A 516,521-nucleotide genomic window follows, 5' to 3' on the forward strand; every position below is an offset into this window, starting at 1 on the left:
CTGGTTGCTTGGTTCCTGCTCTGACCTCATAGGCTGAAACCGGCGCCCGTTTCCCGATCTCCAACAACATTCTTTCGTTCGTGTTCCGATTTTTCCGCATTGCCAGCAGAAGATTAGTTGGTTATTGTTGCACTCGCCGGCCCAGTGTCCTGCCTCACCGCACCTCTGGCATTCCTGGTTTGGATTCATGACTCTTCCTTCTCGTATGTTGTTATGTGCTCGATTCTGGTTTTGCGTACTGGTATCCTGACATCTTCTGCATTGTGTTTCTTGGGGTCCGTAATTGTTTATCCCCCTGTGATTTACTTGGCTGCTGTGATCTCTACGTGAGTTATTTCTGTGGTGAAATTCGGCTCTTTCCTGCTCCTGCATTTCATGTTCCTCCGCTAGTTGCATCAGTGCCTCCAGATTTGTGATGTTGTGTGGCCGAACGAATATTCGCAAGTCTGGTGTGCAATTTTCAAGGATTACTTCGAGTTGCTCAAATTGTGGAATCTTTAGAGGCCTCATCATTGTCTGCATTTCTACCATGTAGTCCTTAAAGCATTCATTGTTGCCCTGTTTGCGTGCCTTGACCTGATCGGCTAGTTTGGTAAAAAATCCCTTTGGCAAAAAGTATCTCTTGAAGCATTCTGCGAATTCTTTCCATGACGGCCATTGTTTATTGTTCGCAACATACCATTTTAGAGCTCTGTCTTTTAGCAATTCTGGCATCGCCCTTGGTATCATATCCAGTTCTATGCCGTACATGTCCGCTGACCACACTATTTGTTCCAGAAATTCTAGTGGTTTCGAATTTCCATCGAACTTAAACTTCCACTCTCTTACTTGTTTAGCCACCTTGGCATACTCGGTAGTCCTGCTTGCTGTGTTTTGTGCCATTTTTGTGGGTTCAATTGTTTGTCTTCTTTGGTTACTCTTCTCTCCAGTTTTGTCCAGTGCTCCTTCACTTACCCATCTTGGTGGTACGAATGAGGGAATCGTCAGAGTAGCCATGTTTATTTTATAGAATGCCTCGGCCTCCTTGCTCTCACCATTCTCGCCTGTCTGTGCTGCGCTTGTTCCTGGTTTTTGCTTGGACATTTTTGTGAACTTGTTTTCCAATCGGCTTATCTCTTCTTTCCATTCTGGATCAGATTCGTTGTTGTTTACCCATTCGACAAGTTGTTTTCTCATCTCTTCTACCGTGCCGTTTATGCTGATTCCGATTCTTTGGCCTGTCTGTAGCAGATCCTCCTTTTTCATGTGATAGATCCAATTTCTACCCATTTTGAATTTATTACATACTTTTTATTTATTTTCGTTTTAATTTTTACTAGTATAGCACGTTCTTAAGGTTACTCGTAAGGCCAAAAGATATTTTGTTGCTTCGCTTGCTGATCAGGACTCGATGACTTGATTGTTTGATCTTGACTCGACGACTTGATGATGTCCTGACTAACGAGGACGCCTTATATAGGCAACCTGGGCCTCCAGAATCACTTGGTGATACCGCTATACAGCCGGTAAATTTCCATCGGCCCATCCTTTCATCCATGCTGTTGCCATGCGTGGTGAAAGTCCCGTAATAGTCCTCGACGCAGCGGCATCCACTTTCTTGACTGCTGTGCGCCCATTGACTCTTGTCCTTGTTGCTCTGCTTTGCCCACATAGCGTGTCTGTTGCTATGCAGGCCTCCATCCTTTTCTAGTTTATGGGCTTGTTCTCTCGAATTTGTTTGCATGTTTGCTCTTCTATATGGCCGTTCACATTATGTGAGCAACATATTGATTTTATGTTTATTTGGCCGTTTACTTTATGTGAGCAGCCTCGTAGAGCGCGCTCCATCCACCGGTACCTGCTCTCAATTATCACACGCATAGTGTCGGTGTGCTGCGACTGTATTGCTGCATTCTCAGCTCTCCATGCATGCCCTCTCTTAATCGGTCCCTGCCCTCTTGTGATTGGAGCATCGAGGCCCTCTCTTTTGTGCCTATGCTCTCCCGCCGTTGGTTTTTGTGCTTTCTGCCTCCCACGCATCTTCCCGCTGTGACGAAATTGCTGTTGGTCGTATGTGTTCCGATCGAACATGTTGCGTCGTATCGAAATGTTGCGTGTTTTAATTGCAGCAACATGTTGCTAAACATGATTTTTGGCAACATGTTGCCGGGCATCATGCATCCTTCTTTTTACATTGTATTGGTTTTACATGTTGTTGTGTGGGACATTATTGTCAAATATATGTTCCTCACAATGTTTTGTTGACAAGACATTTTAACTTGTGTTTGATTTTAGTTCATGTTTGGCAGAGTAAGACGGAAACACAAAGCTCTAAACGAGGTATGCTTTGTGATTAGGTGAGCGCAACTCTCGATCTCGAAATGAACAATGAAGTTACATATTTTCACTATTGTCAATATTGAGATTATATTCATAATCTGTTGGTGCCCAACTAAAATTCCACTTTGTCAATTCTAAGCCTGCCTTGGAGAGCAATTTGGTAATTTCATTCGTCTTAGCATTGAGTTCGTCGACGTACATATCCTCAGCTAATACAGCAGATCCAAATGGAAACAACTCCTTATACATCTCTGATAAAAACTTTAAGGACCTGATTGCGAGAAATGGAGCGCACGACATCCCATAGGTAACAGTATTCAATTGAAATAATTGAATAGGTTCTTGCGGTGACTTTCTCCACAAGATTTGTTGGAAACTTCTATCCTCAGGTGCGACGAGAAATTGTCTGTACATTTTTGTTATGTCAGCGGTAATGGCATGGCGATACAAACGAAACGAGAGTAATGTTAGGATTAGATCTTGTTGAATAGTAGGACCAACCATGGGAATATCATTAAATGATATATTTGATGATGATTTAGACGAAGCGTCAAATACTACGCGAAGTTTAGTTGATGAGCTCTGCGGTCTACGGACAGAATGGTGAGGAATAATGTAATGATTTCCCGATTGCAAATTATCTAACGAAGCTTCAACTTAAGATATTCATCTAAAAAATCGATGTACATTTCCTTTAATTGGTGTTGAGATGCAAGCCGTCTTTCGAGTTGAAGAAAACGTCTTTTTGCACAAGACAACGAGTCTCCAAGTTGTTCAGGCGATTCGTTGAAAGGCAACCGAACTTGTATGCGCCCTGAATCCAGGAATTGTGTGTGCACCTGAAAGTGAGTTTCACATGAGGGTAACGAAATATCTTTATTTTGAATTCCATGTATTTCATCCATTTTCCAAAACCTTTCTAATAATATGTTAAGGTCTTGCTGTTGCTTTAAATTACAAGTGTAGTGTTGAGTTGATTGAGGTTCAGCAATCTTACCCCCGACGATCCATCCTAATGCAGTTTCCACTAGATGAGGAAGACCAATTCCTAAACTAATTTTAGCAGTCTTGAGTAGATCATAAAACTCCTTTACGCTAAGCAATAAATCTACCTTTCCGGGCTTATAAAAGAATGGGTCGGCTAACTCAATTTCTCAGGGAATGGCCCAATTTGACACATCTAGTCTCTTTTTAGGCTGAGTTAGAGATATAGATTTAGTCACGATAAACTCCATATACCATTCATCTGGAGATATTCTTGAACGAATTTTGGTAGATACGGAATGTTTCAAATGTGTACGTATTTCACCGATTCCAGCAATCTCATAATGATCGTAACGAAACGGAAGCTGAAGCCTTTTGGTTAATTCTTCAGTTATAAAGGTAAGCTCAGAGCACGAATCAAGTAATGCTCTTGCGAGCTGAAACCCACCAAGTTTGTCTTGAATAAGAACTATTGCTGTTGGAAGTAGTCCCCGCCGAGCGTGGCTAGTCAACATTGATGTTGCAAATGTTTTACTTTCGTCATGTGTATTATGAATGATTTGTTGCGATTGATGATGAATAGAAGGTCCATCTAGTTGATAATTTCCCTGGACATTTGAATCCTTATGCATGTTTGTGTGATGTAAACCTCCACAATGACGACATCTATTCAATGAAGGACACTTTGAGGCTGGATGACCCTTATTGAGGCAATTCAAACAAAGTGACGCTGTTTTAACAATCTTAAATCGCTCAATAAAAGGTAGCGAAATAAAAACTGGACAGAATGCTAACCTATGCTCAGTTGACTGACATTGACTGCATCTACTTTGGGCTGCAACAAATACTTTTAAAGTACTATGAATTTTGTCTCTGACGGGTCTTTCATTCAAGTACAGTCTGGCAATTTATCGTATTCTTGAACCTGATCGTATGCTTGTTTGGATTCAAGATCTATTTTTGACATAACAAAGTGAATAAGTACTGCGTTTAATACATCAGCTTCACACCCAAGAGACAACAATGATCCGCGTAGAGCTGAAACCGTATCCAAAATTGTATGTAGGGTAACAGCGTCTGCCTTTTTCATGCTAGCAATCTTAAATAAACTTAAAATATGTTCTACGAAAATAAGAACTTTCTTGTCAAATCGCTCGTTGAGGCGATCTAGGGCCTTGGGATAATTTTCGAATGATACTTGAAATGGCGAGACTACGCTTAGAGCTTGGCCAGACAGACAACTTATTAGATAGTTAAATTTGTCCACATTGAACAATGAGTTGTCTTCATGTACCATATTTGTAAATGAAGTAATAAATTTTTTGAATTCCCCATATTTGCCGTCGAATTTAAGTAATTTGAGGGATGGAAGCCGATTATGATGTCCCCCATGATAAGTCGATGAATTAAAGAAACTAAGTTCTTCTGGTTTTTCCGTTTTACTTGCGCCAATGCGCCGTAATATGATTGCCTTTGTTTCGATAAAAAGATTTTCTATCTCTGCCCGATTCGCGTCTGCTGGATCTAACTTCTCAATATTGGTTAGAACTTGTAATGCCTGTTTAAAATACGACTCAACAATTTGAGACTGACAATCTAATAATAGGGTCATTTTTAAGATCGATTCTAGCTCTTAAACTTTGAATATTAGATTGCAGTTGATTCCGTTGTTGTCTAAGAGGTAAAAGCTGCGTTTTATTTGGTGGAGACATTTTGGGCCCTTAACGAAAGAAATGTAGCAAGTTAGAAATGAATTAAACGTGAGCTAAACGAGTTTTAGTTAAAAAAAAAACACTCAAATGCATTAAGTTTCACTCAAGAGCTTAATAAGTGAGCTTTAATATGTAGATCGTTTCTCTATATAACAGTTTGAGTACTTACTCCGCTGTGCTTAATACTTAGCACGTGTTAAAGCTTACGAGTGTTTTATATGTGAGTGTAAAGCATGTAAAAGCTTTACGATCGGTAATGAGTGGCAATTGAGTCAAAACTTGAGTGGAAATTAATAATGTAAATTTACATACTGAAGTTGACTTAGGTTATGATAGGGCTTCAATGTAAATGTCTCACGATGATATGTCTTGCAAAAGCCAATGATGAAGAAGTCCGATGACGACTACCCAAGATGATTATGTAATGATGAAAAGGTCCAATGACGGATGTCCAAGATGATGATGTAAGCTAAAAAGTCCAACGATGACTGTCCAAGATGATGTAACGATGAATGCAATATAATGAACGAATAAACGACTTTATATAGTTTTTAAGTTTTTATGTTTGGACTTGCGAAGTGCAAGATCCTGTCACGGTCGCCAATGTTTGATCTGTTAACGATGTTAACGATGACGTTTCCTCTAACAAACAGTTTGATAAAATCCGAAAGAACGAGGTCGGATACAATGTTGGAGATCTGGTGGCCATTCGTAGAACCCAACTTGTAGCAGGCAAAAAGTTGGCAAGCGAGTTTTTAGGACCGTACGAGATAGTGATAGATGTTCGAAAAGCAGCAACAGACACCGAGGGAGCAAAAAATACGACCACTAGCAATGACAACATGAAATTGTGGAGTTTTGTAGCAGAGAACGAGGATGCGTGGTCATCAGTGGTCATCATGACTAATCAGGAAGGCCAAATGTGAGATGGGATAAGGTAGTTGCAGCGTGGTGGCAACTCCCTTATGCAGATTGGCAACGCAGCAGTAGTCGTGAGGTGTCGTGGGAAGTCGATAGTCGATGTTCAGCAGTCAGCAGTCGATGTTCAGCAGTCAGAAGTAACAGCAGTCAGCAGTAAGAAGCCGATAAATCAGCAGTATACAGAACCCGAGATTTAATTTGGATATTGTAATCATTATTCGCCCGTCCACGATTTATAATACTGTTAATAAACTATAATATAATACATTTGGGGACTCAATTGAGGACTCCATCTTACATGCAAACAGTGAATGTCATGTCTGGTTTTTAAACCACAGAATCGGTTTATATTTGACCATACTTTGGAGGTGGAAGAGTTTAGATTTATTTTGGATGTAAAGTTTGATACTCTAATACTCGCTTTGCGACCTTTATTTCGCGTTTAAGTAGGGCATTAGCTTTCTTGTAGATAAAAATGTTTGTAGTATTAATGTTTCTTTTTAAAGGTTTTCCATGATTTGAGTTTTTGGTCTTTTAATTGCTGGAGTTTTCAGTCCCACCAAGGTACAGTTTTTTTTCTTATGGTTTCGATGCGATTGGGGGGATAGATTGGTCAGCCGCGTGAGTGAATATTTTGATTAAGTTGGCTGTTTCTTTGTTTGTATTTAAGCTGGGGGGTGGAAAAATTTCTCTGTAAGTGTTTCGAAAAGTGCCCAGTTGACTTTATCTAATTTAAACATGGGTTTAGCTATAGCATTATTGTTACGGTCGAAAAGATTTATATTGATTGAATAGTGGTCGCTGCCCGATAGGGAGTTGCTCTTTCGGCCATATCATTTACCACAAGAAGATCACGACACTATGTTAAACCTTCCTCAAATTTAAATGTTTTCTTCCAGTTCGACAGTTGAAAAAATGTTTGTGGTAGGAGTATTTTTGAAAGTCCACCATTAGAGTAATGCCTATTATTTTTCAGTTGAACATTTGGTTCCATTGAGTTAAAATTGCTAACCATTCGTTTTTTTTTTTTTTTCGGAGGAGATATTGGAATCAAAAATCGTCAGAGCTTTTAAATCTTCGGCAAGGTACCATAAATGATTGCTCATTTGAAATGGAATGAGCTTCAATAGCGTTTGTACACTTAAACCATGCTTTAATGTACATTTTCACCAACAAAATGCAAATATCACGCAAACCATTTTCTTCCTTTCTTATCAGCCAAAATTGATGTCTAAATAAAAATATCTTAAAAATATCATATATGGCTTTTGACATCCAGCGGAAATGGCTAATTGGTCCAGGAGTACGAAAAGTATATTGCTTTACACCAACAAAGATTAATGCTAGCTGAAGCGATTCTTTATGATCTTCTCGGCTGTGACACTGCAAAATTTCGTGAATTCGTCTCGTTCTGCTCCACAAGCATAGCTTTAGTTCGCAATATGATTTCGTACATATGGTGGCGGCACGGTAGATTTATTAGATCCAAACTTTTAGGTCCAAACTTTTTTCCTAATAGAACTCCCTGTATTTGCAGCCGTGGTGTCATATAACAAACCATTGACTTGGTTAACTACATTCCATTAAACTATCCTATCAAAAACTGCCTCAGCAAAATTTTTGCAAGTTGAAGACGCCACTTTTAGTGCACCTAGGAACTTTGAAGTACCATTGTAGCTAACTAGAACTGCCTTGCGTTCAACCTTACTAGAACCGATCTGTCATAAACTTTCCGTCAAAATGTACCTACTACCAGGCCACCAGTTTAATCCATCTGTAAGTTATGATAAGATTATTAGTTTAAAATGACCCACAAAATTTGTAAACCACTCTATTACATTGTCCCTAAATTCAGGACTGTAAATTGTTTTATACAGTTTGCCTGACGGATCCGGTGAATAGTTGATTGATGATAAGTTTCTCTGCACGATGTCCTAGTGCTTCAGCGGCTGCTATTAGTATATGACAGTACATACAGTCATTCCATCAGAGCTGCGACTAATCGAAATTGCATACACTTTTTGAAACCTCGTTTTGCATCCGATTTGGAGTCTTAACTTATGTTTTGTTCATCCATAACAGGTTTAGCAATTGGCTGACTGATAGCATTGTCATCACTGTTAATGTCTGAGGAATATTAAACAAAGAATCTATTAAAACCTGGATTTTATTACTTTAATAATTATTTTACCTTTTTGGGCTGATGTTTCAACTTCGTGTTTTCTTTTCCGGCTAGCTTGTTTTTCTTGTCGCTCTTGAGATCTTTTTTTCCGTGAATATAATGTCATATTCCAACCATACAACTAGGACGTCCTTTCTGTCGTTGCAGTTATACAAACTGCTTATCTTTCTTAGTCGTAATTTTGTCTACTGCATCTACTTTTGCAATGTCGAATAAGTCGTCCAGACATTACACAAATGTGTCGACATTTTTTTTCTGAGATTCAGATCTTTTCTCGAACATTGTTTTTTATACCCTTGCAAAAAGGGTATATTAATTTTGGTCAGAAGTGTGCAACGCATAGAACGAAGCATCTCCGACCATACAAAGTATATATATTCTTGATCAGCACGACGAGTTCAAATAGTCACGCAAACTCCTCGTAGACTATTAGAGCTACAGAGTTGATGAGTTGCAGGCTTGTATATTTTGCAGGGGTTGTATATCTCGGATTCAGCCGGATCGGACCACTATATCATATATGTAGCTCCCATACAAACGGCAGTCACGAACAGTGACTTTTCTCAATAACTTTGTTATTTTCAAAACTATTGTCGTGACATGTAACATTGGTGAGTTTATTGCACCTATAAAAGACTGTGCCAAATTTGATTACGATCGTGTAATTATATCCTATAGAATTTTGTCAATAAATTCGTTACTTTTTACGCAAATGTCATAGAATATTTTCTTTTAACTTTATAGTCATTGGCGGCGTAAAAACTTCAAAAATTGTAAGCAAAAGCCTACCATTTAAGTGCCTTAGCAATGAAAAATCGATGTTTCTTAGCGATAACTTGGAACTTAATACGAATCAAAGATCGGTATAACGTAAGAGTTTTTTTATAATCCAAAACACAGATATGTTTAGTTTTTTGTTAATATCTTTTGATATTACGCGGCATAGACAAAAGAAAAAACCAGAGGGCCGAGGCTAACTTTGACCGCGTCAAAGTTTGTATACCCTTAGCAACTTTTTTGGTAACTCATTCCTTACCTATTAGCCATCAATGTGGAAGAACGTTTTATCTAAAATGGCTTATGTTTGCGAAAGAATGGCCTACAATCATAGGAAATAACGAAGATATTGATCAAAGTCACTGTTTTCCACCGATCGTTCCTATGGGAGCTATATGATATACTCATCCGATCTTGATTAAATTTGGCACAGTAGTTTATAGGCGTAAGAAACTCTTTAATGTTAAGTTTCACGATAATAGCACAGAAAATAACGAAGTTATTGAGAAAAGTCACTGTTCGTGACTTTGGGGTTTGTATGGGAGCTATATGATATAGTGGTCCGATCCGGCTGAATCCGAGATATACAACCCCTGCAGTATATACAAGCCTACGTGCAAATTTCAGCTTTGTAGCTCTTACGGTCTAGGAGGAGTTTTTGTTGATCCAGACGGACAGACGGACGGACGGACGGACATGACTATTTGAACTCGTCTCGTCGTGCTGATCAAGAATATATACATTTTGTATGGTCGGAGATGCTTCGTTCTATGCGTTGCACACTTCTGACCAAAATGAATATACCCTTTTTGCAAGGGTATAAAAACAACTATTTTTAGATATTTGCCTAATAAACAGCCAGGCTAAAAAAATTCTAGATAAAAGCAGCGAGTAAGAAGAAAAAAGTGCTTAAAGTATCATGCAACGAAGTAATGCTGCTAGTAGCTTTGGTAGAAGTTCGAATCTTTGAAAACTGTTCAAAATGAATTTCTTCATTCATATTTATCGAAATAGGTACTTTTGAGTAAAATATACGCAAATGTTTTTAAAGGGCTCACTTGGGAGATTTTTACGCATTAAGCAATAAATCGGTGCTGCATCATATCTCTCTCTCCCTGACACCCTCACTTTGTGTGATCGTGCCCGAGAGAAATAGAGTTACACACACGCCTACTGTCTCTCTAGCAAAATTAGTAAGCGTTAAATTGTCTTACGTTACGGTTTGATCATTCGAGCCCCCTGCTCTATAAGGATCTTATATTAAGTTCTTACTAAAGTGCAAAGAAACACATTTATTCCCAGTTTATTCAAGAAGCTTCAAGGCATAAGCATAAATACATACATACATACATACAGACATCATGAAAGACCAAATACCAAAACATGAAAAACGTTTAATAGACAAACATGCCTAATTTTTTAAGACAAATAAATGAACATACAAAACTTAAACATGACCAATATAAAGAACAATTTAAAAAGCTGACCAATATCGAATAGTATATCTGCGAGCATAAAATCACATAAAACCAAGACAGAATGGAAGCAAGAGAAATGCAAAATTAAATTGACAACAAGAATTCACCAAGATAGTTCAAAAACATAACTTTAATTTATTAGCTGGGGGAGGTGCATTAGTGCAGAGCAACAAGGACAAAGAAATACAAGAAGCGGCAAGAACTAAACTCGAGTTGGTTATAAATGACTCAATTACAAGACTTCAGCTGAAAACAGGGGACATGCATCTATAAACATGCATGCATAAATATGTACATATGAACATACATACATATGCCGACGGGCAAGCACCTTCTGATTGCTTTTGATTGAATTTCTATGCAAGACTAATACAACGAAAACAGTTAAAATAGTTAAACGTAAGTCAGGTCTTTTAGGGAATTTTAAGCAAAATGATATACATACATACATAAGTAAGAACTTTAAACGAATTTTGCACCCAAGCCTTCCGTAAAAACGATGTACTACGAGAGTAGTAGAGATTACTTAAATTAAAAAGAGGCGTGTGCATGCATAAATATTTTGATATAACACATACATACATATGTATGTATATATGTACATATGTACATACATACATGTATGTATGTGTCTATTTAAAAGTGAAATGTTTGGTGGTTGCCCAAAATTAAACTTTAATTTGGTTATTTACGCTATTGCTGGTAATGTCAGTTTTCTTTCTTCCCTTTTTTTCGGTACAATATACGAGAAAATACATATGTATGTATGTATGTACATACAACCAAGACAATTTCAACACAACCTTTAATACTTAAATGTAAACATTCCATTTCATATATTAATTTATAAAAAAAAAAAACAAAAAAAAAACTTTTAATTTTACAATAATTAAAAACGGAGTAACAGAATTTATGCAAACAAACGATATCTTTATTTGAGACCTCATCTCTGACTAAGATACTTTCCATCTACAGATAACGAAATGCCATTGGTCGATATATAATTCAAAGATAATTTTTAATAGTAGATAAGCAAACGCCATTGGTTCATCCTTGTAGCTCTAGTGTTTTTGGAAATTACTTTTGGGGTGGCTATTTTTAAGATATTATTTTGACATTTAGCTTGAAAACAGAATCAGTTTCTAGTTGGTTGTGTGTGGAAGAGTGAAGAAATCATTTTGGACTTATGAACTATATTCAAATTAATTAAGTACTCCAAAGAAAATTTAAAAATTTATTTGCTTTACATAATAAAAAAAGGCAGTTTGAAATGTCAAAAAATATGAATCATGTTTGCCAAGAGTCGAATTCAATTTATTACGGAGACGCCTGTGCAAGCAATTTTGTAATGAGTATAAAATGTAATTTTCTGTAATAAAAACGTGAGACATGTTTATACATGCAAATTCGTACATACATACATATGCATCATAAGTACGTACATATGTACATATGTTTGAATAACACCGTTACCAGATTTATGTACATACATACATTTGTACATACATATGTAGATGTAATCAACATTTAGATACCGATAAGTGGTTGAAGAAAATGATCGCTGTTATATTACATATGTACATACATACATATGTACATATGTAGATGTAAAATTTTTTTAAAAAATTCTTCCAAACGCTTTTTATACTATACACCCATAGGGTGAAATGGTATGTACATATGTATGTATATTAAAATCGCCAAAATGTCTGTAGCAGGCAGAAAGAAGCTTCTCCGACCCTATAAAGTATATATTCTTGATCAGGATCAACAGACGAGTCGATCTAGCCATGTCCGTCTGTCTGTCCGTCCGTCTGTCCGTCCATCCATCCGTCTATGAACCAGCAGATCTCGAAGGCTATAAGAGCTAGAGCCACCAAATTTGGTATGTATAGTAGCTTAATATAAGCGCAGATATTGGCTGTTTATATACTCGTTTAGTTAGCGCGCAGAAACTAATTGGTCAAACTTTTTACCACTCCCCCATCCGCCCTCGCAAATAAAACAAAACTGATTTTATCAAAAACTAACAAAAAGTCACTACATTTAGTATGTACACTGGCTTAGTATGCGCGCAGAGTATATATATTTTTATATTTTGCCACGCCCACTTCTGCCTCCATAATTTAGAAAACACCTATTTCCTCCTGTAGTTTTTTGACTATCGCAATCAAATTTGGCAGACTAATTAATCTTAAACTATTTGTACTATTTCTACCAAACTATCAAATTATTGAAATCGGACTAGAAACATGCAAAATATGCGTATGAGCGTATTTTACTAAGCTGTCCACAAGGCCAGAATTGGCCGTTGGCTAGTGGCGGCGCTAGAGTGCTCGTGTGTTTGTAGAGTGAACGAGATAGCACATAGTAGCATGTAAAAACAATTTAATAGACATATGTACATATTTGGTTTTCGAAATTTTAAAAATTTCTTTTACCTGTTGTATGATATACCCAAGTCGGCGAGTCGACTTACATCACTTATACATACACGTATGTCTGTTTATGTAAATTGAAACATTTAATAAGTGTACTATTGCCGAAAATTGCTGTTTTACTTCATAATACACAAACACTTTGCGTAGATTAAATAAGGCTTTACAAAGACAATCTACAATTAAACCAGAGGGCCGGGGCTAACTTCGACCGCGTCAAAGTTTGTATACCCTTGCAACTTTTTTGGTAACTCTTTCCTTACCTATTAGCCATCAATGTGGAAGAACGTTTTATCTAAAAAGGCTTATGTTTGCGAAAGAATGGCCTACAATCATAGGAAATAACGAAGATATTGATCAAAGTCACTGTTTTCCACCGATCGTTCCTATGGGAGCTATATGATATAGTCACCCGATCTTTATTAAATTCGGCACAGTCATTAACAGATATATTAAACTAACAAATGTTTAATTTGAAAGCAATCGCGTTAAAAGTAACGAAGTTACTTACAAAAGTCACTGTTTCGACCGATCGTTCCTATGGGAGCTATATGATATAGTCGTCAGATCTTGATTAAATTTAGCACAGTCATTAAGATATATATTAAACCAACAAATGTTGATTTTGAAAGCAATCGCGTTAAAAGTAACGAAGTTATTTACAAAAGTCACTGTTTGCGACCGATCGTTCCTATGGGAGCTATATGATATAGTCATCCGATCTTGATCAAATTTGACACAGTAGTTTACAGGCGTAATAAACTCTCTAATATTAAGTATCACGATAATAGCACAGAAATTAACAAAGTTATTGAGAAAAGTCACTGTTCGTGACTTTGGGGTTTGTATGGGAGCTATATGATATAGTGGTCCGATCCGGCTGAAAGGGTATAAAAATCGAGTACAGTTAAGTAAAATTTGCATTACATTTCGATGAAACAGACAATTTATTAAATATCTGACTGTGTTAGCGCGTGAAAAATACATCGTTGACAACCATTTTTTATACCCTTGCAAAAAGGGTATATCAATTTTGGTCAGAAGTGTGCAACGCATAGAACGAAGCATCTCCGACCATACAAAGTATATATATTCTTGATCAGCACGACGAGACGAGTTCAACTAGCCATGTCCGTCCGTCCGTCCGTCTGGATCAACGCAAACTCCTCCTAGACCGTAAGAGCTACAGAGCTGAAATTTTGCACGTAGGTTTGTATATACTGCAGGGGTTGTATATCTCGGATTCAGCCGGATTGGACCACTATATCATATAGCTCCCATACAAACCCCAAAGTCACAAACAGTGACTTTTCTTAATAACTTCGTTATTTTCTGTGCTATTATAGTGAAACTTAATATTAGAGAGTTGATAAACTACTGTGCCAAATTTGATCGAGATCGGGCGACTATATCATATAGCTCTTATAGGAACAATCGGTCGAAAACAGTGACTTTTGTAAATAACTACTTTACTTTTAACGCGATTGCTTTCAAATTTAATATTTGTTAATTTAATATATCTGTTAGTGACTGTAACAAATTTGATCAAGATCGGGCGACTATACCATATAGCTCCCATAGGAACGATCGGTGGAAAACAATGACTTTGATCAATATCTTCGTTATTTCCTATGATTGTAGGCCATTCTTTCGCAAACATAAGCCTTTTTATTGTGGTAGTTTTTGCGACCTTTGTGTTGTTATATGAAAATTTGATCAGGCTTTAGGTCATTTTATTTTTCCAAATAAAAATGAAACATTGTTTTTATGTTTATTTTTATTTATTTTCCGATATATTTCTGAAAAGTAGTTTAAAATTTCTGTTAAAATGTAGAAAATCTAAATTAATTCCCAATTTTATCAAAAATACCACACGATGTGATAATATTTTTAAGTTTGACAATAACACATTTCCAGACATTAACAAAACATTGGACAGATATACATATTTCTTTCACACAAAAATATTAAACCTTCTTATAAAACATAAACATACCACTCTCATAAGAATCAACAACAAATTAGCTGAGACAACAAAAACTCTTGGAAAACAGCTGGACGAACAGAGCATGAACGCATTTTTGGAGAGAGAACAAAACGCAGTAAAAAGACTAACAAAAACATTGCGGGAACATCATGAAATGAAACATGAGAATGAGACATGAGACAGAATTGGAATTCCCGCCGGATATAAAATCATTACTCTCAAAGGGTCCAAAGTTTGCTCTTCCCATAGAACACGAGAAGCTCCCTCTCATTAAATACATTGCCGATGGAGAAGAAATAGGATGGAAAAAGAGAAACAAGAGGCAGCGCGTACTGCATTCTCTTTAACGGTTAAAGAGCATAGAGCGATGAAATACATAAATGCAACAGATCGTGCAATATTAAATATAACTCAACGGTCATACAAATTTCTTAAACAACATGACGATATTTTGATATTAACATCTGACAAAGGAAATAATACGGTAGCAATGAAAAAGATTGATTATGACCATAGAATGATGGACATTTTGTCGGATCTTAACACCTATAGAATCCTCAGGAAAGACGCAAAAACACGATTACAGACAAAGAACAACAATCTGGTGGACAAACTACATAAGATGGGGGTTATCTCAAAGATTGAAAAGAACAGAATGACGACAACTACGGCGATCTCTCCAAGAATATATGGACTACCAAAAATACACAAAGAAGGGACACCATTCAGACCAATTTGTTTATCAATTGGCTCACCATCCTATGGACTTTGTAAATACATTATACAAATTTTAAGGAATTTAACATTGGACTCGAAATATAACATAAAAAACACAACTGAATTCAAACAACGCATAAATAACACATACATTTGTGACGATGAACAATTAATTTCGTTTGACGTGGCATCATAATTTCCAAGCATACCAACGGATTTAGCATTAGACACAGCTGTATCCAACGGATGCTGAACATTTCGGATAAAATATACCATAAAGAAACGAAGATGGAAATAATAAATATTTTAAAGGACAACGATTTTCCGGATAACGTAATCAGGACATTATTTAAAAAACATAAATCCACCATTGACAGAACTAAGAATGAAAAAACATATATATCGGGCACTTATGTACCCAAATTATCGGAAAGACTATCACATTCGGATTGTTATGACAAAGATGGAATAAAAATAGCACATAAACCGGACAATACCCTCAAACATGTATTCAACAAAACAAAATCCAAGATAGAGATGACTAAGACTAGAAGCAATGTGATATACAAAATCCCATGCAATACACAAGGAAACATACCGTGCAATAAGATATACATAGGGACGACAAAATCAAAATTAAAAACTAGGATTTCCCAACACAAATCGGACTATAAAATGAGGCATTACACAGACACACCAAAAACAGCACTAATGACACACTGTGCAACTAGTGGCCATTTAAAAGAGACGACAATATTAGATGAAGAGCGGCACTACAACAAAAGGTTCACCATGGAGATGTTACATATCATCAATACATCGAGCGCCACACGACTTAACTTTAAGACTGACACTGACAACTGCGCTCACATATACAGACATTTACTTCACAAGAATTACTTCGTAACTCCACGTCAAACGGTGCTGACGTGTTAAATAATGTATGTTACAAAAAAAAAAAAATTTTGTTAAATGTCACATAATTGTTAAATGTTCTTGTATTTTATTGTAGTTGCCCTGAAGACGGTTGCCGCTGCGCAACCGAAATATATCGGAAAATAAATAAAAATAAACATAAAAACAATGTTTAATTTTTATTTGGAAAAATAAAATGACCTAAAGCCTGATCAAATTTTTATATAAGCCTTTTTAGATAAAACGTTCTTCCACATTGATGGCTAATAGGTAAGGAAAGAGTTACCAAAAAAGTTGCAAAGGTATACAAATTTTGACGCGGTCGAAGTTAGCCCCCGGCCTCTGTTTTTTTTTTTTAAATGGGTTTAAAAATAAATTCTCAATATATTTCCTGAGTGACACCACAGATTGGACAACATTGAGTGGATTTAGTTGCAGTTAAAACGTTTAGCACTTTGCCATCAAAAGGTGTCATGTGCATTTCATAGGTAAATGTTATATCACGAAATTCGTTCAATTTGTAAACAAAAGGTTTAAGTTTATTAATTTGAGAATCCAAACTGTCTTTTTCCATCATTATGTGGGCCGTAGTTTCTTTTACTTCTTCTATTTTCAGAAGTATGCAAAATCGTATGGCCTGCGGTGCTCTATTGTTCCATATGTTGTGAGTAAAAGTTTCTATAATTCTTATCGGTATAACAGAAGTTACAAAAATGGAGTGATCTAAAAGCTGTTTGCCAGGTGAATAACTAGTTCAACCATCAAATCCATAGCTGCATTTTAGTTTGATTTCAGAACTGTTTGGAAACTGATTTAAAACATCAGCTTGTATTTAAATTATTCTGTGCGAGTGTGATCCAAAAGGTTTTGTAATGATACTGCCCTTTCCGTCCTACCACAAGACGACATTGTAATTTAGATTCCATTACTTCACTATAGGTTGGATAAATGTTACTGTGGCGACTTTTATTCATAAGTCTATTGTTCACGTACTGCTGTTTTGTTAGTGAATTTTCAGGAGGTAAGCCAAAGCTTTATCGGGTGTTAGTGGAACGGGTTTTTGTATATCAAACAGCTTTCTCGATTCAGTTGGGAATTTTGGTGTCGTTATTGTTTCTAAATGAGTGGACTGTATTAATCTTTTATTCGGTTAGAGTTTAATTATTTAGTTACAATTAATCCGACTGTCCCTGGTCGCTGTTAAAATGTAAGTGATTTAGTTACGCATGCATTTGAAGCTAAGCAGCGTGGTTTGTGCAAATATCGAATAACGGATATACCAACGTTGCGTTCACAAACAAATGCGTACTTAAAAAAGAATAGAAGTGGTTCAATTACATGAATATTGAATTAAACTATGTAAAGTCGTTTAATTCCCAAACATACCGCCCGTTCTGAATAATTGTTCAGAATAACGGGAGAACGGCCACCTGTACTATTGGGCGCTTGATTATTCCGAGAGCTGTCTGAACGCTGACGACTCTAACTTTTTCGTCTTGTCCAGGATGAACTTCGGTTATGCGGCCCAGCAAGCATTTGGTGGCAAATGCGGCTCTTTAATGACTACTAGTGTCCCGGGTTGCAAATTGAGGGTTTCGCGTTGCCATTTATTCCTGGGTTGCAGGCTAGACATATATTCGTTGTGCCATCTTTTCCAAAATCCTTGGACCATAGCTTGCAACTGTTTGTATCGTTGCAGTCGATTGAGGTTAACATCTAGCAGATTAGGTTGTGGTATAGATGTATACGATTCACCCGTCAGAAAGTGTGAAGGCGTGAGGGGATCCAAACTTGTGTCACCAGCTGAACACAATGGTCTAGAATTCAGTATGCCCTCTATTTGGGCTAGAACTGTGAAATATTCTTCAAAAGTTAGTACATGAGCACCAACGACTCGTCGAAGGTGTAATTTGATTGATCTTACGCAAGACTGCCAAAGTCCGCCAAAATGCGGTGAAAAAGGAGGTGAGATAACTCACCAGCTCGAGATGAATTGCCTTTGTAGATAGGCAAACAAATACTGCAAACCATGCCTTTCCAAATTGTAGTGTGCGTCCTGTAGATATCTTGATAGCGACAGGCCCAGCATAGTCTACTCCTGTATGAAGAAAACATCGTTGGGGTTGGACCCTAGGTACCGGTAGGTTCGCCATAATTTGCGAACTGCTAGTTCGTCTTTGCATGAAACTAATCTTGCGTGCTCCAATAATCCAATATTGTTGTCAAACACTGTTGAAGGTCCCATCTATTCAAGCATACAGACATTTCTTGTGATGATGTCGAACAAGTAGAACAGCTATAGGCGTAGATTTCGGTATTAAGATGGGATGTTTAGCGTTGTAGCTCAATGATGAATGATCGATGCGTCGTCCAACTCGCATAACTCCATCTTCATCCAAGAATGGTGTTAATCGAATAAATTTTGATTTAAGCAAATGTTGACATCCTTTTTTTAGAGTTTCATATTCCTTGTCAAAGACTGTACGTTGAACATATTGAATTAGTTGATTATGGGCGTGTTGAATTTCTTTTGCTGTGATGTCTCTAGGATTATATTGATCTTGAGGTATGGCATCTGGAGTGCAACGTAAATAATAAACAAATCGATAGCAATAACAGAAAAATTTTAAAAACTCGACTCCAATCCGAGATTTTGCTTGCAAGCTTTTGAAACCAATCGTCTTCCTCTAATGAATGTAGTGTGACTTGTGGGATTGCCCGTTGTGGTTCGACTGCTGACCATGTTGATTTGAGATTTGACAGCCAACTCGGTCCTGTCCACCACAACTGATGCGCTACAAGTTTTGATGGTAGCATTCCTCTTGAGATGCAATCAGCAGGATTTCGCTCTGACCGTACATGTTGCCAACAGCTGCGTGGACACTCTTCTAAAATTTCAGCTGTTCTATTGCAAACAAATGTGTTTCAGCTGCGAGGCGAGGCAGATAGCCAATGCAGAACTATCTCCGAATCTGTCCAACAAGAACTGCTAGAAATAGAAATTGTTAGCGATTGTTTTATAATTGTCATCAGTTTACTCAGTAAATGTGCAGCATTTAGGTCTAGTCGTGGGATCGATATTGGTTTCAGTGGTGCTACTCGTGTTCGGGAGGTACTAAGCGTCACCTGGTAACGGCTCCATAGGCTTGCGCCGAAGCATCCGCAAACCCATGCAATTCGACTTCCGTATTTGGTATTGCAATATAACGTGGAATGCAACAGGTCTCAAGTAGGAAAAGCTCGTCTCGTACTACGTGGCAGCGCGCACATAGTTTATCTGGTAGAGGTTCATCCCACGGCAACGAAGTTATCCAACGTTCTTGAAATAGGATTTTTGGCAGAACTGTAATGCCAAGTGGATCATAAAACTTTGCAATGTTTGATAACAAAGTCCGATTGCATGGAACTTACTCCTCCCTTTGGTTACTGAAATTGGCTGATAAATCATCTTTGCAGGGGTTCCAGTGTAGACCTAGAATTTTTACAATGGTTAATGTTTCGTTCGAAGGGTGATGTTCACAGATTTCTTTTGGGATTGTTTGCAGAGGTGCTTCACAATTTGAACTCCATTTGTGATGTTTGAAATTCGCTTCGTTCAGTAACGAAATAAGATCATCTTTAAGTGCGATAAGCTCGTTCACTGAATCACATCCGGTGGGAATATCATCAACGTATGCGTCTCTTGCCAACGCGATTGATGCTAAAGGGTAATTCTCTTGATAATCATCGGCGAGTTGCTTATTTAAGCACTCGTACAGCTAGAAATGGCGATGGGCCTAACCCATAAGTAACTGTTAACAAACGATAATGTTGAAATGGTTTGTCTTCTTCCTTGCGCCATATAATTCTTTGATAATTAGTGTGCTTGGATGACGCTAAAGTCCTACGAAACATCTTCTCTATATCAGCGCAAAATACATAGCGATGCTGTCGAAAGCGTAGACATACTCCCAATAAATCCCGTTGTAGAGATGGTAATATGTGAAGCCGGTCATTTAGCGAGAAACCCTTCTCATCCTTTCTAGATCCGTCAAATACAACGCGACATTTTGTAGTCGAGCTGCCTGGTTTAAGTACATCGTGATGAGCTAAATATACACAAGGATCAGGGTTTTCGTCTATTTGCATCTGTGATAGAAATTCCATGTGTCCTTGGTTTTCGTAGTCGTTTATAAACTTTACATATTGCTGCTTAAGTTGAGGATCCTTACGAAATTGTCGTTCCAATGAACTAAATCGTTGCTTAGCCTGAGACAATGTAGGGTAGTTGGTGGAGCTTCATCTTTAAATGGGTAATTGACGATGTACGTTCCATCTTGTGTGCGGGTATGTGTACTTCGAAAGTGTTGCTCTACTGGATCGGTGGCTTCAATTGTGGCTTTTGATGCTTGAACGTTGTCTATCTCCAAAAAAGTCCGAACCAGTGTGTCGATGTCTTCATGAGCATGGTAGGAAAATACTGGCATTACGTGTCACCTGCAGCGCTATATGAATCTGCGTAGTGACTTCAATAGAGTTGGAATTGGTCCGCGAATATAGTTGTATTGTTGAGCGCCCCCTAGTGACTCCAGCACTATTGTATGTGTTCGTGTAACACCAATACGTTGAACAAATGCTGCAGTCGCCAACGTGATTGACGACCCTGTATCGAGGAGGAGTAGGTAGAGTAGGTAGAATTGCTTGCTTAGCTTCCGCAGGAATAGTTTCCAAAGTGTGATGAGCAATAGCCGGACCAGAATGCGCCAATCCAGAATTATGTGACTCTGCGTTACGATTTACCGGCTGTGTTGACTCTCCTTGTGCATTAGAGGCATCTGATTGCTCTACATGTATATTCATACATTTCTTGACTTGATGGTCTTTACAAAGACAATTGTAACAAAACATGGTTTTATGTACAAACTGGCGACGCGAATTCAAATCAAGTTCTTTTAATTTCATGCAATTTGAAATAAAATGAGACTCAGTGCAGTATGAGCAATATGGAGTAACTGTTCCTTGCACAGTGGCATGATGCACGACAGTGTGCCGTCGATTTTGAGCACTGGGTGAAATCTTAAGCTGACACGTTTTCAACGCGTTGCACCGAATTTTAAGAAATTCCAAAAAATCATCAATGCTCACCCTGTCACGATTTGAATTACTATGTTCCGCCCAGACTTGACGTGTGTCGACATCTAACTTTATCAGCAAAATATGTATAAGCCATGGGTTACGAGAATCACAACAAAGAGCGCTTAGCGCTTATTTACAGCAAGTTCAGTATAGCCGGCAAATTTAAGAATTTCGTGATAAAGGAACGAACGATTAGCGGTTTTTTGTTGTACCTTTGCTCTAACTTCTCCCATGATTTTTCATAGATATCATTGGTGCCCGTTATGTGGTTCACAAGTGTCAATGCATCACCTTCCAAATATGATTTCAGGTAGTGGAATTTTTGGCACTTACTGAGACTTTGTTTTTTATCTATAAAGCCTTTGACCATTTCACTGAATTGCGGCCAATCATCATAGTTTCCCGAAAACGTAGGAATTTTGATTCTTTCGCACTGTAATTCCGATTTTATTCCAGTTTCGTTTAGTGTATGAAGTAGCTGAGAAGTAATCTCAATGGTTGAATTGTCTGGTTTCCGTAACACGCTAGTAGCCTCTGTTAGCCCATCATATGCCTTATAGTACTTCTCTTCACATTCTTCAAGCTCCGTATTAGGGTCGATGTAACTTTCTTCCCCTTGAAATTGGCAATAATCCTCGCTAAGATCCATCAAATTATCGTAAATGTTGAGTCTTAGTAAGCGATGGTCCGAAACATCTACAGATTCTCCTGAATCAACTGCCTGATATGCGTTGTTGCATGCACGTGTGAGTTGCGGAATAGTAAATTCACGTTGCTTCATTATGCGATTCATCGTTTGACTGTGATAGTTCTACAACTAGTTAATCAAACTCTAATTAGACTGTGAGAATTGTTAACTCCAAAAATACTTAACCGTTGTCTTTGTTTCCAATCCGGCTCGAAGGACCAAATATCTTGTATGTTTCGAAATGAGTGGGCTGTATTAATCTTTTATTCGGTTAGAGTTTAATTATTTAGTTACAATTAATCCGACTGTCCCTGGTCGCTGTCAAAATGTAAGTGATTTAGTTACGCATGCATTTGAAGCTAAGCAGCGTGGTTTGTGCAAATATCGAATAACCGATGTACCAACTTTGCGTTCACAAACAAATGCGTACTTAAAATAGAATAGAAGATATACAGTGGTTCAAATACATGAATGTTTACTTAAACTATGTAAAGTAGTTTAATTCTCAAACAGTTATTGAAGAGGATTTCAGCTCCGCAAAACTAAAACACCATCTTCATCTGTTGAATTCAAAATATGAACTGATTTTATTAACAAAAGTCCTGTGTATATAAATGAAATCTTAAAATCTATGAGACGACAATTGTTCTTATAAATGCTTATTCTAATGTTTATATTTTTAAGCGCTTTTCCACAGAGTGTGGATGCATGTTTTGTTTGGTTTTTGAGCCCTACTTGATATATGAATCAGTATCAGCTATTTTTGTTTTTTTGTTTTGTGACGTTTTAGTTATTGATTTAAATAGTTAGTTTTTGATTTAAATAGTTAGTTGTCTTATACAAATTAATTTTAATATTGTCATTAGTAAGATAACTCTTGTTAAAGAAGCATGACGAGCTACATGAGAGAAGTTAACCCTATCAAATCAATGTTATCCTTCTTATAAACTGACTTCCTATTAATTTGTATGATTTACCAAATTGGTTTACTAATATCGCCCGATGCTTAACAATTTTTGTTTCGGGATATCTACCCACTCCTGATGGGTATTACTGTGTTGACTTCTAGCCTTTTTATATGGTGGAGACTTTGAAGACCAACTACTTCTACCTCTCGGCTTTTGCTCCACTGTTTTGACATTTCGCTGATAGCTGAACTTTGAGCGTTTATTCTGTTTAAATGTTGCCCCTTTATGAATATTTTGCAATATCTGCCTTTTTATACCATACACCCATAGGGTGAAATGGTATATTAAAGTCGCCAAAATGTATGTAACAGGCAGAAGGAAGCTTCTCCGACCCTATAAAGTATATATATTCTTGATCAGGATCAACAGCCGAGTTGATCTAGCCATGTCCGTCCGCCCGTCCGTCCGTCCGTCTGTATGAACATGCAGATCTCGGAGGCTATAAGAGCTAGAGCCACCAAATTTGGTATGTATACTCGTGTATTATGTACATATATAGAGTTAATTGGAATTTCGGCCACGCCCCCTACGCCCCAAGGAATCACATAAAACTGTTTTTCTTAAAAAGTTTGACAGCTAGAGACATCAAATTTAGTTTGTATACCCGATTAGTTAGCGCGCAGAAATTAATTGCTCAAACTTTTTGCCACGCCCCCTTACGCCCCCTGGAATCACACAAAACTGTTTTTCTTAAAAAGTATAATAGCTAGAGACATCAAATTTGGTTTATATGCTCGTTTAGTTAGCGCGCAGAAACTAATTGTTTAAACTTTTTGCCACGCCCCCTTCTGCCCCCGGAATTTACATAAAACTGATTTCCTTAAAAACTATGATAGCTACCGACATTAAATTTGGTATGTAGACTAGCTTAATAGACGCGCAGATATTGGCTATTTAAACATTTTGCCACGCCCACTTCCGCCCCCGCAAATTAAACAGAACTGATTTTATCAAAAACTAACAAAGCTAAAGTCACCAAATTTAGTATGTATACCGGCATAGTATGCGCGGAGAATTTATATATTTTCACATTTTGCCACGCCCACTTCCGCCTCCATAATTTAGAAAAAACCGATTTCCTCCTGTATTTTTTTGACTATCGCATTCAAATTCGGCAGACTAATTATTCTTATGTATTTCTATCAAACTACTATTTTATTGAAATCGGACTAGAACATGCAAAATATGAGTAAAACATTTGGTTTTCGAAATTTGAAATATTTGTTTCACCTGGTGTATGGTATACCCAAGTCGACTTACTTGCTTTATTTTATTTGTACTATAGTCTCGGACAATTTGTTACCGGAATCTATTTTATCACTTTTTTTAAGATGATCATTATTTAATTTAACCATTGCCATCTGAATATTTTCATTTTGTACTGGTTGTGGGATATATGGGCATTTCCGGAAAAAGGTCAACCCCAGGACCCAAACATAAAGTACCAAATATACGTCTTTTTTTTCATTATATTTTATTAAGAAATGTTCCAAATGTACATTTTTGAATAGTAATAGTGAAAAAAGTTCAAATGTACAAAATATTTGTGAAAAAAGTTGAGTTTGTGTTTTTAGTAAACTTGCTACATTTTTAAAAGATTACTCTTTAAATTATTTACGGCATTAGAGGTTCTGTTACCGTAAATGTTCTGCTCTTAAATGAAACTTAGATACGTAAACTTATTGTTATAATAAAAACAGAATGCGTGTGGTTGGTTGTGCAGTTCATTCGCGACTGACTTCTATTTGTCTCTCATCGAGTCATTGTTCTCTTTAACGCATCTCGTGAGAGATCATACAAAGTTACATATACATATTCATATGTGTGTGATCATGCATGCATTGAGTTGAGAGAGAATTATTTCAACACCCTTCCTCAATGCAAGTATGTCCACAAATTTATCTTATACTTAACAAATTCGTAAACTCTACATGCTTCTTCTTTGCAAGATTCTTGGTTAGGATATCAGCTATCATTTCATTAGTAGACTTATACTTTAACATAATCTGACCATCTTTAACTACTTGTCTAACAAAATGATATCTAATGTCCACGTGCTTCGTCCTTGAATGGTGTACCGGGTTCTTAGCCAATTGCTGCGCGCTGAGGTTATCGCCATACAAAACGGTAGATGTATCTTCCTCTCCGCAACCAATCTCGATGGTTAATCGACGCAATACAATGGCTTCTTTGCACGCTGTTGATAACGCCATGTATTCTGCTTCGGTGCTGCTAAGAGCAACACTCCGCTGCTTCTCCGATTTCCATGATATCGGTCCGCCAGCCAGAAAATATACATATCCTGTATAAGACTTGCGATCAATCCTATCGCCTGCCCAATCTGCGTCCACGAAACCAGTAAACGCCGCATCCGACTGCTTGTAATGAATCTTGAAGCCAACTGTCGAAGCCAAATATCTTAAAACATGCTTTATGGCTGCAAGGTGTTCATTATGGGGGTCCTTGTTACGTTGAGCCAACTTCGATACTGAGTGGAGAATATCTGGTCTAGTAGTCAACGCAAGCCACATTAGCTCGCCTATCATTGACTGATAAAGAGTTGCATCAACCCTTTTACACTCCATTTTATCGCAGGCTACCTGATACCCTGCTTCTAACGGTGTTGCGGCTCTTCTGCACTGAGCATAGCCATATCGTTCCAGTAGATCATTGATGTACTGTGAATGACCCAATGATATTTCGCCAAGCTCCCCATCACGGTGAACATCCATGCCAAGGAACAAACGCACAGGTCCCTTGTCAACACATTCAAACGCTGCCATAATAGCTGACTTAATCCTGTCAAGATCCGATTTCTCCTGGCATCCGATGAGAAGATCGTCTACATAGACAAGGATTAGAGATAGGTTACTTTTTGCTTGCTGACATGGTTCATTGTCGCAAGGTATGAAACCATTAGCTCGCAAAACACTATCGAGTTTGGAGTTCCACTCCCGTCCCGACTGTTTGAGTCCATATAACGCCTTTTTTAAGAGAAGTACCTTGCTTTTGTCTTCAGTTGCGTATCCTTCGCGCTGCCTCATGTATACGGTATCGCCCAAAACACTGTTTAAGTAAGCCGTGCATACATCCATCTGGTGTAGATACAATTTTAACTGCGCTGCTAGGGCCAAGATGAATCGAACACTCTCCAAGCGACATACAGGCGAGTATGTTTCATTGTAGTTCACTCCATCCTTTTGCTACTAGTCTCGCCTTAAAACGCTCGACTTCTCCCTTTGCATCACGCTTTACACTGTAGACCCACTTGCAGCCAACAGGTTCATACCCTTCCGGTAGCGTACTAAGCTGCCAAGTGTGATTTGACATCAAGGAGTCATACTCCTTTTGCATAGCCTCACGCCAATACGAAGCAAACGGACTACTAACCGCCTCATCATAGGTCTCTGGTATGATCACCTCACTTGTAATCAATGCGCTTAAAATGTTGAACTGTTTCTTTGGTCTACCAGGCCTTCCAGTTCGAATCAGCTTCGGCCTACCGGGTCCAACCCGTTGTTCAACCACAGGTTCTGCCACTTCTTGTTCAACTGCCATGTCGAAATCTTCGCTACTGCTGCCCTTCTCGGTGACCTCTGCATCAGACTCGTCTGTACTACTCAAGTGATCTGCTGCATCAACAAATACTGCATCCTGATCATCCGTATATGGAAAATCAAACTTGACGATATCACCATTCGAATCACCATTGCCGAAACGCTCGTCGAACAAAACGTCTCGCTTCTCAACAACTTGCCTGGTTTCGGCGTCGTACAACCGATACCCTTTCGCATTTCGAGAATAACCAACCATTCGGTATTCTTTGCCCTTTGGATCAAACTTGCCCTTATGATGTCCTTTGTCCAGTGCCACTGCAATAGACCCAAAAACTTTTAAATGACTTATTGATGGTTTCTTACCATTCCATGCTTCCATTGGAGTCATGTTAACCAGGGCTCGACCTATTCCGCAGATAAGCAGCTGTATAAACTGCCTCAGCCCAAAGAGATTGATGTAGACCAGACTGGATGAGCAAGCATCTTGACATCTCCACAAGAGTTCTGTTAACTCTCTCTGCTACACCGTTCTGCTGCGGCGTGTATGGTACCGTGAGCTGCAGCAATATTCCATTGCCCTTGAGAAACTCGTCAAACGATTTATTGACGTACTCGCGACCATTGTCGCTCCGAATGCACTTTAGCTTCTTTCCAGTTTGCCGCTCTGCCATGTTTTTAAACTCGACAAACTTTCCAAACACTTCATCCTTTCCCTTCAGGAAATATACAAATATGCGACGAGACCTGTCATCGATAAATGTCAAAAAGTATCTGCTGCCTCCAAGGCTTTTTGTATCAAACGGACCGCAAACATCTGAATGCACCAGCTCCAAGATATCCTTAGCTCTGTTCTTGGTCGAATCTGGAAATGGCTGTACTGTGATCTTGCTTACCATGCAGATCTTGCAGAGTTCCAACGACGTTGAGTCAAACGTTCCCATGCCACAGGCCAAATCCTTTCGTGCAATTTCAGCTAAACTGCCATAGTTGAGATGTCCGTACCTTTTATGCCACAAATCTTCGTAAGTCTGTTCAATGGCATAGCATTCGCTCGGTGCTGTTCCAAAAATATACAAACGGCCAACTTTGTCCGCTTTCAAAATGCATTCGCCCTTTTGGATCACTCGTGCATACTTTAGTCCAAATTCAACGATGCTTCCATGTTCAACTGCTTTGCTCACCGACACGAAATTACCTCTCATTTTGGGTACATACAATACATTCTTTAATGTAAGTATACGTGAAACCATATTCAGCTTTACCTCGCCCTTTCCTTCAGCCTGAAGAAAGTTATTATCAGACAAAACAATTTTTTCCGAATGTTTCTCAAATTTTGAAAACAAATTTCTGTTACAACACATATGGCTGGTGGCGCCACTGTCCAGACACCAGTTCGATCGTTCCAAACATTTCGCGTCCAACGCGTTCAGCAAACCTAACGATGACTGTACTGCCTTATTCGGGTTCGATGCAACCTTCCGACCGTTTACACTGGGACAATTTGCTTTAAAATGGCCTTTGCCGCCACACGCAAAACAGTTCCAAACTTTTTGCTTTTTCTTTGCTTCTCCACCACTGTAAATGCTTTTGCGCTCTCGATCGGTTTTTCGCTCTCTCTTTTGCGTCCTCCTTCTTCTCTCAGCTTTATGCATAACATGTCGAAACACGGTAAACTGTCGCGTGTCTCTATGGCGACAACGAAATTGTCGAATTCGTCTGGAAGACTGGAAAGCAAAATAATCGTCGTGAGCTCGTCCAATATTTCGATTCCAACGCCAGCAAGTTTGTCCAAGATTTCCTTGAAATCCGACAAATAACTCGATATGGCTTGACCCTCCTGAATGCGTTTACTTAGCAATTTCTTGAAAAGTGCTACTTTTCTAACGGGTCCTCTGGGTTGATGAGCTTCCTGAAGCTTCTTCCAAGCCTCATGTGCACTTGCACAGTGCTTCACATGTCCCAACTGTGAAGTCTTGACGCTTAAGGTGATCATTGCCAATGCCTTCTGATCCAGCGTCGTCCATTCGGTGTTCTCCCCCGTAGTTGGCCTTGCCAATACGCCTGACGCCACATTCCACAAATCCGCATGCACCAGCACACTTTTCATCTGGATGCACCACGAGTCATAATTACTGTCCTCGAGTTTATCAATCTGATATAACGCCGACATTATACTTGTTCATATATACTTTGTGAAAAAACCGTCTAGAACACAGCGCGAAAACTAATTTCTTCTAAAAATTACCACAGCAACCACATAGGCACGTTGCCTGGGGCCATAACCTATTGTTATAATAAAAACAGAATGCGTGTGGTTGGTTGTGCAGTTCATTCGCGACTGACTTCTATTTGTCTCTCATCGAGTCATTGTTCTCTTTAACGCATCTCGTGAGAGATCATACAAAGTTACATATACATATTCATATGTGTGTGATCATGCATGCATTGAGTTGAGAGAGAATTATTTCAACAAAACTAACCGTAAAAAATATAAAGAGAGCCGTAAGAGTACGAGTTTACCGTAATTTTGCTTATTTGTGAAGTCATCTTTTTTAGTCGTGTGAGTGACCGAATAACAGAAAAAGTTTTCTTGGCACTTACATTTTTCCAGAAGAATAGATGAAAATATATTTTTTGCGTCAAATTAGTTAAACAATCTTAAAAAAAAAAAAATTTTGGTCAAAGTGCATTGAAAACTGTACTGGAAAAAATGTCCTGTGAGTGATGTCGGGTGAGTGACTCAGAAAAATAATTTTTAAAAAAAGGTCGAGCCCAATATGGAAAAATCTTAAGTCTACAAATAAAGCTTAACATTTCTAATATATGCAAAAAAGATTCAAAGTTTAAAATTCTCATACAGTTCGCAGAGTTTGACGGTTCTTAGCAATGATGTATAATCTCATGTATATTTGATGTCGTGTGAGTGACCGCTCTTTTGGAGCTTTTTTCTCAACAAATAAAAACAGGAGGCCCAAAATATTTTTTACGATTGATAGTACCCTAAAAGTACTTTAAAAAATTATTAGTGATTAATTGTAAAATATTTGATTTTCTTTGATTTCTTTCACTTATAAAGTTTTATTCTGCTTCCGAAAGTCGTGTGAGTGATTTCGGCAACACAATTGCCTCAACCTTAAGAAGTGTATCCCGTGGATTCCGCGTCTTCACATCTATTTTTACTTTATATTTTGATTTTGTGGATTTTATTGAAGACACGCCACCTATTTCTGTATATTGTTTTATTTTAGGTAAATTTAGTATTTGAGCCGCCTCTTCAGACAAAATGGTACTCTGTGAACCACTATAATAATAATAAGGGCTCTTAGAGTTTTATATCCTCCATTTACATTTTTTACTTGTATTAGAGCTGTAGCCAACAGCTGATTGTGCCGTTACACAAGTATTAACTTTCTCCTGTTTTTCGTCAAAATGGAGTAAGGTATGGTGTCCCTTACTACACAATGAACAGACCATTTCATTTGTGTATACTTTATTGCAACTTTGCAAATCGGACAGTTATCTTCGAACACCGAACTCGACGTTTTTTGTACTGTTTTTTCTCTTCTTTGCTCATGGCACTTAGCGAACAATATCTTTGCTCCAAGTATTCCATGACATCAGCAAGCAATTGTATCTGCATTGTTTTTCTAATTTGACTCTCAAATAATTGTAGAGTATCTCTGTAAAATTCAATATTCAAATAAATAAGTAAATAAATAATAAATAAATAAATAAATAAATAAAATAAATAAATAAATTTTCCATCTGAAAAATAGAGATGTTCGGTTACTCCACTCTCTAGCATTTGGTTATTGTAACTAATCCATTGTTTTTGTATGTCCCTTACTTCATTAAGAATTTTGCTAGTGAACTTACTAGCCTCTATTTCTTCTATCTTCTTCAACCTTTTATGCAACTCGTACTGCTTCGCTAACAATTTTTCAGTTTTGGTAGGGAACATTTTATATGGTGTATGTCACATATACAGGTATGTGACAATATATTTATTTATTTTTGTTAATATGTATGTATTTACTTATACGGAAAATGTTCACTTTTTATACCCTTGCAAAAAGGGTATATTAATTTTGGTCAGAAGTGTGCAACGCATAGAACGAAGCATCTCCGACCATACAAAGTATATATATTCTTGATCAGCACGACGAGACGAGTTCAAATAGCCATGTCCGTCCGTCCGTCCGTCTGGATCAACGCAAACTCCTCCTAGACCGTAAGAGCTACAGAGCTGACATTTTGCACCTAGGCTTGTTTATACTGCAGGGGTTGTATATCTCGGATTCAGCCGGATCGGACCACTATATCATATACCTCCCATACAAACCCCAAAGTCACGAACAGTGACTTTTCTCAATAGCTTCGTTATTTTCTATGCTATTATCGTGAAACTTAATATTAGAGAGTTTATTATGCTTATAAGCGACTATGCCAAATTTGATCAAGATCGGGTGACTATATCATATAGCTCCCATACAAACGGCCAATTCACGAACAGTGACTTTCTCAATAACTTCGTTATTTTCTGAGCTATTGTCGTGAAACTTAATATTAGAGAGTTTATTACGCCTATAAGCCTATGCCAATTTGATCAAGATCGGGTGACTATATCATATAGCTCCCATAGGAACGATTGGTCGAAAACAGTGACTTTGATCAATATCTTCGTTATTTCCTATGATTGTAGGCCATTCTTTCGCAAACATAAGCCTTTTTAGATAAAACGTTCTTCCACATTGATGGCTAATAGGTAACGAAAGAGTTACCAAAAAAGTTGCAAGGGTATACAAACTTTGACGCGGTCGAAGTTAGCCCCGGCCCTCTGTTTTTTTTTTACTTTCCATATTAGGGCTTCGAATACGCCACAGACAATATTCTTGTTATATTTTTAAACGCTATTCCACAGAGTGTGGATGCATGTTTTGTTTGGTTTTTGAGCCCTACTTGATATATGAATCAGTATCAGCTATTTTTGTTTTTTTGTTTTGTATATTTCTTTGTTCAATCTGATTTGGTGAAGCCATTTCAGATGAACACTATGTTTATTCTTAAACAGTTATTGTTTTTTTAAGAACAAAAGCCGCGTCCTTCCTGCATTCTTTCTTTGCAGAGACTACTGCAGCATGTGCAAGGAGATTTGTGTCTCAATTATTTTCATTTGCAAGCTCAGTTGCCAATTTCCGTTTTAATCTTGTACCTGCATTCGTGTAAGATAAAGTTGGACGTCCCATTTTCTGTGGTGTCTTGCAGGTGTGATTGCAGTTGACATTTTAGACGCCAGAAATACAGTATGCTTAGACACGTACCGTTAAAGCTTATAGTTACATGTGGGTACATATCCATGGATGTAAATATTAAAATTACTGATTTTTTTGTCTATTTCCCCTTTATCTTGGATTTTTGTTAATACAGGTTAACAAAAAAACGATACAGGTTGAATTTTTTATTTAATTTTGTTGCTCCGCCGTACATCTAGAAGTTCGCTGTGACTAAACTCGAACGTGCCTATATATTAGCAAATTGTGCGAAAAGGGAGACGAACGGGGATGACTGGACCAATTAGTTGGTTTCAGCATGGAACAGCTTATTTGTTACGGAGAACTCATGTTAATTTTCTAAAAAAAATACACATAAATTGGACATTACCCGACACTAAATCCGCTAACATCGGCTATGCCGAAGTTTATCTACCCTTGCAGTCCTAGGCAATAATATTTTTACATTTTGAAATTTTTTTCCCTGCAACTCAATACATCAATATTCCGATTCAAATTTTGGGATCTGGGGTTTTATAGCTAATATTATCACATATGTAAATTTCATAGCGATACTCCAATTTTTATGAAAATGTTTGTTCTGGAGCTATATGATATAGTAGTCCGATCCTGATAATTCTCATACTTGATCAGCGCCAGATAAAAACAAGCACAGAAAAAATTCCGATTTCAGCCGGATATATTTTAAGGTGGCTGAGTAAAACGCTTACGCATGGACGGACAGACGGACATGGCTATATCGACTCAGCTTCTCATGCTGATCAAGAAAATATATACTTTATGGCGTCGGAAACGTCTTCTTCTGTGCGTTACAAACATCTGACCAATTTTATAATACCCTCTGCAAGGGTAAAAATTTACCCTCCTTTAGCATTTATTACTTTTTGTAGACGTCTCGGGACCGAATCTACCAAATTAGGGATATAATCCAACGAAATGTGTCTCCAGAGCTCTCCAACATCAGAAATAGTGTCCTGTCGTGTCCTTTCGAGATCAACACAACGCTGACGCTTAATATAAGCCCATAAGTTCTTAATGATGTTCACATCAGGACTTTGCGGTGGCCAATCCAGCACATTTACTTCATTTTCATTACAAAAACTTGTTAATATTTTTGCCTTATGGCATGGCGCATTGTCCTGCTGGAAAACAAAGGACTCTCCGATAAGTTTATCCCCTGAAGGCAAAGTATGATCTTAAATGACGGTCAAATATTTATCTTTCGTCATGGTTCCATCGAGGGGAACCAAATCTCTTACGCCGTTATAAACAACGCATTCCTAAAACATAACTTACCCACCTCAATGGCTTACTTTTTCACAAAGCGGTCTTCTTTTTTCATGTGTGATTTTTGGCATTCTCATATAAACTTTTTCTTTTGAAGCAGTGGAAGCTAAAGGAGCTTTCATCACTCTATTAAACTTGACGCCAAACCGATTGGGGCTTAGCAATATATTTTTTGGCAATTTCGAGATGTTTCAGTTTGTTTTTGGCAGTAATCTGGGGAATATCTCTGGCAACATACGTTCCAGACTCTGCTTCCTTGAGGCGCCTACGAATTGACCTTTCGCTAATTATAATATCGGTCGTATCAGCGAGCTCCCGGGCAACTGTTTTGGGCATTTCTAAAGGGTTTTCTTTAAATTCACTCAAAATATAACGATCCGCCGTCTCAGTTGTCTTGCGAGATGTACCACTTTGCGGCAGGTTTTTGACGTATTGGTGTTTTTTAAACTTGTTTATTTGATAATAATCAGTTTGGCGAGAAACATTGTATGTATAAGTTACTGATATAGTCTACAGAAATACCAGAGTTATACTTCGCCAGCATTTCACACTTGACCATGTCAGTTAATTCAATTGCTTTACCTATAATGTCGCAAAACAAATAAGTAAAATTGATTTTGATTTCATTGATAATTGTTTACTCTTAAGGAGACTAACAAAGACTAAATACTGGGAATGTCAAAATACTTTTGTCCACCTCTCATCAGCTAACGAAAGACAATGAGGCAAAAATTAAGAAAATTAAGAAAAACTTTTTCATTCTGCTTTATTATTAACTGTTGTACGCATTTCTTATAAAGTAAGAACTGTATTTCTTCAAAATAAATCGCTTAAGAGAGCAACAATTTTTATCAAAATACTTATGCCGTCGACTGTAGGTTTTTATGCAATTTTAGTTGTAATCGGTATCTTATGTTGTGCAATCCGACTCGCCGACTTGAGTATACCATACACCAGGGGAAACAAATATTTCAAATTTCGAAAACCAAATGTATGTCTATTAAATTGTTTTAACATGCTTCATACTATGCGCTATCTCGCTCACTCTAGCTCCGCCACTAGCCAACGGCCAATCCTGGCCTTATGGACCGCGTAGCATGTATTTTGCATGTTTCTAGTCCGATTTCTATCTAAAAATTTATTAGTTTGGTAGAAGTAGATAAGATTAATTAGTCTGCCGACTTTGAATGCGATAGTGCAAAAACTACAGGAGGAAATCGGTTTTTTCTAAATTATGGAGGCAGATGAGGGCGTGGCAAAATATGAAAAGAAGTATACTCTGCGCGCATACTAAGCCAGTGTACGTACTAAATTTGGTGAGTTTAGCTGTTATTTTTTGATAAAATCAGTTTTGTTTAATTTGCGGTGGCGGAAGTGGGCGTGGCAAAATTTTTAAATAGCCAATATCTCCGCGTCTATTAAGCTAGTAGTCTACATACCAAATTAAATGTTGGTAGCTGTCATAGTTTTCAAGAAAATTAGTTTTATGTAAATTCCGGGTTCGGAAGGGGGCGTGGCAAAAAGTTTAAACAATTAGTTTCTGCGCGCTAACTAAACGAGTATATAAACCAAATTTGATGTCTATAGCTGTTATACTTTTTACGAAAAAAAGTTTTATGTGATTCCTGGGGGCGTGGCCGAAATTTCAACTAACTCTATACATTTACATACCACAGGAGTATACATACATACCAAATTTGGTGGCTCTAGCTCTTATAGTCTCCGAAATCTGTGTGTTCATACAGACGGACGGACGGACGGACAGATCGACTCGGCTGTTGATCCTGATCAAGAATATACAGGGGTGGCCAAAGTACTTACACAATGAACTTTGTTCTGAAACTTTTATTTACAAAGTTATTTTGTAAGTTGTAAGTAAATTGCAACTCGAAAACATTTTAATCTTTGCTCTCAGAGCGTATTGCAATATTCAACTCTCTTGTTTTCACCATTTTAATAGTTGGTTCTCGAATTATCAATCTTAATATTTTCATTGAAGCTTTTTAGTCCCAATGAAAGCAAAACCAACTTATTTTTAGAAACTGAAGTCAAATAATAAGAGTATATTTTCATTATGAAAATACTTTTGTCGCAAACAATAACTGTGTAATGTAAGATGTCAGTTATTTAGGCATTCTGTTAAATGTTCACACATATATCGAAGCCGACAAATGTGATTCAAGAGGCACTCTTACGAAATATTAAATTTACAAGATTGTTAAGCTAAAATACAATTTAAACTGTATTACACCCTTTTTGATTAAAAAAGAATTTGTGTTGTGTACTTTTGAACGCTTCACCATACACTAAATCATAATATTAGCATAGTGCACATACACCTTTTTAATAAGAAACCGACGATCTGGCACGCAAAATTTGATATAACGATACTAAAAATGAAGTCTAATGAAAGTATTGTAATAGTACATATGTATATGTATGTATGCAAAAATGTGAAGACTCCAAAGCAATAAGCGTGAAGATTTAATAAAATAAAAGTAAAAGAAAAAAATGCACATATATTTCTTTCACTGAGGTATTAAATTAAACTACAAAATGGATACAGAGAACTGTGCTTACATTTAAAGACATTTACTTGACCTCCAATGATAGTTCAATACTCCTCGTCGCACAAAACGTACGTCAACTTGTAAAAACAATGTATGAAACAATCATAAGCCTGGGCAGTCACCTGAAGCAGCTGTAGAAGTACAGACCAACTAGTCTGATAGACACAGTTGGCAAAGTGCTGTCAATGCATGACTAAATTATTGGATGAGCAGAAGCAGCGGTCTTTCGGAAAACCGAAAAACGGCATTTTGCACATTCCTCTACCACAATAATGTGAAACGGCAATGCAGATGACGAGGCGTTGGTGATTTTCGCCTAGGACATCGTGTTGGTTGAAGCGACGGCATCTTGCGTAATTATTAGATTAGTCCATAAGACTGGTTCCAGTTAGTCGGTCTCTCACTGGCTATGCATTAACCGGTGGGATTGCTTTTCAGCAGTAGTAAGGCAGTAGGACGCACGACTAGTCATATTCGAAAGCGTCAGATTTCATAACGAGTGACAAAGCCTAGCAGACTTCACCAACACAACTCCGACCCCCGATAGCCTGGTCACAGCGAAACGGCAATCTGGGATGCAGTATCCAGCTTCGCAGGCGTGGCTAGCCAAGTTCTTAGTCATGAGAAATGCGTGAGAAACGGCTAAGTATAACAGGCTAACGGTTCTACGAAGCGACTCTCTCTGTCAAGTTGAAAAAACTTGTAAATTCTATATAATCACCCAAGTTTATGTTATAAAGGTTATGTATGAGGTCCTTGGCAATAAGATGTGTACATGTTCAAACATTGTTTTGTGTAACTTAATTCAATAATACTAAAAAAAACCAAACAATATTACTCTTCTTATACCATATACCCATAGGGTGAGATGGTATATTAAAGTCGCCAAAATATATGTATTAGGCTGAAGGAAGCATCTCCGACCCTATAAAGTATATAAATTCTTGATCAGGATCAACAACCGACTCGATCTAGCCATGTCCGTCTGTCCGTCTGTATGAACCAGCAGATCTCGGAGGCTATAAGAGCTAGGGCCACCAAATTTGGTATGTATACTCGTGTAGTATGTAAATGTACCTATCATCTGGTCTGATAACAATACCTGTCTCAAGTACTATCGAATTTATATGTGTTAAGGTATCTTTTACTCGTTTTTCCATTTTTTTACCTGTTCTTACATTCCGCCCCAATCGGAATGGCCAACCTATTTACTACACTTAGATTCTATTAAATTTATACTTGAACTACTTTCTGACAGAGACTTATTAATTGTCCTTGGGGACTTTAACCTGCCCACTATGACTTGGTCAACAGTTAATGGTAGCAAAACGTTGCTGCCCTCTAGGTGTCATGATTTTATTGATGACAGATTTCTGGATCTGATTTTTACTTTTGATCCTAGCTTTTGTGAAGTATCTAGAACTAGTCCAATGGTGTTACCAGAGGATAGTTATCATCGAACTTTAGAGTTATCTATTGAGTTTCCCAGCCGCGAGCCCATCTCCGAGTGTGATCCTACGGTACGCACCCGATGTTTTCGGAAGACTGACTTTGTCGCACTAAACAATGCCTTTCATAATACCGATTGGACTAATTTATACACTTGTACGGATATGAATTCCGCCATTTCTTTATTTTATACCACTGTTGACTCGATCTTTAATGACTGTGTTCCCCTAGTGTCTCCTGTGGTGACGCAAAAATCACCATGGTTTACGCGGAAACTGTTAAAAGTGCAGAATCTTTAGTCTAGGTATTACAAAAAATATAAAGTCACGGGTCTATCATCGGATCTGTCTCGTTACTTGGTTGCTAAATCGAATTTTATTGTTTATAATTCTAAATGCTATAATAATTACTTACAACGTTGCAAGTTGCAATTCTCCGAAAATCCTAAAGAGTTCTATAGTTTCGTTAACTCAAAGCGAAATTCTATCTCCCTTCCATCGTTTGCAGTTTTTAATAATGATTCGGCCTCTTCTGATCAATCTATTTCTAATTTATTTGCTAACTTCTTCTCGACTACGTACATATCAACTAAGTACAACTCTAGTCAGATATATCCATATATAGTCAGATATATCCATATCCTATAACGAAATCCAACTGTATTCTTAATCCTATTATAACGCAAAGTTCGGTAGATAAGGAACTAATGACGATTAAGCCGGTACACTCACCGGGTCCAGACGGTATTCCCGCTTGTGTCCTGAGGTTCTGTGCGGAGTCATTCTGCTCGCCTTTACTTAAGCTTTTTGAGTTGTCCGTTACACTGTCCGAGTTTCCAACTATATGGAACTATATGGCAATAAATCCGACGTCACTAATTACAGAGGAATTTCTAAATTGTCAGCGATACATAAACTGTTTGAGAAAATTATGACGTCTTAAATACAGCATTTATGTAAATCTATTTTTTTCGCCATACCAGCATGGGTTTGTCAAGAATAGGTCTACCACAACTAACCTTTTACAGTTTACATCTTTTGTAATCCAAGGTTTTAAGAAACAAAAGCAATCTGATGTTATATATACGGATTTCAGTAAGGCTTTCGATTCGGTAAACCATGCCTTACTATTACATAAGCTGAATTTAGTTGGCTTTCCGGATGCTCTGCTTGCTTGGATTTCACAATATCTAAGCAATAGGAGGCAGAGGGTTCTTTTTATGTCCTCTCTTTCTAAGATCATTTGTGTTGAATCGGGAGTCCCACAGGGCAGTCACCTTGGCCCATTATTATTTACCATTTTTATTAATGATCTCCACACCGTTCTTTTAAATTCCAGAGTTCTTATGTATGTACGCCGATGATGTAAAAATCGCTAATCGTATCGTAGACTCTCTCTCATATCATACCTTGCAAGCTGACCTGAATGCTTTTTAGGGGTGGTGTAGGACTAACTTGTTATCTCTAAACTGTTCTAAGTGCAAAGTTATGTCTTTTTATAGAGGTTCTCCCCAACTAACGAGTTACTTTTTAAATAATTTCCCGTTAGAAAAAATTAATAATACTTCCTTGGTTGTAAAAGATTTAGGGATCTTAATCGACCACAAACTTAGTTTTAATCAGCATATATCGACTACTGTAAGTAGGGCTAAGAGTGTTCTTGGCTTTATAAAGCGCTGGTCGAAGGAGTTCAAGGATCCATATACTACCAAAATACTTTTTACTTCTTTAGTCCGCCCCATATTAGAATATGGATCTTGTGTTTGGTCTCCTCAATATGAGTTTTATCAAAACAAATTAGAATCTGTACAAAAACAGTTTTTACTCTTTGCCTTTCGTGATTTGCGCTGGGATCCAACTGTACGACTTCCATCTTATTCTAGTCGACTTCAGTTAATTAACCTTCCTTCTTTAGCTAATCGTAGAACAATGCGTGGTAGAACTTTTCTTTACAAACTTTTGAATGGTGAGATTGACTCTTCCGAGCTGTTGACCAAATTAACATTTCTGTTCCATCTAGAAGGACCCGCAATTTCACACCGCTTATACTTCCCACTTGCACAACTAACTTTTCTCTGCATGAACCTTTTCGTATACTATGTAGTGACTAAAACAGACTTTGGCACGTTATCGGTTCCGAAACATCGCTTCCGGGTATAAAAACTGCGATTTTGTCCTTCCTCGCTCGTAATTAGTTGTAATCATTTTTATTTTAACCTATCCTGTTTTCTTTTTTTATGTAACCTATTATCTCATTACATTTAATATTTTCTTTTTTCTTAGTTAAATTTATGTTTATATATGTAATACGCCTAAGCCCTTAGGTCGGAGTGGGTAGAGGTTGTAACATTAACATTACTTAGGTTCATTAGTAACAGGCCCGGGCCTGGGCCACTTGTTCGTACTGAGCGTTGTACGACTACGTCTATAAAAAAAAAAAAAAAAATAGAGTTAATTGGAATTTTGGCCACGCACTCTTACGCCTCTAGTATTTACATAAAACTGTTTTTCTTAAAAAGTATAACAGCCAGAGACATAAAATTTGGTTTATATACTCGTTTAGTTAGTGCGCAGAAACTAATTGTTCAAACTTTTTGCCACGCCCCCGGAATTTACAAAAAACTGATTTTCTTAAAAACTATCACAGCTACCGACATTACATTTTGACACGCCCACTTGCGCCCCCGAAAATAATATAAAAATGATTTTCTCGAAAACTAACACAGTTAAATTTAAAATGTAGATTTTTTTAGTATGCGCGCAGGCTTTGTATACTTTACTATTTTGCCACGCCCATTTTCAAATCCATAATTTAGAAAAAATCGATTGCCAGCTGCCATTTTGCCTATCGCAACCAAATTCTGCAGACTAATTTATCTTATCTATTTCTACCAAACTACCAAATTTTATTGAAATCGGTCTATAAACATGCAAAATATGCGTATGAACATATTTTACTACGCGATCCATAAGCGCAGAATTGGCCGTTGGCTAGTGGCGGCGCTAGGGTGCTCGTGTGTTCGTAGAGTAAGCGAGATAGCATTTGGTATGAGGGCATGTTAAAACAATTTAATAGACATACATTTGGTTTTCGAAATTGGAAATATTTGTTTCACCTGGTGTATGGTATACCCAAGTCGACGACTCGACTCACTTACTTTATTACTACAATGTTTTCCTATTCTTCCCTCAGCAAAGCACGGCACGCATACACATACAGGTGATGTAGCGTTGCGTCTGTGTGTTAATGCATGTACTCTGTTGATGACTAATGACGTATCAGGCAGCTGACAGCGCTGCCGGCAGAGCTGGAAGCAGAGGAGAATTATATTGACTCCAACTTGTGTTCTATTCATCCGATCAGATTCAAATTTTGGGATCTGATATTTTATATCTAATATTATAACGTTCGTATAATTTCATAGCGATATTCCAACTGCTTCACCTACTTTTCTTATAAAACTATATTATATAGTGGTCCGATCCTGATGATTTTAAGATGGCTGAGTAAATCTTAAGAGCTGTCGGGATAAAACTTGATTTTTGAGCTACTTATAACCCGTACGAAAAATCAATCAACGCATAAGAATAAGTGATTATTGCAAAAAAAATTACAATTATTACAATTAATTAAAATTATTTTATAAAAGTAGTTTCCCAAGCAGCTGCCTGCCATTAGGTACTTCTAATTTACCTTGGGATTCCGACAACTATTACAGAGATTTCTCTTTTGGTCAATGCGGTTGTTGCTATTTTTGTGGCGTTGTCTAATACTATATTCAGTATTGTTGTTGGCGTTGTGGTCCATAATGTTATGCTCGGTTTCATTTTGAGTCGAGATATCGTCAATGAAGCGAAATTCGCCGGTGTTCAATTACAGCAGGAAACTGAGTTTAGCGCTTATGTTTCCATCATTATCTAACATGCACCCGAACGAGTTCGAACGTAATTTACTCGGTGATCTTTTTGAAATTAATTCTTTTTTTTCATTAAAGATGATTTCAATAGGCCGGGAAAACAAACAATGCTTGCGTAGTGGTTGTCCTAGTTATGTGGGTGAGTTGATCACATTTGTTATAAGTTTGTGTACCAAATCTCTCACCAGGAATTTGAACTAGCTCCCTCTTATGAGTCATATTACTGTAGCTCACAGTTTCAGTACTAAGTGTTGGACTTGCAGGTGGATCTCTGGACTGAGAGATGTAATTTTATAGGTGAGTACACTTGTGCATAGCTTTGGCAAAGGGGATCGTGATTTTTCTTGTGGACTTAAAAATGGTTGTTGTGTTGTATTTGTTAACACTGCTTCCACTTGTGCTAGTTTCATTTAGTCCAAAGAATGTAATATCATCTATAACTATACAATGAGGAAAACGAATTAGTAATGCTTGGTCGGTTTATTAAAACCTTTTAAACAAAAGACTTCGAAATACTAATTTTTATAAAAGCAATTCATTTGTTTTGTTTTTTATGATACCCTTGCAGAGGGTATTATAAAATTGGTCAGATGTTTGTAACGCATATAAGGAGATGTTTCCGACCCCATAAAGTATTTATATTCTTGGTCAGCTTGAGAAGCTTAGTCCATATAGCCATGTCCGTCTGTCTGTCCGTCCGTCAGTCTATGCAAATCAACTTCACGCCGCTATCTTAAAAGCTATCGAAATGAAACTCAATATGAAAATTATCAGGATCGGACCACTATATCATATAAATATAGAAGAAACATAAATGCATAAATTGGAGCATCTCTATGAAATTTATTTATATGATTGTTTTGAATATAAAATATCAGATTCCGTAATTTTAATTAGAGCGGATAAATAGAACTCAAGAAACATACATTTTTTGGCCTTAAACTCTGATTGTATTCGATTTTTATATAACATTAGTGAAGAGGATTTCAGCACCGCAAACTAAAACACCATCTTCATCTGTTGAATTCAAAATATGAACTGATTTTATTCACAAAGGTATAGAGTTTATATAGGGAATCTTCGGCTCTAGGAGGTAACAATTGTTCTTAAAATATCTTATTCTAATGACCCACGTTTTTCGGGGGTTGAAAATTGTTTATATTTCATGCACAGCGTTGACGACTTGATATTGCGCCGTTGTTATAATCTTAAGTGCTTTTCCACAGTGTGGATGCATGTTTTGTTTTTGGAATTAAGCAATAATTGTCATATGAATCTTTTTGACTTATTTTTGTTTAATGTTTTGTATATTTCTTTGTTCAATCTGATTGGGTAAAGCCATTTCAGATGAACACGATGTTTATTCTTAAACAATTAGTGAAAAGTTTTGATTTGGTAATTTATAGCGTTGGTCATTTTATTGAGATGATGTACCGTAAATTTTGTGCTCGTATATCTAACGGTGTTTTTAAAATTAATTTTGCTATAAATCCACAAAAATCCACCTGGCAAATAAGAGTATACTTTTTAAAATTGATCGTACACCTTCGGACCCTAGGAAAAAGTTTTAGGTCTAGTAAACCTTATTTAAACTGCATACCACAAATTTTGCCACAGGATCCAATTCAGGGCCAATTGAAAAAGTCAATTTTGTATGTATTTTTTTCAAAAGTATAACTATACTTAAACAATGAATGATAGTTAATTAAAATTCCCGACGAATGAGATATTGGTCATCAAAATCGGATAAAAATTAAGTAAACTTCTTACAAAAACAGGTATGTTTAAGTAAAACAGCCGAACTATTTCCCTCTCTTTCCACCGCATGGTAAAAAGTTGTATCTGTGTTGAAAATACCATATGCTTCTGTTTGCAGCCCTGTATTTATCCCTGGTTATATCGATTGTACTAAGCTTGTAGGTTATCGATATAAGATGCTTTCTAACTCTGTACATGCTTCTTCTTCCTTTTACGCCCTTGAAAGTGTATGGACACTTAATAAAGATAAACTTATAATTTAACGCAATCCACTCGATCCTCAACAAGTTATGGGCTCAGATACACGCGAGTGTCGGCAGGAGGATTTGTGTTAAAAGTTTAAGTAGATATTTCGCGGCTGGCGAAAAGTAATTGTGCGGAAAGACACACGCCATAAGGCGCGTGGTAAAATATTAGTTCTTTTTACCAAATAGAAAAGTTGGAGGAGGGGAATTATGATTCCTGGTCCGTTCAAATGCGCAGCGTGTTGATTCATGCAGAATTATGGAACTCCATAGGCAAGACGAGGCCTACGGAAGCGAATGCGGTTGCTGCGTGGGATGCACAGAATCAAAAAACGTTGGATACGATAACGCTGAGTGTAAGACCGTCTCAATTCGTTTATCTCAAGCTACAGCAAAGGAAGCATGGGATAAGCTCAAGGACCCGTCCGGAGGGTGTCGCTATATAAAAAGTTGCTTGGGTTACAGCTGAGAGAGGACAATATGAGCGACTATCTCAATATGTTCTTCTCTACAAAGGACAAACTTGCTGAAGTGAATATTAAGCTAGAAGACGAACTAGCGGTGATCATATTACTTTCAAGTTTGCCAAAGGAATACGAAAACTTTGTTATTGCGATGGAGACTCGTGATAGTCTTCCTTCTTTAGACAGTCTAAGGATTAAGTTGCTGGAAGAAGGAGATCGCAGGACTAACAAGAGAGTGTCAACCCCAGAAGAGTAACGGGCATACCAGGCAAATGTGCGAAAAAATCCAACTCGTAAGAAAAGGTCTCTGGTGGATATAGAATGCTACATTTGTCGGCAGTGAGTTCACTGAAAAAGGACTTTCCCAAAGTTTCAAGAAAAGCCAAAGGAAAATTGGCAATCACAACACCGATCCTACACTATTCTAACTGCGGCACAGGCAGGAAATCTAGATGCTTCGCGCTGGTGTGTGTATTCGGGAGCAATGGCTCATTTATGTGGCAGGCTCAGTATATTTGCGAATTATCTTGCGCATGTTGTATTGGACAACAACCACGTCATAAAAGCAGTTGGCAGAGGTGACGTGCTTGTACAAACAGGACTTTGTGAACTGAAACTGGAAAATGTTTTGCACGCTAGTCGGGTTGAAGACGAATTTTATATCGGTTGATGAGCAGTCGATAAGCGATGCACTGTGACTTTCGACAAAAATTCAGCGACGGTTCGCCAAGACGACGAGATGGTACTAATAGCAGAAGGGCAAGGAAAGCTCTTAGTGTTTAAGGAGACAGGCAATCGATGCTTTGGAGCGAAACAGATAAGTGCGGAAGATTGGCACAATAGGTATGCTCATTGGATGTTGGTCATTTCATGTTTATTGAATATTGTTAAACGCAGGATGGTGACTGGCATAGAAAATGTGGATTTTTCCGAGAAGATGCCATGTGTGACTTGTATGAGAAGCAAGATTCATACTCAACCTTTCCCGTCAGCGTCTGAACATAGAGCTCAGCATCTTTTGGAATTGGTACATACCGATGTATGTGGGCCTTTTAAGCAAAGTTCTCTAGGCGGCTCTTCATATTTCTTGACATTCATAGACGACATGTTGAGACGAATATTTGCTTATTGTCTAAAATCGAAGGATGAAGTATTCGAGAAATTCGTGGAATTTAAAGAGATGGCTGAAAGACAGACTGCCCAAAAATTGAAGGCAATAAGAAGTTACAACGGCCGAGAATTCATCAACAGGCGTTTTGATGGGTTCTTAAAGGATCATGGAGTTGTGCGTCAGTTGACGGTTCCATATAGCCCTCAACAGAATGGAGTGGCTGAACGAGCAAACCGGACGCTAGTCGAGATGGCTAGATGTTTGCTTGTACACGCGGATACGCAGGAGTTTCTCTGGGCAGAGGCAATAATGACAGCGTGTTACATTCGAAACAGATCACCAACAGCAGCTTTAGTTGGTATGACACCTTATGAGGTATGGACTGGAAGGAAACCCAATGCGCAGGGTATGCGCATTTTTGGATCAATAGCAGTTGCATTAGAACCGAAACAAGCGATACGGCAGGAAGAACATATCGGTCCTGGAAGGCCACGTTTGATTCGCACCGGTAAGCCAGGACGTCCCAAGAAAATATACAATCGTGTAAACAAGTTACATGTAAAGGAACTGGATTTGCCACAGACATTTGATGATGCCATGCAAGGTAAGCAATCTTCATTCTGGAAGACTGAAGGGACAAGGGACAAAAAGCGATTGGTTCAAAGTGGGTATATACTGTCAAACGGAGTGGCGATGGATGCATGGAGCGGTGTAAGTCTCGGTTGGTGGCTAAAGGGTGCTCACAGATATACGCCGTCGAACATGTTGCAGCAGTTAAGCATGTTATGAGGTATTTTGCGGCAACGAATCCTAAGTTGGATGTGAAGACGCTGGGACATCTAAGAAATTGTTCGGAGACAATTTGAGTGCTCAATCTCTGGCCAAGAATCCCACAGGATGAAACACATTTCATGCTCGATCGAAACACATTGACATCAGACTTAATTTCGTTTGAGAAGTTGTTACAAGCGGCGAGATTGATCTGGACTATATATCAACTAAGGACATGGTAGCTGATATATTAACGAAAAATTTGTCTAAGCAAAAGCATAATTATTGTGTCAAGTTATTGAACTTAAACTAAGAAAGAAATTGTAATTGGCACACAGAATCATATTGAGGAAGGGTGTTGAAAAAACCATACGTTTTTGTTTACATCTCATTATTATTTATTACCCCTGGTAATATCGATTGTACTAAGCTTGTAGGTTATCGATATAAGATGCTTTCTAACTCTGTATATGCTTCTTCTTCTTTTTCTGCCCTGGAAAGTGTATGGACACTCAATAAAGATAACTTATAATTTAACGCAATCCACTTGATCCTCAACAAGTGAGTTGATAGCGAAATGGTGTCGAAATACACGCAATTGAGCAGTGACAAGAAAGACGTTATCAGCACATTGGGGGAGAAGGGCTGACTCATAGGCAAATTGCTTATTTATGATGGAATAGGATGCTCTCATTCGACCGCAGTGCGTTTTATGAAAAAAAATTCTGTTGTCCTAGATCATAATGAAGGAAGTAAGTCAACTCGCCCACTTTCAAATTTCGAAAACCAAATGTATGTCTATTAGATTTTTTACAAGCTTCATACTATGCGCTATCTCGCTCACTCTCACTAGTCAACGGACAATCCTGGCCTTCTGCACCGCGTAGTAAAATACGTTCATACGCATATTTTGCATGTTTCTAGTCCGATTTCAATAAAATTTGGTAGTTTGGTAGAAATAGATAAAATTTAATTAGTCTGTCGAATTTGCGATGGTCAAAAACTACAGGAGGAAGTCGGTTTTTTTTCAAAATTATAAAGGCGGAGGTGGCCGTGGCAAAATATGAAAAGATGTATACTCTGCGCGCATACTAAGCCAGTGTACATACTAAATATGGTGACTTTAGCTTTGTTAGTCTTTGATAAAATTATTTTTGTTTAATTTGCGGGGGCGGAAGTGGGCGTGGGAAAATGAATAAAGAGCCAATATCTGCGCGTCTGTTAAGCTAGTCTACATACTAAATTTGATGTCGGTAGCTATCATAGTTTTTAAGGAAATCACTTTTATGTAAATTCCGGGGGCGGAAGGGGGCGTGACAAAAAGTTTGAACAATTAGTTTCTGCGCGCTAACTAAACGGGTATATAAACCAAATTTGATTTCTCTAGCTGTTATACTTTTTAAGAAAAACAGTTTTATGTGAATGCTGAGGGAGTAAGGGGGCGTGGACAAAATTCCAATTAACTCTATACATTTACATACTACACGAGTTTACATATGTACCAAGTTTGGTGGCTCTAGCTCTTATAGCTCTTAATTTGAAAAAACTCGATTATCTCCCGTATTTTTCTACCTAATGCAATCAAACACTTAAATTTTATTCTAATATCCAGCAAAATACAAATTTTGATCTAAATCGAACCGATTCTGCTTAGTAGATCCTCTAGGTACAGATTCTCCTTTACTGCCTCAGACATTGCCAAGTATTCTGATTCAGTACTAGACAATGCAACAGTATGCTGCTTTCGTGCCTCCCAGCTTATGTACTTGATGATGACACTTGAAGATGACACCATCACCTTCTGTACTAAGGCGGAAATTTTATAGCAAATTCGACGTGTGTAACTTAAGAAAGCGCCGTATCACGATCTCATCGATGGAAGAGTGCTTAAGGCACTACCTGACAAAGCCATAGACTTTCTTGTGGTCCTGCGTAATGCTATATTCGACATTCGGCACTTTCTAGCGGTCTGGAAGCGTGTAATGTAATGTAATGATTTCAAACCTGGCAAACCTGAGGGTGTAATTGGTTACTATCGGCCAATTAGCCTGCTCCCTATGTTCTCCAAAGTATTCAAAAGACACCTGGGTAGCCATGAAGCCATTTCACCAATGTGACTTCAAGAGTCAGCATGGTACGCCTAAACAAGTACACAGGGTTGTTCATCATATCCTAAGTGCTTTTGGGTAAATGTTTACTACTACTACTCGAGATTTTAGTGTTGAAAAGTGGAAAAATCGGCTAAAGCTAGATTTCAGTGTTGTCAAACGCTATTTTTTATTTGGCACGCTGTTTGACCGCCCTGGTAGCCAAATATTTTAATCTAAACTCTAAAGTCGAGGAATATTCGGAAATATTGTAAACTCAACAATATTTTCGTTTGTTGAGAATAGTGCGAAGAAAAGATTCAAAAAGCCCGCGTATTCGAGTGTCCAAATTTCGGCATTTGGCAACACCATCTCAAATTTGAACAGCTTTTCTTAGCCGGAAACAGCTTCTTTTAGCTATAGTCCCGCTAAAAATATTAATTTTCTTTTGTTTATTACTCAAAAACTACGAAATAAATCGCCAAGGCGCACCTGAGGTCGTGCTCGTGGGATTTTTCTCTGTCGTTTGATACCAAAATTATGTAGTTTAAGCGCGTTTTGGGCCCAAGTAGTAGGAGTAAACATTTACCAGAACATTTAACATGGTTATTAGAGGCGCATTCTCATCTTTAAAACCGATCTGGACAGGAGTTCCACAAGGTAGCGTACTCGGCCCTGTTTTATTACACACTGTTCACAGGTGATTTGCGAACTCCCACAACCAACGGTTTGTTGACTACGACTTATGCTGATGACACGGCTTTTCTTTCCAATGCATACGAACAACAAGATGCGACGGAAGCCCTCTAAACATATCTACACGACTTCTATGCATGGACCAAACAATGGTGCATCTCTATAAATAGCACCAAGTCAATTCAAAGCACATTTGCCCTCAGAAGATTTACCTGCCCTGCACTAACATTACACAATGAAACAATTCCGACTGCCAGCAATGCCAAATTCTTGGGCGTCACGATAGACAAAAGATTAAATTGGAAAAAACATGTTCAAAATACAATAGGCAAATGCCCAGAGGGTCCAGCACGTTGTCCCTCGCAAATAAAGTAAACATTTACACGGCGATAGTGGTACCAAAATTCACATATGCCCTTACATCGTCGCATTACAGGAGCAGAATGGTACGTGCGAAATTCAATTCTCCACCACGACCGCCTCGAAGTTGCAGAAGCGTCTGCATCCTTTGGACAGACAACCAACACCGATTGCTCGATAACATTGACTTAATTTACAAACCTCAAATTTGTTGTAAAAGCTGTCTTTAGACAGCTCAGCTTTAGCTGAGGCAACACAAATAAAATATTCACAAAAAAAAAAAAAAAAAACAGAGGGCCGGGTCTAACTTCGACAGCGCCAAAGTTTGTAAACAACTTTTTTTTGCAACTTTTTTTGTAACTCTTTGCTTAACTATAGCTATCAAACTGGAAAAAAAATTTTCTAAAAAGACTAAAGTTTGCGAAAGAACGGCCTACAATCTTAGCAAAAGATATAACTAAGATATTGATAAAAGTCACTGTTTTCGACCGATCGTTCCTATGGGAGCTATATGATATAGTCATCCGATATTGATCAAATTTGGTACAGCCATTAACAGATATATTAAACTGACAAATGTTTAATTTGAAAGCAATCGCGTTAAAAGTAACGAAGGTATTTACAGAAGTCACTGTTTTCGACCGATCGTTCCTATGGGAGCTATATGATATAGTCACGCGATCTTAATAAAATTGGGCACAGTCGTTTATAGGCGTAATAAATTAATAATATTAAGTTTCACGACAATAGCTCAGAAAATAACGAAATTATTGAGAAAAGTCACTGTTCGTGACTATGGCGTTTGTATGGGAGCTATATAATATAGTGGCCCGATCCGGCTGAATCCGAGATATACAACCCCTGCAGTATATACAAGGCTACATTTCAACTCTGTAGCTCAAATAGTCTAGGAGGAGTTTGCGTTGATCCAGACGGACGGACATGGCTATATGAACTCGTTTCGTCGTGCTGATCAAGAATATATATATCTTGTATGGTCGGAGATGCTTCCTTCGATGCGTGGCACACTTCTGACCAAAATTAAAATACCCTTTTTGCAAGAGTATAAAAATGCCCGGCACTTAAAAAAATATTAATATAAAAATATTAAACAGTGAATGTCATGTCTGGTTTTTAAACCACAGAATCGGTTTATATTTGACCATACTTTGGAGGTGGAAGAGTTTGGACTTATTTCGGATGTAAAGTTTGATACTGCGACCTTTATTTCGCGTTTAAGTGGGGCATTATCTTTCTTGTCGATAAGAATGTTTGTCGTATTAATGTTTCTTTTTAAGGTATTCCATGCTGTGAGTTTTTGGCCTTTTAATTGCTGGAGTTTTCAGTCCCACCAAGGTACAGTTTTTATACCATACACCCATAGTCGCCAAAATGTATGTAACAGGCAGAAGGAAGCTTCGTCGACCCCATAAAGGATATATATTCTTGATCAGGATCAACAGCCGAGTCGATCTAGCCATGTCCGTCCTCCCGTCCGTCCGTCCGTCTGTATGAACATGCAGATCTCGGAGGCTATAAGAGCTAGAGCCACCAAATTTGGTATGTTTATTCGTGTAGTATGTAAATGTATAGAGGTAATTGGAATTTTGGCCGCGCCCACTTATGCCCACAGGAATCACATAAAACTATTTTTCTTTGAAAGTATAATAGCTAGAGACATCAATTTTGGTTATTAGCTAAAGTCACCAAATTTAGTACGTACACTGGCATAGTATGCGCGCAGAGTAAACATCTTTTCATATTTTGCCACGGCCACCTCCGCCTCCATAATTTAGAAAAGACCGATTTCCTCCTGTAGTTTTTATACCAAAGGGCATAGGGTGAAATGGTATATTAAAGTCGCCAAAATGTATGTAACAGGCAGAAGGAAGCTTCTCCGACCCTATAAAGTTTATATATTCTTGATCAGGATCAACAGCCGAGTCGATGTAGCCATGTCCGTCTGTCCGTCCGTCCGTCTGTATGAACACGCAGATCTCGGAGACTATTAGAGCTAGAGCCACCAAATTTGGTATGTATACTCGTGTGTTATGTGAATGTATAGAGGTAATTGGAATTTCGGCCACGATTCCTTACGCCCCCAGGAATCACTTAAAACAATTTTTCTTAAAAAGTATGACAGCTAGAGACATCAAATTTAGTTTCTATAACCGTTTAGTTAGCGCGCAGAAACTAATTGTCTAAACTTTTTGTCACGCCCCTTTCCGCCCCCGAAATTTACATAAAACTGATTTCCTTAAAAACTATGACAGCTACCTACAATAAATTTGGTATGCAGACTAGCTTAGTAGACGCGCAGATATTGGCTCTTTATTCATTTTCCCACGCCCACTTCCGCCCCCGCAAATTAAACAAAACTAATTTTATCAAAAACAAACAAAGCTAAAGTCACCAAATTTAGTATGGCCTAGTATGCGCGCAGAGTATTTATATTTTCATATTTTGTCACGCCCACTTCCGCCTCCATAATTTAGAAAAAACCGATTTCCTCTTGTAGTTTTTTGACTATCGCATTTATTCGGCGGACTAATTAATCTTATCTATTTCTACCAAACTACCAAATTTTATTGGAATCGGACTAGAAACATGCAAAATATGCGTATAAACGTATTTTACAAAGCGGTTCACAAGGCCAGAATTGGCCGTTGGCTTTGTAGAGTGAGCGAGATAGCATATGGTATGAAGCATGTAAAAACCATTTAATAAACATATGTACATTTGGTTTTCGAAATTGAAAATATTTGTTTCACCTGGTGTATGGTATACCCCAGTCGACGAGTCGACTTACTTGCTTCATTTGACTATCGCATTCAAACTCGGCAGACTAATTAATCTTATCTATTTCTACCAAACTACAAAATTTTATTAAAATCGGAATAGAAACATGCAAAATATGCGTATGAACGTATTTTACTACGCGGTCCATAGTCCAAGTCGGCGAGTCGACTTATTTACTTCATTTTCCTATGGCTAAGTTGGCTGTTTCTTTGTTTATATTTAAGCTGGGGTTTTTTTGGTGGAAAATCTCTTTGTAAGTGTTTGCAAAAGTGCCCAGTTGACTTTATCTAATTTAAACATGTTTTTAGCTATTGATGAACAATAAACCACTGTGTTTAATTTCTCATAAGAACTTAACTTTATTTTGACTTTAACTTCACTGAACTGTGTCTGCCACTGCAAGAACACGTCTTGATCGTTCGTTTGCTTGCTTATTACTAAATTTAGTTCATTTAGGTTTATAAAGAGTGACAGAGACAGAGAGCACCAGACTGACGCTAGTATATTCCAGAAAACTTCAGAAAATTCAAAAACAAAATTGTGAGATGTGCAAGATCATTCATTAGACTTTACTTTGCTGCATATAGCAGTGTATGACAATTGGTTATATTGATTGAATAGTGGTCGCTGCCCGATAGGGAGTTGCATGTCTACCAGTCTGCATTGAGTGATGGGATAGGTGAAACGATAGAGAGGTCTATGTGTGTGAATTATGGGTGTTCTTATTTCCAAAGATTCGAATTTTACCAAGTGGCGGGCATTTTTTTTTGTACTTTTACTCTAAAAACAGTAAATCTGGGGCCGATCGGATAAGGTTTAATGGGCGCTTAAATTTTACACTGTGATGCTCCCATATAAGCATACATAGCAACATACAAATATCATAAGAGTGAGCGAGATGGCATGCTATGAAGTAAAATGTTAGTACCTTGGTAACACTATTTATGTTATTTTACAAAAAGAAATAAAGAATAGAAACAAATGTTCCTTAATTAATATTTTTAACTTAAATTTTTATTATTATCACTGACCATATCACTTTTTTTGCAGTGGGGTATTTTTTTTTTATAAGTTTTAACAACTTTAAGCAATAATTGCTTTTCTTCCTGGGTGTTGGAATCAAAAAATGGTCAGAGCTTTTAAATCTTCGGCAAGGTACCATAAATGATTGCTCATTTGAAATGGAAATGAGCTTCAATAGCGTTTGTACACTTAAACCATGCTTTAATGTACATTTTCACCAAGAAAATGCAAATATCACGCAAACCATTTTCTTCCTTTCTTATCAGCCAAAATTGATGTCTAAATAAAAATATCTTAAAAATATCATATATGGCTTTTGACATCCAGCGGAAATGGCTAATTGGTCCAGGAGTACGAAAAGTATATTGCTTTACACCAAGAAAGATTAATGCTAGCTGAAGCAATTCTTTATTATCTTCTCAGCTCTGACACGGCAAAATTTCATGAATTCCTCTCGTTCTGCTCCACAAATTTGGACTCGAATGGTTTTATCTGCAGTGCCACTTTCAAATTTCTCCTTCTTCAAATTTGGCCATGATTTTGAAAACCTTTCAAATATCGGAACTTTTGCTGCAGATGCGGAGCATAGCTTTAGTTCGCAATATGATTTCGCACATATGGTGGCGGCACGGTAGATTTATAAGACTGGGTCCAAACTTTTTTCCTAATAGAACTCCCTGTATTTGCAGCTGTGGTGTCATATGACAAACCATTGACTTGGTTAACTACATTCCATTTAACTGTCCTATCAAAAACTGCCTCAGCAAAATTTTTGCAAGTTGAAGACACCACTTTTAGTGCACCTAGGAACTTTGAAGTACCATTGTAGCTAACTAGAACTGCCTTGCGTTCAACCTTACTAGAACCGATCTGTCATAAACTTTCCGTCAAAATGTACCTAATACCAGGTCACCAGTTTAATCCATCTGTAAGTTATAATAAGATTATTAGTTTAAAATGACCCAAAAAATTTGTAAACCACTCTATTACATTGTCCCTAAATTCAGGACTGTAAATTGTTTTATACAGTTTGCCTGACGGATCCGGTGAATAGTTGAACGATTGATGATAAGTTTCTCTGCACGATGTCCTAGTGCTTCAGCGGCTGCTATTAGTATATGACATTACATACAGTCATTCCATCAGAGCTGCGACTAATCGAAATTGCATACACTTTTTGAAACCTCGTTTTGCATCCGATTTGGAGTCATAACTTATGTTTTGTTGATCCATAACAGGTTTAGCAATTGGCTGACTGATAGCATTGTCATCACTGTTATCCATGAATTAAGGAATGTCTGAGGAATATTAAGCAATGAATCTATTAAAACCTGGATTTTATTACTTTAATAATTATTTTACCTTTTTGGGCTGATGTTCCAACTTCGTGTTTTCTTTTCCGGCTAGCTTGTTTTTCTTGTCGCTCTTGAGATCTTTTTTTCCGTGAACATAATGTCACATTCCAATCATACAACTAGGACGTCCTTTCTGTCGTCGCAGTTATACAAACTGCTTATCTTTCTTAGTCGTAATTTTGTCTACTGCATCTACTCTTGCAATGTCGAATAAGTCGTCCAGACACTCCACAAATGCGGGGACATTTTTTTTCTGAGATTCAGATCTTTTCTCGGGCATTGTTTTTTTTTTAATATGATTCCAATCTTCATATAATTTCAATAATTTGGCTGCAGCTTTATTAAGATCCCTGTTGTTGCCAAAATACTATCATTGCATGGATTGTTGGATTGTTAGTCTGGAAGTTTTTTTTGCCGAGAGCTTCACAAAGCGCATGTTGCAGAATAAAACTTGGAGACCCTGACGGTTTGATGGGAGTTTTGCGCCAATTCGATGCTTAGTAAATTCAATCAAATCCACTTTTCTTAATCTTTCTGCGGCTTGACGCGTTTAAACATTTGATGCACTTGACACTATTTCCATTTTTAATAAATGTTTTCTCGCACGATACCACTTAAAATGCAAAATGTACTCTTAGTAACAAATGTCAAGTAAAAATAACAGATGCTCAAAACATGTCCCCTTGCACATGTGCACACCCGTGTGCACTCTAATTTTTTAAAAGTATTTGTACGATTATAACTTTTCAGAAGAACAGAACATCTGACCAGCTCTTATTTTTTAAGATTTAGTAAAAAAGATCACTTGCAGCACTAATTGTAAACTGCGCGAAACACATGCCATCTCGCTCACTCTTATTATATTTGTCTGGTGCTATGTATGCTTACATAGGAACATACCACTGAAAACTTTAGATGGGTTCCCATTAAACATTATCCGATCGGCCCCGAATTTTTTTGAGATTTGTTTAGACTAAAAGGAAAAAAAACCAGAGGGCTGGGGCTAACTTCGACCGCGTCAAAGTTTGTAAGTTTTTTTTTACTCTTTCCTTACCTTTGGTCTTCAAAGTGGAATAAACGTTTTAAAGGGTTTCTGTAAAGTCAAATATTTGCGAAACGGCTTACATAGGAAAACACGAAGTTAATAATCAGTGTCACTGTTTTCCGCCGGTTGTTCCTATGGGAACTATAAGATATAGTCGGCCGATCTTGATCAAATTTGGCACAGTCATTAACATTATACAAAGAACTGACAAAAGTTTAATTTGAAAGCAATCGCGTAGAAAGTAACGAAGTTATTGACAAAAGTCACTGTTTTCGATGGATCGTTCCTATGAGAGCTATATCATATAGTCACCCGATTTTGATCAATTTGGGCAGAGTCGTTTATAAGTGTAATAATAGCTCTGAAAATAACGAAGTTATTAAGAAAAGTCACTGTTCGTCACTTTGGCGTTTGTATGGGAGCTATATGATATAGTGGTCCGGTCCGACTGAATCCAAGATATACAACCCCTGTAGTATATACAAGCCTACATGCAAAATTTCAGCTCTGTAGCTCTTACGGTCTGGGAGGAGTTTGCGTTCTAGCGGTCCTATTTTCTACGGCTGGGCACACTAAAAACGGCGCCACAGGGAGGGATAGTGTTTTTTTTTTTTAACTAGCGCGGCCAACTTAAGAAGACGAGAGAGAGAAGAGGCAGAGAGAAAAAGAAGGAGGGCTGAAGAAGGGCTTTCCGCCGCCACGAAAAATTGAATGGAATTGAATAAACGAATTTTTCTTTGCGATTCTGCTAATTTAACTGGGGCCTGACGATCGGACGCCAGACCGTAAACCAACCACTCGGCCACGGGTGGCGTCATTTTGTCCGCAAAAGGCAAAACACGTTACATTGGTGTCAGGTGTGCGGTTATGTTCGGTTACTGTGAAGAACATCACCACGTGTAAAAATGCCTAAGAAATCGATGCAGGCTCGGAACAGCAGAATGGCAGAGGACAGCGGCGATTCCATTAACGCGTTAGCACAATCAGTGGAGGCGGTGACTAAAAAGATTGACCAAATGTGCGAGGCCTTACAAGGCTCATTTATAAGTTCCCAGCCCACAGCAGTGCCGGGGCCCATTTCGCCACCGGAACACATCGCGTGGGATGAATTACCCCAACAAAGGCAGGATGCACTGCCACGGGCCGCTTCCACCACCTACGGATCGGCGTGGACGCAAGGATCCCCGTGCCGCAATTTAATCCAGGTTTTTTGCCGTTGTTCGATGGAACTGGATCTTGAGGCGAATTTGAGCGACTGGTAGACAAGGTGGCGATTTACTATCAGTGGGCAGAGGATGAGAAATGTTTGGCAGTGGTATTAAATCTGCGCGGCCGCTCCTCAATATTTTATGGCACCTTGCCTACACAACCTACACTTACCTACTCAGCACTGTGTGCCGCCATGCGTCAACGGTTTATGCTAGATTGCCGGTCGAGTTATCACGTGTTGCGTCATCGGATACAAGGGCCCAGGGAATCATTGCCTGATTCGCATTGGAATTAGAACAACTGGCTAAGGCGCTTTTAGCGGAATGCCCAGACATATGTATGCCCAGATTCTGGTGCAACAATTTATTGACTGTATGCGCGAAACTCCGCTACAGGGTTTAGTAATCTCCAGTCGACCGATTCAGTTACAAGAGGCATTGGACGTAGCGATGCGAGTGCAAGCCCAGTTTGGATGCACACACGGAAAGCCGGCTCTGCACAGTCGTCGCAGGCGGAGACGCCGTCGCGGCCAGCTCACAAAAGAGGCGCCGCTATTAGCAAGTCACCCTTCGGAAAACAGCAGCATGCCAATGTCGCGGGACGAACATTGGCAGTAGTAGATAACGCCCCAACAACGATACAGCTACTCTAGCTCCAACACCAGCGAATGACCGGCGGCTCTGAGGCTCAATTCAGTGAAAAACGCATCAGTCGCTCACTGACGCCGAGTCCCCAAGCATTACGTAGTGAGGCGCTAGATGAGGGTGAAAGCGAGGAACCGAATACGCTAGTAGCTGTTCGAGATGACGAGGATATTCTGGCCCCTACCGAGCGTCGAGAGACCCGATATCCAACCACCAGTACCAGGAACGTTTGCCATTCTAACGTGTCCACCGTTAATGGAGTTAAACGGTCTGCCTCACAGAGCTCTCGGTTGGAAACGAAAACACTGACTTGAACGAAGAAACCGTACTGGCGAGATTGTTTCGTAAACCTAAGGCCTCTGTGCAAACAAACATATGCGCCAAATGCTGGGGTACCATGCCCTTATTCCGCGCCTCCGAAGCGCAACGAAATCCGATATACTTTAGGGCTCCCGTCTGTTTGGCGCCACGCTCCGACACGCATGTCAGGTTGCAATGTGCGACGATAAAGCCGGCGGTACCAAGCTTGCTGAAGGAAGACGGTTACATAGAGTTGCCCGAAGATATCGTCCTAAGCCCCGGCGTCCTCCACCCAGTGTCTGGCCAATTCTCTGCCAGGATACCGAATTTAAGCGCACACAAGAGAACGCTGCTATCCACACTAGTTTTGGGCGACGGTAGAAACGGTAGAAGTGGTATTACCCTACAGATGCGAGGGCAGCTTTTATCGAATGGGACCGATTCGGAGAAGTGGACCTGCCGCCTACAAAACAACTACCAAAATTCCGCTACGTCGCGGTCGTTATGGATTATTTGCCATACCGGACCAGACAGCTGAAACTGTAGATCGAGCCTTGGTACAAGAAGTCTTCTGTCGATTCGGCGTTCCATTCGTCTTACACTCTGATCAAGGACTCAACTTCGAGGCAGGTGTCTTCCATGCCTGCTTGCGGCTGATGACTGTTGAAAAGACACGTACCACACCGCTGCACCCGCAATCGGTCGGCATGGTGGAACGCTTTAATCGCACGTTGCTAGATTACTTGGCGAAGTTTGTATCTACCAGCCAGCATGATTGGGATGAGCTGCTACCCATGGCTTTATTGGCCTACAACCGCCCAGACTAACAAATCCGCTACGACCTACGGTCACACCCTCCGCCCCGGCGATGATGTATAGCTCTATTCACCTAGCCGAAGAGTAGGCCGTTGCCCAAAGCTACAATCCGATTGGATTGGGCCCGCTACCATGGTTCTTCGGATCATGTCTACCAAATTAGACCACCTGGAAGATAGTTACCCGAACCATACATGTGAACCGTTTGGCTGTTTACCGTCCCGATCCTCGTAACGACTTGGTACTCAGGCAGGAGTCTCGAGTCTAAGGAGGGGGTAATGTAACGTAGACGGCCCGGGTTCAACTCAGATAGTAGGCCAACTGTCTCCATCAAGTAGCGGTCCTATTTTCTACGGCTGGGCACACTAAAAACGGCGCCACAGGGAGGGATAGTGTTTTTTTTTTTTGAGCTAGCGCGGCCATCTTAAGAAGACGAGAGAGAGAAAAAGAAGGAGGGCTAAAGAAGAGCTTTCCGCCGCCACGAAAAATTGAATGGAATTGAATAAGCAAAAGAAACTAACCATCTCTGTTTTCTTTGCGATTCTGCTAGTTTAACTGGGGCCTGACGATCGGACGCCACACCGTAAACCAACCGCTCGGCCACGGGTGGCGACATTTTGTCCGCAAAAGGCAAGACACGTTACAATACTTTATATGGTCGGCAATGATTCCTTCTATGCGTTGCACACTTCTGACCAAAATTAATATCCCCTTTTTCCAAGGGTATAAAAATATAGTAGTAAAAAATTTTAAGCAGATTACAGGGAATAGAAGGTTGTAATCAGAGCAGAGGACCCTAAAAGGTATAATAAGGTGTCAGGTCCGTCTACTTGGTACCGGCAGATTAACCTCAGCCAATAATTCGGCGAATCAATATCACCAATTAGGAGCTTGTGCATAAAAGTTGATTGAAAGATTGAAAGTTTTTAAGATCAGCTTGTAGCAGACTAAATAAATCTGTGTCCTTATAAGTAAGACAAAGCTTGTCATCGTCAGTATACATAAACACCCGCGAATGAATAATGAGTAATGGAAGATCGCTAATGAATAGTGTGAAAAGCAGAGGGCCAAGATGACTACCTTGAGCTACACCCGATGTCACAGGAATAAAATTGAAACAAAAAGACTCAAAAAGTATCTTCTGTTTCAATTTAGTGTTGGGTAAACGTTGCTCAATTAGGTGAACATGTTCACTTGTTCTTTTTTTCGAAGTGAGTCGACTCGCTCACTTTGCTTTCACATTGCTCACTCACATTGCTCAGTTGCTCACTGTTCATGAACAGCTCAAAGCTACAAAATTCTTCACACAACAGACAATGAAATATGTTATGTTCCATTTTAAATCTTTTTTTTTATGATTTTTATAACTCTTGTACTTAAAACTAATTTAACAAAACAAACCAAAACCTTTTTCATAGATTTCATTCCCTTCATTGGGAGTATTTATGTTCTATAAAACTTGTACTTAAAACTAAATTAGAAAATAAAAAACAAAAAGTTAAAGTTGAAGAAATTCCCTTCATTGGGAATATTAGTCTTCTCGTTAAATAAAAATACTATTATTTAGGAACATACATAAAATTTACATGTTATTATGTAAAATCATAAGATTTTCCACATTGGTCGGCTTCAACAGGGACCGTCTTTTGGTTACTGTTTCACCAGCACTGGAAAATATGCGCTCGCATGGCACAGATGTTGCAACTATGCATAGGCGACTTAGCATATATGTATATATATGCGGGTATTGCATTTTTCGCTGATTCCACCATTCCAATGGATCAGCCTTCCGAGATATATACTCTTCAGCTAAATATTTATCCATTTCTCGAATACCAGCAGCAATTGTATTTGTGGGGTGGCTTACTTGTTGGAACTTATTGTCGTACTCGTTCCAGATGTCGTCTTTGTCAGTAGAACCCAATTCTTTAGCTGGGACACCTTCATTCAGTGCGACAACGGTGCGCATTTTTGTCAGTTTTTTTTTATGTCAGAAACCGCGTTTTAAAAGGCTTCTGTTGATTTAAATACTCGTCCCTTAAATCTTGGATCCAGAATGGTGCTTTCTGCGTACAAAACATTTGTTTCCACCTCTCTGAATCTGCCATCCATTTCAAAAATGAGCGTCTCGACAACCTCCTGCAAAGTATGGCTTGCAACAGACGCATTTATTGTCACCATTTTTTTTTGCAGCAACCCAACTAAGACAATTATCTTTGATAGCGTCACGTTTTTTTCCGCGCAGATCTCTTCCGTTAGTTGATAGAAGGGCTGTAAAATTGGAAGTACACCTTCTATCAAACTCCAGTCTTCTGGGGACAAAATAAGGTCCGTCCGTGTGGAGAGGGCTGCCACAACTGCCTGCAACATCGACAGTCTTTGAAACATTTTGAAGGTGGAATTCCACCTTGTGGCCACATCCTGCGTGAGTTTTAGTTGTGGCAAGTTAAACATAGCTTGCATGTCCTTTTACTTTTTTAGCTCTGATGAGCTACGGTTAAAGTACTCTGCGATAGCTTTTACTTTCGTGAGCACACTGCTGATTTTCTCCAAAGCCTTTTGAACAATGATGTTTAGAGAGTGCGCAAAACACCTCACCTGTTTCCAATTGCCCAATTTTATAGCACCAAAAATGTTGTGGGCATTGTCCGAAGCTATAGCCATTACTTTATTTTGTAACTCCCACTTGCCAACAATTTTTTTGAGAAAAGCAAAAAGGTTTACTGAAGTGTGTGACTCTTCAAAGGCCTCGCAAGCAATGGTGTGTGATTGTAGCACTGTTGTATCCTGATTTATGTAGTGCACAGTTACTGCTATATAGCTCTCATTGCTGAGTGATGTCCAGCCGTCTGTTGTTAGACATACTGCAGTGGCCATTCGTAAATTGTCCAAAATTTGTCCCAAGTGTTCATCACGAACTTTGGGTATCAAAGAGGTGGTTAACGTTTTTCTTGTGGGAAGCTTATACCCTGGAGCGTGCGAGACAAAAATTGGCGCTAACACGAAGACAATAAAAAACGGAAGAACGCAAAATGAGCTAACAGTACGTAAAAATGAGCAAAGCCAACAAAAGTGAGTGTTGAAAAACAGTTGAGCAAAAGAGCATGTGAGCAAAAGGAGCAAGTGAGCAAAAAGGAACAAGTGAGCAAGAAAGAACAAGTGAGCAATAAAGAACAAGTGAGCAAGAAAGAACAAGTGAGCTAAAAATAACAAGTGAGCAATAAAGAACAAGTGAGCAAAAAAGAGCAAGTGAGTAATAAAGAACAATTCGAGAGGAACATGTTCAGTTGCTCAGTTTAGTGAACAACTCTTTTTTGTTCACTCACTCATGAGCAACCCAACACTATTTCAATTTGTTAAATATTCTCGAGTCCAAGAAGAGAAAAGAGTTGCAAACTCGATGTAGTTCAGATCAATCAACCCTTGACAATCAGAGAGGTAAAATCTAAAAGGTTAGTGGTTGTAGATCTACGTTTCACAAACCCATGTTGGGATGGCAAAATAATAGAGCTGCAAAAATGTTGCAATTGCAAAGTTATAAATTTCTCAAAAGCTTTCGGAATAGCGGAAAATACCCCTACAGTTAGATTTGTGCAGAGCAGTTATATACGACTCCTTCCAAATAAATGGAAAAGCGGAAGATTCGACAGATTATGAAATCAATTTTAAAATGGGTTTCCATAAATCATTCGCACAGAACTAAAGTATACATTCAAGTAAACCATCTGGGACCGAAGAATAAATAGGTTTAACTAGTTAAACTTCGTGAAGAAGAGAACTTTCATCAATCACTGGATTCAACATACAAGTAGCCTTTCTTAAATGATAAGGATACGGACTTGCCCGATACTCCGTTAAGGAATAAGTTGTTTTGAAAAAACTTGCAAACATATCGGCAATTGCCTGATCAGGGCCAGCTTTTTTATTTTGAAAGGACAAAAAAGATAGGTGCACAGAGGTCTTATGTTTAGAATTAACAAAATTATAAAATTGTTTAGGGTCAGAAGAAAACTGAAGCTTACACCGCTGAAGATAATTCTTATAGCATTGTGTATTAAGCATCATGAATTTTGAACGAGCGACTGTATACAGAGCATAATCTGATTAACGACGTGTTTTTTGAAACTTCTTATAATATCGAGTCTTCACATTTTTCAAATTGGATAACTTTCGAGAGAACCAGGGAGGTTTATTAAGCCGCTCCTGCCTACCAAGAGGCACACAAATATCTAAGAGTGAATTCAGAGTATCATAAAAGATGAGAAAAGTTGAGTTCATATCTCTACAATTGTACAGATAAGGTCAAACGTTAGTAATAATGTTTTCAGTGAGTCAGCTAAAGTCAGTCTTACGAAGGCACGTAAAAGAAAGAGCAAATCGATTTTTAAATTTAATGTGGGCTTAAATTTGTCTTCGGAAAGAACATGATTCGATCCTGGAAACATCATAATAAGAAGAATCTGATACAAAAATAAGATCTATCAATTTTCCATTAGAATTTAAGACAGAATTGACTGGAGATAAAGATAAGACAAGACGGCCATCAACAAAGTGACCTTGCTAAAGCTGGTAATTCAAAATCACCTAAAACTGTGCGCATGTCTTGACTTGATGTGTTAGAGGAGATAAACTGAGTAACAAGTAATAAAAGCATTACAAGATTTAAAATTTAATTTAACACCGTAAAACATAATCTCCAGGGTATTCGTAAGTTTAATTATTTCAGATAATACAGCAGCATCAACAGATATCAAAAATCTTCTCGACACATAATGTCAAAGATATTGGCAGAAACACTAATTTTAAAGGAAGAAATGTCCCGAGAATAAAAAAATGTAAGACACAAACGTAAAAGAGATAAGCAAAACAACAACACCGCTAATGCAAGTTTTGTTATAAGTTTTAATTTATGTTGAAATTGTTTAAGATTTTATTTTGTAAATGTACAAAAACGAGTGAAAGCAATCGTGAAATGAAAATGGATGAACATATTTTTAATTAAACCGATGGTGAGTTTAAGTGTTTTTTTATTAGTCGCGAGAAAAAAATAAAATTTCATGAGAGCAAGACAATAGTCTTGTTAAGATGGGCCTTCGTTTGCTGCAACCATTCCGGATGACTTGATGCTATTAGCAAATCATCATCAAATTTTGTTTCCGATTTCTTGATTTTAAACACGGGGTCACTCATCTCAGTTACACCTATGCACCATTGATTCGCCGCCCTCGTATACTCTGCGTCGGGTCATTGTTATTTCGATCTTATAGAAGCTCTAGAGTTTACCTTTTAAATAAACTCGTTAAACTTTTCTGGAATATCCATGTATTTCTTTTCTTTCAGTTCAGGCACGCTGTGACCACATCCATTTTGTTTCCTCATCACTTTTCGACCCTTAGGTCTGTTTGAATCTGATGAATATCCCAGCAATCTTGACACAAAACCGCCTTGTTTTTGTCCTCGATTATTGCATAAGCTTTTGTGCCAAAAGTTCGCATGTTTCACAGTTTCACAAAAACACACATTTTTCGATTCGTGTTTTTCGGCATTAACGTAATACAGATTTCTGTATTTTTGAGCTCGAAACCAAATTTGTTTATGATTTTTCATATTAACTGCTTCATCCTTACGAAATATAATTTCGTGTTCCTTGTCGGTAATTCGAGAAACCGATAGCAGATTTTGTCGTAGGTCAGACACATACAAAACTTCTTTTAAAACTATTTCATTTGTATGCTGCTTTTCTTTCACATCGATGTTAACCTCGCCGACTCCTTTCACTTTTGCGGTGTTATTGACAAAATGGTACTCTGTGAACCACTATCAATAAGGGCTCTTAGGGTCTTATATCCTCCATTTACATTTTTTATTTGTATTAGAGCTGTAGCCAACAGCTGCCTGTGCCGTTACACAAGTATTAACTTTCTCCTGTTTTTCGTCAAAATGGAGTAAGGTATGGTGTCCCTAACTACACAATGAACAGAACATTTCATTTGTGCATACTTTATTGCTTGAATGGTTCAAGCATCTTGTGCAAATCTGTACTTTCTTGGTCATTTTATACCTTTCCATAGGTGTTAAGCCTTTAAATTTCTAGCACTTATACGCCTTATGCCCTGCAACTTTGCAAATCGGACAATTCTCTTCGAACACCGAATTCGACGTTTTCTGTACCGGTTTTTTTCTCTTCTTTGCTCATGGCACTTAGCGAACAATATCTTTGCTCCAAGTATTCCATGACATCAGATAGCAATTGTATCTGCCTTGTTTTTCTAATTTGACTCCTATACAATTGTAGAGTCTCTCTGTCAAATTTTTGAAGTATGTGTTGAGCGATTATCACGTCAACTTCATCATACAAGTTTGCTTTAATTTTAATTAAGTGTATTGACTCATTAATTATGTCAATCACTCCTTTTACACTTTTTGCGGATTCATTGTTGATCGTCGGTAAATCAACGATCCGATTTAACTGCTCGGAAAATACCCTCCGATTATTTTCATACCGCTTGGTTAACAGTTCCCAAGTGGCACTATAATTGTCATCTGAACCTGACAATAGATGAGCTACCATGCTCCTTGCTTCGCCCTTTAACGCGGATTTTAAATAATTAAACTTAAGAGCAAGACTTTAATCTTCTCTTTTTTCAATCAATTCCGTAAATAATTCTACAAACAGGTCCCATTCTCTAGGTTCTCCAGAAAATGTGGATACCTGTATTTTTGGCAACACCGGTAATTCGCCCCTCTCGGTAACATTCTCACTCTTACAATTTTCCTTATTGTTCATTTTCATTTCTAACGCTGATAGCGAATTCCGGACATCGAATTCTAAATCATCCATAGTATTCTTAAATCTTGCATTACTTGTCAGTACCTGGCACGCCTGAACTTTCTCCCATAAATAATTGATCTTATTAACACACACTATGCATGTCTCATTGCCTGTTGAATTGTCTAAAGTGTGTAAATCTTTGACTATTCTATCCAAATAGTCCTGGAGCTGTCGGACTCTATCCATAATTATCTCCTGGTTAGCCTTAGCGTTTTCATTACTGGAAGTCGCATTCCCGCGCAACTCTCCTATGCTATCATCAACTATCTCTGACATGTTTGCCTCCGCTTCAACGCACACCGACTTACTAGTGCCTGGTTTTTCTGACTCCCCTGTGGCTATAATTTTGGCAACTATCGTTAACGCTTCTTCATGTATTTTATTTCTGAAATAATCATGATCGAAATTTGGAGCAGTCTGGATCAATTTTTTGTTATTAGGTATCCATTGATTTCTTATCTCTTTTACTTCCTCTACAACTTTGCTAGTTATGTTTGTAGGATCTAGTGCTTCTAACTGCCTTTACCTGGTGTGTAACTCTGCCTGCTTCTCCAACACTTTTGCAGCCTTATTGGTGAACATTTTAACTTATGCGTATATTTGGATATCGAAACAATTATATAATGATAATAATAAAATATGTAGGTTGATGTAAGTACTTTTAACTATTTTAATTTATATCTTATCTGATGATCCTGTTCGCTGCTGCTTGTACGCCAATGGGTAGAGTTCGCCGTTTTATTTTTTACTGTGTCGTCGCTCAGCTGCTGTTGTCCAGGGCCTATGGGCTCAGGCGGTACCGGTGTCGGACATCGCACCAGATTTCCTTATTCTGGCACTGCACGTTCTTCAGCCTCTTCTTTGCAACTATCTTGTTGCTCTGCTGCTGTTGGTAGTTGCCGACTTGCAACTACATATATGTAGTATATATACATACATAAACACTAGTTAACCTTTTTTTTCGATATTAGGCTTCGAACGAACTTTATATAGTTCTTTTTTTTTTACCTCCTCCGAAATTATTGCAGTTGCTCGATTAGGCAAACTGCTCTTTTAATTAGACGCACGCACTTTTTTTCTTATTAATCAATATTTTGCTTTTATATTATACTCTGTCTCTTTCCACTGGTGGGGGAAAACAAGAGTTTTTTATTTTGCTACCTTTAGCTGATCTTATCATAAGAATTCAGACTTTAAGGAGCTGATTCATTCTCTGAGTCTCTTACCACTGGTGGGGGAAAACTACAGAGTTCCTTTTTTCTCAAAGGACCATAATGAAGAGGATTTCAGCACCGCAAAACTAAAACACCATCTTCATCTCTTGAATTCAAATTATGAATTGATTTTATTAACAAAGGTCTTGCGTATATCAAAGAATTCTTATACTCTAGGAGGCGACAATTGTTCCTAAAAATGCTTACTCTAATGTTTATATTCATGCTTGTTTATATCATGCACAGCGTTGGCGACTTGATATTGCGCCGTTGTTAAAATCTTAAGTGCTTTTCCACAGAGTGTGGACGCATGTTGTGTTTGGTCTTTGAGCCATACTTGATATATGAATCTGTATCAGCTATTTTTGTTTTATGTTTTGTATATTTCTTTGTTCAATCTGATTTGGTGAAGCCATTTCAGATGAACACGATGTTTATTCTTAAACAAGTAGTATGTTCGTTAATCTCATATCAACGATGATTCTGATGATTCAATTTTATTTATGACGTTTGCATTGGAGTCCACTGATTTTGTTTCGATTAACCCCATTGTGGGTATAACGGATATATCATCAAATTTACTTATGCTATTATCGAACATACGTATGGAATTTTTTTTTTTTTGCCTATTAATAGTTTTTTGGTTTGCAATTCTTATTACGGCCCCACTGGCATAGTTGTTTTTGTTGTTTCTCCTCCTTTTTTTTTAAATATTATTAGAAAAGTTTTCTTTTGTATTTTTGTAATTATAATTATGATTTTTCTTTCTATACCATGTGGAAGGTTAATATATATTTAATATATTCAAGACTATACTGAAAACCAGATAAAATAATTGCCCAGCGTTGAATTCGCGCTGATGTCTTTATAGGAAATATATATTCGCCAAGAATTTCTAATAGTGATTATCACGTCTAGTTTCCCTAGCTATCTGTTTGAAGCTAATTCTAAATGTAGATTTTCATGTAGCCATGTAGCAATTTAATTCGATGTGCCATGTAGAAATTTAAAAGATTTTATGTAGAAATTAAAAATGTAGAAATTAAAATGTTTTGTTTATTTTATTTTCATTATATTATGTATATCATTATTATTTCATTAGACTAATATATATACATATATACATATATATAGTATTTAATTTTTTTAAATTTTATTTTACTCAATTTCGTGTTTTTTTTTCTTTTCCTTTTTTTTTTGTATAAAAAAAAAAATTATATCTTTTTCTAGTCGATCAACACAGTGATCTCCAAGCTATTATAATTCACTCGCATGTGAAAATACAAAATTTCTTCGTATAATTTGTACAGCCTCCCAGCACATACTCTAATCGGGCGAGTTCTCGCTCAATTTTTACAATAAGTATGTATGCTCAATTTTTACAATAAGTATGTATGTATATGCGCTCTTTGTAGCGCTGCCGGTCCATTGTTGAGACGCGTTTAAGTTGCCGGTGCTGGTCCACGCACAGGCCAAGAATTCACGCAAGTTAGTGCGCAGCAAACGTTGTAGAATGGAACTTCACAGTCCTCGGGACATTGCCTCTTATATTCAGGGATAGCTGTTATATTGATTAAGATCGGGTGAATATACCATATAGCTCCCATAGGAACAATCGGTGGAAAACAGTGACTTTAATCAATATATTCGTGATTTCCTATGCTAAGCACTATGGTCCAAAATCCAGATTTTGTAGCATTAACTAGAAGGAATGCAGTTACAGAGTTGAAACTTTGCACATATAACCATGTTAGGATGCATAATAAAAAAAAAAAAAAAATTGGAGTGATTTGACCACGCCCTCTTGACCTCCCATACTGGCCCACGCGGCGTATACGTAATGTGATTTAAAATAATTTGGGATCAACTACTTAAATTTGAATATTTTATTTTGAGCTCTTATTATTAAATAAAAAAATTTTGTTTCTTGGTTAAGCAATATAAACTATAAATAAACAACTTTGGTTTTATTTTAAATAAGATATTTTCGACAATCGCTTCTAAAATAGATGATAATATAAATTTATATAAATTTAAATTTATATAAATTTAAATTTATATAAATTAAATTATGTTTATATTAATTTAAATTTATATAAATTTAAATTTATATAAACATAATTTAATACATACTTTGCGCTGTATTTTCTATAATTACAATTTCGCAGAAATTCACAGAAAGTTAGTTTCTACTCCACAATAGACGCACATATGGGTTAACTTTTCTTTATTTTAGGACATAAACAATCATTACACAAAAAAAATAACATAAACAAATTAAAATTTCGTGTAGTAATTACATTGAACATATCTTGATTAATATTATCCATTACAAAAGTTATTTTAAAGTTTGTTTATTAATTTTTTACACTGGCTCAAAGTTTGACTTCAACTTCCCGTTTTTTTTTGTCAGAGTGAACAGCTGACTAAAGACCTGACTTTAAAAGTGTTCCATAATTTCAGGGGTGCAGTAAAAACAAAAATATTTGTATATTCTATATATTCAAAGTATTCTGGCCAACAAGAAATTGTTTAAATACGATTTTGTTTCAACAAATTTTTGAGATGATGCCACAAAATCTGGATTTTGGACCAGGGCCCTGAAGGGTGGACTGTAGGCCAATCTTTCGCACACATTAGACTTATTGGTTAAAAGTTTTCACTTTGATGGTTTTTGTCTTAGCCAATTTAGATAAAACGTTTTTCCACATTGATGGCTATAGGTAAGGAAAGAGTTACCAAAAAAATGCAGGGGTATACAAACATTGACGCGGTCAAAGTTATCCGCGGCCTTCTGCTTTATCTTTCGGCATTTTACATTGCAAAAATCCTAGCTTCTAAACCGATAAAGCGATTTAAAAAGCGTATGATAAAAAATTCCTCAACCTTCATTAAGATTAATATTTGATAAAAGTGCTGGGTGTCCGTGGTACTGGAATATTCAAGGTCAAAGTCAAAAAATTCCAAGCATGTTTTTCATCTAAAGTTTAAATGAAAACCTTATTTTTTTTATTCCAAATTAAATGTTTTATTGTGTTAAACGGCAATATAACGCTTTTAAATGTTTTAATTAGATTTTTATACCCTTGTTAAACATAAATTTAAAAAATTAAAAATAATGAATGCGTTTTTTCCGGATAATTTCAATTATTTGCTATTGATGGCTGATAAAAAAAATAATAAGGAGCTGTAAGCAACTAAAGCCCAAAGCCCCGAAAATATTTTTTCGTTTTATCCACAAAAGAACCTTTCGTGCAGTCAAAAGCGCGACATCGAGTCTTGAAGCTCTAAATATGTTCTAATCCAAGATGACACTGGAACTATCAGAAACACATCTGAACCAGGCACTTACCATGCTTAGACAGTTGCCCAATTTCGATGGTAACGCTTTGACCCTGAGCACGTTCATACGGAGAGTTGACTACATTCTACAACTCTACCCGACGTGGGACATCCGTCAACATAGCTTGATGTATGGTAATAAGCACGAAGACCCAATTTACAAACACTCATACAAATACCCACAAATCTTTGGCGAAGAAGTCAATAAACAAATTAAACAAATTAGACGATATTATTGTTTATTCCACCCATTAGAAGAACATTAAACATCACTAAAAAAGGTCTTTGCTAAATTGCGCAAAGCTAATCCAAAACTACAATTAGATAAATGCGAGTTCTTGAAATAGGAAACAGAATTTTTAGGTCACGTCATAACCACAGAAGAAACCATACCAAACCCAGACAAAGTCAAAACAATTCCAAAATTTCCAATCCCGAAAACCTAGAATAAAATAAAATCATTCTTAGGCTTATGCGGATTTTTTTGTAAATTCATTGCCTCCTTATGAACGATCCCATACTTGCATATCCCTATTTTAAAAAAACATTTTTTCTAACCGCTGATGCTAGCAATATAGCTTTAGGTGCTTTCCTCTCACAGGACCATAGACCTATTTCTTATGGTAGTAGAACACTAAACCAACATGAACTTAATTATTCAGCCATAGAAAAGGAACTACTATCTATCGTATGGGCAACCAACTATTTTAGGCCATACCTCTTCGGTAGACATTTTGAAATCCTAAGTGATCATAAACCCCTTGTCTGGTTGGACAATATTAAAGAACCTAACATGAAATTACAGAGATGGAAAATAAAATTGAACGAATTTGATTACAAAATAAAATACTTACCAGGAAAAGAGAATTATGTGGCAGACGCCCTTTCCAGAATAAAAATAGATGAAAATCTTTGAGGTGAAAAAATAAGTAGTTTTAGAGCTACAGTACATAGTGCTCAAGAAGATAACAAAAACCTAATAGCCATTTCAGAAAAACCTCTGAATTTTTACAATCGTCAAATAGAATTCAATAAATGCAACGAAAATAAAGTCAACGTTACTCACTATTTTCACAAAACGAAGATAGAAATATCATATGTAGAAGAAATTGTTAAGGTATATTTATTCTCAAAAAATAACGCACTTTACATTCAAAGCGACACAGATTTTCAAATATCCAAGAAGCCTATCTTGAAATTAGGAATTAGGAACCACCTACAAATTAAAAGACAATCCCACTTATGTGGAGTTCAAAGAAATTATTCTACAAACCCATCAAGGTATCACTAAAACTCAAAACTGCTTTAAAGAAAAAAACTATTACCCAGACTATCAAAAATTAATTCAAAACTTCATTAATGAATGCCATATATGCAATTTATCAAAATCGAAAAATCGAAATACTAAATTAACTTTTGAAACCACCCCAGAAATATTTTACGCTAGAGAAAAATACGTGATCTATTTCTATTTAATCGACAATCAACAATTTTTATCTTGCATAGATATTTGTTCAAAGTACGCGTCTTTAATCGAAGTTAAAAGTCGAGATTGGCTTGAAACAAAAAGGGCAATCACAAAAATCTTTAACGACATTTACATTTTTTATTTGTATTAGAGCTGTAGCCAACAGCTGCCTGTGCCGTTACACAAGTATTAACTTTCTCCTGTTTTTCGTCAAAATGGAGTAAGGTATGGTGTCCCTAACTACACAATGAACAGAACATTTCATTTGTGCATACTTTATTGCTTGAATGGTTCAAGCATCTTGTGCAAATCTGTACTTTCTTGGTCATTTTATACCTTTCCATAGGTGTTAAGCCTTTAAATTTCTAGCACTTATACGCCTTATGCCCTGCAACTTTGCAAATCGGACAATTCTCTTCGAACACCGAATTCGACGTTTTCTGTACCGGTTTTTTTCTCTTCTTTGCTCATGGCACTTAGCGAACAATATCTTTGCTCCAAGTATTCCATGACATCAGATAGCAATTGTATCTGCCTTGTTTTTCTAATTTGACTCCTATACAATTGTAGAGTCTCTCTGTCAAATTTTTGAAGTATGTGTTGAGCGATTATCACGTCAACTTCATCATACAAGTTTGCTTTAATTTTAATTAAGTGTATTGACTCATTAATTATGTCAATCACTCCTTTTACACTTTTTGCGGATTCATTGTTGATCGTCGGTAAATCAACGATCCGATTTAACTGCTCGGAAAATACCCTCCGATTATTTTCATACCGCTTGGTTAACAGTTCCCAAGTGGCACTATAATTGTCATCTGAACCTGACAATAGATGAGCTACCATGCTCCTTGCTTCGCCCTTTAACGCGGATTTTAAATAATTAAACTTAAGAGCAAGACTTTAATCTTCTCTTTTTTCAATCAATTCCGTAAATAATTCTACAAACAGGTCCCATTCTCTAGGTTCTCCAGAAAATGTGGATACCTGTATTTTTGGCAACACCGGTAATTCGCCCCTCTCGGTAACATTCTCACTCTTACAATTTTCCTTATTGTTCATTTTCATTTCTAACGCTGATAGCGAATTCCGGACATCGAATTCTAAATCATCCATAGTATTCTTAAATCTTGCATTACTTGTCAGTACCTGGCACGCCTGAACTTTCTCCCATAAATAATTGATCTTATTAACATACACTATGCATGTCTCATTGCCTGTTGAATTGTCTAAAGTGTGTAAATCTTTGACTATTCTATCCAAATAGTCCTGGAGCTGTCGGACTCTATCCATAATTATCTCCTGGTTAGCCTTAGCGTTTTCATTACTGGAAGTCGCATTCCCGCGCAACTCTCCTATGCTATCATCAACTATCTCTGACATGTTTGCCTCCGCTTCAACGCACACCGACTTACTAGTGCCTGGTTTTTCTGACTCCCCTGTGGCTATAATTTTGGCAACTATCGTTAACGCTTCTTCATGTATTTTATTTCTGAAATAATCATGATCGAAATTTGGAGCAGTCTGGATCAATTTTTTGTTATTAGGTATCCATTGATTTCTTATCTCTTTTACTTCCTCTACAACTTTGCTAGTTATGTTTGTAGGATCTAGTGCTTCTAACTGCCTTTACCTGGTATGTAACTCTGCCTGCTTCTCCAACACTTTTGCAGCCTTATTGGTGAACATTTTAACTTATGCGTATATTTGGATATCGAAACAATTATATAATGATAATAATAAAATATGTAGGTTGATGTAAGTACTTTTAACTATTTTAATTTATATCTTATCTGATGATCCTGTTCGCTGCTGCTTGTACGCCAATGGGTAGAGTTCGCCGTTTTATTTTTTACTGTGTCGTCGCTCAGCTGCTGTTGTCCAGGGCCTATGGGCTCAGGCGGTACCGGTGTCGGACATCGCACCAGATTTCCTTATTCTGGCACTGCACGTTCTTCAGCCTCTTCTTTGCAACTATCTTGTTGCTCTGCTGCTGTTGGTAGTTGCCGACTTGCAACTACATATATGTAGTATATATACATACATAAACACTAGTTAACCTTTTTTTTCGATATTAGGCTTCGAACGAACTTTATATAGTTCTTTTTTTTTTACCTCCTCCGAAATTATTGCAGTTGCTCGATTAGGCAAACTGCTCTTTTAATTAGACGCACGCACTTTTTTTCTTATTAATCAATATTTTGCTTTTATATTATACTCTGTCTCTTTCCACTGGTGGGGGAAAACAAGAGTTTTTTATTTTGCTACCTTTAGCTGATCTTATCATAAGAATTCAGACTTTAAGGAGCTGATTCATTCTCTGAGTCTCTTACCACTGGTGGGGGAAAACTACAGAGTTCCTTTTTTCTCAAAGGACCATAATGAAGAGGATTTCAGCACCGCAAAACTAAAACACCATCTTCATCTCTTGAATTCAAATTATGAATTGATTTTATTAACAAAGGTCTTGCGTATATCAAAGAATTCTTATACTCTAGGAGGCGACAATTGTTCCTAAAAATGCTTACTCTAATGTTTATATTCATGCTTGTTTATATCATGCACAGCGTTGGCGACTTGATATTGCGCCGTTGTTAAAATCTTAAGTGCTTTTCCACAGAGTGTGGACGCATGTTGTGTTTGGTCTTTGAGCCGTACTTGATATATGAATCTGTATCAGCTATTTTTGTTTTATGTTTTGTATATTTCTTTGTTCCATCTGATTTGGTGAAGCCATTTCAGATGAACACGATGTTTATTCTTAAACAAGTAGTATGTTCGTTAATCTCATATCAACGATGATTCTGATGATTCAATTTTATTTATGACGTTTGCATTGGAGTCCACTGATTTTGTTTCGATTAACCCCATTGTGGGTATAACGGATATATCATCAAATTTACTTATGCTATTATCGAACATACGTATGGAATTTTTCTTTTTTTGCCTATTAATAGTTTTTTGGTTTGCAATTCTTATTACGGCCCCACTGGCATAGTTGTTTTTGTTGTTTCTCCCTCTTTTTTTTTAAATATTATTAGAAAAGTTTTCTTTTGTATTTTTGTAATTATAATTATGATTTTTCTTTCTATACCATGTGGAAGGTTAATATATATTTAATATATTCAAGACTATACTGAAAACCAGATAAAATAATTGCCCAGCGTTGAATTCGCGCTGATGTCTTTATAGGAAATATATATTCTCCAAGAATTTCTAATAGTGATTATCACGTCTAGTTTCCCTAGCTATCTGTTTGAAGCTAATTCTAAATGTAGATTTTCATGTAGCCATGTAGCAATTTAATTCGATGTGCCATGTAGAAATTAAAAAGATTTTATGTAGAAATTAAAAATGTAGAAATTAAAATGTTTTGTTTATTTTATTTTCATTATATTATGTGTATCATTATTATTTCATTAGACTAATATATATACATATATACATATATATAGTATTTAATTTTTTTAAATTTTTTTTTACTCAATTTCGTGTTTTTTTTCTTTTCCCTTTTTTTTTTGTATAAAAAAAAAAATTATATCTTTTCTAGTCGATCAACACAGTGATCTCCAAGCTATTATAATTCACTCGCATGTGAAAATACAAAATTTCTTCGTATAATTTGTACAGCCTCCCAGCACATACTCTAATCGGGCGAGTTCTCGCTCAATTTTTACAATAAGTATGTATGCTCAATTTTTACAATAAGTATGTATGTATATGCGCTCTTTGTAGCGCTGCCGGTCCATTGTTGAGACGCGTTTAAGTTGCCGGTGCTGGTCCACGCACAGGCCAAGAATTCACGCAAGTTAGTGCGCAGCAAACGTTGTAGAATGGAACTTCACAGTCCTCGGGACATTGCCTCTTATATTCAGGGATAGCTGTTATATTGATTAAGATCGGGTGAATATACCATATAGCTCCCATAGGAACAATCGGTGGAAAACAGTGACTTTAATCAATATATTCGTGATTTCCTATGCTAAGCACTATGGTCCAAAATCCAGATTTTGTAGCATTAACTAGAAGGAATGCAGTTACAGAGTTGAAACTTTGCACATATAACCATGTTAGGATGCATAATAAAAAAAAAAAAATTGGAGTGATTTGACCACGCCCTCTTGACCTCCCATACTGGCCCACGCGGCGTATACGTAATGTGATTTAAAATAATTTGGGATCAACTACTTAAATTTGAATATTTTATTTTGAGCTCTTATTATTAAATAAAAAATTTTTGTTTCTTGGTTAAGCAATATAAACTATAAATAAACAACTTTGGTTTTATTTTAAATAAGATATTTTCGACAATCGCTTCTAAAATAGATGATAATATAAATTTATATAAATTTAAATTTATATAAATTTAAATTTATATAAATTTAAATTTATATAAACATAATTTAATACATACTTTGCGCTGTATATTCTATAATTACAATTTCGCAGAAATTCACAGAAAGTTAGTTTCTACTCCACAATAGACGCACATATGGGTTAACTTTTCTTTATTTTAGGACATAAACAATCATTACACAAAAAAAATAACATAAACAAATTAAAATTTCGTGTAGTAATTACATTGAACATATCTTGATTAATATTATCCATTACAAAAGTTATTTTAAAGTTTGTTTATTAATTTTTTACACTGGCTCAAAGTTTGACTTCAACTTCCCGTTTTTTTTTGTCAGAGTGAACAGCTGACTAAAGACCTGACTTTAAAAGTGTTCCATAATTTCAGGGGTGCAGTAAAAACAAAAATATTTGTATATTCTATATATTCAAAGTATTCTGGCCAACAAGAAATTGTTTAAATACGATTTTGTTTCAACAAATTTTTGAGATGATGCCACAAAATCTGGATTTTGGACCAGGCCCCTGAAGGGTGGACTGTAGGCCAATCTTTCGCACACATTAGACTTATTGGTTAAAAGTTTTCACTTTGATGGTTTTTGTCTTAGCCAATTTAGATAAAACGTTTTTCCACATTGATGGCTATAGGTAAGGAAAGAGTTACCAAAAAAATGCAGGGGTATACAAACATTGACGCGGTCAAAGTTATCCGCGGCCTTCTGCTTTATCTTTCGGCATTTTACATTGCAAAAATCCTAGCTTCTAAACCGATAAAGCGATTTAAAAAGCGTATGATAAAAAATTCCTCAACCTTCATTAAGATTAATATTTGATAAAAGTGCTGGGTGTCCGTGGTACTGGAATATTCAAGGTCAAAGTCAAAAAATTCCAAGCATGTTTTTCATCTAAAGTTTAAATGAAAACCTTATTTTTTTTATTCCAAATTAAATGTTTTATTGTGTTAAACGGCAATATAACGCTTTTAAATGTTTTAATTAGATTTTTATACCCTTGTTAAACATAAATTTAAAAAATTAAAAATAATGAATGCGTTTTTTCCGGATAATTTCAATTATTTGCTATTGATGGCTGATAAAAAAAATAATAAGGAGCTGTAAGCAACTAAAGCCCAAAGCCCCGAAAATATTTTTTCGTTTTATCCACAAAAGAACCTTTCGTGCAGTCAAAAGCGCGACATCGAGTCTTGAAGCTCTAAATATGTTCTAATCCAAGATGACACTGGAACTATCAGAAACACATCTGAACCAGGCACTTACCATGCTTAGACAGTTGCCCAATTTCGATGGTAACGCTTTGACTCTGAGCACGTTCATACGGAGAGTTGACTACATTCTACAACTCTACCCGACGTGGGACATCCGTCAACATAGCTTGATGTATGGTAATAAGCACGAAGACCCAATTTACAAACACTCATACAAATACCCACAAATCTTTGGCGAAGAAGTCAATAAACAAATTAAACAAATTAGACGATATTATTGTTTATTCCACCCATTAGAAGAACATTAAACATCACTAAAAAAGGTCTTTGCTAAATTGCGCAAAGCTAATCCAAAACTACAATTAGATAAATGCGAGTTCTTGAAATAGGAAACAGAATTTTTAGGTCACGTCATAACCACAGAAGAAACCATACCAAACCCAGACAAAGTCAAAACAATTCCAAAATTTCCAATCCCGAAAACCTAGAATAAAATAAAATCATTCTTAGGCTTATGCGGATTTTTTTTGTAAATTCATTGCCTCCTTATGAACGATCCCATACTTGCATATCCCTATTTTAAAAAAACATTTTTTCTAACCGCTGATGCTAGCAATATAGCTTTAGGTGCTTTCCTCTCACAGGACCATAGACCTATTTCTTATGGTAGTAGAACACTAAACCAACATGAACTTAATTATTCAGCCATAGAAAAGGAACTACTATCTATCGTATGGGCAACCAACTATTTTAGGCCATACCTCTTCGGTAGACATTTTGAAATCCTAAGTGATCATAAACCCCTTGTCTGGTTGGACAATATTAAAGAACCTAACATGAAATTACAGAGATGGAAAATAAAATTGAACGAATTTGATTACAAAATAAAATACTTACCAGGAAAAGAGAATTATGTGGCAGACGCCCTTTCCAGAATAAAAATAGATGAAAATCTTTGAGGTGAAAAAATAAGTAGTTTTAGAGCTACAGTACATAGTGCTCAAGAAGATAACAAAAACCTAATAGCCATTTCAGAAAAACCTCTGAATTTTTACAATCGTCAAATAGAATTCAATAAATGCAACGAAAATAAAGTCAACGTTACTCACTATTTTCACAAAACGAAGATAGAAATATCATATGTAGAAGAAATTGTTAAGGTATATTTATTCTCAAAAAATAACGCACTTTACATTCAAAGCGACACAGATTTTCAAATATCCAAGAAGCCTATCTTGAAATTAGGAATTAGGAACCACCTACAAATTAAAAGACATTCCCACTTATGTGGAGTTCAAAGAAATTATTCTACAAACCCATCAAGGTATCACTAAAACTCAAAACTGCTTTAAAGAAAAAAACTATTACCCAGACTATCAAAAATTAATTCAAAACTTCATTAATGAATGCCATATATGCAATTTATCAAAATCGAAAAATCGAAATACTAAATTAACTTTTGAAACCACCCCAGAAATATTTTACGCTAGAGAAAAATACGTGATCTATTTCTATTTAATCGACAATCAACAATTTTTATCTTGCATAGATATTTGTTCAAAGTACGCGTCTTTAATCGAAGTTAAAAGTCGAGATTGGCTTGAAACAAAAAGGGCAATCACAAAAATCTTTAACGATATGGGTAAACCCTTAGAAATCAAAGCAGATAAGGACTCAGCTTTCATTTGCATAGCTCTTCAAAATTGGCTACAATCAGAAAACGTTAATATAAGTATAACATCGAGCAAAAATGGTGTTTCAGACGTGGAAAGATTCCACAGGACTGTAAACGAAAAGCTAAGAGTTATTAATGCAGAATCTAGTATAGAAGACAAACAAACTAAATTTGAAACTATACTTTCCTTTACACATATAACCATAAAACTAAATATTACGCAGGCACACCTCTTTATAATACACAAGCTAACAAAGCAAAACAAATAGATAAATTAAATGAAAACAGGAACGATTTTGAAATAAATACACAGTATAAACAAGCCCCTTTAGTTAGATCGAAAACGACAACACCCCGTAAGAAAATAAGTGAAATTACGCAAGTTGACGACAAACATTATATTGAGACAGACCGAGGTAGACAAACAACACACTTCAACTCGAAATTCAAAAAGAAAACTCATCAAAGTAAATATACTAATTAATTTCAGAGATACCAACATTACTATTTCTACTCTTATCAATGGTGCACTCGACGCATAATCAAAGCATTGAAATTAATCCCATAAAGGCACCTAATGGATACTTGTATTCAAAACAGGAACCATGGATTTACCCTCAGATTTCGAATATCAATATTTAACTGTAAATTTAACCAACTTTAACCACTTACAACAACTTGGTTGAGCAGTCAGAACCATATAAGAACAAAGTCCACATTCAGTATTTAGTCGAAAAATTAAATCGCGAAATGAACGGCATAAAAATTATAAAGAGAAATAAGCGAGGACTTATTAACATAATAGGCACAGCACATAAATATCTTTTTGGCACCTTAGACCAATACGATAAGAAGAACTTGAACAAAAAATTTATAGTCTATCAGCAAATAGCGCCCAAAATAATGAACTTAATCATATCATTGAAGCACCTTACTATTCAACAGGATGCAGACAAAAAATTAAATATACTAATGTTCAACTTAGAGCATTTTACAGAATACATAGAAGACATAGAGTTAGGAATGCAGTTGACAAGACTAGGGAAAATCAGACACACATGAAATATACATAATTTCACATATGTATACCTTATCAACTTTTATTTTTTTCTCGCGAACAAATACTTTTACATAACTTTTAAATTCATTATCGGTTTAATTAATAATAATTTCAACATCCGAATTTTATTTTCATTTCGCGAATTCTTGCTGTCGCTTTTGTTTAAATTTAAATAAAATCAAAACTTACAACAATACTTGCATTAGCGGTGTTGTTGTTTTGCTTATCTCTTTCGCTTTTGTGTCTTTACCGTTTTAACTAACTCTCGCGCTCTTGCGTACAAATTGTTGTTGCATGTGTTCATTTTGACGCGTTCTACCGCTCTTTCCTATTATACACAGATTTTGTACCTTTAGAATTTTTTTTTTTTTTTTTTGTATTTACTTTTTTAATTACATTAAACTTATTGATAAAATAGTTGTCTGCTCAAAAAATAATTGCATAGTTGCCACTAATGCGGTTGACTCCCATGAATATATTCTTTGTTGGTTGTGTGACAATGCGGTTCACGTTAAGTGTTCAGGTTACACAGGCAGAATCAAGGAGTCTATTGCTAAAATATGGATGTGATGCTTGCCGTGTGGTCGAGAATGAGATGCGCTCTTTCATGAGGCGGACTAAAGATAGTTTTGACACTTTAAGGGCAGGTTTTAATAAACTCCAAGCGGAGTTTACTGCAGTGGAGACTCAGTTCAGAAGTTAATCGCTTATGAATGAGTCTCCGAAACGTAAAAGGACCAGTCCTTGGGGTGTTTCTGTATCTGTAGATCCGCCAGCGTCTCTTATCGTCCCCGACCGGTCTCATGCACCGTCCACTCCTAATGTACAGCAATTGATATAGTTTAAGAGCCCGGTTTTGAATGTGATTAGTAAGGAATTACCGGTATCACCTGGGAATGATCTCTTAAAAACGATGCCTATTGTAGTGTCCGATGTGTAAGGGCAATTACCCATTCCAATGGAAATTGCCGATAGTTCTAAAAGTATCGAGGGCCCCGTAAACAAGTTGACTGCTGCAGTGGGTGACTTGTCCAACGTTACTGCTGCGGCTGACGCTTCGGGACCGCGGCCTCTCGTTGGCATACCACCAAAGAAACATATATTTGTTCCTAGGCTAGACCCTGTTGTCACATCTGTTGATGTAATAGCCTATATTCGGAAGAAAGTTAACGTCTCGAATATTGCGGTGGAGAAGTTTAAATTTTCTTATTCTCGGGACATTTTGTACTTTAAAATTAGTGTTTCTGCCAATATCTTCTTAGTTAAGGAATATACTGTAAAAAAGAAAAAAACGAAAACCGATTCGCTTGCCAACAACAACAACTAATACTATTCCAGCCACATCAGCATCTGCTGGTGTGTCAAAAAACTAGCTTCGTCCCTTAACCTGGGTTACCAGAACGTTAGAGGACTGAAATCTAAACTTCCTAATCTCTATGTAGATAGTCTTTCTTTTGAACATAACATTCTAGCTTTTACAGAGACGTGGCTAAAACCTGATATTGCTGATGCATCGGTTTTTTCCACAAACTTTTCTATATTCAGACGTGACCGGATTTCTCGCATAGGTGGTGGCGTTCTGATAGCTGTTGATGCTGCTTTATCATCTGAAATGATTCAATTTTCTAGTACCCAGAAGATTAAGTTTGTCGGTGTTAAAGTAAATTTTAAATCTTTTAATGCTATCATTACTTGTTCCTATATTCCACCATTGTCAGACATGGTGGTATATTTAAATCATTTAGAGCAATTCAGTTTGTCTCCTCTTTAGTTTCCAGTCAAGACTTGCTCATAGTTGTAGGTAATTTTAATTTACCCGCTTTAGCATGGTCACTAACAGATGAATCTACCACGTTGCTGCCCTCTTTGTCACATGACTTTATTGATGGCCTTCTAGGCTTATCTTTATCCCAAGTCAATCCTGTCTTAAATTCTAATAGAAAATCGTTAGATCTTATTTTTGTATTAGATTCTTCTTATTGTGAGGTTTCTAGGATCGAACCATTTGTTCTTCCAGAAGACAAATTTCATCCTACATTAAATTTAAAAATTGATTTGCCCTTGCTTTCACCATAACTTGTTTCAAATGAGTTACCTCTAACTAGGTCCTTTCGTAGGGCTGACTTTGCCAGCCTTAATGAAAACATTACCACCACCGATTGGTCTTATCTGTACAATTGTAGAGATATGAACTCAGCTGTTCGTTTTTTCTATGATACTCTGAATTCACTCTTTGATATTTGTGTGACTCTTGGTAGGCTGGAGCGGCTTAACAAACCTCCCTGGTTCTCTCGTGAGTTATCCAATTTGAAAAATGTGAAGACACGATATTATAAGAAGCTTAAAAAAACACGTCGTTCATCAGATTATGCTCTGTATACAGTCGCTCGTTCAAAATTCATGATGCTTAATACTCAATGCTATAAGAATTATCTTCAGCGGTGTAAGCTTCAGTTTTCTTCTGACACTAAACAATTTTATAACTTTGTTAATTCTAAACGTAAGACCTCTGTGCACCCATCTTTTTTGTCTTTTCAAAATAAAATACCCTTGAAGACACGATATTATAAGAAGTTTCAAAAAACACGTCGTTCATCAGATTATGCTCTGTATACAGTCGCTCGTTCAAAATTCATGATGCTTAATACTCAATGCTAAAAGAATTATCTTCAGCGGTGTAAGCTTCAGTTTTCTTCTGACACTAAAAAATTTTATAACTTTGTTAATTCTAAACGTAAGACCTCTGTGCACCCATCTTTTTTGTCTTTTCAAAATAAAATACCCTTGCAACTCAAAGTGGAAAGTTTGATATATTGGTCCGATCCGGCTGAATTCGAGATATACAACCCCTGCAGTATAAACAAGCCTACATTCAAAATTTCAGCTCTGTAGCTCTTACGGTCTAGGAGGAGTTTGCGTTGATCCAGACGGACGGACGGACGGACGGACATGGCTATTTGAACTCGTCTCGTCGTGCTGATCAAGAATATATATACTTTGTATGGTCGTAAATGATTCGTTCTGTGTGTTGCACACTTCTGACCAAAATTAATATATCCTTTTTGCAAGGGTATAAATATACGACTGTTCTATGCAGTTAAATGAATTATCAATAGTAAATATATTACAAAGTTATACCCAAAATATTTATGTAACCAACAATGTAACGAAACTAGAACCAAGCTAAGCAAATCATTTCCGAAAAAACTGCGTATAACAAAATATTTAACATCATAACTACCACAACATTAATAATTACACTAATAAGTTTTACCCTATATCTTATCTATAAATTTAAGTCAATATCAAAAAAAAAAATAATTATTCACAAATTAAGAATGAAACTTTTTTTTTTCATGAATTGTCACCATACCAAGAAATTTCACTTGCAACACAGCAAGCACTTCCAACTCTATACCCTGTATTTCCCGCCTGAGCACAGGTTATTTTCTACGTGTTGGAAGAGTACTATATCTGCCACTCCATCCACCTAAAGTTAGTTCTTAAGACGCTTTGTTTCAATGAAGATCGTTTTTGAGTCTCACCAATCCATATTTTTTTAATTAATAAAAGAAGTGGGTTTATACCTATAAATACATTTGGACTTACAATGCCCTAAATTGCGAGATGACTTATTTATTTCATTTATTAAACAATATATTTATATTGTTTAAATATAATAAAATAGAACATACATTATGCGTCATTTATACATACAAGTACTTAAGAACGAATTGTGCAAACAAACTATATTTTTGATAAATTAGGAAATTTTTCCATGTATTACGAAAAGATATAGATAAAGATAAACTTTAAAAAGCATATATGTATGCAAGTACAAACTTGTACGGTTCTGAAAATATAAGTTAAGCACTTATATCATTACAAGGAGTTAAGTACTTATATCATAGCATGGAAGACATAAACCCAAGTCCGTCAACACATGCCTATTAACCGCATGCCCATTGGCCGACCCTAATTTATCATCACATGCAATACAAATTGCCCATTTGTCGCATGATTGCCTATCCCAAGTAACAGTCCGATCGCTACGATAAGCAACAAGCCTGCACCCCACTTTCCCAGGCCCTCGAAAAATGGTGTCGGGTTCGGTGCATACCCAGAATCACTCCACAAATTTCGGCAATAAATAAAGAATGGTCCTGCACACTTGTGTAAACAAAGAATGGTCCCACGCACTTAGTGGACTATTGGACTCAGCCAACGCCGCCGCCTGCGACGACGTCAATTACCCAAGCCTTCATCTAACATAATCGAATCATAGCAAATCAGTCTGTTTCAAAGCATCAGGTAACTTCGCTGTAGCTCCGCGAAATTCAATCATAAGTCAGAATCTTTCAGTAATCTTTATATATACTGTAATTGTAATAAAGTGAAAATAAATAAAAACTTAATTTTTTTGTACCGTCAGTGAAGTGTTTAATTTACATAATATTATTTTTCAAAAAATTAATTCGAAGGGACAGTGCTCATTCACTGTTGATGGCGTGCTATTGTAGCAATAAGTATAACATTTAATCCGTTTTATATGAAGAAATGTACATTCTAAGACACTCATCAAATATTCTATGATTTCGCTCGATGGTTCCTAAAGTTTGATGGTGAAGTTATATAGTTCTGATATATATTCTATGCCCAAGTCAGTAACTATTTTTTTAATAGGACCATACGTCAAAAGTTAAAATATTGCTTTGGCTATGTCTTTTGCACTTTTAGTTTGTACAGAAATGCTTACTAAGTATTTTGTTAAGTCGCAGATGGCTGTCACCGCATGTTCGTACCCGTCTTCCTTTTTTTGAAGTGGTCCTATTGTGTCAATTAACACAACATCAAACGCATTTTGAGGTGTTGGCGTTATAACCATAGGTTGCTTTATGTATTGTTGTGATTTATTTAGCTGGCAATGTTTGCAATTTTTTACTTGCAATTCTTGAAATTCAAGCACGTTTCTCGACTTCTCACGCTATTTGAAGCTGGGTGCTTGCTTTGTTTTTATACCCTTGCAAACAGGGTATATTAATTTAATCTCCCACCATACAAAGTATATATAAGTTACGAGTTTTCATTTCCTTTATAAGTGGATTCTTACCATTTCCTTCTTTGGGAATAAGGATTTTGACTTGGGAACTCTGGTTTTTAATAGTGACGCACAACACAACACTTATTTTAGAACGTTATAAGGTTTTTATTCAGTTGTATTTGGTGTATCTAGTTCTATGTCTAAACTAAGACTGCCCGCTCTGTGGAGCGTGGTCCCTTAAATATACGCTGAGATGCCCTAAAGGCGCTGGCCGCGCCGTCAGGCCGTCGGCAGCAACGTTGGGATCGTGTTCAAAGTGGGTCGCCTCTTCCGGCGAATTTCGCTTATCGGCAATGTTCAAAGAATGGCCAGGCTAATGATACAAAAGTGCTTATGCTAGAAAAGGGAAGTGAAGTGTCTAGTGTGACCCAACATGAGTCGTCTTGGGTCACATATCTGCTTGGGTTGCATAAACACTAGGAAATATAAGTTGCTTACTTGGCTAAGTGTTTAAAGGAAATGAAAGATGTGGGTTTCTTAGTCGACTAAAAGTGACAAGTGATATAGGTCGCGATGCTTAGGTTTTTTTTTTTTTTTTAATTCATTTATTTAAGAAAGGATAGAAAGAAAAATTTACAAAATATTTAGGAAGATATGAAGTTGCGGAGAGGAAATTATTGCTTCACACGATATTGCCTCCACCGCACATCCTCTTATCAGGTTCTGTTTGCCAGTTGTTCTTCGCTGCGCAGTTCGGCCATGGTGACCATGGTGATGGCTGCGAATTTGTTGAAGGCATCCCAATTTGCCTTCCGCAGTATGATTAGCGGTACCAGATTTGTTGCTGACGCATGCACCCCGAGTACCACTTGCAGATTTCTTCTGTGAGTGTCGAAGAGGCCACAACTGAACAGAATGTGTTCAGCAGTCTCTTCCTCACCGTTGTTGCACCACGAACAATCTGTGAAGGTAACTCCGAAAGCAACCGTGTCCGCTCAGTAGCTATGTCAAGCTGAAGTTGACTTCACCGTGTCCCCTATTCAGCCATGCTTCGAGATTTGGGATAAGTCTGTGAGTCCATCTGCCTTTTTCAGACTCGTCCCACATCGCCTGCCATCTAGAAATACTTATGCTCCGCTCCCTCTTGCAACCCTTTCAGTTTGAGTAATGCTCGGGTCTTTTAGTTTGCTGAACAGTTGCTTGGTTTCGTCTGCTAGGAGTCGGATAGGAATTGTGCCTGCTAGCACCATAGCAGCCATTCCAGAAATCGTGCGGAAACCGGGGCGGACTCTGAGCGCACTGAGTCTATAGACGGATTCCATCTCCCGTGCATAAGATTTTGTGGCCATGGCCTCGGCCCAGACCGGAGCGCCGTAAAGCATTATGGCCTTTGTGACCCCGTGGAGCAGCAGTCTGCGGCTCTGTGTGGGACCCTTTGTGTTGCACATTAGGGGCGATAAGGCGGCGCTGGTAGCTCCCGCTTTCTTTGCTGATTCATTAAGGTGGTCTTTGAACGTTAACCTGGAATCGATAAGTATGCCAAGGTACTTTTTTGAGCTTTCGCTGGTTATTTGCGCGGTGCCGGCCTGTATTGTTGCAGTCTCTACTTTCTTCCGACTGCTGACGAGCACTGCCTCAGTTTTATGTTCGGCCAAGCGAAGGCCCATTGTGGCCAACCACTGCTGAACTCGAAATATCGCGTTCGAGCAAACAGCTTCCACTTCGTTTAGATGTTTCGCCACGCAAACTAAGGCGATGTCGTCGGAAAAGCCAATGATCTCAACTCCTTCAAGCATATTCAGGTTTAGCACTCCGTTGTATATTGCACTCCAGAGTAGCGGCCCCATGACAGAGCCCTGTGGAACTCCACCGGTAATGCTATAATCTTTTCCTCCATCGTAGGTGTCCACATGCAACCATCTGTTGTTGAGCTAGCTGCTAACTACCTTCAACAGGTACGCCGGAACTCTATAGTTATGCAGAGCCTCCAATATGCAGGACCATCTTGCCGAGTTGAAGGCATTTTTAAAGTCTAGTGTGGCTATTAGGCAGTATTCTTTTGATCCGCCTTTCCATCTATCGCCGGTGATTGCGTTTCGAGCTATTTTAACCACTTTCCGAATTGCATCTAGTGTAGATCTTCCCTTGCGAAAACCAAACTGGTTTTCGGAAATTGCTTGGTTGGCCTGCAAGGCTTGGTCTAGCCTGTCCACTACTATTCTTTCTAGGAGTTTTCCCGTCGAGTCTAGTAGGCAGATGGGTCTGTAGGCAGAGGGCTATCCCCTTTGTTTTCCTGGTTCAGGTAAGATCACTAGGTTCTGCTGCTTATATAGGTCGGGGAATATGCCATCGTTGAGACAATTGGTAAAGGCGAATGCAAAATTTTCAGGGTACTGGACGGCAGCAATCTTTAATGCCTCGTTCGGGATACAGTCGGGGCCAGGGGACGAGTTGATTTTAATGCGTGCTACAGCTGTTAGTACTTCTTGTGATGTGACCGGCGGTATGCCTGCTACATCATAGGTAACTGTGGCAAAATTGCTAGGTGCCTGGGGGGAAATAGTTCCCTTACTATTGCATCCATTTCGATGCTAGATGGTGGTTCTATGCGCTGGAAAGATTTTAGCCTCTTCATAACAATTTTATATGGACTGCCCCATAAATAATTTGCTGCTTCTGTGAGTAGTGCGTCGAAACAAGCCTTTTTGCTACGACTAATAGCCATCTTAAGCTCTCTGCGCTTTGCCTCAAATTCTAGACTGTGAGACTCAGAGTCTTCACTACCCCGAGTGCGCTGTGATCTCCTTCTGGATCGATGACACAACTTACGGAGTTTGGCAATCTCTTCATTTCACCAATATGCTGGTCTGTGGTTCTTGGGACAGGCATTTTTCCGGGGCATGCAGGCGTTGCACGCGTCGGTTAGCCAGGCGTTAAGCTCGTCTGCTGTATATGCCTCAATATTGTGCTGCTCAAGAGTTTTAGTGAAGACTTGGACATCTAACGAAAGAATTGAATATTTGGGGTCTTGTTATCTGCCGTTCCGAACGCCGCTGATTATCAATTGTGCAGATAATTGCATTGTGGTCGCTAGCTGTGTAATGGGGACTCAATACCCACCGTGCATGTGTGCAGAGTGCACTGGTGACGAATGTTAGATCAATTATAGATCCTATGTTGCCCCGTTGGAATGTGAAGCCGTTGCCTGTGATTAGGAGCGCCAAGTCTCTTCTATTACACCGTAAAATTCTCCGAGGCTATATGAGGGGGGGTAGATAGTAGCTAAAAATCCAGTACTCTCTTATTTTGGCTCTAACAAAACCGTTGAAGGATGCAGAGAATTTTATCTGACACGGTGTGGTCCCACATGCCCAGATCGCAGCTTTTCCCGTATTGTTTTGTTCCCAAGTCGTGGAGGTAAACTTTTTATAAGGCTCGCTGATAATAGCAACGTCTGTGCCGAGCTCTCTGACAGTCTGTGACAGCAAGTCTTGTGCTGCCGTGATTGAGATTTATTTGAATAAATCTCATTATTGTTTTGTTGTAGACATCCCTTTCGGCCCGTGAGGGCACCTCTGGCTACCTGCCGTGTGTGCATAATCAGCGTTTCCACTGGCAACACAGAGGCAACATGAAGGGCTATTATTGCACTCTTTTATCTTGTGACCCGATTTGCCACATCTTAGATAGAGGCCAGTTCGATCGGTTTCGGTGGTGCATTTGGACGCGATATGGCCGTATTTTAGGCATTTTAGGCACCTTCTCGGGGTATTATCTAGGCGTATGGGGCAGACATTCCAGCGAACCTTTATTGTTCCAGCTTGAAGGATGTCGCTAACTGACATAGTTGGGACGCTTACTGTAGCTCTTTGGCTTTCCCATTTCAAGCAAAAGGTCTCCCTTGGCTGTCCTTCTTGTTTTCTTGACATTTTCCTCAAGCGATTTTAGGGCTTCGTTTTCACTGCATGTGACTAATTTGAGCATCTCGCTGTATGACAGGTTGCCTTTGTTTGCTATCAAATTAGCGTCCGGCCTCTGTTTTGGCAGCCTTTGCTTTTGAGCCGCCGCCCTGTTTCTCCTTTTGTTTGCGACTTTCTGCCACTCATCTTGGTTATGATGCCTGTCTATACGATCAGTGCGCAATGGGCTTGTCGGTGTAGATGGCTTTGTGATTGGCGCATTATTTTTTTTTTTTTTAGGCGGTGTTTAGCGCTGGGCCGGCGAATGCTCTCTTGGGCGTTTGGGAGAGTCACTGGTGTTTGTCGCTGCGAGGACTCTGTCGCGGCCATTTGCCTTTGGAGTCATCTGTGTGGCACCGTCTTGCCTTTGCGGAACTTTTTGAAATTCTACAGCTAGAACTCTGCGGCAGAGAAACTAGTACAGCTCTTTCATTTTGACTATAGACTGTTTCGTGTTCAGATTTATATGCCTCACTGGCTTTTTATTATCGTCTCTGTTGTTGAACGTGTGGTCTAACTGCCATACTAGAGAGCCTAGTTCATCCAGTTCAGCGATGTGCGACTTCACTGGAGGGCTTGACGCAGTTGCCGACACATCTGGGCTGTTTAGAATAGCCCGCGTTGCAACTGACACTGGGTTTGCAATAACTGCTGCAGGGGGGGAATTTCCGATTAACGGTCGCCTTGCAAAAATTAAATCTTAGCGATCCCGCTAAAAACGTTTTATTTGCGGGTTTCCCAGAGGCGCCACCTGCCCGATATTGGCTAGGGGCTCCCCTTATTACTGTCGTTTCCCAACACTGGCTCGATCAGCTGTTCCGTAGCGGTGTGAAAACGAGGAAGACTTGCTGGTAGCAACAAGTGAAAAATTTTTGAGGGAAAGTGGATAAAATTTCTCAACCACACCAATGCAGGAGCCGAAGAAGAGAGGCGGGAAAAAATAAGGAGAGAGGCAACTCCCTTCTCACACCGCAGCCTTCACCAGTAGCCCAGCCGGCCTTGGCCAAAAAATTAAAGCCGTTTCTGGTTTTAGGAGCATCTTCTTCAGAATCCAACCTATGGAGATGGCGAGGAGTACAAAAATTAACGTCGCGCAACTGGCCGTGATGAGTGTCCAGGCGGCGTAAATTGTTTATATGCAAATTGTGAACGTATTCTACGTTTAACCTGTGCCCTTCGTTAATGACTTCTGACAAAGTGGAAGGTATTGCTACCATTCTTGTGATCGTCTGGCTTTTGAAGGTTTTATTACCAATTGTCACAGATTCGTTTGAGAATTGAATCACAAAGGTACCGTTTAGGTCCGATTCTACAACGCCGTTTGTTATCTTTCCTTTAAAGTTGGTACTGAATTTAGTGCCATCTTCCAGCAATTCGATGGGGCTCGCCGTGTTGGTTATTGAATGGCATTTTGCGGTCCTCCCTTTATCAGTCTTGGCAGGCAAGAATCCTCATCCAGGTGGGTAAGGTCCGATTCCTTACATATCGTGATATTGCCCATGGTTTGGCAATTCCTCGATATAATGAAGGTATCTCGTGGTCCCACCATGGGACCGAATGCTTCTTGAATACCGGACAAGAATTGTTTATTTATGGTAAACTGTTGGTTATTCTCCCTAATCAGGGAATCATGAGATTGTAAAATCTGGTCCCAGTCAGCTGCATCTGGTGATCCTGCTACCCATTTCCAAGCCGAACCTAACCATTTGAGTGATCGTCTAGCCCTCCTGTTGGAGATCGTGAGTTCCTCAATTTTTGTGTTTAAATCTTTAATTTTGAGAGAGGCCAGTGTTTTCAGGTCGCATGATGGGTATTGGTCCCGGGCTATTGATAGGTTCTCCGCAAGGCCCGCAAAAGAGTCAAAAGGAATTACGTGTACCAAGTTTGTGTGTCCTTCTATTCTCCATCCTTTTCCTTGCTGTAACGTCACGATTGGGGACTTGGATTTAAAAACTTGGTAGCTCTCCACCGATGAGAGACACAAAATGAGTGGGCTTGTAGTGGAAGTAGAAGGGTGTTTTAAGTGTGATATTAAATTTAACTTAGCTTCTAGTTGTTTAAGTGCTTTGTGTTTAGGTGTGTTTCTACTTAGTGTGTGACTTGTGTAGCTTCTTCCCTGTTTGTGTGATTACTGTAACTCTTTTGTCTTGAGCAACTTTTTCCTGAAAAAATCTCTTTGCGTGTTTTCCTTTAATTTGTTTGTTGGCCACGAGAATTTCTTGGTCAACCTCATATGACAAAGGGTTGTCCCTTTTCAGATTCTTGGCCCTATTTGTAATCGCTTGTTGATGCTCGAGCAGCCCTCTAACGTTCTCCAGGAGTGTTTCTTTGGGATTGGCGGTTTCGCCCACGCCTTGTGCCGATGTTCGATTAAAAAAAGATCGACGGGTTTCCTTTTAGTTACGGAGTGTATGGATTGATTGTATCTTAAGACCGTCAACTTTGCCAACTGCGCAGCGCTCAACTTCAGGTGCTCCATGCGTAAACATCGGTATATTTCTAGGAACGTTGAGTGGAACCGCTCTACTTGTCCATTTACCTCACTTTTTTGCGAAGGGGTCCGGTAAATCCCAATTTGTAGTTCGTGCAGATGGTTGACGATGATGGGACATAACAATCCTCGCTCGTTGTCCATTACTATTAATTTAGGCTCTGAGAAATATGCTAGAACGTCCATAAGTTTTTCTTTGAGGTGTATACACGATCTGTTCTCGATAGGGAACAACATTGCGTATTTCGAGAATTTGTCAATGCAGAACAGGTCGATGTGTAGAATTTCGCATGGCATACAAGGTATTGGTGTCGGCTGCAGGTGAGGTTTCTTTGGTCGTCGGTTGTATTTTTGTGTTCCACATATAGTGCATTTCGACACATAACTCCTGGTTTTGGCCGCCAGTTTTGGGAAATAATACCTCAAGAGAATTTGCTGTTTGTTCTCCAGGTAATTCTTATGGGCTCTTCGGTGTTCTTTTTGGATTATGTCCTGGATTTGATCCTTTGCAGTTAAATCCTCTACGATTTCTTGTGCTAGGCGGATTTTATAGCCGTTAAAATATTCCCAGATTATGGATTGTATGTCGGAAATGGCGATTTCCGGGACCTTGTTTCCATTTGGATGAGTTTTGGAAAGTGCTCCTTCAAGAGCAGTTCTAGATAGGGCAATGTCTTTGTGCAGTGCTCGAAATTTAACGTAGTTGGCTTCTACTGTGTCACGTTTTCGTTGCAGGTTCCGCATGGCAGACAGGATGGCCTTCGGGGGGCGTTGATCGGAGAAGTGAATTCTCAGCACGCGTTTAATGGCTTCCCATAACGTGTTGTCCCCCTCTTCTTCGTAGTAAATATCAGCGGCTTCGGTCAATTTCAGCCGCACACGCTTTAACATCATTTTATACGCGGTTTGGTTCCCATTTGCCGCGATTTCAGCCAGTACTTCCTCAATCGAATTAATCCACCGGCCGAGTTCGGCATGACCTCCAGAATAGGACGCCAGTCCGTTGCACAAGTTGTCTACATATGCATTCAAATTGGTAATATAGTTGGGGTACTGGTTCATATTTTCGCAGCTCCTTATGAAAGAACGGTTTGGGTTTTCAACCAAATAAACCTTTTCCGCAGCTCCTTGAAGGAGGGCTTGGCTTTTCACCCAGTCATACGCTTTTACTTTCAGCAGCTCCTTGCTCAGAAGAAGGGCTTGGGTTTTCAACCAAATGTGAACGCATAAATTTTTTTCAGCAGCTCCTTATGGAAAAAGGGCTGGGTTTTCAACCAAATAAACTTTTTCCGCAGCTCCTTGAAGGAGGGCTTGGCTTTTCAACCAGTCATACGCTTTTACTTTCAGCATCTCCTTGCTCAGAAGAAAGGCTTGGGTTTTCAACCAAATGAACTTTTTCCGCAGCTCCTTGAAGGAGGGCTTGGCTTTTCAACCAGTCATACGCTTTTACTTTCAGCAGCTCCTTGCTCAGAAGAAGGGCTTGGGTTTTCAACCAAATGAACTTTTTCCGCAGCTCCTTGAAGGAGGGCTTGGCTTTTCAACCAGTCATTTACTGTAGCAAGACACCGGAAGAGGGGGTTTGAGAAGCATATCCACTCATAGGGACATTGGAGCCTTGCCACTGCATGTGGCTAGATTTTCTTTCTTTTTACTTTATTTAGGGCCCCGCTGTCAAACTCGGAAGCGCGACGCTCCCCTTCCGGTTTCTTCAATTTATATGTTAACGCCCAAAATGCAAGAGGCGAAAAATTTCCCTTCGTTTTGCTAATTCCACCTTGCCTGATTCTGCTGCATCGAGAATGCAGTGGTTAGCAAAACGCGTTCGGGATTGTTAATTGAAGAGTCAGCAGTTTTATGCAAGCCGAGGCACGAGTTAGTTTTAAGTATCACCATAATCAGGTGAAGCATTTCCCGCTGGCAGTGGCCTACATTATATTTTTTTTTTTTAATTGGGATAGGTCAGGTTTGTGCCTGAGCAATTAATTATTTTATTTTACCACTCTTCCTACTGTTGTCTAGACCCGTAATATTTCTAGATTCCATTTGACAGGTGAGTAGCGCTATTATGGCTTCTAAAAAAATTACGGGTCCCTGCTCGGGCGCCAGTTACGAGTTCTCATTTCCTTTATAAGTGGATTCTTACCATTTCCTTCCTTGGGAATAAGGATTTGGACTTGGGAACTCTGGTTTTTAATAGTGACACACAACACAACAATTGTTAGAACGCTATAAGGTTTTTATTCAGTTGTATTTGGTCTAAACTAAGACTGCCCGCTCTGTGGAGGGTGGTCCCTTAAATATACGCTGAGATGCCCTAAAGGCGCTGGCCGCGCCGTCAGGCCGTCGGCAGCAACGTTGGGATCGTGTTCAAAGTGGGTCGCCTCTTCCGGCGAATTTCGCTTATCGGCAATGTTCAAAGAATGGCCAGGCTAATGATACAAAAGTGCTTATGCTAGAAAAGGGAAGTGAAGTGTCTAGTGTGACCCAACATGAGTCGTCTTGGGTCACATATCTGCTTGGGTTGCATAAACACTAGGAAATATAAGTTGCTTACTTGGCTAAGTATTTAAAGGAAATGAAAGATGTGGGTTTCTTAGTCGACTAAAAGTGACAAGTGATATAGGTCGCGATGCACTTAGGTCATACGCGTGTGTGTGTGGTCTGTTTAGTGTCCCTAGAATGTTTGGTGGTGTGTGTGTGGTCAGGGGTTAGTATTACTTAGATAGATGGAGGGTATTTTACCCGATCCTCGTTCAGGCGTTTATGGTAGAGTGTGCCGATCGAGTCCCTTTGTAATGTAAGAGGCCGGGGTGCGGGGCATGGTCCGGCTTGTAAAGGAAGAGGCGTCCCAGGGGTGCTTGTTGTGTGAGAGGAGGAGAAAGAGGCCTCGTGTGAGGTGAACAGAAAATTGTTAAAATTGCATGCATTAACGTGTAATATATATACAAAGTCAAGGTTGTTGGCGAACGAATTTTACAAGAAGAAACCACTACAAGTTCAAAAAGTAGTAGAAGTTGGTGTGACTGTAAGAGAGGTGACGAGTGGACGGTGAGCGGTCGGACGACGCAAGAAGAGCGTCACTGAGAATTTTGGCGCCGTTTAGGCAAAAGTCGGCGGCTGAAGTTGAGAGCAGCTCGAAAAGGGTGGTGACTCGAGAGGAAAAGAGAGAGCAGACAGCGGACACGAAGTTGACGATAACCAGTGTTCACTGTGGAAGCAGACAGCGGACACGAATTTGATGATAATTAGTGGTCACTGTGGAAGCAGACAGACGGAGAGAGTAGACAGAGGGCACGAAGTTGATAATAACCAGTGTTCACTGTCGAAGCAGACAGACGGAGAGAGCAGACTGAGAGCACGAAGTTGGTGATAACTAGTGTTCACTGTGGAAACGGAAAACCAAAAGAGAACAGAAAGCGGACAACACAAACCGTTACAAAAGCAGACGACGCCGACAAGACCAACGAAGTTGAGACAATTGGTGTGGAAGCAGACAAAGAGAGATCACGAGAACGAGTGGAAAACAGCCGAGTGACTAGCGACAGCAGAGTGAGTGGCAACAGAGAGCGAACCGAACATCTATAAGAAGGCTGAGTGAGTTGTTACAGAGATATTGAGTGGCTCCATAGAGCAGGACGACTATAGTTGGGTGAGCTGTTTAATTATTGTCTTGAGTGTGAGTTACTTTGCTTGCACATCGAAACCAGACCGGTAGCAAAAATACTGACGAAATTGATGCGAGCTGCAGAGAGCACATTTCTAAGAATCGTCTAAATTAAACCATAACCTAACACAATTTGACTTACATTAACATAGTGTGTAAATCTTGTTAAGTCGTAACAAATTTGATTGATTGATACTAACTACATATTAATATACCAATCTTGTTAAGCAATATAACAAGTGAAATGGATCGAGGTGAGATTCTAATTTGCGTATTGAGGAGTTGCGCACTAAATTGAGAGAGTTAGGGTTAGAGACTACAGGCCTTAAAGCCGAGCTGCAAACGCGTCTACTCGCTCACTACGATCTAATAGAAACTGAGAATGACGGGCAGGAGGCAGATTTCGCCTCAGCTAGAACAATTCGAGAAGTCCCGAACACAAATGGACAAAGGTCATGGTTCACACTAAAAGATGTGGAGGGAAGCGTTCCAGAGTTTTGCGGTTTAGGTTCGATTGATGTTGTACAATGGATTAGGGAGCTAGAAAAGAAGAGCTAGACTCCGTACAGCGGAGTCAGTTACAGCTTTTTGTGTATGCAAAACAATTGTTAAAGGGAGCTGCATTATCGTTTATACGTAGTAAGAGATATATTTGTGGTTGGGAATCCCTGAAAGTAGTAGTAGTAGTAGTAGTAGTAGTTTAATCGAGTATTTCGTAGAAGGTATACCAGACATGTGGATGCGTTGAAAGTTCAGATACAGACCTACTTAAAATCCTATGATCCTAGAAAGTCGTCAAAGAAAACAACATTCGAGTCATCTTTTCACAAGCAAGGTAGAGATAATAGAGAGAAAAATTCGATAACAAAAGGTGATCGCAAATGTTTGAAGTGTGGTGATCCTTCACACATGATGAGAGACTGTAACAAGAAAACGTTTACTTGTTTTAAATGTGGCAAAACAGGCCATCGTTCGTTTGAATGTAAAGAAAAAGATACCACCAAAGTTGAAAGCACCAATGTTGTAGATGATAAATTAATAAAAGCATCAGGTAAATTTACTGATTCGGGTTTGGAGTTGAAAGAAGTAACTTATAAGTCGATTAAGTTCAACGGTCTAATTGATACAGGAGCAAATTTTAGTCTCATACGTAAAAGCGTCTAGCAGAGTCCGATCAGAAAATCGTTGATAGTACAGTACAAGAATGGTTGGAGGAGAAGATAATAAGGCCAAGTTTTTCCGAATATGCTTCGCCTGTTGTACTTGTAACAAAGAAGAATGGGAAAAAGCGTCTGTGCTGCGATTACAGAAGGCTAAATGAGAAAGTGGTCAGAGATAATTTTCCTATGCCACAGATGGACACCGTATTAGAAAAACTTCAAAATGCGTTGGTTTACACTACTCTAGATCTAGCAAACGGGGTTTTCCATGTTCCTGTTGAGAAAAAGTCTCAGAAGTACACAGCATTCGTAACTCAGAATGGTCAGTATGAATTCCTATACGTACCATTCGGAATTTCCAACTCTCCAGCAGTTTTTACCAGATTTATAATGGCAGTAATGAGAGAGTCAGTAAAGAATGGAGATGCAGTGGTGTATATGGACGATATAATTATACCAAGTGTTAGCGTGAATGATGGTCTAATTAAACTTAAAAGGGTGTTGAAGATAGCTGCGGAAAATGGGTTAAGAATAAACTGGGAGAAATGTCAGATACTGCAGAGTAAAGTAAATTTTTTGGGCTATATAGTTGAAAATGGAAGTATCAAGCCAAGTAAGGAAAAGACTGTTGCCGTTTCAAGATTCCCGATCCCACATGACAAGAAGTCAGTTCAACGATTTTTGGGGTTAACATCGTATTTCCGCAAAATTTATCGAAGAATGCGCAGTAACAGCTAAGCCCTCTACTGACATTTTGCGAAAGGACAACAAGTTTGAGTTTAAAGAATTGCAAATGGTAGCGTTTGAGCAATTGAAGTTAGCACTGATCAAAGGTCCTGTTTTAAAGTCATACAATCCTAAGCTAGAGACTGAGATTCACACTGATGCCTCGGAACACGGTTTCGGAGCTGCGCTTTTACAGAAAGATTTAGAAGAGGGTTTATTTCATCCGGTTCAATATATGAGTCCAAAAACTAAACCTTGCGAAGAGAAGTATGATTCATATGAACTTGAGGTTTTAGCGGTTATTGGAGCATTAATAAAGTGGCGTACATATGTGTTAGGATTGAGATTTAAGATTGTCACGGATTGTAATGCGTTCACGATGACAATGAAAAAGAAAGAGGTTCCGTTGCGTGTAGCATGTTGGGCAATGTACCTACAAGATTTCGATTATCAGATTGAACATCGTTCAGGTTCAAAGATGCGGTATGTGGATGCCTTGAGCCGTTTATCTTGTTTTCTGCTAACTGACACTATAACCCATAAATTAAGGGAACCACAGTCGTCAGATGATTGGACTAAACTGATTAGGAGCTTAGTTCAGGAGAAGGGATATAAAGATTTTTACATCGAAAATGAACTATTGTTAAAGGACCCCAATCGAGAACTTATTGTCGTTCCCTCGCAGATGGAAAAGGAAATAATACAGATTGCACATAAACAAGGACATTTTGGAGCTAGAAAGACTCAGGATATCGTAGAAAAATCGTATTATATTCAAAAGTTAAAAGAAAAGGTAGCCCGTGTTGTTGAGTGTTCCGTGGAATGTCTTATTGTTAATGCCAAGACCGGCAAAAAGGAAGGATATTTGATGCCAATAAGTAAAGGAGATCAGCCATTGATGACATATCACATTGATCACGTTGGCCCGATGGAGGTCACAACAAAGCGTTACAATCATATACTTGTTATTGTTGATGGGTTCTCTAAGTTTGTATGGTTGTATCCGACTCGTGAAACAGGAGTCGATGAAGTACTTGTTGTCTTGAAAGGCAGGCCATAATTTTTGGTAACCCGATGAGAATAATTTCTGACAGGGGAGCAGCATTCACGTCCAATGCGTTTAAGGAATATTGTAACAGACTGGATATACAGCATTTACTGATAGCAACAGGTGTACCATATAAAGTCACGAAGGTGAATAGGCACGGTCGATACGACGTTGAGAAGGTTGGCGACGGTGAAGGACCTTGTAAGACGTCAACAGTGGCTGAGCTCATGAAGCCTTGATTAGGATCATTCGGGTCGAATGACTGGTCAGGACAGCCGATTGTAGGAAATTAAGTGTCAAGCAGGCATAATCATTGCAATCGTTTAGTATCTGGTGATCGAGACAGAACGACACGCAGCGGCCGTACCTATCTGGTCGACTTGCAGGGGTTGTATATCTCGGATTCAGCCGGATCGGACCAATATATCATATAGCTCCCATACAAACGCCAATGTCACGAACAGTGACTTTTCTCAATAATTTCTTTGCTTTTCAGAGCTATTGCCGTGAAACTATATAATATTAGAGAGTTTATTACGCCTAAAAACAACTGTGCCAAATCAAGAACGGATGTCTAAATCATATAGCTCCCATAGGAACGATCGGACGAAAGCAGTGACTTTTGTAAACAAGTGACTTTTGTAAATTAAACAGTTGTTTGTTTAATATATCTGGTAATGACTATGCCTTATAAAGTTCAGGTCACTATATCATATAGATCCCATAGGAATGAACGGTCGACAACAGTGACTTTGTAAATAACTTCGTTACTTTTAACGCGATTGCTTTCAAATTAAACATTTCGTAATTTAATATATATGTTAATGACTGTGCTGAATTTGTTAAAGATCGGGTGACTATATCATATAGCTCCCATAGGAACGATCGTTGGAATACAGTGACTTTGATCAATATCTTCGTTATTTTCAAACTGCTCGCTTTATATGATGCGGCCTTCGGATGATTTCCACCGAGGCGGCTTCGAGGCACTTGCGATTTTGAAGGAATGAGATGACCAGGATGACTTCAATCCAGATGCTTTATTTTCTTAACCTAAAATATAGTACAATTGTCGGCGGGCACAGAAGGTGCAACCTCATCGAACGATATTAATTTCAAGAGTAAAATTACAAGTACAGCAAACCACGCTGTCTTTTCCAAAATTCAAAGTTCTGGAAATTTCCATAGAAGAAATAAGAAAGAAAAGAATTGAAGTAACGGATCTCCAAGTTTGTCTCTTCAAAGTAACTTGTTCTGTTCTTAATCTCTCTCTCTCCCCTCTCTCTCTTCGGTCGTTTTCTCTTTTCAGCAAAGAGAGTCTTGCTTCAGTTGCAGCCCAAACATTCTCCCCCCTTTGATGATGAAGATCTTCATTATCAAATTCACGTCCGGAAGCCTCCTGCGAAAAGAAAACTGAAACGAGAAAGTAACAATTTAACGCTTAAGTGTAGGGCTGGTGTCATTATCCATCCAATTCTCCTGAATAGGCAATGGACAGAGTTTGGATACCGGTCGTTTCATGAGTCCCTTGACTGTCTTCAAAGTCACCACTCTCACTAGACCATCGGGTCCTGCATGTGTCTCTATAACCCGACCTAGAGGCCATTGATGAGAAGGGAATCGCTCGTCCCTGATGAGCATTATGCATCCAACTGTTAGATTTTCCTCAGTCTGTAGCCATTTTGGTCTCCTTTGTAATCGTGATAAATATTCCGAATTCCATCTTCTCCAAAACTGTTGTGCATAATATTGACAATTCTTTCATCGATCAATCAGAGTAACTTTAGCCGATTCCGGAGCAGGAGGTGCTAAAGGCGCTTCACCCATCAGAAAGTGACCGGGTGTTAATACCATCAAATCGTCAGGATCATTTGATAGGGGACATAACGGTCTTGTTCTCCGAGAGTTCTCTTCAGATGATACTTCATGGACTTCACTCCAGCCTCACACAATCCACCAAAGTGTGGCGCTGATGGTGGGTTGAAATGCCAGGTGATTCCCTTGCTCAATAATGTGGGCGCAATATGTTTTGTAATGTACGAACAATATGCCAGTTTGTCCACTTGCAATTTTTTGTTGGCTCCAACAAAATTAGTACCGCAGTCACTATAAACGTCTGTGCATAGGCCACGTCTGCCAATGAAACGGTTAAATGCTCCTATAAACGGATGAGAATGCTCTAGAAGGGCGTACCCGTATTGCTGGTAACATTTCCATTTTCTGACCTGCAAATTGAGGCTTCATCTTAAAACATGTGATACATTTATGAATTCCATACCGATCTGCATTGCGTCCATTAACAATCCAGAATTTCTTCCTTATAAAATTCAGCATTAGTGAGGTTCCATCATGCAAGGTGCAAATAGGACTGTAAGATATGACCAGATCTGTGAAAGGATGTTTATACGGTAATATATAAGGATATTTTTCATTAATGGGTAACAGGGAATCTCGGAGCCTGCCTCCGAGACGTAAAACACGTTCGTGCGAATCAAAATACGGATTAAGAGACAGTAGTATTCTGTCCTTTGCTATTACCCTTCCTTCCGATAGCGCCTTCCATTCAAAGTCAAAACAATCCTTCTGCACCATCCTAATCAATTCACGAAGGCCCTCTTCTAATTCCACAATTGAGAGTCCTAATCTTCTTCGTTCTGCCACAGATGTACGACAATTATATACCAACATGATATAATCCAGACGAGTCGTGTGTACGATGAATTCTTTCTGATAAATGCTACACTTGGCATTTCTTCCAATGATATCTTATGGCAGGTCACCCTTTTGACTTCAGTGTCAACAACCGACAGCGAATCCTGATCAATAGCATTACAAGGCCATTCGATGTCCGATCCTTGTAACCATGAGGGCCCATGCCACCATAATTCACACGATGCCATCTTGGTTGCACTCATGCCACGGCTTAGATAATCTGCAGGGTTATCTTTCGAGGCGACGTGTCTCCATTGCCTTTCGTCTGAGATTTCCAGGATTTTGTTTATTCGATTGGACACAAATACTTTCCAGTTGCCAGCTCCAACTGATGGTTATCATAGAATCTGACCAAAAAAAATGTTCGAATAATTAATGTTAATTCTTAGATTCTCCTTTAGATACTTATACATTTTGGCTGCTTCAAGCGCAGCACAAAACTTTACCCTAGGTATGGTTAGTTTTTGTTTAGTTGGCGATACTCTCCCCTTTGAAAATAGCAACTCTGTGTGATACTTATCCTCTCCAATTGGGAAGCGCAAGTAAGCCGCAGCTCCATATGCTCGTGACGAGGCATCGCAAAACAGGTGCAATTCAGCCACACCACCCGGTAGCCCCCATGTAACATGCCGTGGTATTCGTATAGTTACTATATTTGGTAACTCTTTCACGAATTTCTCCCATTCTCTCTTAATAGTGTCCGGTAGTGTGCTATCCCAGCCAAGTTTCTCCTTCCACAGTTGCTGCATGAGAATTTTGGCAGTAATCATTATCGGACTAAGCCATCCCATGGGATCAAACAGTCGTGCAATTGCTGATAGTATTGTCCTCTTTGTAGGTGAGCTTATTGGCGGAACGACATGCAAAGCAAAACGGAACTCGTCTTCTTTGGGAAGTACAGACCTAAAGTGCGAATAATATCATTACTTTCCATGTGTAACAATCCGCTTGATTCTCGATACTCAACTGGTATGTTCTCGCAATTACTCGCCCACTTCCGTAGTTCGAATGTACCACTACGAAGCATTCCAATCACTTGGTTCTTGATATTCTCCGTTTCTGCAATACTGTCGCCACCAGACAGTATGTCATCTACATACATTTGATGATTTATAACATCCACCGCCAGTGGATACTTCTCGCATTCATCCATAGCTAATTGTTTCATAACTCTCATGGGTAAATAAGGTGCGGAGCTCGTTCCAAACATCACCGTTGTGCAGGCATATTCTGCCACATAATCACTAGTGTCCGGATTCCATAGAATACGTTGGTACTGCGTCGGATATTAATACATCTGTACATTTTTTCAACATCCGCCATAAATACCAATTTTAGCCCTCGCCAATTGAGAATGATTCCTTGAAGATGTACGTGCAATTTTGGACCTATTGCTAGAATATCATTAAGTGATTTTCCGTTACTCGTCTTGCTCGATCCATCGAAGACAACTCGTACCTTCGTAGTTGATGACGATTTCTTTATGACTGTGTGATGCGGTAGGTAACAATGAGCGACTCCACCCAATGCAGGATTGCCCGTCTTACTAGCCCGTCACGTGACACGTTCCATTTGACCCAGCTCCAGATACTCATTTATCGTGCTAACATAAGCGTTCTTCAAAATCGCATCGGTACGCAACCGTCTGTCCAGAGAATGTAAACGTTTTAGCGCGCCCTTATATGACTCTCCAATTACCATTGATTCGTCCAAGTAAGTAAGAAAAGGAAGAGGAACAACATATTTCCCAGACGGAATTCGGCTATGTGTCTTAACGAAGAAATCTTCGCTCCAATTATCCTCTACTGAAACCCCACGTGGCTCCTCGTCGAATTGTTGTAGCTCCCAAAACTTACATAACAATTGTTCAAGGATCTCATCAGCTTCCTTCTTTCGTACCGTTATGGTGTAGGACGATCTCCTACCAGCTTCTTGATTCGTTTTTCCTGATACAATGTATCCCAAATGCGTATTTTGCGCCAGAGACATACCACGTATTCCTCGATGCACTTCTCCTAACATCAGCTCATCTTAAATGTCATTTCCCAGCAAAATATCAACTCCTTGTGGACTGAAGAAGTTAGGGTCGGCCAACGGTAAGCCCTTCAGATGAGTCCACTCTTCAAACGGCAGTCGTTTGATTGGCATGCGCTTACTCACTAGAGGTATTACTGACGCGAGCAGTTTGTATTTCGCATGTGGGTTGTAGATTGTTTTTATGACTAGCTTCACCTCTGCTGCCGCATCTGTAATTTTTGTATCTGCTAATCCAGTAATCGTTATGTGAGCCTGTTTGCGCCGTAAACGTAGCTGCTGAGCTGCATTCTCTGAAATGAACGAAACTTGTGAACCTTGATCCAAAAACGCTTTAAACTGTAAGGGACAGCCTTCTATCGACTCTACCCACACCATTGCTGTTGGTAATAAAACCTCGTCTTTATGTCTTACCGCAGTTTCTGTTGTACTCTTTCCAATTAAAGCATTCGCAGATGCTGTTGGGATAACTCCCTTCCTTAGTGTGCCAAACGACCTCTCGCATCCTGACTTGTCTACATGGAGTAGTGTATGATGCCGTCCTTGACATTTTTCACAATTTACCGCACTGTCACATGCATCTATTCGGTGATTTGGTCTAAGGCATCTAAAACACAGTCGATGCCTCACTACACATGCCTTTTGTTCCGATAGCCTCATCTCCTGGAATATCCTACATACTCCGATAAGGTGTGCATCCCCTTGACACACAAAGCCCTTGTGTAGTTCTGGTTAACTCGTAACCCATTTACACCTGACCTTGCATTCCGATGTCTATCCCGTGATAGAGTTCCCTCGATATTACCTGCTGACGCCGTAATCATTGTTCTGTACTGTGTTTCAAGATACTGACTGAGCTCGCCAGATTCTGCGTTGAAGATATTGACCGCTCCCAATCCACTCTTAATTGATTCGGTAATCTCTTCATCACGTAGTACACTAATATTTCAGACTGTTGTCGCACATCCACACCAGTCTTCTCCAATGAATTCACACATGAGCGGGAAGTTTGCATAAATCTTCTCAAACTTTCCGCATCTCCATATTTTATTGGTAATTGCTGATCGAACACATCCATGTAATGCAAAAATAACACTCGCTTGTTATCATACAAATTCATCAGCATTCTCCAAGCCACTTCATAGTTCGCCGCTATTAGCGTTAGATGTTCAATATCCTTAGCTGCGTCTCCGACCAATGAATCCTTCAAATAATGAAAACGATGTAAGTCCGTCAGCTTGTCACAGTGGTGTTCTCTTGTTAAAAACACCTCCTTAAACGCCGGCCATTCAATAAATTTCCCGCTGAAAGTAGGCAGTTTAACTGTTGGGAGTTTCACTTCCTGCAAACTTGGTCCCATTTGTTCATGCACCGTCTGATGCAAACAAGACTCATCAAATGCAGTCGACGCCGGGATTCTCCGATCCTTATGTCTCTGCAACTCATTTCGAATCTCAGCTAATCCCATTATGTAGGTTTTTTCGAAACAGTCTCTGATGTCTTTGTCAAAATATCTGCCCTTTATTTCCTCATTATCTCGTTCTTGCACCAGTTGGTGATGATTGCGCTGAAAATCTGCGTGAAGGTGGGCAATCGAGTCCGATCTGGCTTCCAGATGACTCTCCGTATGTCCCGACTCCTCCGATTTATACCGCGCCAATGACTTCTCCAGCGAAGTGAGCAATGTGATTTGCTCCGTAGTCAACGGTAACAGTTTTTCAGCCATAATGAACACCTACCCAGACACATCCACTGGCAATCACACTCCAAATCCAATCGCCAAGATCATTCCTCCCGGGTTTCGGCACCAAATATATGTTGGCTAACGGCTGCGCCCTTGCTCGCTTTATATGATGCGGCCTTCGGATGATTTCCACCGAGGCGGCTTCGAGGCACTTGCGATTTGGAGGGAATGAGATGACCAGGATGACTTCAATCCAGATGCTTTATTTTCTAAGCCTAAAATATAGGACAATTGTCGGCGGGCACAAAAGGTGCAACCGCATCGAACGATATTAATTTCAAGAGTAAAATTCAAGTACAGCAAACCACGCTGTCTTTTACAAAATTCAAAGTTCTGGAAATTTCCATAGAAGAAATAAGAAAGAAAAGAATTGAAGTAACGGATCTCCAAGTTTGTCTCTTCAAAGTAACTTGTTCTGTTCTTGGTCTCTTGGGAGAGAGCTCCCTCTCTCTCTTCGGTCGTTTTCTCTTTTCAGCAAAAAAGTCTTGCTTCAGTTGCAGCCCAAACAATGATTGTGGGCCATTATTTAGCAAACATAAGCCCTTTTAGATAAAACGTTCTTGGTGGCTAATAGGTAAGGAGAGAGTTACCAAAAAAGTTGCAAGGGTACATAAACGCGGTCGAAGTTAGCCCCGACTCTCTGGTTTTTATTTTATTTGTAGAGTCGATAGGCGTGTTGAGAATCTGTGAGGCTTTAAGAATTTATATGTCGGCTCCTGTGTCTATGAGTAGTGTACTTGTGAGGTGGCTACAACTGATTTTACATTATATGAAAAAGCTAAGATTAAAATTTATTATTAAAATTTCGCTTCAAGGGTGTATTTCTTGTTTCTTAAGAATTCTGAAAGGTATTGGGGTTTTCCAGCTCTGTTAGGGTTCGTACGTCTCTGGTATTGTTATTTTGGTTATTTGAGTTCTTTCTGTCATTGTGATATCCACCTCTACGACCGCCTCTTTAGTGGCGTGAATAATTTCTGCCTCGTTGGGCTCTGTGGGTATTGTTGTTGTTCCAGTTTGAATTGTTTCTGCAGTTACCATTGTTGTTATTGTGCCCTCATAAAGCTGGCCATAACAAATAGTTTTATTTTGGAAATTGCCTGTGACCCTGATTCTACCCAAAGAATGGTGAATCTTGCAATGGCTTCATTAGCTGAATCAAAGTTTCCTGATTCCGTTAATATCTGGAATCTTTGACTTTTAGTATGACTTATCATAGCATTTACTGCAACTTTTGTCATGTATTTTATGGCTTGGTCGTTTGGAAGACCATCCGATATATGCGTAGTTATTAAAGGCCAGCCGCACAATACTAGATTTAACACTGAGGGTGCATAGATGGTGGGCGTTTTTACAGGCATTTGATTTAGGAATAAAGCGAGCCGATGTCACATGTTGACTTACTCTCTCAGAATCGGAATCGGAATAAAGATACCCGAATTACCCGTGTATTGAGCACGCGATGCGCTCCATAAAATCCCTGTAGATTTTTGATGTCAACATCAAAGAATGATAAAAGCCTTGTGGCTTTTGTTCTTATTCGAGTAGAGGTTTATTAGAGACTAAATTCATATATAAGAATGAATATTCGAATGATGCAGCGCAGGCAGCGAGAAAATGAATGTAAAGCTGAAATGAAAGAATGTCCGTTACAATTCACAGATCGGATCATTCGAGAATAATAAGAAAGAGATAGACATACAGCGGTGGATACATATATATTTTAACACTTCTTCTTAACGTGAAGTCTATCGTATAAAAAAGAATTATTTTAATCCTAAAATTTCAGTAAACTTTACATGTTTGACCTTACATAAGTTCTTTGTTAAAATATCTGAGGTCATACTATCTGTGGGAATGTATTTAATATCTATTACATTATCTTTATACATTTCCCTTAGAAAATGATATTTTATTTCAATATGCTTGCTACGTGAATGAAATTTACCATCTTTAATCATTGTGCGCTCTGGTTGTCGCTATAAATAAGCAGCTTCGCCATCGCACAGTGGTCGGTACCGTATGAATTTAGCGACAAAAAATGTTTCCACTGACTATACCAAAGTAAAATTTTTATATTAGCTTTATAAAATTATAATAAGTGGTAAACAATTGTATTGTCATAAATAAAGCACTTCAAACCCCTCTCATTGCACTTCTGGGCTATAAAAAAAAATATTAGTAGTGTCTTTTTTTTTATTTTTCATATATTCATTAAAGCATCAAAACTAAATAGAAAAATATAATAGTTTAATAATAATTAATTTAATTATGAAATTACAAAAATAGTAAATAAAAGAATAATGAATTAAGCCAAAAAAATTATTGCGGTCTATTCGTCCTTATTTCTTGCCCCAGCAGCTTCTTCTGAGAGCTCTCCAATAGATACTAATGCGTGCTTAATAAAATATGGCGCATGAATTAAAATTTTGTGAACAGAGGGAGGAATATAGTACCAGTAATACTTAGTTGTTAGTTCTCGAGCAGTAGCTAGAGCCAATTCTCGAAATTTTTCTACATTAATTTTATAGCCTGATGATAAGGTTTGTAGTAAAATTGCACAATTTTCAATAAGGTGTTTTTTTATGCCATTTATTTCAGCAGACACTTGGGCTTCATTGAAAAATCTTCTTGCTGTGTTCCCATCAAATGAGGATCCACTTCCACCTGTTCTTGGCTTGTCGACAATTAAACCCATTTTGTTACGAAATTTGCACTGAATAATTTGTTTCCTTCGTAGTAATTGTTGTTTATTTTCTGCGCCCCTTACTTGCCACTGTTTTATTTCGAGTCTATATGAAACGTGAAGCATATATTCAAAACATACATTTTGGCGACTTTAATATACCATTTCACCCCATGAGTGCATGGTATAAAAATCGAATGTAGGCATGTAATGGAGACAATACAAATTCGTAGCGATCTGTTTGAACTTGTTTTTGTAAGCAGTTGTCGATATCATTCATCTCTGTCGGCTTAGCTTGGCATATGTAGCATTTTGCAGATGAGGTTTCAGTAAGGGCATTGCACACTTTGCCAACTACCATAGTTAGCATAAGAATGTGATCGACAACAAATTTGCGGTTGGTAACTGTTTGGAATTCAGTAGGAGCCAGTTCGTGAATTTTGTTTTTAATGTAAAGTTCTTAATTTTTTGTTAAAAGAACTGATTCCTTTTGAAATTGAATCCGTATAGGGCGGCAATAGCGGGTGGAGGAATGTCGAGGGTTTTTCCAAATTATTTTGTGCTCCTCATCATCCTTTGATTTGGTAATTAATTGAAGAGGGACATATGATGTGATAAACAAATTGCTGTCTTCTGCATTATTATTTTCGAATGTTTGTTTATATTCGCTCTGCCCAGAGCTGCCATCAAAGCCCCATTTTCCTATTAATTTAAGATTATTTAAGCAATCACTGAATTCATTAATAACCTCACTCTGCAATTCTAAAATCCGAGATGCAGTGTGGTCCAATCATTTTTGCTATTTAACTTCAGCAACAGATTCTGAAACTGTTATTTCCTCCGGATAGCTTTTCTGTTTGTCCTTCAAAATACTATCATAACAGGGTAAGAAGTTAATATCCAGTTTATTATTAACAAAGCTTTTAATAAGCAGATACTGATGTTTTGTTAAATTTGCATCAGTTATAAGTGATATTGCTTCACACGTCTTTGCAGGAAAGATCGAGGAATTCGGTTGTCTACAAGCATTTCGCAAATTATCAGCTGCGGATTCATCAAGTTCTGCTATATCTGCTATCCGTCGCCGCTTAGTTCTTTCTGAGCACTCAAAAAGACTGAAACCACACTATTGCCACTGAATTCATAACCATCAGATTCAAATGTATGTTTCAGGTTTCCAAATACTTGTTTAGCTTTATCAGCAAATGAACCTTTTTCCAAACATATCAAAAATATAAATGCGTGGGAGCTGACATTGATAAGATGTTCCTGTGTATACATATGTATGTATGTATGTATAAATTAAACGAATGCTTGATTAAAATTAAGAAAATAAAAATATTGAAACCAAAGAACAATTAAATATGACGATAAAAACAAAAACAAAATACACACTTACGAAAGTGCAGTGCGAAGACAACACAAAAGAATAACACAGATAACAACAACACAGTAGTGTACGCGTACAGAGACAACACAATAGAATAACACGAATAACACAGAAAGTTGGAAAAAGCAGCTGAAAAAAAGAACATAAACTAAGAAAAACATGAATAAAAAAAGCAACTAAGATTTATTTGTGGGTGAGACAGGGATCACAACATTTCTTTAATTAAAGTCACAAAAGTAAAATACACCTTTCACACAGGTCACTTATAAAACGTTAGTTATAAAACATTAGGTCAATATAATTTTACACAAAAATCTTTAAATATATACTATTAACCTTTTTTTCGCAATTATATATTAAATATTAATTTTTTCCCTCAGATCTAACTTTTAAGCTCCGTTCACTGCACAGCTTGCGTGTTTTTTCCTCTCTTTTCAAGCTGTTCTTAGCGCGTACCACCAGAAGAACGAAAAAACTATTTCTCCAATTGTTTTGTTGTTTTATTTTGAATTAGTTTTCATACACAGAGTTGCAAATTTCAGTGTTTTTTTTTTTTTTTTGGCCCATGAAACCGACCACTGTGCATCGTCCCGAATCCCATCTCGTTGATCAGCTTTCTAATGTATGTGAGGTTAACATTATATTTGTAGTAGTTTATTGTACATAATAATATTAACTGAAATGTTTAAATTGAGGTGTAGTACATATTTCTTTTAGAATAATAATTGATTTCATAACTGCCGAACGCTCTCGTAACCCGTTTATCTCTTGCCCGTTCTCGACGACGACTTCCCTTCGACTCACTCTCTTCGATGCCTCTGCCTCTCAGCTGCTACACGACTCGAAAATAGGGGCAATCTCAGATCAGTGTGCCCATCTCGTCTTTACACTCGGCCCTCCTGATAATCGTCTTCTGACTCAGAAGACAGCAACTCGTCGTTCTCAGCCACATATCGCCAAAGTCTCATATAGTCCACGCACGTAGTTGTCATCCTTGGCCCTTCACCATTGGTCGCTTTCTTTACATCGTACCGGCCGTTGCGCTTAGCTTTGATCACTTCATAGGGTCCCAAAAACTGACTTGCCAATTTACGGCCCGCTACAAACTGCGTTCTCTTTATAGCTACCAAATCGCCAACTTGGTAGATAGCTTCGCCTTTCCTGTTCTTTTCATAGTTCCTCTTGTAAGTCGCCTGCGCCTTCTCTATATTAATCTTAGCCTCTTGTCTTAGCTTTTGACGCTCGTCGTTGAACTGATCTACTTGTTCCTCCTGTAATATATCCAGCAAACGGTCATCTATATGGTTACGCATTCTCGTTCCAAACAGGACTTCAAAAGGTGACATTTTCGTTGAAGAATGCATCGTTGTATTAATAGCCTTCTGTACTTGAGAAACCGCTTTATACCATTTCGTGGGTTCATCTGCTGATATTTTTGCGATAATAGACAGGATACAACGGTTAACTCGTTCGATTTGGCCATTGCCCCTTGCTACTCCTGTGGTTGACAGTACATGCTCTACATCGTTTGATCGAAGGAATTCTTTAAAAGCGTTTGATGTGAAGGCCACCCCTCTGTCACTTATGATCCTCTCGGGAAATCCAAAAATGTCTGTCCATTCGTTGAGTCTTTTAATTACTTCTTCCTGACCTGTGGACTTCGTTGGAAACAACCATACAAATTTCGAAAAACCATCTACCATTGCCAAAATGAATTTGTACTGCTTGGAGGTGCTGTCCATGGGTCCTAGATGATCCAAATGTAAAGTATGTAGCGGTGTGTCTCCTTTGGTTATACAATGCAAATATCCTTCTTTTTTACCCAGCTGTTTATTATGAACTATACATTTTATGCAGTTTGCAACCAATCTTGATACTTTACTTTCTAAATGCGGTATCCAGTACTGTTGGTCGATAGCGTGCATTGTCTTGCGCGTCGAAAAATGTCCAACCTCGTGCGATCGTTGTATTATCTCACGTTCCATTAGCTTTGGAACAACCAATAACTCATTACCTTCAACTTCTTTGAATAGCAAACCACCTTTCACGTTGAAGCTTTTGTATGGTTGCTGCTTTAGTAACTCTATAATCGCGATAATATGATCATCTGTCTGCTGTGCCTTCTTTAAACGCGCTGTTATTTCATCTTTTACTACTAAGCACGACTGCGGGTAACGGCTTAAACAGTCCACGTGCTGCATCTTAACTGCTGATCGGTGCTCCACGTTCAAATTGAAATCTTGTAAATACAATATCCATTGCGCAACCTCCCTTGGGATGTCCAGCTTTGACGTAGTTTGCTTAAATGCAATGCAGTCTGTCACCAATTTCACCGGGATCCCTAGCAAATAATGTCGAAATTTTTTTAACGCCATATATGCTGCCTTGACTTCAAGAATGTAGCTATGCCTCTTCGAATCTGCTTCAGATGCTTTCTTACTCCAAAAATAAATCGGATGTAAATTGTTGTCAAATAGCTGAAGTAGTACTGCTCCAAATCCGTCTTTTGAAGCATCCGTGTGCAACTCGGTTGGTGCCTCGCGAGAATAGAGGTGTAACACTGGTTCGTTTATTATCGCCGTCTTCAATTGCTGCAACGCCTGAAGCTGGCTTGGACCCATAATAAACTTAACATCTTTTTTCAGCAACTTGGTAAGAGGTCTTGCTATCTGCGCATACTGAGGAATAAACTTTCTGAAGAATCCGGTTAAACCAAGAAATGCCTGAATCGATTTGACGTTTGTGGGAATTCCGAAACGACTGATCGCCATCGTCTTATCTTTACCGGGCCAAATCTTTCCATCTTCAATTTCGTGACCTAGAAAGCTTATGCGTTTTTGCAAAAAACTACATTTTCCCCATTTTATTTTTAAATCATACTTTGCTGCAGTTTTTAATACCAATTTGGTTTTGTTTAGACACTCGTTTGCTGACTTAGCATATACTATAATGTCATCCATATATAATTGCATTATATTCTTGTTAATAAACGCTGTATATGATTTGCTAGATTCCTCTATGGGCACATGGAAGAATCCATTTTCCAAATCCATAATCGTATAAAAGCTTGCAGTCTGCAATTTCTCAAGCACTTCATCCATTAAAGGAACTGGAAAGCAGTCTTCCAAGACCATGCTATTTAGCTTCCTGTAATCTACACAAACCCGCAAAGTATTGTCTTTCTTCTTTACGACTACAACTCTGCTAGCAACATTCGAAGTGGATTTGCGCACTATTCCGTTTTCTTCCCACTCATCAACTTGATTTTTAACCGCTTCCGCTTCTGGTGCCGACAAACGACTGGGTGACTGCCTAAATGGGATTATTGCGCCATCTGGTACAATTTTCAACTCAATAGGACAATTTACCTTCTCTGCATCATTCAGCTCAAAGCTATCCTGTATCAACGCTTCGACTTGCTTTTGATATTGCGGTGGGGCCGAATAACTACATGAGATGTCAAACACATTGTACCAATTGTCAGCATATTCTTCTTGCGATTTGGTGTCTTCAACCAGGCTCATAAATGTATATCCACGCTCATCGATCGATGCTCTAAACTTCTCCACAAAGTCGTATCCCAAAATAACGTCACAGTCCATAGTGTTGCTCTCCACTACCAAGAATTTTTGCTGCGTCTTTAGGTTATCCACGATGACTTCTGTCTCGAAAAAGCTTTTTGCTTTTGTTTGGCTTTTGCCTAGGCCGCAGAGCATTAAGAAACTTTCTTTTAAATCAATCTTACCCAAGTATTTTAGAAAAGAGTTCTTTACAATAGTGACATCTGAGCCCGTATCGATCAAACCGTCAACATTTACGCCATTCAACGACACCGACTTGACGCGTTTTTGTATATTTATTTTACGAACAGCTGATAACTTTCTGGGGCAATTAGTTGAAATATGTCCACTTTCATTACAACTAAAACATTTTCTATCCGCGCTATTACAGTCTTTACGCTTGTGCTCACTGGAACCGCAATTAAAACAATATTCTTTCTTTTTAATGTTTTCCACTTTTGCAATAGACGTGATTTTTCGATTGTTTTTCTCAATATTATCAAATTTTTTTACATGCTCGAATACACCATATTGCTCTTTTAATTCTTTTAGCGATTTGCAATTGTACATTGAGAACTTGAACTCGCTTTTAATATTAAGCCCATCAACTATGTACCGTATAACCGCCGCGTCTTCGATTTTTCCAGCACTAGCAATTTTTCTCATATTCAGCATATATTCGTGAAACGATTCACCACTGTGCATTTTACGATCGCGTAGCTGTTGATGTAGGTCAGCGCTACTCAAATTTGACTCGAACTCACAACACAACATTTGTCTCAAACTCTGAAAATCACTCACTGTTTCTGACTCGAGATATAACTGTGCCGCACCACTCATTTTATTTCTCGCTTGCACATACATCTGCTTGTCTGTGAGCTCGTAAGCTTCGGCATTCTGTTCAAAGTCCTCAAACCATTTCTCTACCGGTACATTGTAACCGTCAAACACACATACAACTTTTTCGAAATGCTCAGGGTTTATTTTGACTTCTGCATACTTTCTCTCATCTGCTTCGATTTTAAGAGAAAACATTTGTATTAACTGTTGCATCTTTATATCTAGATCTCTGGGATCACTTTTTTCTACGTCACTAACTTCTTTCACTTCCATATTATTTTTTATCGATTCTTCATCTTCCACTAAACCGAACGTTTCGTTCAAGGTCTTCTTTTCAACAATCTTCTTTTCGTTCTTCTTTTCGTTTTTCGACTTCGCTGGTGTGCGCAATGGTGGCGACATTTCGGTTTTTCGCGACTTCGTGGCTCCGACTGATCGACTATTCGAGCACGATTTCTTAGAAAAGCTACCGCGCACTACTGGAATTTTCACAACTGTACAACTTTTATTTGGATGTTTTGTACCAACTTTTACAAAATCAACCGCAACTTTACAACTTTATTGTTTTTTTTTTTTTTAAATTCCAGCACAACCGCATTTACATTTTTCTAAGAACTTTCTCCACATTACACATGCACTAACACACACAAAACCGGCGAGCCCCCAAATGTGAGGTTAACATTATATTTGTAGTAGTTTATTGTACATAATAATATTAACTGAAATGTTTAAATTGAGGTGTAGTACATATTTCTTTTAGAATAATAATTGATTTCATAACTGCCGAACGCTCTCGTAACCCGTTTATCTCTTGCCCGTTCTCGACGACGACTTCCCTTCGACTCACTCTCTTCGATGCCTCTGCCTCTCAGCTGCTACACGACTCGAAAATAGGGGCAATCTCAGATCAGTGTGCCCATCTCGTCTTTACATGTATATCTTCTTCTTTGGCTGCTACTGAGTGCAACCAGATTTTACTTCTTTGATTCCCATGACACCGCCGCAACAGCAATAAGGAATGACCAACCGGTAAACGACTTCCGATTGTTGCAATCGCCAGCCCAGTCCGCATCAACAAAACAGTGGATAGGAACACCAGTTTTGCTATAATGAAGTCTCACATCTGAGGTACCTCTTAGATATCTTAATACCCTCTTGGTTACAACTGCATGTTCCTTGTGCGGATCTGCCACAGAGTGTATTATATCTGGCCGTGTAGTCAACGCCAAATACAAAAACGAGCCAATGAGTGATTGATAGCGTGTCTTGTCCACCTGACCGCAATCATTTAATTCGCACTTCGTCTGGAACACAACCTCTAGAGGAGTTGCGTTCGGCTTGCAGTCCTGCATACCATGTTCATGCAACAAGCCTTTGATGTACTGCTTGTGGCCTATGGCGACATTGCCAGTCTTGCCATCTCGCTCGATTTCCATCCCCAAAAAAAAGCGGAGTTCACCGCCGTCAACCACATCAAATAGGCCACGTCGTCTTTTCTGGTACATGCAAGTATAAAATCGTTAACATATACATCAATAATAGATAAATACCCATTGACTTTGCTCGTGTATATACACGGCTCGCTTGCACACGGAACGAAACCAATCTTCAAAAGAATGCTCTCCAGCTTTTGGACCTGCCTCAAGCCGTCAACGACAAGTCGCCCAGAGTCAGCCACAATAGTAAACCCAACGACTTCTGTCCAAACTGGAATGGATAGATATATTAAAATAACTAAGCGGAAGCTAAGCCCGCAAAAGAAAAAAAGTGGCAATACGCCGAAAATAACCAAACCAAATGAGCGAGTAATGCTAACATCAACTTCTATACTTATCAACTAAAAATCAGTAAAGGGCTCCATGTTGTGTTGAAGGGGATTGAGCCATCGCATAGACGCTCTTTAACATCGAGCTCCAACCAGATGCAAAGCTGTCGAAGCCAAATGAAGTGCACCCAATCTACAACCTACAGCTCCTATTGCACAGAAGAATCACCGTAGAGGAGCCCCATAAGAGACACCAACCACCGCAGTGTAAAAACTGCCAGGAATACAACCACACCTCTAACAACTGCAGTCTCAGGTCAGTGTGTGTTGGCTGCGGCGAACATCATAAAGATGGCATTTGCACCAAGGCCAGAAACAATGTCGCACTTAGACTATGCAGTAACTGTGGAGTGAACCACACGGCCATCTACAGAGGATGTCCTGTCTTCAAGGAGCTTAAGTCTCATCTAAACGGGCGCAAACCCCCAGCTGGACCAAAATTCACCGTCAACGCCTCTAAAACTACACCGGAGGTATTCTTCGCCAAGGCTGTTAGATCATCTAAAATGCCTGCTACATACAGTCCTAGTGTATCCTTCGCTAGTGTGCTCCTAACTGTACAGACAGAGCCCGCGAAAGAGACCCCGTCACTCCACCATCTACAGAATCCGCAACCTAGCCCACCAGAACTTGGCCAGCAAACAACAAGTGGCTTAGAGGCCCTATTGATCTCAATTAACAAAACATGACCTCTTTTATGACGTTGCGGAAACAAAACCTGCTTATCCAGAAGCTTATCGATAAGAAATAATGGCTTCCCTACATGGGAAGGATTGCTAATGGCTTTGGATTGCTAATGGCATCTCAAAGAGCAAAAGTGAACTGCTACAATTTCTAGACTCAACACATTTAACATCAAAAAATAATTTTCAAATATTAAAGTATACCTTCTACGCAACAAACCATCCAGACGGAAAAGCTCATGGTGGGACCAATATCCTAATCAAAAACCATATAAAACACTCGTTTCTCGACATATTTGAAACACAGCACCTCGACATATTTGCAGCCGTATAACGCACAGCACGAATCGCGTGGACAAATACACTATAGAAAAAACAGAAAAACAAATAATACTATAACTATCTATTAATTAAATGGGATGGGATAGATGTTTTAAGTATATTAATAGAAAACTCTGAGCCGATTACAGGGAATAGAAGGTTGTAATCAACGCAGAGGACCCTAAAAGGTTCATGCATGGCATAGTTAGAAGAACAACGACTAAGGGATAAAGGTATCAAAGGATGTCTACTCCGTCTACATGGTACCGACAGATTTACCTGAGCTAATAACTCGGGCGAGTCGATATCACCAATTAGGAGCTTGTGCATAAAAATGGCAACAAGCATAATTCTACGGTTAGTTAGGGAAGGAAGGTTAATCAAGAGAAGTCTACTAGAATACCAAGGCAAATTGGCATTGCGATCCCAGCTTAAGCCACGAAGAGCAAATAGCAAGAACTGCTTTTGAACGGATTCAAGTCTAATCTGGTGCGACTCATATTGAGGTGACCAAATGCAAGATCCATACTCTAAAATAGGACGGACAAGCGAAGTAAAAAGAACTTTAGTTGTATTGGGGTCATCAAATTTTTTTGACCATCTTTTAATGAAACCAGAACACTCATGGCCTTTGCGACCGTGGTGGAAATGTGGGTGTTAAAATTTAACTTATGGTCCATAAGTACGCCCAAATCATTTATATTATTTAAACGTTCAAAAGGGCTATTTTTTAGAAAATAAGTGACCAGTTGGGGAGAGTTACGGAAAAAAAGTCATCACCTTACATTTGGTAGTGTTAAGATTTAGTAGATTTAAATGGCACCAGGATTGAAAGTTTTTAAGATCAGCTTGTAGCCGATGGAAGATCGTTAATAAATAATGTGAAAAGCAGAGGGCCAAGATGACTACCTTGAGGTACACCAGAAGTCACAGGAATGGAATTGGAAAAAGAAGACTTAAAAAGTACCTTCTGTTTTCTATTTGTTAAATATTCTCGAACCCAAGAAAGATAAAGGGGTGTAAACCCAATGTCGCTCAGTTTAGGAAGTAATAAAGTATGATTAACAGAATCAAAGGCTTTGCTGAAGTCAGTGTATATGACATCAGTTTGTTTAGCATTTTTGAACCCCTTGATAATTATAGATGTAAATTCTAAAAGGTTAGTGGTTGCAGATCTACGTTTCACAAACCCATGTTGGGATGGCGAAATAATAGAGCTGCAAAAATGTTGCATTTGAGAAGTTATAATTTTCTCAAAAGCTTTCGGAATAGCGGACAATTTTGAGATACCCCTATAGTTAGAGGCTCCTTCCAAAAGAGGAAGATTCGACAGACAATAAAAACAACTTTAAAATGGGTTACATAATGCTTTTGCACAGAACCTGAGTACACGTCCAGGTAGACCATCAGGCCCCGGGGAATAAACAGGTTTAACTAGTTTGAGTTTACTAAGAAGAGAACTTTTATCAATCACTGGATTGAAAATGCAATTAGCCTTTTTTAAATGATAAGGATACGGACTTGCTCGATATTCCGTTGAGGAATAAGTTGTTTTGAAAAAACTCGCAGACATATCGGCAATTGCCTGATCATTGCTCGCTTTTTTATTTTGAAAAGACAAAAAAGATGGGTGCACAAAGGTCTTACGTTTCGAATTAACAAAATTATAAAATTGTTTAGGGTCAGAAGAAAACTGAAGCTTACACCGCTGAAGATAATTCTTATAGCATTGAGTATTAAGCATCATGAATTTTGAACGAGCAGCTGTATACAGAGCGTAATCTGATGAACGACGTGTTTTTTGAAACTTCTTATAATATCGAGTCTTCACGTTTTTCAAATTGGATAACTCTCGAGAGAACCAGGGAGGTTTGTTCAGCCGCTCCAGCCTACCAAGAGGCACACAAATATCAAAGAGTGAATTCAGAGTATCATAGAAAAAACGAACAGCTGATTTCATATCTCTACAAGTGTACAGATAAGACCAATCGGTAGTAGTAATGTTTTCATTAAGGCTGGCAAAGTCAGTCTTACGAAAGCACCTAGGTAGAGGTGAACTGGTGAGAGCAAGGGCAGATCAATTTTTAAATTTAATGTAGGATGAAATTTGCCTTCGGGAAGAACAAATGGTTCAATTCTAGAAACATCACAATAAGAAGAATCCAATACAAAAATAAGATCTAACGATTTTCCATTAGAATTCAAGACAGGATTGACTTGGGATAAAGATAAACCTGAAAGGCCATCAATAAAGTCATGTGACATAGAGGGCAGCAACATGATAGATTCATCTGTTGGTGACCATGCTAAAGCTGGTAAATTAAAATCATCTGCAACAATGAGCATGTCTTGACTGGAAACTAAAGAGGAGACAAACTGAATTGCTCTAAATGATTTAAATATACCACCATGTCTGACAATGGTGGAATATAGGCACAAGTAATAAAAGCATTAAAAGATTCAAAATTTACTTAAATACCGACAAATTCAATCTCCTGGGTACTAGAAAATTGAATCATTTCAAAAGATAAAGCAGCATCAACAGCTATCAGAACGCCACCGCCTATGCGAGAAATCCGGTCACGTCTGAATATAGAAAAGTTTGTGGAAAAAACCGATGCATCAGTAATGTCAGGTTTTAGCCACGTCTCTGTAAAAGCTAGAATGTTATGTTCAAAAGAAAAACTATCTACATAGAGATTAGAAAGTTTAGATTTCAGTCCTCTAACGTTCTGGTAACCCAGGTTAAGGGACGAAGCTAGTTTTTTGACACACCAGCAGATGCTGATGTGGCTGGAATAGTGTTAGTTGTGTTGGCAGGCGAATCGGTTGCCGATTTTTATTTTTTACAGTATATTCCTTAACTATTATATGTTTCGGCCAAAAGTCTTCTCGACATATAGTGTCGAAGATATTGGCAGAAACACTGATTTTGAAGGACGAAATGTCTCGAGAATAAGAAAATTTAAACTTCTCCACCGCAATATTCGAGACGTTAACTTTTTTCCGAATATAGGCTATTACATCATCAGATGTGACAACAGGGTCTAGCCTAGAAACAAATATATGTTTCTTTGGTGGTATGCCAACGAGAGGGCGCCGTCCCGAAGCGTCAGCCGCAGAAGTAACGTTGGACAAGTCACCCACTGCAGCAGTCAACTTGTTTTCCGGGCCCTCGATACTTTTTGAACTATCGGCAATATCCATTGGAATGGGTAATTGCCCAGACACATCGGACACTACAATAGGCATCGTTTTTAAGAGATCATTCCCAGGTAATACCGGTAATTCCTTACTAATGACATTCAAAACCGGGCTCTTAAACGATATCAATTGCTGTACATTAGGGGTGGACGGTGCATGAGGCCGGTCGGGAACGATAAGAGATGCTGTCGGATCAACAGATAAAGAAACAGCCCAAGGACTGGTTCTTTTACGTTTCGGAGACTCATCTGAACTGAGTCTCCACCGCAGTAAACTCCGCTTGGAGTTTGTTAAAACCTGCCCTTAATGTGTCAAAACTATCTCTAGTCCGCCTCATGAAAGAGCGCATCTCAATCTCGACCTCACGGCAAGCATCACATCCATATTTTAAGCCACCACCTTTAGCAATATACTCCTTGATTCTGCCTGTGTAACCTGCACACTTAACGTGAACCGCATTGTCACACAACCAACAAAGAATATAATCATGGGAGTCAACCGCAACTATGCAATTATTTTTTGAGAAGACAACCATTTTATCAAAAAGTCAATTTATTTTAAAAAGGAATAAAAAAATAAAAATTGCAAAGGTAAAAAATCTGTGTATAAGAATATACTGACCAGTACTGACACAAGGGTTAATTTGCAGAGTAAGCCTTCACAACTAAAAAAAATTAATAAGCAAGAATACACAAAAACAAAAAACACGTATCACAGAGTCGCGGGTAGGCAAAAGACGAGAGCGCAAATCAAGCCAAAATAGGAAAGAGCGGGAGAGCGCGTCAAATTGAACACATGCAACAACAATTTGTACGCAAGAGCGCGAGAGCTAGTTACAACGGTAAAGACAAAAGGCAAATGAAATAAGCAAAACAACAACACCGCTAATGCAAGTATTGTTGTAAGTTTTGATTTATGTATATTTAAAGTTTAAACAAAGGCGACTGCGAGAAGTCGCGAAGTGAAAATAAAATTCGGATGCAGAAATTATTATAGGCCGATAATGACGCATCAAATCTGTTGCAGTGACGACATATTTTAAAATGGTAAACCACATAAAGCCGAAAAAAGCCACTGGCCATGACCTAATCCTACCAATACATCTGCAAACTACTTCCAAAGAGCATGGAAAAGGTCCACTATCATCATGATTCCTAAAGAGGGAAAGGACAAAACACAGCCATTATCCTATAGGCCAATTAGTTTGATGCCATGTCTTTTGAAGCTTTTTGAAAAGGTCCTGCAGATCCGATTAAACTCATTTCTGGCATCGGAGAACACAATCCCTTCACACCAGTTCGGCTTCCGCGAAAAACATGTGACAATTGAACAAGTCAATCGCATAACATCCGAAATACGAATAGCATTCGAACTAAAAGAATACTGTGCGGCTGTCTTTCTCGAGGATCATCATCGAGGATCAGCTCGGTCCCCTCTACGTCTGGAGTATAAAGTCCTCCTATACAACTCCGTACTGAAACCCATCTGGACTTACAGAGCCGTACTATGGGGAAATGCAAGTACCAGCAATGTCGATATTATACAAAGGGCGCAGTCGAAGATTTTAAGATCAATCACGGGGGCCGCGTGGTATATACGGAACGACAACATTCCAAATGATCTAAATATACCTAGCGTAAAATCTGAAATAGGTAGTCAACAACTGAAGTATTCTGCGAAACTGGATGCACAGCCTAATGTTCTTGCCAATTCCCTTACGCGAACTAATAATAGAACTCGTCTTAAAAGAAATGACAGACCAGCCCAATAATAAGTTATTAGGGCCGCCTGCAGTATCCCCAGGATTTATCTTAAGTACTAGACTAAGAAAAATATCTCAAACTTGTTGTAAGGCTCTAATTTAAGAGTAGATTTAACAAAAACATTAAACGTTAAAAAAAAGGAAATATGACAGCAAAACCGTTATAGCTAGAATTTAGCTATTTCAGAAACTTTACTTAGCTACGAAATCCTTCTTGAAAACTTTGATGTCTCTACGCTTGATCAGGTTTGTCCTCGTGGCGGTAGTGTTCTCATCGCCGTTAACTCTAATCTCTGTTCGGTTGTTGTGCCGATTTATTTGCCTTTCGGTGTTGAGTTTATTTAAGTTGAGAAATTACTTATAACAATTTGAACTTATATGTTTATGGCTCTTAAATACAAATATTCGATATAGTCTTAGGTAATTTTAACGTACCTAACATTTCTAAGATTTTCTTTATAGTTTACTTGAGTACCCTCTCTATGTTTATTTTCTATTTTCTTTTGTGATTGGCTATTTTAATTAAATTGTTGTGGATTGTGCAGTTGATTTTTTGTACTCTGCTCTTTCTTTTTTTCTACTTCTTTATTTAATTATTTAATTTATCTAATAAAAACCGTATCGTGCGTTGTAAGGTTGAGTTCTACCAGAATCGCAAAAGATTTTGCAACTTTGTAAGCTTTAAACGGCGCCCAAATCACTTGCCTTCCACCTTTACACTCAATGGCACCTAATAATAATTCGGAAATTTGAGATATGTTTGCTAATTTCTTTCAGTCTAATTATTTCATTATTGTTTCCCCTCCCACATAGTATTCCTTCTCTATATAACTGAAGACTATATTATTTCCACCTTTTTTTTATGAAATCCTTTGTACCTGTTCCTAATAATATTCCAAGCTGTATGATACAAATTTGTTTATTTTCCCTTCATCTTTGTTATTCTGCATATCTATCGACACTCGAAGTTTTCTTAATCTTTGGAAAGAGTCTTATTTTATTCCACTTTTTAAAAAGGGTAATAAATCAGACATTTCTAACTTTCGTGGCATTTCCAATCTTACTGCCAATAACTTAGATTTTTGAGAAAATATAACTTCACTCCTTCAACGTTTATGTAGATCCACTAAGTGTTTCTACTTGTCCATTACCAACCATGTAAATATGTAATTCACTTTAATGCCTGAAAGTGCTTAATTATTACATTCAGTCGTATATCTCCGTTCCTTGCTCAGTGCTTTATTAAATCTGATTTTTTTTTTTTTAATTCGAAACTGTCCTGTAATCTTTACGTATGTTTAATTGCCAACAGATTATCTCGTATTGTAGGCTTCATAATTTATTTATTTATTTTTTTTTTTTTACGTCAACTAACACCTAACTACTAACACCAACTAACTAACAGTCGAAGAAAAATCTTAAGCTATTTGCACAAGGTGCCAGCTATGCCCCGATTCACAGCCAATGTGGTCAGGGATGAGTTGCAGCCAATCCGAGTCCAGAATATTTTCAGTGGTTTCGCTGTATATGATTAAAAAGTATAGCGCGAAGAGAAGTGACAGAAACATGAGGAGAAATTAGGTGAGAAAGGTTGTTAAAAGATAGGCAAAGAACACGAAAAATAGTTTCTGGTCCGACGTGAGGGAACACAAAAATATAGCGTATCTAGTAAATTGGTAGAAATGACTTCGCCGTTGACTAGTTTATGGAGAAAGACAATGCCAAATACGAGCCTACGGTTGTAAAGTGAAGAAGGATTAATAAGAAGAAGTCTGTCAGAATAAGAAGGTAGGCGAAGACTCGGGTCCCAATTTAGACCGCGTAACGCGAACTTAAGGAATTGCTTCTGTACCGATTCAATACTATGCTGGTGAACATTATTATTATTATTATTATTAATAATTAATCTTTTTTTTTTTAAGGACGGGCAATTTTTTTTTCCTTTTAGTTTAAAAAAAACCGCAAACAAATTTGGAACCGATCGGATAATGTTTGATGGGCGCGGAACTCACCTAAATTTTTCAGTGCGATGCTCCCATATAAGCATACATAGCACCATACAAATGTCATAGAGTGAGCGAGATCGCATGCTATGAAATAAACTGTGAACATTATTCATGCTTTATTACAAGCAGAAGTTCCGACATTTGATAGGTTTTCAAAATCATGGCCAAATTTGAAGAAAGAGAAATTCGAAAGTGGCGCTGCAGATGAAACAATTCGTGTCCAAATTTGTGGAGCAGAACGCCAGAACTTCAGAACAGAATTTTGCCTTGGTGAACTACAGAAATGTCAGAGCCAAGAAGATTATAAAGAATTGCTTCAGCTAGCTTTAATCTTTCTTGGTGTAAAGCCAGAGCCCGAGTGGGTTTTTTACGGTACCATGATTATAATATGCAGTCTGTTAAAGTTGGAAATAGAAGAGTTCATAACATAAATCAATAACTAGTATATATGTATAGGTTAAAATTTTTTTTTGCTTTTTTACAGGCCATACTATATACAAGCATCATTACATAGCAAAAACAGCAGTTCGTTTTGAATTGCAACTAAAAAACTCATTCATCAAATTATCCAAATTGAGCTTATCAACTGCTTCTGAATACGAATGTTATTTTGCCACATGATTTAGTTTATTTTGCGCAGCTGATGATCGTAGATAATTTTTGATTCGACGCAAAACCGAGAAGCTCCTTTCATTAGAGCACGTTGATCCAGGAATCGTAATTATCAATCGAATGAATCGCACGAATTTCGGAATAAGGTCCATATAACATTTGTTTTCTCTCAAAAAATTAACTATTTCACGCGCTTTTTGGATTTTCTGATTTATTCCAAGTTGTCGTTTATGATTTTGTTCGCCATAATTTCTAAAATTTCATTTTTTACCGTATGATGCTACCACTTGTCTTGTGTTTTTTTCAGCCATGATTCCAACTGTGACACATCTTCGGCCCGTGCTCGTAGAGTTGTCATAAAATTTGAATCCTCGACATTTGCAGCCCCACGAATCGCTAAGCCTTGCCTACCCAACAACTTCAACGTGTTAAAATCTTCTTTAACGCTGTACGATGGTCCATCATTTGTTTATGCGTAGCGGTGGAAAGTTGCTGAACAACGTTTACTGAATTTAGAGATTCAGTGCACTTAAAATGCAAATTACACGTAGAATGTTTTTTAAGTCGATCGGCTGCATGTTTCCAGTAAGAGAATCCAGTCTGAACCCACGTTTCTTTAGATTTACCAAGTTTTTATTACAGGCTTCAGTGCACTTTGTACAAATCGCCCAATTTTCTTTTATTATGGTCTAACCAAGGATTTTATTTTTTCCAACGTGGAAAAGCAGCTGGTAATGCCGTGAGTGTAGGATCCGCTTCTAAAAATAAATATGTACGTATTGTTACTCAGCAGACAGCAGAATAAAGAAACAGGCAAAAAATTCACGTATAATCAAACGGGGCTTTTGTATAAACCCTCTGCTGTGCTGTGATATCGTATGAAATTCGAAAAATCTAGCATTCGTTCTACGACAAAATTAACAATATTTTTTCCCAAATTACCAATAAAAAAGTAGATTCGCTATTTCCTTCCAACCGCGGCTTTTTACCATACAAACGGTCACATGTCGATTGCACGATAGGTTTACTGGTCGAAGTTGTCGCACTCTCCTCCTCTTGCCCTCAAGCACTTTCACTGTTCAGCTTTATATTCCGAATGAGAAACCGGTCCATGCTCTTCTATTAAGCTCCAAATCACTCCTACAAAAAAAAACACTTTGGTATTGTACAAAAATCGTCTGCACGGGCGCGACTCGCAATGCTTATACACTCATACATTGACATGTATTGTGTGTATCGGTTCCGTATCGATTATGTATCGATTAAGGCGCGCTTAATCACTTCGCAAGCGCGCCAAAGAGCGCGCATTTTTTAAATAATGTATCTGATAAAATTTGTTGCTGCAACGGAACAATTTTATTTACTCCACATCCGTTCTTTTGTCAGTTTGTAAAGAACGATTTTAAGCAACTTTTGGTTAAGTTTGAAGATGCTTTACCGTGAGAACTTCAATAAACATACTACCATAAAATACATGATTTACAGAGAATTTCCGAGTTGGTAATTACCCACTCGGCAATTTTCCGAGTGGGTAGTACCATCCATGCTCCCATAGGCTGCCGCCGGCCCTGTATAAAGCAATACACTTTTCGTACTCCTGGACCAACTAGCCATGCCCGCTGAATGTCAAAAGCCATATATTCTTTTAAGATATTTATATTTAGACATCAGTTTTGGCTGACAAAAAAGGTAGAAAATGGTTTGCGTGATATTTGCATTTTCTTGGTAAGAATGTACATTAAAGTATGGTTTAAGTGTACAAACGCTATTGAGGCTCCTTTCCATGACCTTAACCATGTAAAAAATTGTCTAAAATATACAAGTACTGACGCCGAAACCTCGTCTATAGTATTAAACTAACTTAAAATTAGCAATCATTTATGGTACCTTGCCGCTCTGGCGTTTTTTGATTCGATTGTCTTAACTCAAAGGAACCAAATTTTCAACTGAAAAATAATAGACATCACTCTAATTTGGTGGACTTTCAAAAATACTCCTTGTCTGACTTTGTGTCATTAAAAACAAAGGATTTTTTGAGAAAGCTAAGCTACCACAAACATTTCTTGGACTGGATCCATCGAAGTGGAAGCAAACAGTTGAATTTGATTAAGGTTTAACATACTGACGTGATCTTCATGTGGTAAATGATATGGCCGAAAGAAAGAAGAAAAGAAACATTTGATTCTATTCTTCTTTTCTTTTTGTAATATAACATCAATAGTGTTCACAATGTAATGACATTTTATTTTATAGCATGCCATGTCGCTCACTCTTATGACATTTGTATGGTGCTATGTATGCTTAGCATTACACTGAAAACTTTAGGTGGGTTTCGCGGCCATCAAACAATGTCCGATCGGCCCCAAATTTGTTTGTGATTTTTTTTAGACTAAAAGGAAAAAAAATGCCCGGCACTTGGGGAATTTCGAATTTTTGAAAATAAGAACACCCCCTAGTGCACAGCACAAGAGAGAGTGCAAGAAGTTATAAGCCGATCTTACAAAACTGTTTAATTTGGCGAATTATGGAAATAAAACACAAGGGTGTCAAGCAAACAACACCAGCGAAAGCATAAACAAACAAAGCACAATTAAAAGTTGAGAGAAAACAATAAATATTAATAAAAACTCAGGAGCTTAGCAAAAACACGACCGTCACGTCAGAGAGCAGAAGCTTTTTTTTGATACTGTCACTCATAGAAGTCGGTCGTGTTTTTTTTGCGCTCTCGCTCAACTACTTTTTTTCGTTCTTTTGTGTACTTAACTTATAACATTCACATTAAATTAAATTATCTCAACCAATTTTTATCATCGCAATATTCATCGCGAAGTTTCAAGTTAAATTTACATTTACATTTTGATTATCATCAAAACATTAACAAACGTACTTATTATTTTGTTGTTGCGCTGCTTAGTTTTTGATTTGTTTCTACTCTTTGCACCCATCCGCTCTCTCAATTTACAGTTCCCATTTTGTTTTTGTTCATATGGTGTTGGTGCTCTATATTCTTTTGCTTTCTCTTTTGATCGCGCTCGAGGCCGTTAACTTCGCGCTTGCGACAAGTTTTTGTTGTTATGTGTTTTAATACAAATGAAGTAAGTAAGTCGTCTCGCCATGCATAATGTGCGAATTTAGTAACCAAATATACATACATACCAAATAAGGTGTCTCTAGCTAGAATAGTTTTTCAGATAAACGCTATTTTTAAACTGCAAGCGCGGAAAGGGGCGTGGCAAAAATATTAACTAAATTCGACCAATTAACATACTACACGAGTCTATATTCCAAATTTGGTGGCTGTAGCTTTTACAGTCTCCGAGATCTAGGTGTTCATACGGACAGACGGACGGACAGACGGGCAAAGCTAGATCGACTCGGCTGTTGATCCTAATCAAGAATATATGTACCTTATGGGGTCGGAGAAGCTTTCTTCTGCCTGTTACATACATTTTGGCGACTTTAATATACCATTTCACCCTATGGGTGTATGGTATAAAAATATTTTTTTGTCTCTTTTTCATTTGCATATTGCAGTTAGTTTTTGCTTTGGTTTGTAAACGCCTCTCTTAAAATGTACATCTTTACATTTTATTTACATATTGTTTATTGAATGGGGCTGTGATTTGTGTCGTGTCTAGGAGCTCTAGTTGCGAGGTTAAATGAAACGGACTGGGGATGCATTTAAAACCCTGTCAGCTGGCGTTCATAAGCTCCAAGAGGAATTTTTGGCGATGGAGGTTTAATTCAGAAGTTCAAAACTTTTGATTGAATCTCCGACGCGTAAGAGGACCAGGTGTCAGGTCGCGTCCCTCAGTCCGTCAGCACATTATCTCTACCAGTTCCGGCTTCCGACTATGACCCTATGTCACCAAATGTACACCAGCTGATATCGTTTAGGAGTCTGGCTTTGGCAGGTGTGGAGTCTCTTCTTCCCATTTTCCCTGGAGACAGTATCCCACCTACTAACACGATATCTGTTATATTTTCCGAGCCGTCCAGGAAGGTGGATAGCTCTCTGCTTGTGCTAGCGCGAAACAGGCCATGTTCTGGTGTCGTATGGGCCACAGATTTTTTAATGCTAATAAAAATCCGTTTCGTTAGAAATACTTTTTTTAATGCACATGAAAAAAATTTAATTAGCTAAATTGTTTTTCAATGCTAATAAAATGAAAATGCATTAGAAACGACTCTGCCTGGCATTATCTTTGGAATAATATGCTAATTATGCATTAGTGTCTAAGTAATATTGCTTAAGAGCTACCGACATGTCACCAGTCTTATTCAAAATATTGTTTCTAATTTAAGTTGACCACGTTTTTATTTTCAGATTCTGACAACCAACATATGTATTCACAAGCAAGTAAAGTAAACTTCGTTTCAACACCAAATGTTCGATCTGTTAGGAAGAGAAACACAGCTAATAAGAAGGAGCGTAGGCGAACGCAAAGCATTAATAATGCATTTTCTTACCTGCGCGAAAAAATTCCAAATGTACCGTCTGATACAAAACTATCAAAGGTAATTTTAATATATAGTTATATAACTTAAATCAATGTGTTCGGTAATAAATCACAAACCAAAAAAAATTTGGTGAACAGGTCGAACGAATGCATCCGTTCATTGACTTCTCTCACACGTAAATGTGAACTTTTTATAAAAAATGAAGTAAGTCGACTAGCCGACTTGGGTATACCATACACCAGGTGAAACAAATATTTCAAATTTCGAAACCCAAATGTACCTATGTCTATTAAATTGTTTTTACATAATTCATAGTATGTGCTATCTCGCTCACTCTACAAACACACGAGCACTCTAGCGCCACCACTAGCCAACGGCCAATTCTGGCCTTGTGGACTGCTCTGTAAAATACGTTCATACGCATATTTTGCATGTTTCTAGTCCGATTTCAATAATAATCAATTTGGTAGTTTGGTAGAAGTTTTTTTCCAAATTATGGAGGCGGAAGTGGGCGTGGCAAAATACTAAAAGATGTATACTCTGCGCGCATACTAAGCCAGTGTACATACTAAATTTGGTGACTTTAGCTTTGTTAGTTTTTGATAAAATCAGTTTTGTTTAATTGGCGGGGCGGAAGTGGGCGTGGCAAAATTTTTAAATATCCAATGTCTGCGCGTCTATTAAGCTAGTCTGCATACCAAATTTAATGTCGTTAGCTATCATAGTTTTTAAGAAAATCAGTTTTACGTAAATTCCATGGGCGGAAGGGGGTGTGGCAAAAAGTTTAAACTGTTAATTTCTGCGCGGCAACTAATTGAGTAAATAAACAAAATTTGATGTCTCTAGTTGTTATACTTTTTAAGAAAAACAGTTTGATGTGATTCCTGGGGGCGTAAGGGGGCGTCGCAAAAAGTTTGAACAATTAATTTCTGCGCGCTAACTAAGTTGAAGTGGGTTAATCTATAACAATAATAATAAATACCTATATTTAAAGTTTCTACAATCTTTTATCTCATAAAAATAAGTCTCTGCAATAAACCCTTTGAATTCTTCTTCAACATGCAAGACTATTTACATGTGTTAAATTTATTATAGTGATTTTTAAAGTTCCATTATGATCGGTTATTACCACTGAAAAGCTGTAAGGGGCTGCTTGCTGCTCCGAAAACAAAAGTAGAGAAACAGCATGCAAATAAATCCACAACTCCCGAAATGGCACAAATGCGAGGAAAGCGAAAAGACAGACTTCGCGAGAGACCGACCCTTTTCGCTCACTCGACCCAAAAAAGGTCGTTTATGACCCGCCATAAAACTCGAGACACAAATTTTTGTGTGTGTCGAGTCCAAAAAATTATTTCTCTGCCTTTGCTGGTAAAGAGCCACGGGAGCGAAACGTGCCCATCCTTGGTCTAAAGAAATATGTGCTTTCTTGGCCTTCTACAGTTCCGTTTGGCGGAGTCCATCCCTTTGCCTCATTATTATAAGAACTCGGGAAGTGGACATAGGCCGACGATAAACATTGTGCAGACCGACACTTGTATTCAGGCGATTTTGACAAAATGTGAAAAATGAGTTCTAACATCCACATGTAGATCATCTTAGATGATTACAGCTGTGCTAGGTATGTTTTAGAATATGTAAAAAAATAAACTCATGGAATAGGCATCCTAAGTCATAGTACTAAATAGTATATACGTCTTTTTAATGCCGGCATAATAATCGATGGGAATGCGATACAACCCAGCTGGTGGAGTTGCAATTTTTATCAAATTATCATCAACATTTTTGCCTAAAATTCTAAAAAGTTGCCTAAAGTGCATCAATTTTTTCTTTATATGTTAACCACAGTCAGCGACGACTTCAATTTGAATGTATAATATCAAAGAAGCGAACTTCAGCTGTGCCGAAGTTTATATACCCTTGCAGTTCTTGGCCATAATATTTTTACATGTTCTCAACTCTTTTTCTGTAATTTCTCAATTCACCAATGCACAGACAAAACCATCTAAATATCATTTCCATTTATTTTTTCTTCTTCCTCATCTAATATAACACACATGCCGCGATTGGCACTCATACACATACAGCTTATTTATCATTGCGTCTGTGTGTGAATACCTGTGCTCTGTTGGTTCGAGCAATGGCGTAGTATTCTGCTCGCAGCGCTGCCGGCAATGTTTGAGCAGAGCCGATTTATATTGACTGTAACTTGTATTCTATTTATACGATCTGATTAGAGTTTCGGGTTCTAATGTTTTATATATACTCCAAATACTCAAAATTCCTAACTTCCCTTCTTCTATAACTATATGATGTAGTGTCCGATCCTGATGATTTTCATGTTAAAATAACTTGAAATACGGAAATTTCCATCATTTTGAAATTGCTTTCAAAAGAGAGTGGCACACAGAAATACAACAAAAGAAACGCGGTCGGACGGACTGACATGAATATTAGAACTCGTCTCGTCGTGCTAATTAAGAATATAAATGTCTGTGTGAAAATCACCCAAGTGAGCCGCCTAAAAAAACATTTGCGTATTTTCACTCAAAAGTACCTATTTTAATTCATATGTCACTGGAGAGATTTTCACACATACCCTTTTAGATTGTCAAAAATACTCCCCTCTATGAGTTCCACACTTCTGACCAAAACTAATATTTCATTCACGAAAGTAAGACCATACGAATACTTATAAGATGTTATGTAGGTCACCCACGTCAAAATATCATTCAAATTTTCTGCAAGTGTCCAGTCCAAGCTTCAAGATTTTCCATGCAAGCGATATCAAGCGTTATCTAAGCTTACCACAGACATAAATTCACGTTGGCTTTAATTTAATCTACACGAATTTTCTGTATTGGTGCCAGCAAAATACATTAAAATTTGATGCCATTAAGGGCGTGCTGGAGTTTCGTTTTAACATGACATGTATGTATTTAATATAAGGGTGAAATGGTACCCTCTGGGTGCATGTTACTTGACTTACAATATTAAAGCACCACGGATACCGAGAATTTTATTAGTTTAGAAGCCATGATTTTTGCAATATTAAAGTCGCCAAAATGTACGTAAAAGGCAGCAGAAGGCTTTTTCGACCCCATAAAGTATATATGTATATTCTTGATTACGATCAACACCAGAGTCAATCTAGCCATGTCCGTTTGTCTGTATAAACCAGTAGATCTCGGAGACCATAAGAGATAGAGCCATCAAATTTGGTATGTATGTACTTTGGTACGTCCGATAAATTTCATTTAGATTATTGTAGATGACCAAAACAAGTCTTTATGTCTTGAGGTTCCTTTATTTTATGATTCCTAATTCTCTAACAATGGTCAAGTACAGCTAAGACCGCGTAGCTGCGCTGCCATTGACGCCGGTAGAGGAGCGGTCTGCGGTCATTTATGTATAAATGTGTACGTGTATGAATGTATAAATCTTTAGATAAAAGTGTACGTGTATGAATGTATAAATGCTTAAATAAAAGTATGTATCTATATATGCGCGTCATCAGGTTAGCGCCCCCCTTTAAGCTCTCTGACAATGTTCAATCAAATCGAAACCATCAGAGCTCCAGCTTTAAGATTTTTTTTATATTGTGCTACAATCATTTTTTTTTTTTAAATAAAACAACAATGGCAATTGTAGCAATAAGGAATTTTTTTTAATGAATGTTTTTGAGAAAGGTACAAAAAAAAATGTAACAAAAAATTGGTCATCAGGTTAGCGCCCCCCGCGTTAAATTCAATTTAATTAAGTTAATAACCAATAATATTAGTTTAGGACACCTGTACATAAAATTTCTATAATTTTAAAGTAATATTAGCAGTGCGTAGTCCCGCCTTTGTTTGAAATTACTTCAAAAATTCGATTGGGAATTGAATTATACAGTTTTTCGATATAATTCAATGATATGGTTGACCAAGCGTCTTTAATACCTTCGATCAACTCTGTCTTTGTAGTATACTGCTTTCCGGACTCATACACTTTCCTGACCAACCATCCCCAGACGTTTTCAATGATGTTAAGGTCGGGTGAGTATGGTGGCCACTCCATGAGATCAACTTTTTGGCCCTGAATCCATGACTTCACGGATCGGGCGGTGTGAATTGGCGCATTATCATGCTGGAAAGTCCACTGCAGGTTTTGAAAAACGTTTTGAAAATGCGGAAAAGCCGTTTTCAACACGGTGTTGTAGTCCTGTGCGTTCATGCGCGATGTCAAAAATTGAAGCTCGCAAGTGCCGTAGTACGATATTGCTCCCATTTTTCCATAGCTTTCCTTATTTTTAAGATAATTGGCAATTGTTTTTCTGTGTCTTCCCGTCTTTTCAGCAATTTTATGGTAGGATAGTCCAGATTCAAAGTATGCCTCAATCTTTGATTTTTCAACCAATGATAAAACTGTTCCTTTACCCATAGTGTACTTTTTTCGAAAGAGATTGATTACTTTGAGGTTCACAAAAATTTGGTGACTGCAATTGCCAAATTAAGCGAGATAACTAAAATTGCATTTGGGGGCGCTAATCTGATGACGCATAATAAGGGCAAGCTTTTTCGTCGAGAATGAAGCAAAACGCGAAAAAATATATAACGCTTCTTCTAAGAAGCTTTCTTCTCTTGTCATAAAGATCATAAATGGGTATTGTAACAACAACAACAAAATTTTACGAAAAACAGTGGAATAGAAAAGTAAAAATTAGAAAAAACATGTAGAGAGAGGGGGTGCGCTAACCTGATGACGCGCAGTATGTCGCCGCAGCGGAAGAGTGAGGATGTATCATATTCCATATTAAGACAGAGTGGCCGCGCGTATTATATTTGCCGACTCAGCAATGTCCAGCACGATGCACACATGGGTGGTCATGTTACTTAAGAGGCATGTCACTTGAATGTTGTATACATAAATATTGTAACAAAGTAATACAATATGTTTATAATATTAATGTATGTTTTGCCGGCTCGAGGTCAAATTTTTTCTTTTTAGAATAAAACAAAATAATAATATTTTGTGTTGTTCTTTTCCGATATATTTCGACCACTCATCGGTGGTCGTCTTCAGGGCAACTATAAAAACATTTAATTGTGATTAACTTTAACATAACATAATATAACAACAAGAAACACCTACTTATTTTTACACGTCCGCACACTGTGACGTGGAGCTATACACTGACTTGTCCCTAATAAATGCCTGTATAAATGCGCGCAGTTGTCTGTATCTACCTTATAATTAAGTCTTATATTTGTCGGTGTATTTATTATGTGCAGCATCTCCAAAGTATAACGTTTGTTGTAATGTTGTTCTTGGTCTATTATGTTTACTTCGTCAAAATTTGGGGAATGTCCACTGGCAGCACAGTGGGCCATAAGTGCTGTTTTTTGTATATTGGAGTGTTGCCGAAGTTTATAGTCAGATCTATGTTGTGATAGTCTAGTTTTTAGCCTCGATTTGGTTGTCCCTATATACATTTTATCACAGCTTTCTTCGTTTGTCCCGTTGCACGGTATTTTATATACTACGTTACTCTTGTCCATTGTATCAATCTTGCTTTTTGTCCTGTTGAAAATACTCCGTAGCGTGTTGTTGGGTTTATGTGCTATCTGTATTTGTTCTGTGTCATAGCAATCCGAGTTTGCCAATCTTTCCGACAGTTGTGGGACATATGTGACAGACATAAAGCGTTTTGTCGAAACCTCTTTATTGGTTTTCTTATTGTTGGATTTTAGTAAAGTCCTTATGGTGTAGTTTGGAAAGTCATTAGCCTTTAAAATTCGTCGTATTTCTTTCTTCGTGTCTTCGTGAAAAATTGGGTCCGATATGTTGAGCATCCGTTGTATACAACCTCTTGCTGTATTCATTATCATCGACTTCGGATGTTTGGAGTTGAAGTTGATGATTCGTCCTGATGATGTTGGCTTTTTGTACCATTTTAATTTTAGCTCGTTTCCTCGTCTGTGTATTGATGCGTCTAGATATGTCAATTTGTTGTCATTTTCTAACTCTATTGTAAACTTTATGTTTCTGTCAAATGAATTTAGGTTGTCAAGTGTGTTTTGGATCTCGTCTTCTTTAATTATGGCAAAAAGGTCATCTACATATTTCGTCATAACTCTAGGTGGTCGCTGCAGTGTTCTCATCATTTTGTCTAAGAGTTCTTCCATAATTATATCGGCTATTATTGGTGATGCTGGTGAGCCCATAGGCATTCCTTTTAGTTGTGTGTATATTTTGTCCTTGTATTTAAAATATCTGTTCTCTTGTATACAAAAACGTACTATTTCCATGAATGTTGATTTTGGAATGTTAGTGTGCGCTTTTATTTTTATCCACTTTTCCCTAATATTGTCAAGTGCCAATTCTATCGGAATACTTGGAAAAAGGGAGACTACGTCAAATGATATCAATCGTTCATCATCGCAAATATATGTGTCATTGATCCTTGTCTTAAATTCTGAGGCGTTCTTTACGTTGTATGTTGAGTCTGCTGTTATATTTTTTAATATGTTGACTATGTATTTACATAGTCCGTATGATGGAGAACCAATTGATGAGCAGATTGGTCTCAATGGCGTACCTTCTTTATGAATTTTAGGTAATCCATATATTCTTGGTGGAATTGATGTGTTTATTATAAGCTTATTTCGTTCGGTCCGTGAAATAAGTTCTTGTTTGTATAATTTTTCCACCAATTCGTTGTTTCTGGTCTGTAGTCTTGTGGTCGGGTCCTTCCTTAAAGTTCTATATGTATTTAAATCGTTAAGTATATTATCCATTTTATTGTCATACTCAGTCTTATCCATTGCAACTGTCTTATTCCCTTTATCAGAAGTTAAAATTAATATGTCGTCATTCTGTCTAAGAAATTTCCTTGTTTGTTCCACTGTGTCAAGTATTGCAAGATCAGCTGCGTCTTCTTTGTTAGATGTTTTGTGGTCTTTTATTAATAAAGAGAATTTTGTGCGTGCTTCCTCTTGTTTCTCTTTGTCTTTTAGAGTCTGTACTAGCTCCTCTCCGTCTGCTATATATTTAAAGAGAGGGAATTTTCTCTTCTCCACTGGGATTGCGAACTTAGGGCCTTTCGCCAGTAACGCTTTTACGTCGGTCGGAAATTCTATATTCGTCTTATTTACAAACCAATCGTCTGTGTTGTTGTTGTTCTTGTTCAAGAGAACGCTGTTCCGTTGTTTTCGTAGTCTCTCATATTTGGATTCGTGATGTCTCTTCAAAGTTGTTGATAATTTTTCGGCTATCGTTCTCTCACTCTTCATGAATGTTTTAAAATCATTTTCGTCCAGCTGTTCTTGTAACTTTTTTGTTGCTTTTTCCTTCTCTTTGTTTTGTCTGGCTAGTATGTTATGTTTATGTTTTATTAATAAGCTTAATATCTTCGTGTTAAAATTATGAGTATGTCTTTCTAATATTTTGTTAATGTCCGAATATGTGTCAGTATCTTTTGTGAAAATCCTATCGTATTTTGAGTTATTGCTAATAAATTTTGGGACTAATTTTGATTTCCTACATTTTAAGAGAAATTTTATGCTAGACTTAAGTTTTACTGATTTTTTTGTTGTTGATTGGTACTTGTTAATCTCCGTCTTATATTTGTTATAGTTGGACTTAATTTCTGCATAAGCCATGGTGTTGGAATATGCTTTCGGCGTGCCTTCCGTTCAAGTTAATTGTTGATTTTTTGCGACCTTTTATTGTTTAATGTATGTTTTGCCGGCTCGAGGTCAAATTTTTTCTTTTGTGAATAAAACAAAATAATAATATTTTGTGTTGTTCTTTTCCGATATATTTCGACCACTCATCGGTGGTCGTCTTCAGGGCAACTATAAAAACATTTAATTGTGATTAACTTTAACATAACATAATATAACAACAAGAAACACCTACTTATTTTTACACGTCCGCACACTGTGACGTGGAGCTATACACTGACTTGTCCCTAATAAATGCCTGTATAAATGCGCGCAGTTGTCTGTATCTACCTTATAATTAAGTCTTATATTTGTCGGTGTATTTATTATGTGCAGCATCTCCAAAGTATAACGTTTGTTGTAATGTTGTTCTTGGTCTATTATGTTTACTTCGTCAAAATTTGGGGAATGTCCACTGGCAGCACAGTGGGCCATAAGTGCTGTTTTTTGTATATTGGAGTGTTGCCGAAGTTTATAGTCAGATCTATGTTGTGATAGTCTAGTTTTTAGCCTCGATTTGGTTGTCCCTATATACATTTTATCACAGCTTTCTTCGTTTGTCCCGTTGCACGGTATTTTATATACTACGTTACTCTTGTCCATTGTATCAATCTTGCTTTTTGTCCTGTTGAAAATACTCCGTAGCGTGTTGTTGGGTTTATGTGCTATCTGTATTTGTTCTGTGTCATAGCAATCCGAGTTTATAATATTATTAATTTATTTCACTGAGTACTGTAATCATTTGATATTACAGAACATGCTACATCCTACTCCTTTAGAAAAATAACTTAATTCTATGGAGTTATTAATTCTTTTATTGTATAAAAACTTTGATGATGTATTTAAGTTTGATGATATATATGGTATTTTTTAATTTTTATTCATTAGCGTAATCTTCTCTATTATAATGTGGGCTTATCCTATCAATGCTATTAAATTGTTTAGGTAAATTTTAGATTTTACAAAATACCAACTCATATGGACAATAATCATGTGCCATTGAGGGTGTTGTATCGTAACAATATGCGAAGTATCGTATCCGTACATCCCAGTCAGATTTGTCAAGTGAAATGTATGAAAGTAAGAACTCATTAAATGTTCCATGGCTTCGCTCCACAGTGCCTACAGTCTGGTGATGATGTGCAGTAGAAGTTATGTTTTTAATTTGCAGATTTTTGCGTAAATCTTAAATCTATGATCTATGATCGAGTTTATTTAAAATTTTGCCACGCAAGGCCGGGGCTAACTTCGACCGCGTCAAAGTTTGTATACCCTTGCAACTTTTTTGGTACCTATAGCCATCAAAGTGGAAAAACGTTTTTTTTAAAAAGGCTAAAGTTTGCAAAAGTACGGCCTACAATCTTGGCATACGAAATAACTAAGATATTGATCAAAGTCACTGTTTGTGATCGTTCCTATGGGAGCTATATGATATAGTCACCCGATCTTGATGAAATTTGGAACAGTCGTTAGAAAGTATAAAAGACTCATTAATATATAGTTTCACGACAATAGCTCAGAAAATAACGAAGTTATTGACAAAAGTCGCTGTTCGTGGTACGATCCGGATGAATCCGAGATATACAACCCCTGCAGTATATACAAGCCTACATTTCAACTCTGTAGCTCTAATAGTCTAGGAGGAGTTTGCGTTGATCCAGACGGACGGACGGACGGACATGACTATTTGAACTCGGCTCGTCGTGCTGATCAAGAATATATATACTTTGTATGGTCGGAGATGCTTCGTTCTATGCGTTGCAGACTTCTGACCAAAATTAATATACCCTTTTTGCAAGGGTATAAAAATAATCTTGAAAGCAATAGCATACAAGCAAACGAACTAAGTTACGTAATAGACATTGTTAATAAAGGTTTAGAAGTAATAACCAACCTCAGGGAAGAAAAAGAAAAATCAGTAAGATTAGAAGTTGAAATGGGCATGCAGCTCACTAGACTAGGAATTTTCAACCCAAAACTATTAAAACATATTCACTTAAGTCACGTTAATTCGGAAAAACTATTGAATACAAAAACTTCCACCTGGCTTTAACCAAATTCAAAAGAGATATTTATCATTTCAAACATTCCTCCAGATGAAAATAAAAATATTTTGACAGAGAATTCATACGAAAAATACTATTTTGACAACAACACTTTGTTCAATAAAAATACAAAACAAATAGAAACTAACGAATGTATAATAGGCATTTTAAATCGAATTCCAACCACTTGTAAATACACTAAAACATATAAGAATTTTCAAACTAATTACTTTGAACCAAACATAATTGTAACATGGAACTTACCAAAAACTAAACTTAATCAAAATTGCGTAAAAAACGACTTAATAATAGAAGGCAATAACATAATAAAAATTTACGATTGTGCCTTACAATTAAACGAAATATCAATAATAAATTCATTGCTTGACTATAGCCAAAGCATTTATGTAACAAACAATATAACCAGGCTAGAACCTATTTCCTTTATCCAAACAAAAGAGATAATTAACGAACACAACCAAAAATTATACTGTACTTTCAAACTATTACATTAACCACTTTTGTACTTACTATAATAAGTTTGATTACATACTTAATCTATAAGTTTAAGACAATGCCACAAAAATTAATAGTTAAGCATTTTCGATCAAATGACAATCGAGCTCCCACAGAAAAAATTGAAACCCCAATTATTAAAAAAAATTAAATCCCAAATTATAAACAAAATTGAATCCCAAATTATAAACAAAATTGATACTCTCTCGCTATATCCCAGTGTATCCGCCTGAGGACAGGCTATTTTCTTTAGGATGGGGGAGTCATATATCCAACTCAAATACCCAAAAACATATACCTAACTTTTTCGCCCCCTAAAATTCATAACGTTAAAGTAAACATCCGTTTTTATAAACAATTGTCCCCCTCAAAATCAAAGCGTGTAAACGCTAACTCATAATTAACATAAACAACTAAACACTTGCAATAATAATTGTCCCCCTAACAACCAAAAGCGTGAGAACGCTAATTCATTCAAATAATAAAGTACGTTGCTTTTAACTCACAATATCTTTTTTTTCCTCTTTGGGAAAACCAGATATTTAATTATATATATTTTAAATGGTCGAAAATGCTTCCTTCTATGCGTTGCACACTTCTGCACAAAATTAATATTCATATAATTAAATTTCAGTTTGATGTATCTGTTAATGACTGTGCCAAGTTTGATCAAGATCGGGTGACTATATCATATCTGTAGCTCTAACGGTCTAGGAGGAGTTTGCGTTGATCCAGACGGACGGACGGACGGACGGACATGGCTATTTGAACTCGTCTCGTCGCACAGTGGGCGATTTGGCTGATCTAGCGTAACGAAATACCAATTTTCAACATTTAAAATTATGCGAAATTTGATTTCCCTCCGATAGTAATATGCTCATTTAGCAAATCGATAGCATTTATATCGATAATATGTATATCGTTAATCAGACCTGAGCTCACAAAGACAAAATATCGAAACACAGATTTTCGTTGCACCCACGTGTTTACACAGATCTTAGATTGTTGAAAAAAACGTTGTTTTATTCATTTTTAATCCAGTTTTTTTGTATTTTACAAATTGAAGGTATGCATTTTAAGAATCTAAATGTTTTGTGACCTGTGAATATATGCTGTGTTGTTTAATTGTACTTTTAACCTGTCTGTCTCTCTAATACCCTATTGTTAACCAATTTCATCTTCTGAAAAATAAAAAATTATGAGGCCGGTATTGGCCGGTAAAAATTTAATTTTTGTGATATTATATTGTTCGTCCACTATGTGAATTGTCCAACATTAGCTGCCCTGAGCTGCCCATTCTAACAATGTAGCTTTTTTTTAGAAACCATGTCGGTCTGCAAGCGGCAACTTTTTATAGTATGGCATGAGGAAAAATGCGCTTTAAATAAGTATTCTGCACTTGTCGACTACATTTTTTCTAATGTTCTCAAGAAATCAGACGGTAGTGAGCAGGACTACCATTCAATTATGGATAAGCTAAAAATTTTCCACAAAAGATTGTCTGAAAAGTGGAAGAAAAGCAACAGAGATAAGAATCGATTGGAGAACAACAACGCAGCCTGGCTCAACGATGATTTTTTTCTTCTGAGTCCTGGAAAAAAATTGGCTCCAGGGCGAAAAACAAAAGACATTGAAAATTGCCACAACAACCGTCAGTGCACAAAATTATCACATCTTGTGGAAAACAATTCTTGCAATGACCTTATAAGAGCAACACGTATAAGCCTGTATAAATGTGGTAAACGGAGTGCATCGGAAATTGTTTCAATGGTAGAAGCAAAACCCGACACATCTAAAAAAATAAAAAAAGTTTGGGTGCAGAACAACAATTACCCATTAAATATTCTCCAGAAGAAGCATTGGCGCTTTATATTGATGGCGATTACACGAAAAACTCAAACGAACGGAAGAAAGTTGGGCTGAAGTTCCTTTACAAGAAATGCTGGACCACACCATTTCGAGAATTGTTGGTGCGCATCCCGAAGTTTTTAGCCAACTCTCGGATAATGGCGATAAATATAAGTCTTTGAGACTCATTTCTAAATGGGTTTGCGATGGGAGTTCGGGACACGTGACATATCGGCAGAGCTTCAGTAATTCGGATCTTAAGATGGCAGATGAGCACATATTTTTCATATGCATAGTGCCGCTACAATTACAATTGGAAACCAGCGTACTTTGGCAAAATCCTCGCCCGGCATCGACTCGGTATTGTAGACCATTAAAAATAATGTTTGCCAAAGAGTCTACAGAATTGGTTAGAGCGGAAATTGAAAAAATGAATTCACAGATATTGAAAATTGAGCCTACGCGCTTAAGTAGCTTTCAAGTTTACCACAAATTGCAACTTACCATGATCAATGGCAAAGTTTTTAGCGTGATTGCCGAAACATCATCGCAAACATGTGGTATTTGTAAAGCAACGCCCAAGGCTATGAACGATTTAAATGCAATTAAGAACTTGGCAAGAAATGAGGACTTGCTGAAGTTTGGATTATCGACTTTGCATTGTTGGATTCGCTGCTTTGAATGTATGCTACATATCGGCTATCGTCTACCAATTGAAAAGTGGCAAGTTCGTGCCTCTGTCTGGCAGCACGAATAGTGGAAATACAGCTCGAAGGTTTTTTGAAAAGTCAGAACTGTCCGCTCAAATTACTGGAGTAAAAAGACTTGGTGTTATTTTGCGTTCCATGTCTTCAGGTTGTGCAATAAATGCCGATAGCTTTAGAAAATATACGATAGAAACTGCGAAGATATTTGTGCAAGAGTATTCTTGGTTTTACATGCCCAGCTCATTGCACAAAATATTAATTCAATAATAGTTAAAAATGCAGACAATAAAAATGTTAAAAACATGTAAATAAAAAAAAAGCATAACAAAAAGTTATTAAATATTGTGCCTTGAAGGGTCCAAATAATATAAACATTACCATTATTGCAAAATTGTTTTTATTTTTTGATAATTTCGTTACGCTAGATCAGCCAAATCGCCCACTGTGCGTCGTGCTGAATAAGAATATATATACTTTGTATGGTCGGAGATGCTTCGTTCTATGCGTTGCACACTTCTGACCAAAATTAGTATACCCTTTTTGCAAGGGTATAAAAATACGAGTAATTATATAAGAATTTCCATTTCCAAAGAGTTAAGGCAATGTCACAAAAAAAATGAAGTAAGTAAGTCGTCTCGCCGACTTAGGTATATGTACCATACATCAGTAAAGCAAATATTTCAATTTTATTAAACAAATACATTTTCACATGCTTTTCACATGTATCAAGCATATGAGCGCCCTAGCGCCTCCACCAGCCAACGGCCAACTCCGGCTTTATGGAAAAACGTTTCTGTGCATAACTCGTCTATTTTTTGTCCGATTTTGGTATTTTTCTGGATATTATTATTTAATTTAAGTGTGCCAAATTTGATTGCATAAGGCAGAAAAATACGGGAGATAATTGAGGTTTTTCAAGTTACGGGGCGAAAAGCGGCGTGGCATAATCTTTACAGATACATAATGTGCGCATTTACAAAGCAAATATATATACCAAATATGGTGTCTCTAGCTAAAATAGTTTTTGAGATATACGCTTATTTTAAACTCCGGGGCGGAAAGGGGCGTGGCAAAAAATTTGAAATAAACTTGATCACTTTACATACTACACGAGTCTTCATACCAAATTTGGTGGCTCTAGTTTTTACAGTCTCCGAAATCTAGGTGTTCATACGGACAGACGGACGGACAGACGGATAAGGGTAGATCGACTCGGCTGTTGATCCTAATCAAGAAGCTTCCTTCTACCTTTACCTTTCATGGGTGTATGATATAATCAGCAACGGATCGAGCAACGAGCAACACGAAGCTGCTAGAGCCTAGGGTAGGCGAAATAAATGCCAGCGTTCCAGAGAGAGCAGCATGAATGTGACTTTAATTCAGGGCCCGGCACAAAGAGAGCGCTAGAAAAATGTAGTTGTATGTGTGCACTTGCTTGTCTGCGTGTGTTGCTTTACACTGCGCAAAATGAAAGTTGACAAAATTTTGCCTCAAATCAAGAAAACGAGTACAGCAGCTAAACTGATGCAAGAGAAAGATAGAAAAACAAAGTAGCGATCAATTTTTTCATGTGTCATCTCTCAACAAAGCGACATAGACCTGCTTGCGTCGAAATGCTGAGGAAAACTAAATCCATCTTGATTTTTTTGTGTGAGGACTTCGGCAGCCGTTCGGTTACACGCATACGACGAGCCGAACGTGTTCGTCCCCCGGGGGATATGAGTGCCTGGCTCTGCTTTAATTTATTATACCCGAGACACTCACCAACGAAGAAACAGCTATGCCAGACCAATGTTTAAACAAAGGAGTATTACAGCAACACTAACACCCCATATATGTATAAGGAAGCCCAGCCAACAACGACCAACATAAATCTTGTCAGCCCACGTATACAACGTCATAACGCCACCAAGAATTTAGCACTATTTTTTTTTTATTTTTATATATATATGTATAGTTTCTTAAAGTATGGTTTTTAATAAAAAAATGAAGCAAGTAAGTCGACTCGTCGACTTGGGTATAACCAGGTGAAACAAATATTTCAAATTTCGAGAATCAAATGTACATGTTTTTAAATGTTTTTACATGTTTCATAGTATGTGCTATCTCGCTCACTCTACAAACACACGAGCACTCTAGCGCTGCCACTAGCCAACGGCCAATTCTGGCCTTGTGGACAGCGTAGTAAAATACGTTCATACGCATATTTTGCATGTTTCTAGTCCGATTTCAATCAAATTTGGTAGTTTGGTAGAAATAGATAAGATTAATTAGACTGCCGAATTTAAATGCGATAGTCAAAAAACTACAGGAGGAAATCGGTTTTTCTAAATTACGGAGGCGGAAGTTGGCGTGAAAATATATATACTATGAAAATATATATACTCTGCGCGCATACTAAGCCAGTATATATACTAAATTTGTTGACTTTAGCTTTGTTTGTTTTTGATAAAATCAGTTTTGTTTAATTTGCGGGGGCGGAAGTGGGCGTGACAAAATTTTTTAATAGCCAATATCTGCGCGTCTATTAAACTAGTCTGCATACCAAATTTGATGTCTTGGTATGCAGACTAGTTTAATAGACGCGCAGAAACTGGCTATTTAAAAATTTTGCCACGCCCACTTCCGCCCCCCGCAAATTAAACAAAACTGATTTTATCCAAAACAAACAAAGCTAAAGTCACAAAATTTAGTATGTATACTGGCTTAGTATGCGCGCAGAGTATATATTTTCATATTTTGCCACGCCCATTTCCGCCTCCATAATTAAGAAAAAACCGATTTCCTCCTGTATTTTTTTGACTATCGCATTCAAATTCGGCAGTGTAATTATTCTTATCTATTTCTACCAAACTACCAAATTTTATTGAAATCGGATAAGCGGTCCACAAGGCCAGGATTGGCCGTTGGCTAGTGGCGGCGCTAGAGTGCTCGTGTGTTTGTAGAGTGAGCGAGATAGCACATACTATGAACCATTTAAAAACAATTCAATAGACATATGTACATTTGGTTTTCGAAATTTGAAATATTTGTTTCACCTGGTGTATGGTATACCCAAGTCGACGAGTCGACTTACTTGCTTCATTTAATCTATCTTTATGTACCACTTGTTTTTTATTCTTTCTGTCCTTATTTATTTATTTATTTATTTATTTACGTCATTTAACACAGCAGTCGACGAAAAAGCTTAAGCTAAAGACAGATAGTAATTTAATGAAGAAGGTAGCTTAGCTTTATACACAATTAAACATCCCCGACCCGGTGGAGGTGTTTTATTTGCACAAGGTGCCAGCCATGGCCCGATTCACCAATCGGTCAGGGATGAGTTGCAGCCAATCCAAGTTCAGAATATTTTCATTGGTTTCGCTGTAGATGATTAAAAAGTATAGCGCGAAGAGAAGTGACAGAAAGATGAGGAGAGATAAGGTGAGAAAGGTTGTTAAAATAATAACACGAAAAGGTTCGTGAAGAGAGTAGTTAGTCAGACATCTACTAAGGTGAATAGGAAAATTGTTTCTGCTCCGACGTGAGGGAACACAAAAATATAGCGTATCCAGTAAATTGGTAGTAATGACTTCGCCGTTGACTAGTTTATGGAGAAAGAGAATGCCAAAAACAAGCCTACGGTTATAAAGTGAAGGAAGATTAATAAGAAGAAGTCTGTCAGAATAAAAAGGTAGGCGAAGACCCGGGTCCCAATTTAGACCGCGTAGCGCAAACTTAAGGAATTGCTTCTGTACCGATTTAATACTACGCTGGTGAACATCATATTGAGAGTTCCACACTGGCGAACAATATTTTAGAGTAGGGCGAACTAACGAAGTGTATAAAACCTTTGTTACATAGGGATCATCAAATTCTTTGGCCCAACGTTTAATGAAGCCAAGAAGGCTGCATGCTCTATTGACAATTGAAGAAATATGAACATTGAATAAAAGTTTAGGGTCAAACATAACGCCTAAGTCTTTGAATGATGGTACACAATCCAACAGAACAGACTTAATAGAGTAATGAGCTAGGAGACAAACGACTGAAAGTCATAAAGGAACACTTAAAGGCATTAAGGTGTAATTTATTAACGTGGCACCAATCGCAGAACGCATCGAGATCTGATTGCAATTACTGTTGGAAAGAAGGATCATTATAGGAATAACAAATCTTGACGTCATCCGCAAACATGAGCACGCGTGAATGAGACAAGGCCAAAGGCAAATCATTTATAAAAAATGTAAATAATAGTGGGCCCAGATGACTGCCTTGGGGTACACCTGACGTAACTCGCACAGTTTTAGATATCGAGGAACGAAAAGACACCTTTTGGGTTCTGCCAATAAGATACGACATTAACCAAGCCAATAGTTTTGGGGAAAAACCCATGATGTTAAGTTTCGCGAGAAGCATAGATTGATCAACCGTATCAAAAGCCTTACTAAAGTCAGTATAAATAACATCAGTTTGACACTTTTTACGGAAGCCATGTTGTACACCATGGCTTACGTAAAAAGTGTCAAACTGATGTTAGTCAATTCTAAAAGGTTGGTAAGCGACGAACGACCTTTCATGAAGCCATGTTGACAAGGAGAAATAGTGGATCTGGATAGGTGTTGAAGGTTTTCATTGCCAAAAGTTTGGCAATACCACGGTAGTTAGAAATATCCGATTTGCTACCCTTTTAAAAAGCGGAATAATAAACGACTCCTTCCAAATATCAGGAAAGCTACAAGTCTCACTCGATATAAAGAATAACCGAACACATTTTAAGGATGCAACTAGGTATATTATCAGGCCCAGGTACGAAGGAAGACGTCATAGATGACAAGCTAGAAATAATACAGTCTTCATTGGGATTGAGAAGGGATAGGGTGTTGGATCCGAAACAGTAGTAGAATAAGTCGACTGAAAGAATTTACCAAACAGATCTGCAATATCTGAATCATTACTAGCAGTCTGGTCATTAAGTCTGAAGGTGGAAGGTAGTAAATTATAGCGTCTTTTGGAAAGATTGAGTATATAAAAGACAAAATTGAGATTTGGCTATACAATAATTTGCATAGTCAAGTCGCGAAACAGTTTTTTTTAAATCTTTAAAAATATCTCGATTTAATGTTACGAAGATTAGAGAGCCTACGTGTGAACCAGACTGGCGAGCTGGAGACGATAGAGACATTCACATAAGGAACGCATTTATCAATTAGAGAATTAAGAGCAGAGTAGAAAAACTTCACTTTACAATCTATATCGCAGCACTCAAATAGAAATGACCAATCAAAAGAGAAAATAAGGCTGTTAAGAAGATTGAAATTTGTTTTACGAAAACATCTACGACGAGAATTTGAGATGTTATTAAATGAATCAGTAACGGAATTGTAAGAAATAGTAACTTCAATGGTAGGATGATAAGGATCTTCAGGTTTCACTAGTGGCTGTGTTTGTGATACAGCACTAACAGTGGGATCAGAGACAAAAACAAGATCAAGGATTCTTTTAGAAGAGTTAAGGAAAGAATTCAACTGATAAAGTGGACATTCAAGTAGGCTATCAAGAAAAACATGTTGAGATGAAGGAATTAAGAAAAATAGATTATCATCAACAAGCCAAGAAATATAAGGCAAGTTAAAATCACCTAAAACTATAAGAAAATCACGATCTTTAAAATAAAAATTGTTCGTAAAGCATCAGCATGGTGTACGTAGATCATGATACCAGAAGCTGGATGAATATATGAACACGAGATATATAGGCTAAAGTTAGAACATGTAACTTCGACGCAAATAAACTCAACACCTAAGGGGAGATCAATCGGCACCACACTTGAAGACAGATTCGAGTTGACAGCAATGAGTACTCCACCGCCACGACGACCATCACGATCAAGCCTATAAGAAATAAAGTTATTAGAAAAAATTTCATTATCCAAAAAAGAGGAGTTAAGCCAAATTTCAGAAAAAGCTAATATGTCAGCCGAAAAGGTTTGGCTATCACAGAACAGGTTCGAGAGCTTGGTAAGAAGTCCTCTTACATTTTGATAATGAATGCAAAGACTAGACGTTATTAGTTTTTTGAAGCAGAAGATAAATTAGGAAGGTGGACAGGCAACGGACGAGCGCACACTCGTGTAGAACTAGTCCCTCTGGCCAAAAATTAGGGTCAACCATAGCTGAGAAGTACTCATTTGGTACTGTAATTTTAAAAGAGGAGATTTCGCGAGGCCTAGAAAACGTAAACTTTTGAATAAAAAATTTAGCAAATATTACCAATGTAAGCTGCCACAGACGACTCAGAAGTATCTGGAGCAAGCCTAGAGATAAATAATTGTTTGCGATGAGGCACTACAGTTAGTGGAGGCGGAGGAGCATTGGGATCCGCAAGTGCATCAAGAGCATAAAGAGGGACAAGAAGATGGTGTAGGCGAAAGTAAAATGGGAGACGAAGTAATAGAGAGAGCTGGCGACTGCTTACGAGGCAACTCAAGTGCACATTTCTTGTGCAATTTCTCAGAACAAACAAATTTCTCAGTGGAACAAACTTGAATTGCGACAATAATTGAACGCTAGAGTCACACTCGTTAGACAGCTGTTCGGCCAGTTTGTTCAAAGAAAGAAACTTTAAACGAAGATCTCTATACATACGGCTAAAATCAAGCTGCTGGCTGGCACAAGATGGGAAAGTCCAGCGCATTAAGCCAAGCTCAGTCTTAGACAGAGACAAACCAGAAAATTTGTCGTAGTCGCGGCCATTGAGGCCAGCACATTTTAAGTGAATAAGATTATCGCAGAGCCAACAAGATATTGCTCTATACTGATCATAAAAATGCTTGCAAGTAGGCAGACAACAAGCCATTGAAAAGCCGAAAGAAACACAAAGCAAAAAAAAAAAAAAATATATAAGAATATATAGAAAAATTAAATACACAGCACAAAGATAATTATTGATAAAAAATCAATAATTACAAATAAAACAAAGAGACAGCTAGAGTGCACAGCACAACAGATAGCGCAAGGACAGTTATAAGCCGAGCTTTGAGAAGCGGCCTTACAATAGTGATTACGCGGGAGAGAAGCTGAGCACAAGCACAAAGCAGAGAGAACAACAAAGCCACTAGCACTGATGGTGAGATGGGGGCGATGAGGGGAGCAACTGCAGAAGCAATGACGAAAGAAAAAAATAAAAAAAATATGTAAAAAAAAATAAAAATAAATGCACCAAACACTGATCACGAAAAAGAAAAAACTGTTTAAACTGATTAATTTTGCGAATTATGGAAATAAAACACAAGGGAGTCAAGCGAACAACAATTTCCATAATTCGCCAAATTAAAAAACACGACCGTCACGTCAGAGAGCAAAAGCTTTTATTTTGCTAGAGCAGTAAGATATTTTCAATGAATTAATTTTTCTTGTGGAGCATAAATTTACTTTTTAATTTCATAGTTTCCCTGCTGTGTGTAAGTCTATAAATGTTTTGGGTTTGTCAAAAGAATTTGACTATCCGTACATAACCAAAATTCTGTATACTACTGATCTTGCTTATGATCACCACATGAGACGCACCAAAGAAAAATTGAATCTGTATAAGAGCAATTTCTGCTTTTTGCTCTTCGCGGCAGAAATTTGGATCGCAATGTCAAATCGCCATTGTACTCCAGCTTGGTTCTATTTTTATCCACAAACAAATAATACTGGAAATAGATTCTCCTAAGCTATTAAACCACTTAAACCTATCTGTACCCCGTAGACCTACCAGAAATTCCTCTGTCACTCAAATACTGCATTTATAAATATGCTTTGCACGAACCATTTCGAGTCTTATGCTTTGATTACAATCTTGTTTATCCCGTAATTAGATTAAAAGCGTCCCTTTCTTTTCTAAAAATTTCTATTCTATTACATTTAGCTCGTAGTTAGCTGTATTTGATAATAAAATCAAACTTAAGAAGAAAAGAAGATTATTTCAAAGGTAACACACAAAAAGGTGAGCAGGTTGTCTGTATAGCTATTTCAAGAACTACCAAGTTCTATCATCAGCAGACTGCCAAAGAACTCCAGAATTGCAATAGCCATACCATGTCTTCAACGCTAAAACTATTTGGGAATTACATGGCCAACTAAATGAAGCGAAAAAAGCTGGCAAAGCCTACAATACCGAAGACCACCTTTTGTGCATACCCTTAGGCGCTATGAAATATTAGTGTAAGAGCTTCGCCCTTAACAAACTAAATTCACGATCTGTTGTTTTATACACGGTATATTGTACCATATAGAAAAAGGGTTTTTTTGGAATAAAATTCCAAAGTAACGGCGTGCCTTCCGTTAGTGTTATCTGGTTAGAGATTACGACCTATTGAAATTTAAATCGAACTTAGCCGGCTCGAGGTCAATCTTACAAACAAAAAGGTGAGCAGGTTGTCTGTATAGCTATTTCAAGAACTACCAAGTTCTATCATCAGCAGACTGCCAAAGAACTCCAGAATCGCAATAGCCATACCATGTCTTTAACGCTAAAACTATTTAATAATATTATAATTATTTGTCCGTTTCATTTGTATTTGGCCACGTGATGGGTCCGCCCTATATACGGCTGCGCCCGACGGTCGGTCGGGCGGGAGGTGCGCGAAACAAGATATGTCCTGATGTCATATTGGCCCACTTGAACGTACTTCGCATAGTGCGTGTCAAAGTGTGGCTGCTGCAGAGTGGGTGACAGAAAGTTAGAAAATTAGAGTGCTCCATTCCGCTTAAACTCGACTCGTAGCTTCTTTAGCAGAGCCTATGATTTTCGATCGGATTTAGAACTGGGCTTTGAGCCGGCCACTGCATCTTCAGAAAACTTTGATTTTCAAGCCATTAGTTTACAATTTTGGCCATGTGACTCGGATCACCGCCCTGTTGGAAAGTGACTTCGCTCTCTTGATACGCACTCTAATCTATAAAATCAGGAAGATTGGATTCCACAACATGTATATGATCTTTCTTTTTTATAATGCCATTTATTCGGACAAATGCGCCAACGTTCCAATAGAATCACCCCCCCCAAATCATCAATAGAAGCAATAGAAAATATCAAAGAAGCTAATCTCGGCTATGCCGAAGTTTTTATACCCTTGCAGTCGTTAGCAATAATATTTTTACTTTTTGAAATTTATTTTTTTGGAACTCAATTTATCAATACACAAACAAAACATTATTACTCTTTTTACTAAAATTTTTCTTTCCTTTACATCTTTCACTAAGCAACGCACGCATACACATACAGTTCATGTAGCGTTGCTTCTGTGTGTATGTATGCATGTACTCTTTTGTTTTGATGATGACGTAGTAGGCAGCAAGCAGCGCTACCGGCAGCTATTTAACCGATTTATATTAACTGTAACTTGTGCTCTATTTATCCGATTAGGTTGAAATTTTGGAATATGAGTTTTCATACCCAATACTATCATCGTAGTAAATTTCATGGGGATACTCTAATTTTTATAAAAATGTTTCTTCTAGAGCTATATGATATAGTAGTCCGATCCTGACAGTTTTCATACTTTATCTGCTCCGGGGTATAAGGAGCTCAAATACCAAGTTTCATCTCGATAGCTCTTAGGATGGCGGCGTGAAGTTCATTTGCACAGACGGACGGACAGACGGACATGGATATATCGACTTAGCTTCTCATGCTGATCAAGAATATATATACTTTATGGGGTCGGAAACGCCTCCTTCTGTGCGTTACAAACATCTGACCAATTTTATAATACCCTCTGCAAGGGTATAAAAAGCAATAACATTTGAATTTGAATTTTATTTCAAATAAAGCTTTCTGCTCTCTGACGTGACAGTTGTGTTTTTGCATATCTCCTGAGTTTTTATTAATATTTATTGTTTTTTCTCAATTTTTAATTGTGCTTAGTTTGTTTACGCTTTCGCTGGTGTTGTTCGCTTGACTCCCTTGTGTCTTATTTCCATAATTCGCCAAATTAATCAGTTTAAACAGTTTTTTCTTTTTCGTGATTAGTGTTTGGTGCATTTACATATTTTTTTTTATTTTTTTCTTTCGACATTGCTTCTGCAGTTGCTCCCCTCATCGCCCCCATCTTACCATCAGTGCTAGTGGCTTTGTTGTTCTCTCTGCTTTGTGCTTGTGCTCAGCTTCTCTCCCGCGTAATCATTTTTGTAAGGCCGCCTCTCAAAGCTCGGCTTATAACTGTTCTTGCGCTCTCTGTTGTGCTGTGCACTCTAGCTGTCTCTTTGTTTTATTTGTAATTATTGATTTTTTATCGATAATTATCTTAGTGCTGTGTATTTAAATTTTCTATATATTCTTATATTTTTTTGAATTTTGTTTCTTTTGGCTTTTCAATGGCTTGTTGTCTGCCTACTTGCAAGCTTTCTGATAGTTTTGATGATCACTAATGAGCAATATCTTGTTGGCTCTGCGATAATCTTATTCACTTAAAATGTGCTGGCCTCAATGGCCGCGACTACGACAAATTTTCTGGTTTGTCTCTGTCTAAGACTGAGCTTGGCTTAATGCGCTGGACTTTCCCATCTTGTGCCAGCCAGCAGCTTGATTTTAGCCGTATGTATAGAGATCTTCGTTTAAAGTTTCTTTCTTTGAACAAACTGGCCGAACAGCTGTCTAACGAGTGTGACTCTAGCGTTCAATTATTGTCGCAATTCAAGTTTGTTCCACTGAGAAATTTGTTTGTTCTGAGAAATTGCACAAGAAATGTGCACTTGAGTTGCCTCGTAAGCAGTCGCCAGCTCTCTCTATTACTTCGTCTCCCATTTTACTTTCGCCTACACCATCTTCTTGTCCCTCTTTATGCTCTTGATGCACTTGCGGATCCCAATGCTCCTCCGCCTCCACTAACTGTAGTGCCTCATCGCAAACAATTATTTATCTCTAGGCTTGCTCCAGATACTTCTGAGTCGTCTGTGGCAGCTTACATTGGTAATATTTGCTAAAGTTTTAATTCAAAAGTTTAAGTTTTCAAGGCCTCGCGAAATTTCCCTTTTTTTATGATTACAGTACCAAATGAGTATTTCTCAGCTATGGTTGACTCTAATTTTTGGCTAGAGGGCCTAGTTATACACGAGTTCGCGCCCAATAAGCTATCCCTTCCGTTGCCTGTCCACCTTCCTAATTTATCTTCTGCTTCAAAAAACTAATAACGTCTAGTCTTTGCCTTCATTATCAAAATATAAGAGGACTTCTTACCAAGCTCTCGAAACTGTTCTGTGATAGACAAACCTTTTCGGTTGACTTATTAGCTTTCTCTAAAACTTGGCTTAACTCCTCTGTTTTGGATAATGGCTTGATCGTGTTGGTCGTCGTGGCGGTGGGGTACTCATTGCTCATTGCGAATCTGTGTTCAAGTGTTGTGCCGATTGATCTCCCCTTAGGTGTTGAGTTTATTTGCGTCGAAATTACATGTTCTAACTTTAGCCTATATATCTCTTGTTCATATATTCCTCCAGCTTCTGATATCATGATCTACGTGCAACATGCTGATGCTTTGCGAACCAATTTTAATCGTCTTTAAGGTCGTGATTTTCTTATAGTTTTCGGTGATTTTAACTTGCCCAATATTGATGATAATCTTTCCCTCCTAATTCCTTGATCTCAACAGGTTTTTCTTGATAGCCTACTTGAATGTCCGCTTTATCAGTTGAATTCTTTCCCTAACTCTTCTAAAAGAATCCTTGATCTTGTTTTTGTGTCGGATACCACTGTTAGTGCTGTATCAAAAACACAGCCCCTAGTGTTTAAGAATAAACATCGTGTTCATCTGAAATGGATTCACCAAATCAGATTGAACGAAGAAATATACAAAACAAAAAAAAAAATTAAGCAAGCAAGGTTTAGTGAGAAGTTTAATAGGTGATAAGTGTTGAAAAACTCGGGCTCTGATACTATTATAGTTGGGGCATTCGATGATGACGTGTTTGATTGAGGTGATAATGCCAAAGGGACAGATTGGCATATTAGACGTTGTCAGAAGATGTTCGTGGGTTAATTTTGTATGGCCAATACGAAGTCGGATAAATGCGGACCATTTTTGTTTTGTTCGGGGGAATCCTTAAGCCTTTGCGATCGGGATTAAACGTCTTGTACCAGTGATGAAAAGTTGTCCAAACCCTTTCTTTTTGTGAGCCCATGTGTTTGGCGATTTGTCGTTTTAGGGAGGATCCTTCTGTAGGTGGTGTTATAAATAGGGGTGCGTGAACTGCGTATTGGGCAGCCTCGTCGGCATTTACGTTTCCTGCTATGCCCATATGAGTAGGTACCCAGAAAAGTGTTATGCGGTTAGTGTTTTTGGTTAGCAGAATGCGTATCTGCAAGATAAGTTCGTTTTTTGAATTTATGTGTTTCACTGCCTGGATGGTGGAGAGGCTGTCGGTGCAGATCACATGCCGATCTTTGTAGGATTCTGCAGCCTTGCACGCATTAAGAATGGCGATAGTGAGTGGCATATCGACAGAGCTAATGTTCTTAGCGAAATCTGCGATTCGACGAATAGTCGATTTCACTTTGTACCTTCTTTTGGCGTTCAAAGAGCTCCTGTAAAGTTTACTGAACATTTTGTTAGGCGAGTGTTTGAGTTTGGGAATGAGATTATATGTAGCCTCTTCCAGTCTTTCACTAATAGAGGGGAGTCCCGATTCGGCGAGTATGCATTTAATGGGAGATGTTGGAAAAGCGTTTAAGCTGCGTCGAATCGCTGCGTGATAAGGTGCCTCGAGTTTCTTCAGATTTGCGTTTGCGCTCCAGCCATAGATAGGTAGCCCATAGTCGATTCGAGACAGCAGAGCCCGAGTAACGTTTATTAGAGAGTTTGGATGTATTTGTGAAAAATTTTATGTGAGAAATCTAATTATATTTAGTCTATTGCTTAAGCTATTTCTGAGGTATTCACATTGAGATCTAAAGTTAAATTTTTGGTCGAATATAATGACAAGAATTTTTAGGCTGTCAACATTGTTTATTGTCTTATTTTCAATAGTTAAAATGGGCAATACACATCTGTGTTTTCTGCAAATGTGCAACATTTTGCATTTTTCTAGAGCTAATGTGGCACCCGACAGGTCACCCCATTTTTGAATGTCGCTTAATATTCTAGAAAATAGTAATATTACTTGGTTTTGGTCTTTTAGGTTTGTATACATTATTGCATCGTCGGCATATACAGAGAGCCGAATCTGTTTGTGAGATAGTTTTATGGTGTTTAGTTTTTCAAATGCTATTGTAAATAGGACCACCGATAATGGGAAGCCTTGTGGGATGCCATTATGAAGTTTGAAAGAATTAGAGAACGAGTTGAACCCGAACTCGGAATAGGCGTCGAGTCATAAAGGCCAGAGCTCAAGTTGCTCTAAAACAGCATGAATGCCCACGCGATCAAATGCTCTCTCGAAGTCAGTACCCAGAAGGCTGACGTGATTTCTAGACGAGAGGGAATCCGTCGCGAAACTTTGAATTTGCAGTAATGCATCAGTAGTGCTTTGTTTTCGTTTGAAAGCAACTTGGCAGAGAAGCCGGTTAGCTAGTATTTTTTCAAAGGTTTTGCTCATGCAGGAGATTAGGGATATCGGACGATAGCTATTGATATGGTTTGCGTTGGGTTTAGGGATGGGTATGATAATGGCTGTGCACCAAGTGTGTGGATAGACACCTTTAGCAAGTATATCATTAAATATTTCGATGATTCTGCCTTTTGCTTCTGAAGGAAGATTACGAAACATGGGGTATGATATCCGTAGGGTTCAATAGATGTAATGCGTTGCTCTAGATGTTTGGCAGCTAATTTAAGCCGAGTGGGCGCGAATGAATAGTTTAACCATTGTGACTTTTTAAGCACGTATTCATTTGTGAAATTACGATCCTCTGACAATTCGGACCATTGGTTTCCGAAGGCTTCAGCTATATTTTTACGATCAGAGAGTAGCGTTTGACCTACAATAAGGTGGTTAAGTGGAATGGTGGGAACACCGGTGAGACTTTTTATATCGGACCAAACCTTTTTAGTTGTGGAAAGTGGAGTTATGCGAGCAGTAAAATTTCCGATTGAATCTTTTTTAGCTTGCTTAGCGGCTCTTTTAAACTGTGCGTTTGCTTTTTTGTAAGCTAGAAGCAGATTAAGCGTTATATTGCGTTTATAAGCTTGCCAGGACTGTTGCTTTAACTCACGTAACAGGCTAAGATCGGCGTTCCACCAATAAATTTTTTTCTTGTGGGGAATGCGTTTGGTTTGTGGTGTACAATTATTTGCTGCTCTACGGATTACACGGGTGATTTGGCGACATTGTGCTTTATATTACTGGATTGAGTTGGTAGTAAATTGGCTACAATCTGAGATTGGAACTTTTTCCAATCAGCGCAATCTGTTATATATTTAGCAATGGGGGTGATGTTTTCTGGTCTAAAACTGGTTGTCACACTAGTAAAGATAGGATAGTGATCGCTGTTGTGTAAATCTGTGGAGAAAGACCATCTGCACCTGTGGCAAATTTGAGGGGAGACCATAGTAATATCAGTGTGGGTGAATGAGCTATGAGCGTCGTTTAAAATAATTAAATTTGTTTGAAATATTGCTTTTTCTATATTTCTTCCACGGGAGTTAACAGAATGGGCCCCCCAAAGGGGACTCCAAGCGTTCGCGTCAGTTGTAAGCAGTACTGGGTTTTGCGAGGTTTTTACTATTGAAACTATATCATTGGATGAAAATCTTTGGGATGGTGGAATATAGACATTGATTATTGTAAACTTTGGGTTCGTATTGATTAAGATAGAGTCGGATAGTATGGAAGAACACAACAGTTTAACAAGAAAGCCAATTCCTTGTTTACTTGTAGTGTTTTCAGGTAGGTTTTTGATGTAGCCTATGTAGGACTTTGGGGGTTTGATGTTAGGGTGCTGGTAGGAGAGGTGGGTTTCTTGGAGACATATAACATCTGGATTCTGTAAATTAATTAAGATAAGTATATGTAAATTAATTAAGATGTTATATGTTTTCAGGTTATGAAGTAGGAAATCTTGATTAGGAATCACGTTTTCCCATATCATTATCTGATATGCTGGAAGTAGAGGGATTTTTGTTTTATATTGTTTTTGTGTTTTAGAATTTTTGTGCAGTGTGTTGATGGTTCGGTGATGTCTTCGAGAGAAGACGAATATTGGGTAATTGTGTTTGGTGTAGTCGCGGAGCGCGTAATTGTAGATGAGCTTCGACTTGAACCGGCCGAAAAGTTTTACTCGTTTTTGTTTTGATTTGAGTTCGTTGTAGATTTTGTGTTATTGGTTGAGCGCGACGAAGCGGTCTCGTTGTGAGTTGTGGGTTCTAAGCTGACAGCAGTAGCGGCGACGTTTACAAAGCTAAGGTCTGCGTGGGTACGGGTCTGTCGAAATAGAGTTTTTGCTTCTTTGTAACTGCACTTGCTTTTTGTTTTGATACGCAAAACTTTCTTTTTGTTGTTTGTACTGTGGGCAAAGGGGGGAGGAGGCCGGATGGTCAGCTCCACAATTTGCGCAGAGCGTGCGTGAGCAAGAATTGGGAGGGTGTGGTGGTAAATTGCATGTGACACAAGTCGTCGGGTTGTTGCATTTCTTGATGGTGTGACCTAGGCGCTGGCAGTTTTTGCAACGCATTGGACTTGGGACATATTCTCTAACTTTGACAGAGTGCCATGAAATGTCTAACTTTCTTGGAAGGTTGTACAGATCGAAAGTAACAAGAATAACTCCAGTTGGTTTGGGGTGTTCTTCAACAAGTCGGTTAAATTTAAATATGCTTTGCACATTTTGGGACTTAAGTTCCTCTATTATTTCCATGTCGGGAATATTGTTTAAGTATGGAGCATATATAGTGCCTTCAACGACGTTGAGACCCTCATGCAGTTTGCATGTGATTTCGCAAATACCTGGAAGCTGAACGGTTTTAAGTAGCTTGTCGGCAATTTCTTTTGTTTTTACAAGTAAAAGAAGGTTCCCGTCACGGAGGGTCGAGATGGAGAGAATGTCATTGCTGACTTTTTTAAGCTCCCTATGGACTGCAAAGCAAGAGAACTCGGCTAGTGGTTTTTGGGGTTTTTGGATGCTACTATTAAATATTTTGGGTAGTCTTAATTGATTTCTGGGAGATCAGGAAAATCTATTGGAAGCTGTTGAAAAGGTCGTTTCTTTTTCTTAACGGGGCTATCGCTGAGAAGGTCAAAACGATTGCCCCTAAGGTTAGATGGCCCAGTGGCCATGAAAGAAGTTTTATAAAGTTAGTCGCGGACCAGTGAAAAGAAATCAGAAACTCGGTGAGAAACAGAAGACGATTAGCGAAAAGGAGTATTACTAATGAGCGTGCGCACTCGTTGAGAGATAGTCGACGACTGTGCGATTTCAATATAATTTGGTAGTTTGGTAGAAATAGATAAGATTAATTAGTCTGCCGAATTTAAATGCGATAGTCAAAAAACTACAGGAGGAAATCGGTTTTTTCTAAATTACGGAGGCGGAAGTGGGCGTAGCAAAATATGAAAATATATATACTCTGCGCGCATACTAAGCCAGTATACATAGTAAATTCGGTGACTTTAGCTTTGTTAGTTTCTGATAAAATCAGTTTTGTTTGATTTGCGGGGGCGGAAGTGGTCGTGGAAAAATGTTAAAATATCCAATATCTGCGCGTCTATTAAGTTAGTCTGCATACCAAATGTAATGTCGGTAGCTATCATAGTTTTTAAGGAAATCAGTTTTATGTGAATTCCGGGGGCGGAAGTGGGCGTGGCAAAAACTTTAAACAATTAGTTTCTGCGCGCTAACTAAACGAGTATATAAACCAAATTTGATGTCTCTGGCTGTTATACTTTTTACCAAAAACAGTTTTATGTGATTCCTGGGGGCGTAAGGGGGCGTCGCAAAAAGTTTGAACAATTAATTTCTGCGCGCCAACTAAACGGGTATACAAACTAAATTTGATGTCTCTAGCTGTTATACCTTTTAAGAAAAACAGTTTTACGTGATTTCTGGGGGTGTAAGAGGGCTTGGCCAAAATTCCAATTAACTCTATACATTTACATAATACACGAGTATACATACCAAATTTGGTGGCTCCACCTCTTATTGTCTCCGAGATCTGCGTGTTCATACAGACGGACGGACGGACAGATGGACATGGCTAGATCGACTCGGCTGTTGATCCTGATCAAGAATATACTTTATAGGGTCGCAGAAGCTTCCTTCTGCCTGTTACATACATTTTGGCGACTTTAATATACCATATATATTTTATATATGGTATAAAAAGCTGATACAGATTCATATATCAAGTAGGGCTCAAAAAACCAAACAAAACATTCATCCACACTCTGTGGAAAAGCACTTAAGATTATAACAACGGCGTAATATTAAGTCGCCAATGCTGTGCCTGAAATAGAAACATTAGAATAAGCATTTTTAAGAACAATTGTCGCCGCCTAGAGTCTAATTCATTTATATACACAAGACGTTTGTTAATAAAATCAGTTCATATTTTGAATTCAACAGATGAAGATGGTGTTTTAGTTTGCGGTTTAGTTGAAATCCCCTTCACCTAGTGAAGCCTGAAGTTCCTTATCACCCTACCATTAAAGGTACTATTTCATACAATTGTATGAATTCCGTTACTAATTCATTTAATAACATCTCGAATTCTCGTCGTAGATGTTTGTGTAAAACAAATTTCAATCTTCTTAACAGCCTTATTTTCTCTTTTGATTGGTCATTTCTATTTGAGTGCTGCGATATAGATTGTGCAGTGAATTTTTTCTACTCTGCTCTTAATTCTCTAGTTGTTAAATGCTGTTCTTATGTAAATGTCTCCACCGTCTCCAAAGCGCCAGTCTGGTTCACACTCCGTAGTTCTCCGTAGCATTAAATCGAGATATTTTAAAAGATGTAAAAAAAACTAGTTCGCGACTTGACTATGCAAATTATTGTATAGCCAAATCTCAATTTTGTCTTTTATATACTCAATCTTTCCAAAAGACGCTATAATTTACTACCTTCCACCTTCAGACTTAATGACCAGACTGCTAGTAATGATTCAGATATTGCAGATCTGTTTGGTAAATTCTTTCAGTCGACTTATTCTACTACGAGCCCCGACCACTATTAATTCGTACGGCAAGCTTTTTTTACCCAAATGCAATGTTTAACTGACGATATTTTCAATACTGTAGAAGATAGCACATGCAAACCACTTTTTTCTGAAAGATCCTTTTATTCTCTATTATATAACATAAAATGTTTGAGGTACTTCAATAACAACAACAACAACAATAATTTCATTAAATGCTCTGCTGAACTTGTAAAAAAAAATTGACCAGTATTAATTCGTACGGTGCATTAGCTTAGCTTAGAATTGAAAGAAGATCAAAATAAAAACAAACAGTGTAACATAATCACTACCTAGTCATAATCTGGAAACAGTTATACCATGTGGAATGTGTGAAATGTTTTACCGCTTCATATTATTCAAAGTTTAGCAATAATGGTACGTGGTAAGCCGATTTCCAAAGAAATTAACAGTTTAGCTGTAGATTTTTATAAATCTGGGAAGTCATTTTGTGAATTAGCCAAACAATTAAATCTGGCTAAATCGTCCGTTCAAGGAATAATAAAAATGTTTATGAAAAATGGCAGTATTGACAATAAAGTCGCAAATAGAGGCCGAAAAACAGTAATATCAGATCGTGATAAAAGAGCCCTAGCCACAATTGTGAAAGCTGATCGTCGCCAAAATTTAAGAAATTTGGCATTAGAGTGGTGTGAGAAAATCGGGAACAGCGTTAAGCGTGAGTGGACTCGCCTGCAGTTGCGTAATATTGGATACAAGTTCTATAAAGTATGTATAGGGATTATCTATGCTACAAACTTAATATCTTAAATTACTCTTAGGCCAAGGAAAAACCATTGCTTACGCTTCGCCAAAAGAAGAAGCGTTTGCAATGGTGTCGGGAACGGATGAGTTGGACTCAAAGGCAATGGAATTCCATCATATTTAGCGATGAAGCTAAATTTGATGTGAGTGTCGGTGATGCGCGAAGAAGAGTCATTCGCAACAAAAGTGAAGCATACCATAAAGACTGCCTTAAAAGGACAGTTAAGTTCCCAGCGAGCGTAATGGTCTGGGGTTGTATGTCTGCCAAAGGCGTAGGCCAATTGCACTTTATTGATGGGATGGTCAACGCAGAAAAATACATCACCATATTAGAAGAAAGTCTGCTGCCATCAATACCAAAACTGGGTGACTGTGATGAATACACCTTTCAACAGGATGGAGCATCATCTCATACTGCCAAAAAAACAAAAGCATGGTTGCAGAATAAGGAAATTGGGGTTTTAGATTGGCCATCAAATAGTCCGGACCTAAGCCCAATCGAAAATATATGGGGAATAATGAAAATAAATCAAAAAAATGAGCCGCAAAGAACCCTCTCTGACTTAAAAACAAAATTGCAGGAGATGTGGGACTCTATATCAACCGAACAATGCCAGAATTTATTAAAATCTATGCCAAAGCGTTGTAAATGTGTTGTAAAGGCAAAAGGCGATGTTACCCAATATTAATTCTTAAAAAATCATATTGTATATACTTATTTCAAGCACCGTACGAATTAATACTGGTCAATTTTTTTTTATCAGTTCAGCAGAGCATTTAATGAAATTATTGTTGTTGTTGTTGTTATTGAAGTACCTCAAACATTTTATGTTATATAATAGAGAATAAAAGGATCTTTCAGAAAAAAGTGGTTTGCATGTGCTATCTTCTACAGTATTGAAAATATCGTCAGTTAAACATTGCATTTGGGTAAAAAAGCTTGCCGTACGAATTAATAGTGGTCGGGGCTCGTACTGTTTCGGATCCAACACCCTATCCCTTCTCAATCCCACTGAAGACTGTATTATTTCTAGCTTGTCATCTATGACGTCTTCCTTCGTACCTGGGCCTGATAATATACCTAGTTGCATCCTTAAAATGTGTTCGGTTATTCTTTATATCGAGTGAGACTTGTAGCTTTCCTGATATTTGGAAGGAGTCTTTTATTATTCCGCTTTTTAAAAGGGTAGCAAATCGGATATTTCTAACTACCGTGGTATTGCCAAACTTTTGGCAATGAAAACCTTCAACACCTATCCAGATCCACTATTTCTCCTTGTCAACATGGCTTCATGAAAGGTCGTTCGTCGCTTACCAACCTTTTAGAATTGACTAACATCAGTTTGACACTTTTTACGTAAGCCATGGTGTACAACATGGCTTCCGTAAAAAGTGTCAAACTGATGTTATTTATACTGACTTTAGTAAGGCTTTTGATACGGTTGATCAATCTATGCTTCTCGCGAAACTTAACATCATGGGTTTTTCCCCAAAACTATTGGCTTGGTTAATGTCGTATCTTATTGGCAGAACCCAAAAGGTGTCTTTTCGTTCCTCGATATTTAAAACTGTTCGAGTTACATCAGGTGTAACCGAAGGCAGTCATCTGGGCCCACTGTTATTTACCTTGTTTATAAATGATTTGCCTTTGGCCTTGGCTCATTCACGCGTGCTCATGTTTGCGGATGACGTCAAGATTTGTTATTCCTATAATGATTCTTCTTTCCAACAGTACTTGCAATCAGATCTCGATGTGTTTTGTGATTGGTGTCACGTTAATAAATTACACCTTAATGCCTCTAAGTGATCTTTTCTGACTTTCAGTCGTGTGCCTCCGTTCCTACCTCATTACTCTATTAAGTCTGTTCTGTTAGATTGTGTACCATCATTCAAAGACTTAGGCGTTATGTTTGACACAAAATTTTCTTTTAATGTTCATATATATTCTTCATGCAGTCTTCTTGTCTTCATTAAACGTTGGTCCAAAGAATTTGTTGATCCCTATGTAACAAAGGTTTTATACACTTTGTTATTTCGCCCTACTCTAGAATATTGTTCGCCAGTGTGGAACCCTCAATATGATGTTCACCAACATCGTATTGAATCGGTACAGAAGCAATTCCTTAAGTTCGCGTTACGCGGTCTTCATTGGGACTCGAGTCTTCGCCTACCTTCTTATTCTGACAGACTTCTTCTTATTAATCTTCCTTCACTTTACAACCGTAGGCTCGTATTTGGCATTGTCTTTCTCCATAAACTAGTCAACGGCGAAGTCATTTCTACCAATTTACTAGATACGCTATATTTTTGTGTTTCCTCACGTCGGACCAGAAACTATTTTCCTATTCATCTTAGTAGATGTCTGACTAACTACTCTCTTCACGAACCTTTTCGTGTTCTTTGCCAATCTTTTAACAACCTTTCTCACCTAATTTCTCCTCATGTTTCTGTCACTTCTCTTCGCGCTATACTTTTTAATCATATACAGCAAAACCACTGAAAAAATTCTGGACTCGGAATGGCTGCAACTCATCCTTAACATTGGCTGTGAATCGGGGCATAGCTGGCACCTCGTGCAAATAAAACACCTCCACCGGGTCGGGGATTAATTTAATTACTATCTGTCTTTTAGCTTAAGATTTTTCGCCGACTGCTGTGTTAGTTGACGTAAATAAATAAATAAATAACTTAAAGAGGAAGGTCAATGGTTAAGTCCAGAGTTGGATGAATGTTGTCTTCAGGAATAACTAAGGGATCAAACTGTAAACTGTAAATTGAAAGCGCGGGAGGGAGCAAAAAACAAAAATAATAAAAGCAGCGCAAGAATGAAACAAAATTTAACCTTCAAGGAATATAACGCCCATAAAAACTTGTGAATTCACTTAATTTTGAAATTAACACCACAAAAAATAGAAAAAGATAGATTAGTAGAAATGACTTCAGCGTTGATTAGTTTGTGGAGAACGAGAATGCCAAATCTGAGCCTATGGTTGTGAAGTGAAGGAAGATTAATAAGAAGAAGTCTGCCAGAATAAGAAAGCAGGCGAAGACTCAGGTCCCAATTGAGACCGCAAACACGAACTTAAGGAGTTGCTTCTGAACCGATTCAATAGTACGCTGGTAAACATCAATTGAGGGTTCCACACTGGCGAGCAATATTCGAGACTTGGGCAATATTCATAGCTTATATAGGGAAATCGAAAACATTTTAAGGATGCAACTATTTAAACGTGGGATTGAGAACGGATAGGACGTGGGATGTAAAGTTTTAGTAGGATATGTCGACTGAAAAAATTTAGCAAACAGATCTGCAATTCCTGAATCATTATTACGTCGTTTAGAATTAACAAAGTTGTAAAATCTCTTAATGTTTTGATAGAATTCAAGCCCACAGCGAGCTATATAATTATTGTAGCATTTGATAAGACAAAATTGAGATTTCGCTACACAGTAATTTGCATAGCCAAGTCGCGAACCAGTTTTTTTAAACATTTTAAAATGTTTCCATTTAATGTTACGGATATCAGATAGCCTACGGGTCTCCATTTAATGTTACGGATATCATATAGCCCACGGGTGAACCAGACCGGCGTACTGTAGACGCTAGAGGCATTAATATACGCACGCATTTGTCGATTAGAGAATTAAGAGCAGAGTAGAAAAAATTCACTGCACAATCTATATCGCAGCACTCAAATAAAAATGACAAATCAAAAGAGGAAATAAGATTGTTAAGAAGATTGAAATTTGTTTTACGAAAACATCTACGAAAAGAAACTAAGATGTTTTTTTTTGCAAAAAGGGTGCATTAATTTTGTTCAGAAGTGTGCAACACATTGATTGAAGCATCCCCGATAATATAAAGTATATATATTTCGTTAATCAGTATGAAGAGACGAGTTCAAATAGCCATGTCCGTCTGTCCGTCCGTCCGTCTGGATCAATGAAAACTCCGTATTATAGTATATAGTATTTTAACCAAGCCAATAGTATTGTGGAAAACCCATAATGTTAAGTTTTGTTAGGAGCATAGAATGATTAACCGTATCGAAAGCTTACTTAAGTAGGTATAAATAACATCAGTATTTTACGCAAGTCATAGTGAACAGGGGTAGTCAACGCAAACTCCTACTAAACAGTTCGAGCTACAGAGTTGAAATTTTACATGAAGGCTTGTACATACTTCAGGAGTTGTATATCTGGGATTCAGTCGGATCGGACCAATATATTATATAGCTGCCATACAAACGGCAAAGTCACGAACAGTGACTTCTCAAAACCTGTGCGAAATTTGATCAAGATCGAGTTACTATATTTTATTGCTCCAATAGAAAAGATAGGTCGAAAACTGTGACTTGTATCAATAACTTCGTTACTTTTTACCCAAATGTCATAAAATTGTATACTTCTTAGTTTAACATTAAAGACTGTGCTAAATTTGATCAGGATCGGGTAACTATATCATCCAACTCCCATGGGAACGATTGGTCGAAACACTGACTTTTATGAATAACTTCGTTTTTTTTTAAACGAAGAATCATTGTCCGCTTTAATGAGTTGTGGTCTTCCTATATCGTTAAAAATTCATTATAACGCTCTCTTAGTTTCTAACCAGTCATTGCCTTTAACTTCTACATCAATAAACGAAAGACAGGTTCATTTTTTTAATAATGTAGAAGTCAATAACATATACTTTACCCTAATCTTGAGTAGGTCTGGTGTCTCTAAGGGTAATCCTGTGTTACGATTTGCTTAAATTGCAAATATCACAAACATTTATTATGTTTTGTATAATTTCTGCCTATTTTGGGTAATAGTGTTAGTTGTATAAAAGTTAATTCAACCTTATTGATCCCTGAGTGCAGAGTTTCCAAGTGAATTTTCAGTTTAATCTCATTTAGTTCAGCATATGTCAAAATGTCGCGCAGGATGGTTAAAGTTTTTGTAACCTTGACATTAGAAGTTATGAGATGAATGAATTCTCTTTGAAATATACCAAAATGCTTTTCATCGCATTTTTTTGCATGGAATAATTAAATCCTTTATACTTAACAGTAATTTTGATTTTTGAAAAATACATAGCTACGCTCTCATTATTTCGGTTTGCCTTAACAAATTTTATTTGCTTGTTAAAATAATTCAATGGTCTTTCTGTTATTTAAATACATCTTTGGCTTTCCTCTACCATAGATGTAGGGTTATCGGTTACCCTCTCCATTAGGTAATTGTATTCTTGTCAGGGCGTGCACATGATTCTCCTTGCCTTGGATACATTTAATTTTGAAATTATATTCGCTAAGAACCTCGAAACTTCTTCCGTAGAGACACGGTCTGATGGTTCGCGCCCAGACGATTGCCAATAACTCTTTTTCAATAGTACTATAATTTTCTTCGTGACTATTTAGGGTTTAGCTATCAAAACAAATGGGTATACTTTCTTGAGATATGACGGCACCTAGTGCGATATTACATGCATCGTTAATAACTTTTAATTCTTTTGTAAAATCACTCATAATATGAGGAATTATTGAAATTTGTTTTACCAATTTTCTTAAATTTTAAGGTTATACGCTATAACTTGCACAATTTGCAAGCCATTCAACTTGTTTCCTCACATACATATCTCTGAGAGATTTTAATTTAAGTCCTCGTCACGTTGTTCTAAAGATGGTCGCCTTGAGTTGGGCCTAACTAAAGGAAAACCTGTCCGGAATAGTCGTGACAGATCACTTGGTATTAGTAGTTGTGTTGGATTTTATTTTATGATAAACAACACAATTATACCGCAATTAAGTATACATATATTTAATGTATATTGTAACGTGTCTTGCCTTTTGCGTACAAAATGACGCCACCCGTGGCCGAGCGGTTGGTTTACGGTCTGGCTTCCGATCGTCAGGCCCCAGTTAAATTAGCAGAATGGCAAAGAAAACAGAGATGGTTCGTTTATTCAATTCCATTCAATTTGTGGTGGCGGAAAGCTTTTCTTCAGCCCTCCTTCTTTTTCTCTCTGCTTCTTCTCTCTCTCTTTTTCTTAAGTTGGCCGCGATAACTCAAAATAAATAAAAACACTACCCCTACCTGTGTCGCCGTTTTTAGTGTGCCCAGCCGTAGAAAATAGGACCGCTATTTGATGGAGACAGTTGGCATACAATCTGAGTTGCCCCCCACGCCGTCTACGTTACAATATATATATAAAGTTATAAATCCTATTCTTTCATTAATTAAAAAAAATATGGATTGGTGAGACTCAAAAACGATCTTTATTGAAACAAAGCGACTTAAGAACTAACTTATGATTATTCATACATATATGATTAAAGTTCGGTTAAAAAGCTTTTGATATTAGAACTGGGAGCTTTTGATCTGGATTTTGATTGGCTTATTGATTTTTGCTTACTAAGCGTTCTCACGCTTGGAAGATTTTTTGGGGACATTTGTTTATAGGATTTTTGTTTAGTCTCGGTTGCAGTAAACATCCGCTCTTTTCTAGACTAAAGGGGGGTCAAGTTATGTGGGTGATTGGAGTGGGAAATTGAATGGTGTGAGTGGATGGAGTGGCGGATATATTACTCCTCCAACACGTAGAAAATAGCCTGTGCTCAGGCGGGAAATACAGGGTATAGAGTTGGAAGTGCTTGCTGTGTTGCAAGTGAAATTTCTTGGGATGGAGACAACTCATGTAAAACGGGAATGTCAAAAGCTGAGTCACTTGATTGTACAAAAGTTTCATTCTTAATTTGTGTAATAATTATTTTTTTTTGATATTGACTTAAATTTATAGATAAGATATAGGGTTAAACTTATTAGTGTAATTATAAATGTTGTGGTAGTTATGATGTTAAATATTTTGTTATACGCAGTTTTTTCGGAAATGATTTGTTTAGCTTGGATATAAGAGATTGGTTCTAGTTTTGTTACATTGTTGGTTACATAAATATTTTGGGTATAATCTTGTAATGTATTTACTATTGATATTTCATTTAACTGCATAGCACAGACGTATATTTTTATTATATTATTTCCTTCTATGAATATTTTATTTTGGTTACAATTTTGTTTTAAATTTGTTTTGGGCAAGTTCCAAGTTACGATAATATTGGGTATACATAACTAATTAAAGTGGTTTTGAACATCTTTGTGTATTTGCATTCTGCTGGTTTTTGTGTAATAATGCCAACTATACACTCATTTATTTCTTGTTTTTTTGGTTGATTTTGCATAAATTTTATTATTTTGAATATGGTAAGTTTCTTGAATATTTTCTGTTAAAGTGTTATTATTTTCATCTGGATAGGATATAATTTTGAATAGCGATGTTTTAGATATTTGTCTAGGTATATGCGAAACTATTAATATTTCATTTGTGTCTGATTTTAACTAAGTAGATGTTTTTATGTTTAAAAGTTTTTCTGTATTTATGTTAAATTTTTCTTGATGGTTTATAAGTTTTGGATTAAATATTCCTAGTCTTGTCAACTGCATTCCTAACTCTATGTCTTCTATGTATTCTGTAAAATGCTCTAAGTTGAACATTAGTATATTTAATTTTTTGTCTGCATCCTGTTGAATAGTAAGGTGCTTCAATGATATGATTAAGTTCATTATTTTGGGCGCTATTTGCTGATAGACTATAAATTTTTTGTTCAAGTTCTTCTTATCGTATTGGTCTAAGGTGCCAAAAAGATATTTATGTGCTGTGCCTATTATGTTAATAAGTCCTCGCTTATTTCTCTTTATAATTTTTATGCCGTTCATTTCGCGATTTAATTTTTCGACTAAATACTGAATGTGGACTATGTTCTTATATGGTTCTGACTGCTCAACCAAGTTGTTGTAAGTGGTTAAAGTTGGTTAAATTTACAGTTAAATATTGATATTCGAAATCTGAGGGTAAATCCATGGTTCCTGTTTTGAATACAAGTATCCATTAGGTGCCTTTATGGGATTAATTTCAATGCTTTGATTATGCGTCGAGTGCACCATTGATAAGAGTAGAAATAGTAATGTTGGTATCTCTGAAATTAATTAGTATATTTACTTTGATGAGTTTTCTTTTTGAATTTCGAGTTGTAGTGTGTTGTTTGTCTACCTCGGTTTGTTTCAATATAATATTTGTCGTCAACTTGCGTAATTTCACTTATTTTCTTACGGGGTGTTGTCGTTTTCGATCTAACTAAAGGGGCTTGTTTATACTGTGTATTTATTTCAAAATCGTTCCTGTTTTCATTTAATTTATCTATTTGTTTTGCTTTGTTAGCTTGTGTATTATAAAGAGGTGTGCCTGCGTAATATTTAGTTTTATGGTTATATGTGTAAAGGAAAGTATAGTTTCAAATTTAATTTGTTTGTCTTCTATACTAGATTCTGCATTAATAACTCTTAGCTTTTCGTTTACAGTCCTGTGGAATCTTTCCACGTCTGAAACACCATTTTTGCTCGATGTTATACTTATATTAACGTTTTCTGATTGTAGCCAATTTTGAAGAGCTATGCAAATGAAAGCTGAGTCCTTATCTGCTTTGATTTCTAAGGGTTTACCCATATCGTTAAAGATTTTTGTGATTGCCCTTTTTGTTTCAAGCCAATCTCGACTTTTAACTTCGATTAAAGTCGCGTACTTTGAATAAATATCTATATAAGATAAAAATTGTTGATTGTCGATTAAATATAAATCCATCACGTATTTTTCTCTAGCGTTAAATATCTCTGGGGTGGTTTCAAAAAAAAATTTGGTATTTCGGTTTTCTGATTTTGATAAATTACAAAAATGGCATTTTGAAATTTTGAATTAATTTTTGATAGTCTGGATAATAGTATTTTTCTTTAAAGCAGTTTTGAGTTTTAGTGATACCTGGATGAAGTAATGATTTATGGTTTTTAGGAATAATTTCTTTGAATTCTGCATAAGTTGGAATGTCTTTTAATTTGCAAGTGGTTCTCAATGTTTTTGTTTGGCTGTCTGGATTAATTATTTCAAGATAAGCTTCTTAAAGTATTTGAAAATCTGTGTCGTTTTGAATATAAAGTGCGTTATTTTTTGAGCATAAATATTCCTTAATAATTTCTTTTGCAAACTGATTGGTCATTTCTACATATGATATTTCTATCTTTGTTTTGTGAAAATAGTGAGTAACGTTGACTTTATTTTCGTTGCATTTATTGAATTCTATTTGACGATTGTAGAAATTCAGGGGTTTTTCTGAAATGGCTATTAGGTTTTTGTTATCTTCTTGAGCACTATGTACTGTAGCTCTAGAACTACTTATTTTTTCACCTCAAAGATTTTCATCTATTTTTATTCTGGAAAGGGCGTCTGCCACATAATTCTCTTTTCCTGGTAAGTATTTTATTTTGTAATCGAATTCGTTCAATTTTATTTTCCATCTCTGTAATTTCATGTTAGGTTCTTTGATATTGTCCAACCAGACAAGGGGTTTATAATCACTTAGGATTTCAAAATGTCTACCGAAGAGGTATGGCCTAAAATAGTTGGTTGCCCATACGATAGATAGTAGTTCCTTTTCTATGGCTGAATAATTAAGTTCATGTTGTTAAGTTCATGTTGTTTCATAGTTAATTTAACTGCCGCCGTGTACAGACGTGTTTCTTAATGCACTCCGCAAAAATTGACTGTAAAAAAAGACCGCGTTTGCAAAAATTTGTGTAGGGCTCTCAGTCGCCCCAGAGACGCCTATTTACAATCATATTGCTATTAGATTGCTAAAATAGCAATTGCTAATAGCAATAAATACTAAGTTGCAACAACAAAGTGCGTAATCTTTACAAAAGACATGTCCACCAATTCGGGCCCAAGCTCTCTCGATCCCCAACAGCAACAGCTACAAGAACTAATTCTACAACAACAACGTGAGCGTCGACTCTCGGTCCAACGCAACAACGCGTACTTTTCGGTGGTGTCGCCGACCCCACTGAATGCTAGCGTAAGCAATAACACCGAAAGTGCCAGCCACTCAGCAATCAAAAGCAACTTACCGTGGAGAGAGCAGTGTGCTTCTCCATCAATAACGATAACTGGGTCACCGATTGCACCGACCAGCACCGTCAGCTCGTTGACAGCAACTACTGCAGCGTGTGCCGAAGTATTGACCTGCCTCAAGCCGTCAACGACAAGTCGCCCTGAGTCAGCCACAATAGTAAACCCAACGACTTCTGTCCAAACTGGAATGGATAGATATATTAAAATAACTAAGCGGAAGCTAAGCCCGCAAAAGAAAAAAAGTGGCAACACGCCGAAAATAACCAAACCAAATGAACGAGTAGCACCCCTTAGCGGGAATCGTTTTAAAATTCTTGCCGATCAGCAAGATGATCAAGCCGGCGCTGTAGATAAAGTTAAATCGGCTAGACCACCCCCCTTATACATCCGTGGAGCCAACTGCAGCGCCCTGATTTCGAAGCTAGTAGAAATAGTAGGGGCAAATAACTTTGTTGTAACCCCTCTCAATAGGGGTAACATTAAAGAAATTAAATGCCAAACCCAAACTGAGGACAATTTCCGCATCATCGAAAAGTACCTCCGTAATGCTAACATCAACTTCTATACCTACCAACTAAAAAGCAGTAAAGGGCTCCAGGTTGTGTTGAAGGGGATTGAGCCATCGGTCCCTACTCAAGAAATAGCAGACGCGTTGGTCGAAAAAGGGTTTGCGGTCAAATCCGTTGTCAACATCATCAACAGGAACAAAGTCGCACAGCCGCTTTTTAAAATCGAGCTCCAACCAGATGCAAAGCGGTCGAAGCCAAATGAAGTGCACCCAATCTACAACCTACAGCTCCTATTGCACAGAAGAATCACCGTAGAGGAGCCCCATAAGAGACACCAACCACCGCAGTGTAAAAACTGCCAGGAATACAACCACACCTCTAACAACTGCAATCTCAGGTCAGTGTGTGTTGGCTGTGGCGAACATCATAAAGATGGCATTTGCACCAAGGACAGAAACAATGTCGCACTAAGATTATGCAGTAACTGTGGAGGGAACCACACGGCCAACTACAGAGGATGTCCTGTCTTCAAGGATCTTAAATCTCACCTAAACGGGCGCAAACCCCCAGCTGGACCAAAAATCACCGTCAACGCCTCTAAAACTACACCGGAGGTATTCTTTGCCAAGGCTGTTAGATCATCTAACTTGCCTGCTACATACAGTCCTAGTGTATCCTTCGCTAGTGTGCTCCGAACTGGACAGACGGAGCCCGCAAAAGAGACCCCGTCACTCCACCATCTACAGAATCCGCAACCTAGCGCACCAGAGCTTGGCCAGCAAATTCCAAGTGGCTTAGAAGCCCTATTGATCTCACTCAATCAAAACATGACCACTTTTATGACGTTCATGCAAAACTGTATGCAAGAACTGATGCGGAATCAAAACCTGCTTATCCAGAAGCTTATCGAGAATAAATAATGGCTTCCCTACGTCTATGTCTTTGGAATGCTAACGGCATCTCCAAGCACAAAAATGAACTGCAACTATTCCTAGACTCAAGTGAAATCGACGTTTTGCTGATTTCGGAAACACATTTAACATCAAAAAATAATTTTCAAATACCAAAATATACCTTCTATGCAACAAACCATCCAGACGGAAAAGCTCATGGCGGGGCTGGTATCCTAATCAAAAACCGTATAAAACACTCGTTCCTCAACAGATTTGAAACACAGCACCTACAAGCAACTGCTATAACCGTCCAAACCAGCTGCGGCAACACTACATTGGTTGCCCTGTACTGCCCACCACGCTTCTCAATCTCTGAAAAGGAATTTACCGATTTCTTTAACACACTCGGAGATCGCTTCATTGCAGCAGGGGACTATAACGCCAAACATACGCACTGGGGATCTCGCCTGGTAAATCCTAAAGGCAAGCAGTTGTACAACACAATAGTCAACCCTCTCAATAAGATGGATTGCGTCTCACCGGGTAGGCCTACTTATTGGCCCACAGATCCACAGAAAGTGCCTGACTTGATTGATTTCGCAGTAACCAAGAGGATTCCACGTAATCGGATCACTGCGGATACACTGCTAGATCTAACTTCCGATCACTCTCCAGTACTATTCACACTATTAACAAGACCTCAAGTACTTGATCGCCCATATAGGCTTACAAACAACAAAACAAATTGGCTTAAATTTAAAATGTACATGAGTGCCCACATTGACTGTTCGCCGAAACTGAATGCTGCAGAGGACATTGATATGTGCGTCTCTGCACTTGAGTCTATGATGGCAGCTGCAGCAAAAAGTATCTACTCCACCTGCCTCTTCTTACACTAAACCTGTTGACAGGCCTACGAACCGGCGGATAGAACAATTAGTAACGGAAAAACGACGTCTAAGAAGAGAATGGCAGATTACTCGCTCACCAGCAGCAAAACTTCGCCTAAGGCATGCTAATCGCAACCTCTCCAAGGCGTTAAGACAAGAGGAAAGCTGGGCTCAAAGAAAATACATAGAAAAGCTCAGCCCAACCAGCACTAAACATCTTCTGTGGAAAGCCCACCCAACTTTAAGCGCTCCTGCAGAGACAATTTCACCGATAAGGAGTCCAACCGGTGGATGGGCCCGCAGCGACGAAGAGAGGGCATCCGTATTTGCCACACATCTTAAAATGGTTTTCCAGCCAAATCCAACATCAAACTCATCTGTACTTCCCCCTTCGAGCACACTAACGGATAGTGAGTACTCGGAACTCCAATCGGACGAGATCACTGCAGTTATTAAAAACCACATAAAGCCAAAAAAAGCCCCTGGCCATGACCTAATCACACCGAAAATGATCCTGGAACTCCCTATCATTGCCATACAATACATCTGCAAACTGTTCAACGCTATAATAAGAACATGGAAAAGGTCCACTATCATCATGATTCCTAAAGTGGGAAAGGACAAAACCCAGCCATCATCCTATAGGCCAATTAGTTTGCTGCCATGTCTCTCGAAGCTTTTTGAAAAGGTCCTGCAGATCCGACTAAACTCATTTCTGGCATCGGAGAACACAATCCCTTCACACCAGTTCGGCTTCCGCGAAAAACATGGTACAATTGAACAAGTCAATCGCATAACATCCGAAATACGAACAGCATTCGAACTAAAAGAATACTGTGCGGCTGTCTTTCTCGACGTTGCCCAGGCTTTCGATAGAGTTTGGCTGGAGGGTCTGATGTTCAAAATCCGGCAAAAACTGCCACAGTACACCCACAAACTCATGGAATCTTACCTTTACAATAGGCAATTCGCTGTAAGATGTAATGGCTCCGTCTCGGCTGATTTTGAAATCAAAGCTGGTGTACCGCAAGGCAGTGTACTCGGCCCATTGCTCTACCTACTGTACACTGCAGACTTACCAACGAGTTTAGGACTTACAACGTCCACTTTTGCCGATGACACGGCAATCCTCAGCAGATCCAAATGCCCAATACAAGCCTCTGCAAAATTAGAGGAACACCTCAAGGTGGTAGAGGAATGGCTAGCAACCTGGCGTATCCGGGTCAACGAGCAGAAATGCAAACATGTTACATTTACGCTTAACAAAAGAATCTGTCCAGCTCTAATGCTAAACAACGTACCAGTTCCTCAAGCCGAGGATGTCACTTATCTTGGCATCCACCTAGACAGTAGACTAACTTGGCGCAAGCACATCGAAGCAAAAAAGTCACAGCTTAAACTGAAAGCAAGTAGCCTACATTGGATCATCAATGCTCGGTCCCCTCTACGTCTGGAATATAAAGTCCTCCTATACAACACCGTACTGAAACCCATCTGGACTTACGGAGCCGTACTATGGGGGAAGGCAAGTACCAGCAATGTCGATATTATACAAAGAGCGCAGTCGAAAATTTTAAGATCAATCACGGGGGCCCCGTGGTACATACGGAACGACAACATTCAAAATGATCTAAATATACCTAGCGTAAAATCTGAAATAGGTAGTCAACAACTAAAGTATTCTGCGAAACTGGATGCACACCCAAATGTTCTTGCCAATTCCCTTACGCGAACTAATAATAGAACTCGTCTTAAAAGAAATGACAGACCAACCCAATAACAAGTGATTCGGGCCGCCTGCAATATCCCCAGGATTTATCTTAAGTACTAGATTAAGAAAAATATCTCAAACTTGTTGTTAGGCTCTAATTTAAGAGTAGATTCAACAAATATATATTAAACGTTAAAAAAAAAAAAAAAAAAAAAAAATGTTGGTTTAGTGTTCTACTACCATAAGAAATAGGTCTATGGTCCTGTGAGAGGAAAGCACCTAAAGCTATATTGCTAGCATCAGCGGTTAGAAAAAATGGTTTTTTAAAATCGGGATATGCAAGTATGGGATCGTTCATAAGGAGGCATTTTAATTTTTCAAAGGATGAAATATAATGTGGGTCGTTTATATTAATCTTAGCTCCTTTCTTTAATCCTAGGGTTAAAGGCTTTGCAATGTGTGCAAAATTTGGAATAAATTTACGGAAGAATCCGCATAAGCCTAAGAAGGATTTTATTTCATTCGGGGTTTTGGGGATTGGAAATTTTAGAATAGCTTTGACTTTGGCTGGGTTTGGTTTGATTCCTTCTGTAGTTATGACGTGACCTAAAAATTCTGTTTCCTTTTTCAAGAACTCGCACTTATCTAATTGTAGTTTTAGATTAGCATTGCGCAATTTAGCAAAGACCTTTTTTAGTGATGCCAAATGTTCTTCTAATGAGGTGGAATAAACAATAATATCGTCTAAGTAGACTAAACAATCTTTGTAGATTAAATCTTCTAATAAATTATTCATACATCTTTGGAATATTGCTGGTGCATTTTTAGCCCAAATGGCATTCGTGTGTACTCGTAATGACCATGTTTAGTTGAAAAGGCGGTTTTTTCGATTGTTTTAGGGTCCATTTGGATTTGATGGAATCCCTTGGCGAGGTCAATGGTTGTAAAATATTGACATTTTCCAAGTTTGTCTAATATTTCATCCATTACTGGTATTGGGAACTTGTCATCGACAGTAATCTCATTTAGACTACGATAGCCGATTACTAGGCGGAACTTTTGTTCCTTGGATGCGTCCACTTTTTTAGGTACGATCCAGATTGGTGAACAATAGGGCGATTTCGATTTTCGAATGATTCCCTGTTCTATCATTTCACTAATTTGTTTATTGACTTCTTCGTCAAAGATTTGTGGGTATTTGTATGGGTTTTTGTAAATTGGGTCTTCGTGTTTAGTTCTGATGTTGTGTTTTATTGTACTGGTAAAGGTCAAATTTTCATCTTTCCTATACTGGATATCGCTAAATACATGCAATATTTTCTTTAACCTTTCTATTTCTTCTGAATTTAAATGATCAAGTCTAAATTCGTTTCTTTCCTCGATACCGTTATTTATTTCATGTGCGAATGCTTCATATTCGAACTCTGGGGAGGATAAGGTATTGATTCTTCTTTTTCTTCTTTATTGGTGTATTGGTATTTGAAATAGAATTTGTGATTTGATAATGTTACACTATTGTCTTTGAGATATTTTCTACTGATGAAAATTTATGGCAATAAAATTTTTGATGGTTGGGGCAAAGTTTGCTTGGTGCAAAAGATACGCTTTTATTAAGCTCAATTAAACCTTTTATCGTTTTCACATTCAAATTGTCTGATGTTTCTGGAAAATTGAAATAATTTTTTTTTTTTGATAATATTTATTGAAGAGCCTGTATCTATAACGCACTTTAAAGTATTGTTATTGATTTTTAGTTGGACTTAAGGATTTGATTGGAGGTATTCGGTTGATCTATTTGATCCAACTGTTCTGTCTGAGCTATCTGATCCGAGGCTGATTGATGAAAATTTTCGGACCATTCCATTTTACTCTGACCACTGGTACTTTCCCTTTCCCTTTAAGTGGGTTGATTTATCACAGGGTTTTGCTTCTGATGTTAATTCTGAAAATTTAGGGGATTTTCTTGCCTGCCATGATTAAAATTTTATTGAAATTCTTCTCGAAGCTGTTGGTTATTTTGGCAATTGGTATGATTTGAATTATTGTATTGGTTGTTTTGCTTATAATAGTGCTGGTATAGCCGTCGTAGTAACTCTTCATAAGGCGTTTGCACCTTATATTCGCTAATGAGGGCGGCCCGCAACTCGCTCCAATTGTTGGCGTGCGCTAGTTGTGATATCCGTTGTGCATCTCCAGTGAGCTGCATCTCTATAGTACCATACATCAAGCTATGTTGACGGATGTCCCACGTCGGATAGAGTTGTAGAATGTAGTCAACTCTCCGTATGAACGTGCTCAGGGTCAAAGCGTTACCATCGAAATTGGGCAACTGTCTAAGCATGGTAAGTGCCTGGTTCAGACGTGTTTCTGATAGTTCCAGTGTCATCTTGGATTAGAATATATTTAGAACTTCAAGATTTGATGTCGCGCTTTTGACTGCACGAAAGGTTGTTTTGCGGATAAAACGAAAAACAAATTTTCGAGGGCTTTGGGCTTTAGTTGCTTACAGCTCCTTTACTTGTTTTTGGCACAAAAAGTCTTGATCACGGGCCAACCTTAGATTTGATATCTGTAGCGGTGGCTTGACACAAGTTTCGCACAATATAGCGAATTTGCAATCTGTCCGGGGACAAGCAGCAAGTTTTCGTGGTTGGACATTGGCGGTTATAATGTTTGTGTGTTATTGCAATAGGGTGTTGTGTGGTTGTATAAGGGGGAATGCTGGTTAAATAGTAATATTATTCTCAATGTCGTGGCAGGTCCAGCGTGTGAAGTCTTTTAAGACGCCTGGTGGTGCTGCTGTTGTCCAGCAAATTGATGGCGTACGGGTTTACGTGCATGTCAAGGCGCTATAAACTGCCCACTTAGGCACATAGTAAGCGAGACTATGTTCCACAGCCTACTAGACAGCCTTGGTAGTCCATTTCTAGCTGGAGGAGACTACAACGCTAAGCATATCTGCTGGGGATCACGTATTAACAATCCCAAAGGTACAGCGCTATACAGATGTATCACTGACAGCGGCATGTCCTATCACTCAACTGGGGAGCCCACCTACTGGCCCACCGATCCTAACAAAATCCCAGACGTCTTGGACATTCTGGTCTCGAAGGGAATCCCAAGTCACATAATAGACATCAGCAATTCACTCGAATTGTGCTCTGACCACTGCGCTCTTAGGATTCTACTCAACCTACCAGCCAACACTAACTCCAAGAGAAATCGGCTGTTTAGGAAAAACACCAACATCGAGCGTTATCAGAATTGGCTGGATAACAACCTGGACTTGACGACCGAGATCTCCACCGGCGAAGACCTGGACAATGCTGTTGATCACCTCAACGCGAGCATACACCAGGCTGCCGTCTATGCAACACCTCCCGCTAGGAGCTCCTCGAGTAACAGCGTCCCTCATAGAGACATCCACCTCTGGTCACCCGATGTAGCTGCATTGGTAGCAGAGAATGTCTAAGTAGCATTTTTGGTGATTCAAGCTGTTATAGTCTCTGAGATCTAGGTATTCATACGGACTGGTGGAATTGCGGACAGACGGATCTTTCGGCCTATTACATACATTGTGGCGACTTTAATGTATCATTTCACCTCACGAGGGCTGTCAATATGATACGAATTCCCGTCAGTGCCTACAATACCTGCATTTCTGTAATATCTTAAAAAGAGCATGGCTATGTTTTTATCAATCCTTACAAAACCTTCATCAACGGTTACAAAACTGACAGCAGAGCTGGGCCATTACAATATAGACTGGGTATTTTGCCAGTTTCTTTTCGCTTTGATAGATTCGCCACAAAATTGAAGTAGCAAATACATATTTCTTCATTGCGAGAACATTGGCTCTGCCGCAGCGTATAAAACTACACTTGGCCCCTTGTCTGAAACAAAGTTATTGCTGTTTTTATGTTGTAGTGATCCGACAACTATTGTTTATGACAATGAATATTTGTCTGTTTAATATACCTGAAGAGGATTTCAGCACCGCAAACTAAAACACCATCTTCATTCGTTGAATTCAAAATATGAACTGATTTTATTAACAAACGTCTTGTGTACATCAAAGAATTCTTAGACTCTAAGAGGCGACAATTGTTCTTAAAAATGCTTACTCTAATGTTTATATTTCATGCTCAGCGTCGGTTACTTGATACCGCGCCGCTGTTACAATCTTAAGTGTTTTCCACAGAGTGTGGATGCATGTTTTGTTTGGTTTTTGAGCCATACTTGAAATATGAATTTGTATCAGCTATTTTTGTTTTTGGAATTAAGCAATAATTGTCATAGGAATCTTTATGACTTATTTTTCTTGTATGTTTTGTGTATTTCGTTGTTCAATCTGATTTGGTGAAGCCATTTCAGATGAACGCGATGTTTATTCTTAAACATTCTGCCAAAGGGCCGCCAAATGTGACGTTTTGGTTTTTGATTTAAATAGTTAGTTGTCTTATACAAATTTATTTTAATATTGTCATTAGTAAGATAACTCTTGTTAAAGAAGCATGACGAGCTACATGAGAGAAGTTAACCCTAGCAAATCAATGTTATCCTTCTTATAAACTGACTTCCTATTATTTTGTATGATTTACCGAATTTGTTTACTAATATCGCCCGATGCTTAACAATTTTTGTTTCGGGATATCTACCCACTCCTGATGTGTATTACTGTGTTGACTTCTAGCCTTTTTATACGGTGGAGACTTTAAAGACCAACAACTTCTACCTCTCGGCTTTTGCTCCACCGTTTTGACATTTCGCTGATAGCTGAACTTTGAGCGTTTATTCTGTTTAAATGTTGCCCCTTTATAAACATTTTGCAATATCTGCCTTTTTTGTACTATAGACTCTGACAATTTGTTACCTGAATTTATTATGACACTATTTTTTAAATGATCATTATTTAATTTACCGTTTGCCATCTGAAGATTTTCTGCCGGGGGACATAAACTTATTTCTTTTTTACTTTCAAAAATTATTTCTTTTACCTCAGCTTTTATGTTACCTCTAAGGTGAGGTCCTGCCGGGGGAGTCAAGTGCGGATCTTGAGTTTTGTGGTTGAGTTTGTTTTGAAATGTCTTGTATTTATCCTCACTATTACCATTCTTCTTCTTTTTTCCAACGCTTTTTTAAACCTGTGACATCTATTGTTGTTGCGACTACAGATTTATTACTTTTTGATTTGTTGCATCCCGAGACGATCCAACCAAATTGAGTATTTTGACCTAGTAGGCCATCAATCTTTGTAACTCCTTATTTTATGATTTGGGTGTATACGTTTACCCCCATTATTTTTTTTATTTTTACAAAGTTAGCTATAATACAGAAGAATATTAAAGCTAAGTATATAATAAGAGCGCTAGCGACCAGGCCTTCGGCTCTATGTAGGACTATATCTTATTTGTTAAATTACAGTCTTGTAAATATTTGTATATTTTATTTATATTTATTGTTGTGACGTAGGGTAGAATGGATGAGGGTAGTATATTTGGAAAATGGGCTTTTCTAATGCTAACTAATTTTTTGCAGGTGTCCAGCAGGTGTACGGTAGAGAGTTCTAGACCACATAAGTGGCAGTCCGGTTTTGGGTCTCCTGACAATACATGGCTGTGGGTGCCACTGCAGTGTCCTATCCGGAGGCGGGTGAAAATAGTGTTTTTGGCTCGGGATGTGTTGATAGGGAACTTGACTTTCTCCAAGTTTGGGTTGCAGTTCCTGTATCTGTGATGAAAGTTAGCCCAGATTTCGATTTTTTGAGAGTGGAGCTGTTTGAGAATAACTTTTCGCAGATCTTTTTCCGCTGAGGGTAGTATCATGATTGTGGGATACTTTGACATTGCTTTTGCTGCATTGTCAGCCAACTCATTGCCCCTAATGCCCCTGTGGCTGGGGACCCAGAATATGTTAAGTTTTAGAGGGGTTTTTATTAAACTCTCCCGTATCTGCACGATTGTTGGGTTTGTGTTAGATATATTCTTAACAGATTCTACAGTCGATAGGCTATCGGTACATATAGTAAACTTTCCGGTTTTGCCTTGTGCGTAAACGATGGCTTTCAGAATAGCTTCTGCTTCTGCTGAAAATACAGTAGTGATTTTTTTTTTTCTGGTAGTGATCCTGCTGATAAAATTTTCCCATTGATGTCAACGCATGCGAATGCAGTGAGTTCAGATGATTTTGTTGCGTCAGTGAATATCCACGTTCGATTATCGTAAAATTTCTTGGCTGTTTCATTATAAAATAGTTGGCGGAAAGTTTCCCCGTTCGTGTGATTTTTTGGAAATTCCTGTAGCGCGCAGTTAATGGAGGATTGTCTAAGAGACGCTGGAGATTTTCGGTGTTGTTGGAGTTGCGATGTTCCATTCTTTGGAGAGAGCGGCGCATCGGCGTATTGTGGAGAGGTATCGGTAAGTTCTCCGTTGTTTTATAGCTTTCCGTACCACAGTTTGAAGGAGCTGGTTGGGTGAGCAGAACATTTTCGGGATAAGCAGGGCTGTAGTTTCTGCAACTCTGTCCTCTATTGTTGACAAACCCGCTTCTGCTAGGACGCATTTTATTGGAGATGTTGGAAAGGCGTTGATACTGCGACGAACCGCTGTGTGGTAGGCTGGTTTAAACAGGCGAACATGTGACTTTGCGCACCAGCCGAATATTGGCAACGCGTAATCTATTTTTGCCAGTATAAGAGCCTTGGCGACATTTATAAGACTATTTGTATTTATTAAGGAATGTTTGGAGCTAAGATATTTTATAATGTTTAGTTTTTTTTCAAGGTTATCTCTGAGATACAGACAGTGATTTTTAAATGTCATTCTCTTGTCGAAATATAGGCCTAATATCTTAAGAGCCTGGACGCATTCTATAGTAAAGTTATTAAAGCTTAAACTAGAGTATGTACATCTTTTTTTTACAAATGTGCAAAATTTTACATTTACTGGGAGATAGGGTTGCACCAGAGCCCAGACCCCAGTTGTATATTTCCTTAAGTATATCTTTTAAAATATTGTTAAGTTTTGTTAAGTCCTTGATTTTACTAAAGATTATGGCATCATCTGCGTACATGATTGATTGAATTTTTTTATGATTAGATACAATTTTGTTGATTTCTTCAAATGCTATAATGAATAGAATAACCGATAATGGCGATCCTTGGGGAATGCCAGTATATAAATTGTGATAGTTTGAAAGTACGTTGTTGATCCTGACTCGAAATGAGCGGCGGGACATAAAAGCTTTCACTATATTGAAGACTTTCGTACCCACCCCCCATTGTTCGAGTTGCTGAAGAACAGTATGGGCTCCCACGCGATCAAATGCCTTTTCGAAATCAGTTGCCAACAGCGTGACATGATTTCTTGAGGAAAGGGCGTCTGACACGAAGTGCTGCAAGTGCAGCAGAGAGTCCATCGTACTGTGTTTGGGTTTGAAGCCTACTTGGTTCGAGCTGATCAGTTTATTTTTGGTAGCGTACCATAAGAGTCTACGGGCGATCATTTTTTCGAATGTTTTGGCGATACATGGAAGTAATGAGATGGGTCGATAGCTAGCAACTTCATCAGATGGTTTGTTTGGTTTTGGGATAGGTACAATGATGGCAGATTTCCACACGTGGGGGTACTGACCAACCGAAAATATATTGTTGTATAGGTTTAAAAGGTCTGCTTTGCCTGTGGCGGGCAGTTGTTTAAGCATTGGATACGAGATTCTGTCGTGACCTGGTGTTTTGTCTTTAGCCTTTGTTAGGGCAGTTTCTAGTTCTAATTCTGTGAAATCGTATTCGAGTTGTTTAGCAGATAGACTAAGGGATGCTGCCTTTTGTTGCCTGTATTGAATGTTGAAGTTGAGGTCCTCGGAATACTTTGACCAAGTTGTGGCAAATATGTTCGATATTTCTAAGGGTGCCGTTATTAATGTATTATTAGCTCTGATACACTTAAGCTGGGGAGGGGGACTCCCACCAGGGATTTAATGTCGCGCCAGACTTTTTTGGAGGAGGATTGGGGAGAAATATTGGATGTGAAGGCACCGAGGCTCTCACGTTTGGCTTCTTTAACTGCACGCTTAAAGAACGCATTTGCTCTTTTGTAAGCTATGAGGTTAACATCTGTCATTTTGTATTTATAGGTTTGCCACGATTTCTGCTTTTTATCCCGAAGATCTCCCAGATTTTTATTCCACCAAATTATTTTTCTTTTAAATGTGTGGGGTTTGGTCTGTGGAATTGCCTTATTTGCCGCCATCCGCATTGATTTGGTAATTTGGGAGACTTGCAGTTGAATGTCTGCATTTTGTGTGAAAGAGGTGTGGGTATTATAGTTTAAACGGAACAATTCCCAATTGGCTAAATCAATTTTGAATTTTGGGGAGAATTTAGACTTTTCAAAATGAAACTGATTTAGTATTTCAGTTTTGACTGGGAAGTGATCGCTGCTGTATAAGTCGGGTAAAACTTCCCAATTGCAGTGTGGATGCAGATTAGAGGAGATAAACGTGAGGTCTATGTGTGTGTAAGTTTTATGTGTGGAAAAATGTGTTGGACTGCCATTATTCAAAAGAGATAGGTTAGTTTTTGATACGGCTTCGATAATATTTTTTCCTCTAGACGTGGTGCGTGGAGAGCCCCAAGCAAAACCCCAGGCATTGAAATCTCCAGTAAACAATAGTGGAGCGGAGAAGCTGTTTATTATTGTAAGTATTTCGTTCCCAGAAAAATATTGATCAGGGGGGATATAGCTGTTGAGAATAGTAAATTTTTCGTTAAGTTTTAATTGAATGGCCAAGTGAAGTATACTTGAGCTGGTCAGAGAAGGGAGCAGAGAGTGCGGTAGGTGCCTTTTAACAAGAATTCCTATTCCTTGTTTGGCATTAAGGTTGTGTGGTAGGTTAGTGAAGTAACCTATGTATTGTTTGTTGCAGATTATGTTTTTTGAGTTAAAAGGTAAGTTAGTTTCCTGAAGACATATTATATCTGGATTTATTTTATTTATTAGAATCGTTAATTCATCAAAATTATTTATATATCCTTTTAGGTTCCATTGAACAACTTTAATGGTCATAGATAAATGAAGTAATAATTGATATATGTATGTATTCAGGGAACATAGTATTTTTTTTTATTTATTATTATTATTATTGTATCAGTCGGACATTGACTCTGTTGGGTCAAGATCGATGGTGTTATTTGGTGTTGAATCAGATAATGACTCATTTGAGTCACAATCGATGGTGTTGTTTTGTGTTAAGTGTGAGTGAGTAGGTGATTTTGGTTTTGTTCGGTTATTGAGTGTTTTTTTTTAAGAATTGAGATAGAGAAGGGGACAGTTGGGATGAAGAGGGAAGTGATGAGGAGAGAGTAGAAGGAGATTGAGTGTTATTTCGTGGAAGCGAGTCGGGCGAAGAGAGGCGATCGTTAGAGCCAACAATATTGCTCTTATCAGTGTGACGGTTTATGTTGTGCTTTGCTTTTTGTGCTGTGCTATTTTCGTTTTCTATGTTTGCTGTGACTGCGGCGTAGCTGTCGGGCTTGGATTGTTTAGGCAAGGCAGCTTTGTAATAAAGCTTTGCCTCTCTCATTGTACACTTCTTCGTGGTTTTTATTTTCAGTATTTCTTTTTGCTGTATGAATGCACTACATTTTTTGTCTGAGGCAGCATGGTTCTGTGAGCAATTCACGCATTTTGGAGAGCAGGAACCAGAGTGCGGGGTGAGTCCACAGTTACTACACGTTGGATCGTTCTTGCAGTGTTTTTGGGTATGGCCGAGTTTTTGGAAAGATTTGCACCGCATGGGATTAGGAACATATATTTATATAATATAATATTTTGTACAAGTAACGGTTGATAGAAAGAGTCTGAGGAGAGAAGAGAACTGATAACAGCACGATTGGTTAGCAACTGACGTCTGCTCGCGATGAGTGTTAGTCGGCGACTGACCCCCATTATTATATCAACCTTACCAGGTTTATTAAAGGTAGGATCAGCAAGTACGTAGGATTGCCATTTTGACATATCCACGCTTACCCTTTTTAATGGAAGAGCTTTCATTAACTTTGGCAATACAATTGCCTCAACCTTAAGAAGTTTATTCCGTGGATTCCGCGTCCTCACATCTATTTTTACCTTATATGTATTTTGATTTTTTGGATTTTATTGATGACACGCCACTTATTTCTGTATATTGTTTAATTTTATGTAAATTTAGTAATTGAGCCGCCTTTTCAGACAAAATGGTACTCTGTGAACCACTATCAATAAGGGCTCTTAGAGTCTTATATCCTCCATTTACATTTTTTACTTGTATTAGAGCTGTAGCCAACAGTGTTGATTGTGCCGTTACACAAGTATTAACTCTCTCCTGTTTTTCTTCAAAATGGAGTAAGGTATGGTGTCCATTACTACACAATGAACAGACCATTTCATTTGTGCATACTTTATTGCTTGAATGGTTCAAGCATCTTGTGCAAATCTGTACTTCTTTGGCCATTTCATACCTTTCCATTGGTGTCAAACCTTTAAATTTATAGCACTTATACGCCTTATGCCCTGCAACTTTGCAAATCGGACAATTGTCTTGGAACACCGAACCCGACGTTTTCTGTAACGGTTTTTTCTCTTCTTTGCTCATGGCACTTAGCGAACAATATCTTTGCTCCAAGTATTCCATGACATCAGATAGCAATTGTATCTGCCTTGTTTTTCTAATTTGACTCTCATATAATTGTAGAGTATCTCTGTCAAATTTCCTAAGTAGTATTTGTGCAAATATTATGTCCACTTCATCGGACAAATTTGTTTTAATTTTAATTAAGTGCACTGACTCATTAACTATGTCAATCACTCCCTTTATACTTTTTGCGGACTCATTGTCGATCATCGGTAAATCAACGATCCGATTTAACTGTTCGGAAAATACCCTCCGATTATTTTCATACCGCTTGGTTAACAGTTCCCAAGCGGCACTATAATTGTCAGCTGAACCTGACAATAGATGAGCTACCATGCTCTTAGCTTCGCCTTTTAACGCGGATTTTAAATAATTAAACTTAAGAGCAAGACTTAAATCTTCTCTTTTTTCAATTAACTCCGTAAATAATTCTACAAACAGGTCCCACTCTCTAGGTTCTCCAGAAAATGTGGGTACCTGAATCTTTGGCAACACCGGTAGTTCGCCTCTCACGGTAACATTCTCAACTTTCAAACTTTTCTGATCGTCTATTTTTTCTTCTAATGCTACCAAGGTATTCTGAAGGTCGAACTCTAATTCTTCTATGACCTCTTTAAACGTATCATTACCTATAAACTCAACTGTATAAGCCTGACACATCTGTACCTTCCTGAACAAGAATTTTATTTTTTTAACATACATTTCGCCTGTTCTATTATCTATCGTACGTAAATCTTTGCTCACCATGTCTAAATATTCCTGCAGCTGACGAACCTTTTCTTGCAATTTCTCCTGGCTAACCTTAGCATTCTCATTACTGGAGGTCGCGTTTCCCCGCGACTCTCCGCTGCTGTCTTCAAAATTCTCTAACATCGTTGCATCTGCTTCAATGTTCTCCGAATCAACAGTGCCCTGCCTGATTGCTTCTCCTTTGGCTATTAATCTATTAATCATATTTAAGCCTTCCTCATATTTTCCATCTTGAAAATAGATATGTTCGGTTGCTCCACTCTCTAGCATTTGGTTATTGTAACTAATCCATTGCTTCTGTATGTCTCTTACTTCATTAAGAATTTTGCTAGTGAACTTACTAGCGTCTATTTCTTCTATCTTCTTCACCCTTTTATGCAACTCGTGCTGCTTCGCTAACAATTTTTCAATTTTGGTAGGGAACATTTTATATGGTGTCTGTATATGTATGCGACAATATATTTATTTATTTTTGTTAATATGTATTTACTTAAGTATATGGAAAATTTTCATTTTTTTTTTTTTTTTTTTGTATATTTACTTTTTGGTCTTGACTTTTTAACGGGCAACTTTCTTAAAAATGTTGTTATATATCTGTTATCACCAATTTTGGGTATTATTTTTTTTACTTCCCTACTTTGTCTCTTAGAATATATGAATGTATATTACTTTTTTTTTTTTTTTACATATATCCCTGCCTAGTTTTGCGTGTGGTTTTCAGGCCACACTCTAATTGAACAGCTTTAATGCCGCACAATTGTACATAGTTTGTTTTATAATTTATATAAAAAAAATATGCATCGCAGTGCATTAAAAAAATTATGCGACGCAGCGCACAGTTTTATTATTAATTTTTGTTGGGCGCTCTTTGTAGCGCTATCGGTTCACTTCAATCTCGGTTGCTGCAACTGCTTTTTTTTTTTTGTTTTTCCTGCATCAGCTGGTCGTCGCCGGTTGGCTGCACTGACGCTCCCTCGCAGGCGAAAGTGGCGGTTTGCCCCTCTCGCTGTTGATCTGCTGCTGTTGTCCTGGGCCTATGGGCTCAGGCGGTACCGGTGCCGGTCAGTGCACCAGATTTCCTTGTTCTTCAGTAGCCTCTTCTTTGCAACTATCCTGTTGCCTTGCAAATGCGTCGTTCATCTGCTTCTTGTTGCCGACTTGCAACTGCCTCGTTAATCTGCTTCTTGTTGCCAGTCGACTTGTAACCGCCTATAGTGTATATATAGGCGAGGATGTTTTTTTTTTAACTTTCGATATTAGGGCTTCGAATACGCCACACAACTGCAAACTGCTTTTAAATTCGAACGCACGCACTTTTTATTTATTAAGCAATAATATTTTGCTTTTATTTTATACTCTGTCTCTTACCACTGGTGGGGGAAAACAAGAGTTAGTTTATTTTGCTACCTTTAGCTGATCTTATCAGAAGAATTCAGACTTTAAGGAGCTGATTCATTCTCTGAGTCTCTTACCACTGGTGGGGGAAAACTACAGAGTTCCTTTTTTCTCGAAGGACCAAAATGAAGAGGATTTCAGCACCGCAAACTAAAACACCATCTTCATTCGTTGAATTCAAAATATGAACTGATTTTATTAACAAACGTCTTGTGTACATCAAAGAATTCCTAGACTCTAAGAGGCGACAATTGTTCTTAAAAATGCTTACTCTAATGTTTATATTTCATGCTCAGCGTCGGTTACTTGATACCGCGCCGCTGTTACAATCTTAAGTGTTTTCCACAGAGTGTGGATGCATGTTTTGTTTGGTTTTTGAGCCATACTTGAAATATGAATTTGTATCAGCTATTTTTGTTTTTGGAATTAAGCAATAATTGTCATAGGAATCTTTATGACTTATTTTTCTTGTATGTTTTGTGTATTTCGTTGTTCAATCTGATTTGGTGAAGCCATTTCAGATGAACGCGATGTTTATTCTTAAACAATACCTATTAATGGTTTGATGAAATACTATTTAATATTAGCTATTAAACCTCTGGTTTAATTTATATCAACTTGATCCGTTTTTTTCGAACCCAAACAGAACTGAACAAAAACAGTATTAGTGCCAAACAATCAAAATACAAATATTTACATTTTTTCCAGATAAAAACATTGAAGTTGGCTATCTTGTATATAAATTATCTTGTAGATGTAATTGATGGTGATCGTGACCCAAATGGTGGATTTCGTGCGGAACTTAAAGAGCTAAATCGCAATCCTTGTTACGACAAAGTGCCATACTCTAAAAATGAAGTTAAGGTGAGTGAAAAATGTTAAAAATACGTCATGGAGCCACCGTTGAACCACCATAATTTGTCATTTGAAAATCTTGGTACATAAAAATCATAGATATGTGTACACATATGTCCGTTCGCCGGAGTAAACACTTAAATCTCTCAAAATAAAAGAGCTAAGGGCATATTTTTTGTAAGCTTTTTAAACTTTTATTACAGTTTTTTTTGAAGACTCTAAGATTTAAAAACACAAATTTTGGTATAAAGAGTCGTCCGAATATTTAATACGTTGTGGATATGACAGAAACATGAAAAATGACACATTTCGGGTAGCCGCTTAAAAAATAAACCTTCTTGTCGAATCAGTTTTTCTCACTATACTCTAAAAAAGATAATATTGTTCAGCTAACAATATTCCTCAATGTGATATAAAATATTATAATTCAGAATACAATATTTGACTGCCTGAACAGCAGAATGATTTCCTCTATTTTATGAAACCTAATACTGGATAAAAATAAACTAGGTTACCAACAGTTAAGCCGCTTTTTCGTCGTTTACCATTTACCTAAAATTCAAAAAACATAAAATTCTGTTTCAGACCTTACATGACAAAATCCAACATTGAATAATTGGAGTCTTATTCTTATTCATTGTTTTTGATATTTCCAGGAGTCTGAATACTCTTTTTCTGAATGGACTTGCGTGGACAGACCGGATTATTGCTTTTGACATCACATTTATAAACTTTTTTTATTATTTTGTTTATATTGTGGGAAGAAGGTTTCATAGCTTGCTTGGAACTGATTGTAGTTTTTTACCATTAATCTGTTTAGACAACTTCCATTTAATTCTTTTGAACTCCTAGAGTCTGAGAGTTTATTTATATACACAACACTTTTGTAAATAAAATCAGTTCATATTTTGAATTTAAAGAATGAAGATCGTGTTTTTAGTTGTGGTACTAAATTCCTCTTCATTTTTGGTCCTTCGAGCCGGATAGATCATGTTTGGTCCTTCGATAAAAAGAACTCTGTAGTTCTCCCCCACCAGTGGTAAGAGATTTAGAGAGTGAATCAGCTCTTTGAGGTCTGAATTCTTACGCAAGTGTTAATGCTAAGACCAGCTAAAGGAAACAAAATAAATAACTTTTGTTTTCCCCCACCAGTGGTAACAGACAGAGTATAAAATAAAAGCAAAATATTGCTTAATAAAAGTGCGTGCGTTCGAACCTTCGGGACCTAAACATCAGCAGCTGACAACGAGCGTGAAAGGCAGGCCGTCTTTTACGCCTTCGAGGGAGCCAAACGGCGACGACCTGCTGTTGCGAAAAAAGGAGTTTCAGATTATAAATAAGAAATACTAGGTATATATATAATCTAAGATATAAATATTGTGAAACTGAGCGGAACCTTATCTGCCCGATAGCAGTATAGCCTGTAAAGCTATACGAAACTCTATGTAGGAAGATCACTGCGATGATCGAGTAGAGAAACTGAAAAAAAATACTTATATGGATAACCTAATAGACGCATTAGACAAAGTGTTCACTAAGTGTTCTCTAAAGGTGTTAGAGAAGCAGGTAGAGTTACATACCAGGTTAATGCTGTTAGAAGCACTAGATTCTATAAGGAATCAATGGATGGCTCCAGTTTTCGATCATCATTATTTCAGAGATAAAATACGAGAAAGGGTGTTAAAGATAATTGCCAAAATTATAGACATACAAGAGGCAGAAAAACCAGGCACTAGTAAGCCGGTGTGCGTTGAAGAAGAAGCGAACATTACAGAGATGTTTGAAGATAGCAAAGGAGAGTCGCGCGGGGATGCGACCTCTAACGCTAATGTTACCCAGGATATATTTAAGGATAGAATCCGACAACTCTAGGAATATTTAGAGGTAGTTGAGTTGAAATGTACAGGCAATGGGACATGGATAAAATATGTTAATAAGATCATTTATTTATTGGAGAAAGTTCATGCGTGCCAGGTATTCACAAATGATGCAAGATTTAAGAATACTATGGATGATTTAGAATTCGATAAAAATAAGAAATAAAAATAAACAATAAGGAAAATTGTAAGAGTGAGAATGTAACCGTGAGAGGTGAACTACCAGTGTTGCCAAGGATTCAGGTACCCACATTTTCTGGAGAGGCTTGAGAATGGGACCTGTTTGTGGAGTCATTTACGGAATTAATTGAAAAAAGAGAAGAGAGAGAGAGAGTCTTGCTCTCTTAAGTTCAATTATTTAAAATCCACGTTAAAATCCACGTCAGGTACCCACATTTTTTGGAGAGGCTAGAGAATGGGAATGTTTGTGGAGTCATCCAATCTTGCTCTTAAGTTCAAATATTTAAGATCCGCATTAAATGGCGAACCCAGGAGCATGGTAGCTCATCTATTGCCAGGTTCAGCTGACAATTATAGTGCCGCTTGGGAACTGTTAACCAAGCGGTATGAAACTAAACGGAGGGTATTTTTCGAACAATTAAGTCGGATCGTTGATTTACTGATGATCAACAATGAATCCGCAAAAAGTATAAAGGAAGTTATTGACATAGCTTATGAGTCAGTGCACTTAATTAAAATTAAAACAAACTTGTCCGATGAAATTGCCGTGATATTCGCTTAACACATACTGCGAAAATTTGACAGAGAGTCTGATGTCATGGAATACTTGGAGCAAAGATATTGTTCGCTCAGTGCCATGAGCAAAGAAGAGAAAAAACGGTTACAAAAAACGTCGGTTTCGGGGTTCGAATATAATTGTCCGGCTTGCAAAGTTGCAGGGCTTAAGGCGTATATGCCAAAAAAGTACAGATTTGCACAAGATGCTTGAACCATTCAAGCAATAAAGTATGCACAAATGAAATGGTCTGTTCATTGTGGACACCATACCTTACTCCATTTTGAATAAAAAACCTAAACCTGGTAATGTTGATATAATAACACTATGCAACAAATTTAAGGATACTAAAATCAAACCGCACCGGACCTTTTTTTTCTGAAAGTTCATGTATTGAATAGCAAAACCCTATTTGGGTTTTTCCTAGTTAGCTCGTTTTTATACCCTTGCAAAAAGGGTATATTAATTTTGGTCAGAAGTGTGAAACGCATAGAACGAAGCATCTCCGACCATACAAAGTATATATATTGTTGATCAGCACGACGAGACGAGTTCAAATAGCCATGTCCGTCCGTCCGTCTGGATCAACGCAAACTCCTCCTAGACCGTAAGAGCCACAGAGCTGAAATTTTGCACATAGGCTTGTATGTAATGCAGTGGTTGTATATCTCGGATTCAGCCGGATCGGACCACTATATCATATAGCTCCCATACAAACCCCAAAGTCACGAACAGTGACTTTTCTCAATAACTTCGTTATATTCTGTGCTATTATTGTGAAACTTTTTATTAGAGAGTTTATTACGCCTATAAACGACTGTGCCAAATTTGATCAAGATCGGATGACAATATCATATAGCTCCCATAGGAACGATCGGTCGAAAACAGTGACTTTTGTAAATAACTTCGTTACTTTTATTGCGATTGCTTTCAAATTAAATATTTGTTAGTTTAATATATCTGTTAATGACTGTGACAAACTTGATCAAGATCGGGTGACTATATCATATAGATCCCATAGGAACGATCGGTCGAAAACAGTGACTATTATCAATATGTTCGTTTTTTCCTATGTTTGTAGGCCATTATTTCGCAAACATAATGCTTTTTGGATTTTCTGTGCTATTATCGTGAAACTAATATTAGAGAGTGTATTACGCCTAAAAACGACTGTGCCAAATTTGATCAAGATCGGATGACTATATCATATAGCCCCCATAGGAACGATCGGTCGAAAACAGTGACTTTTGTAAATAACTTCGTTATTTTTAACGCGATTGCTTTCAAATTAAACATTTGTTAGTTTAATATATCTGTTAATGACTGTGCGGAATTTTATTAAGATCGGGTGACTATATCATATAGATCCAATTGGAACGATCGGTGGAAAACACTGACTTGTAAATAATTTCGTTACTTTTACCGCGATTGCTTTCAAATTAAACATTTCTTAATTTAATATATCTGTTAATGACTGTGCCGAATTTGATAAAGATCGGGTGACTATATCATATAGCTCCCATAGGAACGATCGGGCGATTGCAATTCTGGAGTTCTTTAGCAAAGTCTGCTGATAATAGAACTTGGTAGTTCTTGAAATAGCTATACAGACAACCTGCTCACCTTTTGGTGTATTTTGCTGTTTACGGCAAATCTTTCCAAAGATTAGTGATGCAAAATTAAAAAATTTAAAGTCATTTTTTTATATCTACACGAATACTTTTGACTTATATCAAATGTTTTAGGCGTTTTGAATGGACCTGATATTCGGAGATTGGTAAAGTCTGAAGATTTCAACAAAGTTTTAACTGGCGACAAGTTCATTGCGTGGACATCAATAAAGGAGACCATCGTTGGGCTTTTAGGCAAAAATCGTTCGCCTAATTGTGCATGTCTACATTTTTTGTTTTTAAGAATAAATTTTGATACTATTCTCACAAAAAAATACTTATAAATTAAAAATAATTCCAAAATATTATTTTCACAAAAAAATTGTTATAAATTAAAAATTACTCTAAAAAAGGGCTTAATTGAAATTTTTTCTGGAACTGTAGCTGAAAAAGTCATTTTGGAATATATAACATTAATAAAATGAATTTATTTAAACATTAACAATTTTTCTACAATAAATAAGGATGAATTAGGTCGAATGCATGAAGAAGAAATCGATATATAAGTCATATTTACCTCATATGACAAACTAAAAAATACCCCCAAAATGAAAAATTTCAACTCGCTATAAAAAAAAAACGAGCTAACTTTGAAAAACCCAAATAGGGGTTCGCTATTCAATACATGTACTTTCAGAAAAAAAAGGTCCGGTGCGGTTTGATTTTTGGTGTTGCACAGTGTAATGGGTGTTAGCGTGTATACCGAAATCATAAATGAAGGACTTACAAAGATTGATGGCCTACTCGGCCAAAATACTTAATTTGGTTGGATCGACTCGGGATGCAACAAATCAAAAAGTAATAAATCTGTAGATTTACAATAGATGTCACATGTTTTAAAAAGTGTTGGGAAAAGAAAAAAGGTGGATGAAAAATACAACACAATTCAAAACAAACTCAACCACAAAACTCAAGATTCGCAATCGACTCCTCCGGCAGAGTCCTTAGAAATAAGATAAAAGCTAATGTAAAAGAAATAGTTTTTCAAAGTAAAAAAAAAAAAATAAGTTTATGTCCCTCGGCAGGACCTCACTTTGGAGGTAAAGTTGAAGAAAAAGTATATATCCCAGAGCCAGTACAAAATAAGAATATTCAGATGGCAATGGTTAAATTAAATAATGATCATCTTAAAAATAGTGTCAAAATAGATTCAGGTATCAAATTGTCAGAGGCTGTATTACAAAAAGGGCAGATAGTGCAAAATCTTTACAAAAGGACAACTATTAAACCGAATGACCACTCAAATTTCAGCTATCAGCGAAATGTCAAAACAGTGAAGCAAAAGCCACATTGGCTTACGCCGAGAGGTAGAAGTAGTTGGTCTTCAAAAATTCCACCATATAAAAAGGCTAGTCAACACAGTAATACTCATCAGGAGTGGGTAGATAATCCGAAACAAAAAATGTAAAGCATTGGGCAATATTAGTATACCAATTTAATACAATACAACAGAATAGGAAGTGAGTTTAAGCAACATTGATTTGCTAGGGTTAACTTCCCTCATGTAGCTGGTCATGCTTCTTTAAGAACAGTTATTTTACTAATGAAAATGTTAATTTTAATTTGTATAAGACAACTAACTATAACTAAATGAAGTAAGTAAGTCGATTCGGCGAATTGGGTATACCATACACCAGGTGAAACAAATATTTCGAATTTCAAAAAACAAATGTATGTCTATTGTTTTTACATGCTTCATATTATATGCTATCTAGCTCACTCTAGAAACACACGAGCACTCTAGCCAACGGCCAATTTTAGCCTTATGAATCGCGTAGTAAAATACGTTCATACTCATATTTTCTAGTCCGAATTCAATAAAATTTGGTAGTTTGGTAGAAGTAGTTAAGATTAATTGGTTTGCCGGATTTGATATATGATATAGTGGTCCGATCCAGCTGAATCCGAGTCATACCTGTGCAGTACCTATATACAAGCCTACGTGCAAAATTTCAAGTAGCTCTGTGCTCTAGAAATCTATGAGAAGTTTGCTTTGATCCAGACGGATGGTCAGAGGGACGGACAGTTGGATGATATGAGGTAGTCTTGTCGTGCTAATCAAAAATATATTTACTTTATATGGTCTGAGATGCTTCTTTCTATGCGTTGCACACTTATGACCGGACTACGTCTTTCGATTTTCAAGTAAGCTGCTTTGAGTTTTCGACTGCTATCATCATCTTTCTCTGCTTCCTACTACCTCTATCGAACTAAGAGTTTATAAACTCTTTGCTTGAGATGTTGATGCACTTGATGTTGACTTTTTGATGGTGTAATGACCGGGTTCCACTTCGTTTAGAGTTTGGGAAACAAACACGTCAGTTCCGTCTGGTGGTAATATTAAGATTGATTTTTATTCCAAAAATATTCTTTTGCTTAACCTATTGTTACATATACATATATTCATATGCTGCGACATACATACTTATTATTTGGAGCGCTTGCATCAAAGTGCTTGGTCAGCGTAACACGCTGGCCTTGCTCTAGCTCATGTTACGCCTGTGCATTGTTGCTTATGTGAATTTTTAATCTATCCTTATGTACTGTTTGTATCTTATTTTCATTGTTCCTAATTTTTATGTTGTTATTTTTAGATGTTTCTACATCTTCGAATGGTCCTAAATAAGCTGAATCAAGAAGAAGAAACTTTATCTCCTATTTCTATTTTCAAATCATATCATAAAAGTTTTTCTGGTTTTCTTTTTATTTTTCTAACATTATTCTAGCTCTATTGTATGCTAGTTATACCCTTGCAGAGGGTATTATAAAATTGGGCAGATGTTTGTAACGCACAGAAGGAGACGTTTTCGACCCCATAAAGTATATATATTCTTGATCAGCACGAGAAGCTGAGTCGATATAGCCATATCCGTCTGACCGTCTGTCCGTCTAAGCCTATGCGTTTTACTCAGCCATCCTAGGAGCTATCAGGCTGAAATTTTTTTTGTGTGCCTTCTGGAACAGATCAAGTATGAAAATTGTCAGGATCGGACCACTATATTATACATATAGAGTAAACATTTCAAACAAATTTCATAAAAATTTGAGTATCCCCATGAAATATGCTAATGTGATAGAATCGGATATAAAACATAAGATCCCAAAACTACCGATCGGATAAATAGAACACAAGTTACAGTCAATGTAAATCGGTTCAATCGCTGCCGCAGCGCTGCTTGCTGTCTACTACGTCATTCGTCACCAACAGAGTACAGAGTATATTTCTAATCTAAACTTAACTTCTTTAGCATAATCATCTATGTTATATAATGGTTCTATTCTATTTATGCTATTAAAATGGATTGGTAAATTATTTTGATTACCAAATACAAGTTCATGGGGACAGTATTTGTGTGTTACTGATAGGGTTGTGTTAAAACAGTACACAAAATATTGTAACCATATGTCCCAATCAGTTTTATATACTGATATATATGATCTAATGTACTCATTGAATGTCCTATGACTTCCTTTAACGGTACCCAAGGTCTGGTGGTGGTGTGCAGTTGACGGAATGTTGTCTATTTTTAAATATTTGCACAAGTCATTTATTATTGAATTATTTTATTGAATTTTTTTATTGGGAATTCTGTTCCCATGTCCGTAATGAACGTCTTCATTCGACCGTAGTTCAGAATGAAGGATTCAAAAATAGCTTTTGAGATTGTTGTAGCGCTTTTATTGGGAACTGGTACTAAGTATTTTGTCAAGTCACATATTAGAGTGACAGCAAATTCATTACCATTTTCAGATTTTGGTAGTGGACCAATGGGGTCTACTATTACCCTATCAAAAGCATGTATGGGGGTTTCTGTAATAACTAAGAGTGTTTTTATGTGCTTTGTCGTTTTTGAATTTAAGCATTTTTCACATTTATTAATGTAGTCATGTCATGTTTTTCCAATAATAATATCTTTTTACTTTGGCCAAAGTTTTTGTGATGCCTGTATGGCCACCCTGTATCGGATCATCATGGTATGTAGACAATATGGTCTGTAACAATGGTCACCGGTTGGAGTAGCGCTACTCTTAATGTTTTCAATATTTTATTGCCCATTTCTTTAAAAGATTCTATTGAAAATGTTACAAAGATCTTTTCACTCGATGCCAATTTGAGTTGTTTGATGTTGAGTATACCGGAATGTTTTTCAAGCCTTTGAAAAAACTGACCTAAGTCGAGATTTCCATTGGAGTACAGATCTCTAATCTAAATTCTTGCTATAACTTTTTTCCTTGTTTGAGAAAACAAAAATTATGTGTTATGCGCAAGGTCACTACTTTTCGTACTTCATCATTGCAGAGTACTTCATGTATTTTGTTTCATTTTTATCATCTGGCTACAGATTATTTTGTCTACTTTGTTGCCTGGTAGTGACTTTCAGGACACTTGCTTTTGTATTTTTTAGATCCTGTATTGTAATGCGGGAAAATGCATCTACAACAAAATTATCTTTTCCCTTCAGATATTCTACTGTAAGTTCATATTCCTCTAGATCAAGTCTCATTCTTGTTAATTTTGAACTCGGATTTATCATAGAAAATAAATACGCTAAGGGTCTATGGTCTGTTTAGACTCGGAAGTGTCTGCCATATATATATGGGCGAAAGTGTGTAATAGCCCAGTGTATCGCAGCTAGTTCTTGCTTAGTAGTACTTTTATTACTTTCACCTTTAGTGAACGAACGGGACGCGTATGCTACTGGCAACTGCTTATCGCCATAAGTTTGAGTTAGTGCTGCTCCACATGCATATTTGCTAGCATCTGTTATTATACAAAATTCTTTGCTAAAATCTGGATACTGCAGCAGTGTGGGTTAAGGCTTTTTTCAGATATTCAAATCCTTTTTGGCATTCTTCAGACCAAACCAATTCTACGTTTTTCTTACATAGTTGTATTATCGGACGTGCATGTTCTGCGAAGTTTTTAATAAAACGTCTGTAATAGTTGCAAAAGGCTACGAATCTTCTAGCACTATCAGCATCTGTTGGTACTGGGTATTTTTCAATGACTTCATATTTGGTGTCATCTGGCAATATTCCTTTATCGGTTCACTTGTGACCCAAGAATGTCATTTCGTGCATGAAGAATGAACATTTCTCTTGATGCAGTTTTAGATTGTGTTTTCTGCATATGTCGAAAATATCCTTTAGGTTTTTGAGCATGTGTTTCTCAGAACAGCCACTGACTATTATCATCTATTCTTGGTAATGGAAATCTATCGGACAACAATTTTTTGTTTATTTGACGATAGTCTATTACCAATCGCCATCGTTTTTTTTCTGATCCTGGTAAACCCTTTTTCGGTACCAGTATTTTATCTGTAATGAGTTTATCGACTTGTCTAGTTATATCTTCTTTATGCATGTGTGGTATTCTGTAATTTTTTGTGTATACTGGCTGGTTGTCATTCAATCTTAGTTCTTTCTTATAAAAGTTGTTCGTAGTAGTTGGTTCGTTTTCTAAACCAAATACATCTGTATACTTGGTGCAGAGCTCTTCTAGTACGACTTCTTGATTTAAGATGACTTTATTTGTATTTTCGTTTGTAATATTTATTTGTCGGATTACTTCAGATCTTGCTGGGGGGATTGTGGTATTGCTATCACAAGTGTGTATTATTGGGATATTTATTGCAAAATTTAAATTATTTGGTCTTGATATTAGTGAATCGTTTGGTTCACTGAAATCTAATTGGCAATTAAAAGTTTTGAAGAAATCTAGTCCTAAAATTCCATCAAATGAAATCGGGAAACTTTAATCTACTATGTGGAATTTGTGTGGAATTATGAATTCATTCATTCGTAGTTCTATGAGGGTTAGACCTTTGGAAATATGTTCTATATGTTCAAAAGTATCTGTTTTTATATCCTTCAGAGGGTATAAAAAATTGGTCAGATGTTTGCTTTCCTTAGGGGATAAGGGAAGAAGAAGAACAAATTGTAGTATGAAGAGTGAAATTGTTTTGCTTGTAAACTATTATTGTCAAGGACTACAAGGGTATATAAACTTCGGCATAGCCAAATTTAACTTCTGTGATATTTTCTTTTATTATTGTGTTGTATGTATTTTCATTTTTGACTTTGATGAAAATACTAAGGCTAAGGTTGAATGTGTTAACATTTACAGTTTCTTCTGAATATCTGAAGGGATCTATCGGTTTTCCAAATAACTTTGGGTAACTCGTACACTCCCATTACCGTTATTGGAATTACCTCGGTTGGAATTACCTCGGTTCGAGCTGTTTCGGTGGGCATTACTTTTTCCTCGGTTGTTGTATTGTGAGTTACGAAGATATCCACCTGTATTATTATTTTTCCTATAACCGTTATTTTGGTAATTAGCTCTACCTCGGTAATTATTTTGTCCATTTTTATTTATCAAATTCAATGCGTCCATGAAGCTCTGAAGATTTTCTATTCTGCCAGTTTAATAACTGTGGCCATTTTCAAAAAATCAGTGACTGTTTGAGTCAATTATGTGTTTTCTGATGAAATGGCTGGTTTTTTTTTTTTGTATCAAGTATGGCTCAAAAACCAAACAAAACATGCGTCCACACTCTGTGCAAAAGCACCTAAGATAACAGCGGCGCGGTATCAAGTAGCTGACGCTGTGCATGAAATATAAACATTAGAATAAGCGTTTTTAAGAACAATTGTCGCGTCCTAGAGCCTAAGAATTTTTTTACATAGACAAGACGTTTGTTAATAAAATCAGTTCATATTTTGAATTCAACAAATGAAGATGGTGTTTTAGTCTGCGGTGCTGAAATCCTCTTCAGTCTTTTTATACAGGCCATGCATTTATCTTACTATAGTGTTCTATTAATACTGCTTTAATATTTTCTAGGCTTTCTATTATTATTTTTGAGTGTTTTTGTACTGTACCTTGGGATGTTTCCCTATTCTGCGGAGGCACTTAAAAGATTTATTTAATTCTTGCGCATATATTCTAGCTTTTGTTATTATGTCATCCCAATTAATCATAGTTTGTTGAAAAGAATTTACACTCTCTTTTTTTTTTTTAATTCCCTGAGCGATCAATTGTCTCCATGGGTTGGCCGAATAGGTTATGTACCCAGGCGGGTAGAATTCTGTTTTTCCGTTTTAAGCGGTTGTATGCTTTTACTATGGATCTTTCTATCAAATAGGCTATCCTTGATTTATATTTTCTAGCAGTCCTCGGTAGATGACTTGTCTAAGTGACCCAGTTATTTGGGCAACTGAACAACGAGGATCCGGGTTCGAATCCCAGGCTAGTGTATGCATGTAGTTTTCGTCTAATTGTAAGCCGAAGGCCTTAGCTGCCAGTGCTTGTAAAATATAGTTAGGTTTATAGTTTACAACTATATCCTATACTTATAACAATAACAATAACAATTTTCTATTATGTACAATCCAGTATTTGATTTCTTTATATTTTGAATTGCTTTCACCTCCGATAAAGAGGAAGTCTAGAAATGGAACGTATTTGTTCAAATATTTAAGTTCTACTCGACCCATTTTTATACTGTATTTAGGCCATCTGCTCTACTCTGATATTTTTTCTTATTTATCTTAATATGCATTGCATATAATTTCAAAGCCAGATTTATGGCTACCAATATTAGTATAGCTAACAATAATATTCCTATTTCTTCTAAATTTTCCCTATGATCTCCTATTTTTATGCTGTTACCGACATTAGAGGTTGGATGATCTATTTTGGATTTTTGGGAACCCATCTTACTAAAAAAAATTCCTTTTTGGTCGTTTCCTTCACGCCTTAGCCTGGCGTATTTTCCACCTCTCGACTTCGTGAGGTCTTCCTTTACGTGCTTTTTTTTTTTTTTTTTTTTTCAATTATTAATTTATTTATTTGTGTGTGTTTCTTTTTTTTTTTTTTATTTCGTTTATTAATTTTTATAATTTACTACAAAAAAAATACATATATACATAGCGTTTCACAATATAGACTGCGAAGATGGCGAGTGATCCGGGACAGCACATGCGGTACCGACTCTTTGTCCAACCTCAAAGAAATGCAACATGGTGCGCGTCTTCGACTATTCCACTACCACACCATGTACATTCGTCTGCTGTATAGTGCCTAAACCGCTGCAGGTAGCTTCTAAAACAGCCATGGCCACTCAAGAGCTGAGTTAGGTAAAAATTTACCTCGCCATGCGTTCTGTTCAACCAGGGGTCGAGCTTCGAAATTAGCCGGTGCGTCTTCATCCGTGTGACCCATCTTCCCTTAGGCGATAGGTCCCAGCGCCTCTGCCATCGGCATATGCTTTGTAGCCGCTGGTGCTGCCGGTTGCCCGTCTCTGAAGAAGAGCCGCTGGATGCGTCCGTTCTCTTGTCGTAGTACATGGCCTTGGACTCTCTGACTAGTTCGTCAACTGGCACCATGCTTGCTAGAACCAGTGCCGCCTCGTCCGACACCGTCCTAAAGGCGCTGCACACCCTGATTGCGCTCAGCCTGTAAGTCGCCTCAAGGTCGCGGCGGTAGCTTTTTTGTCCATTGCATCGGCCCAGATAGGAGAGGCGTAAAGGGCTATCGACCTTGTGACACTCGTCAGCAGTCTTCTACGTCCCTCCTTGGGGCCTCGCGTGTTCATCATTATCCTTGAAAGTGACCTTAAAGAGACAAGGGCCCTTTGATTCGCGTACTCTTAGTCCAGCAGAGCTTAGCCATCGGTCCACACTGGCGACTGCACACCACGCCTCTGCATCCTTCAACTCCTTCGCTACCACCACCAGTGCTACGTCGTCAGCAAACCCGACGATTTGTGTGTGCGACGGCAGCTGCAAAGTAGCTCCTTACTAGTTGCACCAAGCCCCTTGATACGCCAAACGACTCCAGACCTTCCAGGATTTTGCCCCATCTCGCCGTGTTGAAAGCATTGCGCACATCCAATGTAACCACTAGGCAGTATTTCTTGGATCCGCCCCTTCATCTGGTTTCAGAAATGGCGTCCGCCGCAATATTGACCACCCTGTTTATGGCGTCAGTATTGGACCGTGCTTTCCTGAAGCCGAACTGCATTTCGGATAAGTCGCCATGTCGTTCGATTTCTTGCTGTATCCGAGTTAGTTTCGCTTGCGAATGTCAGGTCTGTTATGGAACCATTTCCCGCTCTGCTGAAGGTATTCCTGCCCCCTGTATTCAGCGTCTCAAGGTTGAGCGATGCCAAAGCCTCTAACAGGATACGTCCCCTTGCATCAGTTCTTGGACAGCCCCAGTCAATAGCCCAGGCATTGAAATCGCCCGCAATAACGACTCGTGGCCGGCCTCTGGCGTCTTCTACGAGGTCATCCAAGACCTCACCAAAGCGAGCAATTGGTAAACTGGGTGGCAAGTAGCAGCTATACAATACCAGATCATTCACCTTGGCTCTGCTGAAATGTTGAAAGGACCTTGTGTCTTGCAGCGGGCTTGATGCCCCACAAGACCATATTGCGGATCTCCTGTCGGCATCAGTCACCCACTTGGATGACTCTCCAGTAGAGTAGGGCTCGCTTAGAAGAGCTACATCGATTGACTGCTCTCTGATCGTCTGTTGCAGTAGGTCCTGCGCCGCGATGCAGTGGTTTAGGTTCAGCTGCAGGATCTTCATTGCTGACGAAGTCATTTGCGCAGCTTTGGGGTCCTCGAGTCGCCCCTTGCTGTGCATAGGCGGCTGACAGCTCGGTGTTTTTTTTTTTTTTTTAATTCATTTATTGATATATGGGTAAATATAAATAGGAAAAGAAAGTTATATACAAAAAGCAGAAGTATAGACAAGAGAAATAAAGGGAAGGAAAAGAATTTTACTATAGGGATCCTGCGGGACTGCCTTGTGGTATTGCTTCGCAGGTCTATAGTGGGCTGTCGATGCCCCTCAGGTATTGCGCTCTCTCTCCAGCTCTCGTAGCTTCCTTATCGTTGCTGCAGCATATGTGCATACCGCCGACCACGCCGATTGCGATGTGATCATAATGTTTACCAGGTTGAAAGGTGTGGGCTCTTCTCCAAGGTCTGCCGTTAGCCTTTGCCTCTCGTTGGTAAACCTCATGCAGTAAAAAATCACATGTTCAGGGCTTTCTTGTTTGCCTTGTTTACACAGGGTGCATTCCGCACTGGACTCGTCTCCAAATCGGAACAGGTATGACCTGAAACATCCATGGCCGCTAAGGAGCTGGGTCAGTTCGAAGGTGACTTGTCGCCTGTTTACCCATGTATGTAAATCCGGGATAAGCTTGAATGTCCATCTGCCCTTCTGCGATGCTGCCCAGCGTGATTGCCATTCTGCTAGGCTTGATCGCCTGGCATCTGCAGTTGCCTCCCTTCTGGCTGGTGGTAACCATTCCGCACTCTGCCGACGGTATGTTGCCTCTAATCCTCGTCTGTATGACTTCGTCTCCATCGCATCCGCCCATACTGGCGCGCCGTAAAGCATGGTCGACCTGACGACGTTCATCAATAATAATCGTTGAGATTGTCCCGGGCCTCTTGTGTTGAGCATGATTCGGCTCAGGGATCTTCCCAGTTCAGCCGCTCTTGCACTCGCGTGCCCCAAGTGTTCTCGGAAACAGAGGCGTGTATCCAAGAAAACACCTAAGTACCGGATTGCTCTAGCTGAGCCGATTGTGCATGTGTCTAGCACAATTTTTGCCTGCTCCACCGTTTTCCTGCTGCTGATAAGAACTGCTTCCGTTTTTTGATATGCGAGTTCTAGTCCTGCGTTCGCAAGCCACTGTTTTGCTATGGCAATCGATGTGACCGTCTTTTCTTCTGCTTCTGAAAGCTACTTTGCCACGACTACGAGAGCCACGTCATCTGCAAAACCGATGATATGGCAGTCAGTCAGGAGGCTTACTCGTAAAATGCCGTCATACATAGCATTCCACAGTATCGGGCCAAGTACCGAGCCCTGTGGAACATCGCCTCGTACTTCATGAATTCGATCGCCACTCCTTGTGCTATATCGTAGCTTGCGATTTCGGAAGTAATCCTTTATTAAGGCAATAAGCGGGACCGGCACATGGAACATGCTTAGCACCTCGATGATGCGGCTCCAGTTAGCTGTGTTGAACGCGTTCTTCACATCAAGTGTGGTTACTAAGCAGTATTTTTTATTACCGTTTTTCCATCGCTGTCCCTCAATTGATTTTCTCGCTATTTCAACAACTGTTGCCAATGCGTGTATTGTTGATTTGGCCTTGCGAAAACCGAATTGCATCGGCGAGAGATTACCAGCTACAGCAATCGCACTCTCCAGTCTCGTGCAGATTAGTTTTTTTAGCAGTTTGGCTGCAGAGTCTAGCATGCAAAGTGGTCTGTATGCAGACGGGTCATCTTGCGGCTGGTTTGGCTTTGGTATTAGCACTAAATCTTGTTCTTTCCAAATGTCTGGGAAAATGCATTCCTCAAAGCATTTGGAGTACACTTGGGTAAACTTTTCAGGCTGGAGTCGCACTGCCAGTTTGAGCGCTTTGTTGGGAATCGCGTTCGGACCGGGCGCTTTTTGGTCATGCATTTGTGCAACAGCCGCTAGCAGCTCATCTGTGCTGACACTTATATGATCAGTGTGATCCATTTGCAACATTTCCCTGGGAGCCATATATGAGGTATCGGGAAAGAGCGTTTGCACTATGTTCACCATGTGGCCCTCGCTTGGTGCAGCGGGTCTGACTGCTTTCAGCTTTTTAACGGTCATTTTATACGCCATGCCCCAAATGTCGCTCGACGCTTTATCGCATAGCTGTTGGAAACAACGGCGTTTTGCTCTCTTTTATAGCGCGTTTTAGTTCGCGGCGTCTGCTTGCAAATTCATCCCCGGGATGTGAAGAGGTGATGCTGCCCCGCTCTCTTTGGTAGGCGCGCCTTGCGCGCAGGCTTTTTTTCCGGGCCTCGGCGATACTGTTGGTCCACCAGTATACATGGGGATGGTGTCTGCTATGAGCCCTGCGGATGGGCATGCTGCAATCGCAAGCTGCAACTACAGATTCCATAATCATTTCTGCCTGCTTGTTGGCATCTCCAGTTAGTTCTGGGATCGCTAGTGATGATGCGTTTCAGAGTTAAGTCTCCAGCAATAACGACTTTTCTTTTACCCCTTGCGTGCGCAGCGAGGTTGTCGAGTCTACTTTCAAACTCTTCCAAACGGAGGCTAGGTGGTAGGTAGCAGCTGTATAGCCAAATATCACTTAGTTTTGCGCACACATAACCGTCAGAGGAGTATACAGCCTCTGCGGCCGGCGCTCTGTTACTGCAGGCCCATATGGCAGCCTTATACGTTCTATCCGCAGCCCAAAAACATCCAGTTTGAGTCTTGTAAGGCTCGCTTAGTACTGCTACATCTACGTTTAGCTCGCGTATAGTTTGCGCCAGTAGATCTTGCGCCGCCCCGCAGTGATTTAGATTTAGTTGTAGGATCTTCATCATTTCTTGCTGGCGTCTTGCTCACCTGTGGTTGCCAGCGGGCAACGACAACTACCAGTGTAGTGGCTCACATCCGTTCGTTTTGCGTCTACGCAGTTAAAGCAAACTGGCTTATTGTTGCATGTGGCTGCTTTGTGCTCAGTCTGTCCGCATCTAAGGCACCAGTTTGTGCGGTCTTTGGTACTAGTGCAATTTTCTGCTTTGTGCCCGAAGCATAGACACTTGTAGCATCTTTTTTGGGCATGCCTCTCGCGGAGGACACATGTCCCAGCCAACTTCTATAAAGCCTTCTTTTAGTAGTTTGGCTGCTATAGTACGCGGCATACTTAAAATGACCATCTGTTTGCCTCTAAAGGGCTTGCGCAAGCCCCTTTTATTCACTTGCTCGACGTCATCGCCAATTTTCAGTTGCATTGACTTTTTTATTTCCTCTTCTGTCGCTAAGGTTGCGCATTTCATGCCACGCCTCTGCTCCAGCTGCTCGAACTGACGCTTGTTGGCCCAGGACCTGGCTCAATTCCTCGGTCAATTTTTTGCTGTTGGCCTTTCCACCACCCTTGAGTTCGAGAAGTAAATCGACTGTAGCCGTTTTTCTAGTCCTCTTGACGTTATTTTTTACGTCGTCGAGCTTGCCGTCTGGCCTTTTGGTGACTAGGCTCAGGATTTCGGCATATGTGCAGCCCTCATTTGCTTTGATTAGGATCCCCTCCGGTCTGGCTTTCCTCAGAGATGGCTTGTTCACTCTCTTTCGTGATACAGTTTGCCATTCCGCAGCTCCATGGGCTGCCTGCGGCTCTGGCGTGCTGACTTTCTGCAGAGTACCTGGCTCCGGATCGCGACGTGCGGTGTTCTGCGCCATTGCTCGCTGTCGCTTTGGTGGGGTATTGCGCTGGACAATCGCGTCCTCTCTCTGGCGTTTGGGGGTGTTTCCTGCGAAATCTATCTTTTTCGCATCATTTCTGGGCTGTCTAGCATTCAGAGGCGAAGTTTGGGTGGCGATTTCGCTCCTTGCCGCCTTTACCACCGATTTGCTGCCCATCATTATGTGGTATATCGCTTCGTGTAGCTCCTTCATTCGTACTATTGCGTTCTTGGTGCCGAGATTTATGTGGCGTACTGGTTTTTTGCCATCATCTTCTTTATTGAACATCGTGTCAATTTCCCAGATGAGCGATCCCAGCTCATCTAGCTCTGCCACATTAGATACAACTTCTGGAAAAACGGAAGTCTCCGGGCTGCTGGGAGCTATTGCCGGTATTCCAGCCGTTCCAGATCGATTAGCGTGAATCGCCAACTTCTCAGTCTCCACGTGAATGGCCTTGCCAGGCGGTGACCGCATAATTTTTGGCCGCTTAGCAAATGCCGCATCCAAACTTTGCGTCATCGCAGCGGGCTTGGTGGTCCATTGACAGGACATAACGCTCCATCTCTCAAACAATAATTTTGGCTCCAGCGCCTCGGTTGTATTTGAATTTTGGAAATTCGCGGGAAAAAAGAGTGGATCTTTTTCCCGGTTCAAGCGAGGCTGCAGAGTGGCGCCACCTGCCAGGGCGGCTCCGACTGAGCTTTTGGCGCTGATCAACACTGCGATCACAGCTGTTGGAATTTGTTGCTGCAACGCGGTGGAAGGAAAGTGGAGAAATTTGGCACGTTTTTCTCACCCACACAAGTAAAAGTTGCGAGAGGCGGAAAAAAAGGTGGCTAGCTACCCCCTCGCCGCTCCCCCTTATTCCTAGGGTTGGTTCGGACCTTTGGCCCACCCAAAAGGTGAAATTGGGACTTCTAGCTGGAGCACTGGGAATCCGTGTAATGGTAAGCCTTCCCAGTCCAATTGGAACAATGTTTTTATACTTTGTTTTATTTAAGAGCCGCGGAAACAACCGAAAAGGAAACAATTTTACGGAGAAGTCTCAATGTTCTGACGCACTGGTATGTTGATCTGCTAGGTGGTTTGTGTGTGTGTGTGTTCTCCTTTTTTGATTCTGGTTGTTTGTTTTTTTTTTTTTTTTTTTTTTGTTTGTCCATTAAGTAAAATGGAATGTACCTGCGTTTGTGTAGCAGCATATGTTTGGTACACTTAACAAGAAGTAATCTTGTGTCTCCTCTCACTGGGAATGGCTTTGTTCACTTCTAAACACCTGAATTATGTTGCCTCTTATGCTTGGGATTCGTATGGTAACTCTTTGAAAGTAGTTATCCATCGTTGCCATTTCTCATTTTCGTGCTTATTTTTTTCTTCTTTTTATTTGATATATTTTTTTTTTTTTTTCTTATTTTACGCACACAAAATTTTTTATCCTTGGTCCTTCCGACGTCCTTAGGTCTAACTTTGACCTATTGTCACGGTCGCCATGTAATGAACGGGTTCCATTTGGCTTGGAGTTTTAGAAACAAACACGTCAATTCCGTTTGGTGGTAATATTTAGATTGATTTTTATTCCAAAAATATTCTTTTGCTTAACCTATTGTTACATATATATTTATATGCTGCGACTTAGGCGACAGTTACAACAGAGAAGGAGAGGGTCAGTACATACATACATATTATTTGGAGCGTTTGCATCAAAGTGCTTGGTCAGCGTTCACACGCTGGCCTGGCTCTAGCTCATGTTACGCCTGTGTATTGTTGCTTATGTGAATATATGTATGTGCATATAAAAATGTACATACATATATGAACAGGCTTAGCTGTATATTTATGTGAATATGTTTATGTGAATATATAAATGTATACACATTAACATATTCAAGTGCACACTTATATTTTATTGCGTACATATTTTAATGTTTAACATTAAAGTGTTACAAGTTGAGCTCTTTGTGTTGAATGATTATACCATACACCCATAGGGTGAATGGGTATTTTAAAGTCGCCAAAATGTATCTAACAGGCAGAAGGAAGCTTCTCCGACCCTATAAAGTATATATATTCTTGATCAGGATCAACAGCCGAGTCGATCTAGCCATGTCCGTCTGTCACCAAATTTCAAATGTAGATTTTTTTAGTATGCGCGCAGGATTTGTATACTTTGCCACGCCCATTTTCGCTTCCATAACCAACCAAATTCTGCAGACCAATTAATCTTATATATTTCAATCAAACTACCAAATTTTATTGAAATCGGACAAGAAACATGCAAAATATGCGTATGAACGTATTTTCCTAAGCGATCCATAAGGAAAAAATTGGCCGTTGGCTAGTGGCGGCTTAGAGTGCTCGTGTGTCTGTAGAGTGAGCGAAATAGCACATAGTATGAACCATGTAAAAACAATAGACATACATTTGGTTTTCGAAATTTGAAATATTTGTTTCACCTGGTGTATGGTATACCCAAGTCGGCGAGTCGACTTACTTACTTTATTTTTGGTATGAATATACTACATTGGTTTGAGCATGGTGTTCTAAATAATGTCATTTTAACTATGTGGATAATAAATTCTTATAATTAGTTTTCGAAGATGTATCCCAGAAGCAATACCCTTCTAATTTTAGGATGCTGCTTTTAACAACAGTGGATATAAATAATCCGATTTTGATCTTGCTGTATAGCATATCAAAAGAATACGAAACATTTCCATGAAACCAGCATTCTAATAACCTTATCCTTTCAAGCCCATCTAAAATAAAGCCCGAGTAAGAATTCACCGAAATACTAACACAAAAGGAAAAGGGTAAAATATGTAAGTGGAAGTAAGCTTTGCATTTTAAAATATAGTGGACGCAAATTGTATAAAAAACTAGATCATAAATTTATGGAAATGAACTTAAAGCCACTTAAAACCACTGTTGGGGTTCAATAAAAAAAAAAAACGAAAGTAAGTAAGTCGTCTCGCCGACTAAAGTATATCATGCACCTGTAAAACAAATATATTTTATATTTATAATAACAAATGATTTTATGGATTTAAAAAAAATTCTGTACACATCAGGATTTCTCAGTATCTCGCTAACTCAAGCAAATAACAACCTAGCGACGCGCAGTGGGGCCTTTTGGCATTTTACATTGCAAAAATCATAGCTTCTAAACCAATAAAGCGATTTTAAAAATTTAACCAGGGGGCCGGGGCTAACTTCGACCGCGTCAAAGTTTGAATACCCTTGCAAATTTTTTGGTAACTCTTTCCTTACCTTTTAGCCATCAATGTGGAAGAACGTTTTATATAAAAAGGCTTATGTTTGCGAAAGAATGGCCTACAATCATAGGAAATAACGAAGATATTAATCAAAGTCACTGTTTTCCACCGATCGTTCCTATTAGAGCTATATGATATAGTCACCCGATCTTGATCAAATTTGGTACAGTCACTAACAGATATATTAAACTAACAAATATTAAATTTGAAAGCAATCGCGTTAAAAGTAAAGTAGTTATTTACAAAAGTCACTGTTTTCGACCGATCGTTCCTTTAAGAGCTATATGATATAGTCGCCCGATCTTAATCAAATTTGGCACAGTAGTTTATAGGCGTAATAATCTCTCTAATATTAAGTTTCACGATAATAGCATAGAAAATAACGAAGATATTTAGAAAAGTCACTGTTCGTGACTTTGGGGTTTATAAGGGAGCTATATGATATAGTGGTCCGATCTGGCTGAATCCGAAACTTAATATTAGAGAGTTTATTACGCTTATAAACGACTGTGCCAAATTTGATTAAGATCGGATGACTATATCATATAGCTCCCATAGGAACGATCGGTCGAAAACAGTGACTTTTGTAAATAACTTCGTTACTTTTACCGCGATTGCTTTCAAATTAAACATTTGTTAGTTTAAGATATCTGTTAATGACTGTGCCAAATTTGATCAAGATCGGGCGACTATATCATATAGCACCCATAGGAACGATCGGTGGAAAACAGTGACTTTGATCAATATCTTCGTTATTTCCTATGATTGTAGGCCATTCTTTCGCAAACATAAGCCTTTTTATATAAAACGTTCTTCCACGTTGACGGCTAATAGGTAAGGAAAGAGTTACCAAAAAAGTTGCAAGGGTATACAAACTTTGACGCGGTCGAAGTTAGCCCCGGCCCTCTGGTTTTAGGTTAATTTGGAAAATTTGCTATTGATGGCTGATTTTCTTCAAAATAATTTTCAATAAATACATCAATATCTAATAAACTCAACATTTCGGGACTATAGTTGCTATTTTCCAAATCCTTTCGTGATCGCACGTGTCTCAGTGATGCAATAGGTGGGTCCGAAGAGGCTGCCAGCATGTTAAAAAGGTCTTCATTTTGTCAAACACGAGAAGTTTTTAATGTATTAGTATATCTGAACCTTTTGTAGTCATTGTCTCTACATACCTGTGCTTCTTCGGATAGCTCTCCAATTGGTAAACACTGAAATTCTACTAAAGGTAAGTTGTTTTTGCGGATACAATTCAGACAAAAGTGGAGCAGTCCTTGAAGTATATTCGGAAAATTTTTCACCATTTACCAGTTGCTTGCAATTTATAACATTCAAGATAACAGCCAACCTTTTAATGATCTCTTGACTAACACCTGTTATAAAAGATGTCTTTTCATCATTTTCAAAAAATCTCTTTGAAGTATTTCCATCATTCGTGTTTCCGTATCCGTACTTTGGGCAGTCAACTTTCAGTCTCTATCCTCACGAGATGTTTTATCCGTTTTTGTTTCTTCTGGCCGAGGAAGTGTGTAAGCTTGCTTCAAAATAAAATCCATATACTTTATTCTACAATGCAAAGGAGAAATTCCATATTCGTAGCAGTTCTCCTCACTCGTTGAATCGTCTAAGTCCTGAAATTCTTTTTGAGTTTTTTTTGCAATTCGGACACCTTAACGTTGAGGAAGTGTTTGTAATTTCTTTTAACACTTTTCCATCAATCATTGTCAAGAAAAAATCAAACATCGACGTGATGACTTTTTAAAGAACTCCTTAAAATTTGGTACTTCTCCTCCGTCAATCCCAGGTCCATAAATAAGGAAAACGCTTCTTCCTCAGTGTACTTAGTGGCAACTAAGTTTGGTGGGGTTGGAATACTTTCCTTAACCCTATTTAGTCGAATAGGACTGGCGATCTGCACAGCTATCGTAATGCTCGGCTTTGCCCTCTCTTGTTCCTTTGTATACTTTGAAGAAAGTGCTTCTGAAAGATGCTCCGTTGTAATGCTTTCAGTAGCACACTGAAGCTTTCGTTTCCTTGTAAACGTTGAACAATCCTCCACATCTTTATGCGACCTTCCTCTTCCTCGGCTAGTTGATGGTTGAACATCTTCGTCCCCCGAATCACCGAATTCAGTATACTCCTCAAGCCAAACTTCATATTTTTTCACGAAATTTGCCAGATTTCTGCCGCTTGCGATCCATTTTTGCCTTAAGTTACAATGTGTATATTTGATTTTTACTTTAAGCTCCGTACTAGCGTTTTCGAACGAAATGCGCATCTCCTTCAGCAATCCCATTTCAAAATCACTTAAGTTTTCACACTCGTGGAAAACTTTCCAAATTCTTTCATTCTTTAACAACATTTTTGCACAAACAAATAAAACTGTCTTGAATTATATTGACAAATACTATTCAGTTCGGATCTAAGGTGTTTCCACTTATGAAGTTAAAAGTAAACTGTCGCAAACGAGAGGAACAATTAACTCTTTATGTTATATTTTCTTAATTAACTAGGTAGAACGGAAAATCGGTATTACCCTTTTTGTATTAATTACGTAAAAAACATAATATTTACATCCAATTAGGTAAACGGAAATAAAAATGACCACCCTACAACTAGGACCAATTTTTCATCATCTTAAAATAACATTTACCTGCGTTGTCAGTTTTTCCAAAGCAGGTAATTAGCAATCTAACATTGTAGAAAGGCATATATATAAATAGGTAGTATTTGCAAAACAGCATTACACAATGTTATCAGTTGATAACAAACAAGACACAGGCAAATATGAATGCGCTCTTCTTCTTCCTCATACCTGCAGCGCATTTTTTAGGCGAGGTTGCCTTAGTTTTATGGCTTACGCATCGGTTTCACAGGTCTCCGCATATTGGGACCATATACATCTGATAGGTAAATATTTCACCTACCTAGTGTATGTAGGTAGTGTATCCGGTAGTGATACTAGGTGATACTTGTTAGTTGTATTCCACCAAAGTTCAAAAATGCCAATATTTAGTACATTTTTTAAACGCTTCTAGTTCAATAACATTTTAAGTAATTAAATTATATAATATTAAAATTTATGAAACATGCTATTAATAAAGAACATACTTGTCAGATAAAACCAAAAAATCCAAGATCGATTGTTGAAATCGCCCAATATTCAGTTTTAAAGTTGCGATTTTTTTTTAAATTATCATTTTTTCCTATTTACTAAAAATGTCTCAACTTTGGGCGCCTCTAGCACCCACGAATCTCAACCGATTTTGCCAAACGCGATTATGAAAAAACTGATTTTTGCAACGCTATCCGAGCAGAGGCCCAACTGTGCGACGCCAACAACCAACAGCCATCTCCGGCCTTATGAAAAAACGTTTTTATGCATAACTTAACTATTTTTTGTTCGATTTAAAAACAATTTGGTATGTTGCTGGATATTAACATGCAAAATTGCATAAGGCAAAATGGTACGGGTGAAAGATTTGAGATCTCTGAGATCTAATGTTCAGACGGACATACGGACGTACGGACGGCTGGACAGGCAGATAAGGGTAGATCGACATTAGACATTTCATCCCATGGCAGTATGGTATAAATATTTATTTATTTATTTATTTATTTATTTACGTCAACTAACACAGCAGTCGACGAAAAAGCTTAAGATAAAGACAGATAGTAATTAAATGAAGAAGGTAGCTTAGCTTTATACATAACTAAACATCCCCGGCCCGGTGGAGGTGTTTTATTTGCACAAGGTGCCAGCTATGCCCCGATTCACAGCCAATGTGGCCAGGGATGAGTTGCAGCCAATCCAAGTCCAGAATATTTTCATTGGTTTCGCTGTAGATGATTAAAAAGTATAGCGCGAAGAGAAGTGACAGAAAGATGAGGAGAGATAAGGTGAGAAAGGTTGTTAAAAGATTGGCAAAGAACACGAAGAGGTTCGTGAAGAGAGTAGTTAGTCAGACATCTACTAAGGTGAATAGGAAAAAAGTTTCTGGTCCGACGTGAGGGAACACAAAAATACAGCGTATCTAGTAAATTGGTAGAAATGACTTCGCCGTTGACTACTTTATGGAGAAAGAGAATGCCAAAAACAAGCCTACGGTTATAAAGTGAAGGAAGATTAATAAGAAGAAGTCTGTCAGAATAAGAAGGTAGGCGAAGACCCGGGTCCCAATTTAGACCGCGTAGCGCAAACTTAAGGAATTGCTTCTGTACCGATTCAATACTGCGCTGGTGAACATCATATTGCGGGTTCCACACTGGCGAGCAATATTCTAGAGTAGGGCGAACTAACGAAGTGTACAAAACCTTTGTTACATAGGGTTCATCAAATTCTTTGGCCCAACGTTTAATGAAGCCAAGAAGGCTGCATGCTCTGTTGACAATTGAAGAAATATGAACATTAAATGAAAGTTTAGGGTCAAACATAACGACTAAGTCTTTGAATGATGGAACACAATCTAACAGAACAGACTTAATAGAGTAATGAGCTAGGAGCGGAGACAAACGACTGAAAGTCATAAAGGAACACTTAAAGGCATTAAGGTGTAATTTATTAACGTGGCACCAATCACAGAACGCATCGAGATCTAATTGCAAGTACTGTTGGAAAGAAGGATCATTATAGGAATTACAAATCTTGACATCATCCGCAAACATGAGCACGCGTGAATGAGCCAAGGCCAAGGCAAATCATTTATAAACAATGTAAATAATAGTGGGCCCAGATGACTGCCTTAGGGTACACCTGACGTAACTCGAACAGTTTTAGATATCGAGAAACGAAAAGACACCTTTTGGGTTCTTCCAATAAGATACGACTTTAACCAACCCAATAATTTTGGTGAAAAACCCATGATGTTAAGTTTCGCGAGAAGCAAAGAATGATCAACCGTATCAAAAGCCTTACTAAATTCAGTATAAATAACATCAGTTTGACACTTTTTACGGAAGCCATGGTGTACAAGGGTAGTCAATTCTAAAAGGTTGCTAAGCGTCGAGCGACCTTTCATGAAGCCATGTTGACAAGGAGAAATAGTGGATTTGGATAGGTGTTGAAGGTTTTGATTGCCAAAAGTTTGGCAATACCACGGTAGTTAGAAATATCCGATTTGCTACCCTTTTTAAAAAGCGGAATAATAAAAGACTCCTTCCAAATATCAGGAAAGCTACAAGTCTCACTCGATATAAAGAATAACCGAGCTAAAGGCTTAGATAGGGAAATAGAACACATTTTAAGGATGCAACTAGGCCCAATCAGGCCCGGGAACGAAGGAAGACTTCATAGATGACAAGCTAGAGAGAATACAGTCTTCAGTAATACTAGGAAAAAACATACAATTAAATGTGGGATTGAAAAGGGATAGGGTGTGGGATCCGAAACAGTAGTAGAATATGTCGACTCAAAAAATTTAGCAAACAGATCTGCAATATCTAAATCATTATTAGCAGACTGGTCGTTAAGTCTGAAGGTGGAAGGTAGTACATTAGAGCGTCTTTTGGAATTGACAAAGTTGTAAAATCTTTTGGGGTTATTATGAAATTCAGCCTTACAGCGAACGAGATAATTGTTGTAGCATTGAGTATTTAAAAGACAAAATTGAGATTTGGCTATACAATAATTTGCATAGTCAAGTCGCGAACCAGTTTTTTTAAATCTTTTAAAATATCTCGATTTAATGTTACGAAGATTAGAGAGCCTACGTCTGAACCAGACTGGCGAGCTGGAGACGGTAGAGACATTCACATAAGGATCGCATTTATCAATTAGAGAATTAAGAGCAGAATAGAAAAACTTCACTGCACAATCTATATCGCGGCACTCAAATAGAAACGACCAATCAAAAGAAAAAATAAGGCTGTTAAGAAGATTGAAATTTGTTTTACGAAAACATCTACGACGAGAATTTGAGATGTTTTTAAATAAATTAGTAACGGAATTGTAAGAAATAGTAACTTCAATGGTAGGATGATAAGGATCTTCAGGTTTCACTAGTGGCTGTGTTTGCGATACAGCACTAACAGTAGGATCAGAGACAAAAACAATATCAAGGATTCTTTTAGAACAGTTAAGGAAAGAATTCAACTGATATAGTGGACATTCAAGTAGGCTATCAAGAAAAACATGTTGAGATGAAGGAATTAAGAAAGATAGATTATCATCAACAAGCCAAGAAATATTAGGCAAATTAAAATCACCTAAAACTATAAGAACATCATGATCTTTAAGACGACCAAAAATAGTTCGTAAAGCATCAGCATGGTGCACGTAGATCATGATATCAGAAGCTGGAGGAATATATGAACAAGAGATATATAGGCTACAGTTAGAACATGTAACTTCGACGCAAATAAACTCAACACCTAAGGGAAGATCAATCGGCACCACACTTGAAGACAGATTCGAGTTTACAGCAATGAGTACTCCACCGCCACGACGACCAACACGATCAAGCCTATAAGAAATAAAATTATTAGAAAGAATTTCATTATCTAAAACAGAGGAGTTAAGCCAAGTTTCAGAGAAAGCTAATATGTCAGCTGAAAAGGTTTGGCTATCACAGAAAAGGTTCGACAGCTTGGTAAGAAGTCCTCTTACATTTTGATAATGAATGCAAAGACTAGACGTTATTAGTTTTTTGAAGCAGAAGATAAAGTAGGAAGGTGGACAGGCAACGGACGAGAGCGCTTATTGGGCGCAAACTCGTGTACAACTAGGCCCTCTGGCCAAAAATTAGGGTCAACCATAGCTGAGAAGTACTCATTTGGTACTGTAATTTTAAAAGAGGAGATTTCGCGAGGCCTAGAAAACTTAAACTTTTGAATTAAAACCTTAGCAGGGCAAATATTACCAATGTAAGCTGCCACAGACGACTCAGAAGTATCTGGAGCAAGCCTAGAAATAAATAATTGTTTGCGATGAGGTACTACAGTTAGTGGAGGCGGAGGAGCATTGGGATCCGCAAGTGATTGAGAGCCGGCATGATCCTGTGATTGATCAGAGTTCCCGTGAGGGATAGATTGAGGTACACCAGGGCTTGTAATGGGTACTTCAATCTGAAAAGAAGAGCATAAAGAGGGACAAGAAGATGGTGTAGGCGAAAGTAAAATCGGAGATTAAGTAATAGAGAGAGCTGGCGACTGCTTACGAGGCAACTCAAGGGTACATTTCTTGTGCAATTTCTCAGAAGGTGGAACAAATTTGAATTGCGACAATAATTGATTGCTAGAGTCACACTCGTTTGACAGCTGTTTGGCCAGTTTGTTTAAAGAAAGAAACCTTAAACGAAGATCCCTTTACATACGGCTAAAATCAAGCTGCTGGCTGGCACAAGATGGGCAAGTCCAGCGCATTAAGCCAAGCTCAGGCTTAGACACAGACAAACCCGAAAATTTGTCGTAGTCGCGGCCATTGAGGCCAGCACATTTTAAGTGAATAAGATTATCGCAGAGCCAACAAGATATTGCTCTATACTGATCATCAAAACGATCAGAATGTTTGCAAGCCATTGAAAAGCCGAAAGAAAGGCAAAAAAATTAAATATATATAAGAAAATATAGAAAAATTAAATTCACAGCACAAAGATAATTATTGATAAATAATCAATAATTACAAATAAAACAAAGAGACAGCTAGAGTGCACAGCACAACAGAGAGTGCAAGAACAGTTATAAGCCGAGCTTTGAGAGGCGGCCTTACAAAAGTGATTACGCGGGAGAGAAGCTAAGCACAAGCACAAAGCAGAGAGAACAACAAAGCCACTAGCACTGATGGTATGATGGGGGCGATGAGGGGAGCAACTGCAGAAGCAATGACGAAAGGAAAAAAAAATAAAAAAAAATATGTAAATGCACCAAACACTAATCACGAAAAAGAAAAAACTGTTTAAACTGATTAATTTGGCGAATTATGGAAATAAAACACAAGGGAGTCAAGCGAACAACACCAGCGGAAGTGTAAACAAACTAAGCACAATTAAAAATTGAGAAAAAACAATAAATATTAATAAAAACTCAGGAGCTATGCAAAAACACGACCGTCACGTCAGAGAGCAGAAAGCTTTTTTGACTAACTTCGGCTGTGCCGAACTTATATAACTTTGCAGTCCTTGGCATTAATATTTCTACATTTGCTTTCTAAAACTCAATTCATTTATACACTAACACAACATTATTACTCTTTAAACTACAATTTTTCTTCTTCTTTCTCTTCGCTCATTCCCTAAGCAAAGCCCGGAACGCATACACATACCGTTAATGTAGCTGTTGCTCGTTCGACTAGTTAATCTAGCTCCGCCAGTGCCTTTGAAATAAATTTAATCCATTTAATCCTCAAGTTAGGTCAGCGTAAGCTTTTTAATTCTGCAAGTAATTTCAGGTTATTTTACAAATTTCTTATAACTAATAATTATACAGTCTCATTCCACTTACTCTAGTCTTGGCCTCTTGGCTACGAAAAAACAACTGAACACGCGGTTCTTATGTATGTACTTAGATCAATGCAGCTGCGTATTTGCGCGCTTATGTGTCTACTTATGTATAATAAAGTACCGCAAGAGTAGAATGAGAGAGAGAGAGTTTTAAAGTTTTTAAAGAGCGTCATTCTGTTTGTTCGGACAGAGTTCCGTTTTGTGTTACAGTGGTACGAAGTTTATTCGCAGGCCCGAATTTCGGCAACATTCCCCTCCCAGCAAGCGAGCCACTGGAGCTTGCTTCATTTTTCCCGACATCGAGGACTGCTAACTTTACTGCTGGTCTGGAGAGGACACCTAGTTGTGTCTGTACCTTCGCCTGCCGGACTTGACCATCTTCTGCGGTGGTCACTTCGACCACTCGACCCTTTGACCGTCATTTCCACCTCTGTCATTGCGGTAAGAAGACTTTCATCTGAGAATTTTTGATTTGGTGTTATACGGTATAACACGGTTTTAACAGAACGCACTAAGCGCTCTCAGGCTCCTCCCATGTGAGGAGCTGACGGTGGGTTGAAGTACCACGATATTTCCTGCTGCGACAATTCTCGGTGCATTTTTGCATCTTCCAGTTGAAGTTTGTCTCTAAGAAAGGCATCGGTCCCTCGAAAATTAGTCCCGTTATCGCTATATATTTCCTTTGGTATGCCTCGGCGCGATATATGGCGTCTTAAGCCCATTAGGCATGAGTTTGTGGTTAGACTATGCACGATCTCAATGCTTATTGCTCGCATTGTGAGGCAGGTTATCAGCATGCCCCACCTTTTCAATGACTTTCTTCCATCGATAACTGTTAGTGGCCCAAAATAATCAACTCCTACATACGTAAACGCTGGCTTGAATGCACCCAGTCTAGCCCTCGGTAGGGGCGCCATTAAGGGTGCCATGGGTCGAGCACTACTCAGCTTACATTGTTGGCAATTTCGACGAATCCCTTTAAGGAGAGGTCTTAGTTTTGGAATAAAATATTTTTGCCTCACCTCATTTACTGTTGTCTCATGATTCATGTGATAATATTTTTCATGGTAGTGCCGGACTATCAGCTTTGTAACCCAGTGTTGGGTGGGTAGAGCGATTCGTCCTTCAGGGATGCCAGCGAAGCGACTGGCTCTATCGCGTACACACAATACCCCATGGTCATTTAGAAAGAGTTGTAACCTCCATAGTGGACTGCTCCGGCAAACGTGGTGGTCGTTTTCGATGGCTGTGTACTCTTCGTTGTAACATTCTTGTTGTATGTTCCGGTAAAGAAACATTCTGGCTTCAATAATTTGGGATGCCGGTCGGTTTGTATTCTCATTTGATATACGTATTTTCTTGATCAATTTCCTCTTATAGGCAAGCCAACATGCAATTGCCCTTGTCAATCGATTCCATTTTGAAAAGTACTCGTAATTGATTCTTACTGATTCCCTTCGCATGTGAAGGAAACGAGGACGCAGTTCCTCAGTGGCTGTCCTTTCATTGGTAGTTTCCGTCGGCCAATCAGCCGGCGGTAGTTTTAGGAATTAGGGTCCTTCGAACCATTGTGTATATGTTTCAAGCCTATGTTGTTGTTTGGTGGCGATGTCCGCAACATTTAGTTTGCTTGGTACCCATCTCCAGTTTCTGGCATCTGTGAGCTCACATATCTCGGCTATCCTAAACATAACATATTGTTGATATCGTCGTGGAGCTCCAATGAGCCACGCTAGAACCGTTTTCGAGTCGGTCCATAAGTAACATTCCTCAAAGTCGATTTCATGTTGTGCTATTATATTTTTCATCAGTCGCGCTCCAGTTACTGCTGCCTGTAGCTCCAAGCGGGGTATCGAAAGCGGCTGCAACGGAGCTACCTTGGATTTGGCTGAAACGAGACTCAAAAGTATTTGGTTATTTTGTTCGATACGGAAACACGCAACGGCAGAGTAGGCGTCTTCTCCCGCATCCACGAATACGTGAATTTGAACTCGGCAGTCTTTTGCATGCCAATTTTTAAAATAGCATCTCGGAATTCGCACGTTCTCTATCAAGGGTAAGAAGGACAGCCATGATTGCCACATATCCTGCAGATTGGGTGGTATTTCCTCATCCCAATCAATCTTCGATCGCCAAACTTGTTGAAGCAGTATTTTGAGATACATCATTATACAGGATACAAAACCCATGGGGTCAAAAACTGACATCAAAACTTGTAAAATTTCCCTTTTGGTTGGTGCGACTTTTGTCGCTATTATGTTGCGCTTCAGGCGTACAAACTTTAGTGCATAGGTGAAGGCATCTTGATGTGGGCTCCACCGCATGCCCAATATTTTCTCATAAGAGTGTATCTCTTCACTGTTAAAGAACTGTTGCTCGTCGTAGGTTGTTGTGTCGCAAAGTGCAGCGAGTACCCGTTTGGAGTTCGAACACCACTTGCGCATATGGAAGCCCCCGCGTGCGTGGACTTCTCTAACTTCCTTCGCTAATGTAATGGCTTCTTCTTCTGAATGGCATGAATCGATGTAGTCGTCTACATAGTGACTTGACTGAATAGCTTTAGCTGCCGCAGGAAACTCGTCCGCGTGTTTCTTAGCGTTCAAGTCGCGCACATAGTGCGCTATACATAGTGGCTCCAAATGTCAACACATTTAATTGGAAAGTTTCTACGACTCCGGTTGTCTGATTTTGCCATAGGAATCGTTGTGCTTTAGCGTCTTCTTCTCGTACTGCTATTCGATGGAACATTTCGGCGATGTCACCGCTCACGCCGATTGCTCTCATCCTAAAGTTGTACATAATCTGCAGCAAGGGCACGAGCAAATCGGGCCCCTTTAGAAGAAAGTCATTTAGGGCTACTCCTGATGATTGAGCTGCCGCGTCCCACACCAATCTGACCCTGTCAGGTTTATGTGGATTTCGTACAGTAAAAATGGGTAAGTACCATGCGTTTTCGGGTTTCTCCCTGATTGCTTCCTCTGGCAACTTTCTGGCATAGCCTTTGGCTATCAAGTTTTGTATTTGATTATGTAGCTCATTCGCAAAAGGAGGGTCTGCTGCCATTTTCTTTTGCATGCATAAGAGTCGTCGTTTTGCTACCGGCAGGCTATTTGGAAATACACGGGGGCCATCTTTCCAAAGCAATCCCGTGGTGTACGTCCGCGAGCTGTAACTAACAGTGTCCTCCAGAATCTGTAGAGATCGCTCTTCATCAGGGGACTTGGTAAATATCGGCGGTGATTTTTCCTCCGTTAGCAAATGTTTTTTAACCATCTCATGCAAATCCAGATCGCATTGACAGCGATGTAGGTTGAGTCCTCCCCCAGATCGTCCCGATCCGCCATATATAGTCCATCCTAGTCTCGTTTTTGCAGCTATTGGTTGCTGCCATTTTCCTTCGCGCACCTTTAGCGAAGCTATGAGATCCGGATTATTACTGCCGATTATCATTTGAGGCATTGCGTTAATGAAGCTCGGGATAGGCAGGTTTTTTAAATGCGGATATCTCTGTTTTATCCTATCTGCTATCATCGTCTCGGCTGAAAGACCAATGGACTTAACCGTACAGACTTCATTTACTTTAAACAATTTATTGCCCAGTCCTTGTTTTGAGATTTTCAAGTTCAGCTGCTTGGATTCCGGCTCCTGCCGACTAACATCGCCGGTCCATCTAATGCATAGTGGATTGGCGAAACCTTTCACTTCGAGCGCATCAGCCAATTTTTCTTCTACAAGTGTTAGAGTTGATCCGTCATCCATAAATGCGTAGATATCGACGGATTTCGAATTGGAGTGCAAAGTGACTGGAACGATTCGAACATAGCATTCTGGCTGGTTGGTTAGTGACCCACGATGATTGTGCAGAACGCTTTCCGTCACGTCCTTATGAAGGAGACGGTGATGTTTTGCTTTGCAGCCATTTATGTCGCAAGCTACGCGACTCCAACAGGATCCCTTGTGGTTTTTGAGGCACTGAGCACATAGGTGATGGTTATTTATCGCGTTCCACCTGTCTTCGACTGACATCCGCAACAACTTTTCGCAAGACACTGGTTTGTGGTGTCCTTTGCATATCGCACAGACTGTGTTTTTAGGGCTATCTGTAGGCGCTGCGGTATGTGTATGCATCACTCCTCTGTTGATTCTCTTCTTGTCGCTTTCTAGTAATATGTTGGGCGTAGATACGCGACTCGCCGCTTCCGCCAATTCAAACAACCAATCCGCTAGGTGCTGTATGTTCGGGTAGGGTATGGATTTTGAATGTAGAGCCCAGTTAAGCATCATATCAGGTCCCGTCTTCTCGATAAGCTCTTGTAATAACGTAGGGTTGTTCAGGTGCGCATCTAGCTTGCTTGCCCTAATGGTAGCGCACATATTTTTCACCGCAAATGCAAACTCGATCAGCGGTTCTAGCTTGCCCTTTGGAGGAGGCAAATTTCGCACATTCTCCATCAACAGTTTTATTATGTGTTCCGGGCGTCCAAAGTACATTCTCAAAGTACTTATAACGCTCGGCAGCATTTCTGGGAACAGTAGGCTGTCTCGCACGGCTTCAAGGGCCCTACCTTTCAGACATCTCTGCAGACGCATAGCGTTCTCCTCGTTGCTGTATCCACCGATCCGGGTGGTAGTTTCATAGGTGCTTATGCAAAGTGGCCATTCTCTTGGATCTCCTTTGAAAACTGGTAATTCCCTCGGCATTGATTGTCGAGCAGCTACCTGTTGTGGTGATATGCCGTTGGTTTTGCACGGCATGCTCTGCGCTCTGGTACTCGTCGCCTGTGGAGTATTGGTTGCACTATCATTTGTCATCATTATGTATCGATGTATTCCAGCAGCATGTTGTGGATGATCCTTCGCTTCTCCGTTTGACTGTACTCTCGGGTTGAGTAGGGCGTACTTACGGCGCAGATATTCCCTTTCGAGGTACATTTCGTCCTCTAATTGTTGCAAAAGTATTTGCTGATCTTCCGGCATTGCTTCATCTTCCACGTGTTGATCTTTGTTGCCTGGGTGGTTAACCTTGAAATGGGATTCAGTTTCGAGGTTATGTGCACCTTCATCACACACGTGGCGACATGTCTCGCACATCCAGGAACTCGAGGTGGCACTGTTTTTCGATCCGCAGCAGGTGCAGTGGAATTGAGATGCACACCTGGAGCATGTGAGCATTTCCTGGTTGGCCGGCTCCTGGCACAGACCACAGTTTCCAGTCGTTGCCATGTCTATATGTACGTAATTTTACGCGTGGTAAAATTGAAATTTGTTCTTTCCTTGGGATTTGTATTAGTCCCTCCTCTTTAGGTCTCCGTAGCTCTACTACACCGTAGGAATTAAAGAATTTGCTCAGAATTCTTTACGAAAGAGTGCATTTAATTTCACGTAGAAATTAAAAGAATTTCACCATAGAAATTAAAAAGAATTGTTGCTCGTTCGACTAGTTAATCTAGCTCCGCCAGTGCCTTTGAAATAAATTTAATCCATTTAATCCTCAAGTTAGGTCAGCGTAAGCTTTTTAATTCTGCAAGTAATTTCAGGTTATTTTACAAATTTCTTATAACTAATAATTATACAGTCTCATTCCACTTACTCTAGTCTTGGCCTCTTGGCTACGAAAAAACAACTGAACACGCGGTTCTTATGTATGTACTTAGATCAATGCAGCTGCGTATTTTCGCGCTTATGTATAATAAAGTACCGCAAGAGTAGAATGAGAGAGAGAGAGTTTTTAAGTTTTTAAAGAGCGTCATTCTGTTTGTTCGGACAGAGTTCCGTTTTGTGTTACAGTGGTACGAAGTTTATTCGCAGGCCCGAATTTCGCCAACAGTAGCGTTGCCTGTGTGTGTATGCATGTGCTCTGTTAATTTGAGCAATGACGTAGTAGCCAGCGCTTGATCAGAGCTGATTTGACGATTGACTGTAACTTATGTTCTATTTCTATTTTTTTCCGATCAGACTCAAATTTTGGGATCTGAGGTTTTAGATTCTATATGATCTCATTAGTAAATTTCATAGCGATTCGCCAACTGTTGCACTTTTCGTATATAACTATATGATATAGTGGTCCGATCCTAGAGATTTTCACGATAGATCTCACGTAGGTAATACAATTTAAAAAAAAAATTCATCCCGATAGCTCTTAAGATGGCTGAGTGAAACGCATTCGCACCCACGGACGGACAGACGGACATGGCTATATCGACTTAGCTTCTCATGCTGATCATATATATAAATATATATATACTTAACGGGGTCGGAAACGTTTCCTTTAGTGAGTTACAAACATCTGACCAATTTTATAAAACCCTCTTCAAGGGTATAAAAACGGCATTTTGTTGGTGGTTACGAGATCAAACTTATTTTTTTTTTCGCTAATTCTTCAGTTACATTGTTCAACTGATCTTCATATTTGGATTCATATTGGACACGAGATTTCCCGTAAAAACTTTATTGCATATCTTGCACTCCAAAATATTTTTCTCCACGTTGTTTGTGAAAAAACTGTGTAAAAGACAATTACGGTTTCGACCGATATTCAGTAAGGCTATAATGCGGGGGTTCATTTAGATCGTATGAGTCAGAATATGAATATGAGAATTTACAAACAATTAGCTTAGACAAAAGATGTGTAAAATATATAGCTCAACGGATTTTTATCGGGTTTGAACTCTCTGTGAAAAAACAAGAAAATCATGTTTAGTTTTATTTTTGAGCAAATAAAACTTAAGAAATAATCGTTTTTTTATCTCTAATTGTGAGATTTACTTATTATTATTATTATTTTTTTTTAGCTCAAAATCGATAATCGATAATTAATTAATTAAATCACTTGGGTATAAAATGCAGATTTTTAAATCATAGTGAAAATTCATAATTTATGCATAGACGCGTATATTTTCCCATTCTTGGTTTTCTAAAACGTCCACATTTGTCTCTTGCAAAACATTTGGTACTTTAGATTTTTGATTTTGATGCAGAAAAAAATTTATATACACACAATTTATTCATTACACAAATGACCCTTAACAAACAGACTGAAAACATTTTTATTGCCCCATTAAGTGGTTTTAATATTTCTGGTCTGTAGGGGTAGGTTTCTGATGAGCATGATTTCTCAATTATGTTAGCGAACGTCTACAGCTGGGGTAGGCACAAGGAGAACCAGCTCAAACTGTAACTGTATATATGTGCTTTACACTGCGAAAAATGAAAAGTGGATAAAATATGGCTTAATCGCTCAAACCAGCAAAATCGATGATCTGCTGCAGGAAAATAAATGAGAAAACAACCCCCAAATTAATTGTTTCATGTGCATTTATCCAACAACGCGACATAGATGCGCTCGAGTCGAAATGCTGCAATTCTGTTTTTACACTCTCAGGGGCACTTCGTGTTGACTTCGGCATGCACACAGATGGTAAAACGATCATATGCCGAAGAAAAGTACCCGCACGGGCTATGGGTGCCTACCCCTGGTCCACAGTTTTCCAATCGTTTCACTGAACATACATTAAGGCTTGTCGTGTAAACAAATAATTGTATTCACTTACGTTTAAAAATGGATATGTTCATAAATTTTCATCGCAATTGTGCACACAAATAAATTTTGAGCAAAAGAAAATGCTTTTAAACACTTGTAATCTATTTGTTTATCCCCTCCCCGCGCCACAACCACATAATTTTATACACAGTCAAACCAATCTGTATGAGTCTATAAATGTGTACGCTCATAAGTGCACATTGTTTATACATATAAATACATATGTATGTATGTATGAACAAACATTTGTACATGTCAAAAAGTCCTCCTCTTATATAGGACCTCACCTGACAACTGTTCTCAACATTTGTAACCTAAACATGTTGCGAAAATGTAAATTCCACCTCACCTGTCAATCAATTGAAACTAACCAGTATGCCTCGTCTCATTAGTCACTTAATCAACACTATCTTACTCGGTCATCCTGACCTCAGCACGTTCACGTGTAACCCAGGCCGTCAATGGACTGATGTTATTTAAATGTTGTCTTTTTTACAATTCGTCATTCAATTGCCATTTATTACATCAATCTTTTTATTCAGACCTAAATTTAACATCAATTCTTTCTTAATTTTAACATAATATTTTTTTTTTCGAAGTGAACATTTTATCAAATGACAGTTTGGCAGAATACTTTATTTATCGCGTTCCACCTGTCTTCGACTGACATCCGCAACAACTTTTCGCAAGACACTGGTTTGTGGTGTCCTTTGCATATCGCACAGACTGTGTTTTTAGGGCTATCTGTAGGCGCTGCGGTATGTGTATGCATCACTCCTCTGTTGATTCTCTTCTTGTCGCTTTCTAGTAATATGTTGGGCGTAGATACGCGACTCGCCGCTTCCGCCAATTCAAACAACCAATCCGCTAGGTGCTGTATGTTCGGGTAGGGTATGGATTTTGAATGTAGAGCCCAGTTAAGCATCATATCAGGTCCCGTCTTCTCGATAAGCTCTTGTAATAACGTAGGGTTGTTCAGGTGCGCATCTAGCTTGCTTGCCCTAATGGTAGCGCACATATTTTTCACCGCAAATGCAAACTCGATCAGCGGTTCTAGCTTGCCCTTTGGAGGAGGCAAATTTCGCACATTCTCCATCAACAGTTTTATTATGTGTTCCGGGCGTCCAAAGTACATTCTCAAAGTACTTATAACGCTCGGCAGCATTTCTGGGAACAGTAGGCTGTCTCGCACGGCTTCAAGGGCCCTACCTTTCAGACATCTCTGCAGACGCATAGCGTTCTCCTCGTTGCTGTATCCACCGATCCGGGTGGTAGTTTCATAGGTGCTTATGCAAAGTGGCCATTCTCTTGGATCTCCTTTGAAAACTGGTAATTCCCTCGGCATTGATTGTCGAGCAGCTACCTGTTGTGGTGATATGCCGTTGGTTTTGCACGGCATGCTCTGCGCTCTGGTACTCGTCGCCTGTGGAGTATTGGTTGCACTATCATTTGTCATCATTATGTATCGATGTATTCCAGCAGCATGTTGTGGATGATCCTTCGCTTCTCCGTTTGACTGTACTCTCGGGTTGAGTAGGGCGTACTTACGGCGCAGATATTCCCTTTCGAGGCACATTTCGTCCTCTAATTGTTGCAAAAGTATTTGCTGATCTTCCGGCATTGCTTCATCTTCCACGTGTTGATCTTTGTTGCCTGGGTGGTTAACCTTGAAATGGGATTCAGTTTCGAGGTTATGTGCACCTTCATCACACACGTGGCGACATGTCTCGCACATCCAGGAACTCGAGGTGGCACTGTTTTTCGATCCGCAGCAGGTGCAGTGGAATTGAGATGCACACCTGGAGCATGTGAGCATTTCCTGGTTGGCCGGCTCCTGGCACAGACCACAGTTTCCAGTCGTTGCCATGTCTATATGTACGTAATTTTACGCGTGGTAAAATTGAAATTTGTTCTTTCCTTGGGATTTGTATTAGTCCCTCCTCTTTAGGTCTCCGTAGCTCTACTACACCGTAGGAATTAAAGAATTTGCTCAGAATTCTTTACGAAAGAGTGCATTTAATTTCACGTAGAAATTAAAAGAATTTCACCATAGAAATTAAAAAGAATTGTTGCTCGTTCGACTAGTTAATCTAGCTCCGCCAGTGCCTTTGAAATAAATTTAATCCATTTAATCCTCAAGTTAGGTCAGCGTAAGCTTTTTAATTCTGCAAGTAATTTCAGGTTATTTTACAAATTTCTTATAACTAATAATTATACAGTCTCATTCCACTTACTCTAGTCTTGGCCTCTTGGCTACGAAAAAACAACTGAACACGCGGTTCTTATGTATGTACTTAGATCAATGCAGCTGCGTATTTTCGCGCTTATGTATAATAAAGTACCGCAAGAGTAGAATGAGAGAGAGAGAGTTTTTAAGTTTTTAAAGAGCGTCATTCTGTTTGTTCGGACAGAGTTCCGTTTTGTGTTACAGTGGTACGAAGTTTATTCGCAGGCCCGAATTTCGCCAACAGTAGCGTTGCCTGTGTGTGTATGCATGTGCTCTGTTAATTTGAGCAATGACGTAGTAGCCAGCGCTTGATCAGAGCTGATTTGACGATTGACTGTAACTTATGTTCTATTTCTATTTTTTTCCGATCAGACTCAAATTTTGGGATCTGAGGTTTTAGATTCTATATGATCTCATTAGTAAATTTCATAGCGATTCGCCAACTGTTGCACTTTTCGTATATAACTATATGATATAGTGGTCCGATCCTAGAGATTTTCACGATAGATCTCACGTAGGTAATACAATTTAAAAAAAAATTCATCCCGATAGCTCTTAAGATGGCTGAGTGAAACGCATTCGCACCCACGGACGGACAGACGGACATGGCTATATCGACTTAGCTTCTCATGCTGATCATATATATAAATATATATATACTTAACGGGGTCGGAAACGTTTCCTTTAGTGAGTTACAAACATCTGACCAATTTTATAAAACCCTCTTCAAGGGTATAAAAACGGCATTTTGTTGGTGGTTACGAGATCAAACTTATTTTTTTTCGCTAATTCTTCAGTTACATTGTTCAACTGATCTTCATATTTGGATTCATATTGGACACGAGATTTCCCGTAAAAACTTTATTGCATATCTTGCACTCCAAAATATTTTTCTCCACGTTGTTTGTGAAAAAACTGTGTAAAAGACAATTACGGTTTCGACCGATATTCAGTAAGGCTATAATGCGGGGGGTTCATTTAGATCGTATGAGTCAGAATATGAATATGAGAATTTACAAACAATTAGCTTAGACAAAAGATGTGTAAAATATATAGCTCAACGGATTTTTATCGGGTTTGAACTCTCTGTGAAAAAACAAGAAAATCATGTTTAGTTTTATTTTTGAGCAAATAAAACTTAAGAAATAATCTTTTTTTATCTCTAATTGTGAGATTTACTTATTATTATTATTATTTTTTTTAGCTCAAAATCGATAATCGATAATTAATTAATTAAATCACTTGGGTATAAAATGCAGATTTTTAAATCATAGTGAAAATTCATAATTTATGCATAGACGCGTATATTTTCCCATTCTTGGTTTTCTAAAACGTCCACATTTGTCTCTTGCAAAACATTTGGTACTTTAGATTTTTGATTTTGATGCAGAAAAAAATTTATATACACACAATTTATTCATTACACAAATGACCCTTAACAAACAGACTGAAAACATTTTTATTGCCCCATTAAGTGGTTTTAATATTTCTGGTCTGTAGGGGTAGGTTTCTGATGAGCATGATTTCTCAATTATGTTAGCGAACGTCTACAGCTGGGGTAGGCACAAGGAGAACCAGCTCAAACTGTAACTGTATATATGTGCTTTACACTGCGAAAAATGAAAAGTGGATAAAATATGGCTTAATCGCTCAAACCAGCAAAATCGATGATCTGCTGCAGGAAAATAAATGAGAAAACAACCCCCAAATTAATTGTTTCATGTGCATTTATCCAACAACGCGACATAGATGCGCTCGAGTCGAAATGCTGCAATTCTGTTTTTACACTCTCAGGGGCACTTCGTGTTGACTTCGGCATGCACACAGATGGTAAAACGATCATATGCCGAAGAAAAGTACCCGCACGGGCTATGGGTGCCTACCCCTGGTCCACAGTTTTCCAATCGTTTCACTGAACATACATTAAGGCTTGTCGTGTAAACAAATAATTGTATTCACTTACGTTTAAAAATGGATATGTTCATAAATTTTCATCGCAATTGTGCACACAAATAAATTTTGAGCAAAAGAAAATGCTTTTAAACACTTGTAATCTATTTGTTTATCCCCTCCCCGCGCCACAACCACATAATTTTATACACAGTCAAACCAATCTGTATGAGTCTATAAATGTGTACGCTCATAAGTGCACATTGTTTATACATATAAATACATATGTATGTATGTATGAACATACATTTGTACATGTCAAAAAGTCCTCCTCTTATATAGGACCTCACCTGACAACTGTTCTCAACATTTGTAACCTAAACATGTTGCGAAAATGTAAATTCCACCTCACCTGTCAATCAATTGAAACTAACCAGTATGCCTCGTCTCATTAGTCACTTAATCAACACTATCTTACTCGGTCATCCTGACCTCAGCACGTTCACGTGTAACCCAGGCCGTCAATGGACTGATGTTATTTAAATGTTGTCTTTTTTACAATTCGTCATTCAATTGCCATTTATTACATCAATCTTTTTATTCAGACCTAAATTTAACATCAATTCTTTCTTAATTTTAACATAATATTTTTTTTTTCGAAGTGAACATTTTATCAAATGACAGTTTGGCAGAATACTTTTCAGCGCAAACCTGACCATTTGGCTCTAAATTTTATCATTTCATAGCTCTCGTGTTCTTGCCACCAGTTTGTGTTGATTTTACACCAGATTAAACATCCATTACAGGCAATTTCATTCATTGCTGACATGTCAATTGCTGCATTTTTTAGTGTTCCATTCACCCTAGGTGGTAGAGATCGACCGATGATTTACGTCTTTTTCACCGTAATCATCCTCTTTGTAGTATAGCTAGTGCACGTGAATCTTTTTACTTTGCTAACAATAATACAAGTGTATGCCAAGGATCGGATCGTGCACTTCTAGCGATGCTCTAGCTTAGGTAGTCGATATTTCGATATTTTTACTTAATTCTAATTTAATATGACCTTAGTTTTCAATGATTCACTAATTTAATTCACTAATTCAAAGTATCAAATCAAAATGAAAAAGCCTGTACCAAAAATTCTGTTTCTAAACTAACTCAACTCATTTGTGTTTGCTAAGTCTTCTTGCATCTCCCCACTTCTTAATTGTGTTACAATGTCGTTTATCTGTCGTTCTGTCGTTATTTTTTTTCAAGAATTCCGAAAAGTTGATAGAAAATCTACGTGAGCCACCTGACTTCCCTTCCTGTACTCCACTTTAAAATCAAAAGGTTGTTGGTAGGTCCACCAATTGTATTTTTGTTTGGCTATCTTTTAATGAATTACAATCAGTGTACACTATACATATTTGATCATGCAGGTAATGGCAGAAATGTTTCACACAGCACAAATAGCTAGAGCTCCCAATTCGTAATAATGATATTTTAATTATGGTGCTTGAAATTTTTTTATATAAAAATTATATATTATAATATGTAAATTTTTTTTACATTTTATACATTTAATATTGATTTTCATCCCGTTTCAAGACCTTTTATACAGAAAAAAAAAGTAAACAACTAGGATTGCGTGAGAACCTCTAATGGTATCAGAATGCCGATAAAGATAGTGACTTGATATACATAAGTCGGTTCTTTTGTTTGATAAATAAATAAATATAATAAGATAAGATACATTAAAGTGAATTGGTGTCAAGTTTATATTATTTTGGTCCAGCCTCTTACATTTTGGGGGCTCAACCGAGACGCGGACAGAAAGTAATAAAGAGCGAGTGAGAGAGTAAATGTTACAAGGAAATCGCGCGTATTTCGAACAGAAGAGCAAGCGAGACGAAAAAAATGTCTGCTTAATTTTTAACGAGAAAAGACGAACACAAGAAAAAGAGTAGCAAAATAGACAAAAAGATGAAAAAGACGAGCAACATCCAAAGGACGACAATTTTGTTCAGAGAGAAACACAAAAGATATACATACATAAAAGACGAGCAACATCGAAAAGACTGCAAAAATTTTTTCAGAGAGGAACAAAATGCGAAGAGCAACAAAAGACGAAAAAAATTCTTCAGAGAGGGACAAAACGACGACCACATAAGACATAAACATTAGAAAAATTGAACTTGCTTGGATTCGGCGCTATCCAATCATTCATGCAAGTCAAGAAGAAACCTGGAGCAGAGATCGAGACCTGTGTGTGTATGTGAGAAGCAGCTAAAGCATTAAGAAGTTAAGGCGTAAAGAAGACGACAACTTAGAAGACAACTACGTAAAAAAGATGACCTGAAACGGAAAACAAAGGCGTAGAATAACCAAGGCTGCAGCGCAAGTACATTTATTTTTTAATACTGACATTATTTAAAGAATTTAGATAAGCAAGAAAAAAAATTGAACAAAGAGGATTCAAAATATTTGTAATCATCAATTATTTTGTAATTGTAATACGCTAATTATTCAACTCAACGATATTTATTTAACGATATTGCTGTAATATTCAAGGTCAAAGTCAGAAAATATTTCCAAGCATGTTTTTCCTTTAAAAATGGAGCGAAACCCGGTTTTTTTCAATCACAAATGGAATTTTTCATTGTTTTAAAGGACTATGTAACATTTTTTAATGTTTTAATGTGTGATGTATTAACATAATTACGAAAAAAAACAATTTTTTTTTGAAATTTTTTTTAGGTTAATTTGGAAAATTTGCTATTGATGGCTGATTTTCTTCAAAAAAATTTTTAATAAATACATCAATATCTAATAAACTCAACATTTCGGGACTATAGTTGCTATTTTCCAAATCCTTTCGTGATCGCACGTGTCTCAGTGATGCAATAAGTGGGTCCGAAGAGGCTGCCAGCATGTTAAAAAGGTCTTCATTTTGTCTAACACGAGAAGTTTTTGGTGTATTAGTGTATCTGAATCTTTTGTAGTCCTTGTTTTTACATTCCTGTGCTTCTTCGGATAGCTCTCCAATTGGTAAACACTGATATTCTATTAAATCCTTTCCTGCTCCTTATCTTTGAATCTCGTATACTCCTCAAGACAAACTTTATTTTTTTTCACGAAATTTTCCAGATTTCTGCCGCTTGCGATCCCTTTTCGCCTTAAGTTACATTGTGTATATTTGATTTTTACCTTAAGCTCCGTACTAGCGTTTTCGAATGAAACGCCCATCTCCTTCAGCAAACCCATTTCAAATGCGCTCTTTTTCTTCCTTATACCTGCAGCGCATTTTTTAGGCGAGGTTGCCTTAGTTTTATGGCTTACGCATCGGTTTCACAGGTCTCCGCATATTGGGACCATATACATCTGATAGGTAAATGTTTCACCTACCTAGTGTATGTGGTCTATCCGGCAGTGATACTAGATGATACTTGTTAGTTTTATTCCACCAAAGTTAAAAAAATGCCAATATTTGGTACATTTTTTAAACGCTTCTAGTTCAATAAATATTTGAGTAATTAAATTATATAATATTAAAATTTATGACTTTTCAGATAAAACCAAAAAATCCAAGATCGATTGTTGAAATCGCCCAATATTCAGTTTTAAAGTTGCGATTTTTTTTTTAAATTATCATTTTTTCCTTTTTACTAAAAATGTCTCAACTTTAGGTGCCTCTAGCACCCACGAATCTCAACCGATTTCCAAAATTTTTTGGATTCATAATCTCTGAAGTATTCCCTATCGAAAAACAGATTTTTGCAACGCTATCCGAGCAGAGGCTTAACTGTGCGTCGCCGGAAGAAGAACGAGACAACTTCCAGTGTGGCCTTAGGCCGCATACCGATATTTCCCATAGACGGGCTTAATACTAACAATCGATACTTAAAATACTGACTTAAAATACTTCCGACATTGATATATGTGTAAACATTTAACGGAATTCATAAATAACTGACATCTTACAACTTGGCCGTCCTGACAAGGAATCGACCTCGATTCTAGTTGCTAACAAAAAGAGGTAAATAATAACATTAAGAGGCTAGTGTCGCCTTTGTTTGAATATCGGAAGTGCAATCTTTATCAGGGGCTGCCCATAGCTTAAGTTTGGAGGCTTCTAGTATCCCATCATATGGCAGTTGGGTGATCTGGGAGCCCTCCACATCCCGGATAACATATCGATCATTCGGAATCTCTATGAACAACGTAAGCGCCACGATACCGTCTGATAAGTTTTTTATTTGTACCTGCCGAAGTATCCACATTCTTAATAACTACGAAATCCCCCTCGTCAAAAATAACGGCAGGGAGGTGATGCTTCGAATAGTACTCAGCATTATATTCTTGAGACTTAACAATGTTACGGAAGGCTATTCTCCTGACGTCCACCTCATCGACCTCCGCCGTCCTCTCACCCAACCGTTCGGTTAGTTCATCCACTACAACGCTTCGTTGTTCAACCCCGAATAGGAGTACGGAAGCGACAAATTATGTTGTGGAGTGGAAATTCTGCAAATTCGGAAGTAAAAAAGCAGGTACCTCGGTCGCTGATAGTTCGGCGTGGTCTACTATAATTTGCAAAATACTGAGATTAAGTAGTAACAGCAGGGTACAGCTTCACAAATTTAGTGAAAGCGTCAATGACAACCAGAAGATACTTTTTCTTAGAGCGTATGGACGGAAGGGAACCTATATGATCAATATGAATGGTATCAAACGGCAGGGGCACTTTGGCAATACTGTGTAGCGTGACACGTTTGTCTTGAGCGGAAACGGAATAGTAAATACCTTTGAGGCAGTTTTTAATGTAATTGTTGACGTAAGACTTCATACACGGAAACCAGTAGTACTTCTTGATTTGTGTACAACATTTCTCCGTGGCCATATGGCCAAGCTTCTCATGCACTTTTCGTATGACGTGATTTATCATTTCGAAAGGGACATAAAATTGGAGTACACTCGTCGGGGACAGACGGTACACTACTCCGTCACGCATTTCGAAATCTGCTATTTCATGTTTCTCTAAATCATCTCGGTGTTTGACAATCTCAGGGTCACGGTTCTGAGTTAACTGCAGTTGGAAGTCGAGGTTTGAATCGTCAACGTATGCGCCAGTTTCTATTTGGCTCAGAGCATCGGCATGGGACATACTAACCCCTGAGCGGTGTACAATCGTGTAGTTGTAATTTTCTAACAGCAGGGCCCAGCGAGAAATTTTTGCGGAATGTCCCCCGTTTCTCAGTGTCAACGCCAGGGAATTACAATCCGTAACGATTTTGAACGGGATGAACTTAAGGTACGTCTCAAAGCGTTTCAAGGTATATACGATCGCTAACGTCTTTAATTCATAACTATGTAGTTTCAAATCGGCGGCGGAGACTATCTTAGAGAAGTAGACTGGGTGCAATTTAGCGCCGGTTTGTTTTTGGAGGAGGACTGCTCCGAAACCAGTTGAACTAGCATCGCAGTGTAATTCTGTTTCAAACTTCGGGTTGTATATGGATAACACGGGGGATTCGATCAGTTTCGACTTCAGGGTTCGGAAAGATTCGAGGCATTCCTCGGAGAAGACGTAAGGGGTATTTTTTACCGGCAGAATTGACTAAGTAACCCAAATACTCTAGTTCCCTATACGCAAAACGGCATTAAGCCAGCTTCAGGCACAGCCTGTTCACTCTTAACGTATACAGTGTTTCCTTCAGTACCTCGAGATGGGTTTCAAAGTCATGCGATGTGACTAGTATATCGTCCAGTTGACCTTGGTTTATGAATTTCTTAAGGACATAATAGGGCCATTACAAAGTCCGGAGGGCATGCATACATATTCAAACTGGCCATCAGGATGCATTTTCACATGGTGGAACCCATTCTTCAAGTCCAAGACAGTGAAGAATGATTTACCACCCAGATGTTCGATGCAATCATCTAACAGAGGAATCGGAAAATGATCTCGAACCGTAATTTTGTTCAACGACCGGTAATCTACACACTTTCTCATGGTGTTCTCCTTTTTACGTACAGGTACAATACGCTGCCGCGATTGATTGGGGAACTACTGTGGCGAATAAAAATATTAAAATTAAAATAAAAAATATTAAAATAAATAAAATATTAAAAAAAATTTTTTTTTTGTCGTAATTATGTTAAAAAATCAAATTAAGACATTTAAAAATGTTACATAGTCCTTTAAAACAATGAAAAATTCCATTTGTGATTGAAAAAACCGCGTTTCGCTCCATTTTTAAAGGAAAAACATGCTTGGAAATATTTTCTGTCTTTGACCTTGAATATTACAGCACCACGAACACCCAGCACTTAAGGTATTCTTTATCATATGCTTTTTATACCCTTGCAAAAAGGGTATATTAATTTTGGTCAGAAGTGTGCAACGCATAGAACGAAGCATCTCCGACCATACAAAGTATATATATTCTTGATCAGCACGACGAGACGAGTTCAAATAGCCATGTCCGTCCGTCCGTCTGGATCAACGCAAACTCCTCCTAGACCGTAATAGGGGTTGTATATCTCGGATTCAGCCAGATCGGACCACTATATCATATAGCTCCCATATAAACCCCAAAGTCACGAACAGTGACTTTTCTCAATATCTTCGTTATTTTCTATGCTATTATCGTGACACTTAATATTAGAGAGTTTATTACGCTTATAAACGACTGTGCCAAATTTGATTAAGATCGGATGACTATATCATATAGCTCCCATAGGAACGATCGGTCGAAAACAGTGACTTTTGTAAATAACTTCGTTACTTTTACCGCGATTGGTTTCAAATTAAACATTTGTTAGTTTAAAATATCTGTTAATGACTGTGCCAAATTTGATCAAGATCGGGCGACTATATCATATAGCACCCATAGAAACGATCGGTGGAAAACAGTGACTTTGATCAATATCTTCGTTATTTCCTATGATTGTAGGCCATTCTTTCGCAAACATAAGCCTTTTTATATAAAACGTTCTTCCACGTTGACGGCTAATAGGTAAGGAAAGAGTTACCAAAAAAGTTGCAAGGGTATACAAACTTTGACGCGGTCGAAGTTAGCCCCGGCCCTCTGGTTTTAGGTTAATTTGGAAAATTTGCTATTGATGGCTGATTTTCTTCAAAATAATTTTCAATAAATACATCAATATCTAATAAACTCAACATTTCGGGACTATAGTTGCTATTTTCCAAATCCTTTCGTGATCGCACGTGTCTCAGTGATGCAATAGGTGGGTCCGAAGAGGCTGCCAGCATGTTAAAAAGGTCTTCATTTTGTCAAACACGAGAAGTTTTTAATGTATTAGTATATCTGAACCTTTTGTAGTCATTGTCTCTACATTCCTGTGCTTCTTCGGATAGCTCTCCAATTGGTAAACACTGAAATTCTACTAAAGGTAAGTTGTTTTTGCGGATACAATTCAGACAAAAGTGGAGCAGTCCTTGAAGTATATTCGGAAAATTTTTCACCATTTACCATTTGCTTGCAATTTATAACATTCAAGATAACAGCCAACCTTTTAATGATCTCTTGACTAACACTTGTTATAAAAGATGTCTTTTCATCATTTTCAAAAAATCTCTTTGAAGTATTTCCATCATTCGTGTTTCCGTATCCGTACTTTGGGCAGTCAACTTTCAGTCTCTATCCTCACGAGATGTTTTATCCGTTATTGTTTCTTCTGGCCGAGGAAGTGTGTAAGCTTGCTTCAAAATAAAATCCATACACTTTATTCTACAATGCAACGGAGAAATTCCATATTCGTAGCAGTTGTCCTCACTCGTTGAATCGTCTAAGTCCTGAAATTCTTTTTGAGTTTTTTTGCAATTCGGACACCTTAACGTTGAGGAAGTGTTTGTAATTTCTTTTAACACTTTTCCATCAATCATTGTCAAGAAAAAATCAAACATCGACGTGATGACTTTTTAAAGAACTCCTTAAAATTTGGTACTTCTCCTTCGTCAATCCCAGGTCCATAAATAAGGAAAACGCTTCTTCCTCAGTGTACTTAGTGGCACCTAAGTTTGGTGGGGTTGGAATACTTTCCTTAACCCTATTTAGTCGAATAGGACTGGCGATCTGCACAGCTATCGTAATGCTCGGCTTTGCCCTCTTTTTTCCTTTGTATACTTTGAAGAAGAAGAAGTGCTTCTGAAAGATGCTCCGTTGTAATGCTTTCAGTAGCACACTGAAGCTTTCGTTTCCTTGTAAACGTTGAACAATCCTCCACATCTTTATGCGACCTTCCTCTTCCTCGGCTAGTTGATGGTTGAACATCTTCGTCCCCCTGAATCACCGATTCATTATACCCCCCCACCCAATCAATATTTTGATGGTTGAACATCTTCGTCCCCCGAATCACCGAATTCAGTATACTCCTCAAGCCAAACTTCATTTTGTCCATCAATTCAGTATACCCCCCCCACAAACTTTATTTATGAAATTTGCCAGATCCATTTTTCCTTAGTTAAAAAAAATAAATTTAATTTTTTCCTTAAATCCCGTACTAACTATTTCTAAAAACGAAAACCCCCTCCACAACAACATTCCAAAACAAAAAAAATTTAAATCACCAAAATTTCAAAATCCTTTCATTCTTTAACAACATTATAAATAAAACTGTCTTGAATTATATTGACAAATACTATTCAGTCCGGGTTTAAGGTGTCGCAAACGAGAGGAATAATTAGCACTTTATATTATATGTTTTGAACTTTTTGTATTAATTAGTTTAAAAAACGTAATATTAGCATACAATTAGGTAAGCGGAAATAAAAACGACCAACCTGCAACTAGGACCAATTTTTCATCATCTTAAAATAACATTTACCTGCCTTGTCAGTTTTTCCAAAGAGGGTAATTAGCAATCTAACATTGTAGAAAGGCATATATATAAATAGGTAGTATTTGCAAAACAGCATTACTCAATGTTATCAGTTGATAACAAACAAGCCACAGACAAATATGAATGCTCTCCTCTTTTTCCTTATACCAGCAGCGCATTTTTTAGGCGAGGTTGCCTTAGTTTTATGGCTTACGCATCGGTTTCGCAGGTCTCCGCATATTTGGACCATATACATCTGATAGGTAAATATTTCACCTACCTAGTGTATGTGGTCCGGTAGTGATACTAGGTGATACTTGTTAGTTGTATTCCACCAAAGTTCAAAAAATGCCAATATCTGGTACATTTTTTAAACGCTTCTAGTTCAATAACAATTTAAGTAATTAAATTATATAATATTAAAATTTATGACACATGCTATTAATAAATAACATACTTTTCAGATAAAACCAAAAAATCCAAGATCGATTGTTGAAATCGCCTAATATTCAGTCTTTAAGTTGCGATTTTTTTTTTTAAATTATCCTTTTTTTCCCATTTACTAAAAATGTCTCAACTTTGGGCGCCTCTAGCATCCACGAATCTCAACCGATTTCCAAAATTTTCAAATTTTCAAATTTCCAAAATGGATTCATAATCTCTGAAGTATTTCCTATCGATTGCATATATCATTTTTGCCAAACGCGATTATGAAAAAACTGTTTTTTGCAACGCTATCCGAGCAGAGGCCCAACTGTGCGTCGCCGGAAGAAGAACGAGACAACTTCCAGTGTGGCCTTAGGCCGCATACCGATATTTCCCATAGACGGGCTTAATACTAACAATCGATACTTAAAATACTGACTTAAAATACTACCGACATTGATATATGTGTAAACATTTAACGGAATTCAGAAATAACTGATATCTGACAAGGAATGACCTCGATTTGTTGCTAACAAAAAGGGGAAAATAACATTAAGTGGCTAGTGTGCTTTGTTTGATATGGAAATAACATTTAACGGAATTCATAAATAACTGACTTCTTACAACGGGGCCGCCCACGATGACCGTCTGATTTTTTTTTGTACCTGCCGAAGTATCCACATTCTTAACAACTACGAAACCCCCCTCATCAAAACTAACGGCAGGGAGGTGATGCTTCGGATAATACTCAGCATTATATTCTTGAGACTTAACAATGTTACGGAAGGCTATTCTCCTGACGTCCACCTCTGAGTCATCGACCTCCGCCGTCCTCTCACCCAACCGTTCGGTTAGTTCATCCACTACAACGCCTCGTTGTTCAACCCCCGAATAGGAGTACGGAAGCTCCAAATTATGTTGTGGAGTGGACGGAGTTATTCAATGCAAACTCTATGTTCGGCAGTTGTTGGACCCAAGCCGCGTGGTCCGTGGGTTCTCACAGTTTACCCAGCATAGGGCCCAAGACACGGTTACCCGCTCGACTTGGCCGTTGGCCCGGGTTAAGGCAGTGGCATTCTGCACATGAATTATATTATTTGCCCTCAGAAATTCTGCAAGTTCGGAAGAAGTAAAGCAAGTACCTCGGTCACTGATAGTTCGGCGGGGTCTACTATAATTTGCAAAATACTGAGATTTAGTAGTGACAGCAGGGTACAGCTTCACAAATTTAGTGAAAGCGTCAATGACAACCAGAAGATAATTAGAGATAATTAGAGCGTATGGACGGAAGGGGACCTACATATATGATCAATATGAATGGTATCAAACGGTAGGGGCACTTTGGGAATACTGTGTTTTTTTTTTTTTTTTATTCAAATTTTAACGGCTAACTAATACATAAAAACAAAACATATAAGAACAAAATTTGATTCGTTGGATGAAAAGCAGGGGCTGACTTCTCCGGACTGCTAGTGTGCATTCGAAGCCTCACCTACTATCTGACCTAATCCGTTCTTGCCTCCGTTGCTCTCTCATGATCTTTGCTGCAAAGTCGTTTACTGCCGTCTAAATTTCCGCGTCACCTAGCATCTTTCTCACCAGGTTGGAGGGTGTGGCCCCCTCACCTAGCATGGTGTTTAGGGATCTCCTTTCAGCGTCGTATCTCGGGCAGTAGAAAACAACGTGTTCAGCGGTTCCGATGCCACCCCACAACAGCTGCACTCGTCTGTGGTGTCGTGCCCGACACGTTTTAGGTAACTTCTGAAGCAGCCGTGTCCGCTCAGTATTTGCGTCAAGTAAAAGTTTACTTGACCATGACGCATCTTAATCCACGCCTCATTGTTCGGGATCGGAGTCCAGGTCCACCTGCCCTTAGTGGAGGCATCCCAGCGACTCTGCCACCTATCGAGGCATCCATGCCATTGCGAACTGCGCTCCACCGCTTCATCCGGGAGGTTAGTGTGATGAGGGCACTGTAGCGTCTACTAAAAGTCATACCTTTGGCCATTGACAGGTGCTTATGCATACAGACCCGCAAGAACGAAGGAGCTTATGAAATAGTGCGAAAGGCACTGTAGCTCTTAACAGTATCCTTTGGCGGGGTGTAGCAGTTTGAACCCTTGTTAGCAGTATCCTCCCCCCTTATTTCGGTCCCCTCGTGTTGAGTAGTATGCGCGACAGGGCACGACACCGTCATCTGTATGGTACCGGATTCGCCTGTCTGCGAAGTGGCTACGTACACAATTGACCAGGTATTGAGGGACTCCAAAACCCAGTAAGCCACTCAATTATCCGGCCCCATCTAGCGGAATTAAACGCATTTTTTATATCCAGTGTCACCACCAGACAGTATTTTTTGGAGGCGCCCCTCCATCTGCTACCCGCTATTGCCTCAGCGGCGATGTCTACCACTTTGTGGATGGCATCTATCGTGGATCTGGCTCTCCTAAATCCACATTGCTGATCTGATAGGTCACCACCGGCAACTATTGCTTTGTTGAGACGCACGCTGATGATATACTCGAGAACTTTGCCGGCTGTGTCTAGGAGACAGATTGGCCTATACGAAGACGCCCTTCCGGGAGGTTTTCCTGGCTTCGTAAGTAGCAGGAAAAATGCCCTCGGCGTAAACAGGTACTGTACATCTTATAGAAAGTGGCTGGGTGAAGTTCGGCGGCCAGCTTTATCGCTTTGTTCGGAATACTGTCCGGTCCTGGGGCTTTGTTCATCTTAAGTCTGCTTATGGCTTGAGTTAATTCTGAGGTTGAACACTCGCCGTACATCAGGAAAGGCTCGTTAGATTGCTGCGAATGATTGGCTATCTCCATGATGTTGGGAAATAGGGCATCGACTATATTCCACACCAGAATTGTGTCTGTTGGGGGCGGTGTTCTGTTCGCATGCAGGCGCTTCACAATAGTCTGGTATGCTTTACCCCATGGGTCCTGTTCGGCAGTATCGCATAGCGACAAAAAACATTCACGCTTACTGCGTCTGATCTGATTTTTTAGCTCCTTTCTCCGTTGCTTGTATGCGAGCTGCAAGCAGAGGAAGTCCGCTGATCCTCTAGCCCGCTGGTACAGCCTCCGCGGGCCAGGTGACATGCGCGACGTGATTCGGCGATTTGGTCATTCCAGCAGCACACTGGGGCATGGTGGCGTTTGTACGGCTTCCTGGTTGACATACTTGCCTCGCACGCCTGTTCAACCGTTGACATAATAAAGTGAACAGTCTCTTCGGCGCTACTTGTCCTGGCTGTGTTCACTCGACTTAACACACTACAGAAACTGCTCACGTCTAGACTCTCCGTCTTATAGGCCTTTTTTAGAGTGGGCTGATTATGCGGGGCTTGACCGGGGCCACCCACATCATATACTAAAGCTTCATGGTCGCTTGCGGTATATTTCTCCAGTTGGCTGTTCTGGCGATAGATGTGCTCACGAAGGTCAAGTCGACAATTGACCCAACTCCGGCTCTCCTAAATGTATGTTCTGTTCCCACGTTGAGCAACTCGATGTCTAGCGATGCAAAGCACTCTAGAAGCATATGGCCGCGCGAGTCAGTGCGACTACTGCCCCAATCTATGGCCCATGCATTGAAGTCGCCTCCGATGACCATTTGCCGGCGATCTCTGATATCGCATACTATGTTGCTTAATGTGCGACAGAAGCTTTCTATAGGCAGGCTGGGAGCTAGGTAGCAGCTACACAGCCAGCTGTTACCTACCCTTGCTCTGACAAAGCCCTCAGAGGAATAGATATCGTCTAGACGCGTGTGATGTCCATGTTGCCTGTTCCTTATGCTTGTAGGGTTCGCTGAGTAGTGCGACGTCAACAAGCTCTTCTCTCACCGTCTGGTTTAGGAAATCCTGAGCTGCGATGCAGTGATTCAGGTTGAGCTGGATAAACCTAAGTTTCGTCATTTTTGTTTGTTCTGCATTCTCCTTCCCCATCTCAGTGGACCCTTTTTGAACTGCCAGCATGGTGTCTGGTGTCGCTCTCCCCGTTAGATCAGCAGAGGTAACATGACGGGGCTTCGCCATAGTCCGCTGCTCTGTGCCCAGGTTCTCCGCATCTAAAACAACAGTTCGATCTATCAACTGTGTTGCTACAGTTGGCTGCTATGTGACCAAACTCCAGACAACGATGGCATTTCATGGGAGGGTCTTCGATGTGGTAAGGCTCCACCAGATCGTCCAAGTCCCGGACTATCGCCGATTTCATGGGCGATACAACCTTAACCACCGGCGGCGTCCTCTTTAACATTGCCTCGGCCGTGTATTATTGGAGGCAATTCCCCTCGTAGGGCAAGTATTTCCCTCTTGCCGCAACGCGGGGAGTTATGCCGCTCCAACTCGGCGGCGACGACAAACAATTGAATGAACAATTAGATAGGGTGGAAGCGTGGAAAATTTGAAATTGCCAAATTTAGGTAGAACTTGGCAGAAATTATATGGAAAATAAAAAAAATATAGAAAATATAGCAAATACTCTATGGGCGAATTTAATTTAGCACACCGTTTGCCGCCGCGCGCTTAGAACTCTGCTACTACCAGAGTGTCTGCTAACACGGTCAGCAGAAACAGCCTGAAAATACTTTCAACAACAGTTCGATCTATCGACTGTGTTGCTACAGTTGGCTGCTATGTGACCAAACTCCAGACAACGATGGCATTTCATTGGAAGGGTCTTCGATAGCCTTAACTCTGCAGCTGTTCCAGCCGACTAGTAGCTTATTCAACTGTAGGACTTTCGTCATCATTCTTTCGGGCGCCCTGATGATCGCTGTGAAGGTTCCGTTATAGCTAGGCTTCAGGCTTCTAACAGAACACGACCCAGCCTCGATTTCGGCTTGTTTTTCGATGGCCTCCAGGATGTGGTGAGGCTCCACCAGATCGTCCAAATCCCGGACTATCGCAAAAAATCCTTAGCAGCAGAGGCTTGAATTTCGGGCAGCTGTTTTGGGGGTAAGGGTGCTCCAGACAGGTGCTGTTAACGCATCTGTTTAATTCATTTCGATGTATGGCAAACCTGGTAGCAGCTGGTATTTTTCTGCGCGTGCCAAAGGAAGCACAGCACAACTGGTGAAAGTGAAAGTGAGAAAGTCCACCCCAAGTGCATTTGTCTTGGTTTAGCGTCGCACAGTGGGGCCTTTTGACATTTTTCATTGCAAAAATCATAGCTTCTAAACCGATGAAGCGATTTAAAAAATTTAAAAGCTTATGATAAAGAATACCTTAAGCTTCAAAATGAGTGCTGGGTATTCGTGGTGCTGTAATATTCAAGGTCAAAGTCAGAAAATATTTCCAAGCATGTTTTTCCTTTAAAAATGGAGCGAAATCCGGTTTTGTTCAATCACAAATGGAATGTTTCATTGTTTTAAACGACTATGTAACGTTTTTTAATGTTTTAAATATATTTTCTAACATAATTACAAAAAGTAAAAAATAAAAATTTTAAAAATTTTTTTTAGGTTAATTTTCAAATTTTGCTATTGATGGCTCATTTTCTTCAAAATAATTTTCAATATTTACACCAGTATCTAATAAACTCAAGATTTTGGGACTATAGTTGCTATTTTCCAAATCCTTTTGTGATTGCACAGGTCTCAGTGTTGCAAAAGTGGGTCCGAAAAAGCTGCAGCATGTTAAAAAGGTCTTCATTTTGTCTAACATATCTTAATCTTTTGTAGTCCTTGTTTTTACATTCCTGTGCTTCTTCGGATAGCTCTCCAATTGGTAAACACTGATATTCTATTAAATCCTTTCCTGTTCCGTATCTTTGAATCTCGTATACTCCTCAAGACAAACTTTATTTTTTTTACGAAATTTTCCAGATTTCAGCCGCTTGCGATCCGTTTTCGCCTTAAGTTACATTGTGTATATTTGATTTTTACCTTAAGCTCCGTACTAGCGTTTTCGAATGAAACGACCATCTCCTTCAGCAAACCCATTTCAAAACCATTTCACAATCGTGGAAAACTTTCAAAATCCTTTCATTCTTTAACAACATTATAAATAAAACTGTCTTGAATTATATTGACAAATACTATTCAGTCCGGGTTTAAGGTGTCGCAAACGAGAGGAATAATTAGCACTTTATATTATATGTTTTGAACTTTTTGTATTAATTAGTTTAAAAAACGTAATATTAGCATACAATTAGGTAAGCGGAAATAAAAACGACCAACCTGCAACTAGGAGCAATTTTTCATCATCTTAAAATAACATTTACCTGCCTTGTCAGTTTTTCCAAAGCGGGTAATTAGTAATCTAACATTGTAGAAAGGCATATATATAAATAGGTAGTATTTGCAAAACAGCATTACTCAATGTTATCAGTTGATAACAAACAAGCCACAGGCAAATATGAATGCGCTCTTCTTTTTCCTTATACCTGCAGCGCATTTTTTAGGCGAGGTTGCTTTAGTTTTATGGCTTACGCATCGGTTTCGCAGGTCTCCGCATATTGGGACCATATACATCTGATAGGTAAATATTTCACCTACCTAGTGTATGTGGTCCGGTAGTGATACTAGGTGATACTTGTTAGTTGTATTCCACCAAAGTTCAAAAAATGCCAATATTTGGTACATTTTTTAAACGCTTCTAGTTCAATAACAATTTAAGTAATTAAATTATATAATATTAAAATTTATGACACATGCTATTAATAAATAACATACTTTTCAGATAAAACCAAAAAATCCAAGATCGATTGTTGAAATCGCCTAATATTCAGTCTTTAAGTTGCGATTTTTTTTTTTAAATTATCATTTTTTCCTATTTACTAAAAATGTCTCAACTTTGGGCGCCTCTAGCATCCACGAATCTCAACCGATTTCCAAAATTTTCAAATTTTCAAATTTCCAAAATGGATTCATAATCTCTGAAGTATTTCCTATCGATTGCATATATCATTTTTGCCAAAGGCGATTATGAAAAAACTGTTTTTTGCAACGCTATCCGAGCAGAGGCCCAACTGTGCGTCGCCGGAAGAAGAACGAGACAACTTCCAGTGTGGCCTTAGGCCGCATACCGATATTTCCCATAGACGGGCTTAATACTAACAATCGATACTTAAAATACTGACTTAAAATACTACCGACATTGATATATGTGTAAACATTTAACGGAATTCATAAATAACTGACATCTTACAACTTGGCCGTCCTGACAAGGAATCGACCTCGATTCTAGTTGCTAACAAAAAGGGGTAAATAATAACATTAAGTGGCTAGTGTCGCCTTTGTTTGGATATCGGAAGTGCAATCTTTATCAGGGGCTGCCCATCTTAGTTTGGCTTCTTTCCCATTATGGCGTTGGGTGATCTGGGCCCTTGTAACTTATCTTAGTTTCTTGAAACGTCCACGATACCGTCTGATAAGTTTTTTATTTGTACCTGCCGAAGTATCCACATTCTTAATAACTACGAAATCCCCCTCATCAAAACTAACGGCAGGGAGGTGATGCTTCGGATAATACTCAGCATTATATTCTTGAGACTTAACAATGTTACGGAAGGCTATTCTCCTGACGTCCACCTCTGAGTCATCGACCTCCGCCGTCCTCTCACCCAACCGTTCGGTTAGTTCATCCACTACAACGCCTCGTTGTTCAACCCCGAATAGGAGTACGGAAGCGCCAAATTATGTTGTGGAGTGGACGGAGTTATTCAATGCAAACTCTATGTTCGGCAGTTGTTGGACCCAAGCCGCGTGGTCCGTGGGTTCTCACAGTTTACCCAGCATAGGGCCCAAGACACGGTTAACCCGCTCGACTTGGCCGTTGGCCCGGGTTGAGGCAGTGGCATTCTGCACATGAATTATATTATTTGCCCTCAGAAATTCTGCAAGTTCGGAAGAAGTAAAGCAAGTACCTCGGTCACTGATAGTTCGGCGGGGTCTACTATAATTTGCAAAATACTGAGATTTAGTAGTGACAGCAGGGTACAGCTTCACAAATTTAGTGAAAGCGTCAATGACAACCAGAAGATAATTAGAGATAATTAGAGCGTATGGACGGAAGGGGACCTACATATATGATCAATATGAATGGTATCAAACGGTAGGGGCACTTTGGGAATACGGAATAGTAAATACCTTTGAGGCAGTTTTTAATGTAATTGTTGACGTAAGACTTCATACACGGAAACCAGTAGTACTTCTTGATCTTTTTGTGTACAACATTTCTCCGTGGCCATATGGCCAAGCTTCTCATGCACTTTTTTTATGACGTGATTTATCATTTCGAAAGGACATAAAATTGACATAAAATTGAGAATACACTCGTCGGGGACTACACGGTACACTACTCCGTCACGCAGTTCGAAATCTGCTATTTCATGTTTCTCTAAATCATCTCGGTGTTTGACAATCTCAGGGTCACGGTTCTGAGTTAACTGCAGTTGGAAGTCGAGGTTTGAATCGTCAACGTATGCGCCAGTTTCTATTTGGCTCAGAGCATCGGCATGGGACATACTAACCCCTGAGCGGTGTACAATCGTGTAGTTGTAATTTTCTAACAGCAGGGCCCAGCGAGAAATTTTTGCGGAATTGTCCCCCGTTTCTCAGTGTCAACGCCAGGGAATTACAATCCGTAACGATTTTGAATGGGATGAACTTAAGGTACGTCTCAAAGCGTTTCAAGGTATATACGATCGCTAACGTCTCTAATTCATAACTATGTAGTTTCAAATCGGCGGCGGAGACTATCTTAGAGAAGTAGACTGGGTGCAATTTACCGCCGGTTTGTTTTTGGAGGAGGACTGCTCCGAAACCAGTTGAACTAGCATCGCAGTGTAATTCTGTTTCAAACTTCGGGTTGTATATGGATAACACGGGGGGATTCGATCAGTTTCGACTTCAGGGTTCGGAAAGATTCGAGGCATTCCTCGGAGAAGACGTAAGGGGTATTTTTTACCGGCAGAATTGACTAAGTAACCCAAATACTCTAGTTCCCTATACGCAAAACGGCATTAAGCCAGCTTCAGGCACAGCCTGTTCACTCTTAACGTATACAGTGTTTCCTTCAGTACCTCGAGATGGGTTTCAAAGTCATGCGATGTGACTAGTATATCGTCCAGTTGACCTTGGTTTATGAATTTCTTAAGGACATAATAGGGCCATTACAAAGTCCGGAGGGCATGCATACATATTCAAACTGGCCATCAGGATGCATTTTCACATGGTGGAACCCATTCTTCAAGTCCAAGACAGTGAAGAATGATTTACCACTTGCAATCATCTAACAGAGGAATCGGAAAATGATCTCGAACCGTAATTTTGTTCAACGACCGGTAATCTACACACTTTCTCATGGTGTTCTCCTTTTTACGTACAGGTACAATACGCTGCCGCGATTGATTGGGGAACTACTGTGGCGAATAAAAATATTAAAATTAAAATAAAAAATATTAAAAAGGTACAATACGCTGCCGCGATTGATTGGGGAACTACTGTGGCGAATAAAAATATTAAAATTAAAATAAAAAATATTAAAATAAATAAAATATTAAAAAAATTTTTTTTTTGTCGTAATTATGTTAAAAAATCAAATTAAGACATTTAAAAATGTTACATAGTCCTTTAAAACAATGAAAAATTCCATTTGTGATTGAAAAAACCGCGTTTCGCTCCATTTTTAAAGGAAAAACATGCTTGGAAATATTTTCTGTCTTTGACCTTGAATATTACAGCACCACGAACACCCAGCACTTAAGGTATTCTTTATCATATGCTTTTTATACCCTTGCAAAAAGGGTATATTAATTTTGGTCAGAAGTGTGCAACGCATAGAACGAAGCATCTCCGACCATACAAAGTATATATATTCTTGATCAGCACGACGAGACGAGTTCAAATAGCCATGTCCGTCCGTCCGTCTGGATCAACGCAAACTCCTCCTAGACCGTAATAGGGGTTGTATATCTCGGATTCAGCCAGATCGGACCACTATATCATATAGCTCCCATATAAACCCCAAAGTCACGAACAGTGACTTTTCTCAATATCTTCGTTATTTTCTATGCTATTATCGTGACACTTAATATTAGAGAGTTTATTACGCTTATAAACGACTGTGCCAAATTTGATTAAGATCGGATGACTATATCATATAGCTCCCATAGGAACGATCGGTCGAGAACAGTGACTTTTGTAAATAACTTCGTTACTTTTACCGCGATTGCTTTCAAATTAAACATTTGTTAGTTTAAAATATCTGTTAATGACTGTGCCAAATTTGATCAAGATCGGGCGACTATATCATATAGCACCCATAGAAACGATCGGTGGAAAACAGTGACTTTGATCAATATCTTCGTTATTTCCTATGATTGTAGGCCATTCTTTCGCAAACATAAGCCTTTTTATATAAAACGTTCTTCCACGTTGACGGCTAATAGGTAAGGAAAGAGTTACCAAAAAAGTTGCAAGGGTATACAAACTTTGACGCGGTCGAAGTTAGCCCCGGCCCTCTGGTTTTAGGTTAATTTGGAAAATTTGCTATTGATGGCTGATTTTCTTCAAAATAATTTTCAATAAATACATCAATATCTAATAAACTCAACATTTCGGGACTATAGTTGCTATTTTCCAAATCCTTTCGTGATCGCACGTGTCTCAGTGATGCAATAGGTGGGTCCGAAGAGGCTGCCAGCATGTTAAAAAGGTCTTCATTTTGTCAAACACGAGAAGTTTTTAATGTATTAGTATATCTGAACCTTTTGTAGTCATTGTCTCTACATTCCTGTGCTTCTTCGGATAGCTCTCCAATTGGTAAACACTGAAATTCTACTAAAGGTAAGTTGTTTTTGCGGATACAATTCAGACAAAAGTGGAGCAGTCCTTGAAGTATATTCGGAAAATTTTTCACCATTTACCATTTGCTTGCAATTTATAACATTCAAGATAACAGCCAACCTTTTAATGATCTCTTGACTAACACTTGTTATAAAAGATGTCTTTTCATCATTTTCAAAAAATCTCTTTGAAGTATTTCCATCATTCGTGTTTCCGTATCCGTACTTTGGGCAGTCAACTTTCAGTCTCTATCCTCACGAGATGTTTTATCCGTTATTGTTTCTTCTGGCCGAGGAAGTGTGTAAGCTTGCTTCAAAATAAAATCCATACACTTTATTCTACAATGCAACGGAGAAATTCCATATTCGTAGCAGTTGTCCTCACTCGTTGAATCGTCTAAGTCCTGAAATTCTTTTTGAGTTTTTTTGCAATTCGGACACCTTAACGTTGAGGAAGTGTTTGTAATTTCTTTTAACACTTTTCCATCAATCATTGTCAAGAAAAAATCAAACATCGACGTGATGACTTTTTAAAGAACTCCTTAAAATTTGGTACTTCTCCTTCGTCAATCCCAGGTCCATAAATAAGGAAAACGCTTCTTCCTCAGTGTACTTAGTGGCACCTAAGTTTGGTGGGGTTGGAATACTTTCCCCTTAACCCTATTTAGTCGAATAGGACTGGCGATCTGCACAGCTATCGTAATGCTCGGCTTTGCCCTCTCTTGTTCCTTTGTATACTTTGAAGAAAGTGCTTCTGAAAGATGCTCCGTTGTAATGCTTTCAGTAGCACACTGAAGCATTTCGTTTCCTTGTAAACGTTGAACAATCCTCCACATCTTTATGCGACCTTCCTCTTCCTCGGCTAGTTGATGGTTGAACATCTTCGTCCCCCGAATCACCGAATTCAGTATACTCCTCAAGCCAAACTTCATATTTTGATGGTTGAACATCTTCGTCCCCCGAATCACCGAATTCAGTATACTCCTCAAGCCAAACTTCATATTTTTCACGAAATTTGCCAGATTTCTGCCGCTTGCGATCCATTTTTGCCTTAAGTTACAATGTGTATATTTGATTTTTACCTTAAGCTCCGTACTAGCGTTTTCGAACGAAATGCGCATCTCCTTCAGCAATCCCATTTCAAAATCACTTAAGTTTTCACACTCGTGGAAAACTTTCCCAAATCCTTTTTATTCTTTAACAACATTTTTGCACAAACAAATAAAACTGTCTTGAATTATATTGACAAATACTATTCAGTTCGGATCTAAGGTGTTTCCACTTATGGAGTTAAAAGTAAACTGTCGCAAACGAGAGGAACAATTAACTCTTTATGTTATATTTTCTTAATTAACTAGGTAGAATGAAAAATCGGTATTACCCTTTTTGTATTAATCACGTAAAAAACATAATATTTACATCCAATTAGGTAAACGGAAATAAAAATGACCACCCTACAACTAGGACCAATTTTTCATCATCTTAAAATAACATTTACCTGCGTTGTCAGTTTTTCCAAAGCAGGTAATTAGCAATCTAACATTGTAGAAAGGCATATATAAAAATAGGTAGTATTTGCAAAACAGCATTACACAATGTTATCAGTTGATAACAAACAAGACACAGGCAAATATGAATGCGCTCTTCTTCTTCCTCATACCTGCAGCGCATTTTTTAGGCGAGGTTGCCTTAGTTTTATGGCTTACGCATCGGTTTCACAGGTCTCCGCATATTGGGACCATATACATCTGATAGGTAAATATTTCACCTACCTAGTGTATGTAGGTAGTGTATCCGGTAGTGATACTAGGTGATACTTGTTAGTTGTATTCCACCAAAGTTCAAAAATGCCAATATTTAGTACATTTTTTAAACGCTTCTAGTTCAATAACATTTTAAGTAATTAAATTATATAATATTAAAATTTATGAAACATGCTATTAATAAAGAACATACTTGTCAGATAAAACCAAAAAATCCAAGATCGATTGTTGAAATCGCCCAATATTCAGTTTTAAAGTTGCGATTTTTTTTTAAATTATCATTTTTTCCTATTTACTAAAAATGTCTCAACTTTGGGCGCCTCTAGCACCCACGAATCTCAACCGATTTTGCCAAACGCGATTATGAAAAAACTGATTTTTGCAACGCTATCCGAGCAGAGGGCCAACTGTGCGACGCCAACAACCAACAGCCATCTCCGGCCTTATGAAAAAACGTTTTTATGCATAACTTAACTATTTTTTGTTCGATTTAAAAACAATTTGGTATGTTGCTGGATATTAATATGCAAAATTGCATAAGGCAAAATGGTACGGGTGAAAGATTTGAGATCTCTGAGATCTAATGTTCAGACGGACATACGGACGTACGGACGGCTGGACAGGCAGATAAGGGTAGATCGACATTAGACATTTCATCCCATGGCAGCATGGTATAAATATCAAAGACTAACTTCGGCTGTGCCGAACTTATATAACTTTGCAGTCCTTGGCATTAATATTTTTACATTTGCTTTCTAAAACTCAATTCATTTATACACTAACACAACATTTTTACTCTTTAAACTACAATTTTTCTTCTTCTTTCTCTTCGCTCATTCCCTAAGCAAAGCCCGGCACGCATACACATACCGTTAATGTAGCGTTGCCTGTGTGTGTATGCATGAACTCTGTTAATTTGAGCAATGACGTAGTAGCCAGCGCTTGATCAGAGCGATTTGACGATTGACTGTAACTTATGTTCTATTTCTATTTTTTTCCGATCAGATTCAAATTTTGGGATCTGAGGTTTTAGATTCTATATGATCTCATTAGTAAATTTCATAGCGATTCGCCAACTGTTGCACTTTTCGTATATAACTATATGATATAGTGGTCCGATCCTAGAGATTTTCACGATAGATCTCACGTAGGTAATACAATTTAAAAAAAAAATTCATCCCGATAGCTTAAGATGGCTGAGTCAAACGCATTCGCACCCACGGACGGACAGACGGACATGGCTATATCGACTTAGCTTCTCATGCTGATCATATATATAAATATATATATACTTAACGGGGTCGGAAACGTTTCCTTTAGTGAGTTACAAACATCTGACCAATTTTATAAAACCCTCTTCAAGGGTATAAAAACGGCATTTTGTTGGTGGTTACGAGATCAAACTTATTTTTTTTCGCTAATTCTTCAGTTACATTGTTCAACTGATCTTCATATTTGGATTCATATTGGACACGAGATTTCCCGTAAAAACTTTATTGCATATCTTGCACTCCAAAATATTTTTCTCCACGTTGTTTGTGAAAAAACTGTGTAAAAGACAATTACGGTTTCGACCGATATTCAGTAAGGCTATAATGCGGGGGGTTCATTTAGATCGTATGAGTCAGAATATGAATATGAGAATTTACAAACAATTAGCTTAGACAAAAGATGTGTAAAATATATAGCTCAACGGATTTTTATCGGGTTTGAACTCTCTGTGAAAAAACAAGAAAATCATGTTTAGTTTTATTTTTGAGCAAATAAAACTTAAGAAATAATCTTTTTTTTATCTCTAATTGTGAGATTTACTTATTATTATTATTATTTTTTTAGCTCAAAATCGATAATCGATAATTAATTAATTAAATCACTTGGGTATAAAATGCAGATTTTTAAATCATAGTGAAAATTCATAATTTATGCATAGACGCGTATATTTTCCCATTCTTGGTTTTCTAAAACGTCCACATTTGTCTCTTGCAAAACATTTGGTACTTTAGATTTTTGATTTTGATGCAGAAAAAAATTTATATACACACAATTTATTCATTACACAAATGACCCTTAACAAACAGACTGAAAACATTTTTATTGCCCCAGTAAGTGGTTTTAATATTTCTGGTCTGTAGGGGTAGGTTTCTGATGAGCATGATTTCTCAATTATGTTAGCGAACGTCTACAGCTGGGGTAGGCACAAGGAGAACCAGCTCAAACTGTAACTGTATATGTGTGCTTTACACTGCGAAAAATGAAAAGTGGATAAAATATGGCTTAATCGCTCAAACCAGCAAAATCGATGATCTGCTGCAGGAAAATAAATGAGAAAACAACCCCCAAATTAATTGTTTCATGTGCATTTATCCAACAACGCGACATAGATGCGCTCGAGTCGAAATGCTGCAATTCTGTTTTTACACTCTCAGGGGCACTTCGTGTTGACTTCGGCATGCACACAGGTGGTAAAACGATCATATGCCGAAGAAAAGTACCCGCACGGGCTATGGGTGCCTACCCCTGGTCCACAGTTTTCCACTTGTTTCACTGAACATACATTAAGGCTTGTCGTGTAAACAAATAATTGTATTCACTTACGTTTAAAAATGGATATGTTCATAAATTTTCATCGCAATTGTGCACACAAATAAATTTTGAGCAAAAGAAAATGCTTTTAAACACTTGTAATCTATTTGTTTATCCCCCCTGTAAATTCCACCTCACCTGTCAATCAATTGAAACTAACCAGTATGCCTCGTCTCATTAGTCACTTAATCAACACTATCTTACTCGGTCATCCTGACCTCAGCACGTTCACGTGTAACCCAGGCCGTCAATGGACTGATGTTATTTAAATGTTGTCTTTTTTACAATTCGTCATTCAATTGCTATTTATTACATCAATCTTTTTATTCAGACCTAAATTTAACATCAATTCTTTCTTAATTTTAACATAATATTTTTTTTTTCGAAGTGAACATTTTATCAAATGACAGTTTGGCAGAATACTTTTCAGCGCAAACCTGACCATTTGGCTCTAAATTTTATCATTTCATAGCTCTCGTGTTCTTGCCGCCAGTTGGTGTTGATCTTACACCAGATTAAACATCCATTACAGGCAATTTCATTCATTGCTGACATGTCAATTGCTGAGAGATCGACCGATGATTTACGTCTTTCTACTTTGCTAACAATAATACAAGTGTATGCCAAGGATCGGGGTCGTGCACTTCTAGCGATGCTCTAGCTTAGGTAGTCGGGTAAGGGGGGGTTCTTTTCTACTCTAGGCATACGCAGGGATCATACAGAAAAAAAAAATAAGTGCACTATCGGAAACTAAAGCGATATGAAAAGCGAAATATTTAACCAGATCGGGATACTACGTACTAATTGTGCGGACGACTTTTCTCCAGATCTTGATCAAACTTGGCATAGTCGTTTATAGGTGTAATAAACTAACCAATATTCATTTCAACGGCAACACTGTTTGAGACTTTGCCGTTTGTATGGGAGCTATATGATATATCTGAAATATGACGGGGTTTAGTTTTTAATATTTTTACTAAATTCTAATTTAATATGACCTTAGTTTTCAATGATTCACTAATTTAATTCACTAATTCAAAGTATCAAATCAAAATGAAAAAGCCTGTACCAAGAATTCTGTTTCTAAGCTAACTTAACTCATTTGTGTTTGCTAAGTCTTCTTGCATCTCCCCACTTCTTAATTGTGTTACAATGTCGTTTATGCCCTGTCGTTCTGCTATTAGCCAATTTTTTTTCAAGAATTCCGAAAAGTTGATAGAAAATCTACGTGAGCCACCTGACTTCCCTTCCTGTACTCCACTTTAAAATCAAAAGGTTGTTGGTAGGTCCACCAATTGTATTTTTGTTTGGCTATCTTTTAATGAATTACAATCAGTGTACACTATACATACATATTTGATCATGCAGGTAATGGCAGAAATGTTTCACACAGCACAAAAAGCTAGAGTTCCCAATTCGTAATAATGATATTTGAATTATGTTGCTTGAAATTTATTTATATAAAAATTATATATTATAATATGTAATTTTTTTTACATTTTATACATTTAATATTGATTTTCATCCCGTTTCAAGACCTTTTATACAGAAAAAAAAAGTAAACATGTAGGATTGCGTGAGAACCTCTAATGGTATCAGAATGCCGATAAAGATAGTGACTTGATATACATAAGTCGGTTCATTTGTTTGATAAATAAATAAATATAATAAGATAAGATACATTAAAGTGAATTGGTGTCAAGTTTATATTATTTTGGTCCAGCCTCTTACATTTTGGGGGCTCAACCGAGACGCGGACAGAAAGTAATAAAGAGCGAGTGAGAGAGTAAATGTTACAAGGAAATCGCGCGTATTTCGAACAGAAGAGCAAGCGAGACGAAAAAAATGTCTGCTTAATTTTTAACGAGAAAAGACGAACACAAGAAAAAGAGTAGCAAAATAGACAAAAAGATGAAAAAGACGAGCAACATCCAAAGGACGACAATTTTGTTCAGAGAGAAACACAAAAGATATACATACATAAAAGACGAGCAACATCGAAAAGACTGCAAAAATTTTTTCAGAGAGGAACAAAATGCGAAGAGCAACAAAAGACGAAAAAAATTCTTCAGAGAGGGACAAAACGACGACCACATAAGACATAAACATTAGAAAAATTGAACTTGCTTGGATTCGGCGCTATCCAATCATTCATGCAAGTCAAGAAGAAACCTGGAGCAGAGATCGAGACCTGTGTGTGTATGTGAGAAGCAGCTAAAGCATTAAGAAGTTAAGGCGTAAAGAAGACGACAACTTAGAAGACAACTACGTAAAAAAGATGACCTGAAACGGAAAACAAAGGCGTAGAATAACCAAGGCTGCAGCGCAAGTACATTTATTTTTTAATACTGACATTATTTAAAGAATTTAGATAAGCAAGAAAAAAAATTTAACAAAGAGGATTCAAAATATTTGTAATCATATAAACTAACATCTAATTTAAACATTATTTTAAATTATTTTGTAATTGTAATACGCTAATTATTCAACTCAACGATATTTAATGTCGGGATGGCAATCGATTTATATTTTTCATCGCAGCTAGTGCATTTCTCTTGGTTTAGCGTCGCACAGTGGGGCCTTTTGACATTTTACATTGCAAAAATCATAGCTTCTAAACCGATGAAGCGATTTTTAAAAAATACCTTAAGCTTCAAAATGAGTGCTGGGTATTCGTGGTGCTGTAATATTCAAGGTCAAAGTCAGAAAATATTTCCAAGCATGTTTTTCCTTTAAAAATGGAGCGAAACCCGGTTTTTTTCAAACACAAATGGAATTTTTCATTGTTTTAAAGGACTATGTAACATTTTTTAATGTATTAATGTTTGATTTATTAACATAATTACGAAAAGAAAAAAACCACTTTTTTTAAATTTTTTTTAGGTTAATTTGGAAAATTTGCTATTGATGGCTGATTTTCTTCAAAATAATTTTTAATAATTACATCAATATCTAATAAACTCAACATTTCGGGACTATAGTTGCTATTTTCCAAGTCCTTTCGTGATCGCACGTGTCTCAGTGATGCAATAAGTGGGTCCGAAGAGGCTGCCAGCATGTTAAAAAGGTCTTCATTTTGTCTAACACGAAAAGTTTTTGGTGTATTAGTGTATCTGAATCTTTTGTAGTCCTTGTTTTTACATTCCTGTGCTTCTTCGGATAGCTCTCCAATTGGTAAACACTGATATTCTATTAAATCCTTTCCTGCTATCTTTGAATCTCGTATACTCCTCAAGACAAACTTTATTTTTTTTTACGAAATTTTCCAGATTTCTGCCGCTTGCGATCCCTTTTCGCCTTAAGTTACATTGTGTATATTTGATATTTACCTTAAGCTCCGTACTAGCGTTTTCGAATGAAACGCCATCTCCTTCAGCAAACCAATTTCAAAACCATTTCACAATCGTGGAAAACTTTCAAAATCCTTTCATTCTTTAACAACATTATAAATAAAACTGTCTTGAATTATATTGACAAATACTATTCAGTCCGGATTTAAGATGTCGAAAACGAGAGGAATAATTAGCACTTTATATTATATTTTTTGAACTTTTTGTATTAATTAGTTTAAAAAACTTAATATTTGCATACAATTAGGTAAACGGAAATAAAAACGACCACCCTACAACTAGGACCAATTTTTCATCATCTTAAAATAACATTTACCTGCGTTGTCAGTTTTTCTAAAGCAGGTTTATTAGCAATCTAACATTGTAGAAAGGCATATATATCAGTTGATAACAAACAAGACACAGGCAAATATGAATGCGCTCTTCTTCTTCCTTATACCTGCAGCGCATTTTTTAGGCGAGGTTGCCTTAGTTTTATGGCTTACGCATCGGTTTCGCAGGTCTCCGCATATTGGGACCATATACATCTGATAGGTAAATGTTTCACCTACCTAGTGTATGTGGTGTATAAGGTAGTGATACTAGCTGATACTTGTTAGTTTTATTCCACCAAAGTTAAAAAATGCCAATATTTGGTACATTTTTTAAACGCTTCTAGTTCAATAACAATTTAAGTAATTAAATTATATAATATTAAAATTTATGACACATGCTATTAATAAAAAACATACTTTTCAGATAAAACCAAAAAATCTAAGATCGATTGTTGAAATCGCCCAATATTCAGTTTTAAAGTTGCGATTTTTTTTTTTAAATTATCATTTTTTCCTTTTTACTAAAAATGTCTCAACTTTAGGTGCATCTAGCACCAACGAATCTCAACCAAAATTTTATGGATTCATAATCTCTGAAGTATTCCCTATCGATTGCATATATAATTTTTGCCAAACGGGATTATGAAAAAACAGATTTTTGCAACGCTATCCGAGCAGAGGCTTAACTGTGCGTCGCCGGAAGAAGAACGAGACAACTTCCAGTGTGGCCTTAGGCCGCATACCGATATTTCCCATAGACGGGCTTAATACTAACAACGGATACTTAAAATATTGACTTACTACTAACAATCGATACTTAAAAATACCGACATCGATATATGTGTAAACATTTAACGGAATTCATAAATAACTTACATCTTACAACTCGGCCGTCCTGACAAGGAATCGACCTCGATTCTAATTGCTAACAAAAAGGGGTAAATAATAACATTAAGTGGCTAGTGTCGCCTTTGTTTGGATATCGGAAGTGCAATCTTTATCAGGGGCTGCCCATAGCTTAAGTTTGGAGGCTTCTAGTATCCCATCATATGGCAGTTGGGTGATCTGGGAGCCCTCCACATCCCGGATAACATATCGATCATTCGGAATCTCTATGAACAACGTAAGGGCCACGATACCGTCTTATAAGTTTTTTATTTGTACCTGCTAACGGCAGGGAGGTGATGCTTCGAATAGTACTCAACATTATATTCTTGAGACTTAACAATGTTACGGAAGGCTATTCTCCTGACGTCCACCTCTGAGTCATCGACCTCCACCGTCCTCTCACCCAACCGTTCGGTTAGTTCATCCACTACAACGCCTCGTTGTTCAACCCCGAATAGGAGTACGGAAGCGCCAAAATATGTTGTGGAGTGGACGGAACTATTCAATGCAAACTATATGTTCGGCAGTTGTTGGACCCAATCCGCGTGGTCCGTGGGTTCTGTCAGTTTACCCATCATAGAGCCCAAGACACGGTTAACCCGCTCCACTTGGCCGTTGGTCCGGGTTGAGGCAGTGGCATTCTGCACATGAATTATATTATTGGAAGAAAAAAGCAGGTACCTCGATCGCTGATAGTTCGGCGGGGTCTACTATAATTTGCAAAATACTGAGATTTAGTAGTAACAGCAGTAACAGCTTCACAAATTTAGTGAAAGCGTCAATGACAACCAGAAGATACTTTTTCTTAGAGCGTATGGACGGAAGGGAACCTATATGATCAATATGAATGGTATCAAACGGCAGGGGCACTTTGGCAATACTGTGTAGCGTGACACGTTTGTCTTGAGCGGAAACGGAATAGTAAATACCTTTGAGGCAGTTTTTAATGTAATTGTTGACGTAAGACTTCATACACGGAAACCAGTAGTACTTCTTGATTTGTGTACAACATTTCTCCGTGGCCATATGGCCAAGCTTCTCATGCACTTTTCGTATGACGTGATTTATCATTTCGAAAGGGACATAAAATTGGAGTACACTCGTCGGGGACAGACGGTACACTACTCCGTCACGCAGTTCGAAATCTGCTATTTCATGTTTCTCTAAATCATCTCGGTGTTTGACAATCTCAGGGTCACGGTTCTGAGTTAACTGCAGTTGGAAGTCGAGGTTTGAATCGTCAACGTATGCGCCAGTTTCTATTTGGCTCAGAGCATCGGCATGGGACATACTAACCCCTGAGCGGTGTACAATCGTGTAGTTGTAATTTTCTAACAGCAGGGCCCAGCGAGAAATTTTTGCGGAATGTCCCCCGTTTCTCAGTGTCAACGCCAGGGAATTACAATCCGTAACGATTTTGAACGGGATGAACTTAAGGTACGTCTCAAAGCGTTTCAAGGTATATACGATCGCTAACGTCTCTAATTCATAACTATGTAGTTTCAAATCGGCGGCGGAGACTATCTTAGAGAAGTAGACTGGGTGCAATTTACCGCCGGTTTGTTTTTGGAGGAGGACTGCTCCGAAACCAGTTGAACTAGCATCGCAGTGTAATTCTGTTTCAAACTTCGGGTTGTATATGGATAACACGGGGGATTCGATCAGTTTCGACTTCAGGGTTCGGAAAGATTCGAGGCATTCCTCGGAGAAGACGTAAGGGGTATTTTTTACCGGCAGAATTGACTAAGTAACCCAAATACTCTAGTTCCCTATACGCAAAACGGCATTAAGCCAGCTTCAGGCACAGCCTGTTCACTCTTAACGTATACAGTGTTTCCTTCAGTACCTCGAGATGGGTTTCAAAGTCATGCGATGTGACTAGTATATCGTCCAGTTGACCTTGGTTTATGAATTTCTTAAGGACATAATAGGGCCATTACAAAGTCCGGAGGGCATACATACATATTCAAACTGGCCATCAGGATGCATTTTCACATGGTGGAACCCATTCTTCAAGTCCAAGACAGTGAAGAATGATTTACCACCCAATCATCTAACAGAGGAATCGGAAAATGATCTCGAACCGTAATTTTGTTCAACGACCGGTAATCTACACACTTTCTCATGGTGTTCTCCTTTTTACGTACAGGTACAATACGCTGCCGCGATTGATTGGGGAACTACTGTGGCGAATAAAAATATTAAAATTAAAATAAAAAATATTAAAAAAGGTACAATACGCTGCCGCGATTGATTGGGGAACTACTGTGGCGAATAAAAATATTAAAATTAAAATAAAAAATATTAAAATAAATAAAATATTAAAAAAAAATTTTTTTTTTGTCGTAATTATGTTAAAAAATCAAATTAAGACATTTAAAAATGTTACATAGTCCTTTAAAACAATGAAAAATTCCATTTGTGATTGAAAAAACCGCGTTTCGCTCCATTTTTAAAGGAAAAACATGCTTGGAAATATTTTCTGTCTTTGACCTTGAATATTACAGCACCACGAACACCCAGCACTTAAGGTATTCTTTATCATATGCTTTTTATACCCTTGCAAAAAGGGTATATTAATTTTGGTCAGAAGTGTGCAACGCATAGAACGAAGCATCTCCGACCATACAAAGTATATATATTCTTGATCAGCACGACGAGACGAGTTCAAATAGCCATGTCCGTCCGTCCGTCTGGATCAACGCAAACTCCTCCTAGACCGTAATAGGGGTTGTATATCTCGGATTCAGCCAGATCGGACCACTATATCATATAGCTCCCATATAAACCCCAAAGTCACGAACAGTGACTTTTCTCAATATCTTCGTTATTTTCTATGCTATTATCGTGACACTTAATATTAGAGAGTTTATTACGCTTATAAACGACTGTGCCAAATTTGATTAAGATCGGATGACTATATCATATAGCTCCCATAGGAACGATCGGTCGAGAACAGTGACTTTTGTAAATAACTTCGTTACTTTTACCGCGATTGCTTTCAAATTAAACATTTGTTAGTTTAAAATATCTGTTAATGACTGTGCCAAATTTGATCAAGATCGGGCGACTATATCATATAGCACCCATAGAAACGATCGGTGGAAAACAGTGACTTTGATCAATATCTTCGTTATTTCCTATGATTGTAGGCCATTCTTTCGCAAACATAAGCCTTTTTATATAAAACGTTCTTCCACGTTGACGGCTAATAGGTAAGGAAAGAGTTACCAAAAAAGTTGCAAGGGTATACAAACTTTGACGCGGTCGAAGTTAGCCCCGGCCCTCTGGTTTTAGGTTAATTTGGAAAATTTGCTATTGATGGCTGATTTTCTTCAAAATAATTTTCAATAAATACATCAATATCTAATAAACTCAACATTTCGGGACTATAGTTGCTATTTTCCAAATCCTTTCGTGATCGCACGTGTCTCAGTGATGCAATAGGTGGGTCCGAAGAGGCTGCCAGCATGTTAAAAAGGTCTTCATTTTGTCAAACACGAGAAGTTTTTAATGTATTAGTATATCTGAACCTTTTGTAGTCATTGTCTCTACATTCCTGTGCTTCTTCGGATAGCTCTCCAATTGGTAAACACTGAAATTCTACTAAAGGTAAGTTGTTTTTGCGGATACAATTCAGACAAAAGTGGAGCAGTCCTTGAAGTATATTCGGAAAATTTTTCACCATTTACCAGTTGCTTGCAATTTATAACATTCAAGATAACAGCCAACCTTTTAATGATCTCTTGACTAACACCTGTTATAAAAGATGTCTTTTCATCATTTTCAAAAAATCTCTTTGAAGTATTTCCATCATTCGTGTTTCCGTATCCGTACTTTGGGCAGTCAACTTTCAGTCTCTATCCTCACGAGATGTTTTATCCGTTATTGTTTCTTCTGGCCGAGGAAGTGTGTAAGCTTGCTTCAAAATAAAATCCATACACTTTATTCTACAATGCAACGGAGAAATTCCATATTCGTAGCAGTTGTCCTCACTCGTTGAATCGTCTAAGTCCTGAAATTCTTTTTGAGTTTTTTTGCAATTCGGACACCTTAACGTTGAGGAAGTGTTTGTAATTTCTTTTAACACTTTTCCATCAATCATTGTCAAGAAAAAATCAAACATCGACGTGATGACTTTTTAAAGAACTCCTTAAAATTTGGTACTTCTCCTTCGTCAATCCCAGGTCCATAAATAAGGAAAACGCTTCTTCCTCAGTGTACTTAGTGGCACCTAAGTTTGGTGGGGTTGGAATACTTTCCTTAACCCTATTTAGTCGAATAGGACTGGCGATCTGCACAGCTATCGTAATGCTCGGCTTTGCCCTCTCTTGTTCCTTTGTATACTTTGAAGAAAGTGCTTCTGAAAGATGCTCCGTTGTAATGCTTTCAGTAGCACACTGAAGCTTTCGTTTCCTTGTAAACGTTGAACAATCCTCCACATCTTTATGCGACCTTCCTCTTCCTCGGCTAGTTGATGGTTGAACATCTTCGTCCCCCGAATCACCGAATTCAGTATACTCCTCAAGCCAAACTTCATATTTTGATGGTTGAACATCTTCGTCCCCCGAATCACCGAATTCAGTATACTCCTCAAGCCAAACTTCATATTTTTTCACGAAATTTGCCAGATCCATTTTTGCCTTAAGTTACAATGTGTATATTTGATTTTTACCTTAAGCTCCGTACTAGCGTTTTCGAACGAAATGCGCATCTCCTTCAGCAATCCCATTTCAAAATCACTTAAGTTTTCACACTCGTGGAAAACTTTCCAAATTCTTTCATTCTTTAACAACATTTTTGCACAAACAAATAAAACTGTCTTGAATTATATTGACAAATACTATTCAGTTCGGATCTAAGGTGTTTCCACTAATGGAGTTAAAAGTAAACTGTCGCAAACGAGAGGAACAATTAACTCTTTATGTTATATTTTCTTAATTAACTAGGTAGAATGAAAAATCGGTATTACCCTTTTTGTATTAATCACGTAAAAAACATAATATTTACATCCAATTAGGTAAACGGAAATAAAAATGACCACCCTACAACTAGGACCAATTTTTCATCATCTTAAAATAACATTTACCTGCGTTGTCAGTTTTTCCAAAGCAGGTAATTAGCAATCTAACATTGTAGAAAGGCATATATATAAATAGGTAGTATTTGCAAAACAGCATTACACAATGTTATCAGTTGATAACAAACAAGACACAGGCAAATATGAATGCGCTCTTCTTCTTTCTCATACCTGCAGCGCATTTTTTAGGCGAGGTTGCCTTAGTTTTATGGCTTACGCATCGGTTTCACAGGTCTCTGATAGGTAAGTGTTTCACCTACCTAGTGTATGTGGTGCATCCGGTAGTGATACTAGCTGATACTTGTTAGTTTTATTCCACCTGTTCGTGGAGGGGCGGAAGGATCCCAATAAATTACAAGTGGTTGGCTGGTGCCAATTTCTTCTGGGTGAGCGGGGGGATGAATTAGTAACGCGCGATAAGTTCGGTTAAAAAACTTATCTTTGGGTTGGATGTACGCGACAGAGCTGTCGATGTGCAAGAGCGTGTGGTGTTGCTTGCCACATCGATGGCATCCTGCTGTGCTCCTGCAGGAACCATTGGAATGCTCATGAGCCAAACAGTTCGGGCAGTATCCGTTGCTCAAGACTACCCGTAGCCTGCCGTCAGCTCGTAGTCCTCGAAACTGTCGGCACTGACGGAGCGCGTGTGCCCCTTGACAAACGCGGCACCTGAAGCAATTGGAACTGCGTTCTAAATCGGATGGTGCTGCTGTCCTTAGAGACATTTTCGGGCTGCTGGAGGAGGTGGACCGAGACCTTCTGGATTTTCCAGTAACGGATCCACAGAGAACCCATCCAAACATCGTCTCGATCCCCACTAAAGAATCACCAACATTCTTGATGATTCGTTCCCCAAGGATAGTGGGAAGGAGCTCGGCTCCAAGCACCAAATCCACAGGAGCTCTTTGGTGAAATTGCGGATCAGCGAGCGGAAGGTCAAGCGAATCCTGCTTCACCTTATTCGGGACGGCGCGGGACGGAAGTGCTTCAGCTACACTAGGCAGCACCACGGCGACTGCTTGGAACTGTCGCAGCGGTTCGTCAGGAGGAGATATCTGTAGGCGGCACACTTTGTCGCCGCTACCAGCATCGCATTGCCCAATGCCGCGAATGCTAGTTGATACTTTGCAGCTTGGAGGATTAATCAATTCAAACATTCTTTGGGAAATAAAGGACGCTTTGGATCCCATATCAATCAAAGCGCGGATTTGAAACTGCTTGCCACGATGATGAATAGTTACCCTTGCAGTACCCAGGAGGCCAGTGTTGCGAGTGGAGGCGAAGTAACTTCCCACGTTTACATGAGGGCTGCTGGAAGAATCGGAGGACGCAGGAATCGGAATTATACAAGCATCAGGTGCTGAGCTCTCTTGCACTTGAGCGGAAAAGGCCTGAGCTCGTGCCGTAGGTTTTCGGCTTACGGATGGAAAGGTCTGACCGCTAGAGTTTGGTTGAAGGACATCTGTGGCCTCTAGTACACGGTGGCGATCAGTTAGGAATCGATTCAGGTCGTCCCAGGATGAGACGGCGGTCTTAGTTGGAACGGACTGTTCCCACAACAGAAGGGTGGATTTGGGCATTTTGCTGGATGCTGGATGTCCCAATTGTCTGTACAAGCCCCGGAAAGCTCAAGACCGGTTAAGCAACCTTGAATTGACGTCTGCAGTTCTCTCAACGCTTTGCCAGACTCTTGTGTTACAGCTGGGATCTGTAGAAGCTGCTTGGCTTGGCTCATAATCAATAATCGATTATTTTCGTATCGCGCAGTGAGGTTATCCCACGCGGACTGGAACCCTTCATTGGTCAAGGGTGACCTAGAAACAATGGCTCTGGCTTCACCGCGAGTTTTGCAACTTAAGTGGTAAAGTTTCTCCACTTGTGTTAGGCTTGGATTATGGATAAAAATCGCGGTAAACAAATCACGGAATGTAGGCCAAGCCAGGCTGTCTCCTTTGAAGATTTCGACTTCGCACGGGGGAACTGTGTGGCTTTGGTGGGTGGAATCGACGGAGAGCCTGACTGGTGGGGAAGCCATTTTCGCGGACAACTTCTCGATTCGCTCTCCAAACAAAGTCCCACCTCGCACATATACCATATAACAATATTCATGTTTAGCTTTAATTGTAGCTATGTGCTTCGGACTATCTTCGTTCTTTTGAGCCGTCAAGGCTTTATAGCATCGTGAAAACTCTGCCTCGACTTTTGTCCAAAGTGACTTAAGCTGGTCTGGACGAGTGGCACATCGTCAGCTAAAGCCTGGGACTCGCGAGTCTCGAACGCCGTTAATGCCTCGCACACGGCAACAAAGTCGGAAAGAGACATCGTAGAGTGTTCTCTGAGCTATTACGAATCGAATGGAAACAAATAACTTCGTGGAATTAGAGCTCTCAAGCGAGGAGATCGAAAAGAAGCCGTAAGTGGACTGTATAATTTAAGTATAGAGGAGGAGTGAGAAGAAGAAATGTCTCCTCTTTTTAATGAACACAATGAATAAGCATAGATAGCATAAATAAAATTAGAAGGATTTATAATTTTCCTCGCAGTTGTGTGAATAATTATAAGGATATATAATCACTTGGATATTAAAATTTATACAATGTGGAAAAATGTTTGAATTTATAAGAGTATTTAAATTTATAAGAGTATATAAATTGAGACCAGTAGGATTGGGAGTGCCGATAACTTTTCAATAAGGAAAAAAAAAACTCGGAATTAGTTTTCATTAAACGGACAAGATCAATTTCATGGATCCCTGAGGAAAAGATCAAAATGCACCAAGACAAGCCAAAATATTAATTACAAATAAATAAAGTTGTACTTATTTTTCTTTAGAAAATATTTTGCGAATTAAATTCAATCAGTCGATTGAAATATGTTTGCACAATAAGAAAATCACGAAGGAAAAAATGGATGTCGTGACCGAGTCACGGCTTGGCTCAAGTGTCAGCACTGATGAGACTTGAGTGTCAGCACTGATCGAGAGTCAGCTGTTCTGCCGTTGTTTATGTTTTGTGAGTTTAATTAATTGTAAATTGTTTAACGAGGATCACGATTTCCTACTTTAATTATGTAGGTTTCGAATTATTAAATTGCGGAAAGCCAATCGGAGTGGCTGCAATTAATTTTGTGTGGGTGAATTCAAATTGTATGTGGACATATGTATATGTGTAAATGTGTGCTTAACGCGGCAAAAGTATTACATGTGTATGTACCTATGTATGTACATACATATGTATGTATGGATGTAAAAATTATTTGACATAAATAATTTATGCCGATGGACTAATGATCAGCCCGTGGAGTGTGCTGTACACTTTAAGTAAAGGTAAGTGGTACTTTATAAATTCTCGATTATTAAGCACCTCTACTTGCAGGTTAGAAAACAGCTGTTTTTACATGTAGGAATGTATATGTGTGTATATACATACATATGTATGTATTGCCATGCAATTGGACTTTTGGACAATCCGAATTACGAAGAATGAAAAAAAAAAATGCACTTCATAAACACAAAAATGATCGGGAAATACCATGTAACCCTTTGAACAGGTTAGGTATGTACATACAAGTATACAAAAGTGTGTAGGTCGCTATGGAAGTGCGGGAAACCTCACACTTTTATAAGTTTGTAATGGAATATAATGTGAATGAGATTTTTAATAAGAAATGTTGTACTTATCAGTAATTCCGCCGATGCAAGCTGGAATAGCGGAAGGATATCCGGCTCGAAGGACCAATGTTCGTGGAGGGGCGGAAGGATCCCAATAAATTACAAGTGGTTGGCTGGTGCCAATTTCTTCTGGGTGAGCGAGGGATGAATTAATAACACGCGATAACTTCGGTTAAAAAACTTATGCTTTATTAAATGCACAGGTGGCCGACACACACGAAATGTTTCGGGTTAAAAGTATACAAATTTCGAGATAGAAAATTCTGAAGAGAAAAAAAAAAAAAATTATTCGTTATCCACAATCGTTTCCATTATCCCCGACGGAACTACCTTGCAGTATTGCTTCATCGGGGGAAACTCCACCTATGTCGGGGTTCGAACTCGAGCACAACAGAATTGTAGTTTTGAGCCACCGACTAGGTGGAAGGAAGGAAGGGGTGTTCGGGTGAAAAACTCGGATTAGATTGAATATGGCGATTTACAGGAGAACCCTTCGTCACCCTCCTCAGTATGACCGAATTCGGTTTTGGGAAAAACCCTACCCCTCACTCTCTGCTGTTCACCCGGTGGCGTGAACACCACCAAAGTTAAAAAAATGCCAATATTTGGTACATTTTTTAAACGTTCAATAAATATTTAAGTAATTAAATTATATAATATTAAAATTTATGACACATGCTATTAATAAAGAACATACTTTTCAGATAAAACCAAAAAATCTAAGATCGATTGTTGAAATCGCCCAATATTCAGTTTTAAAGTTGCGATTTTTTTTTTTAAATTATCATTTTTTCCTATTTACTAAAAATGTCTCAACTTTAGGTGCCTCTAGCACCCACGAATCTCAACCGATTATGAAAAAACAGATTTTTGCAACGCTATCCGAGCAGAGGATTAACTGTGCGTCGCCGGAAGAAGAACGAGACAACTTCCAGTGTGGCCTTAGGCCGCATACCGATATTTCCCATAGACGGGCTTAATACTAACAATCGATACTTAAAATACTGACTTACTACTAACAATCGATACTTAAAAATACCGACATCGATATATGTGTAAACATTTAACGGAATTCATAAATAACTTACATCTTACAACTCGGCCGTCCTGACAAGGAATCGACCTCGATTCTAATTGCTAACAAAAAGGGGTAAATAATAACATTAAGTGGCTAGTGTCGCCTTTGTTTGGATATCGGAAGTGCAATCTTTATCAGGGGCTGCCCATAGCTTAAGTTTGGAGGCTTCTAGTATCCCATCATATGGCAGTTGGGTGATCTGGGAGCCCTTCACATCCCGGATAACATATCGATCATTCGGAATCTCTATGAACCACGTTTTTTATTTGTACCTGCCGAAGTATCCACATTCTTAATAACTACGAAATCCCCCTCATCAAAACTAACGGCAGGGAGGTGATGCTTCGAATAGTACTCAACATTATATTCTTGAGACGTAACAATGTTACGGAAGGCTATTCTCCTGACGTCCACCTCTGAGTCATCGACCTCCACCGTCCTCTCACCCAACCGTTCGGTTAGTTCATCCACTACACTACAACGTTGTTCAACCCCGAATAGGAGTACGGAAGCGCCAAAATATGTTGTGGAGTGGACGGAACTATTCAATGCAAACTATATGTTCGGCAGTTGTTGGACCCAATCCGCGTGGTCCGTGGGTTCTGTCAGTTTACCCATCATAGAGCCCAAGACACGGTTAACCCGCTCCACTTGGCCGTTGGTCCGGGTTGAGGCAGTGGCATTCTGCACATGAATTATATTATTGGAAGAAAAAAAGCAGGTACCTCGATCGCTGATAGTTCGGCGGGGTCTACTATAATTTGCAAAATACTGAGATTTAGTAGTGACAGCAGGGTACAGCTTCACAAATTTAGTGAAAGCGTCAATGACAACCAGAAGATACTTTTTCTAAGAGCGTATGGACGGAAGGGGACCTATATGATCAATATGAATGGTATCAAACGGCAGGGGCACTTTGGGAATACTGTGTAGCGTGACACGTTTGTCTTGAGCGGAAACATTACATTACTCAACAAATGGGAATGTGATGGATCATCTGGACAAAGCGCCTACAAGCAGATTCCGACATAGATGCGCTCGAGTCGAAATGCTGCAACAGACTAATTCTGTTTTTACACTCTCAAGGCCACTTCGTGTTGACATGCACACAGATGGTAAAACGATCATATGCCGAAGAAAAGTACCCGCACGGGCTATGGGTGCCTACCCCTGGTCCACAGTTTTCCAATCGTTTCACTGAACATACATTAAGGCTTGTCGTGTAAACAAATAATTGTATTCACTTACGTTTAAAAATGGATATGTTCATAAATTTTCATCGCAATTGTACACACAAATAAATTTTGAGCAAAAGAAAATGCTTTTAAACACTTGTAATCTATTTGTTTATCCCCTCCCCGCGCCACAAACACATAATTTTATACACAGTCAAACCAATCTGTATGAGTCTATAAATGTGTACGCTCATAAGTGCACATTGTTTATACATATAAATACATATGTATGTATGTATGAACATACATTTGTACATTTCAAAAAGTCCTCCTCTTATATAGGACCTCACCTGACAACTGTTCTCAACATTTGTAACCTGTAACATTTGTAATTTGTAACATGTTGCGAAAATGTAAATTCCACCTCACCTGTCAATCAATTGAAACTAACCAGTATGCCTCGTCTCATTAGTCACTTAATCAACACTATCTTACTCGGTCATCCTGACCTCAGCACGTTCACGTGTAACCCAGGCCGTCAATGGACTGATGTTATTTAAATGTTGTCTTTTTTACAATTCGTCATTCAATTGCCATTTATTACATCAATCTTTTTATTCAGACCTAAATTTAACATCAATTCTTTCTTAATTTTAACATAATATTTTTTTTTTTTTCGAAGTGAACATTTTATCAAATGACAGTTTGGCAGAATACTTTTCAGCGCAAACCTGACGATTTGGCTCTAAATTTTATCATTTCATAGCTCTCGTGTTCTTGCCGCCAGTTGGTGTTGATCTTACACCAGATTAAACATCCATTACAGGCAATTTCATTCATTGCTGACATGTCAATTGCTGAGAGATCGACCGATGATTTACGTCTTTCTACTTTGCTAACAATAATACAAGTGTATGCCAAGGATCGGGGTCGTGCACTTCTAGCGATGCTCTAGCTTAGGTAGTTGGGTAAGGGGGGTTCTTTTCTACTCTAGGCATACGCAGGGATCATACAGAAAAAAATAAGTGCACTATCGGAAACTAAAGCGATATGAAAAACGAAATATTTAACCAGACCGGGATACTACGTACTAATTGTGCGGACGACTTTTCTCCAGATCTTGATCAAACTTGGCATAGTCGTTTATAGGTGTAATAAACTAACCAATATTCATTTCAACGGCAACACTGTTTGAGACTTTGCCGTTTGTATGGGAGCTATATGATATATCTGAAATATGACGGGGTTTAGTTTTTAATATTTTTACTAAATTCTAATTTAATATGACCTTAGTTTTCAATGATTCACTAATTTAATTCACTAATTCAAAGTATCAAATCAAAATGAAAAAGCCTGTACCAAGAATTCTGTTTCTAAGCTAACTTAACTCATTTGTGTTTGCTAAGTCTTCTTGCATCTCCCCACTTCTTAATTGTGTTACAATGTCGTTTATGCCCTGTCGTTCTGCTATTAGCCAATTTTTTTTCAAGAATTCCGAAAAGTTGATAGAAAATCTACGTGAGCCACCTGACTTCCCTTCCTGTACTCCACTTTAAAATCAAAAGGTTGTTGGTAGGTCCACCAATTGTATTTTTGTTTGGCTATCTTTTAATGAATTACAATCAGTGTACACTATACATATTTGATCATGCAGGTAATGGCAGAAATGTTTCACACAGCACAAATAGCTAGAGCTCCCAATTCGTAATAATGATATTTTAATTATGGTGCTTGAAATTTTTTTATATAAAAATTATATATTATAATATGTAATTTTTTTTTACATTTTATACATTAATTATTGATTTTCATCCCGTTTCAAGACCATTTATACAGAAAAACCAGAGGGCCGGGGCTAATTTCGACCGCGTCAAAGTTTGTATACCCTTGCAACTTTTTTGATAACTCTTTCCTTACCTTTTAGCCATCAATGTGGAAGAACGTTTTATATAAAAAGGCTTATGTTTGCGAAAGAATGGCCTACAATCATAGGAAGTAACGAAGATATTGATCAAAGTCACTGTTTTCCACCGATCGTTCCTATGGGAGCTATATGATATAGTCACCCGATCTTTATCAAATTTGGCACAGTCATTAACAGATATTTTAAACTAACAAATGTTTAATTTGAAAGCAATCGCGTTAAAAGTAACGAAGTTATTTACAAAAGTCACTGTTTTCGACCGATCGTTCCTATGGGAGCTATATGATATAGTCATCCGATCTTAATCAAATTTGGCACAGTCGTTTATAAGCGTAATAAACTCTCTTATATTAAGTTTCACGATAATAGCATAGAAAATAACGAAGATATTGAGAAAAGTCACTGTTCGTGACTTTGGGGTTTATATGGGAGCTATATGATATAGTGGTCCGATCTGGCTGAATCCGAGATATACAACCCCTATTACGGTCTAGAAGGAGTTTGATCCAGACGGACGGACGGACATGGCTATTTGAACTCGTCTCGTCGTGCTGATCAAGAATATATATACTTTGTATGGTCGGAGATGCTTCGTTCTATGCGTTGCACACTTCTGACCAAAATTAATATACCCTTTTTGCAAGGGTATAAAAAGTAAACATGTAGGATTGCGTGAGAACCTCTAATGGTATCAGAATGCCGATAAAGATAGTGACTTGATATACATAAGTCGGTTCTTTTGTTTGATAAATAAATAAATATAATAAGATAAGATACATTAAAGTGAATTGGTGTCAAGTTTATATTATTTTGGTCCAGCCTCTTACATTTTGGGGGCTCAACCGAGACGCGGACAGAAAGTAATAAATTGAACTTGCTTGGATTCGTCGCTATCCAATCATTCATGCAAGTCAAGAAGAAACCTGGAGCAGAGATCGAGACCTGTGTGTGTAAGTGAGAAGCAGCTAAAGCGTTAAGAAGTTAAGACGTAAAGAAGACGACAACTTAGAAGACAACTACGTAAAAAAGATGACGAGAAACGGAAAACAAAGACGTAAAATAACCAAGGCTGCAGCGCAAGTACATTTATTTTTTTATACTGACATTATTTAAAGAATTTAGATAAGCAAGAAAAAAATTTGACCAAGAAAGAGGATTCAAAATATTTGTAATAATATAAACCAATTTATATTTTTCATCGCAGTTAGTGCATTTTTCTTGGATTAGCGTCGCACAGTGGGGTCTTTTGACATTTTACATTGCAAAAATCATAGCTTCTAAACCGATGAAGCGATTTTAAAAAATACCTTAAGCTTCAAAATGAGTAAATAACATAATTACGACAAAAAAATTTGTTTTTTTTGAATTTTTTTTAGGTTTATTTGGAAAATTTGCCATTGATGGCTGATTTTCTTCAAAATAATTTTTAATAATTACATCAATATCTAATAAACTCAACATTTCGGGACTATAGTTGCTATTTTCCAAATCCTTTCGTGATCGCACGTGTCTCAGTGATGCAATAAGTGGGTCCGAAGAGGCTGCCAGCATGTTAAAATGGTCTTCATTTTGTCTAACACGAGAAGTTTTTGGTGTATTAGTGTATCTGAATCTTTTGTATTCCTTGTTTTCACATTCCTGTGCTTCTTCGGATAGCTCCCCAATTGGTAAACACTGATATTCTATTAAATCCTTTCCTGCTCCTTATCTTTGAATCTCGTATACTCCTCAAGACAAACTTTATTTTTTTTCACGAAATTTTCCAGATTTCTGCCGCTTGCGATCCCTTTTCGCCTTAAGTTACATTGTGTATATTTGATTTTTACCTTAAGCTCCGTACTAGCGTTTTCGAATGAAACGCCCATCCCCTTCAGCAAACCCATTTCAAAACCATTTCACAATCGTGGAAAACTTTCAAAATCCTTTCATTCTTTAACAACATTATAAATAAAACTGTCTTGAATTATATTGACAAATACTATTCAGTCCGGATTTAAGATGTCGAAAACGAGAGGAATTAGCATTTTATATTATATTTTTTGAACTTTTTGTATTAATTAGTTAAAAAACTTAATATGTGCACACAATTAGGTAAACGGAAATAAAAACGACCAACCTGCAACTAGGACCAATTTTTCATCATCTTAAAATAACATTTACCTGCGTTGTCAGTTTTTCTAAAGCAGGTAATTAGCAATCTAACATTGTAGAAAGGCATATATATAAATAGGTAGTATTTGCAAAACAGCATTACACAATGTTATCAGTTGATAACAAACAAGACACAGGCAAATATGAATGCGCTCTTCTTCTTCCTCATACCTGCAGCGCATTTTTTAGGCGAGGTTGCCTTAGTTTTATGGCTTACGCATCGGTTTCACAGGTCTCTGATAGGTAAATGTTTCACCTACCTAGTGTATGTGGAGTATAAGGTAGTGATACTAGCTGATACTTGTTAGTTTTATTCCACCAAAGTTAAAAAATGCCAATATTTGGTACATTTTTTAAACGCTTCTAGTTCAATAACAATTTAAGTAATAATATTAAAATTTATGACACATGCTATTAATAAAAAACATAGTTTTCAGATAAAACCAAAAAATCTAAGATCGATTGTTGAAATCGCCCAATATTCAGTTTTAAAGTTGCGATTTTTTTTTTTTAAATTATCATTTTTTCCTTTTTACTAAAAATGTCTCAACTTTAGGTGCCTCTAGCACCCACGAATCTCAACCGATTTCCAAAATTTTATGGATTCATAATCTCTGAAGTATTCCCTATCGATTGCATATATAATTTTTGCCAAACGGGATTATGAAAAAACAGATTTTTGCAACGCTATCCGAGCAGAGGCTTAACTGTGCGTCGCCGGAAGAAGAACGAGACAACTTCCAGTGTGGCCTTAGGCCGCATACCGATATTTCCCATAGACGGGCTTAATACTAACAACAGATACTTAAAATATTGACTTACTACTAACAATCGATACTTAAAAATACCGACATCGATATATGTGTAAACATTTAACGGAATTCATAAATAACTTACATCTTACAACTCGGCCGTCCTGACAAGGAATCGACCTCGATTCTAATTGCTAACAAAAAGGGGTAAATAATAACATTAAGTGGCTAGTGTCGCCTTTGTTTGGATATCGGAATCTTTATCAGGGGCTGCCCATAGCTTAAGTTTGGAGGCTTCTAGTATCCCATCATATGGCAGTTGGGTGATCTGGGAGCCCTCCACATCCCGGATAACATATCGATCATTCGGAATCTCTATGAACAACGTATGGGCCACGATACCGTCTTATAAGTTTTTTATTTGTACCTGCCGAAGTATCCACATTCTTAATAACTACGAAATCCCCCTCATCAAAACTAACGGCAGGGAGGTGATGCTTCGAATAGTACTCAACATTATATTCTTGAGACTTAACAATGTTACGGAAGGCTATTCTCCTGACGTCCACCTCTGAGCCATCGACCTCCACCGTCCTCTCACCCAACCGTTCGGTTAGTTCATCCACTACAACGCCTCGTTGTTCAACCCCTAATAGGAGTACGGAAGCGCCAAATTATGTTGTGGAGTGGACGGAACTATTCAATGCAAACTATATGTTCGGCAGTTGTTGGACCCAATCCGCGTGGTCCGTGGGTTCTATCAGTTTACCCATCAAAGGGCCCAAGACACGGTTAACCCGCTCCACTTGGCCGTTGGTCCGGGTTGAGGCAGTGGCATTCTGCACATGAATTATATTATTGGAAGAAAAAAAGCAGGTACCTCGATCGCTGATAGTTCGGCGGGGTCTACTATAATTTGCAAAATACTGAGATTAAGTAGTAACAGCAGTAACAACTTCACAAATTTAGTGAAAGCGTCAATGACAACCAGAAGATACTTTTTCTTAGAGCGTATGGACGGAAGGGAACCTATATGATCAATATGAATGGTATCAAACGGCAGGGGCACTTTGGCAATACTGTGTAGCGTGACACGTTTGTCTTGAGCGGAAACGGAATAGTAAATACCTTTGAGGCAGTTTTTAATGTAATTGTTGACGTAAGACTTCATACACGGAAACCAGTAGTACTTCTTGATTTGTGTACAACATTTCTCCGTGGCCATATGGCCAAGCTTCTCATGCTCTTTTCGTATGACGTGGTTTTTTCATTTCGAAAGGGACATAAAATTGGAGTACACTCGTCGGGGACAGGCGGTACACTACTCCGTCACGCAGTTCGAAATCTGCTATTTCATGTTTCTCTAAATCATCTCGGAGTTTGACAATCTCAGGGTCACGGTTCTGAGTTAACTGCAGTTGGAAGTCGAGGTTTGAATCGTCAACGTATGCGCCAGTTTCTATTTGGCTCAGAACATCGGCATGGGGCATACTAACCCCCGAGCGGTGTACAATCGTGTAGTTGTAATTTTTTAACAGCAGGGCCCAGCGAAAAATTTTTGCGGAATGTCCCCGTTTCTCAGTGTCAACGCCAGGAAATTACAATCCGTAACGATTTTGAACGGGATGAACTTAAGGTACGTCTCAAAGCGTTTCAAGGCTGTAACATGCGCTTGTCGTTCAAAATTTGAAAACTCAACCGAAAATGGTTAATCGTGGAAACAACCCATTTAGCTTGTTTTTAGTATCCGAATCAGTACATAGCGTTATCGATAATTTATGACCTTACGTATTCACGTAAGTCGTCACGTATCGATCGGTGAGATATCGGCTTAAAGCTCAGCCCTAGATTAAAGAATATTGGCGAAAGGAAAATTAAAAGATTAAAATACGCGTGGCCCCGTTCTTTCTTAACTCAACTCCCAAAGGAGACGGAGGTGCTACACTCCTCGCTGCACCCACCACGTGTATCGTGCAAGAAAAAAATATAACCCTTTCAATTGCATCCTTCATAGGATTGCCCAACAAAACAACCAACTTGGTTCTGGTGTAGTTTCTGGTAGTGCATTGGAGAGAATATCCGCGGAGCGCCTGTGATTTGTCGCAGAAATTAATTCCGCGTCCAATAACATCGTTTTTTTTTTGTGGCGTTTTGGCTATCGCCGCTCCAATCGGAATAAATTTATTCCAAAATTTTTGTGGCTGTGGTGTCGCTCTCCATAGGGTAAATATGTATATATACATATAATTGTTTGACGTGTAGCTTATTAACCTGTTCCTACTAGGGACTGGCACCACAAGTACGTAGCATATTACCCCTGAGTGGTAGACCGCCAAGTCAGATTTTTCAACTGAGGAAAGAGGACTCAGTCTCAATGAATTAAAGAAACGTTGAGCGAAGGAAGTTTTTAGCTGCGTCTTTCTGTCCATTTTTGACCGGACTCATTCCAAAAAAAGTACACGTGGTTTTGTGCAGTGCAGCCGTAAAATAATCAGGATGGGTGCAAGCGTTTAAAAGCCCCTTCAAATTTAATGGTGTCTATGCATTCGAGCCTCTCGGTCCTGCCAAAAAAAAAAAAAAAAAACTTGAATCCGTGGAATTACACGGGTACCCAATGAAGCAGTTGCAACACGTTGGCATGACCTGGGGACGTTCGAAGACAATGTTCTTGTAATACTTAGACATTCAATACTTATAAGAGTTATTTGTTCACAGGGAGAGAGAGAGAGAGAGGATACGAATAATGATAATGTTAATGTGCTTAATCGAAAACGGGTGCTCCCAAACCAAATCAGAGGCTTCTGACTACCTTAAATCATATTATCTATTTTTGAACAGCCTCCGCTTCGAAAGATCTTTCGCCGCTGGACTAAAACTGTAAGTCAAACCAAAAAAAAAAAAAAAAAAAAAAAAATATTAATTGATTCGGTTTATTCGTTTTTGGAGCCTTTGAATATGTTGGACGTTGGTGCCATTGCCAATACTTAAATTTATTAGGAAATTTAACCGTGTAGTTGTTATTTTTATCCTTTTCTCTCCCGGTATCATTTTAATATGATTCGATTTTTGTAAATTTAATTAAAATTGGTTTTTTGTAACCTAATCTCAGGATAACGAGTAAGATAATTATGTTTGATAACCGCATTGCTGCATCGTATATAGTATGAAATTGAGGATAAGATCCAAACTTATTTTTCGACCAGTATTTAGTTTAAGATTTCAAAGTATGAAGATAAGCTTAAATAGCCCAAAAGAACAAATACTACTTTACGGACCTCTACATATTAACTTCATTAATTCTGAATAATATAAAGTTCGTTTGTTTCCGAAAGAGATATTAAGAATGAATTAAAATAGGAAATGAATCCTGCCTTGTTCATAAGCTTAGAAATTAATAAAACTATTGTTCTTTGAAATGAACTCCCTATAATCGTTAAATTTTGGGGAACCATGCAACCGACTGAGAGATAAAAAGAGGCCGTAAGACATGTTGGAGGGATCCTCAATTCAGACGTTGCCCGAGGATCATGGTAGGGTGGGCGTTCACATGATAGGCCTATAGGATATCATGACATAAACCAACATGTGTGCCTCCTGATACTACATAGTTTAACGTGTTCTTGTTTCTGGTCTCCTCAGGCCTTCTTTCTTTCGCATCTAAACCTGTACCGTTATCCCTTGGTGTCCTTAAGTACGCGAATTTAAAATTTTACGTCTGTATCGAATGTGAGTAACTATATTTCTGGCTAATCTCTATCGTATAACCCACTCCCAGCCGACCTGACCCTAGCCGAACCTATCGCGTACTCGGCCAGCACTATGCACGAACATCTGCTCAACACTCCTTGTGAGATTCAACGTTACATGCTACAGATAAGATAAAATTTTTGGCGCCCAACGTGGGGCCCGATTCGGCTGCCCCAACCAGATTTTTTTTCTTGTACTAGTCGTGTTATCATAACCGCTGGATTTATGCTATCGAATAGTATCCCATTTCTCCTGTGAATTTTATGTAATCATAGTAGTGAGCAGTGTTAGTAGTGATTGGAATTATTTAAGTTAAGTACCTCACTTAAATACCCGCACTGACTAAGAAACGCTGGTCATTGACTTAGCAATTCCCGTTTGAAAAAAAAAAACCGTAATATATTGTTCGTCCCTGGACGCCGAATTAGTGGCCAAGTGCTACCGTCGGACCGGACTCAATTGATATGTCGGTCTTCAAACTGCACCCGTTTGTCTGGTCTTATAAAGAATGAGAGGTTTGTTACCTGGATTCAGCTTTGGTGGATAAATACTACCGACTGCCCGGAATAAATTTTAGAATTCCTGTGACATCAGCATTGGACTGCGAGCCAGGACAGCTGGAGTCAAGTAATGTGGCATTAAGCTACCACTTAGCCGCAATACTGGCCAAGCAGCGCAATGCGAGACAAATATTTGTTTCCTCGTATGTGCTTCGTCTATGTTTTCAACTATCTATTTTGTAGTATCTAGTGTACATTTAGGCTGATCTTTAACGTTTGCAGACATGGTTGTATGGTTTCCCGGTTTTAGATGAATTTTTCTGATTTACCATAATATTGCATTATACCCAGTTTAATATAGAAAAGTGTTATATATATTTAGATGTACAATAATAATAAGAATATTTCAATCGAAGTGATAGCAAGTTATGTCAGTATTCGATAGTTCCGATAGTTTGGACAGATCTGAAGAAATTAGTAGAAGCTGTGGCATTTGTGTGCGGGAGTTGGACTTCAACGCAGAGTGGATAACCACCCCCTGCAATCATTCATTTCACATTAGTTGCTTTTCGCTTCGCGAAGGAGCTAAATCAGTGTGTCCAGTTTGTCGTACTTCCGTTCAATCCAACGTTACTAATTTGGCGGACGAGTTACTGTTAGCAGGCGGCGGAGACATGCCGATCTTAAGATCATCACGTACCGTAGCAGGAGCAACTGAGGCTAACCCAGAAATGGAACCACAGGCCAACACACCAGAGGCATTCGACTTGCCGTCATCACAAGCAAGCATAGATCAAGTAATAGCCCGAGCCCTTTCCGAAGGCCTTACCCAAATGAATCAGGTAGTCGCTCAATCAATGACTCAGGTCTCCCAAACCTTGTCGCAGACCATGTCTCAGGCTGTAGCCCAAATGACCCAGTCTTTAGAGATAACTTTACAACGAGCGGCGTCTAACGGCCCACTAGCATCGGCCCACGTAGCATCTCGAGCATCCATCCAACCCTCGGGACAAAGACAGACATTTGAAGAGTTATTTCAAATCCCTCCAGTCAAAGTTAAAGTCAACGACCCAATCAGACTACGTATCCAAGTACGTCTATGATGAATGGTGGAGCATATCCAAGTTCCGAATTGCGTGCTGATCGGGTTAGTCAAATAATTTCAGGACATTCGTCCATAGCGGTAGATGACTTTATATATAGAGTCGAGGCCCTCACCTCCTGGTTCTGGAGGTTTCACCGAAGCGTTCCACTAGTGACCTGGTCACAGCTTCGGGTGGCACTAAGAGCACAATTTCAAGACGGAAGAACCGATCTAGAAATTCGTACGGCCATGTTTCAGCGAAAGCAACGTCCAAATGAATCCTTTGATAGTTTTTATGACGCTATCGTAACACTGGGAGATAGATTAGCCGTCCCATTGACAGAGTCTGCATTGTTAGATGTACTGAAGGCAAAGTTACTACAAGAAATTCAACATGAGATTTTGAATGTACCAGTAATGTCGGCTTCGCATTTGCGCCACGTTGTGTGCACACGTGAACGATTTATGCAATCGGTAAATAAGTCAGTGACGACAACCATTCCTAGATCCACCCCGAAACGGCAGGTTCATGAATTAGAATTTTCGGCTACCAATGTAAAATTAGAAACCGACCCGGATCTATATCCCGAGGTGGAAATTGCTGCTATTAACTTAATTCGTTGGAATTGCAAAGAAAATGGACATAGATATCAGGATTGCGATGCAGAGCGAAAGATATTTTGCTATGGCTGCGGTCCACCTGATGCCTACAAACCTACTTGTAATCGATGTACTAATTCAAAAAACGGAGTTCGCCGTGCACTGTCGAAAAGTGCACTCAAACTGAACCCGGTGAACACCCTTTAGGGGAATCCTCGATGGATTCCTCACTACCAACTTTGTCACAACTCCCAACTATTCCTATGCACCTACGTGAGTTTATACTAACTAAAAAGATATACTAAAAGATGCGAGGAATTAAGCGATTAATTCAATATAGAAAAAAACATAAATTAGAGAAAACGGCGGTTTTGGATTCGATAATAGATGCTTCCCTTGATTGGCGGCCGTACGCAGATGTGAACCTCTTTGGAAGAGAATTAAAGGGTCTCATGGACACTGGAGCGTCAATTAGTTGTGTAGGTGGAAATTTGGCGACAGAATTGATCAACGAATTGCTACCCCTTAAGACGGTAAAAACCATGGTGCACACAGCAGATGGACAAAAACAAGCCATTCTAGGAAAGACTCTTACCTCTGTTAGCTTTCGAGGAATCGAAAAACCAATAACTCTTTATGTTGTACCCTCGCTGGCACAGAATCTCTATTTAGGTATAGACTTTTGGAGAGCCTTTGATTTGTTACCGGCCTTTTTGGCGCATAAAGGAAAAGAACCAACCGTAGCTTGTATTAATCTCGATAGCGAATTAAATGTGTCATTATCCGAATCCCAGAAAAAACACTTACTTAAAACCAATCAATTGTTTCCATCCTTCGAGGAAAAAGGATTAGGAAAAAACAACTGGCTGTCACATGAAATTGATGTAGGTGATGCAAAAGCGATCAAGCAGCGGCACTATGCTGTATCTCCGGCCATAGAAAAATTAATGTACCAAGAGATAGATCGTATGCTTGCCCTTGGGGTAATAGAAGAATCAAATAGCCCCTGGTCATCACCTGTTGTACTGGTGCGCAAACCAGGAAAAGTTCGATTATGTATTGACAGTCGAAAACTTAATGCAGTCACGATTAAAAATGCTTATCCTATGCCTTTAATTGACGGAATTCTTAGTCGGTTACCGAAAGCAGAATTTATTTCAAGTATTGATCTAAAGGATGCTTATTGGCAAATACCGCTAGCCGCTAGCGACCGCGAGAAAACGGCATTTACCATACCAGGAAGACCTCTTTATCAGTTTACTGTAATGCCCTTCGGTTTGTCAAACGCCCCTCAAACAATGTCCAAACTTATGGATCGAGTGATACCACCTAGTTTGCGAAATGAAATTTTTATATACTTAGATGACGTTTTAGTAGTTTCGGAGTCCTTTGAGAGACATATTTCAGTATTTTCCGAGTTAGCTAATAGACTAATCCTAGCGGGACTTACAATTAATGTGAGAAAAAGCAGTTTTTGTCTCAAAGAAGTCAAATATCTTGGCCATGTTATTGGTAATGGAACCATTCGAACGGACCCTGATAAGGTGTCAGCGATCCAAGAATTCCCAGTCCCCAAGTCTGTAAAGCAAGTACGTAGGTTTTTAGGTCTCACGGGATGGTATCATAAGTTTATAAAAAATTATGCTGGTATTGCCGCACCCATTTCCGACACGTTAAAGCACAAACGAAAATTCATTTGGTCTGAAGAAGCACAAAATGCATTTGATCGGTTAAAATATTCTCTGTGTACCGCCCCTGTACTACATAGCTCTAATTTTAACGCTCCTTTTTCTATACACTGTGATGCTAGTCATACAGGTGTGGGAGGTGTACTTTTGCAAATCGATAACGAAGAAAATGAAGTCCCAATCGCCTTCATGTCACGAAAACTAAATCAGTGTCAAAGGGCTTATTCCGTAACGGAAATATCATGTCACGAAAACTAAATCAGTGTCAAAGGGCTTATTCCGTAACGGAAAAAGAATGGCTTGCGGCTGTCCTATGTGTAAAAAAATTTCGAGCTTATATTGAGGGTCAAGAATTCTCTATTATTACAGATCACGCGTCCCTAAAATGGTTAATGACGCAAGTTGACTTAAGTTCTAGATTGGCGAGATAGGCACTTAAACTGCAAGGATTCTCATTTAAAATAATGCATAGGAAAGGCTCACGAAATATAGTTCCTGACGCTTTATCGCGAGTACATACTGATGATATATCAGCTATTACCTTAGCAAATGGTTTCGATCTGTCGTCAGACGCCTTCGACGCTGATGAATATAAAGATTTAAACGCTAAGATTCAATTAAAGCAATCCCAGCTACCCGATGTCAAGGTTATAGACAAATACATTTATCGGCGAACAGAACACGCATCCGGTGATCGTGTAGCGGATGACCTGTGCTGGAAGCTTTGGATTCCAAAATCGTTAGTGCTGGATGTGATACAACAAAATCACGAAGATCACTTAGCGGCGCACAGTGGAATAAATAAAACACTGGAGCGGATCAGACGCTATTTTTATTGGCCCAACCTAATAGGTGATGTAAAGGAATTTATTGCGAACTGTTCTGTTTGTAAGACTACTAAGCATTTGAACACCTATTTGCGTCCCCCAATGGCCAAATCAGTGCAAACATATAGGGTTTTTCAAAAATTATACATAGACTTTTTAGGCCCATATCCCAGAAGCAAACTCGGAAACATAGGGATCTTCGTAGTTCTCGATCATTTCACTAAATTTCCTTTTTTAAAAGCTGTTCGAAAACTTACTGCAGATGCTGTTATGGAAACCTATCTGGAAACAGAATTGTTCCATTGTTTTGGCATTCCCGAAGTAGTTGTATCAGACAACGGATCTCAGTTCAAATCCCATCAGTTTAAAGCACTGCTGGAGAAGTATAAAGTTCGACATTCCTTTACCGCAGCTTATGCCCCACAAGCAAACGCGTCCGAACGGGTAAATAGATCGGGTAAATGTTTACTATTACTACTCGGGCCCAAAACGCGCTTAAACTACATAATTTTGGTATCAAACGAAAGAGAAAAATTGCACGAGCACGACCTCAGGTGCGCCTTGGCGATTTATTTCGTAGTTTTTGAGTAATTAACAAAAGAAAATTAATATTTTTAGCGGGACTATAGCTAAAAGTAGCTTTTTCCGGCTAAAAAAAGCTGTTCAATTTTGAGATGGTGTTGCCGAATGCCGAATTTTGGATACTCGAATACGCGGGCATTTTGAATCTTTTGTTCGCACTATTCTCAACAAACGAAAATATTGTTGAGTTTACAATATTTCTTGATTTTATGGAACAAATATAGTTTAGAATACAATATTCGGCTGCCAGAGCAGCGCGCCAAATAAAAAATAGCGTTTGACAACACTGAAATCTAGCTTTACCCGATTTTTCCACTTTTCAACACTAAAATCTCGAGTAGTAATAGTAAACATTTACCATAGATCGGTGTTAGCTGCAATAAAGTCTTATGTGAACAAAGATCAGACCAATTGAGATGAAAACCTTAGTTCAGTTGCATGTGCGCTAAGATCCAGTTGGCATTCGGCCATCAATAATAGTCCGTACCGTGTATGTTTTGGCCAACAAATGATAACGAACGGTGCAACTTACCCCCTGTTAAGAAGTTTAAACCTATTATAGGATAGATCTATTCAGTTTGACCAAGGCTGTAGCCAAACAGCATGAACGCAACGAAAAAACATATAATTTGAGAAGTCGAGACGTGTCATTTCAACCAGGTCAAGAAGTGTACCGACGTAATTTTCCAGTTGAGTAATTATGCAAAGGGTTTCTCAGCCAAGTTAGCTCCAACGTTTATAAAAGCCAGAGTCCGTCAGCGGATTGGAACTAGTTATTACGAACTAGAGGATATGCAAGGGAGAATGATGGGGAAATTCCATGCAAAAGACATTAAACAATAGGGCATTATTTATTATCTCCTTTACTCCAAGCGGTATCCCACTTTGATGTTCAACAACCACCAAAGTGTGATTTTGTCGGGGAGGTGTGTAACATGCGCTTGTCGTTCAAAATTTGAAAACTCAACCGAAAATGGTTAATCGTGGAAACAACCCATTTAGCTTGTTTTTAGTATCCGAATCAGTACATAGCGTTATCGATAATTTATGACCTTACGTATTCACGTAAGTCGTCACGTATCGATCCGTGAGATATCGGCTTAAAGCTCAGCCCTAGATTAAAGAATATTGGCGAAAGGAAAATAAAAAAGATTAAAATACGCGTGGCCTCGTTTAAAAAACGGAGTTCGCCGTGCACTGTCGAAAAGTGCACTCAAACTGAACCCGGTGAACACCCTTTAGGGGAATCCTCGATGGATTCCTCACTACCAACTTTGTCACAACTCCCAACTATTCCTATGCACCTACGTGAGTTTATACTAACTAAAGAGATATACTAAAAAGATGCGAGGAATTAAGCGATTAATTCAATATAGAAAAAAACGTAAATTAGAGAAAACGGCGGTTTTGGATTCGATAATAGATGCTTCCCTTGATTGGCGGCCGTACGCAGATGTGAACCTCTTTGGAAGAGAATTAAAGGGTCTCATGGACACTGGAGCGTCAATTAGTTGTGTAGGTGGAAATTTGGCGACAGAATTGATCAACGAATTGCTACCCCTTAAGACGGTAAAAACCATGGTGCACACAGCAGATGGACAAAAACAAGCCATTCTAGGAAAGACTCTTACCTCTGTTAGCTTTCGAGGAATCGAAAAACCAATAACTCTTTATGTTGTACCCTCGCTGGCACAGAATCTCTATTTAGGCATAGACTTTTGGAGAGCCTTTGATTTGTTACCGGCCTTTTTGGCGCATAAAGGAAAAGAACCAACCGTAGCTTGTATTAATCTCGATAGCGAATTAAATGTGTCATTATCCGAATCCCAGAAAAAACACTTACTTTAAACCATTCCATTGTTTCCATCCTTCGAGGAAAAAGGATTAGGAAAAACCAGCTGGCTGTCACATGAAATTGATGTAGGTGATGCAAAAGCGATCAAGCAGCGGCACTATGATGTATCTCCGGCCATAGAAAAATTAATGTACCAAGAATTAGATCGTATGCTTGCCCTTGGGGTAATAGAAGAATCAAATAGCCCCTGGTCATCACCTGTTGTACTGGTGCGCAAACCGGGAAAAGTTCGATTATGTATTGACAGTCGAAAACTTAATGAAATCACGATTAAAAATGCTTATCCTATGCCTTTAATTGACGGAATTCTTAGTCGGTTACCGAAAGCAGAATTTATTTCAAGTATTGATCTAAAGGATGCTTATTGGCAAATACCGCTAGCGACCGCGAGAAAACGGCATTTACCATACCAGGAAGACCTCTCTATCAGTTTACTGTAATGCCCTTCGGTTTGTCAAACGCCCCTCAAACAATGTCCAAACTTATGGATCGAGTGATACCACCTAGTTTGCGAAATGAAATTTTTATATACTTAGATGACCTTTTAGTAGTTTCGGAGTCCTTTGAGAGACATATTTCAGTATTATCCGAGTTAGCTAATAGACTAATCCTAGCGGGACTTACAATTAATGTGAGAAAAAGCAGTTTTTGTCTCAAAGAAGTCAAATATCTTGGCCATGTTATTGGTAATGGAACCATTCGAACGGACCCTGATAAGGTGTCAGCGATCCAAGAATTCCCAGTCCCCAAGTCTGTAAAGCAAGTACGTAGGTTTTTAGGTCTCACGGGATGGTATCATAAGTTTATAAAAAATTATGCTGGTATTGCCGCACCCATTTCCGACACGTTAAAGCACAAACGAAAATTCATTTGGTCTGAAGAAGCACAAAATGCATTTGATCGGTTAAAATATTCTCTGTGTACCGCCCCTGTACTACATACTACATTCCAAGCAAGAGACATTAAACAATAGGGCATTATTTATTATCTCCTTTACTCCAAGCGGTATCCCACTTTGATATTTAACAACCGCCAAAGTGTGATTTTGTCGGGGAGGTGTGTAACATGCGCTTGTCATTCAAAATTTGAAAACTCAACCGAAAATGGTTAATCGTGGAAACAACCCATTTAGCTTGTTTTTAGTATCCGAATCAATACATAGCGTTATCGATAATTTATGACCTTACGTATTCACGTAAGTCGTCACGTATCGATCCGTGAGATATCGGCTTAAAGCTCAGCCCTAGATTAAAGAATATTGGCGAAAGGAAAATTAAAAGATTAAAATACGGAGTTCGCCGTGCACTGTCGAAAAGTGCACTCAAACTGAACCCGGTGAACACCCTTTAGGAGGATCCTCGATGGATTCCTCACTACCAACTTTGTCACAACTCCCAACTATTCCTATGCACCTACGTGAGTTTATATCTCCACTATGTGCAAATACTAAAAAGATGCGAGGAATTAAGCGATTAATTCAATATAGAAAAAAACATAAATTAGAGAAAACGGCGGTTTTGGATTCGATAATAGATGCTTCCCTTGATTGGCGGCCGTACGCAGATGTGAACCTCTTTGGAAGAGAATTAAAGGGTCTCATGGACACTGGAGCGTCAATTAGTTGTGTAGGTGGAAATTTGGCGACAGAATTGATCAACGAATTGCTACCCCTTAAGACGGTAAAAACCATGGTGCACACAGCAGATGGACAAAAACAAGCCATTCTAGGAAAGACTCTTACCTCTGTTAGCTTTCGAGGAATCGAAAAACCAATAACTCTTTATGTTGTACCCTCGCTGGCACAGAATCTCTATTTAGGTATAGACTTTTGGAGAGCCTTTGATTTGTTACCGGCCTTTTTGGCGCATAAAGGAAAAGAACCAACCGTAGCTTGTATTAATCTCGATAGCGAATTAAATGTGTCATTATCCGAATCCCAGAAAAAACACTTACTTAAAACCATTCAATTGTTTCCATCCTTCGAGGAAAAAGGATTAGGAAAAACCAGCTGGCTGTCACATGAAATTGATGTAGGTGATGCAAAAGCGATCAAGCAGCGGCACTATGCTGTATCTCCGGCCATAGAAAAATTAATGTACCAAGAGATAGATCGTATGCTTGCCCTTGGGGTAATAGAAGAATTAAATAGCCCCTGGTCATCACCTGTTGTACTGGTGCGCAAACCGGGAAAAGTTCGATTATGTATTGACAGTCGAAAACTTAATGAAGTCACGATTAAAAATGCTTATCCTATGCCTTTAATTGACGGAATTCTTAGTCGGTTACCGAAAGCAGAATTTATTTCAAGTATTGATCTAAAGGATGCTTATTGGCAAATACCGCTAGCCGCTAGCGACCGCGAGAAAACGGCATTTACCATACCAGGAAGACCTCTCTATCAGTTTACTGTAATGCCCTTCGGTTTGTCAAACGCCCCTCAAACAATGTCCAAACTTATGGATCGAGTGATACCACCTAGTTTGCGAAATGAAATTTTTATATACTTAGATGACCTTTTAGTAGTTTCGGAGTCCGGAGACATATTTCAGTATTATCCGAGTTAGCTAATAGACTAATCCTAGCGGGACTTACAATTAATGTGGAAAAAGCAGTTTTTGTCTCAAAGAAGTCAAATATCTTGGCCATGTTATTGGTAATGGAACCATTCGAACGGACCCTGATAAGGTGTCAGCGATCCAAGAATTCCCAGTGCCCAAGACTGTAAAGCAAGTACGTAGGTTTTTAGGTCTCACGGGATGGTATCATAAGTTTATAAAAAATTATGCTGGTATTGCCGCACCCATTTCCGACACGTTAAAGCACAAACGAAAATTCATTTGGTCTGAAGAAGCACAAAATGCATTTGATCGGTTAAAATATTCTCTGTGTACCGCCCCTGTACTACATAGCCCTAATTTTAACGCTCCTTTTTCTATACACTGTGATGCTAGTCATACAGGTGTGGGAGGTGTACTTATGCAAATCGATAACGAAGAAAATGAAGTGCCAATCGCCTTCATGTCACGGAAACTAAATCAGTGTCAAAGGGCTTATTCCGTAACGGAAAAAGAATGGCTTGCGGCTGTCCTATGTGTAAAAAAATTCCGAGCTTATATTGTGGGTCAAGAATTCTCTATTATTACAGATCACGCGTCCCTAAAATGGTTAATGACGCAAGTTGACTTAAGTTCTAGATTGGCGAGATAGGCACTTAAACTGCAAGGATTCTCATTTAAAATAATGCATAGGAAAGGCTCACGAAATATAGTTCCTGACGCTTTATCGCGAGTACATACTGATGATATATCAGCTATTACCTTAGCAAATGGTTTCGATCTGTCGTCAGACGTCTTCGACGCTGATGAATATAAAGATTTAAACGCTAAGATTCAATTAAAGCAATCCCAGCTACCCGATGTCAAGGTTATAGACAAATACATTTATCGGCGAACAGAACACGCATCCGGTGATCGTGTAGCGGATGACCTGTGCTGGAAGCTTTGGATTCCAAAATCGTTAGTGCTGGATGTGATACAACAAAATCACGAAGATCACTTAGCGGCGCACAGTGGAATAAATAAAACACTGGAGCGGATCAGACGCTATTTTTATTGGCCCAACCTAATAGGTGATGTAAAGGAATTTATTGCGAACTGTTCTGTTTGTAAGACTACTAAGCATTTGAACACCTATTTGCGTCCCCCAATGGCCAAATCAGTGCAAACATATAGGGTTTTTCAAAAATTATACATAGACTTTTTAGGCCCATATCCCAGAAGCAAACTCGGAAACATAGGGATCTTTGTAGTTCTCGATCATTTCACTAAATTTCCTTTTTTAAAAGCTGTTCGAAAACTTACTGCAGATGCTGTTATGGAAACCTATCTGGAAACAGAATTGTTCCATTGTTTTGGCATTCCCGAAGTAGTTGTATCAGACAACGGATCTCAGTTCAAATCCCATCAGTTTAAAGCACTGCTGGAGAAGTATAAAGTTCGACATTCCTTTACCGCAGCTTATGCCCCACAAGCAAACGCGTCCGAACGGGTAAATAGATCGGTGTTAGCTGCAATAAAGTCTTATGTGAACAAAGATCAGACCAATTGAGATGAAAACCTTAGTTCAGTTGCATGTGCGCTAAGATCCAGTTGGCATTCGGCCATCAATAATAGTCCGTACCGTGTATGTTTTGGCCAACAAATGATAACGAACGGTGTAACTTACCCCCTGTTAAGAAGTTTAAACCTATTAGAGGATAGATCTATTCAGTTTGACCGTACTGATTCTCTGGAAATAATTCGTCAGACGGCGATCAAGGCTGTAGCCAAACAGCATGAACGCAACGAAAAAACATATAATTTGAGAAGTCGAGACGTGTCATTTCAACCAGGTCAAGAAGTGTACCGACGTAATTTTCCAGTTGAGTAATTATGCAAAGGGTTTCTCAGCCAAGTTAGCTCCAACGTTTATAAAAGCCAGAGTCCGTCAGCGGATTGGAACTAGTTATTACGAACTAGAGGATATGCAAGGGAGAATGATGGGGAAATTCCATGCAAAAGACATTAAACAATAGGGCATTATTTATTATCTCCTTTACTCCAAGCGGTATCCCACTTTGATGTTTAACAACCACCAAAGTGTGATTTTGTCGGGGAGGTGTGTAACATGCGCTTGTCGTTCAAAATTTGAAAACTCAACCGAAAATGGTTAATCGTGGAAACAACCCATTTAGCTTGTTTTTAGTATCCGAATCAGTACATAGCGTTATCGATAATTTATGACCTTACGTATTCACGTAAGTCGTCACGTATCGATCCGTGAGATATCGGCTTAAAGCTCAGCCCTAGATTAAAGAATATTGGCGAAAGGAAAATTAAAAGATTAAAATACGCGTGGCCTCGTTTAAAAAACGGAGTTCGCCGTGCACTGTCGAAAAGTGCACTCAAACTGAACCCGGTGAACACCCTTTAGGGGAATCCTCACTACCAACTTTGTCACAACTCCCAACTATTCCTATGCACCTACGTGAGTTTATACTAACTAAAGAGATATACTAAAAGATGCGAGGAATTAAGCGATTAATTCAATATAGAAAAAAACATAAATTAGAGAAAACGGCGGTTTTGGATTCGATAATAGATGCTTCCCTTGATTGGCGGCCGTACGCAGATGTGAACCTCTTTAGAAGAGAATTAAAGGGTCTCATGGACACTGGAGCGTCAATTAGTTGTGTAGGTGGAAATTTGGCGACAGAATTGATCAACGAATTGCTACCCCTTAAGACGGTAAAAACCATGGTGCACACAGCAGATGGACAAAAACAAGCCATTCTAGGAAAGACTCTTACCTCTGTTAGCTTTCGAGGAATCGAAAAACCAATAACTCTTTATGTTGTACCCTCGCTGGCACAGAATCTCTATTTAGGTATAGACTTTTGGAGAGCCTTTGATTTGTTACCGGCCTTTTTGGCGCATAAAGGAAAAGAACCAACCGTAGCTTGTATTAATCTCGATAGCGAATTAAATGTGTCATTATCCGAATCCCAGAAAAAACACTTACTTAAAACCATTCAATTGTTTCCATCCTTCGAGAAAAAAGGATTAGGAAAAACCAGCTGGCTGTCACATGAAATTGATGTAGGTGATGCAAAAGCGATCAAGCAGCGGCACTATGCTGTATCTCCGGCCATAGAAAAATTAATGTACCAAGAGATAGATCGTATGCTTGCCCTTGGGGTAATAGAAGAATCAAATAGCCCCTGGTCATCACCTGTTGTACTGGTGCGCAAACCAGGAAAAGTTCGATTATGTATTGACAGTCGAAAACTTAATGCAGTCACGATTAAAAATGCTTATCCTATGCCTTTAATTGACGGAATTCTTAGTCGGTTACCGAAAGCAGAATTTATTTCAAGTATTGATCTAAAGGATGCTTATTGGCAAATACCGCTAGCCGCTAGCGACCGCGAGAAAACGGCATTTACCATACCAGGAAGACCTCTCTATCAGTTTACTGTAATGCCCTTCGGTTTGTCAAACGCCCCTCAAACAATGTCCAAACTTATGGATCGAGTGATACCACCTAGTTTGCGAAATGAAATTTTTATATACTTAGATGACCTTTTAGTAGTTTCGGAGTCCGGAGACATATTTCAGTATTATCCGAGTTAGCTAATAGACTAATCCTAGCGGGACTTACAATTAATGTGAGAAAAAGCAGTTTTTGTCTCAAAGAAGTCAAATATCTTGGCCATGTTATTGGTAATGGAACCATTCGAACGGACCCTGATAAGGTGTCAGCGATCCAAGAATTCCCAGTGCCCAAGACTGTAAAGCAAGTACGTAGGTTTTTAGGTCTCACGGGATGGTATCATAAGTTTATAAAAAATTATGCTGGTATTGCCGCACCCATTTCCGACACGTTAAAGCACAAACGAAAATTCATTTGGTCTGAAGAAGCACAAAATGCATTTGATCGGTTAAAATATTCTCTGTGTACCGCCCCTGTACTACATAGCCCTAATTTTAACGCTCCTTTTTCTATACACTGTGATGCTAGTCATACAGGTGTGGGAGGTGTACTTATGCAAATCGATAACGAAGAAAATGAAGTGCCAATCGCCTTCATGTCACGGAAACTAAATCAGTGTCAAAGGGCTTATTCCGTAACGGAAAAAGAATGGCTTGCGGCTGTCCTATGTGTAAAAAAATTTCGAGCTTATATTGAGGGTCAAGAATTCTCTATTATTACAGATCACGCGTCCCTAAAATGGTTAATGACGCAAGTTGACTTAAGTTCTAGATTGGCGAGATAGGCACTTAAACTGCAAGGATTCTCATTTAAAATAATGCATAGGAAAGGCTCACGAAATATAGTTCCTGACGCTTTATCGCGAGTACATACTGATGATATATCAGCTATTACCTTAGCAAATGGTTTCGATCTGTCGTCAGACGTCTTCGACGCTGATGAATATAAAGATTTAAACGCTAAGATTCAATTAAAGCAATCCCAGCTACCCGATGTCAAGGTTATAGACAAATACATTTATCGGCGAACAGAACACGCATCCGGTGATCGTGTAGCGGATGACCTGTGCTGGAAGCTTTGGATTCCAAAATCGTTAGTGCTGGATGTGATACAACAAAATCACGAAGATCACTTAGCGGCGCACAGTGGAATAAATAAAACACTGGAGCGGATCAGACGCTATTTTTATTGGCCCAACCTAATAGGTGATGTAAAGGAATTTATTGCGAACTGTTCTGTTTGTAAGACTACTAAGCATTTGAACACCTATTTGCGTCCCCCAATGGCCAAATCAGTGCAAACATATAGGGTTTTTCAAAAATTATACATAGACTTTTTAGGCCCATATCCCAGAAGCAAACTCGGAAACATAGGGATCTTCGTAGTTCTCGATCATTTCACTAAATTTCCTTTTTTAAAAGCTGTTCGAAAACTTACTGCAGATGCTGTTATGGAAACCTATCTGGAAACAGAATTGTTCCATTGTTTTGGCATTCCCGAAGTAGTTGTATCAGACAACGGATCTCAGTTCAAATCCCATCAGTTTAAAGCACTGCTGGAGAAGTATAAAGTTCGACATTCCTTTACCGCAGCTTATGCCCCACAAGCAAACGCGTCCGAACGGGTAAATAGATCGGTGTTAGCTGCAATAAAGTCTTATGTGAACAAAGATCAGACCAATTGAGATGAAAACCTTAGTTCAGTTGCATGTGCGCTAAGATCCAGTTGGCATTCGGCCATCAATAATAGTCCGTACCGTGTATGTTTTGGCCAACAAATGATAACGAACGGTGCAACTTACCCCCTGTTAAGAAGTTTAAACCTAATAGAGGATAGATCTATTCAGTTTGACCGTACTGATTCTCTGGAAATAATTCGTCAGACGGCGATCAAGGCTGTAGCCGAACAGCATGAACGCAACGAAAAAACATATAATTTGAGAAGTCGAGACGTGTCATTTCAACCAGGTCAAGAAGTGTACCGACGTAATTTTCCAGTTGAGTAATTATGCAAAGGGTTTCTCAGCCAAGTTAGCTCCAACGTTTATAAAAGCCAGAGTCCGTCAGCGGATTGGAACTAGTTATTACGAACTAGAGGATATGCAAGGGAGAATGATGGGGAAATTCCATGCAAAAGACATTAAACAATAGGGCATTATTTATTATCTCCTTTACTCCAAGCGGTATCCCACTTTGATGTTTAACAACCACCAAAGTGTGATTTTGTCGGGGAGGTGTGTAACATGCGCTTGTCGTTCAAAATTTGAAAACTCAACCGAAAATGGTTAATCGTGGAAACAACCCATTTAGCTTGTTTTTAGTATCCGAATCAGTACATAGCGTTATCGATAATTTATGACCTTACGTATTCACGTAAGTCGTCACGTATCGATCCGTGAGATATCGGCTTAAAGCTCAGCCCTAGATTAAAGAATATTGGCGAAAGGAAAATTAAAATTTTTTTTTGTGGCGTTTTGGCTATCGCCGCTCCAATCGGAATAAATTTATTCCAAAATTTTTGTGGCTGTGGTGTCGCTCTCCATAGGGTAAATATATATATAATTGTTTGACGTGTAGCTTATTAACCTGTTCCTACTAGGGACTGGCACCACAAGTACGTAGCATATTACCCCTGAGTGGTAGACCGCCAAGTCAGATTTTTCAACTGAGGAAAGAGGACTCAGTCTCAATGAATTAAAGAAACGTTGAGCGAAGGAAGTTTTTACCTGCGTCTTTCTGTCCATTTTTGACCGGACTCATTCCAAAAAAAGAACACGTGGTTTTGTGCAGTGCAGCCGTAAAATAATCAGGATGGGTGCAAGCGTTTAAAAACCCCTTCAAATTTAATGGTGTCTATGCATTCGAGCCTCTCGGTCCTGCCAATGATTATCGCGAGTGCTTAACCAAAAGAAAAAAAAAAAAAAAACTTGAATCCGTGGAATTACACGGGTACCCAATGAAGCAGTTGCAACACGTTGGCATGACCTGGGGACGTTCGAAGACAATGTTCTTGTAATACTTAGACATTCAATACTTATAAGAGTTATTTGTTCACAGGGGAGAGAGAGAGAGAGGATACGAATAATGATAATGTTAATGTGCTTAATCGAAAACGGGTGCTCCCAAACCAAATCAGAGGCTTCTGACTACCTTAAATCATATTATCTATTTTTGAACAGCCTCCGCTTCGAAAGATCTTTCGCCGCTGGACTTAAACTGTAAGTCAAACCATAAAAAACAAAAAAAAAAAAAAAAAGCCTTTGAATATGTTGGACGTTGGTGCCATTGCCCGGTATCAGTTTGATATGATTCGATTTTTATAAATTTAATTAAAATTGGTTTTTTGTAACCTAATCTCAGGATAACGAGTAAGATAATTATGTTTGATAACCGCATTGCTGCATCGTATATAGTATGAAATTGAGGATAAGATCCAAACTTATTTTTCGACCAGTATTTAGTTTAAGATTTCAAAGTATGAAGATAAGCTTAAATAGCCCAAAAGAACAAATACTACTTTACGGACCTCTACATATTAACTTCATTAATTCTGAATAATATAAAGTTCGTTTGTTTCCGAAAGAGATATTAAGAATGAATTAAATTAGGAAATGAATCCGGCCTTGTTCATAAGCTTAGAAATTAATAAAACTATTGTTCTTTGAAATGAACTCCCTATAATCGTTAAATTTTGGGGAAACATGCAACCGACTGAGAAATAAAAAGAGGCCGTAAGACATGTTGGAGGGATCCTCAATTCAGACGTGGCCCGAGGATCATGGTAGGGTGGGCGTTCACATGATAGGCCTATAGGATATCATGACATAAACCAACATGTGTGCCTCCTGATACTACATAGTTTAACGTGTTCTTGTTTCTGGTCTCCTCAGGCCTTCTTTCTTTCGCATCTAAACCTGTACCGTTATCCCTTGGTGTCCTTAAGTACGCGAATTTAAAATTTTACGTCTGTATCGAATGTGTGTAACTATAGTTCTGGCTAATCTCTATCGTATAACCCACTCCCAGCCGACCTGACCCTAGCCGAACCTATCGCATACTCGGCCAGCACTATGCACGAACATCTGCTCAACACTCCTTGTGAGATTCAACGTTACATGCTACAAGGCATATACGATCGCTAACGTCTCTAATTCATAACTATGTAGTTTCGATTCGGCGGCGGAGGCTATCTTAGAGAAGTAGAACACTGGGTGCAATTTACCGCCGGTTTGTTTTTGGAGGAGGACTGGATAACACGGGGGATTCGATCAGTTTCGACTTCAGGGTTCGGAAAGATTCGAGGCATTCCTCGGAGAAGACGTATGGGGTATTTTTTCTTAACAATCAGCGCTAAGCAGCGCTCTAATTCCTTGCTATTCCTTGGGACGGGCAAATCCCGTATCGCCTGAAAATGAGCTGGCTTAGGCGTGATACCGGCAGAATTGACTAAGTAACCCAAATAGTCTAGTTCCCTATACGCAAAACGGCATTAAGCCAGCTTCAGTTCTAGTCAGTTCTATTTTCATCTCATAGTTCACAGGATTAACTAAATCTGGGGCAGCCTGTACATTCGCAGTGGAAATAATAGACTTTAAGTCTGCGGTTTGCTCGTCCCGTAACGTGGGCTCTATATCAAACCCTGGCTCACTGACAGCAGGGACCTCAATGGCATTTATATGCATCATCCAGTGTTTCAGAAGGTTTTAGAAGGGGAGAATCAGACAACAATTCGGCAGATACAATATCATTCCTATCGTGCGGCAGTAGCTCTATCTCTTCCCTCAATATGTCAAAGGACTTCCGAACAGCAGTGAGTTTCATATATATACATTCAGTCGGTTTATTCATAAGTAACATAGATTCTTTTTCATATTTAATTTCTTTCAGTTTACAAAGTCTAATATTAATTTTATACAGGAGATCTCTGCCTATAATCATCGGCAGTTCGGTTGCTTTATTTGGCAAAAGTTCAAACGTATGTGTTGTCTCAATACTGACGAGGTGAACATTACACTGGACTTGGCCCAAAGACCGAAGTTGGCTATTTCCTAAACCACGGCAGTTCAATCTACCGGGACTAAGACGACAGCCGGGGGGGACTTCAGATTCACGGATAAAACTCTTCGGACTGCCCGAGTCGAGAAGGGATAAATTTCCTATCTTGCACTTCGTCACAAATAAAAGCAACTCTCACCAGTTGTAAATGGTTTAGTCTATCTCCCACATCATCACCAGCGGCGGCGGCAGTGGTGACGTCGCCAGTTCCCATCCGAGACGGGCAGTTTTTATAGATGTGGCCCACTATGCCACACTTGAAGCAGGAGTTCGCCGGTCTGATCGGTTTCGGGCATTGGTGTTTATAATGCCCCCATCCCGAGCAGTTGAAACATCTGGTTTCACTTGTGGCAGTACCTGAGGATTTGTTCCCAGACGACGAGGAAGTTGTTGTTGGCTGCACCTTCACGCTGAGGCTTTGCTTGAGGGCAGCCGCCTCCTGCGTTCCAGGAGGGGCTTCAGTTCAGGCACCGTCCGAGCTGAGTACAACATACCGACTCTAGTAGAGCTGTCTTGCAGTCCGTTGATGATCAGGTCGACAAGCTCGTTCTCCGGAATCGGGTCATTCATTGCAATCTCCTGCATCTCGATTGCAAATCTCAAACATCCTTCACCTGTCCTAGTGCGCCGGCTTCGTAGAGCGTGGTACACCTCTTCAATACTGCGCGAGCGTCCAAACTCTCGGAGAAGGATTGATTTGAGCTCCCCGTAGCTGTGCGCAAACACCGTGCGCAGCAACACCGCCACCGTACCCTCCAGCATGCGACGGCATGCAACCAGGCGTAGACGGTTGTTTTACTGCAGGATTTCAAACGCATCCTCCAGATCGTTCAGCCATTTTTTCACGTCGTATGAGGATCTGCTGCTGCGGTTTTCGTAGCGTCGTCAGACTGGAGGAGGCGGAAGTTATGCGATTGACTTGTTCAATTGTCCCATGTTTTTCCCGGAAACAGAACTGGTGTGAAGGAATTGTGTTCTCCGATGCCAGAAAAGAGTTTGGTCCGATCTGCAGGACCTTTTCAAAAAGCTTCGAAAGACATGACAGAAAACTAATTGGCCATTACAGCGAATTTCCTTTTGTAAAGGTAAGATTCCATGTTTTTGCCGGATTTTTAACATCAGACCCTCTAGCCAAACTATCGAAAGCCTGGGCAACGTCGAGAAAGACAGCCACACAGTATTCTTTTGTTCGTATTTCGGATGTTATGCGATTGACTTCTTCAATTGTCCCATGTTTTTCGCGGAAACCGAACTGATGTGAAGGAATTGTGTTCTCCGATGCCAGAAAAGAGTTTGGTCGGATCTGCAGGACCTTTTCACAAAACCTTTGAAAGACATGACAGCAAACTAATTGGCCTATAGGATTATGGCTGGATTGTGTCCTTTCCCACTTTAGGAATCATGATGATAGAAGTGAGATGATGAGAAGTAGCCAATTCTTATTATAGCGTTGAACAGTTTGCAGATGTATTGTATGGCGATGATAGGGAGTTCTAGGATCATTTTCGGTGTGATTAGGTCATGGCCAGGGGCTTTGTTCGGCTTTATGTGGTTTTTAATAACTGCAGTCATCTCATCCGATTGGAGTTCCGAGTACTCACTATCCGTTAATGTGCTCGAAGGGGGAAGTACAAATGGTTTTAATGTTGGATTTGGCTGGAAAACCATTTTAAGATGTGTGGCAAATACGGATGCCCTCTCTTCGTCACTGCGGGTCCATTCACAGGTTGGACCCCTTATCACACAGAGGATGTTTAGTGCTGGTTGGACTGAGCTTTTCTAAGTACATATTTTCTTTGAGCCCAGCTTTCCTCTTGTCTTAACTCCTTGGAGAGGTTGCGTAGGGTAGACACTCTTGCTGCGGCTCCCATCATCGACTCAAGTGCAGAGACGCACATGTCAATGTCTTCTGCAGCATCCAGTTTCGGCGGACAGTCAATGTGGGCACTCATGTACATTTTAAATTTAAGCCAATTTGTTTTGTTGTTAGTAAGCCTATATGGGCGATCAAGTACTTGAGGTCTTGTTAATAGTGTGAATAGCGCTCTAGAGTGATCGGAGGTTAAATCTAGCAGTGTATCCGCAGTGATCCGATTACGTGGAATCCTCTTGGTTACTGCGAAATCAATCAAGTCAGGCACTTTCTGTGGATCTGTGGGCCAAAAAGTAGGCCTACCCGTTGAGACGCAATCCCTCTTATTGAGTGGGTTGACTATTGTGTTGTACAACTGCTTGCCTTTAGGATTCACCAGGCGAGACTAACAGTGCGTATGTTTGGCGTTATAGTCCCCTGCTGCAATGAAGCGATCTCCGAGTGTGTTAAAGAAATCGGTAAATTCCTTTTCAGAGATTGAGAAGCGTGGTGGGCAGTACAGGGCAGCCAATGTTGTGTTGCCGAAGCTGGTTTGGACGGTTATAGCAGTTGCTTATAGGTGTTGTGTTTCAAATCTGTTGAGGAACGAGTGTTTTATACGGTTTTTGATTAGGATATCAGTCCCGCCATGAGCTTTTCCGTGAGGATGGTTTGTTGCGTAGAAGGTATAGTTTGGTATTTGAAGATTATTTTTTAATGTTAAATGTGTTTCCGATATCAGAAAACGCCGATATGACTTGAGTCTAGGAATAGTTGCAGTTCGTTTTTGTGCTTCAAGATGCCGTTAGCATTCCAAAGACATAGACGTAGGGAAGCCATTATCTATTCTCAATAAGCTTCTGGATAAGCAGATTTTGATTCCGCATCAGTTCCTGCATACAGTTTTGCATGAACGTCATAAAAGCGGTCATGTTTTGATTCAGTGAGATCAATAGGTCCTCTAAGCCACTTGGAGTTTGCTGGCCAAGTTCTGGTGCGCTAGGTTGCGGATTCTGTAGATGGTGGAGTGACGGGATCTCTTTCGCGGGCTCCGTCTGAAAGAATACCTCCGGTGTAGTTTTAGTTTGCGCCCGTTTAGGTGTGATTTAAGATCCTTGAAGACGGAACATCCTCTGTAGTTGGCCGTGTGGTTCCCTCCACAGTTACTGCATAGTCTTAGTGCGACGTTGTTTCTGTCCTTGGTGCAAATGCCATCTTTATGATGTTCGCCGCAGCAGGTTGTATTCCTGTCAGTTTTTACACTGCGGTGGTTGGTATCTCTTATGCGGCTCCTCTACGGTGATTTTTATGTTGTTGATGATGTTGACAACAGACTTAACCGCAAAGTTTTTTTCGGCCAACGCGTCTGCTATTTCTTAAGTAGGGACCGATGGCTCAATCCCCTTCAACACAACCTGGAGCCCTGTACTGCTTTTTAGTTGGTAGGTATAGAAGTCGATGTTAGCATTACGGAGGTACTTTTCGATGATGTGGAAGTTGTCCTCAGTTTGGGTTTGACATTTAATTTCTTTTATGTTACCCCTATTGAGAGGGGTTACAACAAAGTTATTTGCCCCTACTGTTTCTGATAGCTTCGAAATCAGGGCGCTGCAGTTGTCTCCACGGATGTATAAAGGGGGTGGTCTAGCCGATTTAACTTTATCTACAGCACCAGAATATTAAAACGCTTCCCGCTTAGGAGTGCTGCTCGTTCATTTGGTTTGGTTATTTTCGGCGTATTGCCAGTTTTTTTCTTTTGCGGGCTTAGCTTCCGCTTAGTTATTTTAATATATCTATCCATTCCAGTTTTGACACAAAGGGTTTATTCTAGCGGCTTGAGGCCGGTCAATACTTCTGCAGACGTTGCTGTAGTTGTTTTCACCGATTGCACGGTGCTGGTCGGTGCAATCTGTGACCCAGTTATAGATATTGATGGAGAAGCACACTGCTCGCTCTCTCCACGGTAAATTGCTGTTGTTTGCTGAGTGGCTTGCACTTTCGGTGTTATTGCTTACGGTAGCATTCAGTGGGGTCGGCGACACCACCGAAAAGTATGCGTTGGACCGAGAGTCGACGCTCACGTTGTTGTTGTACAATTAGTTCTTGTAGCTGTTGCTTGTGGGGATCGAGAGAGCTTGGGCCCGAATCGGTGGACATGGCTTTTCCAAATATTACGCACTTCGCTGTTGCAACTTAGTATTTATTGCTTTTAGAACAAACTAATAGCAATATGATTGTAAATAGGCGTCTCTGAGGCGTCTGAGAGCCCTACACAATTTTTGCAGACGCGATCTTTTTTCTATTTTAACACTCTAATTTCACGTCTGCACACGGCGGCGGTTGAATTGAATTGGACACATATAGCTCTGTAACTTATATATCAATAAATCATCCAGGTACACATTTTAAACTGGCGACGAGGATGGGATGCTAATTATCATCCGAAATAAAACTTGGAATTATTGACGCAAAACATAAAAATTGTCACGCAAAAGCATACATATATACATACGCTTACATATACATTCTGTTGGGAAATTTTGCAAACATTTCCATGGCAGAGTCGCTTGCTGGTGAATTTGGGGAGATTCCATTGACCGTCGTTTTTGAGGAAAGGAAGGACGAGTGCTAAATATACTCAACGGAACCCAATTATGACGACAGTTGGAAGCTTGGAACCGTTTGATTAGGGTCAGCCAAATAAATGGGGCTCATATTTGAAGCGATTTAAATTGTTCCTGCTTGCCAATGATGTCAAAGGCGAGGGTCGCAAAAAATCATCTTTCCTAGTCGGAGCACCAGTCTACGATCTCTCTTGCAATTTCGGAGCAGCGTTTTTCAGAATGCTGCGGGATTTTTTTGTATGCGTCATGAGGGATAAAAACTTACAGAGAAGTTTTCTTGCAGACATTGAATTGACAGTGCAGAAAGTTTTGAAGCGAGCAACTACTAGTGAAGCTGCTGCAGCGAGTGCAAATACTATCAGACATACTAATGAGGCTATCCACAGCTTTAAATCACATCGCCCTCAACAACTACATAAAAGAAATTGACAACAATGTGCGGTCTGTGCCGGTCCACACGTGATGCAGTATGGCACGGCTGTGGCCGGAAAGGCCATATAAATCGTCGAATGATGCTCATCCAGTAAAGGGTAAAAATTTCACGCGGAAAATCGGTAAACCTCATATCTAATCTGGTGATCCGGATAAAACGTATCACGGTACAAATTAATGGTCAATCGTGTACTTTTGAAGTGGATTCTGGATCTGACGTAACTATGATGACATTGCGCACTTATGATCGTATCTGGCCAACAACCAAGCCATAGGTTTACAACTACGATCCGGGGTTTAGTGACTACCAACACAACACAATCCAGATACTAGGAGTTTTTCATGTATCAATTCATTACAATGGTCGTAATATTGATAATCTCCCACTCATCGAACTAAAAGCGGTTGTGGCGACCTTCTGGGTTGCAACTGGTTTGACGCACTAGGCATCAGTATCAAGGGCATTCATTCAGTGGGCAGTGACGTACAGATCGCAAGGATTCTGGATAAGTTCGAACACTTATTCTCAACAGAACTTGCATGTTACACTGGTCCGCCAGTCACATTAAACATTGATGCAACAGTGCCACCAGTGCGACTACCTCCACGCCGAATTCCATATGCTCAAAGGGACTAGTCGAGCAGGAGCTGGACCGCCTATGCAAATAAGGGATTCTTAAACCTGTGGAGTATTCAGATTGGGCCACTCCTCTAGTACCAGTTATCAAGAAGTACGGTTCGATTATTCGTATTTGTGCCGACTATAAATTAACTTTAAACAAAGCGGTTAAGCCGCACTGCCATCAAATACCGTCGATCAACACGTTGCTGGCATCTATCGAAGATAGATCGATTTTCGACAGCAGTTAGTAGTCGACGAAAACTCGTCTTTGTTGCAAACAATTAGTACACATAAGGGTACATTCAAAGTTACTCGATTGCAATTCGGCATTTCATCTGCACCAGGCATTTTTCAAAGCTGTATTGAGAATGTGGTACAGAATATTCCTGGAGTCTTACCATATTTTTATGACATTGTGACATTGTGGGAAAAAAGGAATTGGCAACTAGATTACAGGAACTGTTTATACGTTTTGATATAGCCGGACTGTTTCAGCAATCAAAGACGCACCAGCACCTAAGGATAAAAAGCAGCTGCAGGATTTCTTAAGACTAATAAATTTTTATCACTCATTTTTGCCACATAAAGCAACAGTTGCAAAGCCTTTATCGCCTTTTCTATAAAAATGCATTTTGGAGGTGGGAGAAACAGTGTGAGAAGTCTTTTTCTACACTTAAGGAACGCATTGGGTCAGACAACGTACTAGCTTGTGATGCGTCACCATATGGACTCGGTGCAGTTGTAATTCACAAAATGCCAAATGGGGCGGAGAAACCCATCGTTTTTTTTTCTCCCGTACCCTATCCAAAGCTGAACAAAATGATGATCAGATTGATCGAGAAACTATTGCCTAGGTAGCAGGAGTAAAGAAGTTCCACAAGTATGTCTACGGTCGTACGTTCACACTGAACACCGATCACACTGTGCAACACCAAAAATCAAACCGCACCAGCACTTAGGATTGGCGTTGCTGATGATTCGATCATAAACACATCGTCGATGCTAACAGGGTCTGATGCTGCTGACAATGTGCAACGACTTAGAAAACCCGCTTTGCCCATTTTCAATCCGGAGCGGTGTACTAGCTCGAATGTATATGCTGACAGGAACAAAGACCGACGTAGCATCTGATTTTAAATAATGTTTTGGAATGGCTTTTGATGTGGTAAAAATACCCAACAGAGGTCGATGACACTATGCAACAAATTGAAGCTTATTGAAATCAAACCGCACCGGACCTTATTTTCTGAAAGTTCATGTATTGAATAGGAAAACCCTATTTGGGTTTTTCAAAGTTAGCTTTTTTTTTTTTTTTAACGAGTTGAAATTTTTCATTTTGGGGGTAATTTTTTGTATGTCATATGAGATAATATGAATTATGTATCGATTTCTTCTTCATACATACAACTTAAATCATCCTCATTTATTGTAGAAATATTGTTAATGGTTAAATAAATTCATTGTTATATAACCCAAAATTACTTTTTTAGCTACAGTTCTAGAAAAACTTACAATTAAGCCCTTTTTTAGAGTAGTTTTGGAAGTATTTTAAATTTATAACTGTTGAGGAACGGTTGCTGAATTCTTAAACTTAAATTTATTTGAATTTAAACGATCTTTGTGTTTTATTATTTTTAACTTTAAGTTGCATGGTCACACCGTTTTGGCTGATGCAATAGGTAGCGTGTGGTGAAAACGAGAAAACGTGTGGAAGGAGTTTGATCGGTCCACTGATGATATGTTTGAATTTCAAGAATCGCAAGGTTACGTCGACCCCATGGGTGACTAGGGAGACTATGAGATGAAGTACTTAACTGCACAACTGCACTTAAAGGAACTGGGAAAATTGGTTAACCCAGTAAAAGCAACTAAGGTCGTGGACTCCAGTGAGGGAGTCAACGAAGTGGTGTCGCAGATACTACACAAGCAGATGGAACTTCAACGGGAGTTTTATGAAAGCATGACAGTAAGTGGAGCTGCCTGTTCGGCGTTAGGGGGACAGGTCCAGCTGCCCAAATTACACATCAAGCCTTTTGGTGGCGACTACCCGGAGTGGCCAGCCTTTAAGGATTTATACGAGAGTACCATTCACAACAGGGTGAATCTGGATAAAGCTCAGAAGTTTCAATATCTCAAGTCTTTTCTCTGTGATGAGGCTGCAAGTTTAATAAATCATTTGCCGTTAACAGGAGCGGCAGGCCTAATGGAACGTTATGATCGACCTCGTCATGTCGTTAACTCGCTTTTGGATAATTTTAGACGTCTACCATCAACAAGGGTGACAGATGTATCCATTCTACGAAAGATTGCCGATGGGGCGAGTGAAGTTGTACGTGGCCTAGATGCACTTGGCCAAACTAATCGCGACTGCTGGGTGATCTATTTTCTACTGGATAAAATTGATGCAGAGTCTCAATGCAAGTGGGTGTCCTACAGCCGTGAGGGGACATCTCCAACCATTAAGGATTTTCTTAGATTTCTCGGAGAACGTTGCGATGAGTTCGAATTAAGCCGCTGCGAACAAGTCGCACAATCAAACGTTAAGAAATATACTCGGATACTGATTTCCACAGACTCAAGAGGGTGTCTTAAATGTGAGTCTAAGGAGCATAACGTATACAACTGTGACCAGTTCTTGGCCCTCTCCGTGGAAAGGCGCTACTCATTTGCTAAGGAGAAACGTTTGTGTTTCAGTTGTCTAAGGCCTGACCATGGTATTTCAAGATGTGAATCCAAGTATAGATGCAAACATTGTCAGGACAAACACCACACGCTGTTACATCGCCAAGTCGAAGAAAAGAGCATTAATCCCACAGTAGCCATGATTGCCGAAACTAAGCAAGGAAAGGATCTATAGAATCACAGAGTTATTTAGCACGTTCTGCCGTCAAATCTACAGCCGCGAGGAAAACCAAAGAGTGTATTGCCCACAGCTCTAGTTTTGGCATTAAATTCAAAGGGGTCATACACCACTTGTCGTGTTCTCTTTGATAGTGGATCAGAACTATCATACATATCGGAGCATTGCATGCGATCACTGGGCCTCTTACGCTCACCATCTCGAATACTTGTCTCAGGAATTTCGTCAATCAAGGCCGATACTACAAGAGGGGTCAGCGCAGTACATTTGAAATTAAGGTTCTCGAAGCATACACTAGATATTACAGCTCATGTCTTAGGTAAGATAACCACTCTATTGCCAAAGGATGAAGTCGACCCATCTGTTTTGAAAGTTTTCAATGGGTTAGAACTGGCTGAAACCAGTGCTAAGCATGTGGACATTTTGTTGGGTAGCGACTACGTGTGGTCCGCATTCACAGGAGAGAAGGTATTAGATAAGCATGGAAATATAATTGCAATATCCACAATATTCGGGTGGGTGGTCACCTCAATTGCAGCTAAACAAGGATCAAATACAGCATCTCTGTTATCAACCATCGAAATAAATACATCGCTCCAAAGGGTTTGGGAATTGGAAGAATTAAGTGGCAGTTTGCCGCCGACTGCTGATGATTTAAAGGTCGAGAATCATTTTCGCTCTACACACTTTCGTGACTCAAATGGGAGGTATAGTGTTGAGCTTCCATTTAAGAACTCGGATGTTAAGTTTGCAGATACTCTTCAGGGAGCAACATCACGATTTTATTCAGTAGAACGTCGACTTCAGAAAGATAAAAGGTTAAAGGAAGAGTACACCAAGTTCATGCGCGAATACATTGCTTTGGGACACATGCGCATCCTTGATGAGTCAGAGAAGACGAGTGCACCTAAAGAACACATGTTCTATATGCCTCACCATCCGGTTATTGGTACGAAATTGAGAATTGTGTTTGATGGATCTTATAAAGATAAGAGTGGCAGATCACTAAACGATGAGTTACTAGTGGGCCCAAGTATTCAGCGTAACCTAATGGATGTGTGTTTATGCTTTCGACTTTATAAGTTTGTTTTTTGCGCAGACATCATTAAATGTTTAGGCTTTCTCTAATTGTATGGAGAGAAAACCCAACTGAAGAGCTGCAACATTACCAGCTTTGTACTGTAACCTATGGGACAGCCTGTGCACCGTTTTTAGCTGTACGTGTGTTAGAACAACTTGCCATCGATCTAAAGCATAAATATCCAACAGCTGCCAAGATTCTATTGGAAGATTTCTATGTGGACGATGTCCTGACCGGAGCAAACACGGAAGATCAACTTATACGTAACAAGGATGAACTTATTCAACTATTAGGTCGCGCACAGCTGGAGCTTGGGAAATGGGTATCCAATACCCACGGAATCGGCTCTTTAGAAGAAGCAGCAGCGACAAGTGTAACTGGAGATGCCTCCTCCGTCAAGGTATTAGGAATACATTGGGAACCAAAATCTGACATCTTCACATATGGTATAAGGTTGAGCGAATGCACAGGAAGTTCAAAAAGACAAGTATTATCAGACGTATCACGCATATTTGACCCGCTTGGTCTACTGGCGCCGGTCATTGTTCAATTCAAGATCCTTTTCCAAGAGCTCTGGCTTCTTAATCTAGATTGGGATTCACCGCTTCCAACTAAGCTGGCAGACCGATGGCGTAAGTATCGCGAAGACATTATCAACATAAGGCAGTTAAAGATACGGCGTCATATTGGGTATGTCGGCAAACGAATAGAGTTACACGCCTTCTCAGACGCCTCAATGAAAGCATACGCAGCAGTCGTATACTCTCGGATCGTGAACCAGGATGGCAGCATAGAGGTTTCACTGATTGCAGCGAAAACACGGGTCGCTCCACTTTTTTTTTTTTTTTTTTTTTTTAACGTTTAATATATATTTGTTGAATCTACTCTTAAATTAGAGCCTAACAACAAGTTTGAGATATTTTTCTTAATCTAGTACTTAATATAAATCCTGGGGAAATTGCAGGCGGCCCGAATCACTTGTTATTGGGTTGGTCTGTCATTTCTTTTAAGACGAGTTCTATTATTAGTTCGCGTAAGGGAATTGGCAAGAACATTTGGGTGTGCATCCAGTTTCGCAGAATACTTTAGTTGTTGACTACCTATTTCAGATTTTACGCTAGGTATATTTAAATCATTTTGAATGTTGTCGTTCCGTATGTACCACGGGGCCCCCGTGATTGATCTTAAAATTTTTGACTGCGCTCTTTGTATAATATCGACATTGCTGGTACTTGCCTTCCCCCATAGTACGGCTCCGTAAGTCCAGATGGGTTTCAGTACGGAGTTGTATAGGAGGACTTTATATTCCAGACGTAGAGGGGACCGAGCATTGATGATCCAATGTAGGCTACTTGCTTTCAGTTTAAGCTGTGACTTTTTTGCCTCGATGTGCTTGCGCCAGGTTAGTCTTCTGTCTAGGTGGATGCCAAGGTAAGTGACATCCTCGGCTTGAGGAACTGGTACGTTGTTTAGCATTAGAGCTGGACAGTTTCTTCTGTTAAGCGTAAATGTAACATGTTTGCATTTCTGCTCGTTGACCCGGATACGCCAGGTTGCTAGCCATTCCTCTACCACCTTGAGGTGTTCCTCTAATTTTGCAGAGGCTTGTATTGGGCATTTGGATCTGCTGAGGATTGCCGTGTCATCGGCAAAAGTGGACGTTGTAAGTCCTAAACTCGTTGGTAAGTCTGCAGTGTACAGTAGGTAGAGCAATGGGCCGAGTACACTGCCTTGCGGTACACCAGCTTTGATTTCAAAATCAGCAGAGACGGAGCCATTACATCTTACAGCGAATTGCCTATTGTAAAGGTAAGATTCCATGAGTTTGTGGGTGTACTGTGGCAGTTTTTGCCGGATTTTGAACATCAGACCCTCCAGCCAAACTCTATCGAAAGCCTGGGCAACGTCGAGAAAGACAGCCGCACAGTATTCTTTTAGTTCGAATGCTGTTCGTATTTCGGATGTTATGCGATTGACTTGTTCAATTGTACCATGTTTTTCGCGGAAGCCGAACTGGTGTGAAGGGATTGTGTTCTCCGATGCCAGAAATGAGTTTAGTCGGATCTGCAGGACCTTTTCAAAAAGCTTCGAAAGACATGGCAGCAAACTAATTGGCCTATAGGATGATGGCTGGGTTTTGTCCTTTCCCACTTTAGGAATCATGATGATAGTGGACCTTTTCCATGTTCTTGGGAAGTAGCCAATTCTTATTATAGCGTTGAACAGTTTGCAGATGTATTGTATGGCAATGATAGGGAGTTCCAGGATCATTTTCGGTGTGATTAGGTCATGGCCAGGGGCTTTTTTGGCTTTATGTGGTTTTTAATAACTGCAGTGATCTCGTCCGATTGGAGTTCCGAGTACTCACTATCCGTTAGTGTGCTCGAAGGGGGAAGTACAGATGAGTTTGATGTTGGATTTGGCTGGAAAACCATTTTAAGATGTGTGGCAAATACGGATGCCCTCTCTTCGTCACTGCGGGCCCATCCACCGGTTGGACTCCTTATCGGTGAAATTGTCTCTGCAGGAGCGCTTAAAGTTGGGTGGGCTTTCCACAGAGGATGTTTAGTGCTGGTTGGGCTGAGCTTTTCTATGTATTTTCTTTGAGCCCAGCTTTCCTCTTGTCTTAACGCCTTGGAGAGGTTGCGATTAGCATGCCTTAGGCGAAGTTTTGCTGCTGGTGAGCGAGTAATCTGCCATTCTCTTCTTAGACGTCGTTTTTCCGTTACTAATTGTTCTATCCGCCGGTTCGTAGGCCTGTCAACAGGTTTAGTGTAAGAAGAGGCAGGTGGAGTAGATACTTTTGCTGCAGCTGCCATCATAGACTCAAGTGCAGAGACGCACATATCAATGTCCTCTGCAGCATCCAGTTTCGGCGAACAGTCAATGTGGGCACTCATGTACATTTTAAATTTAAGCCAATTTGTTTTGTTGTTTGTAAGCCTATATGGGCGATCAAGTACTTGAGGTCTTGTTAATAGTGTGAATAATACTGGAGAGTGATCGGAATTTAAATCTAGCAGTGTATCCGCAGTGATCCGATTACGTGGAATCCTCTTGGTTACTGCGAAATCAATCAAGTCAGGCACTTTCTGTGGATCTGTAGGCCAATAAGTAGGCCTACCCGGTGAGACGCAATCCATCTTATTGAGAGGGTTGACTATTGTGTTGTACAACTGCTTGCCTTTAGGATTTACCAGGCGAGATCCCCAGTGCGTATGTTTGGCGTTATAGTCCCCTGCTGCAATGAAGCGATCTCCGAGTGTGTTAAAGAAATCGGTAAATTCCTTTTCAGAGATTGAGAAGCGTGATGGGCAGTACAGGGCAACCAATGTAGTGTTGCCGCAGCTGGTTTGAACGGTTATAGCAGTTGCTTGTAGGTGCTGTGTTTCAAATCTGTTGAGGAACGAGTGTTTTATACGGTTTTTGATTAGGATACCAGTCCCGCCATGAGCTTTTCCGTCTGGATGGTTTGTTGCATAGAAGGTATATTTTGGTATTTGAAAGTTATTTTTTGATGTTAAATGTGTTTCCGAAATCAGCAAAACGTCGATTTCACTTGAGTCTAGGAATAGTTGCAGTTCATTTTTGTGCTTGGAGATGCCGTTAGCATTCCAAAGACATAGACGTAGGGAAGCCATTATTTATTCTCGATAAGCTTCTGAATAAGCAGGTTTTGATTCCGCATCAGTTCTTGCATACAGTTTTGCATGAACGTCATAAAAGTGGTCATGTTTTGATTGAGTGAGATCAATAGGGCTTCTAAGCCACTTGGAGTTTGCTGGCCAAGCTCTGGTGCGCTAGGTTGCGGATTCTGTAGATGGTGAAGTGACGGGGTCTCTTTTGCGGGCTCCGTCTGTCCAGTTCGGAGCACACTAGCGAAGGATACACTAGGACTGTATGTAGCAGGCAAGTTAGATGATCTAACAGCCTTGGCGAAGAATACCTCGGGTGTAGTTTTAGAGGCGTTGACGGTGATTTTTGGTCCAGCTGGGGGTTTGCGCCCGCTTAGGTGAGATTTAAGATCCTTGAAGACAGGACATCCTCTGTAGTTGGCCGTGTGGTTCCCTCCACAGTTACTGCATAATCTTAAAGCGACATTGTTTCTGTCCTTGGTGCAAATGCCATCTTTATGATGTTCGCCACAGCCAACACACACTGACCTGAGATTGCAGTTGTTAGAGGTGTGGTTGTATTCCTGGCAGTTTTTACACTGCGGTGGTTGGTGTCTCTTATGGGGCTCCTCTACGGTGATTCTTCTGTGCAATAGGAGCTGTAGGTTGTAGATTGGGTGCACTTCATTTGGCTTCGACCGCTTTGCATCTGGTTGGAGCTCGATTTTAAAGAGCGGCTGTGCGACTTTGTTCCTGTTGATGATGTTGACAACGGATTTGACCGCAAACCCTTTTTCGACCAACGCGTCTGCTATTTCTTGAGTAGGGACCGATGGCTCAATCCCCTTCAACACAACCTGGAGCCCTTTACTGCTTTTTAGTTGGTAGGTATAGAAGTTGATGTTAGCATTACGGAGGTACTTTTCAATGATGCGGAAATTGTCCTCAGTTTGGGTTTGACATTTAATTTCTTTAATGTTACCCCTATTGAGAGGGGTTACAACAAAGTTATTTGCCCCTACTGTTTCTACTAGCTTCGAAATCAGGGCGCTGCAGTTGGCTCCACGGATGTATAAGGGGGGTGGTCTAGCCGATTTAACTTTATCTACAGCGCCGGCTTGATCATCTTGCTGATCGGCAAGAATTTTAAAACGATTCCCGCTAAGGGGTGCTACTCGTTCATTTGGTTTGGTTATTTTCGGCGTGTTGCCACTTTTTTTCTTTTGCGGGCTTAGCTTCCGCTTAGTTATTTTAATATATCTATCCATTCCAGTTTGGACAGAAGTCGTTGGGTTTACTATTGTGGCTGACTCAGGGCGACTTGTCGTTGACGGCTTGAGGCAGGTCAATACTTCGGCAGACGCTGCAGTAGTTGCTGTCAACGAGCTGACGGTGCTGGTCGGTGCAATCGGTGACCCAGTTATCGTTATTGATGGAGAAGCACACTGCTCTCTCCACGGTAAGTTGCTTTTGATTGCTGAGTGGCTGGCACTTTCGGTGTTATTGCTTACGTTAGCATTCAGTGGGGTCGGCGACACCACCGAAAAGTACGCGTTGTTGCGTTGGACCGAGAGTCGACGCTCACGTTGTTGTTGTACAATTAGTTCTTGTAGCTGTTGCTGTTGGGGATCGAGAGAGCTTGGGCCCGAATTGGTGGACATGGCTTTTGTAAAAATTACGCACTTTGTTGTTGCAACTTAGTATTTATTGCTATTAGAGCAATCTAATAGCAATATGATTGTAAATAGGCGTCTCTGGGGCGACTGAGAGCCTTACACAAATTTTTGCAAACGCGGTCTTTTTTTACACTCAATTTTTGCGGAGTGCATTAAAAAACACGTCTGTACACGGCGGCAGTTAAATTAACTTTTTTTTTTTTTTTTTTTTTTTTTTTTTTTTTTTTTTTTTTGGAATTATGTGGCGCACTTCTGCTAAGTCGGCTGATCGCATCAATTAAATTAGCTTGGAAGGATCTAGAAAGCACCGTATATGCTTGGTGTGATTCGACAATTGTGTTGGCATGGTTGAACCACTTGCCAGCTAGTTTAAAGACGTTCATTGGCAATCGTACTGCCGAAATATTGGAAGTAATACCAAGGGACTCGTGGCGCCATGTTAATACCAAGCAGAACCCCGCAGACTGCGCTTCTAGAGGAATGCTGGCTGAGGACTTACTCCCGTTTACTCTCTGGTGGAAGGGTCCCGACTGGCTGGCTGAGACACATCTTAACTTAGGTAACGAAGAAAAAGGCTCTAAGCTGTGTACCCTGACGCCGATTTTAGATGACAATGGGCTTCTACGTGTAGGAGGTCGCCTCAATAATTCAGAGTTATCATATTCAGCCAAGCATCCGCTCATCTTGCCGAGGAAGCATCGCATATCTCACCTAATTTTGGAACACGAGCATCAACATAATCTACACCCAGGAGTTTCGGCCCTCTTTGTCATCGTTCGTCAACGTTTCTGGATAATGGGAGCCAGAAATTTGATTCGTAAAGTTACTCACAACTGTATAAAATGCTTCAGACAGCGAGCACATACCAGCAACCAACTAATGGCCGCACTACCGGCAGTGAGAGTTCGGCAAGCATTTCCGTTCGAAAATACAGGCTGTGATTATGCTGGCCCGATCATGATGAAGACACATAAAGGAAGGACCGCTCGAAAGGAAAAGGGATACATATGTCTCTACGTATGCAGGGCAACCTCAGCTTTACACTTGAAGCTGGCAACAGACCTTAGCACTGATACATTTTTGGCTGCTCTTAGACGTTTCATTTCACGGCGAGGCAAATGTGTGACGATGTTCAGCGACAATGGACGAAATTTCGTGGGAGCCAAAAGAAGTCTTAACGAAATGGAACAGTTAGTTCAATCCCAGCTGCACAATAACAAGATAGCAGAGGCGTTATCGATCGAAGGCATCAACTGGAAGTTCATACCGCCACATGCGCCCCACTGGGGAGGCAAATGGGAATCGGGTGTGCGCTCTGTGAAGCTTCATTTACACCGAGTAATCGGCCACGCCGTTCTTACATTCGAACAAATGCATACGTTGTTAACACAGGTGATCAACTCAAGGCCTCTTTGTGCCACTTCCGATACAGACGTTGGATATCTTTCGCCCGCTCACATGCTGATCGGTCGTCCTTATACCACAGTGCCAGATGGGGATTTGGACCAAGTGCCGGCAAACCGATTGGATTACTGGCAGCAATCTCAGGCCATGGTTCAAGGCTTTTGGAAAAGGTGGCATCTTGAGTATCTTACGTCGTTGCAGCAAAGGCCAAAATGGTTAATGAAATCGGCAAACCCGAAGCCTGATGATCTAGTACTAGTAAAGGATTCTCATACGCCTCCGGCTTCATGGATCCTGGCCCGTATTATCGAGACGATTCCTGGCCCAGACGGTCTAGTACGAGCCCTTAAGTTAAAGACAGCTACAGGAGAGATGACCCGTCCCATAACCAAGGTGGGTCCCCTGCCAGTTTCAGAAACATTGTTTCAGGGCCCGGCGGTATGTTGAGGAACGGTTGCTGAATTCTTAAACTTAAATTTATTTGAATTTAAACGATCTTTGTGTTTTATTATTTTTAACTTTAAGTTGCATGGTCACACCGTTTTGGCTGATGCAATAGGTAGCGTGTGGTGAAAACGAGAAAATGTATGTTGAGTTAGTTAATTGCTTATTGGCCAACCGAAACCATCACATGGAGTGAAATAAAAGTTATTTATTATTATTAATCGAACCAGCAAAGTTAATTTATGTATCATCAATAACTATTTTTTGATAGAATTATATCAAGATTAATTTAAAACACCAAATATATTTTTTAAAATGGAAAATTAGAAACGAGTTCTTTTTGGTTGTGGTTCATTTAATTCATCAAGATCAAAGTAATCCGATTCGCCACTAGCCAATAGCCAATTTCAATAAAATTTGGTAGTTTGGTAAAAATATAAAATATTAATTGGTCTGCAGAATTTAGTTGCGATAGTCAAAAAATTGTAGTTGGCAATCGATTTTTTCTAAATTATGGAGACGGAAATAGGCGTGGCAAAATATTAAAGTATACAAATTCTGCGAGCATACTAAAAAAATCTACATTTTACATTTGGTGACTTTAGCTTTGTTAGTTTTCGAGAAAATCTGTTTTACTACATTTTCGGGGGTGTAAGTGGGCGTGTCAAAATTTGTGGACGTTTTACCCCGGCGAGTGATAAGCACGGATCAGTTTGTGAAAATTTTGTTACGGCATTTCGACATAACTTTAATTGTGATGTTATATTTAATGAGTCATGGGCGCCAAATACAGTTTGCAGAGCTTATTATGTCGGGTTAGTTAACTGGATGTATAAAAAAAAAAAAAAAAATGTCATTTGGTATACCAATGATATGGTACAATCCAGGAGAACATGACCCAAAAAATTTTTATGCTTGTGCCAACAATGTGACTGGACTTAACAAAAAAAACGGCGAAAAACAAAGTCTACGTCTCCGTTGCGAGTGTGCAACTGCCCCTGGACCATTCCGAAAATATTCCAGTACCAAAATATCCAGACGCAGACAATGTTAGTTTTTACCCCGATGCGACTGTATTAGATGATTACTCCGTGTATATCCCCGAACCATCAGTATTAAATCACCCAGTTCTTATAACACAAAGCAAGTTGTATCAAATGTTTTCAAAATTAGAGCTAACGCGGAGAAAATCTGAAATATTAGCATCTTTTTTTAAATCCCATAACTTGTTAGCAAAAGGTACAAGAGTCACAGCATATCGAAATCGCCACGAACACTTGAAAAAGCTCTAGATGCTATACTGGACGAAATATGTTGGCCGACTAAGCAAATATTTCAATTCGAAGAAGATGAAAATCAAAATGAAGAAGGGCAGAAAGATGAACGCTACTGAATGGAGTTCTCCACTAACGAATCGGATTACTTTGATCTTGATGAATTAAATGAACCATAACCAAAAAGAACTCGTTTCTAATTTTCCATATTAAAAAATATATTTGGGGGAAAAAATAAGGAGAGAGGCAACTCCCTTCCCACCCCGCAGCCTTCACCAGTAGCCCAGCCGGCCTTGGCCAAAAAATTAAAGCCGGTCCAGCGACGATGGCAGCACAGCTGTTCAGCGGATTTGTTATGTAGGCAGAGTCCCAAAGACCCCTTCTGACTTGTTTATTTCGATTTATAGGCCTGCAGAACGCCCGAGGGCGAGACGACATCTGAGAAATCACCTCGGACTTTCAGGGGACATGCCATACAAATTTGCGGCGAAATTTAGCATTGCATGTCCTAGCGCCTCGGACATTCTATCGATTTTTCGGAGACATGTTCGCCGGAATTTCCTCTGAAGACGAATAACAAAGTCGCTCGTGTGCTTAACGGAACTTGCAGCGACTATGTCGACGGAATGTCCCAGCAAAATAGAGGTTGATTTTTCAATCGAAGTAGCGGCGACATGTCGACGCAATGTCCCAGCGAAATTATAGCTCTGATTTACAATCGACGTTGCGGCGACATTGTCGATGGAATATCCCCGAATTTTCCGAACAAACAAAAATAAAAACTTGATTTGGTTTTTTAACACGCATTAGTTTTTATTTAATAAAATATGTATACATTTAAATTTCTTTAATTTTATTCTGTAATATATTACATTAAATATAAATATGTATTTATATTTACATTTTTCTTACGTTTTTTATTGCTGTACTTCATTTGGCTTGTGCCAACCAATGTCTTAGCACATTCTCTATATATATACATATATTCTATATATATATGTACAATGACGACATTAGCTCGTTCGGGTGCCTTCGGCTAACCTCAGCAAATGCGCTGGCATAATTTTTTTCTGTCGACGCACAGTGGGGCCTTTTGGCATTTTACATTGCAAAAATCATAGCTTCTAAACCAATAAAGCGATTTTAAAAATTTAAAAAGCATATGATGAAGAATACCTTAAGCTTTAAAATGAACGTTTGTCATGCGTGCTGGCTGTTCGTGGTGCTGTAATATTCAAGGTCAAGTCAGAAAATATTTCCAAGCATGTTTTTCCTTTAACAATGGAGCGAAACCCGGTTTTTTCAATCACAAATGGAATTTTTTATTGTTTTAAAGGACTATGTAACATTTTTTAATGTTTCAATTTGATTTTTGTAACATACTTAATACAAAAAAAATTTTTTTGGAAATTTTTTTAGGTTTATTTGGATTTATAACATTCAAGATAAAATCCATACACTTTATTCTACAATGAAACGGAGAAATTCCATATTCGTAGCAGTTCTCCTCACTCGATGAATCGTCTAAGTCCTGAAATTCTTTTTGAGTTTTTTTTGCAAATTGGACACCTTAACGTTGAGGAAGTGTTTGTAATTTCTTTTAACACTTTTCCATCAATCATTGTCAGGAAAAAATCAAACTTAACGGTAAATGTTTTTCCACTCTTGGTTTGGAACACAGCCGGTTTCAGTTGGCTTACTTGATTTTTTATGTCGCCAACAGTTGATTTGATTAATTCCGAGGATTCCTTTGCATTTTTGAATAACAAAGGCCGACAATAGTGGTTCGATGACGGTCGAAGATTTCTCCAATGTTCAGAACTTTCACTTCTCAGGCGCAAAGGAACTACAGAAGCCATGCAGCCTTGTAGGCGCTTTGTCCAGATAATCCATCACATTTCCATTTGTTGAGTAATGTCAAATTTTCGTGAAGAAGATCCACCTCTCCATCGGGCATACTTTCAACAAGACGCCTCGCAGTGTGATCCATTAAATCCTGGAGTTTTACTTCTACAGATACCTCTGTTATAATTTTATTTGCCGGTACTGCTTCCTTCTGGCAAATCCAATCTTTTTGTACCCTGGAAAAACATCGACGTGATGACTTTTTAAAGAACTCCTTAAAATTTGGTACTTCTCCTTCGTCAATCCCAGGTCCATAAATAAGGAAAACGCTTCTTCCTCAGTGTACTTAGTGGCACCTAAGTTTGGTGGGGTTGGAATACTTTCCTTAACCCTATTTAGTCGAATAGGACTGGCGATCTGCACAGCTATCGTAATGCTCGGCTTTGCCCTCTCTTGTTCCTTTGCATACTTTGAAGAAAGTGCTTCTGAAAGATGCTCCGTTGTAATGCTTTCATTAGCACCCTGAAGCTTTCGTTTCCTTGTAAACGTTGAACAATCCTCCACATCTTTATGCGACCTTCCTCTTCCTCGGCTAGTTGATGGTTGAACATCTTCGTCCCCCGAATCACCGAATTCAGTATACTCCTCAAGCCAAACTTCATATTTTTTCACGAAATTTGCCAGATTTCTGCCGCTTGCGATCCATTTTTGCCTTAAGTTACAATGTGTATATTTGATTTTTACCTTAAGCTCCGTACTAGCGTTTTCGAACGAAATGCGCATCTCCTTCAGCAATCCCATTTCAAAATCACTTAAGTTTTCACACTCGTGGAAAACTTTCCAAATTCTTTCATTCTTTAACAACATTTTTGCACAAACAAATAAAACTGTCTTGAATTATATTGACAAATACTATTCAGTTCGGATCTAAGGTGTTTCCACTTATGGAGTTAAAAATAAACTATCGCAAACGAGAGGAATAATTAGCTCTTTATGTTATATTTTCTTAATTAACTAGGTAGAACGAAAAATCGGTATTACCCTTTTTGTATCAATTAGGTAAAAAACTTACTTAACTTAATATTTACATCCAATTAGGTATTAGGACAAATTAGGCAAGTAGGACAAATTTTTCATCAACTTAAATAACTTTTACCTGCCTTGTCAGTTTCTTCAAATCAGGTAATTAGCAATCTAACATTGTAGAAAGGCATATATATAAACAGGTAGTATATGCAAAACAGCATTACGCAATGTTATCAATTAACAACAAACAAGCCGCAGGCAAATACGAATGCGCTCTTCTTCTTCCTTATACCTGCAGCGTATTTTTATGCGAGGTTGCCTTAGTTTTATGGCTTACGCATCGCTGTCGCAGGTCTCCGCATATTGGGACCATATACATATGATAGGTAAATATTTCACCTACCTAGTGTATCTAGTCCGGTAGTGATACTAGATGATCCAGGTTAGTTGCATTCCACCAAAGTTCAAAAAATGATAATATTTAGTACATTTTTTAAACGCTTTTAGTTAAATAACGATTTAAGTAATTATTAAAATTTATGAAACATGCTATTAATAAAGAACATACTTTTCAAATAAAACCAAAATAAATAAATAAATTAATAAATCCAAGATCGATTGTTGAAATCGCCCAATATTCAGTTTTAAAGTTGCAATTTTTTTTTTTAAAAGATCCTTTTTTTTTTTTTACTAAAAATGTCTCAACCGATTTCCAAATGGATTCATAATCTCTGAAGTATTCCCTATCGATTGCATACATCATTTTTGCCAAACGCGATTATGAAAAAACTGATTTTTGCAACGCTAGCCGAGCAGAGGCCCAACTGTGCGACGTCAGTGGTTCGGAATATGTGGCGATTTTGTCGGGGACATTTGGTACTGAAGGGTATAAACATATTCAAGTGCACAATTATATTTCATTGCTTATATATTTAATTATTCATACTTGCAACGAAGTTTTACGAGTTAAGCTCTTTGTACTAAATGATTTTTGGTATGAATGTAGTACACCACACATTTTAAAAAATAGTATTAATATTATGGAGTTATTATAACTATTATTATGGAATTTTTGACATTTTTGGTCCTTTATTTTTGATATCGTTTTAGTTATGCCTGTATGACCTCCTTGAATTGGATCGTCATTGAATGTAGGCAATATAGCTTCTTTTTCTTTTTCATTATTTATTTGGGTCACCTGCTTGAGTAGCGCTACTCTTAATGATTTTATATGCCCATATTTTTAAAAGTAGGTATCTATTGAAATTGATTCTCGATGCCACTTTTAGTTGGCTGATTTTAGATACACCGGCTTGCAATTCAAGCCTTTGGAAAAATATACCTAAGTTAAGAATTCCATTGGAGTATAAATCCGTAACATAAATTCTTGCCACAACTGTTTTGCCATATTTCAATAAACTTTTCGACTTTGCCTTGCCCTTATTTTCTGCGCAGAAATTGTTTTGTCTACTTTGGTACCTGGTAGTGACTTTCAGGATTTTTTTGTTCATGTCAATTAGATCGGATATTGTTATCCTTGACAGGGCGTCTGCCACAAAATTATCTTTCCCTCTCAGATACTCTACAGTAAAATCATATTCTTCTTATTCGAGTCGCATGCTTGTTAGTTTTGAACTTGGGTTTACCATAGAAAATAAATATGTCAAAGGTCTGTGATCAGTACCTACTAACCGTAAAATGTTTGCCATATATATGTAAAGACGAGATGGGCACACTGCTCTTAGATTACCCCTATTTTGACGAGGCGTGCAACAGCTGAGAATGAGAATCATCTACGCGAGAGAGTCGTGAATCGAAGTGCAGACGTCGTCGAGAACGGGCAAGAAATAAAGAAGTTACGAGAGCGTTCGGCAGTGGTGAAATTAATTATTAACTACATCTCAATTTCAAACATTTCATTAATATTATGTACAATAAACTATTAAGAATATAATGTTAACCTCACGTTTGGGGGCTCGCCGGTTTTGTGTGTGTTAGTGCATGTGTAATATGGAGAAAGTTCTTACAAAAGTGCAAATGTGGTTGTGCTGGAATTTAAAAAAAACAACAATAAAGTTGTAAAGTTGCGGTTGATTTTGTAAAAGTTGGTACAAAACATCCAAATAACAAAAGTCTTACAGTTGTGTAAATTCCAGTAGTTCGGGGTAGCTTTTCTAAGAAATCGTTCTCGAACGAGCTTTCTGCTTTCTGAAGTGACGGTCGTGTTTTTGCATAGCTCCTGAGTTTTTATTAATATTTATTGTTTTTTCTCAATTTTTAATTGTGCTTAGTTTGTTTACGCTTTCGCTGGTGTTGTTCGCTTGACTCCCTTGTGTTTTATTTCCATAATTCGCCAAATTAATCAGTTTAAACAGTTTTTTTTCTTTTTCGTGATTAGTATTTGGTGCATTTACATATTTTTTTTTTTTTTTCTTTCGTCATTGCTTCTCAGTTGCTCCCCTCATCGCCCCCATCATACCATCAGGGCTAGTGGCTTTGTTGTTCTCTCTGCTTTGTGCTTGTGCTCAGCTTCTCTCCGGCGTAATATCTTTTGTAAGGCCGCCTCTCAAAGCTCGGCCTATAACTGTTCTTGCACTCTCTGTTGTGCTGTGCACTCTAGCTGTCTCTTTGTTTAATTTGTAATTATTAATTTTTTATCGATAATTATCTTTGTGCTGTGTACTTAAATTTTTCTATATATTCTTACATATATATATATTTTTTTTGCCTTGTGTTTCTTTTGGCTTTTCAATGGCTTATTGTTTACCTGCTTGCAAGCATTCTGATCGTTTTGATGATCAGTATAGAGCAATATCTTGTTGGCTCTGCGATAATCTTATTCATTAAAATGTGCTGGTCTCAATGGCCGCGACTACGACAAATTTTCTGGTTTGTCTGTGTCTAAGCCTGAGCTTGGCTTAATGCGCTGGACTTTCCCATCTTGTGCCAGCCTAGCAGCTTCATTTTAGCCGTATGTATAGGGATCTTCGTTTAAAGTTTCTTTCCTTAAACAAACTGGCCAAACAGCTGTCTAACGAGTGTGACTCTAGCGTTCAATTATTGTCGCAATTCAAGTTTGTTCCACCTTCTGAGAAATAGCACAAGAAATGTACCCTTGAGTTGCCTCGTAAGCAGTCGCCAGCTCTCTCTATTACTTCGTCTCCCATTTTACTTTCGCCTACACCATCTTCTTGTCCCTCTTTATATTGTCTGGACGTTGACGAGTACAATGCGAAGTACGTTCAAGTGGCCCATACGACACCAGGACATAGCCTGTTTCGCGCGAGCCCAAGCAGAGCGCTGTCCACCTCCCGCCCGACCGACCGTGGGGCGCAGCCGCATATCGGACGGCACGATCGCGTGGACAAATACAATTAAAACGGACAAACAATTAAAAATATGATTAACTACAGCTAATTACGAGCTAAATGTGCTAAAATAGAAGTTTTCACAAGGGAAAGAGAGGCTTCTGATCTAATTACGGGATACAGAAGATTGTAATCAGAACATAGGACTCGAAAAGGTTCATGCAAAGAATAGTTAGAGCTACAGTGTTTTAAGGATAGAGGAATAAAATTTCTAGTAGGTCTACGGGGTACAGATAGGTTTAACTGGTTCAATAGCTCAGGAGAGTCTATTTCACCTATTAAAAGTTTATGAATAAAGATAGCACCAAGCATTACTCTACGATTAATTAAAGAAGGAAGATTGATTAAAAGAAGCCTGCTGGAGTATGATGGCAAATTGACATTGCGATCCCAATTTAGACCGCGAAGAGCAAAAAGCAGAAATTGCTTTTGAACAGATTCAATTTTACTTTGGTGCATCTCATATTGAGGTGACCATATGCAAGATCCGTACTCTAAGATAGGACGGATTAAAGAAGTATACAGAATTTTGGTTGTGTACGGATCGTCAAACTCTTTTGACCATCGTTTCACAAACCCAAGAACATTCATAGCTTTACTATAGCAGAAATATGAGGATTAAAAGTTAATTTATGGTCCATAAGAACACCTAAGTCATTGATAATATCTAACCGCTCTAAGGCAGTGTCGTTAAGATAATAAGTTGCTAAGTATGGAGTGCATCTATAAAAATCCATAACTTTACATTTAGAGCCGTTAAGGTTTAATAGGTTGGTTGAAGTAGGCAAGAAGACTATATGTCTTTAAAACTGAGGTAAAGCTTGACATCATCCGCGTACATAAGCACCCGAGAATGTGACACTACCAATGGAAGATCATTTATAAAAAGAGTGAATAGCAATGGACCCAAATGACTACCCTGAGGTACTCCAGAGGTCACTTGGATGGTCTTAGAAGATGAAGATTTAAAGAGGACCTTTTGTGTACGCTTAGAAAGATATTGAAGAATCCAATCTAGCAAAATGCTGGGGATGCCAAGTGCGTTTAATTTATATAAAAGCAGAGTATGATTAACAGAGTCAAAGGCCTTGCTAATGGGTTAGTAATTGTCGATCTACGTTTTTTAAACCCATGTTGGGATGGCGAAATGATTGAGATACAAAAATGCTGCAATTGAGATGTTATTATTTTCTCAAATGCTTTGAGTATGGCAGACAATTTAGAAATACCCCTATAATTGGAGGCTTCGGACTTCTTATCCTTTTTATGAAGAGGAATAATATATGATTCCCTCCAGATAGGCGGAAGATGTGACGGACAGTGTAAACAACTTAAGTATTGGCTTACAAAGGGCCTCCACGCAAGGTGCATATATTGGTTTGACGGAACTGAGCACGCTAAGAACCGAACTTTCATCAAACACAGGGTCTAAAATGCAATTAGACGATTGCAAGTGATGAGGTTAAGGAGATTTGCTTGATAAATCGAAGAGCAATAAGTTGTTCTGAAAAAATCAGCAAACATGTCAGCAATTGCCTGATCATCGTCAGCTTTATTGTTTTCGAAAGACAAGTAAGACGGGTGCACCGATGTTTTACGTTTAACAATGACAAATTTATAAAATTGCTTTGGATCGCGAGAAAACCTAAGTTTACATCGCTGAAGATAATCCTTATAGCAATGTAAATTCAGCACCATAAAATTTAATCGAGCAACTATATATAGGGAAAAATCAGACGCTTTACCGGATTTTTTAAATCTTTTATAACATCTCGATTTTACGTTCTTCAAGTTACATAACTCACGTGAGAACCAAGCAGGTCTATCAGACCATCCTAGAGTCACACGCGGGACACAAACATCAAAGAACGACTCAAGAGTTTTATAGAAGACAGAAATGGCCGAGTCCATATCCGTGCAAGTATACAGATATGTCCAATCATTAGTTAACAAAAGTTTTTTAAGTTTAGTAAAGTTTGTCTTTCGAAAACATCGTGTTGGAGGCATCGAGTTATTATGTCGAGACATAACACCAAAAGGAAGGTCAATGGTTATATCCAGAGTTGGATGAAAGTTGTCTTCGGGGATAACTAAGGGATCAGTCCTGGAAATATCGCAGTTGAAAGAATCCAACACAAATACCAGATCTAGTGATCTGTTACGACTATTCCGGACAGGATTTATTTGAGTTAGGGACAACTCAAGCAGACCATCTATGAAACAATGTGACAAGGAGGGCAACAGTAATAAAGAATCAAATGAGAGGGTCCAGGCAATCTCAGGTAAATTAAAATCTCCCAGAACAACGAGCAAGTCTTTGTCAGAGAGATATGAGGATATAAGTTGAATAGCTTCCAAATGGTGAGTGTATACTGCCAAGTCGGACTGTGGTGGAATATACGAACAAGTAATATAGGCAGAAAAAGAATTAAACAAAATTTTAACACAAACAAATTCAATCTCCTGATTGGAGGACTGGACAATTTGAGACGAGAACGCCGAGTCAACAGCGATCAAAACGCCACCACCATTACGGATAGTCCGATCATGTCTATATATTAAATATTTTGAGGGGAAAATTGAAGCATCAGCAATATCAGGCTTCAGCCAAGTCTCAGTAAAGGCAAGAATATGAAAGTCAAAGGCTATACTATCTACATAGAGTCTAGACAGTTTAGACTTTAGTCCCCGTACGTTCTGATAGGCCAGAGTTAGGGACGAAATTAGTTTTTTGACTCGCCAACAGGTGCAGACGAGCCGGAAGGAACGTTATTCACAGAGGCAGGTAGCAAACTAATCGGAGGCCGATTCTTCTTTTTTATTGTATACTCTTTTACAACAAGGTGTTCCGGCCAAAAATCTTTATGACATATTTGGCCAAAAAGATCTGGGGAGACACCTATTTTAAAGGACGAAATGTCCCGAGTATATGAGAAACGGAACTTTTCCACCGCAATGTTTGGTGCTTGAACTTTGCCCTGGATAAAGGCTATGACTTCTTCAGAAGTAGTATTGGGATCAAGCCTCGAAATAAAAATTTGCTTTTTGGGTGGAACTACAACAAGGGAACTAGGAATACTAGGCACAGCTGTAGCGGCTTCAGCAGACGCGGCAGCAGCTGAAGCAGCCAGCACTTTACTAGCTCCTCTTGTAACTACTTTATTGGCAATATTCCTGGAAACGGATGTTTGCCCGGACGGTTCGGAAACTACAACCGATATCGTGTTAGTAGGTGGGATACTGTCTCCAGGGGAAATGGGAAGAGACTCCACACCTGCCAAAGCCGGACTCCTAAACGACATCAGCTGCTGTACATTTGGTGACATAGGGTCAATGTCGAAAGCCGGAACTGGTAGAGACGAAAGTGCCGACGGACTGAGGGACGCGCCCTGAAACCTGGCCCTCTTGCGCGTCGGAGATTCAATCAAAAGTTTAGAGCTTCTGAATTGAACCTCCATCGCCAAAAGCTCCTCTTGGAGCTTATGAACGCCAGCTGACAGGGTTTTAAACGCTTCCCCAGTCCGTTTCATAAAACTTCGCATCTCGAGCTCCAAACCACGACACGAATCACAGCCCCATTTAAGGCCGCCACCCTGTGCAATACTGTCCCGCACCTTGACTGTGTAACCAGCACATTTAAAGTGCATTACATTGTCACACAGCCAACAGTAAAGAAAGTCTTCACTGGTCTTGCTGGGATTATTGCAATTATATTTGCAACAGACAGACATTATTAAATAATTGATTTATACAAAAACAAATTATAAATCAATATGTAAATAAAAAGAAAACTGTATATGTATGTATGTAAAGAGAGACGTATACAAACCAAGGCAAAAAGCTAACTGCAATATGCAAATTAGAAAGAGAAAACAAAAAGAGAGAATATTTGTACTTATCTGTATTAAAACACACAACAAAAACTTGTCACAAGCGCGAAGTTAACGGCCGCGAGCGCGATCAAAAGAGAAAACAAAAGAATAGAGAGCACCAACACCACACAAACAAAAGCAAACTATGAACTGTAAATTGAGAGCGCGGGTGGGAGCAAAAGATAGAAAGAAATCCAAAACTAAGCAGCGCAACAACAAAATTATATTTGCGTTTGTTAAAGTTTTGATTATAAATTTTTATAAATGTTTGTAAATTTAACGCAAACTTCGCGATGAGTATAGCGATTTATTAAGAATTAGTAAGGCAATGAATTTAAATTAAATATTATAAATTAGCTTCACGAAAAAATGAAAAACAAAAATTAAGCGAGAGCGCAAAAAAAACACGACCGACTTCGATGAGTGACAATATGGACTTGGACTTATGCTCTTCTTTTCAGATTGAAGTACCCATTACAAGCCCTGGCGTACCTCAATCTATCCCTCACGGGAACTCTGATCAATCACAGGATCATGCTGGCTCTCAATCACTTGCGGAACCTAATGCTCCTCCGCCTCCACTAACTGTAGTGCCTCATCGCAAACAATTATTTATCTCCAGATACTTCTGAGTTGTCTGTGGCAGCTTACATTGGTAATATTTGCTAAAGTTTTAATTCGAAAGTTTAAGTTTTCTAGGCCTCGCGAAATCTCCTCTTTTAAAATTACAGTACCAAATGAGTACTTCTCAGCTATGGTTGACCCTAATTTTTCGCCAGAGGGACTAGTTGTACACGAGTTTGCGCCCAATAAGCGCTCTCGTCCGTTGCCTGTCCACCTTCCTAATTTATCTTCTGCTTCAAAAAACTAATAACGTCTAGTCTTTGCATTCATTATCAAAATGTAAGAGGACTTCTTACCAAGCTCTCTAACCTGTTCTGTCATAGCCAAACCTTTTCGGCTGACATATTAGCTTTCTCTGAAACTTGGCTTAACTCCTCTGTTTTGGATAATGAAATTCTTTCTTATAACATTATTTCATATAGGCTTGATCGTGTTGGTCGTCGTGGCGCTGGAGTACTCATTGCTGTCAACTCGAATCTGTGTTTAAGTGTTGTGCCGATTGATCTCCCCTTAGGTGTTGAGTTTATTTGCGTCGAAGTTACATGTTCTAACTTTAGCCTATATATCTCTTGTTTATGTATTCCGCCAGCTTCTGATATCATGATCTACGTGCACCATGCTGATGCTTTACGAACTATTTTTAGTCGTCTAAAAAAGCGTGATTTTCTTATAGTTTTAGGTGATTTTAACTTGCCTAATATTTCTTGGCTTGTTGATGATAATCTATCTTTCTTAATTCCTTCATCTCAACATGTTTTTCTGGATAGCCTTCTTGAATGTCCACTATATCAGTTGAATTCTTTCCTTAACTCTTCTAAAAGAATCCTCGATCTTGTTTTTGCCTCGGATCCCACTGTTAGTTCTGTATCTCTAATTCAGCCCCTTGTGACGCCTGAAGATCCTTTTCACCCTACCATTGAAGTTACTGTTTCATACAATTCCGTTACTAATTCATTTAATAACATCTCAAATTCTCGTCGTAGATGTTTTCGTAAAACAAATTTCAATCTTCTTAACAGCCTTATTTTCTCTTTTGATTGGTCATTTCTATTTGAGTGCTGTGATATAGATTGTAAAGTGAAGTTTTTCTACTCTGCTCTTAATTCTCTAGTTGATAAATGCGTTCCTTATGTGAATGTCTCTACCGTCTCCAGCGCGCCAGTCTGGTTCACACGTAGGCTCTCTAATCTCCGTAACATTAAATCGAGATATTTTAAAAAATTTAAAAAAACTGGTTCGCGACTTGACTATGCAAATTATTGTATAGCCAAATCTCAATTTTGTCTTTTAAATACTCAATGCTACAACAATTATCTCGTTCGCTGTAAGGCTGAATTTCATAATAACCCCAAAAGATTTTACAACTTTGTCAATTCCAAAAGACGCTCTAATGTACTACCTTCCACCTTCAGACTTAACGACCAGTCTGCTAATAATGATTTAGATATTGCAGATCTGTTTGCTAAATTTTTTGAGTCGACATATTCTACTACTGTTTCGGATCCCACACCCTATCCCCTTTCAATCCCACATTTAAATTGTATGTTTTTTCCCAGTATTACTGAAGACTGTATTATCTCCAGCTTGTCATCTATGACGTCTTCCTTCGTTCCCGGGCCTGATAATATACCCACTTGCATCCTTTAAATGTATTCGATTTCCCTATCTAAGCCTTTAGCTCGGTTACTCTTTATATCGGGTGAGACTTGTAGCTTTCCTGATATTTGGAAGGAGTCTTTTATTATTCCGCTTTTAAGCAAATCGGATGTTTCTAACTACCGTGGCACTGCCAAACTTTCGGCAATACCTAAACTGTTTGAGAAAATTATTACGTCTTCCCTTCAACATCTATCCAGATCCACTATTTCTCTTTGTCAGCATGGCTTCATGAAAGGTAGTTCGTAGCTTACCAACCTTTTAGAGTTGACTACCCTTGTACACCATGGCTTCCGTAAAAAGTGTTAAACTGATGTTATTTATACTGACATTAGTAAGGCTTTTGATACGGTTGACATCTAAAACTGTTCGAGTGACGTCGGGTGTACCCCAAGGCAGTCATCTAGGCCCACTATTATTTACATTGTTTATAAATGATTTGCCTTTGGCCTTGGCTCATTCACGCGTGCTCATCTTTGCGGATGACGCCAGGATTTGTTATTCCTATAATGATCCTTCTTTACAAGAGTACTTGCAATCAGATCTCGATGCGTTCTGTGATTGGTGCCACGCTAAGTGTTCTTTTATGACTTTCAGTCGTTTGTCTCCGCTCCTAGCTCATTACTCTATTAAGTCTGTTCTGTTAGATTGTGTTCCATCATTCAAAGACTTAGGAGTTATGTTTGACCCTAAACTTTCATTCAATGCTCATATTTCTTCAATTGTCAATAAAGCATGCAGCCTTCTTGGCTTCATTAAACGTTGGGCCAAAGAATTTGATAATCCCTATGTAACAAAGGTTTTATACACTTCGTTAGTTCGCCCTACTCTAGAATATTGCTCGCCAGTGTGGAACCCGCAATATGATGTTCACCAGCGTAGTATTGAATCGGTACAGAAGCAATTCCTTAAGTTTGCGCTACGCGGTCTAAATTGGGACCCGGGTCTTCGCCTACCTTCTTATTCTGACAGACTTCTTCTTATTAATTTTCGTTCACTTTATAACCGTAGGCTTGTTTTTGGCATTCTCTTTCTCCATAAACTAGTCAACGGCGAAGTCATTTCTACCAATTTACTGGATACGCTATATTTTTGTGTTCCCTCACGTCGGACCAGAAACTTTTTTCCTATTCACCTTAGTAGACGTCTGACTTACTACTCTCTTTTGTATGTTTTGTTGTGTATAAAGCTAAGCTATCTTCTTCATTTAATTACTATCTATCTTTAGCTTAAGCTTTTTCGTCGACTGCTGTGTTAGTTGACGTAAATAAATAAATAAATAAATAAATAAAATAAATAAACATTCGATCAGTCGGCGCCACGAAGTCGCGAAAACCGAAATGTCGCCACCATTGCGCACACCAGCGAAGTCGAAAAACGAAAAGAAGAACGAAAAGAAGATCGTTGAAAATAAAACCTTGAACGAAACGTTTGGTCTAGTGGAAGAAGGAGAATCGATAAAAAATAATATGGAAGTGGAAGAAGTTAGTGACGCAGAAAAAAGTGATCCCAGAGATCTAGATATATGTAAAACTGCAACAGCTAATACAAATAAAATCGAAGTGGATGAGAGAAAGTATGCAGAAGTTAAACATAACCCTGAGCATTTCGAAAAAGTTGTTTGTGTGTTCGACGGTTACAACGTACCGGTAGAAAAATGATTTGAGAACTTTGAGCAGAATGCCGAAGCTTACGAGCTCACAGACAAGCAGATGTACATATGTGCTAGCGAGAAATAAAATGAGTGGTGCGGCTCAGTTATATCTCGAGTCAGTGAGTGATTCTCAGAGTTTGAGACAAATGTTCTGTTGTGAGTTCTAGTCAAATTTGAGTAGCGTTGACATACATCAACAGTTACGCGATCGTAAAATGTACAGTGGTACATAGTTGATGGGCTTAATATTAAAAGCGAGTTCAAATTCTCAATGTACAATTGTAAATCGCTAAAAGAATTAAAAGAGCAATATGGTGTATTCGAGCGTGTAAAAAATTTGATAATATTGGCAAAACAATCGTAAAACATTAAAAAGAAAGAGTATTGTTTTAATTGCGGTTCCAGTGAGCACAAGCGTAAAGACTGTAATAGTGCGGATAGAAAATGTTTTGTAAATGTAATGAATGTGGTCATATTTCAACAAATTGCCCCAAAAAGTTATCAGCTGTTCGTAAAATAAATATACAAAAACGGGTCATGTCGGTATCGCTGAATGGCATAATCGTTGACGGTTTGATCGATACGGGTTCAGATGTCACTATTGTAAAGAACTCCTTTCTTAAATACTTGGGTAAGATTGATTTTAAAGAAAGTTGCTTAATGCTCTGCGGCCTAAAACCACTTCGAATGTTGCTAGCAGAGTTGTAGTTGTAAAGAAAAAAGACAATACCTTGTGGATTTGTGTAGACTACAGGAAGCTAAATAGTTTGTTACTAGAGAAGGATTATACACGTTTAATAGAGCGCCATTTGGATTTCGTAATTTTCCTGCTCATTAATTCGTTTCGTTAACCTCATATTTCAGGATCTGATTAACAAGAATATAATATAATATATATACATATATGGATGATATTGTAGTATATGCTAAGTCAGCAAACGAGTGTCTAAACAAAACCAATTTGGTATTAGAAACTGCAGCAAAGTATGATTTGAAAATAAAATGGGGAAAATGTAGTTTTTTGCAAAAACGCATTAGCTTTCTAGGTCACGAAATTGAAGATGGAAAGATTTGGCCCGGTAAAGATAAGACGATGGCGATTAGTTGTTTCGGAATACCCACAAATGTCAAATCTATTCAGGCATTCCATGGTTTAACCGGATTCTTTAGAAAGTTTATTCCTCAGTATGCGCAGATAGCACGACCCCTTACCAAGTTGCTGAAAAAAGATGTCAAGTTTATTATGGGTCCAAGCATGCTTCAGGCGTTGCAATTGAAGACGGCGATAATAAGTAAACCAATGTTACACCTATATTCTCGCGAGGCACCAACCGAGCAGCAAAAAATACGGTTTTGGAGAGGTACTACTTCAGCTATTTGAAAACAATTTGCATCCGATCTATTTTGGGAGTAAGAAAGCATCTGAAGCAGATTCGAAAAGGCATAGCAACATTCTTGAATTCGAGGCAGCATATATGGCGTTAAAAAAAATTCGACATTATTTGCTAAGGATTCCAGTGAAATTGGTGACAGACTGCATTGCATTTAAGCAAGCTACGACAAAGCTGGACATCCCAAAGGAAGTTGCACAATGGATATTGTATTTCCAAGATTTCAATTAGGACGTGGAGCACCGATTAGCAGTTAAGATGCAGCACGTGGACTGTTTAAGCCGTTACCCGCAGTCGTGCTTAGTAGTAAAAGATGAAATAACAGCGCGTTTAAAGAAGGCACAGCAGACCGATGATCATATTTTCCCAATTATAGAGGTACTAAAGCAGCACCCATATAAGAACTTCAACGTGAAAGGTGGTTTGCTATTCAAAGAAGTTAAAGGTAATGTGCTATTGCTAGTCCCAAAGCTAATGGAGCGTGAGATGATACAACGATCGCACGAGGTTGGACATTTTTCGACGCGCAAGACAATGCAAGCTATCCAACAACAGTACTGGATACCGAATTTGGAAATTTAAGTATCAAATTGATTGCAAACTGCATAAAATGTATAGTTCATAATAAACAGCTAGGTAAAAAAGAAGGATATTTGCATTGTATAACCAAAGGAGACACACCGCTGCATACTTTACATTTGGATCATTTAGATTCATTTTGGCAATGGTAGATGGTTTTTCGAAATTTGTATGGTTGTTTCCAATGAAGTCCACAGGCCAAGAAGAAGTAATTAAAAGGCTCAAAGAATGGACAGACATTTTTAGATTTCAAGAGAGGATCATAAGTGACAGAAGGGTGGCCTTCACATCAAACGCTTTTAAGTGATTTAGAGCATGTACTGTCAACCACAGGAGTAGGAAGGGGCAATGGCCAATTCGAACGAGTTAACCGTTGTATCCTGTCTATTATCGGAAAAATATCAGCAGATGAACCCACGAAATGGTATAAGGGAGTTTCGAAAGTACAGAAGGCAACGATGCATTCATCAACGAAAATGTAACCTTTTGAAGTCCTGTTTGGAACGAGAATGCGTAACCAAATAGAGGACCGTTGGCTGGATATATTACAGGAGGAACAAGTAGATCTAGGCTAAGATTAATATAAAGAAGGCGCAGGCGACTTACAACCGGAATTATGATAAGAACAGAAAAGGCGGAGCTTTTTATTAAGTTAACGATATGGTAGCTATAAAGAGCACGCAGTTTGTAGCGGGCCGTAAATTGGCAAGTCAGTTTTTGGGACCCTATGAAGTAATTAAAGCTTTTTAGCAACGGACGGTATGATGTAAAGACAGCGACCAATGGTGAAGGGCCAATGATCACAACTACGAGCGCGGACTATATAAGACTATGGCGATATGTGGCTGAGAGCGACGATTTGCTGTCTTCTGAGTCAGAAGACGATTATTAGGAGAGACGATTATCAGGAGAGCCGAGTGTAAAGACGAGAGTGCTTTCATTTTTAGTGAATCCTCGTGGTGCATATGCAACTGGGAGTTGGACTCCAATACAGTTTTGAGTTTTTCTTGCATCCTTGATAAATTTGGTTTAACAAGATTCTTTTGAAGATACTGGGATGCTTTATCACAGTCTGTTGTCCATCTGTTAAATTTTTAATCATATGTTGTTCAGAACAACCAATAACGATTAAATCATCCATATAAAGAAAAGCTTTCGAAGGCTCAAAGCCTGAGAATGCTATTGTCATCATTCTCTGAAATGAATTAGGCGCTATTTTAAAACAAATGGTAATCACGTGAAGCGATATGAACCATTGGTTGTTGAAAAAGACATAATATTTCTTGAGTTTTCCTCAAGTTCAATGAGGTGGAAACCTGACATTAAATTAAGGCACGAAAAATATTTAGCTCGACCCAATTGATCAAGAATATCGTCAATTCTTGGGAGTGGAAATTTATGTGACAGCAATTGTTTTATTGATTTGGCAATAATCAATTTCTAATCGCCATTTTTTCTCTTTAGAGCCCGGAAATGATTTCTTTGGGTCTAATAAGAGTGGGCTATTGTAGGTTGAAACAGACGGCTTAACAATATTTTATTCAATTAACTTTCCAACTGGATGCTTGATTTCTTCGATTTGGCTATGCGGACTTCGATAATTTTTTACGTATACTGGTTCATCATACTTAAATCTCAAGTGTTGCCTATAAAACATTGTAGTGTAGTTATTTGTAGTGATTGGTTCGGTTTCAAGTCCGAACACATCGATATACTGGGTGTTGAAGGAAACGTCATCGTTAACTTAGATTTGTATATATTAAAATTTCTTATATTATTTGTTTAAGATTATTGGAATTTCTACCACTATATTTACATTAACATGTTCTAAAAGCTTTTGATATATGGCTCATGAAGAGCTTCTAACTCATGAAAACGAAATATAAAAATGACTTCTTTCTGGAATTCGAGGAGGAGAAGACTTATTTTTCCTTAATCCACTCCACATGCTATTGAGCATTGGAGTTTTGTACCAAATGCAACTGGGCAGATCAAACACTGGGTGCATATTTCGTCAAGTTGTTTTTTAAACAATGGTGGAAAATTGTTCTTTAATTTATTAATTACTGACTCTTTTCTATTTTCTTTTGGGTTTTGAACCACCACGTAGCTCGAAAGTGATTCAGATTTTCCATTTGGCATGTATCTGCTGTATTTAGGAATCGGACAAAGGCATTTTGGGCTGTTGCAATCGTGTTTGCGACATAAACATCCGGTTTAATTTCCTGATTGGGAATTAAAATGTTTTCTTCTGCTGAAGACAACTCTATTTTACGTATCACTTGAGATCTTGCTGGTAGAAGTGTTGAGTTAGTACCAGAACTAAATGTTATTGGAACATAGATAGGATACGTTAGATTTGGTGGTCTAATTATTAACCAATCCTCGGAACTATTGTAATCTAATTGGCAATTAAATCTTTTCATGAAATCTAGTCCTATTATTCCATCGCAGGGGATTGCGAAATCTTCATGAAGTATATGAAATTTATATGGAATAATGTATTTGTCTGTTTGTAGTTCAATTGAGGCTAATCCTTTGGATTTTATTATCCCTTCTCCTATGCCTCGAATATCTATGATTTTATTTGTATGGATGTCGTGAAAGACATCAGTATTTTCTTTTATAATTGAAATATCTGCACCTGTATCAATCAGAAATGTTAAATTTTTATTTGTTGCAACGTTTTTGAATGATAAGAAATTATTGAGACTCAAGTTAACCGTATATATTTTGTTATTTAACACTGAGTATCTGGAGGTGTCTGGGAGTTTCCCGAAGTAGTTTCTTGTGCTATCCTAATGTTAGACTTGTAACCACCATCTTGGCGATTATTTCCTCTATTGATGTTTCTGATATCGCCTCTGTTATTACCTCTATAACTGTTGTTGTAGTTATAGGTATTATTCTGGCCGTTATTGCGATTGTTATTATAATTGTTATAATAACCGCGACCACTTCGTCTGCCTCTCTGGGCGAACAACACTGAGTTTGGATTTCCAGTCTTTTCGGTACTACATTGTAAGTACTTTGTGCCGGCTTCATTCATTGTTTTGAAGTTTCCAGCCTCAAGGATAGTTTTTAGTCTGCCGTGCTCACAATTTTTAACCATTGTGTTGATGGCTTTTTTAGTGCTGAATATATCAGCATGATCCGCTGATAGACCCTCGTCAATATACGAAGCTTCCAAGAGCTTTCGTAAATTGTCAATTTCCAAGGTAAATTTATCTGCTGTTTTACCCTTTTGGGTTACCTTTGACAGTTTTGCTTTAACTACATCGGATGTTTCACCGACTATAGTTTCTTGCAATTTCTTTATTATTGAATCAATTGTGGTTAAATTTTTGACTTTATATAGCGTTGAGCCAACAATTTTTGACTTTATGACTTCAACAGCTATTTTTTCGCATGTATTTTTGTTAAGTTTACCAACCTCATAGCTGTTATAAATCTTTGAAGGTGTAATTTTTGTCCATTAAATTCTGGAATGGCATACAAAATGTCTTTAATATAGGCCCTTTTGGGCCAATTACGTCAGCCATCAAATGTATTTTTGTTTCAATGATGCTTAAATTTGAGTACAGCTCTTCCTCCTGATCGATTTCATTATCTTCTTTCGACAATGTTAATGTTGCAGAGATGGTTAGATCGTTTAGATCACCTTCTTTTATATCTGTACCGTCATCTAATTCAGAGTCTTCATCATCCACTAAATCTATGTCTTGTATTCAGGATTGTTGGTATAAATATATCCAATTAATACTTTGTTTTGATTGTTATTAAGTTTGGTCAATAATTTTGATATTCTCGATCAGTTCGTTTTATCTATTTTTTCCTTATTATCAAGCACTAGTTGTCTTGCTTCATTAAAAGAATCAACCAGAATTTTTGCATGTTTTTTCAAAGTATCATTTTGGATTTTTCTTTTTTGACTTATGCATTTATAAGATTTGCTAAAAGATTCCTTAATTTCACGGAGTTTGAGAATTAATTCTTCTATACAGATTCTTAATGATTATTTATTAAGTAATATTTAACTTTTGATCATGCTCTGCGAAATTTTTTTTTTTTTATTTTGTGTTATTTACATACATATATGTTTTTATTGTGTTTTACTTTTCTAGATTTTTTATTTCTACATCTGAGTCTGTTAAATCTATTGTTTCTAAACTTAATTCTGCTATGTCTATCAATGCGACTGAGTCCGTGAAAAGTTCGTGGACGCATACAGGCACTTCTTTTCTTAAAGGAGTCTTAGCTAACAATCTACTATAAGCTACCTTTATGGATTTTTTAATAAGATCTCCAATAATGTTTTTAAATTTATAGTTGTTGGCTATCCAATATCTTATTTCTTTGTATTTGTAATTTGTTTTACCTGAGTGTATCAGAAAATCCAGGAAAGGTAAATATTTTTGCAGTTTTTGCGTTTCTATTTCATCCATGTTCTACACTTACTGGCTAAGCCTATTTAACTAATTGTGAATGTATTTAGTTCTTAAAGAAAAAAAAAATTGGCTTCCTTTTTTTTTTGCTTTTTTTTATTGCTGTGGTTCGTCCGTTAGGTAGAAACGCAGTGTGCCTGCTGCGTTTGAAAAACAGCATTATCTGTACCCTAGTGGATCCTTGAACTGGGAAATTTCTCTTTTAGTTACACATTTATTGTGTAATAGGTAAGCTTTATATAATACATATAGGCACAATATTATGACAATTATCAATAGCAATATGTTCGTTAATCTCATATCAGCATTTGATGATTCGATTTTTTTTATTACATTCGCAGTGGAGTCCACTGATTTCGTTTCGATTAACACCATTGTGGGTATAAAAGATTTATCATCAAATTTGCTTATGCTACGATATTATCGAACATACGTGTAAATTTTTTTTTGAAAATAAAATTTTTTTTTTTACTGTTTTTTATTGATGATGATCCTTCAACGGGACTTTTTTTAAATTTTATTAGAAAAAAAAATTCTCTTCTTTTTGTTTGTGTATTTTTGTAATTAATAATTTTTTTTCAATGACCCCCCTATATAAGATGATTCTAATTGAATGATTTGATTATAAAGAATACGAGAGAAAAAAATATGGAATAAAAGCTCAGAAGGATAGGTTAAAACCTTTTGTTTATTTCAATTTTCTTTTTCATCCGTTTTTCAAGTTTTAATCTTATTTTTTTTCTGAATATGAAGATAAAATATTATGGATTCTTGGATACTAAAATTTTTATTTGTACTGATTCAATTCAAGTAAACATTTCATTTATTATTAAATTTTTTTTTTTTTAATTCTCCAACCCCATTGTTAGTAATAGTCTATCAAAAAAGTTAGTAGTTCGCAAGTTGCACTTTCGTGCATCAACTTGCTTATAGAGCATATAAACATATTCAAGTGCACAATTATAAAATTTTTGCATATATAATTAATTGTTTATACTTGCAATAAAGTGTTACATGTTGAGCTTTTTGTACTAAATGACTTTTGGTATGAATATACTACACCTGCCGCCTACAAAACAACAAATTCTAAAGAAACTCTTTAATAGTTATCAGCCCATTTCTTCCCGAAACGATGACGAGACTGGTCAAACCAACTTAGCCTCTCACCACATCGATACTGGGCCAGCACGTTCTATTAAAGAGATGGACCTAAGAATACCTCTTGCGCGAAAAATTGAGGTTCAGCAACTGGTTGCTGACATGGAGAACGGAGGCATAATTCGCCCGTCCGTCAGTCCGTTGTCGTCGCAGGTGGTGCTAGTCAAGAAGAAAGATGGAGCGAACGTGTGATGAACAATCTTCTATCTGGGGTGATGTGGAAGTTCGCGCTAGTCTATCTTGGTGACGTGATTGTTTACTCTCAAACAAGTTAGTTATCTTGGCCACATCGTGAGCCGTGATGGGCAACAGGCGTGCCCCAACAAGATTGATAAAGTGATGAGCTGGCCTACATTTTAAAAAACCAAGGAAGTGCGATCGATTTTGGGGCTTTGCTCTTACTACCGCAAAAATCCTCAACTTCGCTAGTATCGCTCGACCACTCCGCCAGCTGACCGAGAAACTCCGACGTGTTTCAAGCCAGTGAAACAAACCTATTGTGTATCACGTCGAGAGCTCCTCGCCGTAGTCCGTGTCACAAAACACTTCCATCATTATTTGTATGGCCGTCCGTTTCTCGTACGGACTGACCATCCATCTTTAAAGTGGTTGTAGAACTTCAAAGAACCGGAAGGGCAGATGGCACGTTGGATAGAACGTCTGCAACAGTACGACATGTGGATTCAGCATAGAGTGGTAAACAACATGATTAAGCCGACAGCCTCTCTCGCCGACCTTGTAGCGACTGTCCCACATGCGAAAGAGTCGAACGAAAACATGGAGTGGCCGTGCTGTTTACCCAAGTCCCGTTCCCTGACCTTCGTAAGGAGCAAGAGGCCGATAAGGCCCTCGGTAAGGTGCGCGATTGGATGAACAAGACCAAATAACCGCGTAAAACTGCATTGTGGGGCGAGAGCCCGGAAATTAGAGCCTTGTGGCATCTCTACGACCAATTAGCCGTTGATGAAATAGGAGTGATTACCAAAAAAAACTCAGAGAACATACCTGTAGCCCTTATGCCCCGCTGCCGTTCGAGGCGTGGACGATTTGAAGACTTTAGCCAAAGCGAAGAAACGATTTTACTAGATCGGCCAAAGTGCCGATATAACCCTCTGGTGCGCACGCTACACCGTCTGCAATGAACGCAAAGGACCACCCCGAAGAACCGTCAGTCACCTACAACCAAGCCTGATGGGAGCCCCTTTCGATCGTCTAGCGATTGACAATCTAGGTCCGTTATGGATTATTTCACCAAGTGGCCGGAATGTGCAGCCATACCGGACCAGACAGCCGAATCTCTAGCTCGAGCATTGATACAAGAAGTCTTCTTGTGGGCGTTCCGTTCGTCTTACACTCTAATCAAGGACTTCGAAGCGGGGGTCTTCCAAGCCTGTATGCGGCTGATGACTGTTGAAAAGACACGTACTACGACGCTGCATCCACAGTCAGACGGCATGGTGGAACGCTTTAATCGCACGTTGCTAGATTACTTGGCAAAGTTTGTATCTACCATGATTGGGATGAGCTGCTGCGCATGGCGTTATTGGCCTACAGGTCAGCGGTTCATGAAAGCTCCGGTTATTCGCCCGCAATGATAACTTTTGGAAGAGAACTTAGGCTGCCTAACGATTTACTATTTGGCCTACCAGCTTCTGTCCCTAAGGAAGCGACGATCGGACGGCAGACCGTAAACCAACCGCACGTTACAATATTATTGTTTGTTGTCTCTTTTTATACCCTTGCTGAGGGTATGTTTGTAGCGCACAGGAGACGTTTCCGATCCCATAAAGTATATAAATTCTGGATCAGCATGAGAAGCTGAGTCGATAGCCATGTCCGTCTGTCTTTTACTCAGCCATTTTAAGAGCTATTGGAATAAAACTTGGTATTTGAGCTACTGATAACCCAGGTAACTATGAAAATCATAAGGATCGTATCACTATGTCATATAGTTTTAGAAGAAACATAGCTGAAGAAATTTGAGTATCGCTATGAAATTTATATATGTAATAATATTGGATAAAATCTATGATCCCAAAATTTGAATCAGATCGGATAAATAGAACAAAAAGAGAGAGAGAGAGAGAGAGAGAGAGAGAACAGAGCTCTTCCGTCAGTGCTGTCTGCTGCCTACTACTTCATTCGTCATAAACAGAGGACATTACATAAACTTTACGTCTATGCGACCCGTGCTTTGCTTAGGGAATAAGAGAAGAAGAAGAAACAATTTTAGTAAAAAGAGTAATAATGTTTTATTTGTGTATTGATGAATCGAGTTGCAGTAAACAAATTTTGAACATGTAAAAAAATTATTCCCAACGACTGCAAGGGTATAAAGGGATGTTAGCTTCTTTGATATTTTTCTATTGTTTACTTGTCCACGCGATTCGTGCCGTGCGTTTTAAGGCTTCACCCCTGGGTCGGTCGGGTGGGCAGCTATCTGCCTGGGCTCGCGCGTAACAGTCTTTGTCCTGGGGTCGTAGGGGCCACTTGAACATAGTATCGTCAAACTCCGCTAAAACAAAAAGTTTCCTTTTGCCTGTGACATACATTTTAGCGATTTTAACATATCATTTCACCGTATGGGTGCATGATATAAAAGCGGGCTTAAAATGTGAAATAGGTACACAGCAAGTGAAATATTCTACTGAACTGGAAGGACACCCAAATTCGCAAAGTGATTAGGGCCGTTTGTATACATACTACACAAAGAAGAAATATCCCAAACATGTTAGGCTCTGTGTCTTGAAAAGATAAGATAAACACATTAAATGTCTATACGTTTGTAATAAGTTTTGATTTGTCAGCCATATAATCTTATAATTCACTTTTTTTTCTAGAACTATCGGATATCAACTAAAAGCCGCACTGGTTGGCCGCAAGATGTTTGGGCTTCGGAGCTAATGCCCGGCCAACAGGAAACTAACTTAAAAAATTGAATAACGGTGTTAATAATAAGGATAGTCATTGTAAAATAAAACTTTTGAATGTCCTTTTAGTTTAATTTTTAATAAGTATGTGCAATATATATTGTTAAAGAATATAATGTAAATCTGTCAATTGGATCTACGTAAAGTTTTATTATCAAAAAAATAAAGATTAAAATACGTAAATTTTGTTCGTTTTTCAACCGTCCGTTGCACACATGGTTCTGGGCAGAGCTTTTCCTACTTTGGACGCGATTTTAACATCTTTCTTGGATATTTATCGACTTGCGCTTTCATGTAGTTTCCTAAAATTAAATATCTATCGATCACAAAAAATTCTTTTTGAAATGGTCCTGGAGCAGAACTCAAATCGCGATCTAAAAATTTACAGTTACGTTTTTATACGTTTTCATAAGTTTGTAAGGGCATATATTGCAACTTCCCCTTAATTTTTAAGCGTCCGAAGGTAATTGTATTCTCTTAATATTGGAAAAGTAAAAGTTTGTTGTACTTTTACAGCAAAAACAAAAACAATAATTTATTTGAAATATCTAGAAACAGTTATGCAAGAAGAAATGTGTTACAGCTTCAAATTATTCACAGTGTAGCACCGACGGCACGTGGTAGACCTATTCGCAAGAAAACTTGAATTATTTTAAGTCGAATCTTTTAAATAAATTTATACAAATAATAAAGAAATGGAAAACAAGTGAAGTTCCTTTTGTCTCAAGCTAAAGATGAAACTGGTGCATATCAGGCAGAAATTATAGGAAAAATTTTACAGATCAATTTTACAAACATCAAATAATCACAAAAAAATTAATAAAATACATAAAGAACTAGTATCAACATTCTTATAATTGCAGACATTTAAATTTAATTCCCAAATTCATCAGAAATAATATAAAATGCATAATATTTATTTATTTTATTTTATTTATTATTTTTACCTGTGACAATGACTAACACCCAGACATTACCAAACAACTTGACAGAGACTTCCTTTTTCCACACCAAAATACAAAACTATCTAATATAATATAAACATCAAATTCTTAAAAGGCAACATATGAAAATACAAGATACAACAACAATGTTAGAAAAACAGCTGGCCGAAGAGAGTTTCAAAGCATTTATGAAAAAGGAAAACAGAATATCAGAGAAACTGACTACAACAATAATGAGCAAAGTTGACCCAAAACGAGAGAGACTAAGCAACAAACGAAATAATATTCTTATTAATAACAACAAAACAGACGTTAGTTCATAAGCCAATCAAACTTGAATTTCCCGTCAGACGTCAGAGCGCTACTTGCAAAAGGTCCAAAGTCCGAAATAGCATAAGAGAAAATGGTGAGAAATGGAATGGAGAGAAATTGATACAGACACTCAAATTAATTTCCTTCCACATGGTATGTTTATTTCCTAGTATCCCAATTGACCTAGCAATTCACACAATAAAAAAAGGACTAAAATAAATGAACACACGACATTTTTTGTTTCTACCAAGAATAATGTTTGTTGATAAAGTAGAATTCTGTATACAAGAAAACAGATAATTTACACATAAGAACAATATCTACACTCAATTAAAAGGAATGCCGATGACATCCCCCGCCTCATCAATCATTGCCGATATTGTAATGAAGATGCTTTTGGGCATAACGTGAAAAAACTAAGCAGATTCCCAAAAGTAATAACTAAATATGTGGACGATTTGTTCGCAATAATAAGATATGATGACATTCACAGTACACTTGACAGATTAAACATTTTTGACAGCTAAATAAAATTCACAATGTAGTTAGAGAAATACGGAGAATACAAGGAAACGAACTGAAAGTTAAATGGTATAAAAAAGCAATATGCTCTGGACATCTTATTAATTTTTGTTCGAGACTTTCTAGGATAATGACTTTAAATACAGCTAAAGGTTGTAAAAATCGGATGCTAAATATTTTTGACGTAATATACCATCAAGAAAAAATTGAGATAATATACATACATACATATATTTTAGAGAATAACGATTTTCCTGATCATGTAATTAAAATATTAATCAACACACACCAAAAGCCTGAAAAAAAAGAAGATATTAATTACAAAGAAAAAAAATTGCATGTCTGTCACGTGTGTCCCCCAATTGTCAAAAAGATTATCAAAATCCACAGGTTACAATATAGATGAAATAAAAATAGCCCATAATCCCGACAATACATTAATCTATTTAACAAAACTATGTCTAAAATTCAAGCAATGGATAAGAGCAAAATCGTTATATACAAAATCGCAAGCAATGGAGACGACAAAAAAATAATACGAAAAAGTCTATATAGGAAAATCAAAGTTAAAAACTACACTATCAAAACACAAATGGGACCACAAATCACGCCATCATTGTCATTATTTTGGGGAAAAGAGCGGCACTACAACAAACGATTTTCGTTAGATATGTTACATATAACAAACACATCGACGAATATATATTTGTCTTATGACTAAGCATAACTATAAAACCGACACATACGGTGTTATACATATTGTTGTTTTTAAATATAAATAAAGTAAGTCGACTCGCCGACTTGGGTGTACCATACACTAGGTGAAACCAATATTTTAAATTTCGAAAACCAAATGTATGTTTATTAAATTGTTTTTACATGCTTCATATTATGTGCTATCCCGCTCACTCTACAAACACACGAGCACTCTAGCGCCGCCACTAACCAAGTAAAATACGTTCATACGCATATTTTGCATTTTTCTAGTCCGATTTCAATAAAATTTGGTAGTTTGGTAGAAATAGATAAGATTAATTAGTCTGATTTTGAATGCGATAGTCAAAAAACTACAGGAGGAAATCGGTTTTTTCTAAATTATGGAGGCGGGAGTGGGCGTAGCAAAATTTGAAAATATATACCTATACTAAGCCAGTGTACATACTAAATTTGGTGACTTTAGCTTTGTTAGTTTTTGATAAAATCAGTGTTGCTAAATTTGCGGGGGGCGGAAGTGGGCGTGGCAAAATTTTTAAATATCCAATATCTGCGCGTCTATTAGGCTAGTCTGCATCCAAAATTTGATGTCTCTAGCTGTCATACTTTTCAAGAAAAACAGTTTTATGCGATTCCTGGGGGCGTAAGGGGCGTGGCAAAAATTCCAATTAGCTCCATACATTTACATACTACACGAGTATACATACCAAATTTGGTGGCTCTAGCTCTTAAAGCCTCCGAGGTCTGCGTGTTCATACAGACGGACGGACGGACGGACGGACGAAAGGACGGACGGACGGACGGAAGGACGGACAGACGGACATGGCTAGATCGACTCGGCTGTTGATCCTGATCAAGAATATATATACTTTATAGGGTCGGAGAAGATTCCTTCTGCCACGTACATAATTGTATTTGTATACATAATTGGATTTGTATTTTAATCTATTCACACTTCTGCATAACTCCACAACAAATTTTATACACATAAATATGAAACATCTATACATATTTCTCCGAGTGCCCTTGGTCAAATTTATATACAAATAAATATTCCAAAGAGTAATAAGGAGTATATATGTGGGGTTTTATTTACGATATAATTATAGTCTAGGGGGTTTACATGATAATACGACTTCATAGAGATTACACTATGCTAAATAACAATCGACGTTTGGCTCGGCTCAACTTTGGCGTCCGTCTATGACGCTTCGACTTTTTACGCCCGACTTTGGCGATCGACTTTTTAGTGTCCGACTTTGACACACGACTTATAGCACCCGTCTATGGTACTCGACTTTTAGTGTCCGGCCTTGACACTCGACTTATAGTACCCGTCTATGGTACTCGACTTGACCTTGCATCCGACTATGACGCAAGACCTCAAAACACGTCCGTCTTGTTCGACGCGCAAAAACCAACTCCTCGTCGTCATCTCTCATTCGTTCGTCATCCCTCTTGATCGTCTCTTCTTACACGCTCACGTTCTCTCTTTGATCGTCGTCTCGTCTCTCGTCTTCGTGTACAGTGGGATTGATGCACATCGCAAATCCACATCCCACATTCGGCCATTCTGATTACGCATTCTACCCGAATGCTGGGTCATCTTCCTCGTCGTCTCGGTTTAGGCTCCAGGGCTTCATGTACTCTGCACATGTTGACGTCACTTTAGGCCCTTCGCACTTGCCAACTTTTTCGACATCGTATGCGTTGTTGTGCTTCACCTTCTTAATCTGGTAGGGTCCAAAATATTTCGGTTTTAATTTGAGACCACTCCCAAATTGCGTCCTCTTAATTGCAACCAGGTCGCCAACATCATAAGATCGAGCTTGCTTACGACGTAGGTTGTAGTACTTCTTGTTTTCGTCTTGGATCTTGGAGATGTGTGCCTTCGCCTTGGCACGGAGCTCGCTTCTATCGTCTGTAAATATTGCCTTCGTCTCTTGGTTGATAAGATCTCTCAGTTTATGGTCATCGTTGGTCCTCATCTTTACGCCAGTTAGTAACTCAAATGGAGAAGTGTCAATACTTCTGGTGTACGTCGAATTGATAGCCTGCTGAACTTTGCTAACATGTCGATACCACTTCGTCGGATCATCAACGCTTAACTTCGACAGAACAGGAATGATAATCGCATTTAAACGTTCGACTTGGCCATTTACTCTCGGAAGTGCTGTAGTCGTCTTAACGTGTTTGATACCTTCGTTGTCGCAGTACTTCAGAAAATCTTGGGATGTAAAGGCGGAACCCCGATCCGAGATAATAAACGTAGGGTTGCCAAAAATCGTGCTTTGCATCGTCAGCTTCGTAATAACTTCATTGCTAGTCGTCGATTTGGTTGGGTATAACCATCAGAACTTCGTAAATGCATCTATGACCGCCAGGATATGCTTATAGTCCTTGTGAGTAGACTCGAGAGGACCTAGAAAATCAATATGGTAAGTTAAAAGTGGAATATCATCTTTCTGAAGCGGATGCAACAAGCCTTCTTGCTTGCCAACTTTACGGCTACTGATGATACAAGGAATACAGCATTCGATATATTTTTGGATTTTTTCCTCGAGATGCGGTATGAAGTATTCTCTGCAAATCAAGTCTTTCGTCTTTTTTGCCCCGAAATGTCCTTTGTTATGGGCTTGACCAATAATCTGCTTCTGCATCGCGTTTGGGACAACAATTAGCTCAACGTCATTGACCAATTTGTAGGATATCGGCTTTCAGAAAATAATCATCATAAGTTTTCGAATTGTCTTTCAGAACTTCTATAATGGCTCTTATTTTCTCATCTTGTGATTGCGCCTTCTTCATGCCAACGCTGATTCCATAGTCGTTAATTTGCAAAATTGGATATCTGCTAAGCGCGTCGACATGTGTCATACGGTTACCTGAACGGTGTAAAACGTCAAAATCGTATTCTTGAAGAAAAAGTACCCAACGAGCTACCCTGGTACAAAGGCTCTTCTTCTCCAGCGTCTTTGTAAATGCGTCGCAATCCGTGATTAGCTTAAAATGCATGCCCAACAGATAAACTCTAAACTTTTCTAACGCTGTTATGACTGCGAGAATCTCTAATTCAAAGCTGCTATACTTTCGCTGTGCTTCTGTGGTTTTTCGACTCATGTAGTATACGGGATGGAGTTCACCGTCGTCTGGACATCTTTGTAGTAAAACTGCTCCAAAACCTTCGATGGATGCATCAGTATGGACTTCAGATTCGTAAGACTGGTTGTAGATGCTTAAGACTGGATTCTCAGTTAGTAACTTCTTCAAGATCTGTACTGCATTTTCTTCTTCCACACTACAGACAAAGTTTGATGCATTCTTGGTCAATTCGGTCAGAGGTTTCGCTATACACGCATAGTTTGGAATAAACTTTCTAAAATATCCCGTCAAACCTAAGAAACTTTGAACTTGCTTTACGGTTTGAGGCATTTTAAACTTCGCAACAGCCTCAATTTTATCTGGAGATGGATATATCTTCTTATTCTCGACAATGTGCCCCAAAAATTGTATTCTTTTCTTTAAAAAATGGCACTTCTTCAGGTTTAGCTCTAAACCATACTCTTCGCAGGTTACGATTACCTCTTTTAGATTCTTAACAGCTTCAACTTCATCTCTGGCCAAAATGATAACATCGTCAACGTATGGCAGCGCAATGCCTCTCTTGGATAAATGCCGAAATATTGCATTAACATGTCTTTGGAATACTCCAGGCGAATTAGTAAATCCAAACGGAACCCTCTTGAATTGGTACTGACCACAGTGGGTCACAAACGACGTATACTTTCGACTAGATTCTGCAACTGCCACATGAAAGAATCCGTTCTTCAAATCAATGGTACTAAAAATCGTAGCGTCTTGCAAACGATCCAACTGATCCTCGATGAGCGGCAATGGATAATGGTCACGCACACATACCTTGTTTATTTTGCGAAAATCGACACAGAGCCTGTAGGAATCGTCATGCTTCTTTACAAGTACCACCGGACTTGTATATTCGGACGTTGACTCTTCAATTATGCCTTCAGCCAACCATTCTTCGACTTTCTCGTTTACGAACTCTGCCTCTTTGAATGCAAGTCTACGGGGTCGCGCAAATATCGGACTGTCATCGTTTAAAATTATTCGCATTTCAACATTGGTCGTCTTTATTGCTACCGGTTGATAATTAGATATCAAATCGAATACCTCTTTTTTAGCACTTGTGCTTGCACATTCGTCTATATCAAGTTCATCTTTATTATTCTCGACATCAATTTTTAGAATTTTTATTTCATCACTTTCTTTTTCGAATTTTTCTACTCTTACACCATTTCGACTAAATATAATGTCAGCTTGCAAACATAATTGCTCGCCTATGATCATTTCGACATCTAACAATCTAATCGGAACTACATGAAAATCTAACACGAACGTATGGTCGTCAATCAAAATGGAATTCACAAAGTGCCCAATTGGTTTTATCTTATTTGATTCTCCGCCACAGAATCCAATTAGAACCCCGTCAAAACTACTCAACTCGGGTTGTTTCAAACGTTTATACAAATCTTCGCGAATGATACAAAATTTACTTCCGGTGTCGAACAATGCTTTACACTCAATGTTGTCAATTTTAATAACTTTACAGGTTATTTCTTCTTTCGACTTAAAACTTCTTGTGTTTGGTTCAAATTGACTGTTCATATCTCTTTTATTACAATTTTTAGCTATATGACCAAATCCATTACATTTGTAGCACTTTCTACCTTTCTCTTTATCATCACAATTTTTCGAGTAATGTCCTTTATTTCCACAATTGTAACACACGACATCGTTTTAAACATCTTTATTATTTCTTTTCATCATTTTGTCTTTCACTTTTGCACAGTTCTCGTCGTTTTTGTATTTACCATTGTCTTTCTTACTTTTTTTTCACTCATTGTTTTATACTGCTTTAATTTCTCTTTAAACTCATTTAAATTTTTCGCTCCATATAAAATCGACTTATTCTCACTTTTTTCATCAATGCCGTCAATTAAATATTCTATTAATGCATCGTCTTTTACTTGTCCACGTGAAGCTACATCTTTCATTCTGTAAAAGTACTCAAAAACGCACTCATTGTTTTTACGCTTCATTTTCATCAGTTGCTCATGTACGTCTTTACTACTCACGCACGATTTGAATTCACTCAAAAGTGCTTTTTCGAGAGAGTTCCACGAATTTATTCCTCTCTCACTCAAGACAAACAGTTTCGCGATGCCTTTTAACGCCTTCTTCGCGAACAGAAACTTTTGGAAATCGTTCCAACACATCAACGTTGCTTGCTCATTGAATTCGTTAATCCAAACTTCTACTGCAATAGTATTAGTGCCGTCAAAAATACGAATGTTCTCTTCCACGTCGCGAAAACTAATGGCAAAACGTGGCGTCATCATTCTATCTCTCTCTTCGTTTATTCTTCTGTACTCATCGTTGTCGTTCTCGCTTGCTCTCTCGTGCGGCCTGTTCCTCCAATTTTTCTCTGTTGCTACGCTCCTCTCTGTAGCTACCGATTCATGATCTGTCTCGTCGTTTATTTCATCATCTACTTCGTCGTCTGATTCGTCTTCGTCTTGTGATGCCAACAAATTGTTCAGCTTCAAATTCATGAAAATATGCAATGCAAGGTCGTCGACACTGTACTTGATTCCCAATACATTGCAAATCGAAACAAGATCACCGTTCGTCAAATTTCGTCGTACATATTCCGCCTTTGCTTCGTACTTTGCGTTCGTTTCATCGTAATCGAAACCAGAAAATTCTCGAATTCTTTTGCGGTTATTTCTATCTCCTCGACTTTTAGTGTCCGGCCTTGACACTCGACTTATAGTACCCGTCTATGGTACTCGACTTGACCTTGCATCCGACTATGACGCAAGACCTCAAAACACGTCCGTCTTGTTCGACGCGCAAAAACCAACTCCTCGTCGTCATCTCTCATTCGTTCGTCATCCCTCTTGATCGTCTCTTCTTACACGCTCACGTTCTCTCTTTGATCGTCGTCTCGTCTCTCGTCTTCGTGTACAGTGGGATTGATGCACATCGCAAATCCACATCCCACATATATATACTAAGAAAGCTTTCTGCTCTCTGACGTGACGGTCGTGTTTTTGCATAGCTCCTGAGTTTTTATTAATATTTATTGTTTTTTCTCAATTTTTAATTGTGCTTAGTTTGTTTACACTTCCGTTTTATTTCCATAATTCGCCAAATTAATCAGTTTAAACAGTTTTTTTCTTTTTCGTTATTAGTGTTTGGTGCATTTACATATTTTTTTTTTTATTTTTTTCTTTCGTCATTGCTTCTGCAGTTGCTCCCCTCATCGCCCCCATCATACCATCAGTGCTAGTGGCTTTGTTGTTCTCTCTGCTTTGTGCTTGTGCTTAGCTTCTCTCCCGCGTAATCACTTTTGTAAGGCCGCCTCTCAAAGCTCGGCTTATAACTGTTCTTGCACTCTCTGTTGTGCTGTGCACTCTAGCTGTCTCTTTGTTTTATTTGTAATTATTGATTATTTATCAATAATTATCTTTGTGCTGTGAATTTAATTTTTCTATATATTCTTATATATACATATAATTTGTTTTGCCTTTCTTTCGGCTTTTCAATGGCTTGCAAACATTCTGATCGTTTTGATGATCAGTATAGAGCAATATCTTGTTGGCTCTGCGATAATCTTATTCACTTAAAATGTGCTGGCCTTAATGGCCGCGACTACGACAAATTTTCTGGTTTGTCTGTGTCTAAGCCTGAGCTTGGCTTAATGCGCTGGACTTGCCCATCTTGTGCCAGCCAGCAGCTTGATTTTAGCCGTATGTATAGGGATCTTCGTTTAAGGTTTCTTTCTTTAAACAAACTGGCCAAACAGCTGTCAAACGAGTGTGACTCTAGCAATCAATTATTGTCGCAATTCAAATTTGTTCCACCTTCTGAGAAATTGCACAAGAAATGTACCCTTGAGTTGCCTCGTAAGCAGTCTCCAGCTCTCTCTATTACTTCCTCTCCGATTTTACTTTCGCCTACACCATCTTCTTGTCCCTCTTTATGCTCTTCTTTTCAGATTGAAGTACCCATTACAAGCCCTGGTGTACCTCAATCTATCCCTCACGGGAACTTGATCAATCACAGGATCATGCCGGCTCTCAATCACTTGCGGATCCCAATGCTCCTCCGCCTCCACTAACTGTAGTGCCTCATCGCAAACAATTATTTATTTCTAGGCTTGCTCCAGATACTTCTGAGTCGTCTGTGGAAGCTTACATTGGTAATATTTGCCCTGCTAAGGTTTTAATTCAAAAGTTTAAGTTTTCTAGGCCTCGCGAAATCTCCTCTTTTAAAATTACAGTACCAAATGAGTACTTCTCAGCTATGGTTGACCCTAATTTTTGGCCAGAGGGCCTAGTTGTAAACGAGTTTGCGCCCAATAAGCGCTCTCGTCCGTTGCCTGTCCACCTTCCTACTTTATCTTCTGCTTCAAAAAACTAATAACGTCTAGTCTTTGCATTCATAATCAAAATGTAAGAGGACTTCTTACCAAGCTGTCGAACCTTTTCTGTGATAGCCAAACCTTTTCGGCTGACATATTAGCTTTCTCTGAAACTTGGCTTAACTCCTCTGTTTTAGATAATGAAATTCTTTCTAATAATTTTATTTCTTATAGGCTTGATCGTGTTGGTCGTCGTGGCGCTGGAGTACTCATTGCTGTAAACTCGAATCTGTCTTCAAGTGTGGTGCCGATTGATCTCCCCTTAGGTTTTGAGTGTATTTGCGTCGAAGTTACATGTTCTAACTTTAGCCTATATATCTCTTGTTCATGATCTACGTGCACCATGCTGATGCTTCACAAACTATTTTTGGTCGTCTTAAAGATCGTGATGTTCTTATAGTTTTAGGTGATTTTAACTTGCCTAATATTTCTTGGCTTGTTGATGATAATCTATCTTTCTTAATTCCTTCATCTCAACATGTTTTTCTTGATAGCCTACTTGAATGTCCACTATATCAGTTGAATTCTTTCCTTAACTGTTCTAAAAGAATCCTTGATCTTGTTTTTGTCTCTGATCCCACTGTTAGTGCTGTATCGCAAACACAGCCACTAGTGAAACCTGAAGATCCTTATCATCCTACCATTGAAGTTACTATTTCTTACAATTCCGTTACTAATTTATTTAAAAACATCTCAAATTCTCGTCGTAGATGTTTTCGTAAAACATATTTCAATCTTCTTAACAGCCTTATTTTCTCTTTTGATTGGTCGTTTCTATTTGTTGCTAAGCTTACGCATGATAGACGGTCAAAATATGCCCACTTTTATAAATGGTTTCTCTGATGTGTTAGATCAGCTTGCAGGCGCCGGTGTACAAATAAATGAGGAGTTGCGAGCTATCATTTTGTTATCGAGTTTACCACCAGTGTATGAGAATTTCGTTGTCGCCATCGAGACGCGTGACGATTTGCCCAGTTTTGAAATTATCTGCATAAAATTAAAGGAGGAAGCAGAACCAAAACGTCTAACTGTAACGAAAGAGAATGGGCAAGAGGCATTTGTTGCTATGCAGAACAGAAACAGAAATCAAAATGCACGCACACAGAGAAATCGTTCGCAAATTACTTGTTACAAATGCGGCCGGCAAGGGCTTGTCAAAGCACAGTGCGGCAAAGAGAGCGTCGATAAAAAAGAGAAAGAGTACAAATACACTGAGAAAATGGAGAACAAGCAATGTAGCTTGATAAATGCTTTGGAAGCAGAGAATATGAAAAGAGAGAAGTGGTGCTTGGATTCTGGTGCGACGAGTCATATGTGTTGCGATAAGAATGTGTTTTCAGATTTCTCTGCACATGATGAGAAGATCAGTCTGGCAGATGCGGGGTATTTACGTGCAGAAGGCAAAAGAAAAGTCACTATTCGGACTGGAATATGTAAATTAACAATGAACAACGTACTTTATGTACCAGGGCTGGCGGGAAACTTTATGTCAGTGGCGCGTGTTATTGAATATAACAGTGTTGTACATTTCGAAAAACATATGGCCAAGATCATACAAAATGGTGAATGTATTTTAGAAGCAAAAAAGATAGGCAACTTGTTTGTTTTTGAAGCTGAATCGGAAAATCTGTTTGCTGCTGTCGGAGAAGATGTATCATTGTGGCGCAAACGCTTTGGTCATCTTAATTATAAAAGTCTGACGCAAATCGCAAGTAAGGGCTTGGTACGTGGGCTAAGTGTGACCAACTTCGCGCCCAATACTCCATGTAAGACATGCATGGTGAGTAAAATACATGTTCAGCCATTTCCCAAGATGACAGAAAGTCGGTCCAGTAAACTTTTACAATTGGTTCATAGTGATGTCTGCGGACCTTTTGGAACAAAATCACTAGGTGGTTCACGTTATTTCCTAACATTTATTGATGACAAATCTAAGCGAATTTTTGTGTATTTCCTCAAGGGCAAAGATGAGGTTTTTGGCAAGTTTTTGGAGTTCAAGAGTCTAGTGGAGAGGCAGACAGGGAAGAAGCTAAAATGTATTGGCGACTTAATATTGCGCCGTTGTTATAATCTTAAGTGCTTATCCACAGAGTGCGGATGCATGTTTTGTTTGGTTTTTAAGACATACTTGATATATGAATCTGTATAACCTATTTTTGTTTTATGTTTTGTATATTTCGTTGATCCATCTGGTTTGGTGAAGACATTTCAGATGAACACGATGTTTATTCTTAAACATTCTGATAGGGTCCGCAAAATTCGACGCTTTTGAATTTTCGTTTAATTTTAAGTTGTCTTATACAAATTATTATAAATACTCAAATTAGTAAGATAATTAGTAATAAGGAAGCATGACCGGTTACATGATGGAAGTTTAAACCTAGCCTGGCTTCCTATTTTCTCTAATTCTGCTGAATGGTTTACTATGTTTGCTTCTACTGGATTCCATACTATGTTTGCCATGTTACTAATGTCGCCTACGTGCGATGTTTTAATAGCTGTGTATGACTCTGACTGTGTGCTTTGATGGGCCCCTCAAATTTTATCTTCTGTTCTGGCTGTGCAGCCTGATCTAAGGCTCAAAATTCCTTGTTCTGGTATAGCCACTATCTCTTGCTGTTCGTTACCGCATTGGACTCTGGCGTTAGTTTTAGGTGGATCCTTGAATAACCAACTACTGCTGCTTTCTAATTCTACCCAGTTAGATTTTGTCTCAACAAATTGTGTATATGCAGTTAGCTTTGGTATTTTGTTTAAGAGCTGTCAGCTCACAGACATTGTCATTAGCACTACTCCATGGCCAACTTCCTGCCAGTTCCGACATTTTTGCAAGACCGAATCGGACGTTAAATGATACGAGTGAGTCCATTTCAAAATTATATATTGTAACGTGTTTTGCCTTTGTGGAACAAAATAACGCCACCCGTGTCCGAGCGGTTGGTTTACGGTTGGGCGTTTGATCGTCAGGCATGGATCGCAAAGAAAGCAGAGTTGATTAGTTTCTTTCGTTTTTTCAATTCCTTTATTTTTTTTTGTCTTGGCGGCAGCGAAAACTTTTTTAAACCCTCCTTCTCTCTCTCTCTGTCCTCTTTTCTTCCGTTCTTTTTTCGTTTCATGTAGTTTGAATTCCCAACTACTTTTAGCGCCATCTACTTTCATCCTTAGTTTCGACCACATGGCCCAACTCCAAATATTCTTTAATGAATTTTTTGTACTCCTCCTTAAGTTTTGTTATTTTTTTTTTTGAGTCAACTAACTCCTTTTCTTGCTTAAACGGAATCGTTACCAGATACCTTCTAGAATCATCAACCTTTGTTGTCTTATTACAAATTTTAAAAAGTGAAAAAAGGGCGGGTATTCGGAGCAAAATCTCGTGCTAGATTAACCATTTCGATTTACAGGAGAACTCCTCGTCACTCTCCTCAGTATGACCGCATTCAGTTTTGGGAAAAATCCTACCCCTCACTCTCTGCTGTTCACACGGTGGCGTGAACAAGCTTCTATATCATCATTTTCGTCTGCCTACAACTCCCAAAAACGCTGTATATCTATAACGTTTTTTGTTGTTGCTACTATACACTTATCTCTTTTTGACTTGGTACACCAGACACGAAAGCAAAAGTAAACTGGATTTTAATAGCAAGTGGAAAAAAGTGCGGGTATTTGGAGCAAAATCTCGTGCTAGATTAACCATTGCGATTTACAGGAGAACTCCTCGTCACTCTCCTCAGTATGACCGCATTCCGTTTTGGAAAAAAAATCCTACCCCCCCTGGAAATTTGCCCACGGTGCAAGGTGTCGATCTCGGAGGATTGGATCGGAAGGCCCTAGCAAGTATTACGTTGAGCGTAAAACCATCGCAATCGGCATACATAAAAAATTGTTTAACGGCATTTGAGGCGTGGACAAGACTACGAGATGTCCATCAGCCAAAGGGACCGGTGCGGAAGGTATCGCTGTACAATAAGTTGCTAAGCTTACGCATGATAGACGGTCAAGATATGCCCACTTTTATAAATGGTTTCTCTAATGTGTTAGATCAGCTTGCAGGCGCCGGTGTACAAATAAATGAGGAGTTACGAACTATCATTTTGTTATCGAGTTTACCACCAGTGTATGAGAATTTCGTTGTCGCCATCGAGACGCGTGACGATTTGCCCAGTTTTGAAATTCTCTGCATAAAATTAAAGGAGGAAGCAGAACGAAAACGTCTAACTGTAACGAAAGAGAATGGGCAAGAGGCATTTGTTGCTATGCAGAACAGAAACAGAAATCAAAATGCACGCACACAGAGAAATCGTTCGCAAATTACTTGTTACAAATGCGGCCGGCAAGGGCTTGTCAAAGCACAGTGCGGCAAAGAGAGCGTCGATAAAAAAGAGAAAGAGTACAAATACACTGAGAAAACGGAGAACAAGCAATGTAGCTTGATAAATGCTTTGGAAGCAGAGAATATGAAAAGAGAGAAGTGGTGCTTGGATTCTGGTGCGACGAGTCATATGTGTTGCGATAAGAATGTGTTTTCAGATTTCTCTGCACATGATGAGAAGATCAGTCTGGCAGATGCGGGGTATTTACGTGCAGAAGGCAAAAGAAAAGTCACTATTCGGACTGGAATATGTAAATTAACAATGAACAACGTACTTTATGTACCAGGGCTGGCGGGAAACTTTATGTCAGTGGTGCGTGTTATTGAATATAACAGTGTTGTACATTTCGAAAAACATATGGCCAAGATCATACAAAATGGTGAATGTATTTTAGAAGCAAAAAAGATAGGCAACTTGTTTGTTTTTGAAGCTGAATCGGAAAATCTGTTTGCTGCTGTCGGAGAAGATGTATCATTGTGGCGCAAACGCTTTGGTCATCTTAATTATAAAAGTCTGACGCAAATCGCAAGTAAGGGCTTGGTACGTGGGCTAAGTGTGACCAACTTCGCGCCCAATACTCCATGTAAGACATGCATGGTGAGTAAAATACATGTTCAGCCATTTCCCAAGATGACAGAAAGTCGGTCCAGTAAACTTTTACAATTGGTTCATAGTGATGTCTGCGGACCTTTTGGAACAAAATCACTAGGTGGTTCACGTTATTTCCTAACATTTATTGATGACAAATCTAAGCGAATTTTTGTGTATTTCCTCAAGGGCAAAGATGAGGTTTTTGGCAAGTTTTTGGAGTTCAAGAGTCTAGTGGAGAGGCAGACAGGGAAGAAGCTAAAATGTATTGGCGACTTAATATTGCGCCGTTGTTATAATCTTAAGTGCTTATCCACAGAGTGCGGATGCATGTTTTGTTTGGTTTTTAAGACATACTTGATATATGAATCTGTATGTCCTATTTTTGTTTTATGTTTTGTATATTTCGTTGATCCATCTGGTTTGGTGAAGACATTTCAGATGAACACGATGTTTATTCTTAAACATTCTGATAGGGTCCGCAAAATTCGACGCTTTTGAATTTTCGTTTAATTTTAAGTTGTCTTATACAAATTATTATAAATACTCAAATTAGTAAGATAATTAGTAATAAGGAAGCATGACCGGTTACATGATGGAAGTTTAAACCTAGCCATTCAATTTGATGTTCCTTTAATCATTGTAACTGGCTTCCTATTTTCTCTAATTCTGCTGAATGGTTTACTATGTTTGCTTCTACTGGATTCCATACTATGTTTGCCATGTTACTAATGTCGCCTACGTGCGATGTTTTAATAGCTGTGTATGACTCTGACTGTGTGCTTTGATGGGCCCCTCAAATTTTATCTTCTGTTCTGGCTGTGCAGCCTGATCTAAGGCTCAAAATTCCTTGTTCTGGTATAGCCACTATCTCTTGCTGTTCGTTACCGCATTGGACTCTGGCGTTAGTTTTAGGTGGATCCTTGAATAACCAACTACTGCTGCTTTCTAATTCTACCCAGTTAGATTTTGTCTCAACAAATTGTGTATATGCAGTTAGCTTTGGTATTTTGTTTAAGAGCTGTCAGCTCACAGACATTGTCATTAGCACTACTCCATGGCCAACTTCCTTCACATGTTCTCCTTTGCGACTGCCATTTCCGACATTTTTGCAAGGCCGAATCGGACGTTAAATGATACGAGTCTATTTCAAAATTATATATTGTAACGTGTTTTGCCTTTGTGGAACAAAATAACGCCACCCGTGTCCGAGCGGTTGGTTTACGGTTGGGCGTTTGATCGTCAGTCATCGATCGCAAAGAAAGCAGAGTTGATTAGTTTCTTTCGTTTTTTCAATTTCTTTATTTTTTTTGTCTTGGCGGCAGCGAAAACTTTTTTAAACCCTCCTTCTTTCTCTCTCTGTCCTCTTTTCTTCCGAACTTGATGGTTCTTGAAATAGCTATACAGACAACCTGCTCACCTTTTGTGCTGACTATGATTTTAAATTTTTTGTTGACCTGAAGCCCTGCTAAAACCTAGTTTTGATTATGTCAAATATACCTTTCTGAAGTCGGGGCCCGATCCACATGACGTCATTGAGACTTCTGTTATTCGTGGTTTTCGCGGAAGCGTCAAATACAACACTTAGTTAAGTTGTCAGACTTGCTTCTTTTACTACTGCTTGATGCGGCAGGTAGTAAGTACTTTCATCCTTAGTTTCGACCATATGGCCCAACTCCAAATATTCTTTAATGAATTTTTTGTACTCCTCCTTTTGTATTTTTCTTTGAGTCAACTAACTCCTTTTCTTGCTTAAACGGGATCGTTACCAGATACCTTCCAGAATCATCAACCTTTGTTGTCTTATTACAAATTTTAAAAAGTGAAAAAAGGGCGGGTATTCGGAGCAAAATCTCGTGCTAGATTAACCATTTCGATTTACAGGAGAACTCCTCGTCACTCTCCTCAGTATGACCGCATTCAGTTTTGGGAAAAATCCAACCCCTCACTCTCTGCTGTTCACACGGTGGCGTGAACAAGCTTCTATATCATCATTTTCGTCTGCCTACAACTCCCAAAAACGCTGTATATCTATAACGTTTTTTGTTGTTGCTACTATACACTTATCTCTTTTTGACTTGGTACACCAGACACGAAAGCAAAAGTAAACTGGATTTTAATAGAAAGTGGAAAAAAGTGCGGGTATTTGGAGCAAAATCTCGTGCTAGATTAACCATTGCGATTTACAGGAGAACTCCTCGTCACTCTCCTCAGTATGACCGCATTCCGTTTTGGAAAAAAAAATCCTACCCCTCACTCTCTGCTGTTCACACGGTGGCGTGAACAAGCTTCTATATCATCATTTTCGTCTGCCTACAACTCCCAAAAACGCTGTATATCTATAACGTCTTTTGTTGTGGCTACTATACACTTATCTCTTTTTGACTTGGTACATCCAGACACAAAACAAAATTGAGAATTTTGGCCCAGCAAGCCATCAATATTGGCATATCCAGTTTTTAACATATGGGTATACACGTCTACCCCCATTATCATATCAACCCTACCCAGTTTATTAAAAAAAAAAAACGCACAAAAACGCAAACGAGTGATACGGTGCAAGTTGGATTTAATAATATAATATAATTTTCGATCGCGATGCCGATAAAACAAAATAAAAAATTATAAAATCAGTTAAAAACGCGAAAGCTTAAAAAAACACGTCCGTCTTCTTCGAGAGCGTTGAAAGCTGAGCTTTGTTTAGGTGTTAGCGCTTTAAACTGATAGCACAGAAGTGCGCTATGTCAAGGACCTTTGCAGATCGGACAATTATCTTTAAACCCCGCAGCCGACGTTTTTTGTAACGGTTTTTTTTCTTCCTTTCTCATGGCCTTTAGTGAGCAATATCTTTGCTCCAAGTATTCCATGACATCAGATAGCAATTGTATCTGCCTTGTTGCCTCTTTCTCAAATTTCGGAAGTATGTGTTGCGCGAGTATTACGTCAGCTTCATCGGACAAATTTGCTTTAATTTTAATTAAGTGTATTGACTCATTAATTATGTCAATCACTCCTTTTACACTCTTTGCGGATTCAGTGTCTTTGGTAAATAAACGATCCGATTTAATTGCTCGGAAAATACCCTCCGATTATTTTCATACCGCTTGGTTAACAGTTCCCAAGCGGCACTATAATTGTCAGCTGAACCTTACAATAGATGAGCTAACATGCTCCTTGCTTCGTCTTTTAACGTGGACTTTAAATAATTGAACTTAAGAGAGTAAGACTCTCTCTCTCTTCTCTTTTTTCAATTAAAATGAAATGACTCCACAAACAGGTCCGTAAATGACTCCACAAACAGGTCCCGTTCTCTAGCCTCTCCAAAAAATGTGGGTACCTGACGTGGATTTTAACGTGGATTTTAAATAATTGAACTTAAGAGAGCAAGACTCTCTCTCTCTTCTCTTTTTTCAATTAATTCCGTAAATGACTCCACAAACAGGTCCCATTCTCAAGCCTCTCCAGAGAATGTGGGTACCTGAATCTTTTCCAACACCGTTAGTTCGCCTCTCGCGGTGACATTCTCACTCTTACAATTTTCCCTATTGTTAATTTTCATTTCTAGCACTGATTAAATTAAATCTAAAATCTTACATCATTTGTCAATACCTAACACGCCTGAACTTTATCTAATAAATAATTGATCTTATTAACACATACTATGCATGTCTCTTGCCTGTTGTATTGTCTATAGTGCGTAAAATCTTTGACTACACTATCCAAACATACCTGGAGCTGTTGGGCTCTATCCAAAAATATCTCCTATATATTAGAGTTTTCATTACTAGAGGTCGTATCCCCGCGCGACTCACCATTAATTCCTTATCTATTTTACTTCCTATACAACTTTGCTAGTTATGTTTCTAGGATCTATTGCTTCTAACTGCATTAACCTACCTGCTTCTCTAACAATAATTAATTGATTTTTCTTTTAATATGTATTTGTATAAAAATTTATATATTTGTATATATTTTGTTAAAAAAGTAACGTTCAAGAACTTTCCAGAGCAATGCACACATGTATTCTATCTGCGTATGTATTTGAACGCATACATCTATCTATCTCTTTTTTGTATTTGAATACTGCGCTTGCCCAACTGAATTACTGGCACGCGCATTAGTCTCTAAACTTCTGAGTTGTACGGACGTGTTACTATTCTTTTTGTTCTGAATGCGTTATTCGGGTTGTGCGTCCCCTCCCCCTCAACAGGTTATGGGCCCAGGGCACGGTTTTGAATAGTAAACTAATGAAGTGATATATTTAACGATTTATATCAGTGAGCATTAAAGCTACGAATAAGTTAAGAACTTTATTCGGGAGAAGAGACTAAATAGACAACATGAGTAATCTGTACCACATCGAGAAGTTGGACGAAAAGAATTATGATTCTTGGAATATACAAATGCGCAGCGTGTTGGTGCATTCAGACCTGTGGGACGTAACGGCTGGAAATTTGCCCACGGTGCAAGGTGTCGATCTCGGAGGATTGGATCGGAAGGCCCTAGCCAGTATTACGTTGAGCGTAAAACCATCGCAATCGGCATACATAAAAAATTGTTTAACGGCATTTGAGGCATGGACAAGACTACGAGATGTCCATCAGCCAAAGGGACCGGCGCGGAAGGTATCGCTGTACAATAAGTTGCTAAGCTTACGCATGATAGACGGTCAAGAAATGCCCACTTTTATAAATGGTTTCTCTGATGTGTTAGGTCAGCTTGCAGGGGCCGGTGTACAAATAAATGAGGAGTTACGAACTATCATTTTGTTATCGAGTTAACCACCAGTGTATGAGAATTTCGTTGTCGCCATCGAGACGCGTGACGATTTGCCCAGTTTTGAAATTCTCTGCATAAAATTAAAGGAGGAAGCAGAACGAAAACGTCTAACTGTAACGAAAGAGAATGGGCAAGAGGCATTTGTTGCTATGCAGAACAGAAACAGAAATCAAAATGCACGCACACAGAGAAATCGTTCGCAAATTACTTGTTACAAATGCGGCCGGCAAGGGCTTGTCAAAGCACAGTGCGGCAAAGAGAGCGTCGATAAAAAAGAGAAAGAGTACAAATACACTGAGAAAATGGAGAACAAGCAATGTAGCTTGATAAATGCTTTGGAAGCAGAGAATATGAAAAGAGAGAAGTGGTGCTTGGATTCTGGTGCGACGAGTCATATGTGTTGCGATAAGAATGTGTTTTCAGATTTCTCTGCACATGATGAGAAGATCAGTCTGGCAGATGCGGGGTATTTACGTGCAGAAGGCAAAAGAAAAGTCACTATTCGGACTGGAATATGTAAATTAACAATGAACAACGTACTTTATGTACCAGGGCTGGCGGGAAACTTTATGTCAGTGGCGCGTGTTATTGAATATAACAGTGTTGTACATTTCGAAAACATATGGCCAAGATCATACAAAATGGTGAATGTATTTTAGAAGCAAAAAAGATAGGCAACTTGTTTGTTTTTGAAGCTGAATCGGAAAATTTGTTTGCTGCTGTCGGAGAAGATGTATCATTGTGGCACAAACGCTTTGGTCATCTTAATTATAAAAGTCTGACGCAAATCGCAAGTAAGGGCTTGGTACGTGGGCTAAGTGTGACCAACTTCGCGCCCAATACTCCATGTAAGACATGCATGGTGAGTAAAATACATGTTCAGCCATTTCCCAAGATGACAGAAAGTCGGTCCAGTGAACTTTTACAATTGGTTCATAGTGATGTCCGCGGACCTTTTGTAACAAAATCACTATGTGGTTCACGTTATTTCCTAACATTTATTGATGACAAATCTAGGCGAATTTTTGTGTATTTCCTCAAGGGCAAAGATGAGGTTTTTGGCAAGTTTTTGGAGTTCAAGAGTCTAGTGGAGAGGCAGACAGGGAAGAAGCTAAAATGTATCCGCAGTGACAATGGACGAGAATATGTGAACAAAGCATTCGATGACTACCTGAAGAAAAACGGGATATTACGCCAGTTGACCATAGCGTACACTCCACAACAGAACGGCGTTGCGGAACGAGCTAACCGCACTCTGGTGGAAATTTCTAGGTGTTTGTTGGCACAGTCTGGATTATGTGAGGCATTGTGGGCAGAGGCTATATATGTAATGTGTAATGGATTTATTTGTATAAAAACAAATAGAGAGTTATAGTGCTAGATCAGTTTACAAAAACAAATTAGTATCAGTAGGGCGGTAGGCTTAATTAAATACAACGTTTAAAGCGACTTGATTCTTCTACTTATTCTTTACCGACGACTTTCGACCTTTTTCGCAGACAACTTTTCCACCGATGATGCTACTTCTCCGACTCTCGCCAACTTTCTGCTTCTTCTCTCCATCGCCAGGGCTACAAAAACGACCAACAACCCAGCACACATCTTACATATATACACCTGTATATCTGAGGAACCGTTCGCCTACAAGCGCGCTGACAAACCAAACGCCAATGGAAGCGTGGACTGGCAAGAAGCCATGTATTAATCATCTTAAAGTTTTTGGTTCTGTTGCAGTTGCGCTATCCAAGGGTCACCAGGAAAGTGAATTCCGACCAAAAAAAATGGAATATCGCATGGTGGGATATTCAAGAGAAGCAAAAGGATACCGATTATATGATGGAAAAACTCGCAAAGTGGTTGAACGAAGAGATGTTCTCTTTGATGAAAGAGATTCCTTAGAGCAAACTAATTGTACGACGGTTATGTTTGATTTGCCTGAACGCTATAGGCAAAATGAGATAGCAGAGGCAAATCCAGAAATAAATGAAAGCGAGAGCGACGTATCAGAGGGACAGTCTGCTGAATCTGATGCTGACGAGGAATCGTTTCATAGTGCACCTGAAGAAAAGCTTGCACAAGATGAGAGCGAAATGCGGATAGGACCTGGCAGACCACGAGTAATCAGAACGGGTAAACCTGGACGGCCGAGAAAACAGTATAATATACTTGGTTCGATTGTTGCTGGTGAGGTACCAATTCCATCGACCTACGAGGATGCCATAAGTGGACCATATGCATCGCAGTGGCAGGAGGCAATGGACAAAGAGTTTGGAGCTCTGGTAAAAAATCAAACTTGGGAGCTGATAGACCTAACAAACAAACAACGAACAATGGGCTGCAAATGGGTTTTTAGTCTGAAAAAGAATGCGCAGGGAGACATAGAACGTTTTAAGGCGCGATTGTTTGCGAAAGGATGCTCGCAGCAGTTCGGTGTAAGCTACACCGATACATATGCACCTGTATGTCGATTAGAAAGCGTAAGGTTTGTTTTGTCGAAGGCAGCAGAGTTGGAACTTTATTTACATCAAATGGACGTACATCATACCTCAATAGCGATCTGGAGGACACGGTGTATATGAGGCAACCCATGGGGTACACAGACAAAAATCGTCCAAAGGCCGCATTACATTTGAAGAAGGCAATCTACGGTTTGAAACAATCAGGAAAGGCATGGAACTCTAAGCTGGACGCTGTATTACGAGATTTGGGTTATAAACCATGTAGTAGTGAGCCGTGTCTATACCAAAACCATGGTGAAGAAGACTTAACACTAATTCTTGTTTATGTTGATGATCTCCTTATAGCTTGTCGTTCAAAACAAAAGATGGATGCCATCAAAGCAGCGATATCAAACGCGTTCGATTGCACAGACAAGGGTGCAACTGAACTATTCCTGGGAATGGAGATTCATCGAGACTGTGAGCTTGGGTCTATTACTCTAGGCCATTCCCAATATATCAACGATATGTTGATTCGATACGGTATCGAAAACTGCAGACCGGCGGTTACTCCTCTTGACGCAGGGCATCAAGTGGCATGCGACAATAAGCAGTGCAAGAGGGTTGACATAGGGTCGTACCAGATTCAAATTGGCGAACTGATGTGGCTGGCTCTAACCACCAGACCGGATATATTGCATTCAGTTGCAAAGTTGGCTCAGCGAAATCAAGATCCGCATTCAGAGCATGAAGCAGCTGTGAAGCACATCCTGCGGTATTTGGCGTCAACGATGGATAAAAAGCTACGCTATAAAAGGACCGTACAAACTTTTTCTGGATATGTAGATGCCGATTGGGGTGGTGACAAAACTGACCGGAAGTCTGAGAAACAGCGCAGTGTGGCGCTAAATAGCAGTGAAGCTGAGTACATAGCTTTGTCGACCGCATGCAAAGAAGCTATCGTTTTGCGACGCTTAATCATTGAGCTTGGATGTGGAAATGCCGAGACCCCAACAGTTGTATATGGAGATAACTTGAGTGCCCAACAGTTGGCGAAGAATCCAGTTCATCATTCTAGGACAAAACATATAGATATAAGATATCATTTTGTACGACAATCTGTATCTGAAGGTTTTGTTGAGTTGAAGTATGTTTCGACTGATTTAATGATAGCGGATATTTTAATTAAGAATTTGCCAAAGAAAAAGCATAATGACTTTGTGAATATGTTAAATTTGATTAAACTTTGTAAGACATGGTTGCATTGAGGAAGGGTGTTTAAAAAGTAACGTTCAAGAACTTTCCAGAGCAATGCACACATGTATTTTATCTGCGTATGTATTTGAACGCATACATCTATCTATCTCTTTTTATACCATACACCCATAGGGTGAAATGGTATATTAAAGTCGCCAAAATGTATGTAACAGGCAGAAGGAAGCTTCTCCGACCCTATAAAGTTTATATATTCTTGATCAGGATGAACAGCCGAGTCGATCTAGCCATGTCCGTCTGTCCGTCCGTCCGTCCGTATGAACACGCAGATCTCGGAGACTATAAGAGCTAGAGCCACCAAATTTGGTATGTATACTCGTGTATTATGTACATATATAGAGTTAATTGGAATTTCGGCCACGCCCCCTTACGCCCCCAGGAATCACAAAAAAATATTTTTCTTTAAAAGTATAACAGCTAGAGACATCAAATTTAGTTTGTATACCCGATTAGTTAGGGCGCAGAAATTAATTGCTCAAACTTTTTGCCACGCCCCCTTACGCCCCCAGGAATCACATAAAACTATTTTTCTTAAAAAGTATAACAGCTAGAGACATCAAATTTGGTTTATATACTCGTTTAGTTAGCGCGCAGAAACTAGTTGTTCAAACTTTTTGCCACGCCCCCTTCCGCCCCCGGAATTTACATAAAACTGATTTCCTTAAAAACTATGACAGCTACCAACATCAAATTTGGTATGCAGACTAGTTTAATAGACGCGCAGAAACTGGCTATTTAAAAAATTTTGCCACGCCCACTTCCGCCCCCACAAATTAAACAAAACTGATTTTATCAAAAACAAACAAAGCTAAAGTCACCAAATTTAGTATGTATACTGGCTTAGTATGCGCGCAGAGAATATATATTTTCATATTTTGCCACGCCCACTTCCGCCTCCATAATTAAGAAAAAACCGATTTCCTCCTGTAGTTTTTTGACTATCGCGTTCAAATTCGGCACACTAATTAATCTTATCTATTTCTACAAAACTACCACTACTACTTTATTGAAATCGGACTAAAAACATGCAAAATATGCGTATCAACGTATTTTACTAAGCGGTCCACAAGGCCAGAGTTGGCCGTTGGCTAGTAGCGGCGCTAGAGTGCTCGTGTGTTCGTAGAGTGAGCGAGATAGCACATACTATGAAACATGTAAAAACAATTTAATAGACAAACATTTGGTTTTCGAAATTTGAAATATTTGTTTCACCTGGTGTATGGTATACCCAAGTCGACGAGTCGACTTACTTGCTTCATTTGTATTTGAATACTGCGCTTGCCCAACTGAATTACTGGCACGCGCATTAGTCTCTAATAAACTTCTGAGTTGTACGGACGTGTTACTATTCTTTTTGTTCTGCCTGCGTTATTCGGGTTGTGCGTCCCCTCCCCCCTCAACAGGTTATGGGCCCAGGGCACGGTTTTGAATAGTAAACTAATGAAGTGATATATTTAACGATTTATATCAGTGAGCATTAAAGCTACGAATAAGTTAAGAACTTTATTCGGGAGAAGAGACTAAATAGACAACATGAGTAATCTGTACCACATCGAGAAGTTGGACGAAAAGAATTATGATTCTTGGAATATACAAATGCGCAGCGTGTTGGTGCATTCAGACCTGTGGGACGTAACGGCTGGAAATTTGCCCACGGTGCAAGGTGTCGATCTCGGAGGATTGGATCGGAAGGCCCTAGCCAGTATTACGTTGAGCGTAAAACCATCGCAATCGGCATACATAAAAAATTGTTTAACGGCATTTGAGGCGTGGACAAGACTACGAGATGTCCATCAGCCAAAGGGACCGGTGCGGAAGGTATCGCTGTACAATTGTTTTTAACTTTCCCTACTCAAACATCGAAGTGATCTTCTCACCTTATGTTTCGCATAGTTTTACAGGCTATACTGCTATCAGGCAGATAAGGTTCCGCTCGATTTCACAATATTTCTTACAAATTTTTTTGTTGGGGGCTCTTTGTAGGGCTACTCGTCCTCCTGCGTCCAGGGTCTAGCTTGTCGCGCTAGACGGTGCAAGTGCTGGTCTTCGCACACGCTTTTGGGGCGCCGATGTCGGTCCTCTTAGTGCAGGTTTACTCACAATATCGTGAGTCCAATGGTCCAGGGCAGTCTGTGGGGTACGTCTTCTCCGGTGTGGTATGGATTGCTTTCTTTGGCTCGACCCTAGGTAGTGCAGTTTTTTTTTTTTTTTTTTTTGAGATGTGTCGTTTCTTAGCTGCTGTTATCCAAGGCCTATGGGCTCAGGCGGTATCGGTGCCGGTCATCGCACCAGATTTCCTTGTAACTATCTTGTCGTTCTGCTGCTGTTTGTAGTTGCCGACTTGCAACTGCATACAGTGTATATTAGACGTGTTCTTAGTTGTTTGTCGGAAAAATATTAATATTTTTTTAAGTGACGGGCATTTTTTTTCATTTTAGTCTAAAAAAAAACCCTCAAAAAAATTTGGGACCGATCGGATAATGTTTGATGGCCGCGAAACCCACCTAAACTTTTCAGTGTAATGCTAAGCATACATAGCACCATACAAATGTCATAAGAGTGAGCGACATGGCATGCTATAAAATAAAATGTCAGTACATTGTGAACACCATTGATGTTATATTACAAAAAGAAAAGAAGAATAGAATCAAATGTTTCTTAACAAATGGAGTTAACTTAAATTTTTATTATTATCACTGACTAGATCATTTTTTTTACAGATGGGTATTTCTTTTATAAGCTTCAACAACTTGAAGCAATGATTGTTTTTCCTCCTCGTTGTTTGTGAGAACTCTGTTGCACTCCTGCATAAATTTGACTCCTCTTTTGGCCATATCTTTTACCACATGAAGATCACGTCAGTATGTTAAACCTTAATCAAATTCAACTGTTTGCTTCCAGTTCGATGGATCCAGTCCAAGAAATGTTTATGGTAGCTTAGCTTTCTGAAAAAATTTTTTGTTTTTAATGACACAAAGTCAGACAAGGAGTATTTTTGGAAGTCCATCAAATTAGAGTAATGTCTATTATTTTTCAGTTGAACATTTGGTTCCTTTGAGTTAAGATTGCTAACCATACGCATTTTTTCTTCGAAGGAGACATTCGAATCAAAAAACGCCAGAGCTATTAAGTTTTCGGCAAGGTACCATAAATGATTGCTAATTTTGTTTAATACTATATAAGAGGTTTCGGCGTCAGTACTTGTATATTTTAAACAATTTTTCACATGGTTAAGGTCATGGAAAGGAGCCTCAATAGCGTTTGTACACTTAAACCATACTTTAACGTACATTTTTACCAAGAAAATGCAAATATCACGCAAACCATTTTCTACCTTTTTTGTCAGCCGAAATTGATGTCTAAATAAAAATATTCTAAAGGAATCTGGTTAGAGATTACGACCTATTGAAATTTAAATCGAACCTAGCCGGCTCGACGTCTATTTTACAAAAGAATATTATTTCAAAGGCAACACACAAAAAGGTGAGCAGGTTGTCTGTATAGCTATTTCAAGAACTACCAAGTTCTATCATCAGCAGACTTTGCCAAAGAACTCCAGAATTGCAATAGCCATACCATATCTTCAACGCTAAAACTACTTGGGAATTACATTGCCAACTAAATGAAGCGAAAAAAGCTGGCGAAGATTACAATACCGAATGCATACCCTTAGGCGCTATGAAATATTGAAATAGCTTACAGCTATACAGACAACCTGCTCACCTTTTTGTGTGTTGCCTTTGAAATAATCTTCTTTTGTAAGATTGACCTCGAGCCGGCTAAGTTCGATTTATCTTAAAGCAATATATGTCTTTTGACATCCAGCGGGCATGGCTAGTTGGTCCAGGAGTACGAAAAGTGTATTGCTTTATACAGGGCCGGCGGCAGCCTATGGTAGTATGGGTAGTATGGAAAATTGCCGAGTGGGTAATTACCAACTCGGAAATTCTCTGTAAATCACGTATTTTATGGTAGTATGTTTATTGAAGTTCTTACGGTAAAGCATCTTCAAACTTAATCAAAAGTTATTTAAAATCGTTCTTTACAAACTGACAAAAGACCGGAAGTGGAGTGAATAAAATTGTTCCGTTGCAGCAACAAATTTTATCAGATACATTATTTAAAAAAAGCGCGCTCTTTGGCGCGCTCGCGAAAAGATTAAGCGCGCCTTAATCGATACATAATCGATACGGAATCGATACACACAATTCGTGTAAATGTATGAGTGTATTATCATTTCGAGTCGCGCCCGTGCAGACATTTCTTGTACAATACCAAAGTGATTTTTTTGTAGGAGTGATTTGGAGCTTAATAGAAGGGCATGGACCGGTTTCTTATTCGGAATATAAAACAGTGAAAGTGCTTGTCGGCAAGAGGAGGAGAGTGCGACAACTTCAACCAGTAAAAAGGGGGGGAGGTAATTATTTGTTTTCACTACCCACTCGGGCTAAGCGCGTGCCGCCCGCTCTGCCTTTACACCAAGAAAGATTAAAGCTAGCTGAAGCAATTCTTTATAATCTTCTTGGCTCTGACATTTCTGTAGTTCACCAAGGCAAAATTCTGTTCTGAAGTTCTGGCGTTCTGCTCCACAAATTTGGACACGAATTGTTTCATCTGCAGCGCCACTTTCGAATTTCTCTTTCTTCAAATTTGGCCATGATTTTGAAGACCTTTCAAATATAGGAACTTCTGCTTGTAATATAACATGAATAATGTTCACAATGTAATGACAGTTTATTTCATAGCATGCCATCTCGCTCACTCTATGACATTTGTATGGTGCTATGTATGCTTATATGGGAGCATCACACTGAATAATTTAGGTCAGTTCCGCGAGTTCCATCAAACATTATCCGATCGGCCCCAAAGAGATTTGTTTTAGACTAAAAGGAAAAAAAATGACCGGCACTTGGTGAATTTCAAATTTTTGAAAATAAGAACACCCATAGTATATTAATATTTTGTATATTTTTTTTTCGATTTTAGGGCTTCGAATACGCCACACACAAAAACACTCCCGCTTCCGAAATTACTACAGTTGCTCCGCTAGCCAATCTTTAAAATTTTAAGGAGCTGATTCACTCTCTGAATCTCTACCCACTGGTGGGGGAAAACTGTATAAACTCTGGTGCACGACTATAGCCGCACCCTGTTTTTTCTTATAACTCAAAAACGAATAGACATAGAAGAAATCTAAAACTACCGTTAGATAAAGCATGAAGCAAGATGTAGAAATAAATAATAAAAACAACAACATTCGCACAAAATAACTGTAATTTTTTACATTTCGTTTTGTTCTAAGTGCATAACTATAGCCGCACTTTTCATTTTTGACCTCTGTAATCACTTTGGGACGTTGTTCTCATGAAATCGGTCGTGAATAATTAGCTTTGGAGATTTTAATCAATATGCCAAAAGGATCGGTCCTCTCAGATCTTGAAAAAGGACAAATTCTTGCTCTCAAGGGTGAGAATTTTTCGTTTCGTGAAATTGCCAGAAAAATTGGTAGATCGGATCGGTAGTCATTCGAAACTTTTATAAAAATCAGTCTGAATATGGACAAACCACCTGTTCTGTGACCGAAATCCAAAAAAAATTGCGTGCCCAGCGTCTTCTGGAGCGTGCTGCAAGCAACTCCTTGCTTACAGCTAATGAGTTAGCTGCAGAATGTGGCCTAAATGTGTCCCGATGGACGGTTGCACGAGCATTAAAAAGTCTCCCGTCATTGTGAGACAAAAATTAAAAGTGGCTTCCAAATTATTGCAAAGGCATAAAGAGGCGCGGGTGAAGTTCGCTAGAGACAATATGTCAACTGATTGGAAAAAAGTTCAGGATTTGTTTTCTTATAAAAAGATACTAATTTTATATTTTAGATAATTTTTTCGGATAAGAAAAAATTTAATTTGGATGGTCCGGACGGATTCTCATATTATGTAACATGCGCTTGTCGTTCAAAATTTGAAAACGCAACCGAAAATGGGTAATCGTGGAGACAACCCATTTAGCTTGTTTTTAGTATCCGAATCAGTACATAGTGTTATCGATAATTTATGACCTTACGTATTCACGTAAGTCGTCACGTATCGATCGGTGAGATATCGGCTTAAAGCTCATCCCTAGATTAAAGAATATTGGCGAAAGGAAAATTAAAAGATTAAAATACGCGTGGCCTCGTTCTTTCTTAACTCAACTCCCAAAGGAGACGGAGGTGCTACACTCCTCGCTGCCAACTTCACGGCGATCTTTGCTGCACCCACCGCGTGTATCGTGCAAGAAAAAAATATAACCCTCTTAATTGCATCCTTCATAGGATTGCCCAACAAAACACCCAACTTGGTTCTGGTGTAGTTTCTGGTAGTGCATTGGAGAGAATATCCGCGGAGCGCCTGTGATTTGTCGCAGAAATTAATTCCGCGTCCAATAACATCGTTTTTTTTTGTGGCGTTTTGGCTATCGCCGCTCCAATCGGAATAAATTTATTCCAAAATTTGTGTGGCTGTGGTGTCGCTCTCCATAGGGTAAATATATTTATAATTGTTTGACGTGTAGCTTATTCTCCTGTTCCTACTAGGGACTGGCACCACAAGTACGTAGCAGATTACCCCTGAGTGGTAGACCGCCAAGTCCGATTTTTCAACTGAGGAAAGAGGACTCAGTCTCAATGAATTAACGAAACGTTGAGCGAAGGAAGTTTTAACCTGCGCCTTTCTGTCCATTTTTGACCGGACTCATTCCGAAAAAGAACACGTGGTTTTGTGCAGTGCAGCCGTAAAATAATCAGGATGGGTGCAAGCGTTTAAAAGCCCCTTCAAATTTAATGGTGTCTATGCATTCGAGCCTCTCGGTCCTGCCAATGATTATCGCGAGTACTTAACCAAAAAAAAAAAAAAAAAAACTTGAATCCGTGGAATTCAGGTCTTACTACACGGATACCCAATGAAGCAGTTGCAACCCATTGGCATGACCTAGGGACGTTCGAAGACAATGTTCTTGTAATACTTAGACATTCAATACTTATAAGAGTTCTTTGTTCACAGAGAGAGAGAGAGGATACGAATAATGTTAATGTTAATGTGCTTAATCGAAAACGGGTGCTCCCAAACCAAATCAGAGGCTTCTGACTACCTTAAATCATCTTATCTATTTTTGAACAGCCTCCGCTTCGAAAGATCTTTCGCCGCTGGGCTAAAACTGTAAGTCAAACCATAAAAAAAAAAAAAACTTATTAATTGATTCGGGTTATTCGTTTTTGGAGCCTTTGAATATGTTGGACGTTGGTGCCATTGTCAATACTTAAATTTATTAGGAAATTTAACCGTGTAGTTGTTATTTTTATCCTTTTTCTCTCCCGGCATCAGTTTGATATGATTCGGTTTTTTGTAAATTTGATTCAATTTGGTTTTTGTAACCTAATCTCAAGATAACGAGTAAGATAATTATGTTTGATAACCGCATTGCTACATCGTATATAGTATGAAATTGAGGATAAGATCCAAACTTATTTTTCGACCAGTATTTAGTTTAAGATTTCAAAGTATGAAGATAAGCTTGAATAGCCCAAAAGAACAAATACTACTTTAGGGACCTCTACATATTAACTTCATTAATTCTGAATAATATTAAGTTCGTTTGTTTCCGAAAGAGATATTAAGAATGAATTAAATTAGGAAATGAATCCTGCCTTGTTCATAAGTTTAGAAATTAAAAAAACTATTGTTCTTTGAAATGAACTCCCTATAATCGTTAAATTTTGGGGAACCATGCAACCGACTGAGAGATAACAAGAGGCCGTAAGACATGTTGGAGGGATCCTCAATTCAGACGTGGCCCGAGGATCATGGTAGGGTGGGCGTTCACATGATAGGCCTATAGGATATCATGACATAAACCAACATGTGTGCCTCCTGATACTACATAGTTTAACGTGTTCTTGTTTCTGGTCTCCTCAGGCCTTCTTTCTTTCGCATCTAAACCTGTACCGTTATCCCTTGGTGTCCTTAAGTACGCGAATTTAAAATTTTACGTCTGTATCGAATGTGAGTAACTATAGTTCTGGCTAATCTCTATCGTATAACCCACTCCCAGCCGACCTGACCCTAGCCGAACCTATCGCGTACTCGGCCAGCACTATGCACGAACATCTGCTCAACACTCCTTGTGAGATTCAACGTTACATGCTACAGATAAGATAAAATTTTTGGCGCCCAACGTGGGGCCCGATTCGGCTGCCCCAACCAGATTTTTTTTCTTGTACTAGTCGTGTTATCAGAACCGCTGGATTTATGCTATCGACTAGTATCCCATTTCTCCTGTGAATTTTATGTAATCATAGTAGTGAGCAGTGTTAGTAGTGATTGGAATTATTTAAGTTAAGTACCTCACTTAAATACCCGCACTGACTAAGAAACGCTGGTCATTGACTTAGCAATTCCCGTTTGAAAAAAAAAAAAAAAAAACACCGTAATATATTGTTCGTCCCTGGACGCCGAATTAGTGGCTAAGTGCTACCGTCGGACCGGACTCAATTGATATGTCGGTCTTCAAACTGCACCCGTTTGTCTGGTCTTATAAAGAATGAGAGGTTTGTTACCTGGATTCAGCTTTGGTGGATAAATACTACCGACTGCCCGGAATAAATTCTAGAATTCCTGTGACATCAGCATTGGACTGCGAGCCAGGACAGCTGGAGTCAAGTAATGTGGCATTAAGCTACCACTTAGCCGCAATACTGGCCAAGCAGCGCAATGCGAGACAAATGTTTGTTTTCTCGTATGTGCTTCGTCTATGTTTTCAACTATCTATTTTGTAGTATCTAGAGTACATTTAGGCTGACCTTTAACGTTTGCAGACATGGTTGTATGGTTTCCCGGTTTTAGATGAATTTTTCTGATTTACCATAATATTGCATTATACCCAGTTTGATATAGAAAAGTGTTAGTAAAGTCAGTATTCGATAGTTTCCATAGTTTGGACAGATCTGAAGAAATTAGTAGAAGCTGTGGCATTTGTGTGCGGGAGTTGGACTTCAACGCAGAGTGGATAACCACCCCCTGCAATCATTCATTTCACATTAGTTGCTTTTCGCTTCGCGAAGGAGCTAAATCAGTGTGTCCAGTTTGTCGTACTTCCGTTCAATCCAACGTTACTAATTTGGCGGACGAATTACTGTTAGCAGGCGGCGGAGACATGCCGATCTTAAGATCATCACGTACCGTAGCAGGAGCAACTGAGGCTAACCCAGAAATGGAACCACAGGTCAACACGCCAGAGGCATTCGACTTGCCGTCATCACAAGCAAGCATAGATCAAGTAATAGCCCGAGCCCTTTCCGAAGGCCTTACCCAAATGAATCAGGTAGTTGCTCAATCAATGACTCAGGTCTCCCAAACCTTGTCGCAGACCATGTCTTAGGCTGTAGCCCAAATGACCCAGTCTTTAGAGATAACTTTACAACGAGCGGCGTCTAACGGCCCACTACTTTCAGAAAACGTAGCATCTCGAGCATCCATCCAACCCTCGGGACAAAGACAGACATTTGAAGAGTTATTTCAAATCCCTCCACGGGAAAGTCAAAGTCAACGACCCAATCAGACTACGTATCCAAATACGTCTATGATGAATGGTGGAGCATATCCAAGTTCCGAATTGCGTGCTGATCGGGTTAGTCAAATAATTACGAATTGGAAAATTCGATTTTCAGGACATTCGTCCATAGCGGTAGATGACTTTATATATAGAGTCGAAGCCCTCACAAAACAAACACTCAATAATGATTTAGAACTTGTATCTCGCTACGCGAGCAACTTATTTGAAGGAGCTGCTAGCGACTGGTTCTGGAGGTTTCACCGAAGCGTTCCACTAGTGACCTGGTCACAGCTTCGGGTGGCACTAAGAGCACAATTTCAAGACGGAAGAACCGATCTAGAAATTCGTAGATTAGCCGTCCCATTGACAGAGTCTGCATTGTTAGATGTGCTGAAGGCAAATTTACTACAAGAAATTCAACATAAGATTTTGTACGTACCAATAATGTCGGCTTCACATTTGCGCCACGTTGTGTGCACACGTGAACGATTTATGCAATCGGTAAATAAGTCAGTGACGACAACCATGCCTAGATCCACCCCGAAACGGCAGGTTCATGAATTAGAATTTTCGGCTACCAATGTAAAATTAGAAACCGACCCGAATATAGATTCCGAGGTGGAAATTGCTGCTATTAACTTAATTTGTTGGAATTGCAAGGAAAATGGACATAGATATCAGGATTGCGATGCAGAGCGAAAGATATTTTGCTATGGCTGCGGTCAACCTGATGCCTACAAACCTACTTGTAATCGATGTACTAATTCAAAAAACGGAGTTCGCCGTGCACTGTCGAAAAGTGCACTCAAACTGAACCCGGTGAACACCCTTTAGGGGAATCCTCGATGGATTCCTCACTACCAACTTTGTCACAACTCCCAACTATTCCTATGCACCTACGGGAGTTTATATCTCCACTATGTGCAAATACTAAAAAGATGCGAGGAATTAAGCGATTAATTCAATATAGAAAAAAACATAAATTAGAGAAAACTGCGGTTTTGGATTCGATAATAGATGATTCCCTTGATTGGCGGCCGTACGCAGATGTGAACCTCTTTGGAAGAGAATTAAAGGGTCTCATGGACACTGGAGCGTCAATTAGTTGTGTAGGTGGAAATTTGGCGACAGAATTGATCAACGAATTGCTACCCCTTAAGACGGTAAAAACCATGGTGCACACAGCAGATGGACAAAAACAAGCCATTCTAGGAAAGACTCTTACCTCTGTTAGCTTTCGAGGAATTGAAAAACCAATAACTCTTTATGTTGTACCCTCGCTGGCACAGAATCTCTATTTAGGTATAGACTTTTGGAGAGCCTTTGATTTGTTACCGGCCTTTTTGGCGCATAAAGGAAAAGAACCAACCGTAGCTTGTATTAATCTCGATAGCGAATTAAATGTGTCATTATCCGAATCCCAGAAAAAACACTTACTTTAAACCATTCAATTGTTTCCATCCTTCAAGGAAAAAGGATTAGGAAAAACCAGCTGGCTTTCACATGAAATTGATGTAGGTGATGCAAAAGCGATCAAGCAGCGGCACTATGCTGTATCTCCGGCCATAGAAAAATTAATGTACCAAGAGATAGATCGTATGCTTGCCCTTGGGGTAATAGAAGAATCAAATAGCCCCTGGTCATCACCTGTTGTACTGGTGCGCAAACCAGGAAAAGTTCGATTATGTATTGACAGTCGAAAACTTAATGCAGTCACGATTAAAAATGCTTATCCTATGCCTTTAATTGACGGAATTCTTAGTCGGTTACCGAAAGCAGAATTTATTTCAAGTATTGATCTAAAGGATGCTTATTGGCAAATACCGCTAGCCGCTAGCGACCGCGAGAAAACGGCATTTACCATACCAGGAAGACCTCTCTATCAGTTTACTGTAATGCCCTTCGGTTTGTCAAACGCCCCTCAAACAATGTCCAAACTTATGGATCGAGTGATACCACCAAGTTTGCGAAATGAAATTTTTATATACTTAGATGACCTTTTAGTAGTTTCGGAGTCCTTTGAGAGACATATTTCAGTATTATCTGAGTTAGCTAATAGACTAATCCTAGCGGGACTTACAATTAATGTGAGAAAAAGTAGTTTTTGCCTCAAAGAAGTCAAATATCTTGGCCATGTTATTGGTAATGGAACCATTAGGACGGACCCTGATAAGGTGTCAGCGATCCAAGAATTCCCAGTGCCCAAGTCTGTAAAGCAAGTACGTAGGTTTTTAGGTCTCACGGGATGGTATCATAAGTTTATAAAAAATTATGCTGGTATTGCCGCACCCATTTCCGACACGTTAAAGCACAAACGAAAATTCATTTGGTCTGAAGAAGCACAAAATGCATTTGATCGGTTAAAATATTCTCTGTGTACCGCCCCTGTACTACATAGCCCTAATTTTAACGCTCCTTTTTCTATACACTGTGATGCTAGTCATAGAGGTGTGGGAGGTGTACTTATGCAAATCGATAACGAAGAAAATGAAGTGCCAATCGCCTTCATGTCACGAAAACTAAATCAGTGTCGAAGGGCTTATTCCGTAACAGAAAAAGAATGCCTTGCGGCTGTCCTATGTGTAAAAAAATTTCGAGCTTATATTGAGGGTCAAGAATTCTCTATTATTACAGATCACGCGTCCCTAAAATGGTTAATGACGCAAGTTGACTTAAGTTCTAGATTGGCGAGATGGGCACTTAAACTGCAAGGATTCTCATTTAAAATAATGCATAGGAAAGGCTCACGAAATATAGTTCCTGACGCTTTATCCCGAGTACATACTGATGATATATCAGCTATTACCTTAGCAACTGGTTTCGATCTGTCGTCAGACGCCTTCGACGCTGATGAATATAAAGATTTAAAAGCTAAGATTCAATTAAAGCAATCCCAGCTACCCGACGTCAAGGTTATAGACAAATACATTTATCGGCGATCAGAACACGCATCCGGTGATCGTGTAGCGGATGACCTGTGCTGGAAGCTTTGGATTCCAAAATCGTTAGTTCTGGATGTGATCCAACAAAATCACGAAGACCACCTAGCGGCGCACAGTGGAATAAATAAAACACTGGAGCGGATCAGACGCTATTTTTTTTGGCCCAACCTAATAGGTGATGTAAAGGAATTTATTGCGAACTGTTCTGTTTGTAAGACTACTAAGCATTCGAACACCTATTTGCGTCCCCCAATGGCCAAATCAGAGCAAACATATAGGGTTTTTCAAAAATTATACATAGACTTTTTAGGCCCATATCCCAGAAGCAAACTCGGAAACATAGGGATCTTCGTAGTTCTCGATCATTTCACTAAATTTCCTTTTTTAAAAGCTGTTCGAAAATTTACTGCAGATGCTGTTATTACCTATCTGGAAACAGAATTGTTCCATTGTTTTGGCATTCCCGAAGTAGTTGTATCAGACAACGGATCTCAGTTCAAATCCATCAGTTTAAAGCACTGCTGGAGAAGTATAACGTTCGACATTCCTTTACCGCAGCGTATGCCCCACAAGCAAACGCGTCCGAACGGGTAAATAGATCGGTGTTAGCTGCAATAAAGTCTTATGTGAACAAAGATCAGACCAATTGGGATGAAAACCTTAGTTCAGTTGCATGTGCGCTAAGATCCAGTTGGCATTCGGCCATCAATAATAGTCCGTACCGTGTATGTTTTGGCCAACAAATGATAACGAACGGTGCAACTTACCCCCTGTTAAGAAGTTTAAACCTATTAGAGGATAGATCTATTCAGTTTGACCGTACTGATTCTCTGGAAATAATTCGTCAGACGGCGATCAAGGCTGTAGCAAAACAGCATGAACGCAACGAAAAAACATATAATTTGAGAAGTCGAGACGTGTCATTTCAACCAGGTCAAGAAGTGTACCGACGTAATTTTCCAGTTGAGTAATTATGCAAAGGGTTTCTCAGCCAAGTTAGCTCCAACGTTTATAAAAGCCACAGTCCGTCAGCGGATTGGAACTAGTTATTACGAACTAGAGGATATGCAAGGGAGAATGATGGGGAAATTCCATGCAAAAGACATTAAACAATAGGGCATTATTTATTATCTCCTTTACTCCAAGTGTGATTTTGTCGGGGAGGTGTGTAACATGCGCTTGTCGTTCAAAATTTGAAAACGCAACCGAAAATGGGTAATCGTGGAGACAACCCATTTAGCTTGTTTTTAGTATCCGAATCAGTACATAGTGTTATCGATAATTTATGACCTTACGTATTCACGTAAGTCGTCACGTATCGATCGGTGAGATATCGGCTTAAAGCTCATCCTTAGATTAAAGAATATTGGCGAAAGGAAAATTAAAAGATTAAAATACGCGTGGCCTCGTTCTTTCTTAACTCAACTCCCAAAGGAGACGGAGGTGCTACACTCCTCGCTGCCAACTTCACGGCGATCTTTGCTGCACCCACCGCGTGTATCGTGCAAGAAAAAAATATAACCCTTTTAATTGCATCCTTCATAGGATTGCCCAACAAAACACCCAACTTGGTTCTGGTGTAGTTTCTGGTAGTGCATTGGAGAGAATATCCGCGGAGCGCCTGTGATTTGTCGCAGAAATTAATTCCGCGTCCAATAACATCGTTTTTTTTTGTGGCGTTTTGGCTATCGCCGCTCCAATCGGAATAAATTTATTCCAAAATTTGTGTGGCTGTGGTGTCGCTCTCCATAGGGTAAATATATTTATAATTGTTTGACGTGTAGCTTATTAACCTGTTCCTACTAGGGACTGGCACCACAAGTACGTAGCAGATTACCCCTGAGTGGTAGACCGCCAAGTCCGATTTTTCAACTGAGGAAAGAGGACTCAGTCTCAATGAATTAACGAAACGTTGAGCGAAGGAAGTTTTAACCTGCGCCTTTATGTCCATTTTTGACCGGACTCATTCCGAAAAAGAACCCGTGGTTTTGTGCAGTGCAGCCGTAAAATAATCAGGATGGGTGCAAGCGTTTAAAAGCCCCTTCAAATTTAATGGTGTCTATGCATTCGAGCCTCTCGGTCTTGCCAATGATTATCGCGAGTACTTAACCAAAAAAAAAAAAAAAAAAAAACTTGAATCCGTGGAATTCAGGTCTTACTACACGGGTACCCAATGAAGCAGTTGCAACCCATTGGCATGACCTAGGGACGTTCGAAGACAATGTTCTTGTAATACTTAGACATTCAATACTTATAAGAGTTATTTGTTCACAGAGAGAGAAAGAGAGGATACAAATAATGTTAATGTTAATGTGCTTAATCGAAAACGGGTGCTCCCAAACCAAATCAGAGGCTTCTGACTACCTTAAATCATCTTATCTATTTTTGAACAGCCTCCGCTTCGAAAGATCTTTCGCCGCTGGACTAAAACTGTAAGTCAAACCATAAAAAAAAAACAAAACTTATTAATTGATTCGGGTTATTCGTTTTTGGAGCCTTTGAATATGTTGGACGTTGGTGCCATTGCCAATACTTGAATTTATTAGGAAATTTAACCGTGTAGTTGTTATTTTTATCCTTTTTCTCTCCCGGCATCAGTTTGATATGATTCGATTTTTTGTAAATTTGATTCAATTTGGTTTTTGTAACCTAATCTCAAGATAACGAGTAAGATAATTATGTTTGATAACCGCATTGCTACATCGTATATAGTATGAAATTGAGGATAAGATCCAAACTTATTTTTCGACCAGTATTTAGTTTAAGATTTCAAAGTATGAAGATAAGCTTGAATAGCCCAAAAGAACAAATACTACTTTAGGGACCTCTACATATTAACTTCATTAATTCTGAATAATATTAAGTTCGTTTGTTTCCGAAAGAGATATTAAGAATGAATTAAATTAGGAAATGAATCCTGCCTTGTTCATAAGTTTAGAAATTAAAAAAACTATTGTTCTTTGAAATGAACTCCCTATAATCGTTAAATTTTGGGGAACCATGCAACCGACTGAGAGATAACAAGAGGCCGTAAGACATGTTGGAGGGATCCTCAATTCAGACGTGGCCCGAGGATCATGGTAGGGTGGGCGTTCACATGATAGGCCTATAGGATATCATGACATAAACCAACATGTGTGCCTCCTGATACTACATAGTTTAACGTGTTCTTGTTTCTGGTCTCCTCAGGCCTTCTTTCTTTCGCATCTAAACCTGTACCGTTATCCCTTGGTGTCCTTAAGTACGCGAATTTAAAATTTTACGTCTGTATCGAATGTGAGTAACTATAGTTCTGGCTAATCTCTATCGTATAACCCACTCCCAGCCGACCTGACCCTAGCCGAACCTATCGCGTACTCGGCCAGCACTATGCACGAACATCTGCTCAACACTCCTTGTGAGATTCAACGTTACATGCTACAATTATTGGAGAGATTTAAGAAAAGAACCTGTCTATTTCTCGAAGAGAAATTTCGGTGGAGGATCTCTCATGGTATGGGCTGCTTTCTGTGAGTCAGGATGCTTGGAGATTGCATTTCCAAGCACTCATATGAACTCCAGAGAGTATATCGATTTACTAAAAATGAATCTTCTACCGTTCCTTCGCGCACAACGAGAAGATTCATTTGTTTTCCAGCAGGATAACGCATCAGTGCACGTCAGCCGGGAGACCCGGTCATGATAAGAATGAAATTACACCATTGATGTGGCCGGCATGTTCTCCAGATATGAAACCTATGGAGAACTTGTGGGCTTTACTAGTGCGTAGAATTTATGCCCGTAACACTAAATTTAGCAATGTTAATAGCCTTAAACTGGCTATTATTAAAGAATGGGACAATATCTTCCAATTAGATATAAGTAATTTGATTAACTCCATGCCAAATCGTATTTTTGAGTTTATTTCAGTTAAAGGTGGTTACACACATTATTAATATAAGTAGGTTATTATAAATTTTTAATATTTTGTTTTTGTTTATAAAAAATGAAAAGTGCGGCTATAGTTATGCACTTAGAACAAAACGAAATGTTTTATTAATTAAAAAAATATGGATTGGTGAGACTCAAAAACGATCTTTATTGAAACAAAGCGTCTTAAGAACTAACTTATGATTATTCATACAGATATCATTAAAATTCGGTTAAAAAGCTTTTGATGTTAGTATTGGGAGCTTTTGATCTGGTGACATGGGATCTGGACTTTGAATGGTTTATTGATTTTTGCCTACTAAGCGTTCTTATAGGATATGTTTATAGGATTTTTGTTAAGTCTCGGTTGCAGTAAACATCCGCTGTTTTCTAGACTTAAGGGGGGTCAAGTTATGTGGGTGAATGGAGCGAGAAATTCAGTGGTGTGAGTTGATGGAGTGGCGGATATATTACTTTATGTATTTTCTTTACTGGTTTGGTTGTCGATTACACTGGATACGTGATTATTTGTTTTATGTTTCAGATTCGTTGATGCTCGTGGAGTTCACTCGATGATTTGTTTCTACTGGTAATTTGCTAGGCGCCAAATATTTTTAAGGTTACTCGTAAGGCAAAAAAAGGGATTTGTTGCTTCGCTTCTTGTTGATCAGGACTCGATGACTTGATAGCTTGATCTTGACTCGACGACTTGATGATTTCCTGATTTGCCGCTGGCCTTATATAGGCATCCCGGGGCCTCTAGAATCACTTGGTGTGATACCGCTATACAGCCGGTAACTTTACTTCAGCCCATCGCTTTCATCAACGTTGTTGCCATGCATGGTGAAAATCCCGTAATAGTCATTGGCGCAGCCGCATCCACCTTCTTGACTCTTGTCCTTGTTGCTCAGCTTTTGCCCACATAGCGTCTCTGTTGCTATGTGGGCCTCCATCCTTTTCTCTCCAGTACTCGCTTTTCCTCATTGGTCGCATATCCTCTCTGGTTGCTAGGCGACGCTGCTTTTTCCCATGTCCTTCTTCTTTTCGCTCGTTCTATAAATTTTTAGGCAATTGTTGCTCTTCTCTTTGCTGCATGGATATTTAGTTTCATTTGTCTAATATAACTAATTTAAGTCCAAATTAGTTAATTTCGTTCTTCTACGTCATCAATATATATTCGCCTCATATACAGGGCTTCCGCAAGACTCAATTCCCTTCTTCTTCGGCTTGCATATAACCCCCTTTGCCAATCGACCTCGGTCGACGATATTTGTATGATTTGGTATGCACACAGACGCACTGCCCCCATCATATTTATGATGCTGGACGGCTGAGCGGGCCTCGTGAGAGGGTGAAAGCAAGCAATGGACTGGAGAGACAAAGTGAAGGAAAAGCATGACGAACAGGGGGCAGTGCGTCTGTGTGCATACCAAATCATACAAATATCGTCGACCGAGGTCGATAGGCAAAAGGGGGTTATGTGCAAGCCGAAGAAGAAGGGAATTGAGTCTTGCGGAAGCCCTGTATATGAGGCGAATATATATTGATGACGTAGAAGAACGAAATTAACTAATTTGGACTTAAATTAGTTATATTAGACAAATGAAACTAAATACACATACACACAAACATTGGTAATATTTGCCCTGCTAAGGTTTTAATTCAAAAGTTTAAGTTTTCTAGGCCTCATGAAATCTCCTCTTTTAAAATTACAGTACCAAATGAGTACTTCTCAGCTATGGTTGACCCTAATTTTTGGCCAGAGGGCCTAGTTGTACACGAGTTTGCGCCCAATAAGCGCTCTCGTCCGTTGCCTGTCCACCTTCCTAATTTATCTTCTGCTTCAAAAAACTAATAACGTCTAGTCTTTGCATTCATTATCAAAATGTAAAAGGACTTCTTACCAAGCTGTCGAACCTTTTCTGTGATAGCCAAACCTTTTCAGCTGACATATTAGCTTTCTCTGAAACTTGGCTTAACTCCTCTGTTTTAGATAATGAAATTCTTTCTAATAATTTTATTTCTTATAGGCTTGATCGTGTTGGTCGTCGTGGCGGTGGAGTACTCATTGCTGTAAACTCGAATCTGTCTTCAAGTGTGGTGCCGATTGATCTCCCCTTAGGTGTTGAGTTTATTTGCGTCGAAGTTACATGTTCTAACTTTAGCCTATATATCTCTTGTTCATATATTCCTCCAGCTTCTGATATCATGATCTACGTGCACCATGCTGATGCTTTACGAACTATTTTTGGTCGTCTTAAAGATCGTGATGTTCTTATAGTTTTAGGTGATTTTAACTTGCCTAATATTTCTTGGCTTGTTGATGATAATCTATCTTTCTTAATTCCTTCATCTCAACATGTTTTTCTTGATAGCCTACTTGAATGTCCACTATATCAGTTGAATTCTTTCCTTAACTGTTCTAAAAGAATCCTTGATCTTGTTTTTGTCTCTGATCCCACTGTTAGTGCTGTATCGCAAACACAGCCACTAGTGAAACCTAAAGATCCTTATCATCCTACCATTGAAGTTACTATTTCTTACAATTCCGTTACTAATTTATTTAAAAACATCTCAAATTCTCGTCGTAGATGTTTTCGTAAAACAAATTTCAATCTTCTTAACAGCCTTATTTTCTCTTTTGATTGGTCGTTTCTATTTGAGTGCTGCGATATAGATTGTGCAGTGAAGTTTTTCTATTCTGCTCTTAATTCTCTAATTGATAAATGCGTTCCTTATGTGAATGTCTCTACCGTCTCCAGCTCGCCAGTCTGGTTCACACGTAGGCTCTCTAGTCTTCGTAACATTAAATCGAGATATTTTAAAAGATTTAAAAAAACTGGTTCGCGACTTGACTATGCAAATTATTGTATAGCCAAATCTCAATTTTGTCTTTTAAATACTCAATGCTACAACAATTATCTCGTTCGCTGTAAGGCTGAATTTTATAAGAACCCCAAAAGATTTTACAACTTTGTCAATTCCAAAAGACGCTCTGATGTACTACCTTCCACCTTCAGACTTAACGACCAGTCTGCTAATAATGATTAAGATATTGCAGATCTGTTTGCTAAATTTTGAACAAGGTGGTCCAAATGGTCCGAAAATTTTCATCAATTTTCCAGAAACATCAGACAATTTGAATGTGAAAACGATAAAAGGAATAATTGAGCTTAATAAAAGCGTATCTTTTGCACCAAGCAAACTTTGCCCCAACCATCAAAAATTTTATTGCCATAAATTTTCATCAACATATGACATACAATTAGGTAGAAAATATCTCAAAGCATGTCAGGCCGTTATTAATTACGAAGAAAATAGTGTAACATTATCAAATCACAAATTCTATTTCAAATACACCAATATAGAAGAAAAAGAAGAATCAATACCTTATCCTCCCCAGAGTTCGAATATGAAGCATTCGCACATGAAATAAATAACGGTATCGAGGAAAGAAACGAAGAAGAAAACGAAGAAATAGAAAAGTTAAAGAAAATATTGCTGAAAATTTGACCTTTACTAGTACAATAAAACATAACATCAGAACTAAGTACAAAGACCCAATTTACAAACACCCATAAAATACCCACAAATCTTTGACGAAGAAGTCAATAAACAAATTAATGAAATGATAGAACAGGGAATCATTCGAAAATCTAAATCGCCCTATTGTTCACCAATCTGGATCGTACCTAAAAAAGAGGACGCAATCAAAACACAAAAGTTCCACCTTGTAATCTACTATCGTCGTCTAAATGAGATGACAAGTTATCAATACCAGTAATGGATGAAATATTAGACAAACTTGGAAAATGTCAATATTTTACAACCAATGACCTCGCCAAGGGATTCCATGAAATCCAAATGGACCCTAAATCAATCGAAAAAACCACATTTTCAACTAAACATGGTCATGAATGCCATATGAGCTAAGATTAACATAAACGACCCACATTATATTTCATCCTTTGAAAAATTAAAATGCCTCCTTATGAACGATCCCATATTTGCATATTTCGATTTTAAAAAAACATTTTTTCTAACCACTGATTTAGCGGACGTTGACGATTCTATGCGCAGTACGTTCAAGTGGTCCCTACGACACCAGGACATAGCCTGTTACGCGCGAGCCCAAGCAGATAACTGCCCACCTCCCACCCGACCTAAATGGGATAGGATAGATGTTTTAAGCATATTAATACAAAACTCTGAGCCGATTACAGGGAATAGAAGGTTGTAATCAGAGCAGAGGACCCTAAAAGGTTCATGCAAGTCATAGTTAGAAGAACAACGACTAAGGGATAAAGGTATCAAAGGATGTCTACTCCGTCTACATGGTACCGACAGATTCACCTGAGCTAATAACTCAGGCGAGTCGATATCACCAATTAGGAGCTTGTGCATAAAAATGACACCAAGCATAATTCTACGGTTAGTTAGGGACGATAGGTTAATCAAGAGAAGTCTACTAGAATACGACGGCAAATTGACATTGCGATCCCAGCTTAAGCCACGAAGAGCAAATAGCAAAAACTGCTTTTGAACGGATTCAAGTCTAATCTGGTGCGACTCATATTGAGGTGACCAAATGCAAGATCCATACTCTAAAATAGGACGGACAAGCGAAGTAAAAAGAACTTTAGTTGTATAGGGGTCATCAAATTCTTTTGACCATCTTTTAATGAAACCCAGGACACTCATGGCCTTTGCGACCGTGGTGGAAATGTGGGTGTTAAAATTTAACTTATGGTCCATAAGTACGCCCAAATCATTTATATTATTTAAACGTTCTAAAGGGCTATTGTTTAGAAAATAAGTGACCAGTTGGGGAGAGTTACGGAAAAAAAGTCATCACCTTACATTTGGTAGTGTTAAGATTTAGTAGATTAAACTGGCACCAGGATTGAAAGTTTTTAAGATCAGCTTGTAGCCGACTAAATGAATCTGTATCTTTATGAGTAAGACAAAGTAATAGGGTATGATTAACGGAATCAAAGGTTTTGCTAAAGTCAGTATATATTACATCAGTTTGTTTACCATTTTGTAAACCCCTTGATAATTACTGATATAAATTCTAAAAGGTTAGTGGTTGTAGATCTACGTTTCACAAACCCATGTTGGGATGGCGAAATAATAGAGCTGCAAAAATGTTGCAATTGAGAAGTTATAATTTTCTCAAAAGCTTTCGGAATAGCGGACAATTTTGAGATACCCCTATAGTTAGAGGCTTCGGACTTTTTGCCATTTTTATGCAGAGGAATGATATACGACTCTTTCCAAATAGATGGAAAAGAGGAAGATTCGACAGACAATAGAAACAATTTTAAAATGGGTTTACATAATGCGTTTGCACAGAACCTGAGTACGCATCCAGGAAGACCATCTGGCCCCGGAGAATAAACAGGTTTAACTAATTTAAGTTCGCTAAGAATAGAACTTTCATCAATCACTGGATTGAAAATGCAATTAGCCTTTTTTAAATGATAAGTATACGGACTTGCTCGATATTCCGTTGAGGAATAAGTTGTTTTGAAAAAACTCGCAAACATATCGGCAATTGCCTGATCAGTGCTTGCTTTTTTATTTTGAAAAGACAAAAAAGATGGGTGCACAGAGGTCTTACGTTTAGAATTAACAAAGTTATAAAATTGTTTAGGGTCGGAAGAAAACTGAAGCTTACACCGCTGAAGATAATTCTTATAGCATTGAGTATTAAGCATCATGAATTTTGAACGAGCGACTGTATACAGAGCATAATCTGATGAACGACGTGTTTTTTGAAACTTCTTATAATATCGTGTCTTCACATTTTTCAAATTGGATAACTCACGAGAGAACCAGGGAGGTTTGTTAAGCCGCTCCAGCCTACCAAGAGGCACACAAATATCAAAGAGTGAATTCAGAGTATCATAGAAAAAACGAACAGCTGAGTTCATATCTCTACAATTGTACAGATAAGACCAATCGGTAGTAGCAATGTTTTCATTAAGGCAGGCAAAGTCAGTCTTACGAAAGCACCTAGTTAGAGGTAACTCATTTGAACCAAGTAATGGTGAAAGCAAGGGCAAATCAATTTTTAAATTTAATGTAGGATGAAATTTGTCTTCTGGAAGAACAAATGGTTCGATCCTAGAAACCTCACAATAAGAAGAATCTAATACAAAAATAAGATCTAACGATTTTCTATTAGAATTTAAGACAGGATTGACTTGGGATAAAGATAAGCCTAGAAGGCCATCAATAAAGTCATGTGACAAAGAGGGCAGCAACGTGGTAGATTCATCTGTTAGTGACCATGCTAAAGCGGGTAAATTAAAATTACCTACAACTATGAGCAAGTCTTGACTGGAAACTAAAGAGGAGACAAACTGAATTGCTCTAAATGATTTAAATATACCACCATGTCTGACAATGGTGGAATATAGGAACAAGTAATGATAGCATTAAAAGATTTAAAATTTACTTTAACACCGACAAACTTAATCTTCTGGGTACTAGAAAATTGAATCATTTCAGATGATAAAGCAGCATCAACAGCTATCAGAACGCCACCACCTATGCGAGAAATCCGGTCACGTCTGAATATAGAAAAGTTTGTGGAAAAAACCGATGCATCAGCAATATCAGGTTTTAGCCACGTCTCTGTAAAAGCTAGAATGTTATGTTCAAAAGAAAGACTATCTACATAGAGATTAGGAAGTTTAGATTTCAGTCCTCTAACGTTCTGGTAACCCAGGTTAAGGGACGAAGCTAGTTTTTTGACACACCAGCAGATGCTGATGTGGCTGGAATAGTATTAGTTGTTGTTGTTGGCAAGCGAATCGGTTTCCGATTTTTCTTTTTCACAGTATATTCCTTAACTAGTATATGTTTTGGCCAAAAATCTTCTCGACATATAGTGTCGAAGATATTGGCAGAAACACTAATTTTAAAGGACGAAATGTCCCGAGAGTAAGAAAATTTATACTTCTCCACCGCAATATTCGAGACGTTAACTTTCTTCCGAATATAGGCTATTACATCATCAGATGTGACAACAGGGTCTAGCCTAGAAACAAATATATGTTTCTTTGGTGGTATGCCAACGAGAGGCCGCGGTCCCGAAGCGTCAGCCGCAGCAGTAACGTTGGACAAGTCACCCACTGCAGCATTCATCTTGTTTACGGGGCCCTCGATACTTTTAGAACTATCGGCAATTTCCATTGGAATGGGTAATTGCCCGGACACATCGGACACTTCAATAGGCATCGTTTTTAAGAGATCATTCCCAGGTGATACCGGTAATTCGTTACTATTCGCATTCACAACCGGGCTCTTAAACGAAATCAATTGCTGTACATTAGGAGTGGACGGTGCATGAGACCGGTCGGGGACGATAAGAGACGCTGGCGGGTCTACAGATGCAGAAACACCCCAAGGACTGGTCCTTTTACGTTTCGGAGACTCATTCATAAGCGATAAACTTCTGAACTGAGTCTCCACCGCAGTAAACTCCGCTTGGAGTTTATTAAAACCTGCCCTTAAAGTGTCAAAACTATCTCTAGTCCGCCTCATGAAAGAGCGCATCTCATTCTCGACCTCTCGACAAGCATCACATCCATATTTTAAGCCACCACCTTTAGCAATAGACTCCTTGATTCCGCCTGTGTAACCTGCACACTTAACGTGAACCGCATTGTCACACAACCAACACAGAATATAATCATGGGAGTCAACCGCATTAGTGGCAACTATGCAATTATTTTTTGAGCAGACAACCATTTTATCAAAAAGTTTAATTTAATTAAAAAAGGATATACAAAAAATAAAAATTCTAAGGGTTAAAATTCTGTGTATAAGAATATACTGACCAGTTCTGACACAAGGGTTAATGTGCAGAGTAAGCCTTCACAACTAAAGAATAAAAAGAGATGAAAGCACAAAAACAAAAACACGTATCACAGAGTCGCGGGTAGGCAAAAGACGAGAGCGCAAATCAATCAAGAATAGGAAAGAGCGGGAGAGCGCGTCAAATTGAACACATGCAACAACAATTTGTAAGGGAGAGTTAGTTAAAACGGTAAAGACACAAACGCAAAAGAGATAAGCAAAACAACAACACCGCTAATGCAAGTATTGTTGTAAGTTTTGATTTTATTTAAATTTAAACAAAAGCGACAGCAAGAATTCGCGAAATGAAAATGAAATTCGGATGTTGAAATTATTATTAATTAAACCGATAATGAATTTAAGAAATTTGTAAAAGTATTTAATCGCGAGAAAAAAATATAAATTGATAAGCGCAAAAAAAAACACGTCCGTTCTTTGCAACGAGTGAAAGTTTTTTTTTGATGCTAGCAATATAGCTTTAGGTTGCTTTTATCTCACAGGAACACTAATCGAACATGAATTTAATTATTCAGCCATAGAAAAGGAACTTTTATCTATCGTATGGGCAATCTAATATTTTAGGCCATACCTCTTCGGTAGACATTTTGAAATACTAAGTGATCATAACCCCCTTGTCTGGTTGGACAATATCAAAGAACCTAACATGAAATTACAGAGATGAAATTGAACGAATTTGATTACAAAATAAAATACCAGGAAATGAGAATTATGTGGCAGACGCCCTTTCCAGAATAAAAATAGATGAAATCTTTTAGGTGAAGAAATAAGTAGTTCTAGAGCTACAGTACATAGTGCTCAAGAAAATAATGAAAACCTAATAGCCATTTCAGAAAAACCCCTGAATTTCTACAATCGTCAAATAGAATTCAATACGTACTAAAATAAAGTCAACGTTACTCACTATTTTCACAAAACGAAGATAGAAATATCATATGTAGAAATAACCAATCAGTTTGCTAAAGAAATTATTTAGGAATATTTATGCTCAAAAAATAACGCACTTTACATTCAAAACGACACAGATTTTCAAATACTCCAAGAAGCCTATCTTGAAATAATTAGTCCAAACAGCCAAACAAAAAAATTAAGAACCACTTATAAATTAAAAGACATTCCCACTTATGCCGAATTCAAAGATATTATTCTTAAAAACCATTAGTCACTACTTCATCCAGGTATCACTAAAACTCAAAACTGGTTTAAAGAAAAATACTATTACCCAGACTATCAAAAATTAATTCAAAACTTCATTAATGAATGCCATATATGCAATTTATCAAAATCAAAAAATTCAAATACTAAATTAACTTTTGAAACCACGCTACGCTTACGCTAGAGAAAAATACGTAATGGATTTCAATTTAATCGACAATCAACAATTTCTATCTTGTATACATATATATTTATTCAAAGTACGCGACTTCAGCTGAAGTTAAAAGTCGAGATTGGCTTGAAACAAAAAGGGCAATCACAAAAATCTTTAACGATATGGGTAAATCCTTAGAAATCAAAGCAGATAAGGACTCAGCTTTCATTTGCACTTCAAAATTGGTCACAATCGGAAAACGTTAATATAAGTATAACATCGAGTATATTCAACCAAACCCAGAAGTATACGAAATAAATATCAACACATTTTTATAATTTTACCGGGGCACAAAATAAAATTTGTTGTGCCGAACCTCGCCCTAAAAGATTGAAAACATCCCGAAGGACGAAAAAGCAAATGGAATATTAAAGTCGCCAAAATGTATGTAACAGGCAGAAGGAAGCTTCTCCGACCCCATAAAGTATTTATATTGTTGATCAGGATCAACAGCCGAGTCGATCTAGCCTTGTCCGCCTGTCCGTCCGATTGTCCGTACGAACACCTAGATCTCGGAAACTGTAAAAGCTAGAGCCACCAAATTTGGTATGTAGACTCGTGTAGTATGTAAATTGGTCGAATTTATTTCAAATTTTTGCCACGCCCCTTTCCGCCCTCGCAGATTAAAAAAACGTTTATCTGAAAAACTATTCTAGCTAGAGACACCTTATTTGGTATGTATATTTGGTTAGTAAATTCACATTATGCATGTGTAAAGATTTTGCTAGGCCCCTTTTCGCCCCGTTATTTGAAAAAACTCGATTATCTCCCGTGTTTTTCTACCTTATGTAATCAAATTTGGCACTCTTAAATTAAATACTTATATCCAGAAAAATACCAAATTTGATCAAAATCGGACAAAAAATAGCCGAGGTTACATATAAACGTTTTTCCATAAGGCCTGAGTTGGCCGTTGGCTGGTGGAGGCGCTAGGGTGCTCGCATGCTTGAGTGAGCGAGATACTAAGATATGCTTGTAAAAAGCTTGTGAAAATGCATTTGTTTAATAAAATCAAAATATTTGCTTTACTGGTGTATGGTATACCTAAGTCGGCGAGACGACTTACCTACTTCATTGTTTTATGTTTTGTTTATTTCGTTGGTCCATCTGGTTTGGTGAAGCCATTTCAGATGAACACAATGAGGGCGCGAAATGCTACGCTTTGGAATTTTCGTTTACTTTTAAGTTGTCTTATACAAACTATTATAAATATTAAAATTAGTAAGATAACCATTAATAAGGAAGCATGACCGGTTACATGATGGAAGTTTAAACATATCAATTCAATATGATGTTCCTTTAATCATTGTAACTGGCTTCCTATTTTCTCCAATGTTATGATGGGCCCTCAATTTTTTCTCCTAGCTGTGCAGCCTGATCTGAGGCTCAAAATTCCTTGTTCTGGTATAGCCCCTATCTCTTGCTGTTCGTTACCGCATTGGACTCTGGCGTTAGTTTTAGGTGGAACCTTAAATAACCAACTACTGCTGCTTTCTAATTCTACCCAGTAAGATCTTGTCTAAACAATAGTTGTGTATATAGTCATATATCCGACTCCAATACCCAATAACATATAAATATTTCGGCCCCTAAAAATCATAACGTAAACAATTGTCCCCCTCAAAACCAAAGCGTATGAACGCTAATCCATAAAAACTAACATAAACAATTGAACACTTGAAATAATAATTGTCCCCCTAACAACCAAAGGCGTGAGAACGCTAACTCAGCATTTAAAGTCGGACCAATCAAATCGTCGAAGTATCAACCACGCCACCAAAGGGCTCCCAAATTTAGCTATAAATATAACCATAAGACATTTTTGTAATCAGTTCTAAGTTTCCTTTCAAATAATAAAGTACGTTACTTAACTCACGAAAAATATCTTTTTTTTTCCTTATCGAGAAAATCGAATATTTAATTGGCGCAGTCGGTAGGATTGGAAAAAAAAAAAGTTATTCTATCCGTGTTACATATAGAATCGTTATCCGTGTGTTACATAGAACTGGTGAATAACTATTGTAGTGAACTGTTATTCTATCCGTGCGACGTGTAGAACTGTTATCTGTGCGTTACATAGAATTAGTGAATAATCACTACAAAATAAATTTCCGATCCGACATCAAGAATTTACGGGTAGTGCTCAAAAGTCTACAACAGTGAAAAATACTTTCTGCCAACTGTGCGCGGAAGTATCAACTGTACGTTGCAACCAAAGAAAAAAATATTTACGCCAACTGTGCGCGAAAATATTAACTGTGTGTTACAACTATTAAATCCAAAATAAAACATAACCAAAACCCAGAAAATTAACAAAACAAAACACCACAAAAAAAAAAAAAAAAACCCAGAAGATCAACAAAACAACCATCACTAAAACACAAAAAAAAAAAAAAAACCCAAAACAAACCATCACTAAAATCCAGAAAAATCAAAAAAATTTTTTTTAAAAAAGATATACAATGGCTGTAGAACTCACAGAAGCCCACCTCAACCAAGCACTGTCTTCATTAAGACAAGTGGCAAATTACGATGGAGCTCCAGAAAATCTGACGTCGTTTATAAGGAGGATCGATTTTATTATGCACCTATATCCAACCCACGATATAAGGCAGCATAACATACTGTTCAGTGCTATCGAGATGCAGCTTACCGGAGAAGCACAACGACTCTCACAAATCGGACAATCTAACACCTGGCCGGAACTAAGGACACTCCTTATCAACGAATTAAAAACGCAGACCCCCTGTGAGGAACTTTTGCGACGCCTCTACAACACCAGCTACACAGGAAATCTTCGTAAGTTCGTCACCGAATTAGAAGATAAGTCTTACATTATAACAAACAAATTAAGTCTAGAAAACGACGCGAATAACACCGCGCTCTATACAAACGCGTTAAATAACACCATCAAAGACGTAATAAATAAAAAATTACCCGATAGACTATTCATGACATTAGCTAGATACGATATAACCACAATCAGTAAATTGAAACAAGTAGCTCAAAGAGAAGGGTTATACGAAAATAGTATAACAGAAATAAGAAAGTCAAATCAAAGCCAAAATCAGAATCAAAAAAGTGGAAAAACTTTTGTACCCAATAGTACAATTCCGTCTCAAACAAAGCAATCAGATACAATACCAAACCAAAAACTATTCCAAGAATTTCAACAGAAACTAAATATTGACAGGGCTCAAAATCCAATGAATAATCAACAGCAAAACAACTATTCAAAGAATAATGTAGCAAACCAGCCTACAAAAAGGCAAAGAGAAAGTAATAGTGGAATTAGCAAAATGGATACATCCGAAAATTTTCATCAGAATGCCTCGGATCAATCGGAAGAAGAGATAAAGACAAGTCCTTCATCAGAATAATAATGAACAATAAACCTTTGAGATGTGTAGTCGATTCAGGCTCTTCAATCAATATAATGTCCGAAAACTTTTTTAATTTCAAAACCTATTTAGGAGATTCCAAAATTCACATGATTGAAGGAGCAGTAGAACTAAAAGAAATTATTTTCCTTGCACCCAGCAAACTTTGTCCGACAGAACAAAAATTTTATATCCATAAATTTTCAAATAAATACGACATGTTGATAGGCAGAACCTTCCTAAAAGCCTGCAAAGCACAAATAAATTATGAAGAAGAATACGCAAAATTAGGAAACTATACATTTTACTTTAGAGATGTTGAAGAAATAGAAGAAGAACAAAACATAGAAGTTTTGGACCCACCCACAGAAAGGGACCCGGAAACAAATTTTGCGATTGAAAACGAAATAATAGAAAGCAATGAGTATAGACTCGACCATTTAAACAACGAAGAAACTCAAAAATTAAAAAAGGTCTTGTACGAATTCAGTGACATTCAGTATCGCGAAGGTGAAAATTTGACTTTCACGAGTACAATAAAACACTCTATTCATACAAAACATGAGGACCCAATCTATAAACGACCATACAAATATCCCCAAACATTTGATATGGAAGTCAACAAACAAATAAATGAAATGATTGAACAGGGTATCATTCGAAAATCGAACTCCCCCTACTGTTCACCCATTTGGATCGTCCCAAAAAAAAGGAGATGCTTCCAAGAAACAAAAATTCAGATTAGTCATTGACTATCGAAATCTAAATGAAGTCACAATAGACGACAAATTTCCAATTCCAGTCATGGACGAAATTCTCGACAAACTAGGAAAATGCCAATACTTTACCACCATTGATTTAGCTAAGGGATTTCATCAAATTCAAATGGATCCTGAATCTATTGCAAAAACAGCTTTCTCAACTAAACATGGCCATTACGAATACACACGTATGCCATTTGGTCTTAAAAATGCCCCAGCAACATTCCAAAGATGCATGAATAATCTTTTGGAAGACCTTATTTATAAGGATTGCCTTGTTTATCTGGATGACATCATTGTGTACTCCACTTCATTGGAGGAACACATACTATCACTCAGAAAGGTATTTAACAAACTAAGAGAAGCAAATCTTAAACTCCAACTTGACAAATGCGAATTTATGAAAAAGGAAACTGCATTCCTTGGTCATATAATAACAACAGAAGGTATAAAACCTAACCCAGACAAAGTCAAAGCAATTCAAAATTTTCCGATACCCAAAACTCCAAAAGAAATTAAATCATTCTTAGGATTATGCGGATTCTTCAGGAAATTTATACCCAACTTTGCACATATTGCAAAACCATTAACTCTAGGATTAAAGAAAGGAGCTGAAATAAATATAAACGACCCAAATTATATTTCATCCTTTGAGAAATTAAAATATCTCCTTATGAATGATCCCATACTTGCATATCCCGATTTCAAAAAACCATTTTTCTTAACCACAGATGCCAGCAACATAGCTTTAGGTGCGTTCCTTTCACAGGACCATAGACCTATTTCTTATGGTAGTAGAACACTTAACGAACACGAACTTAATTATTCAACCATAGAAAAGGAATTACTATCTATTGTATGGGCAACTAAATATTTTAGGCCATACCTTTTCGGTAGAAAGTTCGAGATTCTAAGCGACCATAAGCCTTTAGTATGGCTCAACAATATAAAAGAACCAAATATGAAACTTCAAAGATGGAAAGTAAGACTAAATGAGTTTGATTACAAAATTAAATATTTACCTGGCAAAGAAAATCATGTAGCAGATGCCCTTTCCAGAGTTAAAATAGATGAAAACTTTTTAGGATCAACAGAAAGCACAGCAGCTACAATACATAGTGCTCACGAGGATAATGAAAACTACATTCCAATAGTAGAAAGACCCATTAATTATTATAACAGACAAATAGAATTCATTAGAGGTTCAGAAGACAAAACAGAAACAACAACTTACTTTTACAAAACAAACATAAAAATAACATACAAAGAAATGACCAATGCTTACGCAAGGGATATAATCATAAGATATCTCTGCAGTAAGAACACTGTACTATATTTTCATAATGAACAAGATTTTCCCATATTCCAACAAGCTTTTATCGAAATAATACAACCAAACGCAAATACAAAAACCTCGAAATCTAGCATTAAGTTAGAGGACCTTCAAACGTTTGCACAATTTAAAGAAATAATCCTAAAACAACATAAAGAATTATTACATCCAGGAATTGAAAAAACGATTAATTTGTTTAAAGAAAAATATTATTTTCCCGATTTCCAAAACCTAATTCAAAACATTATTAATGAATGCTCAGTATGCAATATCGCAAAGACAGAAAATAGAAATACAAAACTAACTTTTGAAATAACACCAGAACTTTTTAATATCAGAGAAAAATACGTCATGGACTTTTACATGATCGACAATTTACAATTCCTCTCATGCATTGACATTTACTCGAAATTTGCAACACTTGTAGAAGTAAAGTCTAGAGATTGGTTAGAAGCCAAGAGAGCAATTATGAAAGTATTCACTGAAATGGGCAAACCGATAGAAATAAAATCAGACAAAGATTCAGCATTTCTGTGTATAGCACTAAAAAATTGGCTACAAGAAGAAAATGTAAAGTTAGAAATCACATCAAGTAAAAACGGCATCTCAGATGTAGAAAGATTCCATAAAACAATAAATGAAAAACTCAGAATTATTAATAGTGAAAATGACATCGAAGATAAATTACTCAAATTTGAAAAAATTCTCTACGTATACAACCATAAGACGAGACATAAAACAACTAACCGAACACCAGCGGACATTTTTATCTATGCAGGATCCCCCGACTATAATACCCAAACAAGAAAAATACATCAAATAAACAATTTAAACGAAGATAGACACGACTTCGAAATCGACACTAGATTTAAACAAGCACCACTAGTAAAGTCAAAAACGACAAACCCATTCAAAAAGACAGGAGAAATAAATCAGTTAGACGAGAAACATTTTGAAGAAAGAAATAGAGGACAAAAAGTTACACACTACAAATCAAAATTCAAGAAGAAAAAGAAAGTTAATAAAAGCAAATACGACAATTAATTAATTACAGGTCAACAACTCAAGATGACTTTTTATTACATCATGCTATTCTTAACATTAAAATCAACATGCAGTCAATCCATTGACATAAACCCAGTAAAAGCACCAAACGGTTACTTAATATTTAAAACAGGAACCATGGACTTACCGACAAACTTTGAATATCATTATTTAAAAGTGAACTTAACTCTAATAGACATTACATATAATAATTTAATGCAACAAGCACAAGAATTTAAAAACATAATCCATATTCAATACTTAGCAGAAAAACTAAGTAGGGAAATTAATGGAATACACATTGTAAAACGTAACAAACGAGGACTAATTAACGGAATTGGTTCAATATACAAATATCTTTTTGGTACTCTTGATCAGGAAGATAAAGATGAATTAGAAGAAAAAATAAATAATCTTGAAAGCAATAGCGTACAAGCAAACGAACTAAATTACGTAATAGACACTGTTAATAAAGGTTTAGAAGTAATAAACAGCCTCAGGGAAGAAAAAGAAAAAGAAGTAAGATTAGAAGTTCTAATCTTTAATTTTGAGCATTTCACAGAATACATTGAAGACATAGAAATGGGCATGCAGCTCACTAGATTAGGAATTTTCAACCCAAAACTTTTAAAACATAATCACTTAAGTCATGTTAATTCGGAAAAACTATTGAATACAAAAACTTCCACCTGGCTTAAACCAAGTTCAAACGAGATATTTATCATTTCAAACATTCCTCAAGAAGTAATAAAAACCCCTATCTTTGAGATACTTCCTTATCCAGACGAGAATAAAAATATTTTGACAGAAAATTCATACGATAAATACTATTTTAATAACAACACTTTGTTCAATAAAAACACAAAACAAATAGAAACTAACGAATGTATAATAGGCATTTTAAATCAAATCCCAACCACTTGTAAATACACTAAGACATATAAGAATTTTCAAACTAATTACATTGAACCAAACATAATTGTAACATGGAATCTACCAAAAACTAAACTTAATCAAAATTGCGTAAACAACGAATTAATAATAGAAGGCAATAACATAATAAAAATTTACGATTGTGCCTTACAACTAAACGAAATATCAATAATAAATTCATTACTTGACTATAGCCAAAGCATTTATGTAACAAACAATATCACCAGGCTAGAACCTATTTCCTTTATCCAAACAAAAGAGATAATTAACGAACATACGAAATATTATACTGCATTTCAAACTATTACATTAACCACTTTTATACTTACTATAATAAGTTTGATTACATACTTAATCTATAAGTTTAAGGCAATGCCACAAAAATTAATTATTAAGCATTTCCGATCAAATAACAATCGTGGTCCCACAGACATAATCGAAACCCCAATTGTTGAAAAAATCGAGTCCCAAATTATAAACAAAATTGACACTCCAATATTTACAGCTGAGAAAAATCCCTCGCTATATCCCAATGTATCCGCCTGAGGACAGGCTATTTTCTTTAGGATGGGGGAGTCATATATCCGACTCCAATACCCAATAACATATAAATATTTCGGCCCCTAAAAATCATAACGTAAACAATTGTCCCCCTCAAAACCAAAGCGTATGAACGCTAATCCATAAAAACTAACATAAACAATTGAACACTTGAAATAATAATTGTCCCCCTAACAACCAAAGGCGTGAGAACGCTAACTCAGCATTTAAAGTCGGACCAATCAAATCGTCGAAGTATCAACCACGCCACCAAAGGGCTCCCAAATTTAGCTATAAATATAACCATAAGACATTTTTGTAATCAGTTCTAAGTTTCCTTTCAAATAATAAAGTACGTTACTTAACTCACGAAAAATATCTTTTTTTTCCTTATCGAGAAAATCGAATATTTAATTATATGCAGTTAGCTTTGGTATTTTGTTTAAGAGATGTCAGCTCACAGACATTGACATTGGCACTACTCCATGGCCAACTTCCTTCATATGTTCTCCAATGCGAATGCCAGTTCCGCAATTTTCCCAAGGCTGAATCGGACATTAAATGATAAGAGTCTACTTCAAAATAATATATTAAGTACTGGCCATCTATATGGACAATTACCATTTGATTATTGTTTAATCGTACAGGCACTGAAATAACTTTATATAGAAACGACCGATGTCTACCAAAAAGTATTTTGGTATTTTTGAATCTATAATTAGTTTTCTGTCAATAAAAATACCCCTTGCCGTGAACTGAGTAAATATATCTTTTGACTCAGTTCCTGTCCCTTTACCTGGTAATACTAATGTTTCGGACAACTTGTCCTTTATTTTTGTTATTTCCAACGTCATCTGGCTTGGTTTTAATATGTTAGGTTTCAACCTACCACGGTTAATGTCTATTAAAAGATTTTTAACTCCTGTCTGAATTTTTATCCCCTTGCAAATAGGGTATATTAATTTTGGTCAGAAGTGTGCAACGCATAGAACGAAGCATCTCCGACCATACAAAGTATATATATTCTTGATCAGCACGACGAGACGAGTTCAAATAGCCATGTCCGTCCGTCCGTCCGTTTGGATCAACGCAAACTCCTCCTAGACCGTAAGAGCTAAGAGCACGTAGGCTTGTATATACTGCAGGGGTTGTATATATATCTCGGATCGGACCACTATATCATATAGCTCCCATACAAACCCCAAAGTCACGAACAGTGACTTTTCTCAATAACTTCGTTATTTTCTGTGCTATTATCGTAAAACTTAATATTAGAGAGTTTATTACGCCTATAAACTACTGTGCCAAATTTGAGATCGGATGACTATATAATATAGCTCCCATAGGAACGATCGGTCAAAAACAGTGATTTGTAAATAACTTCGTTACTTTTAACGCGATTGCTTTTAAATTAAACATTTCTTAATTTAATATATCTGTTAATGACAGTGCCGAATTTGACAAAGATTATTTATAGTTGTCTTGCCGTGGTGTCTACTTTTGATATCTGCCTTTCTTCTAGGTGTTTCAAAATTTGCGGAGCTGTCAGCAAACATCTCATGTTCTCTTCCATCTCTACTCCGTCATCTGCATCCATGATGCCAAATAATATATGGTGCTGAAGCGTGCTTAGTTCCGTCAAACCAGTATATGCGGACGAAATACCAAGCTGTTTGTTAAGGCCCTATGTAAGCCAATACTTAAGTTGCTTACTCTGTCTGTCACATCTTCCGCCATCCCGTCTTTCTGAAAGGAATAAGATTTTATTCCTCTTCATTAAGAGGTGAAAAAAGTCCGCAGCCTCCAATTATAGGGGTATTTCTAAATTGTCTTCCATACACAAAGCAATTGAGAAAATAATAACATCGTAATTGCAGCATTTTTTTGGCTCAATTATTTCGTCATCCCTACATGAGCTTAAAAAACGTAGATCGACAACTGCTAACCTATTAGAATTAACATCTCACTCGATCAAAGGATTCAAGGCGGCCTTTGACTCTGTTTATCATACTCTCTTTTTTTATAAGTTGAACGCACTTAACATCCCCAGCCTTTTGCTTGATTGGATTTTTCAATATCTTTCACAAAAGGTCCTCTTTAAGTCTTCATTTTCTAAGACCATCCAAGTGACCAAGTAGAGTACGGGAGGGTCCATTCATTTTTTTTATAAATGATCTTCCATTGGTAGTGACACATTTTCGTGTGAATATTCACGCGGATGATGTTAAGATTTACCTCAGTTTTAAAGACATATCGTCTTCTTACCTGCTGCAATCCGATCTTAATGATCTTCAGAGTTGGTGTGAAACCAACATATTAAACCTTAACGGCTCTAAATGTAAAGTTGTGTCTTTTTATAGATGCACTCCTTATTTAGCAACTTATTATCTTAACGACACTCCCTTAGAGCGGTAAGATATTATTAACGACTTAGGTGTTCTTATGGACCATAAATTAACTTTTAATCCTCATATTTCTGCTACAGTTAGTAAAGTAAAGCTATGAATGTTCTTGGGTTTGTGAAACAATGGTCAAAAGAGTTTGACGATCCGTCCACAACCAAAATTCCGTATACATCATTAGTCCGCCCTATCTTAGAGTACGGTCTTGCATATGGTATCCTCGATATGTGACGCAACAAAGTAAAATTGATTCTGTGCAAAAGCAATTTCTACTTTTTGCTCTTCGCGGTCTAAATTGGGATCCCAATGTTAATTTCCCATCATACTACAGTAGGCTTTTTTTAGTCAATCTTCCTTCTTTAATTAATCGTAGAGTAATGCTTGGTGCTATTTTTATTCACAAACTTTAATAGGTGAAATAGACTCTTCTGAGCTTTTGAAAAAGTTAAACCTATCGGTACCCCGTAGACCTACTAGAAATTTTATTCCTCTATCCTTGAAACACTGTATTTCTTACTATTCCCTGCATGAACCATGAACCATTTCGAGTCCTATGTTCTGATTACAATCTTCTGTATCCCGTAATCAGATCAGAAGCCTCTCTTCCTCGGGCGGGAGGTGGGTAGCTCTCTGCTTGGGCTTGCGCGAAACAGACAATGTCCTGGTGTCGTATGGGCCACTTGTACGTACTTCGCCATGTACGCGTCAACGTCCACACAATATATCAATCTATCGCATCAATAGTTCATATTCGCAGATTAGTACAGATGCACAAAAAAAATGCTTCCGCAAAAGCTACAACCAACTCGGAAAAGCATAAACTAAGTACCAACAGGGTGAATGTTTCCACTTGGATTTTTGTCATATCCTAAACGTTTACAACATAATCTTATAGCTAAAGACAGAATTTTTAGATCCGACCAACCCTTGCCCAAACGCACGTTAAGACTAAGGAAATATTACGATCAAGTAAGACAAACAAGGAAACTTGTTGACGAAACAATTTTTAGAAACGACAATTATAATAGGAGCTATGCAGAAGTTTCATTTTAGCATAAGCTGTATAGGGTTGGACTTAAAACAAACAGTAAAAACTAAAGGTCAAGGTATGTTAGAGGTGATGGTACGTTACCTTAGATTGGAAAGAAAAGATATTCTCTCAATCACTTATAAGTAAGACAGCTTGAAGCCGTCAAACAAATCTTTCCCAATGCAAGTTATCATCTCGGACGTACGGCTTTAATAAAACATCATATTGAAATTGACGAAGACAGATCTGATGAACAACGTTTTTACGCGGCGCTTGAAAAATTAGTATACACCGAAATCGATCGTATGATTCAACTAGGAGTTATTAAAATATCTGTAAGCGCCTGGAGTTCTCCTATACAAACGGTGATAAAGCCTATTAAAGTGCGACTGTGCTTAGACGACTCGTGCTTAGTTAAATGCAGTCACAATTAAGGATACTTATCCTCTGCCAAGCATTAATAATAATTTTTCAAGCCAAACTTGATTTCCAAAATCGATTTAAAGGATGCATACTGCCAAATCGAATTAACAGAAGCATCTTAACCTCTCTTAACCGTTATATCAATTCAAAGTCATGCAATTCGGCCATTGCAATGCCACATCTACCGTGAGTCGTCTAATGGATGAGGTCATAGGAATTTGAAACAAACCGGAGGATTCCTTGGAGTTTGCGGTTGGTATTAGTTACGGATCACTCTAGTTTATTGTCTCTAGTTTGTGTCTGGAAGATTAGCTCTATTTATTTATTTTTCGATTGCATCAATTTAAGTCTGTGATGTCGTATAGGAAAGGAAAAGAACATTTCATTCCTGACGCGTTATCAAGATTGCCTTCCTTTTCAATAGAGACTATAGAAATGGGACCGATTATAGATCTGCACTCCGAAACATTTTTGGACGACAGCTTTAGCTTAAGCAGAAAACCACTGAAAATCAAGACAAGTTTCCCGATATCAAAATAGTGGGTAAGCTTTTATACATCCATACCGAACATGCTAGCGCAGATTTTTATCAAGAAAAACATTTTTGGAAACTATGGGTACCTGATAAACGAATTCCCCGCGAAGCAACGAAACCGAACGCGTTAATCGTTCCCAGTTAACCGCGATCCGTTCGTATTTAAAAAATCAGGATTAAACGCCTTTGGATCGACATTAAACGAGTATATCTATCGTTGCATCAATCTTTAGGTTGTTCACCCTAAAAAGCTTTGATGGGATTGGACATGATTACTCATGGCTCAGATTATAAGCTATTGAAAGAATTAAACTTGTTAGAAGAGCTCATACCAACGCATCAGACTGACCAGGTAAACATTTGCGCTAGGATATAAGAGACAACATTAAGAAAGCATATGATCGAAACATAGCAGTAACACGCAGTAAGCCTGTTTCTTTTAAAGATGGCTAAGAAGTTTTTCGCAAAAACTTTACGTTGAGGAAATTCTCTCAGAACTTGAATGCTAAATTAGCCCTAAGTTCATAAAATGTCGAATCAAAAAGAAAATCGGAGACTGCTTTTATTTGTTTAAAAATATTCAAGGTAGAGAAGGCGGAACATTTCACGCCAAGAACATATTCATAAAATGTCGAATCAAAAAGAAACTCGGAGACTGCTTTTATTTGTTAAAAAATATTCAAGGTAGAGAAGGCGGAACATTTCACGCCAAGGATATACGAAACTGATTCCCACTTCGAAATTATTAAACGTTACGACTTTACGCGGTACTCTTCTGATATCGAAACGACAAATGAGTTATAATGGGATATCGATCAATCGATAAATAAACTTTGGTTTGGCATTGCATTCCGGAATCGGTCATTCAGACATTTATACAACACAGGCAACGAGCAACGGCAACTTGCCTTCACTAAACAAGTGCCAAATTATCGAGGACATGAAAACTAAACGAGCAATTCGGATTTAGCACTTGTACTGAAGAGAGTATTGAAATTCTTGTTAACATTATTTTCCTGTTTTAACTTTGCGGCTGGATATTCCTAACAGAAACTCCAGCTTCGGGAATCAGGAAATCAGGATTAAACCGTGTAGGTTCGTTTACCCGCGTAAGTTAAACCGTAATATAATCTAAGAACATCGACGACAAAATTTGAAAGCTCATGTTTCCTGTTGTACTTGGACCCAACACTTTATATCACCTAGGGTAGAACTACATACTTCTAAGGTAGTCTGGTGAAAAGATAACCACTTGACGTAACTAAACCCTTTCAGGTCCACTGCTGCCTATAGGCAACATTGACTTTATGTTCCAAAATTCACGTTGCGAAGCTTTTTTTCCCGTTATGTTTTTTTTCATCTAATCAACTGATCTTCTATGAGTAGATCTGCATTTTACAAATTTCGTTTAAAATAATGTGTTCTTAGTTGTTGTGAAGTGAACACATGGTGCTGAGTTCGAAGAAAAAGTGCTTTATTTAATTAAATTGCGCGTACCTTTGCGACCACCACGGTCGCAAAGGCCATGAGTGTCCTGGGTTTGATTAAAAGATGGTCAAAAGAATTTGATGACCCCTATACAACTAAAGTTCTTTTTACTTCGCTTGTCCGTCCTATTTTAGAGTATGGATCTTGCATTTGGTCACCTCAATATGAGTCGCACCAGATTAGACTTGAATCCGTTCAAAAGCAGTTCTTGCTATTTGCTCTTCGTGGCTTAAGCTGGGATCGCAATGTCAATTTCCCTTCGTATTCTAGTAGACTTCTCTTGATTAACCTATCGTCCCTAACTAACCGTAGAATTATGCTTGGTGTCATTTTTATGCACAAGCTCCTAATTGGTGATATCGACTCGCCTGAGTTATTAGCTCAGGTGAATCTGTCGGTACCATGTAGACGGAGTAGACATCCTTTGATACCTTTATCCCTTAGTCGTTGTTCTTCTAACTATGACTTGCATGAACCTTTTAGGGTCCTCTGCTCTGATTACAACCTTCTATTCCCTGTAATCGGCTCAGAGTTTTCTATTAATATGCTTAAAACATCTATCCTATCCCATTTAGTTAATAGATAGCTATAGTATTATTTGTTTGTCTGTTTTTTCTATTGTGTATTTGTCCACGCGATTCGTGCCGTGCGTTATACGGCTGCACCCCTCGGTCGGTCGGGTGGGAGGTGGGCAGTTATCTGCTTGGGCTCGCGCGTAACAGGCTATGTCCTGGTGTCGTAGGGGCCACTTGAACGTACTGCGTATAGTATCGTCAACGTCCGCTATAAACTTCAAAAGTGAACTATTGTGTACAAATCAGGTAAGTTTACAGATTACGAATTAATTTGGTTATCAAAATTGTTGAGTTTTGTCTTTGGAATTTTCTAAAGACAATGTTGCCTATAGGCAACATTGGTCCCGGATGGTGTACAAAATTTGAAAATGTTTCTGATCTGCTAGACATGCGACCCAAAGGCTGTTGGAAATTTAAAAAACAGTTGGAAATTGAAAAAATTTGCCAATTTAATTGGGATGATTCTGACGATGACGAAAATAATGAAGAAAATGAAGAGGATACCGAAACTCAAAAGACTTTGGAAGATTTTATTGAAGAATCTTTACAAGATGCTATTACCAAAGGTGAAAGTCTCGAAGGCACACTGTTGAATATAGGTCAATAGGAATGTAGTAAGAACAAAACCAGTACTGAAACGGTGCAGCAAATTATCGAAATAGTAAATCAAGATACTCTGAGATGGAAAAAGAATACTACAACTCTAATTGAACCAATAAGCTATTGGAAAGGATTCGAAAAATCTGGGGAAACAAAGGAACCAATCAATACCTGTTTGGCGCATGGCTTGGTCATCAAAATTTAGACTGTCAGCCGTTGCCGATTCGATGAGTCGAATCAGATTTGAAAAAATTAAAGCAAATTTTCATCTGAATGACAATCTAAAAGAACCCCCAAATGGTTCAGATGACGACAAGTTATATAAAGTACGACCGCTTCTTTCAAAAATAAAAACAGTTTGCAACAAATTGTAACAAGAGGAGTATCAAAGCATTGACGAACAAATGATTTCATTTAAAGGTCAACATAGCTTGAAACAATATCTTCCTAAAAAACCACACAAGTGGGGCTATAAAATGTTTTCAAGAGCTGGAGTATCTGGTCTTATATATGATTTCTGCCTTTATATTGGCGAAGGAACTTGTGATTCTTTTGGGCTTGGATTATCATCAGTTCTTCATTTGGCATCAAATCTGCCCCAAGATCAAAACTTTAAACTCTTCTTTGATAACTGGTTCACTTCCGTAAGTCTTATGATTGCTTTAAAATAAAAAGGTATCCTCGCAGCCGGAACGATTCTCCCAAAGAATTAAGAATTGTGTGCTTAAGACTGAAAAGGAACTTGCGAAAGAAGGTCGATAATACAACTGTACTTTTGTCACAAACAAGTAATCTAGCATATGACTAGAATTACAATCAGCCACACACATTGTAGAAAAACACTTGTAATTCTAAACTAACTTAAAATATCACAACGGCAGGAGGTCATGTGGCCGAAGCCGTGCCCAAGATAATAATAATTTTCAACTCCCGATAACGTGGGATTTGAGTCTCATTAGAATAAGATATTTTAAGAACAATTGTTATCTCCTAGAGCCTAAGATTCCCTATATAAACTCCATACTTTTGTTAATAAAATCAGTTCATATTTTGAATTCAACGAATGAAGATTTGGTTATTCTTCTCCTCCGGAATCCCTATTAATTTTGGTCCTTCGAGAAAAAGGAACTCTGTAGTTTTCCCCCACCAGTGGTAAGACACTCAGAGAATGAATCAGCTTCTTAAAGTCTGAATTCTTATGATAAGATCAGCTAAAGGTAGCAAAAGAAAGAACTCTGTAGTTTTCCCCACCAGTGGTAAGAGAGAGAGTATAATATAAAAGCAAAATATTGATTAATAAGAAAAAAAGTGCGTGCGTCTAATTAAAAGAGCAGTTTGGCTAATCGAGCAACTGCAATAATTTCGGCGGAGGTAAAAAAAAGAACTATATAAAGTTCGTTCGAAGCCTAATATCGAAAAAAAAGGTTAACTAGTGTTTATGTATGTATATATACTACATATATGTAGTTGCAAGTCGGCAACTACCAACAGCAGCAGAGCAACAAGATAGTTGCAAAGAAGAGGCTGAAGAACGTGCAGTGCCAGAATAAGGAAATCTGGTGCGATGTCCGACACCGGTACCGCCTGAGACCATAGGCCCTGGACAACAGCAGCTGAGCGACGACACAGTAATAAAACGGCGAACTCTACCCAATAGCGGACAAGCAGCAGCGAACAGGATCATCAGATAAGATATAAATTAAAATAGTTATACTTAAGTACTTACTTACATCAACCTACATATTTTATTATTATCATTATATAATTGTTTCGATATCCAAATATACGCATAAGTTAAAATGTTCACTAATAAGGCTGCATAAGTGTTAGAGAAGCAGGCAGGGTTACATACCAGATTAAGGCAGTTGGAAGCACTAGATCCTAGAAGCATAACTAGCAAATTTGTAGAGGAAGTAAAAGAGATAAGGAATCAATGGATACCTAATAACAAAAAATTTATTGAGACTGCTCCAAATTTCGATCATGATTATTTCAGAAATAAAATACATGAAGAAGCGTTAACGATAGTTGCCAAAATTATAGCCACAGGAGAGTCAGAAAAACCAGGCACTAGTAAGTCGGTGTGCGTTGAAGCGGAGGCAAACATGTCAGAGATAGTTGATGATAGCATAGGAGAGTCGCGCGGGAATGCGACCTCCAGTAATGAAAACGCTAAGGTTAACCAGGAGATATTTATGGATAGAGTCCGACAGCTCCAGGAATATTTGGAGGTAGTAGAGTTGAAGTCAACAGGCAATGGGACATGGACATTATATATTAATAAAATTAACTATTTGTGGGAGAAAGTACAGGCATGTCAAGTATTAACAAGTGATGCAAAATTAAAGAATATTATGGATGATTTACAATTTGATGTCCGAAATTCATTGTCAATGCTAGAAATGAAATTGAACAATAAAGAAAATTGTAAGAGTGAGAATGTTACCGTGAGGGGCGAATTACCGGTGTTGCCAAAGATTCAGGTACCCACATTTGCTGGAGAGGCTAGAGAATGGGACTTGTTTGTGGAGTTATTTAAGGAATTAATTGAAAAAAGAGAAGATTTAAGTCTTACTCTTAAATTTAATTACTTAAAATCCTCGTTAAAGGGAGAAGCAAGGAGCATGGTAGCTCATCTATTGTCAGGTTCAGCTGACAATTATGGTGCCACTTGGGAACTGTTAACCAAGCGGTATGAAAATAATCGGAGGGTATTTTCCGAGCAGTTAAATCGGATCGTTGATTTACCGATGATCAACAATGAATCCGCAAAGAGTGTAAAAGGAGTAATTGACATAATTAATGAGTCAATACACTTAATTAAAATTAAAGCAAATTTGTCCGATGAAGTTGACGTAATACTCGCTCAACACATACTTCGGAAATTTGACAGAAAAAAACAAGGCAGATACAATTGCTATCGGATGTCATGGAATTCTTGGAGCAAAGATATTGCTCGCTAAGTGCCGTGAGAAAGGAAGAGAAAAAACCTTTACAAAAAACTTCGGTTGCAGGTTTCAATGATAGTTGTCCGATATGCAAAGGCCCCTGGCATAACGCACTTCAGTGCTATAAGTTTAAAGCGCTAACACCTATAGAAAGGCTGGAAATAGCAAAAAAAGTAGAATTGTGCACACGATGCTTGAAGCATTTAAGCAACAAGAGATGCAATAATGAAATGGTCTGCTCATTTTGGAGCAGAGGACACCATACGTTACTCCATTATGAAGAAAATCAGGAGAGCGTTAATACCTGTGTAACGGCACAACGAAAATTGTTGGCCACAGCCCTAATACAAATTAAGAAAATAAATGGAGGGTTTCAAACATTAAAAGCTTTGATTGATAGTGGTTGTCAGAGTACTATATTATCTGAAGAAGCCGCTCAAATATTAAAGTTACGTAAAATTAAACAATATACAGAAATAAGTGGCGTGTCCTTAATAAAGGCCAAAAAATCAAAATATAAAGTAAAAATAGATGTGAAGACGCGAAATCCACGGAATAAACTTCTTAAGGTTGAGGCAATTGTTTTGCCAAAGTTAATAAAAGCTCTTCCGTTAAAAATAGCATATGTGGATATGTCAAAATGGCAATCCTACGTACTTGCTGACCCCACTTTTAATAAACCCGGTATGGGTAGACGTATGTACCCAAATCTTAAAAGGGGGAGTTAGAAAGATAAATCGCCTACTAGGTCAAAATACTAAATTTGGTTGGATCGTTTTGGGATGCACCAAATCAAAAATAAATAAATCTGTAGTTTCACCCACTATACATAGATGTTACAGATTTTAAAAAGCGTTGGGAGAAGAAAAAAGGTAAATGTGAAAATAAATACAACACAAGTCCAAACAAACTCAAAACAAAACAAGAAATAACCTTTCGGGCCCCGGCAGGACCTCACCTTAGAGGTGGACCTCAGTTCGGAGGTAAAGTAAAATCTGGGGAGAAAAAGTATATATCCCAGAGCCAGTACAAAATGAGAACACTCAGATGGCAATGGTTAAATTAAATAATGATTATCTAAGATAGTGTCAAAATAAAATCAGGTAACAATCAATTTTTATTTTTTTCTCGCGATTAAATACTTTTACAAATTTCTTAAATTCATTATCGGTTTAATTAATAATAATTTCAACATCCGAATTTTATTTTCATTTCGCGAATTCTTGCTGTCGCTTTTGTTTAAATTTAAATAAAATCAAAACTTACAACAATACTTGCATTAGCGGTGTTGTTGTTTTGCTTATCTCTTTTGCGTTTGTGTCTTTACCGTTTTAACTAACTCTCGCGCTCTTGCGTACAAATTGTTGTTGCATGTGTTCAATTTGACGCGCTCTCCCGCTCTTTCCTATTCTTGATTGATTTGCGCTCTCGTCTTTTGCCTACCCGCGACTTTGTGATACGTGTTTTTGTTTTTGTGCTTTCATCTCTTTTTATTCTCTAGTTGTGAAGGCTTACTCTGCACATTAACCCTTGTGTCAGAACTGGTCAGTATATTCTTATACACAGAATTTTAACCCTTAGAATTTTTATTTTTTATTTTTTGTATTTCCTTTTTTTAATTAAATTAAACTTTTTGATAAAATGGTTGTCTGCTCAAAAAATAATTGCATAGTTGCCACTAATGCGGTTGACTCCCATGATTATATTCTGTGTTGGTTGTGTGACAATGCGGTTCACGTTAAGTGTGCAGGTTACACAGGCGGAATCAAGGAGTCTATTGCTAAAGGTGGTGGCTTAAAATATGGATGTGATGCTTGCCGAGAGGTCGAGAATGAGATGCGCTCTTTCATGAGGCGGACTAGAGATAGTTTTGACACTTTAAGGGCAGGTTTTAATAAACTCCAAGCGGAGTTTACTGCGGTTGAGACTCAGTTCAGAAGTTTATCGCTTATGAATGAGTCTCCGAAACGTAAAAGGACCAGTCCTTGGGGTGTTTCTGCATCTGTAGACCCGCCAGCGTCTCTTATCGTCCCCGACCGGTCTCATGCACCGTCCACTCCTAATGTACAGCAATTGATTTCGTTTAAGAGCCCGGTTGTGAATGCTATTAGTAAGGAATTACCGGTATCACCTGGGAATGATCTCTTAAAAACGATGCCTATTGTAGTGTCCGATGTGTCTGGGCAATTACCCATTCCAATGGAAATTGCCGTTAGTTCTAAAAGTATCGAGTTCCCCGTAAACAAGTTGACTGCTGCAGTGGGTGACTTGTCCAACGTTACTGCTGCGGCTGACGCTTCGGGACCGCGGCCTCTCGTTGGCATACCACCAAAGAAACATATATTTGTTTCTAGGCTAGACCCTGTTGTCACATCTGATGATGTAATAGCCTATATTCGGAAGAAAGTTAACGTCTCGAATATTGCGGTGGAGAAGTTTAAATTTTCTTACTCTCGGGACATTTCGTCCTTTAAAATTAGTGTTTCTGCCAATATCTTCGACACTATATGTCGAGAAGATTTTTGGCCAAAACATATACTAGTTAAGGAATATACTGTGAAAAAGAAAAATCGGAAACCGATTCGCTTGCCAACAACAACAACTAATACCATTCCTGCCACATCAGCATCTGCTGGTGTGTCAAAAAACTAGCTTCGTCCCTTAACCTGGGTTACCAGAACGTTAGAGGGCTGAAATCTAAACTTTCTAATCTCTATGTAGATAGTCTTTCTTTTGAACATAACATTCTAGCTTTTACAGAGACGTGGCTAAAACCTGATATTGCTGTTGCATCGGTTTTTTCCACAAACTTTTCTATATTCAGACGTGACCGGATTTCTCGTATAGGTGGTGGCGTTCTGATAGCTGTTGATGCTGCTTTATCATCTGAAATGATTCAATTTTCTAGTACCCAGGAGATTGAGTTTGTCGGTGTTAAAGTAAATTTTAAATCTTTTAATGCTTTCATTACTTGTTCCTATATTCCACCATTGTCAGACATGGTGGTATATTTAAATCATTTAGAGGCAATTCAGTTTGTCTCCTCTTTAGTTTCCAGTCAAGACTTGCTCATAGTTGTAGGTGATTTTAATTTACCCGCTTTAGCATGGTCACTAACAGATGAATCTACCACGTTGCTGCCCTCTTTGTCACATGACTTTATTGATGGCCTTCTAGGCTTATCTTTATCCCAAGTCAATCCCGTCTTAAATTCTAATGCAAAATTGTTAGATCTTATTTTTGTATTGGATTCTTCTTATTGTGAGGTTTCTAGGATCGAACCATTTGTTCTTCCAGAAGACAAATTTCATCCTACATTAAATTTAAAAATTGATTTGCCCTTGCTTTCACCATTACTTGGTTCAAATGAGTTACCTCTAACTAGGTGCTTTCGTAAGACTGACTTTGCCTGCCTTAATGAAAACATTGCTACTACCGATTGGTCTTATCTGTACAATTGTAGAGATATGAACTCAGCTGTTCGTTTTTTCTATGATACTCTGAATTCACTCTTTGATATTTGTGTGCCTCTTGGTAGGCTGGAGCGGCTTAACAAACCTCCCTGGTTCTCTCGTGAGTTATCCAATTTGAAAAATGTGAAGACACGATATTATAAGAAGTTTCAAAAAACACGTCGTTCATCAGATTATGCTCTGTATACAGTCGCTCGTTCAAAATTCATGATGCTTAATACACAATGCTATAAGAATTATCCTCAGCGGTGTAAGCTTCAGTTTTCTTCTGACCCTAAACAATTTTATAACTTTGTTAATTCTAAACGTAAGACCTCTGTGCACCCATCTTTTTTGTCTTTTCAAAATAAAAAAGCAAGCACTGATCAGGCAATTGCCGATATGTTTGCGAGTTTTTTCGAAACAACTTATTCCTCAACGGAATATCGAGCAAGTCCGTATCCTTATCATTTAAAAAAGGCTAATTGCATTTTCAATCCAGTGATTGATGAAAGTTCTATTCTTAGCGAACTTAAATTAGTTAAACCTGTTTATTCTCCGGGGCCAGATGGTCTTCCTGGATGCGTACTCAGGTTCTGTGCAAACGCATTATGTAAACCCATTTTAAAATTGTTTCTATTGTCTGTCGAATCTTCCTCTTTTCCATCTATTTGGAAGGAGTCGTATATCATTCCTCTGCATAAAAATGGCAAAAAGTCCGAAGCCTCTAACTATAGGGGTATCTCAAAATTGTCCGCTATTCCGAAAGCTTTTGAGAAAATTATAACTTCTCAATTGCAACATTTTTGCAGCTCTATTATTTCGCCATCCCAACATGGGTTTGTGAAACGTAGATCTACAACCACTAACCTTTTAGAATTTACATCAGTAATTATCAAGGGGTTTAAAAATGGTAAACAAACTGATGTAATATATTCTGACTTTAGCAAAGCCTTTGATTCCGTTAATCATACCCTATTACTTTCTAAGCTGAGCGACATTGGGTTTCCACCCCTTTTCCTTTCTTGGGTTCGTGAATATTTAACAAATAGAAAACAGAAGGTACTTTTTAAGTCTTCTTTTTCCGCTTCCATTCCTGTGACTTCTGGTGTACCTCAAGGTAGTCATCTTGGCCCTCTGCTCTTCACACTATTCATTAACGATCTTCCATCAGTCATTGTTCATTCGCGTGTGCTTATGTATGCTGACGATGTCAAGATTTGTCTTACTCATAAAGATACAGATTCATTTAGTCGGCTACAAGCTGATCTTAAAAACTTTCAATCCTGGTGCCAGTTTAATCTACTAAATCTTAACACTACCAAATGTAAGGTAATGACATTTTTCCGTAACTCTCCCCAACTGGTCACTTATTTTCTAAACAATAGCCCTTTAGAACGTTTAAATAATATAAATGATTTGGGCGTACTTATGGACCATAAGTTAAATTTTAACACCCACATTTCCACCACGGTCGCAAAGGCCATGAGTGTCCTGGGTTTCATTAAAAGATGGTCAAAAGAATTTGATGACCCCTATACAACTAAAGTTCTTTTTACTTCGCTTGTCCGTCCTATTTTAGAGTATGGATCTTGCATTTGGTCACCTCAATATGAGTCGCACCAGATTAGACTTGAATCCGTTCAAAAGCAGTTTTTGCTATTTGCTCTTCGTGGCTTAAGCTGGGATCGCAATGTCAATTTGCCTTCATATTCTAGTAGACTTCTCTTGATTAACCTTCCGTCCCTAACTAACCGTAGAATTATGCTTGGTGTCATTTTTATGCACAAGCTCCTAATTGGTGATATCGACTCGCCTGAGTTATTAGCTCAGGTGAATCTGTCGGTACCATGTAGACGGAGTAGACATCCTTTGATACCTTTATCCCTTAGTCGTTGTTCTTCTAACTATGCTATGCATGAACCTTTTAGGGTCCTCTGCTCTGATTACAACCTTCTATTCCCTGTAATCAGCTCAGAGTTTTCTATTAATATGCTTAAAACATCTATCCTATCCCATTTAGTTAATAGATAGCTATAGTATTATTTGTTTGTCTGTTTTTTCTATTGTGTATTTGTCCACGCGATTCGTGCCGTGCGTTATACGGCTGCACCCCTCGGTCGGTCGGGTGGGAGGTGGGCAGTTATCTGCTTGGGCTCGCGCGTAACAGGCTATGTCCTGGTGTCGTAGGGGCCACTTGAACGTACTGCGCATAGTATCGTCAACGTCCGCTATTAAAATTGTCCGAGGCTCTATTACAAAAAGGGACAACATTTAATCCGAATAACCACTTAAAATTCAAATACCAGCAAAGGCCACATTGGTTTAAGCCGAGAGGTAAAAGTAGTTGGTCTTTAAAGTCTCCACCATATAAAAAGGCTAGAAGTCAGCACAGTAATACATATCAGGAGTGGGTAGATATCCCGAAACAAAAATTGTTAGGCATCGGGCGATATTAGTAAACCAATTTGGAAAATCATACAAAATAATAGGAAGTCAGTTTATATGAAGGATAACATTGATTTGACAGGGTTAACTTCTCTAATGTAGCTCGTCATGCTTCTTTAACAACAGTTATCTTACTAATAATAATATTAATAATAATAATTTGTTTAAGACAACTCAATAAAAATAAAATCCAAAACGTCACATTTGGCGGCCCTTTGCAGAATGTTTAAGAATAAACATCGTGTTCATCTGAAGCGGCTTCACCAAATCAGATGCACTAAAGAAAACATAATACAACTGTACTTTTGTCACAAACAAGTAATCTAGCATATGACTAGAATTACAATCAGCCACGCACATTGTAGAAAAACACTTGTAATTCTAAACTAACCCAAAATATCACAACGGAAGGAGGTCATGTGGCCGAAGCCGTGCCCAAGATAATAATAATTTTCAACCCCCGATAACGTGGGATTTGAGTCTCATTAGAATAAGATATTTTAAGAACAATTGTTATCTCATAGGGCCTAAGATTCCCTATACAAACTCCATACTTTTGTTAATAAAATCAGTTCATATTTTGAATTCAACGAATGAAGATTTGGTTATTCTTCTCCTCCGGGATCCCTATTCACATGCCTTTAATACAATTTCAACTGGATATTGCAAATGAACTTCTTCAATCTAGTATGCAAATTCAATCTCGAAAAAGGGGTCGTCCAGCACAACTTGTGCTCAATATTGACTCGCGCGATTCATCTCCAGCACCATCTTCCCCCGCTTTATCAATTTTACCCACTCCAACATCTAAAACAACATAACTTTGTAGAAAAACCTAAGGACATAAGATATAACAAAATCGAAAAAGGTGCAGACTGTGCAAAACAGGACAGGAAACGGCCCCAGAGGGTCGGGGCTAACTTCGACCGCGTCAAAGTTTGTATACCCTTGCAACTTTTTTGGTAACTCTTTTCTTACCCATTAGAAATCAATGTGGAAGAACGTTTTATCTAAAAAGGCTTATGTTTGCGAAAGAATGGCCTACAATCATAGGAAATAACGAAGATATTGATCAAAGTCACTGTTTTCCACCGATCGTTTCTATGGGAGCTATATGATATAGTCACCCGATCTTTATCAAATTCGACAGTCATTAACAGATATATTAAATTAAGAAATGTTTAATTTAAAAGCAATCGCGGTAAAAGTAACGAAGTTATTTACAAAAGTCACTGTTTTTGCCCGATCGTTCCTATGGGAGCTATATGATATAGTCACCCGATCTTGATCAAACTTGGCACAGTCATTAACCGATATACTAAACTAACAAATGTTTAATTTAAAAGCAATCGTGTTAAAAGTAACGAAGTTATTTACAAAAGTCACTGTTTTTGACCGATCGTTCCTATGGGAGCTATATTATATAGTCATCCGATCTTGATCAAATTTGGCACAGTAGTTTATAGGCGTAATAAACTCTCTAATATTATCGTGACTTTGGGGTTTGTATGGGAGCTATATGATATAGTGGTCCGATCCGAGATATATGTACAACCCCTGCAGTATATACAAGCCTACGTGCTCTCAGCTCTTACGGTCTAGGAGGAGTTTTCGTTGATCCAGACGGACGGACGGACGGACATGGCTATTTGAACTCGTCTCGTCGTGCTGATCAAGAATATATATACTTTGTATGGTCGGAGATGCTTCGTTCTATGCGTTGCACACTTCTGACCAAAATTAATATACCCTTTTTGCAAGGGTATAAAAACAGAAGGAATAATGAGGTATTCTTTTGCTCATAAGCTAGTAGTTACTGAGGTCAAAGATGTAAATGGACCTTGTCAGTTTCTTACCCTCACAACCATGAATCTTAGTAAAGATTTGTAAAGATTCCCATTTAAAACCGAACGCAATTCAATTCACGTACCCATTTCCCTAGGAAAATAAATTATAATGCTTATGCAATCATATTCAAATTCATTATAATTTTAGATGGAAGCATTTTTTTCTTTGCATATTAAAATTTTAACAAAATATATATAAACCCATTTTAATTACATCAACAAATAAGAGTATCAATTGACTTCCATCACCCCGTAGTTTTCAAAAACTGTGTTTGAAAGTCGCCGAATTGATATTGCTTAATACCAGAGTTGTGCCTTTATGCATTATTATTATTTTTTCATTAGCATTGAAAAAAAATCAATGCTAATGAAAGTTTTTTTAGTGGCATGAAAAAAAGTAATTCTTATGAAATTGATTTCTATTGGCATTGAAAAAAAACTATTTTAATGAAAATTTTTTCATTGGCATTGAAAAAAATCAATGCTAATGATAATCAATTTCATTGTCATTGAAAAAAAAAATGTTTAGTTCAAATTTTTTTTAAGCATTGAAAATGAAAAGTAATGAAAAATTTTCGATTGGCATTGACAAATTTTAAAAAAATTGTTAAAAAAATAAAAACAAATTAAGAACAATTGTGCAAAAATTAACAAAAATTACGGATTTTTAGAAGCAGTAAAAGAGATAAGTAATCGATGGATCATAACAAATTGCTCCAGAAAGAGACATTCCATCATCACAATTACAGAGATAAAATACATGAAGAGGTGTTAAAGACGGTTGCCATGATTATAGCCATAAGAGAGGCAGGAAACCCAGGCACTAGTAAGTCGGTGTGATATTTATGGATTGAGTCTAACAGCTCCAGGTGTTTACGCCACCGGGTGAACAGCAGAGAGTGAGGGGTAGGGTTTTTCCCAAAACCGAATTCGGTCATACTGAGGAGGGTGACGAAGGGTTCTCCTGTAAATCGCCATAATTTTTCTGAATCGAGCTTTTCACCCGAACACCCGTTCTTTTGCATTTACGATTTGTCAATTTTTTCAACCCGAACCATTTTCGTGTGTGTCGGGCTCTCTGTGAATATTTAATAAAGCATAAGTTTATTTAACCGAAGTTTTCGCGCGTTTTTAATTCACCACTCGCTCACCATACCCAGAAGAAATTGGCACCCGCCAACTACTTGTATTTATTTGGATCCTTCCGCCCCTCCACGAACATTGGTCCTTCGGGCCGGATATCCTTCCGCTATTCCAGCTTGCATCGGCGGAATTCCTGATAAGTACAACATTTCTTATTAAAAATCTCATTCACATTATATTCCATTACAAACTTGTAAAAGTGTGAGGTTTCCCGCTCTTCCATAGCGACCTACACACTTTTGTATACTTGTATGTACATACCTGACCTGTTCCAAGGGTTACATGGTATTTCCCGATCATTTTTGTGTTTATGAAGTGCATTTTTTTTTTCCATTCTGGCACTGTGGTATAAGGACGACCGATCAGCATGTGAGCGGGCGAAAGATATCCAACGTCTGTATCGGAAGTGGCACAAAGAGGCCTTGAGTTGATCACAGCTTTCACCTGTGTTAACAACGTATGCATTTGTTCGAATGTAAGAACGTCGTGGCCGATTACTCGGTGTAAATGAAGCTTCACAGAGCGCACACCCGATTCCCATTTGCCTCCCCAGTGAGGCGCATGTGGCGGAAGTAACATTCAGTTGATGCCTTCGATCGATAACGTCTCTGCTATCCTGTTATTGTGCAGCTGGGATTGAACTAATTATTTCATTTCGTTAAGAGTTCTTTTGGCGCCCACGAAATTTCGTCCATTGTCGCCGAACATCGTCACACATTTGCCTCGCCTTGAAATAAAAACGTCTAAGAGCAGCCTAAAAGGTATCAGTGCTAAGGTTGTTGCCAGCTCCAAGTGTAAAGCTGAGGTTGCCATGCATACGAAGAGACATATGTATCCTTTTTTCTTTTGAGCGTTCCTTCCTTTATATGTCTTCATCATGATTGGGCCAGCATAATCACAGCCTGTATTTTCGAACGAAATTGCTTGCCGAACTCTCACTGACGGGGGTCGGCCATTAGTTGGTTGCTGGTATGTGCTCGCTGTCTGAAGCACTTTAGACAGTTGTGAGTAACTTTACGAATCAGATTTCTGGCTCCCATTATCCAGAAACGTTGACGAATGAAGACAAAGAAGGCTGAAACTCTTGGGTGTAGATTATGTTAATGCTCGTGTTCCAAAATCAGGTGAGATATGCGATGCTTCCTCGGCAAGATGAGCGGATGCTTGGCTGAATATGATAACTCTGAATTATTGAGGCGACCTCCTACACGTAGAAGCCCAATGTCATCTAATATCGGCGTCAGGGTACACAGCTTCGAGCCTTTTGGTATCCTCCTTCATTTCGTAGCGATTTTCGTTATTTATGCCATTCGCTGCAAACATAGGTTCCTGGTCGCCTTTTCGCCTCTTTTCGATACTCGTCATCTGAAATTAAGTTAGAGATTTGTCTATCATTTTCGTTACCTAAATTAAGATGTGTCTTAGCCAGCCAGTCGGGACCCTTCCATCAGAGAGTAAACGGGAGTATGTCGTCAGCCAGCATTCCTCTAGAAGCGCAGTCTGTGGGGTTTTGCTTGGTATTAACATGGCGCCTCGAGTTCCTTGGTATTACTTCCAATATTTCGGCAGTACGATTGCCAATAAACGTCTTCAAACTAGCTGGCAAATGGTTCAGCCATGCCAACACAATTGTCGAATCACACCAAGCATATACGGTGCTTTCTAGATCCTTCCAAGCTAACTTGATTGATGCAATCTGCCGACTTAGCAGAAGTGCGTCACATAATTCCAAACGAGGGAGCGATTGCTGCTTAAGTAGAGTGTTGGTGTTTAGATTATATAAAATAAGCTAACATTAAGACAATTATAATATAGAACAAATGGAAATGTATGTCAATTAAGTATGTAACCCCATTATAGATATCGATGGCTCATCAGTCATAAGTAGATCAGTAAACAATAAAGACCTAGTTAATTAAGCTGCTATGGTTTGCGATTATCAATAAAAACGTATTTTGCTGACCTAACACTATGTCGAACTATGCACTGGTGAGCTCGTTTTTTTGTACTATAAAAGAAATGCATTATTCTTAGTATGATCAGATACCAATTGTAGCTACATCGGGTGTGCATCGCTGTGTCTTTGGCCCCCATCTCTACCTTTGTAATCTCACTCCGAGGTCCACCCAATTTATGTGTTGGTTGCGACAACCTTTAGTCACTGGTTTATGTGCTAGTGCCTATATATATATATAAATAAATAAACATTTAATACCTTCAAGAAATACTAACGTCTTTCATTGAACATTTTGGTGACCCCGACATTGGCGGCTCCAAGTTATAAAAGGAAAAAGACTTGGTGAAACCGTCATCAAGCGAGAATAATTGGTCAACCCAGGCGACCAATCTCTCAACAACAAGGAAACTGGTCAACTAGGCGACTACTTTCTTTGCACGCGTTGGACACAGAACAATCCTAAGCGGGGGCACAAATTGATAAACATTTCACATCAATCTGGGGTCCCGACGAAAAACATCGCAATTGATTAACTTGGCAATCATTGCGTAGCCACCTTGGCGAATAAAACAATTTATTGGAAAACTAGGAGTTGATTTTCCGCAACGGGGTAGCAGTGCATACCCATTGAATAAAAGATGATCAACTAGGCGATCACTTTGTCAAAAAACATTTAACAACGATTTGAGTCAACGAGGCGACCAAGTCATAAAAAGTTATTTTTATATAAAATAAAGTTTGATCAACTCATAAACTCTGTTGCATTCCCTGGCGTCAGCAATAACTGACCTAGTTAACTCGGTCAGTAACACAGATAGTACACACAAGTACATAGTTAGCATTGGTCAGCAATTTTTGAAATAAAGAAAAGAAACTCAAAAATTGGTCACTGTCGTGGCATTTATGAGCGTAAAAGAATAGGTATATTGAAAATAAAAATAAACTATTGTTAAAACACTAATCAAAAGGCTACTTCGATTTATTTCTTATTCTTATTTGTGTTACACTTGACCAATTTTAGGAACGAGTCGGAGCGTTCCCTGTCTTTGACAAAATAAATAAACTCCCATCGGGTCAAGTACTAGTACAGATAAGCAATTACATAAGAATAAAAAAAAAAAAAAAAAAAAAAAAAACAAAACAACATGGAGGAGTTTTATAAACAGCAGACAGAACGAAGAGAGGCAATCCAGGCCTTCATTCGGAATACCAAAAATGATTCTTTCGCCAGGAAAACGAAGCCATCTTATTTCGAGGAGAAACTTGAGCTCCTGGAATACATGTGGGAGAACTTCGAGAAAAGTCATCAGGAGTTGATGGACAAATTAAATAACGTGCCAACTGAAGATGACTACTTTGTAACGGACTATTTCAGCAAAATGAAGGCGGTTGTATCTAATATAGTGGAAGATTGGAAGGACCATTTGGCAAAAATAAAACTAGAGAGACAAGCTCGCCAACGAGAGGAAGAGCGAGCCGTGATTAAACCACTGGTTCGCAAGCAAAGTGCTCTGTTGGATTCATTGTCCAGGACATTAAGCCAAATTGTGCCCGAAGAAAAAATGACTTACAAATCGGTAGTCGACAAATTATGGATGCATATTGAAGAAATCCAGTATGAGTTGCATCGGCTAGCTGAAAATCCAGCCGAAGCCGGATATAATATAAATAAGTTTGTGGCCGCAGAAAATACAATGCTGAAATTCTGTGTGGCACCAGCAGATAATGTATTGATACAATAACCGCCTGTATTGCAATCGATACAATCATTGCAACTACCCAAAATTCCCATTACAAAATTTGATGGTAATTATTAGAAATGGCAACAATTTATGACATCTATAAAAAGGTGGTTCATGAGTCAAATGTATCCACGATAGAGAAAATGTGGTCAAACCTGTCTGGAGAAGCAGAGAGGTTGATACGGCACCTGGAATTCACAGAAGCCAATTACAACACTGCTTGGTCAGTGTTGCAGGAACGTTTTAATAACAAACGAGTTCTAGTAACAGCCATACTGGCAAAGCTGCTTGATCACCCAAATGTGGGAAATGACGCAGCTTCGATAAAGAATTTGCATGATAACATTTTTGAATCATTGCAAGCCTTAAAAAATGTAGGCGTCAATATGGAATCGTCAGATGCTGTCATAATGTTTCATATGACAAGAAAATTGGATAGATTCAACCACGCACTATATGAGCAATCTCTTTCCAACACAAGGGATCTGCAGGAAGTAAAGGACTTCCTATCCTTCTTGGAACAGCGTTTCCTAACATTAGAGGCGATTGGGAAACCAAGAAACGAAAATCGCAGCATTGAAAAACCAAATCCAAGAAAGACATGCGCAACAGCATCTGGGACAAACAGTACCTTGTGTGCTTTCTGCGAAAGAGCAAAGCACAAACTCTTCCAATGTGAAAAGTTCAAAGTCAAATCCGCAGCAGAGCGGCTTAATTGGGTGCAGAGACACAAATTGTGTGTCAATTGCTTCAAGCCGGACCATATGGCAAAAAATTGCTCCTGGAGGGGATGGTTTAAGTGCGATAAAAAACATAACACAATGTTACATTTATAAACAGACAATCAAAGTGCTACATCTGCGTCTGCAGCTTCTGCATATGGAATTGGCCGAAAATACACCCTGTTGGCAACGGCCAAGGTATTGGTAAAAGGGATCAATGAAAGGAAAGGTGAATTTCGAGCACTCCTGGATAGCGGCTCACAAGTAAATCTCGTTTCAGAGAAACTGGTAAAGAAGTTTTCGTTAAAAATTAGCGAGACTCATGTGCACATAAATGGAGTGGGTGGTCAACCACAGATAAGCAAGGCGCGTGTAAGCTTGGTTGTAAGGTCAAGATACAACAAGTTCGCGATGCTAGTTGAGGCATTTGTATTGCCACACATAATAGGTGACCAACCCACAGAACAAATAACGTAGAAAGTCACATTACCAGAGAACATTCAATTAGCGGACCCAACATTTGATAAACCAGGAAAAATTGATATGCTGTTGGGAGCTGATGATCACTATGCTGTACTGCTACCAGAAAGAAGACGGGGCAATCGAAACCGCCCAACGTTACAAAACTCAGAGTTTGGATGGATTATTGCTGGCAGAATTAATATGTCGACGTCAGCCTCAATCACATGTATGGTAGGCATGACGAATCCAGAGGAATCACTAGAACGATTCTGGCAGCTAGACACACTAGAGCCAATAAAAAGGTACAGGAGTCCGGAGGAAGAGTATTGTGAAAAATTCTTCCTTGATAACCTACACACGGCGGCGGACAATCGACTAATTGTAAAGCTTCCATTTGCTGAAGAGGCGTCATCTCTTGGAGAATCTCGGGAAGTAGCCATAAGAAGATTCATGTCGTTAGAGAGGCGAATGAACCCAGACATAAAAAAAGAGTATGTAAAATTTATGTCAATATGAACAGCTTGGACATATGAAGCAGATAATGGTAGAACAAATTCTCAAGAACCATTACTTTATACCGCATCGTTGTGTACTAAAACCAGAAAGTACCACCTTCAAGCTAAGGGTTGTATTTGATGCATCATGCAAAACGTCATCAGGAAAATCACTGAACGACATTTTGTATCCTGGACCAGTTGTACAGAGTCAACTCTTCTCAATTCTTCTGCGGTTCAGGACACACAAATATGTGTTCACGGCAGATATTGAAAAAATGTATCGTCAAGTTTGGAAACCCTGCCGATCAATTCTATCAGATGATTGTGTGGAGAGAGGATCCAAGTGAAAAACTGAAGTTTTATCGTTTAAAAACGGTGACTTATGGAACCACATCAGCACCATATTTAGCGACAAAGACTCTGGAATATTTGGCTCTGAAAAACATGGAAAAATTGTTTTCTGGAGCATTGGCATTAAAAAATGACTTTTATGTTGATGATTGTCTCTAGAAGTCTTAAGACATAAGGGTTTCAATTTACGAAAATGGTGTTCAAATAGCAGTCAAATTCTAATCTCGGTGACACACTGGAACAAACAAGTGTCAAAACATTGGGAATCATATGGGCACCCAAAGAAGATCAATTAAGTGGAAAGGCTCCAATGCATACAAATGGAATAACAAGACGATCCTCTAGGCCTGTTCGCACTGGTAGTGCTAAGATAGAAAATGCTTCTTCAACATGTTGCCAACGAACGAATTGAGATGGATTGTGGACCTGCCGCCGTATTTGGAGAAGCAATTGGAAGCCTACAGAGAGGATGTACAGGTATTAAACCACATGAAAATTCCAAGGCATATTTTTGATGGCAAGGTCCCCACTAAAAAGGAACTACCGACATTCGTTAATGCATCAGAAAAGGCGTATGGTGCGGCAGTTTATGTCCGATCAACCTATAAAAATGGCCAAATTTCGGTCAGATTGTTGTGCGCAAAGTCGAGAGTATCTCCCCTTGAAAAGCAGACACTACCCCGGCTGGAACTCTGTGCAGCTGTGCTTGGAGCTGAACTCACGGATAGAGTTCGACAGTTTGTGGTTGACCGGTTGATCCATTGATCAAAATACATGCAGTATCACATCCAAGGCAATGGCGTCATGTGTCATCAGCGCTCAATGCAGCTGATGTTCTGTCTCGAGGCATATCAACAGCCCAGCCTAGCACACATACATTACGGTTGTATGGACCACCATTTTTGCATAGACCACAACGACACCGCTGAGAAGAAAACCAAGGTATTCAGCATGGTGGCTGACACTACAAACAACAAGAGTGAACGGATATATACGGGAAATCACAGAAATTCATTTTACCAGCTACTGCGAATAGTGGCGTATGTGCTACGCTTTTGTCACAAGCAGAATAGGAATCCAACAACTCAGTTAGAGTTGGAAGAGTTGGACCAAGCACGAAGAATAATCATCAAGCAAATTCAAGAAACAGGATTTGCATATGAATTACGACACTTAAAGAAACGACCTGATCAACCGCTGGATCACAAAAGCACGGTGGCAACATTGCTACTAATTCTGGACGAACATTCAATCAAACGAGTAGCAACTCGGCTACAACAAGCACCAGTATAAACGGAAACATGAGGCACTACGCGGGATAGCTCGGCAACAGTACCACTATATTAAGGTTAAGGATCCAGGGCTGCGTAGCATGCACCAAGTACCGGCCTCAGTTCTTTAAACAAGTCATGGGTGACTTACCTGAGCACCTGGTATCTCAGAATAGACCCTTTCTCAACGCAGGAGTAGAATATTGTGGACCATTCCATTCCCATTATGGGAAGCTGCGGTAAAGTCCGCTAAACATTTACTGTTGAAAAACGTATCGACAGCAAACTTAACGTTTGAACAACTGTCTACCATCTTTGTCAATGTTGAAGCAGTGCTGAACTCGTCCGTTAACCTCAAACTCAGACGACCCCAACGATTTGACAGCTTTAACCCCAGGCCATCTATTAATCGTAAAAGCATTAGTAGCCAAACCAGATGCAGAGCCAGTAACGCAACGATTCCAGAGCAAGGAGAGCGAGTGCAACGACTTAAGCATACATTCTGGACACAATGGTCTCTACCTACAGTAATTGCAAAATACATCCAAATGGAAGAAACCATATAACAACGTCAAAAAAGGCATGATGGTAATTCTAAAGGAGGATAATGTGCGAATCTTGCAGTGGACGATTGGACGAATTGTTAAATTATATTCATACGTTATACGTTAAAACAGCCAGGGCACCTACAAACGGGCTATCGACGCTATAACGATAGCTATAACGATCTGCCTAGTGACGTTGTCACTTCCTAAAGCATTACTCAAAGGACTAACGTAACTCAATTCAACCCCAAACCAGGCATATACTATGAAAGTATTGGCACAGGAAGGATGGCAATGTCTGACAAGACTATTGTGGCATATTACGATCTCGAAACATATTGGGCCGACCTGAAAACATTTTCAGACGGAGTAGTAAAGGTTGGAGATATATGCGTGTTAATGAAGGTTCCAGAGGCTTGCACCGCAATGCAGAGACACTTCGAGCATGTCAACTCAGAGCTACGGACAGGAAACGATCTCCTTAACATAGAACGCCAACGACGATCACCATTAGATATAATTGGGAACATTGCGAACGGCTTATTTGGTGTGCAAGTATCCAATAGAGATGTCAGGCACGATGCGAAAGGTTTAATCAAATGAAGACTACTTATTGCATTTGCTGCAAAACCAGACATCTGTCAATTGACTCAATGATAAATATCATTAAGCGAGACGAAGCCACAATTGAAAATCAGATGAAACTAATGGAACAATAAGTAAACGACATAACCAAGGTCCAGGACAATGCGGTAAAAGCATTGCAATGGGATATCACGCTAACTACTCAGATGACAGTGACTGCAGGGAATTTGCATCGAATTCAAACCGAAATTTCATAGCAAAATAAGCCCGTTACTACTATCACCAGGCCAGCTTCGGGAACATCTGAACCAACTTAAGAGACATCTTCCGTTTGGTTTGGATTTGCCAGTTGTAGATAGCGACGTCTTGGAACTATACGGCTTAATGAAGGCACAATCGCAAACAACCATGTGATATTTAAAGTCACGTTTCCATTAGTGGCAACGCAGGCAGTCCAACTGTATAACCTGACACCTATTCCAGCAATTGGAACTCATGGGATTGTAACATGGGAACATTAAAATTCCCATTATTGTTGTCAACAAAGAAGAGAATCAATACATTGGGCTCTCAAGAGCAGATTTGAAACAATGCCATCAGCTCAACAATGAGCAATATATATGTTTTGATAAACAAACGACGTTTACGACTAATAGCAACTGTGAGCTCCAGCTATCCGAAAATTCAAAATCATCAACTTGTCAGATACAATACACAAACAGGTGATTCGTGTGGTACGACATGTATCACAAAAATCAGATTTTTGTCACCACCAGACCAATTGAACTCGCAGTGACCTATGAAGATAATATACAAGGTGTCACTATCAAGAAGTTTGGATTGTTAACTCTAGACCCGACGTGTACAGCAAGGAGTCCGAATAACAGGTCAGACACAATGAAATTGTCATATGTCCGATTTGGCAACTTCAGCATTGGCCCAACAAAAGCAGCGCCAACAACAAGAGAATTCAGGACGAGGCAGCTAAGCTACGACAAGCTAAGCATTGAATGTTGCTGAAAACAGGAAGCTAAGCAAAACTGGAAGTTACCAGAAGACCCCAGCCAGCCGACACATCATGTTATCGTCTTCTACGTAGCGCTAACAATACCATTGGATGGTATACGGAATAAGGTGATGCTCCCAACCCCCAAGGCACAATGGTCCAGAGTAGACAACCGTGAGGATCGTCAGTCCTATGCCGACTCCTGCTGCAGCAACCCCAGCCCCCTGTAATTCTGCGGTCAACGTTGGATATCGTTGAACAGGTGTTCAACGGCCGGGAGTATGTTGGTGTTTAGATTATATAAAATATTAAAACATTAAGACATTTATTATATAGAACAAATGAAAATGTATGTCAAACTAATTATGTAACCCGATTATAGATATCGATGGCTCATAAGCAGATCTGATATGGTCAGCAGTTAAAAATAAAGAGCTTAAAGTTAAATAAGCTGCTATGGTTAGCGATTATCAATAAAGACGTATTTTGCTGACCTTACTCCGAAGTCCACCCAATTTATGTGTTGGTTGCGACAACCTTAAGTCACTGGTTTATGTGCTAGTGCCTATTCAAAAAATGAATTTAAGCATTAACAGGATTCCAGGATTCAAATCGCGCTTAAGGGCGCTTTGTTTCGTGAGAATTCCTTTCATGCTTTCATGCCCTTGGCTATGAGAGGCAATGTGGCATCAGCGGTGCTGTGGCAAATATTTCCATACCCGTTCCCGATACTGTTACAGCGCTTCCTCGCACATCTGGCAATACTTAAACTATCCAAGTCCACTTAAAACGCATGCTCGTGCATAACGACAATTTTGTGACAGAAATCATCCATAAAGAAAACATGCCATTGCCGTGTCGGAAGATTGTCTTCCTCAATTTAACGATACCGAGGAAGTTTCTTATATTCGACTCAAGAATATTTATGGGATAGGAAAAGCTTTCCTCTGCCACCCTTTCACCCTATAGGTGCATGGTATAAAAATATGTCTCTAGTTCAAACGTACTGCCCCAAATAGGGGCACCCCAGCAGAAAACATACACAAAATTTGTTACTTTGTTTTGAACAACACATAAGCATTTAACTCCACGCCCTGTAAGCACATTTTCCATATATCTTGTTTGGAAGTCCTGCTAGATAAGCAACAGCCTTACCCAAATTGTGAGAGCGAAATAGATGTGTCTAGTCTGAAGTTAGTTGAAGGCGATTGTTCACCGAAGATAAAGCAAACGAATTTGTCATTGGCACCCACTACGTCTCCAGTAATGACTCGCAATTTAGCAAAAACGCTAAATCCCTGTTAGTGACGCATCAGTATCATGTTTGGATGCCAGTCGCAGTAGTCACCAACCTGAGGCTCTATTACCCAGAACAATGCGTAATCAACGTAGAGTAATGCCAGTCAAGGTTTAGATCTTACGGTCATAGACACGCTTATCAAATTTAATTTTTTCTCGCGTTAAAAAACTAAAACTTATAAGCTCATTATCGGTTTAAATGAAATTTAATCAAAAGCACTCGCTTTTGTGCTTTTGCAAAACAAAATCTTGAATAATTTCAATATTATTGAAAACTTACAACAAAAGTTGCATTAGCGGTTTTGCTCATATCTTTTCATTTTGGGTCTTACGTTTCACCGTTGTAACTAACTCTCGCGCTCTTCTGTACAAATAAATGTTAAATGTGTTCAATTTTATGCGCTCGCTCTATCCTATTTCTGATTAATTGCGCTCTCCCTTTTTCCCTTACCCACGACACAGTAATACGTGTTTTTGTTTTTGTGTTTATCATTAATATATTCTTGTACTTTTTACTCTTTAGTTGTGAAGACTTAATCTGCACAAACATATATATATAAAAATGTTGTGTGAGTACCTCAAGGGTAATCAAATTACCTTATTCCTCAACGGAATATCGAGAAAGTCCGTATCCTTATCATTTAAAAAACGCTAATTGCATTTTCAATCCAGTGATTGATGAAAGTTTTCTTCTTAGCGAACTTAAACTAGTTAAACCTGTTTATTCTCCGGGGACAGATGGTCTACCTGGATGTGTACTCAGGTTCTGTGCAAACGCATTATGTAACCCCATTTTAAAATTGTTTTTATTGTCTGTTGAATCTTCCTCTTTTCCATCTATTTGTAAAGAGTCGTATATCATTCCTCTGGATAAAAATGACAAAAAGCCTCTAACTACACGAGTATCTCAAAATTGTCCGCTATTCCGAAAGCTTTTAAGAAAATTATAACTTCTCAATTGCACCATTTTTGCAGCTCTATTATTTCGCCATAACAACACGGGTTTGTGAAACGTAGATCTGCAACCATTAACCTTTTAGAATTTACCTTTATAATTATCAACGGGTTAAAAAATGCTAAACAAATTGATGTCATATACTCAGACTTCAGCAAAGCCGTTGATTCTGTTAATCATACTCTACCTATTATTTTTTAAGCTGTACGACATTGGGTTTCCACCCCTTTTCCTTTCTTGGGTTCGAGAATATTTAACAAATAGAAAACAAAAGCTACTTTTTAAGTCTTCCTCTTCCAATTCCATTTCTATGACTTATGGTGTACCTCAAGGTAGGTTGGCCCTCTGCTTTTCACATTATTCATTAACGATCTTTCATCAGTCATCCTTCATTCGCGCGTGCTTATATATTCTGACGATGTCAAGCTTTGTCTTACTTATAAAGATACAGATTTATTTAGTCTGCTACAAGCTGATCTTAAAAACTTTCAATCCTGGTGCCAGTTTAATCTACTAAATCTTAACACTACCAAATGTAATTTAATGAAATTTTCGTAAGTCTCCTCAACTGGTCACTTATTTTCTGAACAATAGCCCTTTAGAACGTCTAAATAATATGAATGATTTGGGCGTACTTATTAACCATAAGTTAAATTTTAACACCCATATTTCCACCACGGTCGTAAAGGCCATGAGTGTTTTGGGTTTCATTAAAAGATGGTCAGAAGAATTTAACGACCCCTAAACAACTAAAGTTCATTTAACTTCGCTTGTCCGTCCTATTTTAGAGTATGGATCTTGCATTTGGTCACCTCAATATGGGTCGCACCAGATTAGACTTGAATCCGTTCAATGTCAATTTGCCTTCGTACTCTATTAGACTACTCTTGATTAACCTTCCCTCACAAGCTCCTAATTGGTGATATCGACTTGTCTGAATCATTAGACGGAGTAGACATCCTATTATACCTTTAACCCTTAGTCGTTGTTCTTCTAACTATGCCATGCACGAACCTTTTACGGTCCTCTGCTCTGATTACAACCTTCTATTCCGAGAGTTTTCTATTAATATACTTAAAACATCTATCCTATCCCATTTAGTTAAGACATAGCTATATTTGTCCACGCGATTCGTGCCTTGCGTTGTGGCTTAAAATATGGATGTATTGCTTGCCGAGAGGTCGAGAATGAGATGCGGTCATTATGAGGCGGACGTGAGATGGTTTTGACACCTTGCGGGTAGGTTTTAACAAACTCCAAGCGGAGTTTCCTGCTGTGGAAAATGAAATCAGTTCAGAAACTTATCGCTTATGAATGAGTCACCAAAACGTACCAGTCCTTAGGGAGTGTCTCTTTCTGTAGATCCGCCAGCGTCTCTTATAGGCTCAGACCGGTCTCATGCAATTTAGAGCAATTGATATATCTCAAAAACGGTGCTGATTATAGTGTCCGATTTGTCCGAGCAGTTATCCATTCCAATGGAAAAGTTCAAATTTACTTCTTCTCGGGACATTTCGTCCATTAAAATTAGTGTTTCTGCTTATATTTGGCCGATGCATATAATAGTTAAGGAATATACTGAAAAATCGGTAACCGATTCGCTTGTCAATAACAACAACTAACACAATTACTGCCACATCAGCAATTGCTGCTGTGTCAAAAAACTAGTTTCGTTCCTTAACCTGCGTTCCCAGAATGTTAGAGGACTGAAATCTAAACATCTATATTGAGAATGTTAATAATATAGACAGTTGGCATGTGCCGATGGTTTCGGATATGGTGAGTTGATAAATAATTAAAACTCGCGAGACTTCGTTTAAAAATTATGGTTTATTCACAGAGTACTTTTCACACACAAAAACTTCAATGTAGGACAAAAGAACTGCTGGTTACAAAAACAGGAAAAGTGCTGGCCAGTAACGCAACGATTCCAGAGCAAGGAGAGCGAGTGCAACGACTTAAGCATACATTCTGGACACAATGGTCTCTACCTACAGGAATTGCAAAATACATCCAAATGGAAGAAACCATATAACAACGTCAAAAAAGGCATGATGGTAATTCTAAAGGAGGATAATGTGCGAATCTTGCAGTGGACGATTGGACGAATTGTTAAATTATATTCATACGTTATACGTTAAAACAGCCAGGGCACCTACAAACGGGCTATCGACGCTATAACGATAGCTATAACGATCTGCCTAGTGACGTTGTTACTTCCTAAAGCATTACTCAAAGGACTAACGTAACTCAATTCAACCCCAAACCAGGCATATACTATGAAAGTATTGGCACAGGAAGGATGGCAATGTCTGACTAGACTATTGTGGCATATTACGATCTCGAAACATATTGGGCCGACCTGAAAACATTTTCAGACGGAGTAGTAAAGGTTGGAGATATATGCGTGTTAATGAAGGTTCCAGAGGCTTGCACCGCAATGCAGAGACACTTCGAGCATGTCAACTCAGAGCTACGGACAGGAAACGATCTCCTTAACATAGAACGCCAACGACGATCACCATTAGATATAATTGGGAACATTGCGAACGGCTTATTTGGTGTGCTGGACTGCAAGTATGCAATAGAGATGTCAGGCACGATGCAAAAAGGTTTAATCAAATGAAGACTACTTATTGCATTTGCTGCAAAACCAGACATCTGTCAATTGACTCAATGATAAATATCATTAAGCGAGACGAAGCCACAATTGAAAATCAGATGAAACTAATGGAACAATAAGTAAACGACATAACCAAGGTCCAGGACAATGCGGTAAAAGCATTGCAATGGGATATCACGCTAACTACTCAGATGACAGTGACTGCAGGGAATTTGCATCGAATTCAAACCGAAATTTCATAGCAAAATAAGCCCGTTACTACTATCACCAGGCCAGCTTCGGGAACATCTGAACCAACTTAAGAGACATCTTCCGTTTGGTTTGGATTTGCCAGTTCTAGATAGCGACGTCTTGGAACTATACGGGTTAATGAAGGCACAAGGCACAATCGCAAACAACCATGTGATATTTAAAGTCACGTTTCCATTAGTGGCAACGCAGGCAGTCCAACTGTATAACCTGACACCTATTCCAGCAATTGGAACTCATGGGATTGTAAGATGGGAACATTAAAATTCCCATTATTGTTGTCAACAAAGAAGAGAATCATTACATTGGGCTCTCAAGAGCAGATTTGAAACAATGTCATCAGCTCAACAATGAGCAATATATATGTTTTGATAAACAAACGACGTTTACGACTAATAGCAACTGTGAGCTCCAGCTATCCGAAAATTCAAAATCATCAACTTGTCAGATACAACACACAAACAGGTGATTTGTGTGGTACGACATGTATCACAAAAATCAGATTTTTGTCACCACCAGACCAATTGAACTCGCAGTGACTTATGAAGATAATATACAAGGTGTCACTATCAAGAAGTTTGGATTGTTAACTCTAGACCCGACGTGTACAGCAAGGAGTCCGAATAACAGGTCAGACACAATGAAATTGTCATATGTCCGATTTGGCAACTTCAGCATTGGCCCAACAAAAGCAGCGCCAACAACAAGAGAATTCAGGACGAGGCAGCTAAGCTACGACAAGCTAAGCATTGAATGTTGCTGAAAACAGGAAGCTAAGCAAAACTGGAAGTTACCAGAAGACCCCAGCCAGCCGACACATCATGTTATCGTCTTCTACGTAGCGCTAACAATACCATTGGATGGTATACGGAATAAAGTGATGCTCCCAACCCCCAAGGCACAATGGTCCAGAGTAGACAACCGTGAGGATCGTCAGTCCTATACCGACTCCTGCTGCAGCAACCCCAGCCCCCTGTAATTCTGCGGTCAACGTTGGATATCGTTGAACAGGTGTTCAACGGCCGGGAGTATGTTGGTGTTTAGATTATATAAAATATTAAAACATTAAGACATTTATTATATAGAACAAATGAAAATGTATGTCAAACTAATTATGTAACCCGATTATAGATATCGATGGCTCATAAGCAGATCTGATATGGTCAGCAGTTAAAAATAAAGAGCTTAAAGTTAAATAAGCTGCTATGGTTAGCGATTATCAATAAAGACGTATTTTGCTGACCTTACTCCGAAGTCCACCCAATTTATGTGTTGGTTGCGACAACCTTAAGTCACTGGTTTATGTGCTAGTGCCTATTCAAAAAATGAATTTAAGCATTAACAGGATTCCAGGATTCAAATCGCGCTTAAGGGCGCTTTGTTTCGTGAGAATTCCTTTCATGCTTTCATGCCCTTGGCTATGAGAGGCAATGTGGCATCAGCGGTGCTGTGGCAAATATTTCCATACCCGTTCCCGATACTGTTACAGCGCTTCCTCGCACATCTGGCAATACTTAAACTATCCAAGTCCACTTAAAACGCATGCTCGTGCATAACGACAATTTTGTGACAGAAATCATCCGTAAAGAAAACATGCCATTGCCGTGTCGGAAGATTGTCTTCCTCAATTTAACGATACCGAGGAAGTTTCTTATATTCGACTCAAGAATATTTATGGGATAGGAAAAGCTTTCCTCTGCCACCCTTTCACCCTATAGGTGCATGGTATAAAAATATGTCTCTAGTTCAAACGTACTGCCCCAAATAGGGGCACCCCAGCAGAAAACATACACAAAATTTGTTACTTTGTTTTGAACAACACATAAGCATTTAACTCCACGCCCTGTAAGCACATTTTCCATATATCTTGTTTGGAAGTCCTGCTAGATAAGCAACAGCCTTACCCAAATTGTGAGAGCGAAATAGATGTGTCTAGTCTGAAGTTAGTTGAAGGCGATTGTTCACCGAAGATAAAGCAAACGAATTTGTCATTGGCACCCACTACGTCTCCAGTAATGACTCGCAATTTAGCAAAAACGCTAAATCCCTGTTAGTGACGCATCAGTATCATGTTTGGATGCCAGTCGCAGTAGTCACCAACCTGAGGCTCTATTACCCAGAACAATGCGTAATCAACGTAGAGTAATGCCAGTCAAGGTTTAGATCTTACGGTCATAGACACGCTTATCAAATTTAATTTTTTCTCGCGTTAAAAAACTAAAACTTATAAGCTCATTATCGGTTTAAATGAAATTTAATCAAAAGCACTCGCTTTTGTGCTTTTGCAAAACAAAATCTTGAATAATTTCAATATTATTGAAAACTTACAACAAAAGTTGCATTAGCGGTTTTGCTCATATCTTTTCATTTTGGGTCTTACGTTTCACCGTTGTAACTAACTCTCGCGCTCTTCTGTACAAATAAATGTTAAATGTGTTCAATTTTATGCGCTCGCTCTATCCTATTTCTGATTAATTGCGCTCTCCCTTTTTCCCTTACCCACGACACAGTAATACGTGTTTTTGTTTTTGTGTTTATCATTAATATATTCTTGTACTTTTTACTCTTTAGTTGTGAAGACTTAATCTGCACATATATATATAAAAATGTTGTGTGAGTACCTCAAGGGTAATCAAATTACCTTATTTCTCAACGGAATATCGAGAAAGTCCGTATCCTTATCATTTAAAAAACGCTAATTGCATTTTCAATCCAGTGATTGATGAAAGTTTTCTTCTTAGCGAACTTAAACTAGTTAAACCTGTTTATTCTCCGGGGACAGATGGTCTACCTGGATGTGTACTCAGGTTCTGTGCAAACGCATTATGTAACCCCATTTTAAAATTGTTTTTATTGTCTGTTGAATCTTCCTCTTTTCCATCTATTTGTAAAGAGTCGTATATCATTCCTCTGGATAAAAATGGCAAAAAGCCTCTAACTACACGAGTATCTCAAAATTGTCCGCTATTCCGAAAGCTTTTAAGAAAATTATAACTTCTCAATTGCACCATTTTTGCAGCTCTATTATTTCGCCATAACAACACGGGTTTGTGAAACGTAGATCTGCAACCATTAACCTTTTAGAATTTACCTTTATAATTATCAACGGGTTAAAAAATGCTAAACAAATTGATGTCATATACTCTGACTTCAGCAAAGCCGTTGATTCTGTTAATCATACTCTACCTATTATTTTTTAAGCTGTACGACATTGGGTTTCCACCCCTTTTCCTTTCTTGGGTTCGAGAATATTTAACAAATAGAAAATATCAAAGAAGTTAAATTCGACTATGCCGAAGTTTATATACCCTTGCAGTCCTTGACAATAATAATTTCACATGTTCAAAATTTGTTTTCTGCAACTCAATTCATTAATATACAAACAAAACAATTTTACTCTTCATACTATGTACAATTTGTTCTTCTTCTTCCCTCATTCCCTAAGCAAAGCAACGCACGCATACACATACAGTTTATGTAGCGTTGCGTCTGTGTGTGTATGCATGTGCTCTGTTGATTTGATGATGACGTAGTAGGCAGCAAGCAGAGCTGCCGGCAGCGATTGAACCGATTTATATAGACTGTAACTTGTGTTCTATTTATCCGATCAGGGTCAAATTTTGGGATCTGAGATTTTATATCAAATTCTATTATATTGGTTCATGGGGATACTCCAATTTTTGCAAAAATTTTTGTTCCAGAGTTATATGATATAGTAGTCCGATCCCAAAGATTTTCATACTTTATCTCACCCGGGTAAAAAAAAGCTCCCAAAAAAAATTTCATCCCGATAGCTCTTAAGATGGCTGAGTAAAACGCGTACGCACCGACGGACAGACGGACAGACGGACATGGCTATATCGACTTAGCTTCTCATGCTGATCAAGAATATATATACTTTATGGGGTCGGAAACGTCTCCTTCTGTGCGTTACAAACATCTGACCAATTTTATAATACCCTCTGCAAGGGTATAAAAACAGAAGCTACTTTTTAAGTCTTCCTCTTCCAATTCCATTTCTATGACTTATGGTGTACCTCAAGGTAGGTTGGCCCTCTGCTTTTCACATTATTCATTAACGATCTTTCATCAGTCATCCTTCATTCGCGCGTGCTTATATATTCTGACGATGTCAAGCTTTGTCTTACTTATAAAGATACAGATTTATTTAGTCTGCTACAAGCTGATCTTAAAAACTTTCAATCCTGGTGCCAGTTTAATCTACTAAATCTTAACACTACCAAATGTAATTTAATGAAATTTTCGTAAGTCTCCTCAACTGGTCACTTATTTTCTGAACAATAGCCCTTTAGAACGTCTAAATAATATGAATGATTTGGGCGTACTTATTGACCATAAGTTAAATTTTAACACCCATATTTCCACCACGGTCGTAAAGGCCATGAGTGTTTTGGGTTTCATTAAAAGATGGTCAGAAGAATTTAACGACCCCTAAACAACTAAAGTTCATTTAACTTCGCTTGTCCGTCCTATTTTAGAGTATGGATCTTGCATTTGGTCACCTCAATATGGGTCGCACCAGATTAGACTTGAATCCGTTCAATGTCAATTTGCCTTCGTACTCTAGTAGACTACTCTTGATTAACCTTCCCTCACAAGCTCCTAATTGGTGATATCGACTTGTCTGAATCATTAGACGGAGTAGACATCCTATTATACCTTTAACCCTTAGTCGTTGTTCTTCTAACTATGCCATGCACGAACCTTTTACGGTCCTCTGCTCTGATTACAACCTTCTATTCCGAGAGTTTTCTATTAATATACTTAAAACATCTATCCTATCCCATTTAGTTAAGACATAGCTATATTTGTCCACGCGATTCGTGCCTTGCGTTGTGGCTTAAAATATGGATGTATTGCTTGCCGAGAGGTCGAGAATGAGATGCGGTCATTATGAGGCGGACGTGAGATGGTTTTGACACCTTGCGGTTAGGTTTTAACAAACTCCAAGCGGAGTTTCCTGCTGTGGAAAATGAAATCAGTTCAGAAACTTATCGCTTATGAATGAGTCACCAAAACGTACCAGTCCTTAGGGAGTGTCTCTTTCTGTAGATCCGCCAGCGTCTCTTATAGGCTCAGACCGGTCTCATGCAATTTAGAGCAATTGATATATCTCAAAAACGGTGCTGATTATAGTGTCCGATTTGTCCGAGCAGTTATCCATTCCAATGGAAAAGTTCAAATTTACTTCTTCTCGGGACATTTCGTCCATTAAAATTAGTGTTTCTGCTTATATTTGGCCGATGCATATAATAGTTAAGGAATATACTGAAAAATCGGCAACCGATTCGCTTGTCAATAACAACAACTAACACAATTACTGCCACATCAGCAATTGCTGCTGTGTCAAAAAACTAGTTTCGTTCCTTAACCTGCGTTCCCAGAATGTTAGAGGACTGAAATCTAAACATCTATATTGAGAATGTTAATAATATAGACAGTTGGCATGTGCCGATGGTTTCGGATATGGTGAGTTGATAAATAATTAAAACTCGCGAGACTTCGTTTAAAAATTATGGTTTATTCACAGAGTACTTTTCACACACAAAAACTTCAATGTAGGACAAAAGAACTGCTGGTTACAAAAACAGGAAAAGTGCTGGCAAATTCTCGAACTGTATTAATGATGGCGATTTCCTGGGTGTGACCGTATCCGCCGAGGATCAAAAGACCCTCCTCACTCCTCTTCGCCGTTCAGTGCTGTTCACCTGGTGGAGTGAACATACCGCCCTCCTTGCAACATGTTGCTAATGTCACCCTCGAGGATGGGGGACTGCAAGCTGCAGCTGGAGATGACCCATCCCATCACCTTTGGGCTGCGAGAGTACCGCTATGACCGGGCACACAGCCTGGTTGGATGACCTCAGGATAGAGGTCCGCACCAAACACAACGGACACCATCGCCGGCCGATATAAATTGGGATCGGCCGAGATCTGATTGGAGAGCTATCCACGGACCGACTCCGACACTTCCCGGATGTGAGTGCGGATTAGCAAATCAACCTCTACTCGGAAAATGATGTTCCACCGGAATGCAGGATCGGACCTCGATTCGCCGACGGCCGCACAAGCTTGGTCGACACCGACATTGGTCACTGTCAGCCCCAGGGACCGGAGGTGTTGATACGGCTCTTAGCCGCACATGCATCTAGGAGGACGCGGGTCTCGAAGGACTTCGAACCATTCCCCAACCAGATGACTGCCGTTGGTAAGACAGTCGTCGTCCTGGCTTGGAACAGTGACAACAATGTGAGCAAAGGGGCGCCTTCTGGCGAAGCGGTCGGAGGGTGATCGGTACCGTGGTTGTGGGGTTGGGACATCACGACCTGGGGAGGATGCTTGGCTGCGACGAGTGCTCGTATGCCAAGCGATTAGCAGGAAAGTGGAAAGTTCCTCGATAGGGTCTTAAAACTTTTGACCCCTGCCTCCCACAATCCTCCCATAAGAGGGGCGCTCGGCAGAATGAAATGCCAGGATAAAATATGCTGGGGCAATGCCTTTATTATGTTAAGCTTGGTGGCGTCCAGGAAGTCCTTTTCAAGCGCCTTCGAGGCCCCTACGAAGGTTTTGCCATTGTCGTAGTAAATGCGCTGTGGGCATTGTCTCCGTGCGACAAAATATGAAAAGGCTGCGGGAAATCCTTCAGTGAGGTTGGAGGTAGCCTCCAGATGGATTTCCTTCGTGCTGAAACACACAAAGACGCAGACATAACCCTTCGTAATAAGACACGAATGCCCGGTATATTTTTTGATCTCGAAGGGCCCTGCGAAGTCAATGCCCGTGTGGGTGAAAGGTCTGGAGTAAGTGATCCGCTATCGAGGGAAATCACCCATCTTTTAAGTCTGTAGTCGGCGACTATGAACGATGCAAACTTTACACCCCTTGATGTGTGACTGAAGTCCCGTCTGGTGAACCAGATTCTAAATCCGTGGAATGGGCGTCCACATGAGCGGAGTATCCCATGTTGGTCGAGAAATGTGTTCAAATTGAAAAGAGTGCTGGATGGTGGGAGGGATCGCCCTTCGCCAAGGGCCCGTATCTCAGCGGCGTAGTTTCGACGCTGGGAGATCCGAATCAAAGCCCGGTCAGCGGATAGCAATTCGTCATTGGAGAGGTGGACCGTGGAAGGCTTCGAAATTCTTTTGGCAGCAAAGCGTAGGATGTATGCGGTGACTCGCAGAGCCCTACCATAGTCCGAGAACCGTTCGCTAACGTCATCGAGTAGAGTGGTCGCGGTGGTGTGGCCCTGGACTCGTTGCTCTAGCTGAGTGTCCGGAAGTTCTCTACTGAAAGTTGGACAGCACTCGAGATCCCGCCGGAGCCAGTCCGGCCCATGCCACCAGAGACTACTGGCCGATAGCTCGGCCACGGGGATTCGGTTGTCCACAAAGGTACCAACTGCACGGGGGATTATTAAGCCAAGCCAACACAAAGTAAAAGTCGATCCAAAACTGGGTGAAGGTGGGATTGGAAGTTGACTTGATCGCGATAACTAACCCGCACATATAGGGCTGCTCCGTACGCTTTCTGTGACGCGTCACAGAAGCCATGAAGCTCCCACGAGAGGGTGTCGCTGGTGTTTAGCTAATGAGGGAAACGAAGTAGACTGAGGCCTGGATAATCTTGCAGGAATTCGTGCCATTGCTGCAGCAGGAGAGGCGACAGAGCGTCATCCCAGCCAAATTCGGGTAACCAGGTTTGCTGCATGAATATCTTCGCTCGAATAACAAATGGGGCTAGCCAGCAAGCGGGGTCGAAAAGTTTAGCGTTATGGGACAGAACCTGCCTCTTGGAGATCGACTCCTTCAATGGTGGGTCCGCAACGGTGAAGAAAAAAAAGGCCCCGCGGCTTGCCAGCAAATTCCCAAGGTTCTCGCAGTGCTCGCGTCTTCCAACTCGAGAAAGTCCTCTCGCAGTAGGTGATCTCTTGGAATAGCTTGAAGTACTTCCTTCTTTTTGGAAGTCCACTTTTGGAGTTCTTGGATGGAGAAACAGGCGGCGTCTTCAGTGAGGATTCCACCTCCTGTGCCAATTGTAACAGGACTTGGATGATCAGAAAAAGCGCACAGTTTGGAGCTCATAGTCCTGAATACCACCGTGACGATCTCGGTATAGGCTCCGCTGAAAAGGGGTGTGCCCAGGATCGACTAGGATTTGCCGATACACATGCGTGATGTCGGCGTTAAAGACGAACTGAAACAACCGCCATTTTAGTACCTGAAGAGTAAGATCGGTCTGGTGAGTGTGCCCAATGTGCAAGGCATTGTTAAGACTGACCCCTGGGTGTATGGACTCGACGCGTTAAATACCACGTGTACCTTAGTGACGGTGCTGTCGGGCTTAAGCACAGCGTGAAGGGGGATAAAGATGTTTTTTCCATCCTGTGGTGGCGTCACCCGAATCATGTGATTTTAATCTTCGTATTCCTGTATTATGGCATTGTAGAAAGACCCAAGTCGGCACTATTCGGACTTTTAAACTGCTAGGACACAACATTTCGATCGCAGAATGGGTCATCCTCCTTTTCCTCCTTTGCGGGAAGGTCTTGAACATAACAATCCTTGATGAGGGGTACATCTAGCTTCCGGGACGAATCGCGTCTGGGCAGCGAAGCCGAATCGAGGCGCTGAAGGGTCATGCATAATGGCTCCAAATAGAACCCACGCAAACATATTTTCTAAGCCGACGAAATCATCAATGACCTTTTTGAATAAGGTCTACACCGATAATGTCGTTCCCCTCGTGTCTTGGCGTTTAATTGGTAGAGCTTGCCAAAGATACGGATTGGCACTGTAAATGCCAGCGAACAAGTCGCGGAGGGTTGGTCATGCCAGGCTATCGGCATCGAACGATTCAAACTCACAATGGGATATTCTATGGCCCTGAGGCCCCGACGGAGCTGTTGGCTGCCACACAAGACTCGCAGTCTGTGCCAACAGTTGTTTGATGCTTTCTCCGAACAACTCTTCAGTTCATCACGTTTGGCAAAAATGATATTAACAATCGATAGGGAATACATGAGAGATTATGAATCCAAAAAAAATTTTTAAATCGGCTGAGACTTATGGGTACTAGATGCGCTCAAAGTTGAGACATTTTTAGTAAATGGGAATGTTTAAGAATAAACATCGTGTTCATCTGAAATGGCTTCACCAAATCAGATTGAACAAAGAAATACACAAAACACACAAGAAAAATAAGTCATAAAGATTCCTATGACAATTATTGCTTAATTCCAAAAACAAAAACATGCATCCACACTCTGTGGAAAACACTTAAGATTGTAACAGCAGCGGAGTATCAAGTAACCGACGCTGAGCATGAAATATAAACAATTTTCAACCCCCGAAAAACGTGGGTCATTAGAATAAGATATTTTAAGAACAATTGTTACCTCCTAGAGCCTAAGATTCCCTATATAAACTCCATACTTATGTTAATAAAATCAGTTCATATTTTGAATTCAACGAATGAAGATTGGGTTATTCTTCTCCTCCGGAATCCCTATTCAGGGAATATATGATAATTTTTACAAAAAATCGTAACTTTAAAACTGTTGGGCGATTTCAACAATCGATCTTGGATTTTTTGGTTTTATCTGAAAAGTATGTTCTTTATTAATAACATGTTTTATAAATCGTTATTTAACTAAAAGCGTTTAAAATAATGTACTAAATATTGGCATTTTTTGAACTTTGGTGGAATACAACTAACAAGGATCATCTAGTATACATACACTAGGTAGGTGAAATATTTACCTATCAGATGTATGTGGTCCCAATATGCGGAGACCTGCCTGAACCTGAACCTCGCCTAAAAAATGCGCTGCAGGTATAAGGAAGAAGAAGAGCGCATTCATATTTGCCTGTGTCTTGTTTGTTATCAACTGATAACATTGCGCAATGCTGTTTTGCAAATACTACCTGTTTATATATATGCCTTTCTACAATGTTAGATTGCTAAGTACCTGTTTTGGAAAAACTGACAAGGCAGGCTAATGTTAATTAAGTTGATGAAAAATTGGTCCTACTTGCAGGTTGGTTTTTTTTAATCTAATTGCAGGTAAATTTTAATTTATTTAACTAATTAATACAAAAAGGGAAATACCGATTTGGCCTATGCTGGGAGCCTCTTCGGACTCACTTTTTGCATCACTGAGACACGTGCGATCACGAAAGGATTTGGAAAATAGCAACTATAGTCCCGAAATGTTGAGTTTATTAACCTAAAAATATGTAAAAATTTTTCTTTTTTCTTTTTGTAATTATGTTAGAAAATCAAAATAAAACATTAAAAACTGTTACATAGTCGTTTGAAATAATGATGAATTCCGTTTGTGATTGTGTTTCGCTCCATTTTTAAAGAAAAAACATGCTTGGAAAAATTTCTGACTTTGACCTTGAATATTACAGCACCACAAACACCCAGCACTTTTGGCAAACATTCATTTTGAAGCTTAAGGTATTCTTTATCATAAACTTTTTAAATTTTTTCGCTTCATCGGTTTAGAAACTAAAAACTGATTTTTGCAATGTAAAATGCCAAAAGACCCCACTGTGCAACGTCCCGCATCGCACTGCGTAAGAGTACTCGTGCTTCGCCTTAATAATGTTTATGTTTGCTAGACTTTCCTTTATTTTTTGGGCCGTCACTGCCTTGGCACAACGAGAATATTGCATGTCGACGGTTGCCCAAAGTGATTTGAGCTGTTCCAAGTCCATTTTGATGGAAAATAAGGGCACTTCGAAAGTTAGAGCTTCACTCTCACGACATTCAATCATAGTTAACGCGTCGCACGCCAGAACGAAATCGGAGTGGGGCATGATGGATTGTTCTCTACGCTGTTGGGATACGGATCTGGTGACGGAAACGTCAGAACAGTGCGTCAGAATAACGTGATTGGAGACTGGATTAAAAGTTTGGAATGACCTCTGTGTTCACCTGAACCTCTAACCGAGAATCTGCGACCCTTACGTAGGCTGGACGAGGACGGACGGGATTCGTTGAGGCTGCGAGCAGACGGGGACTTGCGCGGAACGTCCGTACGCTTTGCGGTCACCGGAGTCTTCGGAGGCCGAACCTTCTCCGGAATTACAGAGGAAGACGTGAGACTGTTAGACTTCGGCGCAGTATTGGACGGCTCCGTGGACATACTCAGGTTAGGACCTTACCGACGAAGTCCGAGTTTGCGCGCCCTTTTGTTTTGGAGAAACAACAAGAAAAAGAAGTAGATTTTTTGAATACGAGAGAATTCTCTCTCTGTGAACCGCAGGACGAGGAGAATGACCTCGCGTGTGGCTCGGAAAAGGAGCTCTTTTAGTGAAGGTAAGCGGAACAATATACGAACGCACGAATGCGGATCGAAAGATACACGTAGGCAAAACGGAGTGATTACAAAACTTTAGATAAATTTATAAGTATCGATGGGAGTACGTAAGCAACAAACCATGAATAAAATATGTTAATAAAAACGAATATCAATTTTTATATAAATATTGCTGGAAATATGTTTGTATGGGCAACTAATATTAAAATACTATATATATATAATTTATAAGTATGGTGTATATATATGGGCACATTAATGGCTGGAAGAAAATAAATATATATATATGTGGACAAAATAATGGCCGCCAAAAAATTATTGATATATTTATTTATAAATATGGAGGGATATATTTATATATGGGCACAATAATGGCTGGAAAAAATTATATATATAAATGTATTATTATGGATGCATATAAGCTAAGACCAGGCGTACTCTATCACTATATTCACACTCATTCCAATGGTGTCGAATTGGGTACATCAGACGGCAAGTCACCCAATTATATGGGCAAATAATGGCCGGGAATGAGATTCCGTCACTCCACCATCTACAGAATCCGCAGCCTAGCGCACCAGAACTTGGCCAGCCAACTCCAAGTGGCTTAAATGCCCTATTGATCTCACTGAATCAAAACATGACCGCTTTTATGGCGTTCATGAAAAACTGTATGCAGGAACTGATGCGGAATCAAAACCTGCTTATCCAGAAGCTTATCGAGAATAAATAATGGCTTCCCTACGTCTATGTCTTTGGAATGCTAACGGCATCTCCAAGCACAAAAACGAACTGCAACTATTCCTAGACTCAAGTGAAATCGACGTTTTGCTGATATCGGAAACACATTTAACATCAAAAAATAATTTTCAAATAACAAAATATACCTTCTACCCAACAAACCATCCAGACGGAAAAGCTCATGGCGGGACGGGTATCTGATAACTGATGCGGAATCAAAACCTGCTTATCCAGAAGCTTATCGAGAATAAATAATGGCTTCCCTACGTCTATGTCTTTGGAATGCTAACGGCATCTCCAAGCACAAAAACGAACTGCAACTATTCCTAGACTCAAGTGAAATCGACGTTTTGCTGATATCGGAAACACATTTAACATCAAAAAATAATTTTCAAATAACAAAATATACCTTCTACCCAACAAACCATCCAGACGGAAAAGCTCATGGCGGGACGGGTATCCTAATCAAAAACCGTATAAAACACTCAACAGATTCGAAACACAGCACCTACAAGCAACTGCTATAACCGTCCAAACCAGCTGCGGCAACTCTACATTGGTTGCCCTGTACTGCCCACCACGCATCTCAATCTCTGAAAAGGAATTTTCCGATTTCTTTAACACACTCGGAGATCGCTTCATTGCAGCAGGGGACTATAACGCCAAACATACACACTGGGGGTCTCGCCGGGTAAATCCCAAAGGCAAGCAGTTGTACAACACAATAGTCAACCCTCTCAATAAGATGGATTGCGTCTCACCGGGTATACCTATTTATTGGCCCACAGATCCACAGAATGTGGCTTACAAACAACAAAACCAATTGGCTTAAATTTAAAATGTACATGAGTGCCCATATTGACTGTTCGCCGAAACTGGATGCTGCAGAGGACATTGATATGTGCGTCTCTGCACTTGAGTCTATGATGGCAGCTGCAGCAAGAGTGTCTACTCCACATGCCCCTACTTACACTAAACCTGTTGACAGGCCTACAAACCGGCGGATAGAACAATTAGTAACGGAAAAACGACGTCTAAGAAGAGAATGGCAGATTTCTCGATCACCAGCAAAACTTCGCCTAAGGCATGCCAATCGCAACCTCTCCAAGGAGTTAACACAAGAGGAAAGCTCCAAGGAAATACATACAAAAGCTCAGTCCAACCAGCACTAAACATCATCTGTGTAAAGCCCACCCAACTTTAAGCGCTCCTACACAGACAGTTTGACCGATAAGGGGTCCAACGGGTGGATGGGCCCGCAGTGACGAAGAGAGGGCATCCGTATTTGCGACACATCTTAAAATCCAAAATCCAATATCAAACTCATTTGTACTTCCCCCTTCGAGCACATTAACGGATAGTGAGTAATCGGAACTCCAATCGGATGAGGTCACTGCAGTTATTAAAAACCACATAAAGCCGAACACACCGAAAATGATCATAGAACTCCCTATCATCGCCATACAATACATCTGCAAACTGTTCAACGCTATAATAAGAATTGGCTACTTCCCAAGAGGATGGAAAAGGTCCACTATCACCATGATTCCTAAAGAGGGAAAGGACAAAACCTAGCCATCATCCTATAGGCCAATTAGTTTACTGTCATGTCTTTCGAAGCTTTTTGAAAAGGCACTGCAGATCCGACTAAACTCATTTCTGGCATCGGAGAACACAATCCCTTCACACCAGTTTGGCTTTTACGAAAAACATGGTACAATTGAACAAGTCAATCGCATAACATCCGAAATACGAACAGCATTCGAACTAAAAGAATACTGTGCGGCTGTATTTCTTGACGTTGCCCAGGCTTTTAAAACAGTTTGGCTGGAGGGTCTGATGTTAAAAATCCGTTAAAAACTGCCTCAGTACACCCACAATTTCATGGAATCTTAACTTTACATTAGGAAATTCGCTGTAAGATGTAACGGCTCCGTCTCGGCTGATTTTGAAATCAAAGCTGGTGTACCGCAAGGCAGTGTACTCGTCCCATTGCTCTACCTGCTGTACACTGCAGACTTACCAACGAGTTTAGGACTTACAAAGTCCACTTTTGCCAATGACACGGCAATCCTCAGCAGATCTAAATGCCCAATCCAAGCCTCTGCAAAATTAGAGGAACACCAACCGACCTAGCAACCTAGCGTATCCGGGTCAACGAGCAGAAATGCAAACATGTCACATTTACGCTTAACAGAAGAAACTGTCCAGCTCTAATGCTAAAAAACGTACCAATTCCTCAAGTCGTGGATGTCACTTACCTTGGCATCCACCTAGACAGAAGACTAACTTCGCGCAAGCACATCGAAGCAAAAAAAGTCACAGCTTAATCTGAAAACGAGTAGCTTACATTGGATCATCAATGCTCGGTCCCCTCTACGTCTGGAGTATAAAGTCCTCCTATACAACTCCGTACTGAAACCCATCTGGACTTACGGTGCCGTACTATGGGGATATGCAAGTACCAGCAATGTCGACATTATACAAAGGGCGCGGTCGAAGATTTTAAACTCAATTACGGGGGCTCCGTGGTACAAACGGAACGACAACATACAAAATGATCTAAATATACCTAGCGTAAAATCTGAAATAGGTAGTCAACAACTGAAGTGTTCTACGAAACTGGATGCACACCCTAATGTTCTTGCCAATTCCCTTACGCGAACTTATAAGAGAACTCGTCTTAAAAGAAACGACAGACCAACCCAATAATAAGTGATAAGGGCCGCCTGCAATATCCCCAGGGTTTATCTTAAGTACTAGATTAAGAAAAACATCTCAAATTTGTTGTTAGGTTCTAATTTAAGAGTAGATTCAACAAATATATATTAAGCGCTAAAAAAATCAAAAAAAAAAATCAAAGAAGCTAACATCGGCTATGCCGAAGTTTGTATACGCTTGCAGTCCTTGGTAATAATAATTTTACATGTTCAAAATTTGTTTTCTGCAACTCAATTCATCAATATACAAACAAAACAATTTTACTCTCATATTATCGCATATGTAAATTTCATAGCATACTCGATTTTTATGAAAATGTTTCTTCTAGTTCTTCTAAAGCTATATGATATAGTTGTCCGATCCTTATGGTTTTCATACTTTATTTTTGCCGGGTAATAAAAACCCCCGAAAAAAAATTTCAGCCCGATAGCTCTTAAGACGGCTGAGTAAAACGCGTACGCACAGACGGACGGACAGACGGACGTGGCTAAATCAACTCAGCTTCTCATGCTGATCAAGAATATATGTACTTTATGGGGTCGGAAACGTCTCCTTCTGTGCGTTACAAACATCTGATTAATTTTATAATACTCTCTGCAAGGGTATAAAAAATTAGTATATTTACTTTAAGGAGTTTTCTTTTTATACCGGGAGGCCAATAACAATGATATCCCGAATATTAAGGCAAAGTTAATCACTTTACGCTACTAATGAAAGGGTATTGTTGGCAATCGTGTGGGCTCTTGGAAAACTACAGAACTACCTGTATGGAACCAGAGAGTTGCACATTTTTACAGATCACCAACCGCTCAAATTTTCCGTGTCACAAAAAAACACAAATGCGAGAATTAAAAAATGGATGGCTTTTATTGAAGAACGTAACGCTCAAATTCATTACAAGCCATTCTATTCGGCAGCAAAACTCGCCATGTGATACAATTCACAGACAAGAACGATCTCCTTGAGTTCTTAAAGCTTGTAGTGAACCGTTATGTTGTAAATGCATTCCATTGCAATCTTCCTACATTAGCCGCCTTTCAACATGAATTAGTGCGACTTTTCCCCACAACAATGTTTTGGCATTGCATTGTTACTGATATAACCAACAAAGATGATCAGCTGCAGATAGTTAATACCGAACATAATCGCGCACATAGAGCAGCACAAGAAAATATCAAACAAATACTCCGGGAGTATTACTTCCCAAAAATGGCAAAATTAACCAATGAAATCATCTTAAATTGCAAAGTCTGCACCACAGCTAGGTACGACCGTCACCCAAAAAAACAAGAACTTGGGCAAACACCTATTCCGTCTTATCCCGGCGAAATGCTGCATATCGATATATTCTCCACTGACCACAAGCTATTCCTGACCTGCGTGGACAAATTTTCCAAATTTGCTGTTGTACAACCCTTATTATCCCGAACAATAACGGATATTACTATCCCCATATTGCAATTACTCAATATTTTTCCAAAAATAAAGACAAATTATTGTGACAACGAAGCATCGTTTAGTTAAGAGACGATTACTTCGATGTTAAAAAATCAATTCGAAATAGACGTAGTAAACGCACCACCATTGCATAGCTGCTCGATTGGACAAGTGGAACGATTCCACAGTACATTGCTAGAGGTAGCCGGATGCATGAAAATTGATAAACAACTTAATGATACGACACAGATCATGGTAAGAGCAGCAATAGAATATAATAAAACAATTCATTCGGTTACGGAAGAAAAGCCAATAGACGTTATCCATGCAGAACACACTGTTTTGCGGGAAAATATTAAAGACAGAATAAACAAAGCACAACAAGATCAACTCAACAGATGCAACCCAGATAGGCAAAATAGGGTATTTAACGTAGGCGACAAAGTATTTATTAAGAACAATAAAAGGTTGGGAAACAAATTATCCCCGTTGTGTTCTGAGGGACGCGTACAAGCAGACCTGGGAACTTCTGTACTTATTAAGGGTGGTCCACAGGGAAAATTTAAAGTAATTTTGATCAAGTTCCTTATTTGCTATATCAAACCACAAAGTCACTATAGTCATTGTTTACATTCCCCACAGGTTAATCACCATAATACTGTCAGTCCTAGCCGCAGCAGGGGCACGCATTACCGACTACTCCAATGCAAATTACATTCCAATGCTAGACGGCAATGTTTTAATATGGGAGCAACGCAGCTACCTAAGACATTCGACGAACCTGACTGAATTCACGAAAATCATATTCGTGAAAATTATTTCCCTTGACGAACATGCGAAAATTTATAGAAGTAGACATAAAACATGTTAAAAATCTTTTGTCCGCGTTAATGATACACCACAGGATAGCAAGAAGTCTAGATTTTTTGGACACAGCGCTAAAGGTTGTGGCAGGAACGCCTGATGCGGCAGATTTGGAAAGAATTAAAATAACAGAAGCACAGTTAATTCAATCTAACAATAGACAAATAATAATTAACACAGAAACTCAAAGGCAGATTAATTTACTTACAAATTCTGTTAATAAAATAATACAGTCCAGAATTGGTGAAATTACCGATATCCCACACTTATACGAAACTTTACTTTACAGAAATTCAAGACCTTATGCTTACTGTCACATTTGCCAAATCTAATATAATAAACCCAGCCATTTTTGATCAAGAAGATTTAAAATCTATTTTTACCAAGCAGTTCACAACAGTCTACATAGCTAATTTAATGGCTGTGTCCAACATTAAAATATTTCAGCCCGATAGTACGTTAAAAGGTCATTATCTTCCCTGTGATACATGGGGACACCATACTACAGATACACGACAACATAGTGGCAGAATGCGACGACGGAGTGAAGGCAGTCACAGAATGCGTTACCAACAATTACGCAACATTTTGCAAACTGGCTAAGCATGACACATGCGCTCGCGGACTACATTCAGGGCAATCTGCTATATGTCGCACGCAGCCCAGGCACCTGGAGCCCATTACAAGGGTTGACGAGGGAATAATTATTGTCAACACGCGTGCGAGTTGATGGCCCTACGTTACACGTCAACGGAACCCATCTTATAACGTTTGAGGAAAGCGCTACGATACGAACCACAACCACAACAAGGTCGAAAGCAAGGTTCCTAGCATCCCAGCTTCCCCTTTGCTACATATTAAGGGACATGATCATGTGTTAAGTCTACCTCTGCTACAGCGAATGAACTCAACCTAAACGCCATCTAGGAGTTGAATGATGATATGATATCCAACGGATCGCCCAAGGTTTGGTTCGCGATCGGAGTACTTGTAAGATTCTTGCTCTGTAGCCTCGTCGTAGCTGGTCACTGCAGGTACCAGAGGAAGTCAGCTGCTCAACTGCAAAAATTCGTCCAAGAGTCATGCATCACCGAGGACGGCAATGAATTTAGAAGGGGAGAAGTTAAAAAACAATTCAACGAGCTCCCTTCGCACTAAGTCTAAGAAGAATCTGTGCAGCTGCAACGTCGATGTGACGAATTCCACATAAGCATAAATACGCTGACACAGCGTCTGACCAAGAGCTCATAGCATGACCATACGCCTTACATATTTACTTCTTATGTATTTAGCTTTAGATTCATATTCCAATTTATTTCCTTTTATTTCCTTCAATATATTCAGTTTTGATATAACCCTTTAACAATAAAGAAGCATAACTCCGGCACTTAGCCGTAACACAAATTGTAATCTCTAATATATTGCTGATCCAGAAGGACGGTGATTCAGATACCTAATCCTATCTCATCCTAATCAACATAAATCAATCCATAAGCTGGATCCCACCAACGGCAACCCCTAACAGGAAAAAGTGGAGATATTCAACACCATAACCTATACGTTTACCCCCATTATTATATCAACCATACCAGGTTTATTAAAGGTAGGATCAGCAAGTACGTAGGTATGCCATTTTGACATATCCACGCTTACTCTTTTTAATGAAAGAGCTTTTATTAACTTTGGCAACACAATAGCCTCAACCTTAAGAAGTTCTTTCCATGGATTTCGCGACTTCACATCTGTTTTTACCTTATATTTTGCCTTTTATTGACGACACGCCACTTATTTCTGTATTTTGTTTAATATTAGGTAAATTTAGTATTTGAGCCGCCTCTTCAGACAAAATGGTACTCTGTGAACCACTATCAATAAGGGCTCTTAGAGTCTTATATCCTCCATTTACATTTTTTACTTGTACTAGAGCTGTAGCCAACAGTGTTGATCGTGCCGTTACACAAGTATTAACTCTCTCCTGTTTTTCTTCAAAATGGAGTTATTTATGGTGTCCTTTACTACACAATGAACAAACGATTTCATTTGTGCATACTTTATTGCTTGAATGGTTCAAGCATTATGTGCAAATGTGTACATTTTTTGCCATTTCATACCTTTCCATAGGTGTCAAACCTTTAAATTTATAGCACTTATATGCCTTATGCCCTGCAACTTTGCAAATCGGACAGTTATCTTTTCTCTTCTTTGCTCATGGCACTTAGCGAACTATATCTTTGCTCCAAGTATTACATGACATCAGATAGCAATTGCATCTGCCTTGCTTTTCTAATTTGACTCTCATATAATTGTAGAGTATCGCTGTCAAATTTTCGATGTATGTGTTGAGCCATCATTACGTCAACTTCATCGGACAAATTTGCTTTAAATTTAATTAAGTGTATTGACTCATTAATTATGTCAATCACTCCTTTTACGCTCATCATTGATCCGATTTAATTGCTCGGAAAATACCCTGAACCTTCAGCTGAACCTTACAATAGATGAGCTACCATGCTCCCTGCTAAGTCTTTTAACGCGGATTTCAAATAATTGAACTTAAGAGCAAGACTTAAATCTTCTCTTTTTTCAATTAACTCCGTAAATAATTCTACAAACAGGTCCCACTCTCTAGGTTCTCCAGAAAATGTGGGTACCCGAATCTTTGGCAACACCGGTAGTTCGCCTCTCACGGTAACATTCTCAACTTTCAAATTTTTCTGATCGTTTATTTTTTTTTCTAACGCTACCAAGGTATTCTGAAGGTCGAACTCTAATTCTTCTATTACCTCTTTAAACGTATCATTACCTATAACCTGAACTGTATAAGCCTGGCACATATGTACCTTCCTGAACAAGAATTTTATTTGTTTAGCATACATTTCGCCTGTTCTATTGTCTATCGTACGTAAATCTTTGCTCACCATGTCCAAATATTCCTGCAGATGACGAACCTTTGCAATTTCTCCTGGCTAACCTTAGCATTCTCATTACTGGAGGTCGCGTTTCCTCGCGACTCTCCGTTGCTGTCTTCAGACTTGTCGAACATCGTTGCATCTGCTTCAATGTTTTCCGAATCAACAGTGCCCTGACTGATTGCCTCTCCTTTGGCTATTAATCTGGCTATCATATCTAAACCTTCCTCATATTTTCCATCTGTAAAATAGAGATGTTCGGTTACTCCACTCTGTAGCATTTGGGTATTGTAACTAATCCATTCATTCTGTATGTCCCTTACTTCATTAAGAATTTTCTTAGTGAACTTACTAGCATCAATCTCTTCTATTTTCTTCAACCTGTTATGCAACTCGTACTGCTTCGCTAACAATTTTTCAGTTTTGGTAGGGAACATTTTATATTGTGGATGTATGTATGTGACAATAAATTTATTTATTTTTTTATACCCTTGCAGAGGGTATTATAAAATTGATCAGATGTTTGTAACGCACAGAAGGAGACGTTTCCGACCCCATTGAGTATATATATTCTTGATCAGCATGAGAAGCTGAGTTGATATAGGCATGTCCGTCTGTCCGTCCGTCTGTGCGTACGCGTTTTACTCAGCCGTCTTAAGAGCTATCGTGCTGAAATTTTTTTTCGGGGGGTTTTTATTACCCGGCAAAAATAAATAATTATTGCCAAGGACTGCAAGGGTATACAAACTTCGGCATAGCCGATGTTAGCTTCTTTGATTTTTGAATTTCGATTTATAAAGTGTTGGTTGTCTACCTCGGTTTGTTTCAATATAATGTTTGTCGTCAACTTGCGTAATTTCACTTATTTTCTTACGGGGTGTTGTCGTTTTCGATCTAACTAAAGGGGCTTGTTTATACTGTGTATTTATTTCAAAATCGTTCCTGTTTTCATTTAATTTATCTATTTGTTTTGCTTTGTTAGCTTGTGTATTATAAAGAGGTGTGCCTGCGTAATATTTAGTTTTATGGTTATATGTGTAAAGGAAAGGATAGTTTCAAATTTAGTTTGTTTGTCCTCTATACTAGATTCTGCATTAATAACTTATAGCTTTTCGTTTACAGTCCTGTGGAATCTTTCCACGTCTGAAACACCATTTTTGCTCGCTGTTATACTTATATTTACGTTTTCCGATTGTTACCAATTTTGAAGTGCTATGCAAATGAAAGCTGAGTCCTTATCTGCTTGGATTTCTAAGGGTTTACCCATATCGTTAAAGATTTTTGTGATCGACTTTTAACTTCAGCTGAAGTCGCGTACTTTGAATAAATATATATACAAGATAGAAATTGTTGATTGTCGATTAAATAGAAATCCATCACGTATTTTTCTCTAGCGTAAGCGTAGCGTGGTTTCAAAAGTTAATTTAGTATTTGAATTTTTTTGATTTTGATAAATTGCATATATGGCATTCATTAATGAAGTTTTGAATTAATTTTTGATAGTCTGGGTAATAGTATTTTTCTTTAAACCAGTTTTGAGTTTTAGTGATACCTGGATGAAGTGGTGATTTATGGTTTTTAGGAATAATTTCTTTGAATTTCGCATAAGTAGGAATGTCTTTTAATTAATAAGTGGTTCTTAGTTTCTTAATTTCTTTAGCAAACTGATTGGTTATTTCTACATATGATATTTCTATCTTCGTTTTGCGAAAATAGTGAGTAACGTTGACTTTATTTTAGTTGTACTTATTGAATTCTATTTGACGATTGCAGAAATTCAGGGGTTTTTCTGAAATTGCTATTAGGTTTTCATTATTTTCTTGAGCACTATGTACTGTAGCTCTAGAACTACTTATTTCTTCACCTAAAAGATTTTCATCTATTTTTATTCTGGAAAGGGCGTCTGCCACATAATTCTCATTTCCTGGTATTTTATTTTGTAATCAAATTCGTTCAATTTCATCTGTGTAATTTCATGTTAGGTTCTTTGATATTGTCCAACCAGACAAGGGGGTTATGATCACTTTGTATTTCAAAATGTCTACCGAAGAGGTACGGCCTAAAATATTTGGTTGCCCATACGATAGATAATAGTTTCTTTTCTATGGCCGAATAATTAAGTTCATGTTCGTTATGTTTTCTACTAGCATATGAAATAGGTCTAAGTTCCTGTGAGATGATCGCACCTAAAGTTATTTTGCTATCATGAGTGGCTAGAAAAAATGGTCTTTTAAAATCGGGATATGCAAATATGGGATCTGTTAAAATAATTGTCGCTCAACTCAATGCATGCATGATCACACACATATGTATACTCTTTCGATCGAGATGCGTAAAAGAGAGCAACGACTCGATGAGAGACATACAGAAGTTAGTCGCGAATAAACTGCACAACCAACCACAGGCATTCTGTTATTACTTATAACAATAGGTTATGGGCCCAGGCAACGTGCCTATGTGGTTGTTGTGGTAATTTCTGGAAGAAATTTGTTTTCGCGATGTGTTGTAGACTTTTTTTTGCACAAAGTATATATAAAACGAGTATAATGTCGGCGTTATATCAGATCGATAAACTCGAGGACAGTAATTATGACTCGTGCATGCGGATTTGTGGAATGTGGCGTCAGGCGAATTGGCTAGGCCAACTACGGAGGAGAACACCGAATGGACAACGCTGGATCAGAAGGCATTGGCAATGATCACCTTGAGCGTCAAGACTTCACAGTTGGGACATGTGAAGCACTGTAAAAGTGCACATTAGGCTTGGAAGAAGCTTCAGGAAGCTCATCAACCCAGAGGACCCGTAAGGAAAGTAGCTCTTTTTAAGAGATTGCTAAGTAAACCTATATAGGAGGGTCAAAGCATATCGAGTTATTTGTCGGATTTCAAGAAAATCTTGGACTAACTTGCTGGCATTAGAATTGAAATATTGGACGAGCTCACAACTATTATTTTGCTTTCCAGTCTTCCAGACAAATTCGACCATTTCGTTGTCGCCATAGAGAAGCGCGACAGTTTACCTTGCTTCGACATGTTATACATAAAGCTGAGAGAGGAAGGAGAACGCAAAAGAGAGAGCGAAAAACCGAGCGAGAGTGCAAAAGCATTTACAAGGGTGGAAAGGCAATCGATGCAGAGAGACAATTGGAAGAAAAAGCAAAAGGCTTGGAAATGTTTTGCATGTGGTGGCAAAGGCCATTTTAAAGCAAATTGTCCCAGTGTAAGCGGTCGGAAAGTTGCATCGAACCCGAATAAGACAGTACAGTCATCGTTAAGTTTGCTGAACGCGTTGGACGCAACATGTTTTGAACTATCGAACTGGTGTCTGGACAGTAGCGCCACCAGCCATATGTGTTGCGACAGAGATTTGTTTTCAAAATTTGAGAAACATTCGGAGAAAATTGTTTTGGCTGATAATACCTTTCTTCAGGCTGAAAGAAAGGGCGAGGTAAAGCTGAATTCCGATTTACGTATACTTACACAAAAGAATGTATTTTATGTACCCAAAATGAGAGGTAATTTCTTTTCTGTGAACAAAGCAGTTGAACATGGATGCATCGTTGAATTTGGACAAAAGTATGCACGAGTGATCCAATAGGGTGAATGCATTGTGAAAGCGGACAAAGTTGGCCGTTTGTATTTTTTTAAACCACACCGAGCGAATGCTATGCCATTAAACAGTCTTACGATGATTTGTGGCATAAAAGGTACTGACATCTTAACTATGGCAGTTTGGGTGAAATTTCACGGAAGGACTTGGCTCGTGGCATGGGGATGTTTGACTCCACGTCGTTGGAACCCTGCAAGATCTGCATGGGAAGAAAGATCACAGTACAGCCATTTCCTGATTCGAACAAGAATAGAGCTAAGGAAATCTTGGAGATGGTGCATTCAGATGTTTGCGGTCCGTTTGATACAAAAAGCCTTGGAGGCAGCAGATACTTTCTGACATTTATCGATGACAGGTCACGTCGTATATTTGTATATTTCCTGAAGGGAAAGCATGAAGTATTTGGAAAGTTTGTGGAGTTTAAAAACATGGCAGAGCGGCAAACTGGAAAGAAGAAAAGTGCCTTTGGAGCGACAAAGGTCGCGAGTATGTCAATAAGACGAGATTTTCTAGGGCAATGGAATATTGCGGCAGCTCACGGTACCATACACACCTCAGCAGAACGGTGTAGCAGAGAGAGTTAACAGAACTCTAGTGGAGATGTTAAGATGCTTCCTCATCCAGTCGGGTCTACATCAATCTCTTTGAGCTGAGGCAGTTTATAAAGCTGCATATCTGCGGGATAGGTCACCAACTCGAGCCCTGGTTAACATGACTCCAATGGAAGCATGGAATGGTAAGAAACCATCAATAAGTCATTTAAATGTTTTTTGGGTCCATTGCAGTGGCACTGGACAAAGGACATCATAAGGGCAAGTTTGAACCAAAGGGCAAAGGATACCGAATAGTTGGTTATTCTTGAAATTCGAAAGGGTATCTTTTGTATGACGCCGAAACCAGGTGTTCGTGGAGGGGCGGAAGAATCCAAATAAGCCGCAAGTGGTTGGCGGGTGCCAATGTCTTCACACACGAGATGGATGCGGGTTGGAAAATTTTACGACCGAAAAGAAGCAAAAGCAAATCACAAGAAAAGAACGGGTGTTCGGGTTAAAATCTCGTATTAGATTAAATGACGATGCCCATCGGAAAAATCAAGTCACCCCTCCTGGTGTGACCGTAGATGCCGAGGATCAAAAAACCCTCCTCACTCCTCACTGCTCTTCGCCGGGCACTGCTGTTCACCCGGTGGCGTGAACATACCGCCCCCCTTGCAACATGTTGCAATTGCCACCCTGGATGGGGGACGGCAGCGTCCTGGAGCGCCTAGATCCCACAGGAGCCGGAGACGACCCATCCAAACACGGTGCACTGGGCTGCGGGCGTACCGCTATGAATGGGCACACAGCCTGGTTGGATCACCTCAGGATAGAGGTCTGCCCCGAGCACCACGGACACCGACGCCGGCCGATAGAAATTGGGGTCGGCTAGGATCAGGGTGGCGAATTTCTCCCGGGCCGGCGCCGACACTTCCCGGATGGGAGTGCGGATGAGCAGGTCCTCTTCGACCCGGAATATAACATTCCGTCGGAACGTCTTGTCAGACAGGGCCATGTCGCTATGAAGGGGCGAGCTGAACGAACTGCAACGAAAGAAATTACGTAGGGGGGAGTGGATTAGTCGATGCACGGGAACGAACAACATGTACGGAGACGAGGACATTTGGACGGAACATAGAGGGATTGGGAGTCACGATAGGGTTTTAGGCTCAGGACTCCTGCTGTCTTGCAACAGGATGAGCTCAGCTACGGGTCTTCGGATAGACCCACGCGCTGTGGTGACATCAGCCACTCGGTCTAGACCGTCAGCCCCGGGCAGAGTGCGCTCAATTCGCCCTAAGCGCCATTCGTTGGAGGGGAGATTATCTTCGGACACGATCACGAAGTCGCCGGTCTGGAGGCTGCGAGTCGGTGATTTCCACTTATTCCGTTTGTGAAGCTCCTTGAGGTACTCACTCTTCCAGCGGCGGCAGAAAGCCTGCTGGATTGCCTTCAGTCGCTGCCATCGGTTGATCAGCGACATAGGCTCAACCAGAATTTCCGGTTCCGCAATGGATAAGAGCGGTCCTCCAATCAGGAAATGTCCCGGGGTTAGGGCCAGCAGATCCTCTGGATCCTCGCTCATGGGAGAAATTGGCCTGGAGTTTAGGCACGCTTCTATCCTACACAGGAGAGTGGACATTTCCTCGAACGTGTACTTGACAGTGGAAGATGACTTGTAAAACAAGGTATTAAAACTGTTGACCCCTGCTTCCCACAGTCCTCCCATATGGGGCGCGCTTGGCGGAATGAACTGCCAAGATAAAGTGTGCTGGGGAAATGCCTTCATTATATCATGCTTGGGGCGTTCAGGAAATCTTTTTCGAGCGCCTTTGAGGCCCCTACGAAGGTTTTGCCATTGTCGGAGTAAATGCGCTGTGGGCATTGTCTCCGTGCGACAAACCGAGAGAAGGCTGCAAGAAATCGTTTAGTGGTGAGGTCGGAGGTAGCCTCAAGATGGATCGCCTTCGTGCTGAAACACACAAAGACGCAGACATAACCCTTAGTTATGAGACACGCATGCCCGGTGTACTTCTTGATCTCGAACGGCCCTGCGAAGTCAATGCCCGTGTAAGTGAAGGGCCTGGAGTACGTGATGCGCTCTCGAGGGAGATCACCCATCATCTGAGTCTGTAGTCGTCGACGATGATCGATGCAGACTTTACACCCCTTGATGTGGGACTTCACCAGGTTCTTAATCCGTGGGATCCAGAATTTGGTGCGCAGATACCGCACCATCAGTTGGTTGCCGCCATGCAACGTGATGCGGTGGGCGAATTCGACAAGCAGGCGTGTGAAATGAGTGCTATAGGGGAGGAGAATAGGATGACGTTCATCATACCGGAGGGACTCAGCGGCCCGGAGTCGTCCGCAGTAGCGGAGTACCCCATGCTGGTCGAGAAAGGGATTCAAATTGAGTAGCGTGCTGGGTGATGGCAGGGGTCGCCCTTCGCCAAGGGCCCGTATCTCCGCGAGGTATTCCCGGAGCTGAGAGGTCCGAATCAAGGCGCGCTCGGCGGAGAGAAGTTCGTCATTGGTGAGGCGGACCGTGGAAGGCGTCGAAATCCTTTTGGTGGCGAAGCGTAGGATGTACGCGATGACTCGTAATGGCCTACCGTAGTCCGAGAAACGTTCGCTGACGTCATCGAGTAGGGTGGTCGCGGTGGTGTGGCACTGGACTCGTTGCTCCAGCTGGGTGCCCGGGAGCTCATGATGGAGAGTTGGCCAATACTCGGGGGCTCGCTGGAGCCAGTCCGGCCCATGCCACCAGAGGCTGCTGGCCGATAACTCGGCCGCGGAGACTCCACGGCTCGCCAGATCAACGGGGTTGTCCTCGGAGCGCACATGTGACCAGCTTTGGCCACTGGTGCTTTTGGAAATGCTGTATACCCGATTGGCCACGAAGGTGGACCAACTGCACGGGGGTTTATTGAGCCAAGCCAACACGATGGTGGAGTCGGTCCAAAACTGGGAGGTTGCAGGTGGGATTGAGAGTTCAGGAACGATCGACGACCAGAGATCGGCTAGCAAAACCGCTCCGCACAACTCCAACCGAGGCAGCTAGACGGTTTTGACTGGAGCTACACGGGTCTTAGCCGTTAATAAATGGACTCTTACTTGATCGTCGTACCGAATCAGCACATATAGGGCTGCTCCATACGCTTTCTGTGACGCGTCACAGAAGCCATGAATATCGCTGGTGTTTAGCCAACGGGTGATGCGGAGTTGACTGGGGCCTGGGTAATCCTGCAGAAATTCGTGCCATTGCTGCAGCAGGAGAGGCGGTAGAGCATCATCCCAGCCCAGTTCGGTTAACCAGATTTGCTGCATGAATATCTTCGCTCGGATAACAAATGGGGCCAGCCAGCCAGCGGGGTCGAAAAGTTTAGCGATATGGGACAGAACCTGCCTCTTGGAGATCGACTCCTTCAAGATCGACTCGTTCAAGTGATAGAGCTTCTCCACTTGTGACAAATACGGATTGGCGATATAAATGGCGGCGAACAAATCGCGGAATGTGGGCCATGCTAGGCTGTCGCCATCAAATGTCTCCACCTCACACGGAGGAACTCTATGACCCGGTGGCCCCGACGGAGCGGTTGGCTGACGCCTGAGAATCGTCATCTGTGCCGAGAGCTGTTCGATGCGTTCTCCGAACAACGTCCCGCATCGCACATACGCCGCGTAAGCGGATTCGTGCTTCGCCTTGATGTGGCTTATGTTTCCCAAGCTTTCCTCGTCGGTTTGGATTGTCAAGGCCTTGTGACAACGGGAGTATGCCATCTCGACAGGGACAGGGAAAGGGATGTGAGCTGCTCTAAGTGCATTTTAATGGAAAACAAGGGTACTTCAGAAGTTAGAGCTTCACTCTCACGAGCTTCAAACAGAGTCAATGCGTCGCACGCTAGAACGAAATCGGAGAGGGACATTCTGGAGTGTTCTCTACGCTGTTCTGATACGGATCGGGTGACGAGAGCGTCAGAACAGTGCGTCACAACAACGTGCGGAATCTGGGTCTGGGTTGAAAGCTTGGAACGACCTTTGTGTTCACTCGAGTCTTTAACCGAGAATCTGCGACCCTTAGGTAGGCTGGACGAAGACGTACGAGACCTCGGGGATTCGCTGCGGCTGCGAACAGTCAAGAACTTGCGCGAAATATCGGTACGCTTCACGGTCACCGGAGTTGTCGGAGGCCGAACCTTCTCCGGAGTTGCAGAGGGAGACGAAAGACTGTTGGACTTCAGCGCAGTCTTGGACGGCTCCGTGGACATACTCAGGGGACGACCTTACCGACGAACACCGCGTTTGTGCGCGTTCCCTTTTTTTTTTTTGGTTTTGGAAGTGAGAAGTGGACTGTATGGGGACGCAAGAACTTTCTCACTGTGCACCGCAGGATTGCGGGAGAATTTTCTCGCGTGTGGCTCGGAAACGAAGCCCCTTTAATGGGGATAGATGCGGAATAATATACGAACGCACGAATGCGGATTGAAAATTACACGTAGACGAAGCGAAATGATTACAAAACAAGTTTATATGGATTCGTGAGTAACGATGGGAGTACGTATAAAACAAAACACGGATGAAATATATAAATAAAGATGTATAGGATAAAAAGAAAATACGTTTTTATATAAATCTGGATCTGGATATATATATGTGCGCAAAATAATGGCCGGAAAAAATTTTATATGTTATATAATATAATATGGACGGATATATATATGGGCACGATAATGCTGGAACAAAAATATATATGTATTTATTTAGAAATATGGGCGGATATATATATGTGCGCAAAATACTGGCCGGAAAAAATATATGTATAATTTATAAATATGGCCGGTTATATAAATATGGGTCCGATAGTGCTGGAAAAAATATATGTATGTATTTATTTAGAAATATGGGCGGATACAAATATATATGTCCGCACAATAATGGCCGAAAAAAATTATAAATAATTTATAGATATGGACGGATGTATAGGGGCACGAAGATGCTGGAAAAAAATATATATATGTATGGATTTATATATATATGTGCGCGAAATACTGGCCGTAAAAAATTATATATATAATTTATAAATGTGGACAGATATATAAGTGGGCAAAATAATGGCCGGAGGAAATTATATGTATCTTAATTAATAAATATGGACGGGTATATAATTAGACGAAAGAAGGAAATCGGAAATAATGTGATTTGAATTTGGCGCGCTTGAGCCGCCTATCGATATCACGACTCGACTCACGTGTCACCACTACTCCGAAAACAGCTGTCGGCCGCTGCTTATATATTTGGTTTTGGTTTTGTTGTTTAATTATGTTAATAAAAAAATTTTTTTTTTTTTTGTGGTTGTGCGGAGGAAAAAGAACAAAACGAACGTTTTTTACACACCGCAAGTGTTGTGAAACAAAACAATATACCCGATCAGTGAATGCTTTGATATATGTACATAAATGCGTAAGTACACAGGTAGGTATGTAGATATGTATGCACACGCGTTGTTCACACAAAACGTAAGTAATTTGTCAATTAGTTGGATGTTGGGTTCCTTTCCCCTTCCTTTTTTGTTAAATCAATGCGCGACACCGAAATGGATTGTGTGTTGTGGATATGTACATACATATGTGCGTGCATCAATGTATGACTATGTAAGTATGTATGTATATACATACATATGTAAGCAAGTGCACCGGTTTTCAAATACGCGCGTGGGGAAATTAATTTCGCAACCAATTCGAACGCACAAGAAATCGCGGTGCATACGTTAATTGATATTAACAAATTTTTTTGTTTTTTGTGTTGTGGTAAATGTGCGAATGAATTATGTGTATGTATATGGATATGTACATATGCGCGAACATCAACAGATGGCGATGTATGTATGTAAGTGGATATGCGCGTGAGGAGATTAATTTTTGCAATTGAACCAATTCGGACACACAAGAATTCGCGATGCATACGTGAATTGCAATTTAAATTTTTGTTTGTGTGTGGTAAATGTGCGAACGAATTATATGTATGTATATGGATATATACATATGCGCGTACATCAACAGATGAAGATGTATGTATGTAAGTAGATACGCGCGTGAAGAAACTAGTTTGGCATGGAAATAATTCGAACACATATGAAATCGCGGTGAACACTTTGATTGCTAATTTTTTTTTTTTTTTTATAACACTTTAATAATTTTTGTTTTTTAAACCTTTACGCGGACTTGGCAAACAGCTATGGAAACTACATGTACATGTGAATGCATATGTACAAAAGTGGCATTGTACCAGTGCAAGGAAAAGAACATAAATAAAAATGGGTAATAGTGGAATGGAAAACGAAAACGTTGGACAAACACGCCAAGGATTAGGAACTACCATGTAACCTTGGAACAGGTCAGGTATGTACATACAATATATAAAAGTGTGTAGGTCGCTATGGAAAAGCGGGAAAACCTCACACTTTTATTAGTATGTAGGGGCAAAAGAGATGAATAATGAAATTTTGTACTTATCAGGAATTCCGCCGATGCAAGCTGGAGGAGCGGAAGGAGATCCGGCTCGAAGGACCAATGTTCGTGGAGCGCGGAAGAATCCAAATAAGCCGCAAGTGGTTGGCGGGTGCCAATGTCTTCAAGGGTCTGGTGTAGTAAGTAATTAAAACGCGCGAGAACTTCGTTTTAAACTAATCTATATTTATTGATATTACTTTACAATATGTCCCGACACACACGAGATGGATGCGGGTTGACAAATTTTACGATCGAAAAGAAGCAAAAGCAAATCACAAGAAAAGAACGGGTGTTCGGGTTAAAAACTCGTATTAGATTAAATGGCGATGCCCATCGGAAAAATCAAGTCACCCCTCCAGGTGTGACCGTAGATGCCGAGGATCAAAAAACCCTCCTCACTCCTTACTGCTCTTCGCCGCTCACTGCTGTTCACCCGGTGGCGTGAACACCAGGCAAGTCGTTGAGAAGCGAGACGTTTTGTTCCACGAGTGTTTTCGCAATGATGATTCGAATTGTAATATTGTGAAATTTGTACATCAAGGATCTACTGGACCAGATATACTCATACATACATAATGAACACCATGCAGCCATAAAGCATGTTTTACGATATCTGGCTTCGACAGTTGGTTTCAGGATTCATTACAAGCAACCAGAAGCGGCATTCACCGGTTTCATGGACGCAGACTGGGGAGGCGATAAGATTGATCGCAAGTCTTATACAGGATATGTATATGTTTTTTTCTGGCTGTCGGACCGATATCATGGAAATCGGAGAAGCAGCGGAGTGTTTCTCTTAGCAGTACCGAGGTAGAGTACATGGCATTATCTACAGCGTGTAAAGAAGTCATTATATTGCGTCGAATTATTATCGAGATTGGTTGCGGAGAAGATACATCTACCGTTTTGAATGGCGATAACCTAAGCGCGCAACAATTGGCTAAGAACCCGGTTCACCATTCAAGGACGAAGCACGTGGACATTAGATATCATTTTGTTAGACAAGTAGTTAATGATGGCCAGATTATTTTAAAGTATAAGTCTACCAATGAGATGATAGGTGATATCCTGACCAAGAATCTTCCGAAGAAGAAGCATGTAGAGTTAACGAATTTGTTAAGTATAAGATAAATTTGTGGATTTACTTGCATTGAGGAAGGGTGTTGAAATAATTGTCGCTCAACTCAATGCATGCATGATCACACACATATGTATACTCTCTCAATCGAGAGAGCAACGACTCGATGAGAGACATACAAAAGTTAGTCGCGAATAAACTGCACAACCAACCACACGTATTCTGTTATTAAACCCTTGCAAAAAGGGTATATTAATTTTGGTCAGAAGTGTGCAACGCATAGAACGAAGCATCTCCGACCATACAAAGTATATATATTCTTGATCAGCATGACGAGACGAGTTCAACTAGCCATGTCCGTCCGTCCGTCCGTCCGTCCGTCCGTCCGTGGATCAACGCAAACTCCTCCTAGACCGTAAGAGCTACAGAGCTGAAATTTTGCACGTAGGCTTGTATATACTGCAGGGGTTGTACATCTCGGATTCAGCCGGATCGGACAACTATATCATATAGCTCCCATTCAAACCCCAAAGTCACGAACAGTGACTTTTCTCAATAACTTTGTTATTTTCTATGTTATTATCGTGAAACTTATAATATTTAATATTAGAGAGTTTATTACGCTTTATAAACGACTGTGCCAAGTTTGATCAAGATCGGGTGAGTATATCATTTAGCTCCCATAGGAACGATCGGTGGAAAACAGTGACTTTGATCAGTATCTTCGTTATCTCCTATGATTGTAGGCCATTCTTTCGCAAACATAAGCCTTTTTATATAAAACGTTCTTCCACATTGATGGCTAATAGGTAAGGAAAGAGTTACGAAAAAAATTGCAAGGGTATACAAATTTTGACGCGGTCGAAGTTAGCTCCGGCCCTCTGGTTTCTTATTTCTTATAACAATAGGATCGTTCATAATTTTAATTTTTCAAAGGATGAAATATAATGTGGGTCGTTTATGTTAATCTTAGCTCCTTTCTTTAATCCAAAAGTTAAAGGCATTTCAATATATGCAAAATTTGGAATGAATTTACGGAAGAATCCGCATAAGCCTAAGAATGATTTTATTTCTTTCGGAGTGTTCAAGATTGGACATTTTAGAATAGCTTTGACTTTGTCTGGGTTTGGTTTGATTCCTTCTGTGGTTATGACGTGACTAAAAATTCTGTTTCCTTTTTCAAGAACTCTCATTTATCTACTTGTAGTTTTATCTAAAATCTGCTAATCTAGCATTGCGCAATTTAGCAAAGACTGTTTTTAGTGATGCCAAATGTTCTTATGAGGTGAAATACACAATGTTATCGTCTTAGTAGACTAAACAATGTTTATAAATTAAATCTTCTAAAAAATTCTTCATACATCTTTGAAATGTTGCTGGTGCATTTTTTAGCCCAAATGGCATTCGTGTGTACTCGTAATGACCATGTTTAGTTGAAAAGGCGGTTTTTTCGATTGATTTAGGGTCCATTTGGATTTGATGGAATCCCTTGGCGAGGTCAATGGTTGTAAAATATTGACATTTTCCAAGATTGTCTAATATTACATTCATTACTGGTATTGGGAACTTGTCATCGACAGTAATCTCATTTAGACTACGATAGTCGATTACTAGGCGGAACTTTTGTTCCTTGGATGCGTCCTCTTTTTTAGGTACGATCCAGATTGGTGAACAATAGGGCAATTTCGATTTCCGAATGATTCCCTGTTCCGTCATTTCGTTAATTGGTTTATTGACTTCTTCGTCAAAGATTTGTGGGTATTTAATGGGTGTTTGTAAATTAGGTCTTTGTGCTTAGTTCTGATGTAATGTTTTATTGTACTGGTAAAGGTCAAATTTTCACCTTTCCTATACTGGATATCGCTAAATTCGTGCAATATTTTCTTTAACTTTTATATTTCTTCTGAATTTAAATGATCAAGTCTAAATTGGTTTCTTTCCTCAATATCGTTATTTAGTTCACGTGCGAATACTTCATATTCGAACTCTGGGGGGAGGATAAAGTATTGATTCTTCTTTTTCTTCTTTATTGGTGTATTTGAAATAGAATTTGTGATTTGAAAATGTTACACTATTTTCTTCGTAGTTAATAACAGCCTGTTGTCGTTTGTTGACGAAAATTAATGGCAATTTTTGATGGTTGGGGCAAAGTTTGCTTGGTGCAAAAGATTCGCTTTTATTAAGCTCAATTATTCCTTTTATTGTTTGCACATTCAACTTTTCTGATGTTTCTGGAAAATTGAAATAATTTTCGTTGATAATATTTATTGAACAGCCTGTATCTATAACGCACTTTAAAGTATTGTTATTGATTTTTAGTTGGACATAAGGATTTGATTGGAGGTATTCGGTTGATCTATTTGATCCAACTGTTCTGTCTGAGCTATCTGATCCGAGGCTGATTGATGAAAATTTTCGGACCATTCCATTTTACTCTGATCACTGGTACATTATCTTTGCCTTTTAGTGGGTTGATTTATCACAGGGTTTTGCTTTTGAGGTTAATTCTGAAAATTTAGGGGATTTTCTTGCCTGCCATGATTAAGATTTTGTTGAAATTCTTCTCCTTTGAGAAGAATTTGTTAATTATTTTGGGAATTGGTATGATTTGAATTATTGTATTGGTGGTTTTGCTTATAGTAGTGCTGGTATAGCCGTCGTAGTAACTCCTTATAACGAGTTTGCACCTTATGTTCGCCGATGAGGGCGGCCCGCAACTCACTCCAATTGTTGGCGTGCGCTAGTTGTGATGTCCGCTGTGCTTCTCCAGTGAGCTGCATCTCTATAGTGCCGAACATCAAACTAAGTTGGCGGACGTTCCTCGTCGGGTAGAGTTGTAGAATATAGTCAATAGTATAAACGTGCTCAGGGTCAAAGCGTTACTATCGAAATTGGGCAACTGTCTAAGCATGGTAAGTGCCTGGTTCAGATGTGTTTCTGATAGTTCCAGTGTCATGTTGGATTAGAATATATTTAGAACTTCAATAATCGATGTCGCGCTTTTGATTGCAAGGTTATTTTGCGGATAAAATGAAAAAAAGTATTTTCGGGGGCTTTGGTCCTTAGTTACTTACAGCTCCTTATATATATTTTTTTTTTCGTGGGCTTTGGGCTTTAGTTGCTTACAGCTCCTTTACTTGTTTTTAGCACAAAAAGTCTTGATCACGGGCCAACCTTAGATTTGATATCTGTAGCGGTGGCTTGACACAAGTTTCGCACATTTATTTATTTATTGATACAAAGAAAAGTTTTGCTTATTACGCAACCTTAGATTCGATATCCGTAACGGTCGCTTATACACAAAGTTTTGCACGCAATAAATTATTTCGTTTTATCCTACCGACTGCGCCAGTTAAAAATCCACTTCTTTTATTAATTAAAAAAATTATGGATTGGTGAGACTCGAAAACGATCTTTATTGAAACAAATCGTCTTAAGAACTAACTTATGATTATTCATACAGATATGATTAAAGTTTGGTTACAAAGCTTTTGATGTTAGTATTGGGAGCTTTTGATCTGGTGACAAGGGATCTGGACTTTGATTGGTTTATTGATTTTTGCCTACTAAGCGTTCTTATAGGATATTTGTTTAGTCTCGGTTGCAGTAAACATCCGCTGTTTTCTAGACTAAAGGGGGGTCAAGTTATGTGGGTGAATGGAGTGAGAAATTGAGTGGTGTGAGTGAGTGAGTGAGTATAGAAAATAGCCTGTGCTCAGGCAGGAAATACAGGGTACAGAGTTGGAAGTGCTTGCTGTGTTGCAAGTGAAATTTCTTGGGATGGGGACAATTCATGTAAAACTGGATTGTCAAAAGCTGAGTCACTTGATTGTACAAAAGTTTCGTTCTTAATTTGAGTAATAATTATTTTTATTGATATTGACTTAAATTTATAGATAAGATATAGGGTTAAACTTATTAAAGTAATTATAAATGTTGTGGTAGTTATGATGTTAAATATTTTGTTATACGAAGTTTTTTCGCAAATGATTTGTTTAGCTTGGATATAAGTTTTGTTACATTGTTGGTTACATAAATATTTTGGGTATAATCTTGTAATGTAATAACTATTGTTATTTCATTTAACTGCATAGCACAGTCGTATATTTTTATGATATTATTTCCTTCTATGAATATTTTTTTCTGGTTACAATTTTGTTTTAAATTTGTCTTGCGCAAGTTCCAAGTTACGATAATATTGGGTTCTACATAACTATTTGAATTTGTTTTGAACATCTTTGTGTATTTGCATTCTGCTGGTTTTTGTGTAATAATGCCAACTATACACTCATTTATTTCTTGTTTTTTTGGTTGATTTTGCATAAATTTTATTATTTTGAATATGGTAAGTTTCTTGAATATTTTCTGTTAAAGTGTTATTATTTTCATCTGGATAGGATATAATTTTGAATAGCGATGTTTTAGATATTTGTCTAGGTATATGCGAAACTATTAATATTTCATTTGTGTCTGATTTTAACTAAGTAGATGTTTTTATGTTTAAAAGTTTTTCTGTATTTATGTTAAATTTTTCTTGATGGTTTATAAGTTTTGGATAACATATTCCTAGTCTTGCCAACTGCATTAGTAATTCCATGTCTTCTATGTATTCTGTAAAATGCTCTAAACTAAACATTAGTATATTTAATTTTTGTCTGCATCCTGTTGAATAGTAAGGTTATTTAGGAGTTCTATATTTTTGTTGACTGCTTCAATGATATGATTAAGTTCATTATTTTGGGCGCTATTTGCTGATAGATTTTCAATTTTTTGTTCAAGTTCTTCTTTATCTTATTGGTCTAAGGTACCAAAAAGATATTTATGTGCTGTGCCTATTATGTTAATAAGTCCTCGCTTATTTCTCTTTATTATTTTTGTGCCGTTCATTTCATGTTCTTATGTGGTTCTGACTGCTCAACCAAATTTACAGTTAAATATTGATATTCGAAATCTGAGGGTAAATCCATGGTTCCTGTTTTAAATACAAGATATCCATTAGGTGTCATTATGGAATTAATTTCAATGGTTTGATTATGCGTCGAGTGCACCATTGATAAGAGTAGAAATAGTAAGGTTGGTATCTCTAAAATTAATTAGTATATTTACTTTGATGAGTTTTCTTTTTGAATTTCGATTTATAGTGTGTTGTTTGTCTACCTCGGTTTGTTTCAATATAATGTTTGTCGTCAACTTGGGTAATTTCACCTGTTTTCTTAAAGGGTGTTGTCGTTTTTGATCTAACTAAAGGGGCTTGTTTATACTGGTGTTAATTTCAAAATCGTTCCTATTTTCATTTAATTTATCAATTTGTTTTGCTTTGTTAGCGTGTGTATTATACTAGATTCTGCATTAATAACTTATAGCTTTTCGTTTACAGTCCTGTGGAATCTTTCCACGTCTAAAACATCATTTTTGCTCGCTGTTATACTTATATTTACGTTTTCCGATTGTTACCAATTTTGAAGTGCTATGCAAATGAAAGCTGAGTCCTTATCTGCTTGGATTTCTAAGGATTTACCATATCGTTAAAGATTTTTGTGATTGCCCTTTTTGTTTCAAGCCAATCTCGACTTTTAACTTCAGCTGAAGTCGCGTACTTTGAATAAATATATATACAAGATAGAAATTGTTGATTGTCGATTAAATAGAAATCCATCACGTATTTTTCTCTAGCGTAAGCGTAGCGTGGTTTCAAAAGTTAATTTAGTATTTGAATTTTTTGATTTTGATAAATTGCATATATGGCATTCATTAATGAAGTTTTGAATTAATTCTTGATAGTCTGGATAATAGTATTTTTCTTTAGACCAGTTTTGAGTTTTAGTGATACCTGGATGAAGTAGTGATTAATGGTTTTTTAAGAATAATATCTTTGAATTCGTCATAAGTTGGAATGTCTTTTAATTTATAAGTGGTTCTTAATTTTTTTGTTTGGCTGTTTGGACTAATTATTTCAAGATAGGCTTCTTGGAGTATTTGAAAATCTGTGTCGTTTTGAATGTAAAGTGCGTTATTTTTTGAGCATAAATATTCCTAAATAATTTCTTTAGCAAACTGATTGGTTATTTCTACATATGATATTTCTATCTTCGTTTTGCGAAAATAGTGAGTAACGTTGACTTTATTTTAGTTGTACTTATTGAATTCTATTTGACGATTGCAGAAATTCAGGGGTTTTTCTGAAATTGCTATTAGGTTTTCATTATTTTCTTGAGCACTATGTACTGTAGCTCTAGAACTACTTATTTCTTCACCTAAAAGATTTTCATCGATTTTTATTCTGGAAAGGGCGTCTGCTACATAATTCTCATTTCCTGGTATTTTATTTTGTAATCAAATTCGTTCAATTTCATCTCTGTAATTTCATGTTAAGTTCTTTGATATTGTCCAACCAGACAAGGGGGTTATGATCACTTTGTATTTCAAATATCTACCAAAGAGGTACTGCCTAAAATATTTGGTTGCCCATACGATAGATAATAGTTTCTTTTCTATGGCCGAATAATTAAGTTCATGTTCGTTATGTTTTCTACTAGCATATGAAATAGGTCTATGTTCCTGTGAGATGATCGCACCTAAAGTTATTTTGCTATCATGAGTGGCTAGAAAAAATGGTCTTTTAAAATCGGGATATGCAAATATGGGATCTGTTAAAATAATTGTCGCTCAACTCAATGCATGCATGATCACACACATATGTATACTCTTTCGATCGAGATGCGTAAAAGAGAGCAACGACTCGATGAGAGACATACAGAAGTTAGTCGCGAATAAACTGCACAACCAACCACAGGCATTCTGTTATTACTTATAACAATAGGTTATGGGCCCAGGCAACGTGCCTATGTGGTTGTTGTGGTAATTTCTGGAAGAAATTAGTTTTCGCGCTGTGTTCTAGACTTTTTTTCAACAAAGTATATATAAAACGAGTATAATGTCGGCGTTATATCAGATTGATAAACTCGAGGACAGTAATTATGACTCGTGCATGTGGATTTGTGGAATGTGGCGTCAGGCGTATTGGCAAGGCCAACTACGGAGGAGAACACCGAATGGACAACGCTGGATCAGAAGGCATTGGCAATGATCACCTTGAGCGTCAAGACTTCACAGTTGGGACATGTGAAGCACTGTACAAGTGCACATTAGGCTTGGAAGAAGCTTCAGGAAGCTCATCAACACAGAGGACCCGTAAGGAAAGTAGCTCTTTTTAAGAGATTGCTAAGTAAACGTATACAGGAGGGTCAAAGCATATCGAGTTATTTGTCGGATTTCAAGAAAATCTTGGACTAACTTGCTGGCATTAGAATTGAAATATTGGACGAGCTCACAATTATTATTTTGCTTTCCAGTCTTCCAGACAAATTCGACCATTTCGTTGTCGCCATAGAGAAGCGCGACAGTTTACCTTGCTTCGACATGTTATGCATAAAGCTGAGAGAGGAAGGAGAACGCAAAAGAGAGAGCGAAAAACCGAGCGAGAGTGCAAAAGCATTTACAAGGGTGGAAAGGCAATCGATGCAGAGAGACAATTGGAAGAAAAAGCAAAAGGCTTAGAATTGTTTTGCATGTGGTGGCAAAGGCCATTTTAAAGCAAATTGTCCCAGTGTAAGCGGTCGGAAAGTTGCATCGAACCCGAATAAGACAGTACAGTCATCGTTAAGTTTGCTGAACGCGTTGGACGCAACATGTTTTGAACTATCGAACTGGTGTCTGGACAGTAGCGCCACCAGCCATATGTGTTGCGACAGAGATTTGTTTTCAAAATTTGAGAAACATTTGGAGAAAATTGTTTTGGCTGATAATACCTTTCTTCAGGCTGAAAGAAAGGGCGAGGTAAAGCTGAATTCCGATTAACGTATACTTACATAAAAGAATGTATTTTATGTACCCAAAATGAGAGGTAATTTCTTTTCTGTGAACAAAGCAGTTGAACATGGATGCATCGTTGAATTTCGACAAAAGTATGCACGAGTGATCCAATAGGGTGAATGCATTGTGAAAGCGGACAAAGTTGGCCGTTTGTATATTTTTAAACCACACCGAGCGAATGCTATGCCATTAAACAGTCTTACGATGATTTGTGGCATAAAAGGTACGGACATCTTAACTATGGCAGTTTGGGTGAAATTTCACGGAAGGACTTGGCTCGTGGCATGGGAATGTTTGACTCCACGTCGTTGGAACCCTGCAAGATCTGCATGGGAAGAAAGATCACAGTACAGCCATTTCCTGATTCGACCAAAAATAGAGCTAAGGAAATCTTGGAGCTGGTGCATTCAGATGTTTGCGGTCCGTTTGATAAAAAAAAAGCCTTGGAGGCAGCAGATACTTTCTGACATTTATCAATGACAGGTCACGTCGTATATTTTTATATTTCCTGAAGGGAAAGCATGAAGTATTTGGAAAGTTTGTGGAGTTTAAAAACATGGCAGAGCGGCAAACTGGAAAGAAGAAAAGTGCCTTTGGAGCGACAAAGGTCGCGAGTATGTCAATAAGACGAGATTTTCAAGGGCAATGGAATATTGCGGCAGCTCACGGTACCATACACACCTCAGCAGAACGGTGTAGCAGAGAGAGTTAACAGAACTCTAGTGGAGATGTTAAGATGCTTCCTCATCCAGTCGGGTCTACATCAATCTCTTTGAGCTGAGGCAGTTTATAAAGCTGCTTATCTGCGGGATAGGTCACCAACTCGAGCCCTGGTTAACATGACTCCAATGGAAGCATGGAATGGTAAGAAACCATCAATAAGTCATTTAAATGTTTTTTGGGTCCATTGCAGTGGCACTGGACAAAGGACATCATAAGGGCAAGTTTGAACCAAAGGGCAAAGAATACCGAATAGTTGGTTATTCTTGAAATTCGAAAGGGTATCGTTTGTATGACGCCGAAACCAGGCAAGTCGTTGAGAAGCGAGACGTTTTGTTAGACGAGCGTTTTCGCAATGATGATTCGAATTGTAATATTGTGAAATTTGTACATCAAGGATCTACTGGACCAGATATACTCATACATACATAATGAACACCATGCAGCCATAAAGCATGTTTTACGATATCTGGCTTCGACAGTTGGTTTCAGGATTCATTACAAGCAACCAGAAGCGGCATTCACCGGTTTCATGGACGCAGACTGGGGAGGCGATAAGATTGATCGCAAGTCTTATACAGGATATGTATATGTTTTTTTCTGGCTGTCGGACCGATATCATGGAAATCGGAGAAACAGCGGAGTGTTTCTCTTAGCAGTACCGAGGTAGAGTACATGGCATTATCTACAGCGTGTAAAGAAGCCATTATATTGCGTCGAATTATTATCGAGATTGGTTGCGGAGAAGATACATCTACCGTTTTGAATGGCGATAACCTAAGCGCGCAACAATTGGCTAAGAACCCGGTTCACCATTCAAGGACGAAGCACGTGGACATTAGATATCATTTTGTTAGACAAGTAGTTAATGATGGCCAGATTATTTTAAAGTATAAGTCTACCAATGAGATGATAGGTGATATCCTGACCAAGAATCTTCCGAAGAAGAAGCATGTAGAGTTAACGAATTTGTTAAGTATAAGATAAATTTGTGGATTTACTTGCATTGAGGAAGGGTGTTGAAATAATTGTCGCTCAACTCAATGCATGCATGATCACACACATATGTATACTCTCTCAATCGAGAGAGCAACGACTCGATGAGAGACATACAAAAGTTAGTCGCGAATAAACTGCACAACCAACCACACGTATTCTGTTATTAAACCCTTGCAAAAAGGGTATATTAATTTTGGTCAGAAGTGTGCAACGCATAGAACGAAGCATGAAACGAAGCTGAAATTTTGCACGTAGGCTTGTATATACTGCAGGGGTTGTACATCTCGGATTCAGCCGGATCGGAAAACTATATCATATAGCTCCCATTCAAACCCCAAAGTCACGAACAGTGACTTTTCTCAATAACTTTGTTATTTTCTATGTTATTATCGTGAAACTTATAATATTTAATATTAGAGAGTTTATTACGCTTATAAACGACTGTGCCAAGTTTGATCAAGATCGGGTGAGTATATCATTTAGCTCCCATAGGAACGATCGGTGGAAAACAGTGACTTTGATCAGTATCTTCGTTATCTCCTATGATTGTAGGCCATTCTTTCGCAAACATAAGCCTTTTTATATAAAACGTTCTTCCACATTGATGGCTAATAGGTAAGGAAAGAGTTACGAAAAAAATTGCAAGGGTATACAAATTTTGACGCGGTCGAAGTTAGCTCCGGCCCTCTGGTTTCTTATTTCTTATAACAATAGGATCGTTCATAATTTTAATTTTTCAAAGGATGAAATATAATGTGGGTCGTTTATGTTAATCTTAGCTCCTTTCTTTAATCCAAAAGTTAAAGGCATTTCAATATATGCAAAATTTGGAATGAATTTACGGAAGAATCCGCATAAGCCTAAGAATGATTTTATTTCTTTCGGAGTGTTCAAGATTGGACATTTTAGAATAGCTTTGACTTTGTCTGGGTTTGGTTTGATTCCTTCTGTGGTTATGACGTGACTAAAAATTCTGTTTCCTTTTTCAAGAACTCTCATTTATCTACTTGTAGTTTTATCTAAAATCTGCTAATCTAGCATTGCGCAATTTAGCAAAGACTGTTTTTAGTGATGCCAAATGTTCTTATGAGGTGAAATACACAATGTTATCGTCTTAGTAGACTAAACAATGTTTATAAATTAAATCTTCTAAAAAATTCTTCATACATCTTTGAAATGTTGCTGGTGCATTTTTTAGCCCAAATGGCATTCGTGTGTACTCGTAATGACCATGTTTAGTTGAAAAGGCGGTTTTTTCGATTGATTTAGGGTCCATTTGGATTTGATGGAATCCCTTGGCGAGGTCAATGGTTGTAAAATATTGACATTTTCCAAGATTGTCTAATATTACATCCATTACTGGTATTGGGAACTTGTCATCGACAGTAATCTCATTTAGACTACGATAGTCGATTACTAGGCGGAACTTTTGTTCCTTGGATGCATCCTCTTTTTTAGGTACGATCCAGATTGGTGAACAATAGGGCGATTTCGATTTCCGAATGATTCCCTGTTCCATCATTTCATTAATTTGTTTATTGACTTCTTCGTCAAAAATTTGTGGGTATTTGTATGGGTGTTTGTAAATTAGGTCTTCGTGCTTAGTTCTGATGTTATGTTTTATTCTACTGGTGAAGGTCAAATTTTCACCTTTCCTATACTGGATATCGCTAAACTCGTGCAATATTTTCTTTAACTTTTATATTTCTTCTGAATTTAAATGATCACGTCTAAATTCATTTTTTTCGTCGATACCGTTTTTTATTTCATGTGCGAATGCTTCATATTCGAACTCTGGGGAGTATTGATTCTTCTTTTTCTTCTTTATTGGTGTATTTGAAATAGAATTTGTGATTTGATAATGTTACACTATTTTCTTCGTAATTAATAACGGCCTGACATGCTTTGAGATATTCTTTTTTCTTCTTTATTGGTGTATTTGAAATAGAATTTGTGATTTGATAATGTTACACTATTTTCTTCGTAATTAATAACGGCCTGACATGCTTTGAGATATTTTCTACCTAATAGTATGTCATATGTTGATGAAAATTTATGGCTATAAAGTTTTTGATGGTTGGGGCAAAGTTTGCTTGTGCAAAAGATACGCTTTTGTAAATCTCAATTATTCCTTTTATTGTTTGAACATTCAACTTTTCTGATGTTTCTGGAAAATTGAAATAATTTTTTTTTTGATAATATTTATTGAAGAGCCTGTATCTATAACGCACTTTAAAGTATTGTTATTGATTTTTAGTTGGACATAAGGATTTGATTGGAGGTATTCGGTTGATCTATTTGATCCAACTGTTCTGTCTGAGCTATCTGATCCGAGGCTGATTGATGAAAATTTTCGGACCATTCCATTTTACTCTGATCACTGGTACATTATCTTTGCCTTTTAGTGGGTTGATTTATCACAGGGTTTTGCTTCTGAGGTTAATTCTGAAAATTTAGGGGATTTTCTTGCCTGCCATGATTAAGATTTTGTTGAAATTCTTCTCAAAGCTGTTGGTTATTTTGGGAGAGCTTTAAGGTTTAGTTACTTACAGCGCCTTTACTTGTTTTTAGCACAAAAAGTCGTGATCACGGGCCAACCTCAGATTTGATATCTGTAGCGGTGGCTTGACACAAGTTTCGCACATTTATTTATTTATTGATACAAAAAAAGTTTTGCTTATTACGCAACCTTAGATTCGATATCCGTAACGGTCGCTTATATAAGCAATTACACGATTCAAAACTAACCTTTCCCAAATAACGAAGGCCATTGGGCCACCGGGAAACATTGCATTCCATTGCACTGAAATTCCAACTCATCCGGTGGGTTGTTTGACAAAATTTGCTGAATCCGCAGAAATGACCAAACTGTGGTTTTCGCAAGCGCTAGCACTTATTAGTCAGCAATAACGGGCAAGGGTGAGGCCGAGGAAAAGACACATAATATCTTTTTCCCTCGGTTGCAAATTTTTGGCGCCACCCCGACGACCGCATGAATAAAGTGCTTCCCTATTAGCCGAGTTGGCTGTTATTAGAACCCGGCCACATATGATGACCTTCAAGATTCGACTATAAGCTTCATCGGCCACCATTTGAAGGCTCCTCTCCAGGGATTTGCCGAGAATATACACTGGCAATGGTTAAAAGTCCAAGCCCTTCTTCTGTGATAGGAGCTGCTAAAAAACCTTATTGTGATTTTTTTGAAAACCCAAGACGTTCTTCTGAAAAAAGAGTCGCAAAAGAATGGCAGAATACTAAATCCCAGGGACCGCATTCCTATCTCAGAGCAGGGTGAGTCCTAATGGGGAAAAAGAAAGCCCTCAGTCTGTGAAAAGAGCCGCTGTAGAATTCATGGCACCACTGATGATAATGAAGAGATACTCTTTTGACCCTTTGCCTTTATGATTTAATTTTATTTTTAGAAATTCACGAGTTAACGAGGGCTGGAGTAGGATGTCTGCACTTGAGTATGCCTCTCAAACGGAGGTATCCAGATCGTCTCTGATTTTTCGCATAACGAAAAATCGAATCCAAAGATCGCCCTTGGAGACCCTCTAGGGTCAATAGGGACCCCTCCTGTGGCGGTGGTTGCTCTAAGTACTCCTGTATGGGCTCTGCTGGAACGTTAACCGGACTTGGGAACGGATAGGGAATCGTGACTTCGTCCTCATCAGGGTTGGGCATAACAATCCCTAAGCTATCGAAACCACTTTCTAACTCATTTCCATATTGCCCCCAGCGGCACAGCGTATAGCTCTGCTAAGAATCCGAAGAGCCACCATTAGTGACTCGGCCGAATAACGCAGAAGCCGAACTGGAATCCCAATCGGACTCTAACCGAGAGTCCACTACAGTAATCTCTTCATCGTCTTCCTCCGTGGGCACACCATCAGATGAACTGTCACAGTAAAAAGCTGCCGTGTTTGAGGTGAAATTTTCGTCCGATCGGTTCTTTTTGCCAATTGATACTAAGAAGGCAACACCCATCATTTAACCAGCTAGGGTTTATGAGAGTCATAAAGACAGGGATTTGCCTAGTCAGCCGCTACAGGTATAGAACGAAGTCAGCATATGGAGGGGAAAAGAAGAGTGGGAAACACATGAATTCAAGTGTGCATCCGATTATGCAGACGCAACAAAATTTCAGTTTAACAAATAAAATGCTACCCTTTCATTCAGCAAGACTTTATGATGCGCTAACAACGCGAAGCAACAGTTAACATATGGGGTGCTAATATATGACTTTCAATTTTTCAGATAACCTTGTGAGTATCACGCGTTGCAGAATTTTTTCGTTATACCAAAACGGGGGAGAACCGAATACACTAAACACGCTCACACTAGCAGACACCCAACTATACAAAATTAAAAACGCGTCTAAGGGTGGCAAGCCCAGGAGTAGTAAATTTGAACGTTAGGCTACAGGAGGCCATCAGTGCATTGGCCGAGAGGGATGCTCTAATCGAGCAATTTAAGTCCCGAAATGCTGTCTTGGCAGCTTCAAGGGACGATGCCTCGTCTATGTTAGACGATAATATCAACTCAAATGCGACCCAGGAATTTTCACCTATATATGAATCCAGATCGCGGCCAACGCCGACCCTAGGCGGGCTCACCTCAGCCGAAACCATGTATGTTCAGAATCTGGCTGATGACTTACCCGACTATTCTGAAGGTCACGAGGAGATGGATTAATAGATGGATTACTAGATGCATTCGCGAAGTCGAAAGCGCGCTCGTGGACATCGCCGAGAGCGGAAGTGCGCCTGCATATAAAATACTAATGAGGCGCATCGGAAAGAATGTGACCTGGGAAACCATCAAACGCATACTCCGCAGGCACTTTGACGATAAACGATCCGCCGAGGACGTTTTATTCTATCTCCGAAATATACAACAGGAGCGTGACACAATAGACTCCTATTACATTAAACTCCGTGCTCTACACAAGGTATTTGTGCAAAAGGTAGAAGAGCTAAAGGAAATGGTAATCAAACAGCAGGAAATATATAGCTCGAATAATTTCGTCCGAAAATAAAAGGGGGATAAGGATCGGCACCCGCTCTCCGACAAGAACCACTGGAGCAGCGAGAATCCCTTCACGGGGAATCACAAGTCCGGGAACAATGACTACAAGCACTACAAAAGTAACAAAGGAAAGAGCTCCTATCGGAAAGGTAATTGGAACCTACGGGTCCCAAAATAACCGCAGTTACCGGGAAGGAAATCGGGCTGGGCAGCTCTGAACCACCTGGCTATACAAGGGCCTGACACTACAGGTGACTCCACAAGTGAGACGAGCCAGCCGGAAGTTTTATGAGCCCAGCCGAACCGGAGTACCGTACCTGAGGTACATCACTGAGGATGGGGAATAGCTTACCTTCCTCATCGACACAAGGGCCGGCACGTCCCAATCAGTCAGGCTCTCCCGCAACCCGTATATACCGCTTCAGTCGGGGAAGCACGAAGATAACACACTACAGAAAGGGGTAGTTTTTCAAACCTTTCGGAATTGATACCATTGTAACTTTCTATATCCTGCCTAACCTGATCGACTTTGACAAAATCATTGAAGACGATACCTTGCAAGGTGTTCAAGCCGTACTGGATCGCTCCTCAAATCACTTAACCTTGGGGCAAGGCATAAAAATCCCACTAACCTTGATGGACTCGAACGCCCAAGAAACCGAAACCAAATGGTGGAAAGTAGTATAGGCATGTAATCGACTTATAAAATTAAATACGGTCACGATTGCTGATAGGTACCCTATCCCTGAAATCAACTCAACACTGGCCAGTCTGGGAAAAGCAAGGTTCTTCACCACTCTCGACCTAACATCCGAATTCCATCAAGTTCGGAATACCGAATACCGCATTCTTCATGTCAAACGGGAAATACGAATAGAGAAGGTACTTGAAATACAAACAGTGACTTTTCTCAATAACTTCGTTATTTTCTGAGCTATTGTCGAGAAACTTAATATTAGAAAGTTAATTACGCCTGTTAACGACTGTGCCAAATTTGATCAAGATCGGGTGACTATATCATAGAACTCCCATAGCAACGACTTGTGGAAAACAGTGACTTTGATCAATATCTTAGCATATTTCCTATGCTAAGATTCGCAAACTTTAGCCTTTTTAGAAAAAATGTTTTTCCACTTTGATAGCCATAGGTAAGAAAAGAGTTACAAAAAAAGTTGCAAGGGTATACAAACTTTGTCGCGGTCGAAGTTAGCCCCGGCCCTTTGGTTTTAAATTCGTTGTTAAGCCAGAATAATGAAAAAAAAGTGGAAGTAAAACCACTCACGAACCTCACCAGAGGAGATTTAGGTCAGGTCAGAGCTAACCAATCAAGAAAGGTGCAAATCACACTAGACGACAATGAGCTGCAGGCTTTTGAAGACTTCAAGGCGCTGCTAGTATCGTCAGAAGTACTTGCCTTCCCAGATTTTAACAAACCATTCAACTTCACTAGTGACGCTTTAAATGAAGCACTCGGAGGAGTCCTCTCGCAAATACAGAATAAAAATGACCGACCAATCTCCTTTATTTCTCGTAGACTTTCGCGTACCGAAGAAAACTACGGCACTAATGAAAAGGAAATGCTAGCCATTCTATGGGGATTGGACACTCTACGCTCGTACCTATACGTAGCCGAGGAAATCCAAGTATATACGGATCATCAGCCACTGACCTTTGCTTTGGAGAATCGCTACTCCAATGCCAATCTAAAAGAATGGAAGGCCCGGATTGAGGTGTACAACTGCAAGCTGATCTACAAGACAGGTAAAGCCAACCCTGTAGCAGATGCTTTGTAACGCATCACCTCCCACCTAAACCCGCTTAGATTAGAGCAATCCGCTGACCAAAACCTCCGGCTCCCATTGCATCGAGTCGCTCCATTGAATACTTTCCGGAACCAGGTAATAATCGTCATCGGAACTGGAATTGACGCTTCCACCGAACCATACCCTGGATTCCGTCGGCATGTGATCCATGTCAATATAAGTAGGAACACCGCCTCAGCCAGACAGGCACTGGAAGGGGTATTATCCAAAACATCCTTGAATGGAATAAAAATCTCAGAAATTGCCAGGCAAGGTACAACCAGACAATTCACTCCGTGACAAAAAGGAAACCAGTGGACATCTTTTTTAACCGAATCCCATCACGAACCGGAACCGGAGTTATCAACCCTAAGGAGACTCTTCTAGAAAATGGGTCTAGAATTTCGTGAGAAGCCAATAAAGAAATTTTTGTGGTAAACAAACATATTAAAGGTAAACATGCGAAGAGATTTTTTCGAGAAAAGTTTGCCCTTGATAATAAAGTTAAGGTGGTAACACAAACAGGGAAGAAACTCCTTAAATCACACATCAAGTAAAACGAAACACACACGGTTCACTTATGTCACCCGTACACCCTAGTAGTTAACATTAACAACCAACAATTTACAATCGACAAAATGAACGACTTAACGGGTGCCTTAAATGCACTCAGCAAAAATAACGACTCCGAATTGACCACCCTGCTAAATAATATCCTACTACTGGAGCGTAAACTAGACGGGATTATCTGTGATTGCCAACTCGCAAAGGTCGGGGTAGTAAATTGCAACCTACTGGACATGGAAGAGCTACAGGACATCATCAGAACCACTCCACCACCTGCCCCACAATAACATCATAAAGGCCATCGAAATCACTCAACCAACCATCTACGGCACCTTGCTTATACCACATTTACATCTTGCTTCTTTATAGTATTTATACCATAGCAATGCCGTGGGTGCTGCACCAAGAATATTCGGTCCAGCTTGTCAGACCGACTATAGTGAACAATCAGCAACTCGATATCCCCTCAGGGAAAATCTTGGTGGGACCTTGAGATCATGACAAGAAATTGTCAAACCATGGGAAATATTACCATCTGCAAAGAAACTGATTTCACCAGCTTGGAGGAAGAATCTTGATTGCCGAAATTTGAGTTAATTTAACTGCCGCCGTGTACAGACGTGTTTCTTAATGCACTCCGCAAAAATTGAGTGTAAAAAAAGACCGCGTTTGCAAAAATTTGTGTAGGGCTCTCAGTCGCCCCAGAGACGCCTATTTACAATCATATTGCTATTAGATTGCTAAAATAGCAATTGCTAATAGCAATAAATACTAAGTTGCAACAACAAAGTGCGTAATCTTTACAAAAGACATGTCCACCAATTCGGGCCCAAGCTCTCTCGATCCCCAACAGCAACAGCTACAAGAACTAATTCTACAACAACAACGTGAGCGTCGACTCTCGGTCCAACGCAACAACGCGTACTTTTCGGTGGTGTCGCCGACCCCACTGAATGCTAGCGTAAGCAATAACACCGAAAGTGCCAGCCACTCAGCAATCAAAAGCAACTTACCGTGGAGAGAGCAGTGTGCTTCTCCATCAATAACGATAACTGGGTCACCGATTGCACCGACCAGCACCGTCAGCTCGTTGACAGCAACTACTGCAGCGTCTGCCGAAGTATTGACCTGCCTCAAGCCGTCAACGACAAGTCGCCCTGAGTCAGCCACAATAGTAAACCCAACGACTTCTGTCCAAACTGGAATGGATAGATATATTAAAATAACTAAGCGGAAGCTAAGCCCGCAAAAGAAAAAAAGTGGCAACACGCCGAAAATAACCAAACCAAATGAACGAGTAGCACCCCTTAGCGGGAATCGTTTTAAAATTCTTGCCGATCAGCAAGATGATCAAGCCGGCGCTGTAGATAAAGTTAAATCGGCTACATCCGTGGAGCCAACTGCAGCGCCCTGATTTCGAAGCTAGTAGAAATAGTAGGGGCAAATAACTTTGTTGTAACCCCTCTCAATAGGGGTAACATTAAAGAAATTAAATGCCAAACCCAAACTGAGGACAATTTCCGCATCATCGAAAAGTACCTCCGTAATGCTAACATCAACTTCTATACCTACCAACTAAAAAGCAGTAAAGGGCTCCAGGTTGTGTTGAAGGGGATTGAGCCATCGGTCCCTACTCAAGAAATAGCAGACGCGTTGGTCGAAAAAGGGTTTGCGGTCAAATCCGTTGTCAACATCATCAACAGGAACAAAGTCGCACAGCCGCTTTTTAAAATCGAGCTCCAACCAGATGCAAAGCGGTCGAAGCCAAATGAAGTGCACCCAATCTACAACCTACAGCTCCTATTGCACAGAAGAATCACCGTAGAGGAGCCCCATAAGAGACACCAACCACCGCAGTGTAAAAACTGCCAGGAATACAACCACACCTCTAACAACTGCAATCTCAGGTCAGTGTGTGTTGGCTGTGGCGAACATCATAAAGATGGCATTTGCACCAAGGACAGAAACAATGTCGCACTAAGATTATGCAGTAACTGTGGAGGGAACCATACGGCCAACTACAGAGGATGTCCTGTCTTCAAGGATCTTAAATCTCACCTAAACGGGCGCAAACCCCCAGCTGGACCAAAAATCACCGTCAACGCCTCTAAAACTACACCGGAGGTATTCTTTGCCAAGGCTGTTAGATCATCTAACTTGCCTGCTACATACAGTCCTAGTGTATCCTTCGCTAGTGTGCTCCGAACTGGACAGACGGAGCCCGCAAAAGCGACCCCGTCACTCCACCATCTACAGAATCCGCAACCTAGCGCACCAGAGCTTGGCCAGCAAATTCCAAGTGGCTTAGAAGCCCTATTGATCTCACTCAATCAAAACATGACCACTTTTATGACGTTCATGCAAAACTGTATGCAAGAACTGATGCGGAATCAAAACCTGCTTATCCAGAAGCTTATCGAGAATAAATAATGGCTTCCCTACGTCTATGTCTTTGGAATGCTAACGGCATCTCCAAGCACAAAAATGAACTGCAACTATTCCTAGACTCAAGTGAAATCGACGTTTTGCTGATTTCGGAAACACATTTAACATCAAAAAATAATTTTCAAATACCAAAATATACCTTCTATGCAACAAACCATCCAGACGGAAAAGCTCATGGCGGGGCTGGTATCCTAATCAAAAACCGTATAAAACACTCGTTCCTCAACAGATTTGAAACACAGCACCTACAAGCAACTGCTATAACCGTCCAAACCAGCTGCGGCAACACTACATTGGTTGCCCTGTACTGCCCACCACGCTTCTCAATCTCTGAAAAGGAATTTACCGATTTCTTTAACACACTCGGAGATCGCTTCATTGCAGCAGGGGACTATAACGCCAAACATACGCACTGGGGATCTCGCCTGGTAAATCCTAAAGGCAAGCAGTTGTACAACACAATAGTCAACCCTCTCAATAAGATGGATTGCGTCTCACCGGGTAGGCCTACTTATTGGCCCACAGATCCACAGAAAGTGCCTGACTTGATTGATTTCGCAGTAACCAAGAGGATTCCACGTAATCGGATCACTGCGGATACACTGCTAGATCTAACTTCCGATCACTCTCCAGTACTATTCACACTATTAACAAGACCTCAAGTACTTGATCGCCCATATAGGCTTACAAACAACAAAACAAATTGGCTTAAATTTAAAATGTACATGAGTGCCCACATTGACTGTTCGCCGAAACTGAATGCTGCAGAGGACATTGATATGTGCGTCTCTGCACTTGAGTCTATGATGGCAGCTGCAGCAAAAGTATCTACTCCACCTGCCTCTTCTTACACTAAACCTGTTGACAGGCCTACGAACCGGCGGATAGAACAATTAGTAACGGAAAAACGACGTCTAAGAAGAGAATGGCAGATTACTCGCTCACCAGCAGCAAAACTTCGCCTAAGGCATGCTAATCGCAACCTCTCCAAGGCGTTAAGACAAGAGGAAAGCTGGGCTCAAAGAAAATACATAGAAAAGCTCAGCCCAACCAGCACTAAACATCCTCTGTGGAAAGCCCACCCAACTTTAAGCGCTCCTGCAGAGACAATTTCACCGATAAGGAGTCCAACCGGTGGATGGGCCCGCAGCGACGAAGAGAGGGCATCCGTATTTGCCACACATCTTAAAATGGTTTTCCAGCCAAATCCAACATCAAACTCATCTGTACTTCCCCCTTCGAGCACACTAACGGATAGTGAGAACTCGGAACTCCAATCGGACGAGATCACTGCAGTTATTAAAAACCACATAAAGCCAAAAAAAGCCCCTGGCCATGACCTAATCACACCGAAAATGATCCTGGAACTCCCTATCATTGCCATACAATACATCTGCAAACTGTTCAACGCTATAATAAGAATTGGCTACTTCCCAAGAACATGGAAAAGGTCCACTATCATCATGATTCCTAAAGTGGGAAAGGACAAAACCCAGCCATCATCCTATAGGCCAATTAGTTTGCTGCCATGTCTTTCGAAGCTTTTTGAAAAGGTCCTGCAGATCCGACTAAACTCATTTCTGGCATCGGAGAACACAATCCCTTCACACCAGTTCGGCTTCCGCGAAAAACATGGTACAATTGAACAAGTCAATCGCATAACATCCGAAATGCGAACAGCATTCGAACTAAAAGAATACTGTGCGGCTGTCTTTCTCGACGTTGCCCAGGCTTTCGATAGAGTTTGGCTGGAGGGTCTGATGTTCAAAATCCGGCAAAAACTGCCACAGTACACCCACAAACTCATGGAATCTTACCTTTACAATAGGCAATTCGCTGTAAGATGTAATGGCTCCGTCTCGGCTGATTTTGAAATCAAAGCTGGTGTACCGCAAGGCAGTGTACTCGGCCCATTGCTCTACCTACTGTACACTGCAGACTTACCAACGAGTTTAGGACTTACAACGTCCACTTTTGCCGATGACACGGCAATCCTCAGCAGATCCAAATGCCCAATACAAGCCTCTGCAAAATTAGAGGAACACCTCAAGGTGGTAGAGGAATGGCTAGCAACCTGGCGTATCCGGGTCAACGAGCAGAAATGCAAACATGTTACATTTACGCTTAACAAAAGAATCTGTCCAGCTCTAATGCTAAACAACGTACCAGTTCCTCAAGCCGAGGATGTCACTTACCTTGGCATCCACCTAGACAGAAGACTAACTTGGCGCAAGCACATCGAAGCAAAAAAGTCACAGCTTAAACTGACAGCAAGTAGCCTACATTGGATCATCAATGCTCGGTCCCCTCTACGTCTGGAATATAAAGTCCTCCTATACAACACCGTACTGAAACCCATCTGGACTTACGGACCCGTACTATGGGGGAAAGCAAGTACCAGCAATGTCGATATTATACAAAGAGCGCAGTCAAAAATTTTAAGATCAATCACGGGGGCCCCGTGGTACATACGGAACGACAACATTCAAAATGATTTAAATATACCTAGCGTAAAATCTGAAATAGGTAGTCAACAACTAAAGTATTCTGCGAAACTGCATGCACACCCAAATGTTCTTGCCAATTCCCTTACGCGAACTAATAATAGAACTCGTCTTAAAAGAAATGACAGACCAACCCAATAACAAGTGATTCGGGCCGCCTGCAATATCCCCAGGATTTATCTTAAGTACTAGATTAAGAAAAATATCTCAAACTTGTTGTTAGGCTCTAATTTAAGAGTAGATTAAACAAATATATATGAAACGTTAAAAAAAAAAAAAAAAAATTAATTAAGGGAGATACAGCGGGATGTCGATTTTTGAAGGGGGAGGAGTTAGCACATTCATCCTCACAGAAAACCTCATTCTCGACTCCTCCACCATTCTCGCTACGAACGGGACAATGTCCTGCACTCCGACCACTGACATTACAAAAGGACACAATTGATGCTTTACCAGAAACGTCTGGACGAATATCGATATAAAGCGACACCGCTCCGCAGACCACACACTCACAACTGCATTTACCATGCACCTAGTTAAATGGCCTATATCATTTAACACTGTTTAGCCAACTAAGCAACCCATATCTTTCACTTCCTACTAGACACACAACACTTAGTCAAATAAGCAACCTATATCTTTCACTTCCTTATAATCATACGACCCACGCAGATATGTGACCCACAAGTGACCCATTGCGGCTCACACTAGACACTTCACTTCCACTCGTAACATAAGCACTTTTGTATTTCTCTTTAAGTAACTCTTTGCATATTGCCGCTATGCAGAATTCACCGGAAGGCTGACGTACTCTAGGCGCGATCCTTTGTGCCCTAGCCGACGTCATGGCGCCGCGGCCGACGTTCACGAAGCGTCTCGGGGTATATTTAAAGGACCACTCTTTAAAGAGGGGCAGTCTTAGTTTTGACACAGAACAAGTGACATAGTGCAAATCCCAATTAACTACTCTTATAACGTTTAAAACCCTAATGTGTTTTCTATCAATACAAGTCAAAACCCTTGAGTCCCCGGAAGAATAGAATAAACATGGGAACTCGTAACTTATACTACATAGAAAAAAAAAATATAAATAAAAAAAATATATAATAAAAAAATTTTTTTATAAATATATATATACGAATGTGAAAAAATTTGGTTGGAACAAATTATATATATAGTTTATAAATATAGACGGATATATGTATATATATGGGCACAATAATGGCTGGAAGAAAATAAATATATATATGTGGGCAAAATAATGGCCGCCAAAAAATTATGAATATATTTATTTATAAATATGGAGGGATATAATTACATATATGTATATGAAAAATGGTTGGAAACCAAAATATATATATATACGCTGAATATATATTCATATGAGAGACTCATAGCTGGCTTCCGAGTAGGAAAAAATGGATGCAAAAATATATATGTATTTTTATTTGTAAGTACGGACGGATATTGTGGGAAAACCACAAGAATATTTTCGATAAGTGGTGATTCGAAGTTTTTTATTTAGAAAAAAAAATAAGAGCCAAACCACATCGGATGACTTCTTTTCCGCCGGATGACTTCTTTTGCGCATATGTATGTACATATGTATGCACACGTGTGGTTAATTATACCCTTGCAAAAAGGGTATATTAATTTTGGTCAGAAGTGTGCAACGCATAGAACGAAGCATCTCCGACCATACAAAGTATATATATTCTTGATCAGCACGACGAGACGAGTTCAAACAGCCATGTCCGTTCGTCCTCCTCCTAGACCGTCGAAAACAGTGACTTTTGTAAATAACTTCGTTACTTTTAACGCGATTGCTTTCAAATTAAACATTTGTTAGTTTAATATATCTGTTAATGACTGTGCCAAATTTGATCAACATCGGGCGACTATATCATATAGCTCTCATATTAACGAGCGGTCGAAAACAGTGACTATGATCAATATCTTCGTTATTTCCTATGATTGTAGGTCATTCTTTCGCAAACATAAGCCTTTTTAGATAAAACTTTCTTCCGCATTGATGGCTAAGGGTATGCAAACTTTGAAGCGGTCGAAGTTAGCCCCGGCCCTCTGGTTTTCAGTTAATTTCGTTTTTTGTATAATACCTTAACTTTTACATGGACTCGGCAAACAACTGTGGAAAATATATGTACGTGTGTGTGTAATAAATTTTACATATGTATGGATGCATATAATATACCTATGTATGTGGATGGAGAAAAAAATTCGATTTGGAAAATTGCAAAAAGCGAGTTTGAATGGAATGGAAAAACAAAACGCTGGAAAACACGAAAAGGATCGGAAAATACCAGATAACCCTTGGGACAGGTCAGGTATGTAAGTTAACACATCCGGCCTGACATACATGTGAGTCATCGGCCTAAATTCAGCATGGACAGCAAACCTGCATCTATATTTCTGCTTCCCATGCAATCGCATTTCCGCTAACAACGCTACACGCGCTGACGTCGTGACGTCTAAACTTGATAGGTCAGGGCTAGCTTAGCATAAGAACATTTTGTACTTTTAGTTTGAGTCTTTTACGAACAATAAACAGAATCGGTCGATCCAAATTAATTATCTTATACTTAGTGACATCGCACAAGTAAAGAACAATATTAACTGGCGCCCAACTAGTTGTAAAAAAAAGTACTCAAACACCCTGAGCAAGAAATCAACATCGTCATTACGGCATTTGAGTTTGCAAGGAAAAAAAAATCAACAAGTTATAAAAAATAGCTAATACAAAAAATCAGCAACAAAAAATCAACAAGTTATAAAAATAACTAACAAACAAAAACACAAAAAATCATCAACAAAAAACCAACGAGTTATAAAAAATAACTAAAACAAAAGCAGCAACAAAAATCTGCAACAAAAAATCAACAAGTTATATAAAATAACTAAAACAAAAATTCAAAAAAATCATCAGAAAAAAAATCAAGAAGGTATAAAGAACAACTAAGATAGAAGAGACTAGCAGAAGAAACCAACAATAATTCCAAAGAGACGTACCCCCTTTGAAAGCGAAACCGTCAGACCGACGTAGAGGGCGAGACGAAGAGAAGACAATACACAACAGCGAATTATTCTTTGTAAAATATTTTTACACATATTTAAAAGAAGACATGTAAGTAGAGTGCTTGTTTAAAAATAAAAATTAAAAATACGAATTCAAAGAAGTGAAAATTTTGAGAGTGCCTTATATCTTTGTAACAAAAACACAAAAAATCATCAACAAAAAACCAACGAGTTATAAAAAATAACTAAAACAAAAGCAGCAACAAAAATCTGCAACAAAAAATCAACAAGTTATATAAAATAACTAAAACAAAAATTCAAAAAAATCATCAGAAAAAAAATCAAGAAGTTATAAAGAACAACTAAGATAGAAGAGACTAGCAGAAGAAACCAACAATAATTCCAAAGAGACGTACCCCCTTTGAAAGCGAAACCGTCAGACCGACGTAGAGGGCGAGACGAAGAGAAGACAATACACAACAGCGAATTATTCTTTGTAAAATATAACACATATTTATAAGAAGACATGTAAGTAGAGTGCTTGTTTAAAAATAAAAATTAAAAATACGAATTCAAAGAAGTGAAAATTTTGAGAGTGCCTTATATCTTTGTAACACGAAATAAAAAACTAGAGGGCCGGGGCTAACTTCGACCGCGACCTTGCAACTTTTTTGGTAACTCTTTCCTTACCTATTAGCCATCAATATGGAAGAACGTTTTATATAAAAAGGCTTATGTTTACGAAAGAATGGCCTACAATCATAGGAAATAACGTAGATACTGATCAAAGTCACTGTTTTCCACCGATCGTTCCTATGGGAGATATATTATATAGTCACCAGACCTTGATCAAATTTGGCACAGTAGTTTATAGGCAAAATAAACTGTATAATATAAATAGTTTCACGACAAAAGCACAGAAAATAACGAAGTTATTGAGAAAAGTCACTGTTCGTGACTTTGTGGTTTGTATGGAAGCTATATGATATGGTGGTCCGATCCGGCTGAATCCGAGATATACAACCCCTGCAGTATATACAAGCCTACGTGCAAAATTTCAGCTCTGTAGCTCTTACGGTCTAGGAGGAGTTTGCGTTGATCCACTGACGGACGGACGGACAGGGCTAGTTGAACTCGTCTCGTCGTGCTGATCAAGAATATATATACTTTGTATGGTCGGAGATGCTTCGTTCTATGCGTTGCACACTTCTGACCAAAATTAATATACCCTTTTTGCAAGGGTATAATTAACCACACGTGTGCATACATATGTACATACATATGCGCAAAAGAAGTCATCCGGCGGAAAAGAAGTCATCCGATGTGGTTTGGCTCTTATTTTTTTTCTAAATAAAAAACTTCGAATCACCACTTATCGAAAATATTCTTGTGGTTTTCCCACAATATCCGTCCGTACTTACAAATAAAAATACATATATATTTTTGCATCCATTTTTTCCTACTCGGAAGCCAGCTATGAGTCTCTCATATGAATATATATTCAGCGTATATATATATATTTTGGTTTCCAACCATTTTTCATATACATATATGTAATTATATCCCTCCATATTTATAAATAAATATATTCATAATTTTTTGGCGGCCATTATTTTGCCCACATATATATATTTATTTTCTTCCAGCCATTATTGTGCCCATATATATACATATATCCGTCTATATTTATAAACTATATATATAATTTGTTCAAACCAAATTTTTTCACATTCGTATATATATATTTATAAACAAATTTTTTTATTATATATTTTTTTTATTTCTATTTTTTTTTTCTATGTAGTATAAGTTACGAGTTCCCATGTTTAGCTGGGCCAAACTAAAAATGTCCTTCCTTTGGTATTGAGGATATTCTTCCGGGGACTCAAGGGTTTTGACTTGTATTGATAGAAAACACACTAGGGTTTTAAACGTTATAAGAGTAGTTAATTGGGATTTGCACTATGTCACTTGTTCTGTGTCAAAACTAAGACTGCCCCTCTTTAAAGAGTGGTCCTTTAAATATACCCCGAGACGCTTCGTGAACGTCGGCCGCGGCGCCATGACGTCGGCTAGGGCACAAAGGATCGCGCCTAGAGTACGTCAGCCTTCCGGTGAATTCTGCATAGCGGCAATATGCAAAGAGTTACTTAAAGAGAAATACAAAAGTGCTTATGTTACGAGTGGAAGTGAAGTGTCTAGTGTGAGCCGCAATGGGTCACTTGTGGGTCACATATCTGCGTGGGTCGTATGATTATAAGGAAGTGAAAGATATAGGTTGCTTATTTGACTAAGTGTTGTGTGTCTAGTAGGAAGTGAAAGATATGGGTTGCTTAGTTGGCTAAACAGTGTTAAATGATATAGGCCATTTAACTAGGTGCATGGTAAATGCAGTTGTGAGTGTGTGGTCTGCGGAGCGGTGTCGCTTTATATCGATATTCGTCCAGACGTTTCTGGTAAAGCATCAATTGTGTCCTTTTGTAATGTCAGTGGTCGGAGTGCAGGACATTGTCCCGTTCGTAGCGAGAATGGTGGAGGAGTCGAGAATGAGGTTTTCTGTGAGGATGAATGTGCTAACTCCTCCCCCTTCAAAAATCGACATCCCGCTGTATCTCCCTTAATTAATTTCGGCAATCAAGATTCTTCCTCCAGGCTGGTGAAATCAGTTTCTTTGCAGATGGTAATATTTCCCATGGTTTGACAATTTCTTGTCATGATCCCGAGGTCCCACCAAGATTTTCCCTGAGGGGATATCGAGTTGTTGATTGTTCACTATAGTCGGTCTGACAAGCTGGACCGAATATTCTTGGTGCAGCACCCACGGCATTGCTATGGTATAAATACTATAAAGAAGCAAGATGTAAATGTGGTATAAGCAAGGTGCCGTAAATGGTTGGTTGAGCGATTTCGATGGCCTTTATGATGTTATTGTGGGGCAGGTGGTGGAGTGGTTCTGATGATGTCCTGTAGCTCGTCCATGTCCAGTAGGTTGCAATTTACTACCCCGACCTTTGCGAGTTGGCAAGCACAGATAATCCCGTCTAGTTTACGCTCCAGTAGTAGGATATTATTTAGCAGGGTGGTCAATTCGGAGTCGTTATTTTTGCTGAGTGCATTTAAGGCACCCGTTAAGTCGTTCATTTTGTCGATTGTAAATTGTTGGTTGTTAATGTTAACTACTAGGGTTGAAAAATTGAAACATATGTCTAGTGGCGGAAAGCTGCGCATACAGCGTATAAGATTTTCGAGAGTCATGATGGAAGTTTAAAACATTATCAGGCACTGGTCATTCTGAGAAATAAAATTAAAGGCTCGGCTGATATGGTACTGTCTTCCTATGACCCACCTTTGAATTTTAAAGCTATTATAAACAGACTTGACTTTGCTCACTCTGACAAAAGGCCGATTTATATAGTAGAAAAAGAGTTGTCTGTACTAAGACAAGGAAATTTATCAACTATTCAATACTATGACAAAAGCGAAAAAAATGGACACTAAACAAAACGATCATGGCATATGATTCCACCATAGCTGCTTCCCTTAATGAAAAATTTTTTTTGGCACAAAAAATCGCTTAGCGATATTTTGTTTTCGGCAAGCCCTAAAGATTTGCCATCAGCTCTGGCTCTAGCACAGGAAATTGAGTCAAACCATGAGCGCTTCCAATTTGCAAATAGCTTTGCAAAAAAATCTGAGGAAAGAACTCAACGATACGAGCAGAGAAACGCTATGAAGAACAATTCTCCGAATCCCATGAAAACTCCATTTTTCAAACAGAAACGTCAATTTGGTGAGAGCCCAAATATAAAGCAGGAGCCACCACAGCCTATTGATATTGATACTTCTTCGCGGTTTAAACAACCGACTCAATATCCAAACCAAAACAATGATCCATACCAAAACCAGATTTCAAAAAGACCAAATAGTAGAACGGCCAGATACACCGGGCCCAAACAACAAAGAATTAATCACATATCAGTAGAAGAAGCTCCCACATGCCAGTTAGTCGAAGAATATCGAACACTGGCAGAGTCTGGGGTATCAGATACCGATGACCAAGAACAGCTCTAGGAAAATAAATTTTTTTTGGTTAAGACACTTTATGGCTCTAACCCAGTTCAGGAAAAATGCCTTATGCATCTTTTTGGCACCAATGCCACATTCTTTCTATTGCCAAATCTAACAAGCTTTGACGGAATAATAGGGCTTGACCTATTAAACGATGTTTGTGCCACTTTAGACTTTAAAAGCAGCACGTTAAAAACCCAGTCCGGATCCGAAAAATTCAATTCCAAAAAGTTTAAATGTCAATTTTACAGAGGTAAAAGACATAGAAGTACCCCCAGGAATCAGAGAAAAATTTACAAAAAGGTTAGAAGAAAGAATAAGCGTTTTCGTTGACCCAAACGAAGCTTAACCTTAGGAAATGGGAAGTACGAATTCTGTAGACTTCCCTTCGTCTTAAAAAACGCTCCTGGAATCTTTCAGCGGGCAATTGATGACGTCCTTCGTGAACAGATTGGCAAATCATGCTATGTTTATGTAGATGACGTGATTATATTCTCTGAGAATATGGAAAACCACGTCTACCATATTGCTTGGGCATTAGACAAACTGTATAACGCTAACATGAGGGTATCACGAGAAAAGTCCCACTTCTTTAAGGAAAAAGTCGAGTATCTTGGATTCGTGGTTTCACGGAGCGATATTACAACCAGTCCAAGTAAAGTAGAAGCAATTGGTAAATTCGAACAGCCTACCAACCAGTTCCAAATAAGATCATTCCTCGGCTTAGCAGGCTACTATAGGTGTTTTATAAAAGATTTTGCATCTATAGCTAAACTATTAACTGACATACTTAAGGGTGATAATGGTAAAGCAAGTGCTGGACAGTCAAAGAAAATTCCAGTAAGTCTCAATAAGAAGCAAAGATTGTCTTTCGAAAAATTGAAAAATATCTTAGCCTCAGAGGACGTAATCCTTCTATACCCTGATTACCAAAAACCATTCGACTTGATTACAGATGCTTTGTCTTCTGGTTTAGGTGCTGTTTTGTCACAAGAAAAAAAAACAATTACGATGATATCAAGAATCTTAAAAGACAACGAATTGAATTTCACGACAAATGAACGTAAGCTACTTGCGAAATATATTTACTGACCATCTGCCACTTACATTTGCCGTTTCCGATAAGAACACAAACGCGAAAATCAAAAGGTGGAAAGCGTACATTGATGAGCATAATGCCCAAATTTTTTTTAAAACCGGGAAAAGAACACAATAGAGCTCACAGAGCGGCCCAAGAAAATATAAAGCAGATACTTCAAGATTATTTTTTCCCTAAAATGAGCATGCCAGCATGTAAAGAACATTTACATATAATACAACTACAACTATATTTAGTTGTACATACAAGTGTATAAAAGTGCGTATGTTGCAAAAGCAGCTCTTGATATTTGCTCTTCATGGGTTAGGCTGGGATTCTAGAATTGCGCTTGGTGATATTTTTATGTACAAGCTGTTAATTGGTGATATTGATTTGCCTTAGTGAAAAGCTCAGGTTAATCTGTGGGTACCATGTAAAGGGAGTAGACATCCTATTATACCTTTAACCCCGCGATCGTGCCGTGCGTTATACAGCTGTCCACCACGTTCGATGTTGTAGGGGCCACTTAAAGCAAAGTCATGAACAGTGACATTTCAAAATAACTCCGTTATTTTCTGAGCTAATGTGAAATAATATTGTTAATTTTATTACACCTTAAAACAACTGTCCCAAATTTGCTCCCATAGGAACGATCGGTCGAAAACAGTGACTTATCAATAACTTCGTTACTTTTTACGCGATTGCTTTCAAATTAAATATTTCTCAGATTTATATATAGCGGTCAATGACTGTGCCAAATTTGACATCATATATCATAGAGCTCCAATAGGTAGAAACCAACGGATCAATGACTTTGATCAAGGACTTCGTTGTTTTCTAGGCTATTGTTATTATTATCTGGTTTTACCTTTTAACCCAAAAGTATAAATACATAATGGGCAATAGTGCACAATATTTTCGGAATAGGGGATGAGGATGATTAATGGATTCACGTAACGATCCACTTAGGTATGTACATAAATGACCCGTTGCGTAAAAGTGTCCGAGTCAACTCCCTGTGTTATTTAAGATTACAGTTGGTATGTTTCACTTTAAGATAGTTTCAAATAAAGTGCGATTTCTAGAAAGCTGAGGACGCGTTTAATATTGTTCAATATCTTAACTTTAGTTACTTACAAAAATCAGTTCTGGTGCGACTATTTTTCCGACTGCTGCTTTCGTCGACTTTCGACTTAACTTAATATTTACCTCCAATTAGGTAAACGGAGAATTTTTTCATCAACTTAAATAACATTTACCTGCCTTGTCAGTTTTTCCAAATCAGGTAATTAGCAATCTAACATTGTAGAAAGGCATATATAAACAGGTAGTATTTGCAAAACAGCATTGCGCAATGTTATCAATTAATAACAAACATGTTATCAATTAATACGCATGCGCTCTTCTTCTTCCTTATACCTGCAGCGGATTTTTTAGGCGAGGTTGCCTTAGTTTATGGCTTACGCATCACTGCCTCAGGACTCCGTATATTGGGACCATATACATCTGATAAGTAAATATTTCACCTACCTAGTGTATGTAGTCCAGTAGTGATACTAGAGGATCCTTGTTAGTTGTATTCCACCAAAGTTCAAAAAATGCCAATATTTAGTACATTTTTTAAACGCTTTTAGTTAAATAATAATAATCCAAGATCGATTGTTGAAATCGCCCAATATTCAATTTGAAAGTTGCGATTTTTTTTTAAATTATCATTTTTTCCTATTTACTAAAAATGTCTCAACTTTGGGCGCCTCTAGAACCCACGAATCTCAACCGATTTCCAAAATTTTTAGGATTCATAATCTGAAGTATTCCCTATCGATTGCATATATCATTTTTGCCAAACGCGATTATGAAAAAACTGTCCTCAGTATGACCGAATTCGGTTTTGGGAAAAACCCTACCCCTCACTCTCTGTTGTTTACCCGGTGGCGTGAACACCTAGAGTTTTTGCTAAATTTCGAGTCATTACTCGGTGCCAATGACAAATTCGTTTGCTTTATATTCGGTGAACAATTGCTTTCAACTAACTTCAGACTAGACACATCTATTTCGCTCTCACAATTTGGGTAATGCTGTTGCTTTTCTAGCAGGACTTCTAAACAAGATTTATGGAAAATGTGTTTACAGGGCGTAGAGTAACTTGCTTACGTGTTGGCTGAAACCAAGTGACAAATTTTGCAAACGTTTTCTGCTGGTGTGTCCATATTTGGGGTAGTACGTTTGAACTAGAGACATATTTTTATACCATGCACCTATAGGGTGAAGTGGTATTTTAAAGTCGCCAAAATGTATGTAACAGGCAAAAGGAAGCTTTCCCGATCCCATAAAAATTCTTGAGTCGAATATAAGGAACTTCCTTGGTATCGTTAAATTGAGAAAGACAATCTTCAGACACGGCAATACCATGTTTTCTTTACGGATGATTTCTGTCATAAAATTATGGTTATACACTTGGATAGTATGAGCATTGTTAGATGTGCGGCGAAGCACCGTAACAAAAACGGGAACGGATATGAAATTATTTACCATAGCACCTCTGATGCCACATTGCCTTTCCTAGCGGAGGGAATGAAAGTATGAAACGAATTCTCGTTAAACAGAGAGCTCTTCAGCGCATTTTGAATCTTGGAGGCATTCAAGAATATCGAAATATTCAAAACCAGTGCGGAGTTGAGCTGTAGTTTGAACCCAAGCTATCTCGACGACGCACAGTTGGGCCTCTGCTCGGATAGCGTTAGAAAAAACAGTTTTTTCATAATCGCGTTTGGCAAAAATGATATATGCAATCGATAGGGAATACTTCAGATTATGAATCCTAAAAATTTTGGAAATCGGTTGAGATTCGTGGGTTCTAGAGGCGCCCAAAGTTAAGACATTACTGAGGAGGGTGACGAAGGGTTCTCCTGTAAATCGCCATATGCATTCTGAATCGAGTTTTTCATCCGAACACCCGTTCTTTTTCCTGATTATTTTACTTTACGATTTGTCACTTTTTCAAACCGAACCATTTCGTGTGTGTGTCGGTATACCTTGTGAATTCAATAAATCATCATTAATTAAAACGAAGTTTTTCGCGCGTTTTAATCATTCTACGTACGAGACCCTGAAGATATTGGCACCCGCAAACCATTTGAGACTTAGTCGGGTCCTTCTGCCCCTCCACAATCATTGGTCCTTCGAGCCGGATATCCTATCGCTATTCCAGCTTGCATCGGCGGAATTCCTGATAAGTACAACATTTCTTATTAAAAATCTCATTCACATTATATTCCATTACAAACTTATAAAAGTGTGAGGTTTCCCGCTCTTCCATAGCGACTTACATACTTTTGTATACTTGTACATATATACACACATATACATTCCTACATCATTTTTATACCCTTGCAAGGGTATAAAAGGGTATATTAATTTGCAAAAAGGGTATATTAATTTTGGTCAGAAGTGTGCAACGCATAGAACGAAGCATCTCCGACCATACAAAGTAGATATATTCTTGATCAGCACGACGAGACGAGTTCAAATAGCCATGTCCGTCCGTCCGTCCGTCCGTCCGTCTGGATCAACGCAAACTCCTCCTAGACCGTAAGAGCTACAGAGCTGACATTCTTCGAAATTCTGATTGTCCAAAAGTCCAACTGCATAGCAATACATACATATGTATGTACATATATACACACATATACATTCCTACATGTAAAAACATGAAATTATGTGAAAAGTGAAAAGTGGTGCGGTCCTATACTCGCGGGCGCCCCCTTTCAAGATCGTTTTTTCTGCGCATCCAGAGGGCCTGAAATTTAAACTTCGACGTCAAGAAGGGTCTCTTTTGGACTGTCTACGTACCTCGTGCGGGGACTCCTCTGCCGCCTGTGGGCTGGCCCCGAAACTTGTTTGCTAAAACTCCACTTGGCTGGACCATTGGAGCCGGTAGGGGCGAGGGGGAGGCTGCAGATCGCCTCTCTTTTTGTTTTTTTCCCGCCTCTCTCATCGCTTGCTCCTGTCTTTGCTGGTGTGGGTGAGAAATATCTTTTTTATCCACCTTTCTCCAAACTTTCCTTGTTGTTGCACGACGTGTTCTTAGCAGTCACACCGCCACGCACCAGCTGATTGCACCAGTGTTGGAAAACGAGGAAAGACATAGGGGAGCCCCTAGCCATAAATCGGCAGGTGGCGCCTCTGGGCCAACCGTTTCGAAGCTTCTTCTTCCTTCGGATTCAAATTCAAATTTAAAAAATTTAAATTCACAAACTGCAACCGATACTCTCCAGCCAGCCATATGAACAAATCTGTGTAATCCATCGACCATCAAGCCCGATGCGCAATGGCAGACGTGCAGAATACCCAATGGGAAGAGTCTGCTTTCGGCAGTCGTCCACGGCTCTTGCGGTCACCGCCCCTGAGCACAGACACGTTGATAAATGTAAATGTTGCAAAGAACACAGATGCACGAGCTATACAGGTGCAAGCATTAAATAACTTTGATGCTCCAGTAGTAACTTCACAAATAGAAGAGCTAAACGAACTGGGAAATCTGATCTGGCAGCTAGACAGTATGTTCAACAGAGCGGACGATGGGAGAAAGCCACTTCGTCACGTAAATCTGAGTACTAAGAACTCAATAGTGCGCATGATGGAACTGCATGAAACACTGTGCCGAAAAATGACCGATAGCCACCCCGCAAAAATGGTCCAAAAGGGCGTCATCGCCACGCAAACGACACCGGTGATGAATAACCATCTGGGTTATCCCATAAGTCTGAGCCAGCCAGATAAATCAGCTACGCCCAAACGCCAGAGAGAGGATGCCGCCACTCAGCGGAAAACTCCACCAAAACGTGGGAAAACGACTCAGTGTTCTCGACCAGAACAACTGGAAACCAACTTGGCGAATACAAACACATCGTGTGCCAATTTAGTCAATGCAGCCGAAGCGGATGCGGAATGGCAAACGGTGTCTCGAAAGCGGCCTAACAAGCAACCAGCTCGAAGGGACAAGCCTGCGGCCATCGTGATCCAGGCCCAAGAGGGTTTCTCTTACGCCCAAATTCTTGGTATGGTTACAAGGCGAACCGATGGCAAACTCGATGGAGTCAAAAACAACGTAAAGCGCACAAGAAAGACCGCCAAGGGCGAGCTGCTTCTAGAACTCAAGCAAGACGGCGATTCGGACTGCCAAAAACTGAGGAACGAGCTTAGCCAAGTTCTAGGCCAGCAAGCGTCAGTAAGAGCATTAGGAGCCGAAGCTTGGATGGAGATACGCAAACTCGATGCCCTGGTATCTCCAGACCATATTATAGAAGCATTAACGAAAATTATTGGCGATGCCACCGCAAATGTGCGAGTCCGAAGTTTGCGACATACTTTTGGTGATACACAGTTGCCGCGCTCAACTGCTGACTCCTTGCTTAAGACGGGATCAATTGCAATAGGATGGTCGCACTGCCCGATTCGGGGACGGCAATCAAAGCAAAGATGATACAAATGCTTAAACTTCGGCCACACGGCGGCAAAATGCAGTAGCTCAATCGATCGCACAAATTGGTGTCTCAAATGTGGGGCGACAGACCACAAGGCAGCCTCATGCAGCAACTTTCCTGTCTGCTTCAACTGCATAGACGCCAAACGACAACAGGTGGGGCATTACACTGGCAGCCGACGTTGCCCAATGGCGAGTGCAGGAGCGAATCAGCAACAAAATCTATGAAGCTACTACAATTAAATTTAAATCATTGTGCGGCGGCGCATGATTTACTAGCGCAATCAGTAAGGGAAATGAATATAGACGTGGCGATTCTGAGCGAGCCATACAAAACCCGGCCTGGCAGCTCATGGGGAACAGACTCTTCGGGGAAAGCTGCAATCTGGTTGTGCGGCAATCGTACTCCGCCTAAGCAGCATATCTACGCACATAGAGGTTTTGTCAGAGCATACATAGGTGACATATGGGTGTACAGCTGCTACCTGGCACCAAGTCTTACCCTCCAAGAATTCGAGTCGGTAATGGATCAACTTGCTCTGGATGCCAGAGGAAAGGGCAAAACAATAGTAGCAGGTGATTTTAACTCGTGGTCCAAAGAATTGGGCAGCGCCCGAACAAACTCCAGGGGCCGCACAATTCTTGAGAGCCTCGCCTCACTCGAACTTGTCGTGCTAAACACGGGCAACAGGCACACATTCTGCAGAGCTGGCTACGGATCAGTGATCGACGTCACATTTGCAAGCCGACAACTAGCAGCACAGACCAACTGGCAATTGTGTAGCCATTACACGGCTAGCGACCATTTAGCCATTTTATGCACAATCGGTAACCGACCCGCTGAAAACGCAACCACTGACCAAAACGTAAAAATGTTTAGAGTGGATACTTTAAATAGCACAACATTCGAGGAATCCCTCAGAATCCCACCCCTCACTGGCAACGCAAACAAGTTTGCTAAAACGCTCGTAGATGCCGCACTAGCAGCCTGCGATGCCAGCATGGTAGCCCGTAGATGCCACAACAAACAAAAGGCACCTGTATATTGGTGGAATGCATCTATAAATGAGGCGAGAAGGAGGTGCCTCCAATGCAGACGTCAATACCTGAGGGCGCGAGGAATGCCAGAGTTCTTTATCCTGCAGGCCCAATACAAGCTTAGGCGAAGAGAACTAAAATTGGCCATTAAGGAGAGCAAACGCAAATGCTTCTTCGAAATGTGCAACGCCGCCGAGAACGATATTTGGGGTGCTGCTTACAAAGCGGCCATGAAGAAGCTCAACGCAAACAAGCCCGCGACTCCTAACGAATCGCAAATGAAACTCATTGTAGAGACTCTGTTCCCGAACACCTCAGTCATATCGCCAAGACCCACTCGGATCGCTAATACACCAGACGTACACGATATTAGCCCCGAAGAAATTCTTGCAGTCGCCGCAAGGTTGCAGGACCAAAAGGCCCCAGGCCCAGATGCAATACCAAACAAGGCGCTAAAACTGGCGGCACGCCTCCAGCCTGAAAAATTTGCAGAAGTGTTCAATAAATGCATGCACGATGGCGTTTTCCCAGACAGCTGGAAATTGCAAAATCTAGTGCTTCTGCCCAAGCCGAACAAGCCAGCCGAGGACCCATCAACATACAGGCCAATCTGCCTTCTAGATTCGGTCTCGAAATTGTTCGAAAAACTGCTGGCGCAGAGAGTTGAGTCCGCCATCAAGAACTCTGGCGACCTCTAACCGATGCAGTTTGGATTTAGACGCGCAAAGTCCACAATCGACGCGCTACAAACGGTAGTTGACATAGCTAGCAATGCCATCGAGGGCCAGCGATGGAAGGGTGGCAAGAAAGAATACTGCTTGGTGACCACTCTAGATGTGAGAAACGCCTTCAACACCGCAAACTGGAGTCGGATCCTAAACTCTCTTCGGGAATTTCGGGTACCAGAGTACCTAGTCCTCATGGTGGAAGACTATTTCCGAAATCGCATCCTACGCTACAACACCCAAAGTGGCTGGCGCACACATGTCGTCAAAGGAGGCGTCCCGCAAGGCTCCGTTCTGGGCCCAATCCTATGGAACGTGATGTACGATGGCGTGCTTAGGCTTTCTCTCCCACCTGGAACCCAGATTGTCGGCTTTGCAGATGACGTGGCGATAGTAGTGGTAGCGAAGCATCTACATGAGACGGAGAGCAAAACGGCCGTGGCAGTCGACATAGTCAAAGGATGGTTAAGCAATGTAGGCTTGCAACTTGCAGTCCAAAAAACTGAAGCTGTCTTGATCAGCAGCCGCAAAGTCGTGGAGGTAGCTGAAATTTCTCTAGACACATGCAAAATAACGTCATCCAGGGCAATACGCTATTTAGGCGTTTTATTAGACACCCGCCTCAGCTTCAAGGAACACCTAGAGCACGCAAACACAAAAGCTGCAGAAATAGGCCGCTGCATTACACGGTTTTTGCTCAACTCCAGAGGCACAAGCCAACGGCAACGGGTACTATTGATAAATGTCGTGAGATCGGTAATGCTCTACGGAGCCCCTATTTGGGCAACGGCTATGCGGCAGAAATCATATCGCCAAGGGCTCGAATCGACGTACAGAGTGGGAGCCATACGAGTGTGTCGAGGCTTCCGAACAATATCCGACGAGGCTGCGTTGGTCATAGCTGGACTGACACCCATCGATCTCCTGGCGAAGGAGTCCCAGTACATCTACAATAGAAGGCAAACTAACGAATGGACGCCACTGGCAAAACAAGAGGCCAAAAGAGCAGCCAGAAGAGCGAGCTTAGAAGACTGGCAAGCAAGATGGACATCCTCAACCAAAGGCAGATGGACGTTTAGGTTGATCCCGAACCTGGAGCCCGGGCTCTCGAGAAGTCACGGCGAAGTAACGTTCGAGTTAACCCAGTTGTTAAGTGGCCATGGGTGCTTCAATTCATACCTACACCGATTTGGGCACGAAAGCAGTCCAGAATGCATGCTATGCCAAAACGGCGTAGTAGAGGATGCCGAGCATGTGTTTTTCTGCTGCCCGAGATTCCAGAGTGAACGCAATGAGCTCGAGGAAGCGTTTGGGGAACTACCTACGGTTGAGAACACTGCCAACATAATGTGTGCTAGCCAAGGAAAATGGTCCGCGGCCTGCACATTTTCAAAAAAAGTCATGGACGCTCTTCGCCGCCTGGAGAGGCAGCGAAACGCCTGAGGGGCTTTCTAGCCTGCGAAGCAATACCCCCGGCAGTCCCGCAGGTTAAATTGGCACCCAAAACATCCCTTTCTTCAATGTCCTTTCGCACTTCTACTTTTTCCTCACTATACTCTTCTATCTTTCTACACATGTAATACTTTTGCCGCGGTAAGCACACATTTACACACATACATATGTCCACATACAATTTGAATTCACCCACACAAAATTAATTGCAGCCACTCCGATTGGCTTTCCACAATTTAATAATTCGAAACCTACATAATTAAAGTAGGAAATCGTAATCCTCGTTAAACAATTTACAATTAATCAAACTCACAAAACATAAACAACGGCAGAACAGCTGACACTCGATCAGTGCTGACACTCAAGTCTCATCAGTGCTGACACTTCAGGCAAGCCGTGACTCGGTCACGACATCCATTTTTTCCTTCGTGATTTTCTTATTGTGCAAACATATTTCAATCGACTGATTGAATTTAATTCGCAAAATATTTTCGAAAGAAAAATAAGTACAACTTTATTTATATGGAATTAATATTTTGGCTTGTCTTGGTGCATTTTGATCTTTTCCTCACAGATCCATGAAATTGATCTTGTCCGTTTAATGAAAACTAATTCCGAGTTTTTTTCTTCATTGAAAAGTTATCGGCACTCCCAATCCTACTGGTCTCAATTTTTCCATATTTTTAAATACTCTTATAAATTTAAACATTTTTTCCACATTGTATACATTTTATTATGGATTATATATCCTTATAATTATTCACACGACTGCAAGGAAAATTATAAATCCTTCTAATTTTATTGATGCTATCTATGCTTATTCATTGTGTTCATTAGAAAGAGGAGTCATTTCTTTTTCTCACTCCTCCTCTATACTTCAATTATATAGTCCACTTACGGCTTCGTTTCGATCTCCTCGCTTGAGAGCTCTAATTCCACGAAGTTTTTTGTTTCCATTCGATTCGTAATAGCTCAGAGAACACTCTACGATGTCTCTTTCCGACTTTGTTGCCGTGTGCGAGGCATTAACGGCGTTCGAGACTCGCGAGTCCCAGGCTTTAGCTGACGATGTGCCACTCGTCTCCCTTAAAATACACTTAGACCAGCTTAAGTCACTTTGGACAAAAGTCGAGGCAGAGTTTTCACGATGCTATAAAGCCTTGACGGCTCAAAAGAACGAAGAAAGTCCGAAGCACATAGCTACAATTAAAGCTAAACATGAATATTGTTATATGGTATATGTGCGAGGCGGGACTTTGTTTGGAGAGCGAATCGAGAAGTTGTCCCCGAAAATGGCTTCCCCACCAGTCAGGCTCTCCGTCGATTCCACCCACCAAAGCAACACAGTTCCCCCGTGCGAAGTCGAAATCTTCAATGGAGACAGCCTGGCTTGGCCTACATTCCGTGATTTGTTTACCGCGATTTTTATCCATAATCCAAGCCTAACACAAGTGGAGAAACTTTACCACTTAAGTTGCAAAACTCGCGGTGAAGCCAGAGCCATTGTTTCTAGGTCACCCTTGACCAATGAAGGGTTCCAGTCCACGAAAATAATCGATTATTGACTATGAGCCAAGCCAAGCAGCTTCTACAGATCCCAGCTGTAACACAAGAGTCTGGCAAAGCGTTGAGAGAACTGCAGACGTCAATTCAAGGTTGCTTAACCGGTCTTGAGCTTTCCGGGGCTTGTACAGACAATTGGGATATCCTTCTCATAGCAATCTGTACGATCAAAATGCCCAAATCCACCCTTCTGTTGTGGGAACAGTCCGTTCCAAATAAGACCGCCGTCTCATCCTGGGACGACCTGAATCGATTCCTAGCTGATCGCCACCGTGTACTAGAGGCCACAGATGTCCTTCAACCAAACTCTAGCGGTCAGACCATTCCATCCGTAAGCCGAAAACCTACGGCACGAGCTCAGGCCTTTTCCGCTCAAGTGCAAGAGAGCTCAGCACCTGATGCTTGTATAATTCCGAATCTTGCGTCCTCCGATTCTTCCAGCAGCCCTCATGTAAACGTGGGAAGTTACTTCGTCTCCACTCGCAACACTGGCCTCCTGGGTACTGCAAGGGTAACTATTCATCATCGTGGCAAGTAGTTTCAAATCCGCGCTTTGATTGATATGGGATCCAAAGCGTCCTTTATTTCCCAAAGAATGTTTGAATTGATTAATCCTCCAAGCTGCAAAGTATCAACTAGCATTCGCGGCATTGGGCAATGCGATGCTGGTAGCGGCGACAAAGTGTGCCGCCTACAGATTTCTCCTCCTGACGAACCGCTGCGACAGTTCCAAGCAGTCGCCGTGGTGCTGCCTAGTGTAGCTGAAGCACTTCCGTCCCGCGCCGTCCCGAATAAGGTGAAGCAGGATTCGCTTGACCTTCCGCTCGCTGATCCGCAATTTCACCAAAGAGCTCCTGTGGATTTGGTGCTTGGAGCCGAGCTCCTTCCCACTATCCTTGGGGAACGAATCATCAAGAATGTTGGTGATTCTTTCGTGGGGATCGAGACGATGTTCGGATGGGTTCTCTGTGGATCCGTTACTGGAAAATCCAGAAGGTCTCGGTCCACCTCCTCCAGCAGCCCGAAAATGTCTCTAAGGACAGCAGCACCATCCGATTTAGAACGCAGTTCCAATTGCTTCAGGTGCCGCGTTTGTCAAGGGCACACGCGCTCCGTCAGTGCCGACAGTTTCGAGGACTACGAGCTGACGACAGGCTACGGGTAGTCTTGAGCAACGGATACTGCCCGAACTGTTTGGCTCATGAGCATTCCAATGGTTCCTGCAGGAGCACAGCAGGATGCCATCGATGTGGCAAGCAACACCACACGCTCTTGCACATCGACAGCTCTGTCGCGTACATCCAACCCAAAGAGCAAAGACCCGAAAAGCACCCGCCTTTCATTCGGGCTTCTATCCAGAGGTCTTCAGCCATCGTGCCGCCTACTCCATCTGCATCCAAAGTTCCCCCTCCATCTCCACCCGTGTCTTGGCGATCCAGAACGCTGCCATCCCCCATCCTTAGACATGTCTAGCGAGGCAATTGCAACTTGTTGCAAGGGGGGCGGTATGTTCACGCCACCGGGTAAACAGCAGAGAGTGAGGGGTAGGGTTTTTCCCAAAACCGAATTCGGTCATACTGAGGAGGGTGACGAAGGGTTCTCCTGTAAACCGCCATATGCATTCTGAATCGAGTTTTTCATCCGAACACCCGTTCTTTTTCCTGATTATTTTACTTTACGATTTGTCACTTTTTCAAACCGAACCATTTCGTGTGTGTGTCGGTATACCTTGTGAATTCAATAAATCATCATTAATTAAAACGAAGTTTTTCGCGCGTTTTAATCATTCTACGTACGAGACCCTGAAGATATTGGCACCCGCCAACCATTTGAGACTTAGTCGGGTCCTTCCGCCCCTCCACAAACACTAGGTCAAGTCCCTTTAGGCAGATTTAGAAGCTCTAAAGGGAGTTGCTAAGGAAAATGTTTCTTTGCTATTGAACTATGATATAGACAATTTCGAAGAATTCAATAGTACTGTTCAAAACATAAGTTTTGCTTGAGGGTGACGCACACCCATTCTGCTTTACTTGGACAGGCGGTGTCTACAGATATGAGGCAGATGTGGAATCGCCATTAAAATTAATGGAAAAAAAGGTCCGAAACATCAACTAAATGGAGTTAGGTTTGTTAAAGACATGAAAATACCAACACAACAACTTGACTATAAGAAGCTTACAGAACTTGTACCAAAAAATATGGTACCATGGTATTGATAGGACAACGCCATGCTGAATTAATTACCGCACGAGCCTTTATAGATGGTAATGAGTATCGGCCAATGTTATCTAAAACTAAATTAGGCTGGGTAGTACATGGACCAGCAGCAACCAATCTAAAAATTTTACTTGCTATCAAATAGAAGATGTTTGTCTACAACTGATGATTACGCAACAATTCAGTATTAAAAACTTCGGTACCTGCTCAGTTAAGATCATCAGCAAAGGCCGAAAGTTCAATTAAACAAAAGTTTAACTTCTACGAAATTGGATTACCATGGAAATCGGATGACACAAAACTACCAATAAGCAAGTCAACGGCCTTTTAACGACTCAAATGTCTTGAGCGAAAGCTTACGCACTCCAAAAAACCGACATTAATATTTCTAGCTCAATTTGTGATAAATTGCAATGCTAGCAAATTTAAAAATGAACAACCCGATACAGTAAAGGCTATATTGGAAAATTATTAGGTTAATGATTATCTCGATTCCAATTCTATTGCGTAAGAAGTCATGAACATTATTAAAGCCATCACGAAATTTATATCAAACATCGACGAAGTGATGCAATCCATTCCCAAAACTCTCAGAGCGAACAAGTCAACAGCAATGATAGGGGATAAAACGGACATACAACAAAATGTACTAGAAGTATTGTGGGAGGCACGTACTCCACGTACGGTAATGCAGAAAATTACAGAAGATCTGCTTTCTGACAAAGTTATACCATTAGGACTCACGACACCAGTCATAATCAAAGGACGAATCCTTATGCGAGATGTATGGGAGTCTAGAATCGGCTGGGATGACTAAATCAAGGGAGATCTAATAAACAAATGGCGAAATTAGATAAATGGATTAAAATCAATCGAAGCACCAAAATTCCAAGGTGTTATAGCTTTAGTCTGAACAACGCCAACCGCGCTTAAATGCATCTAAAGCGAGGGTTTATCCAATCAAATAACTATCCTAAGCTGGAAGCGATGGCCGCCGTATAAGGATGCCGATTGGCTGAAATGATAAGCCATGAATTACAAATCAAAATAGATCAATGGAGCTTTTGGACTGATTCAGGTATCGTTTCTTCCTGGATTACCAGCGATATTTATGTTTTTGTCGCAGTTCGAATAGGTGACATTTGTGAAAAATCGGTAAGATCAAAGTGGCGCCGGCTATTAACAAATGAAAACATCGCTGACGTCATAACGCGTGACAACATATCAGAACATAAACTTCATTGGTGGTTGACAGGTAATCAGCCTAAGAACCGGAAAGCCTTTTCAAAATTGGGGTTGTCCAAGTATTCTGTGTACCTGGCAAAGGCATAATCCGATTGAATAGCAGAATAGAACGTGCAAAAGACGTATCTACATATACCAAAAGCCCAGTTGTTCTCCATGGCAAGCGTACCTTTACTCGGATGGTGATCAATAAAATTCATGTCGACGCACAACATGTCGGAACACAAGTAGTAGCACATCAGTGGAATAAGGCATATTCGATGCCAAAATTAAATAGGATCATCAGAACTTAAAAACGAAATAGAAGCTAAGTCACACAAAAAAACTTCAAAGATGGTTACATGGTTTTATTTTTCAATGAAAATTGCTATGATCTCTTTACTTTAATGGATGCCAGTTCTTATATATAAGTTAACTCCCACATAATTATCGGGAGTCACCTTAAGAAAGGATTTGATTGAAGAGTTGTTTACCCAAATAAGAATCCGTCAGACTTCGGAATCATTACAAGTTCCTTATTTTATGAGTGCTCAAGCATAATCAGAATAAATTTAAAGTCGTTGCTCTCTCGCTCGCTGCAACCAGAATGCTAGCTCGCCCTCCAACCAAAAAGCGCCAAAGCTCTCTAGCTGGCCCTGCATCTTTTTTTAATTGTATTTTTGTTTTGATTATCTTTGCGGGTAAACGGGTTGATGAGAAGGGGCGATTTTCTGTCCATTTATTCTTCGTCTTAGATTTTAGGTCGGCCTTATGGAACTCTTTTCCCGATTTTGTTTTTATTGTGGCCCTTCTGGATAGGTGGATCTGTATTTCTTTAACATTGAATACCTCTTTTCCTTGAATTTGTTTGTTCCTAACAAAAACATCTTTCCCTGGTTCAAACTTAATCTGCTTCTTTTTTCTCTTGTTGTGTATGCAGATAACTGCCTCCTGTTTAGATTGTATCAGGCCGCTTATGTCTTCTAGAGTATTGCGCCTCAAATCTGGCAGGCCTTGTTAATTTATCCTAAACGTCCTGTCTAGGAAAATATCAACTGGCTTTTTTCCCATAACGGAGTGAATTGAGCTATTGTATTTATCAACGGCCATGGGTACGAGTTCGGATACTCTAAGGGTTGAGAGCTCGGACTTAACGTATCTATAGATTTCGAGGAATGTCGAATGAAATCGTTCCACTTGCCCATTGACCTCGCTCCCTTAGGTAGAGGTATTGTACACGACTATATCCAGCAATTTCAGGTAATTGAGAACTGTGCGGCAAAGAAGCCCTCGTTCGTTGTCTGTTACCAATATTTTGGGTGCCGTGAAATAGTGCAGCACCTCCGCTAACCTTTCGCGCAAATGGAGGGCTGAATTTTTGGCAAACTTTGAAAATTTGTCAATGCAGCTGAGAAATGTTTCCTTTTCTAACGCGAAGATGTCTATATGCAGAATTTCGCACGGATATGTTGAAATTGGGGTAGGTTCCAGTAATGGCTGATTAGGGTGTCGGTCGTATTTATGAAGCTTGCATATCTTGCAAGCTTCCACAATGTTTTTGATTCTGCCCGCCATTTTTGGGAAATAGACCCGCTCTAGTAGCTGAAGTCTTATTTCATTGGAATTTCTAAGAGCCATTTGGTCGGTCACCAATCTTTGCGTGACGCGAAGTTTGTAGCTTGTGAACGAGGGGAGGTAAAACGTTTGCAAAAGTTGCAGATGCGTATCCGGGATTTTTATTCCGTTTATTAGAGATGACATAAGGTCTTTCAGGACCGTGCGGTAAAGGTTTTAATGGGCAGTAAGTGAAGCCGGCATGCGGTGAGACGCATTCATAGTCTGACCGAGCGGGGCAAAGACAATCTGAATTGATGGGGACCTCGACGTGTGGAGACGATCCCCATGGCATAGATCAGTGGCTGATGGTCAGTGTATATTTTCAAAAATAGGGTCCCATATAAATAGGATCTGAGGCTGTCCAGTGCCCAAATTATAGCTAACATTTCCCTTTCGATTGTAGCGTAGTTCTTGTCTGTCCGGCTAAGTGCCCTCGAGAGGTAGAATGGCCCCGACGACGACGTTTGACGCATCTGTGGTGAGTTGGAAAGGTTTCGAAAAGTCCGGGAAGGCTAAGGAGAGAAGCTTTTTTAAAGGCGGAAGGCCTGAATTGCCTCCTCTAGTGCAATTAGTCCTTTTTTGACTGCGAGGATTTAACTTGTACACATATCACACGCGTCAGGTTTTTAAGTGGTTTTGCAATTCTAGCGTAATCTTTTAAGAATTTCCTGTAGTAAAAGGTCATACCCAGGAAAGACTTAAGTTCGTTTAGGTTTTTTGGAGGCTGTATCTTTGCGTTGATTTTTTTGTTGTCGACTTTAATGCCATCCCCCGTTAAGATGTAGCCTAGAAATTCGACTTGTTTTTGCAGCAAATTCGTTTTTTCTAAGTTCACTTGTAAGCCTAAATCACGAAGTCACAGTAGTTAAGTTCGACCAGTGGGCTTCGTAGGATGAGCTGAGCTGACATGAGCTGATGTACACGTAGCAGATTTCTCCGATGTATTTCCTCAGTACGTCGTCTATCATTCTTTAAAAAATGGCGGAGGCATTTTAAGTCCAAAAGGTAATCTTAGGAACTCGTATTTTCCATTTATGGTTGAAAAGGTGGTTTTGGGGATGTCCGCCGGATTCATATAAATCTGGTGAAAACCTGAAGTCAAATCGATAGTAGTAAAAAATGTTGCCTTTTTTAAACTAGCTAAGGTGGAGGTAATGTCTGGGAATGGGTATTTGTCGGGAATGGTTACAGCATTTAATATTTTATAATCAATTACCATGCGCTATTGCTTGTTCCCGTTGGGTTTTGGTTTTCTTGCAACCACCCAAACTGGAGAGTTATAAAGGCTTTCCGATGGCCGGATCATGCACTCGTGGAGGAGTTTAGTGACCTGGCTTTCAACTTCTTTTCTCAGGTGGACCAGGTATGGGTAAAATTTTTGTGTAAATGGCATCATCGGTTCGTGTGCGGATGTATGCTTTAATTTGGGTTTCTACGGCCCCACCAGGGGCCACATAGTTGAAGACGGATGAAAATTATTTGATTATAGCTTCCGACCTCTTTCGGGTGGCCTTCCTCTAGAAGGAAATAAAGTTGATCTTCAGTTTAGGAGGGATATCGCCACTCCGGGCTGTATGGTTAGGGTGTCAAGTTCCCTGTCAATTTTTGCTTTCAGATGCCTTAACGTATCATCGCCAATGATACCGTTAAAGCTGTTCAGTTTTGGTAACGTGCAAAATTCTACATAGATACTGGGCCTTTTTGAATGGTTAGTTGACTCGCTGGGGCTTCTCTTGACGCCCCCTTGGTTTGTTGGTCATCTTGGCTTCAAATGTATTAACCTTTCGGGTGACTGGAAGTAGGTTTTGCGGAGGTTTGGATGTGGGAACCGAAATAGCCATTGCAGTTATATTTTCAACCGCTTAGAGAGTACCAAACCGCTCGGTGAGGAAATCGTCCATCGTTTGCCACTCTGGAACGGCAGTCTTATCTCCAAGAGATTGTTCCCACAGTATGGTGTTTTTCGGCATTTGATGGAACAGAAAACTACGAACATGCCACCCCACATGGTGACTGGCAGGCCACAAAGCTCAAAAGCACGAATGGATGCCTGCAGAGCATTCTGGTGATTTTGCAATGCCTTTCCGGACTCAAGCGAAATTTTATACAGGTCCAGAAGTGCTCTGAATTGGCTGTTCACGATAAGTCACTTATTTTCGAAACGCAGTTTGAGTGCGTTCTATGCCGTTTCAAAACCATCATTTGTAAGCGTGAATTCTGCTACAATGAGGTTGGCTTCACCCCTCGTTTTCGCTAGGACTGACGTGGATAGAAATGGTCTCGAGCGCTCTGGAAGGAGGAGTAGTAGAGCTGGTACTCCTCTGATGGGGACTTGGAGCAAAAATCGAAGATTTGTGCGCGACAGCAGTGGTCCTAGCCTCTTTATCGTCTTTTGGATGTTCGTGCTCATAACCCCAAAGAACTGGCAAGGCTTAGAAATTAGTAAGAACACAACCTGGAACGTTTGGTAAACCTGAAACGCTACCAAACACCCAAGCAACGGCCTGGAACGCCTTGAAATTGAATAAAGACCAAAAACGCAACTTTGAACGTTTGGGATAATTTAAAACGGTGCCAAAAAAAGACCAATGGCCTGGAATGCTTTGGAATTCAAAACTAAAACCAAAGATACGACTTGGAATGCTTGGAACACTTCGGAATCCAAATATAAAACCCACGAATACGACTTGGAACGCTTGGAAAACTCTGGAATTCAAATATAAAACCAAAGTTACGACTTGGAACGTTTTGGAATCAGAATAAAATCCCCAGTGACGACTTGGAACGATTGGAACAATATGGAATTAAAAAAACCAAAGGTACGACTTGGAACGCTGTGGAATTGGAACATCTAAATTGGAATTTCTTTCCCTACCTCCACGCCAGGAACGGAACACAGATAAGAAATGCGCGATTTTTGGAACAGTGGAAATGATACGGAAATTTCGCGAAGTTTCTGGTCTGAAAAGCGAAACGATTGGGAAGAATTCAGCAAAATAATGAAAAATTAATTTTCCAAGCTTATTTTCCAAAATAAGCTTTGCTTTATTTTTTTGTCGCGTTTATGGAAAAAATAGTTATATAGATTTGTGTGCGAATATAAAAATTATGGAATATATATATGTATATGAATATGTAAATTTTGGAATATGTGAATATGAATGAATGATATATTCATGATAATGAATGAATATTTGTGTATGGATATGTATTAAGTGTCTCCGCTTATTCGGAGACTAATAATGTTTAAAATATGTATGTGAAATGGAAATATGCAGAGGTGTGAATGGATTGGATGAATATAAATTTCTATATTAAAAATTTTGATTTAGACCATTTGCCCCCGGAGAATAAACAGATTTACCTAGTTTAAATTCGCTAAGAAGAGATATTTTATCAATCAAAATACAATTACCCTTTTTTTAAATGATAAGGATACGGATTTGCTTGATACTCAGTTTATTAATAAGTTGTTTTGTAAAAAGTTGCAAACATATTGGCAATTGTCTGATAAGATAGGATTGACTTGCAATAAAGATAAGCCTAGAAGGCCATCAATAAAGTCATGTGACATAGAGGGCAGAAACATGGTAGATTCATCTGTTAGTGACCATGCTAAAGCATGTAAATTAAAATCACATAAAACTATAAGAATGTCTTGACTGGAAACTAAAGAGGAGACACACTGAATTGCCTCTAAATGATTTATTTAAATCATATATTTATATCACAATGTCTGACGATGGTGCAATACACGTTATAAAAGCATTAAAAGATTTAAAATTACTTTAACCCCGACAAACTCGATCTTATGGGTATAAGAAAATTGAATTATTTCAAATGATAAAGCAACTTCAACAGCTATCAGAATGCCAACGCCTATGCGAAAAATCCGGTCAAGTCTCAATATAGAAATGTTTGGGGAAAAAACAGATGCATCAGCAATTTCAGGTTTTAGCCACGTCTCCGTAAAAGCTAGAATGTTATGTTCAAATGAAATACTATTGTTTAAGAATAAACATCGTGTTCATCTGAAATGGTTTCACCAAATCAGATTGAACAAAGAAATATACAAAACATAAAACAAGCATAGATGATACAGATTCATATATCAAGTATGGCTCAAAAACCAAACACAACATGCGTCCACACTCTGTGGAAAAGCCCTTAAGATTTTAATAACGGCGCAATATCAAGTCGCCAACGCTGTGCATGAAATATAAGCAATAGAATAACATTATTAAGAACAATTGTCGCCCCATAGAGTCTAAGAATTCATTTACATACACTAGACGTTAATTAATTAATTAATCAGTTCACATTTTTAATTCAACAGATGAAGATGGTGCTGAAATCCTCATCAACTATCTACATAGAGATTATAAAGTTTAGATTTCTGTCCTTAAACTTTCTGTTAACCCAGGTTAATGGATGAAGCAAGTTTTTTGACACACAAGCAGATGCTGATGTGGCAGGAATAGTATTAGATGTTGTTGTTGGCAAGCAAATGGGTTTGCCGATTTTTCTTTTTATTGCCAATTTTTCAATTTATAAAGACGAAATGTCCCGAGAAAAAGAAAACTTGAACTTTTCCACCGCAATATTCGAGACGTTAACTTTCTTCCATATATACTCTATTATATCATCAGATGTGACAACAGAGTCTAGCCTAGAAACAAATATATGTTTCTATTTGAACTATCGGCAATTTCCACTACAATTAACATCGTTTTTGAGAGATTATTTTCAGGTGATACCGGTAATACCACACTAACCGCATTCACCACCGGGCTCTTAAACGATATCAATTGCTGTAAATTGGGAGTAGACGGTGCATGAGACCGGTCGGTGACCGATAAGCTTCTGAACTGATTCTCCACAGCAGGAAACTCCGCTTGTAGTTTGTTAAAACCCACCCTCAAGGTGTCAAAACCATCTCAGGTCCGCCTCATATGTAAATGACCGCATCTTATTTTCGACCTCCATATTTTAAGCCACCACCTTAAGGAAAAGACTCCGTGTAAACTGCACACTTTACGTGAACCGCATTGTCACACATCAACAAAGAATATAATCATGGGAGTCAACCGGATTAGTGGCAACTATGCAATTATTTTTATAGCAGACAACAATTTTACAAAAAACTAGCTGTACCCTGCCACGTTTCGATGTGCCCCCGCCTGCAGCACATGGCGCTTCTTCGTAGGGCAGCAGGGCGCCAGCTTTGTGATAGATTTGCCCTTTAACTTTGAAACTTGGCATGAATTTGGCAGCCACAATTGTCGCCCCAAATGACGTCATTTGGAAGCAGGATAATTTATAATGTTTAATAGGAAATGCTCCGACTCAGTAGTGGATCCGGAAAGTAGAGTTCTCAGTAGCTCTGGTGGTGCTTTAAGTTGAGGTAATTTGACAACACATTCCTTTCGTTTCATTATTGAACTTTAGAGCCTGACAGTAAGTGCAGGGTCATCTGGCCAATGACGACAGCGTTTGGAGCCATAATCACCAGCTGGCTCATATCGAAATGCAATACGATGGTTTCGCTCATGTCGATCTAGTCTTATCTGTGCGCGGGATTCAGCTACCCTTCCCTTATGCAAATCACTTCTTTGCGAGCGCAGCAATAGTATTGCAGCAGACCGCGACTCTCGGACTAGCAAACAATCATGCTCAAGTTTGGCTGCATGCTTTTCGGCTGGTTCCATAAGAATCCTCTGCCTTTGCCTTAGCCGCTCCGTCTCCTGTACCAATTCGTACTCTTCTTCAACATTGAAACTGATTCTTTCTGCGTTGCGAGTAGGACGACCTAAATTCGCTTTTTTATGAGACATTATTTCGTTAGTAACTTTTGGCTTGTAGCTAAAACAGGAATGAATGAATTTCCTACCACGTGGTTGAAATGTAACTGCCCCCGCCTACTGCGGTCGATACTCGGAAAGCCGTTATAAAACCCATTTTAAAAAGTAGACAAAACCCATGCTTGAACCCGACTTCACAGTGTGTCTAAACTTAAACACAATCGGTTCAGTAGATTCTAAATGCATATCGGTTGTAGGTACAACATTTTTATAATCTGGTCGGAGAGCTGGTAAATAATTAAAAACGCGCGGGAACTTCGTTTAAAACTATGATTTTTATTTACAGTGTGACGAGTCACATTTCCATTGCGGCTTAAACTACGCCCATGTGTGGCCCCTCTGTATTGTAACTTTTATTTTTCATACGCCCATGGAGGCCACATTAAATACCTCAACATGAAAACTAACTGTAATTCTTTTTCTGATAGGCAATATTTACGATCGCCGCCTCTCTCTCTCTTTCTAACTACCGTCTTGATGCGGCTGCAGCGTCGACGCGTCGCGGAGAGAACAACCTCCCGACTGCGGACGCTGCGCTGCATGGCGACGCTAAAGAGACCATGAGAAAACTAAAAGTGAAAGAGAGAGACGACGATCGTGACGCGTGCCAAAGCACAAGACGCATCGAATGTTTTCACCGTTAGGACATAAGTAGGCAGAGCAAGGGTGGGTTTGAACAGAGAGCTGGAATTAGGAGAAAATCACTTCGCCAGTAACCACGGGAGTAATCAGTCGCATTGTGAAACAGTGAGAGTAAATCAACAAGTGCAACCAAGAAAAACCAAGACTAGAGACCGAGTACCAGAGAGAGATCCTTCAGGAATAGCAGGTGAGCCCGTGACCAAAGTTCCCCTTTATTTCTACTTGAGTGCGGTAGGGACCCAGATTTCCAAATATGTTTAGGATTAATTAATTATTAATAAATATTACAACATGATCACTTAATCTAACCTGGCATTATTTCTTTATTCGGCACTGAACTTTCGTATACCCTTTCCCTTCCCTTTTCCTTGCCCACTTAACTATTTGAGTGGAGCCAAAGGATCAGCAGACTTCGGCAGGATGAGTTATTCTCCTGCAGTCGAACTCAGTCGCTGGTCCCTAGGCTCAGTCACTCAAGGTGAGGAGGCAACGGTTCTCGGCCAAGCGTGCTTCGCTTGGCAGACGAGATCAGTCGTTGCAGTTCCTCTTCACCATCCCTGTCTAATAACCCCACTAACATTTCCTTTCACGCTTCCTTTTCCCAGTCCAAGAGGCAACGGATCTTGGCCAAGCGGGCTTCGCCCTATCCTAATACTCGTCAAGGTCTCCAGATCAAATAAATGTTCTGTAGACTGGACTCTGGGACTGAGAATTGTACCCCAGCCAGAGCTTCCTTACAGATGGCGCCCGAGCAGGGACCTTGACGAGTATTATGTGGGAAATGTTAAATTATATATATATGTATGCACATTCATAGATATATATATATATATATCTATATATATATATATATATATATATATATATATATATACATATATGAGTCCACACAAGGGTAAAAATTTTATATGTATGTCTATTCATTAATATATATCGGAGTCAATACAGATGGCAAAATACACAGAGGCAAAAAATTATTTTTTTATATGTATATATATGTGTATATTTGTGGTTGGGGTATTTAAAAGTCGCATATACGTTGTCGATGTGCCGCGTGCTTTTAGTTTTCTTTGCAAGCAACAGTTACATGCGAGAAAGAGACAGGGACACGCGAGTGGCCAGTAAGAATGAGAGCAGACAATTCACCGTTTGATTCGGGGCGTGTGTGTGAGCTACGAGCATTCTCTCGCCATTTCTCTCTCACTCTTACACATAGCTTTGATTCAACCGTTTTTTTTGTCTTTCCTTCATTCACACTGATTTGCAAGTACAGTCGCGCGTAGAGTTTCGTGTTAGTTTTTTTTATTGTGCGAAAAAAAAAGAGTTTTTAAAGTGCGTATGTGGGGAAAAAAAACAGTTATGTTCGTGTGCATTGGCTCTCACATGTGTGATGCTACATTCGATCGTGTGAGTTTGTATGAGTGTCGCTGAGTCTCGTGCATGTGTGCGCTCACGACACGAATCGCGGAGATTGGCCTGAAAGTGTCGGGGTGTGACAATTACGTCACACATTTCTTCCAAGGCATAAGAATTACTGGTTCACTCGTTACGTACATATGCGTGAAGAGGCGACTCATAGACATTGACACAATCGTATGGGTATTCGTATGGAAGGGTATGCACAGGTATATCGCCTAAGCTTAACACACACATGAGCAAAAGAAAACCATTTGTTTTATGCAGACTTGCATGATTGTTTTTTTTTGTTGTTTTGTTGAGAACAGTAGAACAAAAGCAGCATTTAAAAAAAAAAAAAAAAAAAATCTATATTTACATACGACACGCACACATTCATACCCTGCTATGGGAGAAAAACGGCAGAGTCTCGGGCAGGGTTTCGACAGAATTATCAGCAGAGTCATCAACAGAGTTCTCGACAGGATTAATAGCATCTTCAACAGCATAGTTCGGAGGGAATTATTAATGAAGTCAACTACTGAGCTACCGACAGAGCTAACGATAGAGTCATCAACCGAGCCATCGACAGAGTCACACATGGAAATCAGTTTCAAAAAAAAAAAAAAAATTATAATAATATATATATATTTATAACACGCTCAAAGCCAGGTCATGCTAAGGAAGAATATAGAATATATATAGAATATATAATAGAATATACCAGAAGCACATAGAACGAGTCTAGGAGTCTCTCTCAGAGAGCCATTAGTGAGGTTGTAACCTACCGCATTACGAGTCGAACGGGACCTGGGCATGGGTAACCTAAAAATCCACCAGTCTCACCCAAAGCAGCAGCAGAAGTCACAGCAGCAGAGGAAAAGAGACAGAAGAGTGACGCACATTTAAAACCAAGCCTATGCACTGGCAAAGTCAGTCAGTGTTTGGAACTCAACAAGGAAACGTCGAAAAAAATTGCTTCAATCCGGAAGGATAGCAACTGGACAAGGATCATAACAGGACTACTCACCAATACAAGGATTAACAACTGGACAAGGATCAGCACCCGGACAAGGCTCAACAAGGACATATGACAAGGACATTCTTCGCCAAGCTGAACTAAGCTTCAAGGACCCAACGGAGATTAATGCAAAGGACATCAGAAAATTCGGCAGCAAGGACCATTATTTTCTCAAGGATATTCTAAACAGTAATCGGAGTAAACTTTTATTTTCTTTGGACAACATCGAGGGAGAATCAATCACGTCCCCAATAACTATATTCTACATTCTACCAACAGGCAAGATCTTTCTTATATACATTTGAGCCATTGCAAAGATTTTGTTCAGAATATTTAAACCAAAAACCACCTCGAAAGTTCCCCGGCGGCGATAATTCTCCTTTACGCGTCACCGTTTCTTACTCTTCTTTGAACAAACATATATACATTTTTATATTTTCTGACCCCTCCCTTGCAGAATTTATTAAAAATTAAATAAAATATATATGTGGGACTGTTAGTGCAATCCCACTTCTGACACCAATTTGTGGGAATGTTAGTGCAATCCCACTTTTTCCTCCCGAATTTTTAGGCCGTTTTTACTCACAATCAATCAGTTTTATTCAACATTATTTCTTTATACATTTATCACTTAATTACCACATAACTACACTCTCCTTATTCGAGCAGCCACGAGGAACACAACCGGTCGACACAACTTGACGCCATAAAACTCTTTTCTCAATTGATATCGATGGTTTGTCATCGATATCGTTGATAAACTTTAAATTATGCACCTCTGAACTGGTTCAGTACAATCGACCGCTTCTCGTTTCTCGACCCATTCCCACATTCGGCCGGACTGACTTATCATTCGCCTCGAATGTTGAATCGTCTGATGAATTCACTTGACCATTCCACGACTTCATATACTCTGCCACAGTTGAGGTTTTCCCAGGACCTTCGTGATCTCCTACCTTTTCTACGTCATAGCGTCCATGAGACTTAACTTTCACCACCCTATATGGTCCAAAATATTTAGCATTAAGTTTTAATCCTGAACCATATTGCGTTCGCTTAATTGCTATCAAATCATCGATTTTATACTCAACTACCTTTTTGCGTTTTTTGTTATAACTTTTACGATTCTCCTCTTGGATTCTCTCAATATTATGCTGAGCTTCCTGACGAACGTTAGTGCGTTCAATTTCTAGCTCTTCTATGGCTTCCTCTTCCAAAAGTTATTGTAACTCAGGGAAACTATTAGTCCTCATCTCAACCCCGGCTAATAATTTAAATGGCGACACTTTTGTGCTTCTAGGAGGGGTACTATTGATTGCTTGCTGCACTCTTTCAACGTACTTATACCACACAGTCAGTTTTTCATAACAAAGTTTTGTTAGCATAGGAATAATTATCTTATGGATACGTTCAACTTGACCATTTCCCCTAGGTACTCCGGTAGCTATAATTAAATGCTGAATGTTTTGCTCTTTACAATAATCTCCGAACTGGTGAGAAACAAATGCTGCACCTTTTAATAATTGCTTCGCATAGATAAATTTCTGTAAAGAGTTCCATTGAACTGCTTCTGCATTATCTTCAAAGTCCCGTAACCAATTTTCTATAGACGGTTGACCTGACCCATTGAACGAAGAAAGAGAATCCTCAATGTCGCGCAAAGTAAAATTATTTCTAACTACAGTTGGTGCCGTAGACTGAAATGATCCCGCATCATCACTTTCGGATTCAACCTCGACTTCGTCAGCCACCAAACCGAAATGTTCGAGAAGACGATCTTGCAACGATTGCTTTCTACCAGTTATTGTTCAATTCAAACTGGCTAACTTTGCTTTGAGCTCATTTACATTTAAACTTAATACTTCGTCTCTATTCATTTTGTATTCGTCGTAGCTCACTCGTTACAGCTGAAATTTCAATATATTTTACAAAAGTATAATCTTACTCTATTGTTAGTAATTTAATTTTCTCTTCTTTTAGCAATTACAAAATATAATTATTTCTCTTTTAACATTTACTTTTCTTTTAATTCCAAATTTATTTACTTCACTTTTGAATTCCAAATTTATTTACTTTACTTTTGAATCAACATTAATTTACTTTACTTTTATTCAAGCCAATCTTTAAATTATAAGTTATAAGTTTGACATAAATTTATTTTGACTTAATTTAATGATTGCATCAACTCAATTTAAATTATAACATTTTTCGTTCTGTAAACATAATGTTAATTAACATAAACATCTGGCTCACCACTATGTTGCCTTCTCGCTTGCTCGTGTTGACTCACCAAGGACGTTTATTCGCGCCAATTCTGCTGATATGCCGATCTTTCACGAATGCTCTCACTAACGCTGTCTCGCTCGTGACGCCAATGCAGATGTCTCGCTCGTGACGCCAATGCCGATGCCCCGCTCTTGTACAAATTTTCCACTGACGCCGCCAAACTTGTGCGTCTAATGCTTTCTCGCTCTTGCCGCCAATTGTTGTAGCTTCTCTTGCCGCCAATTCTCAAGAATTTCCCACTCTAGGTACAGCTGCTCACCACATAGATTCTATGTTCCAGGCCATTTGCCACATAAATCTACCTCATTGCCACGTAAATTTGTGCAAAATTCCAACGATCGTCAATCTCTTAGCGTTTTCAGCCTCTTTGCCACGCAAACTTCAGGGTTCTATACTGTTCGCACCTCCACACTTTTCACTCTCACTTGAACTTGGACGCTGTCTCTCTCTAACATACAAGCATTCATCAATTGGGGTGGTTTTTTTTTACCGCTCTTTGTACATTAAGGTTAAATCAAACACACATTTTTTTTCGAACTTTCTGTCTTTGGCGACTCAATTTTAATGAATTTTTCGCTTCGAACGATTTGTTTTAATTATTAGTGTTCTTTATTTAACAACATCTTTTAACTGCACGTAAGTTCGATGCACTATGTAAATGTACATATCTCACTTCTGACACCAATTTGTGGGACTGTTAGTGCAATCCCACTTCTGACACCAATTTGTGGGAATGTTAGTGCAATCCCACTTTTTCCTCCCGAATTTTTAGGCCGTTTTTACTCACAATCAATCAGTTTTATTCAACATTATTTCTTTATACATTTATCACTTAATTACCACATAACTACACTCTCCTTATTCGAGCAGCCACGAGGAACACAACCGGTCGACACAACTTGACGCCATAAAACTCTTTTTCTCAATTGATATCGATGGTTTGTCATCGATATCGTTGATAAACTTTAAATTATGCACCTCTGAACTGGTTCAGTACAATCGACCGCTTCTCGTCTCTCGACCCATTCCCACATATATGTATATACGCATTGGTCAAATTGCATGTCCACATCATAGTCTATCGGTTTACCGTAGCCATCCTCAATCAGTATCGCGTAACCTACTGGGCAAACTCCGAGATCCTTTAGCTGGTTATCACTTATACTACGAATCCGAGTCTTTACTAACATACTAGCAATGGGCGTTCATTGGATAAATCATCGTCGCAAAGCCGAATTGGAAGTCCTTTGTGACGAATTCGGATTAGATACCGGTGGAATAGTGGAAGAACTAAGAAAT

The 516,521-nt window shown here is 38.9% G+C and overlaps 1 protein-coding gene and 3 long non-coding RNA genes across 16 annotated transcripts; 3 read left to right on the plus strand and 1 right to left on the minus strand.

Annotated features, from left to right (window-relative positions):
* The first annotated feature begins 11,681 nt into the window (after positions 1-11,681).
* Positions 11,682-337,419, plus strand: Hand (heart- and neural crest derivatives-expressed protein). Of its 12 annotated transcripts, none has more exons than XR_011033766.1 (6): positions 273,897-274,366; positions 274,428-291,601; positions 291,655-292,273; positions 293,589-293,865; positions 293,943-295,195; positions 336,452-336,724. XR_011033766.1 is itself a non-coding variant. In XM_068302366.1 (4 exons), the coding sequence occupies exons 1-4, from the start codon at positions 11,722-11,724 to the stop codon at positions 336,548-336,550; spliced, it is 459 nt and encodes a 152-aa protein (XP_068158467.1). In that variant the 5' UTR covers positions 11,682-11,721; the 3' UTR covers positions 336,551-336,724. The 12 variants fall into 12 exon arrangements, 1 of the variants encoding a protein (XP_068158467.1); XR_011033765.1 differs by lacking the exon at positions 336,452-336,724 and adding an exon at positions 298,359-298,652; XR_011033767.1 differs by lacking the exons at positions 293,589-293,865; positions 336,452-336,724 and adding an exon at positions 298,359-298,652.
* A 28,521-nt stretch (positions 337,420-365,940) lies between these two features.
* Positions 365,941-376,663, plus strand: LOC137586299 (uncharacterized). 2 transcript variants are annotated; one of them, XR_011033752.1, is made up of 3 exons: positions 365,941-366,375; positions 367,937-374,137; positions 375,704-376,663. It is a non-coding gene; the product is annotated as an uncharacterized lncRNA (long non-coding RNA). The 2 variants fall into 2 exon arrangements; XR_011033753.1 differs by having other exon boundaries at positions 366,364-366,505; positions 366,559-374,137.
* Positions 374,144-375,484, plus strand: LOC137586300 (uncharacterized). Its single transcript, XR_011033754.1, has 2 exons — positions 374,144-374,946; positions 375,010-375,484. It is a non-coding gene; the product is annotated as an uncharacterized lncRNA (long non-coding RNA).
* A 35,830-nt stretch (positions 376,664-412,493) lies between the features above and the next one.
* On the minus strand, positions 412,494-412,972 carry LOC137586305 (uncharacterized). Its single transcript, XR_011033756.1, has 2 exons — positions 412,823-412,972; positions 412,494-412,694 (listed from the first exon to the last, which is right to left on the minus strand). It is a non-coding gene; the product is annotated as an uncharacterized lncRNA (long non-coding RNA).
* Positions 412,973-516,521: the final 103,549 nt, after the last annotated feature.

The sequence above is a fragment of the Drosophila tropicalis genome, unplaced genomic scaffold (assembly GCF_018151085.1).
Source record: "Drosophila tropicalis isolate 14030-0801.00 unplaced genomic scaffold, ASM1815108v1 contig_979, whole genome shotgun sequence".
Lineage (NCBI taxonomy): Eukaryota > Metazoa > Arthropoda > Insecta > Diptera > Drosophilidae > Drosophila > Drosophila tropicalis.

Coding starts and splice junctions, on each gene's coding strand:
- Hand (XM_068302366.1), top strand. Junction 127,110..186,296: donor CTGATACAAAACTATCAAAG/GTAATTTTAATA, acceptor CATTTTTTCCAG/ATAAAAACATTGAAGTTGGC. Junction 186,453..336,451: donor ACTCTAAAAATGAAGTTAAG/GTGAGTGAAAAA, acceptor TTTTTTTTCTAG/AACTATCGGATATCAACTAA.